This window comes from Phalangium opilio, unplaced genomic scaffold, assembly GCF_054372755.1.
Source record: "Phalangium opilio isolate 3A_F unplaced genomic scaffold, DU_Popi_V2 ptg000017l_1, whole genome shotgun sequence".
Classification (NCBI taxonomy): Eukaryota; Metazoa; Arthropoda; class Arachnida; order Opiliones; family Phalangiidae; genus Phalangium; species Phalangium opilio.
In genome coordinates this window covers 2,300,344-2,754,577 of record NW_028324151.1, presented here as the reverse complement: position 1 = coordinate 2,754,577, position 454,234 = coordinate 2,300,344, and the positions used below count along the sequence as shown (strand labels likewise).

The 454,234-nt window shown below is 36.9% G+C and overlaps 30 protein-coding genes, 5 long non-coding RNA genes and 6 other non-coding genes across 57 annotated transcripts; 18 read left to right on the top strand and 23 right to left on the bottom strand.

Moving 5' to 3' along the window:
* Nucleotides 1-28,848: 28,848 nt before the first annotated feature.
* klu (zinc finger protein klumpfuss) lies at nt 28,849-82,529 on the bottom strand. 4 transcript variants are annotated; one of them, XM_089866272.1, is made up of 7 exons: nt 82,008-82,524; nt 53,521-53,575; nt 52,368-52,851; nt 51,111-51,410; nt 49,971-50,861; nt 48,640-49,881; nt 28,849-31,423 (listed from the first exon to the last, which is right to left on the bottom strand). In XM_089866272.1, the coding sequence occupies exons 3-6, from the start codon at nt 52,611-52,613 to the stop codon at nt 48,694-48,696; spliced, it is 2,625 nt and encodes an 874-aa protein (XP_089722398.1). In that variant the 5' UTR covers nt 52,614-52,851; nt 53,521-53,575; nt 82,008-82,524; the 3' UTR covers nt 28,849-31,423; nt 48,640-48,693. The 4 variants fall into 4 exon arrangements, with proteins under 4 accessions (XP_089722398.1, XP_089722397.1, XP_089722400.1 ...); XM_089866271.1 differs by lacking the exon at nt 82,008-82,524 and adding an exon at nt 63,592-64,044; XM_089866274.1 differs by lacking the exon at nt 52,368-52,851 and having other exon boundaries at nt 82,008-82,529.
* Nucleotides 65,279-65,352, bottom strand: TRNAI-AAU (transfer RNA isoleucine (anticodon AAU)). The gene has a single exon. It is a non-coding gene; the product is annotated as a tRNA-Ile (tRNA).
* Nucleotides 82,530-103,433: 20,904 nt separating the features above from the next.
* LOC149702458 (tRNA wybutosine-synthesizing protein 4-like) lies at nt 103,434-106,904 on the top strand. The gene is made up of 14 exons (XM_089866264.1): nt 103,434-103,604; nt 103,669-103,793; nt 103,852-103,933; nt 103,998-104,081; nt 104,152-104,263; nt 104,322-104,469; nt 104,538-104,604; nt 104,697-104,728; nt 104,798-104,888; nt 104,949-105,217; nt 105,528-105,706; nt 105,764-106,065; nt 106,136-106,308; nt 106,584-106,904. The coding sequence occupies exons 1-14, from the start codon at nt 103,578-103,580 to the stop codon at nt 106,882-106,884; spliced, it is 1,992 nt and encodes a 663-aa protein (XP_089722390.1). The 5' UTR covers nt 103,434-103,577; the 3' UTR covers nt 106,885-106,904.
* Nucleotides 106,905-107,252: 348 nt separating this feature from the next.
* LOC149702457 (uncharacterized) lies at nt 107,253-109,878 on the top strand. The gene is made up of 4 exons (XM_089867121.1): nt 107,253-108,405; nt 108,462-108,597; nt 109,448-109,523; nt 109,588-109,878. Exons 1-4 carry the CDS (start codon nt 108,081-108,083, stop codon nt 109,876-109,878), a joined length of 828 nt encoding a protein of 275 aa, XP_089723247.1. The 5' UTR covers nt 107,253-108,080.
* A 4,780-nt stretch (nt 109,879-114,658) lies between these two features.
* Nucleotides 114,659-117,530, top strand: LOC149702456 (uncharacterized). Its single transcript, XM_089867120.1, has 5 exons — nt 114,659-114,979; nt 115,057-115,362; nt 115,626-115,715; nt 115,793-116,062; nt 117,189-117,530. Exons 1-5 carry the CDS (start codon nt 114,659-114,661, stop codon nt 117,276-117,278), a joined length of 1,077 nt encoding a protein of 358 aa, XP_089723246.1. The 3' UTR covers nt 117,279-117,530.
* A 649-nt stretch (nt 117,531-118,179) lies between these two features.
* On the top strand, nt 118,180-120,947 carry polo (Serine/threonine-protein kinase polo). The gene is made up of 8 exons (XM_089866263.1): nt 118,180-118,393; nt 118,492-118,599; nt 118,688-118,804; nt 118,888-119,105; nt 119,174-119,652; nt 119,846-120,089; nt 120,152-120,398; nt 120,482-120,947. The coding sequence occupies exons 1-8, from the start codon at nt 118,301-118,303 to the stop codon at nt 120,701-120,703; spliced, it is 1,728 nt and encodes a 575-aa protein (XP_089722389.1). The 5' UTR covers nt 118,180-118,300; the 3' UTR covers nt 120,704-120,947.
* Nucleotides 120,948-121,275: 328 nt separating this feature from the next.
* On the top strand, nt 121,276-130,887 carry LOC149702454 (polyamine-transporting ATPase 13A3-like). Its single transcript, XM_089866254.1, has 23 exons — nt 121,276-121,748; nt 121,834-122,001; nt 122,075-122,575; nt 123,422-123,494; nt 123,578-123,880; nt 123,941-124,098; nt 124,172-124,256; nt 124,569-124,737; nt 124,950-125,262; nt 125,345-125,498; nt 125,582-125,702; nt 125,776-125,900; nt 126,772-126,935; nt 127,003-127,110; nt 127,180-127,259; nt 127,357-127,509; nt 128,135-128,231; nt 128,335-128,407; nt 128,536-128,717; nt 128,793-128,907; nt 129,021-129,109; nt 130,008-130,100; nt 130,197-130,887. Exons 1-23 carry the CDS (start codon nt 121,668-121,670, stop codon nt 130,323-130,325), a joined length of 3,534 nt encoding a protein of 1,177 aa, XP_089722380.1. The 5' UTR covers nt 121,276-121,667; the 3' UTR covers nt 130,326-130,887.
* Nucleotides 130,888-130,914: 27 nt separating this feature from the next.
* On the bottom strand, nt 130,915-155,183 carry LOC149702453 (neprilysin-1-like). Its single transcript, XM_089866255.1, has 21 exons — nt 154,673-155,183; nt 138,767-139,375; nt 136,963-137,004; nt 136,693-136,854; nt 136,542-136,625; nt 136,256-136,461; nt 135,526-135,702; nt 135,335-135,421; nt 134,662-134,786; nt 133,937-134,159; nt 133,697-133,795; nt 133,564-133,641; nt 133,400-133,503; nt 133,188-133,298; nt 133,039-133,106; nt 132,850-132,980; nt 132,712-132,777; nt 132,546-132,641; nt 132,396-132,472; nt 131,488-132,332; nt 130,915-131,380 (listed from the first exon to the last, which is right to left on the bottom strand). Exons 2-20 carry the CDS (start codon nt 139,323-139,325, stop codon nt 132,233-132,235), a joined length of 2,595 nt encoding a protein of 864 aa, XP_089722381.1. The 5' UTR covers nt 139,326-139,375; nt 154,673-155,183; the 3' UTR covers nt 130,915-131,380; nt 131,488-132,232.
* Nucleotides 131,385-231,849, top strand: LOC149702440 (uncharacterized). The gene is made up of 7 exons (XR_016381737.1): nt 131,385-131,515; nt 137,322-137,548; nt 155,824-155,905; nt 187,466-187,526; nt 197,756-197,833; nt 207,514-207,635; nt 230,739-231,849. It is a non-coding gene; the product is annotated as an uncharacterized LOC149702440 (long non-coding RNA).
* On the bottom strand, nt 164,859-168,357 carry LOC149702452 (uncharacterized). Of its 2 annotated transcripts, none has more exons than XM_089866253.1 (6): nt 167,976-168,357; nt 167,285-167,380; nt 166,743-166,830; nt 166,270-166,631; nt 165,957-166,182; nt 164,859-165,886 (listed from the first exon to the last, which is right to left on the bottom strand). In XM_089866253.1, the coding sequence occupies exons 1-6, from the start codon at nt 168,030-168,032 to the stop codon at nt 165,417-165,419; spliced, it is 1,299 nt and encodes a 432-aa protein (XP_089722379.1). In that variant the 5' UTR covers nt 168,033-168,357; the 3' UTR covers nt 164,859-165,416. The 2 variants fall into 2 exon arrangements, with proteins under 2 accessions (XP_089722379.1, XP_089722378.1); XM_089866252.1 differs by having other exon boundaries at nt 166,270-166,634; nt 167,976-168,356.
* LOC149702451 (uncharacterized) lies at nt 178,993-180,411 on the bottom strand. The gene is made up of 3 exons (XM_089866259.1): nt 179,993-180,411; nt 179,529-179,925; nt 178,993-179,472 (listed from the first exon to the last, which is right to left on the bottom strand). Exons 1-3 carry the CDS (start codon nt 180,409-180,411, stop codon nt 179,149-179,151), a joined length of 1,140 nt encoding a protein of 379 aa, XP_089722385.1. The 3' UTR covers nt 178,993-179,148.
* On the bottom strand, nt 180,694-182,057 carry LOC149702450 (uncharacterized). Its single transcript, XM_089866258.1, has 3 exons — nt 181,616-182,057; nt 181,140-181,536; nt 180,694-181,070 (listed from the first exon to the last, which is right to left on the bottom strand). Exons 1-3 carry the CDS (start codon nt 182,032-182,034, stop codon nt 180,747-180,749), a joined length of 1,140 nt encoding a protein of 379 aa, XP_089722384.1. The 5' UTR covers nt 182,035-182,057; the 3' UTR covers nt 180,694-180,746.
* Nucleotides 182,158-183,667, bottom strand: LOC149702449 (uncharacterized). The gene is made up of 3 exons (XM_089866260.1): nt 183,222-183,667; nt 182,758-183,154; nt 182,158-182,697 (listed from the first exon to the last, which is right to left on the bottom strand). Exons 1-3 carry the CDS (start codon nt 183,638-183,640, stop codon nt 182,380-182,382), a joined length of 1,134 nt encoding a protein of 377 aa, XP_089722386.1. The 5' UTR covers nt 183,641-183,667; the 3' UTR covers nt 182,158-182,379.
* On the bottom strand, nt 183,691-189,583 carry LOC149702448 (uncharacterized). 2 transcript variants are annotated; one of them, XM_089866256.1, is made up of 5 exons: nt 186,648-189,583; nt 185,837-186,569; nt 184,846-185,623; nt 184,381-184,777; nt 183,691-184,319 (listed from the first exon to the last, which is right to left on the bottom strand). In XM_089866256.1, the coding sequence occupies exons 3-5, from the start codon at nt 185,310-185,312 to the stop codon at nt 184,005-184,007; spliced, it is 1,179 nt and encodes a 392-aa protein (XP_089722382.1). In that variant the 5' UTR covers nt 185,313-185,623; nt 185,837-186,569; nt 186,648-189,583; the 3' UTR covers nt 183,691-184,004. The 2 variants fall into 2 exon arrangements, with proteins under 2 accessions (XP_089722382.1, XP_089722383.1); XM_089866257.1 differs by lacking the exon at nt 186,648-189,583 and having other exon boundaries at nt 184,846-186,553.
* On the top strand, nt 194,838-197,289 carry LOC149702447 (transcription factor HES-4-A-like). The gene is made up of 3 exons (XM_089866262.1): nt 194,838-195,118; nt 195,230-195,325; nt 196,047-197,289. Exons 1-3 carry the CDS (start codon nt 195,074-195,076, stop codon nt 196,752-196,754), a joined length of 849 nt encoding a protein of 282 aa, XP_089722388.1. The 5' UTR covers nt 194,838-195,073; the 3' UTR covers nt 196,755-197,289.
* On the bottom strand, nt 205,063-205,135 carry TRNAK-CUU (transfer RNA lysine (anticodon CUU)). Its single transcript has one exon. It is a non-coding gene; the product is annotated as a tRNA-Lys (tRNA).
* On the top strand, nt 205,282-205,354 carry TRNAK-CUU (transfer RNA lysine (anticodon CUU)). Its single transcript has one exon. It is a non-coding gene; the product is annotated as a tRNA-Lys (tRNA).
* TRNAK-CUU (transfer RNA lysine (anticodon CUU)) lies at nt 205,455-205,527 on the top strand. Its single transcript has one exon. It is a non-coding gene; the product is annotated as a tRNA-Lys (tRNA).
* Nucleotides 205,873-205,945, bottom strand: TRNAK-CUU (transfer RNA lysine (anticodon CUU)). Its single transcript has one exon. It is a non-coding gene; the product is annotated as a tRNA-Lys (tRNA).
* TRNAV-CAC (transfer RNA valine (anticodon CAC)) lies at nt 211,929-212,001 on the bottom strand. The gene has a single exon. It is a non-coding gene; the product is annotated as a tRNA-Val (tRNA).
* LOC149702441 (uncharacterized) lies at nt 216,263-220,788 on the top strand. The gene is made up of 2 exons (XR_016381738.1): nt 216,263-220,014; nt 220,105-220,788. It is a non-coding gene; the product is annotated as an uncharacterized LOC149702441 (long non-coding RNA).
* Nucleotides 230,444-232,209, bottom strand: LOC149702439 (uncharacterized). Its single transcript, XM_089866261.1, has 4 exons — nt 231,962-232,209; nt 231,798-231,893; nt 231,572-231,659; nt 230,444-231,496 (listed from the first exon to the last, which is right to left on the bottom strand). Exons 1-4 carry the CDS (start codon nt 231,980-231,982, stop codon nt 230,763-230,765), a joined length of 939 nt encoding a protein of 312 aa, XP_089722387.1. The 5' UTR covers nt 231,983-232,209; the 3' UTR covers nt 230,444-230,762.
* Nucleotides 232,210-235,903: 3,694 nt separating this feature from the next.
* On the bottom strand, nt 235,904-238,044 carry LOC149702438 (beta,beta-carotene 15,15'-dioxygenase-like). Its single transcript, XM_089867119.1, has 8 exons — nt 237,695-238,044; nt 237,495-237,633; nt 237,274-237,421; nt 236,726-237,204; nt 236,566-236,668; nt 236,390-236,499; nt 236,218-236,332; nt 235,904-236,156 (listed from the first exon to the last, which is right to left on the bottom strand). Exons 1-8 carry the CDS (start codon nt 238,042-238,044, stop codon nt 236,002-236,004), a joined length of 1,599 nt encoding a protein of 532 aa, XP_089723245.1. The 3' UTR covers nt 235,904-236,001.
* A 393-nt stretch (nt 238,045-238,437) lies between these two features.
* On the top strand, nt 238,438-244,455 carry Tti1 (Telo2 interacting protein 1). The gene is made up of 17 exons (XM_089866247.1): nt 238,438-238,745; nt 238,852-238,991; nt 239,071-239,414; nt 239,486-239,748; nt 239,826-240,034; nt 240,758-240,814; nt 240,874-241,008; nt 241,080-241,193; nt 241,257-241,401; nt 241,461-241,814; nt 242,524-242,689; nt 242,763-243,107; nt 243,169-243,274; nt 243,605-243,687; nt 243,753-243,962; nt 244,062-244,148; nt 244,214-244,455. The coding sequence occupies exons 1-17, from the start codon at nt 238,543-238,545 to the stop codon at nt 244,367-244,369; spliced, it is 3,117 nt and encodes a 1,038-aa protein (XP_089722373.1). The 5' UTR covers nt 238,438-238,542; the 3' UTR covers nt 244,370-244,455.
* Nucleotides 244,456-244,582: 127 nt separating this feature from the next.
* On the top strand, nt 244,583-246,272 carry LOC149702436 (uncharacterized). 2 transcript variants are annotated; one of them, XM_089866251.1, is made up of 6 exons: nt 244,583-245,022; nt 245,083-245,241; nt 245,307-245,530; nt 245,605-245,804; nt 245,970-246,090; nt 246,152-246,272. In XM_089866251.1, the coding sequence occupies exons 1-6, from the start codon at nt 244,882-244,884 to the stop codon at nt 246,186-246,188; spliced, it is 882 nt and encodes a 293-aa protein (XP_089722377.1). In that variant the 5' UTR covers nt 244,583-244,881; the 3' UTR covers nt 246,189-246,272. The 2 variants fall into 2 exon arrangements, with proteins under 2 accessions (XP_089722377.1, XP_089722376.1); XM_089866250.1 differs by having other exon boundaries at nt 245,970-246,094.
* Nucleotides 246,273-246,291: 19 nt separating this feature from the next.
* Nucleotides 246,292-253,495, top strand: LOC149702435 (sodium-coupled monocarboxylate transporter 1-like). 2 transcript variants are annotated; one of them, XM_089866249.1, is made up of 14 exons: nt 246,292-246,418; nt 248,119-248,385; nt 248,677-248,692; nt 248,827-248,930; nt 248,997-249,062; nt 249,137-249,256; nt 249,658-249,812; nt 249,883-250,023; nt 250,081-250,430; nt 250,512-250,666; nt 250,728-250,939; nt 251,430-251,527; nt 251,617-251,692; nt 252,414-253,495. In XM_089866249.1, exons 1-14 carry the CDS (start codon nt 246,416-246,418, stop codon nt 252,475-252,477), a joined length of 1,827 nt encoding a protein of 608 aa, XP_089722375.1. In that variant the 5' UTR covers nt 246,292-246,415; the 3' UTR covers nt 252,478-253,495. The 2 variants fall into 2 exon arrangements, with proteins under 2 accessions (XP_089722375.1, XP_089722374.1); XM_089866248.1 differs by having other exon boundaries at nt 251,421-251,527.
* A 110-nt stretch (nt 253,496-253,605) lies between these two features.
* LOC149702434 (sodium-dependent multivitamin transporter-like) lies at nt 253,606-259,525 on the top strand. Its single transcript, XM_089865781.1, has 12 exons — nt 253,606-254,433; nt 255,461-255,580; nt 255,654-255,719; nt 255,960-256,079; nt 256,313-256,467; nt 256,523-256,802; nt 257,138-257,348; nt 257,893-258,047; nt 258,468-258,709; nt 258,778-258,875; nt 259,063-259,135; nt 259,202-259,525. The coding sequence occupies exons 1-12, from the start codon at nt 254,209-254,211 to the stop codon at nt 259,308-259,310; spliced, it is 1,854 nt and encodes a 617-aa protein (XP_089721907.1). The 5' UTR covers nt 253,606-254,208; the 3' UTR covers nt 259,311-259,525.
* Nucleotides 259,526-259,652: 127 nt separating this feature from the next.
* Nucleotides 259,653-261,677, bottom strand: LOC149702433 (glutamate receptor 2-like). Its single transcript, XM_089867118.1, has 7 exons — nt 261,636-261,677; nt 261,316-261,428; nt 261,152-261,242; nt 260,916-261,093; nt 260,412-260,632; nt 260,061-260,341; nt 259,653-259,920 (listed from the first exon to the last, which is right to left on the bottom strand). The coding sequence occupies exons 1-7, from the start codon at nt 261,675-261,677 to the stop codon at nt 259,653-259,655; spliced, it is 1,194 nt and encodes a 397-aa protein (XP_089723244.1).
* Nucleotides 261,678-264,545: 2,868 nt separating this feature from the next.
* Nucleotides 264,546-266,475, bottom strand: LOC149702432 (uncharacterized). Its single transcript, XM_089865780.1, has 5 exons — nt 266,243-266,475; nt 265,342-265,471; nt 265,137-265,276; nt 264,931-265,057; nt 264,546-264,865 (listed from the first exon to the last, which is right to left on the bottom strand). The coding sequence occupies exons 1-5, from the start codon at nt 266,286-266,288 to the stop codon at nt 264,649-264,651; spliced, it is 660 nt and encodes a 219-aa protein (XP_089721906.1). The 5' UTR covers nt 266,289-266,475; the 3' UTR covers nt 264,546-264,648.
* Nucleotides 266,476-269,046: 2,571 nt separating this feature from the next.
* Nucleotides 269,047-271,710, top strand: LOC149702431 (uncharacterized). The gene is made up of 2 exons (XR_016381736.1): nt 269,047-269,263; nt 270,441-271,710. It is a non-coding gene; the product is annotated as an uncharacterized LOC149702431 (long non-coding RNA).
* LOC149702430 (uncharacterized) lies at nt 270,278-272,069 on the bottom strand. The gene is made up of 2 exons (XR_016381735.1): nt 271,737-272,069; nt 270,278-270,636 (listed from the first exon to the last, which is right to left on the bottom strand). It is a non-coding gene; the product is annotated as an uncharacterized LOC149702430 (long non-coding RNA).
* A 2,421-nt stretch (nt 272,070-274,490) lies between these two features.
* Nucleotides 274,491-280,021, bottom strand: LOC149702429 (N-acetylneuraminate (7)9-O-acetyltransferase). 2 transcript variants are annotated; one of them, XM_089866219.1, is made up of 19 exons: nt 279,862-280,021; nt 279,559-279,655; nt 279,270-279,468; nt 278,877-279,202; nt 278,697-278,802; nt 278,503-278,627; nt 278,308-278,429; nt 278,128-278,209; nt 277,932-278,040; nt 277,759-277,848; nt 277,555-277,674; nt 277,339-277,404; nt 277,036-277,192; nt 276,862-276,941; nt 276,680-276,784; nt 276,466-276,606; nt 276,227-276,304; nt 275,093-275,185; nt 274,491-274,995 (listed from the first exon to the last, which is right to left on the bottom strand). In XM_089866219.1, the coding sequence occupies exons 1-19, from the start codon at nt 279,995-279,997 to the stop codon at nt 274,744-274,746; spliced, it is 2,484 nt and encodes an 827-aa protein (XP_089722345.1). In that variant the 5' UTR covers nt 279,998-280,021; the 3' UTR covers nt 274,491-274,743. The 2 variants fall into 2 exon arrangements, with proteins under 2 accessions (XP_089722345.1, XP_089722346.1); XM_089866220.1 differs by lacking the exon at nt 277,339-277,404.
* Nucleotides 280,022-280,116: 95 nt separating this feature from the next.
* LOC149702428 (neprilysin-2-like) lies at nt 280,117-293,606 on the bottom strand. 2 transcript variants are annotated; one of them, XM_089866221.1, is made up of 18 exons: nt 293,355-293,606; nt 283,989-284,143; nt 283,721-283,918; nt 283,576-283,656; nt 283,288-283,499; nt 283,162-283,226; nt 282,968-283,100; nt 282,816-282,902; nt 282,598-282,746; nt 282,267-282,495; nt 282,110-282,208; nt 281,969-282,046; nt 281,741-281,909; nt 281,602-281,653; nt 281,317-281,527; nt 281,184-281,249; nt 280,960-281,129; nt 280,117-280,889 (listed from the first exon to the last, which is right to left on the bottom strand). In XM_089866221.1, the coding sequence occupies exons 1-18, from the start codon at nt 293,471-293,473 to the stop codon at nt 280,781-280,783; spliced, it is 2,382 nt and encodes a 793-aa protein (XP_089722347.1). In that variant the 5' UTR covers nt 293,474-293,606; the 3' UTR covers nt 280,117-280,780. The 2 variants fall into 2 exon arrangements, with proteins under 2 accessions (XP_089722347.1, XP_089722348.1); XM_089866222.1 differs by lacking the exon at nt 293,355-293,606 and adding an exon at nt 288,724-288,804.
* A 264-nt stretch (nt 293,607-293,870) lies between these two features.
* LOC149702427 (mitochondrial outer membrane protein SLC25A46-like) lies at nt 293,871-295,485 on the bottom strand. Its single transcript, XM_089866240.1, has one exon. It carries the CDS (start codon nt 295,356-295,358, stop codon nt 294,132-294,134), a length of 1,227 nt encoding a protein of 408 aa, XP_089722366.1. The 5' UTR covers nt 295,359-295,485; the 3' UTR covers nt 293,871-294,131.
* A 595-nt stretch (nt 295,486-296,080) lies between these two features.
* On the top strand, nt 296,081-305,557 carry tn (tripartite motif containing protein thin). 2 transcript variants are annotated; one of them, XM_089866212.1, is made up of 7 exons: nt 296,081-296,372; nt 296,453-298,665; nt 300,187-300,666; nt 301,192-301,450; nt 301,521-301,802; nt 303,269-303,705; nt 304,822-305,557. In XM_089866212.1, exons 2-6 carry the CDS (start codon nt 296,591-296,593, stop codon nt 303,698-303,700), a joined length of 3,528 nt encoding a protein of 1,175 aa, XP_089722338.1. In that variant the 5' UTR covers nt 296,081-296,372; nt 296,453-296,590; the 3' UTR covers nt 303,701-303,705; nt 304,822-305,557. The 2 variants fall into 2 exon arrangements, with proteins under 2 accessions (XP_089722338.1, XP_089722337.1); XM_089866211.1 differs by having other exon boundaries at nt 300,187-301,450.
* Nucleotides 305,558-306,770: 1,213 nt separating this feature from the next.
* Nucleotides 306,771-341,986, bottom strand: LOC149702425 (insulin-like growth factor 2 mRNA-binding protein 1). Of its 6 annotated transcripts, none has more exons than XM_089866228.1 (12): nt 341,586-341,986; nt 339,522-339,579; nt 318,427-318,533; nt 317,596-317,662; nt 317,055-317,258; nt 316,310-316,534; nt 315,804-315,920; nt 315,266-315,725; nt 314,780-314,866; nt 314,534-314,662; nt 313,847-313,960; nt 306,771-313,304 (listed from the first exon to the last, which is right to left on the bottom strand). In XM_089866228.1, exons 1-12 carry the CDS (start codon nt 341,767-341,769, stop codon nt 313,056-313,058), a joined length of 2,001 nt encoding a protein of 666 aa, XP_089722354.1. In that variant the 5' UTR covers nt 341,770-341,986; the 3' UTR covers nt 306,771-313,055. The 6 variants fall into 6 exon arrangements, with proteins under 6 accessions (XP_089722354.1, XP_089722353.1, XP_089722351.1 ...); XM_089866227.1 differs by having other exon boundaries at nt 316,310-316,564; nt 341,586-341,984; XM_089866225.1 differs by lacking the exons at nt 339,522-339,579; nt 341,586-341,986 and adding an exon at nt 331,001-331,690.
* Nucleotides 341,987-347,177: 5,191 nt separating this feature from the next.
* On the top strand, nt 347,178-349,175 carry LOC149702424 (uncharacterized). Its single transcript, XR_016381733.1, has 2 exons — nt 347,178-348,551; nt 348,616-349,175. It is a non-coding gene; the product is annotated as an uncharacterized LOC149702424 (long non-coding RNA).
* Nucleotides 349,176-352,176: 3,001 nt separating this feature from the next.
* On the bottom strand, nt 352,177-360,319 carry LOC149702423 (ubiquitin carboxyl-terminal hydrolase 40-like). Of its 2 annotated transcripts, none has more exons than XM_089866213.1 (23): nt 359,722-360,319; nt 359,347-359,504; nt 359,112-359,276; nt 358,807-359,040; nt 358,614-358,729; nt 358,323-358,536; nt 358,175-358,243; nt 357,377-357,534; nt 357,175-357,302; nt 357,043-357,124; nt 356,795-356,963; nt 356,629-356,722; nt 356,488-356,561; nt 355,888-356,080; nt 355,621-355,811; nt 355,348-355,462; nt 355,007-355,219; nt 354,188-354,445; nt 353,883-354,102; nt 353,751-353,816; nt 352,788-353,007; nt 352,536-352,720; nt 352,177-352,454 (listed from the first exon to the last, which is right to left on the bottom strand). In XM_089866213.1, the coding sequence occupies exons 1-23, from the start codon at nt 359,942-359,944 to the stop codon at nt 352,331-352,333; spliced, it is 3,669 nt and encodes a 1,222-aa protein (XP_089722339.1). In that variant the 5' UTR covers nt 359,945-360,319; the 3' UTR covers nt 352,177-352,330. The 2 variants fall into 2 exon arrangements, with proteins under 2 accessions (XP_089722339.1, XP_089722340.1); XM_089866214.1 differs by having other exon boundaries at nt 357,377-357,516; nt 359,722-360,291.
* Nucleotides 360,320-360,495: 176 nt separating this feature from the next.
* LOC149702422 (uncharacterized) lies at nt 360,496-361,989 on the top strand. The gene is made up of 5 exons (XM_089866241.1): nt 360,496-361,208; nt 361,274-361,406; nt 361,488-361,594; nt 361,679-361,775; nt 361,857-361,989. Exons 1-5 carry the CDS (start codon nt 360,634-360,636, stop codon nt 361,965-361,967), a joined length of 1,023 nt encoding a protein of 340 aa, XP_089722367.1. The 5' UTR covers nt 360,496-360,633; the 3' UTR covers nt 361,968-361,989.
* A 1,337-nt stretch (nt 361,990-363,326) lies between these two features.
* On the bottom strand, nt 363,327-430,369 carry LOC149702420 (metabotropic glutamate receptor 2-like). Its single transcript, XM_089867116.1, has 10 exons — nt 429,736-430,369; nt 411,161-411,315; nt 397,739-397,909; nt 397,300-397,444; nt 384,641-385,177; nt 365,111-365,434; nt 364,690-365,048; nt 364,356-364,619; nt 363,942-364,281; nt 363,327-363,799 (listed from the first exon to the last, which is right to left on the bottom strand). Exons 1-10 carry the CDS (start codon nt 430,367-430,369, stop codon nt 363,582-363,584), a joined length of 3,147 nt encoding a protein of 1,048 aa, XP_089723242.1. The 3' UTR covers nt 363,327-363,581.
* Nucleotides 366,130-367,767, bottom strand: LOC149702421 (uncharacterized). Its single transcript, XM_089865779.1, has 2 exons — nt 366,461-367,767; nt 366,130-366,401 (listed from the first exon to the last, which is right to left on the bottom strand). The coding sequence occupies exons 1-2, from the start codon at nt 367,089-367,091 to the stop codon at nt 366,130-366,132; spliced, it is 903 nt and encodes a 300-aa protein (XP_089721905.1). The 5' UTR covers nt 367,092-367,767.
* Nucleotides 430,370-454,234: the final 23,865 nt, after the last annotated feature.

Genomic DNA, 454,234 nt, shown 5'->3' with positions numbered 1-454,234 from the left:
TATTCCGAAGGGGATACCAAGATCTTTCAAGTATCTTCTTCAATTACCTAATGTCTGATAGTTGGGGGATAAGGGGGGGGGGAATTTCAAGTAATTTTGAATTTTCATAACCGTGAAAAAATAATACAGTATAATAAGTATATATACATATGCTACGTCTGGTTAAGAATTTTTCAATTACCATATATGCGAAAAGAAAAAGTAACCCTTTTTTGATGACCCTAATTTCATAACACCTTAACACAAATTCCTTAATAAAAATTTCAATACTTTCGAAGTTAATTAATAGGACATGGCCAACACGTGTCTAAAGTTTTGATCTTACCATAAGTTTATAAATGATATGTTCCATAAGTATGAGGGACTTACAGCTCGAGATAACTAGTTCGAGAACGACGGAAGCGTGAATTGAAGTCCTACACTCGGTGGTTAATTAATTTTGCAGGACTTCCATCTAGGTCCTGCATTACTAAGCCTTTTTTGCAGGACTTCCATGATCCATCTAGGTCCTATTTAGTCTGCGTTACTAAGCCTTTGACATCGCCTCACCAGGCAATCATCGCTTTACCTCGAATCTATGACCTACCTCACCGACTTCATGACAAACTCCAGTTTCTAAGTTACCAGTGACAAACTTATGGAACATGTCTTATAAATTTATGATCTTACGTAACAAACTTAGTCGATTTAAAAAAAATCCCTTTTAAGCTTCAATACACCCTTTAACATTAAATCGAAGATCGGAGCAATATCAAACCAGGAAAGACTTCACCAATAAAAATTATAAATAAATACCTGTACATCAAAATTAAACTTAAAAAAACCACGTGCTCCCCTTTTAATCAAATATAAAATAAAATAAAAAAACCTGGCCATCAAAGAAAGAAATCCGCACACACACAGACACGCATTTCAAAACATTATCATTAAAACATGCCAGAAAAGGAAAACTCCCCGTTGAGTTAAAAAAATCAACATTAAAAATCGTTAACGAAATTTGATCGTCTCGTTTCATCGTCTAAGATTACGGATATAAGTTGCTACTAAAACTATACAAATCAAAAAAAGAAGATATTTCAAAGAAATATTTCACCACCATAAAATATAGAAATACATGTACAGGGTGCTAATTTGCTTAAAAGGTAATCCGTAAAACACTTAAAACTTATAAACGGTATCCCGTGATCCAAAAATCAGTCATAGAAGAATTAAGTTACGCATAAATTTTCGACTCAAAATTGATTTCCCATAGAACAGGGTTCATACAACTTTTGGAAAAAAAATTTCCCTGAGATTTCCAGGTTTTTAACTTTTTCCCATATACTTCCCTGAGTTTTCCAGGTTTTTCCCGTGTATGGAGTATCCTATGGAGCAAATGTTAACGAAGGAGGGGGGGGGGGTAAATCAAAGGGTATCCCCGTGTCTCTAGTAAAACCAGAGTTACGAGCCTCCAAAGTATAGTGTAATGTTAATCCTATGGAGGGTATGTTTATGAACATTTTGCTTAATTACTCGGCCCTGTTTGACGCAAATTTCCCTGATTTCCCTGAATTTTACTCAAAATTCGAAATTTCCCCCGAGGTTTTTGTCAACTATTTATTTCCCTGATTCTTCCCAAGGTTCTTAAACTCGCATCCGCTTATTCTTCCTGGTTTTCCAGGTTTGTATGAACCCTGATAGAACCATCCCATCCAACTATACTTCGCTCCTATAACTACCGTCCCTTTTTGTTATAACACCCTGTATATTATTTAAGTATTAAGTTTTTAACTGATTTTTAAGTCTCTGGCGTGATGGGAGGATCAGTTGCATGCTATATAAGATTTCGCGAATTTATTTTACAAGTTAAGACATTTTTTTATTATTTTTTTCTTTTTTAAAGATGGAAGAGTATAGTTATCAAGATCAACATGACTCTGTAGACGACGGCTCAATCGGGCGTCAACCACGGACTGACGGCGACAGGGACACGCTCTACTCTACTCTATATACACAGTTAGCGGCGACTATCAATTTCAACGGGAACCAGGCCCGTAGCCAGAAAAGTTACGCAGAGGGGGCAGTATCTTTCTGTGAGGGGGCATGGCAAATGGAATTTTTTTTATAGAATAACATAAATATCAAAATGTCAGACAATAAATATTTAAGCAGGTATTTCATTATTGACACTCATTTAACATTTGAAAATCAAACTTTTTTTAAAAAGTTTAAAAATAAATAAATTGTTAATAAACAATTCTAAATCTAAATTTCTAGTCAGATCTTTTTCGTAGGCTAGGGAAGTTAAGTTTCACTTTCTTTCAAGTGACATAGCTCGTCGTTAAAGTGAAAATACGCCAGTAGGGCAGGAAAAGTTTGCCTCGCAACTTCGCAAGTCGCTGTTGAGGCGTCAAATGTAAGTCTGTACCCCGAGGGGTCGGTCATTCATGAACTCCCGTACGCTACCCGTGAAATCCAACTTAAGAAATCCGAAATCAATGCTGATTTCGAAATCAAATAAAAAATCCGAAATCAGCAACGAAATCACAAAACATTAAAGAAATCATAAAATCAGAAAAAAAACAAAAAATCAACAAAGAAATCACGAAATCAACATAAAAATCACGAAATCAGAAGCGAAATCACAAAATCAGAAACAAAATCAGTAAAGAAATCGTGAAATCCATTACAAAATTCACGAAATCCAAAATCCAAAGAAATCGCAAAATCCGTCGAAATCACGGGAAAAATCTCAAAATTCGATGAAATTCATTGGATTTTATCGAATTCTGAAATCAAACGAAATCCGACGGAATCCGAAGAAATCAAATTGGATTTCAAAATCCCGAACACTTTTTCCAAAACGTCCGACCCCTCACTGTACCCCGACATAATATTTTGGTCCTGGATGACAAAACCAGCGATATATATCAAGGATAACCACAAAAAGCTAAAAATTCCAGTGTATCAGGGATACATATCAAAAGTGAATTTAAAACATACAAATGAATCAGGAATATATCAAGTAAAAAAATCCAAGTGTATCAGGAATATACACAAGTAAAGACAATAAAGTCTAAAATATGTTGATATACATTCTATATAGCTTGAATATTTGTGTATCAAAATGAAAATATTCATTACAGGGGCAAAGTTAGTTTGATAAGAAGGCATTGGAAAATTTTGAGGGGGCATTTAGGGGCAAACCGAAATCTTATTTGAGGGGGCAGGATATATTTTTGAGGGGGCATTGCCCCCTGGTGCCCCCCCGTGGCTACGGGCCTGACGGGAACAAGAAATTTTAACGCGTTTTGTGGCAAGGATTGGAATCAGACCCGCGTTGCTCTATCGAAGAAGGTAACTCCAGTATTTGGATTATGAACAGGTTGAAGAATATAGGGATTGGTTTTCATTGGGTTGATATCAGTTTTTGACTTTTGCGATGACATCCAAAGTACAAAACAGTTTAATTTGTTTTAAAAGTGATGATGGATATATCTGATTTCATCTATATCATATTCTTCCTTACTGACTTGGCTCATGGTAATCCTATTTCTCTGACTTCGAATAGTTTTTCCTGACTTGCCTCATAATAATCCTATTTTTTTCCTGACTTGCCTCATAATAATCCTATTTTTTTCCTGACTTGCCTCATAATAATCCTATTTTTTTCCTGACTTGCCTCATAATAATCCTATTTTTTTCCTGACTTGCCTCATAATAATCCTAAATACACCACTTCGACATTCTGTTGCGCGCATGCCCGATGCCCCGCGCTCGAAGCGCCGCAAGGGGAAAGACTAGAAACTGCTCTTTGTTACCCCTACTAGCAAAAGCGCAACCCCTCGCGGTTTTTTCCCCTGCCCATCTTAATAAGTACTAGTTCGCAGTAGCCCGCTGTGGCGCCCTAGGTAATGTCAAAGTGGTGTATTTTCCTGACTTGCTTCATAGCAATCCTAAATTTCCCTGACTTGCCTCATAATAATCCTAAATTTTTCTGACTTGCTTCATAATAATCTACGAAGAGATACCATAAAACCATGACATAACAACACCAAATGAAGCATAACATATCATAGCACTTTTAGAACAAGATGATAAGTGTTCAAATAAACTCGTAAAAAATAAAAACAAGAGTTATCAGTAGTCTAAGTCGATATATAAAATAGAGGGCTCCGGTGGAATTAAGCTTCTCTCCATCTTCATCCTTGGAGTGCAGGACTCCCTCGCATCAACCTAAACCGTGAGATCCCTGATAACAAAATTGAAAAATAGGGGAGAAAAGAAAATCCCAGAGAAATAATTTTTAACGACCATCGCGGTAAAGTTTTAAAATTTATTTCTAGAAGTTAGTTGAACCATGAAATAAAAAAAATAGGTACTCCCTCTGATAATACCGGAACGATAAAATATCTATCTTTTACGCCGCCGAATTTCAGTCTCGTTCTGTCATTTTGACCCCTGGGAACCTTTCTTTAATGAGCGCTTTTTTTCCCTCATAACAAAACTTTAGTCGAAAAAAGAAAATTCCTTAACTTCAAATAAAGATTCGAACGAAGTAGATAAAGACACTTTTCAGAAAATCGCGAGACTGAAAACGAAATAAATCCGTATGCTAAATCGCAGATCTATGAAACTATATATTTTTCCCATATTGATACGGTAATTTTATAAAAAAAATAGAGCTCTAATTACTTATTTAGATTATAATTAATAACTGTTCATTAGTTTGTTTATTTCTAAGATATAAACCCAAGTACCCAACACGATTAATATAAGTCTGAAGTATGGCATACCAATTTTTTCCGTCAGTAATACGGCGGTTTCCAGAAACAAAAATATACTAAATATTTGGTCTGATCTTTTCTGCACTTCTTGATTAAAAAAAAATAGGTATTTTAACTTCAAGTTACGGACTTCTTCTCTTGAACAAAACTGAACATATCATTTTAGGGAATCTACAAGGACAAGGTTTTTCTTCTTCTATTTTTTTTATTCAGAAGTATTTTTAATTCCTCTAACGACTGCAGAAAGAAACGGTCAGTCAACTTGTAATTGACAAGACTCTCTGGAGCGCGGACATGGGATGAAAATAACAAAAGGACATTTATATAATTAATATTAATTAAAATGAAATATAAAGCGAAATTAAGAGAATGAAGCCTTTACGATGGTGAGAACAATTGAATGAATGAATAGAAATTAATATTTAAAGACTTCCATTAAAGATATATATTCCATAGGCGCTAGCTATTATTAAAGATAATATTATAGATATTAAAACCGAGTATTCTTCTTAATTGCTAATATAGTAATTAAAAATTATCTTCGGTGAAACTGGTATTTTTTTTTAAGTTTTCATCCATGGCTACACTTCAATAATAAAATTTAAATTAAAAAAATCATAATTTAAATTCGGCGTATTTACAAAAATTAAACGAACTTTAGGTCTATTTTAAAATCGCCTGACCTACGTAAACCTTATTAACATAATATTTCTAATTAGGAGCTAACTAAAACCTTTGAATATATAAATTAAGCAGTTAATTTAATAACGAAACCCATTGTATAATAAAATTCGAAATGACACAGCGCAAAGAATTTCAGTTACAGACACATAAAAATCTTCCCCCTAAGGAAAACTTAACTCCCTCATCCATCTGTGTAGGTATATCCACTATATCGTGATTAACAAGTCTTTGCAATTGTTAAGAATGAGAATCTATCTCTCTATACTGGGGGCATCGTGATCAAATCCGTCGAAACCGCCATCGCCTGAAGAAACCATTAATGATATCGTGCCGTGCCAAGATTCATCACGATCTTATCCCCCACCCACCCCCAGTCATTTTAGGTAACGACGCTTACCCCCCCCCCCCAACACCATAATTAATACATTCTATGGTATGCAACCACCTCTTTCCATAGAGGGACAATTCAACGTGAACACCCGACAGTAATAGTCAATTGTTGTTGTTGCAAATGGTGTCTTATATCAAAAGAAAGAAAAATAATAATTGATTTGAATTTTATTATGGGTGAGGTTTGGGCGTAGCTACGGGAGAATTTTTTTTAATACAGTCTCGTTTGATAATTTATAGCATAATGAAATTAACTGCAATATTTTGGATGAATTCAATTGATTATATTTGAATATTTTTCAGTATTTTTAACTATTGATTTTTTGACAATTTAAAGGGTTATTAATTTTATTTATTTATTTAAAATATACTTTCGGTGCAGTGTCCTTTGATAATTTATTCTGCGTGGTGAAATTAACTCCAATTTTCGATTAATTAAATTGATTAAACTTTCAAATATTTGTATCTAATGATTTTCGACAATTTTAAGTGACATTTCCACTTACAATAACCTATAGCCTACACTTATTGAATTTCTAAGTGAATTAATTTGTTTTCTAGCATTGAAATGTTCGAATTACAGTTTCAAATACTGCATGTATACAGCATTCGCGAGTTCATAGGACAAAATTAAACTTGTAGTTCTAATAGCTCCTGAGCTAGTTTGTATTCCTGCCAACAGTTACAGCCTCTTTACCTTGCAACTACCTTATACCAAAAATAATCTTATAGACTTATACGCATTTCACGGCGTCTCAATATCAAGACAAATTATAAACATTATCAAGAGTATTAAGACTTCAAGGACCTTAACGATAATCCTATTAAAAAGCCAGTAAAAGGCATAAACTCATAGCCATTGAAGCGTATACAAGCCAAGCCACATTCTAAACTTACATAATCTTTAGTAATGACCCTCATCATGTTATTTTATGTGTGGGGGTGGGAAACCCCTAAGTCTAACTATACAGTGTGTTTCTAAATTAAGGGGGGATGAATTCTTTGGGAAATCGATTTTGAGTCTCCATTTTGATACAAGGGGCACTGTTTCAAATCGAGTTAAGATTGGTCAAAGTATTTTACGGATGACCCCTTAAATTTAATTAAGAAACTGATTAAGACAAAGATTTCTAATTTAATTAATTAAGGGGTCATCCCTAAAACACTCAAATAAATCTTAACTCGAAAACAGTGTCCCTTGTGGCAAAAATGTAGATAGAAGTTACATTTTCAAATCAAAATCGATTTCCCAAAGAATTCATCCCCCTTATCAGAAACACACTGTATACCTAACTCCAGTAAGAAAAAAAATATAATATAATATAATATGCTTAACTCCAAATCACCATGGGGTAAAAAATAAAATAAAAACTAAACAGCTTTAAAACACGGCAACATTAATTTCTCTGGGATGGTATATACCTGCCTTTAAATACATGAAAGCGTTATACCACTAATTATGAGAGACTCCCTCAGCGCGACAGTTTTTCTTAGTGACCCCCCCCCCAATGGTCCTCCCTCTAAGAGGCATGGGGGCTCCACCTTCCACTGGCAGGGCCAAAAATCATTTCTATAATGGTACTTTTTATTTTACTTGGCTTAATAATCGTCGAGTGACTCTATAAGAAGGTTATTTTACGAGCGTCCGAATATATTAAGATGTACAAGGAGGAAAAAAATGAAGGAGTTGTCATCACAAATATACCAAAATTGTTTAGAAAGGTGGGAAAAAACCAGGGCTCAGAGTTAACGCAAATAAAAAATTAAACTTCAGAAAATTAAATTGATTTTCTAATAAATTGTAGACAAATTTTGATAATTAATTTTTCAGGACAAAAGTGTTTATAGAATTGGGAAAAACCTGTGCTCAGGGTTAATACTTGTAAATAAAATTCAGAGAACTGATTTTCTAATAATGTAATCTCGTCAAATTTTCAAAATAAAACTTTACAAATATCTATAACCATACAATATTTTGTCTTTTCCTAGATATCTCCCCGGCCGAAATCGTCCCATTTCTTCATAATTAACAACCTTTCAAGTAAAATTCTACACAATATCTTATAGTACACCTCCGTCCGCGCATTTAATTCCTCCAATATTAGAATTTCATATTAGCGCATCGTCGCCGACAACCAAAAATCCAAAACTTTTTATTCTTCTTAAGTTTCGTCTTGCGTCTTCTCGGGTTGGCCCTGGGGCAAAAATAGCTTATAAGATCCGCGAGTGGGACGAGATGGATGGATAGTGGGGGCGCCCTATACCTGCCCTCGCACAGACATAAGAGACAAGCATTATCATTAATATAAAAACCAAGTAGATATTTATACCGAACGCTTCCAGTGTACTTCAAAGGTACATTTTTCTTAAAAAAAAAAAATTATAAAAAGAAAATAATTTGACTTTTCCGACATTCGCTAATTATCATTTGAGAAGTTTATGAAAGACAAAAAATAAAGGTGGGAAATTTAAATTTTTCATTTCTAAGAATATGATGTGATTGTACTTGTACTTTGTACGAGGCATCATCATGGTGTTATGGTGTTTCTTGTTCTTTGCAAGAACATGATTGGTAATTAAACATACTGTTGTCGTGTTACTTTTTTAACTGACATAACACGTTTAGCTTCTCTTTTATGGAGACACATCCGTAGAACCATAAGTTTATAAGATGTGTTCTATAAGTATAACGTAACGCTAGAGACTATACAGCTCGAGCTAGTTCGAGGGAGAACGACGGAAGCGAGAATTGAAGTGGTTAATTTTGCAGGACTTCCATCTAGGTCCTATTTAGTCTGCATTACTAAGCCTTTAACAGCGCCTCACCAGGCAATCATCGCTTTACCTACTTCAATCACTTCATGACAAGCTCCAGTTTCTAAGTTACCAGCGACAAACTTATGGAACGGAACATATCATATGAACTTATGGTAAACTAAAACATTGCAACATTAGAAAAGATAAAAATTGGTCTGAGGCGCTAATGTGGTAAAAATGATCCTTAATATCATCTCTTTGTATCTTTTAGACGACGGCGTAATAACAACGGGGTATGTATAATGTTTTGCTACAAGATCATTCTCATCTCCGCGCTGCTACTACACAAAAAAACTGGCAGCGGATAAACGTAATGTAATCTTATACCGTTTTCGCATTACATACATACATATCCCGGCGCGGCGGTAATTTCTAGATATAACTTTTCATTTTTCTTTTACTACCACCACCGAGAAACCGGTGGTTAGAAATCGCTTTGCACCAGCTACTCAATCCATTGTTCAGGATACCGAGTAGGAGTATGGGATCTACCTAGCCCCCGCGGCACTTATTCCAGCTCCACGATCTACCTGGCTATATTATGAAAAAAATAAATAAAAAACACTGAATTTTTCACTCCCTCTAAGCAAAACCAAAGATCATGGATTCTTTAATATAAAACGGGACGGGAAAAATGGACCATTTCCATGTATCTACTTAAGAGGGAAAGACAGGGGGGTAAAACTCTGCCTTCCATTTCGCTTTTTGGCACCTGCGCTGTAGTCTTTTTGTATCATGAGACGGATGGCAATGTGCCAACCCCGCTTGTACGTCCCGATATTGAGGGTTGCCTTCCTTTTTCTTTTACGAGGGGTTTTAAAGATTACGCCCCAATACCATTAGTACAACGTGTACACTAATTTCCCTGGGTGGTTATCCCCTCGGCCGCCTTATTATTAACAAACAACCCATAAACAAATGGAAAATCCGCAGTACAACTCCCATAAGTTAAAGTTTAACGAAACAAAAATTAAGTCTACATCTCGAACATTCTGAATTCTTGTCCCTCTAATACAGATATAAGGTCACGTGGGAACAGATCTAGCTAATAATTTAGAAACGAGAAGTTAGAATTATAAAGGAGAGATAAAACATTGTAAAAGAAAAAATAAAATAACAAAATAAAACACCATCGGTGACTTTAACAAAACGGGATGTAAGAATGGGTAGCTAGGTATATAGTTTGTAACTTCGCCGCGTGCAAAAAAAAAACCGCCGCGTGTTTCGTCCGCCCACACACTGGCTTCCGCGTGATTTCCAACCCCCCCCCTTTCCCCTCTTCACGCGCAAAAGAATTCTTCAGAATAAAAGATAAAGTCAACCTTACCTAAGACTAGATTAAACGATACAGAATCCTTACTTAACCTTTACTAATGGTGTAAACCGAACTTGATCTGCACAATCTCCTGCAACTACGTTATTTTGTTATTATACGTGTTATTCTTTGTATGGAGGCTCGAAATATTACAACGATTATCTATCTAGATTCTTTCTTTCATTCTTTTTTGGTGTGTAACTGAAATTATTACTCGGAATTAAAGCCCACCCTCGCATTCGCAAGCCTTTTGATACACGAGTAGCCATTGTATTGTTGTTATGTTATACATTATGGAATTTAGGATTTTTATATCGAGATCCTGGTTGAATTTATTTATTATAATGCAGATATCATACGAAAGATATGGATGGTTGGTTAGATGAAGGGTTATTTTCGTGTATGCATGTTACTTAAAAAAAGCAATTTTGGAATAGGTAGGTCATTATTTTTAAACAAGTCGATTTGAAATTAGAGGCGATAATAGAGTATTTAAATAATTTAGCTAAACTTAATTTGAAGCTATAAAGACAGGGATGTCGCAGATTTTTTTGTCATTTGAAATTCCCAGAGACCCAGACCTTTTCAAGCTATCCCTGACTGTCTACTAAAATCATTTTCTCTGATAAATATCCTCATTTATATTTGAAGAAACGTCTGACCATGGACGAAACAATACTGAAGGACGGATGGCAGCCCATAGAGCCCCATACTAAGCCACAAAACAACCAATGTTAAGCTTACTTCCCCTTTTTCAGCCCCAAAACGGAGGGGGGTTATGAAAAATAGTGAGTCAAATCCCGGAGAAAGCTAGCGCCATCTAGACAAAATAAGACGTTAACTACTTCAAAAAAATAAAAAAAAAAAGATTTTTGAAATTTTGCCGTAACTTTGCAATCACAAATTTTTAAATTGCATGAAATTAAAGGTATGTTCTTATTATACTCTATATGTTTAATCATAACAATTAAAAGGCTATTCAATGTATTTTTAATTAATACAACTTCTTCTCTTTAAAATCGGCATTGATTTTATTCTAAATTTTGTCCAAGGCTTAAAGAAAATGGGCAGGAAAAAAATTTGTGTTTGCAAGCTTTGCAACAGCGATTCGCGATACGCTGATAAGGTTTATATGAAAGGAGTTAAATTTTTCCCATTTCAGTTTTTGAAATTTGGAACCAGCCTGAATCCGTTGAACAATGATTACTGACTTTTTTGTCACGTGCCTAATGTCCTTACCCCGGTTTTTCAGAACACTGATTCCCCCATATGCCCCCCACTCTCCGGTTTGCTACTATCTGCCGCTAGAAGGCGAATTAACAAGTATTTTTCAAGTTTCTCCCGCTGCCATTCGTCCTTCAGTATTGTTTCGTCCATGGTCTGACTGTCTTAAAGTAATTTTCCCTGACCAATATTCCCAAGTCTTATATTTGCAATATCGTCAGAATGTTGTGGTATCTAATTTAATGACTAGTACTGACCATGAATTTATAAATATATTCACTAACTTTTAATATTACAATTTGTCAATTTCAAAATTCCCAGACTTTCCAATGCAGGAATTCCAGGTACACCGTGGCATGAACCCAAAATCATAACTTGCAAAACTTAACTGTGGGAAGAATTTGCGAAACCAAACCTTAAGTTACCGGAATCAATTTGAATAATTAAGATCACATTACAAGTCATCAAAATATCAACAGTTACGTTTGCAAATCGTCAAAACAAATCAAGATGGCACGCATATCATATTTTTATACGAATCTATTCAAATGGCAAAACGAGAGATAGAGAGAGAACCGAGACAACTATGGTTATCGACACACCCAAATAATTTATCTATTTAGCGGACGATTATGATCGCACCGATCCCAAGAAAAACAAAAAAAAAAACAGAAAACACCAACACCTCATTCATGAATAATGGACCTGGCCCCCAAGGCCCGGGCCGAGCCGAGCCGGGGTCCAAGAGAGTCAGCCCCACCTGCTCCAGACTACAGAAGATTTTGATCATATCATCCGCACCCACATCTTCGACCAAGATGAAAAAGATGATGATAACATCTTGGAAAACATATCCATAAACATTTTCACCCCCATAAAAATATTTTTACGACTAACGCACCTTGACAATCTACACCTGCTGCTGCCTGAGTCAAAAAATCATTATACAGATCCATATCAGGGTATATCGCGATAAATTTACTCCTGACTCGCCTATAACCATTATCAGTGACCTTTAAAAACAAAATTTATGCAGTTGTAATTGTTATTATAATGTATCTAAGAAAGTTGTTTATTTATTTATTTATTTGTTTGTTCTTTATGTTCTATACACAGTCACAATTCAGTGTTAATTTCCGAATTCGATATTTTATCAAACTGCGTGGTCAGTTGATATTAGTAACACACACTATAGGGAAGGGTTCATTGTTGTTGAGTTCTGGTCAAGGATAGGACTGTGGCGAACCCCTAGCCTGTAAGGCTGTTTAGAATGTCCAATTCTTGACCCCTCAAAATATTTAAGCTTTATGTTTAATCCCCAATTAAACATCAATTTATTGAATTTGAAATAAAAAAAATTCATTTCACAGATGGCCTAACTATTAAGTTAATTGATTTAAGTTAGTTAATTTTCTTTAAATACGCGTCGAATAGAAGACACATAGACATCAAATAAAATATGGTCTTTCAAACGCAAAAATAAAATAATTAAGACAAAACTGGACGCTGAGATGAACAATACAGGAAAATATTCAAAAACAAAAATCCAAGAATCCCAACCCAGAAAAATGCAAATATTCTATTTTCAAATGACTCTTCGGCCAGAGCAGTGAGCATATCAGACATAGAGGAGAAGTACAAATCTAGAAATTGTAGGTTTTATCGCACTGGTTCTAAACTACTTGAATTTCTCTCTCGGGGTGCGGAGATTTAGGCCTATAATCTTTCTGGGCAGCAGCACCATGCACAGCAGAGCGCGGTGCAGAAGAAAAAGAAACGTCTTATTATTTATCCGTTTGTCAGGGTACGGGCGAGGGAGGAGTTCTATTCTGTTTTTCTGGTCCAAGGTATTCGCAACCTGTTATCTGCCTAATGAAGTTCAGTTTAGACTTCTAGAAAAAATAACATAACATTTTTTTTTCTTCCTCTTCCCAGAGCTAGAAAGAGAGCGGGGCTTTTCGGATAGGGGGTGGTGTCTTAACAGATATCCCTGGTTAAGTTAAAAAGCATCTTACCATTAGGAGTACGCGGCCGTTTATGCCATTATAGCCCAAACACATTGGAAGAACCGCCCAATTGGGCTGGAAGTCACAAATTAAAAAAAAATTCAATATAGCACTTCCGTCGTCAACTTAATGTTATCGCGACATTAAGGTCGATTCCAATGACTTTTATTAGACGTGTATTAAATTTAACTGGAGTGATAATTATAGATGACTATTGGAAGAGCTCAAAAATAAAGCTTGGTTTCCTAAAAAATTAAAATATCACCATAACAGCTAACATTTTTAATTGTAAAAGTGTTTTTCGATGATTAAAAGGTTAATTAAACGAAGGAATATCATTTATTGTTAACAAATTAACTATTAACGATTTACTTTTATTAAAAAAGTTGCCAGAAAAATTTCCGTCGTATAAAAACCCGCCCAATTCACTACAAAAACCACCCAATTGGGCTATAAAGCTCCGATAGCGGGGATGTAACGTTTATGGGAATGAAAAAACTCAGAAAAGAGAAATAGCTACTCTCTCCGCTACCCCCGAAAGAAATTTGAAAGATGGAACGATTACGCAGGTAGCTTATAGAGGAGTCGGAAAGGCTGGGATTTCAAAAAAAAAAAAAAAAAAAAAGAATGAGAGTCGACTAAGGTGGTGGGTGGTGTGGGGGTGAGATCTTGATAGTCGAGAGTTTTTTCTTCTCTATCTTTCATTCCGCTTCTTTACGAAGATGGCCCGAGGTGAGGAATGCCGCGGTAGCGCCAGGAAGGTCAGATGACCCGCCAACCCACCCCCAAAAAGATTATTTTCCCGCGCTTCCACGATTCTAACGCCACTAACGAAATTATACTAGACAAAATGGTTAAGAACAAACCATTTTCCCAAGTGTCCAATATCAAACAGCCCAAAATAAAGTTGATGATGAAATAAACTTTGGAAGGTATAAGAATCTTAGGTCAAAGGTTGTCAATATTAACAGTATATTTTTAAGATCATAATTCGTTTATAAACAAATCGAATTTGGAAATTAAGTTCGAAAACATATAGTAACGTTTCAAAGCTACATGGAATTCCAGTTACCCCAAGAAATTTTCCCAAACTAAATTCAAATTCCCTGACCTTTTTTGGCACCCATTTTAAAGATTCCCCAATTATTAAAGCCAGGTGTACCTTAGAAACCTATACCAATTAACCCTTTCTTTAAAATTCATCATGATATACCAAGGTTCACACCACCTTTGGAAAACCAATTTCCCCATATATATTTCCCTGAGTTTCCCAGGTTTTTAAAGAACACTATATACTACACCTGAAGTTGTAAATAAATTAGTACAAAACCCTTCGCTTAACCCTGCCCAGGTCCTTCTAAACATGGATAAAACTGAACACTAGATACAACTGTACAAACCTACGAATTCAAAGCCACTGATTAGTGATTACAACCATCCAATCTACAATACTTAACGGCGGCCGTGAGAGAAAAAGTATACTCTTTCTCCTTTAAGATTGGGATGGATGGGAGCAGCGATGCAGAGGGTGGTATGGGTAGGAGAAGGAAAGAGAGAGAGAGAGAGATTTGACCACGCCCCGAATCGCGAGACAATAATTGAGGTTCACGGGAGAATGTAATATGTATTTATACATCATTCCCCCTCTAATATTCATTCCCCATCCCACTATCTCCCGGCTTAAAAGGCAAGACAAGAACCAAGAAAGGTTTTGTAAAAACATTTGACTTGAATATCAAGGTAAATATTTTACCATTAGCTCTCTCTCTCTCTAGTAGAAGACATTCGAGACAAGTAACTAAAACACCACCCGCACACCCCTGTTGTTGGATGGCTTGCTTGAGTTCAAATGCCTCTCTCTTGCCATGTGAGATCTTACAAAAATTCCCATACATTATTTCATTTTTATGGGGGGACCTCTGTATTAATAACTTGCCAATTTTTATTATATTTTTTTTTTTAACTTTTTCTTGATATCAGAAAGAAAGATCGCTAATCTTGAATGAATATCTTTAATAATAATAAAAATAATATGAGACTTTTATTTTAATAGGTATAGGCATAGACGACGTGGGAGAAATTTTATTATACTTCAAAGTCTTCCATTTTAATTAATTGTTTAAGAAATATTAAGAAAATTTTAAAGAATTGAAATAAATCTTTGGAATGAAGAATAGCCCGATATCAAATTGGTTCCACGAGATTTCTAATTCAAATTCAACTTTAATTTGAACGTCAAAATATGTACTTTAAAAAAAATTTAGTTATATTACATAACTCTTAAAGGTTTTGGATCAAAAATTACTTAAAAATAATAATAATAATAAAAATGGACTAAATTGGGCTGACAAAAGAAAAGAAACGAACATCTATATTTAAAAACTTAGTTTGGGTTGAATCGTATAGTTTATTTATTTCTTTGATAATTTTGCAAGACAGGAAAATACCCACTCATTCTTCGAAAAAAAGGAAAACCCCCTAAAATTATGGTAAAAAGAAAAAAATAGGGAGTTCGCGATCCCCAATAATTAGTCTCACCCTCCCTTTCCTTTCGTTAACTTCATATATACTCAGTCTATAACGTCGGTCGTAACAATAACAGAAGCGTTACTTTCATGTTCATTAACCCGATTTCTCCATTTTCTTTCAAGCCTAAAAGGGCGTCTTTCAAATGGTCCTAACTCCTACGCCGCCTCCACGCAAAAACCTCGCTTGTTTTCCGTTATTACTGAATAACAACGCAGAAATAATTTTTTTGGGGATTCAATGCCCATTCAGAACCTTAATTCCACGTCGGTGAAGTCACTTTGCTCGACACGTGTCAACGATTACGTAAAAGATTCGCGGGTTTCGTATTTGAATTTTTTTTTTAAATTTCGTCGGGCAGTGTCTAGATGTCACCACATAGTTGTCGCCTTTTCTTTAGCCATAGCTTACTCGATCGTGCCTAACTCGCAACTCTACATACCATCCATATCAGGCTAACAAATAAGGATTTTTTAGAATTGGCCAGTAGAGCCAAGAACATTCAATAATAAAAAAAACTGGACATTGGCCACTTAAAATGACGAATCAACATTGGAACGTGTTTAATTAATTAAGTGGCCACATTTGCCAGAAGACCCCAAGCATCTAATTTTTAAAACTGGCCCGACAAATGTTTAAAGTGGACATTTGCCAGGGCCACCGCCTTATTTCTGAGTCATCATCCCAGGGGGCGCATGGCGCCAAACTTTTCTATAAGATAAAAGATAGCGCCGGTATTTTTAGTGGTGTATTGAACTTGTAGGAGTATATAAGAAGGGGTTACGAAGCGTCCTTGACCTTTACTTCGGCGCTAGTCTGAGGTGTTGACCCGAGGGCATCTATCACAACGGGGTGGTATTTTTCATCCGCTTTTGTTATAGGGCGGACAAAGCGATTCTCGCGTATTATACCTACTCTACCTGTACAAAGCCACCTTGCCCTACCACCACCTAAACAAGGGGATTTCATAAAGTAACAAACAACAGCGTTGGCATTGCAGCCCCATGAACCACAGAATCGAATGCATGACCCGCGGAAAATTGCATTTTTTCAGCGAAAATGTTTTAAACTATAGGACTTTCTTGTTTTTCTCAATGCTTATTTAGCACCGCTAGAACTTTAAAAACAAGAGCGGCAAGTCAACAGAAACCCCTTAAACTGTTTAAACCCTACATTAAGTAGACTAAAAGGTCTATTTTATCAGATAAGTACACCCATAAACCTTTTGGACGGTTTAAAACGAACAGAATGAATAGGAGAGACTCGCGTTATCTCGAAGAAGCCCATGGCTTTTTAATTTTACACGTAATTTTAATTACGGTAAAATTTAAGAAACGGCACCAAAACCCCTGTCCCTGTCCCTGTCCCTGTCCCTGTCCCGGACGCGTCCGCGAAACGAACGCTTACGATGAGAGAGAGAGGGAAACCGGTCGCGTCCGCGAAACGTACGCTTACGATGAGAGAGAGAGATCGCTAGCGTACGCGGTGGCGATACGAAGCTCCGCGTAGAGAGAGAACTGCCTGCCTGGTATATTAGTGAGAGGGGGAAGAGGGAGAGGGGGCATCCCGCTCGGAGAGAGAGGAAAGAAAGGTAGTTTAAATCTCGCGGGCTTTTTTGAGTGAAGGGAAACAAGATGATAATTTTCGTGCACTACTGCACTTTTTTAATTTTACACGGAATTTTATTCCGTTAAAATTTAAGAAACGGCACCATGCGCGTGATACATCAGAGATTATGCTGAATGGTTAGGTTAGGTTAGGTTAGGTTTCGTAAAATAGAGGGGACGGTTTACGGTCATAGTGATTTCTGGTTTAGGGGATCCAGGATTTGGTTTTAGATACATTATTTGATTCGTATGGTTTTGAAAAATTATACTTTAGTGGGGTGCACAATTTAGTTTCATTAATATTATTTGAAATGTGACGTTATTAGAAATTAAGGGGATACACGATTGCGTTTCAGAAATGTTTTTAGTTGTACGATTTATTGGAGATCAACTATACGGGGGGTCACGTGAGCCGTGTAAAATTACTATTAAGGCCCAGCCCTTGGGCCATCTTGTTCTTTCTCTCTTGGTAAAAGTAAAGAAAGCTGTCTAGAGTAAAGCGCGGGGGTGGTTTTCTTCTGGTACGGACCCACTCAATTTCTTGTAGAATGGCGGCAAGCATACATGCACCACCCACTACAAAAGGGAACCTAAAAGAAAAAATACCCCTCAATTTTAAGGGGGTTTTTTCAGGTAAGTAGGCAGGGATCGGTGCTTAGAAAAAAATAAAAAAAATGCCAGGTATAATGAAAAGTGCGGGTGTTTCGAAATTTTGTTGTAAAAAAAGGTAAATTTTTTTTTATTTTTTTTCTCGGCTCTCCTTCTTTCTCTCTCTCTACCCCCTCGGGTTGTTGAGAAGCGAGCGCCTATTCTTTTGTTCACCTTAAAAGTGAAGAAAACACCCCAGGGCCTAAATATTTCCAAGAAAGTTTACCCTTAGCCATTATTATCTTTTGGGGAGAACTACTTGATGCCGATGGGGGTCCCAGGGGTGGGGGGAGGTAATGTGGTATCAAGGTCATTCGGGATTGGTTTCTGAAATCAGTAGTCACCCACCATATATGGGGATAACTTAATTACTAGTCTTAACTGAATTCGGATTTTCTAGAAGAATTAATAAGTACTTCGATGTTCTTTGGTCAAAACTACGATGTTACAATGGATTAAAATGTTCTAGGGTCAAAACTACGATGTTACCAATGGATTAAAATGTTCTAGGGTCAAAAACTCAAAACTACGATGTTACCAATGGATTAAAATGTTCTAGGGTCAAAAACTCAAAACTACGATGACCAATGGATTAAAATGTTCTAGGGTCAAAAACTCAAAACTACGATGTTACCAATGGATTAAAATGTTCTAGGGTCAAAAACTCAAAACTACGATGTTACCAATGGATTAAAATGTTCTAGGGTCAAAATTACGATGTTACCAATGGATTAAAATGTTCTAGGGTCAAAATTACGATGTTACCAATGGATTAAAATGTTCTAGGGTCAAAACTACGATGTTACCAATGGATTAAAATGTTCTAGGGTCAAAACTACGATGTATCCAATGGCTTAAAATGTTCTAGGATCAAAACTACGATGTTACCAATGGACAAACACGTTCTAGGGTTAAAACTACCAATACTCTCTTCCACTTCCTAAATAGGAATTATCATCTCAAACGGCTTAGAGAATATTGAACTTTAAACATTTTCCGAATATTCCAATTTTCCCATTCTACGAAACCCCTACCCTGGCGCATTTTCCCTCCAAAAAAAAATTATTGAAATTCTCTCATGATCATCATGAAGACATATTATAAATTCCTGGACGTCAGGGGCATAAACTGACTACCTGCACACACCGCATCCATAAAGGAATGATGATAATGCCGAAAAATTCAACGAAGCGAAACCTAACCCATCCCATTAAAACCCATTTTACCCTCCTTTGAAAATATCAAACACAGCAAACCTGTCACGCAAAAGCTATGGTGCCCATTATAAAACTCTAATTAGTGGCCAGGTCTAGAACGTAACGGAGGGTGGAGAGAAATAAAAATCGAGATAAAAAAATTCCATAAAAGATATTTCCGACTAAATTTAAAATAAAGACAAACCTTCTTGTCCCCCCTCCCCCATTATAAAATGGCCATTTTCTAAGAAAATTACTTTGGGGGTAGTAGAGGCCAAGCGCGTGTAAAGTATTATAAATTAAGTGGGGTTAGACCCCCGGGCTATGAGGGGTCAAGCATTGTTTCGATGGCTCGCGTCAACTGTACGCTGTCCGCTCTGATAATAAACCTTCAAACAATTGTTGTCTAATTCAACTTTTTTCTTTTTTGGTATCATTATGTGACCTTAAGATTTAAAGAGATATTTAAATGCAATCGTTTAATTGTAATGTAATAAAACACTTAAATCGTAACTTGTTCAGGGTGTGTGTCCCTTATATGACTTAAAATGACCCATAGAGTCCAAACGCCTTGGCTATATTTAGATAAATATTATTAACTTCGGATAGCAGACGACGCGGTGCCACTATCCATTTAAGTACCTCTTTAGTCAGTTTTTACTCGAGGGTATCATATGATTTGATAGCGTGATATTATCCATTGTAATATGTGTGTGTGTCTATAGGCAGGCAGCCACACAAAACGATTGTTTAAATACGTCTTTAAGGCAATGATTTAAGAAAAAAAGTTAAGTCTATTGTTCCATTCTTTTAGAGCTACTCGGGAGCGCTTATGACCCCGAAATTGACCCCCCCCCCTGGGCCCTACCTATTCAATATCATCATAACTTAAGGTATTTACAAAGACAACTATACAAGTACAAGCTAAACGGACCTGTATCTTCATGGCTTTGAATTGCTTTTTTTTAAATTTTAAATTAAATAAATATTATGTCCACGCCCATAAATATAAATATGAATATAATTCATTACCGGGTTTGTTTTCATTAAATTAAGTCAGGTTTTCAATTCAATTTGACCTTTAATTAAAGTGAGAGTGAAATGTTCAAATAAATAGATTTTAGGGTATTGTTAATTTAGTATTTGTTTGTAACAAGCAATACCATTAAAACCATGACAGGTTTCGTAACTCCAAGTTCAAATGCAAAATACTTAAGTTATGGGGCAGTCAAGGGTAATTTCATAATTTTAAAAATGGTGTCAACTAAATGCTTATCCGCTAGTCCCCACCTGAGGATTGAAACTCAAGCCACACAAGCCCAAACCTATGTATATATAAGCCAAAGAAATCCACCTGGGCTTATTATAACGGCGGAGAAACATCTTAAACGGCTGTCCAATATAGAAAATGCATTTTTTGACCTAAAAATCTTTACTCCTACCATCTATCTTGGGTTACGAGCAATGTTTAAATATAAAGGAAGTCGCTTCGCGCTCCATAAACTTAAAGAGCTTCGCAATCGATGTATAAAGAGATTGGGGTCCCATGCAAGCATAAATTTGCCCAAAAATTTCATATCATTTAGGGTTGAAATTACGACATTACGTTTTCCTAAAGGCCTTTCAACTGAAAGATTATAATCCAATATTAATACAGAAGTCGATTAAACCAAAGTTACTAAACATTATCTACTGATAAAACCAAGGAGGTCATACAGAGGTTAAGAGACGAAAGTAGGGTGGTTTTAAATGTTGTGTTCGGGAGAATTGAGCGAACTAACCGATCTAAGAAACCTGAACGCCGCTGAAGGACTTGTGTCCTGTCTCAACCCATGGTTCAAAATCAATTAAACAACAACTTAAGGATAACGTTAGTTTAATTTACTTCACAGCGAATTTATTCACAAATTTTTCCATTCCAAAATTTTATTAGCCTGATCAAAGCACCTGAGATTGAAGTCTGGCATTTTTGGGTCTCTTTTATCGCGTTTTGGGTGGTGTATAGAGCAGACCTATTCTGTCCAGATAAAAAAGGACCTAGAAGACATTCCCGGGCGACCATTACATAGAAGGTGAGGGTTGTACGCTGGACAATTCAACTATTTATGCTATTTTGTATTTTTGTGGTCGAGGGAGGCAAATGGTCCTGAACCATGAGCTAGCCAACTATAGCGGCATGCACTCAGATCGGACAGTTCCCTTTGTACAAAAAGAGACCAGACTATAATGTGGTGTCGGGTTACTTACTAAAGTATATAGCTCTGAATCCATTGGAATTCATTTTTATACTTTAATGCTTATATGGGATGGCTATTTATCGAGATTATATATAGGGGTATTGCAAAAGTGAGGAACTTTTGGCAATATTTTGTTGTTGTTATTGGCATCTTAAAATTTGCGAAATTGCAATATTACACGGTTGCCAAAAAAAATTCACTTCAAAATTCTCCGATTTACCAAGTTTTGGTTTTCCCTGATCGTCTGAAATTGGATTTGGTAGTAGTTCAGTTTGAAGCAATACTTGACTAAAACGCCCAACCAAAGACCTGACAACACTGCATTAAAGTTAATGCCAAGGAATTTTCTTTAGCCCCAACAATGAAAACTACATCTACAAGAAAATTACCGAACCAATATGAAATTCTATAACTTTATAAGACAATTTTAAAATCCGCTGACATGACTGACACCAATTTGCAATTCAAAATCCCTGACTTCTCAGTGTTTTCCCCATTACAATCTAATACTAAACCCAAAACTGTCTTTAAAAACTGAAACCTAATTTCAACGATCTAATTCAAACGGTTGGACCAGATGCAAAATAACAGTGCAAAACAAAATAAAAAAAGTAAAATATGGGAGACGTATGTAGGTAGCAAGCACCTTTACACGGATTAAATAACAGGTCGAGAAAAATGCCTGACAGATTTTGACGACCGAGGATCTTCTAGGTTGTGAATCGAGTTTTTTTTTTTTTTTTTAAGTTAAAAAAAATCTGGAGTACAGGTGCTATGTGTATGTTTACAACAACGGTGTTGCGTCCGTCCCTGAACATATCCCTGAAGAGCGGAACCAACTTCCAAAAGAAGGACCCCGAAAGACCGCTCGGCTTCTGGCAAATGGCAATGGGCTTCCGAATTGAAATTTTTTCGAGGCCGCGGGGCCCATGAACCTTTAACGGGGCCAGCATCGCCATTTTCATTTTACTATAGAGGTCGAATGGGGGTCAAAATCAAGATGGGCCCCGAGGAGGTAAAAAAAGGGGGCCTATATAAGAAAAAAAACGGGTGCTCACACCGTTGACCCCTGACCTTGCGGCGTCCGTCCGGGAGCACTTCTTATTATTTTCTCTTCAAAGGAACCCAGAACTTTTAAAGAAAGGCTCTTTAAGAGAGGAGAGCTTTCTTAAATATCGTGAAACCCCTCCCCTCCCCCAGTTTCATATCAACCCCCCCCCCTAAAGGGATTATGAAGTGATTCGCAGCGCGTTAATTTTATCTTTGCGATTGTTCAAGATGTCTACCACGTGATTAATAACCAAACAGAACAAAAAGCACAAGGACATAACAGAGCTGCGACAAAACCAAAATAAACACTGAATAAAACGAGTACTTACATTTTAGCGATGATCGAATTAATTATTCAAAGACGGTGGTGACGTCACAAACGCGATTCTAACCTATAACGCGAAAAGTTCATAAAAACTAAACTTGCTAAATAAATCTAACCGCGAACGCGACGTGACTAAAATCACTACTTTCTTAATGTTCAGTTTTAACGTTGGGAAACCATTTCACACATGTTCAATTTCGGTTACAGTCACAGTTAGGTCCACGATCGACAGTGTGTTCACCTAGCTGCTCCACCGGTGACTCGGAGAAAACAATCTTGAAGGGTCTTCTTCAAGGTGACCTCCAGATTTGCGAATTAGGGTAAGGGACTAAGGGACGCAGCGCGAAGACCTGAAATTTTTGCCAACATTCGCGCGCAACATTGATACACTACTAACTAGCTACAATAGGAATTGCGGCATCGCTTAGGCCTGAAAGGGTAAAGGACTATAGGACGCAACGCTCTGAGCCTTTGACCTGAAAGGGTAAGGGACTATGGGACGCAGCGCTCTGACCTGAAACTTCGCCAACACGCGCATGACAAACAAAATTATGCACTCACCCACTCGCCAAGAAGATGAACTCGTAGATAACCGTAAATCAAGTCAAGTTCAATTGTTACCGTTGAAAAATAAAAGTTCACGCAAAGTTCCACGTATAGATGACCGTAGCTTAAACGCAACCGTTGAAACGCACTATAAAAGTTCACGTAAAGTTCAACACGCGTTCGGGAACCTGCACCATGACGTAATTCGGTTCCCGCGATCCTCCGTGCAGCTTAACGTGCACTGGACCGCCATAATCTTGATCCCTCGCTGTGGCCCTTGAAGAAATCGCCATCATGACGTCATTTAAATCAAATAACAACCTGAAATTAAAATAAATACGCATTCTAAATTCCAAAAACCAATAAAAGCACATTTCATTTCTCCTTTAACGTTTCTTAGCCAACTTCGATCATTTTTTTCTCTCTCCACTTGTTTACTGTTAGAGAAAGTATACGGATATTTTTTCCGATCAAAATTTCAGGGGGTTGAGCCTTAAGAACTCAACGTCAACTTATTCCCAACAGGGATTTTCTATTTTTTGTAAATGCATCTTTATAGATAATCCCTGTATACTTTTGTTAAAATTGGATCAGGCTTATTATCCAAGGTTTTCTTTCCACAGTATAAAAAAATAAAAAAATAGTTCTAAATAGAGGCAGCCTAGCGGAGTGACCGTTAAATACAGTAAAGAAGGAAAATGAACGGTGACGAAAATAAGGGCACCACCACCAATACCTTTACCTATACCTTATATAATTCTATTTTATGAATAACAATAGATGGTAGCTTTCATCAGACGTGCGCATCTTAACAATATGGCTTTTAATATTAAAATTAGAATAAGAAAAAAAATAAATGTATGCCTCTACTAATGGAGTTTTCTCTAGATTAGGTTTGACCAACTTTTGAAGGCGGAACAGTCTGGCGGCATTTAAGCTTAATCTGTCTGTCTGTTAGTAACGCTCTTAACAGTATTTAGATAAGCTTGCAAAACATCATTAAAAACTTATATTATACACAGTTTTCAGACTAGGGAATTGATACAATTTTTACACCAGGAGTTCGGACTTTAGCGGTCAAGGTGCAGTACCAAGTAGCTTGGCCTCCTGGTGTAAATGGTATCAATCCTCCTAGTCTGAATTAACGATGTATAAATAAATTCCCTCAAACTACCATTACAATTAACTAACATACAAAATCCTCAGTTTTAATCACGTCCAACTAAATTACTCAACATGACCAGCTCATTGAATTACTGAATTAAAAACATAAAAAATAGTGCGACCTTGGCCGAGCCTGGAGCCTTCTGCTTTTCAAGGTAAGCAAAAAAAAATATTCCCTCATCTGCTCAGTCTGTTAAAAATCAGAGCGGAGCAGACCAGACTTGGTCGGCTAAAAAATAAACAGGGGTTGCATGCACCGCCTGTACCGTGCCATGCACCGGTTGCCCAGCCACTATTTGACCCCCTTTGTATGCCCCTAAATGTTAGGGCACCCATCCCATTAGGAACCCCATTCATTTTGAGTAAAAGTTTTCAACCAGACTTAGCAAGCACCCTTACCGAAAATACACCATTTTGAAATTCTCGTTGTTCCCTAGAATCTGAAACCACTCGTAGCTTGCTTGTTTTAAAGTATTGTATATTTCCCTAAGTTTTACAGGTTTTTCCCCATACATTTCTCAGGTTTTCTTCCATACATTTCTCAGGTTTTTTTCCCCCATATATTTCCCCGAATTTCCCAGGTTTTTTCCAAGTTGTTTTTTCTTCAGGAGCAAATTTACTCAAACCTCACAAATTTCCCCGATTTCTTGAATTTTCCAGATTTCCCCTGTTTGTATGAACCCTTAGTTAACAGGGCTGCCAAAAATACGTTCATTTGGTTAACATTTTAATGTTTACCCTTTCCATTTTAAAAAAAAAATCACATCCCATGTTTTCTTGTAAAAATATGATACTTGTAGCTTCAATAGCAGTGCAAACTACGGTTGTTTCTAACGGAAAGGTGCAGGTAAAGAGAAGGTACAAAGACCCACCCACAAAATTTAAGCTAAAAGGGAAAAATGGATGGTATATAGCAAAAAGGGGGGGACACCCTTTAAAAAAAAACAGAGTCATTTTTCAAGATGTCACAAGCGCAGCGCCAAAGCCCCATACTTAGCTAGAAAAAATCCCGGATAACTGAGATTAAATATCTTTAAAGGTCGGCCATGGATGTAGTTACGCTGCTTCTCTTTCAAAGGGTAGATGAACGTGAATACAAAAAAATATTGATATAACATATCTCCTAATAATCAGTTCTGCATTTCAGTTGAATTGTTTTTTGGTTTTTTAAGTTTGAAAATATTATTTTTTTTTTCAAGTTAAAATTACGAAATTAATTCTAATCTGTTTATATTTATAACAATTAAGCGGCCGAGGTTAATTCTGAACTGCGTGGAAAAATATGCCAATTGAATTACGCCATAGATATAGTGACCTTTGACCTCAAATATCCCAGGTCAAATTTTCGTTTATAACAATTACGGTTAATTCTGAACTGTGTGCCAAAATTTCCTATTTGAACTATGCCATAAACATAGTGACCTTTGACCTCCAATATGTCAGGCCACAAATTAAATTAGCCTTAGTTACGATACAGACCATTAAAATTTCAATATTAAATAAAATAATTATCGAAATAGATTTAGCCACCTAGTAGCGACATTGGAGTATAATTAGCGACAATAACTTGTTTAATTTTATAATTAAATAAAACTATTCTAAACCTACTCATCACGTTCACCCTCCCTTGAAAAGCAGAGATATTTGAACCCCACTCCATGGCTCAAAAAAATCCGGGCAAAAAAAAAATGAAGGAAGGGGGTGATGCATCAGGTGCTCCCGTTATTTTACTTTCAATGATAATATTTTTTTGGGGGCTGGTAACCTATGATTACGTATATCTTGCCCCGAAATTCGCTAATTTTAGTCATTGGCCCAACCAAGATAAATTTCTTCTCCAGCATCGTAAATATCAGCTAAATTTGAAGAAACATTCCTAAACTATGTTCGCGATAACTCTGTGAATTAATGGGAACAAGGCCAGGCATAAATATTGAGGCTTGTATTTCATCTTCACAGCCTTAAACTGTATTAAATGACCAAGGACGAATGAATACGTTTAAAGGATCTTAAAAGATTAATAATGGTGGTGGTGGTAGTAAATTGTCTAGCCTAACCATTTTTAGTCAAATTTAGGCCTATTATAATGTTAATCACCATTAATAACTCATACGAATACAAAGGGAAAGCTACCCATAATTTAAAAAATAATAAATTATTATTTAACAAAATAGGGTTGAGACTAGCCCTTTAAAAATAGGCCTACAAGGTTCAAGGTAAAGAATGACATAACCTTTTGTTAAGGGGTATCTGGGGATCTTCAAGGTCAACGGGGGGGGTTGTTATAGATGACCAACTCAAGTTCCCCATAACTCAAAAACAAAACTAGTATTTAACAAAATAGGCTATGAGACTAGTCCTTTAAAAATAGGCTATGAGACTAGCCCTTTAAAAATAGGCTATGAGACTAGCCCTTTAAAAATAGGCTATGAGACTAGCCCTTTAAAAATAGGCTATGAGACTAGCCCTTTAAAAATAGGCTATGAGGCTAGCCCTTTAAAAATAGGCTACGAGGCTAGCCCTTTAAAAATAGGCTACGAGACTAGCCCTTTAAAAATAGGCAATGAGACTAGCCCTTTAAAAATAGGCCATGAGACTAGCCCTTTAAAAATAATCCTACAAGGTTCAAGGTAAAGAATGATATAACCTTTTGTTCAGGGGCATCTGGGGATCTACAAGGTCAAAGGGAGGAGGGGAGGGTGTTACAGATGACCAAACCCTCACTCCCTCCAAGACATTTTGGACTCAAGACTCGAGTAAACAATTTTTGCCTTCAAGGGGACAAAAAAGAACCGCTGCTTTTTTTGGTCTAAGACGTTTTTGAGACTGGACAGGACACTTAAAAAGGTAAAGGTGCTGTTGGGTGTTCTCAAAAAAGCAGGTGTGCTGAAGCGGAGACAAATCTACCTAGTGCCTTTTCTTATATATTTTTATGATTGAAGCATCAGCTGTGGAGCTCAATTTTTTATATATATTTCTCTTATTATAATATTCTGGTAGAGTTTTTGGAAGTTATAATCTCTAGACTAAATCTAGGATAAGTTGTTTGCTATATACAGTTACAGGTGGTTCCTTTTAATAAAATTATTTTGCGACCAAAAACTTGAACCCCATTATGTAAATAAATAATTTATTTTCATTTTTTAACTTTTTTAAATTTGAATTAATATAATATTCAATTAAAATTAAAATTTGATTAAAAGAAATTAATTTATGTCGATTTGTTTAGCTAATTAACCCAAGCCTAGACTCAAATCTAATTAATTAAGTTTACCGGAAAACAATTCAGTAGCTTTCCCAAAACAATTGCAATTCAATATTAATATTGACATAAACATAATTAATTATGAACTAAAGTAAGCCCAAGAAACGATAGAAAAATCACCAAACCTCTATTAGGCCTATATTATCAAAATAATCCCAGATAAAAGTTACCCACATTCCCACAACTGATATCAAAATTCAAACACTCACCCAAACTTCAATCCATGGCTTTGTTCTGAAAACTTTCAGCGATAAAAAACGACTCATCATACATGAATCGGGAGAAATCGCATCCAATATTCATTATGAATTCGAAATAAATTCATAATTTCATCCTCCTTTGATGGGCCATATGAAAAATATCCTTCCAAAAATCGGCCAAACACGTCCCATCCCGTCGAGCGGAGCCTACGTTACGCATCCCAAATATTACCTAGTAATAGGGCTTTCCCGCTTGTTTTTAGGCTTAGGGTCACCCACTGACACTGACAGACCGATAACAAATCTACAAGTTTTATCATATTTAAACAATAACTAACTAACTAAATCTGTTAAATATGAGATTAGGAGAGTTAATCTTACCTGAATTATATATTATTTGGTTATTTGGGACTGTTAATTAAACATAATTTAGTACAATTAAAATGGTTACAGGGACCGAGCTTCACATTGCTTACCGTGGGCTACGGCCTCGGTAGCGGAAAAAAGGGGGGAAAGTTCTTTGAAAAGTGTTAACATGGAGTATGCATACTATTACAAAAAAGTGGTACCACTGGAGGGGAAGATTCAAGTTTGTCATTCTAATAAATTATTTTGAAGTGCTTTAAATATGTGATTAATGAAAATTAAGTTAATTATGAAATGGCATAGGCTTACTAGCATGCGTTTGATAGTTATTTTATGAATATAGTGCAAATAAAGTGAAAGGAAGGGAAAAAGAGCGGGGCACTTGGCATCACCTGACAACGAAACGAACGGAGTCCGAGTAACGGTTGGGGGTGGGGGATTACCGTTACAATGGAGGCTGTATACTTATACCCACTGGAGTAGCAAGACCCAAATTACAGTAAAAACAAACGAAAATTTAAATAAAAAGATTTTTAATTCCTTATTTGTTTTTGTTATAATATTATTATTATTATATCGCTTCACCTTTTTTTTGGACATATTATTTCTTACACAGAGGTGACAATTTGTAACATTTCTCGTTAAATAAAGAAATTAGTGATATATTTAAGTGCGCTTTTGTTTTTTTAAATTTTATCTTTCAACAGATTAGTAAAAACAATTTTTTATTTTCGCGACGAATTTTATCATATAGTAATATATAACGTGTCGAACAACATTTTATTTATTTATTTTTTTTAATATAATAAATGGTGCTTGGTTTCACGCGAGATAAATTTTATTTTCACTTACGGCTGGTATCAAAATAGTTTATATACGCCTCAAAATAAATGATATTATTTTGTATTATATTTAATTTTTTATTTTTTTTTTTTCAAATTTATTTTTTTTTTCCACTTTCAAAAAATTAATTTCAAATTTCTTTTTTTTTTGTAAAACATTACACACCAAAAATTCATGGATATTTTAAACAAAATGGTTAATTCTCTTCACAATTTTTTACACATTAAATTAACCATTTTATTCAAAATTACCGTAAATTTTATATCAATGAAAGTACTAAACTTTCCTCCTCAATTTTTCATATTTACAAAAAACCTCAAAAAACCTTTGTTTGTTTGTTTTCTTATTTACTTTTTTAAGGAGTTATCTATTTACAAAGATGTGAATCACAGGAGTAAACAACCATTAAACAACGGTATTTTTTTATTTTATTTACGTAAGTATTTTTTTTAATGTTTTTAATAATTTTTTTTTTTTGAGTTTAATATACCTTTTTAAATTTAAAGGTATATTATATTTTAAATTATTATTTTAATTGAATTAATTTACCACATTTTTTATCATTGAGCAATTTAGGTGTGTTTAGTCACTACAGGTTGTTATTTTGTAATTTTTTTATTCAATTTCTAATAATAATTTTTTTTATTAATTAGATTAAAAACCAAATTAAATCAATTAATTTTTGGCGAAGAAAATTATTAATATTAATACTTTTTAAAACAGTTTAAAAACCGTACCAAAACTTTTAATTAAAATTAAAATTAAGTTACTGCCACAAAATAAAAATTCACAAATATTAGGGTATCGTGTATAAATAATAATTAAAGGGAAAAAGGTATAAACCATGAATTTAATTAATTAATTAATTTATTAATTAATAAAAATTCATGGGTGGAATTTTATTTATTTGTTTTTAAGTACTTAAGGGGTGAAAATTAGTTATAATTTAATTATGTACTATGTTACAATGCGAGTTTGTTTCTTTGTTTAAGACGAAAAGTTTTGTACATAGGGGCAAAAATTAAACTAAATAATTAATTAACTAAATCCCAAATTAATTATTTTGGAATTAAATTTATGTTTTTTTGAGCTCAATATTAACTTTTTTTTTTCTTTTCTCAAAATGGGAGCAATTTTGTTTTAATATATTTTGAGAAAAATATTTTTTTAAACTAACTAAAAGAAATCTACGCTAAAACCTTATACTCAGAATTATTTTTAAAAGAAAAATTGAGCAATTCTCATATATCGAGTATTTTTCTTGTGTTTCTAATGAGTTTTTATATTTTTTAATCAAGCCATTTATGTTTTTAATTTATTATTTGTGTGGCTCTAAAAGTTTCTACTTAAAATTTGGCAAAAACAATTAATATTTTTTTTTACCTATGGGGGAAAATTAACCTTAAGCTAAAAAAACCTCAATACACATTAAAAAAGGAAAACAAAAAAAATATTTGTAAGGACTAGAACAGGCTGTATATAGCTGCGTTAATTGGTTAAGTGTTAATGAGATTAAATTGAGGCATTAAATCCTAAATAAACGAAATAATAATAATTAATAATTGAATTTAATCTATATCTACATTTCCAAATCTAAAAAATTTGTTTAGACGAGTTTACATTTTACGCAAATGTGTATTTAATTTTAATTAAAAATTAATAAAAATTAAAACTATAAAAATGTGTGAGTATTTTTTGGCACTATTTTTCGACGTTTTTAAAAACGTGGTTTAATTACGGAGTATTATCAATAATTAATTCCCTTTTTTTTAAATATTAATCTCACTTCTTAGAGAAATAAAAAATCATCAATTTCACAACCACCGCTTTCTTTTAAGCCGACGCCATTAACCTAATTTTAATTAGGTTTAATTATATTAAAAAAATGGCCATTAAATAATATTGGTAAAACTAATTTTTTTTTCTTCTAACCAATCAATGGAGGAGGTACATTGTTTATTTTGAAAAAAATTACCGAAAACACGAACACCAAATAAAAACAAATTCGGGCCTAATTTGAATAATTAATGTTTTAAGGAATGAAATGTGTAGGGGGGGGGGGTAATTAAAATTTGAAAAGACATACGGGCAAGGTGAGCTTTCTTGGCACACACACGGTCACGCAACGCAAATATTTGATGGCGTCCAAAAACCAATAAATTCTCCATAATTTTGTCTTCTGCATTCTGGTATTTTTAAATTTTCTCCATTTTTTTTTTCTTTTTTTAAAATAATTTTTTGTACAGAGCTGCAAAGAGAGAAAAAAAGAAAAATTCATGATTAAAAATTGAAACAATTTATATTAATTAACACAACATATTTTCAATTGTGATAATAGGTGATATTGTATGAAGTATTTTGGTTAATTTCAATTTTGTCAATTAAAATTTCAATTGCGATATTCTTAAATTACACCAAGAATGGCACCGATTCGCGCCCAAAATTCAACAAATGCGCCAGTAAAAATTAGAAAAACCTGGCTCGTAACTACGTCACAAAACGTTAATTAATTCCCATAAATAACAACAATAACAAAAATAAAATAATTTAAAAAAATGCTAATATCAAATTTTAAATTACAATAAGAATAGCTATAGCACCCAAATTTCAACCAATGCACCAGTAAAATTTGGCTCATAACTACGTCACGAAATTTTAATCCCCACAAACAACAACAATAACAATAAAAAGAAAATTAAAATGATAATATCAACAGAAACCTCAAGAAAATTAAATGAAATTAAGTTATATATCAAATTATATCAATTTGTATACATCTAACCTATCTATTATCAAAAGTGCCTATCCTTTTGGGACAAGTATAATGTTTACCATGAAATTTAATAACTTGTTTCTCATGAAATTATTTATTATTTGTTATGTTATGGCATTAGCTAATCGATCCCGATTAAGATCTGTTATTACGCTTGAGTTGGCGGTTTATACGTTTATAGAAAAGTGCCATAAGGGGTTTAATATTGCGTTATATATTTTAATGATAGACTATAGTCTGTCTTGTTGAAAAAAAAAATCTTGTTTTTCACCTCGCAACTTTTTTCCTGGTTTCAAAAAAGAAAAAAAAGAAAGAAAACTTGAATTTCCCAGCAGCCGAAATAAAATATAAAAAAAATCCTTAAATTTTATCAGAAGTTTTGATAAAGAAATCGGAATTTCCTTCTGTACGTAATCCCACGCGAATATAAATTTTTGTAATTAAAATATAAAGCTAAGCTAATCTTGATTTAAAATATTACGGCGTGGTAGAGGTATATTTTTATGGTAATTGTATTTTTTTTTTTTTGGCACGCCCTTATGCAAAATGCCACCAATTACCTAGGCAGCTTTTGCGACTAGAATTGTTTACGTCTAATTTATATTCAAGGGGTAAACCACTCGGCTATGCTCAGGTATTTTTCCTATTATAATATTATTGTTTATTATATTGTTTACACAACAGATTTGAAGATAATTTTCTAATTACGCAATTACTCTGGTTTTATAAGAGATACAGGGAAGTCCTTTGGATATGTTATAGCCCTATTTCTTAGCTTTCCAACGGTACTAAGTACTTGTGGTTCCGACAATCAGGGTCCGAGTAATTAAGCAAAATGTTTATAAACGTCCTCAACAAACGTACTTTTTTACACGAACCCATTATAAGAGATACAGGGAAGTCCTTTGGATATGTTATATCCCTATTTCTTAGCTTTCCAACGGTACTAAGTACTTGTGGTTCCGACAATCAGGGCCCGAGTAATTGGGCCCAGTTTTAAAATATTCTTGAATAATTTTACCAAAATAAAATTTAAAAAAGAAAAAAAACGAAAACATTCTTCATCTTGACTTACAATAAAAAATATGAAATTTCAAAACGGTATAACCCCTACATATATTCATACATATATATACAAATAAAAGAGAAAAAACCCTCGTATTCTGCATGCATTGCACTTGCTATTATTGAAATCCAAAACCACCCAAAAAAAAAATTCATAACAGGACCTAGGTAGACGGTATTGTGTTCGTTTATGTTCCGGGATATTTGGTTTCAATGCTTTTTAAGTGAAGCCAAGCGGCAACCGCAGGAAAGGTGAAAAAGTACACCCTTTTCAAAAAAAGAGGCCACGTTTTTTAACCCTACAAACCAAGGGTCTGTCCTAAGCCTTAACCCAAGAGGTTGTACCATATACAATACAAGCAAGGTAAGGTACAAAGGACAATACCCGCGTCACATCTCGGGTCCCCCTTCATGGTACGCAAGGTGTCTTTGTCAATGGACCCCAAAAATCAACAGCACCCCTCGCTGCTAAGATCCCTTTATAAAATGAAATCTTACCGTAATAAAACCAATAATAGTCTAGAAAGTAGAATCCGGGAATCCGCGTATTTTTTTTTTTTTTTAAGACCAAGGCTTAACGGGTGAAATATATATATATTTTTGCAGGGATTATGTATAGGGAATCCGTACTTATTTTCGGAATCTCGAAGATGTCTAATCTAGCGTACTAAAAAAGGGATATAAATCCTTATAGGAGGTCAATGCCTGTTTGGACGCATGGTATTTCTTAGACTAAAAAGTTAGGCTTAACAAAATAATCTGTTTACTTCGAGGCGTTTCAAATTGTAGGAAAAACGTCGAGGTGGACTGGTGTGTTTGTTATTAGGAGGGACACAACATTCATTCACATCTGCTATTGCTAAGCTGTTGTGAAGCAACAGTGTTGTTATTAATTGGTTAAATTTGAGTTAAGAAGGTTGGTTGGTTAGTTGCCTTTGGGACAGATGTTGTTTAACATTTTTGGTTTGAATTTTTATCAAATTTTCGCCGAATATCGACAGCAGACTCTTATAAACTGTAGATCAAGTATGCGCTTAAGAAATTTCCTCCCAAGTTTCTTAATCGTTACTTTTAACCGGGCTTCAGGGTTGTAGAAATAGAATGTTTGTGAGAACATTTACCCCAGGTTTGGAACTGAATGATCACTGAATCGAACAGAACTGAATTGCACACGTCACAAATGACTGGCAATACGTGTCAGCACACTGTCTATAAAGTGGTTATCAAAGTTCCTCTAAATGTTTAAAGAGATCAAGTTCAATTTCTGTCTATTGCAACATGGAAAATCCAAAGTAACCCCGCAAAAAAACACTGATAAAATTTCCCAGAACAACCTACCAATCGTACAAACCCAGGGTAACTTCCACCGAAAAATCATTTAGCCCCCAAAACGTAATACCGAAAAAAGGGTAATATATTAATCAATCACCAAACGGAAGCCAAAAATTTCCCTCATCGGAGAGAAACATTCCGAAAAGATGCAACGCATCGTAAATGAACTTTCTCCTAAGTCCTAACTTAAAAAAAAATGAAAAACCATCCAAGATCAGAGAATAATAAGTCGGAAGAAAGAAAGAAAGAATGAACTAAAAAAAAGGTTTTCTTGGAGAGAGACTGGCGGGGAACTTATTATATAAAACATTATTATCGAGGGCAAGCAAGGCCGTCGCTCACCTGCTGTTGGAGGTCGTACGCGAGAGAGTAAAAAACCTGTTATTAAAAAAACCCTGAAGCGGTAACGAGAGAAAACTCCACCAATACGTAATCGACAAACTACACGCTACCGGGGGAAATTCTATCCAATTTTTAAGCTCAAAAACCACTTAAAACTACGCCATATCGCCAAGGTTGGGTCCTTTACATTATAAACTTAATTAATCGGACCCCAACTTGAAATAAAAAGCGAAATAAAACTTTTTTTCTTCTTAAATTATAAAATTCCCTATTGCGCAAAGGGAAAAACGTTTTAATTATTTTGTTGGGTATAAAACGTTTTTCCCATTTATAAAATAAAAGATAGAAATCTTAAAGGGGGTTAAAAGATACGCGTGGGATTATATTACGCCCTCACGTAATGCGTGTCCTTTCGTTTCAAGGTACAAAATATGAAATATTTCAACTTAAGATAAAAATTCATGGAAAGCCCCTGGTAAGATGCTTCACTGTTACATCGCGGTGTTCAGAGTGAAGCCCAATTTTAAGGGGTAGGGGGGATGTCTAAAAGCATGGAGGAATAATACGGTTGCACGAGTACAAGTTCGTTTGGAGACGTCTCAAGTTGGTTTTGACTATCAAATACCTTTGGAAAATTCCAGCTTTGTTCCAACATTGAAACAAAGTAACAGGTGTATTTTGTTTCGCATTTGTTTTTGAATTCCCAGACAACTTAAAGACATTAATATTCGAATGTAGTCTTACTGGTGACATCCCTACATTACCGCTCCTGAAGACATGTTTTCTATTTCAACATCTTTATCTTGAACTAGAATGTTCCGCTTTCCTTGACCGAGAGTTAATTCAATCTACTCTAATTACGAATTTGCTAAATGATTTATTCAACTACTTAATCCGAGCCGCAAGATAAAACGTATCCGACTATGATATTTTAATCACTTTTCAACGCAATTAAATTTATCTTAGGTATAAGTCGTTAATTAAATTAAAATAAACCATTTTCTTTGTTCTTCATACCAACCCTTGTTCTCAAACTCTATTGTTATAGGTGCTAAAATTAAAATGGCATTTTAATAACACATCTTAAAACCCAACCCGCTTTTACAAACAGCAGCGCATCTGTAACAGGCGCCATCATCTTTACGCCTTTCGCCACACTTCCACGGGGCACCTTAGCTAACCCATTGGAAAGGCCTATCATAATTTATTCTATGATAAGAAGATAACGAAGATAAAGCCATACAGAATGTAAATAACCCTTTGCTTCCTTAGCCTTAATCTATGGTATATTTTCCAATTAAAAATGTTTGATGGAATATTCTAGAGGGCCGGTAGGCCCTTCTAGATAAGAACCCACACCCTCCCGTAATGTTAAAGAAATAATTCACAGATTTTAGGCTTAGCTTCCCATAGAAAAAGCATAGGATTTTTGGTGGTCCACTCCATCGAATAACTCAGAAACCACTGCAAAGTTAAGGTTCGGAACACTTTTGAATTATCAAACAACTATTGAATGTTGAACTTCTGAAGTTTGATTAAGAACAATTTAGTCTAAGTATTTTATTTTAATTAATTTATAAATCATGGTAAAACCGTTACATATATTACACTGTTTTCATAGCATTTTGTTCAGCCTCCATCGGGTTTGTGGCGCATAGGATAACGCGTCTGCCTATGGAGCAGAAGATTGCAGGTTCGAGTCCTGGCAAGCTCGGTGTTCATTTTTACAGATCTTTTATTCAACATAAATGAAATAATCCTATAAATACAACGTTTGGATATTTTTTTGTTAGAAGTCCGGGCTTGTGGCGTAATGGATGACGCGTTTGCATTCGAGGCAAAACATTGCAGGTTCGAGTCTTGGAAAGCTCGTTATCTATTTTTGATGAAGAATCTTAGTATATATAAGGGAAAATTCTTAAATAACAAACTTTCAATGAAATGTGCGCGTGCTGGCGCGTGGTTTAGAAATAACTTTTTTTAAATCTATACAAAAAGGTCAACTAAACTTAATTGATTCACCAACCGCCATTTTATATGAAATAAGTTACCACCCGCCTATCAATGGTGAATTAATTAACCACCCGCCTAAAAATTGTGAATTAATTTACCACTCCCCTGCAAAATGATTTAAAATTTTAATCTTTCCCATAAAATAAAGAGAGGCACTTGGAGTGAGCCAATATGCTCACGAACATCTTACTGGAACATCGAATTAATGACGTTTGACAAGCATATTATTATTTTTATAACAGATTAATACAAATTAAGGCTGAAGGAACAGATATTATATAAAAAAGACTTGGTTTGCCCAAGCCTTAAAAACAAAACGATAAGAGTTTTTCCAGTTGTCTGAAGCGCGGATATTTTTTTTTCTATTGAATTTTAAAGACAATCCGTATTTTACTACTCTTTAGAATTTAATTCAATCACCTGATTTTACTGCTAATGGATTAGTTTCCTATAAATTAATTGAAATAAAATATTACTTATCTCAGATTTTTCAACAACAATTCCATTTTCCTGAAACATTTTATCATGCATTAATTATTTTGAGGGATATCGTGTAAATTTAATCTAATTGACTCTTTCTTTTTTAATTTCCGAGAATTTTCCTTTCAAAAGGTTTTAAACACATCAAGATTTCATAATGTTGTCAACTAAATAGCAACTCAACCAACAATTCTAAAATCTTCCCCACAAGTACTGATATACACAGTTGAATAATTGTGACTGTGCTTAAAGAAGAAACGAACACGTTTATCAAATATAAGAAAGGTGATAACAGCCCCCTTTTGTATTCGAAAAGACCGCATATAATACACTAGCCGTTACCCCTAGGAGCGAAGGCACTCGGCACAGTCCGTCAGCCCGTCGGGATATTTTTTATTACTTTTCACGCGGACATTATTCCATAAAGAAGGGTTTTTAAGTTTTTGGCCGCCATTTAAAAAGATGGCAACAAATGGAACCCAAAAGACCTTTCAGCCCGTCTATAGGTTAAAGGAAACCATTGTACTAAATATTTGTGAAATCGGTTGAAACGCGCGGATTTTATTGCATAGAGAATATTTTCTTACATTTCTGGGCGCCATTTTAAAAGATGGCGAAAAATCTAGCCCGAAAGACCATTCAGCCCGTCTCAAGGTTAAAGCAAACCAGTGTACTAATTATTTGTGAAATCGGTTGAAACGCGCGTACTTAATTGCATAGAAAATATATTTTACATTTCTGGGCGCCATTTTTTAAGATGGCGGCGGATTGGAAAAATCTTTCTTAGTACGCGCCTACTACTTATGAGTAACGTTCCTGCAAAATTTTAGCCTTCTAGGGCAAGCGGTTTGGGCTGGGCGTTGATTATCAGTCAGTCTGTCAGTCAGTCAGTCAGTCAGTCAGGACTTTGATTTATATAGATATAGATTATTAATGAGAATATTAATTGAAAATTAAAGTACGTTCTCCATTGAAAAGAAAAAATTTCATGATAAAATGTTTCAGGAAAATGGAACTGTTCTTGAAAAATCTGAGATAAGTAATTTTTTATTTCAATTAATTTATAGGAAACTAATCCATTAGCAGTAAAATCAGGTGATTGAATTAAATTCTAAAGAGTAGTAAAATACGGATTGTCTTTAAAATTCAATAGAAAAAAAAATATCCGCGCTTCAGACAACTGGAAAAACTCTTATCGTTTTGTTTTTAAGGCTTGGGCAAACCAAGTCTTTTTTATATAATTTAGTTAGACGCGGATAAGTATATAAGCATGTCTACAAACTTGGCAGGAGAATTCATAATCGAGTTATAACGTTTAGGCCACCAAGATAGGGTCCAATTAACCGTCTTTAATTAAGGAAAGGGCCCCAAGTTGAAGAAGAACTAATGACACGCTATGTTCTTGAAAAATTACTCGATAATGCGAGCTTAAGTCGGCTTAAGTATAATTAAAGTAATAAATGGTTTTCGCGCGACGTGTGCTTGCAAGGTGGGAGTTTTTTCTTTGAGCATTTCCTCGTTTCTTTCCTCGGCTTTTGGGGTCGGCCAACCCTTTATGGAAAACCTTGTGTGGATACACGAGAGAGTGATTCAATTCCCGTGATTTCAAATTAATTAATTAACGAAGTATCCGATCCCTAACGAAGAGGATGTGTCTCGTGGAAGGCGACTAAAATTAGTAGAAGAAGAAAATCTAACTAGGAGAAAAAACAATTTTAGAAAAAGGGTTCGGAATTCTAGACGACCTCGACCAGCAGCAGAGCAGAGGGTATAAGACACACACACGAGTATATACTTGAGCGGGTGGGGACGTGAACTAAAAAAAGAATCCATAAGAATTAAGAACAGAACAAAAGCGTTAGGCTGATGAGATAGAAAAAGAATTACGGGGCAACTTTGAACAAAAGAGAGACAAATATTTACAAAATCTCACAGCGACAACGTCCCAAGTGCAATTTAAACGATTTTAAGGATAACTTGGTGTCTTCCCATTCCCAATTCGTTACTTGGTTACTAACACCATTGGATTCGAGCGTAAATAAACATAAATTTACGGCGTCCACTTAAAGCCCCGAACATAATTAAATGTGATCTCTTAATTACAAAATAATTAGCATTTAATTAGACTTAAAATCTATCAAGGACTATTGCGCCATACGCCATTACTTTAGTGGCAGGCGTCTGCTAAATAGAACCACTTACCCCTATACCGGATTGGTCGAATTGAATCCTAACAGGCTGAGAGAGGTAAGGGGTAAATGGTTCGATTTAGAAAACGCCATAAGTCGACGTCCATAATTTGAATCACGGGAAACAGGTGAACGGAAACTTAACCTCATTTATATAAGATTATAAATTGATAATTTGAGCATTTATAGCATTTTAGAAGTTAGATAAAAAGAAAGAAGGTTGTATGTTACAGTGGGGGAAAAAAGAAGAGACAAATATTCGCTAACCACTGTTAGAAATAAATTGCTGTGTGAACTTTGCCGAAGTTATACGCTACACGCTTCTTTGCAACAAAACACGTTGTTTGCGAGGTATTTTTCAGATCGAGAGTGCACGCACGCTTCCATTTGTAAATCTTTTACTCATTTCCAAGACACGTACGCGTCTAGCTAGCTCCTTTTAAACCGAAAGCTTTCTCTAACGGTGAATATCCGGGACTTACTGACGAGATTCCAAGTAACGGGGCTTACAATTCCTTCAAACGAAAAAAAAGGAAAGCTAAGAAGGAAACCGGAGGGACTATAATAATTCTGCAAATCTAAGCTCAAACTATTTATAATTTTCACTAGCTCTAATTTGTCTGTAACAACGGTGGTAGGTACTTGCAGAAGCTATCAAGGCTTAAGGCAAGTTAAGCGGCGACCGCCAGTGTACATACTCGTCGTGGGTGCCTTTAACAAACGTGCGGGAATGTCTTTCGAATTAAGGCTAGGCGGGGGAGATATCGCTATTCTTAGATTACAAGTCCATCCCGAGCCTAAATTAGGTATAAGGGTGCTCCTTGGGGATAGTCTTAATTCTTTTTCGAGGTATAAGACAAAATGTAACCGTTTGTTTGTATGTTCGAACACAACCGCGTGTAAAGTTGAATTTTTGGTATTGGAGCGAGAGAGAATTATCGCAAGAGTAGTAATGGTTTTTACAGTACGTTTTCGGACTTTGCAAGTCTTTCAATTGTACCACATGATGTAATTATCTGTCTGATTGAGACCAACTGTTACCACGATCAGGCAATAGACCATTTCGATGTAACTAACAGAAAAAAAAAACACGTTGGTAAAACGAACTATGACTTCCATCTCGCTTTGTGGCGCATGCGCTGTAGTCTCTTTGTATCATGAAATATCAAGGTATCAACCCCATATGTCCCAATACTGAGTGTTGCCTACCACCTTTTTTACATCGAAAAGGTCTATTATAGAGTTGTCAAAAACGTGTCACGGTACTTATAGATGTCTATTGAAGCTTATATTGACATCGTAGGCCTATGCTTACTAAATTTCTTGACCACATAGCCAAGTTTCATCAAGATTTGCTGCAGTGTCTCCTGGTTGAATAAACATCACTATTTCATTCTTTCAAGTGTTTCAATTTTGGATAGAAGGTAAAAATAATTTTAAACAAAACGTAATGTTCATCGTTCATTCAAACAGTTCCAGTTGACACGAGAGACGAGAAAAATCTTAATTCACTTAATTCGTCGTATGTCATCAGAGCCGCAGTTAGTTCGGTAACAAATCCATTATACGAACCTTCGCATCGTCTACGAGTAATAAAATTAACAAAAAGCTAACGCTATTCGGTACGGTAAATTAGATTCGCGTCAAAGGTAGGTAGGCTCCTAATGAAGTTGAGGTGCGCCGCGAAAGACACACACACAAAAAAAATTATTATATCTAAACCCTAAAACGTGTACAAAAGCGCGTGAGTTAAAATCACGTGACCGTGCCTGGTATTCGGCGGCGGGAAACGGGTTGTCTAATGTCTTTCTCTTTATACCTCCTACACCACAAAAGTCTTATCCGCGTGCCGGAATAAGAAAAATTAAAGCTTTCTTGATATTTTGCCAAAAAGATTTTTGCCTGCAAATAGTCGCCATTGTTTTGTAAGGGAAGGAACCTAAACTATATCTTTACGTTCCCTGTTCCAAACCGACCGTGAAGATTGTAACGACCGAAATAATGTCAAATAGGCCAATTTGCAATATTCCTATGTAGAAATTAGGCCTAAACATACATGACAATTCCGAGTGTTTTACACCATTTCAAACGTGAAAAAGATCACGAGCGATACAAGTTCATGCAGTTCAATGTACAAGCGTCAGCCATTATGAAACTGAACCCATAGGGTATGTTCCATAAGTTTGTCACTGGTTGAAGTGACGTAGGTCATATTCTAGTAAAGCAAAGGCCCGGTGAGACGCTGTCAAAGGCTTAGTAACGCAGACTAAATAGGAATATATTTAATAAACTTATGCTGAAACTTTCACTATTTATGGGTTTAAGTTTCTGTTTTACGCTTAGCAAGGTTTCCTCGTGCGGTCTTCGTTTAATTTAACTGTTATGTCAGAAAACATACGATGATTTGGGACTGGAATATAGGTACCCATTTTAATTGTGAACAAAAAAAAAAGAGATGCAAGCTACGGACGGAGCTGCAAGGAGAAATGTAAAGTTGGCACGGAAATGGCAATACAAGCGTTCTTTTTCTTTCTTCCTACTCAAGAGAGAGACTCGTGCCGAGTTAAGAAGAGGAGATGGAAGTCAGCTACTTCAAATTGCTCGGAAAAGATTGTGAGAGACTCCCCCGCTCTCTCTTCTCTCTCTCTCTGGTAGAGAATCTATTGTTATCCCTCTTTTTTTCGTTCTCTCTCTCTTTTCCCCCTGTCTCTCTCTCTCTCTCTCTCTCTCTCTCTCTCTCTCTCTCTCTCTCTCTCTCTCTCTCTCTCTCTCTCTCTCTTTCTCGGGCTCCGTTTAACGAAGGCACGAAACGGAAGAAGAAACCTAATTTTTTTTGTGTCCTGGATGGCTCCTATCATCCATCCACCTTCTAACATTCCTCCTAGAGTACCCTAACCCTCCCAGTCGCCTCATTCCCACAGTTTTTTCAACTATAGGACCACATTTCATTGGAAAAACCATCTAAGTCACAATACGCCATCTTCGCTTTGTGGCGCCTGCGTTGTAGTCTTTTTGTATCATGAGAGTATGCCCCTTGTATGTCCCAATACCGAGTGTTGCCTACCCCTTGTTTTACATCGATAAGGTCTATTATTTACCTTAAAAAGCCATCAGAACAATAAAATATAATTACTTTTGAGGTAACTTCAATATTGACTCGACCATAAGGACAGAATATTTACCAAAATGGCTGATTTCCCGGCAACCCTTGGCGCGAAAATGTGTCTTCAGTATGGGGTGTCCTTTAACCTTAGACCACAATCTTACGCATAATTTTATATCATGTTCTAAGGCCTCAATTCCAAAAGTAAACTAGTACTTATTTCAACTTACATCCATTTTGCATTAGCATCATTACGAAGCTACTTCTTCAGCCACTCTTATAGTTCTCACCCTGTTTTTTTTTTTTTTTTAAGAAAAAATAGTTGGCTTCATGCCTTCTTCAATTTAAGCAATTGTCGCGAGCGAGATACGCGGCAACAAAAAACTCCTAGAACACGTGCATGCAACTACAAACGAACAAACACAGATACCACTCCCAATGCCATTTCCCCTGTACTGTGTACTGTGTGAGAAAAAAACCTTCCAACAAAAGAAAATCAATCCAATCGGAAATACATAGGTAACCTGCGAAGAGTAATTGGTGCTGAGCCTCTCCCTTTTTCTCACGAGCCTTCAAAGTTTTCAATCCTCTCGTGTTAACGATAAACAAAACAGTTCTAAGTTAAGTCGCGGCTTACTTTCAAGTTTCGAAATGCAAAAAGAGAAGAAACCCATAACTTGAACTAGAACCATTCCTAAACCGTTTATCTCAGTAAAGGCCTCTTCAGACGATACAACTTCTTCACTCATTTAGGTGACTCAACTTGAGTTAGGACGTGCTGTGAACAGAGAAGTTGGACATACAAGGGGTTGATACATTGCCATCCGTCAATGCATTCCCACTCTCATGATAGAAAAATACTACAGCGCATGCGCCAAAAAGCGAGATGTAAGGCACAAATTCTACCCCCGTGTCTTTCCCTAGCTCTTAGTAACCATCGAAATTGTCTATTTGCAAATGCACATTTTGAATAGGCGAGCACGTGCTGACCTTTTGGCGCGAGGCAAACCAAAATGGCGCGCGCGCGGAAACAATGTTTCACGTGTTTCAGAACTCCAGCGCAGAGTTACACGGCGTTGCTCTGATGTTGCTCTAGCAGGGAGCTGAAGGTAAGTAAGGATATAAGCTTCAAGTTAGGAACTTCCGAGAAAGAAGGAAAGGAAGGAAGGAAGCAAGAGTACTTAACGTATTTATAGCCAATAATCAAGGCAGAACGACGGTAGGCAATGAAGTCGGATGTAACGAGCTAAGATGTTTCTTTATTTATTGAAAGCTAAAATTGCTCGCAGCCACTCCTATAGTTTAGCATCCGATGACTAGCAATCTTGTCTCTCAAGAGCGGAAGAAGGGAAGATGAGGGTCTTTAAAAAGCTATCGCACGAGAGCGGGGTTGACTTTATGGGATCAAAGAAGACGGAATTATAGCTAGGGGATGTTTTTTCTTTTCTTTTAGTTATTTATCTAATACGAAATCTTAAAACTTTCTTTCGTCAAAGACACTGTTCGCGAAGCGTCCTGCTCCATGCGATGATAGCTTGCTTATTAGCGACTGTTCCGAAACACTTTCATTGTTGCGTTAGACGTATGCGTATAACTTTGATATCAACATTATGCCTTGGGTTGGGTTGACATGTCACAAACAAACTGTTTCTTTGCAACGATTCAAACTTCTTCATAAAGATAAGAATGTTGCGGAATTATAAGCTGCATGACGTCAGATGCTAGCTGCGACTAAACGATTACAAAATTAATTTGTCTAGGTTTTACGGTTTGCAATTTAACTGTAAAGATTAATTTAATTGTGAATTATAACTAGTGACGTCAGTTCCTTATCGGTGAGATGGATTATAAACGGTTTCACTGTTTATACACCACTTTTGTAATAAAAATATTTTTCTAAACTTGTGCAAGATTTTAAATCTATTTGAGTCCATTCCATTTAGAGGTTTTTTATGTATCTATAAACCCTTATACCATTTTTAATTGGTATTTCCATGAATTTCATGAACTATCCTTAAATATCCCCCTAAATCCTTTTATAAGTCTAAAATCAAAAGTATAAATTAGGCACTTAAGATAAAAAACCTCCCTCAAAATATTTAACATTGCTAAAGAGACGACTGACTATAGGCAGGTGTTACCGAAATACCCTACTACCGTATAAATTTATTTTTAATAGATGTGAAAATTAATCCCACTGTAACGTCGTCTAGTCTTCGGGGGCCCTTTTACGTAACTACCAACCAAAAGACAAGTTCATGTATAAGAAAGTCCTTGAAAATACACGCTTCAATTGGGCAAGATAACATTATGTTATAATTTATCTACAGATTCTATTAATTGTAATACTGTACAGTTGGTCAAAAAAAGGCCTAAGGCGAAGGGAGATATGGACAAGTTTTCTTCTAAGGAGCTAATCACTCTTACCTTCACAACCCATTACGTAATACCATAAGTTCATAAGATATGTTCCTCCCATAAGTTTGTCACCAGTTGGTAACTTAGAAACTGGAGTTTGTCATGAAGTGGGTGAGGTAGGTCATAGATTCGAGGTAAAGCGAAGACGCCTGGTGAGACGCTGTAATGCAGACTAAATGGAAGTCCTGCAAAATTAATTAACCGAGTGTAGGACTTCAATTCTCGCTTCCGTCGTTCTCGAACTAACTCGAGCTGTAAGTCTGAGGGTAGCATTACGAAGTATACTTAGTGTCATACTTATGGAAGGAACATATCACTTATAAACTTATGGTATAGTAAACCGACTCTTGAGTGATGTGCCCCTCGTTTTCTCCCCGACTCCATTATTTAAATTTGTCAATCCCTATAATTATTGAAGGCGTATCGCTTCGTATATTTTTAATGTTATCCAACCAACTCTCCTCGTGCTTGGGTTCTGATTATTTTTTCCTTTTTTTTTGTATTTGCGACTTGCTCCCGGGTGAAGGGGGGGGGGCAGGGATAAAGGGGAGGGGTTTGGGTTTAGGGCTACAATGGCATTTCTCCGAACATCATAAGCCTTGGATAGTTATCGTTTGGAAGGGAAAAGATTAATGGACGGTTGAAAAAGAACTAGCAGAGCGTGAAAACCATTATAAACAATATGGAGAATTGCCAAAATATTCGATTCTTAAGGGGGAAAATAAACCACCAATTGGACCTTATAATGACATTGTCTTCATAAATGACAAGGATAGACCCTGAACTATGTTCTTAAGGATCTATATTGAGATTAAGTCATCATTAACGACTTATTTTGGTTTGTTAATTATATATAGCAGTCTGCAGAACGCTAAAGATTCACGTTTCGCTTTAATTGACGAAGTTAATTTTAAATATGTTATAAGATAACAGAAAAAAGAACCTGATTTTGATCAGAATTAAAAGCATCTTATTGTTTACGTTCCATTTCAAAATTCCCTGACTTTCCCAGGGCCAGGTTTTTCCCTTGACAATCTATAAAGTCATAAAAGTTTCTCTGTCAAATTTTCCAAAGTTGTTATTTGATTTCAGGACATACTATAGCTGAAATTACCGAACTAATATGAATTTCCCTGACTTTTACTACAAACTTTAAAATTCCCTAACACCTATTTTAAAAATCCTGGAAATTTCCAGGTACAGGGAAAAGACTGTTACAAAGACTAGAGGTTGAACTACAAGTTCTGTTAATTCCCATGCTACTTAAAATTCGTATAAAATGACTGTGGCAAATTATTGTCAAAAAGCTTATCACGGAATAATATACGTCTTTTTCCTTTCTTTCATAACGATTCCGTCGGCGTCGTAGTGCTGCTTGGTGTATAGTGAATAATACTGACTGTATAATTTGATTTTTATAAAAAGAGGAGGGTGGGATAATTCGTTTGCAAATCGCTTTTATACAAGTACCAAAAGACGTAATGGATGTCGTTGTCGCCCGGAGCTATATCATTCTATATACAACGCGAACCCCTTCCCTTCTGGACGACGCAACCGGTGCCTGTGCAGCTTGAAGCGAATTATACAAACGATAACTTTTTTTCTTTTACTTTAAAAAAAAAGATTAAAACTATTTTGTACATGCAGTCTCTCTCGATCTTACTCCCCTTGGCTAGATCTTTTTCTGGAAAATTGCAAATCTAAAATCCACGACATTAACTCGTGCGTGTTGCCGTAATCTCTATACCCGAAAATGTTGCGGGGATATAGTTAATAAATGCGACATTGCACTCACGAATATACATGTGTATAGTTAACGTTTTAAAGGGATAATTAAACCCCCCATGAAAAGTTAAAGTTTACTCTCAAATTAATACACGTTTTGTTGAAATTATGTTATTTTATGGACCGACAAATCTAACTTTCTTTTGACACAAATGGCAGCAGACTTAAATGTTCTCAATTCAGTAGGACTTTAGTTAAATCATGCAACAAAACCAGTCTAAAGAAAAGAAATAACCTTCACGCAAAAATGATATTACATTCTCCTTGGAATTATAAAACCGCTAATAGCAATTATCCATGGAAATTATTGTATAATATAATAAAAACACCCCACCCGCATAAACCTGCTCGCCTAGAATTAAGGAAATTTAACAGAAAAAAAAACGTCTAGGAAAACTTCAAGCGTCGTAGACACGAGACGTTTCAAAGATTAAAAGGCGCCAATGAATTATCACCACGTGTTTTTTTTAATTTTGGCACGAGAAAAAATTAAGGCACGTGCTTTTTCAATTTTGGCGCGAGAAAAAATTAAAGCACGTGCTCTTTCAAGTTTGGCGCGAAAAAAATTAACGCACGTGCTCTTTCAATTTTGGCGCGAGAAAAAATTATTGCACGTGCTTTTTCAAGTTTGGCGCGAAAAAACTAAAGAAAATAACACGTGCTTCCTTAGGTTTAATTTCTCAAATTTTCAGATTAAGTTACTCCAACCAAAGAGCTTAAAGAAAAGGCGTCGCAAGCATCCCTAAACCGTAACGAAAGAAAGAAAAACAAAAAAAAACTAAAAATTCCGCACCCCTTCTCCGATTAAAGAAAGAAAAGGATGATCCTTATATTACCCAACCAGTTGAAAGATGAATATTTAATATCAATATATCCTGACCACTCGTAAAAGGTTTCGTCTGGTAAAAAATATGACGTCATATTAAGTAATCCCCACCTTCCTCCCTCGATCCGGATGAAGAATTTTTGGTCTCGGCTCGCGCGATGGAGCAAAATCATTGCCCCTTATCACCCTCCCTACAAGAACTCTAAAACTTCCCTCTCTCTCTTTCTCTCTTTCGTGAGGTAAGATTAGGCTTAGTAAGAAGAAAAAAAAAGATGATACCGAAATCATCTTCACTCAAGAAGAAAAAGAAGTTAGAGAAGAGTCAACGGAGCGGCAAAACGCGTGTCAAAACAGATCGAACTAAACTGGCTTCTTTTTCTAACCCTCCCCCCGCTCATTCCTATAATAAAGGCATAGTTACGCTTGCTTCTTTCTCCTCTTCAAAACGGGCTGGGGAATACTTGATAGATAATTTCTCCTTTCCAAATTATAACGATCATTTAGAAAGAGAGGGGGGACCCTTAAAAACCAAAATCGAAGCAACCGGCCGTTAAGATATTTTCATAGGTCGTGTTCAGACTACGGATGTCATGGATTTAGTTGAATTGCCACAAGGGACACTGTTTCAAATCGAGTCAAGATTGGCAGAGTATTTTAAGGATGACTCTTTCTAACTTACTACGGGGTATTATTTACTTATGTCATTATTTTCAGCGCGAAGCTATAAGGTATGCGAAGACGGTGGTTCAAAGAATCATGGTCCTCCGCGAATGAAGAAGGGCTTCAGGGAGGGGGCGGTGATACAAAAAAAATACCTCGATATCGCCAAGCGGTTATTTTACGAGAAGAACCGGGAATTACAAATGACGTGCATCGACATTTATTTTTGGTACAAACCTAATGGTCCTTATAATGTTCTAAACCCTCAATTTAGACCTTTAGTTTTTAACCACGGTATTAAAGTACAATATTTTTTTCCGATTGAACTTTGAAATGGGTGAAGGGGAGTGACACCTAGCCTCAACATTCAATGATGATGGGTTGAAAACATGTACCAATGTTTACTGATTATCGTAATTAGAGGGGTTTATGACCACGTGACAAGAAAACTCCCAAAACAATAGAAATTGGTACTCACCGTATGATTTTCTCGACGTCCTACCGGGTTGAGTTTACTACTACCACCTCACGATCAGTCTCTATTAGGGGATTGTCCTCGCGAACCACCGACCAATCCGTTCTTTCGGGTTGATGGTGAACTTCCTCTATTAGACGTCAAGTTCCGGAATCCCTTACTGCGGCTGCGCCTGGGTGGAGGCCCGCCATTCTCGGCTTTGATAACTTCACCCAGGTCCATGCCGTTGAGACTAACGGAGCTAGGCATATTGGCGGGATCTTCTAATCCGGAACTGCTGTCGGGAAGTTCGTAGCGGGCGTGAGTTCTCATATGTCGAGTGATCATATCTCTTCGGCAAGCGGCGTAAGGGCACTGCGGACATTTGTATGGTTTTTCGCCAGTGTGGGTTCTCTGGTGGGTGCTCAAGTGATCGCTACGGCTGAATACCTGCCCGCAGGCCCGGCACGTGTAAGGTTTGACGCCGGTATGCAGCCTCATGTGACGCGTCAGCATGTCCGATCGCGCGAAAGATCGCTTACAAACGTCGCAACCGTAAGCCTTGGTGGCGTTGTTCTCCGCGGGGGTACGACTGCGATGTCGACTAGCCATGTGTTTAGCCAATCGATCGTGGAGGGCGAACATTTGACCGCAAATGGGGCAAACGTAGGCGACTTCCGACGAAGAGGAAGCGACGCCCTTACTAGTTGAAGACGGTTTGACAACGGGGTTACTACTAGCCGAAGAGACAACTTCATTCTCGGGGGAACTGTCCAAGCCGGACGATACCGGGGGTCCGTAAGGCAAATCTGGTTGTCCCCCGCTTTTGCTGGCTCGTAACAGCGTTCCGCGTCCGCTGGAGGGTGTCGGGTCAAAAGGGGTGACCGAAGAAGGATGGTGGTGAACTCCGTGGTGCTGGTGATTACGGTGATGACTGAGGTGACGGTGATGGTGACGCGAATTGAGCGGAGGTGGGTCGTAGCCACCCACCGGGGGAGATAAGGGGATACCCGACGCGGTCATAGTCTCGGCCAATATATTAGCCATCGTTCTTTCTCGGCCCTCGCCAATTCCGTCACGGCTATCCATTCGGAAGAAAGGCTTGGGGGAAACGATTCCCGTTCCGGTTTTGAACGAAAGATCTAAAGGCGAGTCTTGAGGAGTGGACTGGTCAGACTCCAAACTTCCAGTTTTTTGGACGGCTGGAATCCTCAGAGGTCGAGGAACGACCCGACCTTGACGAAGAATGGTCCCTGGTACCGGTTCCTACAAATAAAAAAATATATATATTCTTGGTTCCACGTGCCGTTGAAGAATCGAAAATATATCGGGTGAAAGGTTAAGTCTTATCTTACCTGTAATCCGGGACGATTAGGTCTGGCTGGAGGAGGATGCGTGGCCGGATGAGGTCCGGGCACCATCCCATCGATCCATTGTTGGAGATCGCTATCGGAATGGCTGCGTCTTCGATTGAAGAGTTCCGGAAATAGCTTGGAATTGAGAAAACTCTGGAGATCTGGAGTAATTGGCGTCAACGGAGACATGGGTGAACCTCGACCACCGGGTAAAAAGTGATGGTGGAAGTTTTCGTAAAGGGCCGAAGTCTCCGCTCGACCGGCCAAGACGCGACAATGTTGGCAATCACAGAGAGGGAATGACGGTTGCGCGGGTAAAACTGCGGAGGAGGGAATGATTTTGGGACTGTCGCTTCCTGTGGTCGGCGGGGGAAGGTGAGAAGGGCCTCGGCCGTTCATCTTGTTAGGGACTAGCCTGGACAGACGATGGTCATCCGTACAATCACTAGCGGCTTCTCCTCGACGATTGTACTCTTTGCTCGAAGTCGTTTCCGGATACAGAGCGTCAGAATCGACTGAAACGGGACTACCACCGGCTGCCGAAGGTGACTCGGAGGTTGGCGGGGTGAACATACCGCCCGAGGCGCCGTCATCCTCGTCTTCGGCGTCGATATGATTTTCTTTGATCATTCTAGGCGAACCCGAGCGAATTTTGTCCGAACGCGTCACCAATTCTTTGGATGGTGTCCTACTGGATGCCCTATCGTAGGCGAATGGCGCTCCACCAACCGGACTGGACATTCCTGAGGACATTCCGTCGGGTGAAGCGGAAGGCGATGCCGGACTACAACGATCAATTCCCGGAGAAGTGGTCCACGAATCGGACATGGCAGCGTGACCGTCATCCATGTCTTCCATCTCAACTTCGTCTTCTTCCATGTTCAAGTTTACCTGTTACAAAGTATTTACTTTAAACTAAATTTACAACTCGCGAAGAGTCAGGAATGGGAAAGGTTTAAGAGAGAACGTGGCAGCGGTACAAAGAAAATTAAACAGTAACGTCAACAATTAACTTAATAACAACGCGCAAACACCGAGAACGTTTCGAGAATTGTCTGTCGCGTCTTTACACAGAGAGACGAGATGAAGAGGTTACAATCGGAGTTACATAAGAGAGGGAGAGAGAGAGAGTTTCTTTACCTGCGCTGTCATTTGGCTAATTTCCGTGTCCACAGACAACTGTTTCTCGGCGGGTCGTTTCTTGTCGCTCCTTCGCGACTTGGTCCTGAGTTCGGCGGCGGTGCTTGAGAGGGTGGCCGCGGTGGCGGCGGCGCTCCCGAAAGAGTTGGCCGAGTTCCCGACGGGTGTCATCGAGCCAGCGGTGGGCGGAACGAGAGAAGACGGGGTGGGCGCGTCGTCTTGACGCTCGCAAGACAGATCTCGAGGACTGTAGATTCCCGATTCCTCCGAACTACTTTCGGCGGCGCTTCTCCGCTCAACCTAAAGATCAAAGGAACGAGGACGGGTCAGGGTTAAAAACGCGCGAGAATTAAGACCAATTCGTCACCCCTCTCGCCGGGCAGATAGAGTGACGGAATTCCCATACTCGATATATGGAGGAAAAAATAAACTATAGCTTTGCTTTCGCTATAAAGACAATGCACGCCGGAAGGCCACCCTTTTGACACTTAGCTACGATGGATTTGTTTCCTTCATTTCAGGGACTCCTCACTTGTTACATAGTAGCGTAAGAAATGTTAAGAAATACTGCGGATTCTTGGAAACAAGCTATTGTTTTTGCTATTTTCAAACAACCTTGGATATTGCGTCAAAACAAGGTGCAGCTAGGTTTAAATGACCATGTTGGGTTCATAAAATCGTCTGCTCTAATTTACAATCTAAACTTTAACCTCACAGTCACGTGTCCCTCTTTAAACATAACATCCTCCACCAAAGATTAAAAATAAGGAGTTAATAAAACTGCAACGTTATAATACGTTTTTAAGCTGCAAATAAAATTACTATAAAATAAATCCAATATTCCTAATATATCTTAGCATCCGTGGTGTCTCATTTCCTCCATATAAAGAGTACGGAACCATCCCAAACATATCAATGGCCCGAGTACATAACTGAACCCATAAGTCCAAAATAATTAAAAAAAAATAAAAATAAAATAAAAACCTGCACCAATTAATTATAATTAAATTGAAAGAAACACGTCGCACCCATCACCATCTTTAATTAATTAATTAATCAATCATTAAAACCATTAAGAATAATTCCCTAATTAATATTCGTCGGTCGATTTAGGAAATAAAAAAAAAATAAATAAATCTATTATTATTTAGTTATCGTTTAGAAGATATCGATATATCGATACAAAGATCGAAAGTCAGATTTAGAAGTTAAGTAGAGAAGTATAATAAGACAGATGTATGTATAAATTGATCGGACCTGTGTGGCCAATTTATCGAGAACGGCGCTCAATCTCTTTCGTTTCCTTGAATTTTCGTTTCCACTTCCGCCTCCGTGTTGTTGCGGTTGAGGCGTCGCTTCCGACGAGTTGTTAGTTGTTGCACTTCCGTTTTTGGCGTTGTTGCAATTACCTCCAGTGGCGCCCCCGCTGACGGCCGCCGCGCCTCCTTCGATTCTATTCTTTTCGCCACTGGTCATGCCCGACGCCAGAACTTCTTCGGTCATTCTGTCGGCGATACGGGCCCGGATAGGCCGGACATAGACCCGATCATCCCGGGTATAAGAAATCTCGTTCTTCGGTGAAAGAAACGTCCGAAGATGTTGTTGAAATTCCTTTTTTTCTCTCCCAGATTAGAAGAAATTTCTTCTCTCTCTCTTTCTCTGGAAGTCTCTGGTCTTTCTTGGAGTCGTTGTGAATTAAATATCTCGAACTTCGAGTTATTTATTTGTTCCGGAATCAGATCTGAGTTAACAATGGTTTGTTTTTTTGGCAAAAATTGTGTGTGTTTGTTTGTGACGTTTTTTTAACTTTTAACTCCCTAGTTTTTGTGGGTTCGTTTTTAGTTCAAATTTAAGCGGTTTTTAATTTAATAATTAATATATATAATTAATGATTAAATAAATCGTATATGTACGTGATATAGATAAGATAATGGATGGTGCTCGAATTCGCAAAAACATTTGGTGCAAAAATTTGACGGTGCAAAATGCAGTTCAGTTCAGTAAAGTGTATTCAATTTAACCAGAAATATTATATTGTTATTCATTTTTTGCAATTTTAAACGGAATATAACCTGGAAAATAAATTAAGTTGCATCGTTCTCGTAAGCTAATTTATTTTGATTTAGAATTGTTTTAATTTTGGAGTATAGATTTTTCCTCGAGTTATATTGCAAATATTATTTCTAAAAAAGCTCTTTAAAGTTATATTCCCTTTATATAATTATCGCAAAAACTTCTTGAAATATAATTTTGTATTTTTTCTAAACTGACATTTAAAATTTCAATATTAAATTAAAACAAATTCACATAAAAATATCTAATTATTTAAAATAATTCTGATTAAATTAAAAGTTACTTCTGACACATAGTTGAAAGAAAAATAAATAAATAAATTAAACTCAAAACTTACCTATACCATCATGGGCATCATCTCCAAAAATTGTTTTCTTTCGCGCTTGGCAAATCTGCAAGAAACAAACAATAACAAAAATAATTAAAACAAATATTTAAAAAAACAAAATAAAAATAAAAACACGTTGATGACGCGATTACAAACAAATCAATTAAAATCAACTTCCATATCTGACAGATCTCGTCAAAAGAATGAGTGATTAGTGGTACGTTTAAATGAGCAACTAATTTGCGTACAAAAGACGTCTTTTAAGAACATGATGCCAGATTCCAAAGGAAAAAGCTAGTTTCCTCTCTAACATCATTATGCAAACTGTTTAATTAAAAAAACCGGGTAGAATTCCTCAACTTTTTACAACTCAATTTAAACCTAAAGAATGCAACATGTGTCACGGTGAGAACGTGTAAACACACCATCCATGTGTATAGCCATTATTTAAAATATGTCGGAGGAGTCACCTTTGAATGAATTGCATTCTCCGGATGACACCAAGCAAGGCTAATTCTCACCAAAAACCCATAACATGAAAGAAATAGTTTTGAAAATGTTGCCCACGTGACTATAGGAAATTAAGTTCGATATATTGTGAAGTCATCCAAAAATACCCCGTTAAATTTGAGCAGACGACAGATCGATCGATTAACTATTACTAATTACCTTAAACATTTTAAGTAAGGTTACTAAGTACTTCATTTAATTAACTTCTCATTCAACTCATTTGAAAGTCACCAGTAGGGAATTAAATATTGTCTTTGTTTTGCAGTCGAATTGTCGCGAGACTGTCGAGGGAGTAATCACTAGCTGAAAAATTCCCTTGGCGCAACAAATGAAATATCACACTGATTACTATAAAGTGACTGACCCCTCGACAAGCCTGGATAAACGGGCTTAAAAATACACGTGTTCTTTTGATTTAGCTGCAAGCGAATATCTTTTATTCTTTCTTCACAAATCATAAAAGTGCTCTAAAAGCTACAATTGCCGAGCTAGTCGAGCTGGAAAACAAAGGAACTATCTTTAAATAGCTCCCAGTGATAATGAGCAAAGAGCTGTTTTAGCGATACATTAAAAATAAAGATACAACTGCAGCAAGCGGGGCGAAACTTTGAAACTGCACACATGAAAATGGAATAAGGTCGAGTCAACTGATGGAGGAGATAAAGGATTAAATATACTTTGGTTGCAGCCTTGGTATGGCTCATTTTTTCTTAGGGTTAATGACTATAAACCGTGTTTTTAAGCCTGCAACAGTTGAATTAATTCTTGAAAATCAATAATTATACTTTATAGGGAGTAGAAAAATATTGAAAAATCGTCTGCTAAAGAAAAGAAGCGTATGGTAATGGCACAACTGTCGTCTGCTATACGAGAAGGATACGTCCTTGCATGTGAATATCGTTATGTATAGGACCCTCCAGGATTAGTGCAATAAATTTGCCGTTTTATACTCCCTTTAAACTAAATTATAAATACAACGCGAGATCTAAAAATTGCTTTTTAACACGCAATGTTTGAATTTTATCGCTAAGGAACATCGCATTCGGTCGATTGCGTGGTAATTCCTAGATACGGACGGCCCCAACAACTTTGTCATTGTCAAAAAGTCGAAAAAATGCGTATAGCAGCTAGCGATATAGGGATGAGAGAATTTCGTAAATCCCTCATAGAGTCAGTCGCATCAGTTGCATTACACCTGAGATGTCTGTTATAATACGGCCCCTAGCTCTCGTACAGCGCACGCGTAGCGTACTGACATTCTTGAGTTTGGCTTACATTTTAGCGCAATTTGCACCGCGGAATGACACTCGCTTTTGACACTCCTGATGACAACGGATAAAGCTCCAATCACTCATCATCAATTTTAAAACTAAAACGACGATTAAATTTCAGTTTCATAAAGGTTTAAACTAAACGAAGGTATTTCCACTAATTGACTCGCTTAGTAATTAAAGGAAAAGTTATCCATTTAATTTTAATTTTTGTCTTTATCGTGATCATTTAACTCTCCGAACCCTAAGCGTAGTGTAAGGTCTAGTAATAAAGCATGCAGACCCTAAAAAAATCTATCATGGACCTTTAAATTGCTAGATAAAAAATAAAATCACGGATCCAGCCAAGCCTTGCAAAAATAACTCCATTACAAAAGAAGAAAAGATATTTTCAGTCTACGAATGAATTTTCTTTTCTTTTCCGTGATCTATCAACGGCATACAACCTTCATATTTGTCAGTACTGAATATACAGCTCTTTGGAACATCAGGAGAATTAAGATAAAGAAAATATCATGGCCCATTTGCGGACAATTTGTATTATACGTCCCGCGCGTGAACACCATCTAATTCCGTCCCTCTCTCTTTCCCATTCCAACTCTAAACAAAGGGATGGAGAGGAGAAGAAGAAGCTCAAGATGAAAACGGGGATGATGCTCAGAGGAGAGAGACTGAGAGAGATGTTGAATCGAGATACGGATTCTAGGGAACGGTACACCGTCGTGTATAATATGTCGCGCGCGCGCCCGTTGACGGTAATTTCCCTCCCCCGTAGAATAGTGCCGTTTTTTTAGTAACGAAGCGGCGGCAATTAGGCTTAGGCTAGCATTATTTCAGGCGACAATGCTTTTAAGCGAGAAAGACAAAGTTTATAAGTGATATCTTCCATAAGTATGACACTTCGTAATGCTACTGAGAGACTTACAGCTCGAGCTATAGTTCGAGGAGAACGACGGAAGCGAGAATTGAAGTCCTACACTCGGTGGTTAATTAATTTCGCAGGACCATTCCATCTAGGTCCTATTTAGTCTGCGTTACTAAGCCCAAATTTGACAGCGCCTCACCAGGCAATCATCGCTTTACCTCGAATCTATAACCTACTTTAATCACTTCATGACAAGCTCCAGTTTCTAAGTTACCAGTGACAAACTTATTTAACATATCTCATGAACTTATGATACAACTCAGTTTTAACACAAGAAACTCGTCCCCCCAAAATCACAATCCGATCCGGAGCAGCGGAGGGGGAACTGTATACGAGTGTTTGTCATGATCGGAGTAAGGAACATTTTGTCATTAAAACAAAAGGCAGGGTGGAAAAAGGGTTAGTTCTAGGATTAAATTTGAAACTGATGACAATTAGGAAAACAGATATATATATATACACCCCTCTACGATACAAAACCCCGCAATTCCTTTTTTGTGTCGGAGGAGCTATAGTCGTATATACACTCGGCAACAAAGGAATGACAAGAATGTCTTTGTTTTAAATCAGGAGACACGGCGTCTTCCATCCAGGGTTAGTTAAGACTAAACGTATTAATGTGTACGGGAACGACAAAAGGATGAATCAGAATATTTTAAACTAAGAGTATAGATACAATGTGCATGTTCTAAGAGAAGAATCTCGTGAATTCACAAGATTTCACATGAAATATCAAAATTTTTAAATACTATAAGATTGGTTCTCTTGTTTTGTTAATAAAAATTCTACATTTTTTTCTGGACTTTCAACTTTTAACTCAAAATATTTTAAAGTAACATAACTTGAAATTAAGTCAAATTTTCAAAAAAAAAAATTATTGAAATAAAAATCGATACCCACTATAATAACAAGTTTGGTTATTTCCAGCCCCCTTTGGATACGCCAATCTTTTTAAAATAAAAAAACTGTAGGAGGCATGCGTATTATCCTAAGAAAGAGGACAGGAAAAATGTGCTAAAACTCGACAAATATATATATTCGGAATTTTTTTTTTACTTTGAAAACTATCAGTTTTATAAAGACAACTTGCTTAAAGGTTTTCCGATATTTTTGAAATAGAGAAAAGTCAAGAATATGAAGAAAAAATCCCTTTACGTTAAATTGTAAAACGTGTAGGAGTGAAAATCCGCCTACGATTTCTTAGGTTGAAATATTTTCCAAAGTATCTGGCGTATAGGCGACCCACATGTTTGTCATTGACGACTAAAAATCAACCCTTAAAAACATCGACGTAAAAAACTTTAAACTTTCTCTATTAACGCCTTTAAAAAGTAAGTATTAGCTTTTAAAAGGGATAGTGGCACAAGTTCTTATGATTACTTAGCTGTAGGCTATTTATGACGCGTAAATTTCAACCAATTCAATTGAAATTTCGTACACTTGTTTATTATATTTTAATGCATAGATGTATAAATTTTGGTTTAAATCGGTGGCCATCTTGTAAAATGGCGGAGGAAACCTTGACGAATATTTCATGACGCGATAACTGCCCTAAATATCAATAGATTCTAATGAAATTTTGTACACTCGTTTATTATATATTATAGTGTGCGCGTATAAATTTTGGTTGAAATCGGTGGCCATCTTGCAAAATGGCGGCGGGAAACGTAACTTAAACATCATGACGCGTAACTAACGTTAATTTCGACCGATTCAATTGAAATTTCGCGTACTAGTCCATTATCTTACAGTAAAGCGCTGTAGCTCGCTGTAGTTTCTGTATAAAAATCGGAAGCCATCTTGAAAAATGGCGGATATTAAACAAAACTACCTCCAGAAGTCGATAACTGCCATAAATATCAAATTATTAAAAAATAAAACTTTGTACAATGCTTAATTCATTAAACCTAACAGTAGGTCTAAAGATTCACCACAATATTGACGAAGTAAATAACAATTCGAATGACTATTCCTTTATCTATTAAGCATTATAAACTATCCAAAGTGCTATGGCCCAAAAATGAGAGAGAGACGTAACACCCGCGCAGGTAAACCGTGTTCCGTTAAGTCTCAAAATTCCTTTGGAGAAAATCCTTCAGGCGAACCCGAGTAAAGTAAAGTTTTAGGCTCTTACGATCGGAAGTTTTTTTTTTCTTTAACGTGTTAATATCGAGATTTTTAGGGCAGAAAAAGGACGTTTCAAAAATCTTGCAAGGTCTTTCAAGGCGTTTTCAACCACGGGGGTGTTAAGTATAAAGTGTAAAATGGGGGTGATTTGAAATAAAAAAAAAATCAGCTCGGGAAATGGTTAGAAATATATATCAATTTTCTGTAAATTTTATATTAAAAAAAACTGTCAATTTTTCATTTTTTTTATTAAATACTTTGGGGTTTTGGAAAGGTGGGGAACTGGTGTATATATTTTAAACCTTTCGCAATTTATAAATGAAATCACCCTTAAGGGGTTAATAAAAAAATTAAGTTCGAAGGTTTTAAACATTTAATTTAAACGGGTTAAACGTTTAAGGTGTCAAATATTTTTTTTATTATTATCAGATTAAATATTTTTTTATTAAATTTATATTTATTATGTTTTAATTGTGAGGGAGTTGAATAATAACCCTTTTGAAATTGACTTGCAACTTTTGTAATGTCGTAAGTGATAGCGTCGATATGTGAAAGATTAAGTAAGTGAAATAAAACATGATTCCAATTGATATATAGGCCTATTCATTATTTTTTCGGATCTTTTAATTAAAAATAAAAGAAATTAAAAATTCTAGTTAATTAAGTTTGGAAACCCCCAAATTATCCTCGACTAGGCCCTGTATAAAACAAAGAGATGGCTATTAAATAAACTACTTTAAAATCAATTAGCATACAAGTCCAGGTACAGGAGAAGAAAATTTTAAAATTAAATTAAATAAAAAAGGAAAAAGAATATCCCCGTTGGGTTTTGACAGCAGCACCCCGGAAAACAATACCGTTATGAATCAAAGTTTGGTTTATCTAAGGAGCGGCGCCGATTTAACGGTTTTCAACTCCTTATTACACCTCGAGCTAAATTATTTAACAATTGTATATATGGGGGAGGTACATACATACATGCATGGGGAATATGAGCCAATCAAATACTCGTCCCCCCCTCCCCCCTCCCTCAAGGGAAAACTAACAAAATAATCTGTGAGAAACTCTCCAGGAAGAAAAGATAGATTCCAATTTTGTATCTCTGGTTGGTGTACTGGACACCTTTAGGGTCCTTTAGTTATATCGCAATCATTATTATTCTTCAGGGGACCAAAGTTCCACACAATATTAAGGAACAGTATCATTATCAAGTTCTAGGATATTTGTCAAATCCTTATTTCTAGGTTTAAAAATAACACCTATAGCGCCCAACGTGGGGCTCGAACCCACGACCCCGAGATTAAGAGTCTCGTGCTCTACCGACATAGCCGGGCTTAGAACTCCAACCACCAAATCTATTTTAAATTTCGCCGTGAAACTAGACCTTTAAATCAATAATAAGATAAGTATAGCTGTGAATAAGCCCTGGAGGTGAATGAATGTTTTCAGGCATTTTTATAACGGCTCGTGGGAAAGATATAACAAAACGTAACTGATTGAATTCCTAGCTTAAATGCTTCATGAAGTAATTCAATTTGACCCTACCTCGATTACAAAGTTACCTATCTCCCATTCAATAGTAATTCAATATTAAGGGTATACCTTATTAAATTCTTGATTAATATTATTATTATGATCATACAATTTCGTAAAAATAAAAAACTAAAATTGTTTCCATAAAATCCTTTAGGGTGAATTTATTTCTCGGTATAGGATTTTTAGCTTAGCGCCCTGTTTTACTATATAATTTGTCGCATGCTAGCTCTTACCTAATTATATTTTATTCTCGATCAACCGACCTCGGGAAACACGCAATATATATCTAGGAAATGTAATGTAGAATTAAACCACGCCTCCACATCTTTAATCATTCTGAAGAATTTTTTTTTTTTTTTTTTTGGTGATCGGGTTTTATATCATAGGGTAGAGGGTTAATTAATTTAAATTAAAGTTCTTTTAAGGTTTTTTCTATTTCACTAAGTCGTGATTTGAATATTATAGACAGTGTGCACTAAAGTTGGCTATACATATATGGTTAATTCAGGCTAGGAGGATTCATACCATTTACACAAGGAGGCCTGGCTTTTGACTCCAACACTGAGTCTGGCCTTCTTGTGTATATGATATGAATCATCCTATAGTCTGAAAATAAGCATAGAGAAATTTCTTCTACCCGTTTCTTAACTTTAACTGCGCATGCGCTTCAGGGTTGGCAGTAATTTGTGACCCTACCATCTCATGTTTGGAACTGAATCGAGCTGGATAAGATTTTCAGTCTCTGTGGTATAATAGTGGTTCAATTGTACTCGTAAATGACTAGCAAACACTTGTCCGAACATAATCTATCGTTACTACTTGAGATAATTAAGACGTTTTCCCAAATAGACGAATTTTAATTTTAACCATTTAAAACTCTTATGGGAGATTTTCTAAATTTTTTCTTCGTCCAGGTTGGGAACTGTACAGTACAATGGTACCAGCGCATGCGCATCCACGATCTAAGACAAACATCCACCCACCCTTATCTTTATACACATGGCAGTTCCGTTCTGTTCATATCCGGGCTAGATGAACACTTTTATAATATAGGCATACATAAATAAGGAAATATGTTACCTATATAAAGAAATACACTGACGTATGTATAGACGGGACCCTTACGAATACCACCTGTTATCATACAAACAACTCTAAACTAAAGAAGCCTTCACTTCAGAGCCCCTTTAACCTTCGGGTGAATTTCTTACATTATTTCGTGAATATTTTAATCAAATTATAAGAAGAGCAATAAACCTAAGCTATAGCCTTAAGGAAGATCAAATGTTCCCAAACGGGGATCCATGGCCAATAACGCGGCGTAATCAATAAATATAACAGGGAATTTCATTGTGATTAATTAGACCGTCGCAAAAAAAATTCAATTCTTATTCATGGAATAATTATCTAAATTCTTATAGCCCTACTTCTTCTCAAAAGGGATGCCGATATTTTATTTAATCATTTCCAACAAGAACTCTCAGTTTTCGAAAAAGTTGCCTGATGTGTTAAAAAATAGACCAAAATATTCTAAGCAACTTCAAGATAAAGTAAAAAAAACAAGCAAACATTAAAAAATGTGAGTTAGTTTCTGTCGTAAAACACATCGCGGATGGTTCCTAACTACATCGGCGGCGGCAGCAGCCTACGCAGATGGTGAATGGGAAATTCACGTGATAGCAGCGCGTTATAAAACCAACAAGACGGTAGGTATACTACCAACCAGGTTTCAATCGCTATTTGCTCCAATATAAAGCTTATTAATTCCCCCATTATTCTTTTATAGGGATTGTAGACCTAGAGTAAATTCCGAGTGAACGTCTTGAAAATTAAGGTATATTCCCGATAAGGTAATGCTAATTTACACTAAGCGCGTAAACTACTGCTGGTTCTCGCAAATTTCGTAAATAGTTAGGGTTAAACGACCTTTGACCTGGCCCAAGTCAGATAGACAGACATCAGGCCCAGGGTTGCCACATTTTTTTTCAGATTAAAATATCCTGAATTTTTCCTAAGTATTTCCAGTGATTTTCCCTGAGACTCGGCCCAAATCAGATCTACAGATATCAGGGTTGCCACATTGTTTTAGATTAAAATACCCTGAATTTTCCCTGACTATTTCCCGTGATTTTCCCTGACTTAAGGCCAAAGGTTATCCATGTTAAAGAATATTATTGATTATAAACAAGTCATCTATTAAGGTAAGGTTTTCCCTGACTATTTTTTGCGATTTTCCCTGACAAAGGTTATCAATGATAACAATATCTGTTAAAGCATATTATTGTTTATATAAATAATTAAGGTAAGGTTACGTTTTAAAAAGGTATTTATTGTAACAATCAAAGCTGTAACGTATAAACTCAACAACAACTACCTGAATTTTTTAAACTCTCTGACCTTACTATAGTCTATTTTTAAAGTTGACCCCTGACCTGTGCCACCAACTGCCAACTCTACCGTAAATCAACTATAGCAAACTTCGCCAGCTGACCTCATCCCATTTGGCAACAGCAGTAATCCAGTAGTACCTTGTGCAATTATATTAAACTAACTGAACATTTTTTTTTAAAAAAAATTATTATTTCTGTTTCTCTTGAAATCTTTCCAATGATATAACATAAAATTTCTGAAAGTGCATGCATGCCTTCACGAGATAAGAGTCAGAAAACTAGTTCTAACTTCTTCGTTTCTCCCTAAAAATTCTTGTCAAATTAGGAAGTGAGATCGAACTTAGATCTCGAGGCGAGCATTAATTTATTTCTTTAAACGCTTGTCCCTGCAGTAAGACATTTCTTTCTTTTTTTGCTTTCAATAAAGCTAAACCACCATAAGGGATTATATTAAATTAAATATGTACTGGTTTTTCATTTTTAAAGACATGCAGCACCAAGGGAGCTAGAGGTGGATGCTGCCATGGCGAAGAGACTAGATTTTGCGGTGGCATCGTTAATGGTTAAATCTCGAATTCAAGTTCATCTTCATTATTATATTTCTCCGCTTCATGCACTCTTAATTATGCTAAATCATATCATTAAATTCTTCCACCCTCCCTTCTAAAAGAGCGAGCATTATAACCACTCTAAATTAATTATGAAGAAAGAAAAAAAGAATCCAGTTTCATTTTTTTTCTACTACGTTTGCTAATACAGTAACAGAATCATTATGTTTTCCAGCGTACTAATTAATTAAAATTAGAGTTACGTTGCCATTGATACGAACAGGGTAACGTCTGATGTCAATGTCATATTACAGAGTTTAATACTTAAGAAATTAACTAGAAACTTGTACGAGCATGCACTTTAATGAATATTTCTTTACGTTTAAAATTAACTCCAATTTATTTGTAGTTAGTTAGTTGTTAAGGGTAATTTGAAAATGAATGAATTAAAAAAGCACTTGTGATATTTTACGCGCGAAAAAACGTAAATGAAAAGCACGTGCTATCTCCTTTTTGCTCGCGCCAAAAGTAAATGAATGAAAAACACGTGTAACATCCTTTTTCTCGCGCCAAATTCGAATATAAAAACACGTGCCATCATTTTTCCCGCCTAACTAACGTCTAGAGCGCTACACCCCAAAACAATAGATGATATATTACAACAATTAAACAAGCACTAAATGTTAATTAACTAACATTTAGTAAACTTGTCTATAATTATGTAAACGCTCACAAACATAAACAAAAAATTAAAAGAAACAAAACATTCTTACCAAATAAATAAACGTCAAAAAATCCAAAAAATAATAATAATAATGTTCAAATTACTAATTAAAGTACAGTAAAACAATCGTGAGAGTCGACGGTAACAGGTAGTTAAACCCACGCGGCGAAATACGTCTTCAATCCCGGGTAAGAAAAATTAAACTTCTCGGTAAGAAGAAAGGTTGGTTATACCGCATCGAAAAAAAAATAACAACCCCGGTGAGGGTCCACAAAACAAGTGGTCTACTACTACCGACCGTCGGTTCCGTACCAGACTAAAGAGATGAGTCTCACTCCCTAGCCGTTACTGGTACACCCTGAATGTTAGCGGTGGTACAATGTTAAACATTAACGGTAGCTCTATCTCTCTCTCCGCGAAACTTCTTCTGAGACTGGAATGGAATGGATTCGGTCTCGAGTCTCGGAACTTTTCTCGAGTCGAGAGAAGTTTTTGAAAAAAGTTCTTTTTCTCAAAACCAAACTCACCTGCTGCCAAAAAAGACATCCCCGGGCCGGGATGGTGGTTGTCCCCCCTTCTTGGTGCCCCCTTTAGACCTAACGTCTCTTCACTACTTTGCGCGTATTACTCCGGCGGAGCGGGACGGGTAGGTACGCCGCGTTTCTTACCCCCTTACCCCCCCTTCAGTTTCTCAAGATAGTCCGCCCTGTCGAAAGAGAGGAAAGGAAAAATCTTAAAGGTGGGTATCGTGGGTAATCCCCTCAGGACCCACACCACCATTTTCCACCCCTGCCACCAACTCCTGAACCAACTCTCTCTCTCTATCTTTCTCTAGTTCTAGTGTCTTAAGGGAAAAGGAAGGAAGGGATGAAGTACGTTGGGACCAGCTAGCGCTTGTGGTGGTGATGTTAAGGTATGAAAGAGAGTGGAGTCAAAAATAAGGGAGGAGCTAATCCGCGGACTCCGTAGAACATCGAGAAAACAACCCCCTCACTCTTTCTTTCTTGTCTTGCATCCCAATTTTTATTTCTTCTTTTTTCTATTTTTTTTTTAAATATTAAAAGAACTGCCTGCCTCCTACTCTAAGATATATATACTACTTAGGGCTCGCATCGTGGTTAAGGGAATTGCTTGCTTTCCCTGATTTATCCAGTGTTTTTGCTAGACCATTTTCCCTGATGTTTTGTAGGACCAATTGTTATTGTTCTAAAAATATACGGTATAAGAAGGGGTAACGGTGATGTAATTAAACAATACATGGCTAAAGTTAAAATCGTATTTTATGAATATTTAATGAAAATATAATGAAAGGGAGCTAGCTTCTCTATTAGGGTGTCTGGTCATATGTGATCGCGATAAAACAGGCCGTTTTAAACGTCACCCAGCTGGATGGTTGAATCCCGGATATTTTAACAACTTCAATATTCAATTTCCCTAAATTTTCCCTGACTTTGTTGAAATTCTTAAAATTCCCTGACGTTTCCCTGATCTTTTCGGTCCATTTTGAAATTCCCTGACGTTTCCCTGAACTTTTCGGTCCATTTTGAAATTCCCTGACTTTTCTGCAGGTTTTCCCAGATCTATTTCAACCCTGTTTTAGAAGACCGCAAAAAAATCCGAAATTTTTAAATTAACCAAGAATTTAATTAAGTGCGAACAAATTAAAATTAATAATAACAATAAATAAATATTAAAAACTAACATTAAATTTTAATTTAAATAAAAAAATTCCCGCATGGCCCATGGGGGGATCGAACCCACGACCTTCGCGTTATTAGCACGACGCTCTAACCAACTGAGCTAATGGGCCTTGCATTTAAAGAAACCCCAAGAAAAAATAACCCAAAGGAATCAATTACTAAGTCAATTTAATCAAAATGACATAAAATAAAAATTTTAAAAAGAAAACCAATGCATCCCACACAAATTTCTCCATTCACTTCTGGAATACCCGCATTAAAATATTTAAAATTCCTTGGGATTTCCTTGGAAAAAATAAAATACGTAACGCATAAAATCCCAGTCGTAATAATTCCAAGTATTAATATAAAATAAAATGCTGATAAAAAAAATGAAAATTATTCAAAAGTGAGTAATTAATACGCAACAAACGACGTCTAAATGATTCAATCCCAATGAAAACCCGTTAGAGAGAGAGATAGGGAGTTTGTGTGTGTACAAGGAGATTAGTATTACGGAATAGGAAGGGGTAGAGGAGAAGGGGGGAACCGATTTAGGAACGATTAAATATTTTTTGATAAAAAAAAAATCGATTTACGTCACGCGAAATTACGAGCGATTTTTATACAAGATCGATTGCGCAAAATAAAAAGCTGCCTCAAATTTTATGGATTTTTGAGCTTAATTTTTTATTTTGTATCGGAGGCGTATGTAAGTACCGAAGGTAAATCGAGGTATACATATTATTATAAGATTAAAGTGATACCGTAGTATAATTATTTTAACGAAATTATTTATATAGCATTTGACTTTTTGAGCAGTAGAGGATTATGGACAATAAGAGTGATTATGTAGTTTGTGCAGACAGAATAATCGTGTATCAATATTTGCATTAATTGAATTTCGCGCCTTAGATAGGCTGACCTTTGACCCCAATATCACAAGACCACGGATGGACTTTGTATACTTTTATATCGAGCTTCGTTATGCACGAAACAAATCTTTCAAATAGTTATTGTAATCAAGTCATGCTATTTGCATTTAATTTCACGCCTTAGATAGGCTGACCTTTGACCCCAATATAACAGACCACGGACGACTTTTTTTTATCATATTAAATCAAGCTTTGGTACGAAATAGAGCTTTTAAAATAGTGTTAGTTGAGAAACAACATAAGTATACACATTTGAGGTAAACATTGCTTTCACACTCCCTTTAAATTCCGGTAAGATATATATTAAGAATAAAAAAGGTTAAAATTACGCGAAGGAGGGGAAACTAAATTTTTATAATATATCATTCGTTAAACAGCCGACAGCCATTTTTCGTAATCGACGATCGAATAAGAAATTTGTTGCGTCGAGTTTTAATTTTATTTTATAATAATCTTTGTTACCAAAAGTTGAAGGTATATGTTTATTAAATATAAGCGTCGGCGATTTTACGCAATCTGTACAATTAATCTACATCGTGACGTCACCCACGTCTTTAAAACTTATAATTAAAACTCGTTAATTAACTAAGATCTGAAAAGCAATTTTAGTATAAAACCGTGTTATTTAAAGGTTACCTTAAGCCTCGTCACGATACTAAACCTTAACCTACGAGGAGTGACATTTGCATATTCTGGAGTGGTAAAAAGCGCGTTGACTAGACCGCAACAGGTTGGCTCGCGCGCTAAAGCAGTTCCAGCGGGAGAATGCAGGAAAGTATCTGACTAGGAGCATGGAGAAAGCGCGGGAAAGTATCAACAGGTCGAAACGGGGGCGCCATCTATAGGCTAAAACGCGAACTACGGAAGTACATAATACTTTTCCGAGATTCAATTATAAACTTCTATTATATTAAATTTATGAAAGTCTAAAATAAATAACTTTTCTTGAAAATTTTTTTATAAATAAATAAATAAATAGAAAATAAGAACTTTTTCTAATTAAATTCAGTAAACAATAGATCATTAAATATTGAGGCGATAAAAACTTAAAAATTCTAAAAAAACAAAAACCCTTCTTATACTTAATTTTAATTAAGTTAATCCCAGTTTCTCAACTCCAAAAATAAAAATAAAAATACAAATGAAATATAAATTAAATCCAGAAAATACTGAAGCGTTAAATATTAAGTAGACTGAATTTTAAAATTCGCCAAACAGAAAGATAAAAAATTCATTAAAAGGCGCAAATCTTCAATACGCATCACCTTCCAAATCAAATATTTAAAATACCTTAGCGTTATTTTCTTAGGAATAAAATATTTAATATAGAAAATTCAGACATATGACGTCAAGCTAGCGATAAACAGCGCCACTAAACTTGACACGTTTTCTAGGCGCGAGACTCGACTTCGGAACAGAGAGAGAGAGAGACTCGAGAGGGAGCAAGGTCATGACGTCATTCAGGAAGATTCCGTCCGGGACATCTCTATTCGTTACCATGGTAACGCCCCATCCCTCTCCCTCTCCGCTCTTGATCTTCCTTTTTCTCCACAAACTTCAAAAGAGGAATTGAATTGCGCGACTTTTCTCTAAAGATTAGTTTAGAGTTTTTAGTTTTTTTTTCAATTGGTGGAAAATTAGAATTCTTACAAATGCAAGGGAGAGATTGCGAAGAATTGAATCTATTCAATATTCTAATTAGGGTATAGGCTAGGCTAGGGCGTCTTCAATATTTCAATAAGATTTAAACGAGATCTTAAATTATAATTGATTTGAATTTCTATGGTTTTATCATCGGTTTTGTTTGCAGATTATTTTATTAATTACGAGTATTATAATTATTAATTGTTGCCATTGTCAAAGAACTGCAATTTGACTTTTTAAAGATGAATAACAATGAATAACCAATGAAAAACGCAGTAGTTTATGATATCACTCGTTGCATGACCAACATTAAAGGGTATATTAAGGGAAATTAGGAGTTTATGACTTTGTGCAGAAAATTTTGCAATTTAATTTCTCTTCAATTTCAAATTGAATTAACAATTTTAACAATTCAAGAGGTTGCAAAACAGTACGCTATAAATAATTGCAAGTTATGATATTTGACTTTTCTGAGGATTTTAATTTAAGTTGAGAACTTTTGCAACCTTGTTTGCGTGTTTACGAAACTTTGAACGTTCTTGCACGCGTTAAAATTCAAATGCAATCATTCTTGCATAGACTTATGCATTTTGCATTACATAACCAGCAATTAAATGCAATGCAAATTCGTTAAGAATAACCCCGGCCAATGCATAATTAAATCAAAGCTCGAAATTCCAATTGAACAAATATATGAAAAAAAATCAATACTGACTAAAACAGTTAAGATAAAAATGCAAATTAGCAATAAACTACGTAATTAAAAATGCATATGGTCAAGAAATGAATGAGGTGGTGAGAGAGAGAGAGAGAGAGAGAGAGAGAGAGAGAGAGAGAGAGAGAGAGAGAGAGAGGGAGAGAAGCTTACTGGACGCGAGGCGTGAATGAAGATCGAACCAACTCGGGTCGGTGCACTTTGCGCGTTAACTTGACCGCTCACTCCACGTGGGAGCGTTTGTTACAAAACTTGATTAATAGCTATTATTTTCTCTCCAATTTTCCCGGAATGTCTTGAACAGGAGGCAACCCTTTAAAACCGCAAGAAATTAAGGGTCCCATTCGTATCGAATCTCCGCATCTCAATGTCACTGGACGAGCGTGACGTAGTTGACGACGAACCGTTCAGTTCTGGGACCATACCAAAAATATAACCGCACGACACTCGAGTAAAAGCTCGGGATGTCCAGGCCGGGGTTTTAGTATAGCTTATACAAAAAGAAACCCACGTTGTTTCTCGTGACGCGCGAAGGGTTAGTTTCGCGCGCGAGTTGGAATCCCGGCCCCCCAAACCCCTCATCCCGCCTCCACGCGGTATCCCAAACCAGAAAAGGGTCCCCGGCCATCGTCGCTATAGCAACGAGTTTGACGCAAATGGCTGGCGGGATGAGGAGGTTGCCATGGAAACGGAGAAAAAGGAACCCGAGGAAAGACGTAAATCGGAGAAGGAGAAGAGAGGACTATCATCCATCCTCTTCCAGAGATGAGAGCAAGAGAGAAAGAGAGAGAGGGCATCTCTACGGGGTGAGGGATCTGAGAGCAGCGGGGAGGGAGGAAAACAGCGGGAGCGCGTAAGGTTCTCTTTCAAGGTCAAGGACGTTAGTCTGCTCTTCTTTCTAGGTCGCGAGAGGAGGCTTTCAGAGGATGCAGCCGCGTCTCCGATTCCTCTCTGGGATGAATTTCTCGGAGTCAAAAGCTAGAGGCTAGAGCAGTGAGCGGCGTTACGTTTCCTAACTGCGACGGCAGGAGGGCTTTGATATTATGATTCAGATATACTCTAATATTACTGCAAAAATGTAGTAACTCACCCCTCTTCATTAACAGTCTGAGAGATCAATTGATTTAATTTGTTAACTGTAGCGCTCGCGCTCTGCACTCGATATCCCTCATTCTCATTACCTGACCTTCCTCAAATTAACGAGTACGACATCATTTACTTAATTAATAGTATGCTATAGTTAACGATAAAACCAAATACAAATTAAAATAATAATAGAAGAAACTAGTTAATTAAATTTAAGGGGCCATCCGTAAAATATTGCATTGTTTATAACTTGAAAACGGACAGTGTTCCTTGGGGCAAAAGGTCATGAACTCAAAATAGCCCTTTTCTTAATTAATTTCTGCCTATTTCTGGACATATAACTCTAAAGAAACACCCTGTACTTTTTCTTCTTTTTTTTTATAAGTCAGTTGGGGACATACAACGTTTTAACAGTTAAGAAATGATGGAGAGATTCCCCTACAGGATAAACTGGACCCTTTAGATTTAAAATTCCTGCGGGTAAGGTGACATGTCGCGCTGTAGAATCTGAATTACAGTACGGCTTACATATTAAATTAGAATAATCCTCAATCGGCCTTACAGTGAAGAAAAGATCAAAAGAGAGCTATACAGGTAAGCTAAGATTAAAGGATCTAGATACAAATTTAGCCTTTAATGTAGGTAGGTAGAGACACTAGAGAATCCAAAACATCGTTCTACCTAGAATTTCCACAAAATCTCCTCTCTTAGAATCAACCGTTATTATTTAACTGCATAGAAAGAGTGGATGGATGAAAGAGTACCGTTTGTTTGTAGATAAGCAAAACTTCACAGCGGAATAATGCGTAGAATTTGATTCCCGAGAGTATAGGCATGCAGGAGCGGACGGCGACTTGAATTAAACTTATAGCTATTGATGTCCAAATATTACATTTGAAGCTTACATAATACGTTTTTTTTTTCATCTTTGCAATACTAGGTCCAAATACAGGGTATTTATAATAAGTCCTGCCATAAATTAAGTCTGGGGATGTTCTTTGGGGAAATCGATTTTGATTCGAAAATGTAACTTCTATCAATCTCCATTTTGTTGGCCACAAGGGTCACTGTTTCAAATCGAGTTATGATTTGATTTGAGGGATAACCTCTTAATTAAATTAGAAATCATTGTCTTAATCAGTTTCTTCATTAAATTTAAGGGGTCATCCGTAAAATACTTTGACCAATCCTAACTCGATTTGTCCCTTGTGGCAAACAAAATGTAAATAGAAGTTAACAGTTTACGTTTCAAAACACAAGAACTAAACGAAATAAATAAAATAAATAAATAAATTTGCATAAATTAACAACAGCGCGCAACAGTTCAATCATATTTAAATTCAATAAATAATTAAAGCCATAATAACTTAGCTTAATTAATAACCTTAAGTAAATACTCACGTAATATATTTTAAAATCCCATAATTTCAATCACTACAACTGAAGTCGAACTTAAGATCGAATATCTAACCGCGATAGGTCCGCCATGTTTTATTCTCTACTAAAACCAGAAAATACCGCTTTTATCCCGATATAGTCTAAGCTGATTAACATTCATGCAAGTGTAGATTAAACATACATACATTATCAGTAAATAGTGAATTTAATATTAGCTACACTCCCACACATCACACCGACTCCATTACCTCGACAATACACCGGACCTTGGTCGCGTTAAAATTACCCTATTGGTGTAAACGTACATGGCACTGTCAAGTAACGTGGTTACTATTTATAGAAATCATATACAGTTATATTATAAGTTTATCTGAATAAAAAAAAATGCACGTGATACACTAATGGAAACATAAGAGAGATTAAGACCATGCAGCAATCTTTCAGTAAGATTCCCAATATAATGACTTAGATAAAAAGGAGCCGAATTGCTTATATTTAGGATGATTTTTCGACTTACGTAACTATATACCAAAGGCAAATGTATACGTAATGGAAAGTAAGTGACTCTGTGCATCGTTTTCAGCCTAGGAGGATTAATACCATTTACACCAGGAAGCCAGCCAGGCTACTTGGGGGGAAAAGCCCAGCCTGGTCTCCTGGTGTAAATAGTATCAACTCTCCTAGTCGCAAAATTATGAATAGGTTGTAATAAAAGTGAGGAATAAGTTAAGGGTCAAAGTTGAAACTTTTCCATGTAGAAAAATATTTAAAAAAAATCACTTTCACCAAAGTAAATAAATAAATAAATAAATATGGTCAGAAAATTAATGTATTCGTGGCACGCTCTCTAGCAATTAACTTTGAAATTATTTGCATACCTTCAATATTTAAACCGCTTTTAAATTTGACTTCAAAACAGCGTATATATTTTACGAAGCTCGATACACTTGAAGGGAGGGTGAAATGTGAATGATTTTAAAATTCAAATTAATTCGAGATTTCATAGATAATTTGAAACTTGCACCTTATAAATAGTAGAAGAATCGGTAACTAAGAAAAAAATTACTTGATTTTCCATTTCACTCTCCCTTTAAATAGAAAGCGCATGCAACCATTTTATTTTTTCTTTGCAAACCGTCTATAAAACAAGATTCAGTCGGTAAAAAAAGAAAAAGCGAGATCTTTAAGAGAGAGATTTATGAACAGACCCTATTTAATGCCTTTACCATAAATCGACCAGGTGAAATAAAAAAAAAAAAAAAGATCAAAGTAGGTTTAAATGTAAAAGATTTTTGGTAGAAAAACCTGAATTTGGTGGTTCATATTGGAATGCAGTTTAAAACTTAATATAGTGTATAGAGTGGGAGGTTGTTAATAAAATAGCCGCGATTATCTATATAAATAGACTATTGCGTTAATTACATGCAAAGAAACCAAGATACAGGGGCGGGAGACGGTCATATTAGGTGATTTCCTCGCGCCAGGAAGCAACACCAGAGTTCACTGCCTCTAGCGGTGCTTAGCTTATTAGAGCCAGGGAACTAAGCTAAGACGTCGGTTCTCCCAATCCTGCGCTTGTTTGCTTCTCATTTGGAATTAATGGAACAGTCTATACCTAGCTAGCCGCGGCTCCGATTATGTAACGTTATTTATATTCCGAAATCGGTATTTTTTTTTATTTGGTGGGATTTTTTTCCACTCCAAATCACCCTCTACTCCAGCCCGGTTCCCTGACGGTCGGTGCGTATCTTCTTGGACCTCCCAAAATTTCCCAGACTCTTAAAAATCCATGGGTTGAAATTTATAAGGATTTACAAATATATACTGAATTTCAGGTTGAGGGTGTTTTAATAGAGGGGTCGGATATAAACACCCGCATTCAAAATATAGGATCTTATAGGATATTTCATAGCATAGGTTCCAAAATAAAGGATTTCAAAATCCCTTCATGCACTCTCGCGTAAATCATGAAACTTTCCTACCCCTTGTTTTATGGACCCTCTCTCTGGCTTTTTTTGGGAGAAAGTTGGTTGGGTACCTGCGTTTTGCCCACCGTAAGTCGTCTATCGCGATCTTTTCTTTATCCCACTCACCTGAATAGGTGAAAAAAAGGTTCCCCTACCAATATTTAGGTCCCCTATACAAAGTGGCCCGCATTTAAGGGAATTTCAAAGTGAGGGTGGTTGTAGTACTCTCTACCTTCCCACGCCCTCTAAACCACCACCACGAACACATCGACAACCCCCACATTAAGGTCATGACCCGGAGAACAGGGTGAACCCCAGCTTCCCCAACCCTGATCAGTAAATAGGTCTACCATCAGTCTGTCCCAGTGTCAAAGTTCGCAATCGCGGTTATGTTTTATATTTAGTACCCGATCAGTTCTAGTGTTGAACAACGAAGGTGGTACGAACATCGAGACGAACCGATTTTTTCCCATGAAATTTATATTATAGAAATGCCTCCAATCTTATCACGAGTGATTAATGTTGTTATACAGGTATGGATCGTATTTACCAAGGTGTTTTAAAAAGGGGTATAGAAGAAACAGCTGGTTCACGAGACTGACTGACCATGCAACCAGACAGGTTTCGAAGGTGGTCAACCTTTACCATTTTGGGGGTGGAAGGAGTTACTCCTTTTTGAGACGAATAACCTTTAAAAGAAATTCACTTGTAATCATGCATGTTAAGATTATTTTCAAAATCTTTTACCACAACATGTTCATGTTCAAATTTTCCAGGTTTTTATTCCCTTGTTATTTTTGCAATCCCACTAAATTAAAACTTTTAAAATTCCCAAATTGTTTTGACCCAATTCTTAAAACTCCCTTTTTAAAACATTCATTTTCGTTCCCTGACCTATGACCCCCTGTGCAACAAAACAAAAATCAAAACCCCTGAAATAATTCGTGTTCAAGCGAATCAAGCTTATATATGATACTTTGACCCCTGTATGACCTGTCGTCTGCGGGGGTGGTGACTTTGTAATGTCGGACTGGTTCTGGGAAAAAAGAAAAAGAGTACGTCGCCGCATCGTATCGTATCTGGGAATGACCCCGACTGGCCCCTGATCCGGGAACGACAGGAATGCAATAAGAGAGAAAAAGAAAAAAAAAACCCCAAAAAGAAACTATACATTTTTTTTCTTTTCAAGATTCTGAAAAGGAAACCGGACTGCTAGTAAGAATTTTTGCGTATTTCCTCCAGACGTGATGCGATGTACAAGAAAAGCCTAGGTCCCCCCATGAACCCCTAGACACTTTCCACCCTCTCTCTCTGAAAAAGCGCGGGAGTTATTTAGTAAAAGGGGCAAGCAAAAGTATGTAATATCCCTTCCCAAAGTTCCTCGAGTCAGAACCTCTAGACCCCTTGCATCCGTATAAGTGTGTGTGTGAATATTTTTCAAATTCGGATTATTTATTTCGAAACTATATTTTAAATCAAATAGAGTCTACTTTTGGTTATGGTTAAAAAATACCCTAAATGGTCTCATTATCTCAATTTTCTAAACCTGCATATAAAAATTCAAAGATAACGTTCTTTAAGTTCTAGACCATAGGCCATTTTGAAAAACTATTTACAAAGAAACCAACATACAGGCGAGAGGCAGCCATTGGGGCCCATGCAGTGATACCAGGAGTCCATGACATGAGGGGGTTATGGACCTCTGGTGATACGCGTTAGTCCCCAATTAGGTAAAGACGTCCCTGAAGGTGTAGTGCACTGCAATCACCTACACAATAAAGGTGAAAAATCCTTATCTAACAGTAGCGATTTTTGAAGAAAAAAAGAATGACTAACAAACTTAGGTAATACCTCATGTATGCAGACTTGTATTACTTAAACGAGCTATCAAAATGAATCACCGATCAAAACCCTACACCTTATCAAAGATACTATAGAGTATAGACTTAAAGATCCTGTTCAACATATAATTACAAATCCAACCCAGACCTCCGCAATCAACAATTAGTAACCTAATGATTCAATTGATGATGATTAACTCATAATCAATCCATCTTTTAGACAATAGATTATAATAAACAGATATTAAATAAATATAATAATAAATAGATTATTATAAACAGCGTCAAATACGTCAACACCTCTCATCATGAAATTATTTTAAAGACGAGTATAAAATTTCTATGCCTATTCCCATAAGGTAAACTCCTAGCTGCAGTCCCCTTTTGGTTTGGGACTTAGCTCCCACCATCCCCGTTTAGACTTTAAAGAAGTAGGCCTTTAAGAATCAAAGGAGAAAAATAGGTTGCAAAAGAGGAGAGTTCTTATTTTGTACCAAGAAGAATAAAAGGGTTAAAAATGGGTTTGGCTCCGCGGGCCCTCGCGTGATCCATCCGCAATCTGTTGCCTGAATCAAGTTTGATTTCTCTTCAAAATTCTCGGGCTCTTTTTTTCACAAACCACGCGCGCGGGAATCATTCTATACCACGCCACGCTCTCTAGTTTCCCGCGGTTTTTGTTTCTGACGGAAGTGGTCAGTCTCCCATTTCCGGGTCTCTCTCTCTAATCTCCCTTCCTCTGGTTAGATTTCTCGCATGGAGACGACAAAGAGGAGGAGGTGTTCATTGGGGGAACCCCTTTTCTAAACGTTTGCCGATCTTTCACCTCGTAATTTTTCAAAATCGGGAATGGGGTAGAGAGATGTGTAGTGCAGGAACTATTGGACCAAATCAACCATCCATGAAAGAATGAATGAGAACGGTCAAGAAGCTGCTGGCTAAAGCGTAGATCCGACGGTATAAGGAAGGAATAATGACCTTTTAGGGGTTTAAATCCCGGTTAATTGTGTTGGTCAGTTCAGTTTCCTTCCTTAATTTAAGTGCATGGTTTGTATTCGTAAGAGGTCAAGTAGGGTTATTCATTTTGAAAATTAACCCCTTCCCATAAGCGTACGCTCGACATTGATTTCCGTTTCTCATGCAGCCTATCAAATCGGTAATATTTAAAATTTTTAGGGGCTAATTGAATACGTCGCCATCTTTAAAAATGGCAGCCAAGAAAAGTAACGGACTACACCAATCAGTAACTTAATAACTAACTAGTCAATTCCATAAATTCTAAAATCGCCAGCCATTTCATCGCGGAGTGCTACGTACAGATTTTCACCACCAGGTCCATGGCACAGTTAATCGTACCAGTATAGTATCCATAGTAAAAAGTGTACCGCTATATACAACAAGACCTACGTGTACCTCAAGTACCGTAATGGAACTATACTACACCTATACCCACTATACACCTAAAAAAGAGGCCTACTTACTTGTGAATTATGTTATAGACCTAAAAAGCCTATAGCAAGATGATGAAAGAAGAAAGGTATAGAATAGACCATGGTGTATACAGTTACGTCAAGTAAAAATGCAGCCAGCCACTGTGGGAAAACTCAAATCGGTGGAACCGAAAAGAACTAAAAAAGAAACGGAGCTATAGGTGCCTGCCTATGGTAAGGGTAAGGGTCCTAAAAGCCAGTTTTGGTTCGTTGGGGAAGAAAAAGATTTTTGGTGGTCGGGGCGGAAGAGATCTTTGAAGGGAAAGGTGATATCCGACCGGAAGAGGGTCTCCTTATATTCTTTATGTACAATGTCTTTTAACTCCTTCTTCCCTCACTGACTATATCCTAACCTAGTTCAACCAGAGATTTCTAAAACTGGGTACCATGAGTTTGGCTTCAAATGGAATAAATAACTATATTTAAAGTGTCTATATTTAATTAACTTTCGATGGAAAATTTTAATATACGTCACGAAATTCGTTATTTATTTTATTTATTTAATTCCCCTGAGTTTAAAGTCAACAATTTCCCTGAGTTTTCCCTGAATTTTAAGTCAACAATTTATTTCCCTGACATGTCCAGGTTCTCCAGGTTTGTCTGAAAACTGGAAGTACAGTGGGATGGAAAATAAATTTTGAATCGAAATTTATGTAATTTCTACCTCCATTTTTCCCTAAAGGTAAATGTGATTAGATTGTTTTAGGAATGGCCCCTTAATTTAATAATCCGAATTGTCTATCAATTTCTTACCTAATTTTAAGGTGTCATCCTTAAAACACTAAAATCATAACTGGCCCTTTTGGGTAAAATGTTACAGAAATTACATTTTCGACTCCAAAATTGATTTCCCATCCATCTTCGGGCCTATTATTACCCTTTTGTAACAAGCTACATAAAAATATAGTCCTTATTTAATTTCTCCACGGTTCAATTTTCAAGTCATAAGCCTTTAAACGTATTGCAAACTCCGATTGAATTACAGTCTCGATTCCGAGATTTCTTATTTAATCCTTGAGTTGGGTCCGAAACTATTGTATTTTTTTTTTCTTTACCTTAGAAAGGATTCTCAGTTCCGATTTAACTTCCGAGTTTAAAGGAAGGATTTTGACCATTTGTATACAAAGAAGAAAAAAGGCTTGGTTGGATGTCCATCAAGGCGTTAAATCCGATTTAGTTATTTTGGCTGGACTTTAAACGGATTATGGCTTCTAAGGCTTAGACGCGCTTAGAAATTCGATTACATTCAATAGGTTTACAATTGAAGTCCTCAAATTATGGTCTAGCCGACAACGTATCAATCGAATTAGATCAAGGGGTTTAACTATTACGCTTGATTTAATTGCAAGATGGAAACCCTAAATCTGTTCAAATTGACCTTATGTTAGATGCAAATAAAATATTTCCTGAATTGACGAAATTTTGAAAATAACTGAACTTAATTTTAGAAATTTCGAAATTAATTACTGTGAGAAATTTCTAAAATAATTGAACCTAATCTAAGAAATTTCTAAAAAAAATCTATTTTAATCTAAAAAATTTCTAAAATAATTAATTTTAATCTAAGAAATTTCTAAAATAATTGAACCTAATCTAAGAAATTTCTAAAAAAAATCTATTTTAATCTAAAAAATTTCTAAAATAATTAATTTTAATCTAAGAAATTTCTAAAATAATTAATTTCAATCTAAGAAATTTCTAAAAAATTAATTTTAATCTAAGAAATTTCTAAAAAATTAATTTTAATCTAAGAAATTTCGAAAATAATTAATTTCTAAAATATTTAAATTCCAAATTTACTGAAAAAAATCAATAAAAATAAACATAAATGTTAATTTACACTTATTTTCTTATAGAATATATAGTTTAAATTGGCATTTACGATTGATAATCTGACTGTAAAAATATCTCATCTAAAGGCTTTATTAAGCTCTCAATATAGACCATATATTTCGATAAAATAAGCATCAAAATTGAAAGAATACAGATAACAGGACCACGGACGAAGAAGTTAACTATAACTAATCATACCTAGACTGACGACTGACATAGAAGCAAAAATTTCTTGAAAAATTTAAGATAACTAAAAATTTTGATAAGGAGGTAGCAGCTAGGGTATGAAAATTTTAATCATATTAAAAAAAGAGCTGTCAGTCTATGTACTTTATAGGATAATCTTGCGGTTAATAGAGTGTAGGTGGTATAGATAGAAATACATAAAATTATTATCAATCTAAAAAAGAAATTCTAAAATTAGCTACGAGGATTCCCCCTTCACTCGTCTCGCATAAAAAAGGCCTTGAAGTATTATTAATTTAACCCTAATCAGTTATTCTTAATAAGATAACAGAAATTTGATTAAACTCTAGACTATATAGGGCGAAACGCGTTGAGATAATGCATAACGTATCTAATTAAAAAGTATGATGTAATTTTCTATAATATTGGTTTAATATGTATCAAAGTTTATTATTTATAAAATAATAAAAAAAATTCAAAAATCGAAGATGCTAAAACTAAAACCAATCATCTTTTTGCAAAACATACCCTATTTTTCATTAAAAAAATAGGCAATATTACCATAAGTAACATAATAAACATAAGTATGACTCTTCCTATTGTAATAATGCAAATTTCAAAATGAAACCTATAATCAACACTGACACTCTCACTTACATCAGGCCAGGACTTGCAACTCCGTCGGGTACTTCATGCTGGTCTTTGGCGAATGACATAGTTCTACAATTTTAGCCAATCACAATAAACCATCTCCTTGAACCTATTTGTGTCGGAAATAGCTCGTCTGCTATTTATTGTACAAGCTCGTGCGGTCGCGGTGTTTGTATGTTCGACTTTAAGATTGCCATAAGTCGGATATTTCAGCACCAAAACTGATAAGCCTTTTGAAGTCTAAATATTCGGTAACTAAATTTACCCAGTGCAACTTTCAACTTCGTAATCTGGCCGCGCTAAAGTCGGTAAAAGTCAATACAAATCAACTATATAACCAAGGCTTAGGACCGTTGACTCAATTCTCAATGGCGTCTGTTTAAACCTCTGAACCGGATTTTCGATATGGGCGGAAGTCGCTTCATTTTCCACCGCTAGGGGTCTCTGTGCTGGGCGCGAACTTATGATTACGTAAAAGGTCCGAAAATAGGTTTTTAGTTAGTTTTGGCTAATTGTCATACTTATGGTTATTATGTTACTTATGATATTACTAACAATGTAGCAGTTTAGAAAAATATTACATATTTTAAATTCAGGGACCTTAATGGAGTCCGTTCGTGAGATTAACTTCGATAAGGTAGAATGCGCGAAGAACCCTTTCAGTTGACTTTATATTGGTCAATTCTCGAGGCAAATGGACAAGGCGAGCGGGCGAGTTTAATAATAAAAGTGAAAGAAAGTAATTATCTAGAAACCTGTTGCCGTTACTTTGCTTTGATCGTTGCAGCATTGCAAATGTATTTTTCCTTCATGTGGTTACCAAAGAATATAGGTCGCGTTCAGATTGACCAATGAAAACAAAAAAAATTCGTAAATAGAGTACATGTATTTGAAAGTTCATTCATTCATTCATGGGCAGGTTACAGGTAATTAACCATGCACGAGGGTTAAACTCAATTTTTGACACAGCTCGAGCTAGTTCGAGGGAGAACGACGGAAGCGAGAATTGAAGTCCTACACTCGGTTAGTTAATTTTGCAGGACCAAGTTCCATCTAGGCCCTATTTATTCTGCATTACTAAGCCCAAATTTGACAGCGCCTCACCAGGCGCCACTTCGCTTTACCCTGAATCTATGACCTACCTCATTCACATCATGACAAGCTCCAGTTTCTAAGTTACCAGTGACAAACTTATGGATAACATATCTTTTAAACTTAAACCAATAAAAATTAAATTAAAAATAAATATTACACGCGGTGTTCAATGTGAACTTAACTCCCTCCTCCCTGATATCGTGGGTCGGGTCCTCGTTTTAGAAAAAGAATCTAGTTAATATTCAGAAGCGTTTTTTAGTGGCGCGCGTTGGCGAGGGAACGGTAAAAAGGTAGAAGTAAAAAGGGAGAAAAATGACAGAAAATGAGCGCTAGAAACGTCATTATAGAGAAACACACAAAACAGTAGTATAGTGGGAGTTGAAAATGGACTGGACGCCCCCCGGTCAGGAATCACGCAAACTGTATTATACGCACACACATACGGACCATTTAAACGTTATAACCCACCCCCGTATATAAGCGGGGGATCTATAGCTGACCACTGTCCGAAGGCAGTAAGCGACCGCGTAATCCAGAATTTTATATTTGAGAGATATTCGGTAATGATAAAGAAGGTACGAAGGCAAAACTTAAAGGAATATGGTATCAAAATACATCTAAATAATTTTCTTCCCAAGTACAGATTTTTATTTTAAAAATTTCCCTGATTTTCCCTGACTAATTAGGGACACTTTTATTTGCAGAAATGTCTGAATGTTGTGGTATCTAAAAATTAACAATATTCCATCATTCATGAACTTAAAAATAATTTAGTTCATACTGTATTAATACGTGAAAATTACCTATTTTAAATTTCCCTGATACCCATTTTCAAAATCCCTGATTTTTTTTAATTATTTCCAAGTATTATTGCAACTCTAATTACCATTCGTTATTATTATTAAATTAACTAGTCTAAATGTTTTAAACATATGTACTTTCGATATTTACAAAATCATGCATTACAAGTTTGGTTTTTCTGTTTAACCATGTCAGCTAAGCTGCCTTTCAGTGTATTCCTTTAGTTTTCAGAGAGAAGAATGAAAGATTTTTGCCCGGTATTGATTATAAAATAGTACAAGCTAACTTGATACAATAGGGTACAACTAAGGCGTATATATTTGTAACGTTAAGTCAGGTAAGAAAGGAAGTAGTTCCGATCAAGTACGCGTGTGTTTAAGTATATCATAGACACTTGTTGCGTTTTCTGCTTTCCATAACGCGTGCAAGGAGTGGGTGGTTGGACTACGAAGGCCAAAGAATAGGGCCCCAATATAACTTAACTTAACCTCCACCAACGTCTATTGCAAAAATTATTATAGCTTAGGTTGAATATGGTAATTAATTTTGCAATATTGCAAATAATTCATTTTTGTTTATTTGATTTTAAAATTATTAATTCGCATAATATTGTTAATATAAAATAGTTTTTGAATTTAGTTTTAATATTGTCTAGTTGGAAATAAAAATTAGTTAAGTTTATGAGTTACTTTAAAATTTAAATTGCATTCGTGGAAGCTTTCTATGAAATTTGCATAATTTTAAATTCAAATATGATTTAATTATTTTATTTATTTTTATAAAAAAATACTTGGGACTAAATTTTGTATACTGAACCTTTTAAACTATATTCAACCAACTAAAAATAATTAGTACCAAAATGAAAAGATTGATATATAAAGTGCGCACAGCAATATAATTTCTGAACTAATTATTAAAATTAAAATATTTGGTAGAAGTTAATTAAATTAAATATCAGAAACCGCGCAACCAATTATCAGAAATTAATATATATATTTATATAAACGCGTCATCAAATTAAAAAAATAAATTAAGAGATGTGCAATCACAAATTTTAAAAAAAATTAAAATTAAGGAAGATGTGCAATCACAAATTAAAAAAAAATAAATTAAAAATATGTGCAATCATAAATTAAATATTTCTTACCCAATCCACAACAACCACAACACATAAATCTTCGTTAGAAGATATAGTTAACTTCGCAATCTCTCCATAGTCATAAATTAAATAAAATTAAAAAAAAACCAAAAAAAAGGTAAAGAAAAAAAAACAAAAACCCGAACAAATCCGTTAAAAAAAATAAATAAATAAAATAATTCACTTTTTCACAAATTAATACAAAATATACCAACCGAACGGTTAAAATCTTTTCGATAAATAATTTAAATTAAAAATAAATCATATTAAATTGAATCGCGGCGGCACGTGCAAAACTCTTAAACTTCCAAATAAAAAAGAATAAAAAATAAATGATGATTTTTGCGAGTATCACAAATCCGCACCGTCCGTTCAGTTCGAAGATCGGTTCAGTTTTGATTTGAAAATGTGACATTTCTAGTTCTACATAGTCAAGTCTACCTGGGGGTCCAGGAGAAGACGGAAGAAGAAGGAGGAGGAGGACCTTTCCGTTGCACCATAGCCACCACCATCCCGGGTAGGCTAAACTAAGACTAACTATACGGAGTATGAAGGAAACTTAAAGGATACCGCCCGCCTCTTCTTGCCTTGGATTGTGTGATGTGCCCCCTTATCAAAAAATCCAGCCTTCTCTCTCTTAACAGAATTCTAGCTTTTCCCCTATTCCTACTATACGATGGGGCTGTCGACTGATACACTTTCGTTATATGAATCGTACGTACGGCTTAGTAGATTAAAGAAACGGTCGCAGCGCCACTGAACGGAGTCATTTCGAAACTAAAGTGGTTAAGCTAAGCTTTCGATTACTCGGTCGATTAACGCTCCCGGAAAACTGGCAACTGGGAAGTGGGAGACAAGACAATGGGGACACCGACGGTCTTTATCTTTTGCAGTTGACAATATTAGCAGCGTTTTAAATTAATTTGACAACTGTGGAACTAGATAACTAATTTAGGTGTTTTTTCAAAAGGAAAAACGTTCAAGGTTGTCGGAATTAGTCGAGCTTACTCTTAATTAAATTTATCACGGTTAATTAGCGTTTAATTAGTCTAAAAACCAAGGGCCATGCTTAGAGGCGTCTGCTAGCCAGCCAGAACCCTTTGGTTGAACGGTGACTTGAACCAAACCAATCCCGTTCGGGTTCTGGCTTGCAGACGCCTCTAGTCAAAACATGGCCCTCGGTTTTTAGACTAATTAAAATGCTAATTATTTTGTAATAAGAGATAATTTTTATTTATTTTTTAATATATTCCCTTTTATATTTAGAAAAAAGGCCGTTCTTTTAATTAAGGTATAATCAGTTATATATTTTAACTAATTTTGTTAATTAAAAATAGTAATGTAATTCTCCATTCAGTATAGTCAGGTGAATGCAGCTCGCTATCCCAAAGGAATAATGACACGCGTTTAAAATGAGGACCCATTAAGGACTCGCGCATGCAAGACTATAACCAAAAGTCATGGAGTCAACCTGTTGCACGTATACTGAAGTACGAGTTTTCTGTCGCAGTCACTCGTAAGTGCGACAGTTTAGAGGGCAGTTAACAGGCTAAATAGGTCCTTCTATATACAGAGTGTTTCTGATAAATAAATTTAAATCTGGGGATGAATTCTTTGGGAAATCGATTTTGACTATAGAAAATGTAATAACTTTTATCTCCATTTTGCTTACCACAAGGGACACTGTTTTCAGGTTATGATTTGAGTGTTTTAGGGATGACCCCTTAATTAAATTAAATTAGAAATCAATGTCTAAATCAGTTTCTTAATTAAATTTAAGGGGCCATCCGTAAAATACATTAACCAATCTTAACTCGATTTGAAACAGTGACCCTTGTGGTAAAGAAAATGGAGATAGAAGTTACATTTTGGATTTCCCATAGAACATCCCCCTTAATTTATGGAAGGCAAACTTATCAGAAACACCCTGTATATGTCAAAAAGAGGGCCGGATCAATACGCAAAAACACGACGACGACGTTCGCGTAACCGAAGGTGCATGCATGCACAGTCGAGGTTCATTTCCAGAGCTCTCAGTCGTTTAACTTTTACCTCATATGAATATATATCATCAAAAATTCTAGACTAGAGAGTGGCCGTTGCTGGCTAATGAATCCGAAAAAAGAATCCACAGTTATCGTCATGGAAACGCGTAATGTGTTTAGATATTTGTGCTAAGCTAACGTATATAAATGCACAGACTTTTCGGAACTACCTTTTAAAAATTAAATTTCTTCGAAAAGGATTTCAACCGGAACCCAATAGCTTTCTCTTTACTAAAAATACCCCCAAATAAACGTGCATTTTGAGTTAAGAAATGGACTTAATTTGCAACTCTAAAAAGAACCGGAAATGACGTAATTTTCTTTGAGAGATTTGGGAAATACATTTAATTTACTTCCTCTCTGTGTCTACCCTTTAAAGAGTAATAGATATTAATTTAATTTCAAAAGACCTTGATATACCAGAAAAAAAGCAGGCCCTCTTTTTCGCAGTAAATACTCTCCAAGCGAGCCTAACTCTAAACAGTGAAATAAATCTTTGAAATTAAATTAATAATGAATTTGATATACTATAGTGAACGCTAATCGTTAATTTCCTCGCTAATTGCGCCTACCGTTATGTCATTATATATTCTTTGCACATGGACAAAGAAATTACTCTCGACAAGGAATGTTTATAAAAAAGATTCATGGGTATTTACATTCATAGATAAATATGGTTGTAAAAGACTCAAAAATGAGCAAAAATCCTTTCTCTTGATTAGCTAGAGTGGCATATGAGTGACACAAATGGCGTTCCATAGAAGGAAATGGAGGATACGGTGACGTATGGGTTTAAAGATCCCACGCCAAGTCACGTCGCCGAAGCAAAGGAGCTAGCGTACCAACCCGTTATCCATTGCACCCCGCGCTATGCCCAAATGTGTGCTTGTAGGCCAAAATAGCGGAGAGAGTGCCGCGTGAGATGCTGGGGATTTCGGAAGGAAACGGAGCTAGTCTTCAGAGTGGTTGGACACTTCCAAAGCGAGTAAAGTACTTATCATGGCGCGGACTCTACAGACAAGCGAAGCATCCAACGTCTCTTAAGGAGCGAGCAATCGGGATGTTGATATACCATTGTGTATATTTTTCCCATAGAGTTATACTTGGCTGGAATAGGAAACTTCCCTAGTAAGGACATTTTCGGCTGCGGTGCAGAGCAGAGGTGATCACTTTTTTTGCTCCATAAAGAAAAGTGTATAGAAAACAGCTGGATTTTTTTATTCTTCCCCTCTTCCCTTTAAACGGAAGAAAACCTAGCGTCTCTTCCCTCTCAGGATTTTGGATCTCTCTGGCCGAGTAGCCAAGTTCGCACTTGGAAAAATATCCCACCCCAATATAAGGTGGTCAAGTTTTTATTTATTTATTTATGATGGTATACTTGTGATTGTATTTGAGGTTAATTAGCCTTTAATTAGCATAAAAAACGAGGACTACTGCCTCGCCATGTTTAGAGGTGTCTGCTAGCCAGAACCCCCACGAATTGGTTGCATGTTGTGGCTAGCAAAAATCTCTAAACATGTCTCTATAGAGACAGACTCTACAAAGTCTCAGCCAAAATTAACCTAAATTAATTTAGCATTAACACCAACTAATTGATTAAATGCGAGAAATCCCTGCAGGTTAGAAAACCTGTAAACATGAAGACTCTATATACTTTCTCTGATGTGAGTATAATGCGAACAGTGACGGAAACCACATCAGTCGAGGGTGTCTAAGAAGATGGAAGTAAGAGCACGACGCTAGCGATGGGTGCATGGATACGCATCCGGAGACTCTATCTGGTGTGTGTTGGGGTGGGAGGGTCCTGAAGCGGGATTTCATCATGGGAAAAAGAGCTCCCACCTATAAACGGCTCTAATTTTTTTATACGTAAGATCGGATAGTTTTTATACTGTATAGTATACATTTGGCCCTAACAAAAAACTTCGTGGATAGTTTAATACCTGCAGCCCATGGATATATCAATTTTTTTTTACAATTCTCGTGGGGAGAGAAAGATTGCGTAACTTGTGTTATATATTTTTTGCGATGGCCAGACGAGGGGGATATATAATGGATTCTAAGGCCTAATTTTTAGGTGTGTCACTAGGTTTGTAGTCACCAGATATGAAAAAAGATGTTTGAATGTCTAAAACCTAACTCTCCCATACATTTTTTAAGGTGACCATTCAAGAACCTTTTTTGAATTTGAACAGGGTTGCCATATATATTTTTCATTTTAATTCCCTAACTTTTCGTTCTATTTTTTCCCATGATCATTTAGTTATTTTCCCTGAATAATTTTAATTTAATTCACATTTATTTATAGAATATTGTGGTATTTAAAAGTAATTAGCTAGCATACCTTGAACTACCCTACCAATATGAAATTCCTTGACATTTACAATTTAGTCTTTGATTAAAATTTATAAAGGTTTCGGTTATGATCCCGATAGATTTTATATCAAAGGACTAATCTGAATTCTATATCTCCGATTCAAATACACGGTCTTTAAAATAACTTTGATCGTTCACCGGCAATAATTCTCGAGCGTATTAAAACGTCACATTGAAATGAAAACTGTGCAGTCGTATAGTTAGAATTCAACTTTCTCAATTGGAATTACTCAACTTAATCATTTTTAAATTTAGCTTAGAATTATCTCCATTGGGCAATACACTGACTAATTTAAAATTAAATCAAAGAAACATCTGGTGAATTAAATATTGCCATATCCTGAAATCCCTTTGAAGTAATTTAAACTTAACTAAAGGCCTTTTCAGACGATGCGACTTTTGACTCAACTAGTTGGGTCAAAAATTTGAATAAGCCAAAAAATTGGTCAGTGATCAATTTAAAATTTGGCGATTCAACAAGCCCACCTTCTGTTCACACAACTAGTTTACTCAACTCAAGTTGACTCACCTAAATGAGTCTGAAAAGACCTTTAATCGTTTGATGTTCAAACCTTGAATCAAAACCAAAAACTTACAACTCAAATATTAGTCCAACAAATAGCTAGACAACATAATACATAATTTTACTTGCTTAATTTATTAATTTAAAATAGGGACAGCTTTGTAAATCAGATTTATCTGAAAATGTTCTTCCTCCAATAAAAAAAAACATTTAATTATTATTAATACTTAATTACCTTTGAATTCAAGGTAAAATAAACAGGCGCGTAAACCAAATTTTCCCGCGCACTGAAAATAAAAAAAAAAATCCCTAGAAAATCATAACAATAACTGTCCCGCCAAAATACACATAAAACCCGCTAGAACCGTCCTGCAAACGCGCCATAGTTACGTAAGAAAATAAAGGAAGTGAGAGAGCGGTTCCGAATGAGGGGGTAGGAAGTGAGAGAGAGAGAGAGAGAGAGAGAGAGCACCCAGAAAACGGAAGAATGGGAATTAATAGTGTCCAGTTTGAGAGAATCTAGAAAGATGAGCGGGGAAGTAAAAAGCCAGGAAGCTCAGAGAGAGAGAGCGGGAAGAACTTGGAGTCTCGGACTACCGCATTGCCCAATAAAATAAGGCTTATACACAAAAACGAGGCGTTGGAAGAAACAACCATGCCACCACTTCGACCCCCGGACTTCCGTTTGGTGCTGATATACTATATAGGATTGGGTACGAGGTTAGGTTATATGGGTGCTTTTCGCCCTACCCGTCCTAGAATCATAGTACCCTACATCGATAGAAAAAAAAGCCTACAGCCACCTTCGCTATATCTAGCTAGGGTCGTCTCAAAGCCAAGGTGCAATACGTGTCGATATTGTCGAGTGAAATTTAGAAGTTAATTTCACGAAAAAATAACAGATATTTTGGTGTCAATTGGTTTTTACCATAGGGTGACCTTTAACCCGAAATATCTCAGGCCATAGATGGAACTTGGGTCTTCTTCGAGACAGAGACCTTAGAATGTCGAAATCAGTTAAATCATCGCGACCTTATCATCTGACCCCAAAAATCGTTATTTAAAATAAATCCCAACAAATCTTAAACCACCAATTAAATCATTTATCCAGTATGATAAAAAAAAATAAATAGCAGATACTTTGGTGTCAATTAAATTTTACCATTGGCTGACCTCTAACCTCAAACATCTCATTCCACAAATGGACTTTCTAAAAAAGGTCTTAATTCTTCACGACACATGTTACCTTAGAATGTCTTTAACTATTAAAACAGTCATCGAAATCGGTTAAACCATCACAGATGAACAATGTTGCTGCGTTTGTAACCTGATCACCTTTGACCTGACCCCCAAAATAAATTCCAACAAGTCTTAAAATCACCAACCAATTGATTAATTTACCCATTATAATTAAACCAGAGCTCTATCATCTCTTCCGAGTTGGTTCTGTACAATCACGATGAGACGAACTACTAAAAAAAAATTCACTTTTGATTTCAAGTACCCAAGCTCCTTGAGGTACACCCATGAAGGATCCCAAACGGTAATACCCCAAGAAAGAAAAAAGTCTATAACGATAGTGAAAGTGCATGCAGGAGGGTGGTTTAAAGTATAAGAAGCAAAACCGTAACGTAAAGGCGGAGGACTCCCTCTATTTTGGCAGCACCCTAACGCTTCTTGCTATAGCTAATACATTACAAAGAGCTTCCCTTTTGCAGGGGGAGGGAGATGAGATGAAGCCAGCAGCAGCAGCAGCCGGGATTTCGTCTTCGTGGGCTCATTCCGGGCTCGAAATTCTCACGAACCCAAAAATCTTAGCTTCCGAAATGCGTGCCTATATGGGATGCAGGCGCTAAGGGACCACACCGTTTTTTTCCCTTCTCGTTACCTTTAATGTTATATAACCATAGGATAATGTTATAAAAATCTAGGTAACAATCACCTATAGCAACGTCACGATCTACCCTCCCCATTCTCCATGGCCATACCATACCATACCGTTTCCTGAATGATTATTCCTATATAGATTATTAGCTAGCTACCTTACTCTTAATTTGAAATCACCGCCGTATTCGTGATGTAAGATATATAGTTCTAAACAAAAACAGAATCTCGTAATGTTATATTTCAAAATGAAATCTTCCAAAATTTTGAAAATATAAATATTGCTATACATAGTTTTCAGGCTAGGAGGATTCATACCATTTACACAAGGAGTAGAGGCTACTTGGAGGACAATAGACTGTGTCCATCCAGTAGCTTCGAATCCTTCTTTAAATGGTATGAATCCTACTAGCTTGAAAACTATGCATTCAAGGAGAGCCACCTGCATGGGGTATAGTCTTAGTTTGTTTATACTCCAAATTTGGTTGAATTTTGAAAAAAATTCTCTTCAAAATTTTGAGATTATCTCTACATTGACTTCTAGAAGACAGCAGCAGTCTGATGCATGGCAAATTGTGCCCTAACCTAAAAACCAAAATAATTTTAAACCTTAACCAACCCAAAAGGTAAACCTAACCTTACTTTATCCCATCATAAATCTACACACCATAAACACGATTATTAAATTAGAATTATAGAATTGAATTAAAATTCTAAACAGTCGTCATATCTTCCTTGTGCCATCCACAAACTTCAAAGATCTAACTTTTCTTGTAAATTTCTTAAACTTTGCAAAATGTTTTACTAAAGGTTACAAAGCTTCCGTGGCTACCCCACTAAATATTATACAACCTTGAAGATATGAATATAAGTAAACAAAGGTTATATTCTTTCCATACATCCCTACGGCTAACTAAAATAGGAAGTAAAACTCTACTTCCGTACTTCCTAAACACTGCAGCGTGCATTTCCTGAAGAAAAATGCCCGAAGAAAAATTACCTCGCGTAAATAACAAGACGGCCCAAGGGATCGTAATAGTAGGCACATCGAACGAGTGAATAGCCCCTCTATACCCTACCCTAAAGAGTGGATAACCCCTCTCTACCTTACCCTGTGAATAGCGTTTAGTTGTCAATGTAAACAAACGAGCATAAAAAAATTTCTCCGCACCCACGCGGTCTCGAACCGGGAGCCTTCCGCGTGTGAAGCGCGTGAGATAACCCCTACACAGCAGATACACATACCAGATGGCATCGTTTGACTGAATCTTATGCGAATTAAAAACTAACTTTAAAAAAATAACTTCCGTATCTTCATTAGACTAGACTTTATTGGGTACTGACCATCGTTAACGATTCATCTTGCAGGCACTATCATTCGCTGCCGCTACCAACTGCGCCACGATACACGATGATGTACTCTCTTTGAACTAATTTAGTTGTCAATTTAAACAAACGAACATAAAAGCATACCTCCGGACCCACGTGGTCTCGAACCCGGGGCCTTCCGTTTGTTAAGCGGGTGGGATAACCACTACACAGCAGATACATATACATGACGGCATCGTTTGACTAAATCTTATGTGAATTAAAAACTAACTAAAAAAAACCTTTTGTGTGTGAGCACTATCTTCATTACACAAGACTTCATTGGGTAATGACCATATTCGAAGATTAATCTTTCAGGCACCAGCATTCAATGGCGCTACCAACAGCGCCATGATACACGCTGCTGAAAACTATTTGAGCTAATTTAGTTGTCAATTTGAACTAGAAAGCTTAAAAAACTTCGGCGCACCTACGCGGTATCGAACCCGGGTCTCTCCGGATTTGGGGCGGATGAGACAACCACTCCTCAAGAAAAAAAGGTACCGACCCCATATGGGATACCGACCTCTTGAGGTACCGACCCCAATTGGGATACCGACCTCTTGAGGTACCGACCCTAATTGGGATACCGACCCTAATTGGGATACCGACCCCAATTGGGATACCGACCTCTGAACTCTCTTTGAGCTAATTTAGTTGTCAATTTTAACAAACGAGCATAAAAGAATTTCTCCGCACCCACGAGGTCTCGAACCCGGGTCCTTCCGAATGTGAAGCGGATGCGATGACCACTACACAACAAATACATATTCAAATACAAATCGTTTGACTAAATCTTATTTGAATTAAAAACAAACTAAAAAAAAACCAACTGCGCCACGAAGTCACGATGCTGATCTCCTATTTGAGCTAATTTAGTTGTCAATTTAAACTACCGAGCATAAAAAACTTCGACGCACCTACGTGGTTTCGAACCCGGGTCTATTCGGGTGTGAATCGGACGAGATAACCACTACACAGAAGATACATAACCAAGTGGGCATCTTTTACCTAAATTTTATTTTAAATAAAAGCTAACCATAAAAAAATAACTTCGGTATCTGAGCTCGGACCACTTTAGACACGACTTCACCGAGTACTGATCCACTGGGGGATACTGACCACTTCGAGTACTGATCCACTGAGGGATACTGACCACTTCGAGTACTGATCCACTGAGGGATACTGACCACTTCGAGCACTGATCCACTGAGGGATACTGACCACTTCGAAGATTGATCTTTTTCGGTACTGGCATTCAGTGGCGCTACCAACTGCGCCACGATACACGATGTTGAACCCTGTTTGAGCTAATTTAGTTGTCAATTTAAACTAACGAGTATAAAAGAAATTCCTCCGCACCCACGTGGTCTCGAACCCGGGGCCTTCCGCTTGTGAAGCCGGTGAGATAACCACTACACAGCAGATACATATACATGAAGGCATCGTTTGACTAAATCTTATGTGAATTAAAAACTAACTATAAAAAAACTGTGTGTGAGCACTATCTTAATTCTACAGGACCGGTAGGCCCTTGTAGATATGACTTGATACCGTTTTGTAACGTTAAAGTAATATTCACCCGCTTTTGCTAATTTCCAATGGAGATTAACATAGGTTTTTCGTGATTTTTCCCCACCGATAACTTAAAAACTACAGCGAAGATACTTTTCGGAAATATCTTAAATTAACAATTAAGTATTCAGGGTGTGCTATCAGCCAGTTTGATCAAAACAATTAAGTCTAAGTATGTTAATTTTAGTTAATTACAGAAGTACGGCGTTGACCATCGTGATTGGACATAATAATTAGCTAGATCTCTTGGAAAACTCAGTGTTATTACGTATCTGTAGTGTGGTGGTTATCACGTCCGCTTCACACACGGAATGTCCCAGGTTCGAGCCCAGGTGGATACATGTTTTAACCATGGTGATTGGACATAATAATTAGTTAGATCAATCTGCGTCATTTGACTAAATCTTACTTGAATTAAATACTAACTATAAAAAAATAACTTCGGTATCTGTGCACTGACTTCATTAGATACGACTGCATCGGGTACTGGCCGCTTTCGGTGCTGATCCCACTTGGGATACTGGTCGGTGCTGATCCCACTTGGGATACTGGTCGGTGCTGATCCCACTTGGGATACTGGTTGGTGCTGATCCCACTTGGGATACTGGCCGGTGCTGATCCCACTTGGGATACTGGCCGGTGCTGATCCCACTTGGGATACTGGCCGGTGCTGATCCCACTTGGGATACTGGCCGGTGCTGATCCCACTTGGGATACTGGCCGCTTTCGGTGCTGATCCCACTAGAGATACTGACCGCTTGTGGGGGCTGATCCCACTTGGGTTACTGACCGATTTGGGTATTGCCCATCTTCGAAGATTGATCTTTTGAGCACTGGCACTCAACGGCGCTACCAACTGCGCCATGATACACGTTGTTGAACCCTCTATGAGCAAATTTAGTTGTGAATTTAAACTAACGAGCTTAAAAGAATTTCTCCGCACCCACGGGGTCACGAACCCGGGCCCTTTCGCGTGTCAGGCAGATGAGATAACCGCTATACTACCGACACATGTACAATACTGCATCGTTTGACTAAATCTTATCTGAATTAAAAACTATCTAAAAAATAACTTCGCGTACTGATCCTCTGTGAGATACTGACCATCTTTGAATATTGATCTTTGTGGCATCGTAATTAAACGGCGCTACTTACTGCGCCACGACACACGGTGTTCAATCCTCTTTAAGCTTATTTAGTTGTGAATTTAAACTAACGAGCTTAAAAGAGCTGCTCCGCACCAACGTGGCTTCGAACCCGGGGCGGATGAGATAACCGCTATACAACACAAGCACATACAATTCTGCATCGTTTGACTAAATCTTATTTGAATAAAAAACTAACTAAAAAATAACTTCGGTATCTGAGCACGGACTTCATAATACATTGCTTCATCGGGCACGAAGATGAACCCTCTCTGAGCTAATTTAGTTGTGAATTTAAACTATCGAGCTTAAAAGAACTTCTCCGCACTCAAGAGGTCTCGAACCCGGGCCCTTCCGGGTGTGAAGCGGGTGAGATAACCGCTACACAACTTATACACATACCAATCTGCGTCATTTGACTAAATCTTACTTGAATTAAATACTAACTATAAAAAAAATAACTTCGGTATCTGTGCACTGACTTCATTAGACACGACTTCATCGGGTACTGGCCTCTTTCGGTGCTGATCCCACTTGGGATACTGGTCGGTGCTGATCCCACTTGGGATACTGGTCGGTGCTGATCCCACTTGGGATACTGGCCGGTGCTGATCCCACTTGGGATACTGGTCCGTGCTGATCCCACTTGGGATACTGGTCGGTGCTGATCCCACTTGGGATACTGGTCGGTGCTGATCCCACTTGGGATACTGGTCGGTGCTGATCCCACTTGGGATACTGGTCGGTGCTGATCCCACTTGGGATACTGGCCGCTTTCGGTGCTGATCCCACTAGAGATACTTACCGATTAGGCGGCTGATCCCACTTGGGATACTGACCGATTTGGGTATTGACCATCTTCGAAGATTGATCTTTTGAGCACTGGCACTCAACGGCGCTACCAACTGCGCCATGATACACGTTGTTGAACCCTCTCTGAGCAAATTTAGTTGTGAATTTAAACTAACGAGCTTAAAAGAATTTCTCCGCACCCACGGGGTCTCGAACCCGGGCCCTTTCGCGTGTCAGGCAGATGAGATAACCGCTATACTACCGACACATGTACAATACTGCATCGTTTGACTAAATCTTATCTGAATTAAAAACTATCTAAAAAATAACTTCGGGTACTGATCCTCTGTGAGATACTGACCATCTTTGAATATTAATCTTTGAAGTTCCTTCATTCAACGCCGCCACCAACTGCGCCATGATACACGATGATGAACCCTCTCTGAGCTAATTTAGTTGTGAATTTAAACTAACGAGATTAAAAGAATTTCTCCGCACCCACGGGGTCTCGAACCCGTGTCCTTCCGAGTGTGAAGCGGATAAGATAACCGCTATACAACACAAGCACATACAATTCTGCCTCGTTTGACTAAATCTTATTTGAATAAAAAACTAAATAAAAAAATAACTTCGGAATCTGAGCAAAATTCAAAAGTATCCGACCCCACAGATTAAGAGGTACCCCACCCCACATCACCCCGACATTTTAGAGATAAAAATAAATGATAAAAAACTCGGGGTTTTAATCAAGTCTCTATGGTTGAGTGGTAGAATGCTTGTCTACTACGCCAGGGACCCGGGTTCGATTCCCGGGTCTGACCTGAAAAAAATCTTAATTAAAATTAAATCTCTAACCGAGCCCAGTAACACCTATGGGTGGGTTGTGGTAATATAAAGTTCCTTTTAAAGGGCTCCTTCGGACCCTTAGACACATGGCCCCGCGGATTTCCATCCCCTCTTCATAGACGATCTTCCTCAACAAGCTCCCTCTCTCTGGCTAGGTAGGGGGGGTTCGGAAATCCGAAGGAGCCCTTTAAGCTAAAATCTGACGATAACGAAGCGACAACCCCGGCCACTACTACTACTACTACTACGACGGCTCGGGTCAAACTAAGAGCCTATCGTATACTACGATATGGCTAAAAAAGAAAATAGCCTGAAAGAAATCGTCTTCAAAAATAGGTCAAGACTTCAAATAGTAATGCAGGGAACATTTACAGTAGTTCCGGAATAGTTTCGTAATAGAGAGGACCTTGGAAGATCGGCAACGCGGATGCAAAAATAAATAACAATAACATGGCTGAGTTATTCAATAGATATAACACTGAAAATTACGTCAGGTATATACTGTATACTCCAAGCTAGGAACCCCGTAGTTTCCGCCCTTACTTCCCTGCGGAGCCAGATATCACTTCCCATGGGGTAATATTCCAAGCGAAATCGGAAATAGAAATCCCGGAATTGGAAAATGTATTCGAGATTCTGATCGGAAGTAAGAAAAGGTCTCATCATAGGGCTACTTAATATAAGAAAGACCCTGGAGCTGACTAGAGGGGTCTGACAGTTACCATTTGTAAATTATTCGTGATAAACGTATGGATGTTTTGAAAAATTAAGGGTTTGTGTGAAAATTTCAGGAAAAAATAAGGAATTGTGTGAAAATATCAGGAAGATTTAAGGTTTTCTATGAAAAATTAAGGTTTCTATGAGGAACAATGAGGTTTTCTTTGAAAATATCAGGAACAAATTAAGGTTTTCTATGAAAATTTCAGGACAAATTAAGGTTTTCTATGATTCTATCAGGAAAAAAACCAGCTAGATTATGAAAATATCAAGAAAAATTAAACTAACTTAATTCTATAATCAATATCTCGTATCTAAAACATTTTTATCAAATTATCAAACCCGATAATCTTTGTAAAATACGCTACCCCTCGATCTCTAACGTAGTATAGTACCAGTTCACCACCTCTCAAGAACCTCTCGACAGTCACCATCCCTATAGAGTCCGCGGAGTTACCATGCAGCATACCATGACAATTGTCGTTTATCAGCCCTCCCGGTTGGATATGTAAGTGGATACGCGTATAAGAAGTTTAAAGCCAAAAAAATAAGAAGGTTGGATTTTCTTCGATTCCCAATGAACAATAAAGAATACGAGACAAGCTTCTTTCTGGAACCATACATACCAAGTATAACCATGCAATAACCACCCCCGTAGATCAGACAGAATGGGGACTTATACAACAGTGTGGGAAGCGAACACTCGTGGACTACAGACGAAATGGAGCGGGTCCCCTCACCCATCAGGATGTAAGGGGGTACTATCAACAAGTACCACCAGTACCCTCTCGGATCCCGCGGGCAACCCCCGCAAAAACACCCTCGCAGATCACGATTTCGCTATTTTGATTTTATAACCAAACCAAAGAAGAAATAGCTAGTTTTCTTTATTTAGTTTGAGATAAAAGGGTGCGGGAACGAAATATTGAAAGTGAACAGTGAAGCCTTGTACCGTAGATACGTCGTTTTGTACAATATCTTGCGTGGGGGGGATTCAATCGATTGTTTGGTTAGTTTAAAAGTTGTGATCTAACTTCCGCCTTTACCCGCTTGCTTAATCCATGGGAATTTACCCTAAACGTATAGGATAACCTTGGAAGGATTTAGTCGTGGTTAAGAAATACCTTGATTATTTCGCGAAGGAGTTTCAAGTTATAATAGGTATATAATTTTAATCAAACCATATTTGGTGGGCCTAACTTGGTGGATAGAGATGGAGTAGTAATATTTGTGAGCCATCTGCGGGCATGGAAGTCTCCCAGAGTACCTTGCGCGCGCCCCTACCTTAAGTAATTTCCTACTAACTTGTATAGTTAACTTAAGTACAAAGGAATGGTGTCTCTTTAACGAAATTAGGTTCATTAGAAAGACTAATTTATTTATATTAATTGGTAAATTTTTTAAAAGATTTCACCAGGGGGACGGGACGAAAACATGAATGATTGGTTATCATAAACAAGATCACGATCGCACAATTTGCCTGTTATTATTCGAATCATAACCCATGTAGATCGCACGCAGAACCGACTATCTGATTTATGGTTATAAAATTTGCGCGGGAAACCGAATCCTCCATTTACCGCGCCAAAAACGGGCATGTTAAATAATGAAACACCCAAAATTTCTGTTACAATAATATTCCCCCTTTGAAATTTGTGTTCCGTAGTTCCTGATTTCGCCTGATTTTGTTGTACGTACCCTGCAAAATACGGAGAATACGATAAAATTCTTCTTTCCGCGTGGCGTATCTCCCTTCAAATGAAGGTGTGGGACATTTTTCATATTTATCAATTGCTTCTTAACCCCCACCCCTTAAAGTTTCGTCATCCATGGCAAGTATCCAGCCTCTTTAAAGGTCTCGATCGCATCCCGGGGATACCCTTTCACCTCTAAACCCCGAGGTCGAGATGCTAGGGTCATTAATTTCAAGAACGAACGGGACTGAGTGAATAACGACCAGAAATAAAACGTCTCAGACTTGACGGTAAAATAGCTTAGATTCGATGGACCTTTCCTGATAAAATCGAGGAGTGAGTTCCCAAGTAACTTTAACAGCGGTAAAAATGTGAACATGAATATAAGGGAAAGGCTAGAACCTTTAATTCCGGGGAGTTTAATCGAAAAGGTCCGTAACGATAAATTTTTGGAGCATTTCAGTGTTTTTCTTTTTTTTTTATCAAATTTCTTTATCCGTAAAGGCAAAGTATAATAAACTGTAATTTTAAAACTCCCTAAATTGTTCTATTTGTGGTCATATACATTTATTGACCTCTGACCTCCCTAAAGATACACTAAGGACAACTTTACACTAAAAGTGTGTTTTTTCCGTTCCCCCAGTGTTGCCAGGCCGTTGATGAGTCAAAAGATCGCCAAGATAAAGGCAAAGTTCTCTACCAACTTGACTCATAGATGGCGTCATAACCCTGAAGAGAGTTAATCTGATAGAGGGGAAGGAGTTTTCTGTAGCCCTTAAGTGAAAACTAATCTGTAAGAGGGAGAACTAAGGTAGGTTTTCTATCCGATACTTGTCCTTTAAGAAGATGAAACCACGACGGAGGGTTCGCGGTTGATCAGGCGTGACAAATTTTATAAATCACCTTCTTAGCTTACGTATTTACGACACCTAAAAGGCCTCCTTGTTGTTTTTACGATTCGGATTCGCCAAGGACTGGCTGGCTGGCAACATTGCTCAGACTCAGAGGTCGGTCGACAACCTCGAGGGCCGCCGATGTTATTATACATTTTTATAGACCTATTATGAATAATTCTAAAGAAAAATCGTTTTCTAATCGGTCGAACTTGACTAATTCTTTAAAAAATAACCACTTCCGGAGTTCTTCTTCGTATCGCCCATAGGTAGTAACAAATATTTTGAACGTAACCTAACTAAAGTATAAAGCATTTACTGTCCAATTAACATTTTGCTTAATTACTCGAGGCCTGATTGTCTGAACCCCAACCAAGTATTTAGTACATATTTAAAGGAGGAAAATAGTATTATAACATAGTTACTATTCTATCTATATCTATTTTGTTTACCACAAGGGACAATGTTTTCGAGTTATGATTTGATGAGTGTATTAGGGATGACCCCTTAATTAGAACACCCCCCACCTTAATTAATTTATCAGACTTGTACACCCTGTATAATTTTATTAAAATTATCTGAAGAAACTAAAATTAAAATAATACTCAGGTGTACCTATAGACCTAATTCTGAAGTTAAAGACTTCAGGTGCAGTAGTAGTTTATTCATTCATTCATTCAAGAAAGAGCTGCGCATATACAGGCACCCCCAAGCTCCCTAAATATACATCTTTCCCTCAAAACGTTTAGAATACAATAACTAGCTAAAGAAGTAGGTCTTTATCATAAAAAAACCGCCTAAAAAAAGATTTTCACATGGAGTTACCTATTAAACTTCCCGTTCTCCAAAGATTCCCAAAAACCTTAATGTTCCAAAAAAAAAAAAAAACACGTCTCCCTGCCTACATTTCAAGGCTGAGATCATTTTCTAGACCGCGTCTTTTTGATCCGCAGATTTTTTTCTCCATCAGTCAACATTGAGATTTTTTTAAAACTTTATCGGAAGTATAATAAACCGAAGGAAATAAATTAATACATAATTTTCAGACAAGGATTGATACCATTTACATTACAGGAGGAGAGGCTACTTTGTCCATCATGTAGCCTCGCCTCCTGCAGTGTAAATGGTATCAATACTCCTAGTCTGAAAACTATGCATAAAAAAATCCTTTGACAAATGTGTCGTCAACTTTCAATAAAACTATAATTTAATTGTAGCTTCGGTTAAATTTACTTCTAATTTCTTATATAACACCCCGCCTTGAAATCAGGGTCAGTGGGGACCCAAGGCCCACGAGGGACCCTTAATAGGATACACCGTGAATAAAAAAAAATATTTAATATTTAGGCTACGTACAACAAGGGATATCCCTAAATTAGACCAGACAGGGGACTCGTAAAGGCAACCATCTCAGGATACCTTTTCTTAATGCTATATTACAAATATATTCAAGCGCGATCTAGTTTAAACACCTGATTTTAAAAGCTACCTTGGTACATCCGCTTATCAGGTTACTGCTTAAAAGAAGGCACCGTGAATAATTTGAAAGAGACCCATTTTAGGGATATATAACCTTGAATAAAAGATACGGATTTTAAATATTTTTAAATATATAATGGGAAACAATAGGATTAACTACATAGTCAAGTTATTGACCATCTATTTTGCCTGAAATTTACATTAGAAACTGGATTTAAAGAGATAATGTAAACCAATTTATAATTATTTATGGAGGAATTTAATGATATTTACGTAGTTTACTGACTAGGAGCACTGATACTATTTACACCAGGAGGGGAGGCTACTTTCTACTGCACTTTGGTAGCCTGGTTTTATGAGAAGACAGCTGAGAGAAAGAGTGACAGAGACACCTCTTGGTTGAGAAGGTGGACAATTCAGACTATAGTACTAAGATTTCGAAATGTTTAAGCCTTGGACAAGGGGGATACCCTTTCCGGCCATCAGGTTGGATAATAATTCTGCCCTGGGTAAATTTATTACGTAACTTCCGGTCTCTTTTATTACTTTTCTATAGCTTAAACTCTCTCACTCTCTGTTGAGCGATCTATTAGGGTGCAAATCGTTTTATATTAGGAGAGAGGGTTCTTTTGGGCCCTTTTCGTCTTTGGAACAAAATAAGGGGTACCTCAATGGATGGGGTTCACTTATTGATATGCTCTTTTCAAGCCTAACAATATTCTCTTTGGGGGAAATTTCGTGAGAAGGACCTCGAAAACAAATTTGTTACTAATATTTTAGGTTTTCTTCTTCTAGTATGACGTCGTTGTACGTTTTACCAGAAGTATATAATACTTCTCTTCGGTTTTACTCAATTTCATGAACAAATATTAAATAATAAGTATAAAAAACATCACCCCGACAATTCAAAATAGTATTTTCAATAAGAAATTAACATAACTCAAAACAAATTAACGCCTAATTTGACCTATAAATTAATTAAACAATATATTAAGAAAACAATTACTCACCTAAAAGTCTAAAACGAACAATAAATTTAAGAAGTTAGGCTTTTTCCGGAAGTCCCATCTCCTATGAAAGTTTTTTACACCAGCGGCCTTGATCTGTCCTTGCAAGTTTTTTGACATCCATTTTAGACGATAATTAATTATTACATCACACAAAAACACGCGCACTTAATCCATTTTGTCCTAATTAATGTTGATTAATCGTTATTTTTGACTGATTGCTAATTATTTTCAGGAAATTTTTATAAAAAATAAAGGTCAAGAGAAACGTCACTTCTCTTCCACATGATCGACTGCTCGACGCCGGTAACGGTTTTTTTTTTCAAATGGTCTGCTAATTTGTATTTTTTTAAGTGCAAGCTTATTTCACGCCCTCTTCACCAAAATAAAAGGGATTTTTTTTTTTTTTTTTTGCTCCAACGAAGTTGCCGAGCTAGGGCTTGTACAGCCTTACAGCTCCAAATATAGGGTAGATAATGTCAGAATTCAAATGCCCAAAAATTTCTTAACTCCAGTTTTAAAATGAAATATTGATGTCTGGGAGACTAGGTCATTAGGGAGGGAGTTCCAAATGGGAATGGTTCGACGGAAGAAAGAGTGTCTCAGAGGGCCCTTGCGGGAAGGGGGAAGGAATAGCTTTCTATTATTTCCGCGCGTTTGATGTAAGTGGGGAACGGAGGTGAAGTAACGCTGGTTCGATTTACTTAAAACTCTATAGAGACTGACGAGGTCGAGATAGGTACGTCGCAGCGACAGGGGGGTCCAGCCCAAAGCAGATAATCTAGTGGCTCGAGGAAGATGACGCAGGGACGTACAGAGCTTGGAAGCACGACCTTGGACACTATCAAGGAGGGCAATATCTCCTTGGAAAGAGGGGTTCCATAACTGGCTTCCAAACTCCAGTAACGGCCGCACATAGCAGTGAAAGATACGTGTGAGAAGCCGGGGAGAGAGGTTTGGGAAGTTGGCCTTTACTGTAGCAAGGAGACCGTTAGCACGACTGCATGCTTGCTTAACATGAGTGTGAAATTTCAGATTGTGGGAGACACGAACCCCCAAATCCCGACACTCATCAACACGACGGATGTTAGAACCCCCAAGATAATAAGGGGTGGGTAATTCTAGGTCTAATTGAGAATTGTGGACTGTAAGGAGCAAGGATTTTTGACTGTTAAATTGGAGGCCATTGCGCGCCGACCAAGCTTCCAGTTGGTGTAGGTCTGATTGCAAACCCCGAACATCAGCATGCGATTTAATAACACGGAAAATTTTGAGATCGTCAGCAAACAGACATAACGGAGAAGTTAGATGGGAGGGTAGATCATTTATATAAATGAGGAATAATAAGGGACCGAGGACGCTGCCCTGGGGAACGCCACTGGGCACTGGTAGGGGGTCACTTAAGAATTCGCCAACGCGTACCGCTTGGGTTCGTTGAAGGAGGTAGGATTGGACCCACTGGTGGATATTGTTAGATATGCCTAGTGATCGTAGCTTAGCCAAAAGGCGCTGGTGGGGAACCGAGTCAAACGCCTTCGCGATGTCGAGATAAATTACATCTACCTGGTGGCCCTCGTCGAACGCGTTTAACCAAGTAGAAAAGGCAGAGAGGAGATTCGACTCCACAGAGCGCCCACTGAGGAAGCCGTGCTGAAAAGTACTAAGTAGGGGGTTAACAAACTGCATTAAAGGGGCGCGAATGCATTTCTCGAGTACCTTACAGACAGTGGACGTTAAACTAATTGGGCGATAGTTTGCTGCGTCACTTCTACTACCCTTGCCTTTATAAATCGGAGTGACAGACGCAACACGCCATTCCGAGGGTATGGTTCCGCTGGTTAGGGAAGTTGAAAAGAGGGTGAGAAGGGGCGCGGCAAGTGAAGCGGCGCAATTTTTGAGGAGGCGGTTGGGTATACCATCAGGGCCTGAGGCACTCTTAATGTCAAGTTGATTTAGGATAAGCTTCAGGTCAATTAAATTGGGAAGGAAGTCTGGCATCTGAGTTGTGACATTATCAGGTAGGTCCGTTAGATCAGGGGGATTCGAGTTAAAGTTTTTCGATAGTGTGATATTTAAACTGTTCGCCATTGCCACATCGGAGTCGGTAGGTTCACCATTAGGGAGACGAATGTTGAGGCGCGTCGGCAGTGTGCGAATCTGACGATTTATGAAGCGGTAAAACGCGCGAGGGTTAGTTTTGACTACAGAAAGTTTTCGCGTTTGAAAGTCAGCACTAGCTTGCCGTAAAAGAGATTTGACGTGGCGGACCTGAAGTTTGTAGAAGGGCTGTAATCGGTCATGGGCGGTATGGTTACCAGTGCAGATAGCATGGCGAAGTTTTTTCCATAACCGTTCTTTTTTCCGAACGGCACGCTTAGTTGAACGCGAGATCCAAGGACCTGGGGGACGACGGGCCGAGTGGTTGTACAGAGGGACTGTCTTTGAGACACAGTCGAAGAGGTTGTCTTTGAAGAAGGTCCATGCGTCTTCAATAGGGAGAGCAGCAAGAGAGGACCAGTCTTTGGTAGCGAGTAGTAGGTTAAGCTGTTTGTAGTCACCACAACTGAAGTCGTAGTCGTGATGAAATTTTATGGCTGGTGGAGCAACACTAGCTAAGGGGTACTCTGCACAGATTGTTACATGGTCGCTGCCACCAACAGGGGGTAGTGACGTAAGGATCGGACACACATTGGCCTTGGTTAAGAACAAGTCAAGAATATTATGGGACAACGAATTGCATTGGCCAAAACGAGTGGGGAAAGTTACGTGTTGAAAATAATATTTATTGGGTAGGGGCAGCTTCCTCGTTTTCCAGTAGTAGGCTCTACGGGAAGATAAAATGAAGTGCCATTTATTTATTTGCATGAATATATCAGCCCACAAAGTCAACAGAATGACGTGTTGTTAAATTTTCCGGCCTGAACTGTACCTTATAGTTGATATTTTACTAGGCTCGGAAGCTAATATTTTATCATTTCGCAATTATAATCATTAAAAGTTTAACAGATTTCTACGAAAATGAACCATAACCATGGACGTACAATACTATTTTGTTCATCCATGGTTTAACCATAGTTGCAATTCTTAGCATCGTCTGCTACGAGTTATGCTCTTTATCTTCTTAACTTTCACGTGTTGCATCTTTTAATCTCGTCGGTTTTAAAGTTAATTATCATCCTTTTAATTAAATCTTTAATCCTAAGGGTAAAATCTATAGTAGTAGAATCTAATTAACATGAATTCTCAGGGAAATGATAAACAGGTCAGCCAAAAACTTAATAAATGCGATATAGACCAAGGCTTAAGAACTGTCAAAATTAATATAGGTCCAAGGTACCAATAACAGTAGCATAACAAGCAAATTATCAGCTTGTCAAAAAGGATATTTCTCTGATCCTTTCTTGAAATACTTTGTGGATAAACCGAGACCGCGATCAAGCATAATAAACAGGTATTTTTTTATCAGAATACAAGTTACTTTGGTCTAAAACTAAGGTAACTATAACTAGGGGTTATCATGTACGTGCTGTAAACATGGAACAAAGCTTTGATAAAGTTATTAAACTACTACAAAATTACCCTCAAAGTCAGGTTAGAAACTTCCATAATTATCTAAACATTTCTAATTAAAATTAAGCCTAAACCCATCCCACAGATTATTAGTTTGGGGGCAGGCTTTGATACTTCTTATTTTAGATTAAAATCAACCAACAATTTAAACAATTGTAAATATATAGAGGTAAGCCAGATACATACAAAATTACTCCCTAATTATTTCTAGACCTATTATTAATTATCTTTGTTAATAGATTGATTTTGAGCCAGTTTTGAATAGAAAAAAAGAAATAATTCTAAATACCCCCATTTTAAAAGCGCTAATTGGTAGTTTTAACTCTGAAGTAATCAATTCAAGCCCAATATGTATGTAATAAATTTTAATTAATAAAAATGGGGGATTAAGTCTAATTTAATTGTATAGTATTGCAGTCATCTGATTATTTCATGATTAAGGGAAATTTAAGTGATGTTAATTTGCTCCAAAGTTCCTTTGAAAATGCTCAAATTGGCTTCAAAATTCCGACAGTTTTTGTATCTGAATGTGTCCTTAATTATTTGGATACCAAAAGGTTCATTTATAATTTTTATAGATCATTAAAAAGTACCCCTAAATTAATTAATTTAATTAATATTCCAGTGCTGATAACCTAATTAAGTGGATACCTACAAAATTCCCAGATTCTTTATTCCTAGTATACGATCAGGTAATTAATTAATTAATTAATTTCTGTAGCCCAATATAATTAAGATTAAAATTAATATAATTAATTAATTAACTCATTCTTAAACGTAATAGATCAATCCTTATGATGGATTTGGCACCGTTATGTAATTAAATTTAAAATAAATTAAAATTAAAATTAACATTAACATTTACCAGTTCAATTTCTATCACAGGATGAACCATTTTAGTTCAATAGGAACTCCACTCGGTACAATACTTAATTATCCAAAGACTATAGACCAAGAGAAGCGCTATAAAGATTTGGTAAGATATTACTAGTAACCCTCAAACTTGTCTAATTAATTAATGATTATAATTAATTAGGGTTGGATTAATTGCCAATGCCAAGATGTTAGCGGAACTTACAGTTCGATGCCCGATAAGGAACTAGATCATATAAATTCCTTAGAAATGTTTGATGAATACGAAGAGTTTGATTTATTATGCGCTCATTATTTCATTTTGATTGCAACTTGCGGGAAATTAAAATTATCATTTCAAAATCTGCCTTCATCGGAAACTAATTTGAATTTGAATTTGAAAACTGATGAGGTTTTTGTTAGTTTAGAAGTTTCAAATGAATCTTTAGAACGGTAATCTTCATTAATTAATTAATTAAATAAGTAATTAATTAATTAACAAATTTCTCAATTAATTAACAAATTTCTCAATTAATTAACAAATTTCTCAATTAATTAACAAATTTCTCAATTAATTAACAAATTTCTTAATTAATTAACAAATTTCTCAATTAATTAACAAATTTCTCAATTAATTAACAAATTTCTCAATTAATTAACAAATTTCTCAATTAATTAACAAATTTCTCAATTAATTAACAAATTTCTCAATTAATTAACAAATTTCTCAATTAATTAAGGTAATTATTAATTAATTAATTAGGTTTGGACAAAGCTCAACATTAACATTAACATCTAAAGATGATAATGATAAAGTTCTTGTTATCGGAGGTTTTGGACCCAATTCAAAAGGACATCATGAACGTTTAAAAGGCATCACTTCTTTTGAATTAAACAAGGAATTTCAACCCAAAATGGACCAAATTGAAAGTGATATTTTGGGTAAAATATTAGTTATTAATTATCTTAATTAACTAATTATTAATTGAGGTAATTTAGGTTCTAGGATGTTCGCTGGAATTGTTTCCATCTCGGAGAATAGTGTTATTATTTTGGGGGGAAGGGCTTCCCCTTATAGTGACGCCTTTAAAACACCATTAAAATTAACTCAAGACGTTAAGGGATTAACTGTAGAGCCACTGGAAATTAATTCCTTTGAAACTAGCGATTTCCCCTTATGGAGGCATTCCTGTACTTATCATAAAGATAGCGATAAAATAATCGTTTTTGGCGGAGTTAATAAGTGTACAGTGTCCTCAAATATATTCATTTTAGACTTAAAAACGTCTCAATGGAAAAAGGTAGGACTAATATAGTAATTTTAATCTTTAAATTTAACTTTAAGGGGAATTAAATTCACTAATTTTGAAGGGAAAAAGTGCCGAAATCGGAAGGCATTCTCATTCTTCTATAATTTACAAAGACTACCAAGTTTTAATATCAGGGGGTCGCTCAAAAATAAAGAGTTTAGGCTTAATTGAAGCCTATAATGTTCGTAATGATAATTGGGAAACGTTTACAACAATTCCCAATCAAAAACCGAGGTAATTTCTAATCCACCTTATTCCCAATGCGTGCGCCAAGGCTTAACAGGGATTTTTAATTAAGGGGCAAATCTTGGTCAAAATCATGCGTCGTCTGCTATAGAAGCTCAGCTTCGAAATAATATTGAAACGTTTCTATTCTGAAGCAGACGACGTATAATTTTGACCCAGAATAAAAAAAAAACAGATTTGTTAGTTTAAAATCGCGCCTTAAGCCTTGGCATACGCATCGGGAATAAAGTCGATTAGTAAAGTGTTTTAATTAATTTTTTCAGGTATTCCCATACCTCTCACATCGTAAACAATAACAAATTATTACTATTGGGCGGTGTGGTTGGAAATGAAGCCTTTGTTAGCCTCATTAACTTAGAAAATCATAGCAGTTTTAATTATTCTTTACCAAACCATACACCAACAACGTATCCTCGACTCTTTATCAGACATTCTTCCTTTGTAACAAAAGAAAACGATTCTGAAATTAAAATCGCGACTTTTGGGGGCGGGGGAAATTGTTTTTCATTTGGAACTCATTTTGATAAAAATTGTGTAATTATTATTCCAAATGTAAATATTTAATAAAAATAAACGTTATTTTATTAATTTCTATAATTTTTTCAGTGTAAATATTGATTAGGCTTAAATTTAGGTAAATTCAACAGGACAAGCTAAGCCTACTTTGAAACTTTAGGCCTATAGTTGTGACGTCAGCGTCGCCATCGCAAACGTCACTGGTTCGCGCGATACTATATAAACTTAAAACTTTTAAACCATATTACGAAGTTCAAAATGATAATTAAGCAGAATCAGGGGCACTTCGTCATCGAATCAAATCAATAATTAAAATTTAATAATTAATCCCACAACGAAATGTTAATTAGAAACTTTATTCCCCTTAATCCTTGAAGCGAATTCGCAAGTTAGCGGAACATAGGAGATAGGATAGTAGAAATGAAAAATATATTTTTATTTGAAACTAAGCAATGATAGTAAAATTAGTGGAAATGACCTCAGATATAATTTGCAATTACTATGTATGTTTTACCTACGTCATCGAAAAGTAGTGAGTCAACAAAATTTTGGATTTAGGGAAAAATTCCCAGAAATCGGACTCTGTTTATGTATATATAGGTATTATCAAAAGAAGTAAATTAAGTAAGTAAACTTCATTGCAGCGCTGTCAGGTCTTCCATGAGTCAAAACGTCGGTCCTAGCGGATTCAAACTCTAACGGTTGGCAATATAGAGTAATGTCAGTTATACGTATGCAAACGTCATACCCTTCTATCTCTTAGCTCAGTGTCATCCCCCTACTAGGCGCGTATAGTATTCCCTCTTACAAAAGCGCGCCTAGAGGGAGGGATACACCGTCTACTCCCCTCTCTACCGAATAGAGTAGTGTCGGCAGAGAGGGGAGTAGACGGTTATGGGAAACTATATATCTGATGCTGGGCATTTGATTATGTTGAGTTAATCAACTTCGAAATGATACTTTGGGGGAGTATTATAGTTTTGGGGTTTGACCCCCTATAGGCAAAAGTTAATCCCTGTAGGTTTTCGCGGGGTTCCCGTATCATTCATAATCCGTATAATTGAATTTGGTTTGAAATCCCAACGTAATCCACCAAAAACCTGGGGGGTGGAAGGTGGGGATTACAATTCGGGTACTTATTAAAAGGACTGACTGTCCTCTGAACAAATCAGAAACTCAAAGGTCCAGCTAGTGTCCGAAACTAATCTCGAAACACTTCATTCAGTTGTAATTGTATCTTAAAAATGAGCCGTTTAGTACTCTTGGTAATGGTCATCGCCATGGTGGTCATTTTCCAACGCGGTGTCCTAACGGCTACTGGTCATCCCGTAACCTTTCCATTGGCATTCCGTTATTTCATCCCCTTTAAATTCCCTAAAAGAGGAGATGGTCAGTTAGACTGGCCTTCTTCTTGGACCATAATGAAAGCCGGACCATACGCCTTACAATCTTCTTTTCCCGGTGTTGGCAACTCTGCGTCAGACGCTTCCGGTCAAGAAAGTTTTTACGCCCCCGATACTGACCATTTGGAAAACGCCAAGTCATCATTGACCAGTCCAAGGAATCTAGGTAAACCAATAACGTATTATTCGTAACGTTTGGTTTAAAATTTGTTTATGTCGTAGGCTTGTGTCATTTTAAAATATGTCCTGTTGGAAAACGAAATGGGTCTCCTACGTCAATGAACACCGATAAAGATTCCTCCAATCAGATAAGCGATCCAGCAACCGAAAACGATTATAATTATTCGCCTCAGAATTAGTTTCTGAACGCTCACGAAGTTTTTTTTATAATTCTTTTATTGATTTAAAAAGTACCTAAAAATATTCCCATATTTCTAAAATATACAAAAGAAAACCAAAATTTTGTTAAATTTCTTTCCTAACCCACAAAAAAATTACAATTTTACTCCTAAAATAAAAACTCTCTGAATGATGTAGATTCGGATGTGATTCAATAAAAATATAAGAATCAATTTTTGAACTTTATATACTTTGAAATTTTGATGTAACTGACCGTGAAATTGGTGTGTGTGTACAGAACGTGACAATAAGTTTGACACTTTTCCATTGCACTCCGTATTGATGAATTTCGTATTGAAGTTTTGTCCCCATTCATGATAGCAGGGTTTTGAGTGATAGCTGATGATGGGTACTGAAATCATACTGCTCGAATCGGAAAATTTCTTCATTACCGTTATTCATTCAATTTCATACTTATTGTCGCTACGTTACTCGTGCTACCTGTTTAATATTAATTTAAATGTGGAAGGAATTTATTAAAGGTTCTCTTTTCGTCACGCGGATTAGAGTGAGGTAAGACTGCTGATGATCCTTGATAGTATAGGTCCTTCTCTAGGGGCTAATCACCCTAGAAATTACCCCGAAGCGTACCCTTGACAGTGATTACGAGCACCCCGTAATCGTGAGATTGATTAGTCCCTCGGAACTCTATGTTTTCCTAAGACTTCTCAAGTGGACGATCTGTCTCGCCGAAAGTTTTGGTTTCCTTTTGAGAGGGAACAATAATAATAAACACGTAGAGCTTCGCAACCCTCTTGAAATGATCCTAGTTAAAGGGAAGGTAACCTAAAGAAATTAATTCATTTTAGTTCACCCCCTCCTCTAACTAACTCTCTTGGGTTCTATATGTTTCCGTACACGTTTTGCGGTCGTATTGAAAAACGGGTATAGAAAAGGTAGATCATCTTCCCTTTAATAAATTTGATTATGAAATTTCATGTCGCCAAAGTGGAGACCTTTAAGGGTAGGGATCAAAGGTTTTCTTATAGGGGAAATTGTCCTGGACGAGAGTGGGCGTATCGGGGGGAAAAACTTCGGACGTATGTTGGATAGGCAGAGAAATCAGGATATTACGACGACGAATCTCGAATTCTTAAGGTATAACCCCAGCGAGGGCGGGAAAATGGGAAAAGGGGGCGGCAATTTCGCTAGAGGGGTCGAAGGAATTTTCTCCAAAGCACGTTTTAGATTTGCAAAAGTGTCCGGAACGGAGCTCGACCGCGATACTACTCTCTCATAGCCGACAAAAGATTAAGCATCAAAATTCACGTTGATCTGATAAGATTACGTTTCATTTAGAATTCTACGTTTTTCCTAAGAAAAATTATTAATAAATCAAATTTTGTCCCGAAGATTTTGATCTCTACGGATGTCCGTCGGTCAAACGAACTTAGTTCAGGTAGGTCATTAGACCTTAATTATATTTATATTTAAATCGGGTTGTAGTGACCTGTAGATCCTAAAATAGTCCATCTGAAATAATACGCAAATTACACAAATTGCAGAGTCATTTTTCTTAAATATAAATTAAGTTTTAATTTTCTCGAAGAATCAAAGTCAATGCTTCAATTGAGCCACTTGTTATTTAACTTTAAAAGATATTAAGTTTAACCTATTAAATTTACGATAAAGCCTTCGCCGTATGATTCATGCATCTAATAATAATAATAAATATGTTCTATTAGAGCATGCGACAGTAAATTTAAAGACCCTGCGACAGAGCTTAGTTTGCAAACACGATTAGAACCTTAACCTTATAACGTGCAAGTATGGGTCTGCCGTAGTGGCTAGTAGTATCGGCACTCTCCGTACGAGGCAAAAAAGAGGCTGTTGCGACATCTTTGTTTCAAAGTTTCTGCTAGAAACCTAAATAGAATAGAAGCATGACCTATTGTGATTTAATTCCTTGGTCGAGTCGGGCTACGGGTAAGGATAGATATGGCAGTTGGCGACGTATTCGGTTTCTAATAATAATTCCGCCACCAGGAGACACCCCTCTAAAAGAAACGAAGGATGCAAAAATCAAATATCCTTTTGCACATACTTACACGGAGTATGATGCGTTTATGTAAATAGTAATAAATAAATTAACATTGACGTAGCCAGGGTTCAAACCAGGAGCTACCGATGTTTTACAAGTCCCTAATTGGCATTAAAATTAACGTAACAATGCATCCTTATGTCGTCAAACAGATTTAAAATATTCACTGTAGCTAGAAACTGCTACGGATTTCAATTAGAAAAAAAAAAGTAAGATAACCAAATTTATGTATCTAAACTGGGAATCTTTTAGTGGCAAGGGAATTCAGAACTGGAGTAAAAATAGAGCTATTAAAGGGTGTGTGTATGATGTTCTTTCCTCTAGGCTCTTTTACTATATTTATAAAAAATAAGGAACAAGAAAAGGAAAACATAATGACAGGCAACTCCCTATTTTTAGGAATAGCTCATTGAAGTGTCCAATTTTCTTTCTCTCGCGCTTGATGTGGTCATCTCTGGGGATTAAACCAAAATAAAGACGCGCGGAATCTTTTAAGAATAGTAATATTTCAATATTTCCTTTTTGTTTTCATGATAATTTTAAAAGGTAAAAAGGTATATCGAATTCTGGGAAAATGAGAGAAGTTTCGAGGTACAAAGAAAACGAATAAAGTCTCCCGGGCATCATTTGGAGCGGGGGTGGAAAACCTTTTCGGCTAAGGGACCAAATTCAACTAAAATTCGAACTACGTCACGGGCCACCACTTTCAAATTTAAAATTAATTCCACAGAAATTAGGAACATAACCAGTTTTTAATTTTGATCTGATTGCACAATGCACGGGGGAACTACCTCCCAAATCATTAAGACTTTAATTAAAGAGGGAAAATCAAGTATATAAAAAGAGGAAAAGTAACCAAATCCAAAGAATATAAACTATGCAGAGACTGTAGGAAGTTCACGTGAGGAGACCGAAGAGTTATTTTTTTTTTATTAAAACAGCTTTTGTAATTTATGAGAGTAATGCGCGGACCGCGAAACAATTAACGATAGATTAGGTTCATCCCTGATTTGGAGAATATCATATGTCAAATAATGAGTTTGTGTTCCACGCTTCGAAATAGAAGAAAATTAGCATCGTTATTTCTTTTTTTACGTGAAAAATCTTGAGATAAAATTCCGTAAATTATTTACTCGATCTAGAAGCATCATAAATCAAAAACTGTGATCTTAAACTTTTCCACAACAAGAGGGTAAAAAAAAATATCCCCCTAGGTTTCTTAATTTAGTAGACTAATTAACTAGAGTAGAGCACACTCGATCAAGTTCAGCCCACATTTATCTTTTCTCGACGTGTGGTTTGATAGAACTTAAGAAATCCCTTACATCCTCCCCCATTTTTCAAAGCTCCGACTGATTCGTTATTACCGAAGTCGTACTTTTACGAATATTTATATTAACTTATGTTGGGTATCAAGTTTCACCGCGACTGCCTTAACGTCGTCACTCTAGCTGCCAAATTTTTCACTTTTTATGGCTCGCAGCGTGAGCGAATGGAGAAAAATTGGGCATCGCCCCTTTTCAGTATTTCATCCGGCCTGGCGATTCGCTAATTGATTTTCCGACAAAGGTAAAGAATAGAAAGGATTATTATAAAGTATACAACACCTAAATTAGCGGACGGAAAATCGCGGCCATTTTCACGCGACTTGATTCCGGCTCTTTCCATGATCAATGGCGAGCTTATTTTAGATTTTTAAACGGCGGAAACCCCGGTCAACCCCTCGCACGTGTCTTACACAGCACCACGCGCTAATTACGCGCCAAAGAACTTAGTTGGCGCTCGCGCGAGCTTATTTTTCCCGCGCTTTGCCCCAACCCCGGGCCGTAGTTCTTTTGTAGGCAGCCAAAAGAAAGGAACAAAAATAGTTAAACCCTCGAATTACCGAATCTCAAAATCTCACTAGCACGCACGCGAACGATTCCAAAGATTGTTTTTGGGCGCGAAAACTGGAATAGAACTTTTGGGCGCGTTTATTTATAGTGTAGTTAAGCCTTTGGAAACGTAATTACCTCTTAGTAAGACTTGTAGAAGAATATTAAGAATATATTTGCTCAATACCATAAGTTTAACATCACCCGTAAGTCTTCATCCACTAAAGAAAGTAGTACCTTTTTAAAATCAAAAGACTTCTTATTGTAATTAGGAGGCTGTTACTTAAAAAGAAGAAATAGGCCTAAATCCAATTTCCTTTAATCCACCGCCTCTGCTCTGACAAAACGTGGCTAATTGAAAGTACTTATCGTTTCTAAATCATCCAGGGAAGGACTTAAAAGCTGCTTTTACTCTTTATCTCCTTGAAAACAGACGATACGACCCATTAAAGATGGTTTTTAATTACTTTACATAATGAGATTAAGAAAAAAATTCACCAAAAAAAAAATCAAATTTTTGACGCTAATATTAAATTGGAGTATGGTGGATTTTTTTTCCTTTTCTATTAATGGGTGTTTCCCGTTTTCTATTAAAACGAAGTATTTCCTTTCTTCTAATCTGTTCCATTTTTGGAAAGCTAATTTTGACACTTGCCAACTTCCGTTTCGTATGGAAGCTGCTCAGCTAGAATTACTAATTTTCCCAAAGTATTATACCTTTGTGTGTGTATGTGGTGTTTTTATTGAAAATAGGAACGAAATTATTGTTTTCTAAATTAAATTTGAATTAATTTTATCTAAAAAAATATAACGACTAATTTGTTTTTGAGTTAAGAAAGGTGCGAATTTTTATAAAATTTATCGTACACCGGTGTACTGCGGGTAAACGTTCTACAGGGGCCCGTAGGAAATACATTAGCAGGTTTACTCCTGGAAGTCGGCACTTCCAAAAAAAAAGAAGCTTTGCACAATGTCTCATTCCTTTGTTTACACATTATAAATTACTCTGTTGTAGTTAATTAATTTTAAATTGGTCTTATTCAAGACGGACATTTATTTATTTATTAGAGTGGGTAGTTAAAAGGCCTAAAATTCCGTTACATCTTGACTTGTTCAGTATTTCCTTCGCTGAATTTTGAATAAAGCTCATTTATTTGATCCTAAATTAAACATAGAAATCATGACTAATTAGCGAGTTCGTTTAACAAAACTTTGGGGTTACTTATCGACTTTTCTTTTTGATATATATTTAGAATCTCAAGTCATTTTAAAAATCGCGAAAAATTATATAATTTCCGTTGGGATTAAATTAAAGATTTATCTCTGTAGAAAAGCGGCAAATACTTGTAAGTAAATTCCCCAAGCGACCAAATATGCAGAAAGACTCGGAACCGACGCTCCCCAAAACTTTTGAAAACTTCAATTATTCAAACTCGTCCAAAATGGAAAGAGTAAATAAATTTGGAGGGTTTGTTTTCGAAATTCCAGAAAGGGCATTATTAAAATCGTATTTGTTTAACGTTCTACAAGTACGCGTATATACTATACGGCCGCCCCCGCTTTTTGGAAAATTCATTTAATGTACAAAAGATGTGCTTAAGATATAGAAAAGAGCAGAAACCACTCAATATTCGGATTGAAGAATTCAATTACCGCGTTCCCCGATGACAATAAAAGACATTTTTTCAAAGTCAAATTGACAAGATTATTTTTAACGGCATGTAAAATTGTTTCGTCCTAATAATTAAGTCTATATTAAATTTAGAATCTTATAAAACGTTGTAGGGGCAGGGTCAGAAATAAGCAAAGGTCACTGGACATTATCCAATAAAATTTTAAAATGTCTCATAAGGGGGTTACTGAACATTTTGACCAATAAATTTTTCCGAAATTTTGATAGCTTGAGCATGGAGATGCGACTTTATTTTTGCACACTCCAGCTAATTAAATAGATTTAAATTTGAAACTTATGACTCGCGGTTTCTTTCGAAGGGTAGGAGCTGAGGAGATCCCGGCACAGAGTTCACTACCCTCGGTAATAATTTATAGAAGTTGAGGAATCTGAGAGTTCCAGAGCTGCCCGCGGTTCAGGGGTGAGAGCAAATATGCGGGCCTTGATGGCGCTGGTCTGGCTCTCATCGGGGCTATTCGGAGCGTTTCAAGCGGCTCAAGGCAAGCGATTCTTGCCCAGCTATATCCACCGAGGATTATCGGTTGACCGGAGGAATTTCTTGAATTTGGACAACGCTCAGCTCAAAAGGTGCACCATCGACGACCTGGTTCGCGTTGTCAGCGTTGATGACCTCAGGCGGCTGGTCGAAGGGGTGGCCAAACGACAGGGGACCAGACCCGTCTCCGTTTTAAGAAACATTTTAGCCCTGGAACTGGCCACCCGGGGCTCTGAAGCAAGTAGTCCCGAACAGAGAGTGAGTATATCAACGCTTGTTTTAAAATTTAGACTTGCGTTCCAACCTGTCTTCCAAAAAAAAAAAAATACTTCCAGGATTTGGAGGTGAACTTGCAGACAATGGCCATGAGAGATTTGTTCGGGTCAGTCCTCTCGCTACCGCCAGCGTCACCCAATCTCCCTCCACCACCTTCCAGTGGATTTTTCCCGAATCAGGACGGATCGGTCCCATTCCCGCCAGCTAATGCCCTTCCCCCAAGAATCAGGCCTCCGACGATGGCGGGACAAGGTCAAAGGGGTCATCATCTTCTACCTGGTCCCCCGGACTTGAATAAAATAAATAGGCTACCACCATATATATTGCCACAAACACCTCCGGACAGCCTCGGAATACCAATACAAGTAAGTCTACCATGGTCAGAGAACCAGAAGTAAATAAACCCGAAGTAAATAAAAGATAAGAAGTAGAACCCAATCTTAGATAACAGGTTTTCAGTACTTGGGTTTTTGATTTCATCAAGCAATGAACTTCTAATCGGTTACTATAGTAGAATGCAACGTTTAAAAAAGTAGATTTTACAAAAGAAATAATTAGTTTTCTAACATTTTTCACTCTCCGAAATCGGCCAACTCGACAACATTTTAACCTAATTTATTTTGCTAAGGGGAAAGAAGATGATTCCGAAGAAATGGTACAAGGAAACCTACCTTACCCCAGTTACAATTTTCCAATGCCGAGAGGATTCAAGCCACCGGTATGCGAAACTACATAGAAAAAAAAACCGATTTTGGCCTAATTCAATCTTTTTTACCTAAAAATCTATTCTTTCAGGCTGGAGCTACGGTCAGCGTGGACACAGGGGGACTTTTAGAAACGATACCGGATGTACCTGTGACAGTATCACCTTTAATGACAGTAGTGGAAGCCTTGAGACAAGCGGACTTCCGGTTTCAGCGTCTCTTAAACCTAGAAGATGACAGAGATTTTTTCGAGTTTGCACAATCTCCTTACAAAGGCTGTTACGTCATTTCTTCCGTTGGTAATACGGTATCTAAATCCGATCAATTATGGAGGGTATCGGTACTCGACAGAAACAATCAGGTTAGTTTCATTCTTTTCAAAGGGGCGTTACAAGACCTTTTTCTTTTGCCCTCATTTTGGCGCGAAAAAGTCTATGGTCGTAAGAAAATGTATAAAACCCGCGAACGTTTGTCATACTTATGAAACATATCTTATAAACTTATGGTCAAACGACTTGGCCCGGAAAATGGTATACACCACTAAAATGGGGATGAATTATATGGTCAACCTAAATCGATGCTCCTTCCTCCCTCCCGAAGCCTTTTATCAATCAAACGTCTGTTGATCCTTTCTCGTGCCGAAAGAAATCAATTCTAGCGTTTTGACAACATAATGACTGTTTTTACAGCGAAAGATACAATGCCAAAGTCTCTTATATCGAAAGACAAACTAGAAATAGGGCAAATACAGCCTCTTATCTTTATTTCCTTTCAAGGAAGACTTAACAGACACTATCACAATCTGTTCTTATAGAAATTACTGTACCCGGAGATAAGATAGAACTTCTTCAGATTGCTAGTGGCCATTTAAGTACCCCTTTGTCAATTTTGTTTGTGAAAAGGTTCTAGTATCTAAAGCCAGTAGAGTATATCCTACCAAAATTGAGTAGGTGGAGTTGGAAAAATATTCAAACTACTAAATTAGGGTTTAAAAGCAAGGCTAACAGTTTGATAAAATGCTTCAGTCTCAAAATAGATGTTCTTAACCTTATTTATAGTCAAATTGGGTTTATTTTTAACGTAAGCGAATTAGTATGATGAATGTTGCCCGCTAGGGTCAGTCTTGGTCAAGCCCGCGCTGTCACCACCCTTTAAATGAACACGGAGAAGCTGCGCCTTACGTTGTAATCCCTAGAAGTAGTGGCACTCCGTGTTAAATAGCCATAGAGCATGGTACGGTCAAAGGCAGAGGGATGCCGCTACTCTATACTGACCCCAGAGTAACGCTATCCTTCCGCTATTAAAAGATTTAGCCCTTGTGTTTCAAAATCCAGAGCACGTTCGTTAGAGTTAGCTAATTTTCTAGGAAGGAGTTTAAATAATGACCACTGAATGACCAAAACGTGATGTTTTCATCCGCGTGTTTTATAGAAATTACTCTTTTACGACGGAAAAATTACGAATTTAACGTATCTTTCTAATTTCAGGTTGTTTACGAAAATGTTTGTTTACCAACTGGACGACAAGTTATGGTCAAACCAGGAATGAAAATATCAATAACCTACGGTTCGTTTTAAATGTTTTTTCGAAAGAAGACTATAAACTTAAATTATTGACATAATTTTATCTTAATTTATCTCAAAGATAATTTTAATTATTTAATTAACTTAATTTTTTAATGAATGACACAAATAAGCGGCAGGGACGAGGGCAAACATTTATGTATGTTTTATTTTAATCTCAATTTATCGTTATTAGAATATAAATATTAAACCAGCGTGAATGTCAACTTTTATCTCAATAAAAAATTAGAAAAATTTAAATTTAAATAGCAAGGTATTAATACCCCATGCCATGTTGTAGTGAATGTCTTGGAAAAATTTCATAGTTACTTAAGCAACAAGATTTTTAAGTAATGTATAGCGAATTCCACTGACTGCTCTCGGAGCGCTCCCATGGAGCAATAAATATAGAAGACCCTGATTTAGCAAAAACAGTCTTTAACGAAGCCGAGAGCTTCCATATGGCTCCATGGGAGCGCTCCGCGAGCAGTCAGTGGAAATCGCTATTAATGTTTATAGATAGTTTTCACACATGGAGGAATCATACCATTTACACCAGGAAGCCGGGCTATCTGGAGGACAAAAGCAGACGGGTTTTTGTCCGCCAGATAGCCCGGCCTCCTGGTGTAAATGGTATGAATCCTCCATGTGTGAAAACTATCTACTCAAGCTTTAGTTAAGAACTTATTACATTAAACTATTTTGGTAACTCGCGAACCACTCAATCATGGTTAAAGATATGAGTTATCAATCCTTGCAAATTTCTTATCTTATCCCAGTATAATACTCCATGTTTGTGTCCAAAACGCGCCCTTCCCCTATCTCTCAGGCTCCCATAGTTATCACGTGATTTGGTTGAGCCAATGATATTTGAAATTGAGGTAACAGAGGAAATTTCAAAATATTTGACGGTTGCTGCTGTTTTCATTCATTTCATTCTTCCTCTTGTCTTCGTTTAGTCCGGGTTCGGTTACGTCCGTTCGCGGACATTTTTAATTATATTTAGTTTAGTTGAACTAGAGTTAAATTAATTTAAAATGGCTACACCATCATCATCTTCAAACCCTCATGAAATAATATTGGACCCTAAAACGAGTAAATCGTATTTAAAAGGAAGGTTTTTAGGCAAGGTAAGTTTAAATGATGCCATCCATGCCAGTGTGTGTCCAACGGTTTTTAGATTAAATTTATAGCGATTAGGCATACGTAACTAATTATTAACGATTAGGGTGGATTCGCAAAATGTTACGAATTGACGGATATGACCACCAAAGAAATATTTGCTGGAAAAATTGTACCAAAATCAATTTTAACCAAAGCGCATCAAAAGGAGAAGGTAAGCCCGCGACTAACTACTAATCTTAAACGGCCGCGAGTTTAAATTTAGTTTAATTTAATTTAATTAAACGTGTTTCAATCAAAAGATTGGGCAAGAAATTGAAATTCATCGCAGTTTATCTCATAAACACGTAGTTTCATTTCGTACATATTTTGAAGATAAAGAGAATGTTTACATTATCCTTGAATTATGCAGGCGCAGGGTAAATTTAAATAATAGCTTTAATTAGTTCATAATTAGGGATAGTTAATTAATTAATCACGGTCGTTAATTAATTAATCACAGTCGTTAATGGAAATGCACAAAAGACGACGATACCTTTCTGAAAAGGAAACGCGTTACTTTATACGTCAAATTGCCCTTGGGTGCAAATATCTCCATGAACGTAAAATCATCCATAGAGATTTAAAACTTGGAAATCTCTTTTTGAATGAGAATATGGAGATTAAAATCGGAGATTTTGGGTTGGCGACTCAATTAGATCATGATGGTGAAAGGAAAAAGTATATAATTGGGTTCGGACGAAGAATAATTAGATTAAGGCTTAACAGAAAAATTCATTTTAACGTAGAACTCTTTGTGGCACCCCTAACTACATTGCCCCCGAAGTTTTGACTAAAAAGGGTCACAGTTACGAAGTTGACGCATGGTCATTGGGTTGCATCATGTATACTTTACTGGCTGGCAGACCACCCTTTGAAACAAACTGCTTGAAAGACACATACGCCTTGATTAAACGCACGGAATATCACGTACCGAGCAAGATTCCAAAATCGGCCAAGAACTTAATTTGCAAATTGCTTCAAGGAGATCCAAAGATGCGTCCATCGATGGCTGATGTTTTGACTGATGAATTCATCACGGAAGGTTACATTCCTTCGCGTCTTCCAGTTTCTTGCCTTTCTACAGCTCCCAGGAACGATGATAGTGTTTGGAGCGGAGTTAGTATGATCGGAGATGCACCGGGACGCAAACCTTTGACTGAATTGAATAAAGTGAATGATATGGCCAAAGTTGTCGTCAAAACTGAGCCCAAAAGAGAAGCTCCTGGTAAATTTGAAACTGTTTTGGAGTTTCTTAAAAAACTGGGAAATTTAATTGAAAAAATAATAGGACTTTTAATAGAAAAACCGGACACAATTAATTAGAGAATTTTGGAAAATAAATTTTAAATTAAATTAAATTAAATTAATTAAAAATATATAATGCTTCTTTTAAGTACGTTTAATGTTCTTCTAATTAGGAGCGGAAGATTACCATCTGACTGAATTATTGTCTCAATTAACCGCCTTGATGAATTCAAAACCGAGCGAAAAATCCATCATTTGCGAAGACGATGCCGAGGACCCGGCTTCAATTCCCGTTTTCTGGGTTAGCAAATGGGTTGACTACACTGATAAATACGGATTAGGTTATCAATTATGCGATAACAGCGTCGGTGTCCTCTTTAATGACAATACCAGAATAATTCAACTGGAAGATGGATTGTAAGAAGAAAGGAAACAAAATTAATTAATTTAATTAACATTTGTTCGTTTTTCCTTTTAAGACACGTTCATTACATCGAAAAAGATGGCGCTGAGTATTACCATACCATGAAGGAATACCCCGAATCCCTGACGAAGAAAGTTACGCTGTTAAATTACTTCAAGGAATACATGAACGAACATTTGTTAAAAGCGGGGGAAACTGTTCAACCCAGGGATGGAGATGAATTTATTCGGTTGCCTTATTTACGTGCCTGGTTTAGGACTCGAATGGCCATTGTTTTGCATTTAAATAATGGAACCTTACAGGTTAAATTATATTAAATTTAATTTAATTTAATTGTATTGTCGTACGTTAAAGTGTATAATTTTTATAATATTCCGAATTTCAGCTTAATTTCTTCAATGATCACACCAAAATCATCTTATGTCCTTTAATGGAAGCCGTGACGTATATTAATGAGAAGAAAGAGTTTCGCACGTTTAAATTACAATCTTTAAGAACGTCCGGTTGCAGTAAGCAGTTGGCTTCCCGGATCAGATATGCCAAGGCTATGGTTGAGAAACTTTTATCACCAAAGTCCACTAGTAAAAAAAGTACAGCTAAAGTTTAAACCTGAGAAGAAGAAAAGAAAAAAACCTATATTTAAAATTTTACGTTCATTCTTTAATTGTTATACTTAAACTAACGAAAGATTCAACATTTTAATACATTCTTTTTTGATTTTGAATACAATATGTAAATATAAAAAAATTTTTGTTAATGACACATTTTGATACGGGATTCAACCCATTTAATTGTGGAGAATCTTATTTTTTTCGGGTGTAAAATAAATTTTCCATTTTTTCACGAAAAAATCGCACGTGTTTTATTGAATTTTAAATTTCCCGCTTTTTTCTAAAGGTTTAAATGGCCTGCGTTCAGTAAGTGTAATCGGGGTAACCATCTCCGTAGAAAGTAATAAAACCGATTAGTTTGGTTTATTCTACTGAACGCACCCGATGAGAGTCCGGAAATCGCACGTGTTTTATAGAATTTTAAATTTCCCGCTTTTTTTCTAAAGGTTTAAATGGCCTGCGTTCAGTAAGTGTAATCGGGGTAACCAACTACGTAGAAAGTAATGAAACCGATTAGTTTGGTTTATTCTACTGAACGCACCCAATGAGAGTCCGGTACTGATACTATATGATAACTAAATGTGGTGGTAGCCTTGAATGGGGTGTGTGATCATTGTACGAAAAAGGAAACGTAACGTACAGTGTTATTGTTATCTAATTTATCTTTTAATAGTAATATAATATTATATCTTCAAGTTATTTGTATTCTAATTAAATACGACACATTTAGATAACTTTAAAAGTGTCAGGAAAATCTAGTTAATGCTATTTAGAGTAGAGTGTTAAAAAGGAAACGGAGTTTACGCGTGACTAGTGTGAGAAAGTGTACAAGTACAATCTGGAAGTAGAATAATTCGGCTCCTCTGAAGACTTTGGTCTTTTAAAAAAGTGTAACAAATTACGTTAAACTAGTGTAAATGTTGAGCTGACAAGAATTTCATCCCTTAACACAACTCGAAAATGAATGAAGTAAGTCGCGGATCGATGGAAAACTACCGTAGTTTCAGCCAAGTTCTTGATGAAGGTTCCGATGAGGGAATGGTAAGTTAAGTTTTCACGGCAATTATTTCAATTTAAATAAATAACTAAGATACGGGTGCGACGTAAATATATATATATTAATCAGGAAATTTACGGATATTCGCGGAATCTCTGGAAAAACATTTTATACTATTTTGTGGCCTTTATAACATTGGGGAGTAGTGTCTTAGTATGCCATTGGAAACCCACTTGGAAAATATACTTTACTTGCAGCCCTTGCCCTCTTTCCACGTCTAGCTTTCTTTTAATTAAAGTAAGCGAGGATTAAATAAAATTGTCACGTCGTAGACAAGGTTTTTTGATATGTTGTGACATTTCTACGGTAGGATTGTCACGGGGTGTACTTCATTTCAAAGATAGAAAAGCAAAGAATGGCCAGATCAACTCCAATTGACATTATATCTTCCGCTTCTCATCATAGTTCTTTTGAAGAAGAAGAAGCGGAATTTAATAATTTAATGCCTATTTATGAAATGAGGTTTTTCATCCATAAGTTCATGAAATATATATGGAACGAAGAAAAAAATATATTTGAGAAATTAAAGGGTTTGGATGAAGGAATCCCTTGTAATGATTTCCTTGAAAAATTACACGGAATTACTGAAGAAGAGAAGAATGAAAAACAGAAACTTTATGGACCAAATCTGATTAAGATTTTAGTCAAATCGTATCCGAGTCTCTTTATTGATGAGGTTTTGAATCCCTTTTACATTTTTCAACTAGCCAGCATTATATTATGGTGTTGCGACGATTATTACTACTACGCCTCTTGTATCTTACTTATCTCACTTATTTCAATCATTATTTCATTGTATGAAACGAGAAAGGTAAAAAATATTAAAGGAAAAATTCAGTTAACATCACATTATACCTTAAAAGAATGGCCTTTTTCTAAATATAAAAGGAAAAATATTAAAAAAGAAATAAATGATCTCTTATTTCAAAATTATTAGCATTTATTTAGTCGTAAAAACGAGGCCTACTACGCCGCCATTGTTTTAGTGACGTCTGATAGCCACCCCTAAAGGGATTGGTTGAATTCTGACAGGCTGAGACTGAGAGAGAGGTAAGAGAAATTTGTTTTCACGCTATAGGATAGACAACTCCCTATCTCGGACGGCAACATTCGATATATACTCTGTTCCAGCTTCGGTTGTCAGCAGGAGCAAAGGTAGGTGTCTATATGTGGTAGGTTTGTGTGTGCTGACAAGAGACGAACGAAATACTAATTTTTCGTCACGTATTTCATTCATCTCTTGTCAGCACGCACAAAGCTACGTTGCATAGAGAGATAGCTTTGCTCGTACGGACAACCGGAGCTGGAACAGTATATAGGGAGAGGGCGTTTGTCAGGGAGGGAAAGAACATCCGACGTCATTTTATACCTCTACTTTATTGGAGCGTTTGTAGGCGCGACACTGAAATTCCCCCATTAGGGGGATGGAATCGAGGTAAGAGATATAAGCCTATGACGTGGCAAGAATGGGTTTGCCCTCTCCCTATACAGAATAAGCTGCCGTCGGAGATAGGGAGTTGTCTATCCTATAGCGCGAAAACAAATTTCTTAGCACACGCATTCTTTATCCATGGTATAATGTTACGTTACCTGAACTGGCTTTTAATTATCAATAATCTAATTAGGTCAAATAAACAATATCTTCAATTAATTTTAGCAAATGATTACTCTGAACAATATGGTTTCTCATTCTAATTCTCTCGATGTTCAAGTGCAAAGATTAGGAATATGTACTTAACGTTTTTTACCATTCCTAAAGTGTTTTTGTCCCGATTTCTTCATAGAACGTTGCTTAAACTCTTCTCCATTTCAGCTGACGAACCCGAAACGATTCCGGCATCCGATTTAGTACCCGGAGATGTATTAGTTATTCCTCCACACGGTTGCTTAATGTCTTGCGACGCGGTTGTCACTGCTGGCAATTGCATTGTAAATGAAGCTATGCTAACGGGGGAGAGCGTACCCGAGACTAAAACACCGTTAATAAAGCAATCCTCCGATGAGGAAACTTACGATCCAATTGATCATAAAAGACACACTTTATTCTGCGGAACTCACGTCATTCAAACGCGTTTCTATGGGAATAGTAGAGTTACCGCTGTTGTCGTTCGAACTGGTGCGAATGGAATGGTTTTAATTAAGATTGCAGTAATGAATTTGAATTTTCCCCTGAAAGGTTTCTCTACTAGTAAGGGAGAATTGGTTCGATCAATATTATTCCCTAAACCAATGGGGTTCCAATTCTATAAGGATTCAATTCGTTTCGTGATCTTACTGTTCATGGTTGCCGCCATTGGAATGGCGTATTCTTTATATCTTTACATAAGTCGCGATGTAAACGCACAATTCAATCTTAATTTTATCGTGTGTTAGGCTTAAACCTTTTTAATTTTAATTACTTTCTTAGGCATCAGTTTCCCAAACTATCTTGAAGGCCTTAGACATCATAACCATTGTGGTTCCTCCCGCGTTACCCGCTGCATTGACAGTCGGTTAGTTTAACAATTAGCCTTATTATTGATCAGCGCCACCTACCCATAGCGGCGACTTTGAGAACTACTGTAAGCGGCAAGCCAATCAGATGTCGCTAAAATCTGGTGACGTCATTTTTGGTAAGACCCGAGAGTGCCAGTCAGTGACGTCACCAGATTTTAGCGACATCTGATTGGCTTGCCGCTTACAGTAGTTCTCAAAGTCGCCGCTATGGGTAGGTGGCGCTGATAAGGAATAAGGCCAATTGACAGAGATTAATCTCGGCGTTAGATTAATTAATTTACACCAATTTCTTAAATTAATTTGAAAAGGTACCGTCTACGCTCAAGGACGGTTAAAGAAAAAAGGAATTTTTTGCATTAGTCCTCCTAGAATTAACGTATCGGGAAAGATTAAATTAATGTGTTTTGATAAAACGGGAACTTTAACCGAAGAAGGACTTGATTTTTTTGGGTTAATATCAGTCAGCAAAAGTAACAGGTATATTAAATTAACGGTGTATAGAGTGCTGTCAGTTGTGACGTCATATCCAAGGTTTAACGTCACAAGTCTGCCTTTAGCAATGGGCGGCCATGACAGTTACCGTTTTTTCTTTATGGTAAAACAGCATGGGTGACGTCACACTGGCGCTTCTGACAGCACTCTATTAACTATCACCCACGTGTTCTGAGAAAAACATATCTCTATGATAGTTTCAAAAATATGGTGAAAGATGTCTCCGAAATATCGGAAAAAAGTCCCATTATCGCCGCATTAGCGACGTGTCATTCTTTAACGATGATTGAAGGGGAATTGTCCGGTGACCCTCTTGACCTTAAAATGTTTGAGGCTACTAATTGGGTTTTGGAAGAACCGGGTCAGGATAATACTCGCTTTGATATGTTGATGCCAACAGTGGTTAGACCAAGATTGGAACGTAATGATGGCGTGAAAGAAACGCATAATGTCGAGCCGCAAGATTTGGATCTTTCCTTGAGTTTGGACACATTTGGTGTGCAAAATGATGTAAAAACCTTTTAATTACGCAATTGAAGTGGAGGGGTATCTTTTGTATTTATTTATCGGCTGCTGGTTCATTTTTAATTAGCTTCAATATGAGATCGGGATCATTAAGCAATTCCCGTTCTCGTCTAGTCTACAAAGAATGAGCGTCATTGGTAGAACCTTAGGTTGTCGTAATATGGATATATATACTAAGGGAGCTCCGGAGAAAATACAATCTCTTTGTCTTCCTCATACAAGTATACTTATACTTATTTAACGCAACCAGATTTTTTATCAAACTAATTCTAATTAATTTTCGACGCCGCGACCGCGTTTCTAGTTCCTGAGGATTTCAGTGAAGTTTTACGGAACTTTACTCTTCAAGGTTTTCGCGTTCTGGCCATTGCCTATAAGCCCTTAAGTTCCAAAGTTAGTTGGCGACATGTTCAAAGAATAAAACGGTACTATGAACACGTTGTTGTTGTTGTCGTCGTCGTTCATCTTTAGGAGTGTATAAAACCTTTGTCTTTGCAGTGATGAAGTTGAAACTGATTTAATATTCTTGGGCCTAATCATTATGCAGAATGCGTTGAAACCCGAAACGTCTCCCGTTATTTATACCTTGGATAAGGCGGCTATAAGACTGGTCATGGTTACTGGTTAGTTAAGTTTGTTTTGACTTATTTTAAGTTTGTTTAATTACTTTTTTCAGCGCTTTAATTTGTTTATTTTAAGTTTGTTAATTGTTCAATTACTTTTTTAAGCGTTTTAATTTAAGTTTATCGTCATTAAATGACGTTTTCAGCGTTTTAATTTAAGTTTGTCGTCATTAAATGACGTTTTAAGTGTTTTAATTTAAATTTATCGTTATTAAATGACGTTTTTCAGCGTTTTAATTTAATTTATCGTCATTAAATGACGTTTTAAGCGTTTTAATTTAATTTATCGTCATTAAATGACGTTTTAAGCGTTTTAATTTAAGTTTGTCGTCATTAAATGACGTTTTAAGCGTTTTAATTTAAATTTATCGTCATTAAATGACGTTTTTCAGCGTTTTAATTTAATTTATCGTCATTAAATGACGTTTTAAGCGTTTTAATTTAAGTTTGTCGTCATTAAATGACGTTTTAAGCGTTTTAATTTAAGTTTATCGTCGTGAAATGACGCTTTCAGCGTTTTAATTTAAGTTTATCGTCGTGAAATGACGCTTTCAGCGTTTTAATTTAAGTTTATCGTCGTGAAATGACGTTTTTCAGCGTTTTAATTTAAGTTTATCGTCGTGAAATGACGTTTTAAGCGTTTTAATTTAACTTTTTCGTCATTAAATGACGTTTCTCAGCGTTTTAATTTAAATTTATCGTCATTAAATGACGTTTTTCAGCGTTTTAATTATAGTTTGTCGTCATTAAATGACGTTTTTCAGCGTTTTAATTTAAATTTATCGTCATTAAATGACGTTTCTCAGCGTTTTAATTTGAGTTTGTCGTCATTACATGACGTTTTTCGCGTCATTACTTTAACTATTTTTAGGTGATAACCTTTTGACGGCTTTAAGTGTTGCGAGGGAATGTGGAATGATTACGAATAGTCAAGTAATTGTGGTTAACGCGTTCGAAAACGACGATGACGTACCAATTATTAAATACGAGAAAACAGGAAATATACAAAATCGAGCTGTGCTTTCCGATAGTGGAGTAAATATTGTTATAAACTACCTAGGAGTACTTTAGTATTTGTTGCGTAATTAACGCCATTGTTTAGGGATATCAAACAACTATTGATATTGAAATGAAACAAGATATCAATTTTGTAGTGGATGGTAAATCGTATAATGTTCTTCGGTACAATTTTCCCGAAGAATTTTTAAAAGTAATTAATGAACTTTGATAATCTCTTTAGTAAATTAATTAAGTAATCTACTTATTTTATTTTACTAAGGTGTTAGTCAAAGGCGCAATATTCGCCCGTATGTCACCTGATCAAAAAACGCATCTAGTCGAGTCCTTGCAAAGTTTAGGGTATTTTACTTTATCTTTATTACAATTATTAGATACCTAAGTATTTGAAGCTAATTATAGTTAATTCCGTTAATTGTTTTTCGACTAATTTCTTCAGATATGTAGTTGGAATGTGCGGTGACGGCGCCAATGATTGCGGGGCTTTAAAAGCTGCTGATATTGGAATATCATTGTCGGAAGCCGAAGCTTCAGTGGCGGCACCGTTTACGTCAAATATTTCTAATATTGAATGCGTTCCCGTCGTGATTAAGTATGATTGGATTGGGGGTTGAAATAACTCTTTTAACTCGGAAGGTTGCACCTTTTTACTACGTGTGGTTATGTGTAATAACCAACGGAGTTATGCGCTGATAACCTGTTAGTTAGTTAGTTAGTTAGTGTCGTGCACGCGAAAAGGCAGTGAACGCGATTCCACCTTACAGTGTCGTGGTCACTGTCCCCCCACGAGTATTGGGCACTCTTCCTAAGTAACTTTATACTTAATAGTGTACGCGAGATACTGTATAGCCTTAGATCATTGTTGGGTGCTGTACAATCTTAGCACATTGTAAACCACACGGAGTATTGCCCTCGTAATAACCAACGGAGTTATGCGCTGGTACTCTGTTAGTTAGTTAGTGTCGTGCACGCGAAAAGGCAGTGGACGCGATTTCATTAGAAATACCACCTTATAGTGTCGTGGTCACTGTATCCCGCGAGTATTGGGCACTCTTCCTAAGCAACTTTATACTTTATAGTGTACGCGAGATACTGTATAGTCTTAGATCATTGTTGGGTGCTGTACAACCTTAGCACATTGTAAACCACACGGAGTATTGCCCTCGTTTTATTTTATTAATTTATTTTACGGCTTGCATGGTCGTTATTTTTTGCAGAGAGGGTCGTGCAGCCATGGTTACTTCTTTTTCATTATTTAAGTTTATCGCACTCTACAGTCTCATCCAGTTTATTTCAGTTTTGATTTTATACAGAGTATGTTAATGTTAATTTTATGTTTATGATTTTTTTATCATCATGCACTTTTCAGTTAGTATTGTTTTACATTTTCTTTCACTCGTATTACGCATGATTACAGCAAGGATCAAATTTAGGGGATCCTATGTTTCTCTATATTGATTTGGCCATTATAACTTCTCTAGCGATTGTCAGTAAGTCTAGTTAATTTTTTGTTAAGTACTTGTTAGTTAACCGTCCATTTCAGCGTCGTCATGTTCGTTGGGGACTTAAATTTAATGAAAATATATGTTAATTAGCTTAATTTCTTTACTAATTTCAGTGGGTAACACTCAATCGTATCCCAAATTGGTTCCTAAAAGGCCTTCCAGCAACTTAATCAGCGTTAACAACATCGCGTCCATGTTTCTGCAGTTTCTGTTAATCGTGGCCATTCAAATAGGCGCTGTTTGGTACTTGAACTATCAGAAATGGTATCATCCAAGACACATTGATCGAGATTTGGTCAGTATTTGAGTTGACTTTGTACTTGCATGGGATTTTTTCCATAATTACGTGAAAACTAATTGATATTTGCAGGTCATAACTTGTTGGGAATCAACTACGATCTTTTTAGTCTCTTGCTTCCAGTATCTTATTGTTGCGGTTGTATTTTCAAAGGGACCGCCTTATCGAAGAGCTTTCTTTACCAATAGTAATTAATTAATTAATTAATAACTCTTAATTATTTGCAGATATATTTAAGAGAAGGTTTAAACTAATTTGGTTTAAATTAATTCCAATTTCTTCATTTTCATTTTCTCTTAGTCTCTTATTTGATAACGTTAATTGTCTTGATAAGTTTTACGTTGTTGCTGTTATTTAGTCCTTGGCATTCCCTGAGTTCGGCATTCCAGGTAAGTAAAGAAAAACCGCCGATTCAGGGTTCATACAACGTCAGGAAATCAGATTTCCCTGACATTTCCAGTTTAATATGAACCCTGCGAGAGTTAATGCCAGGGCTGTGCGGGTCCAGATTTTTGGGTATCGGGTAAATTTCGGGTCCTTCAAAATCCCCAAAATTAGCTTTCGGGTCCAATTCCGGTCTCTGATTTTCCTTACAGTCCAAATTAGCCTTATTCCTGATCAGCGCCACCTACCCATAGCGGCGACTTTGAGAACTACTGTAATCGGCAAGCCAATTAGATGTCGCTAAAATCTGGTGACGTCATTTTTGGTAAGACCCCGAGAGTGCCCGTCAGTGACGTCACCAGATTTTAGCGACTTCTGATTCGCTTGCCGATTACAGTAGTTCTCAAAGTCGCCGCTATGGGTAGGTGGCGCTGATTAGGAATAAGGCTAATTAAAAGTTAGATTTCAAAGCTGAGTCATTATCCCCCATAGTGTAATTCATTAAACAATATTAATTAATAACTTAATACTAATTAAATTATTTAATTATGAAAGGCAGAAGTATTGAAACACGCGCGGTAACGTCATGAACTGGACCCGTCAGACTCGGCGGGTATTGGCAAAGGCTTAAAATTGGGACTCTGGTACCAGTTCGGGTCCTAAAAAATGTGTTCCGGGTATCGGGTCGGGAACGTCATGAACTGGACCCGTCAGACTCAGCGGGTATTGGCAAAGGCTTAAAATTGGGACTCGGGTACCCGTTCGGGTCCTAAAAAATGTGTTTCGGGTCCGACCCGGACCCGAAGACGGGTACCCGAGATTTTCGGGTACCCGCACACCCCTGGAACTTAATGCTAAAATATATGGTTTAAATATTAATTATCTTTAATCGCGTTTTCGAAGCTCATGATCTGGGGGTCAGAAAGAATGTTTACTTTTCAATACACTCTTCTACTGTTAGCGGGATTGAACTTAATGTTAGCCATTGCAGCCGAGGTAAGTTTGTACTTTGTCGTCTTTAGTTTGTGGCTCCTTGGTTAGAAACTTTAGAATCCTTAGGTCTAGTCCTAATTAATCCCCATTAAATTTTAGCTCTTCATTGCGCAATCGCGATGGTTAAAAGTCGTTTCTCACGTCATGACCCGCAAAAAATCACCGAAAAATAAATATAAAATTATCGCTAGAGATATTAAAAATAATTTTAAGTTTGACGAGAGTTGACTGGAAATAATAAAAATAAAATTAAATTTAAATATTTTCTCCGTTGTTATTAAAGTGCCAATTAATTTAAAATTACGGAGATTTTTTTTTTTGGGTTTTTTACTTTTTTTTTACACTTTTAACTAAAAATTTAAAACCTCAACCTTTCTTTAGAATCTTTATTAATCAGTTAAATTATTATTTTATTACTTTAATATAAATTAATTAATTAATTTAATTTAATTTAAATTATTGAAAAGTAATATAAATTTACTGGTAGCGCCTGTATCTTACTTTTAAATATCCGTGGAATTGTTCAATTAGGGATTTTAAATTTTAATTAAGTTTTTTGCCCCCTCCCCCTATTATTAAAAATTATAAATTTGTAACATTCCATGTTTATTGTTTTTAAATATCCCTTTTTATTATCTAACATTTTTGAATTAATTATGGTTGAAATAAATTGCGTCACGGTTTAAATATCTTTTAATTTGACCAAAAAATGTTTATTTACACGATAATAATACTGTGATACATCTTGAACAGAAAAAAATGTTGAATAAATAATTTTCTCTTATTTGTAGTTTTTTCGAATATTATTTCTTTTTTTTCTTAATATTAAAAGGGGAGACAAAATTTATTATGAATTTTTTCATTATAATTTAAATTTTGTTACCCTGTTTTGCAATATTTTGTTTATATTTGCATAATTTATTCAAATTGGTATTTATTTTTATGATAATAAGGGTAATATTTAATATTTTTTAATGTTACGATCCAAATAGCGTGTTAAAATACATTTTATATACATTTTTATTATTAGTATTCGTGCATAAAATTAACTAAAATATAATTAAAATATAAATTATAAATATAAAAATCATGCCTGGGAATAATATGATTGGAGTAGAGAATAATATATCCTTAATATTAGGCCATTACATTACATTGGAATATCTTTCTCCTAAAATATTACTCCATGGTAGCTGCTAGCCAATAGAAGCAACGGACATATTTTTTTCCCAATTTCATAAATCGCGGGCTCCGTGGTACTCGTGTCTTTTTTGGCGGGTTGTCTGGTCATCGTGTTTTTTATAATTAATTGGATGAATTTTAATTAGAGATAATGTTTTTTAAAATGGTAAACGTAATATTTAAAGGGTCAACGTGGGATTGACTTTACCTGACGACGATTTGGAAGAACACAAATGGTTAGAAATTGATATTCATTATTCAAAAGACGCCAAGGCATAAGTTTTGTTTTGAAGATTGGCTTCCTTAAATTTTACATACACGTATAATTATTAATTGCTAGTTTTGCTACTACCATAAATTATGTCGGGAAAGCCAATTTTATGTTATGTTGCACGTTTTAAATATGTTTTAAGCAAACCATTTAATATTGGGCATGACATTGTTTTTGGCGTTAAATTTCGGGTTTCCGTCATGACTCTCGCGGTCTTGCCGCCAATTTTTGTAAGAAAAGCGGGCCTTGGTTAGGTTGTACTCTTGAGTCTCTGAACCTCACGCATAAACTTTGAGATCAAGTTTAAACCGTAAATTTTTGGGACAAAGATAGTCAAAGCTGGGGGATCGGCATCGTGTACAACAGTGATGATAATTATGTATACTGTATAGCGAAAACAATCGTCAAAACTTGTTGAAAAGCGGCGAATTTTAAAACACAAAGCAACTTCCATAAGATATACAATTCCAATATGCGCAATGCAGGTTGTGGTTTCTTTTTGAGAAACCAGCTCTCACTGTATTACATGTTCCATATATTTGGTCATTTTTTTTAAAAGTACATCGCGATGAAATAACTTTGTCAAATCTTAGAATATTTTTTTTTTGTTAGAAAAGTTGGTCATGAATGAACACACAAAACGTCACAAATGCGTTTTTTTTAAAAATTCGCAAATAATTCTTCACCAAACGGAACATTTCTTTGTGGGGTTCATTCGACTACCTTCTCGACAGCTATATGCTTTACTGAAATCGTGTGAATTTGATAATGGCCCCAATACTCTGTCGAAACAAAAACGTTGTGTTAGTTAGCTAATTTGGTGTTCAATAATTTATTGCACCAACCTGATGGGCCCGGGACTGTGAACAGATGACCTAATTTTGGTCAAAGAGTCCTCTGGTCTGGTAGATCCACACCATATCTTAAGAAATTAGTGTGTAATTAGTAAGACACTGTTAAGCCTTGTCCCAAAAACAGAAAAACGTTATTCTTACTTGGGCATAGTTTAGAAAGAAAAGTTGATCGTGCGTAAGATTGAGACCGGGTAGCAAAGGTTCTTGGCCATGCTTGGATACCCATTTCTTGTACGCCTACAAAATTCAAATAAACTTCAACAACTAGTTGGTGACCCTTACAAAATTCATATCCAGCTGAACTTACCCTATAAGATTGTTTTAGGCCTCCATTATCCGCTATGTTCTCTCCTTGCGTCATTTTTCCATTGACCTACGGAGATTTTAACCCAATTAATATAATATACCCCCAAAATGGCGGCCTTCGTAGATTAAATTTCCTTACGTTCATTCCAATATCCTCAACTTCGTAACTAGAGTACTGATCTATGATGCATTGGGCTCTGTCTCTGAATCTATTAATGGTCGCGTTGTTCCACCATTGTTTCATGTTTCCATCCTTGTCGAACTGGCGACCTAATTAGTTTTTAAAAATCGTTAATTTTAAACAAGCCTGGCTTGAAATACGAGTTACCTTTATCGTCAAAACCATGAGTAATCTCATGTCCAATGACAACTCCAATGCCGCCATAATTTAGAGATCTGTCATGGTAAAAAATCCGAAAACGAACATATAACCTTTAGCCTTATATTCAAACATTTCCGAACTTATTCTTTTGTTACTTTGGAAAATATTGACTGTAGAACAATGGTTGTAAAATTCCAGCTGGAAAGACAATGTCGTTCTTGTTCGGATTATAAAACGCGTTGACCACCGCCGGTTCCGTCGTCCACCTAAACATGAAGGAGTAAACGAGAAAGGTCTCGCGAAATTGACTCGATGCGACAAATATCAACCCCCCCAACCCAAACTTAAGTTTCAGAGCCGTTCTTACTTGTCTTTGTTCACCGGTTGACGCAGTTTCAGTAGATTTTTCGAAGCTTCGAATTTCAAAACGTTGAAAATATTTTCCAAGAACAAGTCTTCGTCGATTGTTAGCTAAAATATTTCTTAATTACTTTTCCTTTTCGATGTGGTAAATAATAAGATTATAATTACAGAATCGTATTCTTTCGATAATTCCTCGGCATTAGTTAGCAAGTCAGGGTATCCAATTCTTTCATTCATGGCATTGGCCTGTAATTGTCAAAAGTTTGGTAATTGTTATCTTTATTGAGAGTGACATTTATACCTTTTCTTTGGCGACTTGTCTGGTTTCTTCGTCCATCCAAACATTTTCTTCCAATAATTCGTTGAAAGCTTCGCGTATGTTATGGATCATTTCAAGGGCCTGAAATCAATCGAGGACAGTTTCCGAGTTATGTAATTTTCAAATAGAACTTAATAATGTCGGACGTCATTCGCGACTGTCGCGTGTTTGTGACATAACACGCGGTCAGTTAATATATAGTTTGAATCGGACATCACTTACCGTTTCTTTGCTCTTGGGGTCGAAATTTTGCTTGACGAAGAGGGCTCCGACTGCCATACCCATTCTTTTGTTGACCAACTCGACGCATCGGTTCCAACGGACGCGTTCGGCCGAAACCCCTTGCATGACCAACCGGAACTCGGCTCGCTTGGGCAAATATTTTCCTTCCAAGTAGGGAAGCATCGTGTTGACCAACTTCCACATGGCGTAGTTGTGCAAAGTCCTTCAATTAAAGTAGAAGCAAAGAAAAAGACCCGGGCTAAGGTTTTGTCATTTAGGCAGTGAAAGGTCGCGTTCGCAACTGGGGATCGCATGGTATACCTAACCCTTTACCACCCTCTAAAACAAATAGGATAGAATTCCAAACTCAGACGACCCATCGGTCAGTACCATTGTCCGACACCCACATATATATTTCTACCCGCCTTTCTAATTATCATTAAAGATTTTATTAAATTTAATTCAAGTTCACCGGCTGTACAGGATGGTAGGTTACATTTTCGACTCAAAATTACCCCTAGAACCATCCCACTGTCCTATCAATCACACCCTGTACTATAATTTCTTGCCGTCCAACGGTCATTCGATAGCCTTAGTGTGAACTTATCTTTAATATTCTAAGATCAGACCAGACCGTTTTATTTTGAAAGAGGTATTTTTGGGCTCGCAAAATTGTTTTTTCTTTCTTGTTGTTGTTGGTTGGAGCTTAGGGAGTTGGGGCTTACCTGCGATCGGTATTGGCCAGTAATCGTCCCATTTCTACTAGATAAGGCAGGGAATAAACGACAACGGGTTCCTCTTGGGTCACGTTCGTCGGTAAGAACGTGTTCAAATATGTTAGCCACGAAAACTATAAAAAGAAAGAAAGAACGGAGAGAAGACTATAAAAGAAAAGGAAAAAATTTCTTTTCCAAGATATTGCTTTTGCTTCCCCAAAAATAGATCCCCAATGCCCATCTCCCTCCCTCGCATTCCCTATCGATCTTTATGAAATATTTTTCTAATATCGCCGAAAAACGACAGATTTAAAGCCCCTGGGGTCTTTAGTCTACCTACATATTTCTGTGAATGATTTAGGGACTTAGTAATACAGGGTGTCTCTGAAAGGTCTGTCAAAAATAGACCATTTCGGTGTAACTAAGAGGGGGTTAAAATTCTGCCTTCCATCTCGCTTTGTGGCGCATGCGCTGTAGTCTTTTTGTATCGTGAGAGTGCGCGTGCGCGTGCAGAGATGGATGGAAATGTATCAACCCCCCCCCCCTTTGTATGTTCCAATATTGAGTGTCACTTCAACAAAAGCTCCAGTTTGTAATCAGTGACAAACTTATGGAACATATCTTATGAATTTATGGAAACACCTGTATAAGTTACTCCTGGAAATTATCCGATAATTATTACCTGTGGAACGAGGTTGTTCAAAGTTTCCAATTTCATTTTCTTGTAGATAGCCCCTGTATCGTGTCTTTCGGCTTCGGGTGTGCTAGCCTGTAAGAAAAAAATGTCCCAAAGTTTGTCCGTTAGAAAGACAGAGTTTTGTATTTAGTTGCAACTTGCTAAGTTCTCTTAGTTCGAACTTATTAAAAACTTACGTTAGCTAACTTGGTTTCGAAGAGTAGTACTTGCTCCATTTCCGTTTGAGCTTTTTCCGGTTCGGCCCCCATGAGAATGGCCACTTCCACCATCAGCTTGAAATAGGCGTCCATTTCCTTACTCTCTTTCAGGAAGTAATCTCGACTCGGAATCGGTTGGAACTGTATTTGATCCAACTGAAAAGATTTTTAATCACCCATGATCGCCCCGTTCTTCTGAGCCTTAACTTTTCAGAAGAAACTTTTCATTTCAAAAGCAGTACCGCTCGCTTAGTTTCGTTTTCAATTTCGTAAAAAGACCTTTTTTCTCCCTTGACTAAACTTTAGTTCAACAATTTTGCCGGGTCGTTTCTCTAACTATACTGTACAGGGTTATCTATGGGGTACTCCTATACCTGGAATACTCAGGAATTTCTGATAATGGGTGAAGTCAGGCCGTCAGGGAAAGTTTAAAATGGTCATTAAAGGTCGGGGAATATAATATTGGTGACTCCTAACATTAACTATGGTGCCGGTCAGTTTTTAAACACAATAGTTCTGTCTTTTCTACAAATAAAAGTGGAAATTAAATTTGATCAGGGAAAACCTTGGAAAGGTCAGGGAAATTTGAAGGAAAATAATCCGTGGCAATCATACCCTAATTCTTAAAACTATTTGACTGTCAAGGTATGCCTAGTTCATTGTGCGTGTCAGGCTCATTGTGGACGTCATCGAAACAAATTCTATTTACTTGTATGATATTAGCAGAGGAGTTTTTGTCATCCGGTCCGACCCATTGTTCCACAACTGTCCCTTGATTATAAACGCCCCTTAATTTGCCCAGGAATTGTTCAACGGGCCAATTAGGGTCTTGCCAATCGTCCTCCGTTACGGGCCAACCACCCAGTTCCTTAATCGCGTCCCAAACTGGCTTGTCACCGTCTTCATCTGTAAAATCTGAATCAATTTGATCCTTTAACCATCCATTTTCCAAGAGAAATACGAGATAAAACCTATTTGTTCCATGGATTACTTACTGACTTTCATACACGAGAGATAAAACGTTTTTGCTTTAATAGTGGCGCTATTGTCATCCGCCGTTGGGGGTTCTTCCAAAACGTCTTAAGTGAACGAAATAATTTTGAGTTACGTCCAATTTATAATGGAATGGGATTTCTCAAAGTGTACCTTTCAAAATTACTTGTAATTCGTCAGCTAAAACCTCGAATGTACTTATGCTACTTTTGTCTTCGGGGATGACGTGACGTTTATTCCACGTGCCGCACGCGTATTGAAAAAAATCCTCGCACGGATCCGACGTCTGGTCCATGGCGTATAGCAACGAAGACGCTATACGTGAATATGTTAATTTAATTTAATTTGATTTTTAATTTTAAATTTATTAAAGTTTTCGTGAGAATTGAAAGTTTATTTTATTATTTGGCGTGTTTGACGCACCTGTTTTGACGCATTCTTGCGTTAGGCAAATTTCTCTCACACCTGTAATCAAATTATACGAGAAAATTGACTTTTTAACATAAACTCTAGGTTAATCAATCTACACCACCGATAACCAATACTAGAATTTTGTAATTATTTTAGTTAGCGCTTTTAATGGTGGTAACGCAATAGGGAAGGGTCTGCCTTTGATTTCTATTTGGGACCTCTTAAAAAAGCCCAAGAAATTAATTGTAAACTCAATCTTAAATAATTAATCAGTTATTGTTGTTAAATATGTTAAATATTTTAAATTTATTTATTTCTTATCGCTAAATTTTCAAATTTACGCCTATTTAAATTATCATAATTATTTTTAGGTGAAATTGCTGAATTTTCGACGTCGTGATGGAAATTTATTCGATGGACCGTTGCCTACTCGGGAACCAAATCACGTTCTGACCACCTGAATCACGACCGGTTCGTGATCGTGAAGTTGTTTTTTATTGCGGGATTTTAAAATGGCCTTGTGCAAACTATGAACTTTACATCAACTTTAAATTTCGCGACGTGGGTCGGGTCAACAAGTTCATACAGGGATGTCAAAGTGAGTAAACCAAATATTTTGTTCCCTTTTCTTGTCTACCATAATCTCTTCCAACCAATCATCCGCAATTTTGCATATCACATGATCATAAATGATTATTTAACCGACTTTTGAGAAAAATACTTTGGGAGTAAATTCGAAAAGCCATTACCCTTTAAAAAAAAAATTGAAAACCAATCTACAAACAACCGTTTAGCATAACTCATCATCATTAGTAGGCGCATTTTTGGCTTCTCCAACAAACCTTTTTGTTATTCTTAAACTCTCTCACGTAAATACTTTCTCCAAAACTTCTTTTTCTTTTAAATTTGACATTGCCTGTTGAACCGAATTGAACTTTTCTCATTATAATCGAGCCTTGGCAGTTCAAAAAAAAAATCTTTTTAAAATGTCAGTGCTGTAGATTGTAAAAAAAAAAAAAAAAAAAAAAAAATCGAGGGTGCGAGAAATTTCCAAAGATATAAAAAAAAGTATATACTGACATATTCATGTCCCGCTATACTGTCGCCAGAAGCGTTTTTTAAGTTTTTTAATACACTCTTCTTACAAAATGTATACCCTTAATCTTCCCAGAGAAATCTATAATGTCACTAACTTTGATGTAAGCCGACTTTACTTGACATCCACTGTAACATTGTCTGCCTTCCCTTGAACCCTATTTTTGTGTTGCACCCTGGGTCGAATAGTTGCCCGAATTTTGTACACTCACTTTAAAGGCTTTGAAATAGAGGCATTAATTTAATGGCAAGTGTCCGATGACTCGGTTATTTGCTAAATGGCTTTGGGGCTTACTTAAACAAGAGGCGCGCACTAGCTCTTTTACTTCTGGGACGTTACGACATGTCGTAATTCCGGCCTCAAACCCTTATAGCTTTTTTTTTCGCCATGGCTCGCTACCCGATTTGATTTTCAGCGTTTTTTAAAAAGAACAACTTTTGATGTTTTAAATACAGTAATCTCTGGTGGGTTGTCAGTTTTTATTTTAAGGGAAATTATGACAATTTAATCGGTATCATTGCTTACCGTTAACTGAACAGTCTTAAAAACATTGGTACAATCATTACGGCATTCAAATGTAATTAGAAAAAGCTTTGCAGAAGGATAGGCACTAGAGTGGATGTTTATACCACACCAAATCTTATTCAACGCCCACTGTTGGTTCAATTGGTTCTAAAGCCATGCCAATGTTACCTATTAATATTGAAAATGTTGTCTTACCATGATATCTGTGAGAGACGAAGGCTAGGTACATAAAAATTGCGCATGCCACCAGTAGTACAGCCAGGCAAAAGAAAAGGTATCTTTCGAGCCTGGTCCGTCGACTTCCGCCACCCGCACCAGCACCGTTCTCGTACGAGGGGTCCTTGATTTGCACGCGGACCACGCTGGGGTCCGTTACGCGCGGGGCCCCTAATCTGTCATTCGAACCCCCGTTACCGATATTTTTAACTTGCCGACCGCCTAGGCTAGTCGGACCCGTCCCCCCGTCCATTGGGTTTTCGCGAATGGTCATTTGAGTGACCGGGATTCCGTTATTTCCGGTTCCGTCCCACAGTTTCTGGTATTGTCCTGCACTTCCGTGGTTAGTGTTCTTGATCTCCGCTTGTTCTTTGATGACCGATCCGTTTAGTAACGGGGAATTGACCGATTCCAACGATTCGTCGACTTTGTAATCTCCATCGTGTCCTCTACGCGATTCTTGAAGTACTTGTTGATTATCTTCGTGTTTATTTAGACTTTGCCGGCTCGATGATTCCTTAACAACTGGCGGTGTCATTCTGGATCAGGGATGTACTTGTCTAGCCACACCCCCAGCATTCGATCCACCTTTTTTTTTAATAAACAAAACAATTAAATCAAAATTACTTTTAGTTAATTAGTATCTAGTTCAATTAGTAAAGCGTCGTTCATTACTGGTAATTAAATTAGTGACGAAACGATAGTGAGTGTTAAAATTAAAGTTTTCTCGTGTCTGAATGAATGATAATGAACTGGAAAATTTATACTGCACATTTAAATAGTGTATAAATAATTTAAATTATCATTAATTCGTGATTAATTTATATATTATATTATAATTGCTTCGAAGAAACTCGCTTCTTACCTTTAAAACAAGTTCAAATTTCTTCGAAATATGAAGATATTATATAATCGAAAATTCCCAATCGGCTAAATAATTTGTATCCGAGCTCTTAAAATTAAACTGACCCCCTGTCGTTATTTCGAAAATCTAGCCGCTATCGTCTCATACAACCCACCTTTTATAACCGCGTGGCCGAGCAACGATGCGAGACCGAGACCGGGACTGGGACTGGGGAGATCTCAAAATCAAAATCAAATTCAGATTCTTTTCCAATGATAACGGACTGAATATTGTTATCCACGCTCCTCTTATAAATCCACCGGCTAAACCCCTTTATCCAAGCTAGTCTTCTTTAGAACCCAACTTTATTTCTTTACCTTCAAAGTTCCGTTTTTAATATTATCACCATAAGTTTATAAGTGATATGTTCCTTCCATAAGTATGCTACTCTAGACTTACAGCTCGAGATAACTAGTTCGAGGGAGAACGACGGAAGCGAGAATTGAAGTCCTACACTCGGTGGTGGTTAATTTTGCAGGACTAAGTTCCATCTAGGTCCTATTTAGTCTGCATTACTAAGCCTGCCTTTGATAGCGGCGCCTCACCAGGCGCCACTTCGTTTTACCTCGAATCTATGACCTACCCCACTCACTTCATGACAAGCTCCAGTTTCTAAGTTACCAGAGATTAACAAACTTATGGAAGGAACATATCTTATGAACTTATGCTAGATATTATTACGTAATATCTTCGCTAGCCGTCCGTCAGGTAGATATTGCCTGGAGGGGCACCGGCCTTACCTGTAATATTTATTATAATAGTGACGGCGAGAGAGAGAGAGAGAGAGAGAGAGAGAGAGAGAGAGAGAAAGAGAGACGTCTTAAGTTAATAAGAATGACCCATATTAATCTCTTCTTCAAAAACTGGTCGTGGCTACTTCTCGGCAGACGCGTCAATTTTAAATTTTATTTTTTTTTTATTTTAAGTTGTAAATAGCTAGCGTCTGCCCCGTCCGGTTGTGGCCGCTTCCGTTTGTTTTATAACGTATTCTAGGTCGCACCGGCGACTTCATTGTTAAATATATATATATATATATATTTATAAGGAAACAGAAGTAGATTAATTCGAAGTTATCAGTCGTGAGTTGAAATTACAAACCATCCTTAAAGGGGATGGGAAAACTTTGCCGATATACCAAAAATTACAGCGCTTCTAATTAATTTATTTCTGACGTATGGACGAAGTAAATGGCGTCGGTGTTAATAAGTTATATCCGTTGGAAAAGGGTTAAGTTAAGTTATTTCGCGTCATTGTATTCCATAGAAATAAGTAAAGTGTGAAATTCTCCGGATACTGTTTTATTCTCTCATCTCTTTTCCAGTTATGGCCAATTAAAAACATCCCGCCGCGAGCTCGTTATGCCGTTAAGCGCAACTCGGTTTTAGGAAATGCTTGATTTAATAATTGTTTTAAAGTTAGTTGACTGCATGTGTAAACGGTATCAGTCTTCCTAGTCTGATAACTAACTTAACAGACCATTAATAAATACTATGAAGGGGTCAGGTTGCGTGCCGTCTTATCTCAAAATGGGATGGCGTAGCTATGATGATTTGAAACACTTCGTAACCCTTGACCCTTGTACATCATTACGGAAACCAAACCTACCCCACCAGACCCCAGTCCAATTCATAACTGACCCAACGTAATCAAACTTACCAGAACTAACAATAACGCATCACTAATACCATGGGGGATTAGGTTAGGTTACTATCTTATGATTTGAATTAGAGAATAAAACTTGAACCTAAAATTATTTGCTTTAAACAGAACATACAAAATATTTTACATATCAATCCTTTATTGTTAGATGCCCTTATACTTTATTTATGGAAATATGTATTTAAAACTGGTGTGCGAATATGGTTCATATGGTAATTAAACCGGTAATTAACCGGTGTGTTGGAAGGGCCGTAGGGGCCATAACCGCGCTCTATCTGTCAAAGACCTCCCTGTCAGGAACTCAGGATACGAGATGGGTGTTCCGGGCGAGGGCAACCACTTACGTAATATTAGATTATCTCTCCTGTCTTTTATTTTTTTCTTTCCCTAGATTTAATGCTATATAGGTATTAGGCGCGAAAGACGTTTGAAATACCAATGAGACTCATTAGGCGAGAAATAAAACTTGGTTTATAACCCAGAAGGTGACAAGAAGGGGAACCCCGTCAGCCAAAAGTTGCTGTACTTGCAGAACTTTTTTTAACCGCTATAAACACCTCCAGTAATTATCATTATTACTACTATCATACCTTACACCTTTAGGTAACACCCTTCTTTTAAATATTAATATTTTAATAATTACGAAATTTAACTCTATCAAATTCGAAGGGATATTGCAGGATTTTAATTAAAAACGTTGTTGATGTTTTATCTTTTGGCTTTTATTTACCAATTAAAGGGAATATTTCTTTCATTTATTATTTGGTAAAATTTCAATCCTGTTGGATCAATTTAACACCATAAGTTCGTAAAATATGTTCCATACCATAAGTTTGTCACTGGCTATACAAACTGGAGCTTGTCATGAAGTGATTGACGTAGGTCATAGATTCGAGGTTGCTACAGACTAAATAGGAAGATGGACTGCGAAATTAACCGAGTGGATAGTCAATTCTCGCTTGTTTATCTCGAACTAGCTCGAGCTGTAAGTCTCTAGCATTACGAAGTTTAAGTATTGTCATACTTATGGAAGATATCTTATAAACTTTTGGTAACCCTATAAGGGAGGGGAAAACTGAACATGCGCATTGTTCACGTGTTAACCCTTTTTGGGATTCAAAGTCCACGCTTTACCCCAGTATTAAAACGAATTAATTTATCCATAAATTTTTAATTAGTTTAAAATTGATCAATTAACGATTGTTAATACGAAATTACTTAAGTTGTAAATAGCTTTATAACCCCTTTAATTAAAAGTGATTTCAAACGATAAAGGGGTCAAATCGTTATGTATCTTGTAGTCTGTGAAAAAAAAAAATAACCACAGTGCTGTCATAACTTATTAATAATATAGCCCATATTTCAATTTTTAAGATTTTTATTTAAGTTGGGAAAGAAGTGTTTCTTTTATCAAGAAAAATCAAACTTTCTTTTCTCCCTAAATGAGGTCAATAAATTTTAATTATTATTACTTTTACCAAATTTTCTCAGCTCGTAAAAAAACGACAGGGGGGCGGGGACGCCTACAGATTTAATACAAATTATTATCACGCTTAAAGGTGTTATATACATCATATTTTGTCACAACTAGGTGTCTGATTTCTTCGGGTAAAATTTCACGACGGGAAATTGCCGGTTTTTGAGGTTTATAACTTGTATTTAAGGAAAGATAGATTTTTTTCGGGGTTAAGGATATTGTAGCCTATAGAGATGCGAATCTAGGCCGGATTAGTAAAGTTTTCTTTTTTCTCACCGGTTAGGACTGAGGGTCAATGCTAACTTTTATTTAAATGACCTCAAATTTTATTATTTAATCTTTATTGAATCAAAAAGGTAATAGTTCCCATGCAGGTTGTTGTTGGGAAATCACGGTTTCCCAAATTTGTTGCAAAGGCAAATACCATAAAAGTATAGCTGAAAGTGGGGTGGACGAAAGCTCGGTATGATATGCGCGATCACCTAACTATTTTGGTGGTTAGATCAAGAAGCGATATCTATAGTTTACTAGGGAGAAGGTATAAATTCGCCTCCACATTTCTAGCTTTATCTCCAGTCCAAACGTAGCCTGTCCGCAGTTAATCCCCGCCGCCTCTAAATTACAACCAGCATCATCTCATTGGTTCTTGAAAACTCGTGCACGTCAGCGCGACGCGAATGACGAAAATTACAGTCATATTTTCCGACTGAGGAGAGACTGCGAAATAGCCCGGCCTCCTTTTACGCCCCCCTTGTATTTTAGAAGGGGGACTGGGACTATGGCGCGCGAATACTTAGGCATCTTATACCTTCTCCCTATGGTAAACTAGATATCGCTTCTTGGTTAGATAAAGGAGAAGGGTAACGTAGATAACCAAAGAAACTAGAGAGATCTGTCGTAAGCATCATACTGGGCCCTACTACGTAAGGCTTTCGTTACCCTCCCAGTGCCTAATTACTTTCTGTTAATTGTATTTGTATTTATCTTTGATACTCTAAACGAATTACCCCTAGTGAGTACCCCCTCGTAAGCTGATCAATGGTGGTATTTTATTAATGATACAAGGGTAGCGGCGCATCTACAGCACCATTCCCTATGCTTCTACTTAAGAAGTTCCTTGCCTTGTTTGGGCCATGATTCCAACGGAACGACAGAGTAATTGGATTCCTATAAGCCCCAGGTTAAAGAAGGAAATCCGTCTAAGCTCTTTAGGTTTTTTTGTTCTTTCCTTTCTTTCCTTCTTTCTTAACGAAACTCGAAACGAATCTGAGTCTGAGTTTGACACATCTTCAATCTCACGATAATGTAAGCAACCTGTTACGTTTCGTTTGAAGAAAAATTACAAAGGAAGGCAGCTCGCGATCTTCTTTTGATCAAAACATATTAATATAAAAGAGACGAGGGAATTTAATGGGAGTTCTAGTGTGGAATGAAAAATATTGCAGAAGGGTGTGTGTTTGGCAAGAATTATTTAATCCCATTTGCATTTTATACACAGTGTTGTTTTCGTAGGCTATTGTAATTGAAAAACAATTTCAGTTGAAAAATTATTGTTTTTAAAAATCGTAATATCTCGAGGTCGGGTTGGTTTAGGCCCATGTACTTGGTACCGTTGGACAAAGGACAATTATATCTATGTAACCCTCGAAGTGTTTTCAGTTAGTAATTAAATTACCAGAGTTACGTCGTCTCAAAGTTAAAAATAAATTTTAAATTTCATTGTATTTCGAGGTCGGTTGACGTAGGTCCGAGTTCTCGGTGCTTTTGAATGGAGGATAATTTAATCTATAAAACACTGGCAGCGTTTTCAGTTACCTTTTAAATTACCAGAGTTCTAAACATCTCAATCTACACACAATAAATAAACCAAAATATTCCATCCTAATTCACCACACTTTCTTCATGCCCATGGCGTCATTTTTAATTTGAAGTTCCTTATATAACTAACTTCATTTTAGTGTTACGTAAATTTAGGCCTACTAAAACAATAGCTCGCGCGAGGAGCTCATTATGTCCTGGGCACCGTCCGGTTTTCAAGAGCAAGTTAAAGACTGTTGAATCTTAATGGATCCACCGCAACAAAGAAGGCTAGAGTTGAAAGTTAATCTCCGTTGTTTTTATGAAAAATAAGTAGAAAATGGATACCCAAGGTTACCCGTAAAACTTAAGAATTCTTAACTTAAGAGCGCCGAGGTTTTAAGTACCTGACGTAATAATTTTAAGACTTGTAACATAATGAGTTTCTTTTGTTTTTCATTATTTAAAGTGGCTTGAAATTATGTGTATAATGCAGATAGAGAGGGTGAAATAACAAAGAACACAGAGTGTGTTATATGGGCTACTTTTCCATTCCAAAGGTCGACCAAAGAAGCTACTATATAGGGACAAGGCGAAACATCTCTTTTCTCTATTTTTCTATATTAGCCCTTTTAGGCTATAGTTGTTATACTTAAATGTTTGTGGTCTAGGATTGCGTTCCTTTCACCTTGCTCGTAATTAAACGAAAGCTAGCTTCCACTGTGCGCTCTAAAATAACCGGGGATTAAGGATATAGCCATGGGGAGCTCGGGCCCTATATGCAAATTTTGGAGCAACTTATATATACTGACTTTCAAATTTTCTAAAACAGTTTTCATGGTTGCTTTGCCTTTGTTTTTCGCGCCGGGGACGGACTATATATTAAATCTTTGCGAAATCCGGGTCAAAACTCTTATGCTGCCCCCGACGTCCTTCCTTCCGCTCTCACCTACTTCTTAGCTAAGTATATACATACCATAAAGGGCCAGGCTCCTCCACTGCCGACGGTCCGACCTAACCCGGCGGCCGGCTTCTTCCATATACAAAATTTGCATATTTAATTCGAGGATTTCCTTTTAGCTTTACAAAGTTTTACTTCCTATACCCCACTTCCCCTATACCCCTGTAGTCATAAGTTTATCACGGAGGCCTCACTGTAAGGCTTCGTTTACCATAGCTTCGATAGGTCCAGTGCAGTGCAGTGGAAATGATGATTTGCGACCTGTGGTAATGAAACTCTCCCAGTGTACCTTGGGCACGCCCACTAGTACCCTTCATTAGGCGATTGTTAAGTTCTGCCACCTAGCGCCATTGAATTTGTATGAGAACTAGCTTCTATTTTTAAGAGAGAGGGGGCGTCTTTTACGATTCCGTACTGTACGACCCTACCTAAACGCTGAGCATGCTGGGAGGACTTACCTACTTAGGTGCTTTCCGTAGATGAGGGTACAGAGGCAACGTTATAGGTATGGGGGTTTCCACTAAATCCCTCTCCTCTTTAAGCCTGAGGCATTCGTACAAGTGGCGTTCTTTCATTTAGTCTTTATCCTTATGGTCATACACTTATAGCGTGCTTTATTTCAGTTGCGATTTTCAACAGTTTTAGCTACCGTATAAATTTCCAAAAAGGTTTTTACGTATTGTATACTCGATTTGGTATGAACTGAGATACACTTTAGCCGATGAATGCCGATGCCGAGTGTCCGCTCGACGTCTTTTATTTATTTCGGGAAAGTTCAGTTCCTCTGAGGAAATAAACTACTCTAGCCGCCGAAACTTGAAACTCCACTCAAATAAGAATCCCGGATAGAAACTGGAGTTTAAAATCTTTAAAATATTGCCTTCCTTGACCAAGGGGCGTGCAGCCTCTCTAACCTTGAATACAGGTGGCTTAAGGCGGTCTGAATGACCGCCTGAAGATGATGTTTAATTTCAATATAAAACTAGAGCTATATTAAATTCCAAAATAATGTTTTTGTACTACCTACAATATTCAGTTTGTAAACGGGGTTCATACAAACGTATCCGCCATGACAACCTAAAAATTTATAGATGTCACGTGTGTCTTGCGAGCTGAACGCTATATAGCGTTACTATCAGACAGAAAGATTATAAAATATTGCCCATTTCTCGCTTATACGTGACCCATCTAAATTTTATTTTCTCTCAGAAGTCTTCGGAAAAACTTAATCCTTTCTTTGCTGGCAACTTCTTATAAAATCCTTCCTTCGTTAGATTGATGCGTTATAACGTAACATCGGCTTATCTCGGGTGTGCCAGGCGCAAATGATGTGATTGCCTTTGAACGTGTATACGGCAACTTTCAAAAACAGTACGCCTGGCCTAGCAGCAACATATAAATTTTTTTTTTATTTTTGAAACTTCGTAATTTTTTTTTATTTCGCTGGGGATTAATGTATAGGACGTAGCTCTCTGTGTTTTCGTGGGACGCGTACAGGTGTCGAGTCCTCTTTATCCGCATCCCTATTCCAGCACCGTTTCATCTTTTGATCTTGAGCTTCCCATTTTTCCTTTGGATCCAATCTTTGGACGCTTTCAATCAGGAGAGCTTTTTTTTTTTAGAAAAGTTTAAGTTAGGCCTAACCCCGAGAAGTTTCTGAATTTCAGCGGTGTATATACTCTCTTCCATGTACATCTTATGGTGTATATAACCCTGTCAAACCCAAGATGGAATTGTACTTTGAAGTTATAGAATCTGATTTTTAAATTATCCCGAAGTTAGAACCTTTAAACTTAAAGTGGTGGTCAACGAATTCCACGTGAATGTCCATCCAAGTTGGGAGAAAAGGTCTTAAAAGTTTCGTTTCCTCTGGAAGCGCACAATAGTTGCTAACCCTTTCAAATTAGGCCTACAAGTTGCTAGGATGCTTTAGAGGCCGGACAACGTTTCAAAATGTACCTATGCCATAGATTACGAGGGACTCAATCTTTTAAGTACTTCAGAGTTCAGTCTTAAAGGGTATTTGACCAAAAACAATGCACCGAGAATACCTTAAACAACATTGAATTCTCCTTTACTCCAGGAGATAATTTCTTCAACGTTTTAAATCTTGTTTCTATAGCTTAATTTGTCGGGTATCTAGCGGTGTTGAAATAAACGAGCGGCGAAAGTTGCTAGAACTTTTTCTTTTATCCATGCTGCAGCTCAAGATACTTTTAAAGCTGTCCAAGTGTAGATAAAGCTCGCTCGGCCTGAACTCTTTTTCGTTTTAATAGAAACCCTGAGTTAGTTTTTTTGTCGCGACTCGAAAATGGCTTGTAGTTTAGTTTCCCTCTTCCTCGAGGAGCAGGATTCTAACTTTTTTAAATGAACTCCCGCCTTCTCCGGGGGGACCTCGACAAGTCTCTTTCTGCATGGTAAAAGGGAAGCTCAAGAGCTAGAGGACCCGGAACTTGTTTATATACGGGACTTCACCTATCCCCGTTTCAACCGGAATTTGCTTGCAATTGACGCTTTAAACGCGGGGATATTCAAGGCTCCCGGGTGTTGCGTAGTTGGAATGTAACGAATGGTATCTCTCTTTTAAAGACGCCTGAGAGTTCGTGCCCCCTGGGAACCAGAGGGTTAGGACTTTAAGCTACTACACTCAACACCATCCATTTTTTTTTATCTGTAGTAGTACGTGTTAACTATGTGTATGAGAACGGAACTAAGTGCGGAAGAAGACTTAACTTATTTTTATAGCCCGCAGTATTTTATGGATGATATAAGTGATAAAATATTATTTTATATCAACCAACGAAGTTGTTACTCGCAACTTGCAGTGGTGAAATTTTGACTCGATAAATGAGGACAAGGACAGAATTATAAAGGAGTTTTAGTAAAGTTAAACGGTGCTCTGTCCAGAGAAGGAATTATACCTGACCATACAATTAAATCCCTGTCCAGGGAAGGTTGCCGGACTACTTTTAGCGAACAAACACTTCAGTCAAATTTGAGTCGGCTGATAAGTGTACGGGCAATTGCTATAATTTCAGTCGACTGCAAAAATGCTATGGTCAATTCAGAGTTGGCATAGCAGTCCAAGCTTCCATTTCGTGCATTGTCCATTGACTATTCATTGGCTTGGACACATAGGACTATTGCACTGTCTCAGTTTAAAACAGTCCAGTTGTACTGTAATATTTTATATAGCCTGGCGGACTGTGTTTTTCTTTTTTGACTACTGCATGGGGTCAGTTCAGAACTTCAGAGTCGGTAATTAGCAGTCCAAGCGACCATTTTAAACACTATCCATTGGCTTGGACATGTAGGACTATAACACGGGTACAGTCGGCTGGACGGTTTTTGCTACTGGGGATGCTCTTCACAAGGAAATCACGTTTGGTTAAATCTTGTCAATTTAGTGTGAAAATTGTTCTTTTTGAAAGGGTTAATTTACACTCTTCAGACGAAGAGGAGGTTGTAATTCCTGTAATTTTCTCCCTTTTCCAAAATGCAATGCACTTTCCCTTTCCCCCAAAGTTTTCTTCTGGTGGACACGAACGGGATGGTCTGTCTCGCTTGGTTTATTTTTTTCTTCCGTGGCAAAGTAGAATTCCTAAGAATTAATTGGTGAGAAGGAGCTTAACTTTAACGAGTCCAATCGCTTCCTTGGGAGCGAGATAAAAAGGGGGTGCATGCGGTACTTCCTCTTAAACGGTGGCTATAGCGAGTTGAAGACCGACCGGGGAAAAAGGGGATTTTTCCTTAAGACGGCAGGACATACAGGGAGGGATCCTCAGAGGCAGGAAGATGAGGAGGAGAAGAGAAAAACTCATTAGGACTTTGGCTGGTTATCTTCCTCTCTTTAACGGTAACGAAGGCCGTTTCATTGGCACCCCCTTCCCTTGTATCTCTCCCCATTTTCCTACAAAACCTTTTTTTTTATTTTTCACGAGAGGATTCTTGGAACTTAATAGGAGGGTGAAACGGCATCGTGAAATTACTTTCCTTAGCTTGGAAATTGGGTTTAATTATTTACATTGATTTCGAAAATTAGGTAATTAATTATTAGGTCTCTGCGGAATATTAAATATTCATTGATAGGGGATTGGACTCATTGGAGTACTGGGAGAGTAATTACTTTGTCCACATGCAAATATATAATCTGTATTTTTCTGGTTTATCAAGGTCACTGGAAAATAATTATCACAAAGTTATAGTCCATAAATTAAAAACTTTCGAATAATTTTAGTTTCACCGTCACTTTAACCGTCTTAGGTCTAAATGCTATAGATGGAGAATGGAATGAACATAGCTATTAAGAATAATTGTGTACTTCTCATTTTCACTCAAAGTATCTAGGCAGATTTTGCGTTAAGAGCTAGACCAATCGTTAAGTATGACGAATTTTACCTCGCCAATAATTTATTTTGCATCCAATGAAATCGCAGTTAGAAATACGTCAGAATTATGAGGGGTGAATAATAGTACTCAACAAGGCCGACCCACAAAACCCGCTTAGATATTAACATGGGAAATATGGTGGCACAATAATTCCTAACAGCAGGTATGCATTCCTTGTGGAGAATAATGGTTTGGTCCCCGTTGTGTTGCGGCGGGGCCCTTATCAGTACAGTGTTTGGTGGGGAACCCGCAGACTCAGCGATTCGGAATTAAAAAGGCCCTAGTCTTTCCCTCTTAAATATCCAATGCCCGGGCCTTGGCCTTAATTTCTTCCTAGAGATCCCAATTTCCCATCTCCCCATCCCCAACCTTTCCCGCCCTTTAATGCCTACATTTTCCGAACAAAAGAGATGTAAGGGATCCCGTATCATTGTTCCCTGAATTGTTTCCATCGTAACAGACACCGAAGACCTTAACTCGTGGTGTCAACCCAAATGGTTCATACGCAGATTTTTTTGATTTTTGATTTCATCTTAAGCCCTTGGGCACGTTTTCATTTTATCGGGGGATGAGCTTAAAGATTCCCGGGATTCTGGAAGAGAGTTTGAGATTATTTATCTGGAATTTAGAGTAGATTTAATGTAGACACCTACAGGGTGTTTATTCCATAAGCGCATGCAGACTTGACTTGCCAGGTTCTTTGGGGAAATCAATTTTGGAGTCGAAAATGTAACTTCTATCTATCTCCATTTTGCCACAAGGGACACTGTTTTCGAGTTATGATTTGATGAGTGTTTTAGGGATGACCCCTTAATTAAATTAAATATAATCATTGTCTCAATCAGTTTCTTACTTAAATTCAAGGGGTCATCCATAAAATCGAGATAAAACACTCCAAACATAACTTGTCCTTAGGGCAAAATTTCAAATAACATTTTCGACTCAAATTACCCATATTGTATTTCAGTTTTCCACCCTTTTTTTCATTTTTCCAAATCCTGTATTTTAAGCTGGGTTCTCTACACTCATTGCCTGTTATACTTCGTATTATGAACTTCTGGTACAATATATCATCACCCAAGCTTATTAAATTCCGTTGTTTCCATAAACAGTCTTTGAATATTTCGGCACGGTTTAACTAGAAAATCCTTAAGTTATCTCGCTTGAAATTAAATTTACGACATCAGAAGAGCTAGACGGCCCTAGAGTTAGCTAGGTTATATCATTTGCATTTGGAAGCCGCGGCATGCAAAACTATTTTGCATATTTAAGTCGTTAAAGTTTGAACGAGCTAGGGCGATTTTTTTTTTTTTTTTTTTTGTTATTGCCGCTTCCCTTTTTCGCCTGATTATTCGTCGTGGCTTGCCCTATTTATCGCTTCATTAACCCTTTGTATTTAAGCAAATGACCCAAGCAAAGCGTCAAAGCCATTTTCTATACTTTGTTGACGGAACAAGTTATTCCGCGACACTTGACAACAATACGTTAATTATTTATTTTTAATTCTTTTTGGTTCCCAAAAGAAAGAAATATTTTAAAAATCAGTTTATTTAATTAATTGAATTTTATTTATTTATTTATTTATTTTTGACGTGACGTCACGTGGGAAATTAATAATTATCGCGTGAGATTGTTTACGTAAAATTAAATGTGAATCTGATCGTATTGTTAAGGATAAATCAAAACATTAGTGCATACGGACTAGCGACGGAGCTAAGACTTATGGCCTTTCTCAGACTCAGAGGCGTACGAGTGTCAAACTTTGCCTTACTATAGTCAGGGTTCGTACGGAACCTGGATAACCTGGAAAACCTGGATAAGTCAGGGATTTGGAAAATAGGGGGAAAAGTCAGGGATAAGTCAGGGATTTAAAATGTTTTCCTAAAAAGTCAGGGATATGTCAGGGATTTCGTTTTGTATATCAAACAATGCTTCGAGCAATGCTAAATATGAGCCAGGTGTGATAAAGTGGGTTCTGGTAAACACCTTAAAATGGTCAGGGATATTGCCAAAATTTGGTCAGGGATAACCTGGAAAAGTCAGGGATTTTCAATGTAAAAATTTCGTACGAACCCTGTATAGTGTACTAACAATTTTATGTTGAATCTGCATGGTAGCATCGTGAATTCCTTCTGTTTTGAATGTAAAATTCTGGCTGCTAAAAATTCCCCTCGAGTCTTTTAAATTCTTGGAGACCTTACGCTGATGTCAAATATTTTCTCCTATGAATTTTGTCCGTTTTCTCGTGAATAAACTTAGCTGTAACCTAACCTATAGTGATTATATGAAATTGGGCTTGCTTTAGGCTAGCTAGGATGAAAATCAATTTAATTGTCGTAATACAATTAAGCGTTGTTGAATTTAATTAATTAACTTAATACGCCATTATCAGAAAATGCACGCGCTCAAACGTTTTAGTAGCCTTGGGGCAATTTTCTCAGGATAGTTCCAAACCTATTCTCTTCTCCGCTCAGTCGGTAAGATGTCAAAAGCTGGGCCCGGATTCGATGACATCGTAACGGACACCTCTTGTTAACGATTTTCTAACGCTTATTGAGTGCGAAGTTTCAAACTTTAGACATCTAAAATATATGTTGTTTTGCCATTCTTAAAATGGGTACGATTTTCATGACGATTCTATACGTTTCCCATACAAATTCAAGTACGTTTTAATGTTGCACGCGTCATCGTACGCGCCTCGGGTCCTAAACCCAATGTTCAAAACCCTTTTGCCTTGATTATAACGTCCCGGGAAAAGCGAGTATAGCTCCATTCATATGTAAATAATGCTCTTTATAAGTTTCTAAGTTGAAAGGTTCGACGGCTTTTCGAGGTACGCGTTTCAGTTCGTAAGAGCCTGACGTAATGGTTCGAAATATATTTAGAATTTAAGTACGGTCATAGCTATGATGGAGTCAGGGTTACCACAGGTCAAGGAAAACCTGGAAAAGTCAGGGAATTTCAAAAAGGTCCAAAAAGGTCAGGGAAAAGCCAGGGAATTTGGTTAAAGTGGCTAAAAGATCTGCGGTGGTTCAATCATCCAGTTGGGGCCTCAAAGGTCAGTGAAAATCGTAAAAAGGGTCAGGGAAAACCGAGAAAAGTCAGGGAATTTGATTCTGAAAATTGGGTGACAATATGAAGTTAGTTAAGCATCAATTTACTTATGCTTTCCAATTAAACCTGGGCTTCACGCGTCTTTCGGAGTTTGCGCTAGGTTTAAGCGAATGATGATGATTTCCCCTCAGAGTTCGTTGCCATAACCATAAAAGGCGGGCGGGCGGCCGGTCCGACTCACCCATCCATTTTGAAGCAGCGGCGCGCGCTAGACTCAATTTCGGGAATTAATGGTTTCTACTTTAATTACATTTTAATCCTGGAGCCCCGAAACCGTAATTATAGCGACATAAGATAGCGTTTCATCTCACCCGCTACAGCCCCCTTTTCCCGTACAACCTACAATTGCCCAAGGAAAATTTTCCCCTTTTGTATATATAGGCCTTCCTTGAATCACTCTGTATTTGCATCACCGTACGAGAATCATAGACATTAGAAAATATATAAAGGACCTAGACAAACTGTTTCGAAGCGGGTCTCGCGCCTTTCCTTGCCCCCCCCCTTGCGTTCGTGATAGGGTAAATGGTACGTGGCGCCCCTAACCGACTAACGAAGGAGTTATTAAATTTTATCAATAAACAAATACAGTAACGTTGCATCTTGTAAATGTTTTAATTATTTTTTAATGAACCGAGTCTCTGCATCCTAGAAACACTTTTCTTTACATTAAATGATGAGGAAAATAATAATAAAAGTTAATTATATATTAAAACGTCCCTGGCGGGATTCGAACCCGGGTTCGTTGTCTCACTCCCAAGTGCTGACTTTGCTCGACGCTGTTTAACTTCAAATGTTAACATGCATGGGGATGGGGTTTAGTTTACTTCGCAGCCTCTAGAAGGCGCCACCAGTTATTCACCCCATCACACATGCGAGGGGGTTCCGCCATAGTTGTACTCAACGCTGAAAACTCAACCGATCCTCTAGTATCTATATGACCGTGCTTATACCAGTGTTGCCAGACTGCAACACAGGGAGAAATGACAGCAGTTCAGTTTGAATCAATACTTGACAAGTTTGGTTCGTTTTGGACCTGGCAATACTGACTAAAGAAATTTTCTGTAGCCCCCAACAATGAAAAACTACCTATTGTAAAATTTCGCATCGAATGAATTCAGCTAAAATGAAATATTCAGTTCACTTCTGACCTTTAGAAGATCCGCGTGACATATTCGCTCCAGAAAGAGCTTATATATTATTTGAATGGTTTTTTCCTTGTCTGATGGATTTCTTCAATATTGACGTCGTCTGCTTATTCATCATGCAACATTTGATGCATTTTAAAGATTTTTAAGTTATCTTCGTTATCAAACAGTAAGCTAACGACGTTGATCAATGAGAAATATATTGAAGTCTGAGTGTTAGATGTTGCAGACTTAAATTATTTATTGGTCAATTTCATCTGCTTTTCATTAGATTTCCTTTTACATTGGTCGAGAACCCAAACCCCAACCATAATGTCTATTTAGAAATTGTCTTTTGCAATTTGCATCAAGGGAAACGCCGCTTACCAACCACCATCCGAAATCATCACGAAACATTTTTCATTTGCCATGATGATGCATTTAATAAATATCAACTTACCACTCTTGCACTCCAATTAAGGTTCTGTCCACCCAGATGCTTGCTTAATTATTTTAATTTTGTTTTAATCTTAATATTAATCTTGGAGTCTGAATGAAATGCCTTCCCGTTATGATATGAACGGCGCGCGCGTGGTGTCTTTAATGGCAACAATATAAGTATTGACGAAACGGGTTCGCGATTCGCGTGAGCTTGCAAACTTAACTGGATTCGAGCTGGAGCCGCGAACTCAATCGGAATCTGATTCCGAAATGACTGCTTTACTCGCTCGAACTCGAGATACAGAGAGAGCCAGTTCGTTCAGCCAGCAGCCTCCGTCCGGAATTCCAAATCCTACCTACACTCTCTGCTTCTCTCTCTCACTCACTCTCCTTCACATCTTAATTTTCTCTTCTCCGTTTCTCTCCTCTTCCATGAGGCAAGGATCCCTTCTCCACCATCGATTCTCTGGAAGGACCGCGCTCGTGCAGCCTGTGGATATGCTGGTGGCAAGCGGAAAGAGCAGCCCTCTAGCTCGCTTACCATCCAGCTCCCACAGAGCAGGCTGCTGCAGGCTCTTCTCCTTATCCATTGCTAGACAATCCATTCTTTCCTCCTATACCCGCACCTCTCTATTTTTATCCTCATCCCCGTAGATGAGGTTCAGAGGTAGCTTTGTCTTGGATCGCGTTGTGGTGTAACGAGTGGTACAAACCAATTTTACCATCTCGAATTATTGTTAAATTGGGGAAATTCTTTGGGTATCTGATAGCCATATTTGCTATCTATGAAATTTTACTAAATACGTTGTGGTGTAACGAGTGGTATAGACTAATTTTACCATCTCGAATTATTGGTAAAATGGCCAAATTCTTTGGGTATCTGATAGCCATATTTCCTATCTATGAAATTTTACTAAATACGTTGTGGTGTAACGAGTGGTACAAACCAATTTTACCATCTCGAATTATTGTTAAATTGGGGAAATTATTTGGGTATCTGATAGCCATACTTATGCCTCTCTATAAAATGATACTAACTGCTTATGGGGTTGTAAATTTGTACTTTATTCAAATACATATTGAAACAATGTTAATTTTAACATTAATTCTTTACTATTTGTTTTATTTTTGCAATTAAAGTATTTAATTATGTTTTTTATTCTAATTCAGGTGTTAACTATATGGACCAATAGGATCAAATTATATTGATGCATCTTCTATAATTAACTAAATAGCCTAGTAACCTAATTGGGTAAGTGTTTACAGCATGTTCTTATACATTTTTTTGCCTCTCGCTCGTATTTTAACAATTGATACGTTAATGTCATGTGATTCGAATTGCGAATACCTCTTCGATCGGCTTCTAAAGAAGTATAATACTTGAGTGAAACCTTTACGCGGGCTTTGGAGTGTTTCTACCGTATAAAACCTTGTTATTTTCGTCTAACACTAAAAAGGATGGGTCTCGACTTTATTGGATTATCTATCAGTAGGGGGGTTTTGAGCGAATTTGATATTTAAATTCGCTAGCTCCGTTTTGTCCTCGAAGGTTTTTTTTTTTTTTTGTTAGTTTTTATGATTTATGGATGGGAAAGAAATCTTGGAAAACTCGGTATTATTACCAGGCTACATCTCATCCCATCGTTCTGTTGTTATTGTTACGAAATTGGAACCTAATTAATCTAGATTAATGATATTACCTGTCACCGTTAATGATTATTCTTTTTGTTATTATTATTAATTGAAGGTTTTTTATGGATGGTTGGGCGTATTTTTCTTGTAATAATGATGATATTATTAAGAAAATTCCGTCAGGGAAATTCTATTAGGGGTGAATCTGAATTGGGCAAAATAAAACATAACGTACCTTCGTTACATCTATAGGGATGGATTACTCGTTTTTTGCGCATCGTTCTGCGCATGAGATAGAGTATTAATACGCCACAGATTTCACAGAATTATTTATTGTTGAAGGTTGAAATTTATAACCAATTTTTATCATCAAAACTTTCGACCAATAATTTTTTCCTTTTAATGAAATGGAAAACTACTGAATGGTTTTCATCTTGAAACTAATTCAATTTCGGTGATAAAATACGTCATTTACATCGAAATTATATCATGTTAGCTTTCGTAGCTTGTAAAGAGAAAAACTTAATAATAAGTCTTACATTTACTTTTGGGAATGGGAATAAGACTCTAATGTCAATATTATTTTGCACTTAAAAAAACCACCCACAATTTTTCTGGATTATATGATTTCAAGTAAACCAGCACGCGTGTGTTAATAGTCAGCCATCCAATGAATGAACTGTAGGAATGAATGGGGCGACCGCCCACGCTATGGGTCTCTTGCCCCGCCGGGGGAAAGGTATCCAAGCGCGTCAAAAAATCTTTTGACCGATTCAAATCCTTGCATACACTGCTACATTGAAGACAAGTTAGCAATACCATTACCCATATACAGGGTGTTATAGGAGGGAAGTACAGTTGGTTCTGTGGGAAATCGAAAACGTTGCTTCTTATGACTACATTTTACCCCCACAATGGACGACCCCTAAACAACAAGAATTGATTTCCCACTGTACTTCCGTCCTATAATTACCTACCTTTTTTGCAACACCCTGTACTTAGGTTTGGGTTAATCGGCTTATTGCTTGACTAACTGCCTTTAAAGACATTCCTCTAGTGTCCCTACGTTATATGTCGTTACCGCGACAACCACGCAGTTTGCAAAGTCATTGAATGAGATTCCTAACTTACCTACTACGCTATGCCCTGGTAACGTTTTAACTGAACATTGTAACAAAGTGGTGACCGATTATTTCACCAAGGGTTCAGATTTTATGGGTACCGTGCTTAAATGTAAAGAGGTCAGACACTATTTTCGTAATGTTTTGGGTAGTGTTGAACTCCTCGCCGTCATTGGCTCAACTTTATTATTAAACCATAATTATCTTTAATTTCCTGGAATTTTCGTGGAAAACTAACGCGGATAACAGCTAGGGCTACTTGGAAAATGCCAGGAGATTTGAAAAAGGGTGTGAAATGTAAGGGTAGTAGCGTGAAAATATATTTTATGGAGGATTCAAACTATATTTACACCGCAAGGAAGGCTTCCTGGAGGACAAAAGCAGATTGGTTTTTTTGTCCTACAGGTAGCCCGGCCTCCTGTTGTAAGTGGTATGAATCCTCCATGTGTGTAAACTATCTATTAGTTGATTTGCATATTTTGAAAAATATGGACTCTAGCGCCATCTTTAAAAAACATTATTTATTAAAACAAATTTATAAAATACACAAAAAATATTTTATGTTTTCATTCACCCAGTTTTAAAATAATTTTTAAGTTATTTTAAACTAAAAATATTTGCATTAATTTAGTAGTTTAAGTGTTGGAGACGTATACAACATAGATGGCGCTATACACGTATAAAATTATTAGAGTTAGTTTCGCGCAACTCCCCTAGGTGGCACCACATGTACTAACAGATACAAACCTTGAACGACTTTTAAACAGCATCGTCAGCTCTCTGCCTTTCATAGTATTAACGTCTGAGGGAAAATAACGTGGGGTGCTATTACTCTCTCTCGGCCTTATAAATAATACTAAAATTTAACTCGTTAAAACAAATTTTTTTTAAATAGGCCCTAATTTAAAGAATTTTTTTTAATTACCAATGCCACCAGCTTAATTATAAAAACTAATATTTGAAGAAAAAAATGTAAATTCGCAGAAACAGTTGTATTATTAATTCAGTCTGGATTTTTACCTTGAAGAACTTAAATACACAGAAAATTTTATTTTAATTGCTTTATAACTAGGTCTCGCGTAATGTCATTTAAATCTAGGCAATTAAATTCAAATTTAAATCGCAATATATGTATATATGGTAACGTGATAAAATTTAATCACGGTTTTAATCGTGGAAAGAAAGGTATCAAAATTTATTTTCGAAGCCCTCTAGAAAAAATATCACCTTTATGTTACTTTTATCGAATGTGATATATTCGAGATAAATAATCATTAAGGGGAAAAGGAAAATTAATTATTCTCGAGAAGTCAAGGAGGAAAAAATTATGCCTAGAAAACTGGTATCGTACGCGTTAAAACCAGCCTCGCCGCCGCTCCACGATTACAAATGTTTTAAAGGAGTAGTATGAATTAATTTTATGTAGTGATATTGATTTAAGACAATGGCATACTCATTATGTCGATACTAGACATCGAAAGTACTCTTTAACACTTATTGATCTTTACATAGACTGAGAGATATTTATTGAAACTCAGGGTCAGGGATACCCTTTTGACCCCATGAAGCTACGGTACTCGATGCTCTCTCGACCCCAAAAGCTACGATACTCGATAGTACCCTTCGACCCCAAAGCTACGATACTCGATACTCTTTCGACCCCAAAGCTACGATACTCGATACTCTTTCGACCCCAAAGCTACGATACTCGATACTCTTTCGACCCCAAAGCTACGATACTCGATACTCTTTCGACCCCAAAGCTACGATACTCGATACTCTTTCAACCCCAAAACTACGATACTCGATACTCTTTCAACCCCAAAACTACGATACTCGATACTTTCTCGACCCCAAAAGCTGCGATGACGATACTCAATAGTCTTTCGACCCCAAAGCTACGACACTCATAGCACCCTTCGACCCTTAAGCTACCATACTAATTAACAATTAATGAAGACTATAAGACTTGAATTTCGTTACTTTTCTTAAGAAATGAGACTTTTCCTTTGGGGGATAGGGAAATGGATGATGCATTCCAAAACAATCTCTCGGATTACTATCGGGCACGCGCGCGAAAGGAAGCCTAGAAGCGAACCGCCAATTTCCCCCACCCTTTTCTCGAGATTAGAACCCCCCCCCCCCTCTCTTTCTTTTCCTCCATGGCAGCCTCGTCTCACGCGCGTGACGTCACGGTTGGGATCGTGGGAACGGGAGACGTGACCTTGCGGCAGACCTCTTTATCTTAAAAGATTCGTTTGTGTCCCCCCCTCCCCTCCTCAGAATAGCACCCCCCCCCCCAACCCTCTTTGCAGTTTCTTACCACCATCAAGCCAAACAACTGCTCTTGACGCGTTTAGAATACGTAACCAGTAACTTTGTCGCTTTGCCATTATCATCCCTCTTCTCCTCCTTGGAAGCCGCCGCTAAGACATCTGATGAAACGAACGAACCAGTACATGACGTCATTTTTTTTTTCTTTGCTTATATTAATAAGAGTATGATGAGAATTTTAAGTCTCTGGTTTCATTTGTAACTGAGTCTTCCATTTATTTGATACATTGGTACTTGTTACGTTACTTAAAAAGATAAATATAAGTAACTTAAAGTAATTGGGTTAATGAAAGACCCAACGGTTACTTCAACAGTTGCATTACAAACAAAAAAACTTATAGTTGTCAACCCTAAAAACTGATATAGACAAAATCGCGAAATTAATAAATAATAGTAATATTGAATTAATAGCTACGAATTTTAATTGCAAATTAAGATAAAATCAGTTCTTCGTGGGAAGTTCGGGGAAGTTGAAGATATTTTTGAAAGTGCATCATCTGCAGTATGCATACTTATCTCTACACTAATTAAAAGATAAGAGATGGTGGGGGGGTTAAAAACATTCCATTGAATGAAAGATAGATAATTTTATTTTTTTTCTTGACTTGTACTTCTTATATTATAAGTATGTCAATTCACGGACAGAGTTAACGCCCATTTCCTGTCGAAATAAATCACGTGACGTGATTACTTAGCCTCCACTATTATAGGCCATTAAAAGATTGTCACGATAGTATTATAGACGATAAGACAGAAAAAATTAACTGCCCTAAAGATAAGAAACATAAGCATTGTTCCCATGCATGCAGGAAATAAAAGCATCTTGAACCCTGCGGCGACATTTTACCAAAAGTACGTTCGAAGAGAGACGCGTAATTAAGTTGAAACATTAACGCCAATTCCAACTTAAGTCTCTTATAAACCAATGCAATTGCTAAGGAAACGGTGGCACCATGGTTAAGGTAAAACTTCATGGAGTTAAACCGCCGCCTTGAAGAACGCCATCTCGTAGCACGTGCTGCAATTAAACACTTTAAACCTACACTAAATAATTCAGAGTCACGTGGCACGCCTTCGTCACTGTTCAATCCGTAATTCTCGAGAATTTTCCTCTAAGCTGAATTGGTTTGTCCATGCTTATACTAGGAGGATTCATACCATTTACACCAGGAAGCCAGGCTTCTTGGTAATGCACTTTGTCCATCAAGTAGCCCACCATCCTGGTGTAAATGGTATCAATTATCCTAGCCTAAAACTATATAATTCTAATAAACATTACGAGATGGTATTTGTTTTGAATCTAGCCTAGTAGCTATTAATTTTTTTGATGTTAATCGGTGCCTTCGAAGCTTGAATTGTTGCCACCTTTCCTCTATCAATTCAACAGAACCTTCAAATACGTATTGCTTAACTAAACACGAATGAAAGTTACTATAATATTATTATTCTCATTTCGAGGTCAATTTCCAAAAATATTGCGCCTGCAGTAGCTATTGATGGTAATACTTAATAACACTACTACTACTACTAATACTAGCATCTGGCAAATTTTCGATTGTCGCCCCCTCCTCTCTTCCCACCTTCCCTAATCAAAAAATCCACGCGATCTGAGTCTAATTAAAGCAAGAAAAGAAGGGGCAGCTAGGAGGAGGGGGGTTAAGATTAGATGCTGAGTAAGAAATCTGTCTCAAGAGATTTTTTTGGAACTTGGGAAGGAAAAAGTGTTTCACGGTCAGGATATTCCCACGCTCTCTCTCTCTCTCGAAGAAGTTGTTTTTTTGCCTTCTTTGCAGCTCGTGCATGTTCTTCTGTTCACTTCACCCTCCCAGGGACTCAACAGACTTCGAGTGGCGCAGATTAGAATTTTTGTGTGTGGGTATTTTTTTTTAATCGTTCGGTTTATTTGGCAAGGTTTTTATTACAGTTTTTTTTTATCTTGTAAATGGTTTTTTTTTTTTTGAAGTAAGAAAGAAAATTACGTTTTTAAAAGGGTTGAAAGTCTGAAATTATTGATGAACTGGTGGCCGCAATCTTTCATATTTTTCCAAGTCCTTTCTGTATTTTTCTACAGTTTTATAGAAATTCCCTTGTAATGACATGGAAAGGCATATATTTTAACTAGGTATTCCTACATTTTTAAGTCCTTACTATATTTTTCTATCGTTTCATGGAAAATCCATGTAATTTCGTGGAAATTCTAATGCAATTTTATGGAAATTCTCATGTAATTTTATGGAAATTCTCATGTAATTTTATGAAAATTCTCATGTAATTTTATTGAAATTCCCCATGTAATTTTATAGAAATTCCCCATGTAATTTTATAGAAATTCCCCATGTAATTTTATAGAAATTCCCATGTAATTGTATGAAAATACCCATGGAATTTTCCGCGTAATTTCACAGAAATTTTCATTGTAATTTCATGGAAATTCCCATGTCACATCATGGAAAGTCCTATATTTTAACTGGGAATTGTTTTCCAATCCCCTATATAGGGTATATTTTTAAGAGCCATGCTTTAAGCAAGCCCCCCCCCCCTGGTTTCTCTTTCAAAACACTAGTCAATGTCTGCTGCTGCGTGAGGGCCGGGAGAGACTGAAAATCCGTTCCCACGGGTCGTCCAAATTCCTTTCCGCTAGCCGCGCACGCGGTTCCGAATGGCGATACGTATGTCAGGCGAGCGAGTGGCAGCAGCCGGTGATCATGGCAGGGCTCTGAGGATCAACCCGAGTCAACCGAGCACTCGAGCGAAGCCCCCACGTGCTGCGTTTATGCGCGAGCAGTATAGTACTACCAGATGGAGAATTCTCTTAGTGTAAAGCTGACTGTGGTTCAATGGTTTTGCGCTTTTATTACGCTACTTTGTATTGTAAATTCGTGGTGGTGGTCCATGTAGAGAAGTTAATACAGGTAATGAGGAAGTATGAAGGCGTTTGATTATTATAGGCTGCCCATTGACAACAAAACAGAGTCAATATTGTAGGGTTTAATATAGGCTCTCCAACAGTCTGGCAACCCTGAAAGCTTATTTAAAACTAAAATATTCTCAACTAATTCCTATAAGTTGGATTTTCCTTGAACACGAGTAGGAGTGTTCATCAACGCAGCCACTTGACCCCTGATCGCCTGAGACCTGTGAACCCCTGTTGCAAACGGAATTTTGGGTCAATAAAAGATTCACAAATGTTAATTAATACCCTGAACTTACCTTTGACCTTTTAAACTAAATTAATTTAATTTAAAATTACCAATACCTAGCTAAACTTCGACTAGAAATTAGTTTGAATATTCCCTGTGTCTCGGTTTATACGTAACAATAATTTACATATAGGGATAGCTTTCCAAATTCAAACAAGAACCATAAAACCTACCAACCATGGTAATCAAATTCATGAATATTTATTTAATTTAAATTTATAATCGAGTCATTGAAAATTCCTACATCGAATGCGCCATTACCTACACGCACCATTTAATTTTTCGACTTCATAATCCCATCCCGAAACTTGTATCAACCCCAACCAACAGTGTACTTCGTAATTTACCAAATACGACCACGAATCTCTCCAGACTGTGCCCATGGTACCAAGCCATGCTTCGCTATGCTTTTCCAGGGAGTTAATAGGAATGAGGGGGGTATCAGTGGGGGTGGGTGTTTGCACCGTAATGGTATAATCTGGAATGCCTCTCTCTAGTCTCCACCATGGGTCCTCCTCCCGTTTGAACCCACCTGTCGGAAAAGTCGTGGGAGAAATTTTTTCCCAGGCTCTCGCGGCCCCGTTCCTACGCTATTCCTATGCTACCGCAGCTGGCTACCTTCTTTCATCTTTTTAATGCCACCACTACCACAAAAAAGGGAGAGAGAGAAACTGAGTGAGAGAGAGAGCACCACATATTTTCCAAATGTTTTTCCTTTCCCTTCTTTAAGAATTCAAGGGGTAAGACACTATACCAATTGTTAACTGGGGCGTCTCTGTAACTCTGGACTAGAGAGGAGGTATTGCGGCTGCCATTTTTCAAGATGGCCTCCAGCCAATTTAAACCAAATTTTATATAGAGTTACTTTAGAATGTAATATATCGGTACATGAAATTTCAGTCGAATTGGTTGAAATTTTCGGTTGTTATTGATCGAGTTGAAAATTTCAATTTTTGCTCAATTATTGCGACCTATAGTTTTGTTGCTTTTATCGCCGCCATTTTTTAAGATGTCAGCCGATTAAAACCAAAAACGATACGAGTATTCTAGACAATATAATCAATGTGAACACAAAATTTCAGCTGAATCGCTTGAAAATTAAGGCATTTATCGCGTTTGAAAAAAAAAACCCCCAAAAATCATAACATCTTTTGAGTAACTTCCCTCTCGCTTACTCTATTTTACTTGATCTGAAGTTTCTCTCTTGGGTTCATGGTATTTCAATGTTGAAGAAAATCATGATAAGGAAAAGTGTATGGCTGGGAAAGTTGGGGTCTTTCGAACAATGCTAACGGCTGACTATTGTCGGGATCATATTCTTGTGAGAATTTTCGGTAAGAAAAGAATTTACCGTTTCCTAAAAAAAGCGGAGATCTCTTTCGTTTTCAAACGGTTTTGAAAAATATCTATATTTCAAATTTGCCGGGGTGTTCTTGAAATTAGATCATATCTATTGAATTGAAATTTGAATAAAAAATTAGCGAAATCTTTTTAATATATAATTATTCTTTCAAATATTGTTACCTCACCTGGACTCTATAAAATTTTTGGGTGATCTTAGAATTAACTGTAGTTTATATTCTAATTACACTTAATTGGTTTTTAATTTAAAATTTATGTAAAGAAATATGAGTAGCTAAATCTTTTTATAGCTATAATTTTAAAAAACATTAAAAACTAAAAATAGATCTTACTCACTCACACCGTCCGTCCGTCCTCCAATGAATCCACTATATACGTGATGAAAATTTTAATTATAAATTGTGAGACATTCAAACTACATTTATATCGACTCATCTTGGAGGTTAAGTATCTTCTTTTGCCTTCGGGCCTTTGTACTAATTTGGAAATTTATATAGAAGGTTTCACCATAAATTTACTCAAAAAATCCCCCCAAAAATATGTATATACACATATATTTTATTTAATAATTTTATTTTATTTTTTATTAATTTTTTTAATTAATACTATGGACATGATAATAATAATATTTATACACATTGAGATCAATTTAAAGAATCTTATTTACAACTATATAGGCAGATAAACAAACACAAAAATGATTATTTAATTTAGAACCGGCAAAACTGATTATAAAAAAAATTAATTGAGATCATTATGTGAACTCGTGATTTTTTTCATCCAAATTAATTATATTTTCAATCAAATTAATTCAATTTTTCAATCAAATTAATTCAATTTTTCAATCAAATTAATTAAAAAAATTTAATCAAATTAATTAAAATTTTTAATCAAATTAATTCAATTTTTCAATCAAATTAATTAACTACACATTAATTGAATTATTACCTATAAAATTTACACCGGTTTTATCAAGAGTACGTCGTAGAAACCAACAAAAAACAGTACCAAAACAAAAATTATAGTAGTAGTTATTGGCTATAGCGTTATAAGGCACTTGGGAATGCATTGGTTTGTGTTGGACCATTGGTCAAATTGGGGAAGTTATGGTCAGTCACCATGGTCTCCAAACGGGATCGTTAGAGGAAGGTTGAGGATTGTCCAAAGTTCTCTGATTCGTGTTAATCGGTGGTGCTTGTACTATGACACTAGGATGGTACCGACGTTGATGACCATCCGAACTTAAGCCGGATGAACTAGGTTGGGGTGAAGAGGTTGACCTAGGGCGAGTTTTATCTTCGCTTAACCCGCTTATTTCGCTACCAGTTGGGCTCAATGCACTTTCGACGGTGCTAGTAGGGCTAGAAGTACTTCTTCTGGACAGCGTCGGAGATGTGGGGTGACCGTCCATAGGGGATGTTGGTGTCAAAGGTCCCCAATGATGACCAACGGTACCACTACGATTGTCGCTGTTGTTATTGTTAAAGAGGTGACCGTTGGTCAAAGCTTGACTCGGTAACAGGAAAGCCAAATCGCCGTTAGGTAGACGGCTAGGAATTAGTGGAAGGCCTCCGAAAAATTTACCTAAAATTAAATAAGAAATTTGATTAATGTCGGAAATTAAACTTTTTTTTATAAGTTTCTGTTTATATACCTTCTTGGGGGCTGTTGTTGGGTGATGAGGAAGTGGCACCTTGATTGTTTCCAGGTTGCGGTCCTTCCCGGGATGGGTTATTGTTGTTAATATCACTGGAGGCGTTTGGGTTTTGACCCGAGGCGGCGGCTAATGCGGCTGCTTGAACGGCAGGCAGGAAATTTAAGGCGGCCATCCTGAAGTCGCCATTGGCGTTTAGTCCGCCTGGTATTTGTACGTTTAATGACTGCAAAGAAAAGATGCGAGGGGTTTATTAATTGATAACCAACAATGTTTTTTCTTTTTATGTTATTCTTATTGAATAAAAATGTACCTGCAATTGCGATAATAATGGCGGTGTCATTCCAGGAAACGCGATGCCCGCTGCCGCTGTTGAGGCATTATTCTGATTATTGATATTGTTATTGGTATTGGTGTTTGGCGCTCCGGGCATTCTTTGTCCATTGGATTGAGGCATATTTCCCATGGGTTGCTGTGGTGGTTGAGGAAAGGGCGGAGTCGTAGCCGCAGCGGCCGCGTTTAAGCTGTTGACGCAATGGGACAAATGATTGACCAATCTTTGACGCATTCCCATATCGGTTCCTTCGATTCTTTCCACGTAACGGCTGACCTCTCCCGCGCATTCGTTAAAACCCGCGCGAAATTTGCCCAAAACCGAAGGATCCGTCGAAATTGCTGCTGAAAATAACAGTATAATGTTTTTAAAACCACCTTTTTTAGTAATTTAAAGAAAATCCTGATCTGCGGCTTTGACTAATTCTTTTTAAAATTGCGTCCAGTACTTACCAGCCATTTGCTGTCTTTGCATATTTTGCAAGTATCGAACTGTCATTTCAAGGATGTCGGCCTTTTCCAATTTAGAGTGTCTGGAAGGCTGTTAAATAAACGCAAAGAGTTAAATTTATGTTAATTACGTATTTACCTAAGGCAATTTTGTTACAAAGTATTTTAATTTTTTTTATGATATTAAAGATATTTAAAGACGATTGCTAATATTAAATCGTAGCTATATTATCGATATGGTGTTTCAGGGATTTGTAATTACCAATTCGTTCCTGCCATTTTAATAAATTTATAGCGACTTTTGTAAGACACCACCTGGGTGCGAAATTAGTTCTTAATTAAGGTATGGGGGTTGGTGGCTCTCGAATTGTAATGAAATGGTCCGATTGAAACTATGTATTCTAAAAGTTAATCCTATGCAGAATTATAATACTCTACAATTATTATCAAATTTGCCCATCGGGTGAATTTAAAATTTTGTATTTTTTTATTTTCGACTGACCATTATTTAAATATTATTAAAGGATAATAGAGGTTGGTCTTACATCTTTATTAAGCGCATCCAAAATAAGAGTTTTCAGCTCAGACAAGCATTGGTTTATTCTGGCTCTTCGACGTTTCTCCATTATGGGCTTCGTCGCCTAAAATATAATGATCGAGGGAAATTTGAATTAATGGTTTGCCTATATTTTTGGCATCTGCTATGCGATTAGAATTGCGAAAAAATAAATGGTTAATAGTTGCGAAATTTAGTGAAAAAAATGGATAGAAGTTGCGAAATCAGTGAAAAAATGGATAATGCTGCGAAACTAAGTGAAAAAAATGGATAATGGTGCGAAATTTAGAAAAAATGTTGCATATAAGTACGTGAAAAATGCTATAGATTTTTTTAGAAAATTAATTGAGGAAGTTTGAATATTATACAAATTTTTATAAAATTGGTAAAATTGGATATTACCAAAAAAAAATGGAAAAATTTGCATATTGGGCAAAATTGTGAAAAAACCAAAAAAAAAATTAAACATTTATCGAGGAAAATTGAAATAATCATTAATTTAAATACTTAATTAAGTTAATTATTTATACCGGCATGCAAATAAAATGCATGCATAAACACTGAAATTAATGCATGCATCTGCCCAATTAAAACCAAATCAATACATTGAAATTAAAGATTGCAAAATCAAATCAACTAAATCACGAGAAATAAACAAAATAACCATAATCAATAATTACCCTTCGATTTTCACTGGCTTTCGATGGCACTTTTTCTGGAGGCATTTTATTTGTCATATTACGAATATTCCTTTTCCAATCAACAACAACAAATTCACAAAAAATAAAAAATAATCCAAAAGAAGTGGCGCGATTTTAGTAAACGTCCGAGCCCGTTGGAATGCTAGACCATTTTGGGTGTCGGACATGGACATGCCATCACAGAGTCACGTGGTTATCGCGGAGGGATGAAAATCGTAGGGGGGGGGGCGCCAATAAAACCTCAAACAGTGTGCAAAAATAAAAAAAGAAGGACTTCACTCTTCCAGTACCCAGTGTTATTCCTCCCCCAACGCTGGAGTCGCAGCCATCTATGCTTTTGGCTGATTGAGTCTCTATATATTGCATAGGCCTTTTTGGATCCCCTCTTTAAAAATGAGCGCCCCCTCTCACCCTCCCTCCCCCGGTTTAGCTCTTTTAGTTAATATCCCCCACGGCCGGAACAATAATCAACATGATGTGTGGGAACGTGCCGTCGCTATTTATACGGGGTCACAGTGCAGAAGGCTCAGCTCCGTTCCGTGCTGCGCTTATGTTGTGTGTAGGGAGATTTCTAACTTTGCCAGAAAACGGGTGCGCCAGCTAGAGGTAATGTCCTCTTTTATGAGATGTGGCGCCGCTCTACTCGCTTTCCAAGAACCAGGAAACTTACTCGAGATAAGACTGTAGTTGCAGTTTGTTTTTATCTGCTTATTCAACTTAGATGGTTCTATAAGTGTCCATAGAAATACTGCGGAGTTTTGGTCGTCTCATAAATTGTTTTTCCCTATGGGAATTGTTTTTCACTCAAGGATTGGATCGTTTTCCTATGGGAATCGTGTTACCTACCTAAGATTGGATCGTTTTTCTATGGGAATCGTGGTTAACACTTAGGATTGGATCGTTTTCCTATGGAAATGGTGTTTCCATCTTAAGATTGAATCATTTTTCTGTGGGAATCGTGGTTTACACTTAAGATTGGATACTTTTCCTATGGGGATTGTGGTTCCTTCTGAAGATTGCGTACTTTTCCTATGGGGATTGTGGCTCCTTCTGAAGATTGGGTACTTTTCCTATGGGGATTGTGGTTCCTTCTGAAGATTGCGTACTTTTCCTATGGGGATTGTGGTTCCTTCTGAAGATTGGGTACTTTTCCTATGGGGATTGTGGTTCCTTCTGAAGATTGGGTACTTTTCCTATGGTAATTTGGTCTTCCTCTACGGTTTAAACGCTTTAAAAGTGTCAGGAGACATTGAATACGCATGCACCTTTCCTAAATTTGACTTTATCACTAGTTGGGGAAGGTGCAGTAAGAGAATTTCTCTCAGTAAAGAGATAGGGAGGGTTGAAATGCCTGTTATCATCCACCCTATTGAAAAAATGTTTTTTTTTTTTTTTTTTTTTTGATCCTCGGGAGTCTGTGAGAACGGCGTCGCGAACGTTTTCCCACACTTTTCGAGGCTTTCGTTCCGTAACATCTATGACGTCGGCATTTCGGCTTCTCTCCAATCACGCCGGGCGATACGCTCGCGCTTAGGTCACGCGCCAGCTATAAGTGGCGCGAGGAAATTTGCGCTCTTTTTATTTTTTTATTGATGTGGTAGCGCCCGAGTAAATGAATGATAATCAGGAAGATAATACAATTCTTAACGTTGTCGTAGCCGTAGTTGTTGATGTCGGTGTAGTAGCGGTAGTACATTTTTTTTAAGTTAAGATTGCCTTAGATCTAGGAAAACCTGGGAAGTCTGATACATTTAAGCAAGTCAGGAAATTAAAGTGCAATTCAACTGATATCTACAACAGACTGAAAAGGTTCAGTGATCATTCAGTTCCAAACCCGAGATGCTTTCACAAATTACTTGGGGGTTAAGATACCTGTGCTTTAAAATATAACCTGATAAATATATTGTTAACATTAACAACTAGCTTCTGGCCTGAAAATATCAGGAAAAATAGTAGGAACAAGTCAGGGAAACCTTGTAAAGTTGGGGGAATTAGAATGAAATATAGTGAAGTGAAACTCATATTAATATGGACTAAGCCAGCTTGGTTTTTCAGTGCGCCCTGCGTAAGCCGTAACGAGACTGTAGAAAAGTATTGGAGGTGCCTGCGTTGCGCTGCCTCTATAGAGGGTTTTCAAATATTGTAAATAGCGACGGTAGGAATACGATCCTAGTTTTATCGCTAGCTATTCTAGCAAGTTCTAAGGGGTTGGGTTCGAGCCAAACCAAAATACTTCTGCCGCGTGTTTCTCTCTATGTCTCTCTCATACTCAATGTACAAATATTTTCTAATAACCACTTTTTTTTTTCTTCTTAAACTGTCTGACGTCGGATTAAGAATTTGAGAAAAGAAAACTCGAGCATCATTTATTACTTTATTATACTACGTATTACTATGTCTAAATATTGTATAATATTTCTTTTACTAATTAGTACCTGTTACTTACTTTTTCGTTTAAGGATTGTACGACTGATGACAGCTTTTATGACAGTTTATTTTTTCTCCTTCTTTATTTTAAATAATTTTAATAGAAGTAAATAAAACCGAAGTTGAAGGGGTGAGATTTTAAATACCTGCCCTGGGAATGCCACGGAATATCTGGAGATGTCAATATGAAAGTCATGGAATTGTTCTGTTCTGTTCTGTTCTGTAGTTGTACAAGAGTGAATTCATGGTACTAGTTGCTGGTTAGTTGATTTTAGACAAAATATTAGATCTTTTGTCAAAAAAGAGTGGACAGAATATAGAAATTGGTCAGCGAAAATGATTTTAGACGATCAGGAAAATACTGGCTGGAAAAGTCAGTTTACAATTTTGAAATGAGAAGCAGCTTTTGGGAAGCAACCATCGTTGGTGTTTCCGTTTCATCTACTTCGTGTACTTCTTAGGCCTAATTATAGTTTTCTATTTGTTTAATAGATTTTTGTAGAATCCGTAGATCCTGTCGACTGTATAGTATAGTTAATGACGATCGAGGATACTTAAAAACCTTTTTTAAATATTAAGTTTAAATTTCTTAGACACCATCTGCCAGTGATAATATAAGCACATGCAGCCAATGTCTGATGCATCCGTTCCAAATGTGTCGTATTAAAACCTAAATTAGTTACTTTAGTATTAATCATTATTTTCACTTAAAATAATTTATAATGACTTCATTTTTATCTAATTATACATATTTCTGTATAAGAAAAACAAATTATGTTGGTTTAGACAGGCCCATTACGTCATTGGTGACGTAATGAGCTAACTTTAGAGTAGACAACCTGTGATTTCTAAAAATGAAATGCTTAACATGCAGATGTCGATATAAAATCATAAAATTTCATACATCATTATGAAAACGTGTTCTTAGTTTAGTCGCTTAAGGTTATTTGAAAGTTATATTGACTTAATTATCTGTTTTCTAACAATCATTGCCTTTCATATATTGTCTTCCACAGATCGTATCTTTTTGGGTGTTCATGAATTTAAATCACTTTTAATCATTCAAAAATAAATTATAATTTTTTAATCAAGTCTAGTCGCGATTTAATCGGACTAACAAATCTTAATTTCTAATCGTTTGAATTTAATCACGATTTAATCTCAATAATAATTTTAATCGACTAAGGGTGTAGACTATATTATAATTTAACCGTGAGAAAGTTTCAAAATGTAATTAAAAAAAAATCCCAATTAACTTAAGCAATTCCATACAATATTTTGTAATGGAGTTAGCTCTTGTCCCCTAAAAAATATGTAGACTTTAATCACTCTTATTTATCTGTCACGAGGCGAAATTAATTATTAAGGTATGCATGCGAAAGGGGTACAAAATAATTAGCATCGTTATCTAATACAGGCCGCGCAAGAATGCGGTTTTGTTTATGTTTCGTCTCTCTTTCAATGTCACTCGAAGCAAACTCAAAGCGCCCAAGCTAGAATGTTCATTGCCCCAGTTTTTAGACATACATATCTCGAGAAGTTATATATCATTTTTATAATATTTTAATTAAATTTTATATATGATACATGGCAATTAATTGGCACCAGTCACCCTGTAATTTTAATTAATTACTCCCGATAATTTTTAAACAACCCTTTCCTTCCGACTTTATGGAGTCTCGACGTTTATTTTGTCGCCTAAATCGAAATTTTATTAATTTGTTTTACTCGATTTTGTTGGAACATTTCTACAGGTTAAATCATGATAAACCGCAATCAAGCTATTCATTAATCTATATTACATTAATTATTTAAGCATGTATAGACTAAAAATAGGCTTCCAGGGAAATAGTTAAAGGTAATAGCGAGCAGAGGTGCGTAATACCAAGAAGTGATTGATATTTATAGTTGGTGGAAACCCGTTTGCGCGATGCTATTTCCTCAGCGCAGAGAGTCAAGGAGGGGGTAATAATCACGAACGGTACGATAAGCAAGCCCCGTATTTAAAAAGTTGATTTCCCCCATTAACTCCCCTGTAAAAGCATCCACCTCGGCTCGTGGGAAAACCACGCCTCCGTTCGCGCGCTTTTTTTACCTCGCCGCGCGCGCTTTTTTTGTATGACCCTCTATTTTTGACTGCGCTCCGATGCACGCGTCACGGGTGCGACGCGCGCGCCCGCCGTCCCGACTGGTAGACAGCGCCACCAAGCGACCGACCGGTTTCCCCGCCAAAGAGACCAAAGTCAAAAACCCAAGAGATAAATTTTAATTTTTATATTTATTCTGGGGAGCTCCCCGATTATTTCCAGACCTCAATTTTTTTTTTATTTTATCGGAAGGAAATTAATACCAATTTTTTTTCTCTTAATCTTTACTTTAATCTCACCCAAATTACTACACACTCCTCCTCCGATTTCGTACTTTTAACCGCATTAATTCTATTGCAAAATTATTAATCAAATTGAAATATATATATATTTTTTTTTTGGTATTTAATTGGAATTTTTAAAATTTAGATCAAATACACAGATTAAAATAAATTTTAAAATAATATCAACAATTTTTCAAGTATAATTTTAAAATTCTTAATGATGCCAATTAAATTTAATTGAAATATATCGGTAAATAATTATTTATATATTTATATATTTTTATTAAAAATATTAATTAAAACCAATAATATTTTTGGCAAAATAATCACTTGAGATAACCTTAAAAGATAATCTAGGTTCCGCAAGGAAAACATTTTTTTTTCCAAAGCTGAGATTAAAGATATATTGAATTTCGCTAATTATTTTTTTAAGAAAAACTTCTGTTCTTCTTAATGACAGGTATGCTTTAGTTTAAAGACAGGATAAGACGGGGGACGGGGGCAAAGGAGGGAGGGGTTCTAGTTAAATGATTGCATGGGATGCGTGGAACCGCTCGAGTCACCCTTTTCCCATGGTTTTGGAGGAAAAATAACTACCGCCTCGCAGATGGCGTCTTGCCTTTTTTAACAAGGTTTAATGTTAAGGGGAGGTTAGCCCTCATTCTTTAGTTCCATGCGTGATCCGTGTGTGAAAAAGCAAACTAAACCGATAGACCTTTTCGATGTTAAAAAGGGGGGGGGGGTAGACAACCCTCAGTATCGGGTTACCCTATTCCCGTCTCTGTCTCTGCTCACAATCATAATCCAAAAAGCCTATTACGCAGACGCCATAAAGTGAGATGGAAAGTAAAGCTAGCTTGATTTTCCTTGTTTGTAACCAAGTGAAAGAGGAAGGTCCGCTGTAGAAAATTGCACTTGGAAGCACGCCGATCTACGGTGGTCTTCCCCTCGAGTTGTAGATCTCATTTAGTGACATCTAGTGACAAGTATAAAATTTAAAGAGTAATAAAAGGCCCCAAAAATTTATATAGCTAGAAATATGATCGGCGTTTCATTCCAAGTGCCTTTATCTAAGGTTTTCCCCTTCTAATATACGAGACCATTTTGTAGGCACATACCCCCACGTGAGACTCGCGCTGTAGATCTTAGAGGTAGAGAGATAGACGGCTAACCTTCCACTTTATCAATTACTCTTGGTTGTAATTCATTCTTATTCTCTCACTAGCTATCTCGCCCGCGGATTTCCGCTTTTCCTGTCTCTCCCCTACTTTAATGATGCAAGAACGCAACCGATGGTGACCCGCGCCCTCTATTGTCTTTAAGTCATTTATACTGGTTAGAGAGCTATAACTGAACTGATAAGAATCATTCACGAGTCCCTGTAAGGTTCTATTTATCACCGTGATCAATTCTGGTCGAGGTAACCCTTTGCGAAAGAGAAATAAATGTCCTCCTGGATCTCGAGCTAGGCGTTTAAAAGAGATATAAGAACTATAAATTACTAAATATGACACGCGGCGTAGGTTGTTAATAATAACGTTTTCAGTGGGTTGCGTCGTCGAACGGAACGCGTCCGGGGTATTTCGACGAATTTTTATTTTCAAGTATAATTAGTTATTCACGGAGCTACTGTACAAAATAAAAAATAAAAAAAAAAATAAAATACTATTTTACACCCTCGTATCTGGTTAGGATTAGGGGTTTTGCTTAAAGAGATATTGAATGGAATATGAGTATGTACACCTTTCCTGATGGTGCACCTGTTGACATTTAGGGACCTGCGACCATGATTGCAGTAAAAGCGAACAGTGGAAAAGCTTCATATTGGTTCGGTAATTTTCCTATTGTAGTACCCAAAACATTCTGATTGTTCTACTAATAATAGTGGAAATTACAATTGGTCAGGGAAAATTACTCTGGGATGGTCAGTGAAAATTATTTTGGGGACTTTGGGCTGGTCAGGGAAAATGACTTTGGGTTGATCAGGGAAAAATGACTTTGGGTTGGTCAGGGAAAATTACTTTGGGCTGATTAGGGAAAATGACTCTGGGCTGCTCAGGGAAAATGACTTTAGGCTTTTCAAGGAAAACTATTTAGGTTGGTCAGGGAAATTAACCCTGACTGAAACAGTGCAGGGAATTTTGAAATGAAAATTCCGTGGCAACTGGCATGTCAGGGGCGTTGATCCAATAACACGCGTTTCACAATCCCTTTTTTCTTTCAAAACCCACGGGAAATGCGAAATAATTTTCTTTTCCTCGGGCTTACTTCCTTCGACGATTATCATCGCGTGTTTCTACATTTTAGTTTTATTTTTTCTTTTGGAGCAAAAAAAATCGTTTTCTTATCAATGACTCGTTCACGTCTTGAACTTTGGCGCGCGTGTCCCCGAGCACTCGGTTCTTCTTAATATCGTATGCGTCGCGACGTCACCACGTACGATGCATGCAATGTTCAATGTTGTCGCCCACGCTCGGCTCTCTTTCCATAAATTATATCTTCTGGGGCAAAAACCCACGCCTGGCATTGAGCGGTCGGCGCTTGTTACCCCTTTGCTCTGACGACGGACGCGTTTCGCTTACGTTATCAGTAAGGTATAACTAGTTCTTGCAAAAAAATATGACGCCATTTAATTGCGCATTTACTTGAAAGAACCCATATGAGAACTTAGAACGTGTCGTTCAAATATAGAAATGAGTTTTCCCCAATCCACTTCGTCAATACATAGTTTACAAGCAAGGAGGATTCATACCATTTGCACAAGGAGACCAGGCAACTTAGAGTGTAAAATAGCAGACGATTTTACACTCTTAAGTCGCTTGATCTCCTTGTGTTAATGGTAGGAATCCTCCATGCCTGTAAACTATGTATAGACTAATGGCACCCGTGTTATTTGTCCATTGATCTTAATACAGTCAAAGCTGGGAAACTGCCATTATTCTATCCAGCAATAGAGTAGTGTCGGTAGAGAGGGGAGTAGACGGTGTATCCCTCCCTCTAGGCGCACTTTTGTAAGAGGGGATACTGTACGCGCCTGGTAGGGGGATGACAATGAGCTTAGAGATAGAAGGGTATGACGTTTGCATACGTGGAACTGACATTACTCTATTCTCTCGTGCATAGAGCCATAGACCCTTTACAAGGGGGGGGGGGTGCAGTGTCGTCTGCTAAATAATACGGTTATTCTAATATATCTTTATCCGCACATACTCAGGTATTATATGGGTGTTCTTAACGAATTGATTCGCATTACATAATGAGTGTCCAGAAATCCCTAGAATAGAGGTCAATCGAATTAATTTTAGCCAGCCAATTAATTTATTTCATCGGCACGCTTTGTTCGTGTCAAGCGGAGCTCCTATTTTGTTTGGCGTTTGACCCCCCACCCCCTCCTTCTCATCCTCCCTCGTCCGTTTATTTCTCGATCGCGATGCCAATCTTTTTTTCACGCACGAGCTATTTTCCCGCTCTTTTGTTTTCCCGCCAAAAATCGTTCCGATACCAGTCACGCGTAAAGCACGCGTTTTTTTTATTCAAATGGTATTCCTTCCACACACTCCCTCTTAAATTTAGGAGGCGAATATTTGAATAGGTCCCGGTACTACCATCGTTTTGGTTGTGGCTCGGCTCCACTCGTCCGCAAATGGACATACATGTATAAATATATTATATATTCTAAATTCTAAATCAAATAGGTTAGGTAGGGCAAATTCCCAGACTTCCATGCAGAGAGATACCTTGAGTTGTACCACCTTATCTCGCGGTTTATTTTATAGAACTTTTTTGGGTTGGGTTTGTTATGGTATGGTTGATTGAAAGGTTTTATAGGAATTTTGTGGTTATATCTCTATAGAATTTAAGTTTCGCAATTAAGAACTTGTTTACAGTTTATTAATTAATTTCGCAAAGGGTGGCTTAGTTTTTATCCATACCGAATTCGAGTTTATTTTATTTATTTTTTTAACCCTTTTTAGACACCGGTAATTAAGTTATCAAAGTTGATATTTGTATATTTAATTTTATATGATGGAATTAGTACGGACGTGGTATGTAATTCCCAACTGGTTTTATTAAAAAAATATTGATTGATTTTCAAAATCGAATTAAAAATTTTAGCCTTGCATCCGTTTTGATAAGAAAATTCCCGTAAATTCAATACAGGAAGGTGCATTTTTTTTTTTCATTTCAAATAAACACCGATGATCATGTTCGACGAATTGATTTTCTAGGTTTAGTGTTGAGTTCGTTCACCTGTAGAAACTCTGAATTCGTAACGGTTCTCGACATGCACTATTTTACCTAGAAAGTTATTGAGAAATCACCCGCACCCAATATATGTGAAATAAACGTTGTCTAATTACAGCGTGAGCCATGTAGGGCGATGCGATAAAAATGAGTGTTGTCATTTAACTTAATCTATGAATTTTCCCACTTTATTTTCGAGGAAGTTTCCCACTCATTTTTACTACGAAAAGGTTAAATATTTTAAATTTCTTTGAAAATAAATAATTAAGAATTAAAACTTTTAGGGTGGATTTAATTCTCCATTAGTTTTATCTTCGATATTGTCGCCAATTGCGTCCTATTTTTTTTCTCTTATTCTTTTAATGGCATCCGCGTTTCTATAACGATCACCATGCAGGATCTGAGTTCGTGAGGGGCGCGAGCTGTTAATTGTCGACCCAATTATCGGAATTTCCGTTTTGGGAGTTTTGTGGTATCGAAGGCCAACCTTGCACTGAGAATGCACGTGCAGCTAGCTAGACGGGATGTCAACATATATATCTATACCGGAAATCCCCTGGATTGCTGTGCCCGTGTGTTTTTAATATAGCCTAGCTCCTATACACGTCTTAAAAGTGTTGGCGATAATAAGTTTTTTGTTAAAACCGCGAAAATAGTACTTATTTTTACTTGCCTTCCATCTCGCTTTTCTGCGCATGCTCTTTAGGCGTTTTGGGTCGTCTTGACAGTTTGCGGAGACGTCAAATGGACGTTGTATGTCCGTTAGACCATTGCATTAATTCCAGAAGAAGAGCGAACACCACGCACAGGGACGGGGGAGATCACCTTCTTGGGTTATTTCCCTGGCGCCAAGAAGCACCGCTATAGAGGGCAGTATGAGTCGACGTCCCTGTGCGTTGGTTTCTCTGCAAGTATTTAATGGAGTGGTCTAGTTGTAACTCGTAAAACCCATCAACATCATATAAGTATAACCAATGAAAATTATATATATGAAATATTACTATTAATGTAAACCTCGAGTGACAGAGGCCTAGGCATAGAAGGATTTCAATTGAACGGATATCCAATTATGACCCAATTGAATGCCCATTTTTCTCCAAAAGAACGAAGTACGCCTTGTAAAGAAATAAAAATATACGTATTAAAATTAATCGTTTGTCGTTTTTGGACGTCGACGACGGAAGGATGCTCAATTTAGTCATTCAACCATGCTCCCTTCGTGGTGGAAATAGATATGGAATCTGTGTTCGCCCGAATGGATTCTTTTCTCACAGCAGCTAACAATGATTGCCACACACAATGTTTATTGTCTTTCTCAGGCCCGCCGCGGTCGTGGGACTTCCCCTGACGTTATCATATTATGTATTTGATTCAATAATAGCTTTATTGTCGTTGACGCGCGTCCATCAGGGACCTTTTAACAATGACAAAGTTTGAATGATCCGTCCTCCGATATCGTATATAGACATTAGAAGTTACTTCATTATGAGTGCACTAACCGATGTTATTCATAGTTCAAGTAACGAGGGTGTATTTGTTGTTTATATCTATGTCCTCTCGACACTAGCCGCTCTGGACACTATACAATTGATGCTTCAAACATTAGGTTTTATTTTTATTTTTTAAATAATGTATTTTGAATGAAACCGGACATTAGGGTGCGACGCGTTTTTGGTGCGGACATCGTTTTGTGTTGACTGTTTTGTTAGTGTAGATGGACAGATACGAACTCGCGAGTTCGCGTGCATTATAAATTAGGAATTTAAATAAAGCTGCCATGAATAGATGTTAAACCCATTTAGGATTAAGGTCACCTTCACCTCTCTAATCACTAAGTCGCCTATACCATTGAGAAAGGGTCAATATAGTTATAAAGTAAAATGAAATCAATCTATAAAATTTCATTTATTTTGTTTATTTCAATTTATTTTCCAATAATGTTTGGGTGTGGTCAATTCGATTGTAGAGGACATCTGATATCACGCCCTAGTTTTTGTAATATTTTTGAAATGAACAACGAGAAAACGTTAAGTGCAAGGATTAAATTGGTGAATTGTACACAACACTATATAACCTTAATGGTCTATTTTAAATTGTATGTGTTGCACGCTAATCGCCAGCGAATGTAGCGTTTCCAGCGATGTATTTGAGTGCATAGAGAGCGGCCGGATCGATTTGGATGAAGATTAAGGCGTAGGTGAAGCCGAAACCCAAATATGACAGAAATAACTTCGAGGTTATGTTGAAACAGTCTCCAGCACGTAGGGCGATCTTGGGGTTAGTCAGTTGATAGTAAAGATTTCTAAATTCTGTCGAAGCACCCATTCCAGCCGCGGGTCCGTCTGCTAAGGCGTGTAAAGTCACCAGTGATTGGTCCAATTCTTCAGGGATTTTAGAACCGATGAAGATCACCAAGGAAACCATGGCTAGAAGCTTTAAAAATCAAATTTGGTCAAAAATTTGACTTAAAAAAATTAAAATACACCTACCTGAAAATGATAGAAAAAGTCAAAGGCCACCAAATAAGGGTTATGGTTAATATTTATTCGCGTCAGGAATTTGAGAGCTCCGTGGCAAGCCAGAACAAAACCAGTCAAGAACCAAAATAGGACCACGTAACTCAACTCTTTATTGATGTTGTTAATCAGCCGCTGAAGTTTAGTCAGTTCCTTTTTGGCTCGAGTGATCGACTTGACGATTTCGATATCGTTTTGATGGATTAAAGTTGAATTAATCGACTTGACGATGTGTCTTAGAATATCAGCGACAAAGCAGTAGAATAATGCACCCAAAATTATGCTACCGTTGATAATTGGGACGAATATGATGCCATCAAAAGCCAATGAAATGTAATAAAGCTGCCGAAAATACTTATCAGGACACAACCTAAAAAAAAAATTTTGTGACAACTCAATACGTAACAGAGTTTTAGAAAATCCGTTTGCGAACTTACCCGAGGCAGAAACTTTTATACCATGAAGAATTCTTGCGAATTTTGTTAACATGAAAAACATTAAATGCGAAAAAGATAACCATTATCATCGCCAAGTAAACCATCAAGATAGCGAGAACTAATTTAATCCTTCTGGACCAATATCGTCGAGTTACGATTGTGGGATCCAATCGGGTTACTTGATGGTACGCTTCCTCGACCAGTTTCTGGATTCTTCGTCTCCGGTGGGCGATGACGTAAAATGAGACGACAGATGTGAAATGAATCAAAAAATTACTCACGACCCATTTCGATTGGTTATGGATACAAATGTAACACACTATAACGGCCATGAAATAATGGTTGCAAATTGCGGAGGCCGAACACCATATCTTCAACAATGTCACCAGTTTTCGTGGCATGATACTTGTTGGAAACATTGTGGACCTTTTCTCAAGGATCTCTGACTTAAGAAAGAACGTTTTAGCTAAAGTACAGATGAGTCGAAGATGGTCTTGCCTCCCAATTTCTTAAATCTACAGAGAACTATCAATACAATGAAAGCCATTGCAATATTGTGTTTATTTGAATAGACTTTTCCAATAGCGTTTGGGTGGGGTCAATTCAATTCTATCATAAAATGGTTTATATAGTTGTCACGCCTTTGTTTTGCACAGCATTTCTGTTTAAGGTGATCGAGTAGCAAAGGGTGATTTCGGTGTATGGCTTAAAATGAAACAACATAAGGCAATTTTCATGTAAAAGATTTTTCACGCTAATCGCCAGCGAATGTGGCGTTTGCAGCGATGTATTTGAGTGCATAGAGAGCGGCTGGATCGATTTGGATGAAGATTAAGGCGTAGGTGAAGCCCAAACCCAAATAAGACAAAAATAACTTCGAGGTTATGTTGAAACAGTCTCCAGCTCGCAGGGCGATCTTGGGGTTGGTCAGTTGAAAGTAAAGATTTCTAAATTCTGTCGAAGCTCCACTTCCAGCCGTAGGCCCGTCTGCTAAGGCGTGCAACGTCACCAGTGATTGGTCCAATTCTTCAGGGATTTTAGAACCGATGAAGATCACCAAGGAAACCATCGCTAGAAGCTTAAAGGTCGAATGTGCTCAAAAATATTGGCTGTAAAGAAAAATATCAAAATATCAAAATATCCATACCTGAAAATGATAGAAAAAGTCAAAGGCCACCAAATAAGGGTTATGGTTAATATTTATTCGCGTCAGGAATTTGAGAGCTCCGTGACAAGCCAGGACGAAACCAGTCAATAGCCAAAAGAGGACCACGTAACTCAATTCGTTATTGATGTTATTAATCAGCCGTTGAAGTTTAGTCAGATCCTTTTTGGCTCGAGTGATCGATTTGACGATTTCGATATCGTTTTGATAGATTAAAGTTGAATTAATCGACTTGACGATGTGTCTTAGAATATCAGCGACGAAGCAGTAGAATAATGCACCCAAAATTATGCTACCGTTGATAATTGGGACGAATATGATGCCATCAAAAGCCAATGAGATGTAATAAAACTGCCGGATATACTTATCAGAACACAACCTACGCATAATTTAAGAAAAACAAATTTTGTGTCAACTCAATTTGTGGCATAGTTTTAGAAAATCCTTTGGGAACTTACCCGAGACAGAAACTTTTATACCAAGAAGAATTCTTGCGAATTTTGTGAATATGGAAAGCGTTAAATGCGAAAAATACAACAGTTATCATCGTCAAGTAAACCATCAAGATAGTGAGAACCATTTTAATTTTTCTGGACCAGTACCGTCGAGTTACGAGTGTGGGATCCAATCGGATCGCTTGATGGTACGCTTCCTCAACCAGTTTCTGGATTCTTCGTCTCCGGTAAGCGATGACATAAAATGATACGACAGATGTGAAATGTATCAAAAAGTTACTCACGACCCATTTCGATTGGTTTTGGATGCAAACGTAACACAGGATAATGGGAATGTAATAATGGTTGCAGATTGCGGAGGCTGAACACCATATCTTCAACAATGTCACCAGTTTTCGAGATATGATACTTGTTGGCAACATTGTAGACCTTTTCTCAAGGAGCTTTCACTTAGAAATGAACGTTTTAACTGACGTTCAGAGGAGTCTAAGATTGTCTTGCCTCCCAATTACTTAAAGCTATATAGGACTATCAATACAATGAAAGCCATTGCAAAATTGTGTTTATTTGAATATATTTTTCCAATAGCGTTTGGGTGTAGTCAATTCGATTCCATCATAAAATGGTTTATATTTGAAAAGTCCGATTTCTTGTCACGCCCTTGTTTTTTTAACATTTCTGTTTTAAGTGAGCAGCAAGAGTGATTTTGGTGCAAGTCTAATATTAAATAAACTTAGATAATTTTCATGTAAATGATTTTGCACGTGCTAATAGCCCGTGGCGTTTCCCGCGATGTATTTGAGGGAATAGAGAGCTGCGGGATCGATTTGGACAAAGATTAAGGCGTAGGTGAAGCCCAAACCCAAATAAGACAAAAATAGCTTCGAGGTTATGTTGAAACAGTCTCCAGCACGTAGGGAAATTTTAGGGTTGGTCAATTGAAAGTAAAGATATTTAAATTCTGTTGAGTCACCCTTTCCAGCCATAAGTCCGTCTGATAAAGCGTGCAAAGACACCAGTGACTGGTCCAATTCTTCAGGGATTTTAGAACTGATGAAAGTCACCACGAAGAATATTGCCAGCAACTAAAAAAGATCACAGATTTCCAATATAAAACTAGCAAACCAAAATTGAAGTATACCCACCTGAAAATGATAGAAAAGGTCAAATGCCACCAAGTAAGGGTTATGATCAATGTTAATTCGAGTCACGAATTTGAGAGCTCCGTGGCAAGCCAGGACAAAACCGGTCAAGAGCCAAAATAGAACCACGTAACTCAATTCTTTATTGATGTTGCTAATCAGCCGTTGAAGTTTAGTCAGCTCCTTTTTGGCTCGCGTGATCGACTTGCTGATTTCCATATCGTTTTGATCGATCAAAGTTGAATTAATCGACTTAACGATGTGTCTTAGAATATCAGCGACGAAACAGTAGAATAATGCACCCAAAATTATGCTACCGTTGATAATGGGGACGAACATGATTCCGTGTAAAACCAGTGCGATGTAACAAAACTGATTGATATATTTATCAGGACACAACCTAAGAACCAATTTTGCTTCAACTTTAAATTTATTCTCCAGTTCTGAAAGAAGCGCCGCGTACTTACCCGAGACTGAAACTTTGATACCAGGCAGTATGCCTGCTTTGTTTGCTTGTTTTGAATACGGTAAACCCGTAATATGTAACCATTACCATCATCAAATAAACCGTCAAGACCGTGAGAACCACTTTAATTTTTCTGGACCAGTACCGTCGAATTGCGAGTGTCGGGTGCAATCGGGTCGCTTGATGGTACGCTTCCTCAACCAGTTTCTGGATTCTTCGTCTCCGGTAGGCGATGACGTAAAATGATACGACAGAAGTGAAATGCGTCATGAAGTTACTCACGGCCCATTTAGAAGAACTTTGAGTAGAAACGAAAAACACGATAACGGCAAGATAATAATGATTGCAGATTACTGAGGCTAAACACCATATTTTCAACAATGCCACCAGTTTTCGAGCCATGATACTTGTTGGTAGCATTGTGAACCTCTTCTCAAAGAGCTTTGGCTTGGAAAAGAACGTTGTAGCTGAAGTTCAGAGGAGTCCTATTGCCTCCAAATTACTTAGAAGTTGTAGGACAATTAATGTGTATTTAAAATACAATGAAAGACATGGGTTGGGGTAAAATTTTGTTTATTTGTATATATTTTTCCAATAAATTTTGGGTGTGGTCAGTTCGACTCCATCATAAAGTGGTTTATATTTAAAATAGTTCGATTAGTTGTCACGCCCTTGTTTTTATCAGCGTTTCTGTTTAAAGTGAGGGTCAAAGGGCGATTTCAATGCAAGGCTTAAAATGTAACGACATTAGGCAATTTTCATGTGAACAACTTTGCACGTGCTATTAGCCCGTGGCATTTCCCGCAATGTATTTGAGTGCATAGAGAGCGGCGGGATCGATTTGGACAAAGATTAGGGCGTAAGTGAAGCCCAAACCCAGATATGACAAAAATAACTTCGAGGTTATGTTGAAACAGTCTCCAGCTCGCAGGGCGATCTTGGGGTTGGTCAGTTGAAAGTAAAGATATTTAAATTCTGTTGAGTCACCCTTTCCAGCCATGAGTCCGTCTGATAAAGCGTGCAAAGACACCAGTGATTGATCCAGTTCTTCAGGGATTTTAGAACTGATGAAAGTCACCACGAAGAAAATCGCCAGCAACTAAAATTAAAACTCAGATTTCAAATATAAGTCTCGCAAGACAAATTGAAAATAGCCATACCTGAAAATGGTAGAAAAGGTCAAATGCCACCAAATAAGGGTTATGATCGACATTAATTCGCGTAAGGAATTTAAGAGCTCCGTGGCAAGCCAGGACAAAACCAACCAAGAGCCAAAATAGGACCACGTAACTCAATTCGTTATTGATGTTGTTAATCAGCCGCTGAAGTTTAGTCAGCTCCTTTTTGGCCCGAATGATCGACATGCCGATTTCCGTATCGTTTTGATCGATTAAAGTTGAATTAATCGACTTAACAATGTGTCTTAGAATGTCAGCGACGAAGCAGTAGAATAATGCACCCAAAATTACGCTACCGTTGATAATGGGAACGAACATGATTCCATCAAAAGCCAGTGCGATGTAAGCAAACTGTCGAATATACTTATCAGGACACAACCTAAGAACCAATTTTACACGTCAACTTCAAATTTGTTCGCCAGTTGTTAAAAAACGCCATGTACTTACCCGAGACAAAAACTTTGATACCATTTATTTTCCCCGTTTCGTTTGTCTGTTACGATTATGGTAAACCCGTAATAAATAACAGTTATCATCATCAAGTAAACCATCAAGATAGTGAGAACCAATTTAATTCTTCTGGACCAGTACCGTCGAATTGCGAGTGTCGGGTGCAATCCATTCGCTTGCTGGTACGCTTCCTCAACCAACTTCATAATCCTTCGTCTCCGGAAGGCGATGACGTAAAATGATACGACGGAAGTGAAATGCGTCATGAAGTTACTGACCACCCATTTAGAAGAACTTTGAGTTGAAACGAAACACACGATAATGGCAACGTAATAATGATTGCAGATTACTGAGGCCGAACACCATATCTTCAAAAATGTCACCAGTTTTCGGGAAATGATATTTGTAGGCAACATGCTGGACCTTTTCTGCAATAGTAACTTTGTCATATCAACGGAGACCATTCACTTCTTGCCTGAAGGACAGTTGGACAAGCAACCAAATGCACATCTTAGCGCATTGAAAACTGCATGTTGAGTGACATTTTCATTGTGCTCAAACACTCGGTATTGATGTACCAATGACAATGAAAGTCCCTTTTTTGGGGTTTATTTTAAATACATTTTTTCCGATATTCTTTGGGTGTGGTCACTTGGTCAGTTCGATTTGAAAACGCGTTAGAAATTGGCCATTTTGATGTCACGCCATTATTTGTTCGATTCTTGGTTTTCAGATCGTCTATTGAACCCCTTTCGTTGTATCTCGGCGGTCAAAGCTGTTGAGAGGAAAGAAGAAATAGCTTTACCACGTGATATTTACATTACACACGTTGTGTGCTAGAAAATAAACGCCTTTATTGATAAAGCATTTAATATTTTTAGGGTGATGGAATCATGGAACGAACAAAACTTAAACTTAAGCCTATTTGATTAAAAATATTCCTTAAAATCACGCCAAATTGTCAAATTCTTCAAAAATAGTAATTCACCGTGATTTTTCGCGTAATCTCGATCATTCTAGCTGCATTCATTTTCTTTAGCGAATCAAATTTCTCGTTTCGCAAATTTCAACGAAAAACTCCTTGTCCATTGTTTCTACACTCGGCCTCTTTTCCTATAATGTTTAACTTGACTCCAAGAAGAGAAAACATCCTTACGATTGTTTGCCAATTTTCTTGATGCCCGCGTGTTAAGATTTGTTCACGCGCGTTTCTCAGCTTCTTGGCGCGCATTCATTAAATTTGGCGGGAACGCACGTGCACCTGTGTGTACATTTGGCGCTTTTTTATATCGTATGCCCTACGGGTCACACCCCCGCGCCTCGTGCTAGTGTTAAAAAAACGCGGGTTCTCTATTCATTCTGCACGTGCTTTCGGGCATTGTTAGTTGATTTTTACTGCAGGTGGCTGTGATATTACCATAGTGTGTGGGAGACCATGTAACCTCATTCACCCGCTTTGGAAAATAGTGTGCGAGTTTTTTTTTTTCTTGTACCATCAGTTTACTGTGTACCACTTTTTATATTAAATCTTTTTTTTTACTTCGTATTTGATTAAGAAATCGGGCCAAAAAGATCAAGAAAATTTACAGTGAAGTTCAATGAATGAAATATATATAAGATTTAATTTAATTTAACAAGTAAATTTTTTTTATTTTAATCAAACACTTTACAGCTGTCGTTGGTAGCATTGTGTTTAATCGCTTACGGTCTCCTTTTAAAATCTAGTTTGAAAATAAAATTCAAATTTAGTTATCCATCACTATTCAATGTAAATATTTCTATTATAACCTTTGACCTACAAATGTTTGGGGAAGTTGGAAGTTGACTCAAAATTCAACGCGATGATTGAAATATCTAGAAATTATTGTTTACTTTCATGTCGATCCCCTTTTGAAAAGAAAAGAAAAAATAATAATAAATCAAAAATTTAATCAAATCAAAACACTCCTCTATAAAGGAACCAGGGTAAAGTCATTTTAGAGGTGTCGGACATTATTTGTTCCTATCACAACACCAGTCAACTGCGCGATTACCATAGTGTACTTGAAAAACCTGGGAAAATCAGGGTTTCAAAATTGTTTGTTTCGTAGTTTTGAGGTAGTATCCGACCCCTAATAAACTTAAGCCTTATATTGGTGGCCCCTTAATCCTTTCACTAGCTCCTTTTTCCTGATAGGATTAAAAGGTCTTTTAGAAAATATATCAATATAAAATCGTGTCAGATAAATAAGTATGATGACTCCTAAATACAGGATATCGATCACCAATAATCTGATCTGTAATACAGCTTGGGCTATTTCCTGTAAAAAACGCCTGGATTGTATCGTGTATAAACTTACCCTATCCCTAAGTAAACATCAAATTTATTAATCCGGATGTCTTAAGTGCAGCGGTCTTAACTCGTCCGAGATTGAAGTTCTATAAATATATAGAACTAATGCAATGTTTTGTCATATTACTAGGTGCCTCAATTTTTTTTTCATATCCGTTATATTATATTTATATATATTTATAATATATTTTTTTGATTTATTGATTTATTTTTTAATTTTAATATTTGTTGATTTTATTTTCGTTAATGTAATTTAATCATTGTTCTTTTGTTTTTTTATTGTAGGCTGATTAATTTATGATGAAACTGGACCATAAAAAATTTATCCAAAGAAGTGGTTTCTCCGGTGAGTACCAATTCCTAACAAATCCTTTATTTTTGAAACACTTATAATTACACAAAATACTTTGGATTAAGTATATAATTCCATCCTAATTAAAGTTCAATAGACTTTTTTACACAATTAAATCCAATAATAGATCAATCATAATAATTGGAAGCATTTATCCAATTAATTTATTTAAGAACATTGTATTACAAATTTTTCGTATACACGGTAGAACTAAAAATCCTCAATCGCAGCACAGCCATAGTCAAAAATTTCAAATAATTTTTAGACATTAAGAGGCCCATGGGTCTTTTTTTAGTTACAATTAATGACTCTGTTTGAAGTCCTAAAATTACACGTTATGTAATAATTCCTTTTATTATATTACATAAATTACGGTTGGGGGGCCACTGGTCTCCTCTCTCATACTGACTGTAGTCATAGCCATACATAAATGTAGTCTCTGGACTCCTAACTCCGAGAGGGAACGCGAGATTTTTATGGTCACCACCCTTTGTTGTTAATACGTGCGTCACGAACTGGGCGAAAATTGTTGTACCCTGTTATAAACGCGTGTGGCTTTGCTTTGGACGGACCGTCGGCAATAACAACTGGCACCCGGAGTCCACCCATTTTTCTATCAAGTTTCAACAAAGTAAACAAATTCGAAGTTAAAACGTTTACGAAGAGTTTTGGGCACATCTTCATCGACATTCTAGCAAGGAGCAACACTTCCTTCTCCCGTTATCCGTCTGTCTCTACTCGCGCATGCGTTGTACAAATTGAATACGAAGCTTTAAATAAATAGGTTTTTGCCATTCATTCAGTGTGGTCCGAACATTGATGAGGCTAACATTAGCAGTTCAGTTTAAATCAGTACTCATAATGTGAACTAAAGGGGCTAGAGTAAATTCCTCCCCCCCGTTTTTTAACTTGACTTTTTCATAACAATCTTCTTAATATTCTTATAACTTCGGCTTGATCTACTAATTTCTTTTGAGTTTTGTAATTTTTGGGTATTTCTGTACCAGGGTAGGGTGTAGCGGGAAGCTTGGGGTCAAACGTTGTACCCCCTTAGGGAAGAGGCCCCCCTCTGTCCCCGGGTAGCGCGGCACCACCGTGAGAAAGCGTGTTTGGCACGAGTCTCTGGAATGCGACCCGACGGACAAAGAAGGCACGTGCAATTTCGAATAAACCCCCAGTTCCCCCACCACTACAGTAAATGCCTCCAAACTATCACGCTTGAACGGCCCGTGTCGTGTCCCTTTTGGAATTTTCAAATTTTTCTCATGGTTTTTTTTTCGTCTTCAAGTGTGTACTGGTCTGAAGCTGCTGGGCCGTCGAGACGGCTGACAGGGCTTCTTTTCAATTTTTTTGGACGATTCCTTCGCTTGGGACGCTAGGCTAGATCTTCTTTCAAACTTTGTCGCGTTCAAAGGAGCTCGACTGAATGTTGTTGCCTATTTCAGGGGTTGATCATTTAGAATTTTGTTTGTACGTTGAAACTTCCTTTCAAAATTGATTTTTGATGGTTTTGAAATGTTTGTAAGGGTTAGTTTTTCTTTATGATATAAAAATCGGATGTGGTTTTAGTTCGGTGGCATTGTACGATGGGGGGAATTCGTTGTTTTTGATCAGTCAACTGGACTTGAGTAAACTAGTTGGGTCGTATGAATTAACAGAAGTTGGACAAGTTGAATCACCAATTAACAATTAATCTGACTCAACTTTTTGACTCTTCTAATTGAGTCAAAAGTTGTACCGTCTGAAAAGGCCTTTAGAGGTATATTTATTTCCCAATTCCACTTACCAACGTTGCAACAAATAATTTATTCAAATAAGACAATAAGACAGTCAAGTTTGAACCCGTTCTGTTCTTATCCAGTGAGTCTTATCGACAAACTTCAAAAAAAATTATTCAGAGAGAGCGCGCCTAGTCATGGCCGTGATAAAATTTGCAATCTTCAGGTATAATCATAAATCTGTATGAATCATCCCCTTGGAAGCCAGTCAATCTTGATCTTTGAAAGGAGACCCTTCTAAACGGGGGATCGTGCAAGCTGAATTTCCTTCTCTTCTCTCTCTCTCTCTGTTTCCATGAAGAACGAACGTTTCTTCTCAAGCGGGGGGGGGGGGTTAAGTTTGGAAACCCGCGTGCGCCCGTTTTTTTTACAGGGTAGAAAGAGAAGTGCACCGGGGCGTGACGGGGTCACTTTTAACTTTCCCACGCTAAGACCGACCGTGGCTGCACTCGGTGCACCCCCTTGCCTGGCCGACGCGATTCAATCTACAGCCAAGATTATGGCGGGAAAAGAAGAAACCCGAAATAGCGGGGGAATTCGTATTCGTAGGAGAATAAATATCGGTTTTTGTTGTGTCGGTCGGGTACCCCCGCTTGCTTGCACACACACCACGTGCGTCTATTGTGGGTAAAAATGTGCAAAGAGCATAGATAACCGTAATACACTGGAGTGAATATGTATTTGGAGAATAGAGTTATCATATCCCTTTTAGTTTATCATGAACAGTTCTGAAATTGTGTGTTAATTCTATAAATAAATGATCCTTACAAATTAAGCATTCGGCTGAGAGAGAACCAGGCTATGATAACCTCAAGGTTGCCAATAATACTTGAGAGCATACCTCAGGTTTGGAACTGAATGATCTGAATCGAACAGAACTATTGATTGCTCTAGATAGCTGTTGAATATTGCACTCACAAATACCTGGCAACACTTGTGTGCACACTATCTATAGTGAAGAACTAGAGTAATCGAAGTCAGTCTTCTTGTCCCGTGTCAACCTTAGCGTACATCCTCCTTGGCATAAACTCTATAGCCATACCAGAAGCCTAAAAGCGTTTTCAGCCTGCCTCCCCTTTTTACATGCATCTTCAGTTCTTCTCTAGTACGCGAAAGATTTTCGAGTCGTTTCCCACGGGCCCGGGACGTTTCTTTTCTGGCTCGAGGTCAATAAGGTCGGACAAATGGGTCCCTGGAATGTTGGCAGTTGGAAAAAGATGACGACACTTGTTGGAAACCCCCTGAACTCGCTTTTATCACCAATAATCGGGGTTTCAACCCCCTTTTATGTCTATAGAAGCGCATATGGTCCCTAACTTGCTCCTCTCTCTAGCTCACTCTCCCGCTCTCTGGTCTCTCTTTGCACGTGAGACAATTCCCGCTCGTGCTTAGCTCGTGTCGCCAGGTGAGGTGAGCAAGGAGGAAATATCGAATCGATGCGAGTACTAGAATAGTATTCACTTTAGCTCGACGACGCGGCAGGTCTGTGAGAATCTCAACGGTTCCTTTATTTTTTCTTCTCTTAAAGACATTCCAGCCACCCATTGTCAACTCCTCGGGCTTTTAACCAAGGGGCTAATCACTACATGATCAAATGTAGATTGATAGGATTTAGTTTTATCATTAAGGAACAAATGGTCTCCTCAAACCAAATTGTTATTTGCCAATCAAGTTAGCTCTTTAGAAGCATCCACTCCTGGTGAGGCATAGTTAGTTGATATAAACACTGTGGAGTAATGGCAGTCTCCTAGCTTTGATTGTATTAAGCAGTATAGGAAAATACCATGGGGGGGGGAGGGTTTGCTTATCCTATTTTCTAAGGATATTGGAACCAATACTCATTAAGAAATTTAGTAGTGGGAAGTGATATTTTCATTATTATGTTTACTTAAATTTCAAATTATTTGAGATTAAAAAATGTTTACTGCATTTAAATTTCGAAGGCGCCCTAGCTAGCTGGAGTGATACGCCTCTCGTGGCACCCCTTTGAGGACAGTATATGGGTGTCTTCAACGATGGGCGCAGCTTTCTGGTGCATCAGTTATATTACTTAACCGGCTTCTATATGTACTTGGGAGGGTTGCCCTATCTTTTGCGTAATATTTCGTCGTGTTGTAAGACTTTGAGTGGCTTACGATGATCTTTTTTATACTCGTAAGATTTCTTTAGATTCTTAACGTCTTTTCGAGAACCGTTGCGTTTTAACGGCCCGAATATTTTAACTCGTGTATATGTTTTATATTTGCACGTGTTTTTATTTAGTTCTTTTTTTCAGGATTAAATTAAAATTTAATGAGGTTTCAGGCAGCATTCTCTCGTATTGATGGTATATTTATGTTTAATTATATTTAATGGTTGTTTAATTGCGTGATAATTATACGGTGTGGCGTATTTCACGATATTTAGAGGCTCCTCTTTTTCGATACGCTTTTATTTTTCTTTAAAGTGACGATGAAATTGGTGATTATCAGTCTAGTCATTTTATTTTTTAATATTATAAACCAAAGACTTAGTTATTGCCGAGAAATTTAGAACGTCTGAGGTTTTTTTAAACCATTTAAGGAAGATCAGGTCAGTTATAAATGACTTCAGAATGATTTTTTTTATAACTTTGTGTGAATTAATATTCTACGATTTTAGAAAAATTCACGTGAGATTAGGGGGTGAATTTAGGAAGAATTCACGCGAGTTTATGGAATGAATAATTAATTCACGTGGGTTTATGGTGTGAATAATTAATTCACGTGGAGTGATAAATTGATTCGAGTAACTTTAGGGCGAGAAATTTCAAGAATAAAACAACATTTTGAAATAGATACTTTCACGTTCTCTTTATACAGTATAAATAATTAGGCTTCAAATATTTCTAGCCTCTTAATGACAAATCTAAATCATTAAATAGTCGTTCGATGAAATTTTTGGCGCGACCCAGAAATAGTTGACACCTTAAAAGTGTCCGCTCCGCTTTATATCACTCACCATGCCACCTAAATAAAAAAAAAATAAATAAAAAAAGTCATCTGGTAGACTAGCTCGAAACACGCCCATGGTTTATTCATATGATGATTTTTAGGGCCAAAAAAACCGCAATTAATATTTGGAATTTTATTCTATAAAAATTATACTTCGCACGATGAAATATATATTTATTATCTGAAGAGATTTTATTGAATTATAATTTTTTATTACGCTAAAACTGCTAGCTGTTAATAGTTTTAGAGAGACCTAGAGGTCTTCCTAAGGCGATACTCATTAATAATCGTTTGATATCGGCGCGGCGACGGACAACTTAAAAAGTCGAATTAATTTGGTTTTATCTCGCGTTTGATATAAGACACGTCGTCTTTTCCATGCCATATTTATGGATGCTCTCAATCCTCGGGGCTTTAGTTGGTGTGGTTCTATAAACCAGACTTATTGACAGGCCATGCAACTTAAAAATTATAAACCAAGCTTATTAATTAATATATAAAACACAAATTTTGTTTCATCGTGCCATAATTCAAAACTTTAATTTTTAAGATACCAGTTTTAACAATAATTATTTGAGCTCTGAAGGTATAGGCCCTAGTTTTACCAGGGACCCTTGGCCCATTGTCGTTATTACCCACAAAAGTTTATGAAAAATTGACGCCCAAAGGTCAATGGGGAAAAGCATCGGTTTAAGAAAATTCCAACGTTTCAATACATGATCTATAAATTTTATTACAAATATAACAATATTCTTAAAAATATAGTGGTTATATTGATACCTTTTGACGTAAAAATACCTGGGAAAATAGTCAGGGAAATCCTGGAAAAGTCGGGTAATTTAAATATGATAATATTGCGCCAACCCAACCCAGTTAATTAAATTTCCGAATCTGTCTATTTAAATTAATTCACTTAATTCATGAATACAAATAACAATAATTTACGGAATAATTTATCACTGAGATTTACGTCAGTAAATCTTAAGCAAATTCTTTGGCCTCAAGACACAATACATTTATAAATAAAAGAACTTGTTTACACACACACTGACTATAGATTGAAGCCCATAGGCATACTATAGCAATAGCGCCATGGCACCCAATACTATCTATTCATAAACCCTAATTAAGTAAAGGCTGGTATCTGCCATAGCTCTATAGAGGGGGCAAGAAATGCGCATCCATATAGTATAAAAAAAATAATAATAATAAAAGGTCTTCCAAAGATTAGGGTAGCTTCCACAAGAAATGTACCGCGCGCCAAGGCAAGACTCAAGAGATAAGCGTAGACGAACATACACACCAACTTAACCGGAAAACTGGCGCGATGCTTACGATTCCCATAGACTCGAGCCAGGGATAACTCCATACTTATAACGCGTCCTTGATGAAAGGAGGGGGGATCGTGCTTATCAGAAGTATACTGAGAATACTTCCATATCAAAAAAGTAACCCCCCTCTCTCTCTCCAATCCCTCCGCGAGCCAAATGCCTGGAGACGCTCATCTCGAAGTGTGGGAAAACTCCGCCTACCGACTCTCAATTTTTACTTGGGGTTTTTTTTTCTTTATATCTCGGCACGTGGTTCAAGTCCTTTCATAATTTTTCTTTTCCTTCTCAACCTTCTCTACTCCTCTCCCCCTTACCCTACCTTAAATCCACTATGGCGTAGCGGGAGCAGACGCCAAAAATCTTAACCCCCCTTGCCTTCCCACCCCCTCCCTTTTTGCTTCTCTCTCGCGCTCGTAAGCAGATGTCTTGGCGCATATTTTGAAAAGAGAAGCGGCGGCGGCACCGTCGTCGGTAATGGCTACCCCCCTCCCGTTTTCTCCTTCGATAAACCCGCGTGCCTGCCTTTCTTAATGCTTTTTAAGATCTATCGGGAGAGTTGGTTCCCATGCCCTTTTCGACGGTGCCGACCCCCCACCCCGTCTTAAAGTCTTAAACAGGGAACAGGGGGGTTAAGTAATCTACCTCGGGCGTTCGTGTGCCGGAATTCCAATCGGCCAATCGCCAAAGAGCAGGCGCGCGCCAGCACCGTACGTACACCGTATTTAAATCGCCCCCCCCTCCTACCATTGCGCCTTTCACCCCGCGGGTGTTTTTCTCTTTAACTTTTTTTTCTAACCCTCCCCCCCCTTCTTTTTACCATGGTTGGCGTTATTAACAACCTTTCCCCCCGTTGCTCTTTAAGCGTGGGCTCTCGGATTCCATTGGCTGGGGAGTCGTCTGAGAGCGCGTTTCGGAACGCGTTCCCACGGGTCTCGCGCCGTTTGTATTTTTCGTTTATAGCCCGAAGCATGCCCGTTCTTTTTTTATTATTATTATATTCTATGCTCGTAAGAAGGGGGCACGCTTTACCCACCACCCTACGGCGCTCTTTGCGATAGTTACGGTATGATGGCGATACGCGTTCCGTCATTTCGACCCCCACTTTCCAGTCGACAGCTCGTGCGGCGGACTGCGCACCGTTAACGAGGGGTGTTTGGGTGGTTTTTTTTTTTTTCAATCCCTCTCTCTCTCGCTCTCTCCCTACCCTTTTCTCGTGGAATTATTGTAAAGAGGAAAAGAGGGGGAAAGAAACGTTACCCTCCCTCAACCGAGATGCATAAAAGGACCGAGAGGAAGCTGATCTCGCTTCATTCTCGATCTCGCATCGTAGAGAAACTAGCTCCTAAATATACACTCTTGATAAACTAACGCGAGTTCATCACAAAACGTATATCGTCACGTGTGCTCGTGAACTTCACATTTTGGACTAATTATTTCGACAAATAAATAAACAAACAAACATGCCTGCTGAAAGGACACCCACCAAAGCCAGTGAACTCCGAAGGGTAGGTTTCGTTTTTATATTTAATTTAAATATGATTAATTTACTAGCTTTTAATTTTAATTAAATTATTGGAGTTCAGTTTCTAATATTGAATTCATTTTATTTTTAATAGAGTACCAAACCAATTATGGAAAAACGGAGAAGGGCTCGTATTAATAACAGCCTCGCTGAATTGAAGAACTTGATCTTAGATGCTCTTAAGAAAGATGTAAGTATCATTTAAATGTTGGAATATTGTTGTTAGGGAACATTTAGCTTTTCCCGTATAGTGTCAAATGCCAATGCAAAGCTAGGAAGTCAAATCAGTGAAAAATCATATTTAGGAAAAAAATACTAAAATTAGGGCGGCGTAGTGCACGAACTCATTGCGCACACGTTACCAGTCACGCGTGGATGATTCTTTCCTAGCCACGGGGTTACACTAGACTTGTACGGGAACGTGAGGGGAAGTCAGATTCTATTCAATGGAGCGGTGTATAGCGATCCGCGGCTGGTGCAACCAGGAAAGGGATCCTTGCTTGCCCCGAGGGCGAACTAGAAACCAGGGCTAGGTGGAGTGCGGAGAGGGGGGGGTTAAGCGTATAAATTTGGCGGAACGAATCTGTGGAAGCATGTTTTCTCCGACGTTCCCACGATCCGAAGCCGAGCCAGTGGCTGACAGCTGCGGCGTGCGCCCAAATTCCTTCAAGGAAGGGAGGATTTTTTTAAGCTCCCCTACACACCCGGGCTCGGAGAAAGGACGTGTAGTAAAAAAATTTAATCGCGTGTATTGAAACGCTCCACCTGCCCATTATACTTTATTCGTGGTGGTGGTAATTAGTGGGGTACTCGAGTTGGTGAAACACGTGTTAGGTTATTACGTTACCATTGTGTAGTTACTTTTATTATCGTATGACTTATGCCTTTTCTTTTTCTTTTATTCTTTATAGAATGCCAGACATTCTAAATTAGAGAAAGCTGATATTCTCGAAATGACCGTCAAACATTTGCAACAATTGCAAAGACAACAACGTCTGCAACAAAATAACATCCCAGATCCAGACACGATTGGAAAATTTCGCGCCGGTTTCGGAGAATGCGCCGCCGAAGTTAGCCGTTACTTAAACAGAGAACGAGCCGATGATGCCTTGAGGTCGCGACTTTTGGGTCACTTATCCAATTGTTTAACCTCATTGGCGCCAACCCCGAGTTTTTACGGACAACCTCCGTCACCAGTATCGTCGCCAAACCCTCATCAAACTGCGACGCCAACTATTAACACCACCACCTCTAAACCAATCGAGATGAAACCCGTTCACGTACAAGTACCGAACGAACTCCATCACCAACGTAATAACGGACTTCAATTCGTCGCCACACGTTTGCCGTCCGGCGAAATCGCTTTTTTATTGCCGCCTAAACGGGAAACGCCAATGACTCAATCCAATACCACAAGCGTTATCACTCATTCCATGAAGCAGAGATGTCCGGTTAACGTTTTGGGATCGTCCGGTATCCTAAGTCCGGCCGCGAGTGACCGTTCAAGCCCTAGCCCATCTTCGCCTTTGACCTTGACAATGCCTTATCAAGTTCAGCCAGTCTTTGAACCAATTTCACCCGTACCAGTTGCGGCTGAATCAGTTTGGAGACCTTGGTAAATGTAGAGACACATTGAACTATACCACACATCGAACTTTTTTAAATTTCATCACGACTATCGTTTCATCGCATTTTTGTCTAACGTACCTGAACTATTTTACCAAAACCAGCCAGCCGTAATGGCTCGTTACAATACTTTTCTAACGATATATTCGTGGAAAAGTAAAAAATAAAGAAAACTTTATGAAAACTCGCCAAATTTCTATCAATCTTGTTCCTGTTTATTAAATTGATTAATATCTTTAATTAATTTTTGTGTTCATGAAAATATTTCCCTCATTTTAATAACGTTTTAAATAATGTATAAACGTAATGGGAAGAAAAAAAAAGAATATAATTTTGTAAAACCAATTTTAAACATTATATATATGCTGTGATAATACTTGTAAATATACAAGACGTTTTTAATTAACGTCTCAAGAGATATAATTTATTTCAAAAAGTCATTTTTGATAAAAAACGAAAAAGAAAAAACTTTCACAAGAAAAAAATCAGAGAATAAAAAATTTTCTCAATTTTTAAGATTTTAAACAATTGAATTATTTTTTGAACTTAATAATAATTAAGCCTATACTGTAGTTAACAGTTAAGCCTAATCATATCATATTATTTCTTAAGCCTAATGTTAGAAAATAATTTTAAGCCCAGTTACTCAAATCAAGAAACTACTTTTGAAATTTGAACCCATAGGTTTAACATTAAGGGAGAATACCGAGTTTTAACATCAGTCATGGATTAATATCAGTTCTTATTTTTTGTTAAGGGAGACCTTAAAGGTCGTGAGAAACTTGAGTGGGTGTTGGTAGTTGGCGGCATTCGTCTGCCGCTGATAAAAAAGTGCCTGCTAGCTTATTTCCCTTTTAAAAAAGAACTGAAGCAAAAAAAAAAAACAAGTTCTTCTTTTTCAGTTAGAAATAGTACTAGGAATCTTTAAATTTGATGATTAAACAAAAATTTATACAAATTATAATAATTATCAATTTTATTTTCTCTTTTACAGACATTATTTTTCAATGTCAATTAGGAGTCAAGGGCGATTGTAATTCGAGATCTAATTAGTATAATTACGAAGATACAGGTTAGTAGGTTAATTTATTTCTTTCGATATATATCGATTGAGTACTAGGTCTACTTGTTTTTTGCAAAAATGTTTCAATATATCGATGGTTGAATTTCTACATCAAGATAAATCGATATTTTCTAATATAAGTGGCGAATTTTGATGTGGTTTTAATTGCGTAAGTTGATTGCTGAATTTGGCACCGCTTTTATTTTAAGAAATTTTTGCTTTTAGTGCGCAGTATCTAGAATAATATTAAGGGAAAGGTCACGTGACAAGGGGTGGACGCGTCAGAACAAGGGGGGAAGCGTCATCGTCACCCACTTGAGTTTATGATGGCATGGAATAAATAAAAGTATGAAAATAATCGCACCCCTTGTTTAAACAAGGAAGATCAAGCAAGGAAAGTTTGGTCGCATAAAAGTCTTGCGTCGTCGGTGCCAATGTTCTACTGCGCACCTTTCTGACGCATCGTGATCGTACTGACTCTGAGGCAGACGACAATTCTACCTCTGGAGTCTGCCACTGATTTCGTATTGCGCTCTGATCATGCGCAGTTAAAACTAAGGCAGAAAAATAGACACGTGACCTGCTACGTTTCGTGAAGAGCATGTCACTTCTTCTATTCTTCCCTTACTTGATCTTCCTTGGTTCAAGTATGCGAGCTGGGGAGTGGGGACCGGGGGTCGGGATTGTAAAAAATTTAGATAAAGAGATGGTGGGGGATGAAGATGATGAGATGGGGTGGGCGGAGGGGGCGTACGTCATTCCTTTACACGTGTTGCCAGTTCCCTGCATCCTTGATGTGTGTGGGAAAAGTAAACAGATGCAGCGGCGCTAATAGAAGAAGCAGGGACTCGAATTCCAACAACAAGTGGGGGCAGACCGAGAGAGATACCGCGTATAATCTCTTCTTCTTTCGCTATATTTCTTATCTGCCAAGATAAATAACTTATAAGACTATGAGTGATGAGATACTTTTTAGGGTGTTTTTATCATTTACTTTCTCACGAAAAAACAATTTTTTTAAAAGGAAATTTAGAAGTATGACAGGCAATTAAGATACTATATGGCCCTATCGGACACTAAACTTTGTGTTTGGATTGGTTTTAAAAATAAGAGAGTAAAAATTAATAAACTAATGAAGTATTAACATACTGAGTCACTGACTCTTCATTGATACCATTGATGGGCCTGTTTGAACGCGTCGGAACGATTTGAGCGCATATTTGAATAAGTCGGGCGATTTGAGGGAATGGGACGCTGCTGCCCTCAAGCGGCCATCTTTTGAACTAAACTGGTTTTAATTTAATTTAATTATATTTAAATCTCTAATTAATGCAGTGAGGAAACTGTGGATAAAAATATAGGATTTTATTTCAACATAAATGGGGTTTATGACATTTAAAATTATAATCTTTTAAATATATTTCGGTTATGTATAGATGGCGCTAAAATATTTTTCAAAGTTTTTATCTTACCCGTGCCACGGAGGTATGAAACAGAAAGTCTTGTTCATACTATGCCCACAGTAGTACCAAAGGCAACCTTAACCGAAAGTGAAGATTATATTATGATTAGGCCTAAATGTAATTCGGTTTACCAGAGTACTTGCGTAATAATACATCTTGGCCTCCTGGTGTAAATTGTATCAATGCTCCTAGTAATAGTTATCATTTTTCCGATATAATTCTTAACCAATGAAGGATACGCGTGAAACTGGCCCCTAACGTTCATAAAACATTAGTAAAAAATGATAATATAAAAAAATCCACTAAGAATTCATTATCAATAAAAAAAATGCGAAACTAATTTTTAGACAACCTAAAATTAATATGGTTGGTTATGCCAAAGGCTTTCACGCACCCTTGGGCCAAAATTTCAAATCTATTTTAAATAGATAGATACTATAATAAATGTTGCTAACAGATCATCCATCGTAAAAATACCTAGACTAATGATTAACTTGTAATTTGTTTCGGGCCACGAGAGAGACGGGGTGGGACTATAAGACCTTTTGTTAGAAACACAGGTTTTCGATTTGTTGTAACACGTCCACGAATTTTTTTTATAAATTTAACAAATCAAAGTCGATAATATAATAGAGCCACTATTTTTTTATTCCATCGACGTTTCAAAAGGTTAACACGAATTTTAACACCTGCCTAAGCTGCCTGGTTATTTTACTTTGCAAGAATTTTAATATTTTCAACACTTAACTGTCATTAAATTTTCAAAATTAGGCGTATTTTATAATATTATAAAATTGCATACGCCTATATCATACTACATGTAACCTTGATGTTGATTATTTTTGATGCTTGACATTAGATTTATTTAATATTAAAATAAATTTCAATCGGAAAACCAAATTAAAAATAAATTATTAATATCTATTTTTATTCATAACGCGGTTTATTTTTATATTAAATTCGGTTTAATTTTGATATACAGTGTATACTGAGGCGTACTAATACGTAAGGTTAAACGTCGTAAGAAAGAAACTAGTACAAATCAAATGCTCCAGGCTCTTTCGTCGTTGTGTTAAATAAATGTGATTTATTCAGTTTTAGGGCCTTTTTTTAATTGGGTCACAATAACGCGTGCCTCTTGAAGACACATCATAGCTTATAAAGTATATAATTAATCTATTAATTAATTTTAACTATAAAAATTAAACTTAAATGTTTGACAAAGTTAAAAGAAATATACTTCTATAAAAAATTATTCTACTAATATTTATCCAAGAAAATTAAAGATAATTTAAAAAAAAAATTATCAAGGGAGGTCCTACTTTCCGTGTTACTCTCTATAAACAACACATATAATTATAGGTTGGTTATTTTTTCAAATATTGATGTGTTTTCTTGAAAAATGTGCCCAAATTTCGGTCTTTTTTTGCAAACAGATGGTTGGTTGTATATGTTTAGTATATGGGGTCCCTAAATATTAATTAATGCACTTTGCCGTTAGCGGTTCAATTAAGGTATTGAATTTATATTGAAGAAGAGAATCTAGAACGTTGTAGATCGATGGGAACCTTGAGTTACGATTGAATTTTAAATGATTAAATTGATAAATATCGAATATCGGCGCTACCGGTGGAATACAAAACCCAAGTTGTTACAACACCCATATTTACGAAGAAAATTATTACTTCTAAGTTCTAGCTTTGAATTTTGTATCAATTTCATCTCGTATGGCTTGACAAACTTCTCGTTAAGGTGATTTATGAAGTATAGGTGTAAGTAATTGGGTTAATTATACATTAGATAATTATTTTAGCAGTGTACGTTCTTTTAACACCTTAGATATAATTAATATCCACGATTTTTACTAAAAACCCTGAAATTTTCATGAATTTTTGCTAAAAACTCTGAGATTTTCATGAAATTTATACTAAAAACCGTGAATTTTTCATTAATTTTTACTAAAAACAGTGAATTTTTCATAAGTTTTCACTAAGAACCCATAAATTTCCACGAATTTTTACTAAAAACCCTGAAATTTAATTGAATATTTATTTAAAAAAGACTTGCCCCAGAAATTTCTGTAGTCTTTGGATAATACTTGTGTCGCTTAAAATTTTAACGAAAATAACAAACCCAACTAATTCGACCTCTATTAAAATACTAATCAGCCAATTAATAATTTTAATTTTGAGGCGTAACTTAAATTAATTCCCCATAATCTTATTTTGAAATGAAAAATCACATTTCAACACATTTATTTTTTAATTATTAGGTATAGTTTATTTTCTTTTTTTTTTCAAGGAATTTTCACTAAATCAATATAAAGATTGGAGGTCCGTGATAGAATTAAATATGATCGTAATTAAAAGTCGATTAAGAACTTGGCAACTTAGCGAAAGCCAGAAATTTATCCTTGGTGTTGATAATACCGTAGCCTAAAACCTCACACGAAGAAATTCAATTGCAGTTCAAAATATCGTTCGTGGACCGCGTTCTGAGGTGTTCTGATAGTTGAAGTGTCGTTAAGAGGCCCAATTAACGTCTTGGGGGATGATATAGACAATTCTGTATACCCAAGTTTCAGCGGTGAGAATAAAGAAATTGTAGAACCTCAGATTGGTTTCTCGCATGTCAAAAGTTTAAACAAAACTTGCCATGAAGTATAGAAATAGTACAAAGTAGTATTGTAGGTTAATGACAGCCTCTGTAGTGACCAGTTACCTTCTTTGGTCGACCAATCAGCGCTCTAGTTTCCCTTTTGAGGCTCAATTGATCATGGAATGCGTTTGAAATGATATTTTTGCTTCGTGAAGATTATCATAGATTAGATTTCGGTTTGTCCACGTGCTCCCGTTTGACTTGAATTCAAACGACAGTTTTCCCCTCTACTAGCTCACTTTCCGTTAAGTTCTATTTGTTCTTGGTAGTAGGCATAATTTTAAAACAATATCACACAGAGTTTCAATAAAGTTTAAAACAATTTCGTATAATTGGCGCGAGCGAGGCGCAAAGGCCTTTATTATAAATTAACGTTTTAATAAATATTTTCCATTTTTAATTATTTCTGGGTTCGACCCCGCAAACTTTCTTTTAAAGTCTTTAAATTATCATTTAATCCCTAATAGAGGCTGTCAGGGCATTTTTTATTTAAAGATATAAGGGGAGTATCCTTCGATTAGGCTTAGAGATCGATGGTCGATGCGCCAGCCGCCTGCAAAAAAAAATATCTTAAATAATACAAATACCTCTAACAAGCCATAGCAAAATTAATGGTTTTTCATTAATTTTCCATTTTATCTCGCCTTCTCTTAATTTCCCAAAAGATATACCAACTAGCGGTGGTTGCAGGCATCGTGTTCTAACGCGTCAGTCCTTTGTAAGTTGACCTCGACTTCTAACCACCAATAGATATCAGAATCACAAATATTTTTTGGTCTGCCCTTATTGAAACATTGTGTAGGTTCTTATACATATCATTCAGTATATCCATGGGACTACCTGCAATTAATAACGTTAAAAATTGGAGAGAGTCCTTATTGCCTAAAACATTAATTAAACTTTTAATCGCTACATCTTTTTTTTTTTTAAATAATAATTCTGGGTTTACCTCCAAAGAAAAAAAAAGTGCGTTTTTTGTCCCATCATCTCCTCCCATTAACTATTTTTTCGTTAACGCCTACCAATTTTTTCATTTGATTAATTGTTAATTTGTTCATCGTTTCTTACATCCCCTTTGCTCGCGTTCAAATAATGCCTTTTAAAAATATTATCTAGGTTGTAGCCAACGATGGGCCCCGTAGTTTTTAATTAATAGTACTTTAAAGCGTAAAATGGACCCCATTTTGGGCAATTAATGTTAATAATCTTCTTTCCGAACTAAAATTTTCGAAGCTACGCAATTTTGAGCGGGTGAATTAGGTAAAACTCGCGGATGGATACTATAACCGAGTACGTGGGCAAACCGAATTACAGTTGGCGGGTTTGCACTTTGCACTACGATGTCTCTGATAATCTCCATAAAAATATGTTCTATTGTTAAGTTGAACTATTTTCTTGAAAGATAACGTAATATTAAAGTTGATCGCTGATTGGTGGAGCAGAGAAAATTGAGGGAAAGCGATACCTGGCGTCGAAAACATCACTTTCTGGCACCAAGGCTTAACAGATGCTGATCGAATCTTGTTTGAATGGTGCTAGCGGAGTGGGTGGGGCATAAGTAGTACATCATGAAAGATATATTATTGATAATATTGTCATATGGGTGCTGAACTACTATAGCCAGCCGATAACTCATACTTCGACGTATGTAAATACCGTATTTCCATTGAAACTGATAACTAACACTAAGGCGTGTACATTCCAAAAATTTCTTTCTTAAACTATTTTATTTTAAATTGAAGGAATATTTATTATCGATTAATTTCCCGCGTGTTTTTTTGGCGGCTTTTTTTTAAATAGTGCGCGTGACTTCGTGACACGAGGCCCAGTCACGAGTGCACGTGCTTCCAATAGTGATTGAGTAAAGAAAAACCAAGGCGATTTTAGCTGAATTGAGACAATCGATTATCAACTTCTTACACATCCATCTTTTCAAGCAACGTCGATTTATTTGTTATTGTTAAAAATAAGAATAATTTGGGTATATTACGTTTATTTAATTCTTTTTTTTATTACAATTTAAATCAAAGTAAATTACCATATTCGGCTTGGCATAAATAATAATAATATTATTCTAAAAATATCTTATTATGTTTATTTATTACAATTTGAATAAATGATTAAGTAATTACAGAGCGAAGGTAGTAATAACTAAACTAATTTTAAAACCCTACCCTAAATAAGTTCTCTCGAATGTCTATTATCATTATTTTAAATCGAGGAGCATTTTTAGTTTATTTGCAAAAAAATAAAATATTTGCAAACGGTATAATAAACCCTAATTAGATACGTTTATAAACCACAAGGCCTCACGTGAAGTATATATTTTTGAAGATAAACTCATTTTATAAACATATTTCCTTGCTACTGTATCTCTTACATTCCCAATGCGTATGGTATACATTGAACATTTTCTAACCACCAAGGTTCGGGATTTCGAAAAAATTTGATTTTTATGCAAAAATCTTAGACCACCCGTAAGTAAGCCGGGTTTTTTTTGGTCGTATTTAATTCAATTTATGACAAAAGTATCGTTTTTTTTCCCTTAATATATTTTTGTGGCGACCTTAATTTGTACCCCTCCACCTGTCATATTTCGACATTATATAGAATAAACGTAATTAGTAATCTATATTAGAATTTAACGCCAGAATTAAATTAAAATTCCGAATCATTAGTTAGTTTTCATTCTTTGATCATAATGATTAAGACAGACCTCCCAGTAAGTTATTAATTTTTTTTTCCGGATTTTGAAGTTATTTAATGAGGTCCGTTTATCTGTTTAAACAACCCTTATACTTATCTCTAAATATAAAGATATCCGGGCTGATAATAGATTTTTAATTTGTACAAGTTTAAAATTTGAAGGCCTTTAATTATACTGAGTTATATTTAAATAGTCCGTTTGTGACGTCACGTGTGTTAAAAATAAACTCATCACGTGTAGGCAATTTTATTCTCCAAATTATTAGGTAGCTTTTTCCCAAGAAAAAGTATACTATGTCTTTATCACCTTGTTAATAAGGTCTTGGCTCTTGTTGAATTCTTGTTATTGAAATACTATTAACTTATTTACAATTTTATTAACAATGCTTTAATTTTAAAAATAGTGTCTAGCGCCCAACGTGGGGCTCGAACCCACGACCCCGAGATTAAGAGTCTCGTGCTCTACCGACTGAGCTAGCCGGGCTGAAGCTCTCACTTGGGACGTCAGAGGCCGTTGGATGGCTCTTTATTTTGAAAAGGAGTAATCAGGCGTTTCACGTTTCTTGCTTATATCTATTCTTAAATTAGGTTATCTGAATATTTTACTTGTTTCGATACAACAATTTTCAAGCCCGGCTAGCTCAGTCGGTAGAGCACGAGACTCTTAATCTCGGGGTCGTGGGTTCGAGCCCCACGTTGGGCGCTAGACATCATTTTTAGGATTAGCCCGTACAGTAATTACTCTAGATTACTGTCATAAATAGGACAATTACCGGAATTCAATTGGTAAGACGGCTTTACAAGCCCGGCTAGCTCAGTCGGTAGAGCACGAGACTCTTAATCTCGGGGTCGTGGGTTCGAGCCCCACGTTGGGCGCTAGGCATAATTTTTAAAATTATCCCGTGCAGTAATTACTCTAGATTACTGTCATAAATAGGACAATTACCGGAATTCAAAAGGTAATGAGGTTTACAAGCCCGGCTAGCTCAGTCGGTAGAGCACGAGACTCTTAATCGGTGGGTTATAGACATTATTTTTAACTTAACTCATTAACTAAGAAATTAAATATAATTGTGATTAGAAAAATAATTATAATTAGCCAAGAAAGTAAGAATTAATCTAGCAAGGCACTTAAAATTAATTCAAGTGCATTAATTTTCTTGAACAATGTTTTTCAAACTATTTTAAATTATTAACAGAGTATTTTAAAAATATTCCTAGCGCCCAACGTGGGGCTCGAACCCACGACCCCGAGATTAAGAGTCTCGTGCTCTACCGACTGAGCTAGCCGGGCTGTATTTATTACAAATTTTGCTCTTTCAAAAGACAAAATGAACACGCGGTCTTAAAAGATAACACACGTGGTAAGGAAACATTGCCAAACCGTTTTGTGCCTCCAACCGAATAGTTTATCTTTAGCGACAGATAAAAAAATCTAGAACAGCTGAGACAATTTCAGCGATCTTTTTCCGTGAATAATGTGACGTCAGCCAAATCGTTCTTCTATGTTATTCTTGGTTTGATTAAAAGCGTCATAGATAATTGATAAGTTAGTAAATGAAATCGGTTTCCATTTTATAGTCCATTTTCTTTGGGACTGGTCACTCTGACCTTTGTGACCTCTAGAAACAAATATGTTTTACGTAGGGAACTGGAAATTAACTTAGTGTGAACATAACATCAAGTTTAAAATCTCATTTTTGAACATTTCAAGTAGGAGGGGTAACTTCACACTAAGAAACAGGGCCCGTAACACGTTAGTCCGGGGGGAGGGAAACTTGTAAATCTCGGTATCTATAAATTAACGGCAATTTAGTCGATTTATATTTCGTCTTTAGGTATTAAAATCTATTTTATATTTGGCGTCGAATTTTTGCGGTCTAGCTTCAAAATTACAGGGATAACGTCACGTTACCTATTAAGTTTTTTTTCGGTGACGGCTATAAAAAGGAGGGGGGGGGGGTGATCTAATCATCCCTTGTCAAAATCGGCTGAACGTTAGCTTGCTACCAGCCACATTTATGGTAGACCTTTTCGAAACGTTTCAAGAGCCGATTCGCCATTACCTTTGATAAGTTATACAATGTTTTTCAAACGCACGTGCTAGTTATACTGTAAAAGGCTAAGCTCCTGGCAACATGAATTTACAAACGAAATGGCGCGTGAAAAAATACCTACCCCGGACCTTAATCTAAAAGAGAAAATTTATAGAAATTCACAATAGAAAATAGTGTAATAAAAATAAAGTCTACCAGCTAGCTCAGGGTCTTACATCGAGGTGTCGGATATTTGTAACGAAATATCGTATGTTGATGTATTGAAAAATGAAGAAAGTTCGTTTTATGGGTATAAATGCCCATCCCCTCGTTTTATAGGTAGCTAGCTTTAAATTCATTTCTTATTTTTTTGAATATCATTTCGTTACGTTTGATTCGCCCACGGCGGCTTCTTGGTCGCTACTGCGATGTTACATGTAGATTATCTTCACGAAAAAGCAATAACCATTTCTTTTTTCGTACAGTTTTTATTATTATCATTGTAATTGTAGCTAATATACAGAGTTACAGACCGAGTCTTGAATATTCAAAGGTACAAAATATACTATATTATTCACAAAGAAATCTTTCTATCTACCATCGTAACATCTTTTTGTGTCCCCCGGTTCTTGACATTCAAATTTACTACCCACTTTCCTTGGTAATTACAGAAAGAATTACGACTGGCGATTTGGAATTTTTTTCACATTGTATTAAGATTTAAGGGTATATGTTATGTTACTTATTGAATTATGTGTAGGAGAAGATCAATGAGTGGGTTTTATTATTTTAATTATTCATTTTAAGTAATTTATTAATTTTCCAGGTGAGGAAGTCAACAAACTTTGACAGATAATGACCACAATATCATCTTCATTTGACCAACAACAACAAAGAGTTCAACCATAGACCTCAACAGGAATGCCATGGATACCAGAACTGGTAATGGTAAGCCCTTTAAAAATATTTATAACGGTGTCCCAGCATGACTATCCATCCACATAACGGCCGCGACAGATGGGGTTAGGAAACAGCGTATAACTGGTTATGTCCTCCCTTTGTAACCTCTAACACCAACCTATAACCCTCTAAAAAATATTATGAATAAACGTATGGTCGAAGAAAAGATCTCATCTTGCGGTCCTACACGCCAAAACGGTTAAATGCATGCCTTCAAAAATACTGGACCTGTTTCAATCACCCTTGCATGCAGTGCACCCTTTCTGGGGTTTAAAGGCCCCGTTTTCCCAGAGCTCACCCAAACAACAGAGCCAGGCTCCTTAGATGGCTCATAGTCTGGTCTGGCCAGGGCGGTGTTATTTTGTTTACTTTATAAAAAAATCTTGCAGGTGTCCCAGCCCGTTTCGCGGTCGGTCGCTTGTTGTTCACCCTTGAACTTTTCTCGATCGCGTATTTCTTCACGTGAAGGGGGGACCCCACTCACGTGACCCACCATTTTCTATCGGTAAAGAGATTCCGGTTGGATAACCTTTCAATTTCGAATAATTTTGTGTGCGAGTTTCCTCGATCAGTCGTCTCTAAGGACGAGTTCACATTTGACGGGTTCAAGGCAGTTAGAAATTACTTAAGAATGTTGTGACCAATATACCTCTATTAATTTATGAATTTTACGTTCGACGTAAGTTGGCTTCATTATACCATTAACACCAATTGTTTTGTCGTTCATGATATCCCTGTAACTACTGTCTTGACTACAGTATCATAAACCACACGCAACTGGCAAAACTATTCATTCTTATGCCCAAAAATACTGGGTACCTGAACCCAGTTTATAATATGAACGTAACCATCCCAATACGTCTTGAAATATATAGCGGCTAAGGTCGAATATTGACCCCGCGCCGCGTTTCTCGACGTCGTATACTTGTGTACAGTGTCTTCGTGTAATTCTTATAAAAAGTAGTCCTCCTTCGAGAAAGTTGGGGATTTATAGCGTTTTATAGCCATGCGCACGATGAACAAAACAACAAACTGTTTTTTAGCCATATCGTAGTATACGATAGGCTCTTAGTTTGACCCGAGCCGTCGTAGTAGTAGTGGCCGGGGTTGTCGCTTCGTTATCGTCAGATTTTAGCTTAAAGGGCTCCTTCGGATTTCCGAACCCCCCCTACCTAGCCAGAGAGAGGGAGCTTGTTGAGGAAGATCGTCTATGAAGAGGGGATGGAAATCCGCGGGGCCATGTGTCTAAGGGTCCGAAGGAGCCCTTTAAAAGGAACTTTATATTACCACAACCCACCCATAGGTGTTACTGGGCTCGGTTAGAGATTTAATTTTAATTAAGATTTTTTTCAGGTCAGACCCGGGAATCGAACCCGGGTCCCTGGCGTAGTAGACAAGCATTCTATCACTCAACCATAGAGACTTGATTAAAACCCCGAGTTTTTTATCATTTATTTTTATCTCTAAAATGTCGGGGTGATGTGGGGTGGGGTACCTCTTAATCTGTGGGGTCGGATACTTTTGAATTTTGCTCAGATTCCGAAGTTATTTTTTTATTTAGTTTTTTATTCAAATAAGATTTAGTCAAACGAGGCAGAATTGTATGTGCTTGTGTTGTATAGCGGTTATCTCATCCGCTTCACACGCGAAAGGGCCCGGGTTCGAGACCCCGTGGGTGCGGAGAAATTCTTTTAAGCTCGTTAGTTTAAATTCACAACTAAATTTGCTCAGAGAGGGTTCAACAACGTGTATCATGGCGCAGTTGGTAGCGCCGTTGAGTGCCAGTGCTCAAAAGATCAATCTTCGAAGATGGTCAATACCCAAATCGGTCAGTATCCCAAGTGGGATCAGCCGCCTAAGCGGTAAGTATCTCTAGTGGGATCAGCACCGAAAGCGGCCAGTATCCCAAGTGGGATCAGCACCGGCCAGTATCCCAAGTGGGATCAGCACCGACCAGTATCCCAAGTGGGATCAGCACCGACCAGTATCCCAAGTGGAATCAGCACCGACCAGTATCCCAAGTGGGATCAGCACCGACCAGTATCCCAAGTGGGATCAGCATGGACCAGTATCCCAAGTGGGATCAGCACCGACCAGTATCCCAAGTGCGATCAGCACCGACCAGTATCCCAAGTGGGATCAGCACCGAAAGCGGCCAGTACCCGATGAAGTCGTGTCTAATGAAGTCAGTGCACAGATACCGAATTTATTTTTTTATAGTTAGTATTTAATTCAAGTAAGGTTTAGTCAAATGACGCAGATTGGTATGTGTATAAGTAGTGTAGCGGTTATCTCACCCGCTTCACACCCGGAAGGGCCCGGGTTCGAGTCCTCGTGAGTGCGGAGAAGTTCTTTTAAGCTCGATAGTTTAAATTCACAACTAAATTACCTCAAAGCGGCTTTAACACCGTGTATCATGGCGCAGTTGGTAGCGGCGTTGAATGACGGAGCTTCAAAGATCAATATTCAAAGATGGTCAGTATCCCACAGAGGATCAGTAAAAGTAGTTACTTTTTATAGTTAGTTTTTATTCAGATAAGATTTAGTCAAATGATGCAGAATTGTATATATATTTGTTGTATAGCGGTTATCTCATCCGCTTCACACCTAGAAGGGACCGGATTCGAGACCACGCGGGTTGGATGAATTTTTTTATGCTCGTTAGTTTAAATTCACAAACAAATTAGCTCAAAGAATGTTCAACACCGTGTATCATGGCTTAGTTGGTAGCGCCGTTGAGTGCCGGTACTTAAATGATCAATCTTCGAAGATGGTCAGTGCCCGATGAAGCAATGTATTATGAAGTCCGTGCTCAGATACCGAAGTTATTTTTTAGTTAGTTTTTTATTCAAATAAGATTTAGTCAAACGATGCAGAATTGTATGTGCTTGTGTTGTATAGCGGTTATCTCATCCGCTTCACACTCGGAAGGCCCCGGGTTCGAAGCCACGTTGGTGCGGAGCAGCTCTTTTAAGCTCGTTAGTTTAAATTCACAACTAAATAAGCTTAAAGAGGATTGAACACCGTGTGTCGTGGCGCAGTAAGTAGCGCCGTTTAATTACGATGCCACAAAGATCAATATTCAAAGATGGTCAGTTTGCCTCAGAGTGTCAGTACCTGAAGTTTTTTTAGTTAGTTTTTAATTCAGATAAGGTTTAGTCAAACGATGCAGAATTGGCCATATGTCTAATCAGCGCCACCAGCGGATGGGCTGAAAACTACTCCCATAGAGTCGTAGGTATATTTAAGCGGGTTTGCAGAATTTCCGTCAGATGGCGCGGCGTTCGAGCCACCTGGCGGAAATTCTGCAAACCCTCTTAAATATACCTAATCTCTATGGGAGTAGTTCTCAGACCATCCGCTAGTGGCGCTGATTAGACATATGGCCAATTGCATACGTATTTGTTGTATAGCGGTTATCTCATCCGCTTCACACCCGGAAGGGCCCGGGTTCGAGACCCCGTGGGTGCGGAGAAGTATTTTTAATCTCGTTAGTTTAAATTCACAACTAAATTAGCTCAGAGAGGGTTCATCTTCGTGTATCATGGCGCAGTTGGTAGCGGCGTTGAATGACGGAGCTTCAAAGATTAATATTCAAAGATGGTCAGTATCTCACAGAGGATCAGTACCCGAAGTTATTTTTTAGATAGTTTTTAATTCAGATAAGATTTAGTCAAACGATGCAGTATTGTACATGTGTCGGTAGTATAGCGGTTATCTCATAGGCCTGACACGCGAAAGGGCCCGGGTTCGAGACCCCGTGGGTGCGGAGAAATTCTTTTAAGCTCGTTAGTTTAAATTCACAACTAAATTTGCTCAGAGAGGGTTCAACAACGTGTATCATGGCGCAGTTGGTAGCGCCGTTGAGTGCCAGTGCTCAAAAGATCAATCTTCGAAGATGGTCAATACCCAAATCGGTCAGTATCCCAAGTGGGATCAGCCGCCTAAGCGGTAAGTATCTCTAGTGGGATCAGCACCGAAAGCGGCCAGTATCCCAAGTGGGATCAGCACCGACCAGTATCCCAAGTGGGATCAGCACCGACCAGTATCCCAAGTGGGATCAGCACCGACCAGTATCCCAAGTGGGATCAGCACCGACCAGTATCCCAAGTGGGATCAGCACCGAAAGCGGCCAGTACCCGATGAAGTCGTATCTAATGAAGTCAGTGCACAGATACCGAAGTTATTTTTTTATAGTTAGTATTTAATTCAAGTAAGATTTAGTCAAATGACGCAGATTGATCTAACTAATTATTATGTCCAATCACGATGGTTAAAACATGTATCCACCTGGGCTCGAACCTGGGACATTCCGTGTGTGAAGCGGACGTGATAACCACTACACCATAGATACGTGGTAATACTGAGTTTTCCAAGAGATCTAGCTAATTCAAGCGCCCAATCACGATGGTTAAAACATGTATCCACCTGGGCTCGAACCTGGGACATTCCGTGTGTGAAGCGGACGTGATAACCACCACACTACAGATACGTAATAACACTGAGTTTTCCAAGAGATCTAGCTAATTATTATGTCCAATCACGATGGTCAACGCCGTACTTCTGTAATTAACTAAAATTAACATACTTAGACTTAATTGTTTTGATCAAACTGGCTGATAGCACACCCTGAATACTTAATTGTTAATTTAAGATATTTCCGAAAAGTATCTTCGCTGTAGTTTTTAAGTTATCGGTGGGGAAAAATCACGAAAAACCTATGTTAATCTCCATTGGAAATTAGCAAAAGCGGGTGAATATTACTTTAACGTTACAAAACGGTATCAAGTCATATCTACAAGGGCCTACCGGCCCTGTAGAATTAAGATAGTGCTCACACACAGAAGTTTTTTTATAGTTAGTTTTTAATTCACATAAGATTTAGTCAAACGATGCCTTCATGTATATGTATCTGCTGTGTAGTGGTTATCTCACCGGCTTCACAAGCGGAAGGCCCCGGGTTCGAGACCACGTGGGTGCGGAGGAATTTCTTTTATACTCGTTAGTTTAAATTGACAACTAAATTAGCTCAAACAGGGTTCAACATCGTGTATCGTGGCGCAGTTGGTAGCGCCACTGAATGCCAGTACCGAAAAAGATCAATCTTCGAAGTGGTCAGTATCCCTCAGTGGATCAGTACTCGAAGTGGTCAGTATCCCTCAGTGGATCAGTACTCGAAGTGGTCAGTATCCCCCAGTGGATCAGTACTCGGTGAAGTCGTGTCTAAAGTGGTCCGTGCTCAGATACCGAAGTTATTTTTTTATGGTTAGCTTTTATTTAAAATAAAATTTAGGTAAAAGATGCCCACTTGGTTATGTATCTTCTGTGTAGTGGTTATCTCGTCCGATTCACACCCGAATAGACCCGGGTTCGAAACCACGTAGGTGCGTCGAAGTTTTTTATGCTCGGTAGTTTAAATTGACAACTAAATTAGCTCAAATAGGAGATCAGCATCGTGACTTCGTGGCGCAGTTGGTTTTTTTTAGTTTGTTTTTAATTCAAATAAGATTTAGTCAAACGATTTGTATTTAAATATGTATTTGTTGTGTAGTGGTCATCGCATCCGCTTTACATTCGGAAGGACCCGGGTTCGAGACCTCGTGGGTGCGGAGAAATTCTTTTTTGCTCGTTTGTTAAAATTGACAACTAAATTAGCTCAAAGAGAGTTCAGAGGTCGGTATCCCAATTGGGGTCGGTATCCCAATTGGGGCGGTATCCCAATTAGGGTCGGTATCCCAATTGGGGTCGGTATCCCAATTAGGGTCGGTACCTCAAGAGGTCGATATCCCAATTGGGGTCGGTATCCCAATTAGGGTCGGTACCTCAAGAGGTCGGTATCCCAATTGGGGTCGGTACCTCATTAGGTCGGTATCCCATATGGGGTCGGTACCTTTTTTTCTTGAGGAGTGGTTGTCTCATCCGCCCCAAATCCGGAGAGACCCGGGTTCGATACCGCGTAGGTGCGCCGAAGTTTTTTAAGCTTTCTAGTTCAAATTGACAACTAAATTAGCTCAAATAGTTTTCAGCAGCGTGTATCATGGCGCTGTTGGTAGCGCCATTGAATGCTGGTGCCTGAAAGATTAATCTTCGAATATGGTCATTACCCAATGAAGTCTTGTGTTATGAAGATAGTGCTCACACACAAAAGGTTTTTTTAGTTAGTTTTTAATTCACATAAGATTTAGTCAAACGATGCCGTCATGTATATGTATCTGCTGTGTAGTGGTTATCCCACCCGCTTAACAAACGGAAGGCCCCGGGTTCGAGACCACGTGGGTGCGGAGATATGCTTTTATGTTCGTTTGTTTAAATTGACAACTAAATTAGTTCAAAGAGAGTACATCATCGTGTATCGTGGCGCAGTTGGTAGCGGCATTGAATGATAGTGCCTGCAAGATGAATCGTTAACGATGGTCAGTACCCAATAAAGTCTAGTCTAATGAAGGTACGGAAGTTATTTTTTTAAAGTTAGTTTTTAATTCGCATAAGATTCAGTCAAACGATGCCATCTGGTATGTGTATCTGCTGTGTAGGGGTTATCTCACGCGCTTCACACGCGGAAGGCTCCCGGTTCGAGAAATTTTTTTATGCTCGTTTGTTTACATTGACAACTAAACGCTATTCACAGGGTAAGGTAGAGAGGGGTTATCCACTCTTTAGGGTAGGGTATAGAGGGGCTATTCACTCGTTCGATGTGGCTACTATTACGAGCCCTTGGGCCGTCTTGTTTCTTCTCCCTTGCTTAGGCCTACCTTAGAAGATGCACGCGCGAAACCAACACGTGCATCGCGCATGTCTCTCCGCAATTTTTTATTTAGACGAGACCTTGAAGAAAACAAATACCTTTCATGTCTGGCTTGTCGCGAATGGATGGTTATTTTGTTGTGTAAGGTCGCGTCTTGCACCACTCGCGACAGATCTAAATAATAGGGTCCTAGACCGCTATTCCCCTTTGACTAGGGCACTATTTAGGGGGCCTCGATACCTCCTTATCTGTCCACTACACGTCAGGATTCAGAAACGCGAATTTGATATTTGATTGTCAAAGATTTTACGGGGATGGAAGCAGAAGTACGGTGTCGGACAAGGAGTTGTCTAATTTTTTCTGGTGTTAAGGGGTACCAAACTACCTTACCGTTAGAGATGGAGAGTCTTCAATTGTAGATTGATATCAAACTGGTTTGAATGTTAAATATTTTGAAGGTCTGGTTTTTTTTTTATTGGTAACCTAGGTCTGTTGTATAGTTACGTTGGAAATTAAACCTAACCCAAAGCAAGCAGGTCAGAGGTCACTGTATGTTTTATGGTACGACTAGGAACTGGACATAAAATTTAATTTGAAATGACCCGCCTCGGGATTAATTATTATTACGGGAATATAATTAAGTCGAGCCACGTGGTTTTGACGAAATCATAATATTCATAAATTTTTTCACGGTTCATCACGTGAAACTTCCATCATAAGGAACATAACTAAACGATAAGTGATCAAGATTGAACTAAGATTAACTAACCAAATCTAACCTTTCTCTTTCTAACCATCAGTTTAAACTAGCCTCTATAGAGTTCAAAAGGTCACCAGCTGACCATTCGAATTTTGTTTATGTGGAGTTTTAGTTTATGTAAGGTTAGATTACCTTTTGAACTCCAGATGGGCTAGTTAGTTTAAACTATATCGGTTTGAAACGGAAAGTTGTTGTTTGTTAGTGGCACACTTACGATGGAGTATTTACCTTCTTTACGTATTAAAAATCAATAACTTGTTTTCGAAATGGGAGCGGTCATCTAGACTTAAGCATTTAAAAAAAGAATGATTGTAATCGCTTTAGGGTGCGACAGAAATTGCAAAACTTAAAAGTCGTGAACCGGCAATCTCCTATGCCTAATTACCAGTTTGGTGCAAAAAGCAAGGCGCGAAGAAAACCACTCGAAGTAGGCCTACACTAAAGTCGGAAATGTCTAACTAGTAATTAAGCCTTGGTCCTTTTTATTCCGCTAAAAATATCTGCTAAAGGTGTTAGGCCAGATTATATACGACTCTAATGGGGTAATTCAGTTTTTAATAGATAATTTGTTCAGATCGGGATTGAAAAGGAGGGGGGAATGGGGGGGGGGGGGGTCGTGTTAATAATTACCCTTTTCCGTTTTAGACTCTTTTAAACTTGTTATTAAATTAATTGAAAAGTTGAAAGAGAAAGAGATGGAGACGGAGAGAGTTTTGCCCAACACGTATTTTTTACATTAGTATTAACAAGATAATTGTTTATTTTTTATTTTTATCTTGAAATGGATTTTTAAATGGTTGTGTGAGACGAATATGAGGGGGTATTTTGAAGGGGAATTAATTGATAGTCTTAAATGCTACATGCTTAAATACTTACTAAGAAAGCTTTTATTAGCGGCCATATTGGAAAATGGCGACCATGAAAGTTGCTAAAACTCCGTAGATATTTTGATAAATTATTATCATTTATAGACCTACTTTCAAAGTTGTTTATTATGGAATTTTTATTAATTAAAATATATTATTTTAATTATCGTATTTAAATATAGTTTACGAGCTTCTATTTTTTATTAAACTAATTAAAATATAAATTAAGGATTTATTTATATTCCTTCCTTATAGTTAGGACACGAGCCCCTGTTTTAATTCGTACCGTTAAACACGTTACGTCGGTGTTTGCTTGGCACACCTGGTAGTAATTAATAATTATTTCTAATTAGGCTTAGCCTCGAATTCGTAATTTAATTAAGTCAAGGTAATTTTTTGGTATATTATTTCCTTTTTAAGCGCAATTAATTTATGATTTATTTCAAAATTGTAGGAATTACCTCCTAAGAAATTTATACGTCAAGTTCTTTTTTTTTTCTTTTTTAATGTAGTCCATAAATTTTGCTCGCCTTTTTAAAAATTGGCCGCGCGCAATTTTCTCACACAAAGGAGTCGGCCGTCGTGTCAGCTATAGCGAAAATCAGTGGGCTGAACCAGATAGATAAATTAAAAGTTATCAACCCCCTGAACAACGCGACGCGCCGAACAAATTCATTTTAAAATAAAATTTGTTAAAAAAAAAAAAACAACTTTGAATTAAGGCTCGCGTGCAGACCAGGCGTTAAATATATTTTGGAGCGCAAAATTCTTTTGGTTTTTGTTAAGAGAAGGTGAAATGTTATAAGTAGAGAAGTCAGGGGAATTCCAAGCAAGCGAGTCTGAAAATAACTTTTAAATAATACAGAGAGATAGGTTTGAAATAATTTGAAATCATATATAGAGAGCTAGCTTTGAAATCAGGAGAAATAATGTAGAGACCTAGCTTTGAAATCAGGAGAAATCATGTAGAGCTAGCTTTGAATTCAGGAGAAATAATGTAGAGACCTAGCTTTGAAATCAGGAGAAATCATGTAGAGCTAGCTTTGAAATCAGGAGAAATAATGTAGAGACCTAGCTTTGAAATCAGGAGAAATCGTACCGAGAACTAGCTATGAAATCAGGAGGTATGATAGAGAAAAAATTTTCAAATGAAGTGAAAAGTAAGAATATAACTTTGAAATCCAGATTAAATACAAAATTGCTTTGAATTTGAATGAAATCAGGCAGAGCTTTGAAATTCGCTTGAAGCGAGTTTTATTTTCCCTTTAGTTTTCACGTAGTTGTCGCCTATAAGTTGCTACAAAATTGATTAGGATTAGGGTACTCTCATAGACTCCGCCCCAAACTTTAGAAAAATGTCCATCAAAATATTAATAACGCTAAATATCACTCATCCATTTTTTCTTCCTGTCCGATAATTTTTCCCTATTTAATATTATTACCGTATTATTCGCACCTGCGCCTTCTGTCTCCGGATAGACCTTTTCGCCACCAATCATTTTTACAGGTAATCCACCTTTGAAAAATACCTTACACGCACGCGCAACGTGTTCGGTGGAAGGCTAAACCCCGTTGCTCGTCAAGTACCAAGAAAATCATGGCCAATAATGGTATTTTCGCCCTGGGGCCCGTGTCAAAACGTAATTTTTCTTTCATATTTTTGAGCCGTTGAATTTTTATTCAATTTTATGCGTAATGTGGAGGCTGCCCCTTAATACCTTTTGCTACATAGCTAGTTCACAAAAATTAGCCTATCTCGTAAATTGCAAATTTGCAATTTGGTTTTTGATTTTCTTCCTTCCCTCAGGTACCAACACAGTCTATATCCTTTGATAATCCGACCTTGGTGCACTTAAACAGGGATTTGCAAGCGTGCTTTTACACATATATGTTAAATATATTCCTGTATCTCTTATAGAACCATGAGTTATGGCCCTCTAAAAAGAAAAACTATGTTAACCCTATGGATAGAACGTTAATGAACGTTTTGCTTAATTACTCGAGCCCTGATTGTTGAAACCCCAAGTAATTAGTATCGTTGGAAAGAGGAGAAATAGGACTATAACATACTCAAAGGACATCCTCGTATCTCTAATAGAACCAGAGTTATGACCCTCCAAAGTTGGATGAAAAAATAACCATGTTAATATTTTAAATGATTAACATAGTTTTTACACAAAAAAAACCTTTTTTCAATCTAAAATTTAATTTTCTTATCGAAAAGCCAATTCCCTATTGAAAAACTTCACGTTTCATTGACATATCCGAAAACTAAATGTAATTGGTTTTTTAATGCCTCCTTTTTTAGTTCCTCCAAGATATGATTACTTTAAGACGATTGATCGCACCGTAAGTTTTAAATCCAATTAGCCTAAGGTTGTCTTTGTGATTTAATTAAAAATAAAGTTAGCCGGTCGCCTCGTATAATTTGAAAGAGACCGATTATGGCAAATCGGAAAATATGTATCTAAAATTTGGATTTGAATAATTTAAGCCCTGCCCTGTTAAAACGAATGGGCCTGTTCGTTTAATTAGATTAATGTCATCTAAAAAGCTCCTAAGTTAAAAATGTAACTGAATTGAACTGGCTCGCTATAAGACGTATTTCAAAATATTACTTTCAAAAATTGAACATTTTGTGATCGTACGACTCCCAAAAATACTATAGTTACTTGTCAAGCAAGGCATAAATAAGATATAATTATTAGTTTAAACTTAATATAATTTAATTAATGACGATTAAAATAGTAATTAACATTCTAATAGCTTAGACTGTAGTATCATCTTATTATTTATGCAATTAGATTGTAATATAATCGACTCGTATATAATTTATTGTGATTAATTATACACTTGGGCAAGTCCAAAGGTGTCTTCTAATTAATATTTTTATTATTAATTAAATACAGAGTAGAAGCTAGCTGGCCTCTATAATGCGTTTGTTATTTGTTAGCTTCTGTATTTTATTTTCCATTAAATTCCCCAAAAAATACCGCGGTTAAAAAAAATCATCCCTAGACGGGTCTCTCTCTATATGGGATCGGAGAGTTAATGATACAGAGTAATTAAACTTGCATTAATTACGGTTCTTAGTTTGACGCTGTGGGAAACTCTCCCTTATTACGTAGAAATATCGAACACGATTAAATTTGTTGTTACTTTGTAGACATTTTAAACTGAGTTTAAACAACTGCCATCGTCCTAATCTAGCGCTAGTTACTTATAAACAAATGCAAGTTGTTCCACTTCCATAAGTTCCATATACTTCTGTAGCAGACGATTCTTTCAGGATGAAATGAAGTAAAATGGAGCGGGAATGATGCAATCAAGGTCTCCAAGTGTACCTTGCAGTTGCACACGACCTTACCTTTCGGTAGGAGATTGTTAAGTGCTGCCGCCGCTCAGCGCCATAAGCTTCTTCGATGTAACATAGATGAAAGAAAACTTTTCCTTCCATGGACCGATCTTTTGGGCGCCTGCGCAATAGAGGGTGCGCAGAGACGGATGGCAATGGCTCAACCCCCTTGGGTCCCGATACCTCCATTTTTACATCGAAGAGGCTTATTGTATTTGTGTGTATGTGAACTAACTTCTATTTGTAAGATACAGGGGGCGCCATTTACGTTTCCTTTACAATAATTATACTGTATGAGACTTGATTTTGTTGTGAAAAAAATATTTACAAAATTATTTCACAGGCAATCCACGTATGATGTTTAAAACTTGACATCTAGACGCGTCTCTTCATCTCTTTATACCTAAATATTAACAAAACAATTTGAAGGGAAGAAATTATAATTCCGTAGATGTACGTACGGGGTCGGTATCTCGTTATCAGGTATCAGAACGAAATTTAAATTTCTTCTAAATAAGTGTTGAAATTGTTGCCTTTTTTCCTTCCTTCTGATTCTCTCCAATCTTATCCCACCCCTTATCTACAGCGTATTTAATCAGATAGAAAAGTATTTGATCGGTGGTAAATGGCATCGAAAAAAGGTGAGAAGATTCAACCTTAAAACGTCCTGAAATGGTCCCCGTTCAGATCACTGAATTAAATAAATCTGTGCTCAATCTTCGTAATGCTAGAGAGTTGCATACAGCTCGAGCTTGTTCGAGTGAGAACGACGGAAGTGAGAATTGTAATCCTATACTCAGTGGTTAATTAATTTTGCAGGACCATTCCATCTAGGTCCTATTAATCTGCATTACTAAGCCCAAATTTGACAGCGCCTCACCAGGCGTCCCTCGCTTTACCCTGAATCTATGACCTACCTCATTCACTTCATGACAAGCTCCAGTTTCTAAGTTACCAGTGACAAACTTATGGAACATACCTGTTGAACTTATAGATTTAATATAAATTTGAAACTTAATGCGAACGTCACTCTTAAGAGTAATAATAATAAAAAAGGGGGTCTCGTATTTAACATTCTTGTCGTCGGGTGGCTCTTATTTTCGCACCTGCCCGCCAGAAAGCGTCATAATGACATGGTCGGAACTGTTAAAGATACACCGACTTTGACGCGCGGTTAATTTTCCCGCCCGAAAGGCGCGAGACGTGCCCGGCATAAAACGCTCCAAGAACCCTAAATCCCCCACCCCGAAGTCTCACCCCTCGATACATTAATATCTCAAAAGGACACACCAAACGGCACAGCGCCCTCTAATTCTTATAAATCTGTTTTGATTAATGTTTTTTTCCACCAATTGAATTTCTAATGTCGATTCTCAAACTATGGAGTATATCTTTCCATAAAAAAAAAGAAGAGACCAGTTTCAACTTTTCGCTTAAGGAAGATACACTAGGGTCGGAACACCTTTATTAATGATGTCACGTGACAGTGTTAAATCTTAGTGTTACCAGAAATGTGTTTATTTGAAAGGAGAAGGAATGAATGTGCTAGAATGAATAACTCTTTTCGATGATGTCTTAGGAAAAATGTTAAAATACCTGAATTTCTCTGTTAAGTACACGTTTTGACGTTGCTAATGGGAATTTTCTGTGAAAACTACGTATCACGTTTACCTCGGTTTCATTGGTTAATATAAGACACGCCCCTTCGTCACGTGAAAGTCCGCCTAAGTCTATTATTCATTCCTTCTCCATTCGAGTTATTCCTGGTGTTACTTACCATATTTTTAATACTTTAAAATATGCTTGGACCTCACTAAAACTGCGCACTCCATTTTTATCTACTCTTGATGAAAAAAAGTTCTTTACTTAAAATCGCTACCCTCACCGCCAAGTTCCCAACACCAACCCCTGTTGCAAATTGTTGCGCAAAATTGCTTGAATTTCCATTACCATAAGTTATATTTTACTAAACAGAACGCAATTTTGTTGTCTGCTTTTTCAGGTGTTGATCAGTTAGTTGTTAGGATTTTAAAGAGGGTTATTTATTTTAAGGCAGCTATTGGTTGTTATTAAGCTTACTTAAATGGGTTTATTATACTATTTTTATGGTTTGAACGCCGCACCGTTCGTGCGTTTTTAAGGGTGTTATTTTGCCTTGAAGCCGATTTTGGTCTCGTTACATCTGAAAAGGCTATAGCCAGCCGGGTACGTCTGCAGTTCCTTTTAATGGCGGTATTTGTCGTCGATATCAATTGATAAGATTGATTCATTTGCAGTTTTATATTCTTCAGCTACTTGTATTTCATATAGTTGATTGATCCATTATAGCTTTTACTACATCGATTTTGTTTTCGATTGGTATCTAGTTATCTCTTTTTGAAGTATACGGCGTGTAATGTCTGTATGAATTTTGAACTGAACTGGATCGACCCGACCCGACCTGTAATCCATCAATGAACTTATTATTTATTATTTTGGGATTTTATAGTGGTTAATTGCGTTTTGGTAACCCCATAGGGGATCAGGCTCTTTGTCGATACAAAAATATTCCACGTGATTGAGTGGGCTATGGCAACTCTAGCAAGAGTTGAAAATATTATAAACATAATTTGTATTCAAGTTGAAACCCGAGTTCGATGATAATATAATCGATTTTAATAGTCCCATTTAGTTTAAATTTTCAACGAAAATCACGTTTTTTCTTTCTTTTTAAGATTAAAATGGTTCTATTATAAATATTATCATAAGATATGTTCATCCATAAGTTTGTCACTGGTAACTTAGAAACCGGAGCTTGTCATGAAGTGAGTGAGGTAGGTCATAGATTCGAGGTAAAGCGATGATTGCCTGGTAAGGCGCTGTTTGTCAAAGGCTTAGTAATGCAGACTAAATAGGACCTAGATGGAACTTGGTCTTGCAAAATTAATTAACCATCCGAGTGTAGGACTTCAATTCTCAAACTAGTTCGAGCTGTAAGTCTCTTAGTAGCATTACGAAGTATAGGTAGTGTTATACTTATGGAACATATCACTTATAAACCTATGATATTAGAAATATTTCTTATAAAAGATGAAAAAATCTTTGGTTGAAAACCAAAGAAAAAAAAAAAAAAGAGAGCTTTCTTCCCAGGCAGAAACTTCATTAATCAAATACTTAATGGAGACTCATAATTTTCTCCCTATAATTTCACGTAAGATTTTTTTTTATCTTCGATATTTAGCTTCTTGAATTTATCCCGTGGCTACTTCGTGACACCTCTGTATATTTATACAACCCTAAAAAAGAAGGGTCGATTCGATTCATGCACCCGAGCGAGTTAGGAATTTTTTGTTAATTATGAATTCAAAAGTAGATCGGGCCGCTGGAAAGTTTCGTTACCACTTTGTAACCGTTGTATCTTTGTTTCGTTAAAAACGTCGTGAACTTTCATATCGAAGGTTAATTGTTGTACCGAGTCTATAGCTATCGGAAATCGTATATAACTTGTGTGGACTATATAAAATAATCGTGTTTCACGTGCACTAGGGCCTAGCTCAACAAAAAGGATGTAAAAAAGTTATAACGAAAGGGGTGTGGATGTATCTGCTGAAATGATGACGGATTAGATTGAACCTTATTTTATTATTATTACACTGTTTTTTTTCTCTATTCACGAATACTAAGCGTTAGATTTTTTTTAAATCGTATGTTTTAAAATTTCCCTCTCGTTTAATTTTACGCGGTGTTTCGCGTGTTGAACCACCAAGAACGCTCGCGACTCGACAGAAGTGACTGTTAATTTTGTTGACGGGTCGGTCACTCGCCATCTGTGCTTTCCACTGAACTTCGCGGAATCGTTTGGGATGCATGACAAGCTCCAGTTTGTATGTAACCAGTGGCAAACTTGTGGAACATATCTTATGAACTTATGTTGTTATTGATATTTTAAAGTATCATTTGAAACGTTAAAGATAGTTTTCACTATAAACCCTCCCCGTCTCTGGCTTTAACTTTAGTGCGATTAATTAAGTTAAGCTAGTACCAGAAAAGTCCATACCCCCCCCCACCTGAGTGTGATGGACTCCTGCTAGTACTGATTCGAACTGAACTGCTAGCCACTTTTCTCAGCTCAACAAGTCTGTGGGAAAACAATTAAATGTTATTATCCCTTCGACTGTAGTCATTAAAGTCGCCAAGAAATCCCTTAAATCTCGAGGACACTTAAGAATAGTGTCCTTCTCCTTGAAAAGACACGGGTAACTTTGCAGCAGCAAAGTAATTGAATTCTGTTTTATATACATCAAATAATAATAGATTTAAATTGGTAGTGGAATAAGCATTCTCAACACCCGAACATTCACTGTCTTCCCTTTCATTAGAGTCGGCCGGGAGAATGCGCTGTTTAACGTGAGAAAGCGTGTTAACTTCCAATCAAGAAATTTTTATAATAATAGGCTTAATGGCTTCGGATGATGAAACGCTATTTTACGTTTATAGCTGTTACACAAGGAGTTAGAAAATGCCTAAATTTCCAAAGCCATCTTTTCCATCAGCATCTTGACGAGGGAATCGCGTGTACGTTTCTCTTTCGCGGCTCCCCATCAATAATTAGCCGTTCAAGAAAATATTTCTCGCCAAATGTTCCACTCATTAACACTCTTTTAAAATTTGGAGGCTCTAGTTCACCAGAAGATAGCTGCATGACTCTAGCTATAGCCAATTAACCACTACTTCTTAAAAACAATTTTCAACGCTTGTTTAACCCTGAATTTGGTTAAGGGTTTTACGGTGTATTACTCTGATCATATCGACTGTAATCACGTGATATTATAACAATCTACCTTACTCCCCTGTCGGGGGACGGAAGTTAGGCTTATCTCGGGTAGTAACGTTAAGAAATTCATCTGTCGTCTGCTACAAAGGCCAAAAATATCAGCTGTAGCAGACGAGAGACGAATTTCTTCCTGTAACTAACCTCCTTAAATGCCGAGATAAGCCTAACTTCCGGCAATGGGGAATAAGGTGGATTGTTAAACTAAACAATGGCTTAGTGCTTTAGGCCTAAGTTACTTTTGGCTCAATGGGGAATCAGGTTGGAGTTTTCTTGCCATTGGTACATCCGGTATGAAAGGTATATATTACATCTTGCTCGACTTGTTGCGTAAAACCGTTCATGTCGGACGATAGAACTATCTCTACCTTCGGAGAGGCCTGACAGCTAAATTGGCCAGAACCTTTTGCGAGTCCGCTGTAATCAAGTTGTCAGAGATAGGAACCATTCGATAACATACGGATTAAGCCCAAAATATCCCGAATAAAAAAAGGAAATCCAACCTTAACCCCAAGCAATATCTACCTGATAAATCATCTATCGACATTAGAATTTTTTTAGGCCTAATTCGGAATTAATTTCGTTTATCTTTTGGATGGCTGGTGTAGGCCTTCTTGTTAACTTGGATTTCGTGAAATTCGTGGCGCGTTAAATTTGTCCGGTACATGGAATTATCGTGACCTTTTCGATATTGATTGAGGTTTTATCGATTACTAAATTCTACAAATATCCGCGGGTTGAAACAAAACGATTGATTTTTATTTTTTTTAAATAGGCGTAGACAACTATACTTATATTTTAAAGAAGTTCTCCAATACCAGAAGGCATTTGAATTAAAAATATCATCTTACATTCCTAAGTTTGTTAAATGATAACGGAAGTGGATAATAGAAGAAGGATGACACTCTGTATCGTCTTAATACTTTAGTTATGTAACATGAATGATTATTCCTAGGCGAAGGAACTTTTTTTGTTTACTCGCCTGCACATCAAACTAAGTTCAGATGGGCATCGCACCGTGAAAGGGTGAATTCTATAACTGTTTGGTAAGTACTAAATCCTCAGCAATCAACCTACCCACAAACCTTGATTGTCTTGACGTGCAGGGCACAAAAATCCACAAGCGCATGCGCCTTCGCAAATACTTAATCGCTAATAGAGTAACCTTGCTATAATAAATGTTTAAATTATGTTGGGAAGAAGCATGTTACAATTACCCCGTCCGCTTTGTTGTGGTACACTTCTCTCGAAGAGAAGTATTACATACTACTTCTTACAGAACATTCAAAAACACCCAGTACTCGCACCAAAGGTCAAAGTTCAGGTGACCGTTTAAACATAAATAATGCTAATAACATCATCAGGCAGAGCTGTCACATATGCATACTCAAAATTCTTCCAAACCAATTCTTACAGTCCAATAAATACCCTAATAAATAAATAAATACATAGAAAGAAAACAACTTGATAATCCATATGCCATAATTTACTCGGTTCTTCTTATCTTTCAATTATAGCTATAAATTCGGTATTTTTTCATTTCTTCTGTGAAGTTAAACATCTTAATCAAACATTAGTTCCTTTGGGCGCTAAATATTTATTCGAGTCACAAGTTAATTATTTAGACATTCTTTTGATGTTAACCTCCTCTCCAGCAATAAAATATTCCACTGTACGGTTTGGACTCCTCGTAAGGAATATGAAATCAAAGAAATGAGAGACGACGTTAATAAGATAGGTGATATGAAGAATCATTAACAGGCACTTTCGCATCTCTCTTTTTTTATTAGCGTTCCTTTAATCGGGCTCGTGATTAATAGATTAGTATATCTGTAATTCGTCGGCATATTAATACTAAAAAGAAGCGAACCATTTGCGAAATTAAATAATGATACTTAATTAATGCAGTGACAAAAGTGAATACCATTGAATAACACGTTGATGAGCGCTAAATTTATACGCGTCTTATACCACGTTGGGTCATTTGTCTGTCAATCAAATGAATGACTCGTTGGGGTCATAGCCGTTGAGACGGGGGGCACCTCGGTCAATTTCCCCTTTAGGGGTCCGAGACGCTTGTAGTGCTATCTAGAAGGGGGCCCTCGATTTGGTGGTCAGTTTTCACTGGGCCCATAAACTCTCTCCCGGGTCAAGTTGGGCTATCATATGATCATGGCGTTATCCGTAATGTTTTGAATTACAAGGGCTAACATAACATCAGCCCATTTCTATCAAGTTGAACTTCAGTACAGTGGCGTGAACTGAACTGTTAACCGTCCTCTTGGCTCTGGGGCTCTGGGAACGACATAAACCCAAGGCTTTAGTGAATTCTCTAATTGTGTACCGGTGAACACTTAAGTTTGAAACTTAAGGAACGACTTGTTTGTAGGGGGGGTCTGCGGGACATGGGTTTGAGGACGCGCCCTTGTCCTAAAGGGTGAATCATCTCAACCCAAATCTAACACCTGGCTTTTTTTTTCTTTCCCAGGTTCGTTTTTATTACGAAAATGAAATTTGATTTTTTTTTTATTTTGGTATAAATTTCTGTTATAAAATGTACGTAATATTGGAATGTGGCAGTTCGCGCGCGGTGCCAGGCCTCTTATTAGAGGAAAGTCTTTATATCAAGTTAAAGACGTGCGAAAATGAGCGAAGATCTTCTTTTTCTTCTATAGCAACTCTCGATCGGCGCCCGTTTAGTATTCCGAGTGGGCGCTCTGATGGGTGTTATATAGGGTATATATAATATTACATTACCCTTGTCCCAACCTCCCCCCAACATCCGAACCACGGAGAAGTCAACTAACTCGAAGTTAAAGGTCAGCGGGTGAAATGTCAGCGTTTGAGGATTCATACCATTTATTGAAGGTGCGCTTTTGCACTCGAGTAGCCTGGTAAATGGTATGAATCTTCCATGTCTGAAGACTTTCTATAAAGTCCATGCAGCTTCCTTGGTAAGCGGAGGATTTGGGCTGGGCCTTGATAATCAGTCAATTAGTATATGTCAGTCAGTCGACATTTATTTTGATAGATATGGGTAATAAATCTACATTTCAAGTAGCACGCATCGCCCCATTATACAGTTAGATTTCCGGACGCCATTTTCCAAGATGGCTGCCGATTTAATCCTTAACTTTTTCGAGATTATCAACTATAAATGAATTCATCTAGTCTGAAAGGCAGTTTCAAATCTAGTATCTTAACTAGAACTTCGTTGTTAATTGATTTCTGTCGAGTGGTATTCGCGAGGCGTCAGAATTATCGTTAGCCCAGCTCGTTAAAACAGAATTAATGCTGTTCTCTCTCTCTCTCTCAGTGTCTAAAAAGGCCCTGTCTTTTTAATTTTTCTTTCGCCGAAAAGATCGCCTGACACTCCCTGCATGTTGCTGTAATACTGCAAACTGTATACGTCCATGCATGAGCCTTAAGGCGATACCAAATATTTAACGAGAAATTTGACGAGTTCAAATTTAAGAAGGTATCATTGAACGAACCTTTTTTGCATCTTAAGAAATTCTCGCTTATTCTTTTTTTTTTTGTTTCATTATCATTTGATATTACGTGTGGTTTCGGTTGAAAATGGATTAGAGAAAAGTTGGTTGTCACTCTTAAGTGAAGTCAGATACAATGTTTCTGAATATCGTCTGTACTGCAATCCATTTTATATGCCGGACTTATCAAAAACGCCCTGCATATATAGTTTACAAGTCATAGTATGCAACTTTGATGGTGTTGAAATATGTCCACGTGACACGCGCATACAGTATCACGTGCAGGTGTCTCCTCGATTAAAAGAAAAAGAAGAGGCGCGTGCTACGATAATTAAAGTAATTAAATCTCTAAACTACAGTCCCAAGCAAATATTTTTATCAAAAACCAACTGTGTAGAAGAAAAGTACACCAAACCATTATTAAATTCCAATCCCATAATAGCTAGTTTTAATATGCCTAGAAAAAACAAAATCTTAAATTATTTCTAATGATGTAAGATTGAGTGTCTGAGTCGTACTAAGGGATTAACTACCGGCCTAAGGGATTAAGAAAAGGGACTATAGAATATTGAAACAAATATAGAGTTATTATTATGACAAGATGTTAAGTTAACGTTAATATTTAGGTGAGGAAAGTTGAAACGAATCGACTTGTATCAACGTCTGTTTCTGTTTTATTTCGTTAATGAGCTTGGATTGTATGTTGTCTAGTCTATAATCAAACAAACGTCCTGCCGACCTAATAAAATGTACAAGGCTTAAACTACTTATTAAGTTTCCATCTCGAAATTAATGTACATTAACGACGGAAGAAGCTCCTTATACGTAAGGTAAACCCATCAGACAAAACTTTTAATAGTGCTAGGAGCTAGGACATTTACTAAGTAAAATACCTGGAGACTAGTAATTCAAAATTAACGACAATACTATATCTGGGTATAGATCCATAACCTAATAATTAAAATTAAATCTATTAAAGTAAATATTATATATGCAAAATTTTTGTCGTTCAATATAGATAAGGAGACCGGCGTTGAAAAAATTATAATATATATTAATGTCGCGGCTTCTCTTTGGTATTCACTCCGATGCGATCATGAGTGAGGTCATAAGTTTATAAGTGATATGTTCCATAAGTATGACACTACCTACACTTCGTAAAAAAAGGCTTACAGCTCGAGCTAGTTCTATGGAGAACGACAAGCGAGATTTGAAGTCCTATACAGTCTTGCAGAACTTCCATCTAGGTCCTATTTAGTCTGTATTACTAAGCCCCCTTTGACAGCGCCTCACCAGGCGTATGTCGCTTCAGCCCGAATCTATAACCTACTTCAATCACTTCAAAATTACAAGCTCCAGTTTGTAACCATTGACAAACTTATGGAATGAACATATCTTATGAACTTATGGTAAGCTGTAATTATAATTCAATGCATTTTTTCCACTCAAAGTTTTGATGCTATACACCCATAAAGCGTGTAGGGATTGCAAGTACTTAATTATTATTTCTTGACATTTTCAAAGGGTTGTAATTACGATAAAGGTGTCATTGATACGGTGATAAAATATTTCTATGCTACTTGGCTATAGGCATATTTGCGCGTGGAAGATGATTTGATATTGAAAAACGGCGCTTTGCCTTTTAGTTATAAATTAATGGATCTTCTTTAGATTATCGGAGCTGGTAATTAAAAATAACCTCGAGCCAGGTGACGATGGAAACATATATTGCCTTAATTATTTATCGATGCAAATTTACGAAATGATAAAAATCAATCTGACAATTTGATCGACTAGAAAAATGTATTTCTTTTTAACACTTAGATGAGATAGTGTTTTGCAAAATTCGTCTTAGCTGTTAAAAATAATAAATTTTTTTCGGAAATTGCAATTGACATATCTTATGCCAATAATTAAAACATACTACCCTAAAATATCTTAATTGTCAAAGTCAGTGAAATCACTCTATATCTTCAAGATCAGGTGAACAAATTCCTCCCCCCCCCTCCTCCAAAGATGTTTCCCTTGACCCTGGTATCACAGCTAATGCGAGTTAGAAAACAACATGAACTATAAATAAATTTAATTTATAAACTATTTCTAAAGGAGCTTCGGATCCCCTTTATAATCCTTAGGTTTAAAAAAAATTAAAATTATTATCTTCTCTAATGTATGTAACAGCGCATGACACAACTTAACTTAAGACCCGGACTCAGGGATGTAGATAAGAAAGAAAAACCTTTATAGGAAACTTAATTTCTAAAGCCATTTAAGTATTTTGTTTAAAACGTTTAAGAGATACGATGTTCTTCCTGTAACAAAAATCCAATTAGTCCCACGCAAAATTCTCCAAAGTAGTAAGGACATCTTTTTTTTTTTTTTTTGAAACGATCGAGGACCCGCCACCTGAAATTTAATTTTGTCGGTATTTCCTTGCAAGATTTCTAATTTAAGATGAAATATTTGACGATGCGGTCCTTTTTGAGGATATTTAGGACTCCCGGAGTGATATTACGGCATTTTCTAAGATGTTTCTTATCTTCATTCAAAAAGCCAGAGAGCGACAATCAGTTGAGTTGTCGTCGAATGATGGAAATAACTTAAAGTTTTCAACCTCATTATTTATCAAAAACTATCAACGTTTGGTGACAGCTCTTTTCTGATATTTTTAGCGACAAGCTGTGAATGGAAACGTTGCTTGAAATCTTAATTACTTTTTTTTTTATTTTGGAGGAGCGGATTTGAAAAGGAACGCATTTCTTTCAAACCTTTTTTTTAATTAATTAGAAAATATTTATTTATTTATTTGGAAAATATTAATTTGTACACAAAATATTTATTTATTTATTTGGAAAATAATTAAATAATTTACGAAATTATTCATTTCAGTTTTGTTTGTTTTTTCTTTTAAAATTGAGCATTTATAATTTTGAAAAATTATATTTTTTTGAGCTACAGAATTTTGGCAAGTGTCCGACCTAACACGAAGTTCAATTCAATTCTTCTTATAGAGATTGACCAATTCTCACAGTTGATTGTTTTGCATTTTTTTCTTTATTTACAGTTACTATTGCGGTGGTTTCTGACGTCACCAGGGTCGCCATAATGGATCGACATACATAGGCGGAATTTCACGCATTTCCACATCCTCTACGTCACAATAAACCGTTGAAGTTTCCCTTTCCCGATACCCTTGAATAACCGATAATTCTCTACGTTCGCACTCATCCGAACTGCTATTTTCATCCGCTGATTGCGAAGACGATGAAACTTGAGATGAAAACCCGGCACTGTTCCCGCTCATGGAACTCTCTGGTCTCGGCGACTGTTTGTCCGTGCACGTATTATTACCATGACCTTTTGAACCTTCGATTCCCAGTTCGTTAGTGGAAGAAACCCCGATTACGTCGCACTCTCCGTTCCCGTATTCCGAAGGAACCAATAATAGACGGAGGGATCCGACGCGACTACAAAAGCACGAGCGGGAACTTGGAGAGTCGGCCGTTCCCGGACGATCCGGGAACGGGGAGGAATTTCCATCACGGTCCGTCGCCGACGCGTTATCGGTTGTGATAGTGTCCGAGTTTTTATTCTTTTTCACGATCGTTAATTGGTCCAGTTTTTCCCCCAAATATTTGAGTATTCGTTGTCGCGTATTGTCCATTGTCTTAGTGTATTCACTATTGTTTTTAAGATCTCTGTTCAAATTAGTAGTGGAAGATGGTGCTTCGTTTGATGTGAAAAAGTTCTCGATTTCATTTAGGCATTCCTCGTAACCCGCGCGAAATTTGTTTCGAACTGTTTCTCGTGTCAATAATGAAGCTGTAATTAATTAAGATTAATTTCAAATTTGAACTCTACGCTTAATTGAAGGTCAATTAAGTTATCATCACTTACAAATTCTCTTTTGCTTGTGCAGTTCTTTTAAATGTTTCACCGCCATTTCGAGAATATCGGCCTTTTCTAACTTGGAATGTCTGGGAGACTGCCAAATAATTAATAAACCACGCAAAAATATTAAAACATTGCAAAATACATTCCTTAAGCTCGAGATTAAAAACTAGTTTAATTTTTGATTTTAGATAAAATCAATTAACTTTCCGTAGCCAATTCGAAATCTCACCTCTGTTTTAATATCTTCCATAATTAAACTTTTCAATTCTGCCAAACTTTGATTAATCCTGGCTCTTCTCCTTTTTTCCATCAATGGTTTTGACACCTTGAAATAAATCAACATAAATCGTGTTAAATAATTAAATTTAAACTCGTTAAATCTAATTAAATTACCCTTCGATTAGTTCCTTCCATGTTTTCCAAATCTTCCAATATCCAAAGTTATCCAAAAGAAGATGGCTTAACAAATTAACAAACTCGCACAACCTCTTACGATCCTTCCTTCAAACTGTAACAATACCCGAGACAAGTGCGTGCGTACTTCTCTCTCGTTCAAAATCTGTTTGAGTTTTGGCATAGATAGCACGTAAGTATATCCTATCCTCAGGTGCTCAGACCGTATAACTAGCTTCTGAGATTACTTTGAGGGATCGTACCAGAGAGCTTTCTTAAGAAATTACGCGGTCTTTTTATCCAATCACGTTCGTTCTCCATCCCTCCCTTGAACGCGCGTGCATCGACGTATAGGCCTACACTCTCTCCGGATTTTTTTCTTAAGACAGATTAATTTTTTATAAGATGAGATGAGATGGAAGGAAAAATTTGCCTCCTGTAAGGGGAAATCCGGGGCACGTGGTGCTGTATGATTCGCGTGACCCCAGACGCCACGTGTGACTGCTTATTTTGGTGCGCTTAGCTCTCCCGCGTGTTTGAAAATATGCACGCTGGATCACGAGTTCTAATGCACGCGCGTGTGAGGAACATTCGAGAAAGAAACAAAGCCATATCTCATATTTATTTTAAACTATAGCTCTCCCGTCCCGTCTCGTGTATGTCTTGTGTAATTCGATTTATGTATAATATTTATGTGTTAGAGAGTGCACGCTACAGTATAACACTCCCCTTACGATGAGGCATGGCGTATAAAGTGAATTGGGGTTTAATTTTTCAAAGTTCATTGCTGATATGAGCTATGATCAAACAAAACGACGAAAAGCGTTTGAAATAAAATTATGGCACAATGCTCCGAAATTAACTTACAAAGGATGTTAGGACCTATACATTTTGCAGTAAACTTACTTAAATTTAAGCACCCTATGTATTAATTTGATAGCCTAGTTAATTGTAGATTTAATCAAAATCAATATGAAAATCTTCTAGTTATTTAAGTTTAATATCCCTGTGGGCATCAGAAGTTAGCAAGTGTAACAAGGTAACTCCGGGTTTAGCTCTCCCACCCATCATGCCACGCGGTGTAAAGAACGTGGGATACCAAATCAAGCTGTCAAAAATAAATTGAAAAATATTCCTTCAAAGTTTCAGTTTGAATATTGCAAAAGTAAGGCCATAACGTGTGTGGGCTCTCTTGAAATATTTGGCAGGTGGTACGCGCGCGCGCCACTGAGTAAGCCTTGCCGCGCTTAGAAAAGGTCATCCTGACCTGGATGGAATCTCTGGATAGGATACACCGGTCGTGGCTCATGCCGGAAGCTGATTGGCGAATAATACGAATCGACTGGGAACCCAACTGAGAATCATTCTTTATCTTAAACATTAAAAAAAATTGAGACAAGTAGTCCCGTTTAAGGATCACTTCCCTTGTAAGTCAGATTTGGATGTAGACGTAAACCGTGCCAGAATGCGTAAGACCGAAAGAAATGTTTAATAATCAGTGGCCCCACATGACGATTGACCCCTTTCTTGACCTTTTCAATTCATAAGCAACGTACGTCAAATGCATTTCACGCGATTTTTTAACTAGCTAACCTCATCCTCCCCGTTCTGTATTAAACGTGTTCCATGATGTTTTAATCCGAGAGAATACCGTCTGGAAAAATATAAAATTATGTCTTGTTTATGGGATTAAGTTGAACCACACGGTAATAATGCAACTCCAAGGGACCAACAATTATGTAGGGTATAGTGATTTTTAAGGTACAGGCGACGGTGAAGCATAGTACCAAGCACTCCTCCTGCGGACTTAAATAGTGAAACATTCCCTTCCATCGGGTGGAGCTCATTAGTTCTATTCTACTCCGCTAGGGAGCGTTATTTTCGGTCTGACTAAGTTTAATAGAATAAAATCTCTCATTTCGTGCGAGGTCAATTGGAGATCTATTCAATATCTACGTCACAACTTACAGAAGTGGAATCAATGACGAATAGAGATACTAGTCCCTTAGAGTTGTATTATTACTTACGAACGTAAGGTAACTTTGTTTCAGTTTGTTCATTCTTTTCAGCCTACGCAGAAGGATATGAATGTTCAAATATGGCAATTAAATGAGCTGGTTTTACAAGCCGCATGTACTGAGTAAACACACGTGTAGGGATTTGTGTTAGATCTTTTGAGTAAACAAGCTCTCCCGGAACCAAACCCGAAAAGTTGTTTTTTATGACATCAAACAAATCGTTAACCCTGTTGACTATTTTTCCCAAGGATTTTAATTCCATTATAAACCCAAAACACACACAAAAAGAAAAATCCAATTTGTTTTCAATTGATCAGTTATGCAAGCTGCAGCGCTTTCGGATCAACGCACCTTTAAGAGTCTTATCTTCGGATGTAACAAACGTGAAGAAAGTGATGTTAAGTTCAATTTCGTCTTTAACCTCCCATGGATTTGGATCTTTTTTTCTAAATCCCGCATGATCCATTCAAGAAAAAGAGAGGAGAGTTTTATCAGGGACGTTGTGATCATCTTGGACTGGAAAGTTCACCAAGGACCCGGGCCCATCTACGCCGCCACTCCAGTACCAATTCTTTCTTCTTCCACGATTCTAATCCCCGTTTTTATGGTAGGGTCCCGTTTGGCGGGATACCCTGATATATATATATCGTCGTGTGGGGTACCAAGATATCTTTAGCTAAACTATAACGTGATCCTAACGTAGAGAAGAACGTACGATGCGATACTTCAGCTCAACAGTAGGTTTTAGGTGGCATAGACCAACCTCCGACCATCAAAACGGGGATCGCTTATGGTATCAGACAGTATACATAAAGTAAGAATGAAGAAAAAATAGTTTTTAATGTAAAAAAAGAAAAAATGTATGCAGCTGCTTGTATCAAGTGTCGGGAATTCCTTAAAAAAAATCTTGAATTCAAAAAAGTAAAAGTAACCTTAATTTTAGGACTGCAGCTGTACTTTCACCGGTATTTTAATACGTAGGCCTATAATTATTAGGCATAATGCGCGTGACCTCCTCCATCAATACCTGTTATTTATTTTCCATATACTCATTAGTGTTATCAGAAGGGTATAATAGAAGAGAAGTATTATATACTTCTGTATTATTGCTCTGTAACTCTTTGATACCTTGCTATATTAGTTTAAAGGTAATATTGCGTTTAAAGCCAATTAAGCTTCCGGGCTACAAAGTACTGAGGGAATACGACCCACCGGAGTACCAAATTTGCATTGAAACCCTTAATTAAAAAAAGTACTTTTAAAATGTATTTTATAGCGCCCAATTTCGATACCCCATATCCATGCATGATGTTGCCATTTTAAAATCTCGAATTTTGATCGTAATAACAATGTCGCTATTTTTAGACTAAATTGATGTGTGTAGGCAATCTGACAGAAGCCACCTGCAGGCTGCAGCTAAGATTATAAAACGTTATATAGCGTAAAGATATTTTTGTATATAATCTTTAATCTTTCTGTTAACGAAAAAAAACTTGGGAGAAAGGAAAAGTAAAATGAAAAAGTTGGGCAGTAGGGTCTCTCTTAAAATCTCGCTATCGGTTCGCGTCACAAACGATTACTTTCGCCCTTATTATTCCCACAAGTGGGCACCATTCACTTTGGCAACCTATACGACCACGGCATGTACCTTTACAAGAATAGAAAACTGAAGAGAAAAATATCCATCCGAAATGGGTCCCCACAGCCAGCGAGATTGGAATCTCTGTCGGTAAGACCTTTTTGAAATCGAAGTGGTTCCCCAAAGTATCTTATTTTACTTTAAGCAGGTGGGGTACGACGCTCCTATCTTGAAACTCATTTGGATTATGTCACTCTTAATCATTCGCGAATCATTTGACTGATATCAGTCTAGAATAATATCATGGCAAGAAGAATTGGACAATTTTGTTTTGTATATTTTCTTTATTGAATTTAATTGTATAATATTGCAAGGAAGATAGTTAAATATCACGAAATTGTTCTCGATGGTATAAAAGGAAGAACCATTTCTTCTACGAGATATTACTGTCGCAAAAATCTACCATGAGTTACGTTGGGAATGACTGTTCCCGTTGAAAACTCAGCCGATGCTACTTGCGTCATTGTTTTTGCGTCCAAACATACCAGAGTTACTTTGTTGTTGTCGGTCGTATGTAATGCCGAAAACAAGAGTACACCTATTGAATTACACCAAGAAGCTCAAGATCAAATTCATCTATTCAAGTAAAAATTGTGTACCATCGTCTTCATCGGTAGCTCCGGGGCTCTGTATGAAAGTCGGTTCCGATGGTAGGACACCCTCTTCTGAAGATTTCCATTCGAGGATGCTGTGGTCATCCACGTTTAGTTTGACCTAGTAAAATGAGTTGGAGATTGTTATTCTGTTTGACTATTGTTTTCATAAACTTACAATTCCTTGAACTAAGTCACCGACGGTTCTAGCTATTCCGTAACAGTACTTGTATTTTTTTCCATTGAAAGAAGCGTAATTTATCTGTGGTAATTCGAAACTATCCAACTCTGAAAGAGTTTAAAGTATTTGACTACAAAAGTACGCGAGTCATGGTTGGTATGATGCAAACTTACTTTCGCTTAGTATTTCCGGTTGACAATAGATGTTACCATCTTTGTCCACTCTCGCCGATGCTGTAGTATTTTTCAGACTAACCAAACCAGAATTAGGGTAGACCTATTTCGTAATGACGCATTAGGAGGCAGTTTTAAGTAAATCTACTTAAACATTTACCTTGCATTCGGATGGATCTCTAAGTGGTAAAACGAACCGTGCGACCTGCGTCTTCAAGGTCAGTATCTTTTCAGGGTTTTTTATTACGTCCTCGGCACTAGTCCTAAAGAACGCATCAACGTATGAGTTGTCCTGGTAAGTCACGACATCGACAACAGCGTGACCATCCTCTTCGTAACCGTTAACTTGATGAAAGGTCAGGAAAGGGTCAGAGGTGAACTTGTTAGGTAGTATTTTCCCCGTAACTTTGTCCACCACTTTAATGAGCACTTTCCTATTGGGTCGGTACTGTAATCCGGCACCGTAAGCCTTTTTGCGGATCATGGCGCAAGCTAACGTTCCCAGATCCATCGCGAATGATTGGTCAATAATGATGACGTAATTATCAGTCATAGTAAAGCTGTGATGGTAACTGGGCGCTAATAAGGACGCGCAACGAATCTTGCTGATGATTTGGGCTTCTTCAAATGGTGTTTTACCTGCATGAAGACCGAGATAACACGTTTGATACTGGAATAGGCGGGAATAGTATTGGCGCGGACACTAACCTGGTGATGGTTTGGCGGGAAATTTTATCAACAAGTCCGTCGAGATACCGTTCGTAAATCCATTGCCTAAGTTGTAAACTGATCCGTCTTTATCGTAGTGAGGATGAACAGTTGCCAAATTGACGGATACGTATTTACCAATTTCTTCCTGTAAACCACAAGTTTTTACGATACCAAGAATGTAAGGTCTGCGAACGTTCGAAGGTCGAACAATTACGTACCCTCTCCATAGTTTCCAAAGTATTTTTGTCCACTTTGGTTATTCTATCAAAGTCTGAGACAGCGTACAGCGAATCGCCATATTCTACTATATTTATGTTTGCATTGTCTGTCGCTATGCGAGTAAATATTGATGACACTCTGGATATAAATTATGAAGTCAAATACTTATTATTCTTAGTTTATTTTGAATTGACCTTACCTCTCAAATAAGGTGGCGCATGGATCCGGATACGCTTGGGTACCAAACTCCGAGACAACTATTCGGTTGGCTTTGATATTCTCCCGGTAGGTCTCGCTTTGCAGTAACTTGTTCTGGTAAGTCGGGTTACCATCGGAAACGTCGAATTTATGAATCATGGATAATCCATCGAACCAATGATTATATTTGTCCTGTCCGACTTCCATTTGACCGGGTCCATTCCGGTACAGGGTTCCCTTTAACCATTTAGGAAAGATTCCGCTTACTTGGCCTGTTTTGGGGTCAGGGGATTCGGTAACTCCGGCGCGGAAGTATGTGGAAAATCCTGTGATATCCGGAGGCGAGTCCATCATGACGTTAGTAAAAGTGAAAGTGACTTTTTAAAGGACCAAAATGATCTTATAAGTAATAATTTATTACTTCTGGAATGTGTCAAATAAGTGTGATTTGCGATATATCTATCAAAAAAATTACTTTATCTGGCATTGTTATAACCTTATCATTATGCATTCCTGTTTATGGCCTCTTCCATAATCTTGATTAACAAATTGGTTTCAAGATTTTATCACTAATTATTGTCACTCAAGTGATTAATATTTTGCCATGGAAATAATAATCTAATCTATTTCTCAGATTTCATCTATGACTTTAAAAGTTTCTTTTTTTTTCGCGGAATAATTTGAATTTTGAACATTAAAGTTACTGGCAACCCTGCAAAGTGAGCTCCTCGAGTCCCGTCGTCTGCTGTATTGTTGATTTGTTTTTTAACCAAGGGTTACTGCGCAGTTTTCGTAAATCTTATCAAAACTCAAAAGTAATGACTTAATCATTAATTTTTCGGTTAAAAAATGAGTGAAATATCGGTATTCGATCATCTAAAACCCTTTTGCGTCAGAGCAATTGAAAATCCGTCGAAAGAAGCCTTCTCCGATCTAGAAAATGTTTTTACTAAACAACTGAAGTCTGACAACCAGGCTTCAGTATTGATACCACCTTTTCAAGAATATCTTTCATTCCCTATGAAAATGGTGCTGCTACAGAACGATAAATTGTAGGTTATTCGTATTATATTATATTTCTTTAAAGTTCCACTGTTCCTGTTCCCAATTGAAAGAAATAAACGTAAGCTTAGCCTTAATCAAAATCTTTAACCTTAGTTCGGAGGCTACCTCCATCTCTGCGTTAAAAACCCTGAATAGCCTGTTACGTTTGTCATCTTCTAATACATGGGAATCATTTTCTAAAACGTTTACGCAATTATTTACAACTCTTAGCAACCCTACATGCCAAATTCAAGGTATTCATGGGCTTAAAAATGTTTTTAACGTTACTTACTTACCATTTCCAACCATATTCTAAATACAATTTTGAAATAGACAGCAAATTAAGCACTGAATTAAAATTGGAGCTAATAAACTGCGCTCAAAGTTTAATTTCAAAGAATACGGGTGAAATTCAGCTCAAAATGATGAGTGCAGCTTTTTGTCCTGCATTGGGACATTCAATATTTGTTTTATTATGGATGTCCCAGAATGAAACGCAAAGAGAGTTAAGAATAACAGCCATGGAAACCATAATATGCCTTTTTACCATAACTGACCCTGATACGACTCTTTTAACAATGACTGGTAAAAGATTAGCCTCATTTTTACCGGGAATCTGCATTGCTATGATGACGGTGGCTACAGGGGATGTTAAACAAGGCTCCAAAGTCACTATTGTACGTTAATTTAGCGCATATTATTAACGCAAAAGAAATTAGATGCCTAAATTACCCAATTATCGTATCAGACTTCTCTGAAAGTTTGGACATACGTTGTTTCATTTGTCATGGGTGATAAAAACCTAGCTGCATCTAAAGATGAAGTGACCGATGTTGATAAAGTTGAAATTAAGGTTCCTGAAGTGATACGTAATAAAGAATGGCTCGAAGAAACTTCAACAAAATTACAAATTTTGATGAAAAAAATTGCAACACTCGTTTCCCATGAAAAATATAAAGTTAGATTTGCACTTTTAGAATGGGCTGAGGAAATCCTGACCAAATGTACAAGGTCATAACCTTTTCCATCTTCTTAAGTACTTAATTACCAAGATCTAGTGTAATTAATTAGATTAAGTTTAATTATAGTTCATTAAGTAAACACATCCAAATACCATTGGATGTAGTTATTACTTTAAACTTAGATGAATATCCCGAAGTATCGAGGAAAAGTCAAGATATTTTGAATGTTTTTGACGATTTATTAAGGGAGTTTAAGGAAACTGATTTAATAACTGAATTGGAAGAGAATATTTACGCAATTTCAACAAAATTGCCCAGAATTTTCAGGGTTTTTGGTAAATATTTCAGGGTTGCTACCAAGGGGTCGGACGTTCGGCATTTTAGTGTACGGGATTTTGAGATTTCAAGATTTTGACAAAGATTTTGAGATTTTTCCCCAGATTTTGAGATTCTGACTCAGATTTTAGAAATCTGGAAATCTAGTCCAAGATTTTAAGATTTCGGGATTTTAAAGGAGATTTTCAGATTTTGAACGCGATTTTCAGATTTCGAAGAAGATTTCGGGATTTTGTTCAGGATTTTCAGATTTTGAAGGAGATTTTGGGCTTTGGAACAAGATTTTCAGATTTTGAGGAGATTTTCAGATTTCGAGGAGATTTTCGGATTTCGAGGAGATTTTCAGATTTTGATTTTGGGATGAGATTTTGGGATTTTACGTTAAGATTTCGGGATTTCTAGATTTTAATGTGAGATTTCGGGATTTTTGGTGAAGATTTCGGGATTTTCAGATTTTAAAATAGGGATTTCGGGATTTTCAGATTTTAAGGTAGGGATTTTGGGATTTCTAGATTTTGACGTGAGATTTTAAAGTTTTCAGATTTTGACGTGAGATTTTAAGATTTTTAGATTTTGACGTGAGATTTCGGGATTTCGAGATTTTCGAGAGAGATTTTAAACAGATTTCAAACGAAGTGTACGGGATTTTGACAAACGTCCGACCCCTCGGTTGCTACAAGTCCTGGAATTATTATTAATTTTCTAACAAAATCCCTAAATAGATGACAGTGAAAAAATAAGTGCTTTAAATCTTTTAGCTGGTTATATAAAACTTATAGGTATGATTATGATAGAGCCCCATTAATTATATTAATTAATAGACCAATTAATTTTCTAGGCCCAAGAAAAATGAGAATAATTTTATTTTCCGAAAGTTTTATTGACAGACTGATGTTAGCTTTATTACAATTAATACAATTAGACACGACGGAAATTTTAATTTTAGAAAATAAAACCACACCTTCCCAACAGGGTAATTAAATAAATTAATTTAAATAATTAGGTCGCAAATATTAAATGAAAAAAAAATACATATATTTATAGAAAAATTATTAGAATCGCCAAATATAACGTGGCCTAGAAAATACTTCAAACATTTTAGGGATGAAAGAGTATTTACAACATTTTGTAATGTTTGTAAACAATTAGGTGCTCCTGGTAAGAACGGTTTAATCGCGTTAATCGCGTTAATTATCTATATTTAAATATATTTTATTTAAGGGGATATAAGTCATATTGTTGATTATCTATTGGTCAAAGCCAGACAGTCTTCTTTTTATAGAAAAGAGTCTATTTTGATACTAAATGAAATTATTATGGGTCAAGTTGACCCCAATTCTGATCAAGAACCATTTGAGTTAGTGAGGTAAGAATCGGATTTCATCTCAGGTTCGAGTCAACGCATTCTTTTCTATCTTTACTTAGACGCGTCATTGAAGAATATGTTTCTGACCATTTTTGGAATCTTGAAGTTACCGAATCGGAATCTAAGAAAGAATTTCGCGATCAATTTTTATTGGATGAAAAAGATTCAAAGACGCCCGAAAATATTCGTAGCAACATTATTCAAAAATGTTTATTGTTGGAAGGAATCTCTCGTTTTTCAAAAGTGTTAACGAGGGATTTTAAATTAGTGCTGCTTACAATACTCTGCCCCTTTTTGGAAGAAGTTGGTAGTTCTTCCATGCAAGTTTCCCATACCGCCACTTTAGCATTGAGAGTTATTGTAAATAATGGTGGCACTTGGTATAGCTGCCAGGATGAGGCTAAAGAACAGTTGTAAGTCTTTGAAATTGTCTAGCATAATTTCTAGTAGTGGTCTTTCAATTATGGGCCGAGAATGGCCCAAATATCGCGCTATTATGACACTAAGAATGACCCGAATATCGCCCAATTGTGACCCCGAGAATTGTCCGAATATCGGGCAACTACGACCCCGAGAATGGTCCGAATATCGCCCTATTACGACCCCGAGAATTGTCCGAATATCGGGCAACTACGACCCCGAGAATAGCCCGAATATCGGGCAACTACGACCCCGAGAATTGTCCGAATATCGCCCTATTACGACCCCGAGATTGGTCCGAATATCGGGCAACTACGACCCCGAGAATAGCCCGAATATCGGGCAACTACGACCCCGAGAATTGTCCGAATATCGGGCAACTACGACCCCGAGAATAGCCCGAATATCGGGCAACTACGACCCCGAGATTGGTCCGAATATCGGGCAACTACGACCCCGAGAATAGCCCGAATATCGGGCAACTACGACCCCGAGATTGGCCCGAATATCGGGCAACTACGACCCCGAGAATGGTCCGAATATCGCCCAATTACGTAGTTTTTATTGCAAGGAATATCGCTCGAATACGCGCATTAAATCTCGCGATTCACATCGCTGGAAATTATGTTAAATCTTAAAATTTCGGCGCAACAAAAGAGGAAAACACTTCCTAAAAACATCCATCCTTCCGCATCTTTCTAGTTCCATCGCCGATCTTATCTTCTATAACTGCGACTACTTAGCCCACTCTCTTTCAATTAAACTAAGACACATCGACGAATTCCCCAATGCCCCTATTGTCTTAGACGTTATATGCCGATTTGCCAAAGAAAACGTTCTGACACCCTTGGAAGACTTAATTTACGAAGTCAGAATAAATTTTACATAAAAAATATTCATCAACATTCACCAACATTGAGCGTGAACTTTTAACCTTTCAGGTCCTGAGGTTACTAGACATTTACCACAACGAAAAATCAATGCAACTTTTAAAAGTCTTGCAGTCGTTATTAACAGCCATTAATAGATGGTTTGACCATGGCCATGACCCTGATAAACTTCCAAAACCCAAGGGTCAAATTGGTGGTCATCATGACGATTTAGAGTTAGAGGGGTTAAGCCTGAAGGATTTTTTAGTAGAATATGATAGATTACATAAGATATCGGAGAATCTTATAGAGGAGGAAATAGAAACGGAAGTAAATGATAGGGAGGAGGAAATGGGGGAGATTTCACCGGAAATGAAGGATAAAAAGAAAGAGCGTCACATCGAAATAGCAATAAGCGTAATTAACACAAAAATAAAGAAATAAAGTATTTGTTTTAAGTTTTACAATTATTCATTAGGTTTTGAAACGTTGTGTTCATATGCAAAGCTCCCCTATTTTACCAGTTAGAATTTTAACACAAGATTTAATACAATTAGGGGTTCAAATATTGAAAGAACATGAAGGTATATATCATATAAGCTTATCATAAGTTTATAAGATATGTTCCATTAATGTGTCACTCGTTAATGAGAGCTTGTCATGAAGTGACGTAGGTGAAACGTCATAGATTCTCTTAAAGCGACGCCTAGTGAGGCCCTGTCAAAGGCTTAGTACAGACTAAAGAGGAGGATGGACTGCAAAACCGAGTGTAGTCAATTCTCACGTCGTTCTTGGACTAGCTCTCATTAAGCCTCTAACATTACGAAGTATGGGTAGTGACATACTTATGGAACATATCTTATAAACTTATGGCTTATGATATTATTTAAATGCAAATCGGAATCAAATTGCAGATGACTTATTACCATTGGTGCATGAATTATGGGATCCGTTAGTGCGTAGGTTTATTAGAGATGATAATGTTGTTACCTTAAAAGTAAGCCTCAAAGTTAAGCCTAAATTTGACTGCATAATATAGTGATTTGATTTAATTTAAAATAGGCCTTTGAAACTTTGTTATTATTATCCGAAATTTGCGGGGATTTTATTCGAAAACGAACTTTAACTGACGTTTGGCCAAAATTAATCTCCATATTGGAGCAACAAAGACTTATAAGTTTGGGAAAAGATGACGGTTCGGCTTACAGATTCACTATACAGTACAAATTGCAGTTAAAAATATTGACACATTTAGGGAACCTTCTGAAAACGGTACGTTTAGTTGTTCATCGGACATTTTCCGAGCTGGGAATGTTCGAATGAACAATAGAATGAACCGTTCTATGAGTTAAAACTTGGTGTTGTTTACAGTTGGATGTCAAAGAAAATGAATTAGAATCATGTTGTTGCTTGCTAATTAGTTATTTATGCGAAAAACACCCACAAACTTTACTGCAGGTATTACTGTTACGACAGTTGTTACTGTTAAATACAGTTAGTAATAAAACAATGGGATTTTCTAGGCCGCCAAAGAAGCTATGAAAATAGCGGAAACAGTTGACTCTGACTTAGTTTGGTTTGCAGTTAAAAATTACAGCGGTTCGGAACAGCTTTATCTACCTCACAAAGACCTCAGAGCCGTCAATTTTACGAAGAAAAATCCTTTAATTAAATTGTAAATTTTGATTAAAAATTTAAAGGAAATATTATTTTTTTCCTGCGCTTCAGTGTTTTTGTTTTTTATAATAAAATCGAATTGATTTGTTTCGTTTCGTTTTTTTTGTCTTTATCTTCATCGCTTCAAATGCTTTTATCAGTTTTTGATTGAGGCCATTTAAGTTTATAGATAATGTTGGAAGTTATCGGAGAATAAACATTTCTTTGGCGTCTGTGGTGTAAAAGGTTTATAAGTTAAAATCTCCCGAAGTATTTGCTCCAAAACTCGAAATCTTTATATTGAAAACTTCTGTGTCTTTCGGCGGTTGTTTGTAATGGTAGTCGCTAGTGAAAAAAATACTACGGTTTTAACTTATTCGTCATTAGATATGTTTTATTTAAAATAATTACAGTTTATTTTCAAGAAGTCATGCCGTAAGGGGCGCGATTAGTGTTTATTAATTAGTGACAGATTAATTAATTAATCTAGTCCACGTGGTAATGTTAATAAAAAACTTGAGATTCGGCGCGTATTATGGAAACCTCAACATCGAATGTATTCGAAGAACGTTATGCACGGTGCGAGCTCGAATTTACCTCCATTGACAGTATGATTACATCGAAAGATATACCATTTAAAAAGAGTACCGTCACCAGATGTTTTCACGAATACCCAGTATGTTTAATTTTGTGTAAAACTTGAGCTTAAAATATAGTAATTACGTTAAATTTTAAGTTACGAATCTTGATACCGAAACACGCATCTAATAACGTTTGTCAATGGGTTTACAACATCGTTTTCGGTGGTGGATTGGTCAGTGGTGACCGTATATCAGTCCAAGTACATGTCAAAGATTTCGCCTGCGTTTTGTGGACTTCGCAATCCTTTCAGAAAGTTATTATTCACAGTGTTTCATCCGAAAGCGACTTAGAAAATTAACTCTAAAATTATGTGTTTAGGTTTACAAGATCAGCGGGTCAAACGGACCCTGTTACCAGAATCTCAGTTTTCATTTGGGACCTAGCAGTTTTTTAGCCGTTCTTTCAGACCCCGTTGTTTGTTACGGAGACGCAGATTTTCGTCAAACGCAAGAAGTTCGAATGAATTCATCTAGCAATTTAATCTTATTAGATTGGTACACGGCTGGTAGAACAGCTCGAGGGGAATGGTGGACTTTTAAATGGTAAAAGAACTAGTTCTGTCCATGAGTAACTCGAGAAGGGTCATTTTCCACGTCATTAAATGGATACGCTTTAGTCTGTTTAGTTCGATCAACGTCTATCTCGATGATAAATTGGTTGTTCGAGAATCCTTGGAATTATCTAAAACTCCGCATATTGAAATCGAACAAAGCATGCGAGAATTTGGTGTTTTTGGAACATGTATTTTCATTGGACCTTTTCTGCAAAATATGTCAAATGAAATGATAAAGAATTTGAATTCCAGAAGCGACGGGGGTAAGTTATCAAGGATAAGTATACGGATATTAAGCAAACGTACTTAATTGACATGCTTATTTTCACCTTTGTTTATCAGTTTATTTTTTTACTTCAAAGTCAACTAGTTTAAGGTCCTGAAAAACTGGAATTGATTATTTTTGGGCTCTTTTTTTTAACTTTTAGGAAAGAAACCACGAATGGAGATTCTTTTCACCGCTAGTCCTCTTTATTCTAGAGATCCAAATGATTCTGCCAAAAAAGAGTGTATTGGTTGCGTATTAAGGATTGGTGCTGCGAATACCGCGTTGGTAAAATTGTGAACATTCTTGTTAACGTATATCAATTAATTTAGAAACGTTTATTAGGCGTACGAAGAACTGTCGAAACTTTTATTATCACTAACACTAATCTTTGGTGATAATCCTTTTGAAAACAAGTTTTAAGAAGGTTTAATTAACAATAAACGTCGGTTATTGGTTATTGAAATTTGTTTATTATTTTAATTGCCGATCGGACGTTTAAAGAGAACGGACATCCTACGAGACTTCCCTTTACCACGTTAATTATTTTAATATGTATTTGATAGTTTGAGAGATTTATCATAAACACGGAAATTTATATCGAAAACAATGGTAAGTTTTTTCTTCTTAACGTTTTAAATATTTAGAAAGTTAAATTCTTAATTAAACGATAGTAAAAGGCGTAAATTGTCAATTAGAATATAGTTTTTAATGTTAATTTAGTTGTATTAGACTGCATTTCAGTTAATTGTTTTAGACTGAAAGTATAGGTTTTAATCTTCACAAGCGGGTAACGATGGAATACGTGTTGAAAAGACGCGATGCGTGTGAACGTAATATAAAATAAACCGTAGACACGCCCACCCGGAATCTGAGATTTATATTTTTTAAAGGCAGAGTTTCAACAAAAATTATAAATTCTGGGCGAAATTCTAGTCAAACTGAGTATAGAATTAACAATAGGGCAACATGCTGCCCATGATCGGGTTGACCCTCTGTCAAAATTTTTAAAGGTTCTACATCATCCATAAGTTAATAAGATATGTTGGCCATAAGTTTGTCACTGGTTACAAACTGGATCATGTCATGAAGTGAATGAGGTAGGTCATAGATTCGAGGTAAAGCGAGGGACGCCTGGGGAGGTGCTGTCAAAGGGGGCTTAGTAATGCAGCCTAAATAGGACCTAGATGGAAGTGCTGCAAAATTAACCACCGAGTGTAGGACTTCAATTCTCGCTTGTCGTTCTCGAACTAGCTCGAGCTGTAAGACTATAGCTTTACGAAGTATATATAATGTAATACTTATGGTACATATCTTATAAACTTATAAAGTGGGAATTAGAAAGTATAATCTTTCATTGTTTTAGTTCAATGCTCGGTTTTCAGTTTGCCTAGAATTTATTTCGTTGGATCTGGCTCTTCTTTGATTAAGTTTTGCTCTGTCATGTAAACGTGTGTTTTATGTTTCGAGATGTACACGTGAATGAAAAAAAATTAATTGTTATGCTAGATCACACGTACGTTTCGTGAACGTACGCGGCGGCTCTATTCCGCTGAAAAACAACTTTGAACTAGGAGGCAAAAAAATAATGATAACTTTTCGTAGAACTTTTTTTCGTAGAAAATGATGAATTAGTAACGGATTTATTTTTTTTGTCAAATAAAGTACCTAAGTCTTAATAATTCTAAAGTTTGACGTAAGTTATTTAGTGTCAACTTCTTTTTAAGCAACAAAGGTAAATTTAAACGTATCGCTCTATCCTTCGCGTCAGAACTGTTCATTTTCTCGTTTCTGTTTTCACTTTTTATCGATGACTAACAGGTGCTAGGTAGTTGCTCACAATTGCTAAACTGCGTGAAAAAAATTAAGAACAGTTTCAAATATTATTTTACAAAGTAGATTCCCGGTTGTGGTCTCGCTAACTATTTAAATAAGCTAGTGTACTTAATTAGTGAATACTCCGTCTACTTCTGCCAAAGACCAGGTAGGTTACCAAACGAATAAATTATCTTTGTATAGTTAATGACTTATGTGGTCTTTCACGACCAACTGTGTAATTGCTGCACATTAAGTTCTAGCACAATGGTTTGGTTTTTAAACTAGTTGCACGTTGTACGATAGTAATATTTTATTTAATTGTTAAGTAGTTCAAGTAAGATAATTTCCAAAAAAGAATCTAAATTTTTAAAGAAAGGTTTGTTGCAAATGAGATTTTCGCTTGAGAACGAGATGAGAAAGTTATAATTTTGAGACGCGTGTTTTTGGTTCAGCTTGTTGCACCCCACACACATTCGGTGTAATTCTCGTTACAGGAATCGAAATACAAGATGAGTTCGCAATTAGAATGGCCTGATTACTTGTCCATTTTGAGCATGCTAATGTTATCCTGGAGTGTCGGAATTTACTACGCTTGCAAAGGTAGACTTAAACAAAATAAAGTACAAGATGGCGGCGAAAACGAAGGCGAATTGATGACCCGATACGCCTTGGGGAATTACAAAATGGGAGTATTGCCAGTTGCCTTTTCGATATCGGCTACCACCTTATCTGGAAATTCAATAGTTGGTGCCGTTGGAGAGGTCGGTATTTGCAAAGTTATTTCAATCTTACTTGCCTCCAAAAGCAAGTTCCTAATTCTCAAAGCCGTACATTTTCTAAAATCTAGACAAAAAAATTCTTTAAATTTGAGATTCTATTTATCGTTAAAAGTAAAGGTTTTTTTGCTTACCATTAGTTTAATAAGATAAGCCGACATTTCTTCATTGGGGTAAACGAGCTTGTTTTTTTTGGTGGTTCAACTGGTCTTATGTAAATTTTCCTTAAATTACTATTTTTTTCTTTAAAATATGCGAATGGCGATGTTTCTTCAGGTATATCTTTATGGAGGTTAGTTAATAAACTATTTAATAACCATTTACCAAATAAAACAATTTTGAGGAGAATCAATTGATATTTATTTGATCAATGTCGTCAAGGCAAATAAATTTTCTGCAAACAAATCGAGTATTTTGATTTTCCAGGTCAATACATATTTTTTACCGTCGGCTCGACAATTGGTTTGGTAATCTCGGCATTCCTGGTGATCCCTGTATATCGTCAACTGAAATACATTAGTATTTACGAGGTTTGTTTATAATATCTCAAGATTAATTTCAATATTACAATTTAAATTATTTACTCGCGCATGTAGTATCTGGAGCGTCGATACAATCGCGCCGTTCGATTATGTTTCTCCGCCATTTACATAATTGCCAAAGTAAATTAGTTTGATTTATTCTGTCCGTGTTGATCAGTTTTTCAACTAGACGCGAGTGATAATGACCTCTTTAGATGGTGTTTAGTTCCGTGGCTTTGTACGTTCCCGCCCTATGCATATCAACGTTAACAGACGTACCTCAATGGATTTCCGTAGCATTTTCTGGAACAATTTGCATTTGCTACTGCGTTTCAGTAAGTCCTATTTATAATGAATTTAATTAGCCGAAAAGCTCTTACTAAAACGTGTAGCGCGCTCAGACCTATAAAGTCTATCAAGTATGGCCGTATTCAAATTAGCTAGGCCTAATTAACACCAGAGAAGTTAGGGTAAGACGTACGAGTACTTGCTAAATTTAAACTCGTAAAATTAAAGTTTCTTAAACTTTCTAATAATTACTCAATATAAACAAGTTCTGTTGATTAACCAGTGCATGGGGTAGACCTAATATAGTGTATCTGTGATAAATCGTCTAAAAATCAGGAAATATATCTTGAGAATAACAAACTTTAGCCAATTAGATACAATTTAACGGATTTATTCTTTTCCTGTATAATTTCTTTTGGTTGTCTTTTTCTTTCTCACTTCGGTAAAGGGTGGAATTAAAGGCGTTATTTGGACGGATGTAATTCAAAGTTTCTTCATGGTCACTTGTAACTTGTTGCTAATTATATTCGGGGTCATTAGAGTTGGTGGAGTTCAAAAGGTCATCGATGCTTGCGTACAGAGTGGTCGTATAGGACATATAACGTAAGAGAAAAAAATAAATCCGAATTTAGCAATTTAATTTTTTAATTTATAATAATAATCAATAAAACAGCTACATTGAGACGGCGAACACGAGATACTCCATCTGGTCACTGTTGATTGGTTCTGCCGTAATTTTTCTAAACGCCATGTGCGCGGGACAAGCCACTGTTCAAAGAGTACTTAGCGTACGCAGTTTGCGAGAAGCTCAAAAGTCAGTTGTAGTGAATTAAAAATTACTTTGTTTTGAAGCTAAATAATTTACCAACAGAGCGACATTAACCGGTGCTGTCTTGGTATGTTGCTTCCTGTCCATGACTGTCATGACGGCGCTGGTCATCTACGCAAATTTCTGGACTTGTGACCCTTTCTTGCGTCCAGAGGAGACGAAGATCCGAACATCAGATCAAATACTGATGTACGGAGTGGCGGCTATCTTGGATAAACCTGGTCTGAAAGGGTTGGCATTAGCGGGGATCTTCAGTGGATCATTGAGCACATTTTCATCCTACATCAATTCATTCGCCACCCTCACTGTTGAGGATTTTGTTAAACCAGTATTAAAGGATCAACATCGATCCTTGTCCGACAAGAATAACGTTTTACTTTGTAAATTTTTCAGTGAGTTTCAATGTTTTCCCAATCGAAATTATTTATCCCACGGAAAGAATACATCGCACTATATGATATTTTGTTTTGTAGCTTGCGTATTTGGTATCATGAGTATTTTAATGGCTTTTGCGGTTCCCTTTTTGGGTGGCATCATTCAAGCTGGTATGCAAATTACCGGAGCAACTGGTGGTCCCTTATTGGGTGTAATTTTCTTGGGTATCTTTTGTCGGAAGGCGAACGCCAGGGTAATAAAACAAACAATTTCAATGTCAACGCGCACCCGTTGCAAATTCTTGTAATCAACAGGGCGTTTTGATTGCCTTGATCTCCGGTTTGATCTTTTGTTTCTGGCTCAGCGTGGGTTCCTTGATGCACAAGAGACCTTACACTACATTGCCTTTGTACGATTATGATTGCGCTGTCAAGAATGTGACATCTGAATACAAAACATCATCGCTATACGAAAACAGTACCATCGATTCTATGGTAGAATTTGCTAATGATTTAAGCTTAGAAAGGTAACTGTTACAGTTCTGTTATTTCAAATTGATTCTCTACTTGAATCCAATCTCCGAACTATACCATGAACCATAAGTTTATAAGATATGTTCCATAAGTATGACACTTCCAATACTTCGTAATGCTTTTCGAGAATTTATGACCTACCTCACTCACTTGATGACAAGCTCTCAGTAACCAGTGACAAACTTATGGAACACATCTTATGAACCCAAGCGTCGCGAACTTTCTAAACTACCCACCCAAATCGAGATAAGAACTCAAAGCGGTCACACTCACATATTGTATCCTGTCCCTTCAATATATATAACATCCTTTACGACACATTATATCGCAGTTTGTGTTTATGACATAACTATACGTACAGACGATACGGCGTAGCTCTTGCATAGATATTTAAATTCAAACTGATTCGCGTACCATCCTCGAAGCTTATCATTCACTTAGTTTAATACCTAATTAGCATAATAATGCAATTAGTTATTCCAGTTACGTTTTCCCTATCTATCGGCTATCATTCTTTTGGCAAGGACCGATTGGTTTCCTCATAACATTCACCTTGGGACTGGTAACCAGTATTTTATTAGGCGAGTTTTCAATTTTTAATTTAAATTAATTTAAATTGAATTTTTCTAAATTTTTCTAAATGAGATAAGAAATAAATTTACCCAAACAGGTTCGACTGAAGATAAAAAACGCAAAATTGATCCGAGACTATTGAGCACTTTAGTTAATAATTCTGGTAACAGCGAGTAAGTGTTTATTAATTGCTTTATTAATAACTTATAATTAATTTCTTTCATAAGTGTCGGTATGGAATGTTTATAGTTTAGGGTAGAGGGGGGGGGGGCAATAATTTAGACCCACACAATTTGAATTAACGCATAAACTAGTTTGATAGGGAAATTAATCTTAAGTACTAGAAAGTTAAGCTATTTAAACGTCATCACCTACGTCATAAATACATAGTTTATTACCCTCGTTTATGCCTTTTAAAATATACCAACTATTTTTCGTTTCATTATGTTATGTTTATACAGAAAATACTACTACTACTACTCGAATCGTTTGTAGTTAAGAATTAACTCTATCATAAGCTTATAAGTAAGTTCCATAAGTATGACGCTCATACTACGTTATTAAGGGTATGAAAGTGAATTTACTCTGGATATATATTTCCAAAAACGGTTTTTAGCACCTTGACTTTAAAAGAAAAAAATATTATTACAATTTAATATTTTTCAAGGTCTACCTTTTAAATCAAATCGCCTTAGTAAAAAAATTATGAAAGAAAAAAAGAAAGCAAAAAAAAATTCACATTTAATAATACAATTTTATGACTTAAAAATGATTGAAGTATTAGTAAGAATTTTTTGATAAGGCGCGGTTTGCACCGTCAGTCACTTAATATTAGAAGTATTAACATTTTTTATATAATTTTCTAAAGCTTTTAAATTATTATTTTCTAAACAGGTTAGATCGCAAAATGGCCGATGTCAACTTACTTTCAAATGCGAATGAGACGGTGACATTATAATTAAATAATTTAATTGCATTTTAAACGTATAAATCGATAATTGCGTGTCACGTGACAACACCCGCGAATAGTTTTAATTGTTAATGAATTTTCTATAATTGCTTACCGGCAGATCGATGATTTTAATTCAATTAAAAAAATTGGTTTTTTTTGGCGAAATTTTGTTAGAATTGAACTGTCTCTTTACTTCTTGTCAAGTAAACAACTAAGTAAGTACTTGAAATCTGAGAGCAACTAGTTAGGCCTAATCTCTCTGTTGATCGTTAGTGTAATTGTTACGTGTGAAGAACATTATCGTTTGAATAACAGTTTTAACGAGGTAATAACAAGCACCTTGGAAAGCCGTTTTCGAGCCCAAAGTCCTTTGATTACGCAAATTAGTTGAGTTGAAATTGTTAATTGCGTACATAATCGCGTCGTGTTGTCGAAAGTGTGTAACTTGATAATTGACCCTTCCTAATTCTAAAGCCTACACGCTGCGGTGGCTTTACATTTTGTTACAATACGTGACCATGACCATGACGCTTTTCATTCCGACGTTTGTTTTCTTCCAAGGACGCTTGGCAATATAGCCAAAGGGTATGCGGATTATTACAGAATGTTAAACGCCGTATTAAAGAAAGTAGTGTTTGTCAAACGCGGTTGAAGGCGAGTATGTGTTACTTTATTTGTTTTCGATTGAAAATAATTTAATTTAAAACCGCTACTTTTCTAATTCTGTGCGTAATTACGACTATATTTTGTATGAAGAAGAAAAAAAAAGATTTGACTTTAAAGGTTAAATGGCTAAATTAGAATAGTGTCGAAATATTAACGCTTGGTTATTTTTATTATTATCATAAGTTTATAAGTGATATGTTCCTTCCATAAGTATGGCACTATATGCTAGAGACTTACAGCTCGAGCTAGTTCTAGAACGACAAGCGAGAATTGCAGACTACACTCTTGTGTGCAGACATGAACTTGTGTGAATATTTAAATCATTTTTAATGTAAAATAAAATGGTCTTAATTTACTAAATTGGAAAACCTCCCACGGTTTATTGCACTATATAATTGTCACAGAATACAATACAATTCGTATCATCCATCATAACGTTATTAAAAAACCTCTTTTACATTTAATAAATAATAATCATCTAGAAATTATTGCGATAATCTCAGAAACTTAATTAGATTAAATCGCGAATAACACTTAAAATTTAGTCCCCTTTTATGTATGAATATTCGCTGCTCTCCCAAGCAAGAACATAATAGAAAAAAAACCATAAGAAAGTCTATGCCTAGTTGGCCAAAAAAAATTGAAAGTTCTCCGTATAAAAAACAATTTTTTTTATTCCCCTAAACGGATTTGATTTCATAGTTAATTCGTAATTAAACGCGACAAGTTAGTAGTTAAATCAATCCGTTCCCCCCCCCCCCCCGTTTTTAAAATAACCCTAGTGGTCTTAGATCTTTAATTTTTGAGGGTGGGGATTCTAAAAGGAAACTGATTTTTAAATACACGCGAGGTCGCCTGCAGAAATCTTTGGAGTAAAAAGCAAAGAAACCTTCGCCGTCCTTTAGTTAGGTGTAGTTTATTAATCCAAGACTAGCAACGACATAAATCGTGTGTTTCGCGACTGACAGAATTTTACTTCTGCCTTGTGTCAGTTTGACTTCAGTCAGAAGTTAGTAAAACCGCTCAGACGACGACGTTCACTCCTAGGAATCGAGTCTTTAGTCGCCTGCCATGAATTATCTCGGAGTGGTTGATTTTTTGGCAATTTTGTCCATGTTGGCTTTGTCCTGGACTGTGGGCATTTATTACGGTTGTCGAAGTAGTAATACCAAAGGTGATAATAACAATGTGGCCAGATACGTCATGGGAAATTACAAGATGGGTGTAGTTCCAGTGGCCTTTTCTTTGGCAGTGACCACGGTGTCCGGTAGTTTGATGGTTGGAGTCGTTGGTGAAGTAAGTAGATTTATATATTTAATGCTTTATTTATAAATGTATCGTTAAAATTAGAAGCCCTAGTCAGCTGTTATGGTATCTTTATTGTTTACCTATTCTTCGTAAATCGTAATTCTGGAGATTTACAATTCGAGCTAGTTCGAGAACGACGGAAGCGAGAATTGGCTACACGCGATTTTGCAATCCATCTTCCCTTATGATTTTACTAATTTAAGCTTAAAAATGGTTCATTATCTAAGAGAAAATTGTTTTAATTACGTGTTTTATAAGTGCAGTTTATGACACTTAGGCGTAATTTACTGGAAGATTTTCTTATTTTCGTTTTATCAAAGGTGGATCCACATTTGGTTTTATTAAATATTTTCAATTGAAACTTTGTAACTATGCCAGGAGATACGTTGATGGATATTTCCTACTTAGATAAGTCTAGAAATTACTTTTCGTGTTGGGACGGAGTTGAACATAAGTAGCCAAAATACTAATTCTACGAAGACCCATAAATCTTATAGTTTAGTAATGTATCAAGATAGATTTTATTTTTAAAAATAAATTTGAAAATTTATTCAAATAAATTTCCCAGGTCTGCAAAAATACCGAATTATCTTTAGTTTCTGTTGAATTCAATCCAGAAAATTAATTAAAATACATTTTTTTCTTAAAAACCAGTTCTTAAAAATGATAGCCGCGTTATTTAGAAGACCTATTATCCCCGAAGAATTTTGAACGTTGCAAAGTTAAAAGTTGTCGATTGGAATTAACTCAAAATTAACTCCCAACATTTCTTCCATTTAAGTTATTTTTAAAAAATTCCTATTTCGAGATTATTTGACTTTGACTTGTCATTAGAATGTTGAAGTTTCCTCAGAAACTGGTTCTAAATTTCAATGTCAATGATAAAAAATTTTATCTGAAGTAAAATTTTTTAGTTCCACTGTAAATTATCCACTGTTTGAAGTACCCATTTCAGACCCAAAAGTTCTCACATAACAAAATTCGTTAAAAGATCTCTTCTAAATTCAAATTTCAGGTTTATTTGCACGGAGTCCAATACATCTTCTTCGCGATTGGAGGATGTTTAGGTTTGATCATTTCGGGAATTTTGGTCGTTCCCATTTATCGTCGAATGAAATACATAAGTATATACGAGGTTGGTCACGATTTTGCAAAATCAATTAGAAACTAATGAAGATATAATTAACAACGTGTTTCTGCTTATATAGTACTTAGAAAGACGTTATGACCGCAACATGAGACTTTTATTTTCATCCGTTTACATCTTTGCCAAGGTAACTAAATACCTTTTCAGACGAAGCAACTTTTGACTGAACTAAATGGGTCAAGAGTTGAGTTTTTCGGTGATCAATTTTAAATTGGTGATTCAACTTGCCCAACTTCTGTTCACTCACACGACCCAACTAGTTTACTCAACTCAAGTTGACTCATAAAGAGTTGTATCGTCTGAAAAGGCCTTTAATAATCATTAATTATTAAAATAATTCATTTAATTCCCTGTTATTCCAAACCAGATTGTTTTTAGCGCCGTTGCTCTGTACGTTCCCGCAATATGCATATCAACATTGACTGATGTACCTCAATGGATCTCCATCTCTGTTGCCGGCTTGATTTGCGTTTGTTATTGCGTTTCGGTTAGTACATTTGTACGAAAAACAATTGAAACAACACCGGGAATTCCCATATTAAATTATCTCATTGATCATTAACTCTCCCATTGTTCGAATGCCACTTAGTAATGTGGGCTGGTACAAAGCTTAATTACAACGCTTGCGCCATCGTGACACCTACTTACATATAACACTTCTACGTTTACCTGATTGCGTACTTGAGAAAACTTAGCCTAAATACTTGATTTCTACTCTAGGGTGGCATACGTGCTGTTATTTGGACTGATGTAATCCAAGCCGCATTCATGATGCTTTGTAACATTTTAATCATTGTTTTGGGAAGCCTCAAAGTTGGGGGTTTTGGAAAAGTGTGGGAAACGTCAGTTCAGGGACAACGAATTTTTCATTTGACGTAAGTATTTTACCAGTTGCCTGTAGAAACCCCTACCCTAAATGTTTCATTTTAGGCTGGTTGAAGACGCTCATACGCGGTATTCCATTTGGTCCTTGACTCTGGGTGCCCTAATTGTTTACATGAACGCCATGAGTGGCGGTCAAGCAGCAGGACAACGAATATTGAGCGTCCGTGGTCTACGGGAAGCTCAGTGCGCCACTTTTCTCGGTGGTATTTTTATTTTCGCTTTGGTAGCCATTATCATATGGACTGGAATTGTTGTCTACGCCAACGTCTCAGATTGCGACCCATTTCTTCATCCTCATATCACGGGGGTCAAGTCACAGGACCAGGTATGTGGTCACTTAGGACTATTTCGTGACATAGTCAACTTGCTTAGTGAAGTTTTTTTTGGCGTATCTGTAAGGTTAAATTAAATAACCTTTATAATTAGTTGACATTAGTGCTAAATTTATCCCTTTTGGGTGAGAATTTGTAGATAGTAACACTTAGCAATGTCGATCTTCCGGTGGCAGACGCGTTAGTCTGGTTACGTTATTGTTTAAAAACCTCTGATTGGTTGAGACATTAAAGATAAAGGGGGCTAGGCTCCACTCGTGGTGCATTTCTTCAACTACTGAGCAGTTTTTTCTTTTCGTTTAAATTTTGGTTTTTATTTCAATTTTAGATTCTAATCTATGGAATGGCCCAAATTTTAGAACAACCCGGTTTGAAAGGATTGGCCTTGGCCGGAATTTTTAGTGGATCTTTAAGTACTTTTTCCTCTTACATTAACTCCTTCTCAACCTTGACCATGGAAGATTTTGTTAAACCGGCCCTAAAGAAAAAAGGAAAGATTTTGAGTGACGATCGTAGTCTACTTCTCTGCAAAGCGCTCAGTAAGTATGCCTATGTAAGGAATGCATACAGTTCAGAGGAATCATTGCGCCCCCATGTTACTTTATACACGGGTTTTGTGGGCCGGGCTTCAGAACTTACCATCCGTCACGTGTCACTCCACAGGTTGGTAGCAAAGAGAGTTCCTCGGCGTACGCCAGGTGCAAGGGGCAGCGAGATAGATCATTATTCGCGAAGTAAAATTCGTCATACCTGATGATTAGTCTAGCTAGCTCCTCCCATAACATCAGCTTTGATACGTTGAGAACATGGTTACACAATTAATCCTAGTAGCTGTATGTATTAATGACTAAATCTATCATGACCAAAAGAATCAACGGTATTCAAAGGCTCGAATGCCTCAGAAGTGGAACTGTTCTCATAGGAGAGAAATTAAAAAGATTGAGGTGTTGATTAGTCAACACTTCAGTTATTTATATTTGCCATTGATTTAACTAAGGCCCACCCTTATCGTATTGATTATAGTATTTTACACGTCAAAGGTGGGAAAATAAATACGCATTTTCTTTCTTTTTCTCTCTCTAGCGTGTGTGTACGGTTTCGTCTGTATAATTGTGGCATTCATGGTTCCATTTTTGGGCGGTGTCATTAAAGCTGGTATCCAAATAACCGGTGCCACGGGTGGACCCCTTTTAGCTGTCATATTTCTAGGTATTTTTAGTCGAATGGCAAATAAAAAGGTAAGCAAAATTCTAAATTTCTAATGATAAGTTTTCAATATTAAGTTTTTTATTAGTTTTGTAAAGATTGATTTAAAGTCGCGTGATTTGTTTTCAAAAATTATTATTTGGCAAGGTTAAGTATCAGGAAATAATATTGATTATTGAAGGTCAGCTTTTTATTCTATACAAAAATCACGATTTGTAAAATAGAAAATTAAAATTTTAATATATATTCAATAATTTGACATATTGTCTAGGTCCAAAGTGCCACCACCCTTGATGAAAAGGTGTTTCGATTAACATTTAACCATATTATTTAGGCTTATTTACAGCCAAGACCGTTAGATTTTTAGAATTTAGTTAATATAGGGAAGGTTCAATGGAGGTCAAGGTTACCATTGCCGCGAAATAATTGAAAATTGCTACTGTTTTGAACAGGGCGTTCTATTGGGTTTGATAATTGGCCTTTCATTCAACTTGTGGCTGAGCGTTGGAAGTACTTTACAACCTAAACTGATTAGAACTCTACCCTTGACCAACGACAACTGTCCAACTGAAAGATTTTTACAAAACTTCACGATAAACGAAACCACTTATCAACAAAACGCCACGGAATTATCTCTGCCTTTTGTTATGAATTCAAATTACACAAACGTAGCGGGAACAGATCTGCCAGAAAAGTATGTCAAATTGATAAATCCAGGTCAAAGGTTATTGTTAACACTTAATTATGTTTATATCATTACAGTGATATATTTCCATTGTTTACCGTTTCATTTATGTGGCAAGGTCCTATTGGATTCGTCATAACAATGATGATTGGTATCATCGCCAGTTATTTCTTTAGTAAGTTTTGTTTTTATCATATCAGAAGTTAGTTAATTATTAACACACCGCCTTAGAAGTATAAGGTACAAAAATATGGGGATTTTACTTTACTTTATAGTTTTTTACTTCGAAATAGGTGTTTATTATTGCCGCCTGCGTTAATTAGGGAAAGGGGAGTTAATTAAATTTTTTTGTCCAATCTTAGGATCAAAAACAGCTACGATCGAAATTGATCCCAGGTTGCTCAGTGATTGGTTGAATTCCAACAAAGACAAAATGTAAGTTACAAAGCAGTAGTAAGTGCGCCATTTAAAAGTATTGAAATCTTTACTTTTTCTGTGTAGAGCTATTAGTGATTTGGATCAAAATTCTACTCTAACTCCACTCTGTGATGTTGACTCTTCAAACAACAGAGAAATCGTTAAGCTAAAGTTAAGGATCGACAATGAATAGGTCTATTTCATTGTGCATAACAAATTGAAGAAATACTATTTTGAGTATTTATAACTGACCACGCAATGTAGCAACCAGTTTTTTAGAACATTTCAACTAATATAATACATTCCACAGTCTTATCCACATAGTTTTATGTCGATTTTTTCCTTCAATATATTGTTTATAATGAATGTTATAAATAAGTTTTTAAATAAATTTGTTTAGATTTTAAAGGCTATGCATTATTGATACATGTGTTTTAATATAAACTCTATGGTCTTTGCAGATTCATAGTTCCCATCCATTAATTTCTAGCGGAAAGAAGAAAATAGATCCGGTTGTAAATACATTTCAACCGAATTATATTATAGCAGATAATCTTAATTTCCGTTTTTGATATTTCGATTTTGATTTTAACCTTCGGTTCCTAATCATTTCTATAATAAAACAGGTCGATGACATAATAACGGAACCACAAATCCACGAAGCAAAAAAGTTGCGATGATGTGCCATTGATAATGGCTCCGCTTCACGATCTTCGCTAACGCCATTTTCGCAAAATTTAGTGTATGGAGAAACGTTCTGAACCCAAGCGTTGATCAGGGACGTTTCCGCAAGCGTCATGATGCTGTATAGGAAAAAGTAAGACGACACAAGTCAAATAACTCAGTCCTGGAAGTGACCTACCCCTTTTTTACGTAGAAATAGGGTCTATAGGGGTCAAGTAGTTTTTGCCTTTCATTAACCAGATTCTAACAGAAACGATACCTTTTAGATATTTTGTCTTTGCATTCCGGATCAAGTGATTTCCTTACACCCAAGGCTAAATTGAGAATAATCCCGGTACGTCTTCCTTGATAAAAATGACACATCTTCGTCTTGTAACTATAATTCGACGCCACGCCTTGAAGATTCACTCCGAACTCTAAGAGGACAGCATTTTCCTGAGAAACTTTGGTTAACATCCGATCGGATAACAGCTGTTCGTAGGACTTCTTTTTGCCAGAAATCAACCACAAACGACGTTTTCGACTGAGTTGGGAGTCCTGCTGATTGAAACAAAATATTCCGCTTTAAACCCTAAGCCTAATTATCTGATTCCAATATTAAGTTACTGACTCGAAAGAGGCGTTCCACCAGACCACCACCCATCATGTAAGGTTTAACAACGTCGGCGTAGTTTAGAATGTCTCGTAATGAGTCCATTCTCATGTTGCGAGAAATACTTAGCTTGGAAACTGTAAAGCTGAAGAATCCTGGTATGATTACTAGGAAGGCCGCCATCCACCAGATGCCAACGACAATCCGGCGACTCGTGAGTCTTATCTTTGCTGGTATTGCTGAATTATATATTAATAGTTTATAAACTTTAAATTAAAGGGCTAATCAAGCAGTGGTTGATTAAAGTTCAAACCAAAATCGTTACATTGCGAAACAAGAGGTCGAAAGAAGTAGAAGGAGTGCATCGCCAAAAGATAACTGTAGTTCGTGTGTCCATGTATAAGTATATTAGAAAAACAGCCAAAAATGACCATAATTATATAAGATACTAGTAAACAAATCATCCATTTCTGGAAAAAAAAATATTTAATTTATTGAAGAAAATTAGTTTAGACAATTAACCTAATTGATATACCCAATGAGTCCAATCTCCAAAAATATTTCCGAAGTCCGTGAAATCTTCTTTAGCGGTGGAGGAACTCAAAATTTGCAAGCTCTCCGAATATAGAACTGAACTGAAATCTATAGCTTGAAACCGTTCCTCGTTAATGACCAGTGGTCCGAAGGCAATGTCCGCTTCCTTCGTAACAACGATCACTATGACTGTAACCGCGTCACTCTCAAAAGTCTCAACTTACCTCTTTGACTAACGACCCGATGATTCCAGTCCATGATCCGTTGTCCAAGCGTTTACTCCATGATTTCGGCGACGGTTGAACCAATCGAAAACTATCAAACGAACGAACAGTGAATTATTTGAACTTTGCCCCCACTCCGAACCAAACCAATTTAAACTTAATACCCAACCAACCTGATATTCATCGATTCTATTACGTAGTTCATTACATTATTCATGATTCCCGAAACCAGTGGGTTCCCATCTTGGTCATCATCTACTATTGTCCATGGTTTCCACTGTGAATAAGAACCATGATCAAAAAGGTATAAGACGCGTTGCAACAAATGTTCCGATCGTTTCTTAAATTCTCATTAAGTTCAACTACATTTAATTAATTTCAAAGTGTCTTGTCACTCTTTGTACTAATTGAGAAGACAACATTGGACTATAATAGAGTATTTAAGAAACGAAATATTTATGTTGCACTTGCTTTTATCACTAACCTCGGCAACTGCAATCCTTAAAATACCCGAATAGTTGCTCATCACTATATATAATTAAAATATTCTGGAATTAATTATTTATATTCTTCTAAGTTTATATTCACAGTTCTGAGAGCGCCTAGATTTCCCGTTGACTAAATAAAACCTATAGAGGTTTCCTCGTAAACAGAGCTATAACAAAAACAAATAAATTTACTCTTTTGACGTCAACAAATGCTCAGTAACAATACACTCTGAGCGGCTTGGTTTAACTCCAAAAACTACCATTGAAAAAGCCAATTTATCAATAGAAATATCCGGCTGAACCAAGCCGGCACAATGACCTTAAATACAATTCGATATTTGTTTAAATCACGAAGTAACGATCGTTGCGTTTTTTCATAAAGTTAATTCACTTCGATTAAACTTTGATTTCTTTTCCAATACCAAACAGCTTAACATTTCAAATATCGGAACAATACGAACGAGTAATCGATACATTACTTTCAAATTACAAGCGCTCCGTTCGTGTTTCCTAGGAGTTAAATGCTTAATTCAATTTAAAACAAATTATCTACAAAGAGACGCTCAAAGATGGGTCCTTTACCCTTATAATTTTACGAAAAATAGTATTCTAAACTTGTACTAAGTGTATCTCTCTATAGTATTGATTATCACGCTTTGTAAACAACTAGTGAGTGCCTCGAAGGGTAATTCTTATTCATAATGGTTTCAGATGCGTTTGACAAGCCTAATTCACACGACAGCTTAATTTATTTATAAGGTGATGATATGTGCATATTAACGACGTTGTTGTTTTCCTGTTAAGGCCAAAAAAGGTCATTTTCAAAGGAGGAAGGTTCAAAAAATGCCAATTTCGAAGGAAATCAAACGATGTGGCTAAAAAAGGTCCAAAAAATGTCCTTTTCATAGGAGAAAGGTCCAAAAAATGTAGTTTTCAAAGGAGAAAGGTCCAAAAAATGTAGTTTTCAAAGGAGAAAGGTCCAAAAAATGTAGTTTTCAAAGCAGAAAGGTCCAAAAAATGTAGTTTTCAAAGGAGAAAGGTCCAAAAAATGTAGTTTTCAAAGCAGAAAGGTCCAAAAATGTAGTTTTAAAATGAGAAAGGTCCAAAAAATGTAGTTTTAAAATGAGAAAGGTCCAAAAAATGTAGTTTTCAAAGGAGAAAGGTCCAAAAAATGTAGTTTTCAAAGGAGAAAGGTCCAAAAAATGTCATTTTATAAGGAAAAATGTCCAAAAAATGTCATTTTCAACGATGAAAAGTTCAAAAATATGCTTTTCTCAATCTAAAACTACATTTTTGACCTACTCTACATCGAAAGTGACAATTTTGGGGTCTTTCCCGCTGAATTACAGGGGGTTTGACTATAGGTTAACTGATCAGAATAACTGCAAAACATCACCTTGAGTTATAAATATAGGGTATATCACTATAGTAAAAGAGTAAAGGTTTCGGTTTTACGGCATATGTATATATACCCTTACACATACGCGCCATCGAAGGCAGCCTGCGAAATATGAACATGTGGAACTCTCAAATATTAAATTATCAACAACAAAACGGTAATTCTATCCTTTACGCCGGAAACCATGGAAAAGTGCGAAGAAATTGAAGCTCGCGTTGAATTAACTATTGACCATAAACCTAAAGTTTTAACATTAAATCCTAATACCAGATTAAATTGTCTAACAAGTTACAAGGGCATTCTTTTAAGTTGTGCTGCCGGTGCGCTTATGGCATTCTCGGGATTGGTGACTAAATTCATTCCACTACACTCCAGTAAGTGTTATAAACCACCGCCTATCAACAGAAAGTGACGTACTGCGTTGGAAATTCTTTATCAGGTCAAATTCTACTGTTCAGGAACTATGGGAACAGTGTACTTCTACTACCATTCATAACCTTGACAAAAAAGGACGTTTATAAAGGTCAAAAGAATATGGCTTTCTCAATCTTGTACGCCGTGGCTGTGGGTGTTGGTAATGTGGCTAGGATAGACTCCATTCAAAGGCTTCCATTATCAGACGCGATTGTCATCGCCTTCACGGCGCCGGTCCTCGTTGCCATCTTCGCTCGTTGTTGCATAAAAGGTAAAAGCTTTAATTTTACTTCGCGTGAAAGAACCTTACTTATGGAGGGGTACTAAAGGGTTAACGCTAACACTAACGGCTAATTTCAGACAAATGCAGCTTTGGACTGGTTGCAACTCTGGTCCTGACCCTCGCGGGACTAGTCTTGGTGGTTAAACCCTACTCTATATTCAAGGGGTACGAGGACTGGAATCGTATCATGGGTTTGTGCAGTGCCTTAACGTCCGTGCTGTGCGCAACCTTTCAGCAAATGATGCTGGCCACCAAAATGAAAGTTTACCACGAGACAGTCGTTACTTTTCATTCAACTACCATCTCTGCCATTGGAACCCTCGTTATCGGTCTATCTTTGGGAATATTGAGAATACCAACATTAGGAGAATCTTGGTTGTTATTTGTTCAACTTGGATGTTCCATACCAATTACTTTGCTCGCTATTAGAGCTCTGCGTTACGAGACAGCGGCAGTTACGATGATATCTAGGTTGATCGCTACCATTTTGGTAGCATTTTTGGGTCAATTGATACTTTTCCGCGATGGAATTGACGTTTCCTCCATTTGCGGAGCGGTACTCGTTCTGGCCGGAGCCATTGTACTTAGTTTGAAAACCTACTTACTAACTTTACCAGAAAACAATCGAACCAGGAAAAATTTAAGGTTTCTAACCATTTAACAGCGCGAAAAAAATTACAAATTATACTTTCGTCTAAATACATTTCGAAGTCTTACTGGTCTCTAGCAAAGAAGGAATTCAAAACTTTAAACAGAATTAGGTAGTAGAAATATTCCCTTTGCGGTAGGCTTATTAAAAACACTAGCATGGACTTCTAAAAAACGTTTAATAACAACTTCTTTCTCAAATACATACAAAAAAATAATTATAAGATTAAGTTAAAATCAATAGATTAGTGAAGAACGATAGATATTAAAACTTATTGCGTTGTATTAAAGCCACGATTGGTAGCAAAAAAGCTAGGTAAATAGAGAGATGTCTTGGTGCGGAACAGGGTACTTGCGTCAAGAAATCACAGTCACCGTAAGCTCTGGTAAGTCCAGGGGGTTGTCTAAAATCAACAGGACGTCCTTCGCAATCAGTTTCGGCCGCGGCGTGTAGAACGCATCGTCCACGAATGCTCAACTCGCTAAAACAAATCATTTCGAAATTAATAAACTCCATCGGAGGGTCAAAAGGACATAGTTCACTTACCAACAAAGGACGGCACTCTTATTGTTGATTTCCGGATCCTCTAAGACGTGAATAACATTAGCATTGTAAGTATCGTAACACTTTTCGGACAGTCTTTCGAATTCCTCAACGTTACACACTATGTCTTCTGTAAACGAAAAGCGAGTTAGATCTCCATGGTGACGTGTTAGCCTGTGGAAATCGGCGTAAGACCCAGTTAAACTTACTGCAGTTGGATCTGGCATAGGTCATACAGTAAGTTTCATTGTGAAAGACTTTCTCCGGGGCTGCGAGATCCTGGGAAACTTCGGTGCAATTCGTATCACTGCCCGATTCCAATATGCAATCAATTAGCTCGAAACCGGCGCTGAAAATGGCAACTCTGTTTAAGTGACGTCACTAATTGAAACTTAACTTTGAGTTAAGACCCACCAACAAACTCTGTTCTGTTTATCGGTATGACTGCTTTGAAGAATGAACTGCAAATGATAATCGTGAAGTTTTCGACAATATCTGGTTTTGTCATCAACTTTCTTTTCGCATCCCAAAACCAAACCAAAACCTAGATCGAAAACCAATGGTTTAGAGTTCAATATTAGCGTAAATAATAAAATAACAATTTAGTATAGCACGACAATGCTAAAACATTCGCACTTCTTCCATATTAGATAACAGAATATTACTTATGCTAATCACTTTGATAAAAAAATAACCAAAGTATAATATTTTTAAATTAATTATAATCATAAATAAATAGTTAATATCGCAATAAGAAGGGAGTGTATTTGTGGGGGGGGGGAGGTACCCGCTGCGCCGGTAACTTTCCAGATTGACTTAAGTAGAAGCAAACTTGGCCCACTTACGAGACAGTGTGGCGAAATATACCCTTCGAAAACACATTACCGCCATCATATAATATACTAATTATTTTTTTTTCTAATATCTTAAAATGGGCAAGGCCCGAATAATATCTTACACAAATTGAATTTAAAAAAAAAAACCCTTAACATTATAATTTATTATAGAATAAAATGAATGAAATAATTTAGGCAAATATTACTGTAACTGTTATGCCTACAGAGTTTGTAATTTATATAAGCAACTTCTCAAATCTCCCGCTGCGTTTACAAAGAACATTGCCTGTACATCTAATTTAAACTACATTTCACTTCGTACATTTCTTGGAATTAAATTAATAACAATTTTCCTTAATAGTTTACAGTCTTCTATTCTCTAAAAACTAACCCTAATTTAATCAGCTAAAGACCCGCTCTAGGATCCAAGATTATTTTGCACCTGTTGACCACCATACCAAAAAAACATCGTAACTCACCAATTGAAAACACGCAAAGTGTAATAAACGTTGTCCACAAACTCATACTGATTCCAAAACGATAGCGAGCTGCGAGTAATCCCTGAAATTGACTAAATAGTCAAGTTTTCGATTATCCCGGATGATATTTTAAACGCGAGCGAAATGCGTTTGCGAATTCTTCTTTGAAAACGAGTCTGCTAAATCTTATTTCACTTTCACTCGATTAACAAGTTTTAAACTTTCAGCATCTAGTCGGCTTGGCTCTGAAAGCCGCAAGGTTATAGAAGAAAAAAAGAAAAATCTGGTTGGTTACCTGTTCAAGTGACGTAATCCGGTTTTTTGAGAAAAGAACCCTAGACACGGATGTCGGTAAAGAAGGGGTAAACCGGGGGAGGGACATAAACAATTGTGTGGATTTTATTTTATTTTTTTTTTTTCTAATTCAAGAGGCGGGTTTTTACAAAAAACAAAATTAAATAAAAAAAAAGAACAATTTATAACCTTTACGATATGACTAGACACTAGTAAAGGGTATATAAAACGGAACAATTCAACGCGTGATGATATTAATTCCTTATGTACCCTTTAAAGGGAGAGTAAAACAGCAAATCAATTATTTTAATCGATTCTCTCACTCAACTACCGCGTAAAAGTTTCCCAAACATTTCACAAATTTCTTAGAAAATGAAATGTAGTTGTTTATAGCAACAACATTTGTTTTCTAATTTCATTTTTATTACACACTTATTACAACTTCTTAGAATCAAGCTCGGAAGGATTATAAAACCGGTTCGCCACTTTACCGCCACGCCACTTTACCGCCACAGAAAACCGAGTAAACTTTCTTGGACTCGGGTGTTTTAAAAGAGGTCATAAACTTCTTTGCCTACCTATCCCAGACCCAGTTTCGTTTCAACTCGATTGCCCTACTTTGATAGTTTGATACTTTCTTAAGGTGAGAGTGAAAGCTAGCTAGTTTTACAAGGTTAATAAAATCGAAGCTGGCAGGCAGACAGGCTGACACACCTCTACTGCTGGAACAGTGTAACCACCCTCGAGAAAATGCCCCAGGAATTACTTAACAATTGACGGAGTCACAACTATTTAGTATCATTGTGTAGAAGATAAATTGGGCTATCATTTCTTCGTTGTATTTCTTTCTAAGTGTCCTTAAAGTTATAATTAAGAGTACGAACATGAACTTAGTAAAATGTTGTGAAGAGGACCAGCAAAGAAGTATTTTTTTTTGTAATCTAATGATGGGAGTAATAAATATGCTGTTTTATTGTGTTTTTATGCTGTTTTATTGTGTTTTCCGCTGTTTTATTGTGTTTTCCGCTGTTTTATTGTGTTTTTAAGCTGTTTTATTGTGTTTTTAAACTGTTTTATTGTGTTTTTAAACTGTTTTATTGTGTTTTTAAGCTGTTTTATTGTGTTTTTAATTTTTTTGTGTTTTTAAGCTGTTTTATTGTGTTTTTAATCTTTTTTTGTGTTTTTAAGCTGCTTTTATTGTGTTTTATGTTGTTTTATTGTGTTTTTACACTGTTGTATAGTATTTTCTTGTGATTTTAACTTTTTATGTTATTTCATTGTGTTTTTAAGCTGTTTTATTATGCTTTTAATCTTTTTTTGTGTTTTATGCTGTTTTATTGTGTTTTATGTTGTTTTAATGTGTTTTTTGCACTGTTGTATAGTATTTTCTTGTGATCTTAACTTTTTATGTTATTTTATTCTGTTTTTAAGCTGCTTTATTGTGTTTTAATGCTGTTTAATTGTGTTTTATGCTGTTTTATTGTGTTTTCATGCTGTTTATGGTTTTTATGCTTTTTTTGTCTATGTTGTAAACTAAAACTTGCTGCACGTGTATTAATTGAGCGTTACATGTGTGTAATCATTAAAGGCAGCACGTCGAGAGGCTATTCACTAATGAAAATTTTCGTTTTTTCATTGATGCTACATTATGAGCCTATTCACGTCTTGTTCCCTATGCGATGATCAGGAAGGTAATCATACGCTATTCCGGGATTTAGGAGGACTTCTCATATTACATGGCGAGAGCAAGTTTCAAAGAAGTGCACTTTTTGTTCTTATGTCTATATACTTTTGTTTATAACTTATAAATGTACTATAGAATAAATAAAATTAAATAATTATTCGTCGATTTAATGAATCTCATATTTTATTGCTTTTCTTGACATCAAAGTTACAGGCATATATATATGTGATTTTAAAAGGGATTTAGATTAAGGGTTACGTGTAATTATTTTAATACCCTTAAAGGTGGAGCGTCGAGGGGCTACTCACTAAAAAGTCATTAGCAATTTTGAAAGGGATTGGGAATATGGGTTATTTAATATTATTATTTTACTAGTTATGAACGGATAATTAACCATTGACACATTTGTCGCTAGGGGCGCTAAATACGTAGTTACGTATTTACTGACATCTAAAACCAGATAAAATTCTACAAGACTTTCGTGTTAGCAATATATAGTTCATAAATTATTATTTTCCTAGTTATGAACGGATAATTGAGCTTTCACACATTTGCCGCTAGGGGCGCTGTATACGTAGTTACGTATTTACTGACATCTAAAACATGATAAAATTGTGCTAGACAATTCGGATAAGCAATAGATAGTTCATAAATTGCCGCTAGGGGCGCTGTATACGTAGTTACGTATTTACTGACATCTCTAATGCATGAAGAAATTCGCCGCTAGGGGCGCTGTTTTTAATATTTTATAGGCCTAATGGTGTGTTCTCTTATTTGAATTACGCCCACGTGACACTTCGAAGCGCCCCCAACGACGGAATTTACTATAAAACTCGGACGCCACTTGTCCAAATTTCTTTCCTCTCTGCGCCGGCGACCAGTCAACATCGTTCCTTGTTCAGCTCCTCGTAATCCTGACATTAGAAGTCAATATTGGATGGAAAGCCACGATGTTGGGACGTGATTCCAAGCTCGCCAACATTGGATGTCCGTTAGAACGTTGAAATCAACGCGAAAGGATAAGCCTAGTACGGCTTGTGTGTGTAAGTCTTTCAATAATCCAAAGCCATCCAGCTAGCATTTTATTATTTTATTTAATCCTAGAGTTTAAATTATTTAGGTAGAGTTAGTTGTTAGTTAATTATGTTTATTTATTGAAAATTAAGTACAAAATGAAGAATTTTCCAAACACGAGGTCAGTGAGACAAGGCTTAATTTAGAACATCTAAAGTCAAGTACTAGATCTTAAATTAGGGGAAATTAATTTTCTTTAAATTAATTTAAATAATTAACCTCGACTTTTTGCAAATTAGGTCTCATTTAACGGCGCGAAACTATATTATCTAAAATGAGTCTAATGTATGATTTAACGGGGCGAGATTAGATTGTACTAAGCTAGACTAAACCTATAAAATATTTTTATCCGGCCCTGGGACTAATCTCCAAGCTTTTACTTACGCCGTCATTTTAATTGAAATTAAATTTACGAGGGTATTTTGAATTATTACGCGTAAATTATGGATTGAGATTCTTAACTTTCATTCATGGCGGTGTATACTTATTTTAGATAATGAACCACGAGGTTTTTAATTTAATAAATTAAATAGCTTAAATTAATTAGGGTTTGTAATTTACAATTAATTATTTTAATTTTAATTATTTAATGACACGGGAACGCGAAGTTAAGGCTTGATATTCTTAATTTATTATGGGAATATTTTACTTAGTTTCTCTTATATTATTATCTAAGGTATGCTTTCCGTAAATTATTATTTTGTTAGGACCTTAAAGTAGCCCTTTACTTCTGGTTTGGAAATGGCTTAGTATTTAGTGCGATTCTTAAATTTTTCCGTTGGGAATATTTTAGTTTTTTTTTCTTAAATTATTTTAATCTAAGGTATTCTTTCCGTAAATTATTATTTTGCTAGGACCTTAAAGTAGCCCTTTAATTCCGATTTGGCAATGCCTTAATATTTAGTGGGGTTTTTAAATTTTATTTCTGAGAATATTTTACAAATTATAATTTATAATAAATAATTTCCAAGAAAACAAAAAAAGTGGTTTAAGGCAAAATTTATTTAACATGAAGTAAAAAATCGGGTGTTTACAAAAATTTTCAACAAAAAATAATTTAAAGTGTGCCGTAAATTGAAGTTTGAACGCATAAAAAGAAATTAAGTTGTTTTAAGTTAAATTCTAATAAAAATTGAATTCTTCTAGATTCGCTGATGTTCATCGCATCTTTGGCAGTAAGTGTAGAGAATGGTTGCAAGGCCACATCAGGTTGGAAAGATGTCATCAAAAATGGGCGTCTCTAACAGCGGATGAACTCCAGAGTTTATCAAAGGTTGAAATCATCTACTAGAAAATGTCTCTGAATGACCAGCAACAGAATATCCAAGAACATCATTCGAGTCTAAAAAGGAAGATGTATTAATATTGAATATTAACTTATTAAGCAATTGCCTAATAATTAAAGGGGCTAACAAAAACTATTTTAATCTATGGTAATGTTTCCGCAAATTATTGAAGAAAAACTACGCAAAATATTCTCAGAAATAAAGTTTAAAAACCCCACTAAATATTAAGGCATTGCCAAATCGGAATTAAAGGGCTACTTTAAGGTCCTAGCAAAATAATAATTTACGGAAAGAATACCTTAGATTAAAATAATTTAAGAAAAAAGAACTAAAATATTCCCAACGGAAAAATTTAAGAATCGCACTAAATACTAAGCCATTTCCAAACCAGAAGTAAAGGGCTACTTTAAGGTCCTAACAAAATAATAATTTACGGAAAGCATACCTTAGATAATAATATAAGAGACACTAAGTAAAATATTCCCATAATAAATTAAGAATAACAAGCCTTAACTTCGCGTTCCCGGGTCATTTATAAAATGCACTTAATTCGCAATAATTAATAGTAATTTACTAACCCTAATTAATTTAAGCTATTTAATTTATTAAATTAAAAACCTCGTGGTTCATTATCTAAAATAAGTATACACCGCCATGAATGAAAGTTAAGAATCTCAATCCATAATTTACGCGTAATAATTCAAAATACCCTCGTTAATTTAATTTCAATTAAAATGACGGCGTAAGTAAAAGCTTGGAGATTAGTCCCAGGGCCGGATAAAAATATTTTATAGGTTTAGTCTAGCTTAGTACAATCTAATCTCGCCCCGTTAAATCATACATTAGACTCATTTTAGATAATATAGTTTCGCGCCGTTAAATGAGACCTAATTTGCAAAAAGTCGAGGTTAATTATTTACATTAATTTAAAAAAATCAATTTCCCCTAATTTAAGATCTAGTACTTGACTTGAGATGTTCTAAATTAAGCCTTGTCTCACTGACCTCGTGTTTGGAAATTTCTTTATTTTGTACTTAATTTTCAATAAATAAACATAATTAACTAACAACTAACTCTACCTAAATAATTTAAACTCTAGGATTAAATAAAATAATAAAATGCTAGCTGGATGGCTTTGGATTATTGAAAGACTTACACACACAAGCCGTACTAGGCTTATCCTTTCGCGTTGATTTCAACGTTCTAACGGACATCCAATGTTGGCGAGCTTGGAATCACGTCCCAACATCGTGGCTTTCCATCCAATATTGACTTCCAATGTCAGGATTACGAGGAGCTGAACAAGGAACGATGTTGACTGGTCGCCGGCGCAGAGAGAAAAGAAATTAGGACAAGTGGTGTCCGAGTTTTATAGTAAATTCCGTCGTTGGGGGCGCTTCGAAGTGTCACGTGGGCGTAATTCAAATAAGAGAACACACCATTAGGCCTATAAAATATTAAAAACAGCGCCCCTAGCGGCGAATTTCTTCATGCATTAGAGATGTCAGTAAATACGTAACTACGTATACAGCGCCCCTAGCGGCAATTTATGAACTATCTATTGCTTATCCGAATTGTCTAGCACAATTTTATCATGTTTTAGATGTCAGTAAATACGTAACTACGTATACAGCGCCCCTAGCGGCAAATGTGTGAAAGCTCAATTATCCGTTCATAACTAGGAAAATAATAATTTATGAACTATATATTGCTAACACGAAAGTCTAGTAGAATTTTATCTGGTTTTAGATGTCAGTAAATACGTAACTACGTATTTAGCGCCCCTAGCGACAAATGTGTCAATGGTTAATTATCCGTTCATAACTAGTAAAATAATAATATTAAATAACCCATATTCCCAATCCCTTTCAAAATTGCTAATGACTTTTTAGTGAGTAGCCCCTCGACGCTCCACCTTTAAAGGTATTAAAATAATTACACGTAACCCTTAATCTAAATCCCTTTTAAAATCACATATATATATGCCTGTAACTTTGATGTAAAGAAAAGCAATAAAATATGAGATTCATTAAATCGACGAATAATTATTTAATTTTATTTATTCTATAGTACATTTATAAGTTATAAACAAAAGTATATAGATATAAGAACAAAAAGTGCACTTCTTTGAAACTTGCTCTCGCCATGTAATATGAGAAGTCCTCCTAAATCCCGGAATAGCGTATGATTACCTTCCTGATCATCGCATAGGGAACAAGACGTGAATAGGCTCATAATGTAGCATCAATGAAAATCATGAAAAAACGAAAATTTTCATTAGTGAATAGCCCCTCGACGCGCTGCATGTAATACACGTACAGAAAGTTTTAGTTTACAACATAGACTTATGCCCAGGCATACTTATTTCATCGTATAAATTACTAACAAGGACATGCCCAAAAGCGTTTGCAAAGACAATTTTCATCCGTGAATAGCCCCTCGACCTTTAAAGTATGTGATTATTACCAAAGATATATCCCGGATATACGTTCCATAAGTATGACACTACCTTTACCTCTTAATACTACTGAGAGACTTACAGCTCGAGCTAGTTAAGGGCCGGATTAAAGGCGGGCGAGGGGGCACTAGCCCCCGGACGCAAAGATTGTTCGGGGCGCATTGAGTTCCCCATCCATCCATACATACTAAAAACTTGGGGATCGAGTAAAAAGGGGCCGAGTAATTGAGAAAAATGTTCTTAAACACACACCTCTCCATAGGAATAGCATTACACCCAAATAACTCTGGTTCTACTAGAGATAGGGAGATGCCCATTGAGTATGTTATAGTCAGGGCAGAGGGGGTACTGGCCCCCTGGCGCAATGCTTGTTGGGAGTGCATTGAGTTAAACTATTCCCTCTTAGCAACATTTGCTGTTCCTTTTTGCTCGGTCCCTGGGTGAAAAATTGCTTAAAGGGAGGGTGAAGTGGAAATTCAAGTGATTTTTTATCGATTCTTCCTTTAATTATAAGACCAGTCTGCATAGTCAAACATTCCGGAAATACCTCCGAATGATTTTAAAACTCAAATTAGGTACATATTTTAGGGATAGTTGGAAATAAGCCCCTCCCACCGATCGGGTAACGCCCTGCCTTGTCTCGCGCCACGATTTTCAGGTCGCGGGCAATTTTTATCAAATGATCAAATCTCGCGATAAATTTCATTCGACACGGAGCGTACCACGAGAGAGTTTTGTTAATAAAAAGGCAGGGTGTTACATGATTGGCCGGAGGGGCTTATTTCAAATTAGTCTTAAAATCTGAACCTAATTGTAAGTTTAAAATCATTCGGAGGTATTTCCAGAATATCTGACTGTGCGGACTGGTCTTATAATTAGAAGAAGAATCGATAATAAATCACTTGATTTTCCACTTCACCCTCCCTTTAATCTGGCCCTGAGCTAGTTCTAAGGAGAACGACGGAAGCGAGAATTAGCCTTATTCCTTATCAGCGCCACCTACCCATAGCGGCGACTTTGAGAACTACTGTAAGCGGCAAGCCAATCAGATGTCGCTAAAATCTGGTGACGTCACTGACTGGCACTCTCGGGTCTTACCAAAAATGACGTCACCAGATTTTAGCGACATCTGATTGGCTTGCCGCTTACAGTAGTTCTCAAAGTCACCGCTATGAGTAGATGGCGCTGATCAGGAATAAGGCTAATTGAAGTCCTACACCCCGTGGTTAATTAATTTTGCAGGACTTCTTCCATCTAAGTCCTATTTGGTCTGCATTAATAAGCCTTTGACAGCGCCTCACCACTGACCACTCACCAGGCGTCCCTCGCTCTATGACCTACCTCACTCACTTCATGACAAGCTCCAGTTTCTAAGTTACCAGTGACAAACTTTTAGAATGAACATATATTATAAACTTATGATATAGGCTTATGAAATAATGAGAAACGCAATTCTGGAATACTTTAATTTTATTTTTTAAGTAGAATAGTTTTGATTCTTGACAAGATTTATTAATTATTTATTTATTTATTTACTTCTTAAATAAACAAAATAAAATAAAGTGAAAATAAACAAAAATAATATTTTTAAATTACAAATTGATTGATTGTTTGTTTTTCTCTTAATCATTCCTAATCTAATGGTCAGTCCTATTTACATTAAAAAAAAAAAGAAAGAATGACGTCATTATGGGATGAATGGCGACTAAAACATGCCATCGTGAATTCCGATAGGAACTAATATTAAGAAGAAAATGACTATATTGGCCACTAGATATCGCCAATCAGATGGAATAGCGTATTTAACGAGATTTTTGGTAATTAAATGAATTTCGTGAACGGCGCAAACAAATATGAAGGACGTGCACAAAATGTTTAAAACTGGGTATGATGGAATCATTACTAAGATTCCGTGAGTGTCGGCTGTTAGCCAAATGTGATACTGCGCCACAAATAACTGTAGGTACGAAAAAATAACAGGGCACTCTCGGTTTGTTTGTTTGTTTGTTTGTTTTTAGATAGGGGGTACTTTTTTAAGGCGGGTGGGTACTTACCTCTAAAGAAATCTTTCCAAACCAACTGAAAAAAGTGCTGTATCTTGTTCTTAATAAACCCGTTATGTTTCTCAAAACTATGTATGATAAAATCTATAACAGAACAAATGTAGAAATACATCAGAGGCGCCAATGTACTCTAATTTCGCCAAAACTTTCACGCGTAAAAAAGCACGAAACGGCCCCTAAAAAACCCGCTATCGCGTCTTTAAATGACACCCGATCGGGCCCCAAAAATACCGACGATCGGGTCTTTAAATGCCCTCGATCGGGCCCCTTAAAACCCACGAACGGGCCCCTTAAAAAACACACGATCGGGCCGTAAAAAACACACGATCGGGCCGTAAAAAACACACGATCGGGCCGTAAAAAACACACGATCGGGCCGTAAAAAACACACGATCGGGCCGTAAAAAACACACGAACGGGCCGTAAAAAACACACGAACGGGCCCCTAAAAAACCCACGAACGGGCCCCTTAAAAAACACACGATCGGGCCGTAAAAAACACACGATCGGGCCGTAAAAAACACACGAACGGGCCGTAAAAAACACACGAACGGGCCGTAAAAAACACACGAACGGGCCCCTAAAAAACCCACGAACGGGCCCCTTAAAAAACACACGATCGGGCCCCTAAAAAATGTGCGATCGGGCCCCTAAAAAATGTGCGATCGGGCCCCTAAAAAATGTACGATCGGGCCCCTAAAAAATGTACAATCGAGCCCCTAAAAAATCCACGAACGGGCCCCTAAAAATCCACGATCGGACCCCAAAAAACCGGCGACCGCGTCTTTAAAAGACCCAAGATCGGGCCCCTAAAAATCCACGATCGAGCCCCTAAAAAATCCACGATCGGGCCCCTAAAATACCCACGAACAGGCCCCTTTAAAACCCACGATCGGGCCCCTAAAAAACCCACGAACAGGCCCCTTTAAAACCCACGATCGGACCCCTAAAAAACCCACAAACAGGCCCCTAAAAAAACCCAGCGATCGGGCCCCTAAAAATCCACGATCAAGCCCCTTAAAAACCCACGATCGGGCCCCTAAAAAACCCACAATCGGGCCCCTAAAAAACCCACACGATCGAGCCCGGAAGCACATATCATAAATAGTCAAAACATTAACTTACTGGTAAAAAGGAAATGTAAGGATGGACTTCGGTACATTCTGGTTTATTTCTACACAGAAAGGCAAAGGTTGTGTAAACCTAAATAGTAAATACAAACAAAATAAATTAATAAATAAGTAAATAAATGAAATCACCATTTTAAAAATACAAAATAATTAATAATAAATAAATAAATGAAAATAAATCACCATTTTAAAAATACCAAAATAATTAATAATAAATAAATATTAATTACTAACCGCAATTCCTACAAAGGAAGCCAAGGTAATTAGAAGAGAGAGACCCTTTGAAAACAAATTACTATGATTGTGATCATCGATAATACGATACTGTTTCATCAAATAATACGCAAAGGCAAATAGCATCCCTGATCCTATGCTCTGAAAAAAAAAAAAATAATAATAATAATAATTAATTTAAATGACATTCAATAATCAATACTTAAATACTCACGTAGCGATCAATTTTCCATCTAAACCACCATTCTTTAATTGAATCATCGGTAGTAACAAAAAGAGCTTTCCAAGGTCTCGTAACAAAGATTTTCTCAAACAAAACCTACAAGAATTAAAAAAAAAAATTTAAATCTCCAACTTAAACTAATTAAATCATCAATATTAATTAATTAAACTTACTTCCGACAAATACAATATCGTGATCAAACTAAACAAAACCACTAATTTGATCACAACGTACAAATATTGCAAAGGATTAGCTGTGTAAAATAATTAATTAAATGTCTTAAATAAAAAAAAAAAATTTTCAGAGAAAAAAAAAGTGACTCTAAGAGAAAAAAAAGTGACTCTAACCTTCGGAAGATGAGTTAGTAACTTGAGGCACAGTGACCATGGTAGTATATAGCACCAAAAACCAGAAGGAGACCAAAGGCACGAAATAATAAAACTGGTAAGGTCGATTCATACACAAACACATGATAACCACGAGTAAATTTAAACGAAAGAGGACCTGAAAACATTAACAACCATTCCGTTTTCTTATTTTTTTTTTTAACAATAAGACAAATAGGAAGTAAAAAACAGAACCAATCTTAACTAAGTCTGTCCTAATTGCAAATTAATTTAATTTAATTTAATTTAATTTAATTAACTTACTTCTAGAACTCTCCTAAGACTGCAACGTTCGGAAGTCCAATAATAAGGAAAGTGTCGTAACCCACTCTGCAATTTAAGGAGAGGGAGTGAAAAACATTTACCCTCAAAAAAAAACAACCCAAATTAACTAAAAGGGCTTAATTAACTTAATTTCGTTCTTAATTAAGATTGGTTTAGCGTCATTTACCCCAAATAAGGTTTTTAATAAGTCTTTACCTGCCAAAGACGGTAAATTCCATAATCTCCTCGATACCAAAAGAAGGTAAAATGTCCGTAACCACTCAGAAATAAATAGGAAGCCACTAAGACTCTCATTAACATGTAAATTGGAAGCACCTGCAATATAATTAAGGTAATTAAATTAATTTAATTATTTATTTAAGGCGGTTGTTCGTTTGTTCAGGTCAAGGCGTAACTGACCTCACTGGCACCAGTCATATGGTAAATAAGTACTACAAGTTGCATCCAACCTTTCCATTCGTCAGTTTGGTCACGGTGAAGTACTTGCGTCTAAATATATTATTATATCATTACCAGACTCGGAAGTAATTAGTAATTAGCGAAACAAGTGAGGAGGGGGGGGGGATATTTACGTGTCTACTTTCTTCCGTAAAAAATAGGCCAAGTGCAAAAACATAAGCAAAAGGCAGAAAGAAATTTAAATGCGTGTAATATTTGTTCTCCTTCATGAAGAAATTCGTTCTAAAAAAAAAAGATTTTTAATAATAAAATTAATTTAAAAGTTTAAAACCCTTAAATTATTTGTTGACCCTGGGTCAAGTAATTTACCTGTCACATAAAAACATGTAGGCCATAATACCACCGAGTTTGGCAAGTGAAATACATAACTCTTGCCATGATTTATAAGATGCTTAAAACGAAATTTTAATTAATTAATTAATTAACTTAAATTAAATATGTTTTTAATTAAAAATAAAAAAAAAATAAAAAAAACTCGCCATTACTTACATTCATTTTGTATTTGGACGCCTACATCAGTTGGTGAAGTGTTTAACTGTTGGTACCGGTAACTTCTAGTAAATCTACGTTTCCATTTACGGTGTACTATAATAGCCACAGCTAAGATCATGCTAAATTGATTAATTAAAATTTTATTAATTAAATTAAATTGGGGAGTTAATTCTTTGGTTTTCTTCTTCTTACAAAACTCCTAAAATTGAGAAACTAATGATTTGAAGAGTTGTGACGGGTTCGGGACTACTACAACAACTTCCATCATTAAAATTCATGTGATCATTGCAATACATGTTCAAAAGAATTTGCGTAGCCTTTAAATAATATTAATTAAATATTGTTTTTAATTTAAACTGCAGGAACTAATTTAAAATTTAAATTACATAATTAAGAGCAACATCTCCAACATGCAACCCATCAACTTGATCACTATTGTACCCCTGAGATACGAGTCTTGAAGATTTCCATAAAACAGCGCTGCTATATTTTCTATTTGTTTTAGAAAGATTAATAATTAAATAAAGAGAATATAGGTCAGAGTTGATTGATCGCTTGTTCCGTACAAAATATCCATGGCTGCTTTATTATACATATCAATTTGTTCATTTGTGATCATCTTTCGAGATGGTTGTAGCTTTTCAGGAACAACAGGATCTTGTAGCACCCATAAAACTTTGGTTGAATTTCTCATTCTATCAATATACGGCACCAGTCTTGTCATATTATTTTTAAAACCTTCCAGAGCATCTAAACTAGCGTTGCTAGTTTTAATGGCCCATGTTGCGCTTCCAGTTATGACTACATTTGGCCTCTTTTTATCAGGAAGCGCTAGCCATTCATCATAGACTTTATACATTGAATGGTTAATCATTGGTCTCCATAAGAATTCCTGAGCAGAGTCCCCGTTAATTATAACTTTGTAAATATTATCAATTTAGGAAAATAGGGATTCTAACCACTTTGAGATTTAATTCGTCTTCCGTGAAGCTAAGATCATGATGAGCTTTACGATCATCTTCTTTGGGAGTTGTACTACCGGTACTAACTTGTTGTACAAATGAAAAGTACATTTGCCTAGTTCGGGAATCACCTAGAAATGTTATGTGATTCTGGCCTCCCCAATAAGCGATGTATCTCATACACATACGGGATTGACTATAATATTAATTATCTTTATTCTTAATGTCCCGAGTAACGTATCATTTCATATTTTTATTGTTAATAAGATTAGCTTAGCTTATTTACCCGTTACTGTACGAATGCATCATGCAACCATAGGGTTGCCAAACTCGATAGCCCTGGAATCGTCCATCGCTAAGGAGCCACTTACACGAATCAATGCCTGCATTAATAATTAATCATTGTCTTTAAATAAAATAATTTACATATAAATAATTTGAATTTCTATTCTAAATACGCCCATGATGCATTGCTAAGTAGTAAACATGGACTTCCTGATCTTGCGAAAGACAGACCAAGGCTTACCGAAATTACCCGCATAAACTCCTTCCCTCTTTTCTCCATAAAAAATAAATTAATGATTCTTACCGTAAGTAACGTGAATAATTCCATGGTACACTATTAATCCAAACACAATAATTAAAGCCAATATTTTCGCATTTTTAGCGTTAATTTTATTCGAAAATTCAACCGAACTACCGACAAACTTGCTCTCTTCCGCCATTTTGATTACTAGCTTTTAAAAATCAGCAGAGGGCGCGGGAGCATGGCGGGAGAGAATCGGCACAATGATTGGTTGATTCAATTTCCCGCCAAGTTTATGTATCGAAAAAAACGAAGAAATAACAAATTCAATAGAATAATGGCAACACCCTGGTAATGGCAGCTTCATGCTTCCCAAAGAGATAACATGGTGTGCCAATACTCTATATTTTTAATATTTTTACCTATAAAACTACATTTTAATTACATTAAAAGGTTCAAAAACTAAAACAAGTTCATTACGCGTATTTTTACGCGTCAACATTTGTCCATTTTTAATATTTATCTCTTATTTATGTAAAATAGATGTTTATAAAAATCTACGTCATTATGAATGATTCAAACTAAGATGTTTTTTTTCAAGGTATAAATAGTCAATGTACACGATTTGACTAGATTACATATTTATATTAATTATAAAATGCTAAAGAAAATTTCTTTTTATAAAGCTTACGTATCACACATCGCTGGCGTTAATCAAATATGTCTTAAGACATATTTGCTTCTATCTCGCGAAATATTTGGAATCCTGACTATGATTTTGCTTACTTTCGAAAATTAGTATATTACTAAAATAAAACCTACTTGAATTTTACCTATTTGGTCATTTAACCAACATTAATTTAATGTAGTTAATAAATTAAATACCCCCAATTGTTTTAAACTATGAACGTAACAATATGGTTATGGTATTCGATTAATTTTAGTTGATACGAATGATGAGAAGCTAAGCCTTGTCCATTTGTTAGACTCCCCAAACGTGGCATTTTTTCGCTGTTGGATTCATATTGGAACCAAGCTTACAATTAAAGTCGTTTATAAATTGCGGACTGTTTCTTAATGGACTGTTTACTCTGAGAAAATGAATTAAAAAGTGGTCAGTTTTCATTAAAACAATCTAGGTAAAGAAAGTAGATCACCAACCTGTATTTTGAAGGCGGATGCTCATTAGTTTTAATTAAATTAAGATAGTAACTCTCCGCGTCTTTTTCACACCACACCGAGGCGTAATTAACCCAAAATAATTGATTAGGAGTTAAATCAACACCGGGTAGTCTCTGTTGTATTTCCATTGACTTAACCTTTCTATAAGCCTGATGGAAAATGAATTAGATTTAAATGACGACTCAAAAACATGCTGAACTTACCTCATACGCTTCTTGAACACCGATATCATCAGCGATATTCTCTCCTAAAGTTTTGGTCCCGTTTAACTGAAAACAAGGCGTACGGTTTAACTAAATCTACTTAATTACTTTAGGTTAAGTTTTTATTAATTACTTGAGCTGAAATATTTTTGGCCGGTACAGAATACGTCATATCGTCGAAGAGTTTGACCAGACAAGTTTTGGCTTGGTTGAATTTCTCCTTTGTTTCTTGTTCCCACCAATCAACCCAGTTACCAAAACCATCCAATTGGGAACCCATATTGTCGAAAGCGTGGGAAATTTCGTGACCAAGAACGAATCCGATTCGTCCATAATTGGCGTATCTATATTGAAAACAGTGCAGATTTTAAGAAGACAGATAAAGGAGACACTGAGTAAACCATAGTATAGTACTTACGCGGGCCCATCCTCGTTGAAAAACCACATATGGGCAACACCCAATGGTATAACTAAACGTAAAAAATTCATATCGGTTAGACCAGAAATACCGAGAGATTTCACGGTCAAAATGCAACAACACAATAGGTACAACTTACAAATACTGTTACTCTGGGCGGTATAATAGGCATTCGATTCTAAGATTGAAGACGGCAAATACTTCCACTCCTGTTTATTGACGGGTTCCCGTAATCCTGTCATTTGAAGATTGTACAAAAATATGTTCCCGTTTTTCATGTTGTCGTAATAACTGTCAGTGACGTTAATCTAAAAGATATCAAAGTCATAATTCAACTCTCAAAATTAGTGTATTCGTATAAACATACCGATTTGAAGAACCAATTGCAGTAAGTGTCGTTAAGAACATTTTCGGGATACACGGCCATGACTGTTATCTCTCGCAGCTAAAATGAAGGACGTTAACAATTCGAACACCAGCAGAGAGTTAGTGTTGGACGTAAACGAACCTTTTCAATGGCTCGTTCTTGAGTGATATTATCCATCCAACTAGTTTCGTTAATGATGACACTCAATTCGTCTTTAATACGGTCAACTAGTTGAACAATCTGCATTCGAGAAACGTGGTTATAACGCGAGACTTGGTGCAAAGTAAAAAGTACTTACACCTTCTTTCTTCTGCGGTGGAAAGTACTTGCGAATGTAAATAGAAGCCATGGAGAAGTCGAAAACGGCGGACGCTTGAGCCAAACATTCCTCCCATTGAACAGGGTAATCAAGTTTACCAGTAACGTAATTTTCGAAATCGTAAGATGTACGTTTAAAAGCTAAATTCAAATATGGAGCGGCTTCCCATACTTGACGGTAAAACATGTAATTGGCTAGAGTACGATTCCTGAAGAAATATTTTGAGGTTAAATAACTTCTACGAAGACCTTTTAACTAAAAACAGCTCGGATACTCATTTGTTTAAACAATGAATTTAAAATAGACTGACCCTTCCTCCGTCTTCGTCAAATCCCTTATGATTTTGGTCATTTTTTGAATGAATTTGGGAACGGTCACCAAAACGGTCTCCTGTTTGGTTAGATTGTAGTTGTATGGGAAATAAACATTCAATAATCTCAACCAGGAATTATTATCATTCTAAAATTAAACGTCAACAGAATTAAACTTAGTATATCTCGATATGGACTTAATTTTAATTTAGTTTACCAACGGAGCCAACTTGTCCAACTGTTCGATCGTCATCAGGTTGTAGGTATTATTGTTTTCAGACACGTACTCTTTGGAATACATAAGCTGAATTGACAAAACGGGAAAGGTTACGTTATATTATTGGACAAGGTCCGGTTTAATTAATTTACCTTGGAGATCCGTCTCTCCAAATCAACCGCGTCACTGGCGTCTCTCGCGATGGTTTCCGTGGTAACTCCAAAATCAGTGGCGTTGATCATCTGACCAATTAGAACGGCGTACGTTTGAATAGTTTTCTTGTATCTGAAACGAACAATTTTTTCGTCTCTCGGTTATGAAAGATATCAATTGGGAATCAACTTACAGTTCGACAGCGTCGTCATTTTCAAACCAGTCTTTATCGGGAAGTCCAAGCAACGTCTGATGAACCTGCGTAAACGTTCAATATTTACATCAATAGCTTTGACCCGATATGATCATATTGACCTACCATAATTCTCAGGAATGACGTATTCTTGTAATCATTTGTCAAGGCAATGGAGAAAAGGATACCGTTGTCGAAACCCATTCCTAACATCTCACCTAAGGTCTCCATGTAGTCGAATTCGGTTGCGTTCCATAGATCTCCAAGAACCATCGGCCATCCACCCATCTTTTCCAAATCCGTTATAAATTCCACAACGCCTTCAAATTCCCGGTCACCTTTGGGTAACCACGCTCAAGATTAACACTTTAGATAACCCAAGAAATCCATGGACACCACCGTGGGAAGACTTACCCCAATCCATACAACTTTTGTAGAACTTTCTAGCTTGCACAAAATGTGGCGGGGCATCCGGTATATCAGCGTCCAGTAATTCTGCAAAGATCTCTTCGTGTTTTGAATCAAATAAAAAACCCTGATAGGACTTCAAACGCTCTACCTTTTAACTTCTCATTCAGAGTGGTGGTTAGAACCGAAAACCTATCCGTCACCTCATCCACTAATGATGATCTATTCATCCATTGCTGGCAAGAGAATTCGTAAAAATCGTCGCACGGGTCTAAATTCTTATTGATAGAGGTTAAGAGGTCAGCGGCTATTGAGACGCATTCTTCGTTGTAGCATATTCCGTCTTCATCTTATAAATTTGTTAAATAGAAATTATTAATTAGCGCTTAATTATCTTGAAGGAAGCTTTAGATACTAACGACTGTTTCTCCATTGGTTCCTCCAGACACCAACTGTAATGCTCAATGCAATAATAACTATAATGGCGCACAATGAAAATATAAACAGAGATCTTTCAATTCTGGTTCGATGGTGCCATACTGATCGAGACAGTTTCATAGTATCAATTTCCGTTCTGAAAAGAACATAATATAACCATACAGTTTACGCATGGTCTTTGTAATTTCTAAAATCATAAGTTCGTAAGATGAACCGGTAACACGGTAATTTCTATCGATCACGTTGATATCATTTATGTTCCCACTCATCGCAATGCTGTGTCTATTTTTAAACATCTAGAAACTATGATTATATGCAAATTAAGGATTAAATGGATGGAAAGAAATTACTCTAATTCCAAGGGAAAATATAAAAATATCGCAATTGGGAATTAATTTCCGACAACGGAAGTGTTTCCATTTTAATCAAGTATTCCGAAATCATTCTTTTTTTCCAGGCGAGCGAAAGTTGGGACGTTCCGGTTAAACGCTTTTGAGAGCTCAATAATTTTATTAAAGCTCAGTAAAACCCGTTATTAATGAGCTATTCATAAAATCAAGAAATCACGATAAAAATTCTCCGACGGTAATAAAAACTTAAAAAAAGAAAGCGAAAGTTAATTCGGTAACAACTAAGGGGGAAGAAGGAATCATCAGAGCGAGCACAAACGACGGACCCATGTATCCTACAAAGTACTCTCTTCCTTCTTGCAGGAAGTACCTCCACGCGCCGAGGAACGGTGTCAAAATCACCGATTTTTGACGTACTCATCGAACCGATTCAAAATAATTGACTTTACTCCATTAAGTTTTGTGTGTCCAAGTTTTCTTTCTCAAAAAGAAGTTGATAAGACGTTACTATGTTTCTTCTAAGACGTACAATACTATTTTAATGGTACTAGGATAATTCTAAAGCGTAATTACTACGATTAAAGTACTTAATTTAAATATAAATATGGTTCCTGATTATTTAAAGTATACTAGTCTATACGGAGACTAGGACGCCGTTGTGCTGTAGAAAGATAAGCAATTTCAAAGTGGATTACTACAGAATAAAGATGATTATGAAAAATTTTCAAAATTACCAAAGCTTTTCTTGGCGTAGTATCAAATGCAAATAGAAAAAAATGGAAGTGAAAACAGTAGATTTCTTAAAAATCAAATTTAGTTTTCTTTCCCCCAATTTGACATTTTATATTGAAATAGTGGAAAAGTTCAAAAATGTTTATCTCCACTTGCTTGTCACCTAAAAAATTTTCGCGCCATCAGTGGTACTAAAAGGTCACGTGACATTTACTGCCGCTATTGTGTCCGATAACTCTAAAACCTTTTCAATATTTTCTTGAAGATTTCGACTCGAGTCTTTATTAAAGTATTGGCATGAATTCATAGTGCTTGAATGAATTTAGTTTATGGGAACTTACGAATTGTAGATTGTCATTTAGCACGTGTTGTTAAAATACTTGCACGAGTCTCGTTTAGGCGGGAAACGAAAATAGGTCTCGCTATTCATCAATTCATCGTGTTTTACCAGTTTTTACTTTAAAACAAAAGAACACGAAAGTAACCCGAAACGAATGATCGCGATTCAAAAGAAAAATATAGGTTGGTATACAAAACGGCGACAAACACAACGCGGTTCCAAAATTTTATAAACGCGTCGTCACGGTAATAAAAGTACGAAGTATAGTACCACCACGCCAATGTAAAGAAGTTCAATTAGGATAGACTTCCGGTTCAAATATATTTGAACCCCGTTAAAAACAATAAAGTAGATGCCATTAAAAATATGATTTGGCTGTTTTTTTTTACTATGACCTTAAAAGGTATCACATACAAAGTAACTAAATTACGTTTAATTTAAATCAATAATATCCTTCTCGAATTGGACCATTAAATATTCTAAATCTACAGTTAAGAGTAGAAACAATGCAATATTATTGTTAAGTACATGCGAAAGCAGACGTGATTTGTTTTAGAAATAAGATGCCTAAATCTTTTGAGGTTAGTTTTCTAATGACACTCTAATTTCGTACTTATATTTTTGTAAACAACTTCGTCTTGTATGAAGTATTGCATACATCGCTAGCGGATTTCCTTTCAATTTTGATAAACGGGCCCTCGACCACTGTTTTAGTGACTTTCATATATAACACTAATTTATAATTAATAATTATCACTTTGAAACTAATCAGAGTTCCGCTAATATTATCTAAAAAATACTAAAATGATTAGATGAAATGTACGAACCTTTATCGCGAAAAGTTCTTGGTATAACCAAAATAATAACAATAATAATTTAAGTTTAAATATGAAAAATACAAAATAGAAATTAAGACGAGGACCGTAACACGGAGTGAAACAATTTACGAGATAAACTAGAATACAAAGTGAAAAGAAAATTTACGAAGAGACAAATTGAAATGAAGAATTGTAAGACTTATCTAACTCGAAAATGTAGATGAGTGCTTATCCTTTGACTTACAACCGTCTATCAAGTGCCTATGACACGTCTCGCGTGTTCTTAAGAGTATAACAAAACGGGATATCTAACATATCCTCAGTAAGTTTGGTAATCATCAGGATTAACATTTCTCACTGACACTTTAAAATGAAAGATAAGTTAGCACTGTAGTAATTATAACAGTCTAAAAAAATGGCGCCTAAAATACAGAAAGATTAGTGTTAAGAAGTGTCAAGGATTCACATGGTACGGGTTTAGTCGTGGGCGTAAAAGTAACATCAGTAATATTTTAAGAAATAAAATTTAGAGGTTGACAGTTAATTTTACGACAAATACGGTCAATGACAAAGAAAGAATACACGATAATAAGGATAAAACAAAACTTCATAGATTCGAAAACAATACGTGATGATGGTCGTACGTACTCGTTCATTTTCCTTCCCATACCGTAAAATTATGCAAGGCTATGTGAAATCATTTGATCATAATTTTGTAACTAATTTTCTACAAGGAAAGTGAGAATAATATGGCCAGTGCTTTAGTGTGACCGTTTCATGAACATTTTGTTTGTTTGAACGGATAACGATGCGTGGAAAGGTTAGTGGTTGGAAAAGATTATTTAAAATTTAGTATTAGTATTAGTATAAGTCTGCCATAAATTATAAGTGTGTTTGTTTTCGGGGACAATCAATGATTGGTAGCCCATATTTCCTCCGCAACTAAATGTTGTAGACGCCCATGCAAGTTCTGGGTGACACTTTCTATACAGTTTGTCCCTAAGAACTCATAAACCCTTTCATTTATGGCAGACTTATCATAAACACCCTGTAGGTTTAAATTACCTAAATATAATATACGGTTTTTCATCGAAACCTCTTAGGAATCTGAATGCTAATTGCCCGAAACGAATTTTAATCTAATCGTTGGTTTAATCGAAGGCTATTCTTTTGTATACAGTATAAATTACAGAAAATGATTCATCTTTTGCAAAATATCCTAGCATAGATGATGATGATGGTGATGTTCATCATTATAATTTGTCAATTGTAATTTATTTACCTTGAGGTTTTTTCCCCGTATTTGTTTTCGTTTACCTATTTTATTTTTCTACAAGAAAATTTAACTTATTTAAGGAAAGTATACTCGTTAGGGTAGACGTCTCTTAATTTGTAATGACAGACACGTGTCCTATTTATAATTTAACTTAAAATATTAACAATAGTCTGGCATATTCGAAGTGAAATGCCTAAAAAATTAAGAGAACCTCAAACTTCATTCATTACAAGACCTACAACTTATTTATTTTTATTTTATTTTCCCTCAGTAAATTGCATAGCGTTTCCGGGATCCTGATCAAGTGCTTGCTCAACGTTAAGTTCTTTTGAGTTGAAATAAAATTATCAAGAATTCATATGAGTTAACTTTGAGTAACCATTTGCGTCACGGGTCCTATCAGACTATCAGTGAACAAAAAGCCAGGTGGGTTATTTGTATTCTGACATTTGCATTTTTTAAAGGTTATATTAAAAAAGGCTCAATTTAAGTATATAATCAGTTATTCAATGGATATAGCCTCCATAAATCAATGTATAAAATATTTAAATTAAGTCTCATCAAAACTGATAATTATGTACATAATAACAAATGAACAAACCAATCACTGAATATATATATTCATATATGTATATGTAGAAGTATACCAGAAGTGTCCTTGAACGTAATGACAATTGCATTGATTTGAAACGAGGTGCTAATCACTCTCAGATTCCCTGTACACTCATATTTTACTGAGTTGCTAGCACCTCGATAAGAAAAAATCCCATTTCAGACCCCAAAAACATAATATAAATTTTAAAAGCTTTCATAAATTTAACTTTCGTGACTTTAAATTGGACATTTTGTGACATGAACAGTCTAACAACACATCTACCTGAAATGGCCTCGTGAATGTTTGTAGTAAATAATTTTCAAGGCAGTATACAATGTACAAGTCACAATACTGCAGATTTTGTGACATAAACACGCACATCTACCTGATTTCATCTCGCGCATGTAGCGGTTTTCAAGGCAATACATATACTGTATAAACCAACAAGTCACAAAACTTCAGTATTTTTAGCGTGGGGATAATCTAGTTTATTTTAAAAACTTAAAAAGGAACCGCAATTAAACTCCTAACTAGTTTAATCCTTCGAGATGATGATGGATTATTCTTTTATATAAAAAACAAAAAGAAATAAAAAATAAACTTACTGCAATTTTTGTTCATTCGTTTCCGCTTTCCATTCGGCGGGCACCAAAATTAATTCCAATTTAACCTTCTCAAATTCTTTAGCTAATTTATCCGAATCGGGCACTTCTAAAACACCATCACCCCCGTTTTGGCAACCGTTTTCCGTAACTTCCGGTACTTCCGGAAGTTCGGAAGTCATTTCGGGAAGTACCGTTTGACCCGGGTTACCATTACCACCCTCAAAGACCTCGCGAACGTCCGAGGTTGCGCTCATTGAATCCATAATTCAATATTTTTCACAGAGAATTGCGAAAAACCGACATATTTGAAACGACTAATGTATTTGTATTCTACAAAAATTAAATAGCGAACAAAATATCTTAAAATAATGTTCGGGGAACGAATTTCGCCCACACGTCTCTTGGTCGACGACTTTCCTATTACTGAATCTATATCGGAAACTTTTTTCGGAAATTCTGTTTATATCTTTTTGGAACCTTCGCTTATTTTTTGGCGGTCGAAATCGTGAAATAAATCAGAAGAGAGAGAGAGAAAGAAAAAAAATCTTTATAAAGTTTCGAGTAATATTTTTTCCTGTTTGAGACGAGAGCGATACGATGTTCGAAAGTTTTCCTGTCGGTTTCTTACTTAATACTGGAGGAGTGTACAGGCTATAATATTGTTTTTAAACATTTTTTTGGGCTTGGAACTAAAGGGGTGCACTCGACCGTTACGTCACCCCGCACACCACGAGGCGCGCACACACACGTAACGGTTTACTTAAGTCGACAACGACTAGCTTCTCTTCTTCTATGATATAACTACAAACTCTACTGGCCTCCATCCCAAACTGCCCTGGCTTATATTATGCAAGGTTTGTAGATAAGAAAGGAGGCTAGCGCTCTGTATCGAATCCGGTCTAGGCCTAAGTGAAGATTGAAAGTTGAAACGTTAAATCGCTCTTCATTTTTGAACTAAAATAGTCGTCCAGAAGTGGAGCTGGTCACATTACGAAGTAGGAACATATCATATACACTTATTCCTATACTTGTTTATTTTCTGAATTTTTGGGTGTTGGTTAGAAATGGCGTCAACCTGCTCTCGCGGCATCTTTTAAGTAAGGACCCCTCCCTGGTTGGCTGTAGGATGGATGAAAACGAAAGTATTACGCCCGGAATTAGCGGCGCGTATCCGCTACGATAGAGATCTTAACGAGGACTTTAGCCGTCGCTATTCTATTCTAAATTTTGAAGAGAACAAGCATCAAGTGTTTTTAATTCGTCTCCTTTTGTGTTGGAAGATTAATTGATGTTAATATTATAATGAGGACATAATGGATATTGTAACGCTCCAAGATGAGAAATGAAAATTAAGAAATGGGTGTAAACGCATGCGCGGAAACGTTCTGTTATTCTTAGAATCTGCTAATTAATAAATTAAGGTTATCTTTTCTTTTTAGGTGGCCAAAGATAGCACCAAAGTCAAAGTGTAAGATTACTAAAGTTGGATTTGAAATTGGAACAGTTTAATTATGATCATATTTTGCTATCAGACTTTGAGATCATATTTCTCTTCTTATCAAATTTTTCGCGGAATTTGAATCACGTGAACGGATATCAATTATTAATGATGTAAAATCCTCGATCACAAATTATTAAAAGTTGGTTAGAACGATCAAAATTTCTTGTTGAAATATGAATATCATCATGTTTTGAAACCATACGTTCAAAACTATCAGTGAATGAATTTAAAAACGACCTGAATATTGCAACATTTACCTGTTATCACGGGAATTTAAGTTATCCTGACCATTGACGTACGACTTAGCTACACTAGTCCATTCGCGCGACTTTAATAACGGCATCCCGGTGGAAGCGGAGCCGTTTTTCGATTTCATGATATTTCTATCATTACTTCTACGTGTTTATTTTTCGATTAATCTTTCAAAGCATATCTCCTGGAACACACTCACTAACACTTTGACTGTTTTTCCAAACTTTCAAAATGGCGTGAAAGAAAAAGGTATATAGCGTAGTACACTGTACAGTGTACGTTTTCCGTACGTTGAATCACAGGTGTTTTAAACTGTTAAGGTTATATATACTACAACTACAGTCTTCTGTAGGTACAGTTTGTTTGGGAGAAATATGGGAGAACCACGCAGAGAGAATTAAAAGCAATATATTTATTTATAATTTAGTTGAATATGTCATTGAAACATAAGTTTAAATCATGCCAAACTAGCTGGAGGTTTGAGAAGGAATTTGTCAGGGACTTCAGTTGTGTGAAACTATTTCCTATGAAACCCCGAATATCACCTGAGTTGCAATTTATAATTGCACCGATATGCACCAAAATTTTAGCTCCTTGATCCGCTCCAAAATTGCCATTCAAAATAATTGACTACAAACCTTTCTTCCTGGCTTCAAGGGCTAACTCTCAACCTTAAACCCAACTGTATACTTTATAACTAGTTAGGGTATATACAGTTTAGGTTAACTATCACAGGGCGCTCTTAAAATTACCAAAACTATAAACTACTCACAAGTAATAAGTGGAGCCACTCATACCAATATAAACAAGACGAACAGAAAAATAAGTTGAGAAATTCTCCCTTCTAGCACATTTTATAAGTAACTCCTTCAAGACGCGAAGACCCCAAACCTTTTAATAACTTTAAGATGGTGATGCCTTAAAAAAATGCTTACACTAAGCCAAGTCATACCGAAACTAATTCGGAAAATTTATATCTACCTTATTGGAATTCGAACGACTACCTATATAGTTTTCTATTGAACAGGTATACTTACGTTATGGGGTAAATTTACTTTGGAACACTTTTTCGTAACCGACTTTATCAAGCACACACACACACACCACTCGCTTCAGACTTTCCGCTAATTATGACGTTTTAAGTTCCGTTATTATTAGGTATTAGCATTAGAAAATGGACAACTCATTGGTGTTCGGTTTAAGTTGAGAAGGTAACACTAGACTTACAGGTACATACGAGGGGATGAAGGAACTAATACGTATTATGCAGAGTAATGTCGAGGTCAAATAAAGCGCTAAAATTGTATTGGCACTTTTTTTGGGTTTGAATTAAAACCGCCCCGTAACGTTTTGTCAGAGTGTGTTTTGTGAAGGATTTACGTATAAATAAACCTTCTATCTATTATTTCCGATTCTATTGTTATAATGTGTTAACCGACACTTTTTTTAGCCGGCCTGGGAGGATGGTACTGTCATATTATCCAGAGTAAATAGATTTTGAAGTGCAGCTTTCAGTGCCTCATTGCAACAGTGGGACAACGTTATCTATGGGAGAAACGTAGTATTATCTATGGGAGAAACGTAGTATTATCTATGGAAGAAACGTAGTATTATCTATGGAAGAAACGTAGTATTATCTATGGGAGAAACTGAGTATTATCAGACGATTACGTATGAGAAAAACTTCCGACGATCTACATGAATAACAGGAGATTAGCCATTTCCAAAATAAAAACTACATACTTTGTTTATTTACTCTTGGTAATATATGGTTAGCGAACCAGTACTGTTGACGCCTTTGGGCCGAAGGCTAATTGTTACGACATTGGCACACAGCCGAATTATAATTAATTGATATCTATCTTCCCTCTACAATGTATAAGTAATTTGGATTGAGGATAGAATACAAAAGTGTATTGTAGCGACTTTTTGGTGAACATCATCGAAAATAGCACAAGTAGGAAAAATAACTTGGACAAATATATATTTTTTCCGATGAAACAGGATGGGTGGAATTACGCTTAATTCGCAGATTTAAGATTCGGTTCCTTGTTTAGTTATTAAGTAAGTGTGACTTCCAGGTCATAAACCATAGCCCATAAATTATATCAACATTAACTTTACAATTAAAAGTTGTCATAAACTTTACTATCAATATTCTAGTGAATTTTCAGAACTAATACCAAAGCTAATATGCAGTATTATATTATTGTATTAGATGTCATGAATTTCCTGTTTTTCTTCGAAATTCCACAAAAGAAAACTTTAAATACTTTTAAAAAATATATAAAAATTCTATGACTTTCGAATCTGCTCTAACCAAAGACGAAATACTCTTTATTTATTTTTTTATAAATAGCGTAATGAATAATTCCAAGAAGAGTGTAGAAAAAAACTTAAAACTTCTTAAATTACACTTGAAACATCTGTTGAGGATTTAAAAGTTAAAAAACTTGTCTTTTTATGGGGCAGATAAATTTAACACTAACAATAGATTCGGTTTAAACCCTTCGTTTGTTTGTCATATTTAGGGTCTTAAAAATAATAAAAGTATTTAAAGTTAAGCTTCTAAATTAACTATGGTCACGACTGAGTGACATTAATTAGCACAGTAAAAATAAACGAGTTGCTTCCAAAATTCCCTGACCCTACAGCTCGGGTGTTTCATTGATTACACCGAGATAAAATCAATACACCCGTAGACTAGTAGTGTCACCCCATGGTAACTCGCGATACACCTTAATACAGTCAAGGGCGTGGAGCAGAGGTTACTCTGTATTATTTTCTGTTGTATTGTATTAAATACTCGTTGTTAAAGTATAAATTTACTTTGCCCATGACATAAGATAATTTTTATAACAAAGGAACGTCGTCTTACCTCGTTTTGCATTTCAATTTCGTCATATTTGTAGGCGTCTTGACTTGAATGACCGTCTTCCGCCATATTTTTCTTCTAAATTTAACCCCATTTTTCGATACTTTTTCTTTTCTTGGCATCAGTCGGTGGTGGTTGAAATGAGGACATCCGCGATTACCCTATCTTCAAAACGCCGCTATTTTTTTAAAGGTCTTTCTCTAGCCTCTGGATTTAATAATAATAATAAAAAAAAAATTATTTTATCTCCCGCCAAAAACCAGTAAGACTGACCAACTTTTCAAGGCCATAACTCTGATTTATTAAAATATATATGCAGGGAAATAACCCAAAGATGTAATAGACCAAATTATCCCCTACCTAGTCATGCCTAAATATTTTTAATTAAAGGTCATAGGTGTTGAGAAAACATCAAATAACGTATAATCACCAGCCAACATTGACCAATACAATTACCTCTCAGGTTTCAGGACAGATGAAGACAAAGTTTTACCTTTTACAAATGAAAGACAAATAGGATTTCATAAATATTTTCTTTAATATCTAAACAAACAAACAAACATTTGTTTTAATTTATTTATTTTTGGCAAAAACAAAAAAGTTATATTAATTTTGTGGAATTTGGGTTTCAAATTAAAAGTTGCTTCGCTTAATTATGGCTTGCATCTATATTTGGAAGCTTGTTAACATTTCACAAAAATTTAAGGACTAGTTAGCTACGTGGGTTTGGATACGACACAGAAATATTTGATCTCACTTCTAAATGTATTTTAACATTAACTAATTAGGATTAGGGATAGTTTTAACAGCGGGGCCATTGGCTAATTGTCTAACATTGTCCAGGATCATTTTGGTGCCTTTAAGTATCAATCCTTGTAAACAGTATTGTAAAACAAGAGCACCAAATCCCCGGTACAATCCTGAAGCCCCTTCCTCCATGACTATGGTTTGAAAACACTCTAGAGGGCCATCGTAACGACTCAAAATGGGTGTCACAGCCATCCCTGTATCAAGATCATCGATAATAGATCTTGTGCCTTGTAAATATAAACGATGCAAGACAGTTTCCAAGGGGAATAAAACCACATCAGCTACCAAACTGCCCACAAACGAAGAGATAACTTCTATCAACAGACGGTCAGTTTGACTTATAGTGTCTTTCATTTTGTCCGTGATGCCTCTTTTCCTTGATAATCTCAATCTCAAGTACCATGCGGCGATAGAATGAACAATGGCTGAAATAGTGTAGCTCATAACACCATGGACGACAGTTGGGGCTAAAAGTATCCAGATTGGTTGTAGGCGACTGGTTCTTGGTTTCCCCCATTGAACAATACGGAATAAGCCCTCCTTCAAACATTCAGCTATTCCTGGTTTCTCACTAGCAATATCACTTTGAACCGTTTCTACCAGACTGGCGCATAGGAAAGGCGTGATCAGAGTGAATGTGATGCATTTCAAAGCCAAGTGTTGGGCTAAGTGCTTGAAACTGCTATACATATGAACATCTTTGGGATAAGATGTCAAATCTGAGACTGCAGTTTCTGTTGCTAATGCAATGCCATGAACGATAAAAACGCTAGTGGCTCCTTTCCATAAAGTTCCGAAACCTTGTCGACCAATAATGTTGCCAGTCACTCGGATTAAGGAAAATGGTGTAATATGGTACCTAGTGGCATTCTTGTTCACTTGGCACTGTCTCCTCAAAACGATGCATGGATGTGATAGTAGGTTTTCCAATAATAAGGTAGATAATCCAACTCCAATACTGGCAAATCGCTGAAGGTGTTCAATATTTACCGGCGTAGCTTGTTGCGGATGTTGAGTTCCACTTGCGAGACTACTAGTAGGTAAGGTTACTGATGAAGCCCTCCGAAGGCCATTAGAGTCATCGTTAAGCCTTGGTTGACGCCTATTTGGGCTCGAAGTTGGCGTAACATTAGCGCTTCTATAAGCCGGTATATTTTCGTATCCGTAATCACCGAAATTATAGGCATTTTCCGACATTTTTTAAAAGAATCTGCTAATTAATTTACATAATAAACTGTAAAATAATCATAACGAGCTTGGGTTCACGGTCATCTACCAATTTTTCCCTGAAGCCACTTGTAGCAGAAAGCATTGCTGAAATCAATCGCGCGGCGGCAGCACGTGGACTGGAAAAAAGCTTCTATTTTTCCCGCGAAATATTTGATATGGAAATAAACTATTCGTATACAGTAATGTCACCCCGTGTTCATTCCCATAAGTTCCCAACACAGTCAAAGGTAGCAAGCTGCTATTGCTCTATTAAAATAGTTATTATTCCTACAAATTCGTTTTTCTTTCAACCTAATGATGAAATTTATTAGCCTATTGTCCATGGGCACTTGATATAAATTAACCAAAGAGTTTAATAGACTATAAGCTAGGATCTGCTATTATTATTTTCGGTATTTCTAAACTTACGGAGAATAAGCGGCTAATCAATTAGCAAAATAGAAACACTTTAAAATTACACAACTCAACCCAAAAGTTACAAACATTGACACACAAATCTTAAAACGAAAAAAGAAACCCCAATGTTTGAGCTAAATTCTCGGGAATCACTTTCGGCCGTTGCTGTATTTTGTTTTGAAATAAACACGATCCTCTCTACCCTGAAAACGCGCGTCTCTTCTCTGGGTAGATAAATGGGTGGGAGGATGCGGGATGCGAGTATTGTAGAGAGAAAGAGAGAGAGGATTGGAAGAGGTTGCGTCCCCCATTTGTCGTTTCCCCCTTTTTGGCAACAATCTGGATGAATAACTAGAACTTTCCCAGCATCCTAAGATGAAGCTGACGTCACTAGCAGTGGAGTAATCGTATATTTTTAGTTCGGACGCCCAATTTAGGACGGAGTAACTTCGAGGCGCATCGCGAGTCGAGAAGAAACTTTCTACGAGATCAGTGGATGAAAATCCATTCTCTGCACTTGAAGTCGAAAAATTTCATATTATTAGATTAATCGATCGAACATAATGGGCCGGCCCTTCCTTTAAGGTGAGTTTTATTCCTCTTCCATTGTTTAATTAATTATTAAAAAATTTGAATTAACAAATTTTCCGGGTTTTTTTCTCTAGGCCGCCCAAAAATGTTACGACTCACAAATACGCCTTTAAAATAATTTGCTGGCATCCCCGCTTTAAAAAAACCGCTTGAAACGTTCCCGAAATTTTAAGTAACTTTTAATTGAAGTAAAGAATAAAGAGGAAAACAAAATGTCCGCTTGGGGTCAATTGGATCAGCTGCTAACCTGCGCAATTTGCTTGGATCGGTACAAGAACCCCAAATTATTACCATGTCAGCATACATTTTGCTGCGAACCCTGTATGGAGGGCCTGGTAGATTACGGTCGAAGACAAATCAAGTGTCCAGAATGTCGAGCCGAACACAGGATACCCTACCAAGGAGTTCAAACGCTTCCCACAAACGTGACCTTGATTCGATTCTTGGATTTGCACCGAAATATAACCGGAGAAGAACCGGAACCCGAACCCTGCATGATGGAAAGATGCGGTGTTTGCAGCGAAAAAAATTACGTCGAAAGATGCTGCCATTGCGAAAAGAAAATCTGCACGGATTGTCGAGAAGCTCATTTGGATATCATGAGAAGAGAGATCAACCGTATTAACAATCAGGTTCGGCGAGGTTTGAACCGATTGAGCGACACCTTGGCTCAAACCCAGAAAAATGGCGATAAGTTGAATTTGAACTTTATTCAAGTCAAAGAGGAAATAGAAGAGTTAGTCCGTCGCTACATAAAAGATTTGAAAGATACCGAAGAGAGACTTGTCCACGAATTAGAAGTTTACGTTGAAAACGAGACAAAGAATATCGATAAGTTGAAGGACGATTTGGAAACCGAAGTGACCAACATGAACAGCAATTGCGACTTGGTTGACAAGTACATCGTCGAAGACATGGAATGGACGGATGTGGAATTGGTGGAATATAAGGAAATATTCTTGAAAACTCTAGATTTCTTAAGGAATTTCGACGCAGATCCTAGCGATTTTGCTAGAAGAATTAAACTGCAGCATAATTCCGATCCCGAAGTCCTTCACAAAACTTTGATCTCTTTTGGCGAGCTGAAGACGACCGCGCCTCCCGCTCCCACTCCGGCACCCGCAGTAGCGCCAGCTCCTACATCCCCGGCCTTCTTGAGCCCACCATCGAACGCGCTTATGAGAAGTCAAAGCGATCATCGTCTGGCTAGTCAATTCCAAAGACGACAACAAGAAGGATCTTCGGCAACGTCGAGAAGCCAGTATCTAGATACGGGTAGCAGTCGATTTGGAGGACACACCAGCGACTCTGAAAGGGATTCCTCCGCCATTTTTGGAAGAAACAGGAAAGACAGTGATACGAGTTCAGGTTACAGAAGATACGGAGACCGAGCTGGCTATGATTCGTCGGACAGAGACTCATCAACTAGAAGCAGTCGCTTCCTTCGTCCAAGCGATTGCGACTATTCTTCTCGCTTCAGAGATTCCAATGACGACCTGGCCAGTAGATTTCAATCACGATTTGCTCGGGAACTACTGGAAGACTCCGGACACGAGTCCGAAAGCCACGGTCATTCAAGGTCCGTCAGGTTCGAAGAGCCATCGTCACAACAACCTCAAACACCTCCTAGAGAAAGAGTCATAGACACGGAAGACGCGACGAGAGGTCCTCTAAGTGGCGTCATTCGGCTGTTAGACTCTGCCTACATTATGGAACGCTTACACCAAAATGAGATAAAACAAAAACAAGATCAATTGGAAAAAGAGCGAAAGGCTAATGAACCTCCACCACCACCAACTCCCGCTCCACCACCAGTCACGCGCAGAGCTCCTGCCAGACAAGTCAGCGAAGATGAGATAGAAAAACAGAAAAAACAAAACCAAGCCGCCGCTGCGTCAACAACAACCGCCGCTGTCGCTCCCAGACCCAGTACACCGCCCGCCGCTACGACACCACCTCAAAGTCCTTTGCCGACAGTTCCGGAAACGACACCGTCGTCCACGAAACCCGTTCCCAGAAGATTAGCATCGTTGAAAGACGACGACACCAGTAGCAGTCCGCGAAATGTCCGACAAGATTCCAGTGAGAGTGGAGGTTCGTCTAGAGGGTCTCCGTTCGAAGACGCTCCATCCAGTCCTGCCGAACCAACACCACCAGCTAGAACGTATGGATGGAGGAGGTCAAGCACAGATGCGGATGCCCAACGTCAATCCTCGACTGAGTCCAAGAGGCCAGACTCTCCTAGGCAATCAGGAACGTCAACACCACCCTCCCGGCAACAAGTGAGGCAAGTATCGAGAGACGTGTCTCCGGAGGTTGAGTTAGATCCTAGTTATTACCCGTCTTCCTACGTCCCTCACGCACTACCGCCAACCGCGGCTTTGCGCGTCGAACTCCATCCGCCAGCTGCCAGTCGCGTGTCTGAAACTGGGCCCTTCTCTCCACCGACTATCAGCCGCGGGTTTGAATTAGGGTCTCGACCATCATCGACGGTCAGCCGCGCGTCTGAAATAGGGCCTCGACCATCTTCGGCTGTCAGCCGGCCGTCAGAAATGGGTTCTCGACCATCTTCAACTGTCAGCCGGTCGTCTGAATTAGGGTCTCGACCATCGTCGGCTGTAAGCCGAGCGTCTGAATTAGGGTCTCGACCATCGTCGGCTGTAAGCCGAGCGTCTGATTTAGGGTCTCGACCATCGTCTGAAAATGGACCCCGACATCTCAGGTCCTCTTTGACCTCGCCACTCAGTCCGGAAGAAAGCCCTACAACCAGAAGGCCCTATACCCGTAATCAGACTGAATCGATCTACGATAAAGTGCAGCCTCCGGGTGGTCGTAGCGGGAGCGGGCAGCTTGTCTCCAGGAACCAAGATCTCCTCGTTTCCGGCCGTCCAGGTCGTGCTTTAGCCAAGACTTTGAGCAGCGACAATTTGTCCACGCTTCGTCGAATAAGTCTCGAGGACCTGGTGGGCCAGGAGAGACCCAACTATTCTCGCTATCGAGCGCTCGCTCCGACCCGCACCCCGACCAGCCCAGGTTCTTCGGACACGCCTTTAGGCAGCGGCGGCGGAAGGAGCCCGGCACCCCGCTTACCTCCCGTATTTCCACGCCCCTCCGACGCGCCTGCAGGAGGCCAACAATCAAGTAAAGACCCCGTATTTGTTTATATCATAAACCTACGCATAACCGACTTAACCAAGACTTGACCACGGTAAAAAGGAACCAAATATAAACCTCTCCGCGTTACCGTTCGCTAAACTCGCGAACCTCCGTACCAAATCAACTAAAATTCACCTCAATTCCGTTTTTCCCATTTACACTAATGGATTGGATTCTCCGCTCAACCAAAACCCTTCCACGTAGTTTTACAACGATTTTCAGCGTGCATTGTGTGAAATATCTTACTTTATTTTACAGCGAAGATAATCGGACCAAAAATCAAAGTAAATTTTAAATTGTAAATAGTTAGGTTTTAAAGAATAAAATAAAACGCGATCTGTGACCAATGAGTATCTTCTCCTTTTTAAAATTGTTGTTAAAATGAACCGTAACTTAATTTATAATGTAAACAATAATGATGTTCCATAAACACGCGAGTTCATGAACTTTCGCGGGAAATCAAAATAACGGATTTAAAATAAATAAATAATGCGTCGCCGAAACATTTGAAACAACGCGCGATGCTAAATCGGTTGATTTTTTTCCTTCTTTTTTCCTCCCCTAATTCGAACGCGTTTTATTTTCATTTATTTTTTATTATGGGTGGGGTGAATAACGTGTGACCCCATCTGGGGTCGTTGTTCTACTTTAGGTCTCCTCGCCCGCCGATGGGGAAGAGCGTATCATTAGACGTGGACAACCGCGAGGATCGCCGGACTTTGGGAAGCAGAACCAACTCGGTAGACAAGAAGGAAGATCCCCGAAACAAAACCTCCACCCAACCGTCGTACTTGAGTCGTCTTCAAGGACAGCGCCGAATCTCCGAAGCCGACAAGGATGAAGGCTCGGACAGTGAAAGCGAAAGCGAAGTTACCAGTTCGGAAAGCGAAAGTGACGAAGCACCGGCGCCGACACCCAAGAGGACGGAAGGTCCAACTACTAGTTCCGCCGTCAACAGTCTTCTGGCCAGAAGCGCCCAATTACGTAAAGAAATACCGGATCCGAAAAAGGATTTCAGCACGCGCTCGACGCGTCACTCCAACTATGCCAGAGAAAAAGAAAAAGATGAACCACAGAAAAATAAAAGCGGTCGGCGAGAATCACTCACCAAAAAGGAAGAACCAGTTTCCAGGTACGGTCTCGGTTCGTCCCGAAGGCGCACCTCCACCGTGGACGACGAACCCGAAGAGACCAGTTCGTACAACCGCTATCTGCCCCGCAGTCGCAGTTCCGCCCTGGTCAGCGGCTTAGGTGGTAGTCGCGACGTCAGTCCGGACGATGGCAGATCGTCCGGCGACCGAAGGGACAGTCGGACCCTATCTTCCGCCGCCCTGCGTCGCAATAGAATATCGCGCAGTCGTAGCTCCCACGATATGGCCCTGAACGACGACAGCCCCGAGGACGACCGTTCCACCTCGTCACCCTACCGATCGCGTTTCGAAAGGCCCTCGGATTCTTTAACCTCCTCGGCTTTGGCTCGAAGTCGCAGTCACCACGCCCTGAAATCCCGCGATCCCAGCCCGGACGAATCGGCCAGCAACAGCACGTGGGCGCAATACTTGCGCACCAAGTACGGGTCTCGTTCGGGTTCAGGCTCCGGGGGAAATACCAGGTCACCGGTATCACGAAGTAAAAGTTCCGGGTCGCTCTATTCCAGAAGCGGCACGGATAACTCGTCGGATGACGAAACTGGCGGCCATGACGGACGCAGAGACTCCGTCTTCTCCAGATACGGAGACGGCCAACACCAGTACAGCTTCTCGTACCCCCGTAGCCTGTACATGCAGAAGAGAAAGATGGTTTTGAGAATCGGATGCCGAGGAACCGAACCGGGTTGTTTCACTTGGCCCAGGGGAGTCGCGGTCGGATTGGACAATTCCATCGTTGTCGCTGACAGTAGCAACCACAGAGTGCAGGTAAGTCCTAAGGCCATCAGCGTCCAATTATAAAGGGATCGACAAAACTAAAGCGTATCTTCGCTGTCAGGTCTTCGATTCTAACGGAAAATTCCTCCAAGAATTTGGTACCTATGGTAGCGAAGAGGGCAAATTCGACTGCCTAGCCGGAGTAGCGGTGAACAGAATCGGGCAGTACATCGTTTCGGATCGCTACAACCACCGTATTCAAGTATTCGACCCTTCAGGCAGGTTCCTGCGAGCATTCGGAGTCGAAGGAAGGACGGACGGCCGATTCAGTTACCCTTGGGGAATCACTACCGACAGTTTAGGATTCATCTACATTTGCGATAAAGAGAACCACCGAATTCAGGTAAGTCACTAATAACGCCACAAAGAAACCACTCGTTCTTTCTTAAGTAAATATGGTAGGGGTACGACCTTGGCGCGACAAAATTGAGTGTTGAAATTTATCCCGAAATGTTTTTTCAAGTTGAGTAAAGGAAATTACGCGAGTAGTCTTCGTTTTGTTTAAAAGTTTTAAACATCCTTCTCCATTTCCACGTTTTTACGGCCGGTCTTTGTCCTGGAAAAAATCTGCCTATCCTTATAGTATCTTAACATCCTCTTCGAACCAAAAACTCTCCTCGCGAAATTATTTTGGTCTTTGCCGACCGTTTCTTTTTTACGAGCGCTTCCCTTTTGGAAGGTACCCAAATCATCAGCAATAGGTCGCTAGTATATTTTCGACAGCTCTCTTAGGCGCAGACCGTCTACAAGGATATCTTTAAAGGGAAGGTTAACCCACCCAAGTCGCGTCTTCTTTAATTTCTCCACGCGGTAACGAGGAAGATCTCTAACCTCTCCTTTAGAAATCCGTTATCCATACCGTATAAACCAGGAAACGAAACTTTATAGAAGCGCGGTGTCTCGCGTTTATTTTTTGGCATCGGTGGCGTGTTCTAGAGAGAACAGGCTACAAAGAGAGGACCCTTAATATTCCGACACTAAAAAATGCTTCGTTTAGGACGACTTACCGTACCCGCTATCTAATTTCATCCACGTTAGGAATTACAAAAATGCCGGCGTCCAAATGAATGTTTTGAGTAATGATTTCGTATGGTTATGTTAAGCGAAATATGATTTTAAAGGTCCTTGATGTTATAAATAGTAATTAGCCTACACCTAAACTATGATATCTAAAATTTAGGATGTCCTGTAATTTTTGTGGTGAAAACTATTTTAAGATTTAACTTAACCCTCGAGAAAGCAACAGACTGTTGTTTTGAGTCTTGAAAATACATTTATCATTAAAACTCTTGTCACCACGAAAATTCCGATGCTGACAGTAAATTCGCTTACTGTTGTCATTGCGTCGAGCAAAAGGGTAACCAGAGTAAACTTGGTAATTCCAGTAGGACAAAGGGAGGGTTTGTACTTAACCGGGACTCTGGTACAATTTATACGCTCTCATTTTTAGACTTAAAATTTGTAACGCCTATTATACAACCCAGTTATTATACATCTCTGGCCCTGTTGGAAATATTTTTAGGGTGCAGTGAGATCTGCCATACCCGAGGAAAGTTTTAACACCTGTCATTCACTAAATTTCCCCGTGACATTAGGGTACAAAATGCAACTTATACAAACCGAGGGGGTGGTCACTAGGAATGAGTGTAATCTTTGAAACACGGAAATCTAACCTTAGCTATGGTGCCTAATCCTAAACTAGAACGAAGTCTTATTACGACTTGTCAATATAGTACCAGGAGTACTTCTAATTATCTTTTGAAGTACTAACATACTAGGTTACAAAAATGCATATTGTACCACTAACAGGTCTTCCAATCGGATGGTACATTTGTCGGCAAATTCGGCTCAATAGGCAGTCGTCCAGGTCACTTGGAACACCCGCATTACATAGCGGTCAGCAATACGAACCGGGTTATCGTCAGCGACAGCAACAACCACAGAATCCAAATCTTCGACGTCAACGGGCGCAGTTTGTCCACCTTTGGTACAGAGGGTTCGGACGAGGGTCAATTCAAGTTCCCCAGGGGCGTGGCAGTCGACGATCAAGGCTACATAATCGTCGGGGACAGTGGTAACAACCGTATCCAAATCTTCCACCCTGATGGAACGTTCTTGAGGTCATTTGGCACCTGGGGAGCGGCTGATGGCGAATTCAAAGGCTTGGAAGGTATTGCCGTGACTTCAACGGGCAGTATCTTGGTGTGCGATCGGGAAAATCATCGCATTCAAGTTTTTTGAAGGGGGTAAGTTTCAATTAGCTTTTAACTAAAACATAGTTAAATAGTCAAATTCTCTCAAAGTCTAATTCGACCCGGCACGACCCCGATTTCACGTCTTATTTGACGTCTTGGGTTGAATCCAATTCCCGTAAACAAGTACATTTTCCCTCAATCCCGAGACTCCCAAACTTCCTAAAGATAAGAGGAAGTAGACCCTAACTTCCGAAAATTCTCTCTCTCTCTCTCTCTCTCTCTCTCTCTCTCTCTCTCTCTCTCGGCGAAAGAATTTGGGAAACCTAGTTGTAAATTGTTTGTTTAGTTACCCTTCATTTGATGTAGGTCGCGGTTCGCGCTTTTGCCATACCTAAATTCTATTTAACGTTTGATTTTTCTTACCAAATGTTGAAAGGCAGACTGTATAAGGCAGACTCCATTTTAGACAATGAAGCCATACAGAAACAATACCCAATTAGATCTAAATATAACCTACCAACATTGGAAAATCTTTCGTTCAAGTCCTAGATTATTTTCTCCAAGTTTAGCTCCAACAAGTATCTAGAGTAAACTCCCGAAATAACGTAAAGGGCCACTACGACACGACAAAACCTAAAAGGAATATCTCGTAAACGGTACGAGCTCTGTTTTCCCAAGTGTTTTAAGTCGAAAAAGGTCCCAAATATAGCACTCTCTCGCTAAAGGCGCCAACTAAAGTCGTCGTCGCGTTATGTTTAGACTCGTTTAAATCTAGGATGTTAAAAAAATAAAAAATATGTTTGTGGGACGAATTATGAGCTAATAAATTTTGGGAAAGGACACGAACGACGGTTTGCCCTTTCCAGCTGTTGCAATGTTGCAGCTTTCGAGTACTACACAGGTATTCAGAGCGTAGGAGTCGCCTCTTTGGCAACGGATACAGTTTAACCGTCAACCCAGAGACGATTTTAAAGTAACACCTTAATTTAGTGGCCAATATTTTTAGATTCATAACGACTGAATTCAACCATACGTGAAATATCACTGGGAATACGTAAAGAGTAGATCAAAAATAGACAACGCGGCAATTTTTTTTTTTTTGACATAACGCGAATCATATTTTCTTTGCACTATTTTAAGCGCTAATAACACAAATTTTGTTTGCAGATACGAGCCAGTAAAAACACGTGATCGACTGACAATTTCATAATGATGGAAAAACCAAAAAATCGACTGGACGAACTTAGAACACTAAATCACGATTAACAGCCGCTAAATATTTTGGTTTCTAATCTTTTTCGTAGACTTTTTCTTAACTCCGATATTTAAAAAAAAAAGCGGAGAGCTTTACATACAATTAAACTTAATATGGCAGTGAGATCCTTTTTTGTATTTTTCTACGTAAGTTTTTAATAACGGTATTTTAGAAGACTAACCTTATCCTAATCCGTCCAGATTAATTATTTAGTTAATAATTAAACCGGTATTTAATTAAACCCAAAAACTTCGCCTTAAGTCTTTAAACGCCTCGTTTTACCAACAACTATAATTCATTATTTTTCTTTTGTTTTGCGGTGGTAGGCCTTGAACCTTGACCTTACGTATCATCTTTCTTGTCTATCAGAATTGCTTCTGTTTTATTTTTCTCTCTCTTCTTAAAGATCCGCTTTTTTTTTCGCGATGAAAATTCCTAATATTTAAAACCACGTCCCTAGCTCGCTAAAAATTTACCAAAAAAACATTTTGTTATTTAATTAGTAACGAAAAATTTTCGGGATTAAAAAAACAACCTAATCAAACACTAATTATTTTTCCTGATTTATGTTTGTTGAAATTAATTTGAAAATAAAAATAAGATGATAAGTTATATAGTTTAAAAATTGAAATAAAAATTATTTCCAAAGACTTCTTTTCTGTTCATTGTGTCTTGTGGGTAATCTTATATCCTGTGCACTGTTTGAGAGGTAATAGAGTGGAAGGTGGACGTTAGTACGTGTATTTCGTTCTCTGTACCTTCCACTCTATTACCTTTTACACTTTAGACTATTGTTGGCAAGAATGAATGGTCCTCATTGGAGTACAACGCGCCTTAATGATGACCAGTTATACTTGCAATAACAAAACAAGATGGCATACGGTGGTGTTTACGCTGTCCATTATATTTCTCTAACCTTGTCAATAAGTGCTAAATATCTCTCTCAATTGACATTATGGATTCTTTCTTACAAAATTAGTTTGAATAATAATTTCAACATTTCCCAACTGCTTTAGTTTTAAGGAATTTGGCTCAAGGCTTAAGAGAAAGAGACAAGTCACATTTCTTGATCAAACAGACTCAGTATGTCATTTCGAAATAGGCCAAGAGTGAAGAAGTTAACGAAACGGTGTGTTTTTACCACTTTTAATGACTTTTTCGTTCCTTAGCGGGGAGTTGCAACAGGCAGGTGGAATTTATAGAATGATCTCTCAACATTTGTCACTTACGAAGAAGGGTACCCAAAGAGTTACGGGGAAGTCTAAATATCTGGCATCTATCCATGAGAAGCCGAATAGACCTCGCTGCGTCTCTAACAATGTAACTCCCACTTATACCTATGTATAACAATGAACGACTTACGAACCGTTCAGCAATTTTTTTAGTCACCCCCGTTCAAGGACGCTAAAGAAAAATATAATATCCGCCAAACAGTTCACCTGGGGTATTCTTGTCTATTTTTAGATAAGGTGGTGTGTGTATGCGAGTTAGAACTTGGGTGGCAAAGGTTTCATCGCGATGCTTACAGATGATAATAGACTCTACCCTTCATTGGAGCTTGGTAATTGCTACCTTGAATCGGGGTTTTAGGGTATCTGTTGGCTGGAATTAAGTGGAATTGTACTTGCAATGCGTTGATGGCAATGAACAGTTCGTCACAATCCCAAAGCGACCTACCAGATTCGGTCTCCGTGACAACGACGGATTACAGGAGGGCGCCACAACTCCCGGCCGAACTCAAAGCACAGATACTACGTACCTAGTATCCATGGGTCTATCGTAAATTCCACGGCCACCAAGGTCTATTAACTTTCTTGGTAGATGCGATTGATCAGGTTAATGAAATGAATGACAAACCACATTTCGTTTAACTAGAATAATTTAATTTCTCGTTAGAAAAGGTAGAACGTGCGAAATATGGTATCGGTACAGCAAAACTGGAAACAGCTCTGTCAATTCTGTTTGGTTTTTGTTTTGTTTTTTTTTTGAAATTTATGGATTTTATATATATTTTCCATCTCGCATTTTAATATTGTGTTATTTCATTACTTTTTTTTATATACTTCAGACAAAACACTTTATTCTCATTTCTGGCAGTTCAGTTCAATTTTACTGTTTGTATTTCTTTTTTTCAAACGCCAAAAACTTTCACGAGAGTTACTTTCATTAAAGAATTAATGCAGGGCTTTTCTGTTGGCCTCTTCCAATTTTTTTAACACTATATAACGTACACGGACCATTAAAATTATAATTCATTAATATTTGAAAAAAAAAAAATTATAGGGAAATTAAACAAAAAGTTATTCAAATCTATAAATGACAAATTGTAGCTAGATTTCTGAGGGTATTGTTTTTTTTTTCTTCATAAAAAAAAAACGAATTACTACTACAATTATAGTATAATTAATAACATACAATGATTTAAGAATAAGTGAGGAAAAATATTAATTATTTTAATTAGCACTGTCTGAACCCACCCAAAACAGCATCAGTTCTGAACTCTATTTCACGGTGTGGTGGTTTAGTTAATTTTGTACAGTTGTTAGGTATTAATATTTAATCAATTATATATATCGGTTAACTATTATTTAATATGTTTTATTTTTAATATTTGAAAACCCGTTTTTTTCCTGTTTAATAATACTATTAACAGTGTATCTTGTTTAAAATGTGTATTAGTTTTAATATTTTATTATCGTAAATCCCTGCTGTTCGAGGTAATTTTTTATGGCACGCAAAAACTGCCAAATATATATATATCCTTTTTCTTTAAATAAAAATTAAAAAACGAAAAAACATTTTTTTAATATTAAAAAATCCTGAGTTTGTTTGTTTGTTTAGAGTTCATATCTGGTTTGCTGTTTTGGGTTTATTTATTTATAAACTATCAGACTCATCATTTATTTAACTAACAAAGAGGCATATATGTAAAAAAAGTCGATAAATACGTGTCAACCATTTTCAAACCACTTTAAGACTACTTTTCACGGCTTGATTTATAAATGGCGGCGTTTCCATGGTAACGACGTATTTCCTTACGGCGTCATTGACAAATGGCGGCGTCGCCATGACAACAACGTATTTCTTCACGGCTTCATTTACAAATGGCGGCGTTGCCATGACAATGACGTATTTTCTCGCGCTTTATTTTTAATATACGCCCCCTTTCAATGAAGTAAAATTTACCTAAGTAATAAATTCATAACCTGAGGGAATTAATTAATTCAACAAAAAAAATTAACTATGAATATTTTTTTTATAATATTTTTTTTACCCGGTATATAATTGTGTATTCTAAACTATGACTGATTATTATTTGTTTTTCATTATGATTTAAAAGAAAACGTATGTTTAACCACTGAATACTGAATTCGACTGGCCTACAGATGATTTATCATTCCCGTTTAATTATTTATTTTTTTTTATTATTTTTTTTTTGTTTTTGCTTTTTTTTATATTTCATCCAGACCAAACATCAAGGGTGTTTAAACCTTTTACAATTCGACAATTTTGTTATCTTTCTCTATTAACTACACGCGAAAAAAACAATCTTTTTTTTAACTATTATAAGAAAGGGGAAAATTAAAACAAAATTTTTATACAGCGACCCAAAAACTTAAAAAAAAAAAAAAAGTATATTTTGCAAAAGAAATTTAAGATTTTTTTATCATGATCTATTTGTATTATTGTTTACTTATTTACCTTATGTATATAGAAGAATTACTTTAGAATAATAACAAAGCGTTTTTTTTAATATCAAACTACATGCCACACTACTAAAAAATAGATTTTTTAGGGATATTTTCATATTTATTTTTTTTTTTAGAATTTTTTTTTGGGTTTTTTTTTATCAGAAAATTCGCCATTTATTTTTGTCTCATTTCATTGGCAGTGGTTTAATATTTTTTTAAATAATTTTTATCTGTTACTATATAATGTATGTTTCATTGTTTTTTTAAAAATTACGTATTCACGATTAATTATTTTTTTTTCTTTCAGGGGCAATTTATGTGGATAGTACAATGATTATTTAATTCATTAATTTTCACGAAATCAAAAATTATAAAAAGGGGGGGGGGAAGGATTAGGGGGATTTATAAAGCGTATTCGTAATATCATTATTCATTAATTTGCGGAACAAATAAAATTAATTAATTATAATTAAGATGAAGAGGAAAAATGTTTCTAAAGAAAAACTAAATTTCTTTTTTTTTTTTTACCAAAACAATTCTTTTCTTTTTACGTTATTTTTTTAATATTTAATATTTTCCATTCTTTGACACATAGAGGCGTTAATTCAATTTAATTTTCTCTATTCACGCAAAACAGTCACTTTTTTCTTCTTTATTTAATTGCAAACTGACACTTAGACCAACTGCCCCGCGGGGGTTATTGTATTTTTCTTTTTTTTTTTCAAATGGTTTTGTAAAATGTTCAGTTATTTAAAAAAGAAAAAAACAATTTTTTTTTATTCAGAACTGTTTCAATTCTCACGAAAACAAAAATGTATTTATTTATAATTATTAAGAATATTTTTATTTGATGTAGATTTCATGGCATTAATTTTTTTTTTTTTTTTTTTTGAAATTTCCCGATTTGTTTTTGTAGTGTTAAGGGAAAAATGTTAAGGACAAGTCGGCAAGTAAGAATCATGTTTCCTTTGAATTACACATAATTAATCATACTTTAATGAGTATAATTAATTAGATAGAGCTCGATTTTATCTTTAAAAACTACACCAAAGTCATTAAAATTAAAATTAGTTATTATTTAATTAGCTATAACTTCATTAATTATCAACCGATTTTAATGATTTTTATCTCAATTTAAAGCTAACATTGAGTTCTACCCGAATCAATATGACGTCACGCAAAAACCCCTGAAATTAATTTACAATTCACGCCTAACTTGTCCTTATTAAAAATAAAATAAAATAAAATTAAAACGGAATAAATGGCAGTTTCGTAACACTTCCCAACAATCGAAAAAAAAAACCATGAAATCTTATTATATAATTTTCAGCCATTTTGTTTTTTTACGTGCAGGTTATTTTCATATTCCTTTTTTGCAATTAACACTTAACTCTTGTATTTAATTTCTTTAATCTTAATTATTATCTGTTTTCACCCATTCTTGTTACCATTTATAAATTATTCTGTAGATTTGAGGTAGTTTTTATATAAACACGGTCAAACATTGTGTAAAAAAAAAAAAAATGATTATATTAAAAAAAAAAAAAAAAAAGTTACCTGAAGTTTAAATCAGGTATCTTTTGCACCCAACAAAAGAAAAAAAAAATTGGCGGATTATTTCATTATTGTTATAATGTAAAAACATAGGAAACCTTGGTTTATTTGTTTTTGTTGTTTTTGTTTTTTTTTCTCCTTTTTCAATAAAAAAAGTCTTAGGGTAATTCTTGTTTTGCTTTTTATAATATAGTCCTTGTATTTGTGTAACTAATGAAGTCGCCAAAACTTATGTTTACCAGTTTTTTTTTATAATAAATAAAAACGTATAAACACAGCGTATATTTGTTTACTCTTTTACCTTAAAAGAGTTAAATTGAAAAAAAAATTCAGTAAATAACTATTTTGAACGCAAAAAATGTTTTTGTTTTGTCACTTAGGGGAGTTTTTTTTTTTTTACCATTTTCATACTTTGTTTTTTTTTAAATTATGACCAAGTTAAAACACAAAAGGGGGGAAAGGGGGGAGGCATTCCGAGGCTTTTTGTTTACTTTCATCATAATTTGTTTCGTAACCTCAACATATTTGTTTTTTTTTTATGTATTTTAAGTTTTTGTTTTTTTGGTTTATTTTTACGTTTTGGTTATTATATTCTGTAGCAAATACCCCTGAATGATTTATTTTACGTTTTAATAATACCCCTTTTTTAACTTGTACTAAAAACACCTATAAATTTTTTTCTTAGTCATAACAAGGCATCCAAGATTGTACTGTAAGTTGCATTTTGTTTTTTTGTTTGTTTTTTTGTAAGCGATTTTTCTTTTTTTCTTCTCATGTCATTGTTTTTTACGTTTTTTTTTGTTAAATTTATATAATTTTAAACCTTCTAAAGGTTTATATATAAATTTTAATCAATGTTTTTGGTTTTGTTTTGCTTTTTTTTAAGTCTCGGTATTTTTTTCATAATATTAAAAAATTTTTTTTTTTTTTTTTTGGGTTCACATTTTACAACTCTGATTTTGTTTACTTGTTTGTTGATTTGTGTTTTAGTAGTATTTTAAATATATATTTTTGGCGGCGGCGGAAGATGTTATCAGCTTTGTTTAGTTTTAATGTTTTTTAAGTCCAAAAATATTATTTATTTTTTTTGACGTTTTTTGACGTTTGTTTGTTTGTTTACGCAACATAAATATTTTGACGAGGGGGGATCATATTTTTTTCGTTTTAGGGTACATAAATTGAGGCATCGTTTATTTTAAACTTGGAAGAGAGCGAATTCCTTAAATATTTTATTTTGGGTTAGGAAATTAAATCTTTGAAGTTTTAATTTTAATTTTAATTAAATTTACCATTAACGTTAATCATTTACTGTCATTTATATTAATTAATTAATTAATTAATTAATTAATCTTCTAATTATTATCCTTATTTTAAAATTAAATCTTTGAAGTTTTAATTTTAATTAAATTTACCATTAACGTTTATCATTTACTGTCATTTATATTAATTAATTAATTAATTAATTAATCTTCTATTTATTATCCTTATTTTAAAATTTAATTTTTGTATTTTTGTCATAATTAAGTTTAAGTAATTATATTAAATGTCTTTTAAAATAAAATTAAAACCACAAAGATTAAATTCCGACCCCACTAATTACGTTCTATATTAATTACTTCTAATTAATAATATAGCGGACCTGATATTATTTAAGGGCAAAGAAATTCTTTTTATTTTTTTTTTATTTCGAGCATTTTTTTTTAAAAGGTTTTTTTACGTTACGTCTTATTGGAGAAACTGATTTAAATTTTTTTCTTTATTTATTTTAATCATTTAATTTTTAAAACGCTTTAAAAATTCTTACCAGAGGTATTATTTGGCCACTTAATATTATTATATAATAATAGTATAATTTTTAAAGCTTTATAAGGACAAAAAATGCCATTTTTATTTGGAATTTTTTTTATATATATATAAAATTTTATTCCATTTTAACAAAAAAGTTTCTCCAACAAGTATCAAAAATAAATTCTTTTTTTTTCTTTTTTTTTTGTAACATTTTACAAAAAAAAATTACCCAAATATCTCAACAATAGTGGTCCTACGTAGTTTTCTCTCATCATTACCTTTGTACTAAACTAAATTAAATTAAACAGACGCGTTTTTAAAATAAATAAAACAAATTTTAAAAACGCGTCTGTTTTTCAAAAAAATTCATTTTATCCTAACCTAACTCTAACGAAAAAAAAAAAAAAAAAAAAAATAAAAATGTTTTCCTAACAGCGTTATTTTTTTTTATTATTAAAAAAAAAAAGTAAAAATCGCCGTCTCTTCCATTTAAATAATTTAATTTAAAATTAAACGCACTTTTTTAGTGTTCCAACGAACTGCGAATTACAAAATATATTCGCAATTAACGAAGGGGGCGTTTTTTAAAAAAAGTGTTTTTTTTAATTTGTAAATAGGGGGGGGGAGGGGTTTAAGGAAAAGGGTTATCGCCACTCGGGTTTATTATAAACCAAACAAAGCGTAAAACTTTCTATCGATTCCATTTGCCTCATTTCTCGTCATATAAAATACCCTTTCATCGAAACAAAAAACACAAAATAACTTTTTTTTTATTTTAACACTAAATCCCCTTAGTATAATGTCCGTAATTCTTTGTAGATTTCAAATACTCGACGTTTGTATAATAAAAAGGTTTATTCTAGTCAATTGTCCATCCGTGTTTTAAACCTTAACTCACCACCATCTTTGGTATTCGTTTGTCAATGTTCATAGTTTAATTAATTAATTAATAAAAATGAAAATAATTCGCAGACTCGATTGGATTTGGATAACAGTCAAAAATCACCACTGTCAAAAGTTATCTATACACCGCGCTCACCTTTCGAAGCCCGTGAGTGATTCTCGCTTATCCAAAATAAAAATGAACAACTGCGCGTTGGGTGAAACACGTTTTAGTTACCAGGTTGACTGGGGCGTTGAGTAGTTTGGTTAGGGGTTGGTTGTTGAGGTGGCATTTGCTGCGGTGCCGGGGGAGGAGGTGGAGGTGGTTGTTGTTGTTGCTGCTGTTGCTGTTGTTGGATTTGAGGTGGAACCTGTTGCGTTTGTTGCTGCTGTTGCTGAGGGGGACCGCGTCGACTAGGGCCTCGCGGCGCGACGGGTTGGTTACGGTTTACGAGAGCTCGGATTTGCCTTTGCGCGGCCTGTACCGAAAATTCAACAACCCAACTTTCGTGTCAAATATCGCATCGTGGGACATCGGTGCAAAGGGGAAATCTAACCCTTGCTAACTAATACATTAGATGAAGAATGACTATAAGTCATTTCGAAAGAATTACTACACTTTGGCTTCACTTGAAATTTCTGACAATAAGTTCTATGGTTAATTTAAGTATGAAGGAATTGTGTCTCTTTAACGAAACTAGGTTCATTTTAAAGACCAATTTAATAAGATCCATTTGTGCAGATTTCATAAGATTTCACCGTGAGGGAGACGAGATATACCCCATTTTATATTACCCCCATCTGACAAATGATAATGCAACTTCGTATTGTTTGCTCACTTCATTTCAGAGTGACTGTCCCCTCGATGAAGAATAAGGGAATTTACCTCCGAAACCGCGCTTATATTGTATTGCAAAAAACATTCTCAAAACTATTCACTACGTAGGCAATGGTAACCCCGCTGTTTTACAAAAGGTAGGAAGAAAATTCGCGGACATAAAAAGTGGAAAAATGTAAATACCTGAGTGCTGTAGAAATCGCCAATAATATGGACAGGCGTCTCTTCAGCCGAAGTGTTTTGACTTTCTTCGGGAAGTTTAATGATTGCGTGGGTCATTCTTTGAAGCTCCCGAACCTAATTAGGGGGGGACCCATTTGGTTTCGTTTACAATAATTGACGCGATAATAAATACACCAACAACGAACTAATAAGCTTACAAACAGTAATTGAAATCAAACACGATTTTAATAAGTACTACTATAAGATGCGTTCCATAAGTTTGTCACTGGTTACAAACTGGAGCTTGTCATGAAGTGACGTGTCATAGATTCTCATAAATTGTAGCTTGTCGTTCTCAAACTAGCTCGAGCTGCAAGTCTCTTCTGTAGCATTACGAAGTATAGGAAGTGTCATGCTTATGGAACACATCTTATGATAACTACGCAACTTCAAACATGACGAAGGGGGTGTTAACAGTTAATGATACCAATGCAGTTCTATTAGTGCTACCGTTACAATGTTCTCGTGATAATGTGTTTAGTAGTAATGCGCGAAAATATTTTTAAGTGACACTTGTTATTGGTTGCAACGCGCAAAGCGAAAGAAAACCGAACAATATTTGTTATTTAGGCTTAAAGATTAAAATACAGTGTTCGGAACAACGAACAAAACAAAACAAAATCGAATAAAAATGTGTTTCGAGCTCACCGTTTGACCACCTTTTCCTATAATTCTTCCAACTTGATTCGAAGGTACGAAAATTTCGACTCTAAGTCTGGCTTCCTGAGGTCCGGCGAAACCTTCGTAACTCACTTTCTTGAAGATCATAAACTGGGCCTGAAAAGACAGTTAACACATTCGTTCCTATGGTTAAATACCGCCCCATAACACTTAACCTAACAGTTGACAGAAATGAATATTGAAATAAATTTGAATAAAATAATTTTAAGTTACCTTCCACTGTGACTCCGGAGATCCAACTATCGTTACTTTTCTCTCCGCTTGTCTGTCTAAAGGTTCGTCTTTGTTCGGTTGAGCAACCTGGAACACACCAAGAACAACAATAAAGAGATTAAACGATGCCACACGAACCTCTTTCAAATTCAAGTTTATTTCAGTTTGTACGAATAATATAGAACATAAAAGTTTGAAATGATTCCATGTATTGTCGCGCAAGTCAAGACCAAAGAACCAAAGGTGGTTCGCGATGAACTGGGACTTATGTCCTCAAATGTTTGGGGTCAGTACTTAAGGTTTCGCATCGAGTACATGAAATAACACGTGTTTAACAACTTTCCGCGGAAAAATTTAAAATGTCACGTATGCTAAGCGGCATACTTCAACCAAGTCGCATATTATCAAAATTTAATGTTAACATGATTTACGAAAGGTTATCATCAGGTTGGTATCAACATTGGTAGGTAGTTGAAAGTGTCTTACCTTTATGCTGGCCCCGGAAGAACTGATCATATCCCTAATGGTACTGCCGCCAGTTCCAATGATGGCACCAACAGCGGAATTGGGGATGTATAGGAACACACTCTCTTTGGAAGGCTCCTGCTGCGCCTGAGGAGGTTGCTGTTGTTGCTGAGGGCTAACGGAACTAGGAGGATACATCATGGGCATGTACGAAGGAGGATTGGTGTACATGCCGAAGGGAGGCGCCTGAGTAGGGCCACCTCGAGGAGGAGGGTATCCTTGGGCCCCCAACGTCGACATCATGGCGATCGGATGCAGACCGGGGAACATCAAAGCTTGGGGAGCCATGACGGCTAGATCATTCTCGTAACTTTGACGCAATTTGGCACTGATCATTTGTTCGGCTTTACAAATATTTTCTAATTTTCCTTTAATCGTGATGATTCGCTCCAAATTGAAACTGTTCACGTCGTGTATACTACTGCAAAGTTAGCGCGACAATTCCCATATAGCGCAACACGTTTTACAAAATGAAAACGTCAAATTTGACGAAATTTACCTGGAGACTGTAATTTTCGTATCAGTCTGTTCCATAATTCGTTTAATAGTGTTTCCATTCTTGCCAATAATTCGACCGATTAAATTATTGTGAGCCAAGATCTTCAATGGAATTTCCCTTAATTACAGAAATTACGTACTAATTACTTAACTAGAAATCCTCAACAGAACCATCATCAGATACTTAAAGTAGCTACGCTATAGACAATTTGCGCGTGAGTACAATTCAATCGCGATCAACATACAACAGACTGAAAAAGCTTGTAAATCTGTTCGATTCAGCGATAATTCTCGCAAATTTCTGGCAACACTGAAGCGCGGTTAAAGTTAAGTACCGGGGGAGGGAATGTCATTAGCCCTTTAGCGCATGCGCATTAGATAACACTATTTCAGCAGCGCGATACCGATGGAGCCAAGTTCCTACTCTTACCGGCTCACTTTCCGTTATAGTTCTATACACTTTTGTTAAAAAAGGGGATGCAAATACTTGAAGTTGAGTGAACTTACCCTCTATTCGTATTGTCAGCTTCCTGTTGCATGACTTCGAGAATCTTCTGGCAGGCTGACGAACAATTTTCGGGATTTCCGTAAATGGTGATGACTTTCTCTAGGGAGCCGGCGTTTTCCTTTCTATGGACGTCGACTCGGGCCCTCGACTGCTGAGTAATTTGCCGAATGGTTCCGCCAGACCGTCCTATTATGGCACCCACCATGTCGCTCAAAACCAGAATCCTGTAAGAGAGACTATTTCCAGCCTTTTCGCTTTATCACAAAAAACACAAACGAAAAAAAAAATCATAATCGTAAAAATTAAAAACACGTAATAATTAATAAACAATATAAAACAAAATTTGAAGACGAAAAATGAAAAGAAATGAAGAAAGAAAGAAAATGTCCAAGGTAAACGTGGCTTCTGACAGTGGATTAACGAATTAGTACTAAGTGGGCGGGTACTCGAGTAAGCTTGACGTCAATTAAGGAATACGATAAAAACTCCTCCCATATCTGTAAGCATCATCGCGGCACCCCTTGTATGTTTTCCTATCCAGGGCATGACGCGATATTACCACCTCAGTGAGGAACAGTACCGCGCGTCAAACCCTGGCTAGCCTTGCACTTTCCGCAATTTTGAGGGTAGAATAATACTAAAACTACTTTGCGATATTAAACTGACAAGGAACGGATAGCAAAGAGTAGTGGAGTTTACAGATAAACAGTTTTTTATGTCGTTTTACCAAATGTCTTTAAGTACCTTAAAGGAAAATCTGTAGGACGAAGATTAGATTGATTCCCTGAGTAGGGGAAATTTCCCCCTCGAAAATTGTTGCTACCACCTTGACCGCCACCACGTCCGCCTCTGGCGCCTCTCTGCTGACTTCTCCCCGGTTGCTCCATTACAAAGTCCACTTTCAAAGGGGATCCTTCGAATTCGTATCCATTGAGCTGAGCGAAAGCTCTGAATGAAGAAAAAACTTCATTTATTAAACCTAAAAACGCGCTTAACTGAACTTCGAAATGTTTAATTTATCAATTAAGTATCCTACATGTTCATTTACATATATTATACAAGTGTTATTCAATTTCAAAAGAGAGATATATGCCTATATTTGTTTACTTCGCGGTAAAAGGGGTTTTAAACTGTAAACATATCACTAAACATGCCAGTGACTAAAAGTAAAAACTGCGTGTTCAAACAGGGAGGGTGGTAGGACCGAAGTAGAGAAAATATTTATGACGTCACAGGAAACTGATATCACCATACAGGTAATTAAAAAACTTTATTAAAAACTTACTGTTGCGCTTGGTCCTGAGTTTCATATATCACAAGAACACAATAACTCGATTCAACCTTTGATGGACCTTAATATAATAGAAACCAACCACAATATTTTAAATTTTAAGGGAAAAAATACTACAAACTACTACGCGTACAGGTACGCGTTTCTTAACAAAGCCCGAGAAAAAAATAAAATGGTAAAATATTTTACGGATAACACCCCCTATATCCCCGATACAGTATTTGGTCACACACAAGGTCAAGCAAGCCAGCCAGCTAGCAATACTTATATTTCAAACATTAAAAAATTGGAATAAATTCCGAATAAGTTTCTTAAAAAACAACACAAGAGTTCTACTCAATGACCTTGTGTTAAACCAGTTTAACTTTAGTATATGAATAAAAAATTGATGAACAAAACCAGATTAAAGAAAAAAGTGGACCCAAAATGTTTTACACACACCCATAAGTAAGATGATGATAATACAGGGTGTTTTGTTCCAAATTGGGTGACAGTGTCATACTTATGGAACATATCACTTATAAACTTATGTTACAAGTTATAATTGAAGTGTAGTTAAGAAACTGAAGGACAATGATTTCCAATTTAATTATGGGGTCATAGGTTAAACACAATGCAATCGTTAACTTGTTTATTGTGTCCCTTGGTACAACCGTTTTGGAACACCCTTGAACTGAGTCTATTGCCATACTTATCACGATTATATTACTAGTGATAAATATACACCTTCATTAATTTTCTTATAACACTCTTAAAAACATTAATCACGTGTTAAGAAGGAAGAAGGGGGGTAAAAAAGGGGGGTAGTTAAACTAAGTAACTGACCTTGATCACATTGTTGAACGTTTCCAAACGTGGACAGTAACCTTTTTACTTCATCCCATTGGACGTGGTTTGGAATATTGCTCACTTGAACTTTGTTGGTTCGACTCCTAAAGAAAAAAATGACAAAGAAATACGAACGCAATTATTGCAATTGCAAAAACACTAAAACAACGATGAAACAATGAATTGAAACTGTTTACTTCTATCCATCTCCATTTTGTTTGTCACAAGGGACACTGTTTCAAATCGAGTTAGGATTGGTCAAAGTATTTTACGGATGACCCCTTAAATTTAATTAAGAAATTGAAAGACAATGATTTCTAATTAAATTAATTAAAGGGATCATCCCTAAAACACCCAAATAAATCTTAACTCGAAAACAGTGTCCCTTGTGACCAAATGGAGATAGAAGTAACATTGATTTCCTAAAGAATACCCCCTTAATTTAGGCCATCCAGACTTATCAGAAACACCCTGTATGTAAGTCCTAAACAACATGAAAAATATTGGAGTCTATAGTGTTTGATGGCATCTGATCAACACACCAATCACAATAAGTCTAATTGTCATTCAAAAGAGCGAGTGAAAAACAAGAATTGCAAAACATCTCAGACCTAAATTGACTTAAACAGTCTAAATAACTATAACTAATGTTAAGATAAGCAACACACTCCTTTTTCCACAAGAGTCAATAAAAAGGGATAGAAGACGCGTCATGGAGCTATAAATAGAGAGAGGGTGACGTGAGCGCGGGTTAGGGGAATCTTCTTGGTCTTCGAACGTCGACTTACGCTACTCTTTAACCAGCAGCCTTTAAGCTCAATCACGGAGGATCCCCGTAGCAAAAAGAACTATGCGCGTAGAAAAAGATGGGGGGGGGGGGGGGAAGAAAGGTATATCGTCGTCGTAGTGTACCTCTAGAGTGTCAAAAACTCGGAAGGAAAAAGTTATTTTGAAACCCCAAAGGAAGTTATTTTGATCTCAAACGATCCCGCCAAAAAGAAGATAAGAAGCCCGCGCACTCGCGTCTGGATTCGTTACCTTGGAAAAAAGGTCTACAAACACGCGTCAAAAAAATACTCGAATTTAACTATCTTATATACCGAGACGACGGCTACCGTATGCTCCTAGACATCAGAATCAAATGTACGCAATGAAAACTCGTGCTGACTTTTAATATCAAACCCAGAACTTCAGAAGTTATAAATATCAAATAGGTTTTAATATATATTCGATTCAAATGATGGTTCAGATTCCACGACCTTTCCAGGTTTTCCCTGACTATTTCCCATGATTTTTCCCTGACATTTTAGGCTAAAAGTTCTCAATGGTAATCAGTGAACGTTTTAAGAGCATTTATAAACAAGTCAACTTTTCAGGAAATTGTTTCAAAACATATTTCATGTAATAATCGATCATTAAACAGAATAATAGTACTCCACTAAAAACATATCCATGATTTTCCCTGAATTTGTTCAAAAGCCACTCACTTTCCCTAAGCCCATTTTGGTATTCCATGACCCGTTATACACTGTTAACAACCGTAACCCGCGTACAAAGAAAATCTCAATGTGACGAGCTCCTTGCTCGCTGGCGGCGTCTCTTTACATTAATTTCCGATATCTATAGCGGACGAGACACTGCGAGTGACAAATCCGAGAGGTATTCGGTATTCGCGTGATTTCTGACGATGTCAACATTTTTTTGGATCGAAAGACGAATAGAGGAGAGGAAGAGTCTTGAAATATCTTATTTCGTTGACGATCTCTCTAGTGTATAATCTATTTAGTCACAAATTAGTCAACTAAAGATAATTTGATATCAGTGTAACTGCGTGAAACCCGAAAAAGAAAAGTTCTTTTTGAATTTTTTTGAAATTTTGCGAATACAAGTAAAGACGTTTCCAGGTTTTCCCTGACGGTTTTTTATCAGTGATTTTCCCTGATATTTTAGGGCCAAAATTTGTCAATGTTAACAGCGTATTTTTAAGAAAATTATTTGTTATAAAAAAGTCAACGTTTCTTAACCCCAAGAAATTGAAATTCCCACATTTTTAATTTCCCTGACGTTGTAGTGTCAGTTTAGATAAATATTTTTCACGTAACGATATAGAGTTAAGGAACATTCACGTATTATATAAATTAATTTACTCGTATCAATTCAATTATTATCAGGAATGACGTATTTCAGAAGTACAATTTTTATGTATTATTTAAAAAAAGCAATAACACGCCGAGAGGGGGTGATAAGAAAATGTTCAATTCCTTTCATCGTCATCAAATGAAGAATCGAATATTGTAAGATAAGATCAAGGGGGTGTATTGTCGTCGTAATAAATAGCAGCTATACAGCGTGGGTTAGCTTTTTTGACATCAAGTGTCTCCCCATGGATGTAGAAAATTCAACCGAAATTAAAATGTAGATCTGCTTTGAGACAGAAATCCTAACCATCCTCAGTTAACTTATTGGGAGGGTTAGATTTATGAAGGAATCTTTGGCCTCCAATTGCTAGCCCACACAATCAATATGTTTATAGCGTTTATAACAAAAGTATATCGCTACGCCTATACCCATAAGTTTATAACATAAGTTCCATAAACGCCTCTTTTCCAATCCTTACGAATCCCTCACCTTTTCCACTCATTAAAATAGTGTCACACTTATAAACTTACGTCTAACTTCTAAACGAGCGAGGAACTGGTGATAGTCGGTGCATGGCGACATTTGTTACGATGTCATAGTGATCTAATTACGTCTCAAAGTATAGCTAGCGTTAAAAACTGTTTATCCACGACGAAAAAATACTCCATTCGACCGTCGAAGTACTAGATATACTAACTGTTATGTAGAGATATCATTTTAGAAGGCCAATAAATTAAAAACCCGTACTCTCGGGGGCAATAGCTTTAACCAGGGTTTGAAGACCCTAAAAACCGTCCCGGCCTTGAAAATTGTAGATCCTTTCCTTAGCCCTTAATAAAACCTCCACCAACAACTCACTCACTCCCACCTAACTAACATCGCCACCCGCATCGTAATCCTACAGTTTCCGGCGGACGTGACGTTACGGATCAAGAGTCAAACCACCCCCTCATAAAGGAAAAGGATCGCCTAAACTTGTGGGTTGCCGCCGCCATTTTGAATAAAAATTACCAGTGGTACAAAGTTTCAGTAGAATCGTCTGAATACTATGTATTAATATCTGATTTACTTCTATAGAATTTAGAGAAACAGAATAAAAGCGTGAGATCATTCCCGCCAAATAAAAAGAAAGAAAAGGCGCCACGAGGATTCAACCACGTGCTTTTTTCGCAAACAATTTCGCGGGAAACAGTATTAGTAAGCGGAAAAAAATTCGGTTCTCGATGGCGAAGTTTTTCCTAGAACTTAACTGACTGCTCTATATCATCGTGATTCACAGTTTTTCACGCGGACATGGGACGTTTTTCCGGAAACTATTTAGAAAGCGATCTATAAATGACATTTAAGAATAAAGACCGTATGAAGGAGAGGAGGAACCGCTCCTAAATTCCGGAAAACGTTTCGTCAGGGGTGGATTTTTCTAAGTAATGTCCGAATTTAAGGAGGAACATTATATGGGTGTAGAAGTCCAATGATTAATGGGAATTTCTATGAAATTCTTGTCTGTGGTCTTCGGGCACATTATCAAGGGAATTTCTTGGATTAAAAAATAAATACATTGTTGTTTACAAAAAATATTTGGGAATAGAACGTGCCTACTTAAGTATCAAATATTTTAATTGGTAATCACAACGAAAATTTTTGGAGTCAACTAGTTTAGTTTTCAAACAAAGAAACAAATTGTAGAGTAAACTTCTCAGACAATTAAAATTTGGACAAACTTCAACCCTTCTTTCGAATATAAAAAGTTTAATTAAACAACCTTGAATTCGATTTATCAATTAATCCATATTGGAGAATTGGAAAATATTGGATTCCAATTGTTTAGGGACCAAATTCATCGGTAACAATAATAACCACATATAGAGTAATTTCTCTCTTTATCATTTGGATCTAATATTTCAACTCCAATATGATTAAAAATTCAAATGAAATCCAAATAAAATTTTATTTCAATATTAGTTCAAACTTCCGGAAGTAGAGCCAAGATAACACTCGCAAGCAAGTAGGGATTGTACAAAGAATTACAAAGCGATTTTTGGACAACTAACCTGATACTTTTACGGGCGGATCCCCCTGAATATATTTATCCAATATTTAACTTTGACACTTTTTAAGAAAATCCGCGCGACACAGTCAGACCTCCCAGATTTCTGTTTAAAACTAGCTAGTGGTGCACGAGTTTTATTTTAACATTTCAAGCGATTCTAATCGAGAACGCCGTTTCTCGAGCAGTATATCTAATCTTAGGAGAGACTCTGGTGGTTTGATATAACGCGCAAATACTTTGTCTAGGGCCATGATAAGGCGAATTGGGTGGAAAGTTTTTCAAAATCTTTATTGGGAAAAAACATTGACGGGCATAAAATCACGGTGCAAAATGATTCAAAGTATTTTTGGGGGGTTGAGTGTGGACTTAATATTTTTAGTTTTGTGCCCTTTAGAGATGGAATACTGTTGTCTAGTCCCCTTGTGGCTGGACACCTTCCTCCCCCCATTCTTCCCCATTTTTTGGTGTGACCAATTAGTCGTGGAAAAACTGTAGTATGGCCGGGGCCATCTTGTTGTATCGCCAATCAACTGGACTGCAAAATTACTTATCACGGAACATATCTTATAAACTTATGATTTCTCTAAAAGAAAAACACTGAAACCACGTGTGCCAATTAAATGTACATAACATAATCTCACATGGATGCCCCCCCCATCAATATTAACATTTCCAAGTCCTTATATTATCAAATATAAATTCTTCCAAGAAATGTAAGGAAAAAAAGAGGAATTTTTAAAACAAGCTAATAAATATAAGAACTTTAAAAATGGTAGGGCAGCGCCCCCTTAAATAAAGATTAAAAAAAAAAATAAGAAATGTTGATCAGTTCCGAGAAATTTAAAAGAATTTATCTGTGAAGAAGAAAAAAAAAATCCCTCCCAGCAGCAGCAGCGGAGAGAATTTTCATTCATCGAATCAAGTAAAACTGTTACCGCTTACAGAGGGTGATCGCCTATCAGCTTATAATGTCGGCCAATATCAATCGCGACTTGAACGAAAAATCAAGTTAGGGTTTTTATTTTTCGGCGTTTTCGGCGTTCTTCCACGATCAAGACCGGGTCGACTCGTCGTCGAGCGCATCCCCTAACTACCCTCAAGATACAAAATTCTTACATATTTTTACTTAGCTTGACCCCCGCGCGCTTCTCGCAACCACGGAGAATGTAGTAAAAGGAGTAGAAAGAAGAAGCAGAAGTTTAAACTGGATTTATTAAAATTCAATGACTTTTCCAGGTTTTTCACTGATTATTTCATTTTCTATTCATTTCGCCATACGTTTATAAGTGATATGTTCCATAAGTATGACACTACCTGTACAAGTTCGTAATATTGGAGACTTAACAGCTCGAGATAACTAGTTCGAGGGAGAACGACGGAAGCGAGAATTGAAGTCCCACACTCGGTGGTTAATTTTGCAGGACTTTCATCAAGGTCCTATTTAGTCTGCATTACTAAGCCTTTGATATCGCCTCACCAGGCGTCTTCGCTTTACCTCGAATCTATGACGTTTCAGTTACGTCATTTCATGACAAGCTCCAGTTTGTAACCAATGACAAACTTATGGAATGAACACATCTTATGAACTATTACCAGTTTACCACCATGATTACTAGCAAAGCATTAATACTATTTTCCATGACTGTTAAGTCGAATTGTCCGTGAATATTTGTAACTACTTTTGTTTTTTAATTCGCCCAAATATTACTTGTTTTTTAATTCGCCCAAATATTACTTAAGTTTTAAGTACGTTTGGACCTACGGCGGAATGATATTATATATATTAAATCCAGTATACAAAAGTAGTCCCTAACAGCGGCCTTCTGTTGTACTCTCACATTCGTACACAATGACCTTTCAACGGGAAATGACATTTAATTATTATTCATTAAATTCGGATTTACTTAAAACCATTAAAATAGTTCTCTGAAAGAGAATGTCACTAATTATTTTAAAAATGTCATAAAAAGCCTACAGCGTTTAATATTATAACACGTTTATTTTTATGGCGTCAAAACTTTGGATAAGTTCATCTTAAATCCTCATTTAAATGGAAAGAATGATTTAAATTATCATTATTTAAATAAGAACTAGTTGAGTCTGAAACAATCCGTAATAAATAAAAAAATGCAGGGTGTTCAGAGGGAAAAACATTTCTACAGGGGCCCATAGGAAAAGCATTAGTGGTAAAATCACTGGAAGTCGGCTTTGCTGCGGACACCAGAGCTCAACGGGTGAAACACTTTTACAGGCGCCATAAAGAATTCAATGGAAATTCATATGTAAAAATATAATGAATTTCTCTTGTTCAGGGTGTATTAGAATTGTTAGGTGTGTGTGTGTGTGTGTGTGTGTGTTCAACATAAAAGCTCTTTCAACTAAAAACTATTTTAAATTATTTAATTAATTAAAACCTTGAATTTATCTGGTAAATTCCCGATTAAAATTTTGAGAAAAATAAAAAAATCGTTTACATTATGATATAAATCGGTAATTTACTAATTTGGTAAATTACCGGCAAATTACGTAAGGTAAATTACCAAATCACATCCCTAAGACAAGAGTTCTCCCAACCCTAACTAAGCCTGTGCTTAATTCGTTCATAGTATGGCGGGAGAGACCACGTGGATCGCATCGCGTAAAAGCCGAGGGCCTAGAAAACTCCAATCATCGTTGGTTTACAATAAAAATATAATCGTAGCAGGTGCGGTTACAAACGCGGAACACATAATAGCAGCCTAAAATCGCGATAAACCAGTAATAATATCGCTTAAACGACGGAACAAGTAGCAAATAAAAATAACAATTTCTCCTTCATACACAAAGTATCTAACTACTACCGTACTACGTCGCCCGTCTATTGACAATGGCACCCAAAACGCCCCTAACATTATGTGTAGTATATTTTTCTCGCGTTGATAAAGGTTGTTATTATAGGTTTCGTATAAAATTTAGTATTTTGTTAAGTGTTTCCCGAACTTTGTTAATTAATTTTAATTAAACACAATTAATTATAGTTAATTCCCATATAATTTCCTTAAAAATCGCTTACCGATCATTTTCGTATTCCTCAGGTTCCCAACCACTTATAGTATCTTCTTCGTACATGTTTATAATAAAGTTTTCTTTTGAAATAAACCCGATTTTTTTTTGTTTTTTGGTATTTTTCTTTATGTCAGTTAATTATCAAAACTTCCATGTAATTAAGGCACAACACTTAAGTATTAATTAAATATAATTTTTCTAAGTTTTCTACAGCCCGGTCCCAAGAAGAGAAGAATTTACAAAAAAAAAAAAATAAAAGAGGAGGTATATCCAACGAAATCAGGAGAATGATGTAGACATACCTTGATTCCCGCGTTATGTTATCGTAACAAGCCCTAAAAAAGGGGGTCCTTTTTAAAGGTTTGTATGAAAACTACTATACACTACTAAAAACGTTTTCACACACAGACAACACACGCCGACGCCGGTTGCTTCGAAAACGTTTTAACCGCTCGCCCGGCTTCAACAAGAGGTCGTTTACCCTTACAAAAAAGTTTTATCACTCTCTGCCCAAGTTCCTCCCGAAGATAAAAGATGACGGAGTTTTTGTGCACTAGCGAAAGAGAGAAGAAACTATTTTGGAAGATCAAGAAGAACTAAACTTTTGTCCCGCGCTCATCCAGTAAAAAGGAAAAAAATTAATTCCCGGGTATTCGGCACCAAAAAGAACTTAGGGTTAATTTATTTTTAAAAGAATCAATGTAAAACAATTCATTGGCGGGAAAAAAGCGTAAAATAGGCGGGAAAACTTATCTATACTACTATGATTCCCACGCGGAGATTTGATAATCTACGCTAAGCCTAAATAAAAAAAATTCTCGCGCGCGCCGGGTGAGTGGCGGTTTCTAGCGGGAATTTCCCAAACTAAATATACACTATCCAATGCCGGCCCTTACGTTACCCTACTCCGCATTACGTAAAATCGCGTTTATTAAAGATAATTTAATAGTGGAAAACGGGAAATTTGTCAACTTCAAAGCCTCGTAATTAAGAGTAATTAAATGGCGTCGAAATTACGGGATATTTACCAGCGTTACGCAATTTTCTTCCGTTTTAAATTCGGGCCTTTTCCGTCACAGCCACACACGCACTCTTTTAAGACAAGCCAAGCGGGAATTTATAGATAAAAGGCGCGCTACGCCATTTAGTCAAAGATTAAAAGAGCCCGGCCGAGTGACAATATTTAAGGGCGAAACCACGTTAATAACCGATTTAGAATCAACACAATTCTACCGCGGACGGTTAACGTAAAAACGTTTAAACAGTTAAAGTACGAAATTTTTCGTCTTTCGGTCGAACGAAAAAAATAAATTTTTACGCGACGAAGCCGCCACAGCAAGCATGGCTTCTCCGAAAAGTGGGGAAAACAGAGTCGATATAGGAACGTAACTAGCGCCAAAAGGAACGGTGGCGGCGATTTCAAGAAATAAAAATATCCCCGCCAATGATGGTCGACCATGCGCGATTTTTTTTAGGGAGGGAATCCAAACTCGGCTTGTTCTCCCGCCATAAAGCTTGAAATTTAGGCTTAGGTACGAATATTAACAAAAAATGCTTTCACCAAGGCCTAACTACAGACAGTACTACTAACGACGGTACAGTTTTTTGCAAGCTAAATCTGAATGATGCGTACACGGAGATACAACCCAAATGGGGCCTCCTCCGACGCTTATTGGGAACTGGGATTGTAAGACGCAAGCTGCAAAGAGGCCCCATATTCAGGGGGACCCCAGACATGGTGGTGGTACGGTGTGTGCGCGTGAAAAAAGTTTCTCATAGGTATTAAAAACGGAACGGTAGATATGGATGGTTGTGTAATATTATAATGCAACTTGAGGCCCCATAAACGGATGGGACCCAATACCACAAAAAACAGCGTCAAGAAAAATTGAGAAAAGGAAAACTTGCTTATAGTCTCGCTTCGAGTTTGAAATCGCGCCTCTTCCCCTATCCTCCCCTTTCCCGGAGTGTTCCCATGGTAACCAAAGTATGACGTCAGAAATACATTCAACAGGAAGAACGCGCGCGCCAAGGAATGAGAAAAGCGGGAATAAAGAATAAAGAAGAAAAAAAAAGAGGAAAATGAAACTATACTGCGCAGACTCAGAGAGAAACTCTCTGTAGTTTCAGGAAAAAGGGGCTTTGGGTGAATTTTATGGAAGGAACCGACTAAGACAAGACTAAGGAAGCATCAGGGACGGACCAAGCGCGGGGGCGAAGGAAGAAAATCTCCCTTCCCAAGGAAGGATGCACGCGGACTCCTGAATATCGACTATCCTTGGCTTGCCATCTCCAACAACTCTTCTCTCTCTCTCACTCGCCGTTCTAGAATCTAGCTCGCAGTCCGTGCTTCATTCAAGAAAACAGGGGGAGACAGAGAGCTATAAGGGAAAGGAGAGCGCGGGTACACCCTTCGTCATTCAAGCATTTCTATAGCGGACCTAACTGCCAAGTTCCACCGACAGGACGCGCTCGATCTGTTCTGCCCTTCAAAATTCCTGGCAAAAACACTGAAGCGGGGGAGGGGGTCCCCAGGTCCGTCCCGTCTGGGACTCCGGGTTTTATTTCTAGCCAATTTTCATCAAAATATATCACGCTAAAATTAAATAATATCCAACTTAATGAGACAGAAATAATTTAATTTAATTGGAATGTACTCAAAGTAAATTAATAAATAAATATTCGATTTGACTTGTCAAAAAGGCACCCAAACACCGACTAACTAACTAACTAAAACATAATTTCTCCGAGGGTCCGACTCGGAGATAGAAAAGGGTTGGAACTACATTCCACGATGGGGAAATTCCTGGTAGACCTTTCGCCCACTGTTAAAAGTATTTTTCCCGCGTTTCTGATTGGCGCCTAAAACGTCCCGGGATGAATAGGTGTGGCCTAGATCCCGGAGTAGGAGTGACTGGTGTCTACTCGTCTACGACTCTGGATAAATATATAGGGAGGAGCCCAAAGGGTTACGCAAATTTTTTTATTTATTTATTTCTATTACGGGGCACCCCGGGTCCGCCCAAAAGTGCCCGGGAATAAAAGAGGGAGGGAGGGTGGACACGGTTACGCAGACTCCGATGACGCAACCTTGAAAATCAAGCTCCACGTGGCCTTCTCCACCACGCTGCTGCTCTCGACTAAAGAGCCGATTTTCTCCCGTTAAATTGCCTACCACCACAGCACAGCATCACCCCATACCAGTTTTCCCGCCATCACGGACGGGCTAAGGGGCCTCACGAAAATTATCATTCTTATGTGTATGTGTGTATATATATATAATTATATCCTTTTTGATATACCCTGTACATCTATTCATAGCCCGAATTAATTCAATTTATATAAAATAAAATATTTTTCTTCTTATTAAATTGGTTAGCGGTTGTAATAAATACATATTTATTACGTGCAAATATTTTATCTAAAGGTATTTTTCTTTTTAAACTTATTTTAAAATAACTCCACGGTTTTAAAAATAAATTGGCAATTAATATATTTCCTATATATTATATATTATATATTATAATTAAAGATAATAAGAGGTTCAAAATGAAAGCAACAAAGTTAAAATAAAAGAAGTTTAAGTCATAATAGACTATCACTCCATTCCCCGAGCTCACTGCATATGCTAATTTGGTTGCCAAAAATAAATTCCCTTTCTCAGGTTTCATCTTTAGAGTTAAGTCCATGACATCGGCATTATTTCGGGAATTTTAAAAAATTAAATATCTTCTAGATATGCTTGTTTTTTTTTTAAACCCAACCCTGATTGGAAAACTGTATATACTTTTGAGGAGGACAATTCATTCTTGGTGCGGCGTCAAAGTATACGCGGAGAGATTTGTCTCTTTGCAAAATGGGGGCCCCCATCATCAGCGAGCGTGGAAATGGCGTCCCGCATAGGGCCTCGTGATCTTCCACGATTCCATGCCTAAAATAGCTCGTGACAAGCCGGGCTTTAATAAAAAACGGAGATTGCCAATTAAGGCAAACCGCACCGCACCAACTCTCACCGCCGCACCCTCACCATTTCGACCGTTTTATCAGATTAAAAACAATGTGACCTTTGACCTTTTGGGCCTATACCCTCATCAAAGAAATCCAATTCAAACAAGGCCATACGCGAAAAGTACCCTGGCAGTGTTTAATGCGGTATCTGTCTCCCAATAATGCAAAAACATGAGATTTTTAACTTTCTATTATTGAAGAATAAATTTTTTCATATCGCTATATTTTGCTACTTTGCTTAATTACTCGGGCCCTGATTGTTGTAACCCCAATTATTTAGCATCATTGGAAAGAGGAGAAATAGGGCTATAACATACTCGAAGGACATCACGTTATCTCTTATAGAACCAGAGTTATGACCCACCAATGTGTCTCTGAAAATAATCCCATGTTAACCCTATGGAGAATGAGTTTATGAGCATATTGCTTAATTACTCGGGCCTTGATTGTTCAAGCCGCAAGTGTTAGGTATCGTTTAAAAGGGAAGAAATAGGGCTATAACATATTCAAAGGACTTCCATGTATCTCTAATAGAACCGGAGTTATAACGAGTCGAAATTTGGTGATGGCGGCAAAGCCAACTTCCAGTGTTTTTACTCCTAATGCTATTCCTATGGGCCCCTGTAGAAATGTTTTTCCCTCTGAACACGCGCTGGCTAAAAATTGAAAATCTGGAAATTGACCGGTTTTTTTTTCGTTTCTAGATTGGTGGAGCACGAATATAAAGTATAGAGGTGGAAGACGCCCGATTGGCGAAGTTGGGAACTGAAATCGGGAATTTTTTCATCCAATAAACAATAAAAATTGTAAATTTAGAACAACATTGATCATTCAACAAAAAACTCAATATAATTTTAACTCGGGCATATCAAATAATTACTACGATGCAAAATTTATTTTTACAACGACAAGCAGATTCGAAAGAACTCGTTCGTGTTAATAAGAATACGCATCCCCTTGCGTATTTCGCTGGTCATCTAAGTGTCCAGTGCTCCTATGATTCCTCTAGAATCCTATATTCTTAATTAATTGCATAAAATATCCTATAAAATCTTACCTACATATTCTTGACTTATATTTAACTTTGTAATACGATTCTGTTTACTACTAAAACAATGGTAGTAAATAAGCCATGTGGCGCCTTTTCAAGGTAAAAAAAGAAACTTTGCAATTGCGTAATTGGTCTCCAGTAGAGTTAAATTTCCATAGAAATTTCTTTACATTCAAACTAAAGTTAAATCTGCCGCTTAATAAAATTCTTAATAACACGAACGATTCTCGTTAGGCAAGCTACAGAGGTGGGGGGGGGAAGGGGTCTGAGTTGCTTACCTAAACAATCTGGCTCGCTCATGATGGTAATAAGGGTCAATGTAAGGTTGCGGTTGATGCGGGACGCTTGACGCCGATGGAATAGCGTAAGGATCGTGATGCAAATGGTGATGTTGGTGAACCTGTTGTTGATGTTGATGATGATGGTGATGATGTGGCTGATGTTGTTGGTGATGCTGATGTTCACCACGTAAAGCCGCCGCCGCTGCTGGATGTTGATGCGAAGGAGGTTGGTGGTGATGATGATGTTGTTGTTGATGTTGATGTGGTGCCATTTGCGGTGGCAGTTGTTGATGTTGTTGGGGTTGTTGTTGAGTAGGGCGTAAAGGATGCCCGTAATACTGAGTATCCCTGGGATACATATTTTTTAAAAACACGTCCGCACGAATTCAGTTCAGTTCAGTTTAGTTTTTATAACAAAATAAAGTGGGGCAGTGATTTGTTTAATTTTTTTTTTACTTTCTGAATATTATTATAGTTGGGCTTCTTGTTTTGTTGTTGTTGTTGTTGTTTATTTGGCAGTTGAATTAATATATTTTAAATACGTTAGAGAGAGAAAGAGAATATCACATTAGCTCAAAAGACGAAAAGAAAACTGTTCCAACGCGGTAGAACATGAGTTTGTTTTAAACTTAAGCCTAACCGAACTGGAGAGATGCGAATTATTACTTTGGTGGTGGTAATAATCAGCGGACCGAATTCGAGATAAGATTGCGGCTAAGGAATAACTTAACAGTAGTGATTAAAAAGGGAACCTACATTTACACGTATTTAAAAAAAAATAATAAAAAAACACATCGAGCAAAATATATGAAATCAAGGCTCTTATATTTCATATTTTTTATCAATATATATATATATATATATATATATATATATATATAAACGATATTATAATATATTTATATTTAACAAACGTTATTTTTATATTATTAATTAAGTATTTTTAACGAGCGTTTTTAAAACGCATTTAAATATTACATATTACTTAATTTATTTATTTATATATATTTTATAACAGGGTATGTTGTTATTATTTTAAGCTATATATAAATACTATATTATAATGGACTTGTTTGGTTATATATATATATAATAGTTTAAAGGGGGAAGTTGTTAGTTTATTTAATTACATTTATATATATGTGTATATAATCTAGGGATAAAACAATGTTAACAGTTTAAATAACGTTTCTTATAACGAAAGGATAATTCAGTCCCGACTATGACAACGACAGCACCGACCTTCGTCACTAAACGTTTTCGTCTTTTAAACATACAATCAGTTACGGCGCCCGGTTTTGTCTTAAAGAAAACACGCAACAAATCGCCACCAGCTTTTTCAAATGCACGCGCCTATAAACCAAAATTGGCGGGAAACTTCTGGTAAGAGCGCGCGCGAAAAGTCTCGATCTCCACGTGTTCCTGATGAATTCAAATTTGGCGCGTTTCTCCTAACGCTAAGGGCACGCGCCAACGAGAGACACTCGTTGGTATCGTCAACATTTCTCTCTCCTCTCTCTCTCTTCCTCTTCTGTGTTTTCTTTCTCTTTCAAAATACCGCGAACTTTTTAGTGTTTTTCTTCTCCACTCTCCAGTTTTAAGCGCTCGTTTGCGCGAAACTCGGTGGTTGCAGTTCCAAAGATTGCACAAATGCACACAATGCACGTGTGAAAGAAGTAAAAAAAAATTGCCAGGGAATAATTGCAGGCAAATATTTCAATTATTTTTTTTTCCTTTGCAAAACCCGATTTAACTGGTGCAAAAAATAAAATATTCGAAATTATTTTTGGAAATATATATTTCGACTAGGGTAAAATGTTATTTCGTCGTATATTTTCTAAATGATTCGGATGATAATAATAATCGCGGTTTGGTTAAAGTTGTCTCGGAAGAGGAGCCGCTCGGCGCGTTCCATAAACAGTCACCACCAGCACTCGCTCTTGGCCCGGACCGAGAGAAATCCTGCCCCTCGCAAGCATCTTTCGCCGCTTGTTCCTGGCCTTTTCGCCCCGTCACTATAGGAACAAGGCTTGACGTCACCTATGACGTCAAGCCTTAGATACGGCTATTGATTGGCGGAAAAGATCCGCTCGCTGGTTACTCGACTCGAGCGCGAAACAAGAAAGACAACCTCACGGCAACGAAAATCGTTTCAAAACTTTATAGATAGATATACGTATTATATTATACCGAGCGCGCAAAATACACCCAATATAACGGACACCCTAGCTCCTAAGCATTCAAAAACGTATCATTTCTCCAATCAAACTGATCTAAACTGCATGTTGGAGCATTTTGCATCTATTGGAATCCCTGTTAAATAAACATACGATATAGCTAGATCTAATTTACCCAATGCATTTTGATTGAATTACAGTTTTGATACTCCGCAATAGGCTTAATAATAAAAAATAGGCCTGGGAACCCGATTTTATTCGCTAATAACTTCAATAACTGCTCAATGCACGCGCAATTTGACATAAAATTATAACAGTCTGGAATTGGTAGATGCAATCGGGCCTACATTAGATGCGTTACAAAAACATTCTAGTCTACGCAAAATGCAAAAACAACAAAGCATAGGGGCCATTCCTAAGTGTTTTACTCCAACTGAACATTTATGCAAAGTATCGCGAATTACTGCAGAAATGTCTAGGTTGTTAATATAATTGCAGATGCAAAATTGGTATGGTTCATTGAATGAACTCCTAACATAGGGGGGAGAGACTTTTAAAACTGCACGAGCTTTCAAATGGAAAACCCGCGAAAGATGGACATATTGCGGAAGGCTGGCACGCGAACCCGCGGGGGGGGGAGGTGGGGTTTGGAATAGGTCAGGTTAGGTTTTATAGCGCGCGCGAACTCGCGGGATGGAAGAGGAGTATGACGCGAGCCGGAGCCTCCGATGACGTCAAGAGAAGGGGGCCGTGACGCTTCTCCGCTCTGCCTTTGTCAGTAGAGAGAGACGGAGAAAGAGAGGAGAGAGGGTCCAGGCACCCAGCGAATATAGCCTCGATTGCAAACCCGCAAAACCAATGCCAGAGATAGAGGAGGAGGAGGGAAAGAGACCGGCGGGGGGGGATGAATCGGGGCAACAAAAGAAAGAGGGTCAGAGGTCAAGAGATGCTAACCCAATGTTTGCGCCGATAACCATCAAAAACATTATGATTATTTTACTTTTTGTTCTAGAGAAGTGTAGGAAAAATGCATATACGCAATTAGCGGATACCAATCCAAAATTTCAAAGATTCCATGCACCACCGTGCATAACGAATCAAAATATTACTCATTCACTTCACTCTAAGCTAAAACTTATAAACCTAAACTTGATTAAACTGCCATTAAATTCCCTAATAATTTAAATTAAGTCTAAATTCTGACCGATTTCTATAGATTAAAGATTGAACTGCCCAATAAAAATGTGAGCGGGGAAAACCAATTTTCCTGCACCAATTTATAAACGCGCATGCTAAAAGAAACGTAACATCACGAGTAGATATACTTATGTCAATTTTGGATAATTTCCCATTTTGGAATCGGATTTCCAATTACATTTTAATGATATTCTCATTATTACAGATAGGAAGGAGAATTTCGAGAAACGAAAAACCCAAATATAGATTGTTAACCACGATGTTATTTAAAAAAAATGGAAGGAAATGGTACTTGACCCTTTCAATTAGGAGGGTCCATCCTTAACTTAAGTCATTAAACTATTATCAGGATTTAATCATTTTAAGGGTAGTAAATAACCTAGAAGAAAAGAAGGTTTTTACAAGAACAGACTTAATTCGGAAATATGAGTCTGTCGTGTCCGTCATTAGGTCCTTATGTCTTTAAAGATTGAGCTGCAAGAATCAAGCAAACTGCAAATGTTTCTAACAATAAGAAATCAACATGGAATACCAGCCACTTCACGGATCTGGGGTCCATCGAGCTCCCGGGCTTTCAAGAAAATTCCGCGAACTCTTGCGGTACATTCATAATTCCGAGAAAAGCAACAGAAATACAGAGAACAGAGAAAAAATTACAATTTCGTAATAACAGTAGATATGTGCGCTATAGCCTATGACTAAGAAATACCATTATAATATCATTTAATTAAACATCATAGCGATTTTGAAGAAAATTCGTAATTAAATCAAATTAGAAGATCGCAACCGCGTTTAAAAGCGGTTTTACAGCGAAAACTTAACCGATTTCGATGAAAATTACTTATAATTAAAGTCATTTAAATAGTCTATATGGTAATGACGCCCAATTTAAAAAAATGTCATACATGACCCGAGATATTAGAGGTTAAAGGTCATCATACCTATAACGAAGACCCGATTTTCGCGCTCTTATACTCTTCAGAAGTAATTATTTTAAATATAAACAAACAAATTTTTGTTGTACGAATTGCTCGATTTTCTGTCACTAATAATAACATAATAACTGCCCCTTCCACCCAAAACACACCTATTTTTACAAAACAGTAAACATTAAACCAAATCACGAAACGCTATAAAGAGAATGATTGCCATACCTGTAGTTTTAAGAATGTAAGAATGTTACTAATTCTATAAGATCTTTCAGGTACAGACGGAGCTAAGTAAGTAGTAAACAACAAGGATGGCTCAGTCCTCAGGTACACCCAACCCCAGCCAGGTAAATACCGGGGCCATGATTCTACACGTATAAAATTCCGGGAAAAAAGTTCCCGCCAAACAAGCGCGGGCAACAAAAAATGAAACAGCAAGAGTAGGGGAGATGTGAGTGAGAATAACCAACCTGGATTGTCAGTAGCTTACAAAGGCGGCATGGAATAAGACCCAAGAAACCCCCCCCCCACCCCGTCATGAATGGTCAATAAATATTGTCGCCCCCCCCACCCGAAATATAGCCCGAAGGTCAAATGACGGGGTCAAAATCCCTAAAAAGAAAAACATTCTCCCCTCAACTTGAATAAAATGAGGCAGTTCCTGGAAATAAGCGAGCTAGCTAGGGCCCACGATAGGGAACAACTCGGGGGTCGAGGAACCAGCCGGAGCGTCACGGGACGGGTTTTTGGGGGCTAAAAGGCCCATTCACATGATAAAATCCCGGAACTCGAGTCGTCTGTACAGTTTTTTCTTAGGTCTAGTCTAGGACTCTAGGGGCTTGAAAAATTTCTCAACCGTGCAGCAACATTTGAAGAAAACCGAAAAAAAGGGATAACCTTTGGGATTGGGTCGGATAATTTAAAGTGATAGTGGAAGGAACCTAAAATCTAACTTTTCGTTATTATAGATTGTGTGCGGACATTTGTGACGTGTGCAATTCAACCACTATCTAAGCTCGTAATTCAGTTCGATTCAGTGATCATTCATTCAGTTTCAAAACCCGCTATTCTCTAATAACAAATTATTGGCTCCCTTAGAATTTATAACAATTAATAAACGTTTTTCGTAGTGATTTCATCGTATTTCGGACTTTGAACACCCATCCACTGGACAACTTCAATTCGGGGACTGTTTACAACACAAAGATGAAATGGTAACAAAGTTCTCGGCGGTGTCCAACGACAAAGAAATCTCTCTCAATTTTGATATTGCCACCAGATTTATAAGATTCGTGGATTTGAAACCTCGTGCACATTCCGCAATTATTTTAAGTTAAGATTATTTTTAAGCGATTTGAGATGGGCTCGTGACAAATATGAATTATTTTATTTGAAACCATTCAAATTCCTCAACTTTCTTAAGATTATTTTTAAGTGATTTCGAGATAGCTTCGTGGCATGGCTAATAAATGCTCAAGTACTTTGAAATAATGGGTCGGAGGAAAAAATATGTTTACCATTTCTGAGCATGGTGGCAATATTATCCGATGTTCTAATTATTTGCAATGTTTCTCTTTTTCTTTGGTAGAAAGTTCGAGGGGATAATCACGCGCTGTACATTTGACAATATACAATATTACTCTTAACAATTGAATCTGACAGTGATTAGCACCTCTCTAGAAAATCAAGGTGACGAACCTTTTGTAATTCCAAGTGTCTAGAGATCGTCTACTTCAAAAGAACAGGGAAACCTTTCAAAGTTTGGTACATAAGAGTAAAAATAACCTTTTTTTCTCCGACATTATAACAAACGTCGCAAATTCCAAGTAATCATAATATACGGAATAAATACCGATGTTTTTCTTAACTCCTTATTTGTCATTTCACGTGGTAAATAAATCTACACGTTCAATACGTCACGCGCGGCACGTGATTTATCTCTCGTGAAAGATACTTTCGAGGGGTCCGTCATTGCCAAAAAATCCCGTACGCTCGGGGAAAAATCCAAAAACAAATCCAAAATTCCAGTGAAAATACAAAAAGGATTTTGTATTTTTTGAAAAATCCGAAGATCTTTCAAAAGTTTCAAAATATATAAAATTATGTAAAAAATCCAAAAATCCACTGAAAATCCAGAAAAAAATCCAAAAATACCGAAAATTTTTTAGAAATCCAAAATAACATGTTAAATCCGGGAGTGTGTTCGAATTTTTTTAGAAATCCAAAATTTTGTGAAAATCCACAAAAAAATCCAAAATTTTGTGAAAATCCACAAAAAAATCCAAAATTTTGTGAAAATCCACAAAAAATCCAAAATTTTCAAATTCACAAATCCAGGAAGACGATAAAAATTACAGTTAAAAATACAAAATCCTAAAAAAAATACGAAATCCCAAAACAAATTACGAAATCCCGAAAAAATACAAAATCTCCGAAAAAATACCAAATCCCCGAAAAAATACAAAATCCCCGAAAAAATACAAAATCCCCGAAAAAATACAAAATCCCCGAAAAAATACAAAATCCCGAAAAAAAATACAAAATCCCGAGAAAAAATACGAAATTCCATGAAAAAATTCAAAAATACAACGGTTTTTTTGAAAATCCTACTGGATTTTGGATTTTTATAAAAAATTGACAAATCCATATAAATAGAAAAAAATACGTAAAAATCCATAAAAATCCGAGGGATTTAAAAATCCCGTACGTTTTTTTTTCGAATGACGGACCCCTCGGATACTTTTATCGAATAGGCCGCACGAAGTTCTCAAATTCAAGATAAAACATGCTTTTTTTTTCATATTTAAAATATTTAAGTTATTTCTAAACAAAACTCGGGTTAATTAGAAAGTACATAAGCGGTAATACGCAGTAGCCTCGAGTTTCAACAAAAGTCTTTTCAAGGAACTATAGTTCCCAATTTGGGTTTGGTTAGCTTATGTCTATCAAGACGTTCTATTTCGTAAACCGCGATTAACTCTATAGGTAATTCAGACTAGGAGAATTGATACCATTTACAGCAGGAGACCAGGCTGGCTAGTTGGCGGACAAAGCGAAGTGCGCCAAGTACCCTCGAGTGTAAATAGTATCAAGTCTCCTAGTCTGAATTAACTATGTTTTAGTAAAACGGAATTTATTACCTTTTGAAAAGAAATAGAAAGATCCTGGTGAAACGTATAGGTATAAGAATATGGCGATTTAATACCGCTGGAATTCACGTAACACCGTACGGTCTCTTTGGGTTCCCTATATTCCAAACTTTGACACATTGGGTCACTATTTTTAAGAACGTTTGAAGGTCCATATTTCACCAATATTTCATCAAACTCTCGCGCTTTTTTATGACAACAATCTAAACACTAACAGACTAATTTCTCAACTTTTAGAAAGAAAACAATATACTCCAATATATATTTCAAATACCGCGATGGCGCAAAAGTTCGAAATGGGGCTCGAAAAAGGGTCTCTATAAAAGATTATTTTCTATCTGAACTTGAGACTATATACATATCCCCGCTATAATTGAAGCTGACCGATAACACACATATACCCGCTCCTTGTACCGCCAGGAAATGAGTAGTTCAAAATTAATTTTCAACACTTGAATTATGCGAAGAACATTTTGACTATGTCAATGTGTTCGAATCTAGCTAAAATTCGGGGTATGTTCTGTCCGAAAACCACGAACTTATGTTTTGCAGGTAAATTTCAATTTAAGGCGCGCAAAAAAGGCAGCGGGTCCCAAGTGCTACTCTCTGAGAGGCTTGGATAACACCGAAATTCCAAGTTTTAATCAAAGGAAGGAAACCGCTCAAACAGTATTAAAGAAGGCACCAAATGGTGGATAAGTCACTTAGAGAGTTGAAAACATTTTCCTATTTCTACCAAGTACCTTATTTTAAATTCAAGTTATTTTTCGTTTGTAATATAACACAAATATTGATCGAATTTTTCACGGCGAAGTTTCGCTATTTCATAATTTATATTATTAATTGACGATTTCACGCGACTCAAAATTAATTCTTAATTAATTCACTAGATTTCGGCGTTTAGATAACGTTCCTTAAATTATACTCTAGTAAATTACTCAGCAACAACTATACGGTAACCGTAACACTATTCTAAACATTACAATTAACTAATAAACAAAACGTAATATTTACATCAACACAAACAACCCGGACAGAAAAATGCAAATAACGGTGTTGTCCTTACCTCCTTCCTTGTGGTACCGAAGGTTCCACTAGCAAGTTGGAGCCCATAAAATCGAAACCTGAAATAGGAAAAGTATAAAAATTCAAACTTGGGAGTTTTGTTGTGACGGGACGGCAATAATAAACAGGTTTACAACAACACTATAGCACATGCACGCGTCGCATCGTGTCACTCCTTTCACGTAAATGGCATTGCAACATTACATAATACCATACACATACACAATAAACCCGAACTATATTACTATCATAATAGCATTTGTAAATAAAAATAAGATAAAAACACGCGTCCAAAACCGGGTTTAAATTTTTCTATGGGTTAAGTAGGTAACGGGTTTATTTGGGAATCTATTTAAAAGGGTTTAGCCCGTGGACCAATGAATGAATGAATGATAAATCAATTTACGATGATAATGGCGTACCACTGACGTGCGGATATAATTCAATTAAGGGAAACCACTTATTTTAATTTTAAATTAGGTTCGATTACCACCACTAATTTATCAGATATAGATTATGATTCAATATTGTATAATTTACTAATTTTATCTCTAAGCGAATTTCATAGTTATTAGATTAAAAATTAATGGCCCTAAATTAACATTTAAAACTGGTTTATGTATAAATGAAGGACTGGACGTCTTACAAAATTAAAATAATTTGTTTGTTTGCTTGTTTAGTAAACACGTAGCGTGACAAATTACGATGAAACCCTCAAATTTTACTGCCAAGTTTAACACAAACATTCTGACAATTATGCGTAAAAAATGGAAATTAATGTTTACGTGCGAAAATGATTAATTTCATTCCGATTTTTGATAATAATCTACTGATTGATTGAATAATTAAGTGTCCTTGATTAACTGGTGTAATTCTCGGCCTCGTGTCTTATAGCTATTGTCAATATCTCAACACCCAAGTTAGGCCAAAGAACTTTTGGTTTTAGGGATATCTGTCAGTTACACCCTAAGGCTACATATGCATACTGTATTTTGACCATCACCGTATCACGCCACCATGTTTACGTGCTTCCTTCAACACAATAACAAAATGGCGGCAATCTTTCACCACGTGGTCATGGGAACGTGCACGGCTCCGATTTAAATTAATTGTTAACTGATATTGTCTTGAAAATTGATGAATCTCAAGGGATCATGTTGAAACAAATGTAAATAAATGCTTCGTCTAATTGGCGTTAATGAATTGATAATTAAGAGGCAATTAAATTAATCACTGTCTCCATGACACTCCTGAAATCGTGTTTTTTACACAACTGATTTAAAATCAGAGGTTTTACGAGTGCCACTTCAGTATATACATAGTTTTAAGCCGTTCCCCCAGTGTTGCCAGGTCATTGGCGAGTCAAGAGAAACGCTAACGGTTCAGTTTCAATCAGTACTTAAACAACTTGACTCAACATGGTCCTGACAACACTGTCAGTAAGGAAGCAATACTATCATATCCAAAAATCACGACATGTCATCGCCAAAATTTAAAAAAAAAAAGAACTAAAGAGGCGTGTTACTTAACAGTCACCCATAACTTATCATTAATATGTCATAACTCATAAAAATTTGACAATGGACCAACCCACAGTGTCCCCACAAATTAGTCAGTGGTAATTATGGTAGTGGAACGTGACAATGTCAATTGAGTCTTCAATCAGTAAACGAGTCAACGTGACATCAGAATTAGGCTTAACAATCAACAATCCAAAACGCCGGCCGGCAAAACCGTTTTTTTTTCTTTTTTTTCTCACCAAAAACCCAAAAATATGGTTGGCGGCCATATTGGAATCACGGGAGGGTGTTACTAACAGTCATGGAGGGGGGAAGGGGAAGGGCTGACAACTTTGAGAATGAAAAAATACGCTTGTAAACTTGGGGACTTTTTGGGAAGCGTGGTGGCCGTAACCGTAGCCGGGCGGCATCTCGGCAATGGAGAAGCCATGCCCTACCACCAGGCTGCCAAGCCTGCCATGCTGCGTGAGTTCCACGCTAAGCCTTAGCTCTTTTTGAATCAATTTGAATAAACAACAACTGGCATCCCCTTCATGGAAACTTACCATTTAACGTTTCGATAGCTTTATCGGCGGCGGGTTGATCGTTACATTCGACAAAAGCGTATCCACCTTTTTTAACAAGAACGGTTTTTGGCGGGATTCCGGTATGTTCGTGAAATAATTCCCGCAAAGATCCCTCGTTAACATCCGCCGGTAAATTACCAATGTATAACTTATTCATGGACATAATTACCAATTAAGTTAACTAAAACACAAGCACTACGGTACGAAATTTAAGGGTTTTTTTAAAAAATATATAATTTTGTTTTTGGGGGTAGAAATATTTAAAACTAGTAAAAGGAAATCATGAGTAGAAAAACTTTTGCAAACTTTCTCCAACGAAAGTCTGTCCGGTTGTTGGACCGCTAAATTTTTCAGACGAGAGACGCGAGAGGAGGAAAAGAGAGGGCCTGTTTTGGTGAGAGTATAAAAGAGGGTGCACTTTTTGCCTACCCCCTCCAGTGGATTCACGCGAAAAAAATAGGAGCCGCCGAATAGACCCATCCGTGATAAAACGCTAACTTCCTAAGCCTCGGTTCCTAAATTTACAGAGGAGTGGGACATTTTTCAAAAACGCAACCTTTGAGTAATTTCGGTAGAGAGGGGGAGTGAACCATGTCTCTCCAACGTTGGGGGACACTTTGTAAGGGGGGATATCACTAAGGTAAGAGATAGTGATATGACGTTGCCAGCATATATGGGAAAGAAATTACTCTATACTTATTTGTCAAACGTGTGGATAATATTTCCCCCATAGAATTTTGGCTTTTAGCGCGTAACTAACTTCAGTAAACCCCAAGAGGATCTTATTGCACCTCCCTTCCTTATCCTCCATGATATAACGAAATTATCTTAAATAGCGTACTTGTGTCCGACCACTCGAAATTAGCCCCCCTTACTACGTTCCATGAAAAAAAAAGAGAGGTGGTCCCTTAAACGCTCCGTAAACCCACGTGGTGATTAATAGTATCACGTGATACACAATTTTCCCGCCTTTTTAGCTCTCGACAAACGCTATGGGCTCAACGTTACATTTTCAACCGCCCCGAATTTTTGCAAAACAAATCTCAAGAGAAAAGTTTTTCGGAAATTTCTTTTCGTTATCATGAAGTCGTGAATTTGATTGTTTTGAGAGAAAGTTAGCGGCAGTTAGTTCAACTTAGTTACGCTCTATGAACTGTAGCAAAAAACCCTTTAATTTCGGGGAATGTTTCTTTTTTATGCAAATACTTAATTAATATTGAATTAATAATAACTCTTAATTGGGCAATTTATCTGATGTCTAAACATAACGCGAGCCAGCTCCGTTCCGGGGTGTACGTGGGCCTCTGGACTCCCTTTAGAATACCAGTTCGCTCTGAACTCCCGGACCGGTGCCCACAATTCAGGCGGGGGGCCCACCCAGGGGTTAAAGAAATTCCAGTTTTTATTTTCACCAAGAAAGTGTATAAACCTTTAACTTTGCGATGGTTAACATAAGGTAAAGGTCCGCCACAGTTTCCCCTGCACATTGCAAACTGCTCTTGCATGATTTGGCTGTCAATAGAAAGATTAAGCAAAGAAGAAAACCCTTCCGACTCCAATAGACCATTTCGGAAATTATATAAAGATAAACCAATACGTAAGGGCAAGGCTGCCATTGGGGTATTATCCCTGGCGCCAAGAGGCAACTCCATACGGAGCCCTAAGAGGAGAAAGCCTATACAAACCTAGCGATGCCTTGAAATTAAAAGTTAGATTTTCCCCATAACTGAATCTCTCCTTTTGGTTGGCAACTTGGTGGTGGGTACCCAAGGGTTTTTCCACGGGAAATTTGAAAGTTCCCAAGGAGTCAAAATGATTATCAATAGATTTTGCGGGCATTGAATTTGAGTATCTAATAGCAGAGACTCTAACAACTGCCGAAATTAAATTTAAATTTACAAAGAAATCACTCTCCCAGCTTAGCATATTTAGGCAAGCAATTCCATGATAATTTCAAGATCTTTATGATTAAACTACTGTTCATTGTATCCTATTCAATATTCATAAAACAGAAACAATCGAATAAGTATCGGCATTTCACAATTACCGATATATTTGAATCATGTAGGAAGTAGTTACGTTGAGTAAGTAAACAACTTCTATATATATTTGTTATTTCTTATTTTGGGCGCGATGGAAAAGGGGCGCTTCGTACTGGAGCCCCAAAACATTCCCGGGGCCCAAAATCCCGGGCCTCAAAAAAGAGACCAATCAGAACGAAAAGGTCCTAGATACCCAGGACCCGAAATGTAACCCGTGGGAGCTAGGAGAGGAGAAGTTCTGGACATGAGAAATTCAGAAGCCAGAGATCCAGTACTAGAAGATACAAATCGGTTCAGAACACGTGAAAATACCCTTATTATCCCTGAACTAAGTGATTTTGCGGGTAAATATGTTTTTCACGTTCACTCACTTATCATGTCGTGTATCATTTAATTAAATGTCACTTTAATTTAACCTTAATAATATATTTTAATATAATTTTCTTGGGTAAAAACGTACGGAAACGCGTTATTCGGATCTTGTCTAGACTCTAGATGCCCATTCAAGCCCGGGAAAATCGCGGGAACAACCAATAATAAGAGCCGCTAGCGACTACGTCACTATTCTAGGTACCTCATTCATCGATCCCACGAATTTGGCGGGAAAAGAAGAACTCGCGCGGGAAAGGAAGTCTTGGATTGTAGAATAAAAGTGGGTAAACAACCTAGATCATCGAAAAATTATCAATAAAAATATTTCATTTTATCTTCATCTATTGAATGTTTGGATGGAAAAAAATTGCAATATAAGCGTGATTTATTTGCCTCGCTAATCGTGATTGGTTTATTAGCGAATAATTTTCCAATATCGTTGTTTTCAAATGTAAAAAAAAATTGTAAAAACAAATTGAATGTTTACTCACTTCGACCCACAACCATTTTGAAATCGCAACCCTAAAATCTAATCAAGCTTAAGCATCCGTCAAAGGAACCGCTAATCTAACTAATGCATGCCATGCACGTCGGTATAAAAAAACTGCGTACTAAACGTAATCCGAATGTTAATAATCCACAAAATTCAGACAAGAGCGCCACTCCGTGACGACAAAATAAATACCCACGTGATAACTCGGGTTAAAATAAATAGATATAATTAGACTAATTTCTTTCCGAATCAAATTCTTAAAAAAAAGTCTATTTAATAGACCAATTCATTAATTCCAACTGAAAAGCTAACCTTTCCGCCTTCTTGGGGTATTTCCCTCGAGTCAAGAATCACCGCTAGAGGCCGCGCGAGTCGGCTAGCCTCCCGCCGCGTGTAGTGAAATCGGGCTACGCCTAGTGTTGATTCTTAGCGAGAAGGAAATTACCTAAGAGAGCCGTCTGTGTTTGGTTTCTCAGTAAGAAACTAATGCAATAGTCTATATCTCTAATAATATATTTCTAGAATTGGTTTTTTTTATAAAAATTTCAAATTTAAAATAGATATTTTGGCCAACATCTTGATTTTTTAACAGTTTTCTTCGGATATATTTTGGGGGTTTTCCGAATGACCAATCACTTTAACCAGCTGCACCTTTGACTAAAGCAAGGCATTCGAGCATACAAACGTAATTTTGAATGGTATCGCGGTAAAAATTTAGAGTATAATTAAGTAATTGTACTTATTAAGGTCAAGGGTCACGGTATTTTCATAGACTATTCACATATGCGTAGACTTAAAAGCGGTGCCTCTTTTGTCTTAAAAAGTGATGAAAAATTTTATATATATTTTTAGATTTTGTTATATAACATTTTCAGATTTTTGCCTGAAAACCTAAAAAGGGAAAATTCTATAAAGGTTAAAATTACTTAACTCCCGCGCTCAAAATCTGGCATCCCACTTTGTTCTTCGTAAAATTTTCCGAAAACGCTATTTTCGAACTAATTGCCTTTTAGAGTAAGTAAAGAGATACACCACTTTGATATTACCTAGGGCGCCACAGCGGGCTACTGAGAACTAGTACTTATTAAGATGGGCAGGGAAAAAAACCGCGTGGGGTTGCGCTTTTGCTAGTAGGGTAACAAAGAGCAGTTACCAGTCTTTCCCCTTGAGGCGCTTCGAGCGCGGGGCATCGGGCATGCGCACAACAGAATGTCGAAGTGGTGTATTGGAGCTAAATTTACTTCTCATTTTATTATTGAATAGGCGTATGCTATATAGGTAGCTCTTTTACCTTTAGGGGCTGGCGAAGGAGACATTCCGAACTATTCTGTGTCCTTCAATCGCGCTTAGGGCAACTCGAGTTCCCTATCAATGACGAGTTACGTCAACTCGGAATCTAGGATTACATACGTCACGTTTGGCCTTTACCTATAACATAGCCCAACCTTTAGAAGGGGGTAGATTTTAATAAAACCCTGTAGTTCTTCAGGAAAGGAAAAAACACACGACAGAAAGTCAAATACAGGGTGATCCAAAAAGGTTAAACCGAAATACAGTGGGTTGGTTCTATATGCCATGAATTTTGAGTCGAAAAATTAACCTCTATCGCAATTTTGCCATCAAGGACACCCCCTAAACGAGTTATACCCATTAGAGTGGTTTAGGGATGACCCCTTAATTAAAATAGCAATCATTGTCTTTAAGTTTATTACATAAATTTAAGGGGCCATCCGTAAAACATGGATGCACATATGCATATGGGTCATATTCCCTTTAAACTAAACCTATTGCCTTGATGAATGGCACCAATAAAATGATCTATTTTCAAATTGAAACAGATGCATGCAAGATGAGTTCCAACTTATGGATGATACTTTCGTTATTTATGAATTAAAAGTGCGATATGCTAGGACTCTATATAAGAAGGGCGCTTACAATTATTTTAAATATATTTTGGTAGCTACGAGGTGAGTGAGGGTGTGGTTAGCAGGAGAGAGAGATATCTTTTAACAAGCCAAGAATGAGAGGAGAAAAAGATGGGTACAACGGGAAATTGGGGTCCTGTTTGCAACTGGGGCTTGTGTTGACGTCATAAGGTTTCATCTGGTTTCCAAGGTAACAAGCGAAGCGCCTTCGTTCCACAATCAGCTTAGTATCTCTATTGCTCCAGTCGCTTGCCGAGAGAAAAGAGGATAGAGGAATTAACAACGGAGTTGAACAACCAACCCTCAATGCATGGTTTCAAAGTTGTTTCTCACTCTAAACTCTAACCAAATCTATCACATGCACATCACACTTCGTTTATTTAGAATCTGTTGCCATGAATTTAGGGGATTAGACAACGGAGCAGTGTCAGAGAGGAAAAAGGCACTGTTTAAAGGTAGGCGCGCAGGGGCTAGAGTTCATGATAGAGGATCCATATTGCCACTCCTTTTTTAAATACTCCATGTATGTGCGGAAGGAACATAACCTGCACAGTTTCGAAGGAGGCTCAAAATTTAATGCACGAATCTTTCCATGTATTTCCATGAAATTCGTGGGTTTATTACACCTTTTCTACTTTTGATTTTAGCAGTGGCTATATCTATTTCAATTTAACCTATCACGAGTTATTAGAAGTAAATAACTTATTGATGAACTTTGCAAAACAATTATTGTCAAACGTTTTATCCTTATCAAAATGATGAACCGGAAGTATGGAGTACTTAAATAACTTCTTTAAGATAAATAACAACTTCAATATTAGAGCAACATCGCATTGTTCCACGCGATAATTTAACATTCCTAGCCTAAAAACTAACCAATTTTACTGAACTAAAAGAATTTATAACTCTAATTTACGAACTAAAAAATTATTTTAGGATAGCGCAAACATTGCGTAATAATTACGCAAAGCTATAGCCAATCTTCACGCATAGCCACGGAGAATGTAAAACAAACATTTCAGTGACGTCATTAGATACGTCCCTACTAATCCCTCCCTCTCTCCTTAGAGATATACAGTAGATGGCAAAATAAATACAAATAATACACGAAACGAGATAAATATAGATTACAGTTAATTGGGAATAATTTAAGCCTAACTGAAGAAATTTGCAAGAATTAAGTTCAAGATATAAATGGGCGTGTTCCAAGTTTTGAACCCCAAGGAACACTGTTATGGCATGGTCTGGGATATAGGAGCTGAGATGACGCCAAAGCGGGGGTGGTTCAAAGATACGGATGGGGCGTGGACCTTACGGGTCCTATAGGGGATGAGAAAACTAAGAAAGGGCGCTCTTTGTCAACGTGCAAAAATATATAATAATGAAACGGTATGAACCAGCAAGGAAATTAAGATTAGGAGTCTAGCATATCAACTTTCATTTTAAATTTAATTTCATAACTCTCTGTTTAAAGCTAAAGACGCGTTCCTCGTTTGGCAAAACGAACCTTTTACATACAGGTCCTCTTTGAAATTACAAAGTCCATGGATGGAGTAAGACCTTTTCTTCCTCCGCTCCGGGAAGCTGAAGTGCATTGAGGAGGTTTTGGGGATGAGGGGATGGGGATGGGGATGGGGCGAGCGGGAACCCGACCTTTGGTATTTGGGAAAGACTGTTTACGTGAGAAGCGGAAGAAGAGGCATGGCAGCTAAGATATCCCCGAGTATTCCTCCACTATCCTCTATAGCGAGCGACGTATTAAGGAAAACCGGATATGACGTTGACCCAGGGATAGACCCATAACAATCGCCGCTTTATCCAATAGATAAACAATAAATTTAACGGAGTTTTTTTTAATTAATTGTTTTCGTTGCAGTCATCTTGTTAACTAATTATTGCTTAATAGCTTTGAAGTGGCGTTAACCAATAATTATTTCTAGCTAAACCATAAATATAGTTTTCACTGTTGCTGCTAGAGAAGTAAGTCAAGTACCGATTCAAACTGAATTAACTGCTAGCGTTTCTCTCTACATAATGGGCTGGCAACACTGCGATGCAAACTATAGAAGGAAATAATTTCACGATAGTTCAACTTGGTCTCTGATACCATAGGGTAAGGTTAGGTTAAGACCAATTAACTTGGAATGTAATTAGTTATGACGTTTTGCCATTAAAAGGTATCACCGATATTATAATTCGAAAATTGCGCCATTTCCAGGAGGAGGAAGAGGAATAAATAAATGAAAAGAAAAAGCGCGGGAAAATCCAAAAACTTTGAACGAGAATGTTGGAGATTGCGCGCGCCTTTCCGTACGATTGATCGATTTTAGGCGATGGTGTGGCGGGGGTGGGCACGCGCCCAGGCGGTTTGAATCGTCGGCTGCTTCGCCGCTATCAATAGCTTTCTAAATCGGGATCCTGGGTGGATATGTTGAAAGGGCGAGAACTATTTTTAGAACGCATTGGGTGCGCGGGCGTCGCCCGGAACAAAACACAACGAGCCTGAAGAGAGAGAGAGAGAGGAGAGACGCCACCACGGCAGAGGGCAAAGGGGTAGGTAGAGTATAGTGCTCATAGATGAAGAAAAAGGAAAAAAAATTAGAGGAGTATGGAAGAGGACCAGCGAAAATAGAACGTGCATGCACCGCTATTTGGGGGGACAGAGAGAGGTCATGTTTTCGTACCCATTTTTAAGTATGAGTTGAAAGAGTAAATAAACATTTTAAAGGCCTAATTATACTTGGTGCATCGCTTTTTTTGTAATTTTATAAACTACTTCATTCATTCATTGACCGCAAGAACCATGCACTATTAAAACGAAAGGAAAAATGCGATGTTTTTCATATTTCATTTCTTCCATGGCTAAGTTTTGACGCGGAGATAGCTTTGATTATGCATTATTTTCCATAACACACATAAATCGTGTGAAATTATTGAGCTGGGAATCTGCGTATTTGGAGATATTAACCAAATACGATTGGTTGCCTAAGCGACGGTTTTCTATACGTGAATTTGACGACTCCAAGCTGCTAAATAACTATAATTTTTACAGCATATGGAATTTCCGAAAGATATTTAATTGAATCAAAAGATCGTGCAACGTAAATAGAAACGCGCAATATATCTTTAATTAAAGCGTGCAATTCTTAATAACTATATCCACGCATTCATATTGAGGGAAAGTATACTCATATGCAGAGTTTCAGGCCTATTTCTAATCAAATTAGGCCCAAAATATTGTGTACCTGCAGGCTAAAAACGTAATTTGCACATTGAATAATACAAAGGGGCCTAGTTTTAAATGCACTATAGCAGCATTGCAGATGCAAACTACAAAGATGCAGCTGATTTCTTACTTCTTTTTTATGATAATAATAATAATAGGTATTAGATCAGTTTGCCTTCCAAAATTTAGCGCGTTTATCCGAACTCTGGAATACGGGTCACGAGAGGTAAGGCGAGGGGAGGGAAGGGGATGCTGGGTCAAAGGGGGTTTTAGCCTCCCCAGCTCCAGGCGTATGCGGGGGTCGAATCAAAACCCATTCAGAGAAGCGAAGGAGCTATTTTTAGCATCGCCGAATCCGACGCGCGTACGAGATTGACGTCACGTGACCTTTTGACCCAGATTCGGAAGCGACCGATTCTCAACTTCCGCTTTTGGGTTCCCCTAACTGCTCCATAGCTACACCGGAGTAATGGAGTCTAGAGAAACCTCCTATTACACACTCCATCCCTTAGTTAAGTTTATGAATGCAAAAAGATAAAATGCGCCAATCACTACACCTATTTTGTTTTGCAATTGCTTAAAAAAGAGAGGTTTTCATTGCAAAACCTGAATTATTTACAAAAATAAACAGGGAATTTCAAAAGGTTGAAATAAGTGAATGTTAGCGCATATTTTGCCGCGTAACACGTCGAATTTGGAAGTTGCAAAAATGAATTTTAAATGTTTGCATCTTGTTATGATTAAACCGATCACGTGATGCGCACAATAATTTTGCAACAGATGCAACTCTGGAATCACGTTCACTATTAAATCTACGATACCCAAATTAAAATTAGACCAAAATAGACATTTCAAGGCGTTACTACGGCAAAAGGACAGGCAAATGACGGTTGTCCAAACAAGGTTGTTATTAAAGGTAGCTGGCAACGTGAATTTAAAGGTGGGGGCCGATAAAGCGTTGCCAAAGGCAGCGGGCAAGATATAGGAGAAAGGGTTGCCGAGATACAGTGTAAGGACAAGATGACCCGGGAGTTGTGAATGAGGGTGGTATGCTCCGGCGTTTCTCTAGCCTAAAATCGATCCGTGGAAGGAGACAAGGAAGTGAATGAAATCACCAAGGCCTTGGCATGCCTGCCTCTCTCCCTCTCCCCCTCCCCCTCTTTCAACCACCCCCGCATCCCAAGTTGCGTGGCCTGGATTGTGAATGGGTCGCTCTGATAAAATCGACGCCAGCGCTACCTCACGTTGATGGTGGCAATAAAAGGAAAGACAACCAAGAGGGAGGGAGGCCGGCAGAAATGTGGCCCAAAGACAAACATATATTTCATAGACTAAGCTATACACTAACGTATTTAGTGCGCCAGTATTTTTCATATGGAAAACGATTTAACGCAGTTAGTTTTATTATTGTGTTCAATATAAATTTAGTAGGCCAGCTGCACCTGCTGCAAAACGCGAGTAATAGACGTTTCTGCAGTACTGATCTTGCAAAGGTCACCTATGTTTCTAATTTCCTATTTATTACGCCCCTTTCCACGCTTTATTTTTTCCTGAACTTCTAAAAGTCATTTTCCATGACAAATTTTAATTTCCACTTTGTAGAAAGTCAGAATGTTTTGAGTGAAGTGGCTATGAACTTTTTAGTTTATACTAGTAAGACTATTCCCTAACCAATATGAAATTCCCTGGTTTTTCTAATTACTGTTATGTATTAATCAGCGTATTTGGTATTAACTATTATTCAACTTCCTTGATTTATTACAGTCATCCAACCAAGGCTTAACGAATGAATTAAATCATAAATTCAACTTACTTAATCCAATGTATATCACTATTTGACGAGTTCATTTCCCATGATTTACAACTTAAAATCACTTATTTTCATTGAATGTACGCGACTTCAACTAACAAAATCTAAATAATTAAAATTAAACTGCAGTAAATTTACCAAAAGTTTTTTTTTTTTTTTTGGAGGTTTCAATGCGATAGGGTCTATGGACCGCGGCAAGGATGTGATTATTCAGGTTTCAGTAGGAGTGTAAGCAGGGGAAGGAAATGAGGTTTACTTGGGAGGTGACGGACGGGGTGTGGGGGTCAAGTCACCTCCGGCGGACACGGGGCAGTCGGCACCTATAGGGTAGGATCGCCGACATGTGTCGTATTCCCTCAAACTTTGCCGCCCAGTAGCTTGGCTTACAGGAGTGCGCCACACTCCCGGCTAATTTACCAAAAGTACTACTTAAAACCGTTACAATAATACACTAGTGGCCTAGCCAACCACACGAGAGAAATACCGCCAAATAAAGCGGGAATACCGCACGCGTTCAGCGCTACCAATCAAACCAACCAGATTTTTAAATCAACTTTAATAACCGGTAAGTTCAATCATGTTTTCTGAACAAACTTTGCCGGAGCGTGGACCATAACCCACCACTATGGCGCGACACCTATGAATCAGTCCTGAAACTACAAAAAAGCGGGATATTCGAAATTGAAACTTAAAAATACGCAATAGTTTTAATTTTTTTATTAAAAATTTGTAAAATTTGACAAATATATGTTTAAAAAAGTCTAATTTGTTAAACACTATGCATAAATTAAAAAAAAAAAGATTGGTTCATTCTTTCTTGTTGATTTTTTATTCAGAAGTTTAGAAATTTAGTAAATTACGTAAAATCATCAACGTGAATTTTAATTCCAACTTCTGGGCACTTTGGTGGTTTCTTTGCGGGACTATTCAAGGATCCACCGCGAATTCGATTTTCCACCACAGTTGGTTCTTCCTCTCGACTTCAAAACAAATTATAAAAATTAGAAGCTCGAGTCCTGAATTGAATTCCCATTAAAAAGAAAAACCAAAACGAAACATACTGGGTCTCTTTAATTTCTAAATTTTCCATGGCTTTCAATAACTTTCCTTGTTTATCTTCCTCGCAACTAAAATCTTCAAAATCACGATCATAATCCTTATGTTTGACACCGATAAAATCACAATCTTTCAAATTAAATGGCGCCTGACGGAGATTGATTTTCCCTTTCTTCTTATTAGACTTTTTCTAATTAAAAATCCAACAATTAAAAAGTCTAACTAACACTAATCAGTGATCACAAACAGCTCCTTACGGCGTTAACGAAATCGGAGATGATTGCCCATTCAAACTTTTTGGGATTATGTTTAGCCATTAAAAGTTTAGCAACCGGAATTCCTAATCCTTCAGATAAGCAAGTTTGCAATGATTTTAGATAGAAATTTTTCTCTCCATCCCATACTAAATCACACGCTGGTAAGTACATTTGCGTGTCTGGGATACGTTGCGCCACACTTAACAATAGTTCATTTGTTCTAATGAAGAAAAAGCGCCCCATACGATTTAATCAAAAAACTTTATAAGTCTAGGGGTGTGCGGGTACCCGATACCCGTGGATTACCCGTTCGGGTACCCCGCCCCCATACCCGTACGTGGATTACCCGTTCCGGTACCCCGCCCCCATACCCGTGGATTACCCGTTCGGGTACCCCGTCCCCATACCCGTACGTGGATTACCCGTTCGGGAACCCCGTCCCTATACCCGTACGTGGATTACTCGTTCGGGTACCCGCCCCCATATACCCGTGAATTACCCGTTCGGGTACCCCGCCCCCATACCCGTGGATTACACGTTCGGGTACCCGGCCCCATACCCGTGGATTAACCGTTCGAGTACCCGGCCCCATACCCGTGGATTAACCGTTCGGGTACCCGCCCCCGATACCCGTGAATTACCCGTTCGGGTACCCGCCCCCATACCCGTGGATTACCCGTTCGGGTACCCCGCCCCCATACCCGTACGTGGATTACCCGTTCTGATACCCCGCCCCCATACCCGTACGTGGATTACCCGTTCTGGTACCCCGTCCCTATACCCGTACGTGGATTACCCGTTCTGGTACCCCGTCCCTATACCCGTACGTGGATTACCCGTTCGGGTACCCCGCCCCCATACCCGTACGTGGATTACCCGTTCGGGTACCCGCCCCCATATACCCGTGGATTACCCGTTCGGGTACCCACAACCCCTATTTATTACTAATTTAATTGAAATTACTTTAATCCTTCAGCCGATGTTAACACCTGAACACCGAGAACGTTTTGGGTATTGATTTTAAGTTGCCTATAGAAGTAAATTTAATTTTGTTGCGTCAACAATTTCAATTTGCGACGGAATTTGATTATATACTTCAATGTCTGACTATGATTTCTGATAAGTGACGTCATTATTTCCTTTTCCGTATGACGTAGCCTCAAATATCGATAATTTTCAATTGGAAGTTTTGATATGATTGGTAACATTGTTATTTGGGCCTTTAATTGACATAATGTCGCGTCATCCGGGATTTCAATTGTACCTAAAGGTACGTAACCTTCGTTAACACCGGCTAAAATTTCGTTTGTCGCATCTGAATGAATGACATAAAAAATATATATATTAATTAATTAATTAACTTCCAAGATTCCAAATTAATTAAAATAATAATTAGTTACGTTGAATGGCTTTAGCTTGTTCTTCTCTAATTACATCTTGCTCAATTTTAAAAACGACAGACTGCAACTTCTCGGGTGTTGGATACAATCGTAGATGCAATGTTAATGTATTATTTACGGGCTTTGATGATTTCTCACGCAGTTTAACTACGTCACCGTTCTTAAGTTCGGCCTCGTCCAATGATAATTTCGTATCTTTTATCGCCTCAAATTCATCAAGCCACATATTAAACTTACAAAAACTAAAGTCTTTGTTTTCTGCAGTGAAATAAAATATGATTAAAACTGTTATAACATCAATTTTAATTAAGATGATAAGATCGTAACGTCGATTTTAATTGGAATTATTCCTGATCAACGCCACCGAGGCGTAGCGGCGACTTTTGGAACTATAATAATACGGTAGCCAATTACAGGTGGCGCTGGAGTCGATGGACTCAGTGATGGAGATCTGTTACTTTCTCTATTTTGAATCATGTGAATAGCCAAGGCTTAACAAGCGATATGGTTTCAAAAGTATTAAAAGTTGATTTTACCTTTCTTATTGTGTCTAATATTATGAAATAAGACTTTCGGAGTAAGTTTTCATTCGATTTTGGTCTATTTGGAGATTATTAGGTTAATAATAAGTATTTAAAACATGTTTTTTGAAGTTGAAGCGGTAATAATCAAAACAGAGAAAATAACAGATCTCCATCAGAGTCCATCGACTCCAGCGCCACCTCTGATTGGCTACCGTATTATTATAGTTCCAAAAGTCGCCGCTACGCCTCGGTGGCGTTGATCAGGAATAAGGCCAATTGTTAAAATTCGCGTTACCGTCAAGTCCAATGGTAGAAATCATTTGTTGAATGCATTCTCGTATCGTAAATGCTTTTGAAAAATTCATATTATATTGCGGAGCTTCATTTTTTTCAGCGTTAATATCGAAATATAAAGTTATTTCGTCAGCTTTAGGAGGTTCTCCGTCTTCAAATACAAGCTCTTTTTCGTCTTTCAGTAGAACATTGTCGATAATATCTTCTTCGTATACTATTTACAAACGTTATTTATTATTTTAAATGCTTAGATTACTTTACAAACGTTATTTATTATTTTAAATGCTTAGATGATTAAAGTTAATCTGGAATTAGGCATAGAAGCTTTTCAGTGTTACTTACGCGGCGTTCTATTTGAAAAACCTTGACTTGAAAACTTTCTAAGTCGACATCCAGGAAGATTTTCGACGTCTAAGTTAAACTTCAATAATACATCCACTTTTAAACTTTCAATTCTCTGCGGAAGAATTAATTAGTAAAATTATAAAATCTTTTTATTTCTAATTAATAATAATAATAATAATAATAATAATAATAATAATAATAATAATAATAATAATAATAATAATAAAAAGTTAAAAACAGATTTGAATGACGCCCGCGCGTCGATCGTACCACATTCTTTGAAACAATCATCTCAGTTGAGGCGCAGGAACTATCATTCATTGATTTGGGAAGACTAAACTTATTATAAATTTTCAAAATAATGGCGTTTTTATCGATATTTGAATCGTGAGCTATTAAATTATCTCCGTCTAATATTTTGTAATCGCTAAGTTTCTTCTCATCCTCCATTTCCGTTTTAGCTGTTTGTGTTTATAATTAAATCATTTGATATATTTACAAACACATTTACAAAACAAACAAACAAACAACGCTTACCACAATCTTTCCCCTCTATTTTCAAAGTCATCGGAAGATTTAACGGAGTTTCGGTAGAAAGTGCAATTTTTATTTCACCAACTGTGATATTGCGAGGAAAGATTTTTGTTATCACATGTTCTTGATTTTCCGTCAGGAAACTAATATTGATTATGGTAGGAACGCACTCCTCCCCCACTGGAACATCGGCTAGCTATTTTTTTTTTCAATTAAAAGATACTTTAATTAGCATTTAATTAGTCTTAAAAACAAGGAGTACCGCGTCATAGTGGCGTCCGCTATCCTGAACCTTGGTTGAATTCTCACAGCCAACTCGATCACGCGCGTAAGAGGTTCGACTTAGCAGACGCCTGCACTAAAGCAATGGCGGGTGGCTTCCTAAAGGAATTGGTTGAATTCTCACAGCCAACTCGATCACGCGCGTAAGAGGTTCGACTTAGCAGACGCCTGCACTAAAGCAATGGCGTCTGCTATCCCGAACCTTGGTTGAATTCTCACAGCTAACTCGATCACGCACGTAAGAGGTTCGATTTAGCAGACGCCTGCACTAAAGCAATGGCGGGTGGCGCAGTACCCCTCGTTTTTTTTTTAGACTAATACCTGATCGCCGTAAGAAACAAATAAATAATCATTATTTAGGATTTTTAAATCCTTTAGACTTTGGTCATTCAGATCTGAAATAATATTAATTAAATTAAAAAATTAATTACAGTTAACTTAATTGGAAGAAATTTAAGCAACCTTTCTGAAATTCTTTAAATAAGTGCAACCCGGCCGGCAATTCTTTGGCAAAATGCAATTTAAAATCAGGAGATAAACACAAGTCAGGAGCGAGCTAAAACATTTATGGAAATTTCAATTAAAATATTCCCGATAATTAAATAAATTAATTAAAATAACTAATTACGAGAAATATTTGATCTCTTAAATCCTGTAGGGTTTTTCGTTGATCAATAGGAACAACTACATTTTTTATTGTATCGGGAATGGGTTTCAAAACGCCCCCATTAAATTCGTGATGATCGCCAAATAATAAGCTAACATTGATATTATTCTGATTATCTTCGTACGTTTTTCTATAAATTAAAATTAATTTAAAAGTAACCCAAATAATTAACCAAGTTAATTAATTAATCCCGCAACAATTTCTAATACCTATCTAACTGAGCTTGTTCATTTTCTCGTTCTACAAGTTCGACTAAATGTTCAGGAACTCCGTAAAAAGGATTACCTTTAGCTAAAGATAAAAATTTATTAATTAATTAGGCGTTAATTACAATTACTTACCATCAGAAGGTCGCTGTAAACATTTTTGTCGGTAAAATAGCATATAGGCACTTTCATTTCCAGAGAATTGTTTTTTGATGTCTTTCAAGGCGATTGGTTTGATATTTACGTCATTAAAATCAAACCATCTTTGATTAAAAATTAATTATATTTAATTGAAATTGAAGATTGGGGGTTTTTTTTTTATTTTTTTTTTTTTTACATTTCCTCGGGTGATATTGTAGTATTTTCAGAATTTAACGGTGTTGGATTAGAAATTTCTTCAATAGGTTTATATTCTTTCAAGGAAACCATTTGACTCGCGTCATTTACAAAGAAAATGTCACTGTGTTTCCGGAGAAACTGAAAAATCGAGTTTATCTAACGTTGTATTCGTCAGAAACAATTTAAAGAAGGTAATGTTCAGGTAACATAACATTATACCTTAAAAGAACGGACTTTTTCTAAATATAAAAGGAATTAAATATTAAAAAATTAAATAAATGACAATCTTATTACAAAATAATAAGCATTTAATTATTCTTAAAATAAAAAATCAAGGACTAATGCGCCGCCATTGCTTTAGTGGCGTCTGCTAAATCGAACCAGTTACGCGCGTGACCGAGTGGGCCGTTAGAATTCAACCAATCCCTTTAGGGATGGCTATCAGACGTCACCAAAGCAATGGCGGCGCGGTAGTCCTTGATTTTTTTTTATTTTTGCTTTGGTGACGTCTGATAGCCACCCCTAAAGGGATTGGTTGAATTCTAACGGCCCACTCGGTCACGCGCGTAAGTGGTTCGATTTAGCAGACGCCACTATAGCAATGGCGCAGTAGTTCTTGATTTTTTTTATTTTAAGACTAATTAAATGTACTAATTATCATATTGTAATAAGAGATCATTTATTTCTTTTTAATATTTAATTCCTTTTATATTTAATTTAGAAAAAGGCCGTTCGGTTCTTTTAAGGTATAACGTTATGTTACCTATAAAGAAGATAATGTTAAACCTGCTAATACCTTATGAATAGAACCGTGACTTTTCTTATACATTGTTTTCCACGAAGACCCGACTAATTTAACTAACTCCTACAAATTAAGTGATAGCAATTAATTAAAATTATTCCGTAGCGTAATTAGCGAGTCCAAAGAACCCGCCCCCACCTACCAAACACAAATTAGGTATCGATAGACTGTAATCAGTTTGCATCTTAAGGACATGAATAAGCAACTGAAGAATATTTGATTTGTCTATATTTTCGGGAACTTGTTGTTCTACTTTGGTTTCAACAACGAGCTCAGTTTCAAATGGAGCCGTCCAATTACCCAAACCATCAATATCTTTAATGTACGCGTGATAATGTCCTCCGTAACCACTACCACTAAAATACGTGTAGGTAACATTAACAAAGTCAGTTAAAAAAAAAAACATGACTGTTAATGTTAATGTTATATGTACCTATGAATTACAACAGAAAATAGTTCGTAAATGTATTTGTCTTTGTTTGACTCCGATACATTTATGCTATAATCTTCCATATTCAATTCTAACGGAAAACTAAAATGTTCCGTTTCCTGAAGATTAAACCATGTTCGGTTAAATTTAATCTTACTTAAGATTAAATTAACTACGATTGAGTGTTTTTAATTACTTTGTATCGTTCACGTTTCTCAAAATCATAACTAAATCTCATAAGAGAAAAGGTTAAAATTTGAGGAAGGGTACAAAGTTTTGTTCGTTTTTCAGCGTCAACTTTTTTATCGCAAATGCTACAAAAATATTGGTTTTTGTCACACATTATTTCCTGGGTTGAATAATGAGAGAAGAGACTATTTTCAAGGCTTTTTAAGCCCGATACAATGATTGTTAAGTCTTGAAAATCTTCCTACGTTAATAATTAATAACTTAATTAACACCGCAATTGAGCCCTAATTGAAATTATTAATTAAAACCAACCATTCTTTCACTAAGAAATGAACATTCTAAACAACGAATTTGGTTAGTGATAGTCCCGCAATAAAGACGACGAATTATATTTTCTCCCGATGTTCCTTCTAATGATTTTTCAATCGCGCTAAATAAAATACGGTTCAGTTCCTGAACATCGTGTTGTTGCAGTTCCTACTCAATATTGAACCACCATTTTTATTATTGCAGCTACAGAATTTGACGTTAATTAATTTAGATGTACCTCAACACCCGTCCACCCAAAACTATTCGTTAATTCCGTAGTTTCAATCGCTTCTTTATCGGCTAATAATAATCTAGCGAACAATTTTTGTAGCTGTATAGGAATGACCCTAACCTTAGGTACCTCCAATTCATTTTGAGGTATTTTTAATAATAACTCTATAATAATAGAGTAAATATTATTATGTCTAACTCCTTAGATAATATAGACTAATGGCACCCCATGTTATTTCCCCATAGAGCTTAATACAGTCGAAGGCAGAGGGCTGCCATTACCCTATATAAATAATATAGAGTAATGGCAGTCCTCTGCCTTCGACTGTATTAAGCTCTATGGGGAAATAACATGGGGTGCCATTAGTCTATTGAGCGTTACCTCTGAACTCTGGTGTGAAATTAAGGGTTTGTATTAAAGAATTTAAATAGCAAGTAGCTCCCTGGTTGTCAAGTCCACAGAGACCGCATCGTTGACGAGGTGCCGTTGGTAATTTAAGGTAGCCTTCCATGTAACTTGAGTTGACAGTTGTTGATTGAAAGGGCCTGATGTTGAGACTACTAGACTCGGTTTCCGGAGTTTCCTCAAATAAACCGTAAAACATGATCTCGAACTACGTCGTAGTAGGCCTCTTTGCCTGATAACTCAATGTTTAAAAAAATTAATACAGGGTCAATGGCTTACACTTTCAGCTGACTCTGACTGAGGCCTATTTTTAGTTTAGAATGAAAAGAAATGTCTGAATGGTAACAGTAGATGTTTTTTATTAATAAGGCGAAAGAAACTCATAGAAATTACTAAAGAGAACGCCTTTAAGTTATATTTCATCAGAAAAATTGCATCACAATAGCACAACTTTCGTGTATCGGTACAATTTTTGACAAGATAAGCAACTGAAGTTTGTTTAACCACGTGGACTTGTGACAGTTTTCGGTACCGGTATGGTTTTGCAGTTCAGTTCAGCTACAAGAATTAAATTTACGTTTTTTGCATTAAATTTTCGGACGATTCTAGAAAAACGCTGTAACGACAAACTTATGCAAAAAATACACAAAAATAATTAGTTTTTTGATGCAGTTTCAGTGAAAAAGTCAATAAAAAGAAAGGAAAAAAATAATAATAATATAATATCGTCTGCTCCAGTGGCTGCTTAGGGCCTTAGACATTTTAATTTTTCAAGTAACACGTGTTGTGAGTGTTCCCGCCGTTTCTTCTCTACATCTGGTTAAATATACTTATAAATTATAAGTTTAAAATATTAATAAACTCGCGTGAATTTAATTGCAAAAGAATATGGGAAAGAAAAGTAAAAAGTCTGTGAAAAATGTTTCTGATTCTAAACTGAATATAACTAAACCAATATTTAAACCTGAATTAAACTGCAATGTTTTAAAATCCCTATTTAAAAACCCGCAATTAAAACCAATTACGAAGAAACCTAATTACGTTACTAAATCTAAACCTAATTTGATTAAAACGCTTGTCAATGAAACAATTGTCAAACCAGTACAATTCAATTCTACCAACATTAAAGCCCAACCTAAGAAACAGGTTATAAACAAATTGCCAAATTCCATACCCACTGAAGATGGCAAATCCCCGGCAATTAAGGCAACAAAAAATCAATCTCCAGTTTCAAAACTTAAATCAAGATCTTTATTTTCTGGTCAAAAGGCCAGTGATCGTTTGAAAGGGTCACATTTTAGATTCCTAAATGAAAAACTGTATACTAACACTGGCAAAGATGCCTTGAAATACTTTGATGAAAACCCAGATGAGTTTCGACAGTATCACGATGGTTACAAAACTCAGGTTGCCAAATGGCCAATGAACCCTGTTGATTTAATTATTCAAGATTTGCAAAAAATGTATGATAGAAAACCCCATAAAATAATTATTATAAATATCTAACATAATTAAACTAAAATTGCAGGCCCAAAAATTTGGTAATTGCCGATTTAGGTTGTGGGGAAGCTAAAATTGCGCAAATATTTCATAAAAGGAAGGTTCACTCATTTGATTTACAACCTTTAAACGAATTTGTCACAAAATGTGACGTATCAAAAGTAATTAAAACTAATTTAGGCCCTTAATTATAATATTAATATTAAAATTAAATAGAAATATAAATATAAATATACTTTAAGGTTCCTTTAGAAAATAAGTCAGTTGATATTGCAATATTTTGTCTATCATTGATGGGAACAAATATAAAAGATTACTTACTTGAAGCCAGACGAATATTAAAATTAGGGTAATTAGTTAATTACTAATTAACTTGAAAAATTAATATAATACCCTTCATACAATTATTGAATAATCCCAAATTTTTCAAAAGGGGAGTTTTAAAAATAGCTGAGATTCAAAGCAGGATGAAGGATCCAGATGATTTTGTAAAAATATTACGTAATATGGGATTTAAACTAGTGAAAAAGGTACCTTACCTGATTTATTTATTGATTTTCAGCCTTTTCAATGTTATAATTTCTTAATTTTTTTTTTAAATTATTCTATAGGATTTGACTAACAAGATGTTTAGTTTGTTTGAATTCAAACTCGGAAAAAGAAGACACAAGAAAATGTCCCAAGAAATATCGTTAGAACCTTGCTTGTATAAAAAGAGATGAATAAATAAATAAATATATAAAATTGGGTTAATTATTTGTTGTAATAAGTTTTAATTAAAAATGAAAATAAAAATCAATATCTGGACCTTCAGTCAAGTCCTGGAAGTCCATAACCTCATTCTTATCGACACTTTTTAAGCCTTGGTTCTATCAAGAGGGTTTTGATAGAACAAATTTTATTCTAACCCAAAAAGAACCTAATTCCTTTATACCTAAAAGCATTACTACTTATATTTTAGCCAAGATATCTTCAAGAAGTAATATCTAGTTTATTAGGGAGAAGGTATAAGATGCCTAAGTATTCACGCGCCATAGTCCCAGTCCCCCTTTCAAAATACAAGGGGGGGACGGACGTAAAAGGAGGCCGGGCTATTTCGCCTCTCCTCAGTCGGAAAATATGACTGTAATTTTCGTCATTCACGTCGCACTGACGTGGGTTTTTTCAAGAACCAATAAGATGCTGGTTGTAATTTAGATGCGACGGGGATTAACTCCGGACCTACTATACTTTTGGACTGGAGATAAAGAGCTGGAAATGTGCACCCGAATTTATACCTTCTCCCTAATAAACTAGATATCACTTCTTGATATCTTCTTTTAAACACTGACTCAGCTAAGTTTTCGCCTCCTTTGTGCAATTTTACCAGTTGCGTTTTTTAATGGACGGTAGCTGCAAGCGCTTAGCTCTCACCCTAAGACTTGGTTTCTTGAGAATTTTAAAATTCTAAAACTTATACTATTTTGAAAGTTAAAATAAGAGGCCTATACAATCCAGATGGGAAATGGTTCAAGAAGGGAAAAGAGAAAAAAAATATGTATTTTTTTGTTTGGTAAACAGTTTTTGTAAAGCAAGCGAGTATTCATTTCTGCTAAAGTTTGCCAAGACTTCGACGACGATATTGGACAAGAATAAATTAGCATTTTTTTTTGAAGGGTGAAAGAAACCCTTTCTGTTTATATTCAAGTCTCCGAGCGCTTTAGAAATTTTAAGGGAAAAGGAAAAGTGGCCCGGGTTCTAAGATCAATGAAACTTTTACATATTAAAGGAACCATATAAAAGGATTTTTGAAAACTAGAATAATTAACTCTTACAGTAGAAATATTTGTTATAAATAAATGATAATTCTTTGCTAAGTTCATATATTTTCACGTTAGAAATCTCAATCTGACGATGTCTTAATTGGGACCTATATTTTCAAGTAGCATTACTATTTCCTAGAGTAGTGATTGGGCAATGTCACGTGAAATTCACGCATGCCCAGTGGAAGATAAACTTGATGTAGGCCACGTCTCTTCATAAATAAACGCCAATTTAACTGCATGATTAGTAAGAAGTTAATAAAGAAACGAGAAGGGGAAAACGAAGAAGAAACAATTTATTAAAATCTTTTTGTTATTTGAGCACTCCGTGATAACGTTATGTTTAAACTTTTGGTATTTCTCTTTTACATCCCAACAAAATGTCCCCCGAAAATCGAATTTCGAAGGGAGTTTATTGACATCATCACCAAACTCTCGTGTCAGAGAGCCATTTTTTTTTAAATACAGTACGCCCTATAATCTCTTAAACGGATTTTCCCCACTAAATGTTAAATGTTAAATTTTAATTTATAGTCACAACTGAACGACGTCTTTCCCGCCATTTTGTTGATTAGTCTCGCGATTATCAATCGCCTGGGAAGAGTTGGCGGCCACAACGACGTTGGAAGTGACATTGTCATTCCAGTCGGTTTGAGTTGAACTAGTCACTTTTTTGATATTATTACTACTACCAGTGGTGGCTATAGCGTTGCTCACCGATAAGTACTGCCTTTTCTCATTCATTTCTAATTCTTTAATTAACCCCACGAAAATTCCAGAGAGAGAGACAGAGAGAGAGAGGGGAAAGAGAGAGAGGAAAGAAAGATTAAAGATATTAGTAAAGAATTAGAACTTCACAAATGTTAAAGGAATGTACAATATGCCAGTACTCACTATCAGACTGCGTCGAGGATTCAACCCTGACGGAGGAAGTGGTTGTGGATGTCATAGTATTCTTGATGGTACTGGTATTGGTCCCGTGTTTGACAGCTTGCGGCATGAGCGACTGGCGAACGTTCTTCTCCGGGTGCAGAAGAATGATGTGAAGCTTGGGTGTGAATAGGCACGCTAGAGTGACAGTGGCACTCAAGCTGACCGTCACCGACATGGTCGTCAAGTTCAGCTCAATATGGTGAACGGTGGTAAAATAAATAGGGACGAAAGCTAACCAGATTATGCACGTCGTGTACATGGTGAATCCAATGTACTTAGATTCGTTGAAAGCCTCTGGTATCTGAAAATAAGAAGGAAAAAAAAAGATACCGTCCTTAGAACTCGGACTGGTTAGAGGGGCGAGTGGCAATTGACCTTTCGCGTCAGGATGGCGTAAATGGTGCACACAACGATGAGAATGATAGGGTAACCGAAGGCTACCATGTAGCTGCCATTGATAGAACCAGCGCAGACCACCTGGTTCTCTTCACGAATTGGATGGTGGTGAATGGCGCGGGGAGGGGTAAAAACGAGCCATACGGCAATGACTGACAATTGGACGCCCACCAGGACACCGCAGATGAAAAGCTGCGATTTGGGACTGATGAAGCTAGGACGACGTGACGTTTTCTTGCCAGACTTTAAAATTAAAAAAGGATCGGAATAGATTTAAGCGGGTTAGTAAATACTAAACTAAGAATGGTGCTACCTTGAAAATCCGGGCGATCCTATTGGTTTTAGTTAAAAGCGCGCTGTAAACGACGGCAAAGCATAACCCCAAAGAGACCTTTTGAGCTCCGCACACTAAGTCGGTCGGTTTTTGAACCAGGAGGTACGTCGTGCAATAACAGAGTAAGATGCCACCCAACAGGACGTAACTGAGTTCCCGACCGGACGCTCTCACCACGGGAGTATCGTTAAATTTGATAAAGACGAATATAACGAAAGATGTCAAAAATACACCCGTCGTCGCGAAGGTCATGGCCCCCACTGACCATGGACTGTCCGGTCTCATATAAACTTCCGGAATGGGTTCGCAATGCCGGTGAAACTCGTCCGGTAAATAACCTACAACCCGGATGAAATTAGATCTTTCACCATCCACCATCGCTTCCCTATCTGAAATTTACCCAAAGGACATTCCATGCATTGAGTTTCAGAGTACAAATACTGGTATCGTTGACAACTGAAGCAATGCCAACAGCAGTTTTCTCCTTGAACTAGTTTCTTGGCTTGTCCAGGTTCACAAGGCGAACTACAAACCGATTCGGGCATTTGCGGGTCCTCCAATCGAAACTGCACGTCAGACATGTTGAGCGAAAGATGACCGTCGCTGTATTCACCCACTCGGACCCATCGATACTGACCGGGCGAAACTTGTTTGAAATGAATGATGTTGTAACGAGCCGGACCATCACCGTTCTTTGAGAACCAAAATTCGTCTCCGCTGAGACCTGTAAGATAAAATGCGAAATGTCGAGTTAGAGATGGTTAATAACAGGGCGTGGCTTTAAAACATTTCCAGTACAACACTCGTCATGGTTTCCTTAAAAGTCTCTGATTTCAAATCCCTGACAAGTTTTCCGCTACTCCACTTCTCACAATTTAAAGAACGCTTAATTAAATCAGTTAATTAAATAAAAAACAGAAAAGCAGTTGCTGAAAAGAAACGTTGTTTTTGCTACGGTAGAATTGGCAAATGCACTCAACTCGGGAGTTCACTTTAAGCCATGAAAAAAAAGGAATAACGGCTGGGAAATGAGTAAAATACAAAAGGAACGAAAGAAAGTGACTGGCTTCGAATGGCGATTGTAATTAATGGGAGTGTAATAGTCGTGTCTCGTTAAGCGAGCTTGAACGCTTGGTTGACCCCTTTCATTTTCTTCTAATTGCTATTTCGAGTCGGGTTTTTCCTACCGATTCCACTTCTCCTCAAAGTTTCAAAACGCGAGGGAGAGAACTTACTTTCCGCTTCGGATAACGAATTATTCCAAGGCCAAAAAGAATTATTCTATTAAATATTCAAATATTGTAAGACCGATCACGATATAGGCCTAATTGTACTTTAATTTTTACATTCGCGATGCTTTATGTTAAAGAACAGTGAGACTATTGACAAAATTCAACTTTATTGAATACGATAATGAAATTAAGGTTTAACCAATTTTACATCTGGATAATATTCCTTGAGAAAATCCAAAGTGACTTTAGAAGGTCCCAATTTTAAATTATTTTCCATCGTTAGAATTTCCAAATGTTTCTTCATGTTATCGAGTTTGAGGGCGTGAGTTGTTTGGCGGGCGTTAAGCTGACTTTTAGTAGGTGAAACGCTTAAAAGTGGTCTTTTTCGAGCCTTATTATACGTTGCTTTATTCAGAGCGCTACTAGGCTTCGGAATAAAAGAATCTATTCGTGATATACCTAAGAATAATGAATGATTTTCAAATACTAGATTGAAGGTACAATCTTGGCCGGTATACCTGAACTTGTGGATGGGGTTCCTAGTGGTGGAACTTGCGGAAACGTAGCAATAGCGGTCCTCGAAGTTTCGCTCGGGCTTGAAAGTACAGTTTCAGAGAGAGACGCATTTGACACGGGGACAGGCGGTGAGAAATTGCCATTATTAAAACTGGTAGATGTTGAAGGCATTCCAGGATGATATCCGGAGTTAGGGGAAACAAATCCAGCATGAGGGATACCATCGACGACTGACCGATTTCCTTGGACTTGTTGCGATTTCAAGGCTTTATTTTCTTCTTCAATTTGCTTCATGCGTTCCAATTTTTCATCGTATCTCTGATAGAAATACTCGAAGTCACCGCCCAAGTAACCGAAGGAAATGGAAACACCTTCATTCAGACCGTGTTTCACGTTCTGTTTCAGTTTTCTACGATTGACTCTAACGTTGCTTTCGTCATCGTTGCTTACACGATTGACTATGTACCAACCCGGTTTATTGGGGAATCGTTTAAACACCGCCATCAGGGGTTTAATATGTTTGGCATTTGGAAGACACAGGTCTCTCACTTTCTTACTCCCGACGGTGAAATTATCTTTATGAAGCCGAATTGTTTGGTTTAATTTCGGATTAAAGAGTTGGTAGAACGTCATTTTGGCGCGAAATCCGAGCCTTTTTTGGTAACGCCACCTTCCCTAATCTGAATATGAAACAACGTAGTTGTTCAATCTTTATCTTAAGGGCAGCTTTGATAAGTTCGCGTTATAGCGACTCGGATGTAACGTTCCCCAAGCGGGAACGGAAAACAATTTGTTACTTTCAGATAAAAAAACAAGGCATAAAATAAACCAAAAGTAAAACTATAAAACGATTTCGTCCGTAATATGGATCAAATTTTCTCCATCAATAACTACATTACATTGTTACGTTCGTCCAACTGCGTGGATTCACGGGAAATAGTTGGTCAATTATTCAGAGCTACCATCGTAGTTACGCTCCAATTCCGACAAACAAAACAAAGCAATTTCAGTTGAAAGCTTTTCTCTCTCTCTCCTCTTTGTCGCATCAATATTACATTCATTCACACCCTCCCAACTTGACAACCAGCTCAGAGCGAAGAAGAATCGCCTTCATGATTAAGAAGTTGATAGAAATTTATTACTAAACAAGAACGTCCATAGTTTAAGCGTATCTTTGACCATTGTCCTGACATTACGACCAATTTTTCCGTATACAGCGGCTCATTGCGGGAAGATTAGCCAATGAGAGCTCTTTATGAAAATTTTGTCAACAGATGAAAGGCATGTATAGGTAAAAGGACACGTCTTTGATCTTAGCGCCGAGCGTTTGCTCTTCCTTTAAAGTAGTCTAGGGACAGACTAGGGTGTCCTCGAATAAATGAGCAGCTAGCAAAGTGCTAACCGATTTCCAAGGCCTTTCTCTCTAAATACAACCAAGGGGAATACGGAAGAGTGTCGCCAAGCAGTCCCCATTTGCCCTTTAACCCCGTTGGGACGAGACTATAGCGAAGCGGTTCTCGTGTCCTCACGCCATTAATATAGATACGGAACATGGATATCGCGAATAACCCATAGAGTTAGATTCCGAAGTCCAATGAAGGATTACGTACTATGCGGTTAAATATAACTTTTGGATATCTATGCTCTATACTGAATGTATATTGATTACCCATTCACAATCGCGCTAGTTCCTATATCCAACAATGTACGGGAGATAAGCCGCAATGGACCGAACAGAATACAACCAACACAACCTCGTTACTCGGCCAAGTTTTTATTTATAGCTTTCACCGTAGAAAAACCAAACAAATTTTCGACCCTTCCCCAAGGGTAATTAACAAACTTATCTCTATATTTTCATCGTGAAAACATAATTTATCTACCCGTCTGTTTTTAGGAAGGTAGTTATAGAGGGGGAAATAGTCTGGCGATAGATAAGTTTATGATAACAAATCTACACTTTAAGAACATCTAATCATAAAATGACGATTTGTAAACTCTTCAACGCATAGTGAGCTTAGAAATTAAATATAGAATGACCTTGATATACTACAATCCTAATATTCATCTTTTTCTCGAGTACACCGTATGCAGTTGAACAGTAAAAGCATTTTTCCTTATCATTAACTTTCATTCCATTGTTTCTGAGTTAAGATCTCAGAAAAAAATCTTTTAAACAATATTCACTCAGAAACCATTAAAAATACATTGTATCTATCAAAATAGAGGCAGTGTAAGTAAAAGCCGCTATAGTTTGCCAATTTGAGATAACATTCATTTTGTCTATACCTTGATTTTAAAAACTTACCGAAGAAATTTTTTGAAAAGGTACAAAAAAAAAACTGCAAGGAGATTAAGTAAGCTTTTGTTTTGATAAGCGGACTCAAAAGCCCTTAACATTTTCTTGCCATAATTTCAGGCGGAAATACGAATAAAAAATTACGGGAACTACTAAAACAAAGGAAACAGATGTTTTTAGCTAGAAGCAAGCTCTTATCAACGATTAAGAAAATTACGTGGGCGAATTAAAAGGAAAAATGGCATACACACAAAAAACAACAACATAATAAGTGTTAGCGTTTAGCTAGGGAACAAATTACCTTCTTTGAAATGATTTAGGTATAAACAAGGGTAAATAGAACGGTAAGGCGCCATTCACGTTGCGTTGATTTTCCAAAGAAGAGGCTTGATTGCAAGGGAGTCTTAAACATCATACTGGGCACTACGGTATCCTTTCATCCACACCAGAATATCAGTATTTATATTTGCCCTTGGTTTTAGTTATACCGTAACCGTTCTCTCATAGTAGAGACAGAGCTGGATAAATTCAGTGGTGCTAAAACTATAGGCGGAGTTGTACAATTATATAAGAAAGTAGTTCGTCACGTTTTCATTTGATTTGCTCTTTTTCTTGCTTGGAGCAGGAATTCCTTGTAAAAGGGGAAACAGTATAATGGAATGTCAGCGCAAATATTTTACAACCGAAACTAAGAAGAACGAAGCAAGAAAGTAACTTAATATATAAAGAAACTCGTCCAGTGACCTTAAGCAAGCTGCGGGCGCGCCCTTTATAGTATCTTTTTCTGCTGGCCTTTCAATATATCCCCCCCCCCTCCAGGACAAAACAGAAACTACAGTAATTCGAGTTCCAAACAAGGGGCTAATCACTCTAGTAGTAATTAGGTTACGTATCGCGTTTTACTGTATTTTGTTAAAATTAAAAACCTAGCTACAGTTGACCGTGGTTAAAATAATCTGTAATGGGTGTGTATACATCATTATCATTTATTTGGCCAGTGATAAGCCCCCCGGTTCTTAAAGCTCGGAGTAACTCGAGGCTAATAAAACGGAAGTTGCCTTCTTATATTTCCTAAGATTCGCGGAAGAAACCACGGCGGAAATCCTAGGAAATCCAAATCCTACAAGCGTTTTATGTTACGTAACAAAGGTTCTTTATCAAAAAGACAAATTTTTTTACAGGCATTTATAAACCTATTGAAAAATAAACGTTTTCTTTAAATAATTTTATATTTATCAGATACATAATAATAATTCCAGGAAAAACCCACACCTTTTTATGATATTTATAATTTTCGTTCTTGTTTACCGTTACCCGAATCTATATGGTTAAATCAAGGTTGCAATATTTATCAAAAACCGTTCAGTTTTACCTTCTCTGACGTGTATGTTATACAATTTTCAGACTAGGAGGATTGATACCATCTACACCAGGAGGCCAGGGTATACATGGTACTGCGCTTTGTCCGCCGACTAGCCTGGCCTCCTGGTGTAAATGGTATCAATCCTCCCAATCTGAAAAATATGCATATATACAGCTGGAATGAAATAGAAACATTTAGATGAAACTAGAGATATCGATATAGGATTTTTTTCTGTTTGATTCCAACTTTACCATTATATCTGTTACGTTGCGAAAAAGGTTTCCATTGCACAACATCGTATCAAAGTTGTGTTAACTCTATACGTTCATAAAAGATACAAAAGTTGCTATTCAATAGATTATTAATTTTTTAAATAAATATCAGCATATCAGCAATGGTAAACATTTTAATATAATCCTTTAATAAAAATATGGCTAGGCTAAGATAAGAGTTAAATTAAATAATTATTTTTCGGTATATAGGTGCACGCCAAACATATCTCGCATTGTTTCGTATTTTTGGCTCTGTTTCTATTCGTCAACTTCATCCTCAGCAATTGGAACTGGAACTTAACGCGCAGTTACGGCAACCATCTCAACATCTTTATTATTACCCTGAGTATTATCGGAATATTCGGTCGACTTTACGTAGTTTTGCATAATTTAGCCGGAATCATATTTTTCGATTGCTTCCCGAACAAGGTTACGTTACGTTCGGATTTTAAGGCCTTACCTAAAATATCGTTTCGAATCGTAACCAAAGGTAACTACCCCGATCTTGTCAAACGGAATGTTGAGAATATAAAGAAAACATGCGCGAAAGTCGCCTTAAAGAACTATATAATCGAAGTACTAACGGAAAAAGTGATACGCGACCTAAAGGAATGCGACTTGGTTAAAATTATTTTGGTTCCCCAATCGTACCAGACGAAAAACGGCATGTTGTTTAAAGGTATAGTATTTGTTCATAATTTTAGGGGTTAGTTAACTCTTCCAAATAGACGATTTTTAAAAGTCGGGGGTATGTTTACAACAAAGGCGTTAGATATTTGCATTAAACAATACGGACTGGTAGCGTTGAAGTCCTGTTTAACGTCTTTGTAATCCACATTTAAGCAGACAATATTTTGCCCCCCCCCCCTTGAAAAGGGTCTACTTCAGGTTTAAACGAGAAGAAACTCTCTCCATTTAAATAGAAAATAACAACTCATCATTTTAGGCAGAAACCTTCAATACTGTTTAGAAAAAGGCGTTAGCTGTCTAGAAAACCAAGATTGGATCGTGCATTTCGACGAAGACAATACGCTAACCACGGACGCTATTAATGGCATCGCAAACTTCATAAACGATGGCCAACACTTAATAGGACAAGGAGGAATAAGACTGGATCTGACGAACAATTACAGTTACGCCATTAAACATTTAATGACTTTAAGAACATTTATGGACAGGGGTTGTTCCAGAGTTGGTTTTACTATTGGATTACCGAATGGTATGAAAGGTTCCTACATCGTTTGCAACGTTGAAGCGGAGAAAAGAGTTGAATTTAACGGTAACCCTTGGTCATCCGTTGTTGAATTTTGTTACTTTTCGAACCGAGCTTACGAAAAGGGGTACACTTTAGGTTGGGTCGAGGGCGAAATTTTAGAAATAGGGACACCAAACGTTAAAGAATTCATCAAGCAACACACCAGGCTGTTTACCGGTTTTAGATATTTACTGTATGATACTAGCGCAAGTGCATACTCTCGAATTTGTTTCGCAACTTTTACTTTTTCTTTTTACACGTATCCATTTTATTTGTTATCTTTGTGTATCAATTTATTTTTCGTTGGCGATTTCATTCCATTCGTGTTTCTGTACGCGATAATCATTACTCACGATATCTATTTAGGAGTGTACTGTCTCTATAGGTACCCCTACGATTCCGTACTTAAGAACACGATCATGTTTATAGGCAATTTGTTTTGGGGTCCATTTTATTCCGTGGCGGTTATAAGCGTCGCTGTTTGGAAGTGTTGGTTTAGAAATGGTATCGAATTTAGAGTTACGAAGAAGGAATTTATGTAAGCTTGCAATGTTTACTTCATTAAAATTTACGTTAATTAATTTCTATCTTCAAATATAATAATAATAATTAAAGAACTCAAACAATTCTGAAATTAAATCGTATCTCTACTCCTTGGTAAAATATTATCTTTATACGTTGCTCTTAGATAAGAGAATAATGAAACTAAACTATGTAAGGTTGTTGACTTCATTAAAATTTACGTTAATTAATTTCTATCTACAAGTATAATAATAATAAAACAACAGAAACAATTCTGAAATTAAATCGTATCTCTACTCCTTGGTAAAATAACATCCCTTTATGTTGCTCTTAGAAAAGAGAATAATGACCCTTCTGCGATGGAAAAGATATTTACTTGAATCTAGTCCATATCTAGAAAAATATTTCATTTTCTTCCCAATTTTTTTTTCTTCTTTATTTTCTAAAAAGCACTAGGGAACCTATATTATTTTCAAATTTATCATATTCAATTCTATTGATTATTTTTTTTTTAGAATCTATACAGTGACTGGAGAGCAATATTCCAGAATTTCAATTAGATGGTTCAATGGAAAAAATAGATACAGTGTGACTTAGCTATTCGAGGATCGAGGGCAAATAGTTCAGTTCTTTACTCTTCTTTAACGCGAGAGTTTTTAAAAATAGAATATGATACAAGATCGTCATCGAATAGCTAAACCACTCTGCGTATATCGGATTTCAATAACTCGGACTGACGAATAAGTATTTCTTTCACTAAATTTTTCTATTTTTGAGAGAAATGGAAAAAAACCATGCGAGTATTTTTTAGCCTCACCTATCAGGGGATGCCAACCGTAAATGGATTATTTCCATCGATGCGTGCGATAACCACCAACTTCAATTCCCAAGATGCTACAAGTAATATACATATACAGGGTGTTTTTGATAAATCTGCATGCATAAATTTATCTGTTGAAATCGATTTTGACTATAGAAAATGTAACTAGGGAAAAATGGAAATATATAGAATTTACATTTTCAAAACACCCTGTATAGAGTTAATAAAAAAAGGTATCGAGTATAGGTGCATACCAAATATTATGGACTGAACTTGAAAAAACATTCCCGCCTGCGCAGTACCCAAATTTTGAAAGCCGTTATAAATTACGTAGAACTTTATAAAAATATTCGCGTGAAAGCATTTTTCAATATTCTTACTTATTATTATTAAAATGATACCAACTGTGGTAAACATGTAAAATATTTCCACTTTGAATTTGGATACATTTTTTTATCCTTGCAAATAATAGATGTATTTATATTCGACTGCACGATGTATTTTCTTGTATTTAAATTTGGTTTTCTTTAGCCTTTGGCAAGGTAGGTATGTTGTCTAAAGACGTTTGTCTATAAACAAATTTCCGATATAAACTTTATGGAAATATTAAGAGATTGCAGTAATATTACTTATATTTGACCATGGTTATTTTTAACATAAAATACAATACAATATGGCTGTAATAATGGATATCTATTTTTATAATAAGGACATCTACTTTTGCCTCTGGTCAAATTTAATATATTGAAGACTCCTACACAAGTTTATCATTGTTCTAACAATGTAACAAACAAATAAATTGCATAACAATAATCCACTATAGGGAAGGTATAAGACATTGCGGAATATAGCTTTAAACTGCCCTAAATTAATACAACACTCCTTTTAACCCAAACGTATTTATGCGGTTTTTCACTAGAAAATAAAACAGAAAAAAAAAAACCCAGAATAATTATCCTACGAAATATTTGAGAAGAAAAAATATTCCCAAAACTTTAAGATGTGGTTCTTTGCCTTTCCAGGGCTTGAAAATCATTATTTGGAAGGCAAGGACAAAAGAAAAACTTGAAATTCATTATTAACAATCAAGATAAATCTGTCACAAGTTTTTTTTTCTTTTATACGCAAATGAATTAAAAATGATCAATGATAAAAGAAAAAATAAGGATCGAGAATTCAACTCTATTTACGTACAATAAATAATATTTGAATATTTGATTATTGTTAAATTTTATTTTCATAATGAAAAAATAAAAAGGGTAAAATAGTGTTACCGGTGTATAGCAGGAACAACATTTCTACAGGGGCTCGTAAGAAATACATGGGCCAGGCTCATCCTAAAGGTGCGCTTCCCCCGCGTACTCCAGTACGGAGAAGTTCAAACATTTCCAGCGGACTTTATTTATAATTTACGTTAAGTAATTGAATAAAAAATCTAAAATAATTTTATTTTAATGCTAAGAACCCGGAAAATTATTTTTCTTCCTTTAAATAATATATCAGAACTCGAGAAGATCCAAAACCAATATCAAAGGTCAAAGGCAAAGATATACCTGCGTGGATGCCGATGCACACACCCAGCTTGCAACGCGATGTTCTCTAACGCTAATCCTTAACCACGCAATCTTCCTTGGATGAAATCCAATTGGATACACATACGTAACTACATTAAATATTTCAAATATTCATTTTCTCGAATTAAGTATTTAGACTGTTTAATTTAAATTATTTTCCTTCTGTCTTTGCGGAAAATACCCACCCTCCCAAAAGGACCGAGATACCGGCTAGAAGACCGGGTAACCTGGTCTAAAACGGAACCTAACCTAACCCTAACCATTAGGGTAAAAGCCTAAACCAATTTTTACCTCAACCTTACTTACAAATAGACGAATTTTACAATTTTAACTGAGCATTTATAACATATCCCTATGTTTATATTGTCCAAGGAGTCAAGGACTACCCTAGGACGCGGTAAAGCGTGAAAGACAGCAAAAAGTGGCTTTATGGGAACGTCGGTCGGTCGGTTGGAGAGATAGGAAACAAACGCGTTACTCCAATCAATCATGGAAGAAAAACTGGTCCGAAACCAACACCTAATCTGTCACTTGGCAGACTTGGAGGCGCGATCGCAGCCAGCAACGCGAGGAAATGGGTAGAATGAAACCGGAAGGAGAAAGAAGAGGTCAGAAGAACAGAGCCGTTTCCAAAGAGTAGGGCACCGACACCAATCGTATGACGGGCAATGTCAAAAACTCTGTTGTACAACTCGAAAAGACCAAATGCTCACTAAACAGGAGTATAATCGAACAAATGACTTCATCCCCATTGACCTAAGTTCAACAAAAGACGTCTTGTAACTTTCCCATAAAATTGTAGTGTTCTGGAAAGTTGTCAATATAATATACAAAACATACAAGTTCACCTGTTACGATGGTGCGCTAGTACATAAATTTGAAATATTGACGAAGCCTTAATTTGTTTTTGAACTATACTTAATTTACGAAAATATCCTGATGGAGTTATTTTAGTATTTTATCCAGATTGTCTCTCCAACAGCGAGGATTACTGGTTGACATATTGAGGACAACACTATACGATCGCGATGTGGCATGTACTAGAGAACGTCTATGATACGAAATTGAATTTTTGAAGAGGACAGACTGATGGGAAAATGGTGTTATTGGTAAAGAAGGTAGTCTTCGAGAAACTGGTGGGCCAGTGCTCTCTAAAGTGCTCCGGGGTCTTGAGAATTTTGGAGTACTGTTGTATGTAAACAAACAGTGTGCAATACCTTTCACAAGTCCCGCGAGCCTACATTTTTAACTCGGATAAAATATTTAAAAACGAAAACTTTTATATTTTCATTGCGTAGGCTTCATTATTGGAGACCCTTCAATAAAGTAGTTGTATTTTGCAATACAGAATTATTTCTTTGCTACTATGATATGGTTATAGTGGTATATAATACTATGTTTAGGTGTATAAGCCATTCAGTAATTCCATTTTCAACGCATTTTAAATGAATGGCAAGATATAGGTTAAAAGCTAATGTATTCCCTCAATCGTTTCATTTCCAAAAGCTAAGAAGAAATGACCATTTTATTCAAACTAAATTTAACGTTCCTAGAAATCTATAAAAATTTCCATAAAGTTAGATAAGATAGTCTATAAAATTATATGGCTCTGCCGTCCGTACCATCGTTCCATTAAGTTTGCATTATATAATATACGAAAGACCCCGACTTGCCTAAGAGCCAAAGTTAAGCGGAGAGACACATCAGTACGTTTTCCACATAATCGAAAATAGTGCCAGTCAACCTCAAAGTGTTTATATATTAAAATAAAAATATCCAGCCGCGCGAGCGACTCGCCCATTTAAAATGTCTCTCCTAAAATGTTTAAGACTTTTTTTTAACAGAAGACCACCATCTTAAAGTAGAAGGAGAAGGAGAAGGAGAAGGAGAAACGCAGTCCATGCTATAAATAATAATACAATCTCAAATATATTTACAGGGAAAGACGATGCCTTACAGTAGCTATAAATTCGACAAATATTGCAATTTATAAACAGTACACAGTCAATAGACGTTGCATTTATATTTTTAAGGGTGTAAACAATTGTAATAAATATTATTGTCCAAAATAATTCAACATCAGATAGTTTTAGGAATTTAATTACCAGCTATTTTCCAAGTTGACCAAGGATTAAAAGAAAAACATTCTCAGCTAGTATATAATCGGCTTCCCTCTAAAACTAGTTTCAGCGTATAGAGATGACATTCGATGGAGTGATTAACTCCTCGAAACGAATACACCTTCAAGTTATATACTTCCGATTTTTTAACAGAAAAAAGGGGTAAATGGTATAGTAGCTATATCATTATTTTTTATCCGGCCTATAACTGATCGCCGTTTAGCGAACGGCTGTTTTGAGCTACAGGCCGTAAATCAAATAGTTGGTATTAAACGACGCTCCCATAGGACTTTATTTTTCAGTTTCCCTTTTTCCCACATCGCCTTTTTTGACAGGATATTATTTTTAATGCGCGCCTGCCATTAATATTATACTCTTTCGTCTTAATATAAAGTTTTTAAGTACGTCATGTCGAGGTTACTTAAAAAATACAGCCTTGAAAGAAAAAAAAAACTTATTTTAAAATAAATAAAATGGACTCTCTGGAACATTGCTTTTGAAAAATGATAGCCATATATTATTTAAAAGCTATCGTATATTATTTTTCGAGATTACTTTTCTATAGATGTACCTGTACAGGGTTTGTCATTTGCGAAGCTTTATCAGAAATTAATAATACGATATGGTTAACTTGCAGAGGTTAACGGTAATAGTTAGTATAGGGTGCTGTCGGTTACCTGTGACAGAGGGGCTATCCACCATCTGTGTATATTAAAGGGACCCATCCACCTGTAACCGAGCCACAGGCTTAGTATTATATCTACCATCTCATAAGGTCAAAGGTGAATGCTTTAACCGTACCGACTCTTTCTTCACTTCCTAAAATATTACGAGGTCTGTGCTAGTAAACCGGATCATTTCTTAACCCAATCTCCACAAACAGAAAAACCCAAAATCTCAGAACTCCATTTCTAAAATTTCTACGTTGCGATTATGAAATAACACTACTAGATAAAAACAAACGGATCAAGGGATACGAACAAATGTATGACGTTACTTATTATATAATTGTCTTTACAGGTACTGACTGGTTTTTGTTTACAGGTCGAGATAAAATCACGAGCCATTGCGTAACCCGGAAAAGTACTAAAGAAACAATTTCCGGAAGAGTCTGGTTTCCTGCACAATGCCAGAAGATGGATAGTTAGGCCTAGAGCTGAGATTTTTTCCCCAAATCAAATGAAGATCCAAGATGCGGGGAAAGAAGAGATAACACGAGGCAGGATGGATCAACCTGGATAAGGTGATGAGCAAAAACACAGATTCCGCAGGTGAAGTTAGCGAGCGCGGGAAATCCGTACCAGAGAAAGAAATATAATAACAATAATAATAATAAGTGAGTTCCTTTGTTTTTACCTTTCGCGCTCGAGCTGAAAGGTGCGTACGTCAGAAATAAATTAATCCAGAAGGTATTAGAGGAAACAGGTAATAACTATAAATCGCTTTACGTCTTTCGTAACTTGGGTTTAATTTACTTCCAAAGTAACAGCATGTTCCATAAATTTGTCACTGCTTACAAACTGGAGCTTGTCATGAAGTGAATGAGGTAAGTCATAGATTCGAGGTAAAGCGACATACGCCTGGTGAGGCGCGGTCAAAGGCTTAGTACAGACAAAATAGGACCTAGATGGAACTTGGTCCTGCAAAATTAACCACCGAGTGTAGGACTTCAATTCTCGCTTCCGTCGTTCTCCCTCGAACTAGCTCGAGCTGTAAGTCTCTCAGTAGCATTACGAAGTGTCATACTTATGGAACGGAACATATCACTTATAAACTTATGAAGTAACGATATAAAGATGGAACAAGTGGTTGAAAAAAAAACAGGGATTACAGCAGTCAATAAAGAAAAGTCATTTCCTGGAGTAGAAACCAACCTTTCTTTGAAGAAGCGAGTACAGTTTAACATAAGAAAAAAATACCAACACCACCACGTTTACTATGGAATAAATCACCCCTTTTACTGTTGGGATTCCACTGACATAAAAGAATCAGATGAGAAAAGTATAAGGGAATGTGATCTTTAGCGCAGCTGACGTACCAATTCTATTTCTTTAAGTTCTCTCTCTGGAAGCCTTTCAAACCTTAATTTATTTTACCATAGGAAACATTATTTTCTATAAGTAAGTCTTAAATGGGGGAAACAATTCAATACGTTTTACTTCGTGAAAACATTTCCCACAGAATTATGCCACAGTGTACTTATGATAAATTGTTATATTACTTTGAAAGTTTACAGAAAAAGTCCGATTAAATTTTTTACAATGTATAATATTTTATTCTTATTCCGAGAGAGAGAGCTTTCAAGAATGCTAAATCTAATTTATCTAAAGACAGATGATATAAAAATGGAGTATAGAAGTTTATTTTGAAAGTTGCGTTGAAACAAAAAATAAGTGAAACAATACTTACAAGGGAGTTTTGAGAAAGGAAAAGTAAATTCTCCATAAATGTTTTTGGTGTTCTTCCGCGCCTAAATATACCCTTAATCCTATTGGAGGTAATCCTGGGTGTTTAGGGTCTCTGGGAAACGGAACGGGGCTACCAGTAAAAGAAATGTCCTAGAAAGGCCGAGATGGACGCCTAATCCAACCCATTTTACTTTGAACTTGGACGTATTAAGTGCGGAGTGTTTAACAATATCAAACCGGGTTACAAAGACAATAACCGTTTAAAACCAAAATAACCCCTTTCATTCATGAAGTTTCATTCTACAGAAATACACGTAAGATGTAAGCGAGTAAGAGTATAGAAAACAAACAAAGATATTTAACGTTTGTTTCATATCTGATTTTAGCAAATATATCTCTAGTTTAATTACTCTAATAGGCTGCGGAGTAATTCTGGCAACACAATCGATTTTCTAAACACTCTTCTGAGTCTCGATGGAAAGAGTCTAAGGAAGAATGGAGTTCCGGTTCCGGCCGATAGGGGACGCCTCATTCAAGTACGGTCAAGTCGTCGTCGGTTGCAAAAGAAAGTATAGCTTCTTTCAATCAGAGCCCTGGACGAAGAAGCTATTGGAAAGAGCGCAACAGATTTCTGTTCCTCTTATTTTCCTATAGCGCGCACTCCTCTCTATGTATGCCTTATAGAAAAAGGGTAAATAGCGGTTGCCAAGCGCGAATAGTTCTTAATAGGGTCACGATGAAGGTTAAAGAAATAAAGTAGTACACTTCTAAAAAGGTCAACAGGTCAATATTTTCGTTCTACGAATCAGGTTCTGAAAGAGATCGTGATTTGTTTGAAAAATAAAAAAAATCACGTGAAATTAATTTTTTTATTTTTAAAATCACGAGAATTTGTTTAAATCTCGTGACATTTTTTTTAAGTTTTAAAGTTCAAGGGTCACTGGAGGTATCGCAAATAAATCAATAATTAACCGTCGACCCTTACTTAAACTGCCACAAAGACATTAATTACGGCTATTAGTAATTACCAATGACCAATTACGCATCTTAAAAATAAGGGCACACGTTGATGGTGCATCAAAAACATCGTTTAGTAAAAACTACCCGTCATTAAAAACCCAGACGTAAAAAAACTCCTTCCATTTGCAAGAGATGAAACTTGGTTTTTCTTAAAACTTTCCAAACGCAAAAATTACTTCGAATAGATCCAAAGAAAGAGCGCGAAAAGAAATTACACGCCGTTTCCTATTGGATGTTTGAATTGTAAGCCTCTACTTCCTTTAGACGGAGTATTAGAAGTTCTTTTCTATTCATTAAACCCGATTCCGCGGTGTGGTCAACGATAAAATGTGCGAGGGGGTTCCTTTTTTGGCGCTGGCTAATAAGCCGTAGCGCGCTCTGAGCCAGCCAGTCGAGCTCGTAATTGGCTCGTTGAACCATTTCCGGAAGCCGACTGATTAGCCCTAGAAAAGCTTAATGACGTCATTAAGGAATCCTTCCAGTCACTAGACTACCTACCACTAGCCTAACCCGCCAAACACTAAGAATAATCAAAGACCGGGCGCGCGCCCAAAATGCATTCCAGGTTTTTGGCGCTTGCCAAGTGTTGCAGGCAAATTGCCCATAACTTTACTAGGGATGTTCGTGAAAAGAAAATCCAATGAGGCAACTCTAGCAAAAACACAAGAACTAGCTAGCTAGTAAAACTCGCTAACTCAATTATCACCGCAGAATGTTTATGAGACTTGTGGAATGAGAACGTGTTGTTTGCTCTGTACTCGAGTGAAATATCTGCTTATAAAGGCTGACGGTTTAATTTATCGCGATCTAATTAACGGTGATGGTTAGACAACACCAAACCAAAGACTTCGATGAGATCAAATTCATTGACACAATAAAGTCCCCACCAAAATCAATCGAACTCCGCCAAGTACTTGCGAAAAATGAGGCAACCTAAAAGCCGGTCGCCCGCAAATTAATTAGTTTTTTAATACATCTTTTGAAGTTGTCGCGACGCGTATTCTCGTGCACGATGTACTAGGCTATACGATGCTTCTACTTTAATTGAAAAATTTGGGGATATTTTTCTTCGAGAGGTCCGCGAAGAGATGACCCTTCCCTGACCCTCCCTCGGCTAGTAGTGCCCACTTGATTAGAAAAGGGATGGTTGGACTCTGAAAGGTTTTGGAGAGATTTTTGATGAAATCCCAATGAAAACGAAGGATAGGCCTCGTGCAAACAAACGAGAGATAGATAACATCATAAGATTTCTTCCATAAGTTTGTCACTGGTAACTTAGAAACTGGAGCTTGTCATGAACTAATTGAAGTAGGTCATAGATTCAGGGTAAAGGGAGGGACGCCTGGTGAGGCGCTGTCAAATTTGGGCTTAGGAATGCAGACTAAATAGGACCTAGATGGAAGTCCTGCAAAATTAATTAACCACCGAGTGTAGGACTTCAATTCTCGCTTACAATCGTTGTCGAACTAGTTATCTCGAGCTGTAAGCAACTCTCTAGCATTACAAAGTGTCATACTTAGTGGAACATATCACTTATAAACTTATGATAAAATGGACTTGGGGTTTTCATTACATCATTTGAAGGTGGGTCTCGTGCACGAGGCTCACTTATCTATAATCAACTTCAAAGAAATTTCTATATTACACTAAGTACTCCATTGGGAGACATTCCACGAGAGCTCCATAAAAATCACGAGCTGCCATATGACGTATCCTTAATGATGAATAGGCGGTTGAATTGAAATGAAATTACGTAATTCTTCTTTTCTCTTTTACAGGTTACAAATTTGGGAACAATATTTTGGATGGCTTTGGACTTGGGATTCTTTTCCATTATGGCAAATCTTTTTGAAAGAACTATTTTACGTCTTTCAAGCAATTTCAGCATTACGCCAATTTTCATTTTTAAACCTTCCAGGGGGCATCGTTAAAACAATGAGAAAAATATAATACCTACTTTACTGCATTTGCAACTTTAGAGAACTTTTCAGTACGAGTAAAATTATACAGGGTGTTAAAAAATGGAGGTGGTAGTTCCGAATTACAGTACTTGTGTCCAAAAGCACACCCTGTAGGAAACCCTCGGTTACAGAAGGCAACACCGATTACAAATGTCACCATATAAATTTCATTTCACACTTTATGAAAGACCCCTTACTTATCTGTTCGCAAACACTGCATGCAGCTCGTTTAACAAAACCGGGAGAAAAGTTTAATGGATATACGAGAGCAAGCTTAGTTTTCTCGGATCCCGTATTACGAAGTTAGACCCTAATAGACAATGGCAGTTGACTGCGAGCCGAGGGTTATAATATACTATAGGATTGCACGTCGAGGCCTGGCTGGCTTTGGCCTTTACCGTCTGGATTAAACGAAGCGTGGCGGACGATTTTAAACCCCAAGATTTTAAGCAATCCCTTACACCCCCGTAAATTAAGGCCCGACGCTATCTAACTGGGGCTCCGTACAGTGGAGGAATTTAGCTGAAACCGCAAGAACCCATTTTCGCCACACGACACTGAGATAACTTGAAATTTATGAATATAGTGTACTTGGGAATGCTTACAGAGTTTAAAGTGTAGGTGATGCGAATTGAAAGAACTATTACGGGACATAGTTTTGTAATGGTTTTCTATACAAACAATGACACAGACACTTTAAGGTCAACGCCAAAGCAGTTGCACGGTCCTCCATTTTGTTGAAAACTAAAGCTGTCTGCCCGAGTTAACGTTATGTTAGTTTCTTCTTGATTGCAACGAAGTCACTAATAAATAATTTGAAACATCTGGATTCTGTAAAACTCCACCACTAAACTATTCTTTCTATGGATATCTACTTGTAAATAATGTTCTAGAGTAAATTTCGCATTTATAAGTGTCCATTAAAGTCAACTTTGCAGTTAGTTCAAAGTGAAGGAAAAACAAAGCCAAACCCATACTGCAGCTTTGAGAACAAATTTAGCGAGATTTTGACAAAACTTCGCCTACAAAATATTTATCATTCGTAAACAGTTGCCATCAACACTGATTAACAATTCTAAAAAGCTAAAGAGTTTAGAACTTTGGAGGTGAGAAGTCGGACAATAATTCTAGTACTTCTTCGCTATTACTATATAATATTATACAAGATTTTGGCAAGTATTCGACTCGCATACGCGACCCAAAGTACACCACTAACCACGTACGAATAAACACGTTGGTTGCACCTAGACGAGTAAATAATTAGCTAATTGAGAAGTCTGACGTATTTACAGGCGCGAGAGAGGACAGAGTTTTATTCTCACGGATGATTAGTAGTCGCTGATGTAATTATTTAAAAGCCACACAACACCACCACCCAACACCTTGCTGGTTAAAAACCAGAGTAGGGGGGGGGAGAGAGAGAGCGCGAACCCAATCCAAACGGAACCAAATTTCCCCCCAGAGGAAAAACTCATCGACGTTCTAGCTGGGTCCAACGTCTTTATTGATCGTTCCACCAAAACTAAAGGGACACTAAAACACATACAAATGTCTCGGGGTAACACTCGGATCCTTATCAGGACAGTCCAGAAGGTGTCCAGATTAAAACTAAAAATTTAAACTTGGAGGAAGTAGAGAAGGGAGAGTAACGGAAGGTAACTTGAACCGCACAATCGTCTCTGTATGTCAAGCGCAGAGGCCAGAAGTCACATGCACGGACAATAGCAACAGAGCTAGGCCGAGGCCGTACGTCGTAACCAAATTTCTCTCTGTTGTTGCTACCGCGCATGTACGGAACTGTAGCACCGAGTCAGTTCTTGGTACCCGTTTTGAAAGGGAGAGTGGCTGACGGAGAATTTGGTCTCTCCGCGCCTCCTATTTGCATTCACTGATTTTATTTACCGCTTACCGTCGGATATGGAAGGAAATGAAAGAGAAGGTTCTTCACAAAAGATTTGGGAGCAAGCGCAGAATTTCGTCTCGCCTATTGTCACCAGGTTTAATTAAATTTGAAAAATTCTCCAGCTGGCCAAAAATTGTTTGCATAACTTTAATCGGTAGAAGAATTCCCTCACATCCGATTTATTTCGAGTCGGTATATAAGGTCAAAAGTCGGTAGCCAGGGATTGTAGTATATGTTTTAATAATTTTAACCCTAGCTATCGTCTAAATGACATTCCTTGCCTGCAGCCTGGAGAAGAATTTCCCGATTTATTGTATAATTATACTGATTTTCGTATGTACGGTGCGGTCCCTAAGTGAATTATGGAATTTGGGGTGGGTTCATTGATATTAAGCTTGGAAATTATTGTTCGTAACACGGATATCGTGATTTCCCCGGTGTAATTTGTCTTTTTAGTATTTTTGGGGGTGATACCGTGACGTAACTGTCTTTCAAAAAGGTAAAAGAATAAGCTAGTGACGTCAAATTCAAATATTTCATGACAGCAGACGACGCGATTGAAAAAATTCAAAATTAGGCTTAAGTCGTTAAAAACAATTTCGTCTTCGTAAAGGTGAAGGTCATACCCTTCCAAAAAAGAATAAAAAATCTAAAATTAGGCTTACCAGTGAAACGAACATTGCGCAGATACGACAATAATTCCGTCCCGTTGATTGGCTTCATCTTATCGCAAAGGCCTGGTTTCCCATCGCAAAGTTCACGATGCATGTCCTTGAAGGCGTAGGCGAAGGTCAAAACGGCGTCGCTGACAAACTGCAACTGGCGTTCTTGTTCGTAACCATTTTCAAAGGTCATACGCTCGTCACCGGTGCACGTCTTGGTGTATTCTCTGTTGTAAGGCGTGACGCTACTCCCCTGCCATTTGCACTTGAAGTAATGTTCCCAGTACTCGATGAACCAAGGGTTACGCTGGTTGTTTTGTACGGTCAAACTGAGAAAGTATTCGTCAAAACCTTCTACCGGGTTGGCTCGGGGTTGAACCGATAATGTTCCTTCCACTTGAGGTTCGTTACCCTCGGACACGAGTGACCGGGCGCTCCACCCGTCACTGCCGATCCAAGTAAAAAGACCAGTGGCGTTTTTACGACGTACGGCTCTCATAACGCCGGCTACTTCTTGATCCGAACCAAATATTATGACGCCTGCAAATAAAAAATAAAAACGGGGTTTTACTAAAAAAAATTAAATAGACATTCCAACCGTAAATTAGGCCTATAACCATAAGTTTGTGAGATGAAATATTGTTGATTTTCAGTACCGTTTTTTTTAATTGAAGATAATATGGTACTAATTGTTCGAATCAAAAGGAATATCAACAAATAAACAAGAGGAAGTTTGGCTCTCAAGGAAATTAATCTATTCTTAAACGCGGGCACGTAACGAAAGGATAAGAAAGAGATAGCATTCGATTTAGCCGCGGAAGTTAATTGATAAGAACAAGAAGAAAAAGGAAGGGGTATAGAGAAAAGCCATTAAGAACCCTATAGAGAAAGAAACCGAGTAAAAGATCCGGAAATGAAGTTGCAATCGGAAGAGATCCTTCTGCCCTAGCACTTCCATGGCCCTTCTTCTAAGCGGATACGTTGCACGGAAGGAAATCATTTAGCCCTCAGCCTCCTTCTTTTGAAACTGTTCACGTGGCAGATGCAGCGGCGCACAATGCACGCGCGAGCTTGGCTGTATAAACAACCAACTGGAAAACAATTGGATGGACCTTTTCTCGAGATTAATTGATAAACGACAAGGCCCCTTGGGATGTAGCAAGACTCTGAAAAAATAAAGGACCCTAGGGAAATCGGCGGCACCAAAAGCTACACGGCGTAACTTTCTGGGTAATATTTTTTAGCTTTAGGAGTGCTATCATGCAGTTAAGAATTACTTAATTTGACCCTAAGTTTCAATCAAATTAATTTTTAGACGTCAGTCTAGCTGAGTCAGGCAAACTTTGAGACGTCAGAACTCTGGCAACAAGATAGAATGAAATGTCCAGAGGCTGCCCGATAGGCAATGTTCAAAATTGTCATCTCCAGCGATAGGAAATACTTGGGTTTGGGTTCACAAACATCAACAGAGTTTGATGGTGGAAAAAATGGATTTGAAGGGAAATCATTTTAGGCAAAGCTTTCTTTACTTAGGGAGAGGACTTACGTTATAGACCTATGGCTGACATAAGTTCTCCGGCGAGTTTTGAGTTGAGACAGAAGACAATTAAGATTCAGACTGAGTTAATGAACCCTTATTTAAAGGAAGATATCTGCAGAGAGAGAGAGAGAGCAAGAGAGGGAGAGGTCGTTCGTTGGCGGATGCAACGCGAGGGATCGACGTTATCGGTTTAGGTTCGGGACGGAGGGCTTACAAAGGCGGCCAATCTTTACAAGGAAAAAGAAAAGGAAGTAACGCGGAAAAGAGATTGAGGAGAGCGGATGACGGAAGCGTCTGTCGATGAACGTAAAAAGTTTTTTATCGTTTCCCCATCCCCCATCCCCCGTTTGCCTCCTAACCCGTCTAGCTACGCCTTTTAAAAGGGACGTTGAAATGTATGTAAGAGTCAGATTGCATCAAATCAATATGCCTAAGGATCGTGTTTGTTCTTTAAACTTTGCGGAACAATCATAAGGCTGCGAGCTTCGTTCGCACCATGGTGGGTGATACTTCGTAATTTCGTAACCATTTTAAAGTCGTTCGCGACTAAAACGTTTCCGATATCACCTTTCCAAAGATTGTTCATGCTCAAAGCGGTTTGGTTTACCTCCAGTGCCGGATTAAAGGTGGGGCCGAGGGGGCACTGGCCCCCGGGTGCAAAATGACTTAATCCGGCCCTGTTTACCTCAGAAAGGCCCTTCAAAGACCATCGGCGATTTAATGACCATGGAATAGTAATTAATCTCATGGAATTAATTTCTTTGAAATATTAAAAATTACTGTTCGCAATACGATTAAATTAGCACCTTGTTAGGAAATTCTCTACAAATTAATATCTATTACATATTTGAGGTAGCATTTACTAATCCATCCAAGTTTTAGTTGTCCTTTATACAAAGAAATCGAACCGGGTCTCTATCCTCTCTATAGTGAGTGACTCGAGTGAGGGGCAAAAAAGATAGGGCAGCCTTTTATTGAGTTAGAGGTATACGGTAGTAGGCGTAGGATGCGATGGAAAAATAAGATAGAGATCGTCTCTTTTTATAGCGGGAATCAATGTAAGATCGATCTTGTTCAGTGACTTAGAAAACGAGCTTCGTCTCCCTGCCCTACCCAACACCCATCCTTGCCCAACCTTAGTTCTCTAACTCTTTTTCTATACCCAGCCCCAGAAAGGAGATAGCCCCCCCCCCTGTTACACGTTTTATTATCGTCTGCACCACACATTAATCCATCGCCACGATTGTCCAAAAAGGATTTTGGCCCATGCAGAGATTGACTGGGAAAAAAATTGAACATTCTATAACCGACACGGGGACTCTGTACTGTTCGACCAATCGTCTCCATTGGATGATACTTTTAAAAGGTTGGGACATGCATGGTGACGTCAATAAAGGAGTATATTATTAACTCCTCCCATATCAGCTAGTATCATGGTATCACTAAAACAGATTTAGTTTATGTCTGTATCCAAATTACACGAACCGAGGTTTTATCTTTATTACAAATACAGTACGGAATTACGACTGGTGCTAAAATCCGAAATACTTTTAACCCTCGGTACTTGCAAATTCGTAAAAAAACATTGAGAATAATAAGAGGAATAGAAGCCTAGGCCTTTGCCATAAGATCCAGGCTTGGATTATTCGCAATTCCTCTCTCTTATTGGTTAGAAGGTCATATAATTGCGCTCGCTATACATTCTCCCTTATCAAAACCCGAGGATGCAAACACTGCATGAAGATATTTGATTAAGAACTCAGAGGTATTTAATCAAAAACGATTGTATGAGAATCAAACAAATAAACATCGGAAAATGCAAACAGAATTGCGCCCTCCTAGAAAGCGCATGCGTGTCTTTGAAAAGGGCAAAGGAATAAATTTCAATTTTAAATTATATATGAAATCCAAATAGATTAAATTTAATCAAACATCTCCAAAGTAAATGTAATAGAACAAAAGCAAACACACGGTGTAGGTAAGAAGGTAATAAAAAATTAAATTATCGCGTCTGTGAACAGTTTTTATTTGGAAGCATTATATACTTTGAGCGGCTTGGAAAAATAGAAAACGTCCCAACATATTTTTTTTCAAATTCTACATTTTATTTTTGCGAATATTCAAATTGTATATAAACTGAATAAGGAAGTTAAGTTTCTCTAAAAGAAAAAGACAGTGGAAGTAAAAAAGAAAAGAGGAAGTGTCACTGGAGAGGAAGAGAAAGGATCTAAGAGACGGGGAAATTTCATCCCTTAGGGAACAAAGACTTTTTCCATTTTGATAGACTGGATAAAAATTCCTAAACGCACGCGCTTGTTCATGCAGAGAATAGTAGGGTACTTGTTCGCGAGAAAAGGTCAAGGCTCTCAATATATGATATGCCCTGTTAAAATTACAGAATACATCTTAGGTAACTATGGAAATATCCCTTAAGAGCTAGGAACCCAGCTTGACTTTACCAAATTATTAATTTAATTACGGGAGCTAATAAGGAAGGAGTGCAGTATCAATTTGTTTTAAATACATATCGAAGCCAGGCGTTTGCAAATTTACCATGCTGATCTAATTTGCAAATTTACAATATGCTGATCTACTTAATGCGATTAAACTTAGCTATTCCTCGAAGAATTTGGTGCGGTTATGGTATAAGCATCAGTCAATGTTCTTGGGTTTCACTTCCGTTTTGTAATTTCAAGGAGGTTCATAAATCTACAAAGTTTTCTACTACATAAATCATCACGTGACGTCAGTTGTCATATTAAAACACAAAAAATACAATTTGTACAGAAGCATGGTTGTTGGTCAAGTATAGCCTAGGATAGGATGACACTAAACAGGAAAGTGATCTATGCGAAGTTCCACAACTTGACAGATGAAAATAAAAAAATAAAAGGAGTTTTCGAATTTTTACGTTTGGTAAGATTGGATGATGGAATCTTCGAGGAGGGAAACTTACTTCCTCCAAGATGGAAGTAGATTTTGAAAACTGCTGCAGGCTGCGCAATTATACGCTATGAATTTCGGACCATTACAACAAGAAGGGAAAATCAATACTATAGATTTGAACGAAAAGACCTATGGAACACATTTTTTAAACTTTGTAATTAAAAAGAGGAGCAAAAAAGGAGTTAATTTCTAAACTAAGTTATTCGAAATTAATTTTAGAGTGACCTTGATACACCACTAAAAATGAAGATCCCAAGAAATTAAATTTAGAAAGATTACATTGATAATCCTTATCTTAATCTCTCGCTCGTAACGTGAACTTTGTTTTTGTATCAACATAACAAACATTTAAAAACTCTTCCAGTTTTTCTATATCCTGTAACCGTGCATCAGGATTCAAATTCCTATGAAACTTTGAACGTCCATCCATGGTGAACAGCCCCTGGTAAAGTTTCCCGTTTCTGTTTTCTTTCTTGGACCATCTAACCACGCACCCACTTCACAACTGGACTGAGGGTATATAGGTGAGTCGAAAGCTCTGCCCTACTTAGTATAAGATCGCTTCTAAACCTGCAATCACGAGGAAGGAGGGAGGAAGAGCTCGTGTGGAAGCGAGTGACTTCGGGGGACGCGAGGAAGCGAAATTTAATATTCTCTGGTGATATTGACTTCCCGTAACGTTAGCTGGAAAGCCCAACGACAGGGGAACAAGATGGAAACAAACATGGACCCGGGGGGAACGTTCAGAACTGCGATGTATGTAAGGGAAAATTCCATTTTTGTATATTTTTTTTAGGACCTCGATATTGAATCTGGCTGGGCCTTTACTAATACGAAAGTTTATCGCTTGGCAGAATACATACCTAAGCATATTTCCATTACACTCTTAGAAGGGGGCCAAATTCTGGTAGAAAAACTACGTATTTTTGTACCCAACTCTATATTAAGATTGCAACAAACTATATATAAGTTGCCAAGGATAAACAGCGATATGAAAAAAACAAAGCAAATATATGTTTAGGGACAATTTCCTGTAAGTAAAATTTTACATATGAAGCAAGCAGTTCAAGAATAACAGTAGTGACATAACTATACGCAAAGGTAGACCAATCTGACATTGATTACTTCTCAATGAATTAATGATATGTTTCTCAGCAAGGACATAACTTGGACTCCATTTTTAAATGGATCATACATGGCGTGTCAAAAAACACGGGGGTCTGCAACGTTTACTTACGGAGATACGGGCTCCCAACCCATTGGTTCCTATAACTTAAATTACCGAATATTGATTGCGATATCCGTTATTCTGGGCGTGTGACTCGAATCAAACGATCCGCTGGTATAAATGTCACTTCATTTTTGAAATGAAGCAGGGCGGGAAAACCCTCTCGTGACAATAAGCGCGTGAAGCTAAGAGCGTGCAGTGCAATTGATTAGCGGGAATTAAATTGCGCGCCAAAGTTCCCCAATCAAATACACGACGGCATGTTTAGTCTACGAATCAGAATTATATATAGGTTAAACCTCGCGTATACGTTCTTGTTAATTATCGTAGCCGCTAGAGTCTAAACATTCCAATGTTTTAAGACGTTTATGGATTTTCTAGCCTATATATGTTGTCTTGACTTTTCATAACAAAAATATATAGTAATGAAGGATATGTCAAAGAAACCTAAAACTGACCGACGGAAGTTTTTTGTCGTTTAAACGAAGACCCAGGGGGAGAAAAAAAGTCGATAATTTATACGGTTGACATTAAGTTGCAAGCGCTATATATCATAAACCATTAAAAGCGTAAAAACAAGTTGGAGCTCAAGCCCATTTGGTAAGAGCCACCATATCGTCAGGGTGATTCAAGCAGGGAAGAGACTTGCGTGGGGATAAGATGGCAACCTTATTAAAGTTAGTCTTCACAGTGTGTTAGGTTTATGTTTTGGGAATTTAAGGTTAGGTTGCTGTCTTGGATGTCCTTCAAACGTAATGGTTTATGCTTATGACATTGAGAAAGAATAGTGCAAAGTCTTCAATACTGGATAATCACGGCAAGGCCATCAACACTACGGCTACGCAATAATACGGTAATTTTGACGTAACCTAAAAATAGGGGCCATTATGTTAATCCAGCTAGCTCCGTTGACGACGTGGAACAGAGTACAGCACGCGAATCGAACTATAAGCCAATTTATAAAGAACGGGGTGTTAAATCCATAGTTAAGGGGCGTAAAGAAATCACAAAGAAATAAAAAGCTATATAGTGCATAGCGGAATAATGAAATACTTTACCACGCGCTGCGACCGCTCGCGCGCTTTCAAAGTTTTCGTGCACGCGACCCTAACACGCGCATGCTCTGCTCGTAACTGGTGGCTTTTAATTCATTGAAGCGCGCCTTTTCTTCTCACCTATAGAAAAGAATCGAACTAGCTAATTAGACATTAACACCTTGACTATGACTTTTTTTATAAACCATTTTCCAGATAAAAAAGATCGTAATTACTACGACACTAATCAGGCATTACGAATATGGTGAATTCTTTATATATAGAAATATAAACTATACATAACGTTGCAGAAGTATATAGTCTCTATTACCTAGATTAGTTTTTCCATTAATACAATCGGACAATGTTTTGCCAGGGTTTAATTACGCGGGTTAAAGAACTCACGTGAAACGTCGGGGGTACCAAGGCACTAATTAGCTAATTAAGAAAAACCAACTCTCTACGACGTCATAAGTACGTTATTCAATATTGTAAGGAATGAAACTAAATTCTCCTTTGGTCTATGTACTCTTTGAGCGGTTGCTGTTTTACCGTTGGAGACTCAAGGACTATGAACGCAAAAACGTACGAGATTGATTTTACCTTAATTTCTAAATACACAAAAAAAAGTTTTAAATGTTTTGTACAACTTTCGCAAATCGATCGCTTGACCCAAGCAAACAAAAAACAGATTGTAAACAATTTGGATGGCACGTATATTTTGAATGTTTCAGGTCATATCGACAGCTTTGAAGTATTAAAACATGTTTACCCGCAAGTTACTGATGACTTAACGAAGTTTATAAGCGATAATTTAAAACTCAACTGTATTGTTAAACTATCATATTTGGTCCATAGTGCACTTTATAATCATTGATTTTTTTTATAAAAAGCTAATTTACTCGACCTCAGTGTGAAGTTGGTCATTCCAAGATGGACGATAATACTCCGCCTCAGCTGTGTCCCAGAACTGAACTGATTCTCTTCGTAATTAACGCGAGAAATGGTTTCCCAATAAAAAACACTGCCCTCGATGTAGAAAAGCGCATTGAACTTTAAAGCTAAAAAAGAAACAATACCAAAGTAAATCGGGGTGAAGGAAAGGGACTTTTGGGCTGAAAATGATAGTCGTTAAAAGTATTCCCGATTTGGAAAATGACCATCTTTCGCCATCGGTTGCCATAGATACGCTCCATTTATTCCCAACGGATTTCCTTTTTGCTCGTTAAAAACGAGGAGCCATGGGAGTCGCGCATCCAGCCAGCCTCTTCCATCCCTAGAGAGATTTCTCGGCTTCCTTTTTCTCCTATGACATATAATCTACGCTATACAGAGGTATAAATTCCCTTTTAATCTTTAAAAACACCTTATAAAATATTTGAATAAGATTACGTAAAGCCAAGAATGGGGGAAAAAAAAATTCCCCAAAGACGCTTCACTTTCCAAACTTTCAGAATAAGAAGGATGTTATGGTGAGTATAGTAAAAAAAACATTTTTAAAAGCAAAGTTCAAAAGTTTCCTAATTCCAATCGATGCGTTACTATATATCATGAGTATCGTTTGACGTAACAATTAAATACTGCCTTAATCAGCTAAATCCATACATCAATCAACGACGTTACAACTATAGTCTCTGAACGCCTTCAAAATCGTAACCAAAATAACTATACAATTATATATATCGGTGCATAAATTAATTAATATCTGGGCTTACTTAGGTTCTAAGCAAGTATATATTATATTAGAAATGAAAGGAAAGAGACAAGCTCCTATATACCCTAGATTTGATCCGGGCTGTAGTTGGGAGACGTATATATCGGTTAAATCCTCTATCGCAAGTCCCAATATTGGATAAAAAGAATTGAGGTTACAGCAGCTAGCGCGAGCTGTATATCTCCAAGCAGGGGCCATGGCTAGGGGTATACATTCATCGGGAAAAACGTCGGCGTGACCTCTCTGGTCATTTTATTTTCACCATTGCCAATATAGGGTGATTCGCTCCATTGAACTAAGTGTCTTACTTTTTATATCATTCCCTAGAAAATGGAGGAATGCTTTTTATTTCTTTGAGCAAACTTCCTTCTCTCGCCGTTGGGGTGTTATATCATTCTTAAACTGACGGACGTCTTAAAGATTGCCCCCACGCGCAAAGTATTTACGACGATCCAGTTAACTTCTTCTCTTTCTCTCAACCCAACCCCTTAAAGGGAATATGAAATATGGCAAGTACTTCTGAGTACCTGGAGTTTGAATAACCTAAGAAGGCTTGGTTACGTTTCTCTAGGTCTAAGGAGTTCAATAAATTTTGCACCATTTGAATTTGAAAAACCATTCCGTAACGTCGAGTCCATCAATACATAAAAATAAGTTGCAATAGACATCCGATAAAAATAAAAAAAATATGAAAAATCGGTGTCTATTGGAAAATTCAAATGCAATTTATTCCAACCAACCAAAAGTCCGGAGTCAGCTATATTGATATGTCTACAGCTCCAGGAATATGATCAGAATACGCAATCATTCAGACATCTCGCGCGCGTACCACTGAAACAGCTTTTTCAAAACGAACATCAAGAATATCACCGCAGGATTGAAATATTCCGAAATGGACTCACGGAAAGGAAAACAAAATGAAAAAAAAGTAGGCGTCAGATACGTTTCTATTCCTTCGTCGGATCGTAGGATTTTGGGGGGAAGATTGAGTATTTGAGGAAAAGAAGAAGGACCTTTGCGTTACATTCATGATTTCATACTGTCATCGTGTCAGAGGTTACTTTATTAAACCCCCCCGACCTACTTTAAAAGGAAAATCCATGAAATATTATGTCAGTGATCATAATCGAATAATATATGAGGAACGAAGAGGATCTAAAAATATGTCTTAGCGAATGGTAACTTGGTAAGTGAACTAAACTGAACTGGGCTGGGGTGTGAATGAACTTCGTATAGTTCCCAGTGGCTTTTTGTCTAACTTCATTGGTTGACCAATCAATAGATAGTTTTCACACATGGACGATTCATACCATTTACACCAGGAGGCCGGGCTACCTGGAGGACAGAAATCCGTCTGCTTTTGTCCTCCAGGTAGCCCAGTCTCCTGGTGTAAATGGTATGAATTCTCCATGTGTGAAAAACATCAATGCTGCATTTAAATATGATTATCTTTTTTAAAACGAAAACAATTAACCTATTCCACTATAGTTTTGAGGCATCGATCTGGGAATGAGTTATATTTAAATTAGTTCTTGGAGATTGTCATAGATCAGATTTCGTAGTTTATAAAAGTAATTTGGTTTGCCATCGTATACTGGCGTATGACTAGAGTATTCATACACCAGTATTCCCGGCCTCACACTAAATACATTTTCTTTTGTCAAATCAGCGTGTGTCGTAATTCAAAGCCGGCCGTATCGAGTTACTCTAAAATACTAATTTCGTCCGTACATTTTTATGAAGAAGTTTCTTCTAACTTTAATTAAATTGCAAAAACCTTTAGTACCAAGCCCAATTTAGCGCGCGTTTTCTCTTCTTACGTACCCCCTTCTCCTGGTAAAGTGTAGTGGGCCTAGTAAGTCGGTAATGACAAGGGGCACACACACACACGCTATACAGTCATGTACCAAATACAAGGTTGGCTTTCGTTAAAGCTATTTAACTTTTATCGTGTCTCGAGCCATTATTCTTATTAAGAAGCTTAACACGGCCAAGCACTATCCCTTAATGAAAAAACTTTCAACTTTTGGCGGGCGACAAAAAAGAGAGAAAGAGAGAGAGAGAGAGAGAGAGAGAGAGAGAGAGAGAGAGAGAGAGAGAGAAGTGAAACCCATTTGGGTTTCGCCGGGTTTTATAACGAAGGAAGAAAGAAAGGCTTTGGTCGTACCGTATTATATACATAAAAGGGAATTTGACTTAATTTTTCAATCCTGAATGCGTACTGAAGTTTAACGTGGGGATAATGTTCTAAGGAATGTATGGTTACTGCCTTTCGTAACATTAGACATTCCGAATGTAATTTTTCCTTATGAAGATATCCAAAAAGCGTGACATTCAAAAATACAAAAGAAAGTATAGACTGAATCATAAGTTTATAAGATATGTATGACATTACCAGCTGAGTAATGCTACTTAAGACTTACAGCGCTCGAGCTATAGTTCGAGGGAGAACGACGGAAGCGAGAATTGAAGTCCTACACTCGGTGGTTAATTTTGCAGTTAGGACTTCCATCTAGGTCCTATTTAGTCTGCATTACTAAGCCCAAATTTGACAGCGCCTCACCAGGCGTCTTCGCTTTACCCAGAATCTATGGCCTACCTCACTCACTTCATGACAAGCTCCAGTTTCTAAGTTACCAGTGACAAACTTATGGAAAACATATCTTATAAACTTATGACTGAAGTGAATGAACCACGTTTTTCCGACGTGACATGTACTTCACGATTGCGCTACACAGTATAAATTTGGGAAAAACAAACTTAGTTTTAGTTGGATTATGATGTTTTTCTATGCGAGATAATGTTTTTACAAATCTCTAGTAGCCTAGTTGAACATTGTACTGGAATTTGATTTCCCGAATAAGGTTTCGGTAGATAAAAATACTGTATATTATTTTTGCTGGAATATCGTAATCATTTTCCCTGATAAGTGGGGGGGGGGTAATTACTTAGCGTAATCAAAGGTATTACCAGTAATCGGTACATAGGAAAGCCGAGAGTTATAGCCCAGGGTAAAATCCCAAATTTTTAAAAAACTTTCGGATTTTCCATTAGTAAAGCAGTTTAAGAAAAAACCTACGTGAAATTAAACAACTCTTAAAAACTTTGCTCCCATAAAACGAAATCCATTTGATTCAATTTCAAAGTATTCGGAACAAGTTTAAAAGAAAGTTAAAACCAAAGTGCAATATATATATGAAAGTATATAGGTACAACTTAAGGAATTTCCAGATTTCTCAGGTCTATTTATTTTAGCCAGGGTTCCCCCTAAGAAGGATCATTATTGATTTAAGAGGCAGACACAACGGGGAGTCCGCGGGAAGCGATTCTTTGTAACAGCCAACGCGTAGAAGGATAAAAGTCTTACGAAACTCTCTATGAACAATTCCTAAATTTCTTTCTTTTTTCTTTCTTAGTTACAGAAATCCTGAAAGTAATGTCCCCTCTTTCCTTTTGGTAGACCGAAACCCACGCCCTTTGACCTACGAGGACGAAACCACTCCTTTTACCAAGAAGAGACTTTGCTAATACCGCTATATAGTTTCAGGTTATAGAATGGAGCGCGATTGCACACCTTGGGTGTTGGAGAAACGAGAACAGAGTCTATTGCTCGTATATTTGGCCTAAAACGACTAAAACTAACCTCCAAAAACGTCGGCTTTTCGAAAATTGACTTTTTCGAGCACCGAAAATCCATTTTGAAAAAAAAAAGGGATTTAATATACTTCGAAAGCTATCAAATTTTGGCGGGGATATAATGGGACTTATTTTTCAAAAGTTACTCTAAATTCATTAGAGTGTATTCGGTCTGGATTAAGGTGGATAGAAAATTGTTTCAATCGAAAGTTGTTGTTTGATTTATAGAAAAACGAGGAAAGATAAGCCTGATAAGTAACTTCTATCTCAATTTTGCCACGAGGGACACTGTTTTACAGTTATGATTTGATTTCAGTGTTTCAGGGAAGTCGTGCACGGTGCCTTCCCATTGAATAAGCAGATAATCACCAACTTCTAAATAATGGGTTTCTGTTTGGGCCTTAAGATATAGGTCTTATTATACGTCTATCAGATGTCAGGTAATAATAAAATGTATCTCTCTCCATCTACTTACTGTCCCCTTGAGAGAATCTAAATCAATCAAGTACACTGTATCCAATAAGATAAAATAAAAAGAGACCACATATGGAACTCAGAACTCACCCCGGGCTCTTTGCTTCTGTTTTAGTTTATCGACAATAGCGTCGTAAGTATCCTCTTTGGCCACTCCGGAATCTTTCGTTAACCTTTCTTTGACCGCTATGCAAATATTATAGGATCCCATCAGTTCTTCCAAGACACTAAAAGCCTATAGGAAAGACAGACGATAAGGGTCTTATCATTATTTTATTATATCCTCTAGCTTTTCATGATGGATCACTATCGTACATGTATGAAAGTATAGACGTAGTAGAAGGTATTTTATTCATCCTTACACAGGTAGGACTGAAGCCAACAACTTTGAGTCGAAAATGTAAAGTATACTTCGTAATTCAATAAACCATAACTTCTCATAGAAGTTACATTGTCGACTCAAAATTGTTTTCCAATCACTTTTTTTACAACACTCTGTATTTGTATCGTGGATAAAATGGATAATTACCTTTACTCCATAATTGGATTCTTCATAGATAATTGAGATGTAAGTCCACTTTAAAAGGCGTATTATTTCGACCATGGCATGAGCTTGATTCGTGTCAGATGGAACAGTTCGTAGAAAATATTCAAAACGTTGTTTGTTACTCAGTTCGGGACTCGTCGAGAAAAAACTGACCTATAAAGAGATTTATATAAAAAATTACGTAAAAAAATTAAATAAAAATTATGGAATCTCTCCAGATGACTAATTGTAATAAAAAATTAAATAAAAATTATGGAATCTCTCCAGATGACTAATTGTAATTTAGGAGCTAGACTCCAGACAAATAAATAAATATCCAAACTATGTCTTTGAACTAAATACACATTCTTAACAGTAGACAATTAATTAAATACTACATTAAAGGGATATAATAATTAACTAAAGTCGGCATATATCTTTGATTTAACATCACAGGGATATATGATATGAAACATTCTATTGTATGTACATACTTTATTTAATAAATTATAAATTAATATAATATAACATTAAAGTATAAGATATAGGATCAAATTTATTTTTAAATTAAATAGCAACAATTGTTTAACATAAAGAAAACCGCGGAAACTTTTTTTTTCAAGTAAAAACTCAGCTCACGTAGCCCGTAATGTGTTATTCCCGAAACTAAAACTAAAACCAAAAAAAATTTCGTTGAAGTAAGAAACGTTTGGGGACCAAGTTATACTCTTTCCTGCAACGTTTTATCCTAGTTTTTTTTTTCTTTTTTTTTTTGTAGGCGCATTATTCTTAACCGTGGCACCGTAAAACTTGCTCAGTTTCTGATATATACGTTATATTCTAATCCCTGTACCACCTGACTCCAAGCTTAATCGCTAAGAAACAAAGCCCTCTCCTTTGACTGTAGTGTCAGGTTTAGTTGCCAGTGGTCTAACTCGGTCCTCAATTCGGCTAGTAGAAGTAGAGTTTCAGCGAATTTCCTTACCATAATCTAACCTCTTTTCGTCAAGACAAAAAGAAAAAAAAACCGGATTATTTCAGCAAAATGTAAATTTTTCTAGCTGTAGATAAACAATGAACGGAGGTCTTGGTAACTTTTGGAATAGAAAGTTCTGACTTTAGGGAATTAAGTCAGAAGGTTTTCTTAAATAAGTAAAGTTTATCGCTTATAACTTGATGCTTTGTCTATACAATCTACAGTCATTCTTTAAAAATAGAAGAAGTTCTTTCTGATTGGCTGATAATCAACGCCCTGTTCAAACCGCTTCACCTAAATGGCTAAAAATTTGCAGGGACGTTACTCTTAAGTGGAAGGCCGGCGGCAAGAAATATTTTACCAATCCGAGGCCATCTTTAAAAATGGCGACTATCCAAAAATTTAAAAACCTTCTTTATCAAACACGCGCTTTTCAACCCATTTCACTTACACTGATTCCCCATATTCTACAAACTAGGCTTTATGATCAGCTTTTGGGGGTTCAATTTTCCCTCCGCCATCTTTAAAAATGGCGCACCGAACGCAATAAAAATGTCCCAACGGCCTGACAAGCAACTCCGGGTGTCTTTTCCGCTAGTAACTTAAATAAAACAAATTACTCCTTCGCTGGTCTTTCTTAGAATCACAAAACTGTCTTAAATTTAACCATGCACGTTCTCATGGGTATCTTTCAGTTACTTACTCCAAGATCTTGATGTAGAGAAAAATTGGGGGTGGGGTTTGGGTGAGGGTACTTTGACCCGGACGAACGTTAACCCGACTGAGCGTAAAAATTTTTGAGAAAGAAACGAAACGATTCCTATTCAAATCGTCCCGAGAGAAAGTATAGTCCCGAAGAATGGTAAATATCAGAGAAAGACAGAGAGAGAGCTATGGGGAAAATCACTGAAACAACGGCATCCATCCAGGGCGGGGAAGGGAAGGGTTGGATAGGGTAGCTTTAGATTAACTCCTCGAGGGCTGTCTTCTTTTTTACGAGGCAATAAAGAGACTGAGACAAAAGCTGGATTTCTTCCTTTATAGGCAAGCTACACTTACATGGTATACACGAAAAAAAAAACTTTTTAGGACAACACAATGCGAGGCTACTGTTACGCAGACTGAGATTCTTAATTTCGTCGAGGTGTTTTAAGTTTTCAGTCCTCCTCAATGGTAAGTACTTGTAAACCTTTCTTTAAAGGAAGATAATATAAGCATTGGATACTTTTAGTGTTTCGGAATAAATACACAAAGAGCTGGAGGACACCCTCTTCTAGTTAATTTTGCGAAACCAATTCGTTCAAATGCCGTAAAATCTAAACCAATTCGTTCAAATGCCGTCAAATCTAAACCAATTCGTTCAACTGCCGTAAAATCTAAACCAATTCGTTCAAATTCATTAAAAAATCTAAACTAGTTCGTTCAAATGCCACAAAATCTAAGCCAATTCGTTCAAATGGCATAAAAATCGAAACCAATTGCTTCAACTGCCGTAAAATCTAAACCAATTCGTTCAAATTCATTAAAAAATCTAAACCAATTCGTTCAAATTCATTAAAAACTCTAAACCAATTCGTTCAAATTCATTAAAAAATCTAAACCAATTCGTTCAAATTCATTAAAAACTCTAAACCAATTCGTTCAAATTCATTAAAAAATCTAAACTAGTTCGTTCAAATGCCACAAAATCTAAGCCAATTCGTTCAAATGGCATAAAAATCGAAACCAATTGCTTCAAATTCCGTAAAATCTAAACCAATTGGTTCAAACGCCGTCAAATCTAAACCAATTCGTTCAAACACCATAAAATCTAAACCAATTCGTTCAAACGCATAAAATCTAAACCAATTCGTTCAAAAGAGAAGTCATACATTTCTATTTCGTCCAACTTGTTCTCAGACCCATTTTGTGGATTTGAACCGAGGGAACTCCATCCTAGACTGCTGTACTACAGTACTGGTATCTCGGATGGCCCAGTTTTCTTATTTATAAGTATCCCGATTGAAACATAAAGCTGTCAAAGCCAAGTTTCCCTTTCTATTCCGGTTTTTATTCGGATGGTGGCAAAGGGGCTATAGGCCGATTCCGAAAAACGTTTTAGCCAAGTATACTCTCTTTCCTCTCTCCCTTCTGAACTATTTGGATAGTTTTTCCTTAGAAAGATCTTTTTCTTTACCTAAGATTCTTTCTGGTTTATCCTTTTACGAGGTTTCATAGAATAAAGAAGCAAAAAGCCTATTTGCATTTGCATATTCCCCTAGTCCCTTCATACGCTACAAGGAAAGAATCTTTGGTTTAAAACAGAAAAACTTATAGAAAATGGAAGATTATTCAATAGATTCAAATACCACGGTAATATCAAACTTTATGAACGCATTAGACCTAGCTGGACAACATACAAGGGTTAATGTAGGTCATAAAATCTATTAGAAAATTGGTAAAGTAAAAATACGCCGTATGGAAAATGGGTTTAAGGTCAGACTGGTTCTAACTAAATTCTCATTGAAATTAGCGCGCGAAACAGGTAGTCCTTTAGCGGCTTGCTTTGCCCTTAAAACCCTTGATGAAAAACACGTTCGACAACTCGAATTTAACTTCAAAACTAAACCTCTTAACGTTTATACAAAATAGACGAAAATCCCGATGCGTTTATATAGCTCAGTTTCAATTTCAAAAAGGACACATTTCCCAATAGAAAGGAGCGTCTTTCTATAGGAGAAATTCGCCTCTTTCTAAGATTATAAAAGCTGACCTATAGAGCCGTAATTCTCGACTTCGGTCTATGGGAATTGCGTATACCAGCATAGCTTTGGGGCAAGAGAAAATTAAATCCCCATATGGACTCGAGAGAGAGAGATTATACTTAGTTAAAATGATGGTTGAACGTCGTTATAGGGCTTTAATTAATATTCCAAAGCTCGGAGAGAGAGCGAGCGAGGGAGGATGGTCAAGTTTATCCAGGTAAACTAAGGAGATTCCAAGAAAGGAGAGATATCTCGATAAACTGAATCATTAAGATTCTAAGCCTTGGCTGACTTCCGTTCCATTCGCGGTTAAATTTTGAATGGACTCCGTGGATTATTTTATTATTCCCAGAATCCCATGGAAGTATGAAGGCAGGAGCTAGGCCTTGTTCGAAATTGCCGTCTAATGCGAACCCCCCCTTGCCCCTCTCTACCCCGTCGAACTAACGGGATTAACATTCAGGAGAAGTTAAATTTATATATATATATATATTTCGAGACCCAAATAGTAAAAGGGAGGGGAGATTTTCAACGCAATCCTCGTAACATCGCGGTTCGGCTCCTAATTATTCTAGAATTTTATAAGCCAAGAATGGCTATGTAGTCGAATTTTCGACGATTGCAGTTTCGAAATTATAAGCTATATCTATTTGAACGAGAAATAATAAAAGTACAATTTTAGACCGTATACTTCGCATGCAGTCGGCGTTTCTCAAGAACAAGACTTTCTAATTTAAATGGATATTCAAAGAGTGAATTGGAGTTTTAGGCCTTTGCCTGTATTAGAACCCAAGTGGTGCAGATATCGTAGTTGACAACCGGATCTGTTTGTTAAACCATGGAAGAAATAGAAAACTCCATGCACCATGACATGTCATTTAAATCATAACCTTAATCTACAACGGGATTATGACGTGGACTGAACAGTAGGGGTAGCATGCAGTCTGTTAAAACGTGCATGGTCACGTGGCAAAACGAACCTTGCACTACTCTTGAATGTTTCCCTGTCGTATGGGTTCCCCTTTATATTTTTCCTCCATGATCAAACTCTACAGGCGCGTTTACAACAAACACATTGGAAACCGTTTTCAATTACAGTTCTAGAAACGTCGAATGTCCACAATCTATACACATTTATGTCAATATCTCTACCGCGTACATTTCCTATTGTCTATACGACTCGAAAACTTTATTACGATATATAAGCATAAGTAATTTATGGATATACCTCGGGGAAATTAAACACTAGCGCGGATAACTCGGTGGTTTTCTGTCCTAGACAAGAGTAACGCATTATAAAGATGGATATATATATATATATAGTCCTGGGAATACTCTACACGTCCGTTCGTCCGCCTTGTCCCTATATAAAATTATTCCGGAAGAGAAAGAACTTTTACTTCCTAAAAAAAATGAAACGTATCCAATAGTCGTTTCGGTTGGGTGCCCTCTACTAATTACGGAACCGGGAGCTTGGTAGCGTATGGCGTTGTCAGCAAATTTTCAACTTGACCTCGCTCGCACCGAGTACTCATATTTTTACAGCCAATATATCGTTAGAAGTTTATAAGTTAAAGTACGGCAAAGTACTTGCAAGAAAATGTATCGATTACTAGGCCTAATCGTGTTTTTAAAGTCAAAACCGAAAGAGCGTTACTGACAGAAAGACGCACGGATAGGTTAACAACAAATACCTAAGTTGGTATGTATATCGTCATAGGGTTATAAACCTTTTCGACGTAAAGAAGGGGGTAGGCAACCTTCAGGATCGGGACATACATAGGGGGGGGGGGTTGATACATTGTCATCCGTCTCTGGGCACTACAGCGCAGGCGTCAAGAACTTCCAAGAAGTAAGATGGAAGGCAGAGTTTCACCCCCGTATCTTTCCCTCTTAGTTATGTCATCGAAATGGTCTATTAAGTGGCGAAACTTGGAAAATAATTTCACTACGACGTATTAGCTTCTAGTATTAAAAGGCATTACTACCACCACTCCGTAGTGTTTACAAGTCGGCCATTGCCTGTTCTCGATTCAGTGGGCCGTGGTTTTTCAGCTAAAACCAAAAATTGCAAGTGACAGCTTTACTGAAAACTCTTGTCATTATGAATCTATGTACTCTTTGCGTTAAACCTGCCTAACAGAATAAATATTATAGGCTGAATTTTGTTTCTTTCAATTTGTCTCCAAGTACTCGAGTGATAAGATACTGCATGGTTTTGTTATTAATGTAAACTTTAAAGTACTTAACTTTGATTTTAAATATTCATTTTATATCCTAAAACTACGAACACTCTAAACTTTAATAAACTACATGCCTGCCGGAATAGGCTTAAATGGTTTACGCGCTGTACTTGATGAAACAAAATTTTAAAATTTAAATTTACCGATAAAATCTGCAGGGATAAAGTGCAGTTTCAAAAATCTTTTTGTTCTTTAAATGTCAGGTGAAAGTGACAGTTTTGGTACTTAGGCGTGTGAAATTTTTAAAATTTTTAAGTATAGGCCTATAGCCACTTCCTCAGTACCTTAGTGCAACTTTAACTTTAGAGTGTCAAAACTTTATACGAGACGAGCTTTTAGACGAGTAGCCTAAAGGTTCAGACAGGAAGACAAAGTTTTAGGAAATATTAAGCAGATTGAGGATATCCTTTTAGTATTAATAAGAACCCATTAACGACACCCGAGAACGTGTTAGGTTTCCTGGTGGCGATGCGCGATAGAACCCACCGAGTATGCAAAGAAACACCTTGATATTACCATGTCGAAGCAGTCCAATTTTATCTTTGAACGTTCTCAGTTCTTAAATTGGTTCTTAAAATAAGAAAAATATGCAAACGACAGCAATAAAAAAGAACGTCTTTGTAGCCTCATTTCTTTCCCTATTAAATTTCTTAAAAAAAAAAGAAGCTATATTCAAATGTATTTTTAACAAGAACCCTTAAAAGGAAATATGTTAATCTTTAATGCATATATAGAGTTGAGGAATATTTCTCGGTTTTAAAAAAAAAATTATAAATTGTCTTTCAGAAGTCAAGAAAAAAATATAGAACTATATCAAGGAGTGAAAGTTAAAACAAAATGATTATTCCAAAAAAGAAAAAGTGCGAGTCCGACGCGACAAAAACGTCCTGAGAATTCCATGGAGTGCAAAATTACAATATAATTTCAAGACCCATTATGAAAGAAATTAACCCATGTTGCCCCGCGAAATTCTCTGGACCTATTAAAGATGTCAAAAGTAAAAATTCGGGTCGCACCTTAATAAGCGCCGTGTTTCATTCACGCTCATTTAGATTAATAAACAGAATTTATGTAAGGTAAAACTAAGCCCAAAAAAGAAACAACTAAAAATAGACTTTATATAATTTCAAAAAGGTTGTATCTTTCGGTTCAAATTACGTAGAGATACGACTTTTTTAACTTATCGTGTGTAGCACGAGACTGTTCTGACAAGGACCGCAAAGAATTAAGTTAAGACAGGAGGAGAATGGACACTTTTCACGAGGAAAATAATAAAAAAATTGCTTAGAGGCGAGTAATTTTACGTTAAGTAACACACCCCTCGGTATAGGATAAAGAAGATTGGTGATACCAATTACTTCGGCAGTTGGGACACCCCTAATTAAGAGAGAGGTCCTTTAATTAAAAGGCGCGGTAGGAAGCCGGTGGCGTACGAAGATGTATAACGCGCCAAGTCCAAAAAATTGACAAGCTTCTTACGGTGAACACTAATACGGTTACGAAAGTACACGACGAATAAAATTGACCGGGAAATTAAACATTTTAGGCATTTAGAGCAACGACGGAAGTAGAACTCTGGCCGTTGGCTGGCTTCTAGGCTTATTTAAGAAGTGATATTATGGATTAAGAAACATATATGTAATGCCCAAATTGATCTTGTCGCGTGTATGGCGTGCTAGCCCTATTATATCTCCGGTAGCAATTCGTTAGGATATGGTATAAGAAAAAGTCGGAAATTAGAAAGCAATTATTTCCGAATGTTAAAGGTTAGTAATAGAGTAAGGTTTTTATTCAGAATAGAGTAATTAAGTTATTAAGTCGTTAGATATAGGATATAATTAATCCTTTTTTCCCCTTCACACTTTGCATCGGTTTACGAAGAATATGTGATAGTCCAACATAAAGGATTGTTTAACACAAAAGTTTTATTTTTAACTAAACTGGACAGTCTTAACGAAAGTCATTTTTTCAGGGTCGAGAAGAAAGGACCTAAGACAACTGACCTTAGAAACAATGGAAGGTCAAAACCATCGTGTTCAGAGAATGAAAGTGAATTATTTTTACTCCTTGTAGAGGAAAAGAACGCTTTATCTTCTTTGTTAAACCATCATAAGATTATAAGATATGTCCCATAAGCATGACACTACTAATGCTAGAGACTTACAGCTCGAGCTAGTTCAAGTTCCTATTTAGTCTGCGGTACTAAGCCTTTGACAGCGTCTCACCCGGCGTCTTCGCTTTACCTCGAATCTATGACCTATGACCTACGTACCTCACTTCAAAGTGACAAACTTATGGAAGGAACATATCTTACGAACTTACGCTGTAATACTCGTAGAAAGATGAAGATTAAAATAAGAAAAAGCTTAGACCCAATATTCCATTAACTCGGTTATAGATGTTGAAACGAAGCCGAACCAAACCGAACCGCCAAGGGATTAGGAAAAGCATGCACGAAAGTGAAAGACACGCGAGATATGTCGCCCAGAATAGATAGACTGGCGGCGCCGATCGAATTGGGACTTAATTGAAAGCTTTCAAACTAACTTGTCCGTCGCAATCAAGATTCCAGCAGTTACCACAGTAGACATTAGACATCTTTTTTTTTTTGGTGAGGAAATGGGTCTATAATTTGATAGCGAAAAATCCAATTTCTATCAAACCTTTTTACTTTCGCCTAATTGCCACGTAATTAGCCCTAATTATCGTTGTCACGGATACGTAAAAAGAAGAGAGAAAGAAAGTCAATTTCGAAACGGATTCCAATATTATCGACAAAGACAAAGTGCTTTTAAAGGGAATATAAAATAAGAGCCGTTCTGATTTCAATATACACTGAAAGTATTTCGCAATCGAACACGTTTATCTTCACTTTAATACGCTTTTATATATTCGTCGGAAATTGCACTTTGAAGGCTTATTTTTAATTAATCCTTTAGAATATTCAAATATTCTTCCTTAATTACTCAGAAATCAATTGATTAATTAAAAGCAATTAAAACTTGGAAAGTTAATGAAGTAAAACTTCAAAAGGCAAGTTCTTAAGAACATCAAAGTCGGAAAATTTAACCGCGATTGAGGGCAACAACGATAGCGCTATATTGGTCTGCGAGTTTTGCTTTCTCTGGAAGTCGACATTAGGAAAATTTGACGTCCAACTTCATTGTTAAGCCCATATTGTCGAGAGTTGGACGTATCTAACACCAATATGGGTTATGGACAACGTGTAATAGTTATCAATGAACAAAACGTGGGTTGCATAATTAAATATCTTCACCAGAAACATATAGCATTTTGTAAAACACCGCGCAAAGCTGTCATAATTTTAATCTTTAAAAATAGATTTATTTAAAGCTGCTTAAACATCCCAATTGAACTCCCGCACGACTCTTACAAAATAAGGTTTTAAAATTCTCCTGAAGGGTTTTATATTTATTTTGAAAGGCTTACAAGTAATATAATAAAGAAATATACTTTGAAAGTCTTGAAGAGAGAGGAAAATATCTCCCAAAACGAAACCCCAAGGTTACAATTGGGAAATTATTAACAAAATCCCACGAAATTTTCATCCCTTCAAGTTGTACGTACTTACAAATATGAAAAAAAAGTATATATATATATATGTATAATCTCCATTGCGTGTAAAAATGGAAATTCGACCAAATCCCTTTATAGTGAAAAATAACGCTAACAACAGATGAAAACTACGCTATGGTTCCTTCTATAGTACAAAAAACCCATAAGTGACACCATCTGCACTACTCGATAACACGAACCCACAAACTTAGCTGCCAGCTTGATATTAAAGTTCCGCTCGTCGTGCGGAGAGAGAGTCCAGAGCAAACAATAAAGGGTTACCACATATTTCTCATTTCAAAAATATCCCCTGACTTTTCCAGGTTTTCCCTGACCGTCTGTGGAGCTGGGAATTTCACGGAAACAATTGTACTAGGTACTTACAAAATTTAAAAAATAAAACTGAGAAAAATTCAAGATAATTCCTAGGTTGGAATGAAGCCGAATTATAGGGGTTTTCGTTATAATGTAATTTCAATACAACGCCTGTAGAAATGTTGTTCCCGCTGCACACCCTTGTTCAGGAGGAAGCTAACCTACAGGGGTTTCTAGTTTGAAATATATTTTTCTAACCAATTTTAATTCACACTTTTACTAAAACTATGACTAAAACCTAATTACTTCCGTCTAACCAATATGAACTTCCCCAAGTTATAAGACGGTTTAAGTCTCGCTGACTCTTCACAACCATTTTCAAAATCCTTTACTACTTGCCCAGGTATCGAGGTAACCCTGCATGGAGAAAAGCATATTTCAAAAATTCAACAACGCGTGAGAGGGAAACAGTATGGCTACAAATTGGATTTTTGGAACGAACTATCGCTCGAGCTATATACATACAATACTGCCTGGGCCGAGAGAGAAAAAGGGCTGGCCTTTAGGAACTCTTGACAAAAGGAATACGAAGCTCAAACGTGAGAAGGATGCTGAATTCATAAAATTGGAATCAGAGGAGAAGTTCGGATGAAAAGAAAGAAAAAAAGAATGAATTGAAAAGATTGCAACAGCTTTGTATACTCGCGCCTCAAGTTACGGGATGCTTACAGAATTGAACGAACAATGTTATATAATATTTCAGCATCTTGCGGATTCGTCAATTCAAGGCGAAGTTTAGTCACCAAGGCGCTCAAGGAGTACAGTACACCAGGCAAGGAGTGCTCTGAAAAAGTTATATCACAAGGTAATAAAACTAATCCAAGTGATTGAATCATTCCCTATTTCTTATCGTATGTTTATTACATCTTGATTTTAAGCGAGTCATAGTTGTTGTTTAGTTTAAAGAAATGCCACAAGATGCTCAGTATAGTCGAGGGGTACGTCTCCAATTTGCGTCTCGAGAGTGTCTACGTTTTCAAAAAATGTCTCTCTACTTTGACGACCTCTACTTCGCAACTTTCAAAACGAAACGAAGGGGGTTAGTACCTTCGAACATTATTACCTTGTGGTTATAGTGTAAATTGGAATTGATGAAACCCGAAATAAAGACACGAAGAAAAAAACAAGATTTTGGTACAGGTTTTTTTGGTGTCATTCTCTGCCATAAAAAACATAAAAAAGATTGAATAAAAAACCCCGTCAAATAAGTTCTTTCTAATTTCCGGGAACCCACCGATAAAATAATAAAATGTAGATAGTACATCTAAGAAAACTTATATAACATACTCAACGCTAAAACTACAACTTTCAATACTTCTTTTTATCTATAATAGATAATTTCTGGGTGTCTTGTAATTCAATTCCTTACAGAAATATTTTCGTTAAATTAATTTTTTTCTCTTTCTCTCCATTGAACGGAAATTCTAGAGAGAAAGTAATTTCCCGCGTTACGACAATATTACAGAGGAGGGGAAGAGAGAAATAGAGTATTATCCCCGCTTGTATAATCTTCAAATGAATAATATATCTATTTTTAATTTGTTTATAATCGGATTTGCAATATTTTAATTAATTAAATTCGGATGCTTTTCTGACATCAGAGTTGGCTGGCTTAATTTGAAGCCCTTAATTTTCAACGGGAATCAAATTAAGGGAGAAAGAGTGAAAGAATAAGAGAAACATTTTCATTAAAATGAACTCTTAAATTGAGTTTTCCTCGAAATTAAGGGTCGGAATTAAGAGGCACTACCGGATGAGATGAGCAGTAACGAGTCTAGTTTCCAAATAATTAGAGAAAAGTCGTGCTCCATCAATGCTTAAAATTACATTTTAATTTGTTCAAGGACCTCTTTTAAATTAACGGAAGCGTACGGTTCAAATCTACTATGACAAGAACAATATTTGTACGAAGTGAGTTTACAGTTCGTAATCGGCTTAAATTGACAAATATAACTATATAATTACACAAACTTTGTATAGCGAAACATAAATTACTAATTAACACAATACTTGTGAAATTAGCAGAGAGAAAGAACTACCAAGAACCGATAAAACAAATAATGCAACTACTTTAAGATTAAGAATGACGTAATCCATTTCCTCAATATCCCCAGGACAAATTTCACGGAGAAACAAAAGAATAAAAAAGAAAAGAGATCCAGCTCATTAAGTCCAGTTCAAACAACGTCGATGATAAGTTTAAGAAATCCCTTTTTATCAAGAGCTCCGTCGTCTTATAAGACTGATAGATGATGTCTTTAATCTCGGATGGTATCCCTTCTTTTTAAAAACTTAAACAAGCCTCGCAACGTCAAAGAAAAAAAATTATCTCGGGTCATCCCTAGCATCCTTCAAGAATAGTAAATACAGAAGTTTATGAGACTCTCGAAGTATTAAACGGAAATTATTATAGCGACTTAAAATTAAAATTATTATCAGGCCAATTCGCCAATTCCAAAGTAGGTTTTCATTGTAATGTCACATGACTCAATACTTCTAGTTTCTAATAAACTTCTGATTACAGTAAGTAAGGTCCATACGCCATCGCGTTCGTTAGTTTTATGTGGATGAGTGATTAATACTTAACCGGGGGGGGGGGGGGTAAAAGACGTACGTTCTAATTACTGGTTTGGTCCACCAGACTTTTTTATTCTTTTTACTTTTTCATTAGCACTTGTACGTCTTCCTCCTCGGGTAGCGCTAATTTGACAGCTAAGTTGTTTTTCTTGGATTATAGATAGAGCAAAGGAAAAAGGAGCAGGTGTTTATTCAAGGCGCCACGGAAAGAACGACAAAAGTATCTATTCAGCATAAACTAGTGAGGGGGGGGGGGTAAGCAATTGTTAATTAACGTTAGGATTTAATCGAGTTAATTGGGAGATAAAATTCCACCTTTTTTTGGGTTAATTTAACCCAAAGTTCGTGATCGGGCGAGTATAGGTGGTGGTATTGGATAGAGATACTAAAACTCTACAAATTCCCCATTGAACCTATTGTACTTCGGTATGTTTGATATGGGGTGCATATATTTCTCATAAAAACCAGTATTTTTCAATGTTTAACTCTACTACCAATAAGGTACTATGCCTAAAATTAAAATACTTCTTTCCTAGCATTTCAGTACACCTTTAAGATCGTTGCTTCAAAGTTAAACTCCTTTCCTCGGGAATTTTAAACCCACCTCAAAATTCGGGGATATTTTAATTAACAACCTATCCAAACCAAAATTCGATTCAAAAAGCTCAAGAGTAACGCTTCAAAAGTTTATAGTGAAGAGGTTTGTTCAGCTACCACCTCCTCCTACCAAACAAAAGCTCTCTCGCTCCCAAAGAGACAACCGTCAAAACCTTTACCAGAAACCTCTAGAGTCCCGTAGTTTTTTAATGTTATAATTAAAAATTGATCAATTTAACTTAAGCGCAAGTAACACGTCGAAAACAACACCCTACGGGGACTTATGTGCAGAATACTAAATGAAACATTAAAAAAAGGTAGCCTGGTTGGTTCTTACCTGTGGAATTCTAAAGAGGCGAAGCAAGTTGGCCACTTGAATCGACGTGACGCTGGAAGCCGCTCCCAATACGCCCGAAATGACTTTCTGACGTATGCTAGGGACTGAGCCATCCGGACATCTGTAAGTACCATCGTCAATGTTGCTGATAGAACCTGGAAACAATGAATTACGTCTAATTAGTTTATTAATTAACCATCATCATTATACACTGATAAATAAAAAAGAAAGACCCGACGTATCAAGCAAAGTCTACTGAAGAAGTAATTTGTTTCGTGATCCAAACACAGTCGTTTAATTTCCAGTGACCTTGATATACCAGAAAAATACCGATTCTAATTTACGTCTGTCCACACGCTTAATTAGCTTTTAAATATCAGTGAGATCTTAAGGACCATTCAGACAACGCAGAGCAAAGCGACTCCATAAGACTAAAATATTTAAACAGCTAATGGATTTTGAAATAAAAATCACAAATATTTAAGTATCCATTAACTTCGTGGAATTTCACTTAAACAAACATTGACGTAAAGATCGAAACATAAGGTCTTAAAATTTTGCATAAATCAAGAACTCTACCGAGTCAATATACTCTAGAGAGCGGCCAGAACTCGATGTAGATTGAGGAAGGAAATACGCCCAACTACTTTTGGACTTGGACTTCCCAAAATTGCATTCCCTCAACAGGGGCGTTGGGAACGAGGAGAGGTTTAATGGTTTCAGATTAGAAACAGCTACCAAAATCCAAACAGAAACATATACCAGGTGTAATTATTCTTACATACTGTATAGATATAAACCTCAAGTATTTACCATCCTTAAATAGAGTAGGTGAAGGACTTTCCGGGTTTCTGATATAAGGGGATGTTCTTTGAGAAATCGATTTTGAGCCGAAAATTAACTTCTATCTAAATTTTTCCGTCCGGGCCATTGTTTTCGAGTTATGATTTAATGAGTGTTTTAGGGATGACCCCTTAATTAAATTATTAATTAATCATTGTCTCAATCAGTTTCTTAATTAAATTTAAGGGGTCATCCGTAAAATACTTTGACCAATCTTAACTCGATTTGAAACAGTGTCCCTTGTTTCAAACAAAATGGAGATAGATAGAAGTTACATTTTCTATAGTCGAAATTGATTTCCCAAAGAACATCCCCCTTAATTCATGGCTGCAGACTTAACAGAAACACCCTGTATATCTTAAAATCAGAGTAATAATTATCAATGTTAATATAGTATCCACAAATACTTAGGATTCAATCCAGTTCCTGGTATTACAATAGAATTGTAGAAAGCAACCTTTATTGCTAATTTGCATATTGGAAGCCGCTGATTGTTCTATGATTCTTTTGCAAGCCCATGGGGCTAAAATACGTGTGCTCCAAAAATAAAAAGCATATTCTTCAATACGAAGGAGCCCTGCAGGGGCATCGGGTCGAGGGGTCGGACGTTTAGGAAAAAGTGTACGGGATTTCGAAATCCAATTTGATTTCGTCGGATTTCATTGGATTTCATTTTATTTCATTTTATTTCATTGGATTTCATTTGATTTCGTTTGATTTCGTCGGAATTTGTTGGATTTCAGAATTCGATAAAATCCAATGGATTTCATCGAATTTTGAGACTTTTCCCGTGAAACTGTCGGATTTTGCTATTTTTACCGTGATTTCGACTGATTTTGCGATATTTCCCTTGACTCCGTTGGATTTTGAGGTTTTTCGCGTGATTTCCTCGGATTTTGAGATTTTTCCCCGTAATTTCGTTGGATTTTGTGATTTCTTTTGATTTTGGATTTCGTGAATTTTGTAGTGGATTTCACGATTTCTTTACTGATTTTGCTTCAGATTTTGTGATTTCGCTCCTGATTTCGTGATTCCTATGTTGATTTCGTGATTTCTTTGTTGATTTTGTGATTTTTTTAACTGATTTTATGATTTCTTTACTGATTTTGTGATTTCGTTGCTGATTTCGGATTTTTTATTTGATTTCGAAATCAGCATTGATTTCGGATTTCATAAATTGGATTTCACGGGTAGCGTACGGGATTTCATGAATGACCGACCCCTCGCATCGGGTCCTTCATACATCCCCTTAATCCATCAGTTCCGGATTATATATTATACGCACCAACTCTAATTAAATTAAACCCTCAATAACTGAGAATTTTGAGAAAACTAGAGTGCTATAGAAACCGAGTTACATTTGGTCTACTGAACCAGTTTAATTCCACCGTATATACGCGAGAAGCGATTCCAATCGAACGTTATATCAGATTCGGCAATAATTATCAATTCAAGGTTCGTCTTCTGTAAAGTTTAACACCTCGAATGGCAATAAGCATAAGGGATCGATCATAAGAGTACGCTTTTAAACTCATATATTAATGTATGCAGTGTGTTTGGCGCAGTTTCTAAGACCATACAATTACGCCGCGTAAATATGTTATTAAAGAAAGGTGTTTATAGAAAAATAAATAAATTAATTTCCAGCAGATTAAAGTTTCAAAATATTAATTGCCACTTTTCTAAAATGAATGGCATTTCAACACTCTCGACCCCGTGATATATATGTATATATTTCTGGTATAATTAAGGAGTATTATATTCGAAAATTGAAACCGAACGTGCATATATACACACTGGGTTTAATTGATCTCTCCAAAGCTCTTAAACCTCCTAGTATGTGCCGGATGGGCTATACTGGCTTACTGAGAATACGTCCTTAACAGTATAGGTACTTAAAACCAAACAAAAATTTTAAATTTATGTTAACTGGAAGTTATCATGTCGATTAAGTTTATAAAGGTCCGAAGTGAGTTCTATGGGAAATCAATTTTGAGGCGAAAATGTAACTTTCCTATAATTACCCTCGCTTTTTTGGAAGACCCATGTATACAACCAAAAAATTCAAGAGCGATGACTGTTAACTTCGGTTTATTTTACTTCCGAGGTAATTTATACTTTACACGCCTATTATCTTTCAATTTTGGCGACTGGCGTTTGGGATAATCTTAAAAGTCTAAAATTTCGGAAGGAAAATCTAATTACGATATTTAAACCAATATTTACGCTAACCGGAGGCATTTGTCTTAGAAATATGAAACTTCCGCCGCTTCCTCCAAAATTAAATATCTAAATTTGGAACCAAAAGTCCGTACCTTGAAATAACGTATATGAGCTTTTGCTACATAAATTAATCATAGAGATACAGTCTGGACGGCATTTGGTGAAAGGCAAACGCAAACAGTAAAGTATTAACAATAGGTATGACGCTCGGTGAAATATTAATTGAGGATTTTCATCCGAGAAACACTATAGAATTCAGCCACAACGAATGTGTTATTTATTTCTCAATCAACTCTATCTTTCGTAGAATTAAGGTACAAACAAGGTATAAACAGAAACACTGAAGTAATATGAAACTCCTTGTTGGTTTGTTTGAAGAACATAATAAATTCATTCTAGAGTCCATAAGGTAACAATTTTGAATGATTAGTTTACACAACAAGTATGATATTTTGAGAGTCAGAATTATAAATTCATTACTATACGATTCTCCGTAATATTATAATTATAAATTTATGCCGGAATTTCAAATCATATTACTTCATTAATCTAAAATGTCCAATATACGTTGCTAAGTTATTATTATACATAGTCTGGAGTATGTGAACTTCAAAAAGGAGACCGACTAATTACGCGGTCTAGCGAGCGATATCAATCACTAAGACCAGAGACGGAGGTTTCAGGGTTCATACAACTTTTGGGAAACCGATTTCCCTGAGTTTTCCAGATATTTCCCGGACTTTCCCAAATGCAGCCCAGCACCACAGGTACATATACAAGTGTGCATCCACTATACGATACTGACCATCTTCGAAGATTGATCTTTTAGGCACTGGCATTCAATGACTCTACCAACTGAGCCAAGATACACTATATGTTGGACCCTGTTTGAGCTAATTTAGTTGCGAATTTAAACTAACGACCATAAAAGAATTTCTCCGCGCCCACTTGGTCTCGAACTCGGGCCCTTCCGGGTGTGAAGCGGATGCCATAACCACTACACAGCCGATACATATGCAAGTGCGCTATTTGAGCTAATTTAGTTGTGAATTTAAACTAACGAGCACAAAACAACTTCTCCGCGCCCACTTGGTCTCGAACCCGGGTCCTTCCGGGTGTGAAGCGGACGCCATAACCACTACACAGCCGATATATATGCTTGTGCGCTTTTGAGCTAATTTAGTTGTGAATTTAAACTAACGAGCATAAAAGAACTTCTCCGCACCCACGCGGTCTCGAACCCGGGCCCTTCCGGGTATGAAGCGGATGCCATTACCACGACACAGCCGATACATATGCAACTGCTCTATTTGAGCTAATTTAGTTCTGAATTTTAACTAACGAGCATAAAAGAATTTCTCCGCGCCCACTTGGTCTCGAACCCGGGCCCTTCCGGGTGTGAAGCGGATGCCATAACCACTACACAGCCGATACATATACAAGTGCGCTATTTGAGCTAATTTAGTTGTGAATTTAAACTAACGAGCATAAAAGAACTTCTCCGCGCCCACGTGGTCTCGAACCCGGGCCCTTCATAACCACTGCACAGCCGATACATATGCAAGTGGACATCGTTTGACTAAATCTTATTTGAAATAAAAACTAACTTTAAAAAGTAACTTCGGTATCTGAGCACGGACCACATTAGACACGACTTCACCGGGCACTGACCACTTCGAGTACTGATCCACTGTGGGATACCGACCACTTCGAGTACTGATCCACTGTGGGATACCGACCACTTCGAGTACTGATCCACTGTGGGATACTGACCACTTCGAGTACTGTTCCACTGTGGGATACTGACCACTTCGGCCACTGACCATCTTCGAAGATTGATCTTTTAGGCACTGGCATTCAATGACTCTACCAACTGAGCCACGATACACAACGTTGAACCTTCTTTGAGCTAATTTAGTAGTGAATTTTAACTAACGAGCATAAAAGAATTTCTCCGCGCCCACTTGGTCTCGAACCCGGGCCCTTCCGGGAATGAAGCGGATGCCATAACCACTACACCGCCGATACATATACAAGAGCGCTATTTGACTAATTTAGTTGTGAATTTAAACTAACGAGCATAAAAGAACTTCTCCGCCCCCACGTGGTCTCGAACCCGGGCCCTTCCGAGTGTGAAGCGGATGCCATAACCACTACACAGCCGATACATATGCATGTGCGCTTTTGAGCTAATTTAGTTGTGAATTTAAACTAACGAGCATAAAAGAACTTCTCCGCACCCACGTGGTCTCGAACCCGAGCCCTTCCGGGTATGAAGCGGATGCCATAACCACTACACAGCCGATACATATGCAACTGCTCTATTTGAGCTAATTTAGTTCTGTATTTTAACTAACGAGCATAAAAGAATTTCTCCGCGCCCACTTGGTCTCGAACCCGGGCCCTTCCGGGTGTGAAGCGGATGCCATAACCACTACACAGCCGATACATATGCATGTGCGCTTTTGAGCTAATTTAGTTGTGAATTTAAACTAACGAGCATAAAAGAACTTCTCCGCACCCACGTGGTCTCGAACCCGAGCCCTTCCGGGTATGAAGCGGATGCCATAACCACTACACAGCCGATACATATGCAACTGCTCTATTTGAGCTAATTTAGTTCTGTATTTTAACTAACGAGCATAAAAGAATTTCTCCGCGCCCACTTGGTCTCGAACCCGGGCCCTTCCGGGTGTGAAGCGGATGCCATAACCACTACACAGCCGATACATATGCATGTGCGCTTTTGAGCTAATTTAGTTGTGAATTTAAACTAACGAGCATAAAAGAACTTCTCCGCGCCCACTTGGTCTCGAACCCGTGCCCTTCCGGGTATGCAGCGGATGCCATAACCACTACACAGCCGATACATATGCAACTGCTCTATTTGAGCTAATTTAGTTCTGAATTTTAACTAACGAGCATAAAAGAATTTCTCCGCGCCCACTTGGTCTCGAACCCAGGGTCTTCCGTATGTGAAGAGTATGACATAACCACTGCACAGCCGATACATATGCAAGTGGACATCGTTTGACTAAATCTTATTTGAAATAAAAACTAACTTTAAAAAGTAACTTCGGTATCTGAGCACGGACCACATTAGACACGACTTCACCGGGCACTGACCACTTCGAGTACTGATCCACTGTGGGATACCGACCACTTCGAGTACTGATCCACTGTGGGATACCGACCACTTCGAGTACTGATCCACTGTGGGATACCGACCACTTCGAGTACTGATCCACTGTGGGATACTGACCACTTCGGCCACTGACCATCTTCGAAGATTGATCTTTTAGGCACTGGCATTCAATGACTCTACCAACTGAGCCACGATACACGACGTTGAACCTTCTTTGAGCTAATTTAGTAGTGAATTTTAACGAACGAGCATAAAAGAATTTCTCCGCGCCCACTTGGTCTCGAACCCGGGGCCTTCCGTGTGTGAAGCGGATGACATAACCACTACACAGCCGATACATATACAAATGCGCTATTTGAGCTAATTTAGTTGTGAATTTAAACTAACGAGCACAAAACAACTTCTCCGCGCCCACTTGGTCTCGAACCCGGGTCCTTCCGGGTGTGAAGCGGACGCCATAACCACTACACACCCGATATATATGCTTGTGCGCTTTTGAGCTAATTTAGTTGTGAATTTAAACTAACGAGCATAAAAGAACTTCTCCGCACCCACGCGGTCTCGAACCCGGGCCCTTCCGGGTATGAAGCGGATGCCATTACCACGACACAGCCGATACATATGCAACTGCTCTATTTGAGCTAATTTAGTTCTGTATTTTAACTAACGAGCATAAAAGAATTTCTCCGCGCCCACTTGGTCTCGAACCCGGGCCCTTCCGGGTGTGAAGCGGATGCCATAACCACTACACAGCCGATACATATGCATGTGCGCTTTTGAGCTAATTTAGTTGTGAATTTAAACTAACGAGCATAAAAGAACTTCTCCGCACCCACGTGGTCTCGAACCCGAGCCCTTCCGGGTGTGAAGCGGATGCCATAACCACTACACAGCCGATACATATACAAGTGCGCTATTTGAGCTAATTTAGTTGTGAATTTAAACTAACGAGCATAAAAGAACTCCGCGCCCACGTGGTCTCGAACCCGGGCCCTTCATAACCACTGCACAGCCGATACATATGCAAGTGGACATCGTTTGACTAAATCTTATTTGAAATAAAAACTAACTTTAAAAAGTAACTTCGGTATCTGAGCACGGACCACATTAGACACGACTTCACCGGGCACTGACCACTTCGAGTACTGATCCACTGTGGGATACCGACCACTTCGAGTACTGATCCACTGTGGGATACCGACCACTTCGAGTACTGATCCACTGTGGGATACTGACCACTTTCGAGTACTGATCCACTGTGGGATACTGACCACTTCGGCCACTGACCATCTTCGAAGATTGATCTTTTAGGCACTGGCATTCAATGACTCTACCAACTGAGCCACGATACACAACGTTGAACCTTCTTTGAGCTAATTTAGTAGTGAATTTTAACTAACGAGCATAAAAGAATTTCTCCGCGCCCACTTGGTCTCGAACCCGGGCCCTTCCGGGAATGAAGCGGATGCCATAACCACTACACCGCCGATACATATACAAGAGCGCTATTTGACTAATTTAGTTGTGAATTTAAACTAACGAGCATAAAAGAACTTCTCCGCCCCCACGTGGTCTCGAACCCGGGCCCTTCCGAGTGTGAAGCGGATGCCATAACCACTACACAGCCGATACATATGCATGTGCGCTTTTGAGCTAATTTAGTTGTGAATTTAAACTAACGAGCATAAAAGAACTTCTCCGCACCCACGTGGTCTCGAACCCGAGCCCTTCCGGGTATGCAGCGGATGCCATAACCACTACACAGCCGATACATATGCAACTGCTCTATTTGAGCTAATTTAGTTCTGAATTTTAACTAACGAGCATAAAAGAATTTCTCCGCGCCCACTTGGTCTCGAACCCGGGCCCTTCCGGGTGTGAAGCGGATGCCATAACCACTACACAGCCGATACATATACAAGTGCGCTATTTGAGCTAATTTAGTTGTGAATTTAAACTAACGAGCATAAAAGAACTCCGCGCCCACTTGGTCTCGAACCCAGGGTCTTCCGTATGTGAAGAGTATGACATAACCACTGCACAGCCGATACATATGCAAGTGGACATCGTTTGACTAAATCTTATTTGAAATAAAAACTAACTTTAAATAGTAACTTCGGTATCTGAGCACGGACCACATTAGACACGACTTCACCGGGCACTGACCACTTCGAGTACTGATCCACTGTGGGATACCGACCACTTCGAGTACTGATCCACTGTGGGATACCGACCACTTCGAGTACTGATCCACTGTGGGATACTGACCACTTCGAGTACTGATCCACTGTGGGATACTGACCACTTCGAGTACTGATCCACTGTGGGATACTGACCACTTCGGCCACTGACCATCTTCGAAGATTGATCTTTTAGGCACTGGCATTCAATGACTCTACCAACTGAGCCACGATACACGACGTTGAACCTTCTTTGAGCTAATTTAGTAGTGAATTTTAACGAACGAGCATAAAAGAATTTCTCCGCGCCCACTTGGTCTCGAACCCGGGGCCTTCCGTGTGTGAAGCGGATGACATAACCACTACACAGCCGATACATATACAAATGCGCTATTTGAGCTAATTTAGTTGTGAATTTAAACTAACGAGCACAAAACAACTTCTCCGCGCCCACTTGGTCTCGAACCCGGGTCCTTCCGGGTGTGAAGCGGACGCCATAACCACTACACACCCGATATATATGCTTGTGCGCTTTTGAGCTAATTTAGTTGTGAATTTAAACTAACGAGCATAAAAGAACTTCTCCGCACCCACGCGGTCTCGAACCCGGGCCCTTCCGGGTATGAAGCGGATGCCATTACCACGACACAGCCGATACATATGCAACTGCTCTATTTGAGCTAATTTAGTTCTGTATTTTAACTAACGAGCATAAAAGAATTTCTCCGCGCCCACTTGGTCTCGAACCCGGGCCCTTCCGGGTGTGAAGCGGATGCCATAACCACTACACAGCCGATACATATGCATGTGCGCTTTTGAGCTAATTTAGTTGTGAATTTAAACTAACGAGCATAAAAGAACTTCTCCGCACCCACGTGGTCTCGAACCCGAGCCCTTCCGGGTGTGAAGCGGATGCCATAACCACTACACAGCCGATACATATACAAGTGCGCTATTTGAGCTAATTTAGTTGTGAATTTAAACTAACGAGCATAAAAGAACTCCGCGCCCACGTGGTCTCGAACCCGGGCCCTTCATAACCACTGCACAGCCGATACATATGCAAGTGGACATCGTTTGACTAAATCTTATTTGAAATAAAAACTAACTTTAAAAAGTAACTTCGGTATCTGAGCACGGACCACATTAGACACGACTTCACCGGGCACTGACCACTTCGAGTACTGATCCACTGTGGGATACCGACCACTTCGAGTACTGATCCACTGTGGGATACCGACCACTTCGAGTACTGATCCACTGTGGGATACTGACCACTTCGAGTACTGATCCACTGTGGGATACTGACCACTTCGGCCACTGACCATCTTCGAAGATTGATCTTTTAGGCACTGGCATTCAATGACTCTACCAACTGAGCCACGATACACAACGTTGAACCTTCTTTGAGCTAATTTAGTAGTGAATTTTAACTAACGAGCATAAAAGAATTTCTCCGCGCCCACTTGGTCTCGAACCCGGGCCCTTCCGGGAATGAAGCGGATGCCATAACCACTACACCGCCGATACATATACAAGAGCGCTATTTGACTAATTTAGTTGTGAATTTAAACTAACGAGCATAAAAGAACTTCTCCGCCCCCACGTGGTCTCGAACCCGGGCCCTTCCGAGTGTGAAGCGGATGCCATAACCACTACACAGCCGATACATATGCATGTGCGCTTTTGAGCTAATTTAGTTGTGAATTTAAACTAACGAGCATAAAAGAACTTCTCCGCACCCACGTGGTCTCGAACCCGAGCCCTTCCGGGTATGCAGCGGATGCCATAACCACTACACAGCCGATACATATGCAACTGCTCTATTTGAGCTAATTTAGTTCTGAATTTTAACTAACGAGCATAAAAGAATTTCTCCGCGCCCACTTGGTCTCGAACCCGGGCCCTTCCGGGTGTGAAGCGGATGCCATAACCACTACACAGCCGATACATATACAAGTGCGCTATTTGAGCTAATTTAGTTGTGAATTTAAACTAACGAGCATAAAAGAACTCCGCGCCCACTTGGTCTCGAACCCAGGGTCTTCCGTATGTGAAGAGTATGACATAACCACTGCACAGCCGATACATATGCAAGTGGACATCGTTTGACTAAATCTTATTTGAAATAAAAACTAACTTTAAATAGTAACTTCGGTATCTGAGCACGGACCACATTAGACACGACTTCACCGGGCACTGACCACTTCGAGTACTGATCCACTGTGGGATACCGACCACTTCGAGTACTGATCCACTGTGGGATACCGACCACTTCGAGTACTGATCCACTGTGGGATACTGACCACTTCGAGTACTGATCCACTGTGGGATACTGACCACTTCGGCCACTGACCATCTTCGAAGATTGATCTTTAGGCACTGGCATTCAATGACTCTACCAACTGAGCCACGATACACGACGTTGAACCTTCTTTGAGCTAATTTAGTAGTGAATTTTAACTAACGAGCATAAAAGAATTTCTCCGCGCCCACTTGGTCTCGAACCCGGGGCCTTCCGTGTGTGAAGCGGATGACATAACCACTACACAGCCGATACATATACAAATGCGCTATTTGAGCTAATTTACTTGCGAATTTTTCCCCATGGAGTAATAACAATGGGAGTTGTCTACTATAGTCATACCTCACAAATTTCCCTGATTGCCCTGAATTTTACTAAAAAAATTAATTTTCAGGTTTGTATGAACCCTGGGTTTGAGGTGGGAACCTGAAATAATTAATAAATAAATTATTTAATTAATTTAGAAATGGGGAGATATATTTGACTGAATAATTAAATTCAATTGTAACCACCATTACGACGACGCGATATACCAAAGGTTTTTACATAAATGGTTGAGAAAATTGAGTGTAACCCGTTGGCGTCAAACAAATGTAATAATTCCTAACATTAACTCGAAAAGATTTTGCAGGTATAACTATGGAAAAACGGTGTATACTGTTTAGATAACGAAATATCGAGCCAATTGCGAGTTTTGAAACAATTAACCATTTATCAAATAACTCTGGTTAAAGGTCGTTCAACGCCGCGTATACGTCGCTGCTTGTAATACTCAGGTACGTACACGACAAACGCGATCAATTCTGTATAATAATTATTAGATCTGATTATAACCTTACAAACTTATTATAACAACCAACGTTGCGAGGAGAAACGTATAATTTCTAAATGCCAAAAACCTATAGATAAAAAAATTCCTTTAAAAGTGTATGGCTTATTATTCTCCAATAGGAAGGCCTCGATCACTCCAGAATGTCCATAAATAGTTACCCCTCAATATCACCGCGTATAAAAACAAACACGGCCTGTATGGAGTGACTTAGGACAAATTATCCGACGCATCCACCTGCCCGAGATAGGCTTGGTTGCTCGCCTTTGAATCCTTAAGGATTACCTCCCACGCGAGAGACTTTATAGGGAAAATTGCATTTTAAAATGTTACCAAGAATAACTGAAAAAGGCTTTCAAGTTATAGCGTTCGGCTTCGGTAACAAGTAAAGCTGTAACAGAACGAGAAAGTTTATGATTTTGACAAGAGAAGGACACGGGGTGGAAGCGAGGGAGTCCACAAAAACATTTTTTCTTTTCTTTAAAATGTTTTTCTCTTTCTCTTTTCAACTTCTTAAACAAACTCTTTTTAATATCTTTTATCCTTAAAAAAAGAAGCTAGAACTGCATGCATCGCCGCGGTTTTAAAGTTTTTAAAGCTACAAGGACTTTACATTGAAATGGACAGGATACGTAAACGGAATACCTGTTTACTCAATCTTAGTAGTTCTTTATAACTGTTAGAGGGGCGTGCAAGTCCCACCTGTTGCGCGTAATAGAAGCACCATAAAGGGAATAAAAATTGCGCGAATTACTTTAGATGTAAGATATAAAGGATAGTGAATGCCATATTAAAAACTAAGTAATTATTTACCAAATTGTTTTCGATTTATTTGACAAAAGAAGGTGTAAAAACACTCGTTTTCTCTTCAATTTGTATAATAAGCGCAGGACGGAAACGAGATCAGTGTTGCGCGGGGGGGGGCGGGTGAAAGGTCACGGTATCGAATTGACCACAATCTTTAGACATACCACGATATATCAAAAGCCGCCGTCAATATATAGAGGTAAACCTCTTTTACACACGTAGAAATCGAAATCTTCAAACAAAAAAATACAAACCGGACTTTTACAATCTATATTGCTGGGAATGGAACAGATTTCTTTGAAAAAGAAAATAAAGAAAACAACAGAAAAAAGAAACGAGACGGAATTTGGTAAATAGAGAAGAAGAAGACGGTGAAGTAACCAGAGTCTTTATATCAAACGGAGGATAGTTTTAACTAATCTTGCTTTTGAGTTGCTAATCGTGTCTTTTAGTTGTTAATCATAATCGCGACATATCATGTACCGCGTGGATATGGATTGACGTTAAGATCCTGTGTACGATTTGACACTATCCCGTTTCTTCTAACCCATGCAGCAACCTTATTGGGTTCAAATGAGACAATCCCCAAAACCTTCCCAAAGTAATACAGAAACCATGGACCGCCAGCCAGCAATGGACACCAAATTCTTCTGTCGCTTTTAAGCTCTGAAAGTACTAAGGGACAAAGTACAGACGCGTGCAGCCTATACCTATTCCACAGAAAAAAAAAATATATCAAATTGGATTTTCGTTTTCCAGGCAACTGAAAGTTCGGTATATAGAAAGGGCGGCAAGTGTAGGGTTACAGAATGAAGTCATTCGTGAGGACGGTTACTTTTTCTTAATTTTTTTTTCTTTTTTGCTGTCAATACTTTTAGTGGCGTGATGAGAGGACTTTTTTCGATTTAAACGTCTTCTAGTTAGTGCGAAACTCGACACTAAGTAATTATGATTTCTTCTTCTTAGGATCGATTGGACACAAAATGTCTATTTCCGAAAGCATGGGGACTACGTAGCAAAAGAATGATTTGAAAGGAAAGTCAGCAGAGAGGAATCAAGATAAGAAACGTTAACCTCATCGACCTTGCCTAGCTTGCGAGAAAATAAAACCTAAGTCCTTATTCCTTGCACTGGTCTAAAATGACCCGACCGTCCAATCGCAACTGTGGTTTTTTAGGAGTAAAGAACAGTTACTTTCGATGTAAGATCCTTAACAAGCTCGTCTTTTCGTTAAGGGGGCTCCGCGTAGATGTTTCAAAGAAAGTTCTTTAGCCCTAAAAATCAAACGAAAAGAAAGAAAAAGAGGGTTGTACGTCCAAAAGTCAGTATAACAAGGAACTAACTTTAAGGACCATATAGAGGGAGGCCTGTAGGATTAAAGACCGGACGGACCACGCGAGTGAGTGAGTCCGCGGGGGAAGTGGACAGTTGAAAAGAGTAATGCTTGGCCGTGTCCACTATGACCATCAATAGCCAGCTCGGCGCGTCTTACAAACGACCATCCATTACTAGGGACCACTAAATGAATTGCCCGAGGTTAGGATGTCCTTTAACAACAAAGATTTTTTAGGGGACGTCTTCAAGGATACGTATGCCACGCTTACGTATGTCCTGATGGCAAAACGGGCTCTATAGAACTAATCATTCTAATAATTCACCACTTGAACCCTCATTTACCAAAAGACTTTCAATATGTTTGGTCACGGATTATGTTTCCCTCAAACTGTTTCCCATTCAAGAACACAGGCACACACACATATCAACCGTAAGAATGTAATAATACCTTTCCGTACTTGTTTTATTCCCGAATTCTGCCACAAAACGTTGGTCGTACATAAACGTTAAAGCGAAAGAGCTATAAATCTGACCAGGGGACATTGGTGAGAGGTAAGGTTGATATATATTCCTAGAGCCCTAGCTAACTTTGTCGTTCTCGTGGGCCGCAGCAGGCCCTAAATTTATGGAACGAGGTTCTATATATCGCCTTCCTTTCTGGCAATTTACGAAAAGGAAAGCGGCACTGGTAAGTGTTGCATCGATTATAAAACTTCACTCCTGCTAAGTGTTAATGAGCGTTGCTATTTTTTAACCCAGTATCTAGCACGCCCTGTTTAGTGTTTACCACGTGCACCAACCACCTTTTGTTAGTATATTTTACAAATGTTTTAGCAAGATCTAAAGTGCATTTCATTGTATGGGTACTGGGGCAATGTTTACACTCTAAGCCTTTGCATAACTACCGTTAACGAGTCCCCCCCATGCACCTTCTCTCTCTCATTTTTAAAGGTCGCTTTCCTTTATTTATAGCCCCGTAGTCACTAGACGCTAATTCCCTTAAGCTGTAAACACGTACAGTTTTTAGTACTACTAGGTCAGGGCAGCGAAAGGGTGATTGGACACTCTCGAACTTAGCCTAGGCCTAAAGCGCTTGCTAAGTTAAAAAAAAAAGATACAAGGCCCGAATCCACGTATTGTTTTATAGCCTAGCCTACAACCTAAAACTAAAACGCTTCTCAATGACCCCCTCCTCTCTCACTCTCTCTCTCTCTTTTCTATAGTTGTATGGTATCTAAAGTAATTTAGGCCAAACGAGAAAAAGTAATTATACAATGAGGACCGTTCTCTCATTAGTGGGATGCTATGCAAATTGATATATTAATAAAATAGTGGGTTATAGTAATTCAGCTGGTTTTGCCTGAAAAGATATTTTTTATTTCCTGACTTTTACAGGTTTCATTCTGAATATTTTCAACCGAAAAATTACTTTCCCTAAGTGACATTTACAAGGTTTTCCCTGACCAAAACAGAAACCCTGTTAATTAAAAAAATAAAACCCAAATGGATTTGCCCAAACTCCAAACACAATTCAAATACTCTTTAGTTTTTACCTCTCTCGTGATAAACAATTACCCTTTCGAAAGGCAATGAGTGAGAATTGGCAAAAACCGTGGCAGAAAATGAGAGATTGGGATTCTAAGTAGTGATCTTTAAGCCTATAAAGGTCAATCAGACTTAATCTTAAAGAAGAACGACAGCCGAATCTCAGAGTCATTCCAAGATAATTAACCTTATCGTTTGGACGCTATCGGATACCAGTTTCTCTCTCTCTTTGCGAAAAGGAAGAACATCTTTAGTTCACTCTAGGATCGCTTAGCGTCGTCTAGCTATAGTAATCAATGTTCAAAGAGGGGGGGGGCTATCGGGCATATGGAAGTCGCTCAGATGACTTGGAAAACTTGGGATGAATTCGGCTACAAGATCTTTTACTTCTTAGTCGAAGGAATCACATCGATCATCGGAACTTTTCCCTTCGATATCGGAAGCCCGTCTTCTCTTATAACTTCTCTCAGACCAAAGAAAGAAAGAGAGAAAGTAAAGAGGGAGAGAGAGCATAGGTCTTCAAAGATATCTCTTCAGCCTCCGGATCTAAGAGGGGATATTCCAACCATCACTAGTTTTGAAAGCTTTGTTCAAACTATGTTAGTTTCTCTCTCCCTAAGTTAAACGTAGGCGATTCTTTGAAATTAAAATAACATTTAAAGAATTGCGTTGAAACAAATTTTTCGAAAGGAACCTTTTGAAGTATAAGTGTCCTAGGTTTTCAAAAATGTATATTGAGGTTAAAATATTATTTTTCTTTAGTCTTTGTTGCTTTAGTTAAGTCTCTATGGTCCTGGAGCTTTGGACTTCGAGCTACAACAGAAAGCGACACCGTTATGATCGTCAACACCGAGTAAAATGGCATGCATTTCCGAGTTAGTAATTTTGGGAAATTCAAATAACAAAAGCGGACTTAATTTTTACGTACATTTTCAAGTATTTATAACGAAAATCTTATAGGCCTAGAAAGTGATTTTAAAGTCAGTCTGTGATCCGAACACGGTCTTACAAAATAGAGAAAGATCTATGGTAGGGAAAAGAGGGCAACAAAATCAAATAGGTTTTCGTTTACAAATGTTACCCTAGGGTGGGAGCGGGAGGAGGGGGGGGGAAACTATGAAAGGCGTTACAGTCCGTATAGGAGTGTCGGCCGACACAAAAGTCAAGAATATGATAAGTGATTTGGCGGCGCACGACTGCGTGTACGATTCCGGCCTAGTCAAGATGATAAAAGTCGCGGTGGGATTTCGGTTCTTTCAAAGATACATTTATACGAATTGTAAGAAATTCCGATTCCATATACACGCCCACGACGCGCGAGCTAGCGAGCGTCTGTGTGATTCCCGTAGGACTGAACGCCTTTCAAATCATTATTCTTCAAGCCTCGACGTTTCTACCGTCACGAAGATTTCCCCAGACGCCATGCTGCCATGCACGCTTCCAAATTCCAATGAATCTTGTTATTAAGTGATTTCAAAGGTGTGAACATGCTGCTAAGGTTTACAAGAGAAGGTGGACCAGTTCATGGCAGAACTAACAATAAAGAATCACGATATTTCTATAATATTTCGCGAAATTTCTACAATTTATAAAATATTTCACGAGGGTTCTACAATATTTCTGAAATACTTCACGAGATTTCTACAATATTTCACGAGGGTTCTACAATATTTCACGAGGGTTCTACAATATTTCTGAAATACTTCACGAGATTTCTACAATATTTCACGAGATTCCTAAAATATTTCACGAGGGTTCTACAATATTTCTGAAATACTTCACGAGATTTCTACAATAATTCACGAGATTCCTAAAACATTTGACGAGATTCCTAAAATATTTCACGAGATTTCTACAATATTTCGCGAGATTTCTACAATATTTCACGAGATTTCTACAATTTAAAAAATATTTCACGAGGGTTCTACAATATTTCTGCGAAATTTCTGAAATATTTCGCGAGATTTCTACAACATTTCACGAGATTTCTACAATATTTCACGAGATTCCTAAAATATTTCACGAGATTTCTAAAATATTTCACGAGATTCCTTAAATATTTAATGAGATTCCTTAAATATTTCACGAGATTTCTAAAATATTTCACGAGATTCCTAAAATACTTCTCGAGATATAAAAAAATTCCCATAGCCCCGAATATTGGTTTCGATATGACCATAAACCACAAAAAGAAAATTAACTCGTAAATCATAGGATATTTTATACGTGAAATTCCACAGTTTCGATTTTCCGTTTAGAGAAAGAGTAAAAAGCGGACCCGATACGTTTATTTTGGGATTTTATTTTTTCTTACACGACTTTTTCTTATAGATCTCGAGACACATAACGGTTTTGGCCAAAAAAAATAAGAAATTCTATACTATAGGCTATAGGCCTATATTTTCTTTCTATTCGTAATTCCTTATCGGGGAATAAATATAATAAACGGAGAAACGTTCCGATGCCAGTTTATTCCTTCTTTATATCGATAGTTGACGACTTTGAATCACGGAAGACGTAATATTTACTGGTTTACGCGTTTCCAATGGGGTTGTAAACGTAAATCGTATTTAAGTTGAAAATACGCTTGAGGAAGGTACGCTTAATTCCTCGTATATTGGAAATAAAATAAAATAAACAGTTGCGTTTGAAATATTTATGGTTTTACGTGTCCCACTTTTAAAACTTCATCTCGACTCTAAAAGAAAAGTTACTTTACGAGAATGAGATTATCAATGGGAGGAAAAAAATTATGAACTTATTTAAGAATCAATTTACTTATGAAATAAATGTAACTAACGGGAAAAACGTTTAGAAATAAAAGTTTTCTCGTTGCGAAGTTTGCGCGTAAAATATTATATTTGTTTTTCTGGCGGAATTAAATGGTTTAAGACACGATATACAACCAAATGGTTTCCCACGAGGGGAAAATTATTTGTTGAAAGAAAAGCCGCCGCGTTTAGTTATCCTAGACAAAACGACGTCTCCCCATTTCTTTAGAAATTACTCTAAAATTGCAAAAAGGGATTTTGATAAGAGGGGAGAATATATAGGTAATGATTCGGAAAATGAATTAAAGAAGAAAACAAGAAAAATGCATTTTTCTCTAAGAGATACAATCGCATTTGTTGCTGGCAACATTTGGTTTTTTTTTTTTTTTTGAAGGATTTCTCGATTACAGTTTAGATAAAATGAAACAAAATATTTTGTTATTTAAACTTTTACTAAATGCGTATAAAATAGGTTATATTTTGCATAAAAAATATATTTTCACGACATGGAGATTTGAAAGCGAGTCCATTACGACTGGATCATGGTTACTTTAAAATTATAAACCAATGGCAGAAAGGAAACGTGGTTTACCTTTGATGAAATCAACGGCTTGTTCCAGGCCATAGGTATCTTTATCACAATCGTCCAGGACGTAGGCACCCAACTGGAATCCTGGCAAAAAATCCTCCTTCTTGTTGACCCAATCCAGGGTATAGAGCATACCTTCCAAGGCTTGAATACCACCCTGTGGCATAATGGGACCGCAAATCAGGGTGTCCTCTCTCTCGTGAATCATCATTAAACCGCCCAAGATAATCTTTCCATCCATTTCAGCCACTCTCTTAATGGGCCAAGTGTAGTTCAGGGAAGCGTTGACCTTGCCCGGAGCCACTCTGGACGCTAAAGAGCGACGGTTATTCCCTGCCGGGACACCACCACCACCGATTCCTCCTCGACGCTCCAAATTTTGAAGCGAAAGTTCGTGATCGTGTCTAAGATGATGGTACGGAAACCGTGGTAGAACAGTTCGGGTCGAATGTACGTACCCCGGATCCCAATCGTAACTGTACTGATGGGAGGACACATTGCTCTTAGCACCTTGCGTCGCGGGTAGCTGAAGAAACGACGACGATAATAAGACGAAATACCACAAGTACTTAATGGTTAATTCCCCAACCCCACGAACGGGGTTATTAAATACGACATTAGGGTGGTTTAGCAACATCGTTTTACGAGAGAGGGAGATAGAGAGAAAAGAAAAAAGCGAACCGCCGGTTAATACCAATAATTAATCGAGTTATTATTAACAAATTCAACCAGAGTCGAAATGCAGCGTTGTAGAGGTAAGCCTGTTGGGCATCTCGCCTGTTATGTAATAACCTACAAACTGTGGGATGCGAAAACTGAAACTAGCAGCCGGCTGGGGCAAAAAGATTAATAGTTAGCTCGCTCGCTCGCTTCGGTTCGGGTATGGCTTTGCTCGGCTCGGCGGGGAAGCTCTAAATTGGGGTAAACCGTCCCGCGGAACTGGAGCAGATGTGCCAGCTCCCCTGGATTGCCAGCTTCTCATTGAATGCGCGCGCGAAAGTAACGGAGGAAACGAAAAGCGCCAAGCTCCTAGCGGGAGACTGAGAAAGCCTCTACTATTCTCGCTCGCTGATTGGACGAATAACTTTTGACGGATTTTATTCTTGTTTTCCCGCTTCTAGAGAGTAAATGGAATATGGATAGATAGGAAGATATAGATATCCGCGTCGCGGTTCTGACTGGAAAGTAGTCGATAAACAATGTCCTAGACTCCTTATAGAACTTTCTGATTTGAGTTGATCCCCCTTTTATCGAACGCGGGAAACATTTACACGAGTATAACGAAGTCTAACCGTATGTAGCGTAACAGAATTGTTAAGTAAATCGAATTGGTAATTGAAAAAGGCGACAAAAACCGTAGAGACCAGTATATTAGTAGATCAGTTGACGTAAGTAATAATATCATTATCCAATCGCATTAAGCTAAGTTCAAGGTCACTCCACGTGATCAGTTATACTCCAGACAAGGAAAACAAGTACCCCTTGTCGACGATTAGCTAATCCATTCTGAGTAATATTGAATTTTAGCTCAGATTGGAAGGAAGTAGAATAGCGTCTTCGGTTTGAGTAGGAATATCTTAACAAAACATATTGATTTTAAATAGGGTTCGATACGAAAGTAATCGTGGATCCTTTATAGGCAAATAGAGTTTAGTTTAACTTGAACAAACTGTAGTGGCACTAAAGGCTAGCTTCGGGCATAGAATGTGTTTTTAAAAGGAACATAAGGTCGATATAGAACGAGAAAGAAAAAAAATATTATCATACTCGTCAATGTTCACTCAACTATCACTCATCTATTTATTTTTACAATCATGACCGAGTGCTTTCAGATATATTTATATTTTGTTATAAATTTAGGTCCAAATCTCATTGGACCACTTCCGGCGGTTTTTAGAAGCATATAAAAAGCACCAATACATCAAATAAACTCCCAACGATCCCGCCGGACCCATCAACAAAGGATGTATACACTGTACAGTCAACCGCTTTAAACCTATCCACAAAACTCTGGTCAGCCGAAAGAGTCCGAAATGTCAAAAACGTATCACTACGTACCAATAAAAAAAGAGTAATTTAGCCAATGGAACCAACGCGTCCTAGTTATTATACTCCATAATAGAGTTGAAAATAATAATAATATTAAAGAAAAAAAATATAATTTCAACCGCCATGGCCTTAATAAAGGTCTTAGCTGATTTGGAGAAGGGTTTGTAATACCGGAAGTACGTAACTTGAAATAATTCAGGGTTGTAACGATATTTTGATTTCAAAATTGGGAATTACAGCGCGTTGGGCTAGAATGTTTCTCGCGCTTCAAGTTATGGTCTGATGTTTAAAGCAAAAACTAGCTATTGCTTGAAAGAGCAAAGACCTTTTCTGGTGTATGAGGGAAGACCAGAGAAAGAGAGAGAGAGAGAGCCTGGCGCTTGGCTTTAATCCTAGCTAGAGCTCGCTCGGTGTAGCCTATAACGTCCGATCTCGCATCAATCAAAAAATCCGGCGGGTGACAGCCAGAAAAGAAATGATTGATACGATATCATCATCAACTTAACCCTTAAGAGAGGGGGGAATTCGACAACGGGGGAAGGGTCCAACTTAACCAAAAAGCGTCAGAGAGTTGGGAGGGCTGGAGGAGACTAATCCGTTCGACCTCCAAAGTGCGACAAGTTTTCAACAACGCCGGCCTGCTATTGCGTTCTCGCCAGAATTAAAGGGTTAGGCCTCGCCAAGATACGACGGTATATTGCAAATTACACCTGGAACGTTCCCAAGTAGATTTAATAGAAAAGTTTAACTGGAAAGTTATAGAGAGAAAAAAGAAAGTGTATAATATATGTCCCTCTCTCTATGGGCTCTCTCGGGATTCGATATACTTAACAGATTATTTAAAGACAAGCTCGCGGCGGCGGCAGCGTCGCTTCTTCCAACCCACGCTATATTATAAATTTTTGATCAAGACGAAATCTTCCGACGTCCGAGTACATAATCTATTATCCCCTACGTACATACATTATTTGAGGCTTTATTTTAAAGCAGAAGAAGAAAAAATTTATAGGCTTCAAAGAGGATTAAGCAATAATGTATTCAAAAATAAGGAATCAAAATCGCGTCGAAAATTTCGGTTAAAAAAATAGACAAAAATAATTCAAAGCTACAGTTGCTAACTCGCTATTGTTTATGGAGTTTCAATGTTTCACAATGTAACGAACGAAAGGGTTTTAGAAGTAAGCCGTCTTGTTCGTGAAAATGTATTGTCAATACGAATCAGTTAATTGACCTAGAAATATCGCTTTTGTAGCGAGGAAGAACCCCCTTCAAGCCAACTGGTTCACAGGTTCAAAAAAAAAAAAAAAACTTAAAATTATCAAAGATACCGACAATAGAAGAAAAATAAAAATAATAACATTAAAATAAAGCAAAAAAAAAAACTGTTTCAAGGATGAAGTTCACGTAACAATAGCATAACATTATCAAATGCATCTTATAAAGTCAGTCCTAATGGAATTATGCTAACTAAGCATAAAACAAAATATTCCAAAATACGATGTTGTTATTGTTGAGAATGAATATTCATTTTCTTTCCATTACTACAAATGGGTCCCATTTAGAGCATGGAGGAACAATGGTTATTTAAAAACCAAAAATGTAGCGAAGCATTAAACAGGTTAAAATTATTTAAAATAAAATAAAAAGATACGAGTGTTTAGGAAAAACCAACCCACAGGGGATCTAGTCGCGATGTATTTTCAATACAACGCCTGTATAAATGTTGTTCCTGCTGCACACCGGGGTTCAGGGAGAAGCTATCCTACAGGGAATTTAGTCGTAATGTATTTCAATACAACGCCTGTAGAAATGTTGTTCCTGCTGCACACCCTTTTTAAGGGAGAAGCCAGCCTATAGGGGTTTCTGGCTTAAAAATATTATTTTGCATTTGTGACCAATTTTTAATACTTTTATAGAAAAATCAGAGTGTTGCGCGGCTAAACATGACTAGTACGGTGAACTTTGAAAATACATATTTTAAGAACGGCGTCTTTAAGAATATCTAAACCTTATTTGCACATATTTTGACCCTTATAATTGCCAAACTAACCTTGAATTACATAAAAGTGAGAGAGCTCATTTTTCAAACTCATATCCATTGAAAAATCTTATCATTATTTTCCCCTCCACTGGTTTAATCCTCCTAGGAACGGCGAAGGGCCGAGGCTTGTTCTATTGGAATGGAAATATACACCTCGAGGGTAAGATTATTTTGGTGCGAATCTTTTAAAGGTCCATTAAGGCGCTGCGGTTGAGAAAAGATCTTTTCGGCGGCTTCGATAAATAACGGGGCATTAATACGTCACTACTTTTGTATAAGCGCGAGGGTAGACGTCATTTTGATAGCCCCTGCCGGAAGGGGTCGCTTCCATAGACCAAATAAAGAGCAGGACTTGGTTATTTAGTCTTATGGTTTAACCTATGTCTAACCTAAACCTAACCTAACCTACTACAACATAAACACAAATTTGGAGGGGTCAAGATGCCGTCTTATAAAAGGGGTTAACCAACCAAACCATGGTCTCGAGATGGTTTGAAACTTGGGGAATTAAAAGAGGATTAGTCCCGCTTTAATTTGTCTACGTTGTTCCATTGAAGATAAAATGGATGTATTTTTTTCCTATTGAATTGAGGTTGGACGATATATTTGGTAATTGATCAAGTGCCTTAGTAAATTATTCAGTTATGGACCCTCAGACGTGAAAAAAATGGTCAGAATATTCAAAATAACAATTTGAATAATTCAAGAATCTTTTTCAAAACGAAATACGTTATAGCTAGCTATATAAGAACGTTACACTTACCCAAGATGTATTTCATCACTAGAGAAATAGGTCAAACTAGGATCCATGATGTTACCACATCTCACAAAACCTACAGAGAAAAAAGTAAAAAAAAAAAAAAAAAAAACATTAACTTTAATTTGAGAGTTTAAGAAATTTGACCTAAAATAAGTAAAAGAAAATGTCTAGCCTAAATATATTTCAAGTTTAGTGCGAGAAAAATTATCCTGCACTTTCAAATTTCCATTGCAAATTTTTCCTAACTCGTACAAGTTCTTGCGAAACTTAAAACTTAACGAAATTAAAGCTCAAAACGTCTAGGGCGATTTATGTTCTTAAATTGCGGTTAGTTTCTGAAAATTCTTAGTAATAATAAAGTGGGGTTAGACATTAAAAATTCCCATTTTATAATTTACGTAAGACGTAAGGACACCTACATAAATTAATCAAATAATTTTGAACAGATGAAATTCATCAGAAATTCTGTACCCACTCAAAAAGAGTATCTTAGAACAATGTGCAACATTTTTCTTCTTTGATGTAATGTTACAGTGTATCTTACGGAATGCGGCAGGGAGATGTATCTTTGACATTAACGGAGGGGCGAAGGTTTTGCAAAGAGTTGGAGCGTGATATTAATGGTACGATGCTAATTATCCCGATGGGGGCTTCATCCCCCACACTCCTCGAAGTGGAATGTTGGTTACCCCTAATGATTTGTCTACCTTAAAAGAACGTGACGAAATTTAGATAACTCAGAAACAGACGGACAGAGAGTGGGCGTTGGAGTAGCGTGGGCGGATCTTAGACATGTTCCCCTATAAGGGATTGAAAAACTCGGCTCGGTCACGTGATTTGTTTTACGATTCAGAAAAAAGTATAATTTGTATTTTAACTAGTGGTATATCAAGGTCACTCTGAACTTTTCAAAGAACTGTTTAAAGGTAGGCACAAATAAAATTAATGTATTCCTGAAAGGTCACCACGTGTTCTGGGGTCGCAAACATTTAAAGTTCACCACGTGCTAGTCCTCTTTAAAATTACACAGTCCTTGCCGTGCTGAAACTATAGGAAGACGTTCATTCTTCGTCTCCAGCGATTTACGAAATTGAAAATTAAAAGAATCTTTGCGCGCCGCCTCGAGATATTTTTAAGCTTGACTTGATTTTAATTTTAACTTAAATCGATTAAGAATAGATTAAACCATCCAATTACGTTCTGAAGAGACTCCTTCTCTTTAAGAAAGTCTAGAGATTAATTTGCGGAAAAACTTACGCAATTAATTCGTATTGTTTACTACCGGGGATCGAAGTAAAAGGGAGAATGAAATGGAGATTGCATTTTATTTTTACCAAAATTGCTTCCGATAATTTTAAATAATGTAAGGTCGGTACTAAGCCTAACGCTCATTTTTGATTTAAAAAATTAAAAAACCGTCATAGGGAACCAATCAGCGACCGAGATTATAAAAGCACGAGCTGTCAGCCGAAATCATCACGTGGTATTACGGTTTATCAAAAAATGTATTCTAACCTTAGCAAGTCAACCTTAGAATCTGGAAATTAAATTACATTTTGATGTCAATTCAAGGAGATAGCGATAAAACAAATAATTGTCATGCCATTTCACTCTCTCTTTAATTAATTACAAACTAAATACTAAGAAAAGAAAGGGTCTTATTTGTCAAAGGAGAACGAGTAAGTAGAGCAGCGAGCAACGCGGCAGAGTCAAGTCTATTCTCGGGAGAAAAGTAATCAAGGAAACAAGGACGGAATTAACAAAAATCATTCCAGTGGAAAAAAAAATGAGAAAAATTCCTTTTAAGTATATTACGCAAACATTTGTTCCTCTTTAATTCTTAGCAGTGTTTTTGAATTAAGTTATTAAACAAGTGTCTTAATATTTAGGGAATTAAAAACTCCCACTGTAATTAGGTCTTTTAATTTTATTAAACGGAATAAAAGATGTTTAATCTCGCTTTGGAATAGGAATTTATTTTTCCTATTGACATAACTGTAGGGTTATATAAATAATTCGAGCTTCCGAAAATGAAAACTCACGGAGCTGTTCCTGGCGTATTAGGGGTATATAATAATGAGCGGAACCGGAAATGATTTAGCCGCGGGATAATTGCCTAAGACCCCCCCTCCCTCCTTTACCAAAATGGTACTGCGAAGGAAATATTAGTATAAATTTAATAGCTGACGTTTTAAGGCGATCAGGAAGTTAGAAATCAGAAGCTGTAAATAGCCCCCAAACCATACTAGCTAATGGCTAACGTTAATTATAGATACAGTTAGGCGATGAAAGGGGCCGCACCAAGCACCGCGTGGCGTTTCTAACACATTCTTATCAAAACTACTCAGTGGTCGGTCGAAATGTATAATTATAAATGTCCAGCCATTTTTAATCTAATTCTCTCTCTCGAATGTCACGATCAAATAATGGTAATGGACGTGATGTATTGATCCTTTTATTGAAAGAGCTCTAAGTTATGGTTATAACTTTTGGGAAAACTGCGCATGCGCTTTGTTCACGTGCAAAAGTATATAATAATTGAAAGTAAATTAGAATCGGTATTTTTTCTGTTACACCAATGGGGCTTTATAAGATATGTTAAGTAAGTTTGTCACTGGTAACTTAGAAACTGGAGCTGGTCATGAAGTGAGTGAGGTAGGTCTTAGATTCAGGGTAAAGCGAAGACGCCTGGTGAGGAGCTGTAAGTCTCTTCTGTAGCATTGTCATACTTATGGATGAAACGTATCTTATAAACTTATGATATACCTAGGGGGTATCTAAGCCTAGTTTTGAAAAATACCGTCACGCTATTTACTGTCTTGACTCGAGGGTCAAAAATAAGAAGTGCTGCAAAATTATTTAACGGAGTGTAGGACTTCAATTTTCGCTTCCGTCGTTCTCGAACTAGCTCGAGCTGTAAGTCTCTCAATAGCATTACGAAGTATAGGTAATGTCATACTTATCACTTGTCAACATATCACTTATAAACTTATGATGGAATGTCCCATTTAAAACTACTACAAATTCCATGAAGGCGAAATATTTGAATTTAAACTTCAACTTATCTGTCGAAAAAGATTCCTCGGCAAAGATTATAAGAAGAAAAAAAACTTTGAGAGAAAATTAAGACGCTCGCTGTGGGCGAATTCAAAGCGATTATTCGATGGGGAAATCGCGTGAATTTCTTTGATAGTTTTTATTATACTTATAGCTAGCTAGCTTCGTCACTTTCCCTGGCCTTCTTAACTTGGCAGTCTATTAAAAAAAACTGTTACACCAATCGTGTATTTCAACGCGAATGGGGAGAAGGGGAATAAAAAGGTTAAGCTAAAAATAAAAGGAAAATTACCACGATAAATCACGAAGGCCCGTGCATGCATGCATGCATGTTTTCGCGCCCTTTTTTCATACTTTCCCGCACGAGACCATACGTGCACGTGGTGGTACATATCTCGATAAGATAAAAAGGCAGCCAGCGGCTCGTAAAAATACCAAGACCTTAGAAGAGAAATTACTGATAAGGGTTTCGTTCCTTATTACTAATATAAGTAACCTAATACCGTCAAGTATGACACTAAATGAAGGAGTACGATTTCCGCTAACCCAATTAGCTTTCGTAGAATCAATCAACCCTTGGAGGATGGGGTACAATTTCGGTATGAGTGAATAAGGTCAAAAATCATTTTAGAGCAAAATCAAGCACACCATCCGATAGAGCGTAAAATTTAGATCTATAATGGCCGCCGCTTTTTTCAAATTTCCAAAAAAAAAAAAAAAAAGTCTTAACCCCATAAGAATTGCCACCTTTTCCAAAATATTGATGTTTAACGTTAGGGCTCATTTTCACCTAAGAGGCCGAATAGGTTAGGTTAGGTTAGCTTAGCTTAGGTTAGGTTAGGTTAGGTTAGGTTAGCTTAGCTTAGGTTAGGTTAGGTTGGAAAACGTGGCAAATTATTGGCCCTCTGATGTTTTCCACACTGTTTTTGATCTTGTTCACCTATACTGCAAATTTTTTTTTGTTTTTTTTTTTGGAAATTTGAAAAAACCGGCGGCCATTTTAGATCTAAATTTTACGCTCTATCGAATGGTGTGCTTGATTTTGCTCTAAAATGATTTTTTACCTTATTCACTCATACCGAAATCCTACCGAGGATGGGACAAAGACAAAAGGTATATACCAAAGATAGTAATATCGTTTTAAAGTTGTCCATGGGTTTCAGTAAAACCAATACCGTGGGAAATTTCTCATTGTACGGTTATGTAAATTTTCATATTTATTGTTAATACGTTACTTATGCAATTAGGAGTTTATGAGAGAAACTCATTAAGGGTTATGCCCAATAAATAAATTATTTATTTATTTATTTATACGTTACAGGATAAAACGTATAGTGAGTTAATTACCGAGGGTTTGCGTAACACCTTCAATAAGGCGAAATTTTGATGGAAAAGAACCCGTAAGCTAAAATAAATTATACATACAAGGGCTCTAGAAATGTCCACTGAAATAAAATATAATAATTTATAGTTGAAGAAAATTGGATTTAAAAAGATTAAATTAGGTTCATTAAATTAATTAAAAACCAACCAGGAAGTGCTCGTGCAATTAATTATTATTTTTTTTTAAATAATCTGTTCAAGAATCCCCAATGTCTAGTAGTGGTTCTTAAGGTTTTTTTTAAGTGTCAAAAACTTTTAATTTTCGTCCTTAAATTTAATTTAATTGGTGACCCAAATTTTGAGGCCTCAAAAGCAAGCCCCGGTAGAATTTTTAACCCTCTTATAGTTCATATGACCCTAATTAATGAGAGCTTTTAAAGTCATTGTCTTTTTGCTCGAGCTTCGTCTTACGTTTATGAAGATTATAGTTCTTAATTAACAGTACGCAGCGAAGTCATCCGAAAACTTGGCAAAACTGAACTAATTGGCGCGAGAGTAGGAAATTCCCCAGTGTACCTAAAGATCCCTTAATTTTAATTATATTATTTTTTTGCATCAGCATATTAGTCATTCTTAACTTAATCAGTGGGGAATTGAACTCGTAAGCAGACGAAACGATGTCACGCGTCTTTTCGCGCGTAAAAGTTTACTCTGGTCAGGACAAGTTCGAAAAAGGTCACCAGTTTGTCGTTTGAAAATGTTAAAATTTAAGTTTTAACCGAACTAGGGCGACCCTCAAACACAGAAGGTGCGTCCCCATGAGGTATAGGAGCGCTATACAGATCTGTAAATTAAAAACTCTATAACCCCTGACCCCATATTATTACTCCTTCGTACATTTTCAATTCACCCAAAGATTTTCTAAAAACCTAGCTATCAAATAACACCGTCTTAAGCCTATATAGCTTACTTATATAGAAAGTAAATAACTATACCGAAATACTTTGAAAACAAGAGCAAATAAATAAAAATAAGAAGACAAAAGGCCTTTGCTTTCTTTGTTTGAGATCAGGGTTCAATATTAGCTTATAAACCGCAATAAAGGGGTATAGCAGGAGCTGCTAAATGAAAGTGAATTCCTGTACCGGATACGACTACACAGAATAAGAAAAAGATAATTCTCCAAAAGAATCGAGATCGAGATCGGTGACCGAAAAACTAGTTAAGGAGAAGACAGAATCGTCAGGCTGATCTTTAAAGATGTACTAAACTGTATAGATCCTTCACGACTCGGCCAAGACTGAACACAACGCTTCTAGATCATTTCAGTGTACCTTTAGACTACTAGTATTCGCCCCCACTCGAGAAATCAAAGTGAGGGTGCCAGAAGAAGGAGGGTAAAAATGAACGGACGCGACAAGCGCGAGAGTAATAAAAAAGAACAAAAGAAATAAACTTTTGGGAGAAAAGACGTTCTGAAAAAAACTGGGAAATTTGATGTGCACTGCGCAAAGCGACTACAAGCGCGGGGGCGAGAAGGGGGCATTTCCCGCTAAATTGGACTGGAGTACAGAGCGAGAGAGAGAGAGAGAGAGAGAGAGAGAGAGAGAGAGAGAGAGAGAGAGAGAGAGAGAGAGAGAGAGAGAGGGGGGGTGAGAGAGAGAAGGTGACAACGAAAGAGCAGAGCTATGGCTCAGTGACATCCGATCCAATAAGTAATAAAAAGAATGAATGAATGAAGCAAAGGGAGTGAGTGCTCCGACAATTTGACTCAGCAAAAATCAAACCTATTCTTATATACTTTGTATAAATTTGGTCTTACTAATGGAGCGGACCTTAATCCGAACTTATAAAGCAATTCCTTTCAGAAAATGCACGCCACGAAGGACCCAATCTCGACGAGTCAGAAATTCTAATGATATTATTAAGTAATATTTACATATATATATAAAGTTTGAAGTTTGATAAACAAATAGCCTTAAGGTTCTACTCCTCTCATTGTATAATTCTCTCTGATGATGAGAATTTTCCTTCAAAAGCTCGGGATGGACGTGGTGAGCTTTCCAAAGCAAGCGTGCGAGCTTTGTTTGCAAACTGAGTTTTACTGTGTATGGTCGGTGAGACGTGGCTTTATAGTTGGATGAACACGTCGACTAGCTCTCTCTCTACCTCTCTCTCTCGCGCGCTCTCTCTCTCTCTCTCTCTCTCTCTCCCTCTCTCCTATGTACATACTCTAATTTCAAGCGGAACTAAAGAAAAGCCCCGTTTCATAATGGACCTAGCAGCTTGGTCAACACTCGTCAGATCCCTTTGAAAATCACAAAATGATGAACATTTGCATAGACCAAGTGAATTAATATACGCCACCGGAATGTGTTAGGACTAAGCAAGTTAAATCAGGAAATTGTCACGAAGCGGAAATTTCATTTCAGTATACAAACCCTGGTGTAGAATAGAGGACTACTCTAGTGTCAGACAAGGGTCACATCAGGAACGGTTCATATTCAATTAACCAAGTCCTCCCAAATTTCTTGACGTAAACTTACACGGACTTTAGGCTTTACATTAAACAGAGTGGGTTATCTAAAGTTGTATCATACTGTAACGTAAGAGCGCTGATTGGTCGACCAATGAAGCGAGAGAGAGAAAGGGTGGAAAACATCACACCGAGCAGACTTCATGCACTTTCTGTTAATTTCATTTGCTTTTGATACGACCCTACTCAAATAACTAATCCGACCTGTAAATAATAAAGACAGAACTGAGCAGGTGCAGACGTCGAAACAAAGAATATTTTCCTCTTTTCATCGCTCCTTCGTTGCCCTTTTACCTTTTGTAGGTACTCATTTTACACGATTTTAGTTTCGATAGTGAAAGGTTAAGATAAGAGCAACAAACCGTGAACTTCATTTATCAAGGAGTTATAGCATAAATGTCGATAAGGTTCATACCACTATCGATCTAATTTGAGTAGTAAGAAGGGCATGGGTTTATATTGCTCTTAGAGATGAAATGACATCTCGTATTTCTAGTTTTCGCGAAAACAACCGGTGCACTATATAAAGAATTAACTAAATTCTTTCATAAATATTGTAATTTTCTAGCGAATGCAATGAACATGGGTAACGCCGCTCCAGATAAAGCACGGTTAAACATTCACGATATAAATAAGTAAATTCGGGGTACGCTGTAGTAAATTGCTAGTTACGAATTATAGCTAGACGCCTCTCGTGAAAAGTAACGAACAACTTTTGAAAAGTAAATAAAAATATTTAGAAAAATGACCCGAGAATTATTATTCCACGTTAACATTTTTAAAAGTTTTCATTTGTAATTTACTAATCCAAGGGGCTAACCATAAAGGCTACATTTGCAAAGTATAACACATTCAAATTTATTCAATACCTTAGATCATAAGTTCATAAGAAATGTTCCATAAGTTTGTCACTGGTTTCTTAGAGCTTGTCATGAAGTGACGTAGGCGAAACGACATATATTCTCGTGAGGCGCTGTCAAAATAGGACCTAGATGAAAGTCCTGCAAAATTAACCACCGAGTGTAGCCAATCAATTCTCGCTTGTCGTTCTCAAATTAGCTCGAGCTGTAAGTCTCTAGCATTACGAAGTAATGTTATACTTATTGAACATATCACTTATAAACTTATGCTTAGATAGAATATCTTCGTAATTTCAAATTGAAAAGTTTCAGCGACTTGACAATTTATTTATTTATTTAATATTTAATTTAATCTATAAGTATAAGGTTAATAAACCCTAGACTTTATTAAACTATAGAATGAAGAAAACAAAGTACTAGATCGTATTTGAAATCATTCATAATTACAAATTACCAAGAAATGAAAAAGAAAATAATTTAGTCTTTAAAAAATACGTCGTGAACACATTCGTTTTCAAATTCAAATTATTAATTAAAAAATAAATAAATAAATAAATAAATGCCTTATATTGATATAATTTCTTTCAACGCCATTCCAGGAAATCAACAAGCGAAATATTTTGGTGTACACAGTGCAATTCAAGTTAATAGCCAGTCAGGGGGGTTAAGGAAAAGTGATTACACGCTTGGCTAGTTAGGTTTGATGTTCCAAGACCAACGGACATTTTTAATACCCATGGGGTACCCAGAAAAATTCGTACCGAAATATATATATCTTTGAACTTTTCTAAAATAAAAAATAAATGTCTTTCACTATCTCTCAAAGGACGAAATACCAAAATACCAATTTTCCAAAAAAAGAATAGTCCCCAAAAACTAACTTTCAAAAATTGGGTAGTTTCTTTCAATCGGTATAAAATTGAAGACAGAAAAGAAAAACTAAACTTTTCATTGCAAAGCTATTTTCTTATTTTTGACCCTCGAGTCAAGACAGTAAATATCGTGACGGTATTTTTCAAAACTAGGCTTAGATACCCCTAGGTATATCATAAGTTTATAAGATATGTTCCATCCATAAGTATGACAATTCGTAATACTAGAGATCGACTTACAGCTCGAGATAACTAGTTCGAGGGAGAACGACGGAAGCGAGAATTGACTAGTCTACACTCGGTGGTTAATTAATTTTGCAGGACCAAGTTCCATCTAGGTCCTATTTAGTCTGCATTACTAAGTCCAAATTTGACAGCGCCTCACCAGGCGTCTTCGTTTTACCCTGAATCTATGACCTACCTCATTCACTTCAAGACAAGCTCCAGTTTCTAAGTTACCAGAGATTAACAAACTTATGAATGGAACGTATCTTATTAACTTATGGTATATCTTTATATTTATAAACCATATTCTAAATAACCATTAATTCTAAATTCATACAAAACTTCTTCAAAGTTTAAAAGCGCATTATTTTGTTATTTTATTCTAAATGCAACTCTTTAAAATTTAAGGGTTTAAAAACAAAGAAAAACGAATTAAGCTTAAAAATGGGAACATGGACTTCATTACCCAAATCTAAAGAAGTATTTTTTTTTTTGGCTGAATGCATTAACTCCTCCTCCCCACTCACCTACCTTTAAATAGTAATTAAAGGTAGGTAATTAAATTTAGAACTAATCTCAATCTCTGGCGTAAGATTATTATATTATATTTTTGAACTGACAAAGAAATTATCAAGTTTTCCAATCCCCTTTAAAGTTCATAAGATCCATGGTTATGTTGCTGCCCATTTTTGCATTTACCTCTGGGAAATTAAAACGAAAATAATAAGCCCGAACAAAGAAAAAAAGGTTTGCAATTTATTTAATATTAATGGCGTAAAATTTATTTTTTAAAAAATAAAAATAAAATAGTTCTTTCTTTGAAGATATTTGATCAAAATCAAACTTTACTTCGGAATATCTCAAAGGACTGTTAAATAATTAAGAAAACGTTACAAAATTAAAATTTATCAGTCTATAACTTGCTCAAAGGACATCCCCGTGTCTCTACTAGAACCAGAGTTACGAGCCTCCAAAATTGGGTCAAACGCTTTTCCTATGGAGGGGTTGTTCGTTTACGTTTTGCTTAATTACTTGGCCCATGTTTGTCGTAGCCCTACGTTTTTAGTATGGTTAGATGGGGGACAAATTGGGCTATAACATACTCAAAGGACATCCCCGTATCTCTAGTAGAAAAAGAGCTACGAGCCTGCAAAGTATAGTCTAAAGCATTTCCTATGGAGGGGTTGTTTGTTTACGTTTTGCTTAATTACTTGGCCCCTGTTTGTCGTAACCCTAAGTTTATAGTATGGTTGGATGGGGGACAAATTGAACTATAACATACTCAAAGGATATCCCCGTATCTCTACTAGACCCAGAGTTACGAGCCTCCAAAGTTGGGTCTAATGCTATTCCTATGGAAGGAGTTGTTTGTTTACTTTTTCCTTAATTACTCGGCCTGTATTCTCGGTCACCCAAAATAACATATCTGTAGTGTAGTGGTTAACACATCCGCCTCACTCCCAGAAGGCCACAGGTTCGAAACCACGAAGTTTTTTTTTTCGCTTGGGATATGTGAAGACCTTTATAATTATCCGAACATTTGTGTCAAGGTCACATTATTTACATCCCCGTACCTCTGGTAGAACTAGAGTTCCGAGCCTCCAAAATTTAGTTTAATGCATTTCCTATGGAGGGGTTTGTTTCTTTACGTTTTGCTAAAGTACTCGGCCCCTATTTGTCGTAGCCCAAAGTTTTTAGTATGGTTAGATGGGGGAAAAATTGGGCTATAACATACTCAAAGGACATCCCCGTATCTCTAGTAGAAAAAGAGTTACGAGCCTGCAAAGTATAGTCTAAAGCATTTCCTATGGAGGGGTTTGTTTCTTTACGTTTTGCTTAAGTACTCGGCCCCTGTTTGTTGCAGCCCAAAGTTTTTAGTATGGTTAGATGGGGGACAAAATGCACTATAACATGCTCAAAGGACATCTCCGTGTCTCTACTAGAACCAGAGTTACGAGCCTCCAAAATTGGGTCAAACGCTTTTCCTATGGAGGGGTTGTTCGTTTACGTTTTGCTTAATTACTTGGCCCATGTTTGTCGTAGCCCTACGTTTTTAGTATGGTTAGATGGGGGACAAATTGCACTATAACATACTCGAAGGACATCACCGTATCTCTAGTAGACACAGAGTTACGAGCCTCCAAAGTTGGGTCTAATGCTATTCCTATGGAAGGAGTTGTTTGTTTACTTTTTCCTTAATTACTCGGCCCTGTATTCTCGGTCACCCATAATAACATATCTGTGGTGTAGTGCTTAACACATCCGCCTCACTCCCAGACGGCTACAGGTTCGAAACCGCGAAGATTTTTTTTTTTTTTCGCTTGGGATATGTAAAGACCTTTATAATTATCCGAACATTTGTGTCAAGGTCACATTATTTACATCCCCGTATCTCTGGTAGAACTAGAGTTCCGAGCCTCCAACATTTAAATTTAGTTTAATGCATTTCCTATGGAGGGGTTTGTTTCTTAACGTTTTGCTTAAGTACTCGGCCCCTGTTTGTCGCAGCCCAAAGTTTTTAGTATGGTTAGATGGGGGTCAAAATGCCAGGGTTGGCACGTTTTTGCCAGTGGTGGAAAAAACCGCGGTTTTTTCCACGTGGTTCTTTCCAGGTAAAAACCGCGCGGCAAAAACCTTTTTGCCACTTTATTTCCACTTTATGTGGAAATAACGAACTAAATTTTAAAAACAAAAATATTCGGAGTTGAAATAAAATTAAAACGTCCAAAATTCTACCATAATCATGAATTGGGTTACATCCTCGGTATAAATATGGAGGAAAAAACCGCGAGGCAATTTTGGCAAGGAACGTTTTGGCCTGTTATACAAATAAATGAAAAATCAGTTCTTATTTTTCGATCAGCACTATTTTTGGCAAAACGCTAATTTTCAATTAAGCACTCGTAGAGAGTTTGTAACATATAAACGATTCCGAGTAGCTTTGCATTTTCAGTTTGATCTTCACCTTAATATATGGTTCACTTCGAATTTTCGAAACAGTACGTTAAAGCTAAACTGCTTCAAATTTATTGTTTAGCTATCAAATGCGAGGCAATCAGGATCATTCGAATGGGAGAAAAATTCCATAAGTTGTAATTTTAAAGTGGATTTAGCTCGAACGTTTAAAACAAAATAAATGTTATAAAACTGATTAAGATTGAGACATATTAGCAGTTGGTAGGCCTATAATAACACGAATGACAAATACAAAGCCAAAGTTATTATTTCTAATTGTCATTTTAATCGGGGAAAGGTTTTTGCCACTTTTTGCCGGTTTTTTCCGTTTTTGCCGCTTTTTACCACTTTTTGCCACGTGTCCCGGCAAAAACTAGTTTTTGCCGGATTTTTGCCAACCCTGTTATCAGATAATCGGCCAAAAGAAATTCGAAATGAAAACCGAGATGAAAACTTTCAAAATTATAGAAACCAAGAAACCAATTTGGCTTAGCTCCGAATGTCCCGGGGTTTTCCTTGAAAATATCCTAAGGTTTTCTGATATAGGTAAAAAGGCGGGAAGCCCTACCCCCTCCCCCCCTAAAACCCCCCGGACCAAAGGGTATGAAATGTCAGAATCAGAGGAGTGTGATCAAAAAATCCCGCGGGACGCCAGACTAGGCCAGGCCGGGCTCAATGAAGATTACCAAACCGGAGAAGAGCCAGCGAAACCTGGCTGGTAGACACTTGTAAGTGTAAGTACGCCTTAACTACAACTAGGATGGAAATACCTTATAAATACTATTTCACTAAAGATCCTGATACTAAAATATACTTGAATCCTAGAGCAGCAAAAACTAGAGCTTAGCAATTAAGACTCGCGGTTCAAGTTGGGTCGTATCTTAGAGAGGTCAAGATTCAACTTTAAATAAAGATATATAATTTGAGTTAGTACGTTTTGGTACTCAGTTGCACTTAGTGCCACAAAATTCCAATTTCATCTCTTTTCTTTAGAGCCATAGCAAAAGCGTTAAAAGAGTGAACGTCTAAGAACGAGAGAGAATAAGAGAAAGCGAGAGAGAGAGGGAGAGAGAGAGGGAGAGAGAGAGAGAGAGAGAGAGGGAGAAAGAAAGAGAAAACTGTCGATATTTCTTAACCCTTACAACGTTTTCGATTACGTTCAAACCAACCGTTTGTTTAACCTAATTCGTCTGCGGGATATACGTGACATCGTAAATCAACCCTTTTGCAATTTCTCTCTTCTTCCTTCATCCTCGGTTGCCCCGCCAATCCTAAACCTGAAGAATTTTATCGCAACCTTACAAATTCTACAAACAGCACTAAATCCCATCCATGAAATCCTTCTTTTACATTAGACAATAAACGACTTTGCTTCGAGGAAAAGTTTCGAGATTAACCAAGGCCTAGGGTCTTGGAAATACCGTAAATAACCTGATAACCAGAAGTATGTCAACAAGAATTTGGATGTCCTTTGTTATTTACCGTATTTCTCGGGTACTGATTGTTGAGGCCATAAGAACTTGGAATCGTTGGAAAGGAGAGAAATAGGACTATAACATGTTCAAAGGATTTAACTGTATCTCCAATAGAACCAGAGTTAAAAGATGTCGTGTAAATACGGAAATGTTAATCCTATGGAGAGGATATTTATGAATATTTATCTTAATTACTTGGACCCTGATTGTTGTAATCCCAAGTAATAAAAATCGTTGGATACCGAAAAAGCAGGGCTATTGCATACCCAAAGGATTTTCCTGGCTATGACGATATAAAATGCGTAACTCATGCCATGGCTAACGCATTTCTGTTGCTCAGATATCACCATTTCTCTCTATGTCAATATGAAAGAAAATATCTTTCTTTCAGAAAGATGTCATGCTGGACTATTTTTCACACTTTTTCTATATATATATATTTGTGTCATTCCAGACCTAACACGATTTTCTTCTATAACCACACTCGATCGATATTTCGCTTCTGGAAACGCCCCAAATCTTAACAAGCTAGCACTAGCTGCGCCAATCAGAGCTAAGAACACTATTGATGAACTTTTAAGGGTAGGCCAAGACTATAAAAACAAATAAACTCAAAAAGGTCTAAGGGGGTCACGTGGAAGAGAGGAGTCACGAGGTTTTTGGCGCAATTAACGCTCTAGTAGCGCGTGCGAAGCTAAAAAAATAAGTACTGCAAAGCAGAGAAGAATTTAAATTCTAGGAAACGTATGGCATACCTTAACAATCATAAAACAAAGAAAGAAAACCTTTCCTCGTGATTACGCCTAGCGGTATTTTCCGCGAAATTAAAATAAAGAAATAATTAATGAAAGACGAGAAGGTTGATAACGATTTTAATTAATTACGGTTATACGACTCTGCTTACGTCCTTAAGCGACAACGAATGAGAAATTGAAAAAAAAATCGTGGCTTCAAGTCTGCCCTAAATTAAAGGAATAGCGACGTGATTTAAAAATTATCTCAAATCTAAAGAAAACCTTACTTTTTTGAGAGTTTAAACTCTTCTGATTCCAAAAATATGCTTGAATAATATTTAATTATGAGGGAAAACACAGAAAAAACACTTTGAAAACTTGAAATTTGGGGGGCAAAAGCAAATTTGCGGAGAAGATTTTTGGCGGGTTTTTCTCCTTGCTACGTCACTCACGGCATCTCGCGGATAAGCCAAGCGCGCGCGCCCGAGACTCCCGAGTCTACTAATGCCGCGCGAATCTGAATAAAATAGGCTTAACGCGGCGCTGAGACACTTATAGGCGTCACGTGAGCGACATCTAGAGTGAAAGTTTCTCCTTACTACGTCATCAAGCGAAACAAAATTTTAACTAGGCCTTTTCCAAACACTAAACTTTGATTGCAATTTTACAAATTTCTACGAAACCAAATACAAAAGTAAACATATCATAATAAACTAGATTTTTCAAGGATTTTTTTACCATTTTAAGTTTGTGGATGACGAAAATTATGTCTCTAACACTTTAAGGGGATGTTCTTTGAGAAATCTATTTTGAGTCGAAAATGTTCTGTTTTCAAGCTAAGATTGGATGGAGTATTTTACGGATGACCCCTTAAATTTAATTAAAAAGTAGACAGATTTTGTTAAAATTTCTTGTAAAAAAAAATTTAGTTTGAAAAATTTCAAACTCAATTTTGGAGAGAGGTTCTATAAATTCGTTAGCGATCGTTACAGTCCTTGATGCGAAATTAAAAGGTAGCGTCGAACACGGTAAGGGAGGTTCTAATTTCCAGTGATTTCATCATCGCTCTTTGAAAATTTGGGAGTCTGATAATGAATGATACCGGGACAGAATTAATACTTTAAATAGATTTACGTAAATTTATACCCAAAATTATATCGACAAAAGAGAATTTTACTTAATTAAATCATATTATTATTAGAGTAGGGTGTCGTCAAAAATAAATAAACTCGAAGTAAGAATTAAAGTTATTAAATCCAAATATTTCGTTTTAATAACGCGAGACTAAAAGAAAACTAATTGTGCCTAGCGTTATGAAATTATCCTGTTCCAGTATAATAAGAATTAGTACTCGCTAAAGATAATAAAAAGAAGATCCAACAAGTTAGCTTATAGAAGAGTCGTATATTAGTTAGTATAGAGTTAATTAAACGAAGGAATGCTGCATGATCAGAGAATACGGTGCTATAATTACAGAATAAAAAGGGGTGTGTTGGGCCAACCCTTTTGTCCCAAAGGACTACTTAATCTCCCTCCCGGTCAAGTCCGGTTCGGGTCCAGGTCATTACAGTTTGGGCGCCTATATAACAGGGAAGACACGTCACACAGAGAGCCAGTCTCTAGCTTTACCTCAAAAAGAAAGACGTTATAAAACTACTAATTCTAATTCTAATAAATTATATTAATATAAATATTTACAAATTAGTCTCCTCTATCTCAAACCACACTTTATAAACAAAACAAACGACTTTAAAGGACCATTCAGACTAAATTAATATCTTACGTTCAACGTCGGGTTCAGACTTAAAAAGAATCACGTTTATGGTGATTTTTTGAACCCCTTGAGACTTTTGAATGCTAAAATCGTGGACACGTGTGAACGGTCTAACTAAGCGACTACACAGACGCGAAAATAAGAAGTCTGAATAGGCCTTTAGAAATTAAATGAAAAGAGAGAAGTCAACCGTCAAAGTACAGCACCATGAAGGGGGGAATGGGGGGGGGAATCCCTTGTGGATTTTTGCTTTCAAGAGAACAAAAAAAGACCCGAGTAAAATAAAATGGAACTTTGGCCAGGGCGATCTCGTAACTGACGCGACGTGACAGTCATATTGAAGGGCTAGTGATTCTATACTACAGGGAACATTGGGGGGGGGGAGTAAGATTACTCGATTATTATGCCGGACCATAGGGGGACAGCCGGACACGCGCGACAGACGAGCCTGATGGACGGCCAGGCCGACCGACCGGGGGGTCAACGTGACCATTAAAGAGGACAAAATGAGTGGCAAATTGTTCAGACAGCAAAACCATTTTTCAAAATGAGACCGAACTTTCAAGTACGCGTTGAAATGGCTTCAGGGCGTTGATAGACAGAATGCATTAGGGTATCTGATACCTGAATAGTTAAAATATGATCTATACGAGAAAAATCAAGAAAATAGGTTCCCCTAGCGAGTAGCGATATGAATCTACCTTGTTAAATAAACAAACTCGTAACGGATAATATTTTAAAATGTACATATTTTATGGAGTATGTATTAAAAATTCCAAGATGAGATATATTTGATTTATACAGGGTGTTTTAGATAAGTCTGTTGGCATAAATTAAGGTAAGGCGGGTGAATTTTTTGGGAAATAGATTTTGAGTCGAAAATGTAACTTCTATGTATCTCCATTTTGTTGGCCACAAGTGTCACTGTTTTCCAGTTATGATTTGATGAGTGTTTTAGGGATGACCCCTTTAATTAATTAAATTATAAATCATTGCCTCAATCAGTTTTTTAATTAAATTTAAGCAGTCATCCGTAAAATTCTTTGACCAATCATAACTCGAAAACAGTGACCATCAGGACAAAATGGAGATAGAACATTTTATGGACTCATAGAAATTTCAAACTCTACTTTGGTTCTCTATGATCACCGTTAAATTTTTATTACTGATGTTATTGAAAATAATAAATCATAACGTTTAATGAAGAAAAATCATTCCACTAGAGACTGAACTAACTACAAACAAGACTCCCACCACATTTAGCTTGGCAAAAACTACCACCATGCACGATCATCTCGTTTTTTTTTCTGGGTTATAAATATTCATCGTCAATTCAGCTGCTGGAACTTTGCGAAAAAAATTTATGGTATGGAAATTTCTCTTCCAAAACCGTAGTTTTCCCCTCTTCAGGAAGGAAAAGTGACTCCAGAAATATATAGGAGGAATTAACACCATCAAAGAGGGTATAAAGATGGGGAGTAGAAGCAGAAGGCTTGGGTACGTGGAGTGTTCTCGCTTTGAAACTTTTCCTCTAAGCTTCAGGTGTGCGCGCGCATCTTTTATCTGCGTTCTTATTGGTTGAAATACGTAAGGTTCAACCGGATATTACAGGGGGGGGGGGGATATATAAGGGCCAAAGATGCTAGCTTCAACTTCCCCTCTTTATGCTCTCTTTGACACCATAAACGATGGAAAACAGCAAGGTAATATTAAAATAGAGAGCTAGAAAGATATCAAGACTTTGGAGTACGTCTTAATCTTAAACATACTTTTCACTGTCGCTTCATTTCCTCGATACAACTTTCAATTAATTACAGTTTCAAATATTAATTTCCAATTTCTTCCTGTACATTTCTGAAAGCGTGGCTTACAGTGAGAGATATGTCCGCTCCGCTTTAAAGTATGTGTGTAGAATACCTATATACCTATGCACTTTTCAACCCATGGGACTGAGGAGGTTCTTGCCTCTAAAGTCCTGCTGCTGGACCATCGAGATCTCTTTCAACTTTCATCAATAGGGAGGGATACGCGTTCCCCAACCAAAGTCAGTGGCGCAGTTTAACCAAGCCAACCGAGAAGTTAACTGATTCGGAAAGATTTCCACTCCAAGATAAAAGACGCGGCTTCCTCCTCACTTTCATCTCATCGGATTGATGCCAGTTTAAAAGGGATAGCCCGGCGCATAAATCGATCATTAAATTGTGAATTTCATTACAACTTTCGAAATATTTCCAAATTTCAAATAATAAAACAATTTTTTTTTGGGGTTTAATTTTCAATGTTTCGAGTGTCTAAACGTTACGCTAGTCACAAATTCTAACCAATCACGAAGGTCTCCCACACTTTTAAAAAAGGGTAAAATTAACTTTTGAATAAATATTTAACTTAGCTAACGTATTTTTCCAAATCATGCAAAAGATATTATATTTTCATTTAATTAAACTTATCGAGTTTCAGTCAATCTACTTAAGTAAACTTGACGTATACTTTTACCAAAGATTAAACATAAATATTTAAAATATATGAAAGTTAAATAACATATTGCCCCTGAAGAAAATAATTAATATACAGGGTGTTTGTGAAAAGTCCATCAATAATGAAAAAACGTATTTATTGGGCCATTGTGAGTCGAAAATGTTCTATGACATTTTGCCGTCCGAGCCACGGTTTTCGAGTTATGATTAGAATATTTTAGGGATGACCCCTTAATTAAATTAACGCTGTCTTTCAATTTCTTAATTAAATTCAAGGGGGTCATCCGTAAATTACTCCAATCATAACTTGAAAACAGTGGCCCGGACGGAAAAATGTCATAGAACATTTTCGACTCAAAATGGCCCAATAAATACGCCCTTTCATTATTGATGGACCTTTCACAAACACCCTGTATTTCATTAAAACCACTCAAAAATATTTGCCGAAGTTTATAAACTTTGTTGATCAAATGAAATTAACGCTTACGGTGCTAAACGCACTTTCGACGTAATTTTAACGTTCATTAATTTTTCAAAAATTTGAGAAGGAATATTGATCACTAAATCCTTTCTAATTTCGCAAATTTTAGAGTTAATCCCACTAATAAGTCGTTTAAATATTAAAGACCCCAAAAAGCCCCTTCTGTAGAGTGATAATTCTAGAAGAATAATGATTTTCTTTGGTTTCGTCATTGAAAACGATTAAAAAAACGCATTACTCTCAATTAGGGTCTGCACCGAACCGCGGAAAAGAAAGTAGTACATACATTAAGCTTTTTTCAAAAAAAAAAGGGTTGGAGAGAATTTATAGTTTTTAATTTTTCTAGACTACACTAATAAGGCAAGCTCAAACCTTAATAACTTAAAAATAATAAAAAAAAGAACTTTAATGATATACGAGTTAAAAGAAAAGGTCTTAAGGTGGAAAAGAGAGAAAAAATTGAAAAATGTCTTTTGCAAAGTTTAAACATTTATCTTTTAAGTTATTTTATAATTTGGGTAATAAAGAATTGGCTGGGGATCGAACCACACAGCAGCGTGATATATAAAATATGTTCCATAAGTTTGTCACTGGTAACTTAGAAACTGGAGCTTGTCATGAAGTGATTGAAGTAGGTCATAGATTCAAGGTAAAGCGAGGGACGCCTGGTAAGACGCTGTCAAAGGCTTAGTAATGCCACTGCAGACTAAATAGGACCTAGATGGAACTTGGTCCTGCAAAATTAATTAACCACCGAGTGTAGGACTTCAATTCTCGCTTGTCATTCTCACTCGAACTAGCTCGAGCTGTAAGTATTACGAAGTATATCGGTAGTGTCATACTTATGGAACATATCTTATTAACTTATGACGTGACGCAAAAGGCT

What these genes read in the sequence shown, in the direction of transcription:
- klu (XM_089866272.1), bottom strand. Translation starts at nt 52,613, where the DNA reads ATGACCGAAGAAGTTCTGGCGTCGGGCATGACCAGTGGCGAAAAGAAT. An exon ending in TCGATAAATTGGCCACACAG is followed by an intron (nt 51,411 to 52,367) that starts GTCCGATCAATT and finishes TTTGATCTTTAG; the next exon opens with GTTGAGCGGAGAAGCGCCGC. An exon ending in TTAGCCAAATGACAGCGCAG is followed by an intron (nt 50,862 to 51,110) that starts GTAAAGAAACTC and finishes ACTTTGTAACAG; the next exon opens with GTAAACTTGAACATGGAAGA.
- LOC149702458 (XM_089866264.1), top strand. Translation starts at nt 103,578, where the DNA reads ATGAATTCTCAGGGAAATGATAAACAG. An exon ending in GATGGATTTGGCACCGTTAT is followed by an intron (nt 104,729 to 104,797) that starts GTAATTAAATTT and finishes TTTCTATCACAG; the next exon opens with GATGAACCATTTTAGTTCAA. An exon ending in AATTGAAAGTGATATTTTGG is followed by an intron (nt 105,707 to 105,763) that starts GTAAAATATTAG and finishes GAGGTAATTTAG; the next exon opens with GTTCTAGGATGTTCGCTGGA.
- LOC149702457 (XM_089867121.1), top strand. Translation starts at nt 108,081, where the DNA reads ATGAGCCGTTTAGTACTCTTGGTAATGGTCATCGCCATGGTGGTCATT. An exon ending in GACCAGTCCAAGGAATCTAG is followed by an intron (nt 108,406 to 108,461) that starts GTAAACCAATAA and finishes TTTATGTCGTAG; the next exon opens with GCTTGTGTCATTTTAAAATA. An exon ending in GCGGTCGTATTGAAAAACGG is followed by an intron (nt 109,524 to 109,587) that starts GTATAGAAAAGG and finishes ATGTCGCCAAAG; the next exon opens with TGGAGACCTTTAAGGGTAGG.
- LOC149702456 (XM_089867120.1), top strand. Translation starts at nt 114,659, where the DNA reads ATGCGGGCCTTGATGGCGCTGGTCTGGCTCTCATCGGGGCTATTCGGA. An exon ending in CAAGTAGTCCCGAACAGAGA is followed by an intron (nt 114,980 to 115,056) that starts GTGAGTATATCA and finishes AAATACTTCCAG; the next exon opens with GATTTGGAGGTGAACTTGCA. An exon ending in CGAGAGGATTCAAGCCACCG is followed by an intron (nt 115,716 to 115,792) that starts GTATGCGAAACT and finishes CTATTCTTTCAG; the next exon opens with GCTGGAGCTACGGTCAGCGT.
- polo (XM_089866263.1), top strand. Translation starts at nt 118,301, where the DNA reads ATGGCTACACCATCATCATCTTCAAACCCTCATGAAATAATATTGGAC. An exon ending in CATGATGGTGAAAGGAAAAA is followed by an intron (nt 119,106 to 119,173) that starts GTATATAATTGG and finishes ATTTTAACGTAG; the next exon opens with AACTCTTTGTGGCACCCCTA. An exon ending in ATTCAACTGGAAGATGGATT is followed by an intron (nt 120,090 to 120,151) that starts GTAAGAAGAAAG and finishes TTTCCTTTTAAG; the next exon opens with ACACGTTCATTACATCGAAA.
- LOC149702454 (XM_089866254.1), top strand. Translation starts at nt 121,668, where the DNA reads ATGAATGAAGTAAGTCGCGGATCGATGGAAAACTACCGTAGTTTCAGC. An exon ending in ACCCGCTGCATTGACAGTCG is followed by an intron (nt 124,257 to 124,568) that starts GTTAGTTTAACA and finishes TAATTTGAAAAG; the next exon opens with GTACCGTCTACGCTCAAGGA. An exon ending in AAGAGCTTTCTTTACCAATA is followed by an intron (nt 128,908 to 129,020) that starts GTAATTAATTAA and finishes ATTTTCTCTTAG; the next exon opens with TCTCTTATTTGATAACGTTA.
- LOC149702453 (XM_089866255.1), bottom strand. Translation starts at nt 139,325, where the DNA reads ATGACACCGCCAGTTGTTAAGGAATCATCGAGCCGGCAAAGTCTAAAT. An exon ending in TGAACAACCTCGTTCCACAG is followed by an intron (nt 134,787 to 135,334) that starts GTAATAATTATC and finishes TTCTTTTTATAG; the next exon opens with TTTTCGTGGCTAACATATTT. An exon ending in CACAGTCCCGGGCCCATCAG is followed by an intron (nt 132,333 to 132,395) that starts GTTGGTGCAATA and finishes TTGTTTCGACAG; the next exon opens with AGTATTGGGGCCATTATCAA.
- LOC149702452 (XM_089866252.1), bottom strand. Translation starts at nt 168,032, where the DNA reads ATGACAAATAAAATGCCTCCAGAAAAAGTGCCATCGAAAGCCAGTGAA. An exon ending in CATTATTATCGCAATTGCAG is followed by an intron (nt 166,183 to 166,269) that starts GTACATTTTTAT and finishes TTTTCTTTGCAG; the next exon opens with TCATTAAACGTACAAATACC. An exon ending in CAACAACAGCCCCCAAGAAG is followed by an intron (nt 165,887 to 165,956) that starts GTATATAAACAG and finishes ATTTAATTTTAG; the next exon opens with GTAAATTTTTCGGAGGCCTT.
- LOC149702451 (XM_089866259.1), bottom strand. Translation starts at nt 180,411, where the DNA reads ATGTTTCCAACAAGTATCATGCCACGAAAACTGGTGACATTGTTGAAG. An exon ending in TATAAAAGTTTCTGCCTCGG is followed by an intron (nt 179,926 to 179,992) that starts GTAAGTTCGCAA and finishes TTTTTTTTTTAG; the next exon opens with GTTGTGTCCTGATAAGTATT. An exon ending in ACTTTTTCTATCATTTTCAG is followed by an intron (nt 179,473 to 179,528) that starts GTAGGTGTATTT and finishes TGATTTTTAAAG; the next exon opens with CTTCTAGCCATGGTTTCCTT.
- LOC149702450 (XM_089866258.1), bottom strand. Translation starts at nt 182,034, where the DNA reads ATGTTGCCAACAAGTATCATATCTCGAAAACTGGTGACATTGTTGAAG. An exon ending in TATAAAAGTTTCTGTCTCGG is followed by an intron (nt 181,537 to 181,615) that starts GTAAGTTCCCAA and finishes AATTATGCGTAG; the next exon opens with GTTGTGTTCTGATAAGTATA. An exon ending in ACTTTTTCTATCATTTTCAG is followed by an intron (nt 181,071 to 181,139) that starts GTATGGATATTT and finishes TCGACCTTTAAG; the next exon opens with CTTCTAGCGATGGTTTCCTT.
- LOC149702449 (XM_089866260.1), bottom strand. Translation starts at nt 183,640, where the DNA reads ATGCTACCAACAAGTATCATGGCTCGAAAACTGGTGGCATTGTTGAAA. An exon ending in TATCAAAGTTTCAGTCTCGG is followed by an intron (nt 183,155 to 183,221) that starts GTAAGTACGCGG and finishes ATTGGTTCTTAG; the next exon opens with GTTGTGTCCTGATAAATATA. An exon ending in ACCTTTTCTATCATTTTCAG is followed by an intron (nt 182,698 to 182,757) that starts GTGGGTATACTT and finishes GATCTTTTTTAG; the next exon opens with TTGCTGGCAATATTCTTCGT.
- LOC149702448 (XM_089866256.1), bottom strand. Translation starts at nt 185,312, where the DNA reads ATGGTCTCCGTTGATATGACAAAGTTACTATTGCAGAAAAGGTCCAGC. An exon ending in TATCAAAGTTTTTGTCTCGG is followed by an intron (nt 184,778 to 184,845) that starts GTAAGTACATGG and finishes ATTGGTTCTTAG; the next exon opens with GTTGTGTCCTGATAAGTATA. An exon ending in ACCTTTTCTACCATTTTCAG is followed by an intron (nt 184,320 to 184,380) that starts GTATGGCTATTT and finishes TTTTAATTTTAG; the next exon opens with TTGCTGGCGATTTTCTTCGT.
- LOC149702447 (XM_089866262.1), top strand. Translation starts at nt 195,074, where the DNA reads ATGCCTGCTGAAAGGACACCCACCAAAGCCAGTGAACTCCGAAGG. An exon ending in AAGCCAGTGAACTCCGAAGG is followed by an intron (nt 195,119 to 195,229) that starts GTAGGTTTCGTT and finishes TATTTTTAATAG; the next exon opens with AGTACCAAACCAATTATGGA. An exon ending in TAGATGCTCTTAAGAAAGAT is followed by an intron (nt 195,326 to 196,046) that starts GTAAGTATCATT and finishes TATTCTTTATAG; the next exon opens with AATGCCAGACATTCTAAATT.
- LOC149702439 (XM_089866261.1), bottom strand. Translation starts at nt 231,982, where the DNA reads ATGGAAGGAACTAATCGAAGG. An exon ending in TGGAAGGAACTAATCGAAGG is followed by an intron (nt 231,894 to 231,961) that starts GTAATTTAATTA and finishes ATTTATTTCAAG; the next exon opens with GTGTCAAAACCATTGATGGA. An exon ending in GCACAAGCAAAAGAGAATTT is followed by an intron (nt 231,497 to 231,571) that starts GTAAGTGATGAT and finishes AATTAATTACAG; the next exon opens with CTTCATTATTGACACGAGAA.
- LOC149702438 (XM_089867119.1), bottom strand. Translation starts at nt 238,044, where the DNA reads ATGGACTCGCCTCCGGATATCACAGGATTTTCCACATACTTCCGCGCC. An exon ending in GAGATCCATCCGAATGCAAG is followed by an intron (nt 236,669 to 236,725) that starts GTAAATGTTTAA and finishes ATTACGAAATAG; the next exon opens with GTCTACCCTAATTCTGGTTT. An exon ending in GTGACTTAGTTCAAGGAATT is followed by an intron (nt 236,333 to 236,389) that starts GTAAGTTTATGA and finishes TCATTTTACTAG; the next exon opens with GTCAAACTAAACGTGGATGA.
- Tti1 (XM_089866247.1), top strand. Translation starts at nt 238,543, where the DNA reads ATGAGTGAAATATCGGTATTCGATCATCTAAAACCCTTTTGCGTCAGA. An exon ending in CTGCTACAGAACGATAAATT is followed by an intron (nt 238,746 to 238,851) that starts GTAGGTTATTCG and finishes CTTTAACCTTAG; the next exon opens with TTCGGAGGCTACCTCCATCT. An exon ending in GAACCATTTGAGTTAGTGAG is followed by an intron (nt 241,402 to 241,460) that starts GTAAGAATCGGA and finishes ATCTTTACTTAG; the next exon opens with ACGCGTCATTGAAGAATATG.
- LOC149702436 (XM_089866250.1), top strand. Translation starts at nt 244,882, where the DNA reads ATGGAAACCTCAACATCGAATGTATTCGAAGAACGTTATGCACGGTGC. An exon ending in GATGTTTTCACGAATACCCA is followed by an intron (nt 245,023 to 245,082) that starts GTATGTTTAATT and finishes TTAAATTTTAAG; the next exon opens with TTACGAATCTTGATACCGAA. An exon ending in GAATTCCAGAAGCGACGGGG is followed by an intron (nt 245,805 to 245,969) that starts GTAAGTTATCAA and finishes TTTAACTTTTAG; the next exon opens with GAAAGAAACCACGAATGGAG.
- LOC149702435 (XM_089866248.1), top strand. An exon ending in AGTTTGCGAGAAGCTCAAAA is followed by an intron (nt 250,024 to 250,080) that starts GTCAGTTGTAGT and finishes ATTTACCAACAG; the next exon opens with AGCGACATTAACCGGTGCTG. An exon ending in GGTAACCAGTATTTTATTAG is followed by an intron (nt 251,528 to 251,616) that starts GCGAGTTTTCAA and finishes TTACCCAAACAG; the next exon opens with GTTCGACTGAAGATAAAAAA.
- LOC149702434 (XM_089865781.1), top strand. Translation starts at nt 254,209, where the DNA reads ATGAATTATCTCGGAGTGGTTGATTTTTTGGCAATTTTGTCCATGTTG. An exon ending in CAACGAATTTTTCATTTGAC is followed by an intron (nt 256,468 to 256,522) that starts GTAAGTATTTTA and finishes GTTTCATTTTAG; the next exon opens with GCTGGTTGAAGACGCTCATA. An exon ending in GGGTCAAGTCACAGGACCAG is followed by an intron (nt 256,803 to 257,137) that starts GTATGTGGTCAC and finishes TTTCAATTTTAG; the next exon opens with ATTCTAATCTATGGAATGGC.
- LOC149702433 (XM_089867118.1), bottom strand. Translation starts at nt 261,677, where the DNA reads ATGAGCAACTATTCGGGTATTTTAAGGATTGCAGTTGCCGAG. An exon ending in ATGAATATCAGGTTGGTTGG is followed by an intron (nt 261,243 to 261,315) that starts GTATTAAGTTTA and finishes TTCGTTTGATAG; the next exon opens with TTTTCGATTGGTTCAACCGT. An exon ending in AAAGACAAAATATCTAAAAG is followed by an intron (nt 259,921 to 260,060) that starts GTATCGTTTCTG and finishes TTTCCTATACAG; the next exon opens with CATCATGACGCTTGCGGAAA.
- LOC149702432 (XM_089865780.1), bottom strand. Translation starts at nt 266,288, where the DNA reads ATGAGTTTGTGGACAACGTTTATTACACTTTGCGTGTTTTCAATTG. An exon ending in ACTTTGCGTGTTTTCAATTG is followed by an intron (nt 265,472 to 266,242) that starts GTGAGTTACGAT and finishes TTTTCGATCTAG; the next exon opens with GTTTTGGTTTGGTTTTGGGA. An exon ending in AAGAGTGCCGTCCTTTGTTG is followed by an intron (nt 264,866 to 264,930) that starts GTAAGTGAACTA and finishes GATTTGTTTTAG; the next exon opens with CGAGTTGAGCATTCGTGGAC.
- LOC149702429 (XM_089866219.1), bottom strand. Translation starts at nt 279,997, where the DNA reads ATGGCGGAAGAGAGCAAGTTTGTCGGTAGTTCGGTTGAATTTTCGAAT. An exon ending in AAAGCAGCCATGGATATTTT is followed by an intron (nt 278,803 to 278,876) that starts GTACGGAACAAG and finishes TAAAACAAATAG; the next exon opens with AAAATATAGCAGCGCTGTTT. An exon ending in TTACGGAAGAAAGTAGACAC is followed by an intron (nt 277,849 to 277,931) that starts GTAAATATCCCC and finishes TAATATATTTAG; the next exon opens with ACGCAAGTACTTCACCGTGA.
- LOC149702428 (XM_089866221.1), bottom strand. Translation starts at nt 293,473, where the DNA reads ATGCCAAGAAAAGAAAAAGTATCGAAAAATGGGGTTAAATTTAGAAGA. An exon ending in TCTGAATGAGAAGTTAAAAG is followed by an intron (nt 283,657 to 283,720) that starts GTAGAGCGTTTG and finishes AGATCTTTGCAG; the next exon opens with AATTACTGGACGCTGATATA. An exon ending in AAGAACGAGCCATTGAAAAG is followed by an intron (nt 282,047 to 282,109) that starts GTTCGTTTACGT and finishes CCTTCATTTTAG; the next exon opens with CTGCGAGAGATAACAGTCAT.
- LOC149702427 (XM_089866240.1), bottom strand. Translation starts at nt 295,358, where the DNA reads ATGTCGGAAAATGCCTATAATTTCGGTGATTACGGATACGAAAATATA.
- tn (XM_089866211.1), top strand. Translation starts at nt 296,591, where the DNA reads ATGTCCGCTTGGGGTCAATTGGATCAGCTGCTAACCTGCGCAATTTGC. An exon ending in CCCTCCCGGCAACAAGTGAG is followed by an intron (nt 298,666 to 300,186) that starts GCAAGTATCGAG and finishes GTTCTACTTTAG; the next exon opens with GTCTCCTCGCCCGCCGATGG. An exon ending in AAGAGAACCACCGAATTCAG is followed by an intron (nt 301,803 to 303,268) that starts GTAAGTCACTAA and finishes TACCACTAACAG; the next exon opens with GTCTTCCAATCGGATGGTAC.
- LOC149702425 (XM_089866223.1), bottom strand. Translation starts at nt 331,362, where the DNA reads ATGTATCCCAGGGATACTCAGTATTACGGGCATCCTTTACGCCCTACT. An exon ending in CCTACAGATTTTCCTTTAAG is followed by an intron (nt 316,565 to 317,054) that starts GTACTTAAAGAC and finishes TTTGTGATAAAG; the next exon opens with CGAAAAGGCTGGAAATAGTC. An exon ending in GCTGACAATACGAATAGAGG is followed by an intron (nt 315,921 to 316,309) that starts GTAAGTTCACTC and finishes TCTGTAATTAAG; the next exon opens with GGAAATTCCATTGAAGATCT.
- LOC149702423 (XM_089866213.1), bottom strand. Translation starts at nt 359,944, where the DNA reads ATGTTTTACGGTTTATTTGAGGAAACTCCGGAAACCGAGTCTAGTAGT. An exon ending in AATAGAGGGGAAAGATTGTG is followed by an intron (nt 355,812 to 355,887) that starts GTAAGCGTTGTT and finishes AAACACAAACAG; the next exon opens with CTAAAACGGAAATGGAGGAT. An exon ending in ACAAGCTAAAGCCATTCAAC is followed by an intron (nt 354,103 to 354,187) that starts GTAACTAATTAT and finishes TCATTCATTCAG; the next exon opens with ATGCGACAAACGAAATTTTA.
- LOC149702422 (XM_089866241.1), top strand. Translation starts at nt 360,634, where the DNA reads ATGGGAAAGAAAAGTAAAAAGTCTGTGAAAAATGTTTCTGATTCTAAA. An exon ending in ATTCAAGATTTGCAAAAAAT is followed by an intron (nt 361,209 to 361,273) that starts GTATGATAGAAA and finishes CTAAAATTGCAG; the next exon opens with GCCCAAAAATTTGGTAATTG. An exon ending in CAAAATGTGACGTATCAAAA is followed by an intron (nt 361,407 to 361,487) that starts GTAATTAAAACT and finishes ATATACTTTAAG; the next exon opens with GTTCCTTTAGAAAATAAGTC.
- LOC149702421 (XM_089865779.1), bottom strand. Translation starts at nt 367,091, where the DNA reads ATGACGTTCTACCAACTCTTTAATCCGAAATTAAACCAAACAATTCGG. An exon ending in AACCCCATCCACAAGTTCAG is followed by an intron (nt 366,402 to 366,460) that starts GTATACCGGCCA and finishes CATTATTCTTAG; the next exon opens with GTATATCACGAATAGATTCT.
- LOC149702420 (XM_089867116.1), bottom strand. Translation starts at nt 430,369, where the DNA reads ATGTTGCTAAACCACCCTAATGTCGTATTTAATAACCCCGTTCGTGGG. An exon ending in AATCCAATTATGGAGTAAAG is followed by an intron (nt 397,445 to 397,738) that starts GTAATTATCCAT and finishes TCTTTCCTATAG; the next exon opens with GCTTTTAGTGTCTTGGAAGA. An exon ending in ACGCCATCCTGACGCGAAAG is followed by an intron (nt 364,282 to 364,355) that starts GTCAATTGCCAC and finishes TCTTATTTTCAG; the next exon opens with ATACCAGAGGCTTTCAACGA.